The sequence below is a fragment of the Acinonyx jubatus genome, chromosome F2, assembly GCF_027475565.1.
Source record: "Acinonyx jubatus isolate Ajub_Pintada_27869175 chromosome F2, VMU_Ajub_asm_v1.0, whole genome shotgun sequence".
Lineage (NCBI taxonomy): Eukaryota > Metazoa > Chordata > Mammalia > Carnivora > Felidae > Acinonyx > Acinonyx jubatus.
This window is the reverse complement of record NC_069394.1, coordinates 74,443,467-75,020,182: the sequence shown is the minus strand read 5'-3', so window position 1 is coordinate 75,020,182 and position 576,716 is coordinate 74,443,467. Positions and strand designations below refer to the sequence as shown.

At 42.2% G+C, this 576,716-nt stretch overlaps 1 protein-coding gene and 1 long non-coding RNA gene across 2 annotated transcripts; both read left to right on the top strand.

Annotated features, from left to right (window-relative positions):
- The first annotated feature begins 108,312 nt into the window (after nucleotides 1-108,312).
- On the top strand, nucleotides 108,313-522,176 carry XKR4 (XK related 4). The gene is made up of 3 exons (XM_027042875.2): nucleotides 108,313-109,267; nucleotides 368,886-369,085; nucleotides 520,077-522,176. Exons 1-3 carry the CDS (start codon nucleotides 108,447-108,449, stop codon nucleotides 521,021-521,023), a joined length of 1,968 nt encoding a protein of 655 aa, XP_026898676.1. The 5' UTR covers nucleotides 108,313-108,446; the 3' UTR covers nucleotides 521,024-522,176.
- A 23-nt stretch (nucleotides 522,177-522,199) lies between these two features.
- Nucleotides 522,200-537,790, top strand: LOC128312908 (uncharacterized). The gene is made up of 2 exons (XR_008292856.1): nucleotides 522,200-523,618; nucleotides 529,751-537,790. It is a non-coding gene; the product is annotated as an uncharacterized LOC128312908 (long non-coding RNA).
- The last annotated feature ends 38,926 nt before the right edge of the window (nucleotides 537,791-576,716 follow it).

Genomic DNA, 576,716 nt, shown 5'->3' with positions numbered 1-576,716 from the left:
TGCCATCTGTCACCAGGTGACACTATTATCATCCCATTGGTTGTACTCCCCATGCTGTGACTTCCCTCTGGCGCTTATTCATTCCGTAACTGGAAGCCTGTACCTCCCACCCCCCCTTCACCCATTTCCCCATCCCTGCATACTCCTCCTGTCTGGCAGCCACCAGTTTGCTCTTTGCATTTGTGGGTCTGTTTCTGCTTTTGTGTTTGCTCGGTTGTTCTGTTTTGAGATTCTACACCCGAGAGAAATCGTGTGGTATTTGTCTTTCTCCATCTGACTCATTTCACTTAGCATAGTTCCCTCTAGGTCCACTGGAGACCTCTTTTTAAATCCTGATTATAAAGGTAATACTGGACAAATAGAAAAATTGTAAAAGCATAATGAACAAAAAAGTACAATGTCGTTACCCAGAAACAATCACCTAGCTAAGGGATTAGTTTGATCAAATGATGAAAACTCAAAGTAGCTCAAGTAAGAGGACTTCTATCAAAAGAAAACAAGAAGCAATTTCATAAAGAATTTCAAAAAATAGGAACAGGAATAAGAATGTTAGGATCTTCTCTGAGGCTCTATTCCATTGGTACTCTGCTCCCAGCAGAGGAGATTTGTTGCAGAAAGTAATAATTTTCTTCTCCAACTGGACTTGCCTGCACCACCGTCTGGCTTACTATGTGCATCTGTTCATTCAAATCTTCAATAAAATCATTAGAATAGTTCATTCAGCCCATGACTGGCCATGCTTGGGTCAGACACTTGCTACTGTCCGAGTCTTAAAAAAAAATCATGGTTGGATTTTGGTTGCAATTTCATTAAGCTTTTATATTAATTTAGATTACCAGTAATTTTAGAATGCTGACTTATATAGTGGAGAAATGGTATGTTCATCTATTTTGTCAAATATTTCTTCTTTGATATTTTCTGTTTTGAGTTTCCACATCATTTTTTTTAATGTTTATTTATTTATTTTTGAGAGAGAGAGAGAGAAAGAGAGAAAACAGGGGAGGGGCAGAGAATGAGGGAGACAGAATCCCAAGCAGGCTGTGTGCTATCAGAGCATAGCTGGATACGGGGCTCGAGCCCACGAACTGCGAGATCATTACCTAGGCAGAAACCAAGAATCAGACGCTGACCTGACTTAGCCACCCAGGTGTCCCAGCACATCATTTTAATTCTTTAAAAAAAATTTTTTTAATGTTTATTTATTTTTGAGAGAGAGAGTGAGACAGAGCATGAGCAGGGGAGGGCCAGAGAGAGAGGGAGACACAGAATCCGAAGCAGGCTCCTGGCTCTGAGCTGTCAGCACAGAGCCTGACTTGGGGCTTGAACCACAAATGGTGAGATCATGACCTGAGCCGAAGTCAGACGCTTAACCGACTGAGCCACCCGGGTGCCCCGGCACATCATTTTAATTCTTAAACATTCTGTTTGTTGTTGCTTTTACAAACAGAATTATTTCCAGATATATTTTAGAAACCCATTTTTAGGATATATTCAATAATTATAAATTTGCACATATTTATCAAACAAGACTTGTTCTAATAATTAACAATTTGCCTTTTATTCATTTGTTTCCTCTTTGAAGATACTGGGAGGTATAGGAAGTCCTACTCACCTGACACTGACGAACTGATGGAATGCTAGTCAGAGGCTGCTACACCACAGGGCATTAGGACAATGACTGGCTCCCTGCTCTCTCTTACCTAACCTCCTGGTAACCCACTAGGAACTCTGCATTTCTTGCTCAGAGATGTTCTCTGTACTGTGCCCATCATTAGGGATACCATTTGCTTCTTGTGGTAACTTCTTCCTGCTTCTTGATTACTGTGCCTCTAATCTTATGATGCCCTCTATATGGTCAAGATAAGGTCTCACATCTGCCTGAGCCTGCCCTTCATATCATCAAAGCCGGTTGTATCTCCCTGCCTCGCCTGCCCCACACCAGAGACACACATTGTCATTCCCAGTGAATCTCATCTCTAATGTCAAGCCTTCTCATGCCCATGGTTACTGGAGAGTTGATGACGCTTTTGTGGTCTGTATTCAGGCACTTCTTAAAATTTAAAATGAACCAGTTGGTTATACATCACAGTTTGGTCGTCTTCCTGATTCTTTATTGTCCTCAATGATGACAATGACAAAGTACCAGGAGGCCCTGGTAAAATAGGATGCACACATTTTGATTTTTTTACATCTTGATTTACTGATGTCAGTCCTTATCAGTGCTGACATGTTGCATAAAGTAGGCTCCGAAAGAATCAGGAGGAAGCATGAAGGCAAACGGGTTGGACAATCATAAAGCCACTGTCATCTCGAAAGTGAGGAAATGGTTTCTATGTGTCACTGTACCATCTTTCCTTTAAAATATTTGCTAACCAAGAGACTCGTTCCTTTAACACCAGCAATTTCCTAAACGAAAACAACTTTTTATTCACCCACATAAAATACCAGGGTTTTGGAAACAACAGGAGGAAAACCCAAAGCCACAACAGTAGTTTTAAAGGCATCAATTGTAGTGTTCCCTCAAATTACCTTGTCAAGCTCTGAGACTGATCAGCCTTTGAAATAACAGAAGTTAAACACTTAGTATGGTTTGAAATGGAAACAAAACCATAATTCTTTGCGTCTATGTATTTGGTGAACGTGTACAGTATTCTACCGCAAAACACAAGTCAAATGCTTGCAATAAAATATTGTGCTTGTCTCATAGAGAGCAGCGAGCTAATGATTAGCGGTTCCCAAGCTTGGTCTGGCTACCTGAGCTGTCATTTGACCAGCTAAGGACACCCTTTCCCAAAAAGTCCGGAGTCTAAGCGTTCTTGTCTCCTGTGGAGGGGGATGTGCTCGGCAAAGATGTCAGAAGATTTGTTTCCCAGCTTTATCTCTTAGCACACATGTGAGCTCAGGCAAGTCATTTAACCCCATCAAACTTGATATTCGTTACCTGTAACATAGTGGTTAAAAACACCTGTCTTATAGGCTTGTGTATGATTACTGCAAATAAATCAGTATGACTAGATCATGGGGCGGTTTGGGGACACTGGAAAGCAAGGAAGCCAGAACAGAAGGCAGGGTTCAATTGTTGAAAGGCACACAAAACCACAGTAGGGGCCTAGGGTTTTATTCTGCAGGGTTTGTATTAGTCACAAGTTTGTGATTGAACTGCATATATTTGTTTTCATACCTCATTCGTTTTTTTTGTTTTTGTTTTTTCCAAAATTCAAGTTGGTTAACATACAGTGCAGTCTTGGCTTCAGGAATAGAACCCAGTGATTCATGTCTTACATCTGACACCCAGTGTTCATCTCTACAAGTGTCTTCCCTAATGCCCATCACCCACCTAGCCCATCCCCCCCACCTAACACCCCTCCAGTAACCCTCAGTTTGTTCTCTGTATTTAAGAGTCTCTGGGGCGCCTGGGTGGCTCAGTCCGTTAAGCGTCTGACTTCGGCTCAGGTCATGATCTCGCGGTTCATGAGTTTGAGCCCTGCATCCGGCTCTGTGCTGACAGCTTGGAGCCTGGAGCCTGCTTCAGATTCTGTGTCTCCTTCTCTCTCTGCCCCTCCCCAACTTGTGCTCTGTCTCTCTATGTCTCTCAAAAATAAATAAACAGATAAATGTAAAAAAAGAAATAAAAAAAATACTACTCAAACTAATAAATGAATTTGGCAAAGTGGCAGGCTATAAAATCGACACACAAAAATCATTTACATTTCTATATACTGAGCATGAACAATACAAAAAGGAAATTAAGAGAATAATTCCATTTATAAGAGCATGAAAAAGAGTAAAATACTTAAGAATAAACTTAACCTGGGTGCCTGGGTGCCTCAGTCGGTTAAGCCTCCAACTTCTGCTCAGGTCAAGATCTCGCGGTTTGTGAGTTTGAGCCCCACATCAGGCTCTGTGCTGACAGCTCAGAGCCTGGAGCCTGCTTCCGATTCTGTGTCTCCCTCTCTCTCTGCCCCTCTCCCACTCACACCCTGTCTCTCTCTCTCCAAAATAAATAAACATTAAAAAAAGTAAGAGTCTTTCATGGTTTGCTTCCCTCTCCATTTTTACCTTATTTTCCTTCCCTTCCCCTAATTTTGTGTTTCTCAAATTCCACATATGAGTGAAATCATGTGATATTTGTCTTTCTCTAGCTGACTTATTTTGCATAGCATAATACCCTCCAGTTCCATCCACATTGTGGCAAGTGGCAAGATTTCATTCTTTCTCATCGTGAAGTAGTATTCCTTTGTATATACACCACATCTCCTTTATCCATTCGTCAGTCGATGGACATTGGGCTTTTCCCACAAATCTTAATTCATACTTTGATGTGTTTATTACACCCCCAAGCAAACAGCATCTTTAGCTGTCCTGAAGTCACCCCCTTTACGTAAGAGGGCCTGTTTCAATTAGACCCTGTCACTTCTTATAAAGGCACTGCTTGATAACCTTGCAAACAAGGAAATAAAACCGCGAGGAAGCAAAACATTAAACAAATGTAGAAAAAAATAAAAATGTAACACCGCGATGAATAATGTATAAAGTACACGTGATGAGATTCAGCGCATGTATCACATGAGGTCCAAAACGTACGTTTTGCAACCTAGATCTCCACTGCACAATGAAATAATCACATGTGACTATTAACCACTTGAAATGTAGTTGGTGAAGGTCAACCTGTGCTGTAATTGTAAAATACACCGCGACTTTCAAACACTTGGAAAGAAAAAAACGTAAAAGCACTCATTAATGTGCTTATAGTGACTACAAGTTGAATGATTACATTTTAGGGTAATGTTAAATAGGATGTATCGTTACAATTAATTTTCCGTTCTTTTACCTTTGAAATGAAGGGACTAGAAAATGATAAAAGTGTGCATGTGGCACACATTCCATTTCAATCAGGAAGCATTGTACTAGATCATCCTGGAATAGCACTAGAGGCAGAGCATCTCAGCACCATCATTTTCTCTTTGGGTATTTTCCCGGAGAATGATTAAACCCGCTTGAAAACAGATGTTTTATGTATCTTTATACTTCTTGGAGCAAATGCGTATCTATCGATGGCCGTGTGCTTTAAAAAAAAAAAAAATAGAAAGTTGGGAACTCACGTTGAACTTGCCAAAGCTGGAGCCCCGAGGTGACCTTTGTAGTTTGCTGTGATCAGAGTGTTTGTGCACTGGTGTTGGTCCTGAAAGCCCGTCTTCTGAGAGCAGCAGGGATGTGAGACAGCATTGCCAATAAATGGAAATAAAGGGACCTTAAATATGGTGGGTCTACACATCAGGGACGTCCAGAATGGGAAATCCATTGCCATCAAGTAAACAAGTAAATCATTTGCATTCTCTTATTTCTTATGTTTGTGTTTTGCCCCCAATTCCATATTTTTGGAGGACAGGAATTACACAGGAACCCAGCATCATGTTCCACGCGGGCAGGAGTTTGATCCTTTTCAGCATAAAGCACTTAGCATGATTTGACTTGGTGCTCGGTTTTCAAATTATTTTAGCTGCTAAGTCTCAGCATTGAAGGTTTTATATGCGATGAGAAAACATACCACTTGTGTATTCTTATTGGATGATCTGTTCATTGGAACATTATTTCTAGCTGGGAGAGAGCCGGAGTTCGTTTGGTGCGAAAATCAAGCTGAGCACTGCCCCCACTTCAATGCATTTTTTTTTTTTACTTTTTTGTGAGCATGCAAGAGATTATCACCATAATTCCAAACTGGCTGCTATATGTTCCAGACGTATAATCCCAAGGGGGTAATACACCGAGACTCCGGAAATGCCTTTGGGCAAAAATGTCTGCCACGTGGGTTAACATGCTACAAACGAAATGAATGTCTATTTGTGTGAGGATCCCGAAGATAATCCTCTGATCACATCAAAATCGCTGGGCAAGGACTGCGGTCGTAAGCAGATTAGGCTCTGATCCATTTGTCCTGGCAATAAAGAAAAGGAGCAAGGGCTGGGGGGACTCCCCCTGAAGGTTTTGCAGCCTGTATCTAAGAATATCTTGTTGTTTTTCTGTGTAAGCATGGAAAGAAAACCTCTTTATCAGTTGTTAAGTGTTGAAACTGGTAGGGATGATGAAACACACAGCGAACATTAACCTTCAGGCCCACCTGCCAATTTCAGCTTCCTCCTCCTGTGAAAGATGCACCCGTTGGGCCATGTAGCCTACTTAAAAGTGATTTTAAAGACCGCACTCACTGGCTGGTGTATCTCAATAGCGGGCACATACTCAGGGCTGGAACTTTGTAATTAACTGCTGGCACGGGACCCTCCACGAAAGCCGGTGATGATTCAAAGCCATGGAAAAAAAAAAAAAAAAAAAAAACAACGAGAGAGAGAGAGCGTTACCAGAGTCATAATAATAATTCAACCCCGAAGGTTTTCACAGCTGGCGTGTCAATTTGGCATGGCTCTTCCCCTGATCTGTTAAGTATGTCAGATTTTCTCGTGACAAACACAGAGGGGAGGGTCTCACTGCATGGTGTGTTCAGGTCGGAAGAGCTTAATGAGAATGGCTCTGGGTTCTGTGCCTGTCCCCATAGGAGCTATCAGCTAATTGTCCTGAAAGCCCTTTGCAATGAATATACTCAGAGCCAGAATTTCGACACTCAGTCTTCAATCTGATGGAACGTCAAGCATGTTCAATATCAGCCTAATAATACCAGGCATAAAATAAGGCACATTTATGCATTAAGTATTTAGGTACGTGATCATCCTTCACACTCGCTCAAGTTTGTTTGTTTATTCTGGGATTTTTCTCACAAGGGGCCCCTGTCTTCAAGGTGCCATCATTAATATTGTCATTTCCAATAAAAATACAATTTTTAGTTGCCTTTAATATTTGGATATATACTTGCTGACTTGATGTTCCTCTGAAATTAAAAAAAAGCAGTGAAAGGGGCGCCTGGGTGGCTCAGTCAGTTAGGCTTCTGGTTTCGGCTCAGGGCATGAATTCATAGATCGTGAGTTCGAGCCCTGCATTGGGCTCTGTGCTGACAGATTCTGTGTCTCCCTCTCTCTCTGCCCCTCTCCCACTCACACTTTGTCTCTCTCTCAAAAACAAATAACATTAAAAAAAAAAGTAAGATCATCTCGATGGGGTCTGGACCGCGTGGCAGGGAGGCTATGCAGGGGTTCTGCCATGGAATTTCCTGACTCCTCATCTAGTATTTATCTCACCTCTCAAATAGAGCCACAGCAAAGATGAGACAGGAACAGCGTAACCAAGGGTTAATATCAGTGTGGCCACAAACAGGGCACTATGAAGCCACGGATGTCAGGATGCCCATTGTGACCTGGCCCAGTACTGACTGGCAGCCTGTCTGGGGAGCAGATCCTAATGGTTTGTGTTGCCTCGGTGGTGTTCCAGAATGGAGGACGCGTTCAGGGTTGCTTCGGCTTCAGCATTTCATTGCCTCCAAAATAGAATATGCCCATCTGGGAGAACCTGATGTTATGAAGAGCAAAGGAACCAGCACAGAATAATAATAAAGCCACAGGATTCTTGCCAGAGGCAGAACAATGCTTCAAGGCTTCCCATTTACGCTCATAAAGACAATTTATACCTTAGCCATTTAGCAACGACTACATTGTCTTTTCCAGCCGTGTTCTTTTCCAGGACAAAATTTGTGTAATTGAAGCAGAGGGCATTTTGCCACAGCCCTCATATGAGTACTAGATCTTTATCTTACGGCGTGTTCACCCTGTGTCTACATGGGCTTGGGCTCACAGAGTATGGGTAGTGACAGTGGAAGCGTGACCGAGGGCACTGAAAATGAAACTGGGACATCTGGTCAGGAGGTTCAGAATTCCAGTCTGTGTGGCCACTGTGAAGGGAATGCAGACTTTGGGGTTTTAACCATGGATCTGGGATCCATACTCACAAGCTGCGGGCAAGACACTTAGCCAGCCAGGGCATCAGTTTCCACGCGTGTGAATTAGAGTTGTAACAATGCTTATGTCAGAGGATCATGTGAGCCAAGAGACATAAACATGCAGTTTCAACTGGCAAATACTCTTCAAATATTAGCTACCACCAATTTCTATGGTCTCAAACCCAGGAATCGGTGGGAAGGGCTAGAATCTGGTAAAGTCCAAAGCTGGAACCAGAACACATGTGCAGAGATCTCTACCTCTTGATAGAGGCTCACAAAGTTGATTGTGAAGGAAATTTTCAGTTTTATGGTATGGGCTACTAAAGAAAATATTATTTTTCAACAATCTGATTCTCTTCAAGAAAAGCTCTTTCTTGGGGACACTTAAATGTCTTAAAGGGACAAATGACGCAGCCACCTGAATTGACGCAGTTCCCTCTTGCCTGAACTTAACAGGGATTTCAATATTATGGAAGAGGTCTTAGCTGGTTTCCAATTTATCCAAGATTTATCTTCGGTTTCCAAGATGAGAATGTGTAGCTCCGCTGTGATGTCGGTTTTCGTTGTACAAATCATTCAAAACATAAACTGTGTGTTCTTTGAAAATTGTTCCAATCACATACATGACTAATGTCATAGGCTCCTATGACGGCATGTGGATAGTATGTCTGCATTCCGGTGTATACAACTCAGAGTCTGGGACACTGGAGCTTCTTAGAAAAGTTAGTCAACTCACCCACATCACTAACGCGTAATTCACATTCACAACCGCATAACGAGCCTTCCGGTCTGGCTTTTTTTTTTGCCGCAGCACAATGTTTTCGAGCTTCACCTATGTTGAAATTACTTGAACTACAGTTGCAGCACTGGGCGAGGACTTCATTTCCGTGATACAGACATACAGCATCTCACTTATCCACTCATCACTTGGTTGATACTCGCTCTGATTGATTCATATACAAGTTTTTGTGTGGACATATGTTTCCAATTCTCTTGGGGATATAGCTAGGGCTTGGCTTAGGGTAACAAGTTAAAAGGTAACTATATCAAGCCTTCTGACCAATGGCTTTCCACTGGCTGCATCCACCCCGGCTGCATCAATTCACATTTTCTACAAGTGTGCAAGGATTCCAGTTTCTCCACATCTTCACCAATACTTATTATCTTTTTTTTTTTTATTTTACCCACCCTAACGAGTGTGAAGGGTACCTCACTGTAGTTTTGAGTTACACTGGTGGCTAATGGTGTTGGATATCTTTTTATGTGCATATTGGCCATTTGTATATTTTCTTTGGAGAAATGTCTATTCAGTTCCTTTGTCTATTTTTAATTGGACTTTTTTTTAATTGACTTGTAAGATTCCTCTATACATTCTGAAGATAAGTCCCTTCTCAGATAAATGAACTGAAAATATTTCCTCCTATTCTATCGGTCACCATTTCACATCTAAATGGTTTCATTTACAGCATAAAATCTTTTAATTCTGATGATACCAACTGTATTAATTTCTGCTTTTGTATCTTATGCTTTTGGTGTTGTATACAATAAACAATTATCCATTTCAAAAGCATGAGACTTACATCATTGTTTTCTTCTTAGCGCTTTTATGGTTTTAGCTCTCACATTTAGGTCTTTTATCCATTTCAATTAATTTTTATATATGGTGTGAGGTAGAGTTTCAACCTTATTATTTTGCATATCGATATCCCATGGTCCCAGCACCATTTGTTGAAAAGACTTTTCTCATTGAATTGTCTTGCCCTGTCAATTATCAATTGATTGTAAATGTGAAGATTTATTCCCAGACTCATAATTCCATTCCATTGATTTTTATGTCTATTCTTATTCTGGTTTCACACTGTTCTGATTACTGCAACTCTGTAGTAAGGTTTGAATTTAGGAAGTATGAGTCCTCTAACTTTGTTCTTCAGGATTTATTTGGCTATTCTGGGTCCTCTGAATTTGTATAGGAATTTTAAGATCAGCTTGCCACTTTTCACAAGCCAGCTGGGATTTTGATAGAAATTGTGTGAAATTTTTAGATCATTTTGGGGAGTATTGCCATCGTAACAGTATTAAGTTTTCTGATTCATGAATATGGTTGTCCTTCCATTTACCTAGATTTACTTTAATTTTTTCAATAAAATGTTGTAATTTTCAACATATCAGTTTTATACTCCTTTTGTTAGATTTACTCTTAAGTATTTTATAATTTCTATACTGCAGCAAATATAATTGTTTTCTTAATTTGATTTTTGGATTGTTCATTATAGGTGGATATAAATGCAACTGATTTTTTATATCTTGAATCTTGAATGTTGCAACCTTGATGAACTTATTTATTTGTTCTAGTAGTTTTTTATCAAGCTGAAATTCACATAAAAATTTTAAAGTGTACAATTTAATGGCAGTTAGTACATCACAGTGTTGTACTGCCTGTGTGGCCTGTACTAGACACACACTGCCTGTGTCTAGTTCCAAAATATTTTTATTCACTGTGTCTCATAAGGAGTCATATCCAATTCCCATCTACCCACAGCACCTGGCAACCACCAGTCAGCCTTCCATTTCTATGGATGTACATATTCTATATGTTTATATAAATGCAATCGACTGGTTATATATTTATATTTTATATATATATATATTTTTGCATATTATAAATTATACGTAATTTTTGAATATAATATATATTTAATTCTGGACTTTCTTTTTTTAAATTTTTTTTAATGTGTATTTAATATTATTGAGAGACAGAGAGAGACAAAGCATGAGCAGGGGAGGGGCAGAGAGAGGAGGAGACACAGAATTGGAAGCAGGCTCCAGGCTCTGAGCTGTCAGCACAGAGCCTGATGTGGGGCTCGAACTCACAAACCACGAGATCTTGACCTGAGCAGAAGTTGGAGGCTAAACCGACTGAGGCACCCAGGCACCCAGGTTAAGTTTATTCTTAAGTATTTTACTCTTTTTCATGCTCTTATAAATGGAATTATTCTCTTAATTTCCTTTTTGTATTGTTCATGCTCAGTATATAGAAATGTAAATGATTTTTGTGTGTTGATTTTATATCCTGCCACTTTGCCAAATTCATTTATTAGTTTGAGTAGTATTTTTTTTATTTCTTTTTTACATTTATTTATTTATTTATTTATTTATTTATTTTTGAGAGACATAGAGAGACAGAGCATAAGTTGGGGAAGGGCAGAGAGAGAAGGAGACACAGAATCTGAAGCAGGCTCCAGGCTCCAAGCTGTCAGCACAGAGCCCGACATGGGGCTTGAACTCACGAACCGTGAGATCATGACCTGAGCCGAAGTCAGACGCTTAACCTACTGAGCCACCCAGGTACCCCTTGAGTAGTATTTTTGGTTGTTTTTGTTTTGGCATGAATTCACTTGGGATTTTTACATAAAGGTTCATATCATCTGTGAATAAAAATAGTTCAATTTTTTCCTTTCCAACTTGGATGGCTTTTATTTCTTTTTCTTGCTTGATTTTTCTGGCTATGACCTCTAGTACAACGTGAATGGAAGTGATAAATGTAGGTGTCCTTGGGGTGCCTAAGTGGCTCAGTTGGTTAAGCATCCAACCCTTGATTTCAGCTCAGGTCATGATCTCATGGTTCATGGCATGGAGCCCCACGTCGGGCTCTGTGCTGACAGTGCAGAGCCTGCCTGACGTTCTCTCTCTTCCTCTCTCTGACTCTCCCCTGCTCTCTCTCACTCAGTCTCTCTCTCAAAATAAATAAATAAACATTTAAAAAAAATGTAGGTGTCCTTGCCTTATTCCTGATTTTAGTGCGAAAGCTTTCAAAATTTTACCATCAAGCATTATCTTGGCTGTTGGTTATTCATAAATTCCCTTTATTATATTGAGGAAATTTCCTCTATTCCTCGTTTCCTGAGGGCTTTTTTTTTTTATGGAAGAGTACTGGATTTTATCAAATGCTTTTTTCTCCATCAGTTTAAATGATCAATTTTTTCTTCATCTGTTAATTATGTGGTATATTGCATAGATTTTTATGTTGAATCATCTTTGAATTTCTGGGGAAAAATCCCACTTGGTCATGTTGTATAATCATTTTGCTATGATATTGGATTCAGCTTATAGCATTTTTTGAGGATTTTAGAATCTTCGCTGTGCAGAAGCTTCTTATTTTGATGAGGTCCCAGGAGTTCATTTTTGCTTTTGTTTCCCTTGCCTCCAGAGACTTGTTGAGTAAGAAGTTGCTGTGGCCAAGATCAAAGAGGTTTTTGCCTGCTTTCTCCTCAAGGATTTTGATGGCTTCCTGTCTTACATTGAGGTCTTTCATCCATCTTGAGTTTATTTTTGTGTATGGTGTAAGAAAGTGGTCCAGGTTCATTCTTCTGCATGTCGCTGTCCAGTTTTGCCAGCACCGCTTACTGAAGAGACTGTCTCTATTCCATTGGATATTCTTTCCTGCTTTGCCAAAGATTAGTTGGCCATACGTTTGTGGGTCCATTTCTGGGTTTTCTATTCTTTCCATTGATCTGAGTGTCTGTTCTTGTGCCAGTACCATACTGTCTTGATGATTACAACTTTGTAGTATACCTTGAAGTCTGAGGTTGTGATGCCTCCTGCTTTGGTTTTCTTTTTCAAGATTGCTTTGGCTATTCGGGGTCTTTTCTGTTTCCATACACATCAGGATTATTTGTTCTAGCTCTGTGAAGAAGGCTGGTGTTACTTTGATAGGGATTGCATTGAATATGTAGATTGCTTTGGGTAGTATCAACATTGGAACAATATTTGTTCTTCCTATCCAGGAGCATGAAATCTTTTTCCATTTTTTTGTGTCTTCTTCAATTTCTTTCATAAGCTTTCTATAGTTTTCAGTGTATAGATTTTTCACCTCTTTGGTTAGATTTATTCCTAGGTATTTTATGGTTTTTTTGTGCCACTGTAAATGGGATCAATTCCTTGATTTCTCTTTCTGTCGCTTCATTGTTGGTGTATAGGAATGCAACCGATTTCTGTGCATTGACTTTATATCCTGCAACTTTGCGGAATTCATGAATCAGTTCTAGCAGTTTTTTGGTGGAATCTTTTGGGTTTTCCATATAGAGTGTCATGTCATCTGCGAAGAGTGAAAGTTTGACCTCCTCCTGGCCGATTTTGGATGCCTTTTATTTCTTTGTGTTGTCTAATTGCAGAGGCTAAGACTTCCAATACTATGTTGAATAACAGTGGAGAGAGTGGACATCCCAGTTGTGTTCCTGACCTTAGGGGGAAAGCTCTCAGTTTTTCCCCATTGAGGATGATATTAGCGTTGGGTCGTTCACATATGGCTTTTATGATCTCGAGGTATGCTCCTTCTATCTCTACTTTCTTAATGGTTTTTATCAAGAAAGGATGCTGTATTTTGTCAAATGCTTTCTCTGGATCTATTGAGAGGATCCTATGGTTCTTGTCCTTTCTTTTATTGATGTGATAAATCATGTTAATTGTTTTGCGGATATTGAACCAGCCCTGCATCCCAGGTATAAATCCCGCTTGATTGTGATGAATAACTTTTTTAATGTATTGTTGGATCCGGTTGGCTAATATCTTGTTGCAGATTTTTGCATCCATGTTCCTCAGGGAAATTGGTCTATAGTTCTCCTTTTTAGTGGGGTCTCTGTCTGGTTTTGGAATGAAGGTAATGCTGGCTTCCTAGAAAGAGTTTGGAAGTTTTCCTTCCATTTCTATATTTTGGAACACTTTCAAGAGAATAGGTGTTAACTCTTCCTTAAATGTTTGGTAGAATTACCCTGGAAAGCCATCTGGCTCTGGACTCTTCTTGTTTGGCAGATTTTTGATTACTAATTTAATTTCCTTACTGGTTATGGGTCTGTTCAAATTTTCTACTTCTTCCTGTTTCAGTTTTGGTCGTGTATATGTTTCTAGGAATTTGTCCATTTCTTCCAGATTACCCATTTTATTGGCATATAATTGCTCATAATATTCTCTTATTATTGTTTTTATTTCTGGTGTGTTGGTTGTGATCTCTCCTCTTTCATTCTTGATTTTATTTATTTGGGTCCTTTTCTTTTTCTTTTTGATCAAACTGTCTAGTGGTTTATCAATTTTGTTAATTCTTTCAAAGAACCAGCTTCTGGTTTCATTGATCTGTTCTACTGTTTTTTGTTTGTTTGTTTGTTTGTTTTTGTTTCGATAGCATTAATTTCTGCTCTAATCTTTATTATTTCCTGTCTTCTGCTGGTTTGGGTTTTATTTGCTGTTCTTTTTCCAGCTCCTTAAGGCGTAAGGTTAGGTTGTGTATCTGAGATCTTTCTTCCTTCTTTAGGAAGGCCTGGATTGCTATATACTCTCCTCTTATGACTGCCTTTGCTGTGTCCCAGAGGTTTTGGGTTGTGGTGTTATCATTTTCATTGGCTTCCATATACTTTTTAATTTCCTCTTTAACTGCTTGGTTAGCCCATTCATTCTTTAGTAGGATGTTCTTCAGTCTCCAAGTATTTGTTACCTTTCCAAATTTTTTCTTGTGGTTGATTTCGAGTTTCATAGTGTTGTGGTCTGAAAATATGCACAGTATGATCTCGATCTTTTTGTACTTGTTGAGCGCTTCTTTGTGTCCCAGTATATGGTCTATTCTGGAGAACGTTCCATGTGCACTGGAGAAGAATGTATATTCTGCTGCTTTAGGATGAAATGTTCTGAATATATCTGTTAAGTCCATCTGATCCAGTGTGTCATTCAAAGCCATTGTTTCCTTGTTGGATTTTTTGATCAGATGATCTGTCCATTGCTGTGAGTGGGGTGTTGAAGTCTCCTACTATTATGGTATTACTATCGATGAGTTTCTTTATGTTTGTGATTAATTGATTTATATATTTGGGTGCTTCACATTTGGCACATAAATGTTTACAATTGTTAGGTCTTCTTGGCCGATAGACCCCTTGATTATGACATAATGCCCTTCTGCATCTCTTGATACAGTCTTTATTTCAAAGTGTAAATTGTCTGATATAAGTATGGCCACTCCGGCTTTCTTTTGTTGACTGTTAGCATGACAGATGGTTCTCCATCCCTTTATTTTCAATCTGAAGGTGTTTTTAGGTCCAAAGTGGATCTATTGTAAACAGCATATAGATGGATCTTGTTTTCTTATCCATTCTGTTACCCTATGTCTTTTGATTGGAGCATTGAGTCCATTGAGATTTAGAGTGAGTACTGAAAGAGGAATTTATTGCCATTATGATGCTTTGGAGGTGGAGTTTCTGGTGGTGGTCTCTGGTCCTTTCTAATCTTTGTTGCTTTTGGTATTTATTTATTTATATATACTTTTTCATCTTTTCTCCCCTCAGAGAGTCTCCCTTAGAATTTCTTACAGGGCTGGTTTAGTGGTCACAAACTCCTTTAATTTTTGTTTGTCTGGGAAACTTTTTAATCTCTCCTTCTATTTTGAATGACAGCCTTGCCGGATAAAGAATTCTTGGCTGCATATTTTTCTGATTCAGCACACTGAATATATCCTGTCACTCCTTTCTGGCCTGCCAAGTTGCTGTGGATAGGTCTGCTGCAAAGCTGATCTGTCTTCCCTTGTAGGTTAGGGACTTTTTTTTCCCTTGGTGCTTTCATGATTCTTTCCTTGCTTGAGTATTTTGTGAATTTGAGTATATGCCTTGTTGATGGTTGGTTTTTGTTGAATCTAATGGGGGTCCTCCGTGCTTCCTGGATTTTGATGTCTGTGTCTTTCCCAGGTTAGGAAAGTTTTCTGCTATGATTTGCTCACATAACCCTTCTACTCCTATTTCTCTCTCTTCCTCTTATGGGACCCCTGTGATTCTGATGTTGTTCCTTTTTAGTGAGTCACTGATTTCTCTAATTCTTAAATTGTGCTCTTTTGCCTTAATCTCCCTCTTTTTTCCTGCTTCATTCTTCTCTATAATTTGTCCTCTGTATCGCTGATTCTCTGTCCTGCCTCATCCATCCTTGCCACCACTGCATCCATCCGTGATTGCAGCTCAGTTATAGCATTTTTCATTTCATTCTGGCTATTTTTTTTCCTTCTTTTATCTCTGCAGAAAGGGATTCTAATCTATTTTCGACTCCAGCTAGTGTTCTTATTATCGTGATTCTAAATTCTGGTTCAGACATCTTGCTTGTATCTGTGTTGGTCAAATCCCTGGCTGTCGTTTCTTTGTGCTCTTTCTTTTGGGGTGAATTCCTTCATTTCGTCATTTTGAAAGGAGAAAAGGAATCAATGAGGTAGAAAAATTGAAGTAAAAATATTAAAATTAAAAAACATTAATAATTTTAATTAATAATTAAACACACAAACACATACAAATTGAATAGATGATGCTAGGTCCCAATTGTGTTTTGGTCTTGGTGTTGAAAGTGGTTTGATAGATTAGAGAAAAAGAAGGGAAAGAAAAAAGGAAGTCGTTTGAGAATTTGAAAAAATGAATACACTGAAGTAGACTAAAATGAGATGATGGGAGTAAAATAGAATTTGAAAAAATTTACATGAAAGTAAAGAATATAGTAGAAAAAATTAAAGAAAAATGTTTTTAATAAAAACAAAATAAAAATGAATATTTTTCTCTTTCTGTATTCAAGAAAAAGTAGTGTAAAAGAGAAAAAAAAAAGGAAAATTGAATAGATGGACCTGCTGACAGATTGAAGTAGGACTGAAATTACTTCGTTTTCCCCTAGAAGTCAGTCTATGTAGCGCTTCATAGTCCATAAACTAAGCCGTCAGTGAGACTTGTGTTCTTGAGCCAGGTGGGCCCAGTCGGGCGGGGCTCGGTGTAACGGCTCCGTTCTCCACTAGATGGCGCTGCTAACCTCCTGGGGTGGATGGTGGCGGCGCTCGTAAGTATGCGCGTGCGCGGGATCGTGAAAATGGCGTCCTCCGGCTACCCTGTCTGTTCTCCTCGATCAGCGATTGCGCACCTGTCCTCTGTCTTCAGCTTCCATCCACTCCCTGCTCTTTCACTGTCTGTGACCAAGCCCCAGGCAGTACCTCTCTCCCAAGTTTTGTCTCAGATGTGGCTGTTTTCCCCGGACCCTTACTTCTGACGGACTGCGGCCTTGACCCGTTCGGGCCCCTCTGCGGGAGGGGCTCACCAAACAATGGCCGAATGAGCTATGCCCCAATATCGGCTGCACCCAGGAATGCCCACTGGACCCTGCTGCTGCCGGAGTCCCGAGACTGCGGCCAGGTGCCAGCCCGCCCCAGAAAAAGGTCGCGAGATGGTGTAGCAGCAGCGTTTCGGGGATTATGGAAAATCACAACACACGCCTGGCAGCGGGCTTCACCCTCAACGACCTTGTTCCAGCACCAGCGACTGTGGCCTTTTTCCAGGGTCTGCCGGGACCAGGTGGCTTGAGCCATCTCTACCAAATGTCCTTCCAGCAGTGGAACCGCTTCTCCCCGTGTGGCCCGAGCACCTCCCGGACCCCACTCTGCTCCTGGGGATTCGCCCTTCCCACCCGAGCACCGCCAGGTAGGGAGCTGCGGAGTTGCGGTTTCTGCGCCCGCCTTGTTTACAGTCTTAATGGAATTTAAACCCTCTCCTTTCTCCTTTCTCCCTTTTTAGTTCAGTCCCTGCGGCTGTTTCCAATTTTCCACTTTTTCTCCAGCTGCTTTTGGAGAGGGGTGCTTTTCCCGTATCCTCTCCGCCTCCCCAGTCTCCGTCCTCTCTCCACCCACAAAAGTGGTTCCCTATCTTTCGCGGCTTCTCGCTCCCCAAGTTCACCTCTCTGCACCGCCTACCTGCTGAATTCTGTGGTTCAGGTTGTGCAGATTGTTGTGTTAATCCTCAGATCGGTTTTCCAGGCATGTAGGATGGTTTAGTGTTGGTCTGGCTGTATTTCATGGACACGAGACGCAAAAAACTTCCATGCTGTTCTGCCATCTTGGCTCCTCCCCTCTGGTCTGGGACATTTTTTGACTGAAAGATTTTTGATTGCTGATCCGATCTCTTTATTTTGTAATTATTTGCTGAGCAGTTACTTTGGGGATTACAACCAATCTCCTAATTGATAACAATTTGGTTTGAGTTGATCTCAATTTAACTTCAGCAGCATACAAAAACTCTGCTTCTAAATAGTTCTCTCCCCTATGCTGTTATTATGTTGTTATTGTCACAGATTACATTTTTATACATTGGGTATAAGGCAGGGACAGAATGTGACAAAGACAAATAAAAATGACACAAAAACAAAAGTGCCACAAATATAAAAGTGCCACAACGCTTTCTTACTGCTCTAAATTGTCTCTTGATTCATCATTTGCTGGGTTTCTGGGAACCTTTGACAATTTCCCAGAATCATGACAGAGTTGAATCAGACAATTTTTGCTTGATTTTTTGATGTTTTTTTTGAAGAGATGGCCCCTTTGTGCTGTCTAGTTTTCCGTTTCCCTGACTCTTCTCCTCTAATAGTTCTTTAACTTGGATTCTCTGTAATTCCACATATACTTTTGCGTCCTATGCAAACAAAGATTTTTACTTTTCCCTTTCCAATCTGGATGATACTTTTTTTTTCCTTGCCAAATAGCGCGGACTAAACCCCCAACACTAAACCCCGAACGCTAGCACTAGTGAGAACAGACATCCTTATTTTGTTCCTGATCTTAAGGGAAAGCTTTTGGTCTATTACCTATGCTGCTTGCTATGGGGTTTTCATAGATATCTGTTATCGGGTTGAGGAAGTTCCCTTTTATTTATTCTTCATTTATTGAGTTTTTTTTTTTTTAATGAAGAAAGGGTGTTGCATTTTGTCAAATGCCTCTTTTAAATATACTGAGTTGATAATATGGTCCCCCCCCTTTTTTTTCTATTGAAATGGCGTATTTCATTAATTGTCTTTCAAATATTAAACCAAGTTTGCATTCCTGTGATAAATCCCACTTGGTCATGGCATACACTTCTATTTATATATTGCTGGATGTGGTTAGATAGCATTCTGTTGATAATTTTGAATCTATATTAATAAAGAAGACTCTGTAGTTTCATTTTCTTGAGGTATCTTTGTCTGGCTTTATTATCAGGGTAATACTGGCCTTCTAGAATGGGTTGAGAAATAATTCCTTCACTTCTAATTTTTTGGAAAAGTTTGTGAAGTATAGATGTTAATTCTTTAGATATTTGCTATGATTAATTAGTAAGGCCATCTGGACCTGGGATTTTCTTTGTGGGTAGTTTTAAAGAATATATTGATATCTCAATCTTTACATATTAAATAGCTGTTCAGATTTTCTACTTCTTGGGTCTTGATAGTTTGTGTCTTTCTAGGAATTTGTCAATTTCATTAAGGCTCTCCACTTTGTTGGCATATAGCTGTTCATAATAATCTCTTATAATCCTTTTTGTTTCTGTAAAGTCATCTCTTTCTTATTCCTGATTTTTGTAATTTGAGTGTTCTGGTGTTGTTGTTGCTGTTGTTGTTGTTGATTGTTGTTGTTTGGTATATCTCAAACTTTGTTGTTTGGTATATCTCAAGGTACCATAACAAAAACTATAGACTAGATGGCTTACACAGTAGAAATTTATTTTCTAACAGTTCCAGAGGTTAGGAAGCCCAAGACCAAGCTGCTGGCGGATTCAGTTCCTGGTCAGAGCTCTCTTCCTGGCTTGTAGGTGGTCACCTTCTTGCTGTGTGCTCTCATGGGTTTTCCTTACTGTGAGCATGCAAAGAGAGAGAACAAACTCTCTGATGTCTCTTCTTATGAGGACATGAATCCTATTGGAGCAAGACCCCACCATTATGGCCTCATTTAACTTTAATTATTTCCTAAAAGCCCCCTTTCCAGATATAGCCACACTGGTGGTTGGTGCTTCAAAATATGAATTTTAAGGGGACACAAATATTCAGTCCAAAACATTCCACCTCAGTCCTCCAAAATCCATGCCTTTCTCACATGCAAAACACATTCATCCCACTCCAATAGCCCCCAAATCTTAGTCTCATCCTAATCAACTCTAAAGTCTCATCTTAATATCATCTAAATCGGATATGGGTGCAACTCTGGGTGTGCTCCATCTCGAGGCAGAACTCTTCTCCAGCTGTGAAACTGTGAAACCAGACAAGTTATGTACTTCTGGAATATAATGGTGGGTGGGCACACTGTAGACACTCCCTTTCCAAAAGGAGGACAAGGGTAAGTTTTGTCATCCCTTTGATGACAAGCAAGCAAGTCCAAAACCTAACCAGGCAAACTTCATTAGATTTTAAGGCTTAAAAATAATCCTCTTTGGTTCTTTGGTCTGCCCTCCAGGCTCACAGGGGTAGCAGCCTCACCCACAAGATGCAGAGAAGCCCTGACCTTTCAGATCTTCAGGGTGGTCATGTGCCTTTGGGCTCTAGGGGCAGCCCCCCACATGACTTTCTGTGAGGATCCTGCCCTGAGGCCCTCTGCAAGGGTATACTTTCTCCCTCAAACAAGAGAGGTGGCTGTACCCTTCAAAATGGAGGAGGAACCAGTCCTGCCCTCTGGGTTTGTGGTGGAAATGGCAGTTCTGATGACCTCTGAATCATTGTAAGAATGGAACCTGAGCTGATAGGACTTGTGTCCTTAAATAAGAGACACCGGAGAACTTTCTTTCTCTCTCCATGTGCAGGAACCAAGGGAAAGTCATTTAAAGACAAAGCAAGAAGATAAACTGTCCATAGGGCAGAAGGAGAGCTCTCACCAGAAGCCAAATTGGCTGGAAACTTGATCTTGGACTTTTAGCCTTCACAACTATGAGAAATAAATGTCCATTGTTTAAGCCACTCATTTTACCTCTCCAAAATGTTGTCAATCTCGGTTATCTTTTAAAAGAATCTTTTGTTTATGTTACTTTTCTGGATTGCTTTGACTCATTTGCCTTTATATTCATTTATTTCACAAGCGTTTTTCAGGTGCTAGCTGCTATGCTAAGATTCTAGTAATATAGATGAAGAAGTCATTTTTCTTGCCCTCATGGAGTTACAATGTCTTATACATTAGTCTCAAACTTTAGTGTGATTATATATCTTCCTGTAAAGCTATTCAAAAATGAAGATCACTAAATCACATGTGAATAAATTATGTTTTATTAGCTATCGGTTATTACTTAGCTCAGGTATGAACTCAACCTATCGATCAATAGGTGTTTATGATGCACTCGTTTATGAACCATACACTGAGATTTATAACTCTAGTGGGTGAATCAGACATGAGAAGACATACTTAGGATACAGTGAGAAGGGGATCCAAGAGAGGTATGCAGGGGCAGCTGGAATTTACAGAAAATAGGAGAACAATAGGGTTTACAGGTAAAGTCAAGGGTGAACAAGGAAAGTCATCAGAAGGAGATGACAACTGAGGTAAACTTTAAAAGCATAAATAAGGGGCGCCTGGGTGGCTCAGTCTGTTGAGCATCGGACTTCAGCTCAGGTCATGATCTCACGGTCTGTGAGTTCAAGCCCCACGCCGGGCTCTGTGCTCACAGCTCAGAGCCTGAAGCCTGGTTCGAATTCTGTGTCTCCCTCTCTCTCTGCCCCTCCCCCACTCATGCTCTGTCTCTCTCTCTCTCTGCCAAAAATAAACATTAAAAAAAATTTTTTTTTAAAAAGCATAAATAATCTTCACGAGTTAAAGAGATTGGAGAAGGGAAAGCTATCCCAGCTGGGGAGGAAGCCAGAATAAGCAAAGACAAGGAGTGGAAAATCACCTCTTCCCTTCAGGGAAGTAGGCTGTCTGATATTGGGGGAGAGTAAAGCGTCATCTCTGTGTGAAGGTCTTGCTTACTTACGCCTTTTTTTCTTCAGACATCACTTTTAAAAATCCTGATCTGGGTTTAGTTGGGTTACCCTGCTTTGAAAAAAAAACTGTATGGATTTAAGTTCTAAGTTCTTTTTGATTAGATTCCATGGCGTCATCGAGGCATTGCCCTTCTGGTGGAGTGTACTTACCAAGGGACCCAACTGGTTCATTAGATCAGTAGACTCATCACATCAGTGAGTTGGTTTTCAAGGTATATGAGCAGCTAGGTGGTGGTGATTATATTAAACCTGGCATCTATGCCATTCAGTTAATTAATGGCAAAAGCAAACACAGGTGTTTGAGATAAGGGACAATATATTTTCTGTCCTCTTAACCAGAAGAATATTATATGTACGTGTGGATGATAAATGAGACGTAGTAGAATTGACAACCACTGTATAAAACCAAAACTAAAATAAAATAGAGGGTCCATCATTCTTGATATGTGCATTGGGAACTGGAAATAATTTCTGGTATTGTAAAATATTTCTCTATAAATACCTGTATTCTATACATTTATATTTATAGTAGAAACATTTTTAAACCAGATCAACTTGCTTTTCCACTCATCTTCTTGATTGTTCACTTAAAATTATCCTGCTACTCCAGTCATGGGGCTTTCTTCTCTGAAATTTTTGTTAGGCCTATAGAATTAATGTGGAAGAAAGCCAGAATTATTAACTCAGTGAAATTTCCTACCATACCCAGATCTCCAAGGAGATTTAAAATTCTTTTCTTCATTGGATGTGAAGGTTGTTCTTAAGAGGAAAAGATGGGCCAGGGGGAAAGTTATTAGGGAAAAAATGGCATTGCAAAGCCAGGTTAAGCCCAGAGCAAGATGTTCTTATCCCCTTGAGCCATGGCATGACCTGTCCATTAAACAAGATTTTATTCCTGGAATCTCAGTGGTAGATAAAGTCCCTAGATGCCTCATCAACCAGAGAATTTCTTTCTTCATTTGTTTCTGGCTTTAATCTTAAAATAATGTGATGTTTTGAGTAGCATGAAACTATTGGTACTTAGAATAGCATTTAACCAGAGTAACTTCTTATGATAAAATTATTCTCAGGGTGCCTGGGTGGCTCAGTCAGTTAAGCATCTGACTTCGGCCAGGAGCTCACAGTTCATGAATTTGAGCCCCACATCAGCCTCTGTGCTGACAGCTTGGAGCCTGGAGCCTGCTTCAGATTGTGTTTTCCTCTCTCTCTGCCCCTCCCCTGCTTGCCCTCTCTCCCTCTCCCTCTCTCTCTCTCTCTTTCTCTTTCTCTCTCTCTCTCAAAATAAATAAATAAACTTTATTTAAAAAAATTATTCTCTTCCATCTGGTCTGCTCAGGTAGTTTTTGAACACAGAGCAAGTCAAGGAACTTTCCAGAACTTTCCAGAAGTTCTTCTAGAAGTTGTCCAGAAGAACTTCCCAGAAATTCTTCCCAAATGTAGATGGATACTCAGTGGCTGAGGGTGCTGTTTTTATGGGCAGCCACTTCTCATCACATGTGTCACAATTTCGAGGCAAAACACTGAAAGGTCAAGCCCTGCTTTTGGACGATGGTATTTGAAATTACACAAAACAGGCAGCTGTCACTCGATGAGCTCTTATGAGGAGTGTACCTGCTACTACTTTCAGTGCTTTTTCTTAAGCATGAAATGTAAAATCTATACTTGTGAGGCATTCGGCTTTTCTAGATCTCTGTTTCCTTAACCGTAAAATGAGTGAGTTGGACAAATGGTGTCAACTTTTCTTTTCAGTTCGAAAAGTCTATAATTTATCTTAGGACATACAAAAACTGCCCTAGTGAAGATAACAATTATTTATGTCGCATGACTTATGGATCATTTATAGATATAATCTGTGAGTCGTGCTGGCAGACGCTGTATCATTCCCGATGCTGCACAATGCCAACAGCAGAAATGGAGTGCACCACGGAGCAGGTTTTAATTTGCTAAGTACATTTTCATTAAAAAAAGAAAAGTGATCCCTAAGAAATTGCCTTAATTATCTCTCTCTAAAAACCTTGAATAATGCTCTATTAATCTGCTTCTAATTTTAGATTACTTAAAGTGGACCACTTAATAAATACTTATCACCTGAACACAAATGATGTAGACACGTCCAAGTGAATTACAGGAGACCAAACTCAGGACAGGTAATCAGTTGACAGGGTTATGGGAACAGGGGAAATTTTCTAACTTTCACAGATCTCAGATTTCTCATCCTTTTGTAAATGGGCTTCACTATAAAATAGCCTATATGTGCTTCTCAAATTCCCAATGTTGTGAGACCTTAGTTTGAATGGATGTACTCTATTATTTAATGAAATAATTTTGCTGTTTCAAAGTTTCTCAGTGACTGAAAGGAACAGAAAGGTCAGAACAAACAGCTGACAGTGACGACCGAAGGAGGAACAGAACCCACTCAGTGCTTCTACCAGAAGTAGAATTGTTATTTTAGTGAAATAAATATTCACTTTAATAAAATTAAGTTTTATTGAGAACCGAAATGCAGTCGGTAGTGCTGGACTTAACGTTCCCTTTAAAGTATGTGTGGGGAGCCGGAAATCCCAGAGGGTGCGAATAATGACAAGATAAACGTGAACATTTGGACTTCCTATGCACTAGAGCTTTTGTTGGCACTTTGCTGGTCCTCCTCGCCAAGATACCATGAGGTAGACATTGCCTCTCTCTTATCTGTGGGATAACTGAGGCGGAGAGGTGTTCGTTACTTCCGTGGGGTCCGATTGTATTGACCGGACTTGTTCTACTCAAAAGGACCATTATTCCTTTACTTTACCTTCTTTAACGCTATGCGATTCCATCATGCAGCCCATGGAAAATTCCACACGTATCACCTCTGGCAGCTGTCCACACGTGCACATGCACACACACCCCCAACACCCTCACACACAGGGAGGGACCCTCATGGAGGCGTCACGGTCAGATACACAGCTGACAACTTGGACAATGACATCTTCTCCATGTACAGTGTTGTCCTTAATACGAGTGCTTTAAACGTCAGTAAGATTCAACCTCAAAGTTGTAGGCAAAGAATTTTACGTGTCATCAAATCGCATGGTAAAACTTATCATGGTGGGAAGGTCCTGGATTTGCCGTAGCACAGTCTCTCCCTGAGAGTGGAAATAAACTAGGTCAGGAGGTCCCAGGAGACTCGGTGTAGTTCTGTATCAATTAACAGTGTGTTTACTTTATGAGAAGACTGCGTTCTGCTTTGAGAGAGAAGCCATGCTTCCTTCCCTGCTGGACAGCCCCCCGGGGGTCAGGCATTGGAGTCTTCAGCTCTCACTGGGAGAAGGTTGCTCAACAAGAGAAAAAGTGGGCGACGCTTTTGCAGGTTTCCTGACTTTTTCTTACGTTCCCTTTCTTCGAATTGGGAGAGGGATGTTGCATGAACACAAAAACGTATTCTTTTAGGGAACTTATTTCCTCCAGGAATCAGATAATTTTTCTGCTACTGAAAAATCTCCGTTTCCATATTCTGCCTCTTCCAACTCGCTCTCAGCATGCTCCCCACAAACCTCTAGTTTTCTTAGCCAAAGGCATCATTCTTTCTCTCGTTCTACCACTTCTTTGCCCTTTCCAGATGTTTCTTTCATCCTCTTTCCTTTTCCCTCCATGCTCACTTACCCAAGGCCGGTCACTGCAGCTCTGTGGCTTGGCTTGGGGCAGTAGCAGCTGCTAGGAACACAGACTGCACAGAGAGGTGCCCCAGTTCAATCCTGCCTCTGCCACTTTTTTTTTTGTTTGTTTATAAAACAAACATGAAAAACCTCCTACAGCCTTTGTACTAACTCCTAGAGCTTTTTGGAAGACGGGACCTATAAAACACCCAGGACAGCCCCCAGCGTTGCCCAGAATTTAGTTGGGTTGGGTGTCATTGTCACTGCCCTCAGCCACATCCACGCTCAGTGTAAGACACAGACGCAATCCTCAACACTAACGCTGAATAATTTAAGTTTGGTGCCTGCGTGTTCTCATTCAAAAACTAAAGCTGATAATTACCATCTACATCAGGAGCTATTTTCGGTGCTTGAGCTGTACCTGCTTCCTTTCCCCTCACTTCTGAAGGTAGATGAATTCTTCAAAACTGTTGCCATAGTCTTTAGGAAAGAGTCCACTGCGCCATTAATTAAAATAGAACTCCACTGGCCTCAGTGAGACCATACTCCTTCCAAAGGTAAGTGTCTGCCTCCCTGACTCCTGACAGGGTATTTGGAAAATGACGTCGGGCTCTTTAGATGCATCCAAGTCCCAGAAGGACACTTCTTGAGTTAAGTAGTCACCTTTCCCTGAGGGTCACAGATACTTCTAAATTCAAAAAGGAATTTCTCTCTTTTTTAAAAATTTTTTTTCCAACGTTTATTTATTTTTGGGACAGAGAGAGACAGAGCATGAACGGGGGAGGGGCAGAGAGAGAGGGAGACACAGAATCGGAAACAGGCTCCAGGCTCTGAGCCATCAGCCCAGAGCCCGACGCGGGGCTCGAACCCACGGACCGCGAGATCGTGACCTGGCTGAAGTCGGACACTTAACCGACTGCGCCACCCAGGCGCCCCAGGAATTTCTCTCTTGAAGGTACTATGTTGCCTTTGAGAAAGATAGCTTGCACACCTGAGCACAGTTCTTTTCCTGATATGTTATAACTGGTTAGAATTAGGTGACATTAAGGGCGGCTAGGGAACGCAGAGTAAATAAAAGACAGACCAACTCATGCCAACTTAGCAGATGAAACTGTGGGGGACACGAACGTTATTTTCTCCTCCTTTTCCTATCTTGATAGACACCTTTGTCCCCTGAGAAGGAGCTCAGTTTATTCCAGAAGTCCCGACCCCCAGCCTACCATAAACAGATAATAAATGCAAGTCTACCCCAAACCTTAGGAGGTCAATTCTAAGGACAGCTACAGAACCCAGAGGGCACTGTCAGGATAAGGAGTCAGGATAGAAAAATTTTCCTCCCTTCCTTCCTTCCTCCCTCCCTCCCTCCCTCCCTCCTTCCTTCCTTCCTTCCTTCCTTCCTTCCTTCCTTCCTTCCTCTCTCTTCCCCTTCCTTCCTCTCTTCCTCTCTCTCTCTTCCTTCCTTCCTTCCTTCCTTCCTTCCGTCCTTCCTTCCTTCCTTCCTTCTCTCTCCCTTCCTTCTCTCTCTCTTCCTTCCTTCCTCTCTTCCCCTTCCTTCCTTCCTTCCTTCCTTCCTTCCTTCCTTCCTTCCTTCCTTCCTCTCTCTTCCTTCCTTCCTTCCTCTCTCTTCCTTCCTTCTCTCTCTCTTCCTTCCTTCCTCTCTTCCCCTTCCTTCCTTCCTTCCTTCCTTCCTTCCTTCCTTCCTTCCTTCCTTCCTTCCTTCCTCTCTCTTCCCCTTCCTTCCTCTCTTCCTCTCTCTCTCTCTCTTCCTTCCTTCCTTCCTTCCTTCCTTCCTTCCTTCCTTCCTTCCTTCTCTCTCCCTTCCTTCTCTCTCTCTTCCTTCCTTCCTCTCTTCCCCTTCCTTCCTTCCTTCCTTCCTTCCTTCCTTCCTTCCTCTCTCTTCCTTCCTTCCTTCCTCTCTCTTCCTTCCTTCTCTCTCTCTTCCTTCCTTCCTCTCTTCCTCTTCCTTCCTTCCTTCCTTCTTTCTCTCTCCCTTCCCTCCTCTCTTCCTCTCTCTCTCTTCCTTCCTTCCTTCCTCCCTCTCTCTTCCCCTTCCTTCCTCTCTTTCTGTCTCTCTCTCTTCCTTCCTTCCTTCCTCTCTCTCTTCCTCTTTCTTTCTTTCTTTCTTTCTCTCTCTCTCTCTCTCTCTCTTCCTTCCTTCCTTCCTTCCTTCCTTCCTTCCTTCCTTCCTTCCTCTCTTTCGTTCAGTGTTTATGTGTGTGTATACATGATTAGCTCTGAATTTCTTTGGGCTCTTTGGTTGACTTGAAATGAATGCTGGTGTAAGGTGTAAGGTTACTGACTCTTGGCATCTTACCTTTAGAGGCATTAGGATCTCAGTTGGCTGCAGTACCTATGGATGAGTTTCCAAATCCCTGTTCCATCAGACATGGCGGCCTGGTTGGTGGTTGCTGGATGAAAGACATGACTGGAATCTGAAAATGGGTTTTAGTTTAAAGCCTGTTGTCCATCGGAGGGAGGGAGCCCAGAAAAATCTTATCTGCCAAGCCCATAAGCTTTAACATTTTTGTAACGGTTATTTATTTTAGACAGGGGGGAGGGGCAGAGAGGGAGGGGGGACAGACGATGTGAAGTGGGCTCTGTGCTGACAGCAGAGAGCCCAGTGCGGGGCTCGAACTCATGAACGGTGAGCTCATGACCTGAGCCGAAGTCTGACACTTAACCCACTGAGCCACCCAGGCGCCCTACTCCATAAGCTTTAAATGCAGCTGGATGGGTTTACATTGTAGTCTCCTTCTGCCAGTCTGGAATCTCCTGACACTTCAGTGGGCCTTTCCGCCACTGAAACGGGGCGCCTCTGGAAGTAAGAGATGCCTTCCCGAACGGGCAGGGGAGGGGCAGGGATGAACCCCAGCTGCTCTCCCTAAAGCTCAGGACGGGCAGGCTGGGAGCAGGGGATGAGGCCCCACCCAACTGCACACCCTTCTTTCTCAGTCATTACAGACACTTAGCAAGAACCATTTCTCTTAAAGAAATCCTGACTAGTTCCAGCATTGCTGTCAGATTTGTATTTGATACAAATAAACTACTTGTATTGAGCTCTTCCTTTATGCCTGGTGTTCTTCTGAGCACTTTGTATGTCTTAAGCATTTAGTTTGTAACACAAGGACATAACTCAAGCACTCTTAATATTCCCTTTTTATAGCAAGGGAACTCGGGTACCATTAAATAACTTACTCTAAGTGATAAAGAATGGACAGAAGGCAAAAAAGCCAAGGTTTGAACCTTAATCCTAGCCCTAACCCTTAACCCCAACCCCAGGCCACTGTCTCCAGAAACCTCACTTTTAACCACTTTGCTCTAAGGAACAGTTACATGCTCATTAACATTATTTGGGGACTAGTGAAAGCATTCAATACAGAATAAAATGTGTAGGAATTACTAGATACTGAAAGAGAAGATAATTTCATTAAATAAATTAATTCAGTGAATGGCCAATACGGTTTTGAGCTAGTGAGATGAAGACAATATCCAAAAGGTGCAATTGTCGTTGATGCCTAAATCCCACATAGTTTTCAAGGAGGAAAAATGCTCCAATAGGATTAGAAGAAAAAAACATTCATGAGAGTCAGAAAAATGGGATTTTAATTTTTCAAATCTCATCGACCATCTTAAAAAAATATTCTTTTTTCTTGTAAGGCTCTGTCTTGTCTCAAAGATGCTACAAAACAGCAACTATATTTTACCACTGAAATAAAATGCTGTCAAAATATTACGTTAGTTATATAACAATCCAACTACCGAGAACACAAATATTAGGTCTGTTACACCCCAAAGACCAGCACGGTGCAAAGGAAAATGGAAAACATCAACATTCAAAATGATTTTCCATGAACTGAAAGCTCATTTAGAAAATGATCGATTCTTTCCCCTTGTGAGCCGAACACCAGCTGTAGGTCAATGGATATTAAATTTAACATTCAGTTTTATATTCAAACATCGTAACAATGGAAATCACATCCAGCATCCACAAGAGGCCGGATAAATAAGGCAAAGAGATAGTGGAGATGTGTATTTCTGGGATTGTGACCTCCCTGAGATTTTGCCCCAACAACCTGTAGAGCAGGCCCCTAGGTGTCACATCCGTGCTTAAAACCTACTTGTTGACTGGATGAAGAAAGAAGTCATCACAGCCGATCCGTGTGTTTGAGCAGGTTCGGGGACAGACTTCAAGATATTGATGATGTATACCATACAATTTTAGTGAAGCGTCTTCAAAGAGCATATGGAGAGGGTAATGTACTTTTTATGTGTTTGGGTTTTTTTCCTCAACTGAGAGAGACATAAGTTGCTTCAACTCAGTAAAGAATCTAAACATGTTAAAAATCACTCCTTGACAAAAAAACTTCTCTCCAAAATAAGATTTGTTCAGGAATAGTGATTGGACTCTAAATTCGCATCTATGTAAATTGACCACATTACTTAAGTTGACAAAATTTCCGATGGAAAGGGAAAAAAAGGAATGTAACACAGCAAATTGTAGCTTTTTCTAGTGTTTGTTCCTTCGTAATAGTAAAGGGTCACTATGGCACATGTCTAGCTAAAGGTAATTGCAATGCTAACCCCATTCAACCGCGATTACTCTCTGTTCTTTCTTCCACATGGCCGGAATAATAAACTTTGCTGTGTGTCTAAAGTTGGGTTGATTGCTTCATAGAAAGATGTGACGGCAATATAACATCATATCACTCTCTTGCCTAAATCCTTTCTTTGGATTCCTTTGTCCTTAGAATAAAACCTTAGATTAGATTTGTGGTAGTGACTTCTGAGACCCTCCATGCACACCTCCCTGATTAATTGTGCTACATCATCTCCTACCAATTTCCTCCTCGATTACTAAGCTTTGGTCAGTATTGGTTTGCTCATAATATTTGGTTCTTTTTCTTTTCACTTGTTACAATTTATAATCATATATCTATTTGCATGTTCTTTCATTCAGTATCTTTTCTTCCAGTTGGTTGGGGACATGAGATTTTAGAGTGTGCTCTTTATTTTTTTTCTAATTTTTTTAATGTTTATTTATTTTTGAGAGAGATAAACAGAGTGCAAGTGGGGGAGGTGAAGGCAGAGAGGGAGACACAGAATCCGAAGCAGGTTCCAGGCTCTGAGCTGTCAGCACAGATCCCAATGTGGGGCTTGAATTCATGAGCTGTGAGATCATGACCTGAGCTGAAGTTGTATGCTTAACCATACAACTCAGTCAACTGAAGTTGACTGAGCCACCTAGGCTCTCCTAGAGTGTGCTCTTTAAATGAAGGTGGGAATGACCCCTGACTTCAAGGACACTTGCAATGCAGTGGGGCACAAAAGTATACACAAGAGCCAGAGAATTCTATAAAAGGAGGTATATCAATTGTACAACATCCTCTGTCGGCACTGTGAGCATTATGGCAGTTAGAGACAATGAGTGATATGAACTAGGGTTTTTGAAACAAGTTTCTAATGGAATGAAGCCTGAATGGATGTAACCTAACAGGTGGGGAGATGGCTCAAGACAGGGGTGAGAATTACCTGTGAGATTGCATCACAGGTGTCGGGGTGGGGGGCGCGCGGAGAAGAGCTGGCTAAATCAGAGCAATTGTGTTTGACCTGATTGGCCTTTTGACTCCCAGAGCATTTATGGTAGACGTTCCTCCTAAACCCTCACCTTTGCCCAGAATACGGACCATAGCCCAAGTCTGATGGAGTTTAAGTTGGACACAATTCCTGGAACTCCATTACCTCCCCCTCAGAGGATTTGGATAGATTTGGCAGAAGAGTCTGGAAAGGAGTTCAACCATTGCTCATATTCACCTTACCTCTTCCTCTTCTCTCCCCATACCGCCCTCCAAAATCGAACTCCCATTATCTTTTTTTTTTGAACCTCCATTATCTTAAATTCATGAGGCAATCAATGAGGTACTATTGGCTTCATTAATGATGCACTAATTCACACATCACAGAAAAAAATAAGGGGAGTTGAAGATGCTGATTGTTGAGACATCCCCCAACGTCTGTTTTTGTTCTTTCTCAAGTCCATTGGCTTCATGCTTCTTGCCCTGCATGACTTTCCTCTGGCTGAAGTCAATATGACTAATTCCTTCACTCAACATTTGCATACATAGGACAATTTAATGACTATGTGCACATTTTGAGAAACAGGTACGGTGGGAGTGAGCAGTTTACATCTTTGGATTCAACATTATCCTATTTCTTCATGTATCTATTCAAAAAAATACTCCTTCGTGTTCCTTGAGGCTGAACTATACGACTGACATCTTAGTAGAAATAAATTTTTCAGAATTTTTCTATGACAGAAAGAACTTTGGGACAGCTGAGCACTTGGTTCATGTGAGGAAGATGGAGGAGACCCTACTGAGTCTGGAAAGGAGCACAAACTTAGGGCCCTCATGTGAACACAGTGCCCACTTAGCTCACCGCGGAGGCAGCCATCTTGAATGGGCTGCTGTGTGAAAAGAGCACTGGGAAAGCCGTGTTTGGAACAATAGATGTGAGTAAGGCTGGCACCCAATGGCTTAATCTTCCAGACTTTGTATTGCTGCAGACAGGGGTGTTGCTTCAAGACATGGCAGCCCTGACGGCAGGCAGCACCTTCTCAGGATGTTTTCACACATGCCTTGTTGATGAGCATGGCTCCCAGCCCCATTCGCTACCTCAGAAACCAGTCATTTCCAAGGCTTTGGCATTGGGCTCCCCAGGGCACACAGCCTGAGTAAACTAGTCCCTACTGGTTGGTGTGGTGTCCACCAACGTTAGAGCTGGAAAAACACAGATTCAGGCTTGACCAAGCTCCATTTTATTGTCAGGATGCTAGCTTCAGAGGGACAACTGTCCAGATTCTGTCAGCATCCACCAGAGGCACCACACTGGCTTACAGAGGTCGTTCCTGTGTGCCAAGCTCTGGGGGAGCCCAGGGACGAGGGATGAGCAGACAAAGCCCCCTTCCACAACCAGAAGCACTCACGCTTCTGACTCTGAGCCCAGGGCTCCCTTGCAAACCACGTCTAGGGGAAGGAATCTCCATAGAGAAAGAGACAACTTGTTTGACATGTTGTTCAAAGTGGCTGGTTTTAAAATAAATCAGTCTGCTTTACATGAACAGTTTATGACTCCAGAGTCAAATGGGTACTTTTATGATTTCATACACTGTATTTTTTTTTTCCTGAAAGCTTTACATTTTGTGAGTTCTCTCAAAGTTCAAGTTGTTCTCATTATTCTGGAAAAGGGAACAAATTCTTATATTGTATTCAAAGGCCTTTTAGTAAATACAACCATTGCAAGGGATTGTCATCTTGGCTCTTGTAAAGTGAAGGGTCGTATAATGCATAGGAAGTTTATCTGTGGCCATGAAACAATATTGTGTTTCTTTTTTCTTTTGGTTATGCCTTTAGGTAAACAAACGCCCCCTTCCCTCCCCCCCCCCTTAATATGTATTTTCTCCTCTCTGCCTAAAATGTTTTGAGTCATCACAAGGTGTTTCTCCTGAGTAATTTCCACGTATGTCATACCTACTTGAGAATTACTAAAAGAGTCATTCTAGAACACAGTTGTTTATTTATCATCCCCCCCCACTTCCCAAATAGCTTATGATCTTTTAAAAAAGCAAACTTTAGCACAACATCAATGGGTAATGCAACAAACAACCTCAAATATAAATAAAAACCATCAATCACTCTTTCTCACCGTCTTAACCAAAAAGATGAAAATGTATTCTCCCCCCACCCCCCGAAAAAAATAATGGCACAGAAACATTTATTTTTCTTTGCTCTTCAAATTTGTCTTTTAGTAGTTGAGAGCAGATGAAATCTTTTATCACTATATTTAGACGTCAACCAGGCAGGTCGGTGCCATGGCAACCGCTGCACGAAGAAATGTTAGCAAGGGAGGAGCAGGCGTGCTCCGAGGAGGTGCTTACTTAGTGCCACTCGACTGAGACGAAAGGTACTGTCTGGCCAAGGCTACGTGTCCCTCTGCTCTTGGACCCCTGCAACAGGGGAGGGTGCACGGCCGTCATTGTGTATCGTCCAAGTGCAAGAAATGGCTGAAGGATGAATGCAAATGAGCCTCTGTGCCCGAGTCTCCTCTCCTGATTCCGGGCTCCTTTCATCACCAATGACTCTGCCTTGTCCTTAAAATTCCTGCTTACCTTGAGTCCCAAGATTATTCTAGATGCTCACTTGATACCCAGATACCAGCAAGATAAGTTCATACCCATGCATTTGTCTTCCATGGTTTTCCCGCCCACCTATCTGAGGGTAAGAATGCACGCAGGCAACAGGGGCTTATCCAGAGCTTATCCATTGCCAAATACTGTTTTAGGCACTAGACACAAGAAGGGATGGAACAGGCAGGGTCTTGTCTTCTTGGAGCTCACATTCACTGGGAGAGAGATAGATGATGAAATACAACAGTAAGTAAGAATAACACGCGTATAGTAGACACACATTTAAAATGCCATATGTGTCAGTAAGTGATGTAACAACTACCAGGTGAGACAGTTTTTGTACAATGGGGCCGGGCTAGTGGGTGGAGAACCTGGGGAAAACTGCTCTGAAAGACTGACACTTGAATTGAAACTTGAATGACAGGAAGAACAGCCACCCAAGATCCAGAGAACGGGCTTCCAGAGCGGGCAGTGGTGCAAAGGCTCTTGGGAAAAAACAGCCCTGCCATATTCCGGGAATAAACCAAAGTCCAGTGTGGCGGGAGAGCAGCAAGGGCCAGGCAAGTACCGAACTGCACTTGTCCAATCTACCAACCGCATGCCCTTCAGAACCACTCCCGTCTGCGGGCACCCCGCAGACAGGCATGGGAGTCCCCAGGAAAAGTTGTCCCCTGAGATCTAAAACGAAGAGAGTGTGTCCACCTCGGCCATGGTGGCTACGTATGCCAATGCCAGGGTGACGATAGCAGATCCCTTCACTCATGCCTTCCTTGTGTGGCGGTCTTCTTTCACTAGGACTCAGTCAGAGCATTTGGTGACCACACCTGGAGACAGGCTGGAGAAGAGGCAGCAGGCCTGGCTTAGAGGTGTCCTTCCCTCTCAGGGACCCTTAGCTTCCAGCACTTGAATTTCCTCTTCCTTTGAGGCGAACTCTTTGTTTCTTTTCCAAGGAGGTTCTCTAGTTTCTCATGGGATGGTACCCCTATCAGTTTTCTAAGGGTACAGTTAGGCCTAAATTTGAGTAGGTAGGGTTCAGCTTGGGTTCAAGTTGGTTCTTTATTCAAGAGTGCTTATTTACCTGTGACTCTCTCTTGAACACCTCCTTCCTCAGCACTGTTGAGAAATGTACGTCGTATAGGTGAGCTCGTGGACTGGGACACAAGATTCCATGATGCTTCTTGGAAAAGGATGTAGAGTCAGTGGTTTTCCTTTCCTGGGTGGGAGGACTTTCTCCTCTTGTTTCATTGCAGCAGATTTACAGTAATCTGGGCAGCCCGACATTATCATTGTCTCTAGCCGAACAAGCCTAAGAAAAATAAAGGAGTCTTAGAAAGGCAAAGGACTATGGGAGATAGTACTTTAGACTAGCCACGCTGCTCTATTCTCCATGCCCTAGCGAGGGATATGAATTAGAAACCAAAGCATTTATTTTCTTTCAAACGAAGATAAGGCGTGTAGGCAGGGCATGTAAGGAACCATGGTTGTGCAAATATATTTTTCAGGTTAAAATATAATTTGTTCTGTTTCTGAACTTGCTACTCGGAAGAAGGAAATGAATCTTCCTCTTTGAGATACTGACCCTTCAACTAGTGAGAACATTCATTATGTCTCACATTTAATAGGAACTGTGGAGAGAGTCAGGACATTTTGGCAACCTACTCAAGAAATATTATGAGAAACCTACCAAGCCGAAAACACAATACTAAGACTTTATAGTGGCTGAGCCCAAACAAGGGCAAAGTACCATTGGTTGCTTATTCACTTAATGCACATTTATTGATTACTTCTGACGACTGGTACTCGGGTCATAGCTGTGTTAATTACCTTTTCTCCCACGGTTTCTTGTGAGAAATAAATGAGATAAAGTTACTTAACAATACGTGTTAACTGGTAGCGAATTAGTAAATAATTATTTTCCTGCCCCTTTCCCAACCTTTTCAAGATAATGTGCTTGATGTTTATGACTCTTAAAAAACAAAACAAACCAACAAAAAACCCACTTCCATCACCCATCTAGTCTTATTTTCTATGAGTTTTACATCTGGGACTCTTATGTCAGCAGTGGTATGTCGGTCCTCTGGGGCTGCCATAACAAATGACTGCACACTGGATGGCTTAAACTACAGAAATGGATTGTCTCACAGTTGTACAGCTAGATGTCCTAGAGCAAGCTGTCAGCAGGGTTGGTCCGTTCTAAGGGCTATGGGGGAGGCATCTGTTCCAGGCCTCTCTGCTTGGTGTATGCAAAGCAATTTTCACGTTCACGTGGCATCCTCCCTCTCTGTGTCCAAATTGCCCCTTCTTACAAGGACACCAGTTATACTGGACTGGTGCCTACATCACTGATCTCATCCTAACTTGAGTAAATATGACTGCAGCACTGCTATTTCAAAATAAGTTCACATTCAGCTCCTGGGGTTAGGACTTCAACGTAAGAAGTGGGGGGAGCAGGGAAGAGGGACAGTTCAATTCATAACAAGTGGTATTGTTTTACTTTGAGTATCTGAACTCACCCTCTTCTCTCTCTTTTGCTCTTTCTACTCTCCTAAAATCTATTGAAACCTCTTGTATCCTTCACGTCTAATTTAATGCTTCCCTCTTCCATGTAGCTCCGATGTCTCTACCTAGAGTGGAATTAATTTTTCTGAATCCTATATGTAGTTATTTTGCTTTTTGAAAAATAGTTTTGTTTATTCGAGTAATTATTTTCTATATCATTAACATATGGCACTATTCAATCAATAAATACTTTGAATGAATGAAGGTATTTGTGAAGATTTCTTCTTCCCCCAAAGACTATAAACTCTCAAAATAAGGGCTCATGTTTATGCTTATTTCTATGCCAAATGTTTTTTTCTTTTTATTAAGTTTATATATTTAGAGAGAGATTGAGCACAAGCAGGGCAGGGACAGAGAGAGAATCCCAAGCAGGTTCTGTGCTGTCAGTCCAGACCCCGACATGGGACTCATGAACCTTGAGTCATGAACCATGATCATTACCTGAGCTGAAATCAAGAGATCATGACCTGAGCCAAGGTCAGAGGCTAAACCATCTGAGCCACCTAAGTGGCACTATAATAAATGTTTTTTAACACAGATGCTTGTTTGTAGGGTGGTCGAATGGAGAAAATGCACAAGTGAGAAAGAGGCAGATTACTTGGGAAGAGAATCCCAAAGGATGACATTTCCCTGGTAGCCTTTTCACAGTACAGAGGCTACTTGTTCACCTTGTTAGCTTTGAAAACTGATTCCAGGGGCGCCTGGGTGGCACAGTCGGTTAAGCGTCCGACTTCAGCCAGGTCACGATCTCGCGGTCCGGGAGTTCGAGCCCCGCGTCAGGCTCTGGGCTGATGGCTCAGAGCCTGGGGCCTGTTTCCGATTCTGTGTCTCCCTCTCTCTCTGCCCCTCCCCCGTTCATGCTCTGTCTCTCTCTGTCCCAAAAATAAGTAAACGTTGAAAAAAAATTAAAAAACAAAAAAGAAAACTGATTCCAACAGCAAATGGAGAGTGGTTTCGTCTTTAAGATAAACGCATGCATGAGGTCAATGGATAAAATCAGAACATCGATTTATTAATTTGCAGTGAGAAATGAACTGTCATAAACACTGAAGGGCAATGTCTCTTGGTTAGTTCTATGTGGGAAGTCAGATATAATCAGAAGTTTACTGAATGAGCAGGGAGTCAGATCAAGGAAAATCAATAAGTGATTTGAATATATAATGATATCCGACTAAGATAGTCTGTTGCATTTATCTCCACATTTGTGGTTATCTTGCCAGTGGAATAACATCCTTGAGTCCGGCGGCTTAGCATGAAGGTGCTTCCAATGTTTGAGTCTTGGGCTGTTCTTTCTGTTTGTGTAAAGTGACTATCCTGTTTTATAATCCTCATGGATCATGCCTTACTCTTAATATCCAAACAAAATACTTTATGGCTCTCATATGGTGTGACTGTAACATAATTCAGTATTTCTCAAATATTTCTGAGAATTTCTTGTCCTAGTTATCATTTATTATCTGTCATTCCAAAGTCCTGCTCCTAGAATCCCCTCCCCAGCCGCTTCTTGCCAACTTACTGCTATCTCTATGTTGTTTTATCTCTCACTCATATTACTGAGTCCCAACACCTGTATCTAACCTTGTCTTTAGTTCCCAGAAAAAGTGGAACACTTAACTGTCCTGGTTAGCTAGTTTTCTGGAAATACGTGTCATAAGGGAATTTCAAAGCAGGAAAGGGGTAAAAAAAAAGCTAACCAGACTGACCAGCTGTCACTGCTCCCAAAGATTATTGGCCGTGGTCCATCACAGACCATCCCTTCGTGGCAATTTCTGCACTGCCATGTTGTTGCAACAACTATCCTACTCTATTAAGAGATCTCAGGGCACCTGGGTGGCTCAGTTGGTTAAGTGTCTGACTTCTGCTAAGGTCATGATCTCACAGTTTGTGAGTTCAAGCCGTGCATTGGGCTGTCTGCTGTCAGCACGGAGCCTGCTTTGAATTCCAGGTTTTCCTCTCTCTCTCCCCCCCTCCCTCTCATATGTGCATGTTTTCTCTCTCTGTCAAAAATAAATAAACATTAAAAAAAGATATCTCCACCTTCTCTCTTAAACTCCCAAACTACCTTTCCCAGCGTACATGTAAAAATAGCAAAATCCCTTATTTTAAAAAAAATGGGCGTACAATTATGTATCCTAGTTTTGCACTTAGCTCTGTTCTAAAAATTATTCATATTGTTACATAATCCGAACGGTTATTTTATTTTATTTTTTTAATGTTTATTTGCTTTTGACAGAGAGAGAGACATACAGACAGAGCGTGAATGGGGGAGGGGCAGAGAGAGAGAGAGAGAGAGAGAGAGAGAGAGAGGGAGACACAGAATCCAAAGCAGGCCTCAGGCTCTGAGCTGAATGGTTATTTTAATGTTTATTTAGTTGTTCATTGGCTTTTGACCCAAATATACCTATAGATTACTCTGACGACTCTGTATGGATACTCTCTTGCTGTTTAGATACAAGGAAAGCACCACTTACTTTAATAATAAAAGATGGCATATGTAAGTTTTAATAAAATGACTGTCGAAGCATTCTCATTAAAACTAATAACAAACTAAAAAATTCCCCCTTTTATATAATCATACTATCATTTTCAGAAAATGTTTATTAAATGCCTACCATGTGCCGAATACTGTGATAGGTCTTGGGATGCAACAGAGAGCAAAAAAACATACAGCCCATATTCTCAAATATAAATTAAATAAAATAATTACACAAATGAGTATATAATCACAAAGTGAGGTTAGTACTCTGAAGAAAAGAAACTTGGTCTTTGGGAGCATTAAACGATAGCTTCTAGCCTAGGCTGGGCATCAGGAAGGCGAAGTCACATTCACACTGCTCAGGAGACATGGCTGGTAAGACAGCAGAGAAGCAGGAGTGGACAGAAGCACAGCCTTCCAGACAGAGTCGGTGCTCGGTCACTTGGGATAACAGAAGATGTCCACTGCAGTTGGAGAGCAGGGGTGCGGAGAGGAGTTGTATGAAGCCCACGATGAGGCTGGAAAGACAGGCGGAGAGGCTGGACCATGCAGGAACTCAGAGGATTGTCAGAACTCAGATAGAAATTTTGAAAAAAGAGCCACTCTGGTCGTAGTGTGGAGAAAGTACTGGAGGCGTGCCAGAGTCTGCAGAAGAAAACAGTCCAATCCAAAGATGATAAATGTTGGAACTAAAAACTGCCCCCCAACTGAAGAAAGGACAGGAGGAAGGATTGGAGAATCATGAGAGGAAGAACATGAAGAAGAATCAGCGATGGATTGGATATTAGCAATAAAAGAAGGAAAAGCCACAGATGTGACTCATGCACCTGAAAGGATGCACGTTGAAATAAGAAGCTCTAGGGAAAAAGCAGGACTTGGAGGCTAAAATCATGAGTTCAGTGTTGGTCATGTGGAGTCTGGGTGCATTTGAGATACTCAATTAACCTGTTAATAGTGGCTGGTTATGCTGGCTAGAGCTCAGAAGAGAGACCTGAGCTCTCTCAACAGTTGATTTGAAGAGGTAGTTGAGGGTGGGTGAGATTGTCCTTGGAAAAGAGTACAATGTGGGAAAAGCAAAGGGTCAAAACACGAGTTGCAAGAGGCACTAGCATTTCATGGCTGTGGAGAGGAGCGTGTGTCCAGAAAGGGCGACAAGCAGGAGAGGGAGGTGCCCCACAAGGCACTAGGAGGGGAAATGACCCCAAGGGAACAGGAAGGAATGGAACCAATCAGTAGGGACCAGTCACTCAGGAGGTTTTCTATGAAGTAGAAAAGCAAAAGTTTGGGGTGTGAACAGGGAAGTGTGATAGAGAAAGGTTTTTGTTGATCATGTATCTGATTTAGTTGGGGGACTTTAAGCGCCAATGGCAGTAATAGGGTGGGTCTGTGTGGGTGATTACACTAGACAGAGGGGATTATTAGTAATTTCGGCTACCTTAGGATCAAAACACTGGCACAGGGGTTAGCTCTGGATAGGGGAAGGGCACAGCTGAGAAAAACAGGAAGAAAGAAAATGGATGTTTCTAGACACAGCAGGGTGGATTAATTTGGATGTTGAAGGATATTCCAAATGATGGCTTCCACTTGTCTGTTAAGAAGAAGGCTTAATCTTTGCCTGGTGAGGGAATGGTTGGGTGGAATTGTAGATCATTGCAGATGGATATGATGAAAAAAAAAAAAAAGGGAAAAAGCAGTTTAGGGTCGTGACAAAGCTGTCTCTGAAATGGAGGGACATGAAATCGAACTTGAGTAAGAAGGAAGCAAAGAAAGATTTGGGACATGGTGATTGGGACATGACTGGAACGTGGGGGAGGCATCCTTGGAGACCTCTTCCCATTGGGAAGAATGTGGAATACTTGGGGTGGATCAAGGTCAGGTGGTGACAAGTCCTGGGCATGACTTTGAGAGAGCATGGCTGAGGCAGAGGGAAGAAAGTCTTACAGGGCTAGGTCACGGAACTGAGCGACTGAGGTATTGGATGGGCCATCTTAGTGGGGGCTGAAGGGCAACTCAGGTTCTTATTTCAGTCTGTCTCTCAAGACTGAATCATGGAGCAGTAACCTACAGAACCTAAAAGGAGCATGACAACGCTTTCCTAATCAAACGATAAGCCTTTTCCTGAAGACAAATTTTGTTTGCATCCCGAGAGGCTTTTTTCTTGATGCCAAAAACCTGGTGTCTTTTCCAACACCGACCCTCCGATTAGCAGACAACCATTGTTATGGGATGAATCTTTGTGTTTCCCCAAATTCTGTGTTGAAGCCCGACCCCCGGTGGGGGGTTTCTCTCTTTCTCCACACATGCATGGAATAAGGCTGTGTGAAGACATAGGAAGACAAAAGCTGCTACAAGGCAGAGAGAGAGGTCTCACCAGGAATTGACCATGCTGGCACTTTGATCTTGAACTCCCAGCCTCCAGAACTATAAAAAAAAGAAATCTTTAGTATTTAAGCCACCCAGTCTATGTCATTATGGCAGCTCAAACAGACTAATATGCAAACTGTCCAGAGTGAATGCAGACCGCCTAAGTTAACGAGCTCAGTTCCACAAGACTGCCCTTATTTCAGATGTAAGTTGCAGGTTCAAGTCCCTGCAGGGTCCCTACACTTCTGTCTAACCTGGCTATAAATTCAGGGGTTCTCATGACACCTCTACAACTTTGATAATTTGCTAGAATAGCTCACAGAATTCAGAAAAAACACATTTACTGGGTTATTATAAAGGATACAACACAGGAACAGCCAAATAGCAGACATGCAAGGTTAAAGTATGGCGTGAGCAAGCGAGGCACAGAGCTTCTGTGCCTCCCTGGGTATGCCATCCTGTCACCCTGGTGTGTTCAGCAACCCAGAAGCTCTCTGGACCCCATTGTCTAAGGGGTTTCTATGAAGGTTCTGTTATATAGGCATGATGATTAAATCGCTGGCCGTTGGTAATTGAACTCAACCTTTGGCTCCTTTCCCCTCCCCAGCAGTCAGGGGGTAGGAGTGAGAACTGAAAGTTCCAGCCTTTTAACCATACCTTAGTGTTTCTGGCAACCAGCCCATCCAGAAGCCATCTAGGAGCCTGCTAGAATCACTCCATTAGCATAACACAGGTATGGTTGAAAGGATTTTGTTATGAGCGACAATAGAAGCTCCTGCCCACTCAAGAAATTGCTAGGGTTTTAGTTAGCTCTGTGTCAGGAACCAGGGACAAAGAGCAAATATACATTTGCCATTATACCACACATCCTTTGAATGGTGACCTTGGTGGCAGACAGCTTTTGAAATAACGATCACTGGGGACCTGGGTGGCTCAGTCGGTTAAGCATCAGGCTTCTTCTCAGGTCATCATCTCATGGTTCATGAGGTCGAGCCCCGCGTCAGGCTCTGTACTGATGGCTCAGAACCTGGAGCCTGCTTCCGATTTTGGGTCTCCCTCTCTCTCTGCGCCTCCCCTGCTCGCTCTCTCTCTCTCTCTATCTCTCTCTCTCAAAAATAAATAAACATTGAAATAACGATCATTGTTTCTTTTTGGTCCAAGTTTCCTTTTTAGACCAATTCATACATTCAGGCAGGTGTGATCAATCCAGGGTAGTAGAACAGCCATCATCCTTCCCCAAGATGACCTGTGGCTCTCTTATTCAAATCATTATAGTTTGATTTTATACTTTATCTCAAAAGATATCCATAATTGTTTTATTGCCAAGTTCTTCAGGTATACCTTGTAGTAAGTAGCCTTTGTGTCTTTAACAACTGTATTAAGTGAATAATTCCCATAAGAGCACAGAAATAAACAAACAAGCAAACAAATAAGAACAAACGACTACATTTTTTTCTGTTACTTTTCACCTTGTTACCCATTTGGGTGTTTTGAATCAATACGTACAGAGGATGTCTATTAATTTTTATTTTATGTTACTGAAATGATTGAATGTGGTATCTGCATGGCATACACTTGTATACATTCCTTCTTATATTGATTGCTTAGCTTTCTGTGCTCAAGGATAAGCGGGCATTAGGTATGGTTGTCATGAAGAGACCCTTGTTTCACCTGGTAGCAGTGTCTGGGCAACCACAGACAATTCCTTGGCATAACAGAAGCTATTCAAGGCCCCCACTTAAGTTTTAATTTAATTTTGAAATTATTTAAATAAAATGAGAGATCATCACAGCAAAAGTGTTTCAAACTGATAAAGTGCCTTTGGACTTCCTGCCTGATGCCTTTAGAACATAATAAGCCTTAGCCATCATGCCTGTATTTTTTTATTTGGTTTTTATGGGTAATGACACACACACACACACAAATCCTAAAATGATTTTCTCAAGGTGCTGTAATGTTTTGAAGGGAACTTAGCACCCCCCCTTTCTTTGGAAGAGAGTGGTAAATTTATTAAGGAATATTAGGGAGGCTGTACATTATATATTTCAGAGTGAGATGTGTTATAAATGACTACAACAGTATTTGCTTCTTTAGCTATTGTTAACAATCTTTTTAAAAAAGTCAAGAGGCGGGGCACCTGGGTGGCGCAGTCGGTTAAGCGTCCGACTTCAGCCAGGTCACGATCTTGCGGTCCGTGAGTTCGAGCCCCACGTCAGACTCTGGGCTGATGGCTCAGAGCCTGGAGCCTGTTTCCGATTCTGTGTCTCCCTCTCTCTCTGCCCCTCCCCCGTTCATGCTCTGTCTCTCTCTGTCCCAAAAAGAATAAATAAACGTTGAAAAAAAAAATTAAAAAAAAAAAAAGTCAAGAGGCGAGGATGTGGAGAAAGAGGAACCCTCTTGCACTGCTGGTGGGAATGCAAACTGGTGCAGCCACTCTGGAAAACAGTATGGAAGTCCTCAAGAAAAAAAAAAAAAGTGAAAATAGAACTACCCTATGACCCACCCAGCAATTGCACTAGGAGGTATTTATACAGAGGATACAAATGTGCTGTTCCAAAGGGGCACGTGCACCCCAATGTTTATAGCAGCACTTTCAACAATAGCCAAAGTACAGAAAGAGCCCAAATGTCCATCAACTGATGAATGGTTAAAGAAAGTGTGGTATATATGTACAATGGAGTATTACTCGGCAGTCAAAAAGCATGACATCTTGCCATTTGCAGCAATGTGGATGGAACTACAGGGTATTATGCTAAGTGAAATCAGTCAGAGGAAGACAAATATATGACTCCCCTCATATGTGGAATTTAAGATACAAAATAGATGAACATAAGGGAAGGGAAGCAAAAACAATATAACAATAGGGAGAGAAACCATAAGAGACTCTTAAATATATAGAAGAAACTAAGGGTTGCTGGAGGCGGTTTGGGTGGGGGAATGGGCTGAATGGGCAAGGTGCATTAAGGAGGACACTTGTTGGGATGGGCACCGGGTGTTTGTTATACGTAGGTGACAAATTGCTGGATTCTACTCCTGAAATCATTATTGCACTAGATGCTAACTAACTTGGATGCACATTTAAAAAATAATAAATAAATAAATAAATAAATAAATAAATAAATAAATAAATAATAAAGTCAAGAGGGTGTCTTAGTTTTACTATTAAATCTAATCAAATAATTTTGTAGGTGAGCAAATTTGGCCCAAGGAGACTAGCCCAGATTACAGGTCAGGCTGGGCTTCTCCAACCTTGGACTCCATTCTCTCTCCAGAATAGCAAATGGCCTTCAAAGCCACAAATCAACACAGAGAGGCAATATGCTGTCGTACCCTGATTCTCATTTCCTCCACCTGGTATTTCGCTTGCAAACTTCTCATAATTCTTTTTTTTTTTTTGAGAGAGAGAGAGAGAGAGAGAGAGAGACAGCGAGCATGTGTGGGGAAGGGGGCAGAGAGACAGAATTCCAAGCAGGATCCATGCCCAGCACGGAGTGTGATCTCAAGAACCATGAGATCGTGACCTGAGGTGAAATCAAGAGTCAGACGCTCAACCAACTAAACCACTCAGACACCCCAGAATTCTTTTTTTACTTTTTTATGGAGGATGTGTGGCTTGTGAATTAAACTGAGCTGTTTGACAGAGCTCAACGTTTCAACATTTGGTATTTTCATTATGAATACTTCTGCCTGGAGGTGTTGTGACACAGTGGCAAGCCATCTGCCTTGAAGTCACCCGGACAGAAAGCCCTGGACCCGGTGGGATCATCATGAGCTCTGGAGTGAGTTGGAGCAGACCATAAAGTTTTGACTTGGTAGCCATGTGACATTGGGAAAGCCATCAAGCCCTTTTGAGGCTTCAGTTACTTATCTGTCATATGAGAAATAACACCTAAGTTATAGAGTCATGTGTACTAAATGTAGTGCACTATTGGTGAGGATGAAAATTGGTTTTCCACTGTGGAAAACAGTCTGGAGGTACCTCAAAAAATTAAAAACAGAACGACATATGATCTAACAATTCCACTACTGGGTATTTACACAAAGAAAACAAAAACACTAATTCAAAAACATATATGGACCCCGATGTTTATTGCAGCATTATTTACAATAACCCAGAGATGAAGCAACCCAAGTGCCCATAGATAGATGAATGGATAAAGAAGATGTAGTGTGTGTGTGTGTGTGTGTGTGTGTGTGTGTGTATTCATATATATATTGTACGTATACATATACAATGGAATATTACTCAGCCACAAAAAAGAATGACATTTTTCCATTTGTGACAACAGGGATAGACCTAGAGGGTATAAATGCTAAGTAAAGTAAGTCAGAGAAAGACAAATACCATATGATTTCATTCATATGTGGAATTTAAGAAAAAAAATGAACAAGAATAAAAGAGACAAATGAAAAAACAGACTCTCAAACACAGAGGACAAACTGGTGGTTAGAAGAGGGAAGGTGAGTGGGGGGACGGGTAAAATCAACAGAGGAACTAAGAGCACACTTACCTCGATGAGCACTGAGAAATGCACAAATTGTCGAATCACTATTGCACATCCAAAACTAACATATCACTGTATATTAATTATACTTGAATGAAAAAATAAAAGCTGAAATAAATGTAGTGTCTAGCACAGTAGTAGATACTTAATAACTAGACATGCTTAGTGTAGTCTCTCTGTTTTACGTGCCATTTACCAGATTTGTGAATCCGGGCAAACTATCTACCTCTTGGAGTCTCGCGTGCTCACCAGCCAAACAGAGAAAATCAAATCCTCACAAGAATGCTGTGAGGATTCAACGGTAAATATAGGTAGAGTGACATTCAATACATACAAATTTGTTGGCTCTTCTCTCCCTCTTTCTCCTGACAATAATTGGCTCTGATTAATCTGAGCCTGTGAACTGTTTAGAATAAAATACGGATTAGCAGCACTTGATGGCGAGGGTGTTCGTGTCTTCACTGCAGGAGACATGTCGTCTGCCCGGACACTGTAAAAGTAAGAGCAGCTAATGCCTCGAGCCGTGGTTTTCTTGGTTTTGCAAACACCTCTTCCAGGGGATTTCTGCTGAGAGGCTCTTGCGTTTAGAACAAGTTTCTTCCATCATGGAAACTCCAGCTCTGGACAGAGTTGGTCAGGCACACCCCTCTTGGCAAGGCTTACAGATCTAGGAGATTATGAAATGGTTTTAACCCAAACTGTCAGGTTTATCTCACAAAGAAAGGAGGCTGACGCCTATGACTCAGCTTTACCCGGAGTCGGGTGTTTCTCTGAGAACGAAAGGTTTGTCCCATGCTTCTCCTAGGTTGCACGCAGATGAGGATTTGATCCTTGCGAACCAGGATGCCTCAGCCGGCAGGTGGACACGCTCAGGGTGGAGGCAGTTGTCCTTGTGCCTTTGCAAACGTTGCACGGGTAAAGGGGGCAAGGCCTCGGCTGGCATTTGAAAAAGCTAACTGCGAGAGAGGCATCCGTGAACGCAAAAGGCACTGCGGCTTCTGGCTCAGACCTGCTCCGACACAGGACAGAATACTTACTGGTTACACGAAAAATCACAAGTGGTGTATTTTTCCTTTCGGTAAAAAAGTAACTCCCATAATAACTACCAGCTCGTTAATAATTTTCTACAATCGCTGTGGAAGAGAAGTGATCTAGCCAAGCATTTCTGTTGCTGTTAGAGGATATCATAACGGTTTCCATTTTATAGCGAACAGAAGAGCTTGGGCTGGACGCAGCAGAACAGGCAAAGCTGGAGTCAGCAGAACTTGATTTTTATTTCCCACTTTGGAGCTTGCTCACTGAAGGAACTTGGGGAAAAATGTAATACACTCACCCCAACTGCAACAAAACTTGGATTCTCTAAGCTATAGCAACCGAGGGGGACGTGGGGCTTAATTGGATGATCCGTGCATGTAAAACTTATCACAAGGCCCAGCATCAGGCACAGAGCAGACCATTTCTGCACATTGTCTTGCTTAATTAGGAAATGCAATTGGAAATTGAAGCCTGGGAATTCATTAGATCCAGGTAATACTGTTGTCAAAAGAGCCCCAGTGTGATCCAGTTGCAAACGCTAATATGCTTACCTCTTATAGATTTTATGATTTATTTATATTATAAGAAAAAAAAGAAAATATTTTGATACTTACTCTGCATTACATCCATAGGAGTAATGCGGTCTGCTGGTGTTTGTTAGCCTGTGCATTGTTATCTAATTTTTAATTATCTAGCCTTAATCTGATTACTGTTTTTTCAAAGAAGTGAATCATTGTCATCTGCTTATAGCAAATTAAGTTATTAACAATGTGCTGTTAAAAATCTTGAGCGAGTCTTAACAGTTTAACAAGTAATTCTTAAGAACAATGGATATTATAAACTTCGATACCAAGTGTTTTGTGAACTACAGAAATACGGAGGGCTTTTGCTGACTTTGTCACGAAATCAAAAGAGAAAAAGTTGCATTTTATTGTACACAGTTGCATCTCATTATGACTTCGGTAATTGGCTTGGTATTAGAAATATCTGATTAATTCAGACACATCCAAAGCAGTGAGGGCAATAATTAGGTACAGGAAGCATAAATAATGAAAAATGAACAATAGTGAATGTCTAGACCTAAAGCTTTTCAAAATACTGTCTGTGTTCTAGAACCAGCTCGTTATGCAGAGCAGTGTCTAGGAGGGTAAAGTTAGGTAGAAAATCACATTGTAGACTTCTAAGTTTAATCCTAATCTAAATGATACTCAGCTGCCTAACCACAAATGAATACGTATGCTCATTATCATTGAGATACTGTTTTGCCAAAACGTGAATTTGGATTTCGATCTCCTTTTCAGTTAGAAATCTAGGAAAGCAGAAATATAAATGCCTTGTCACTAAGACACCGATACAGGACATCAGGTGAGGCACATGCTACCACCACCAAGACTGGGCCAGGTAGTTTAAATCTAGTCATGTGTTGGCTGTTAATACCTATGTGAGAATTTGCCTTTTCCAAGGAAGCCTTTTTAAGTTCTCCTGTGCTATTTAAAAATGGAGACATGTTTAGAGTCTATCATCCAGTCAAAATACACATTTTAATGTATTTTAACTTCTTTTCGTTCCTTAAGTTGCCGTCTGGTATAAGTTTAGCCCCCAAAGACACATAACAATTTTCAAAAATAGCTCATTTCCCCTAAATTCCTGCCTTTCTGCTCTAAGGTAGAAACAATATAAACACTGGAAAGTATACTTTGTTGGGTGCTAGGCTGCCCGGATAAAGCCTTGATTGAAATAAAATGAAATGCATTTCCTTTTCCTGATTTATTTTGGGCTCTTCACAGGTTTTATGTTGGAAACAATTTTATCTTACATTTATTATATCCTTCCTTACATAATTTGGTCAGAAAGTATATGGGAAATATGCCTAAAGGTTCAGGAAGAACCAGCAAAAAATGTGAAAAGTTTGGACTAAATGTGTCTTATTTGGGGGAATGTCTGCTTTCAGATAGATGAGTAGAAATACTCTTCTATATTCCTCCCACCAAGTACCAAAAACCCCCCCTCTAGACATTATACGTGTGGCAAACATAAGAAGATTCTGAAAGGTGAGAGAAGGTAGACTGACTGGGGACATCGAGACCTGAGGAACAACACGAAGATGAATTCTCTGACTTTTCTTTTGCCTCACGTGTCCCAGACCAGATACTGGAGAAGGCAGCAATCTAGAAATGCCATTGGGCACAGACTAAAAATAAAAATAAATAAAATAAGAATCCCGTTTTCTTTAGTCACATGACCAGGAAAAAGGCAGAGTAGAAAGACAGAAAATCTTCTAGGTAATAACCACTTTACTGTAGCCAATACCACGGGGCTGGGAGGGGAATGTGTTGTTTCCCTACACTTCCTACCAAAGATTGAATAGAAAGCCTAGATATTCACACTCTCCAGGCTATAAAAAGATACCTCAATTGTCTCCACGAGTGTGATGTCAAAGGAGAATGAGTAGGAAGTCAAAATTTTCACCTCTGCTGGGTGGTAACAAGACACCTTCTTCCACGAGGGGTCAGTGGAGGCCATACTGGGGTCTCTAACTTCCATCCCATCTGCTAGCAATGAGGTGCCATCAGAGGGGGATGAGTGGAGAGTCAGAACTTCCACCAGAGATGAAGTACAGGGTAAGTTCTACACCAAAAGTGTAATAAGAGGATATTATGCACAACTCTACACACATAAATTTGACAACTTAGATGCAGTGGACCAATTCTTCAAAAAACATGTCCTACAACTCACCCTGTATGAACTAGATAACTTGAATAGCTTTGCCACGATCCAAGAAATTGCATGTATAATGAAAAGCATTTCAAAAAAGGACATCTCCAGGCCAGATAGTTTCACTGGAGAATGGATTTAAAGAAGAATTATGAAAGGTTTAAAGAATTAGCTCCAGTGCTACACAGTATCTTCCAGAAAATAGAAATCGAATTTGCCAGTTCATTTTATGAAGCTTGTGTTTCATGTTATCCTGATACTAAAACCAACAACAGTACAAAACAAAGAAAAATAAAGACCAATAGCACTCATGAACATAGACACAAACATCCCTAACAAAATATTAGTGAACATAATTTTAGCAATATGTAGAAAGAATTTTATATCTTAATGAATGGCATTTATTTGAAGAATGTAAGGCTGGTTCAAAGGTTAAAGATTAATAATGCAGTGTGCCATTTTAACATAAAAAAAATCACATGACTCTATCAATTGATTCAGGAAAATCATTTGACAAAAGTTAACACCCATTCATGATTAAGATATCAGAAAACCAGGAACAGATGAGAAGTTCTTCGCTGCCAAAAAACATCCAAAAAAAGAAAACCTACAACGAACACAATATTTGATGATGAAAAATTGAATGCTTTCCCCCTAAGTAGGGAGAAACAAGTACCAAGCAAGGTTGACCACCAGTGTCATTGCTATTATTTAAAAAATTTTTTCATGTTTATTTTTAACTTTGAGAGAGAGAGCAAGAGAGACAGAGCATGAGTCGGGGAGGGGCAGAGAGAGGGGGAGACAGAATCTGAAGCAAGCTCGGGGCTCTGAGCTGTCAGCACAGAGCTCGACTCAGGGCTCAAAATGACAGACAGCGAGATCATGACCTGAGTCCACATGAGACGCTTAACCGACTGAGCCACCCAGGTACCCCAGGGTCATCGTTATTATTGAATGTAGTATTAGAAGTGTTGGCCACTTCAATAAGGCAAGAGGAAGAAATAAAGGCATACAACTTAGGAAGAAAGGGAGGGCACCTTCCCTATTCACAGATGGCATGATCATATATGTAAAATTTCCCAAGAAATCTACCAAAGGAAAGAAAAAACTTTTAGGATTAATAATTGAACTGAGCTAGGTCACAAAATTCAAGATCCACACAAAAGTATCGATTGCATGTCTGTCTCTATACTGGCAATGAATACATGGACATTGGAATGTAAAAATACAGTACCACTGGGGCAGCTGGGTGGCTCAGTCAGTTGGGCATCTGACTCTTGATTTCAGCTCAGGTCATGGTCCCAGAGTTGTGGGATCAAGCCCCACATTGGACTTTGTGCTGAGCATGGAGCTTGTTTAAGATTGTCTCTCCCTCTGTCTCTCTCCCTCTGCCCCCCTCTCTCTCTCTCTGTTCCCACTTTCTCTCTCTCTCTCTCTAAAAAAAAAAAAAAATTACAATGCCACTTACAATCCCCTCCAATACAATGGGAAACCCTACTTAATACAGCTATCAATTCTAAGTTGATATACTGGCTTAATGCCATTCCTATTGAATTCATGGCAAATTTTTTTATATAGAAAAGATTATTCCAAAATAATATAATGAAAGACAAAGAAACTAGAATAACTAAAAGCAATTCTGAAAAAGAATAACCTGTGAGCAGTCTACCCAATTTTAAGATTTATTATAGTTTGAGTAATCAAGACTGAGTGGCATTCGTGGAATGATAGATACCTCCATCAATGGAACAGATTGTAGAATCAGAGATAGTCTCCCACACATATGCCCAACTTATTTTTAGCAGGAGTGCAAAAGTGATTCAATGGAGGAAGGAAATCCTTTTCAACAAATGGCATTGGAAGATTTGACATCTATAAGCAAACAAACAAACAAACAAACAAAACCCACAAACTTCAACCTATATCTAATGCCTTATACCCAAAATAACTCAACATGGATCATATATTTAGATGTAAAATATGAAACTACAATATGTTTAGAAGAAAACATAGAAGGAAAACTTCAGGACCTAGGGTTTCACTAAGAATCCTCAGGCATGAAAAACATAATTCATAAAGGAAAAAAGATGATAAACTTTTCTTCATCAATTCAAAACTTCTGTTCTGCAAATGACCCTGTTACGATGATGAAAAGATAACCTACAGATTGTGAAAAAAATATTTGCAAGCCACATATCTGTTACAGGAATCATATCTAGACTATATAAAGAACTCTCAAAATGTAACAGTAAAAAACAAGGAACAAACAAATCTAATTAAAAAATGGGCAAACAGCATGAAGGGACACTTAACTGAACAAGATATATGGAGAGAAAGTGAGGCCATAAAAGATGTTCAACATCACTAGCCATTAAGACTACAACGAGACAGGGTGCCTGGGTGGCTCAGTCAGTTAAGTGTCCAACTTAGGCTCAGGTCATGATCTCGCAGTTTGTGAGTTCGAGCCCCACGTTGGGCTCTGTGCTGACAGCTCAGAGCCTGGAGCCTGCTTCGGATTCTGTGTCTCCCTCTCTCTCCACCTCTCTCCCACCCATGCTCTCTCTGTCTGTCTGTCTCTCTCTGAAAAGTAAATAAACATTTTAAAAAAGACTACAATTAGATATCAATACATACCTGTTAGAGCAACTACGATTGAAAAATACTGACAATACCAAATGTTGATGAGGATGGAGAGAGGCCCTATCTCTCAGACATTGCTGGCAGGGCTGTAAAATGATACAGCCATATTGGAAATCAGTTTGAATGTCTGTTAAAAAACTAAACACACACCTAGCACGTGACCCAGCAATGCCCCTTCTGGGCATTTACCCAAGAAAAAAGTAAAAATTTTCTAAAATAGGCAAATGGCTAAACAAACCCATACCACGGAATACTCCTTTGCAATACAAAGGAGTTCCCCAAAATAAAAAGAAATGAAACGACCTGGATAAGTCTCAAGGATCTCATGCCAAGTGAGAGAAATCCAGTAGAAAAAAGCCACTGTACAATTTCCCATGTGATTCCATTTGTATAATATTGTCACAATTACAAAATATAGAGATGGAGAAAAAATTAATGGCAGGGAGGTGAGTGTGCATGCAAAAGGGAACCGCATGGGAGAATGTAGTGGGGATGAGACATTTGTGTATCTCACTGCAGTGTGGTTACACAAACCTACCCACGCAACCCCACCGCAGACCCAGCCACACACTTTGTTCCTGTGTCAGGTTTCTAGTTTCGATCTTGGGCTTTGTGTAACAGGTAACCCGTGGGGGAGGCTGGGTGCTATCTTTGCAATTTCCCATGAACCTGTATTTACTTCAAAAGCAGAAGTTTAAACAAACAAACAAAAAAATCCTACTTTGTCTCTGGTGATCTGTGGCCCTCGCTGTCCATATGACACCCTGTGTGGCAGAATCAAGGAGCCCTTCAAAGTGGATGAGATTAGCTTATTGAGAGGTTTGGCTATCGGGTGATAATTTGGGTCACTCAGTGCCTTCTAGGTTCTGATCTCTTTAACTTGGGAAATGATCAAAGAAGTCCTACTTGAGCTGAAAAGTTTGGGAAGCAGCATCTGTGTTTCTTCATAATTTTAAAATGCATAATAAAGCAACAATGGATACTTTTAGTTGTTCTATAAATAAAACCCTTCCTCTTTCTTTTAATGGAGACAGATGGATTGAGTCCCTGCTGAGTGGCCACTAAGGGAAACACTCTCTGGTGCGTATATATCTAGTTACATAGAATATGGTAAATGATTCTGAAGCTAATGTCTGTCATCTAATACATTTTTTTCACAGTAGTACATGTTTGGTATGTTTAAAAATTCCTGAAAGCCATTTATTAATCCAAGGTTTAATTCTAATTAAACTGGAATTCATTTAGTTTTTGTTTCAGAATCAGGATATCTAGAGCAAGAGTATTTTTTTACACACTTCGAGTTTTTCATATAATGCATAGCTAAGCATTACTTGGCAAACCACTGTAGTTGCACATCCTTCAACATCCGTTGGTGTTACTTTCCCGTGCCAGGGTGGCCCAAATCATAGAACTAAGAAAGACCTTCCACATCCTCTGGTCCAGAGGGCTCAAATTGGCAGCCAGAAAACGTTCTCTCTGGAGCATGACTATTTTTTAATGGGATTTGAATGTCTTTGGATTGAGCCCAAGATATCCCCAGTTGGCCACAGCCCAACCAGCCTCTCTGGGTCGCCTCCAGGACTTTCCCACAATGCATTCCTTACTTGGAATTTGAGTGTGAAACTCCTCCTCCTGGTTCAGTGTCCTCATGGATGAAAAAAGCAGAGGCCATGGGATATTCAGTTATTTTATCAAGGTCACATGGCTAATTCATTGCAGAGCTGGGTCTATGTCCAGGTCTCAGTCTTCTTGTCTCCATCTTACTCCACTGTCTTATACGCCCAGCAGGCATTAAAAAACAATAAGAAAATAAAATAAAATAAAATAAAATAAAATAAAATAAAATAATAAGATGAAATAAAAGTAGAGTAGAGTAAAATAAAAGGAAAGTAAAATAAAATAAAATACAATAAAATACAATACAACAAAATAAAATAAAATAAAATAAAATAAAATAAAATAAAATAAAATAAAATAAAATAAAAAACAGCTCCTCAGGGGACCAGAAACCCCACATGTTTCTTCTTCTGTGTTTAAAAATGCTCAAAGGAGCAGCTCAGAGGGAGACTCCGGCCGAGCTCAGAGTGATCTCTTACCGCTTCACGTAGACCAGACTCTACTGCAAGGAACAGCCCGCTTCTCTGCCAGCTGCCTCCCACCCCCACCCCCAGTCCAAATTGATTTTGTGCTTCCTGTTTTCCTGTGCTTGACAAAGAAAGCAAAAGTAACATGCTGTCAATGGAGAGTTGCCAAAAAAAGGAGAGTGGCCTTTAAAAAAAATCGCTTGCTTCCAATTTCCAACTGCAGTTCAAAGTCGCCTTCCAAGTAGACACCGCATTATGCTAATAATATGCTAAATCATTAAGGTCTTCCTATTTGTCTATCGATTGTTTAAGTAGAATGTTATGACAGGGAAGTTTTGGTGCTAGAAGTATCGATTGCCTTCAGTGTGTTCTTAAGCAGGAGGCTCCGGTGTATACATTACACTAACTCTGATAAATTGCACATCATAAGCCATTTCATCTTGACCCTCGATGTTGCACTGAGACTGTCTTTTGGGGACTTTAACATTCCAGAAACGTTGAGAAAATATGGAACGTATACAAATAATATTAATAATTACTTATTATTTATTGAGTGGCTTCTCTGAACCAGGAACCATGCTAGGCATTTGACCTATATCATACCATTGCTGCCTATAGGGAGTTCCGTCTTCTTTGCACATTTGGTGGAACTGAGACCCAGAAAGGTGACGTCTGCTAAACTCTCTTGGTTGCTGATGTCTATGATCAGGCTCTGCACCTGGATCCATGCTAATTGAAGTCCGGGCTCTTGTAAAAATGTCTGCACGTTGCTTAAAGAATAATTCAGATTTACTTGGTCTCATTTTGGCTTTGAGCTCTGGAGTTTCGGGCAAATAGTTAGATGTTTTGGGTTTCACACTTTTAGTAATCAGTTCCCCTACTGGTGACCAGGTGAAGGACCTTGGGGCGTAGCGAGCCGGGCACAGCAGTGGCCCTCCGTGAAGTAGTAACATCCGTAATTCAGTCATGCACTTGGTATACCCAGAACCCAGCGCACACTTGCTGGTGCTCGGGGCACACTTACTGCCCATGTGGTGACTGTCACCAGGGAAAGTGGCAGAGGTGAGGTTTGCGGGGGAAGAGGGAAGTAGGGCTTAGAAGGGCTATTTTGACCCCTAGTGGAGTAAATAAAATTTTAAAAAACAAGGACCTTTTTTTTTTTTAAAGGCTAACTAAGTTATGAAATGGTTTTCAAATGGAGATCCATGGAGGTGTCTTAACACCCAGGAGGCTGGAGAAAGGCACAAGTTGAAGAGGAGGGAAAATTGAAATGGAGGCACTCTGGGGTCCTAACGGCTTGGGCTTGGCACTCTTTATACCGTGGAGACAATGTATAAGCTTTGTCCTTTACAGAGAGAACTCCACGGGGGAAGAAAAAACTTCTGAAATCAGAATTAGATTGGCTTGGAATATCTGGAAAAGAATCACAGATTATATAAAAATCAATTCACAGTTGTCCGTTTTAACTTCAGAATTTTGGAAAGGCTTTTTTCCTTGACTCTACAGTTCTCTCCCTCTCTCTTTCTTTCTTTCTCCGCCATGGAAAATAGGACTCTTTGCCCCTACCACTCATCCTGACTATGAACTTCCTTCTAAATTTTACCTTCTCAGCAGAGCCCAGCCTAGTATAACCGTCTGCTAATTCTCCATTCACACATTACATGGATTCGCTTTCTGTAAGAAAAAGGGACAGCCATTGTATTTCACAAGGTAATTAATAACAACATTCTTTCTGTCAACGAGGACTAATAATTTTCTTGCTGCCTTTCTAGAATACTATGCTTTGAGCTTCGAAAATCCTCTCTCATTTTCATGATTTTTTTTTTTTTATCTTTAATACTTTTCCTTACCCAGGTCTTCGTTCATTAATCCTTCTTATGCATGGCTCACCATCTCTGAATATAAGACTGCTTCCTTTCCTGCCTCTACCACAAACTGTTCTTTGGGCTCCATTCAGAGTCCTTCAAAATACTGTTTTTCCTCTTCTTTCCTTTTTTCCCTTGTAACATTATTTACCTGATGCGTTTAGAAATGAAATGACAAGATTTCTTCCCAGAATTGACTCTCATCAGCTATTGTCCCTGGAGAACAATGTGCCGTCAGAAATTAGAAGAATCCAGCAGGGTTTTTATTTCAGTTCAAGAAACATTTGTTGCACGCCTCCTACTTACTAAGTCATGTACATGGTACGTAGACTCTCACGATTCAAATAAACAGTGCCAGAAACCCTCCCGTCCGGCATCTTTGGGGTCACTCTCCATAACCTTCCTCCTGACTCCTTTCCCCTCTCAACATAAAAACTTCCCTCTCTTCTCTTAAAAAAAAAAAAACTCGCAAAGAAATACACCCTGCCACCCCCACCCCCAGATTCAAATGATGCTCTCTGCTTCATAGGCAACCTTAACCTTTACAAAACGACATACCCATTTCTTATCTCCCCTCCTTCTGCTCCTATCCAGTGTTCTAATCCCTTCTGCTCCTACTTTTAAATATATATAAAACCTACCGTTAAAAAGCCACTCTAATATTTCACCCTGTGCTTGCACCTGTCTGCTGATAAGTCTGTCTTCCTTCCCAGGCCGAATCCCATGAGGACAAGGGGCATGTTTTACTTCTTAGGTTAAATCGTGTGAAATTGCTGTTTAAATTGCCACTAACTGTTTTAACTTAAAAAACCGAAATTCCGGTTCAAACTGCTACTCTGTGCTCTGTATCCTTAGCGCCAAATAACGGTGTGAAACACAAAGTTTAGGTCCAATAAATACTCAGTAAGTATGAATTCATACATTACATTTCCACGCTTTATGGACTTATTGAATGGTTGTTACAAATTTGAACCGATATTCATATTTCAGAATTTATCTTCTTTTAAATGATTTTTCCTCTAATGCTTCAAGCGCCAGAATAAATTTTATTGGAAGATAATGTTGTCTATATATTTATGGAATAGAAATCTTACATATTCGTATACAGATACCGAAAGTATATATGAAGCCATATTTAGATCTCTGAAGTAAGCCATATTTATTTGGTTTTTTTTTATTTTTTTGAACGTTGATTTATTTTTGGAGAGAGACAGAGACAGAAAGCTAGTGGGTTAGGGGGCAGAGAGAGAGGGAGACACGGAATCTGAAGCAGGCTCCAGGCTCTAAGCTGTCCTGATGCGGGGCTCGAACTCATGAGCTGTGAGATCATGACCTGAGCTGAAGCCGGACGCTCAACTGACTGAGCCACTCAGGCCCCCCTTATTTGTTTTTTTTTAATTTTTAAAAATATTTATTTAGTTTTGAAGGAGGAAGAGCAGGAGTAGGGGAGGGTCAGAGAGAGAGGGAGACACAGAATCTGAAGCAGGCTCCAGGCTCTGAGCTGCCGGCACAGAGTCCAACATGGGGCTTGAACTCACCAGCTGTGAGATCATGACCTGGGGCGAAGTCCAACGCTTAACCAACAGGCCACCCAGGAGCCTCAAGCCATATTTAATTTGTAACTGCTATTATATTATAATTATAAAAGTAAAAATTTGAAATTCATTTTATTTCTATGAGACAATTGTTTGAATTTCTATCCAAGTATGTTACTTTAAAATGAGAAGATGATGCCTTCTTTATTTTGTTTTTTTTTTTTTTTGATGCCTTCTTTTAAAAGCAAATTTTGAAGTTATATTTAGAATAGTAACCTGGATGGTTTTTCATATCGATGGCAGTGTTTAAGTGCCAGCTGACCCTGAACTCTTGCATTTTCTGATTTGGGGGATTGAATTCACCTTAAAATTTTCATCTTCAGAACCAGTAGAGACACAGAGACTTTCTATCCAATCAGAAGCATGCCCTAAAAAAAAAAAAAATTAAAAAAAAAGGCAGAATGGCATTACATCTTTCATTCTCTCTAGGAGATGCATTTCTTATTTTCTTTGCCTTTGAATTATTAATGTTTTCCCCATTCTCTTTTCAGTGCCTTGATCTTGATCCTGGATGAGTTTGTTGTTGTTCTTTTTTGTTTCGGTTTTGCTTTTTTCTCCCCCAGTAAAAATGGCATCATATTATCTTCGTTATCAGCAATTCAAATGTATCCTTTAAGGAAGCTAAAAGAGTTGAGAGAAAATAGATCCAGCACAGATCTCAGGAGACATGGGCCGCTTTTATGGCAGGAAGGAAACGTATCACCCAGGCATGGAAGCCAAAGTGGTCTCCTGGGATTCCACTCCTGCTCATACCAGAAAGCTTAGAAGTGTGATGGGAGCAGATCTCAGTATGTGCATCCCCACCTTGGGGGAAGGACACACACAGATGGATGTTTGTCCATCTTTTGTGAAAGGCCGTGGGAAGCAGTGTCCCTCAGTCCCAGCAAAAGAATTCAAGTAAGAGAAAAAGAAACTAATTTTTAGTCATCAACGGTGTCGTATGTACCCGTAACTACCCACTTATGTACAATGTAGGGTATGATGAGCTAACTCCGGCAAGGATCCAAGTTCTGCTTTGGCAAGAAAAGTCCAAAGGAGCATGCTAAAATTGAAAAAAAAAAATTGTCGTTGTGCCAATTTCACATGCACAAAAGGCACAGATATTATTTGAGATGTTTCAAAGTGAAGGAAGAACGCAACTTTCTCAAGGGTAAAGTGTGTGTGTAAAATTGTATGCTGGAGGAAATGAAGAGTTTGAAGCCAAATGAGGCATATTCGAGTTGAACACAATGACTCTGGGCAAATGGTTTGAGTCTTGGACTACAGTTTCCTCCAATGGGAGTGGAAGTAAGAATGCTTGCTTCTCAGGGTTACTGTGAGCATTGAAAGCGTTGAACGTTTGAAAATGTTTTGTAAGTGTAAAATGTGAACCGGGTGTTAGCTATCCTAGCTTCCGCTTCCTGGGGAAGGAGTTAGCAATCTATGCAGAGTCGCCTGGCCCTTCGAACTTTATAACTCTGCCTCTTATCTTCTTGCTGGACCTGGAAAGAAGGTGAGGCAAAGCAGATAGACTGGGGCTGGAGAGTCAGAAAGATTTTCATTTGAATCCTGGTTCCATTACAGGTAATCCTCGGAAAGTTACTCAGTGGTAGGATAAGAGGCAGCATGTGTAGTTAAGTGACTTGGTTCTGTAATTGTGAATTTCGTCTCTATCACTTCGTAATCTTGGAAACTGAGGCAAGTTGTTCAAATTCAAGAGCAACGTCTGTCAAATGGAGGCAATAAAACGTGTTTCTCATAGTGTTGAAAGCAGTAGTAATAACGATGGATAATATTTGTTAGTTCGTGTTTTAAGAGTATGAAATACTCAGAGTACGGACGAGCAGACCCTTGAGTCATGCTGAGATGGCCTGAAAATGCCAAGTGTCTGCTACAGCCAGCATTCAGGGAAGGAACTTGGGCAAGCTCTTCAAGTCAATGTTACTTTGCTTCCTTTCCTTTCTTCGGCTATGAACTAGATATTACGGCACTATATCTGAAGGAAACTCAGAAGAGAGCTCACTTATGTTTGTGAAGTGAATAAATAAGCCTGATCTTCCTAACTCACCAGACAATCTGGTGTGTAGGGAGCTGGGGAGAAGGCCTTTTAACAAGTATGCCGACTTCTAATCTCCCCCATATGTGAGAAAAGCAAACTGTCACACGAAGGGGCAAATGTGTCCACAAGGCTCACCAGACTAATTCCCACGCTACATGGGCTGCCTACAAAATGGGCATAAAAAAGAGTAAGGCTTTTAAAGATATTCTCCTCTAGACCCCTAAATATGGATTGTTTTCAACGACCCCTCTGACGACATTCACAGAGCACGTAGTCTGGACACAAGGCATAAGCTCCAGGATTGTACACCCTGCGGATTCTTCTACAGCACCCAAGGAGAGGGTGGGAGGTGCCGTTTTATTCACACGTAATGGGATAGAAAGCCAGTTACCATCATCAAGCTCCCTGTGGCTATTTGGAGCCCACAGAGCCTATTTTACCTTACACAGTCAGGAGGGATGCCCCCAACCCCCAGCCCAGGCAAGAGTCACCTGGTGACAGACAGCAACACCCAACTGTGATTGGGCTGGATAGTGCAGCCTAAGAAAAAAAACCACAAGCCATTTTGTAGAAAAAAAAAAACCCAAAAAACTGGAACTGCAAGCCATCCCCTGCCTAAAGATTTACTTCTGTTTTTCCATTCTCTTTGTGACCAAAACCCAAGAGCAATGTTCGATGCCTCACTACAACTCATTATGACCAGAAGTCTGTGCCACTACAGCAGCTCGCTCGCTCTCTCTCTCTCTCTCTCTCTCTTCCCCTTTAACAAGTCAGCAATCTCCCAATGCATGTGGCCCAACCAATTCCTCTCCTTATAGAAATACTATTGGTTATAATAATAATAAAATAAGCAGTTATTATTCCATAGAGGACTTGATAGGCAGTAGTTCTTCTAGATATTAGCTTGTGTACCTCTCACAACAATCCCGGGGAATAAATGCTATCCATTATAAGGGAGAAACATGTGGCTAACCTCCCCAAATAAGGAATTCGTGGTTAGTTGTCTGTAGTCACCACATATTTTGAAGGTGATGGCTTCATGGAATTCTCCAGGCAAAGAAAAAGTTTAACACCATGTGAAGCTTGGGTTCCAAATTCTCTGTGATCTTTCACTGTGGTCAATAGGGCTGGACCCAGATGAACATTTAATCTTTCTTATTTTAAACTCCTTTCCCCTGATCTTACCCTTCTCGTTTGATCATGGAAAGGTGAAAAGCCACCTGTTCTCAAGGGTGAAGAGACCACAGATAAATCCAGATCACTGGTCACACTGTAAGAGATGAAACTATTTCAAAATGGACATATGGAGTCTAAACAAGATGAACTGAGAAATAGATAATCCAGCGTAAGCAATCCCACACAAAGTCAGGAACTGTGTTCTCTGTCCCAAAGTGCCACCTCTGGTATCTCTAACCAATATTCACTGGCAGCAATCTATCTCATCAATTTTCCACAGAAATGAGATGGAGGGGGTTTTGACCTTCACCCAAGGAAGATCCAAATGATGCTAATGTCCCACCCCCACCCCCCAGAAAAGACGATCATCAAATTCCCAGAGAAATTTTCTCTGCATCCTTCTGAGGCCAGTTTTCTGAACTTGCCTTTGCTTGTTCTTATTCATGCTGTACCATGTGACATTGTCCCAACTCACCTCTTAAAGGTGCGCTTCTGGTTGGGATTTGGAACAAAGATAAGAAGACTTTATTCCCTCAGTAGCAACAAGAAAAACCCAGATAAAATTATGAGCATGATTTTCACGGGGCTAGTAAGGAATTGTGCATAAAAGTGAGCCCTGATATGCTGAATTACAGAAAGAAATATGCTTTTATTTGCTTAGCCCAAAACAATGGCAGCTTCTATAAATGAGGCCAGATACCTAATATTGATGTGGTCAGGCAGATTTGGTTAGCTCTACACAGAGAGATATTTCAGAAATGAGGAAAAATCTGCTGAACCTTAGATTACAGTATAGGCTGGCAACACTTATAGCAGCTATGGTGATGGATGTGAACTGTGATCATTTCACAATATATACAAATATAGACTCATTATGTTGTACACCTGAAACTCATATAATGTTGGGTGCTATTTGTATCTCTATAAAAAGAAAACAACCCAATTAGGTATCAAGTTGAAAACGATTTAAAAAACAGAAAATTTCTAATTTTTGGTAAAAATTATAAACCCACAGAACCAAGAAACTAAAAATGATTACAAGAGAGACAGACAGACAGTCAGACAGAAAGAACCCTACGCAGTTTGCTCAAATACAAAGATAAATTAAAAAAAAAAAACTCTTTAAAGTAGTAAGAGCAAATGACACATTCATAGAGATAATCAACAATAAGAATTATAGCTGATTTCCAATCATAAAAAAGTAAATCAGATGATAATGGAATGGTATCTTTAAAATGTTAAAGGAAAAACTAATTAACAACCAAGAATTCTGTTCTATTATCAGGGAAAAAATCCTTCAAGCATTAAGGTACAATAATGACATTTTCAATAAATGAAAGATGTGAGAATTTGTCATCAGCACACTTTAATATTTCAGATGGAAGAACACCTGGGTGGCTCAGTTGGTTGAGTTCAAAATACACATTCTTTTCAAGTGCACATGGACCAGTCACCAAGATATGCCATATTTTGGGCCATTGAAAACCTCAATAAATCTAGAGGGAATGAAACAATATGTATTACAATCCATTAACAATAAGATGTTTTAAAATTCCCCCATGGAATCAGACATTAAGCAATGCCCTCTGAGGAAAAAATCACAGGGAAATCAGAAAACACTTTGAGTGGTAATATTAAAGAAATTAAAATTTATGTACTATAGCAACATCAGTGTTTAGAAAAAAATATATATTCTTAACATGTTTGTATTAGAAAAGAAGAAATTTTCATGTCAATGACTGACATTTCCATGTTAAGAGACTAGGAAATTCAGAGCAAATGAAACCCAAAGTTAGCAGAAGAAAGGAAATGATAAAAATGAAAGCAATAATCAATGAAATTAAGAAACCACAGAGTAAATCAATAGAGCCATTATGGATTGAAATGAAAACATTATTGAAATTGAAAACATTATTAAAATTGATAGATCTTTAGCAATGCTGTTTAAGAAAAAAAAATAACTACCAATTACCAATATTAGGAATGAAATAGAAGAAATAGCCATTGACCAATCATTAAAAAGGAAAGTAATCATAAATACCTTTATGCCACTAAATTTTGTGGGTTACATAGGATAGACAAATTCCTTGAGAGACAAAATTATCAAAACTGACACACAAAGAAATAGAAAATGTGAGTAGTTCTCTATCTACTAAATACACTTAATTTATAATTAGAAACCTTTCCATAAAGAAAATTCCAAGCCAAAATAGCTACCTTGAATAATAGAAATTTTAGACAAAATCTTCCAGAAAACAGAAGTTATTGTTTCCCAATTCATTGAATGATTTTACCAAAAACCTAAAAGAAAAAGCTGACAAGGAACACTACAAAAATGAAATTAAAGGCAAAAATTCATAATGAGCCTAGGTATATAGAACCTTTAATAAATATTAGCTAATTAAATCAGGCAATATGTGAAAAGGATAATACATCATATTTAAATGGGCTTTACCAAGGAATGCAAGGTAGGCTTAACAGTGACATCCATGTTATTCACCACTTTAACATTTCATAAAGAAAACAAATTAAATAATCATCTAAAGAGAAAAAAAAATTGATAGATTGAAAGTTCCATTCATCATACAAGTTTTCAATAAACTATAAATAAAATACACTTCATCATTTTGATGATGGGCATGATAAAAGCCTAGAGCTAATATTATACCTAATGGTAAAGACTGTATTTTTTCTCCTGTATTAGGGCTCTCTAAAGACACTCTATATCTATATCTATATCTATATCTATATCTATCTATATCTATCTATATCTACATCTATATATCATCTGTGCACACATATATATGTGAGTTTTATATTTTATCATACTTTCATCCCACCTTAATAAAAATATATATGTATATATATGAATTGCTTATGCAATTATAGAGGTAAAGTCCTGATATCTGTAGTATGCAAACTAGAGACCCGGGAGATCTGATGGTGCAATTCCAGTCCAAGTCCAAAAGTGAGAAAAGTCAAAGTCCCAGCTCAAAAAACAGTCAGGCAGGAGTTCCTTCTTATTCACAGAAGGGTCAGCTTTTTTGTTCTGCTCAGGCCTTTGACTGATTGGATGAGATCCATCAACATGGTGGAGAGCAATATGCCTTACTCAGTCTACTGATTCCAATGTTAATCTCAAGAAACACCCTGACAGACATTCCCGAAATAATATTTGACAAAATGTCTGGGAATTCTGTGGCCCAGTCGAGTTAACACGTAAAATTAACCGTCACATCTCCTAATTTCAGGAACAAGACAAAGATATTCCTCTTTCACCACTTGTGTTCAACATGTAATAGAATTCCTAGTCTGTCCAATTAGATAATAAAAAGAAATAAATGGGGGCACCTGGGTGGCTCAGTCGGCTGAGGGTTGGACTTCAGCTCAGGTCGTGATCTCACAGATGGTGAGTTCAAGTTCCATATCGGACTTGCTGTTGTCAGCACAGAGCCTGCTTTGGCTCTTCTGTGCCCCTCTCTCTGCCCCTCCCTGACTTGTGCTCTCTCAAAAAATAAATAAAAACTTAAAAAAAAATAAAAAGAAATAAATGACATAAAGACTGAACTGGAAAGAAAAGGTAAAATTGTCTCCATTGGGGATGTAATTGTGTATATAGAAAACTCAAGGAAATATTGCAAAAAATAAAAACTTATTAAACTTAATAATTGAATTTATTGAGGTCATGAGACATAAAATCAATATGCAAAACTCATTTTATTTCAATACACCAGTGGGAAACAATGGACAAATGAAATTCAAATAAAACCATTTATGACAGCATCAGGGAAGGTAAAATAGAAAAAGATCAGATACCTGCAAACCCCTACCCTGAAAGCCACAAAACACTCTGAGCGAAATTAAAGAAAATACAGATAAATGGAAGGATACAGTATATTCACGGATTAGAAGTTTCAATATTATTGAGGTGTCAATTTTCCCCAAACTGACCTATAGTTTCAATGTAATTTCGATCAAAATAGCAACTGGCACTTCTTCTATAGAAACTGATAAACTGGTCATAAAATGTATATGGAAAGCCAAAAGAACTAGAAAGGCCAAGGTAAGATTGAAAAAGAATAGTTAGAGGACCTATACTACTTGATTTGAAGATTTGCCAGAAAGCTACAATAAACCATAGACTGTGTCGTTGGTGAAACATTCGATGAATAGGTAGGTGGAACAGAACACAGTCCATAAATAGTGTCCCTTATAGTTAATTTATTTATTTCCACAAAAGCATCAAAGCAATGCAACAGGGAAAGGGATATCCTTTCAAAAAATTAGAACAACTGGTTGACTACATGGAAAAAAGTGAACTTTGACACTTTCATCACACCTTATTAAGAAAAAAAATTATTCCATAAGAAGCATAGACCTAAATATAAAATCAAAAAGTATGGAGCTTCTAGAAGTAAATATAAGATGACATATTTGTGACCTTCAGGTAGTTAAGGATTTCTTAAACCACTGAAAACAAGAAAAAAAAAAATCCAAAGAAATGGATAAATTAGACTGCACCAAAATTAAGACTTTTGCTTTACAAAAGACACTATTAAAAAATCAAAAGGCAGATAGCAGACTGGAGAACACATTTGCCATTATTGCATTTGACAAAGGATTGGTATCTACAGTATATTTAAAGAGTAGTAAAAGTAAAATAAAGTAAAAGTGACATAGAAGTAAAAAACTGTAGAGTATTTAAGTTAAAAAGTACAAGAAAAGAAACTCCATAAAAAATGGCAAAGGACTAAAACAGAGTAGAGAAGATCTCTAAATGGCCAATAAGCATATCAAAAGGTACTCAATATCATTAGCCATCAGGGATGGGCAGATTCAAACCACAAGGAGATACCACTCCTTCCCACCAGAATGACTAATTAAAAAGGCTAAAATCACTAAATGTGCTCATTGGAACTCTTATATATTGCTGGTGTGAGTGTCCAATGGTGCGATCATTTTGGAAAGCAAATTGCCAGATTCTTGCAAATTTAAACACAGAACTTTGCTACAACAAAGTGAAACCATGTGCCCATCTTTTCAAGAAGAGACTTGGGTAATGACGTCCATAGTGGCTTTATTCATGATTTCCTGAAACTGAAAATAACCTAAATGTCTATCAATAGGAGAATGGAGAAACATATCACAACATACTCATTCAATGTAAGTCTTCTCAATGATAGAAAGAACCAACGGCAGCTACATGCACGCACCTCAGAAACATTGTGCTGTGCAAATCAAGCATGTGTACAAAGAGGTCGTGCTGCAAGATGGCACCCATGTGAAGGTTAAAGAACATGTAAAACTTATCTGTAGTGTTAGAAGTAACAATAGCGGCTGCCTCTTGTTGGAGAGATGTTTAAGGGAAAGGAGGACAAAGGAACTTTCTACATTGATAGTTAAAATGTAGGGGCGCCTGGGTGGTGCAGTTGGTTAAGCGTCCGACTTCAGCTCAGGTCACCATCTTGCGGTCCGTAGTTCGAGCCCCGCGTCGGGCTCTGGACTGATGGCTCAGAGCCTGGAGCCTGTTTCCGATTCTGTGTCTCCCTCTCTCTCTGCCCCTCCCCCGTTCATGCTCTGTCTCTCTCTGTCTCAAAAATAAATAAACGTTAAAAAAATTTTTTTAAATGTAAACCGTAGTTTTTTCCTTCCTATGCAGGAAAAAACCCAGTCTTCCCTTCTATGTGTTTCTTTCCTATGTGTCTCCTTTACTATTCATAAAACACTTCGGGTCATCAAACACGTGGAGGTCTTTCCCCGCAGGAAGCAATTGTCTGCCACACCAGTTGGGGCTCCTACAATTTAATTCAACTCTGAACCATCTACCTGGAGATGGTATAGATCTCACTGGTTAAGGGCTCAGTCTGACAACACTACACCCCCACCCCCCACCCACACACACACACTTCAGATAATGCCTGTGCTTTTGGCCAACTGGGTACGGACCAGAGGTTCCAATGACTCACTCTTGGAACTGGAAAATTAAGACCTATGCATTTCACTGTGCGGTAAATTATACCGAAATTAAAGAAAAAGAAAAGAAAATCTTTAGATCACATAGTAGGTCAGAAATCCCCCCTCACCTCTATTATCTTGAGTTTTGCTCAACTGCACCGACCGACAGAGTCCGGATGGAATCGAGCACTGTGGGGTGGATTTGGACCCTGTCCCTAAACTAGAAGAACAACAATCTAAGTTGCTTACATTTTTCATCATCTGATACGTTTTTAGGCAGATTGAATCAACTCATCCTTTGACTCCCTCTGATTACTTTGGAGAAATGAAAGTTACAAGACGTGTACAAAGCTTTTCCTCTCTCATATTTTCCTTTTGCTCAGCCCTGGCCGATGGACCCCGTTCTAAGTTCTGCTGCGACCCGGGGTCTCTGGCTCAGTGGCTGAAGTTTGGGTCAGCTTCTGCTCAAATCTACCCGGTTCCTTTCGTGCCTTCAGAGATAGAATAAGCCAATGATAACAGAATTACATGTCCATGGTTCTGGTTTCGGGAGCTCAGTGGACACTGCCGTGGATGGAAGCCACCATCCACTATATCTGTCTACAAGATGTCAGAAGCTCCGAATCCCAGAGCCTGACGGGACCTCCTCTATAGCCGCCGTTCAACGTGCTTGAAAGAACCTTATATAGTAGTGCCTCCCCAGAAAAGGGCTATTCCTGGAAGCCAAACGATGCTGCCTTCTAGAGCTTTGTGGCGTGGTTAGCTGTAGAGGAGAACGGAGGCAGTGTTACTAGGAGGAGGTGCATAGCGAAAAAGCAGAGAGAAAAAGAGAAAAGCTTTTTCCTTTCTGTTTATGTCAGTTATCAAGACTCTCTCACCAGTGAATTTAAAATGCATTTGGGGGAAGTGTCCCATAAATAGGTTAACTGCAAAAATATTCCCACAACTGTGCCGACTGCCTCATCTGAGGAGAGTGTCTTCAGAAACACTGTGTTTCTGACAAACTTTAGAAATTTTCAACGCAGGCAACACTGGCCCTCAGGTCTTCCCCAAGGCCTTCTTATTCTCCTTAGCATCCTTAATAAATATTGAAATAAGACTTTTTTTCACCTCTGTCTTTAGCTTCGGCATTCCTGATACCTTAATCCTGCCTTGGAAAAGACCTCTGGTCTAGGACATTCTTCCTTTCTGTGAGCGTTGGTGACAAAAAGCTCTCCAAAACACACCAGGCATGGCTTTGCATTTCCTGGGAAAGGAGAGAGAAAGGAAAAGCAAATGCTATTTCATTCACCAGTGTCCAAAAGGCCCAGTTGGAGCCTCTCCTCAGGATCTCCTATTCTTTTTTTTTTTTTAATGTTTATTTATTTTTGAGAGAGAAAGAGTGTGAGTGAGCAGGGGAGGGGCAGAGAGAGAGAGAGAGAGAGAGAGAGATTGAATCCCAAGCAGGCTCCCAGCTGTCAGCTCAGAGCCCGATGTGGGGCTCAAACCCAGGAACGGTGAAATCAGGACCTGAGCTGAAATCAAGAGCCCGGCGTTTAATGGGCTGAGCCACCCAGGTGGCCCAGGATCTCCTATTCTGAGGCGAGCCTGCCTGGCCCGGACAGACCCCTCTCTCTCCCGCAACTAGATGGGATGTGCGGATCACGTGGTCCACCAGGCTGCAACTTGCGGTACCTAGAGTGAGGCCGGCTTAGCCGACCTGTGAACAAGCCTCTCCCCCAAGGCTTTCCTCTCCTGAATAAAACTGTGCCAATTAGTCGTGCAGCTGCCTTTGCAGCTTGGGGCTCCCAAGGGACCCGCCCTCCGTTGAACACGCTGAACTTCGATTTGCTGAGCGATGCCAGATTTGTCATTCTAAAGGAAAGGGATTTGGGAATAAGGCGGCATCCCAAATCCTGGCTGGGCCAACGTCGCCCCAGCGCAACGCGTTCGTAGGAAAAATTAACACATTAGGGCGGTGAAGGCAGAAGGGTATGCTCTATTATTAAACTACAGCTTTGGCCTCAAATTTCTACCTGGACGCTTACCCTGGTGAGCCTGGTGGTATCTAACTAGATCAGGGAGGGCAAATTCATGGTCGGTATGCTCTGCTGCCCCACGAGACACCCACTGCCAAGATCAATCCATCATGGCCTCAGAATCCTTCTCTGTGCAACACTGTGCACAGTGGAAAAGGAGAGGAAAGCTGTTCACACTCTTGCACTGGATTAAAAGTACATCTAAGAAGCCTGTTCCCTAGGCTCTTTTTCCCAGTCCCTTCTTGTCCTAAAAATGGGCAAGGAGTGGTAATGAAAGAGATCTCTTCTCTCCAAATGAGAGGCATGCCAAACCCCTTTATAATCCTAGAAGAGAATTATTAATTTTTTTTTTTTAAATTAGAGACACCACAGGCTTGGGACCCACCAAACAGGTTTTCAAGTAGAAACGAGACTTTCTCTTGTTTTATCTCAAACTGTGGCCTCGTAGGTCCTGACCCTTATCAGACCTCTGACAATGGATGGTGGTGGGAGAGGGGCGGGGGTTAGAACTTCCACTCGTGTGAGAATGTGTAACTAATATATTTGCACTGTCATCGCTATGTTAAAAACGGTTGTTGTCATCTTCAATTTACAGATTAGGAAACTGAGTCTGGGGAGACAAACTTACCATCTTGAGGTTAAAGAGCCAATGACAGTTGGAGCTTAATTGGAGAGTGCCCATTACAGCCGTCCCTTGCGTCACCCCATTCCTAGATAATTCCCCTCACAAGAGGCTAGGAGTCAACAATGTCTGTGGATCCCAGTGGGGCTGGGTTTAATAGCAGACCAAGATGGTATGATTTATGGACTAATGGAGAGCCCTACCTCCTTGCCACCCCCTGAACCCTAAGAACCAGGTGCTTGAGGCTCTACGATAAAAGACTCATTGTTTTGGAACAATCATTACTTACAATAGACATTTGTGTTTTAATCAAAACACGCCTAAAAAGAATAAGCATCCTCTATCATTCGTGTCTGAGCACTGTACCTGTCTGACAGGTGGCTCTTCTCTGGCACAAGTGACCCGGCTTTAAGAGAGCACAAGCAGGGCGCCTGGGTGGCTCAGTCGGTTGGGTGTCTGACTTCGGCTCAGGTCATGATCTCATAGTTCATGGGTTCGAGCCCCTCATGGGGCTCTGTGCTGACAGCTGGGAGCCTGGAGCCTGCTTTGGCTTCTGTGTGTCTCTCTCTCTGTGCCCCTCCCCTGCTCCTGCTCATGCTTTGTCTCTGTCTCTCAAAAAAAAATTTAATAAAAAAGAGGGAGAGAGAGAGCACAAGCTACCGAGGGAGCTGGCTTTACAGTTAGGCAGGAAAAGCTTCCCCCTCACAACCATGTACAGAGAGCCTGCCCTCTGCTTAGGTGAACATGAATCAGCATAGGGCAAAGTGACTCACGGGTTCTGCTAAGTCAAGAAGACCAAGTTTAAGCTCTCTTCCCCATGGTAGGGGAGTGGTTAGTCCTAGAAAGACAGGGGGCTTTCAGTAGGCACATTTTCTAGCATATTACCTGAGTTTAACCTGTTTTTCTGATGCTTCCTAGCTGAAGTGCTAACAAATCTTATGTTTACATTGATTTACTTGTCAGAAAGTTCATTATGAACACTGAAATGCCTGAAATTCAAGAAAAAAAAAATCTCAGTTTCCTCTGTTATTGATAAAAATGCGGAGCTGGCTCTGGTACTGAAATCGTCCTTAACTCCCAGGAAGCAAAAGACCTGGATGCAGTGTGACTGAGTATAAAATTAAAGTATATTAGTATATTAGTATATTAGTATACTAATAATTAGTATATTAGTGGTGCTAAAGGTACAGGAAGAGGCGACTATCTGGGAAAGGAACGTATTTGAACCTCCGCGTGTCCCTGGTCTCAGGACCATTCAGACCCCGCGAAAGACCACAGGTGAATGTTGGTTAAGTTCGTCATATTACATAAATTAGCCTTATGCACACAGACACCATCATTCTCTTCGTTTTTGGATTTAAAGGAAATCTTTGTAATGCTTGGTATTTATGTCAGCTACTTTTTTTTTTCCTTTTTTAAGAAACCGGGTATTGACTACTGAAGCAGCTACCTGAGTCTAGGGAAAAGAGCAGGCCGGGTAAAAAGGACAAGGTTTGGACTGGCAAGTTAGGTATTGTGGTGGTGGAGAGAGTTCACACTGGTTCTTTTGAGTTAATCGTTCGGATCTTTTAACATCTGCTCTAGTGACACCAGTCCCGTTCGGTCCTTAATTCCCATGCTATTGCTGTGATAGTCACACAGGTCTGTGAGAAGTTTCTGGGGCTTTCTTCTTGGTTTCTCTCCCAATCATCTTGCTAATCCATTCCCCAAGCCTTCAAGATTTTATTCCCTATCAAGCAATGTTGACCGTGACAACCACATTTGAAGCCTCTATCTTCCAAAATAGATTGTGAAGGAAGGCTAGTGCAGGGCTTTCCACCCCGCTAAAGATATGTTTAAATGTCAAAACTCCAGTGGACAAACCATTGGAAGGCTGGGAAGGAACATAAGGAACATGGCAGGTGGTAGATGGAGGCCAGGGAAGAGCCAGAGAGTTGACCCTTTGCCCGACTGCGTTGTATTAATACAATGCATTGTATTAATTATTATTATTAGGACAGCCTATGGAATCCTGCTTCCTTTTTCTTGTCAGTATGTTTATAGTACTCTAGAAGAAAGATTTTAATTTGAAATTCATTGCCATCCTTTTATTATCCAACTGTGAAAAGCCATCTCACACTTTCAGGCTGAAAAGGGGGAGGAGTTTGAGCAACCTGACAAAATGCAAAGCACTTATTGTATTTTATCTTTTCTGGTCACCTGTCTTTCTGTGTTCCCAGGGCAACACGAATAAAAAGTAAACTATCTGAGTATGTTGGATATTTTCTTAAACTGCGGTTCCAACCGTGTCCCTTTCTGGCTCAAAACCCTTCAAACTCAAATCCAGATCCCTTTATATAGGGTTCTGTCTTCCCTTTTGGCTTTTTCTTTTATATCCAAATTAGACGATTCTATGGCTTCCCAAGTTGATTCCTCCCCCATGCTATCCCTGGCGTTCCTCTGTCAAAATCCTGCTAATTCTTTAAGGTCTGCCTCCAAGACACTTGGTGATTCCTTCTCCTGGGTGTAAACTCTTCCTCTTTCTGTCCCCTTAGAACACGTGCAGGGGTGTGTGTGTGTGTGTGTGTGTGTGTGTGTGTGTGTGTGCGTGTGTGCACGCGCGCCCTTAATCTACTCTGCCTTCCTGCCTTCTATTATACATTATTTGTGTAGCAGTTATGCCCATGTCTGAGTGTAAATACATTCCGATGGGAAAGGTGAGTGTCTTTATTACCCGGTACCCTCTGCAGGCCCTAACACTGCAGGCTGTACAACTTTGGTGGCCCCAAAGCCTGTTTGTTGACCTCATTTGTCAAACCATGACTGGGTGGGGGGACCACATCCCTCTACAGACCCCATTTCGAAGTTAAGATGTGCCAGTTGACAAGTTGGAAAGTGGATTCCTCATGTTTAAAGAAGAGAATATTAATTCTGAAAGAAGACACAAAACATCCTGGCATCCATTTATTTGGTGCAGTCACAAACCTGAACCAGCCGAGACCTCAACTTTAATGCTCTGACTTTTATTTAAAAAAAAAAATCTAAGTTTATTTCTTTATTTTGAGAGATACAGAGACAGCATGAGTGGGGGAAGGGCAGAGAGAGAAGGAGACAGAGAATCCCAAGCAGTGTCAGCACAGAGCCAGATATGGGGCTCGAACTCATGAAACCGTGAGATCGTGACCTGAGCTGAAACCAAGAGTCGGGCGCTTAACCGACTGAGCCACCCAGGGGCCCCTGACTTCTCTGTATTTTAATACCCCCACCTCTTTGTCTTTTGAAGGCTGAGACAGTCCACATTAAAACAAAAACAAAACAAAACAAGAAAACTGGGACAACTCCAGAGTACTGAGTTTGGGCATAACAGAAAAGGACTTGGTAAGTTCTCCTTAAGGAAAATGTAACTGAACTGGAGCTATCCCAGATATCTACCAGTGTCTTTTCTAGTCAAAGATACTGCCGCTGACTATGTTGCTATATATGTGCACGAGGAAGGCTGAAAAGACCAATGTGAGCAGCTGTCCTCTCTACAGTGCATTTGAATTAAGGCTGTTCTTTCCTTAGCAGCTGTAGATGCTGTTTGCTGAGCGTGTTGCTAATTTTGGTCCTGCCTTCCTCAAAAGAGAAGACAAAGAAAAGAAAGAGAGGAAAAGTCACACCATCCCTGGTCGGTCTCATGTTCAGCCGCTCTTCGTCCATCTTTCTGAGGCTCAGGACTATAAAGCAGCATATATTCTTATGGTTTCTGTGCCCCATTTTCAATTCATCTTACTGTGATTCCTATGTACTGAATCCGCAGCCGAACATGAGCCTCACATCTGGAACATCAGAGAACTTGCAAATAATGTTTCAGTAGAGCCAGCTCACTGGTTGCATTCCAGGATTCCAGGTTTTTGTTTGCATCTAGCGATTGATGAATGGGTATTGGCTCCCCAGTAACACCGGTTAAACCACCAAGAGTGAGGCATGTGAGATTTGAGGGGAATCCGAGCCCCCACACCACATGGCTTTAAATCCCCTTGTCCCATCAGCATTTAAACCTCCTGTACTTTGACACTTCACTTTACCCGTCAACCCCTCCACCGGCATGGCCCTCACCTTGATCGGTGCCCTGAGATTTGCTTATTGGACATGTTGCCCCATCTGTCCCCTAGAGCAGAGTGTGCTGACTGCTTCCGGATCTTAATTGGTGAAGAAAAAAAATCTCTCGGTTTATGCGGATGAATATGTAACATCTATTTCCCACGGGCTTTCTCTCCCTCATGACTGACCAACAGAACACAATTTCTTGCATAATCTCTAGGCTCTAGACATGGATGCCTCCAGCTTATTATATTCACTGACATTAAAAACCCCACACTCCTACCACCAGGGTTCTCCTGTGTCACTAGAATACTTTGTTCATTTGAGCCCACAACCCCGTAGCCAGGCAGCTCAAATCTTTCCTGCTGCGACCTCCTCTGAACACAGCTTCAATGTTCTTTCCATCCACCAGGGACGTCCTCGGGGAAAACAAAGATTCTCTGATATTTCCCTCTATCCAGCACTCAGTGGAAACCGTTCTAAAATATTCATATACAACTTACACACTGTGGTCCTCCAAAGTCAATCCTAATTCTCCTCCTCATGGCGAGAGGACTGTGGCCATCGTCACGCTCTGTACCTTGGAGGTTGTGACTTTTGAAAGCTGTTTTCTCCTTCAGTTATCTGTACAATAAGAACAATAATAGGGGCGCCTGGGTGGCGCAGTCGGTTAAGCGTCCGACTTCAGCCAGGTCACGATCTCGCGGTCCGGGAGTTCGAGCCCCGCGTCAGGCTCTGGGCTGATGGCTCAGAGCCTGGAGCCTGTTTCCGATTCTGTGTCTCCCTCTCTCTCTGCCCCTCCCCCGTTCATGCTCTGTCTCTCTCTGTCGCAAAAATAAATAAACGTTGAAAAAAAAATTAAAAAAAAAGAACAATAATAGCATTTACATCATGTGGTTCCTATGAGAAATAACTATATATGCAATTTATACAAATAAATATAAATTAACGAAGTTGTGGAAAATTCTCATTCCCATACACGGTGCTGCGTACAATTTGTAAACCTCTATAGAATCTACAGAAATCCATTGTTTGCAGGGTGGTTTAACTGGTCAGGATTTTGCCAGAACTGAAGTGTTGACAGATGATTTGCTTTATTTAGCTTTTTATTACCCACCCTCCCCTTTCTGGTTGCGATCTCAAAGAAATCCTCATCTTTCTTCAGCAGCTTAAAGGTCACGGGAGAAAAATATGTAGAATATGTAGACATCGTCTTCTCCTCGTGATTTCAAAATATTAGAGCAGACTGTCTTAACTTTGAAAACCAGTATCTGTATATATAATAGTGTTTACTAAAATCTTAGCATGCAGAAAGCCATACATTTCAATCAAATTTCACTGAACGTTTATAAATGCACTTAAATATGCTTGAGTCTACTGTTTTCTTCATGTGTTTTGTCATAAGTCAAATCAATGAATTACATGTCAGCATTTCTCCTTGGAATGGTGGTAGAATATATTTCTTACATTTCATGAACACAAATCAACCAGCCTGTCATGATCACTTAGGCCAAGAAAACAACCACTCATGTTTATGAAATGCCAGAACCATGCTGAAATGTTAATGAAGAATGAGCTGGCCCTGTACAAGTGAGAGGAATAAAAAGTATCGTTCTTTGGGATTACGATTAGGACTTGTATTCCCAGAAAGCGAGTTTAGTAAAACTGTGCAGGTGACCTAACAACAATCATATAATTTTGTCACTGAAATAAGTGAAGACCAACGAGGGGACCAAGTTCATTGACCTGCCTAGACACCTGCCTAAGTCAGCAAAGAAGCCCCTGAGGATAGAAAATACAGTCAGTGCTAAGGATTCAAAATGGAAATCTGGAATTGTCACATGCTTCCCAAAATCTCAAATATGTTTGAGGAGTAAATGCAGCCCAAAGCCCAAAGGTGATGGAGTGAGTGTTCTTCTTTAAGTCTGATCTACTCCAAAATTTCTGGTTTTCTCAGAAAAAGTCAAATCTCTCATGACTTGCTGTCTTACCTGGCCAGAGCATCAAGAGCTGCATCATTAGGCTCTAACAGCATTCTTTAACAGCATTTCACAGTGGGAGAAGAAGACAAAATTAAAACGTACAAATTGGTGTTGTGTTGCCTCGTGTGGCTAATTTGACGTGATTCACTAAGCTGCTGTTTGGACTATACTTTAAATGAGATCAAAACTCACCTTCAGAGTTTTGAGACTTGCCCTCATAACCCCCACCATCACTGCTAAATAACTTTCTAAAATGGTCTGTAAGCTTTATGTTAGGACTTCTGGTATGGGGTGTGGGGATAATGATAACTACCCCTTAAGCAGGATTTCTCTACAAGCCTCAGGCTACTGGTAAGAATATCTTTATCTATATCTGAATGTTCAGCATATTAAAATATTTTATCACTTGAGTATTTTTCCCTTATAGCTTATGGCTGTTTTTTTTTTCTTTGTTTGTTTTTTGTTTTTTAAATAGCAATTGCAGAAGTCCAGGGAGAAAATACAGTCCCTTCTTCACAATAGGTCTGTACACAAATTTGTGTTTTGTCTTGGAGTGGAAATATCTTATAATTGTACATTCTTTTTTATTAAGTTTTTAATTTTAATTCCAGGAGAGTTAGCATCATATTAGTTATATCAGTTTCAGGTGTACAATATAGTGATTCAACAATTCCATACATCACAACAGGTGCACTCCTTAATCCTAATCAACCCCTTCCCTAACGTCCCCGCTGGTAACCCTCAGTTTGTTCTCTGTAGCTAAGAGTCTGGTGTTTTTTTTTTTTTTGGTTTCTCTCTCTCTCTTTCTCTCTCTCTCTCTCTCTCTCTCTCTCTCTCTCTTGCTTCTTTGTTTCTTAAATTCCACATATGAGTAACATCGTATGATATTTGTCTTTCTCTGACTTGTTTTGCTTAGCATTATACTCTCTAGCTCAATCCATGCCCTTGCAAATGGCAATATTCCATTCTTTTTATGGCTGAATAATATTCCATCTTCTTTATCCATTCTTCATGGTCTGCTTTGATAATTTGTATATTCTTAATCTAATGATATATTCCTTATTTTCCTCTAGACCTTCTAACTTTCTTCACTCTGTTAAGTTATCTAGGTCAAGATTCTTCTGATTGCAAGAGATAGACCCTCAACTCAAATTAACACAACCCTAAAAAAAGAAATTTGTTGGTTTGGGTTCCTCAGAAGCCTAGAGGTAGATTTGGCCTCAGGCAAGACTGACTCTAGAAACTCAAATGATACTGTCGGCTTTTCTCTCTTTCTGTCTCTTTCCTCTTTCCCATAATTTCTTCTGATTCTCCCTTACCAAAGACGCGCTTGCTCTATTTTGGCAAGGAGAAAGGCAAGTCAACCTCAGATTTACAACTTTTCAACGTCACTCGGTATCTTTCGTGTAAAGAGACTTCATCTGTCCTCAGCCCAAATGTGGTTCCAGGAAATGGACTCTGATTGGTCAGGTCCCCAGTCATGGATTAGTAACTGCGTCCAAAAGGAGAGGTTCCTGTTACAGAGCCAGCCTGGGTCACGTGGGCACACTGCAGGTGGAAGTTGAGATCAGGACACTGTGTTTGATAGCTCCGTTAGAACCTTGAGAAATGGGAAGGAGCTCTGCAAACAGAAAGAGATGCTTTCAGAAGAAAAGGTATTGGAAAATGTGATAAGGGGACCAAAAAGGCAGCTACCCTAGTTTGGCACACTTGCCTTCAGCTTTCTCAGCAGGGATAGCTTAAAGACAAGACACATGGTTCCAAAAGACATGATGAGCTAGTACCAGTGATTACCCCCATCCCTGTCTGTGCAGACACCCCCACTTCTTCAGAACAGGGGTGTTCTTTAGTCATTGTCCTTTATAGGAGACTCCCACTCTCCTCTCTGCATGAAGAAGGGTGGGTGCAGCTTTCCTGCCAAAGGACAGAAGTAGATCTCAGAAGTGCAGCCGGGAGAAAGGAAACCAGGTTACATACACGGTTATGAGAACATAGGCTTTGGTGTCAGAGAGGATACAGGGCCAAATCTCAGGTTGACAATACACTGGCTTTGTGACCCTAACGTTTCTGAGACTCAGCTTCACCTCATTGGATTCTGGTGAAGATTTACTGAAATAATACACGTAAAATATAGGGCATACATGTGGTGACAAGTAAGCTCTTCAAAAGCAGTATCCACCATCATTATCAAGGATATTATTATTGTTATTATTATCATCATTACTTCCTCTGCTTCTCAAACTGGAAATGAAGAGTAATAATTAGGGATGGGGGGACCCGTTAAGGGCCTGATGTTATAATGAAATACACATTGTTACATAGGTGTGCAAATGCTCTCACACAAGAACTCTGTATTCTCTCCTTTAGTCGTCAAAGCCCCCACTGAGTTAGATGTCATTAGTATCCAGTTTTCAGAGGAGGAAGATGAAACTTAGTGGGATTGTGATTTTATCGGGTCTCATAACTGGTAAAGTCACAGAGACAGGGTTGAAACCTAGGTGTTCTCTTCTCTCTTAATTAGACCACACTGTAGAGACCTACTTTTCTGAGAGCCCAGCATGTGCCAGAGTATGGTCCGGCTAATCAGATGGCACAATGGGTATGGGCAGAGGCCTGAGAACGCCCAGAGAATTCTCGTTAAGTTACCAAGGATCGGACCGTTTTTGCCAGAGACCGTCTCAGAAGGTGATAATAGCTGGCAAGCTGTGACTTGCTTGAGAGAAAGGAGGTAAGACAAGTTCAGAAGAAGGAGGAGAAGCAGAGTGAAAGAAAGAACAGGCTGGAGACTGGGATGAGAAAAATCAAAATCTGCCTGATTAGGACTTGTAGGAAATAAATGTTATTTTTTTTTTTAAACTTTTTGCGCTTTTTGGTGAAAGAAAACAACTTGTCCTTGCCCAAAGGCAACACTTATTAGAGTTTAAGAAAGGGGGAAAAGAAATAATAATATCGATTTTAAGAATAAATTGAATTAACTTTTGTCTTTGATCTTTAAGATTTTTAACCTTTGAGAAGTGATGCCCTAAGGGATTTCTGTAAATGCTGACTCATTTTTGCTCATTTAGTTTATTGTTATTAAGTTTATTCCCCTTCCCTTTCAAAACCCCTACATTTTAACGTACACATCCTATTGCTCAAAATATCACCCTGTAAAACACTTTATCCAACACTGACACAGGGATTTAATTTTTAATTATTATTATAAATCTAATTTTCACCTTCCTCCAGTTTTCTCAGATATTCTCACATTCTTTTAGGGATGAGTTTTGGAAGTCTCTGGAAGAGAGCAGCATATATATATATGCCATATATATATATATATATATATATATATATATATATATATATATAATACAGTATACACTTGAGCTTTGAAAAATATCAAAGAGGGCAGCCATGAGATAAAATCACAGACCTGTCCTCTGGGCTCTTTATTTGTATTTATTTAATTTTTACCTTTTGGGTCTCTGACATTTTCTTTCCTACATACACAGACAAAAGCCAGAATATAAATGTATGACCAAAAGAAATGTTCTTTAGATTTCAGTTATTCATTGCACCCCAAAATATTGTGCTCAGAAGAAGCAAACGAGGTTGAGTATATGGTCTCCAAGGTGAGATAATTTCAGTCTGATATGGACAGGAGAGCTTGCATACATAGTTTTAAAACATATATAAACATAAAAATGAATGTCTGATTTTGTTATCAGGGTAATACTGACCACAAGAATGAGTTAGAGATTGTTCTTTCTATTTTTTGGAAGAGTTTGAGAAATACTAGTATTAATTCTTCTTTAAGTGTTTGATAGAATTCACCTGTAAAGCCATTAGTCTGGGTTTTTTTTTTTTGTATGTTTGTTTGTTTTGTTTTTTAACATTTTTTGATTACTGACTCAATCTGTTGGCTTTTTATGAGTTTATTTTAGATATTCTATTTCTTTTTGAGTCAGTTTTGGTGGCTTGTATCTTTCTAGAAATTTGTCCATTTCATTTCTTTCCCATCCACAGAAGAAAAAGAGCTGAAGAAACTGGAAATCAACTACTTTTCTTAGATCCGCCAGAGAACTGAGGTCACAGGGCAAACCGCTACCCTGTGCCCCTAGAGACAGACTGGAAATACAGAGAATCACAACTTAGTGGACCAGGATCATGGGAGCAGAAACCTCCAGGACCAACCAGTGCCAGGGTAGGAAATCTAAGCTATGAGTGAGAGATTACCAACGGCTCCGAGTGAGAGTTAAGAATTCTGGGAGGACCTAGTCATAAGAGAACCCCCACACACACTTTTTTGAGTTTTATCTCCAGGAGCCCTACCAGCTTGTCACAGTAGAGATTGGAGAAAAATTCCCCCATGCTTCTGGCAAGGAGAGGAATAAAGGAAATGTTTTGAAATACGCCAGAACCTTCTATTTTTGAAAACACCTGCCCTCAGGAGAAACCTTCTCTAGAGCCTAAACAGTTGGGGTTTTATCAGAGCCTAACTCTCCATAGAATGGGAAACACCCAACTCCAGCCCCATCTAGACTTCCTGTTTTATGGCGGGGGGCGGGGGGGGGGGGGAACCAAACAAAGCTGAGAAACACTGGTGAAGATCATACCTGAGGGACACAAGGTCACGAAAAGACTGAGACCAAATCTTAGGACAATAGAAACTGAAAAATGCCTCAAGAGATATCAAGAGATAATCTCTTTTCTTTCGAGGATCCAAACTCCATTCAAGTCTGATCAATTAAAACAAGAAAATCTCCTTTTGAAAGCAGCAGACAGGTCTTACAAGATCCCGGGGTCACAGGGAGAAACCAAAACAGACTCTGAGGGCGCAGGAAGACTCCATCTGACCCCACACGGACCATGATTTCTCTCTCCTCTCTGACTCCAGCCCTCCCTCCGTCTGACCCTCGTCATCCTCCTGGCCGTAATGCCAAAATGCTAGGAGCCCTCTTGCCTCAAAGCATTGAAGTAAGGGAATGTTCCTTCCCAGATATCACAGCTCAGTGCTTCCCCATTTGGGCTTTTGTTCAGTGTCACTTGTCATGTCCGTGTCAGATGCCTTCCTTGAAACCTGCTGGAAAATAACACTTACCCGTTCCTTGTTCCCATCTGCCTCGCCCTGCTTGATCTTTGCTGGTAGCACTTATCAGCACCTCAACTTCTATATGCCTTCATATTTGTTTATTTTCTCTTTCCCTCTAGACTTGCCCATGGTGGGCTCTTAGTAAATATTTGTAGAGTAATTGGATAAATAAACAGATGAGTGAAGAACAGACACCAAGTTGGCTTTAGGGACCAGCCTCTCTGCCTCCCCTATCTCTTGGTTTCTCAGCTTCTCTTTCTGCATTTGCTTCATTCTCCTTGTTTTGCCAATCAGCTTCTGACTCTCTGCTCCCTTATTACCTTGGGGACACATGGCCCCGTCATAGACACCCTGCCCTGTTCGGCTGGTACTTCTACTCAGCTGTTTATCTCCACCCTTTATTTCCTTCCCTTTCTGTCTCTTAGTTCAGGGACAATATTTGTCCAGCAGATCTCCTTGATTTGTCTTGTTTTTCTGGTTTTGTTTTGTTTTGTTTGGGTTTGGTTTGGGTTTTTTGGCAGGTGGTGGTGAGAATGGACTTAAGTATCACAGATGCTGCTATCTACTCTTTGTACATCGGCATTCTTGTAAGGAGGAGTTTAGGAAGTGGGAAGTAAGCACTCAAACTATGTTTTTTTCAAGGCAAGACTTCAGGGGGAAAAAACAAAGAAAAGCATTATATTTATTCTGAGCCCCTGCTAATTGCCAAATGCTGTGCTCAACCCAAGGCATGAGCATCACTCAACCTTTTTCAAGCTACATATGCCTTTTTTCACTGAAAGATTAACCTATCATCATGGAACATTAGACTAGAAAAGGTAGACTGGAGATGCCAACCCCAAATGGTTGACTCCAAAATCAGTGTTCATTCCCTTCTGACATTTTACCTTCGGGTGGGGGCTACTTTCTCATGGAAAAGGATATAAGGAAGGGCTTTATAAAGGAAGGAGCTTTTGCAAGGAGGCAAGTGTGGTGTTGCCAGATATGAGAGAAAGGCACTACTGATGGAGAACAGAAGAAACAAGGGGACACGGGACATGCCACGGGAAAGGGAGGAGGAGGAGCCTGGTTTGCCTGGAACACAGTGGGGAGGGAGGGAGAAATGGGGCTAGAAAGTCATTCGGGATGGGATCAGGTCAGGCTAAAGACTTTGGCTATCATTGACCTTGAACAACTGGTGGTTTTGCATTTCTACGAGACAGAACAGTTCACATTTTATAGCATATATTTTAGAAAGTGAGATTTTCTGTTAGCGTAGCTCTCCAAGTAAGTAGGCCATATTAGTTTTCCTGAGTTGCTATAACAAAATACCACAGACTGATGGCTTAGACGAGAGAAACTTCTTTTTCACAGTGCTGGAGGCTGCGAAGTCCAAGATCAAAGTGCCAGCTGATTCAAGTTTTGGTGAGGGCTCTCTTTGGGCTTGTAGACAGCTGCCTTCTTGTTGTGCCCTTTCATGGCTTTTCCTCAGTGCACATGCACGGAGAAAGAAAGAGAGGGACGGGGATGGGGTGAAGAGAAGGGGCAGTTAGGTGGGGGGCGGAGAGGGAATGAACACTCTCTGGAGTCTCTTCTTATGAGGGCACTAATCCCATCAAATCAGGTCGCTACTCCTGTGACCACCCCTCGCTACCTCCCAAGACTCTATCTCCAAATATCATCACATTGGGGGCTTGGCGTTCAAGAGAATGAATTTTGAAGGGGCACATTTAGTCTGTAGCCTAGGCCAGTCCAAATAATATATGCGATTAATATATAAGATAGTTTTAGACTTCCTGACGAATATCTGTTTCTGCATGAATCAAAGTGCCCTTTGGAGGGACCTGGCACCAGACGAAGCAGACTCAGGAATTCTTACTAAGAATCCAACACTGAAGGGGCCTTCTTTATAGTGATGATCAGTTTTAACTTTTCTAGGAGTGCTCTCTGCCTTACAAAGTATGAATCACTGCTCAAATCTGAAATGTTCCTCTTTAGCCGTCCTCCTTGCCTCGATGTGGCCCTCAAATCCTCGCTGATCGCCTCTTCTGACTGTCATCCACGAGGTTTATGATCCAGGAAGAAAGCCTATAGCTCAAGAACTCTCTCATTTATAGGAGACATAAAGCAGGGATTTTCTCTTGTCTTCAAATATCCAAATAATCCATCCCCCCCAAAAATGAAATAATAAATCTCTCCCCTAGGCTCTTTGCTTTGCTTTATCTTCAGCTTTACTTCTCAATCATCTCATCCCAGCACAAGTGGCTCAAAATCAGAAAATAATCTGTGTTTGAATGAAATACAGGAGGAAAGGGAAGAGCATGAGCATTTTCCAAACAACCCTGCACTAGATATCCCATCAGATGGTTTATATGCATTTCATTTAAAAGCTCGAAAACCCTGCAGACGGTGTACTGACATCCTTACCGTACAGACAGAAAACCTGAGGCTCAGAAAGGTTTCATTGTGGAACTCACTCACTGGCCAGTCCAGGAGCCAGCTGAGAAGCCAGGTTCTCCTGTGCTGGCACTGATGTTACCTGTCCTGTTGCCCATAAGACTGTAACATTGAAATCTGCACCCACTTGAAATAGGGTGAAGTCTCTTAGGAAGCCTTAACAAAGCTTTAAATCCCTCCTGGGTCGGAAGGCCAAAGCCCTGCTTAATAGCTATCCCTCATCTAGAGGAGGAACAGGATTGTTGTGGGGCTTAGCCAGGTCTACTCCTCGTCACTCATTATCACCGACGTGTACCCAACGCTCATGAGCACACGTGAGCCCCTCCAGGGACCCTAAGCTTCTCCCTTTCTCTGGCATAATGCTTCCGTGTGTGCTTTTGGCATCCTGCCGCCATGCAGTTCAAGCCTTTCTCAGTTTCCTGAACCACGTGTTCAAAGGAAGGTATACATTGTCCCTGGAATTTAAACACGATTCCCATAGCCCTCAGTCAGTACCTGCCATTCTCCTTCATAATGAGACCGACTAATACCTTCAAGGAGCCAGGTATCTATTTCCGCTGTAGAATTTTATGCCAGACATATAATATTTGTAAAAAAAAAATAAAATAAAGCTCTTCGCACGTTCAGCTCTTTCTCTTAGACTGTCTCACGGCACCTAATAAAACTGGGAGCAAAAGACAGGTTTTCAGCAGGCATCTATTGCTTGTGTGGTCTGGAGGAAGTCTTAGCAACTGGTTATTTTTTTCCCATGTGACTAAAAGTAGCAATTGAGTTCATCTTCAGGGCACGAGCAGGCTGATTGGGCTTCGGATGAAGTGGGGATTAGTCCTTACAATTAGGGTGCGTGTTTGCTAGCTGCCTCTTGGATTGACGTTGGGCTCTACCTGAGGCAGCCATGTTTTCTCTCTCCCCCAACCGGGTGATGGACGCAGTGTGTGGGTAATGAGCTCCTTGTTAGGAAGCTCTGCCAGTGAGTCCACTGTTGTGTTTCCCCAGCATTTATTCCCCATGTACTTCTCTCTTTTTTTCCAAGTAAATGCTAATTTTATTCCCCGGATTTCTTCACATGGAATTATGAGGGTCCTTTAATTAATTATTTATGAAGCATTAACAAAACCATGCATTGGTTTCAAACATTGTAAGTTGAAACCTCTTTAATGTGTAACCCATCCGCGTGCAATAATACTAAGTACTTTGCTAGGATGATGTGTAAATAAAGACTTGTGCTGTGAGTTTGCGGTGTGTGTGCATTTTTGATACAAGTTAGCTCCTATTCAGTTCTTTGAACTGAGATCCTGTCCTTGCACTCAATAGCTCATGGCCCGTGTGGCTTTGAATCAGATGACGTGAAGGAGTAATGATCGATCATCTGTCTACTTTTTTCTCCAAAAAATCTTTCACTTGATCTGTATGGAGAAACATAGCAATGCATGAAATTAATAGTGTCAATCGCTGACTGGACATTGGTCGGAAGGCCTTTTTTTCTTCTCTTTCTGTAAATTCCTCGCTGTGTCCTTTGGGTGGGATTGCCCTCATGCCCCCGCTGAAGGAGTGAGACTTGCCTTAGCTCGGTGGCTGTGTTCCATCTCCCGGGGATTTGTTATGGATGAACCGCGTGTTACAGTTTGGGTCAAGAAGACTGAGATGCTTCCTGAGGGGCCTCTGGAAGATGCCTCTTTCTTCTTTGGAGGTTACCAGAGGAGAGATAGTTTCCTTCCCTGCATAGCGTGCTCTAGATTTAAGGTCCGAACTGCAGCTACGATACTACCAGGAAGAGAGCTGGTCCAGAGATAGTGAGCTCACACACAGAAAGCCAATGCTGAGGAACTGCAGAGAGAGAAAGCCCGAGATTAATAACCTGGAGACCCCTGGATGAAGAGCTCTCTTGAAGCTGGCTCTGCAACAGTTTAGTTACATTAACCAATATATTACTCAGTTTGCTCACATCAGTTGGCATCATGCTTCCTGTTTCTGGCAACCGAAGCATGGCAATGGATGAAAACTTCTAGTTATCTAAGAAAGATCATACAGCTACTTCACTTTAGTGGTAATTTCGCCAAGTTTCCCTTCTCTTCCTCGTTGATGTTTCTAGACCAGAAAGGCCTTAACTCCTGATTCAAATTTTCAAAAATAATTGAGCCGCGATACTCTGTGGACTTCCTCACTTTTGCCTCCTAAAGGAGTTTGAGGGCCAATCATTCAAGCAGTACCTATGGAACACGTACTATGTGACAACTGTCCTCTCTTCAAAGAGTGCTTCCATTTTGATGGAAGTTTTTCCTCTTTGATGTCCACATAATATTCATTGTGAATAAAGTAGGCATCATATGCAGTCGAGTATATGAACTACTGGTTACTCCTCATCTTAAAGATCACAAAATGGAACCAGAAAGAAGTTAAATGGTTTGTCCAAGATCTCATGGCAAATTTCAGTCTTAGAAGGAAACCTCAGTTTCTTAATCCACGGTCCAGTGGTGTTTCATTACACTTCCCTGCCTCCTCACATTGATTAGCGCTACCTTTGCTAATAATTAGGATGTTATTGTTTTATTCCAGGCCGTAATTACCCAAATCACTTTGGCCTGCACAAATTGAATCAGAGAGCTAACAAGAACTGACTTCCTTATGAAATTTCTAGCACTTCCTATTTTCAGACAGGCTAGAAATACCCTGCGAACAGCCTTTCTTATAAGATTTGGCATCTGCCTCTTGCTATGATCAGAAATAAGAAGTATAGAGGTTGGAGAAAATTAACTAGAAAAATGAACCTGAAAAGTCTCAGTTCTACATACCCACGGGAGCTTTTCAAATGTCAGATCTGGACCCTGATATTGCCGGAGCTCTCTTGTTGTTTCCTTATACAGCAAATGTTTGTCCTGACTTGTCTTGTCTTCGCAGCAGTTATTTGCTTCATACAAAGTCTGTATGCTGTAAGACACTAATTTCAGAAATGAAACAAAAACTTTTTGTTTGTAAAAATCAGATTCAGTACTGATTATTGACTGACCGCATTCCCGAGGCTCTCCCATATTTCCCCACAGAAAACCATACGGTCCTCTCAGCAGTTTATCTTTGTTCCCTGAAAAGTAATAATTCCAGTGATTCCTGAGAGAGTCCAAGTAGCCAAATCACGACATCATATTAGCTCTTCAGAAATATAATTTCCTCGTTTACTGTTACAGTAACACCTGGAGTGGATTTTAACTACAGTCCTGGGAGTGTAGTCTGGTTATTTGGTACCAATATTCATCATCCTAAACCACTTCGTTGTGACTAGCTATGTGCTCTGTTTCATTACCATGCCTTTCCATTAATTGTACAGAACATTAATTCTCTTCAATACCGTATTTGATTTTCATGTGTAAATATGGCCAAGCGAATCTTCTTGTTTTCTACTGGGAGTAAAGAATGCTTTCCTTTTGTGGCTGAATTACTTCTGGAGGCAGAGGAGCCAGCCTTCCCACACCTGTCTGTCTCATCAGGGTGCTCATCCCCTGTGGGTCAACAACATGGGGAGTGTATTATGACCTCTAAACTTCATTCAAGCACCTTGTTTCGATTTTGATCAAGGAGTGACGGAGGCAACTGCCCTCTCTAATTTTAGAGATTGTGCTTGGGAATTACAGTTCTAGGCTTCTCAAGGGGAGAGTAATTCCCGAGTTGCCTGTGTAAGTGGAGCGCTGGGAAGAACAATTGAATGAATAACTAGAAAGGATTTATTTGAAAAGGGAACAGAAGGCACACATTGAAGAATGGGGTATCCAATTTTAACAAAGAAAAAGGACGTTTTTCTTTCTGCTTTCTAAAATGTCTGACACTTCAGGAGCATCCAGGGGGCTCAGTCAGTTAAGCATCCAACTCTTGATTTCGGCTCAGGTCATGATCTCATGGTTCGTGGGTTGGAGTCCCACCCACATTGGGCTCTGGGCTGGGCAGGGAGCCTGCTTGGGATTCTCTCTCTCTCCCTCTCTCTCTCTGCCCCTCCTCTGCTTGTTATTTCTCTCTCTCTCTCTCTCTCTCTCAAAATAAGTAAAATAAACATGAAAAAATGTCTAGCACTTGGGGCACCTGGGTGGCTCCATCATTAAGTGTCTGACTTCGGCTCAGGTCATGATCTCACTGTTGGTGGGTTCGAGCTCCGTGTCAGGCTCTATGCTGATGGCTCAGAGCCTGAAGCCTGCTTCTGATTCTGTGTCTCCCTCTCTCTCTGCCCCTCCCCTGCTCACGCTCTGTCTCTCAAAAATAAATAAATGTAAAAAAAATGTCTAACACTTCATACGGGTATTTAATCCAGGAGATTCTAGATAGGTAGGTAGATGGATACATAGTCACATATGTGTATACATATTTAACTGAGGTATTTTTAGTAAATAAATCACTCCAAAAAATCCATAAACATCAGGAAACAACTAGGATATTTTAAAATTCATTGGGGTAAAAAGATCTACAGAGGAATAAAAAAGTATTTTTATACTGACCAGTATTTATCGAGTGAACTCTGATGACTTTTATCCTGTCTCCTTTGGCCATCGTAACTCTAGAAGAAAGTTGTTACCTCAGTTGCCTGTAACATTCAGATGATGGGTAGGATGCTGCAAGGTATTGAGTTTTGTTCAACTGAGCCTTTTCTAACAATACACACTTGAATACCTCCACTTTGAATATATTACAGCTGTTACTGGCATAATAAAAAATGAACACTACTCAAGGTTTCTTAACGGTGAAATTTTGTCAATAATTTGTTGTATGGTGTGGGCACCTTCAATGATTTTTACAGTGTGTTTTCAGCACAAGCTAAGTAGTGAGTGCACTTGAGTTTGTTGTTCTTAAACATTTCAAAATACAAGTCCATTTCACTCGTGGTTTCATTTGACTTATTTACTTGTTTGGAAAACACAACCACAGCCGAATCCTATTTTAAGAGTTAACACGCCCTTTCGTTGGTGGCCAAGAGCAAGAAATTCTGCCCTGATTCCCCAGAGGACTCTGATCTGTGGCTGGCTTCCTGGTAATCGATACCGTATTCCCGAGTGAAGATTGTTGTCCTCTTTTTCACATTCCTTGTCTCTTACAGGCCTTTATACCTATGTTTCTGACACGCTAGAAATATGACATCCCCAAAGAACACTTTGGCGTGAGCAGGTAGCTCCAGAGCTTAAGCTACTCGATTATTAATGCGGTTGTTTTCAGGGTTCAAGTGCAGCACAAGATTCAGGAGTCTAGAGCTTATCTTCTGTTCCCTCTGTTGATTCTAGAACCACGGCAGTAACAATTCTTGACTTCTCTCACTCCCACCCTGGCCAGGTCCCCTTCCTCCCCATGAAGAATTTCTGGTACCTGTCCCTCTCATCTATGAAAAAAAGCTGTAGGCGACCTATTTTCTTGATTCAGAGTAGTCATTTGACTCCCCCCCCACTCCCAACCCAAGCAGGAAACCTAATCCTATCTTGTGAAAAACAAAGTCCAACTGACCTCTGTGCCCTCAGACTCAATGACATCTGGGTCTCAACCAGAGCCCGAACCCGTGTGAATAAAGCACATGCCAATTTTGTTTAGAACTTGCCTTTTCAAAAACATACTCTGTCAAATTCATGAGGTGACACTCGACCAGTAATTAAGTCCAGGAACTTTTTGAGGTCTTGGGGAGGCTTCAATATTCATTGTGTGTCACTTGCATGGTTAAGTGAAGCAAGTGTCCCATTGGAGTCTGCCTTCTGCGAAAGGAGACTACAATTCTCTTTGTTCTTGTTCCTACGTGAAGCAGACAGTTAGACCTCACCTTTCTAAATTTAGAAAATAAAAACTGCATTGGAATAGAGAACTTACTTTGCTAGGCTTTTTGTGCTTGTTAGTTTAGTTATTCACACCAATCTTCTGTACGTTTTGAACATATTTCTGCAACTCCTAAAGATCTGTCCATTGTCCAAAATAATATCTGTATGTTGTGGATGTTTTACTAACTAAGGTCTGTTTATCATCCCCTTAAAAAAAAATTTGTCATGCTTCAATTTAAGTCAATTCAATTCAAATTCTTCTAAGTTTATGTAAACGACTGTCACATCTTTATTCTTCCTGACAAGTGGTTTATTATGCTTCCAGAATTTATCTATAACATACACTAGAGCATTTTGGAAGCTGCAGAACCATGAAAACATTAAATACCTATTATAATTCTAGAAGAGTGTTGGGTGTTTTTGTTTACTTGGGGGTTTGGGTATTCTTTTTTAATGTAGTATAACTTGAGTATGAGAGAAAAGAGAATTATCCCAGCATTACCCATTTTAATTTTTGTATGTAGTCATACCTTTTTATCAGACTAATTGAGAACATTTTAAGTCTACATACGATTTATCAAGAAGTTATGTTGAAGTGTAAAGCCAGTGGGTTTTCCAATTACTTCCAGTTCTATCAGACAAACAATAGAGAGTTCCCATTTCCACTGCCTTCCACCCCTTCATATTTTCTGAGGCATGCACGAATCACCTCGGTTTGCTATCATACTCTTTTTCAATGAGCTTGGAAACTTAATTAGGAAAAAGGAAATCAGCAGCCGCTGGAACAGGGCCCAGTTACCCTCTCAGACTTCAAAGGGAGCTCCCGTCGCCAGAGTGATTCAGGAGAGGAGACAAGAGGTGAGCATGGGGTCTCTGGGCGCTTCAGGATATCTGCTTTCTATGTTCTCTTTGAATGGCAGAAGCCCAGGGATCCAATCCAGAGGATGATTAAGGGTAGCGGGAGCAAGTGCTATGGAACAGAATTTTTCTTGCATATCAATCCCAGAAACATATGTATTACAATGATTAAGATCTTAGTGGACCCATTTTGCATTGGCCATCTTGACTTTATTCCATTCAGTTGCATGGTTTTGAAAATTCTCTTATATGTCCCTATCTACTTATCTTCCTGTGAAATTTAATTGCACGTAGTTAAGTAAACATGGCATACGACTCATGCCTCTTTACTCTTAGAAATTCTGCTTGCTCTGCGTGGCATGCACTTCCCCGCGCTGCGGGCCTGATGAATTCCTAGTGATTCTTTAGGAACCCTCCTCAAACATCACCTCTGCAAAGCCATCCCTGACTCCAGAGGGCTAATTATATACTGCTATGAATCCTTATTCTATCTTATATGTATCACCTAATAAACTTTTCATCCTATGTTACTGGTATTTATGTGTTTGCCCTGCTGGATTTAAAGCTTTTTGAAGGAATGATTCATATATCCTCCACTTTTTATCCTCATCTACTAAGGTCCAGGTTAATGTGTGTGTGTGTATGTGTGTGTGTGTGTGTGTGTGTGTGTGTGTGTGTGTGTGTGTATCAAGTTAGTGTCCATTACTGGCTCCAATTTTTATAACAATTTCATAGCCATCACACAGTGAAGCTGTAATATTTCCAATTCGTTTTCAGGTGAGGAAACTGAGCCCAGAGAATGTTGCTCACAGAAGCAACATTCCCAAGGGAAAGCACCCAGAATTCCTGCCCAGAATGAAATCGTGGTCAGCTGGACCCTAAACTCTGGGCTCACTTAAGGTACCACTATGCACACTTCCGGCAGACTTCTATACAGTTCACATTTGCAGACAATCAGAAAGTATGCGTTCAGTGTTTGTTGAATTAATGACGTCACTGATCGCTCTTGGTGGTGATTTGTACTACATGCGTGATGATCAGCTCCTGATCAACAGGATAGATGCCTGCTTCTAGAAAGAATAGATCCCACAAGACAGAGATACTGCATCATTTCTGATTCCCCAGAAAACTCCCCTCAAGTAGGTGCTGCATGAATACGAGGCACGGATATGCAAAATACAGCGAGGGCACCTCCTTTGTGGTTACATAAATGGAGAAAAACCGACAAGGTTGGAGGACATGGCTCAAGTTAACCGGATAATAAGTGGCAGAGAAGGGGCTAGTAAGGAAGGAGCTCTGGCCAGCGTTGGTGGTGATCTGGGCTTTATGATGTGGGGCCAGCATGTGCCTGGTTGGTACTTACTCCTCTGTTCTTTAACACCAGGCTTGCTTTAGCATTTAATTTAATTTTAAATTTAATTAATTTAAATTTAATTAAATTAATTTAATTTAATTTTTCTGTAGTTCCTCCTTTATTAAATACCTGTACCTTGCTTTGCTGTACATCATTGTGACTTCACCTTTTTTATGTTCGGGCTTTGTATGACTCCTAGATTCTGAGTACGGGGGAATCCAGGGCTAAGATAACTAGGGTTAACCTCCCTTGGTTCCAAAGCATGAAATAAACCCTGAGCCACTGTAAACATTTCTGTTTACAGTGCTCTGGGCGCTGATGACAAGAACTCATGAGAAGAATATGGGATGAGATATCCAAAGCGGAGTCGGGAGGATAAGCTACACTGCGGTTTCTCGAGTTGCTGGTTATTGGGTGTGGGTTGTCGTGGCAATGAGAGGCCACCGCAGGGAAGGCAAAGAGTCAGTCTAGACTAGGAAAGGATGAGGAAGTATGGTGGGTGAATGTGTCTCTGGCATATAAGCCTTGGCCAAACTATTCACTTGGCTGAGGGCGGAGACCATTAAAATCTCTTCCCCATGATGCTGGCTAGAAAAAGTCACATCACAGAAATCTCCTGTATTTCTGTAATCCAGACCTCTTTCTCCATTAGCCAAGATCCTCTAATGCTACAGAGACACAAAGGGGGATCCTGGTCTATACAGCGTTTAGAACCCATCTTTCCTGGCTCCCAGGGCAGGCACTCTTTGGTCTCATTAGACTATATTTTGATCGTTAGCCCTATTTAAACTTCTGTGTGTTCAGAACCGTGCAGAACAGTGACTCAAAAAGCAGAAAGCATTTTCAGGAGATTGATTTTGTTGAATTTGAATTCAATTGATCTCTATTTTGGCTTAATCATGAATCAAGAGTTAGATTCAGCTTAGTGACTTATTTCAAAGTCAGAATTCTTTTTAAAGGCCATCGATGTTACTTCCTCATTAAAATTCCAGTTTTGTATTTATATTAAAAAGACTCTCTTGGCGAACCAAGAAGCAGACTCTTAGCTTTAGAGAACAAACCGCTGGGTACCAGGGGGGAGGACAGTGGAGGGGATGAGGATTAAGGAGGGCACTCATTGCGATGAGCACCAGGTAATGTACGGAATCGTTGAATCACTAAATTGTACACTTGAAATTACTGTTACACTGTATGTCAACTAACTGGAATCTAAACGAAGACTTTAAAAAATGCTCTCAATACATACAAAGGAAGTCTGTATGTTCAAGGACCACCCTACCCCCTTTTCAGTTGACCAGCAAAGTCTATCTTGCACGTCACTTTTTTATACAAAATGACTGCCAATACAGGTAAGATTTCTCACCATTCTGTAAAACATAGATCGGGATTACTTCACGTAAAACCCTTTTTCCCAACCTTAAAGGACCTGCAAAATAGATCTGAGAAAGCTTGTTACTATAAAACAAGGATACCGTATCTCATAATACGGTTGGCTCTGAAAGCGTATGTTGCGTATAGAAATTTACGCAACCAGGAAGTCGCTTTATTTCCAGTTTGTCTCATGGCTCTGCTTTGAGCACAGGGACGTGCACTGCGTCCACTTACATTCATGAGCCGGCACACAGCCACTTGGCGCACCCCCTTCCTTTAAAATGATAGTTTTCTTTTCATCTTTAATGTGCTCTCTCCTTTCCTTTCCTTTTTTTTTTTTTTTTTTTTTTTCAACTTCCTTTTCTTTTCCTTTGCAAACACGCAAAACCCTATTTGGTCAAATGCGCATCACACTGTGTGGACCAGTAAGTGCAAGAGGCTAAAAGGAAATGAATTCCGGGTTTTGACGCCTGGAATGAGGGAAACAAAAACAAATGCACGATGAATGTGAAAAGGCAGGTGGTAATATAATTCTGTTATTATGACCTCAACCCTGCATCTTTTTGATAGATATGTGTGTTACTTTCATAGCAATAACAATGTATCACAGAGTGGCTGGCTTAAAATAACAGAAATGGATCCTCATGGCTGTGGAGGACAGAAGTCTGAAATCAAAGGGTCAGCAGGGCTATGTCCCCTCAGATGTCTCCACAGGAGGTGAAGCTTCTACCAGCTTCTGGTGGCTCCTGGCGATCTTTGGCTTGTGGCCCCATCACTCCAACATCTGTCTTCCCATGTTGCCTTTTCCTTTGTGTTTCTGTGTGTCCCTTCTGTCTCATGTAAGGAAGGGCACGCTCACTGGGGAAAAAAAATTATATGCATATGTTAACGCTTTAATACAAAGTATGAAAATTGATGTTCATTTAAAATTATGCTTTTCTGGGAGTGTTTGGGTGGCTCTGTGGGTTAAGCCTCTGACTCTTGACTTTGGCTCAGATCAGGATCTCACCGTTCGTGAGATAGAACCCAGTGTTGGGCTCTATGCCGACGGCATGGAGTCTGCTTGGGATTCTCTCTCTCCTTCTCTTTTTGCCCCTCCCCTGTGCTCTCTTTCTCTAAAAATTAAAAAAAAAAATCTTATGTTTTTCTATATCATTTACTTTTGGTTACATTCATGCTATTATTTAAACAAAGCAATAGGACTAGGTAACAGTATTTAAAAAAAAATTTTTTAATGTTTACTTATTTTTGAGAGAGAAAGAGAGAGAGACAGAGTGCAGATGGGGGAGGGGCAGAGAGAAGGGGAGATACAGAACCCGAAGCAGGCTCCAGGCTCTGAGCTGTCAGCATAGAGCCTGACGCAGCCTCCAACTCATGAATCACAAGATCATGACCTGAGCCGAAATTGGATGCTTAATCAACTGAGCCACCCAGGTGCCCCAAGTAGTAGTATTTAACAGTAGGATTAATTAAATGACATATGTGAGGAAATATAACAATATTTTCATATTTCTGTTCTTATTCACAGAAATTTATTTTAGACCTTGGGTATTTAAATTTTCCTACCTCATATCATATGTTCTTAATATAAATAAATGTAAGACTTTTAAGCAAGGAAAAAGTAAAGACAATAAGATGATTAAGCAATTATTGTTTATCACCTATATTTCGTAGAAATAAAAATGAAATGTTTCTTTGGGCTCCATGGTTACACCAGGATAGTTGTACTCTATTTCTTTTGTAATAATACTTTTCTGAACTGCCTGCAGCTTTTAAGACCTCCTTCTTTTCTTTTATGCAATGATAAAACTAAAGGTGGTCAGACGTAATATTCACTTTGATATGTATCTGTGCTCTTATCAAGCCCACATTAGACTGACTCCTGGTGTCAGTCCAGCGTGATGACACCAAGCTAAAAAAGTGTTCGTGTATGGAACACTGTTAAATACTACATACTAGAAACAACGGTTTTTTGACTTGCAGGAATTTGTTCTCAGCTCCCCAAGAATGCCTATTCACTTAGTATTGGAGGCTTGTCTTGGTAGACCAGCTATTTGTCAGTCAATAAGGCCCTCTACATCTATACATGCACCGTATAGGCTCCTCATGACTCACATGACTGCTGATTTTTTAACTTTCCGAAGCACATTAGATACCATCATAAACTAAATCTTTCATTCTCAAGGAGCCAGCGTGGCTCAGTCTGTTAAGCATCTGACTCTTGATTTTGGCTCAGGTCATGATCTCACAGCTCTGTGAGTTCGAGCCCCACATCGGGCTCTATGCTGATAACGCGGAGCTTGCTCAGGATCGGGTCTCCCTGTCTCTCTGCCCCTCTCTGCCCCCCAAATAAATAGACATTAAAAAAAAAGAAATGAAAAAAAACCTTTCTCAGGGAAAAAGACTTCAAAGTGAAGAGGTAAGCTGAACTCATGCAATGGAAGTAGGATTCCAAATATGTTAAAATTTTAGTAAAGAAATGAGAGAGTCCTATTTAATTCAGGTGGTTTTCTGGTGACATTTTTTGTTTGCTTGTTTTGTTTGTTTGTTTGTTTGTTTATTTATTTTGAGTTCTGAGGTAGCCTTGTTTTCAAAATCTGAGGGTCTTTTTTTCCTGTATGAGGTTTTGTCACAGCCCACGAATGATATTGAACGTGGCACAGTTAGTAAATCCTTTGGCCTCTTTATGGCCTCTTCAAAGATCATCAAGAAATTTTATTATTTTATTATTTTTACTCTTTTATTGAGACATAATTGAAATACATCATATGGTTTTAGACGTACAACATAGTTATTTGACATAATCGTCACAATGATTGTAGTTACCATCTGTCACCATACAAAGTTAGTACAGTATTATTGACTACATTCTCCATGCAATACATTACATTCCTATTCCTTATTTATTTTATAAGTGGAAGTTTGTACTTCTTGATTCACTTCACCCATTCCCCACCCTCAAACCCCAACACCTGTGGTAACCACCAATCTAGTCTTTGTATCTATGAGTCTAGGTTTTGTTTTGTTTGTTTTGTTTTTTAGGTTCCACATATAAGTGAGATCTTATAGTATTTGTCGTTGTCTGACTTATTTTACTTACCATAATTCCTTCAAGGTCCATCCATGCTGTTACAAATGTCTAGATTTGTTTCATTATTTTATGGCTGATTTGGGTATGTGTGTGTGTGTGTGTGTGTGTGTGTTTCATCTATTGATGGAAACTTAAGTTGCTTCCATGTCCCCTACTATTATGATCAATTAATATTTGCTTTACATATTTTGGTTATTCTATGTTAGGTGCATGTATATTTATAAATGTTACTTGTTTTTGTAGGACTTGCCCCTTTATCATTATATAGTGCCCCCTCCTTATCTTTTATTACAGTCTTTTAAGTCTATTTTGTCTGGTATGAATATAACTTCTCCAGATCTCTTTTTGTTTCCATTCACGTGAAATATATTTTTGCATCCCTTCACTTCCAATCTGTGTGTGTCCTTACCTCTAAGGGAGTCTCTTGTAGGCAGTATGTGGATGTGCTTTGTTTTTTAAAAAAAATTTTTTTTTCCATTCAGCCAATCTATGTGTTTTGATTGGAGAATTTAGTCCATTTACATTTAAAGTGATGACTGATAGGTATGTACTTATTGCCATTTTATGAATTGTCTTCTTGATGTTTTTGTAGTTCCTCTTTTTTCCTTTATTCTCTTTCTCTCTTTCCTTGTGGTTTGATGACTTTCCCTAGTGTTATGTTTAGATTCCTTTCTCATTTTCATTTGTGTATTTTATAAGTCTCTGTTTTGTGCTTCCCATGAGGTTCACATGTATCATCCTATAGCAGTCTATTTTAAGTTGATAGCAATTTAAATTTTAACACATTCCAAGACTTTACTTTGTTACTCCCTTCACCATGTTTTATTTTTTTGATGTCAGATTTTACATTTTTTTTTAATTTTGGGTAATCCTTAACCATTGCAGTTTTTGTTAATTTTACTACTTTGTGTTTTAACCATATTTATACTTTATGCTTTTTAAGTGATTAATCCATTTCCTTTAGTATATATTTACTTTTACCAGAGAGGTTTTTACTTTCATATGTTTTCTTTTATTAATTAGTGCTGTTTCTATTCAGCTTTAAAAAAATCTCTTTAACATTTCTTGTAAGGCAAATTTAGTAGTAATGAACTCCTTTAGCTTTTGCTTATCTGGAAAACTCTATATCTCTCTTTCAAAGTTGAATGATAATTTTGCCAGATAGCGTGTTCTTGGTTTGAAGGGGTTTTTTTTTTCCCTTCACTTTGCCTATGTAATGCCACTCCCTTCTGGTCTGCAAATTTTCTGGTGAGAAATCTGTTGATGACTTTATGGGGTTTCCCTTATATGTTACAATTTGTTTTTCTCTTACTGACTTTAAAATTCTCTTACTATCTTTGACTTTTGACATTTTAACTATAATGTCTTGTCTTGATGTGGATATCTTGGTGTTCATCTTACTTGGAAATCTCTGGGCCTCCTGCACTTGGATGTCTGTTTCCTTTCTCAGGTTAGGGAAATTTTCAACCATTATTTCTTTAAATAAATTGTCTGCCCCTTTCTTTCTCTCTTCTCCTTGTGGGAGCCCTATAATTCAAATATTATTCCACTTGATGTTATCCTACAGGTCCCTTCAATTATCTTCATTTTTAAAAATTCTTTTTTTCTTTTTGCTGCTCTAGCTGGGTGAGTTCCATTGCTTTGGCTTCCAGTTTGCTGATTCACTATTCTGTTTCATCTAGTTTGCTGTTGAGCCCCTCTAGTGTATTTTCAGTTGGCTATTTATTCTTCAGCTCTGTGATCTCTGTTTGGTTCTTTCTTATGTTTTCTATCTCTTTGTTGAAATTCTTGCTGTGTTTACCCATTCTTCTCCCAAGCCTGGTAAGCATCTTTATGACCATTACTTTGAATCTATACAAGGTAGATTACTTATCTCCACATCATTAAAGCCTTTCTTCGGCTTTGTTCTTATTCTTTCATTTGGAATATTGTTCTCTGTTCCCTCATTTTGCTTGATTCTCTGTGTTTGTTTCTATGTGTGAGGTGAAATGGCTACGTCCCTCAGTCTTGAAGGAGTCACCTTGTGCAGATGATGATCCTTCTCATTCAATCTTGCCCTCACCCTCATTTGTCTCTCAAACCTTTGTGCTTGTCTCAGCCACCTGATTTATTCTTGATATGTCCCTGTTGTTGAAGCTGGGCCAAGACCCGCCAGTGTTCCAAGGGGGGAGGAGGAGGATCTCATTTAGTGCTGAGTTTCAGGCTGATGGCAAGCCAGACCCTCAGGTTGTGGCTTTTAAAGTATGCAAATATATATAGTTTTGTGGAGCTATGATCATCATTTCTGCTGGCCTACAGACCAGGAGGTCAGGAGATGTCCCTTGGGTGACAGTTGTAAAAAATTGGGGGTCTAAGCAAGTGTATAAGTGCCTTTCTTGGAGGTCTCATTGAGCTGTAGCGAGGTCAAAGGGGTGTTCAGGGAGAGGGCCTCCCTGCCTATGCTCCCCGGGGAGAGGCTTTTTAGCCTCTAGATGTGTGGGAAACCTGAAGCCTGTCCCTCAGGCTGAAACTTCAGGCTAATATGCCTTTTTCACAAGAATATTGGGGTTGCGTTTTAGTTTGCTGTCCGCACGGTGCCCTGGGGGTGGCAGCCTCTTAAGAACGGTCTTTCTCATTGTTACATTCCCACGGAACTCAGGGATGCCAGCCCCTTGGCCACCAGGGCCAGGCAATCAAGGGGCGCCCCCTGTGTGGGTTGTGCACACCCACTGGCTTTGGAGCTGGAGAGTATAGGCAGCAGGGCAAGCTCACTGGTTTGAGAAAGGTAGGGTGATTGTGCCGTGACTGTTCATCCTGCCTGTCTCAGTAAGGCACCAGGAGGACAGCTTGCTCACCTGTGCTAGCTGGCCAGGTGAAAAGTGTAAAAGTAGCGTCCACCAGTGCCTCTGTCTCCAATAAGTCAACTATCCCCTGCCCCTCCCACAATGCTTTTAGAGTAGCTAATAAATCTCATAGTCTAGGTCCTTTGCAAACTTCTGGTTTTTGGGGGTCCCCCCCACCCCCCGCCTAGGTCTCAGGGTGAGCGGGACTCGACGTGAATTTTTAAAAGCGGAATCTCACTTTCCTCTATCACTTGGGAGCCCCAATGACTGGGTCCCACTCTGCACTCAAGGTAGTCCCGGTCTGGCTGTCCCACACTATGGTGACTCCACTGTTTGGCCCCGTCTTGTTCAGCCTTGCAATTCCATCTGCTTGTTGTAACATTCTTGTTCTTTTTGTGTCTCTTAGCTCTCTTCCAAATCCCAACCGAGCCCTCACAGAAGTCTTGCCCCTCTCCTTTCTCATGTACTCCCCTGGTCTTACATGAATTTTGTTTCTTATCCTCTACATCCCTAAAGTCCTATATTAAGAAAAACGCTAGTGATGTATCTGCATCACAGAAGCGGCTAGTAGAATAAAGAATCCTTGCTGACATCTTCTAACGCTCTTGAGAGTGGGAGGGTCTGCTTCAACATTTTTATAAAACTCTCTTTTTATACCTTGTATGAGAGACTATGTACTTTTTCGGGTCTAGTGTTAGATTTACAGAAAAGTTACAAAGATGTCATCGAGACTTTCTTTATATACCTCTCACTCGGTTACCCCGTTAACACCTTACATTGGTGCGTTACCTTCGTTCACAACTAAGACACCAACACTGATACATTCCTACTAGCCAAACTTTGAACTTTATTTGAATTGCACTGATTTATCCACTTATGCCTCTTCCAGGATCCTACCCAGGACACCCTTACTCCTCATTTCCTTAGCTTCCTCTCGGCTGTGACAGTTTCTCAAACTTTGCTTATTTTTGATATGTACTTGTTTGGCATGTTGTAGAATGTCCCTCTACTAGGATCTGTCTGATGATTTCCTCATGATTACATTCGAGTTGTAGCTTTGGGGGAGGACCACAGAGGAGAAGTGCCCTCATCCCCTGTTTTAGGGGTACCTGCTATCAACATGACTTATCACTGTGGATTTTGATCTAGATCACCTGGCCAAGAGAACGTCTACCAGATTTCTCCACTGGAAAATGGCTCCCCAACCTTCCCAGGGTAGAAGGTAGGGCAGGAGCGGGGGTGGATTAAGCCCTTTCTTCTCAAGGGGTTCATGTGCTTTTTGATTCTGCTACTTTCCTCTCAAGCACCAGAATCCAATATAAATAAAACTCTTTCTTAGTCAAGACTATAATACTTTTAAAATTTGTCTAAGTGCTAGAGTGGAAACTACATGTTTTCTGCTTTTTTATTGCAAATGTACATTTTAACTATGTCAGAGTTAAACAGAATCTTATTGGCTAGCTTGGGGACTTAATCACCTAAGCACCATTTTTGTTTTTTGTTTTCTTATGGGAAAATGCACTTTAAGACTTAAATGACTCACTAAGATACTTCAGAAACAAAACTCACTTGGCCAGTCAGAGGCTATTATGAAGTATAGAAAGAAAGCCAGGGCTCCCTCTTTCTTTCTGCATCAAATCTAACCCTTTGCCCCCAGCAATTAAGATATTTCATTTTAGGAGTGCCTGGGTGGCTCAGTCGGTTGAGTGTCCAACTCTTGATTTCAGCTCAGGACATGACCCCAGGGTGTAAGGCTGGGCTCCCAGTGCTGAACGCAGAGCCTGTTTAAGATTCTCTCTCTCTCTCTCTCTCTCTCTCTTTCTCTCTCTCTCTGCCTGTCTCAAAATAAATAAACAAACAAAAAAAGGACACTTCATTTTAGACCCTAAATTGCATCCCATTGTATTTGCTTTTCATCAGCTTGTTGTTGCTCTGCCCATTTGGAAATTGGAATATTGGGGCAATTCAACCCTCCAGATTCCTCTAATGGTCATTTTGGTGCTTGTATCCCTTAACACTAACCTGTTCCTTCCCCAGCTTCCTTCTAAACTTTAAATTCCATGGTACTGCTCTAATTTTTATTTTTGGATTTTGAGCATTTTAGATGACTTTATGCTTTTGGAGTTTTAGTTTTTGGAAAGTCATGGGCATAGTTCTCCTGGACTTCAGAAGAGGTGCAGATTATTTGTCTAGGAAACCTTTTCCAGAATATTTACCAAATGCCTGTCAATATGGCAGACACTGTGTTAGGCTCTGGGCACAGAGTCTATACATGGAAGATTAGTGGTATCTCATAAATCATAAAGGGTCTTATATAAGATCTCTCTTTAATTCTCAACTCTGCTACTAGATTGTTCATTCTAAAATGCAAAATTAGCCATGCTACTCTTTTACTTTAAATGGTTCAAGAGTCCCTATAGTTTTGAGGGGCAAATACATCTTATTAACTTATCCCATAAGAACTGTGATATCAAGTAGTCTTTCCAACTCTCAAGGTCTCATTTTTTTCAAATAGTAGTAAAATGCCTGTCTGCATTCTTTTTAAAATGTGTCATGAGGTCTTAATAAGGCAATAGTGTTTGAAAAGCATAGGGTATGAGATAATTTTATTTCCTCTTGGTTGGAAACTTTTTACTTCTTTTCTTTTCTTTTCTTTTCTTTTCTTTTCTTTTCTTTTCTTTTCTTTTCTTTTCTTTTTTACATTAACTAACTATGTGTTATTCTATTCATTTAAATGGAAGCCTGAAGAATGGACAAGAGTTAGGAAAATGGGTCTTGTGGTGGCACAAGGGTGTGGCCCAGATGTCCGGAGAAGAGAGGAGATCTCTCCACATCTGGGATGGTACAGTGAAGGGTGTGCCAGAACATAAGACGGGGGTCTCTGGCTGGCCAACAAGGAAGAGCAAAATAGCTCCATTATGATGGGTTCCTACCAACTCTTAGAATACCCCCAGAGGGTATTTCTTCACTCATTTGAAATGACTGGATGTGAAGCCCTACAGTCTTCTCAGAATTATGGTCGATAGTGTAAGTGAAGAATCTTCAATTTGGTAGTTTCCCGGATGGACTCCAGAGAGGGGTTCTAGGACATATGCCACTGGCTTATTCATCAAGACACCTGTCTCAGTAGCATTCAATTGCTTCGGTAATACAAGATTAGCTTTTTGGTTTTTTTTCCCAAATGAAGCTCTTATTGGTAAACAAAAACACAAGGGAGGAATATGAGTATGGATAGTCACCCTGTCTTAGTTTATGCAGGCTGCGCTAACAAAACACCATAGACTAGTGGTGACATATATTCAGTCCATACCACACCCCAAGTGGAATCCTTAATTTGGTTGGGGTTGAACGACTGACTTTCCTGGCTGACCATAGGGGACGGCTGGGTCTTCTTTAATTCACCTCTATCTTTTCAAGGTCAAACACGTTGAATCAAAATATTTAATACTGACTATGTTTTACTAACTACCTTTCTCCCGAGTCCGAATATTCCCTCTCTGAAGCTGGATTATATATTAAAAAAATAGAAACAGGGGTGCCTGAGTAGCTCAGTTGGTTAAACATCTGACTCGATCTCCACTCAGGTCATGACCTCACAATTTGTGAGACAGATCTCCATGTCAGGCTCTGTGCAGACAGTGCAGACCTTGCGTGGGATTCTCTATCTTTCTCTCTCTCTCTGAAAATAAATAAAGAGACCTTTAAAAAATAGAATCATACTAACAAAGACCCAAACAAAATATGCTTTCCACCCCCACCTAATATGAATCTTTGGGGCAAATGTTAACATTAATGCCTATTCTGATAGAGCTTCTACACTGGAACCTATAGGATAAGCTCAGTACCTACTGGTAAGTGTGTGGGCTCTCTGCAGAATGGGAGGTCATCCCGTGCCCCACGCTACCTCCCATAGAACAAGGTAGAACCTTAAGTAGACAGGCAAAGAGTCAGGCCTCTTTCTCTTGGCCTAGATGAAGGGACTAAGCATGTAAGTACAATGAAGAGAGGACTTGTATAAAAAATGAGGTTGCCCGAACTGGTGGCAAAGGGTCTCATCGATGAGGATTTGAAGTGCAGATTTAAAGAAAATGAAACAAACCTTATGGATACTTGGAGAAAAGCATCCCAGAAAGAACGGACAGCATATGCAAAGAATCTGGGAAGTGGCCTTACAAGTGTATCTGAGGTATCATCATAAGGAGAACTGTGTAGATGGAGTGGAGGGAGGGAATGGATGAGTAGGGTCAGAAGGAAACTGGCCGCCCAGGAGTCAGATTATATAGGGCTTTGCATGCCAATATGAAAATGTTTCTTTTTATATGGTGAAAGACGGGAAGATGTTGGACAAATACGAGTCAGGGCTGACTTCGTGAGTGTGTGACCAGTGCAGGTGCACAGGGCTCCATGCTTAGAAGGGCACTTTAATGCGTTGCATTTGCCACCTTTTGTTCTTTGAATCTGTGTTTTGTAAGTGAATTCTGATCCGATAATGAAGCATGTGCCAAAGACTTGGAACCTCAGCTCACAAGTGGCCTCCCTGCTTCCCTAGGATGGATTCTCTGCCACCCACTCACCACCTCCTGGTGCTCTGGCCCTGCCTGACCTCCCACTCCACACTTTCACCTGTGTCCCAGTACCATTGCTATCCCCCACCTTTAGTGGAGCCCCGGGTATGAAGCGGGAGTGTTGCGGTCAGGTGTATGCTCCATGGCATTTCAGGGTGAGGCAAGGTGGTAGCCCTCCCCTTCTCGGGCTGGCAGCTTTAGGAGCCTTCAGCAGGGGTCTCTTGCCCACCGAGGATCCAGGTATTCAGCATGTCCCAGTGTGAAGGCTGCAATCTCTTAAGGATTGTTTAGCTATTATGGGTTGAAGCAGAGGTTCACGGGGAAGGAGACTGGCTTCCTTGCCCCTGACCAGGGTCCTGCATTATCATTTTGTGCTGGGCCCCACAAGTTATGTAGCCGACACTGATGTGAATCAATGAATAGCATGACCCGGCTTGCTCATCCGAAGGATCCCTCTGACTGCCATGTTGACCGTAGGGGAAGCAAGGGAGGACACAGAAAGACCAGGAGGGAGACGGGAATCCAGGAGGGAGATAACTGTGAATCTAATCAAAGTGGTGTCAGGGAAGATGGTAAGGAATGGTCAAATAAAAATAGATTTTGAATGTGGAGCCAACAGTATTTTCTGGTGGACTAGATATAGGGTCTAAGAGAAGGAAGTGGCCAAGAATGACTCTACAATTCTTTGGTTTGAGAAACAAAAGGAAAGAGTTTCCATTAACTGAAATAAGGAAGGAGGAACAGATTTTGAGGGGTGTGGGAGGACTCAAAGTGCAATTTCAGACTATTTAAATTTGAGATGTCCATTAGGCATCCAAGTACAGACGTTGAGAAAGCTGTTTGATGTATTCTGGGGTCCAGGGCCTGGAGAAATAAATAGGGGAGTCATCACCATATAGATGGTATTTTAAAACATAAGATTTCGTGAAATTATCGAGGGAGCAAGAGTACACAGAGAAAGATTTGAGGACTGAGCCTATTTAAAGATAGAGGAAATGAGAAAGAATTAGCAAAGGACCCAGAATTAGCAGAGAGGCAGGCTTTGAGAAAGAAAAAACCAAGAGTGTGTGGTAGAGTGAAAGCCTAGTGAATAATATATTTCAGTGAGCAGGGAGGGAGTGGTCAACTAGGTCAAGGCTGCCGAAAGGTCCGAGTGAGATAAGAAGTGGGATGTTTAATAAAGTAGAGAGAGATGGGGTGCACTTGGTGAGAGCAGTTTCTCTGGAGCTGTCCTGGGTTCATCTGAGAGTGTGCCAGAGGTTAGGAGAAGAGGAACTGAAGAGTGCCAGGTTAGGTAACTCTAGAGGAACTCTGTGTGAAAGGTTTTGGGGAGATTTAGTGGTACCTAAGAGGGTACTGGAATTAAAAAATTGAGGGTGTATGTTTTGCGTTTTTTGGGGGGGGGTTGCTTTGTTTTCTAACTTGTGGATACATGAGAGCATGCTTGTGTGCCAACTGGAATGACCCAGCAGAGGGAGAACCAATGATTGTTGAAATTATCCTTGAGCTGTGCTCTTGAGCATTGAGAAGAGTGAGAAAGCGGGGTCTCCTGGTGCAGGCAGGAGGCTGAGTATGTTGGTACCAATGCCGGTAGGTAGGCTGGGAGGTACTGAGAGTTTTGTGGGTTCTGTTCTGATTGCTTCGTTTTTCTCAGTTAAATGGGAAGCATCAGCTGAGATTAAGGATGAGGAAGGAGGTAAAGTTGGAGAAGGGAAAATTAAAAAAAAAGAAAGAATGCTTTAGAAGAGTAGAAAAGAAAAGGGACAAGTAAGGCACAGTGTGAGGCTGAGCAGGACTGGGGGGTCCCTGCAGGCTTTTTGTGACCCCAAAGGAGCTCAGTCAGCCTGGCTGCACCCTTCCTCTGACTGCAGCTGGTTGGAGGGACCTAGGCTTCCAGTTGGTGGAGAGCGGGGTTTGGACAGGCTCAGTGTTTTGTGAAGTGGGAGGGACAACAGGGATGAGGACGTGTTTGAGAAAGAGCTGATGATGGCTGACCATGGAAGTTCTGCTACGTAAGGAGAAAAGTGAGGGCAAGATCAGGTTAAAGGGCATGAGAATGAAGCAGAAAGGAATCCAAGGGTACTTGAGGGAATGGGTGAACCATTTGGGAGGGAGTAGCCGCAGTGGGATGCTGCCGTTGAGTAATGTCACGGTTTAGATTACAGTGGAGGTGAACTTCTGAGATACAGTAGAAGATCAGATCATTGAAGGAGAGATTATAGTACAGACAGGCCAGGAACCTGCATCAAAAACCAATGGATTCTGATGCAGTTGGTCCAAGGACAGTATTTTGAGGAAATCTGATTTTAGGGAGAGTTGACAAGCTGAACATTAAATTTTAGAGTTAAGCCAGGAAACACGAAGGAGTGGAAGGGGTGCCTGGGTGGCTCAGTCAGTTGAGTGTCTGACTTATGCTCAGGTCATGATTTCATGGTTTTGTGAGTTCGAGCCCCGCGTCGGGCTCTGTGCTGACAGCTCAGAGCCTGGAGCCTGCTTCAGCTCAGAGCCTGGAGCCTGCTTCGGATTCTGTGTCTCCTTTTCTCTCTGCCCCTTCCCTGCTCATGCTCATGCTCATGCTCTATCTCTCTTTCAAAAATAAATAAACATTAAAAGAAAAAAAAAAAGGAAAACATGAGGGGGTGGAAGAAACATGAAGAATATTAACAGAATGTTGTGTATTTAGTGTTTGAATGTTCTGGACACTGGATGTGGTGTTAGTTTACATGTATCATTTAATTTATTCCTGGCGACAACATTGGATACTAGAGACTATTATCATCCCTATTTTACGAGTGATAAACATGAGAGCCAGAGAGGTTAAATAACATGCCCAAGGGCGCCTCTGTCTGAGGCTAAACCCTGAGCGCTTAACCATTATGTCCGTCAGTCTTGACAAGTGCCATGATTATGATAGAGCAGGTGATATTAAAATCCACATCCTGAGATGTGAATAATAGACTTATGGGATTAGAGACTCTCGGGAACAATATTGTATACAAAGCCCAGTAATATGCATTACCTCATCTAATCCTCCTCTTAATCCTGTGTATTAAGCAATTTGCCCAGATCCTGGGGCCAGTAAGCAGCAGAACCAGGATGGGCCGGAATGCTCATCTTCTGATCACCTACTTGTACACTCCTTCCACCAACTTCCACTAACATTTCCAGAGATGGTCCAGACAGAAACTTTCAAAAGGGTCTAGACAGTTTCGAGCAAATGTATTATTAAGGAAACCATCACTAGTTATTTCTTTCTTAGAACCTAACAGGGTAAGTCTCATAATTCCTATGTTGCCATGGGAACATAGTGAGTACAGAATGTAGTTATGGAATGTTCTTTCTATAAACTCATGCATTCATTCAACTGTAATTTTCTGAGCAAATAGTCTGTGCAGGTGCTGTGCTAGGTGCACAGGATACAACCGAGTAAGAAACATCCCTGCTCTAAAGGAACCTTCAGTCAGCTCCCGGCCTTTAGAAGCTCAGATGCTCTGCAGGCTCTTTTCCCTGGAACAATTTTAAGGCACTGCATTTGACCTAGAATACACTCCATCCCTTAGGACCCGGTCACCTAAGAGATCATACCTCTCCCCAGTGGTTTGGCACACAGTAAGATGAGCTGTAGTGCCCTGGAGATGGAATCTTAGATTTGGACCTTGGGGAAATAGTACCAGAGTGTTATTCTAGAAAGGATTTTCTCACTCCAGGAGGATCCGAGTTGAAAGTTAGATTTAAAAATACGCCCTTTGCCTGGCGTTCTGTCTGGCTCCGTGATACTGCATTGACCTTTATTCACCACTTGGCCATGACTTTTGCTAGACATAATGGATTTGTACATGCCATGTAAGGGGCAGGGGCTCTGTGGCCCTACAGGCTCCTGCCACACAGTCAGGAAAGGCCAAGTAAGGCGGCGCCCAGGGCCGCCACCTGTAAGAATAAAGGAGGCCGCATCCAGGGCTGGGGCGAATTCCACTTTGTCCAGGTTGGTGCTAAAACAGCCGATGAGCCCTAGCACCAGCAGATGTCCGGCGTGGCTGTTTCTACGCGCAGAGAATTTTTTCCCCTGCATTTCTACTTCATGATGCTACTAATTAAGAATGGCGCACACCCTAGTTCAAATGGAGCCTGGTGTCTACAACGGGGAAGGAGAGGAGGGTGCTATGTTTTGCCTCCAGACTTAGAAGACCACAAGTGGCGCTCTTAATGGCAGTGTAACACGTGTTGCCTCACTTCCCTCTGGTCTTAAAACATGTGAGTCACAGTGTAATTAAAGAATTACACTCTCTGTCACTTACACTGCAAGAGTTAAGCGAGACAAATCAGACTAAGTTTTCTGGCTTTAAAAACAAAATGAGGATCCTACGTGCGTTGGGTTTTTAAGGATCTTTTTTTTTTTTCCAAGCCCCCAAATATCCTATATTCTCGTCGTTTCTCATTTGGCGAACCACTCCCATGACAGATTTGATTCACTCGAGTCATTTCTGGAGTTGGCGGACCACACCTCAAGTCCGTAACTCCCACAGCTTCAAGAGAAGGTAATTCTCCTTTTGGAGTAGGGGAGGTGGCGCCCGCTCGCGGCTCCGCCGCTGCCTACCTGCCGGCAGGGCCACAGTTTCCCGGGGTTGCCGGCCCCGCCCCGCTTCCCCGCGGCGCCGGGAGCCGCCGCCAGGGGTGCTGCGCTTCCCTCCCGAGGGAGGAGTGGGTGGAGGGCAGCCGCCAGGCCCGCTGCTCCCCCTGGCTCGGCTGCTGCCCGGCGGCGGAGAGCGCGTGGGGCGTGCTGGCCGGGCGACGTGGGCTTGGGTCGCAGAGGGGGCCTGGGCCACCTCCCCACCTCCCGGCTCCTGGCGCCGGGGTCCACCGGAGAAGCCCGGCCCGCACCCTCCCCCGAGGGCGCCGGCTGGGGCTCCCCGCGGACCCGCCCCCTCGCCGCGGCACTCCAGGCAGGCGGTTCTGCGCTGCACTCCGCGCCTCTGCGGGCCCCGCACGCCCTCTCCCTTCTCAGCTCTCCCGAGGCCGGGCACACCCACCGCCGCTGCCAGCATTCGGGGCCCTCGTGTCCGAGTTAAACCCCGTCTCCCAAACCGTCGCCAGCCCCAGCTGCACACCCAGCCCTGGTCCAGGTACCCGCAGATCAGAGCGGCATACAAAGAGGCCTGCGCCCCCTGAGCCCCCGCCGCCGCCCCGCCCGCCCCTGCCCGCTCTTCCTCGACCTCCGCGAGGGCTGGACGCCGAGACCCCTCCTCTCGGCGCCCTCCTGCCCCTCCCCCTGTGTCGTTCAAATCCACCCAGCGTTCCCCCGAAATCGTGTGAGCTGGGGGCCCTCGACCGTCCCTCGTCGACCTCTCGGCCGCTGCCCCCGGCCCCCGGGACCGGCCGGCCGCCCACCCCCACCGCAGCCGCGAGTCTCGGGCCCGGCCCCTCCTCCGGGGCCCTCCTCCTCCCTCGCCCCTCCCGAGCCGGGGTGGGAGCGGCGGCAGCTGGAAGAGAAGGGATGAGGTCATCCTCTCCCTCGGAGTCAGCTGGTGGAGGAGAGGAAGCGGGAGGAGGGAGCGCGCGCGAGGGGAGGAGAGGAATGTGCAGGTCCGAGGAGCGCCGCGGCGGCCGCTGCTGCTCCTGCTGCTGGCGGCGGCGGCGGCTCGGGCGGCAGCCGCGGGGCCGGGACGGCGAGGAGCGCGGGCGGCTGGCAGGGGCGCGCGCGGGGCGCCGCGAGCAGCTTGGCTCCGCGCAGGCAGCCAGGCGGCGCTCCTGCCGGCCCCAGGCGCGCCGCTAGCCCGGCCCAGCGCCCAGCCCGGCGGGCGGCGGGCGGCGGCGGGCGAGCCGGCGCAGGAGCAGGAGGAGGGGGAGCCGCGCCGCCAGGGAGGGAAGCCGGGGCGAGGCGAGGAGGTGGCGGGAGGAGGAGACAGCGGGGAAAGGTGTCAGATAAAGGAGGGTTCTCCTCCGGTTTGGAGGCATCATGGCCGCTAAGTCAGACGGGAGGCTGAAAATGAAGAAGAGCAGCGACGTGGCGTTCACCCCGCTGCAGAACTCGGACCACTCGGGCTCGGTGCAGGGATTGGCTCCGGGCTTGCCGTCGGGGTCGGGAGCCGAGGACGAGGAGGCGGCCGGGGGCGGCTGCTGCCCGGACGGCGGCGGCTGCTCGCGCTGCTGCTGCTGCTGTGCCGGGAGCGGCGGCTCGGGCGGCGGCTCCGGGGGCTTGGGCGGCCCGGGCGGCGGCGTTGGCGGCCCGGGCGGCAGCGGGGCGGGCTCGGCGGCGCTGTGCCTGCGCCTGGGCAGGGAGCAGCGGCGCTACTCGCTGTGGGACTGCCTCTGGATCCTGGCCGCCGTGGCCGTGTACTTCGCGGACGTGGGCACGGACATCTGGCTCGCCGTGGACTACTACTTGCGCGGCCAGCGCTGGTGGTTCGGGCTCACGCTCTTCTTCGTGGTGCTCGGCTCGCTCTCGGTGCAAGTGTTCAGCTTCCGCTGGTTCGTGCACGATTTCAGCACCGAGGACAGCGCCACGGCCGCAGCCGCCTCCAGCTGCCCGCCGCCTGGAGCCGATTGCAAGACTGTGGCCAGCAGTGGGTCTGCAGCCGCGGAAGGCGAGGCTCGTCCTTCCACGCCGCAAAGGCAAGCGTCCAACGCCAGCAAGAGCAACATCGCCGCCGCCAACAGCGGCAGCAACAGTAGCGGGGCCACCCGGGCCAGCGGCAAACACAGGTCTGCGTCCTGCTCCTTCTGCATCTGGCTCCTGCAGTCACTGATCCACATCCTGCAGCTCGGGCAGATCTGGAGGTACCGTATCAGGGGTGGCGACGGGGGAGGAGTGCTATTGCTAACCACATAACATCCTCGCTGCTTTGCTTTTGCACGAAAATCCTTTAGGGTTGCTGTGGTAGTAACCCTAGTCACACTCTTTCAGTTTGTGGGGTTTTCTTCTTCTTCTTCTTTTTCTTATACCGGGTTTTGCATTTTTAACATTTGTGATCACAACCTAAGGTGGGAGGGAAGTGAGAAGCAGGAGACAGGCAGCAAAGTGGTTTTGATCAACCCATCCCTCCCCTCTGTGTCCCCACGCTGCTTCGCCAGCTTCTCTCTGTTTATGTGCCACCCCCTCCCCATTTTCAGTGATACTGTTCCAGTGGCCGGGAGAGGATTCCCGTCACATCTTCTAAAAATCCTTTTTTATTATGTTGAATTTGCGGGGTATATTGCCATTTGGATGGCTTCTTTTGTTCCCTGTTGCTAATTCTAGTTATATGGGAATTCTTACTGCTCAGAAGTACCCACATTGGAATGCTCACTTGTAGGAGAAGTACTGTGCTCCAAGTAAAAAGCTTAGTGGGCGGACGGCTTGTCCTTTTTTGGAGAATACCGACACCTATATCTATAATCTATATTTATATCTATCTCCAACCATGAGTAGGTTCACTTTTATGATGTCTTTTCTGCTTAGCTTGCAATAACCCCACATTCTGATTTCCCACATAACTAAGAAACCTCAGAAAAGGGGTGGCGCGTCTTGTAAACTTTAATCGGACTCGGCATCTTCATTGGTCGCTCTGCTACTTGTCATCTGATGGACCAAGTCTTTTTACACAGATATCACTTCCACTTAGACACTGGAATACAAAGCTAAACTCTCTGGGCAGAGGGAGCCGTCATTTGAGCGGTCACTGCCTAGATTTAGGAATATCATGAAACAGAGTGCTCAGAAGTACGCAGTGTAAGCAAAATGAGGAAACTTCCTAGGAAGTGCACCAATGTGGGGCTTACGTGCTGGTGTGCCAGTGTCCTTTTCCGTTTCATTTGTAGTTATCTTTGCGATAAAGGCTTTATAAATCATTAAGTGTGCCGAGGACATGTTTCCCATGTGGAAACAACTCAGAGAATTTGTCGAATGGGACGAAAAACTTGTTTTCTTTGCGGCGAACGATAGTGTTTTCGTGGAGAAGAGCAAGGGTGGTTATTTTGCAACCTTTCCTGGGACTGTCGTTGCTTTGTGAAGCAGGATGAACATTGCCATAGACGGCAAACTTTCAAATTGCAAAACTTTTTTTTTTTCCCAAACGGATACTTTCTGGAAAAGTGGTATATGAGAGGCAGTCAGACCCGTCGGTGTTGGAAAGCTCCATAGTTTGGACTCAAAGGACTTTGAAATGTCAGTTAAATGTGATAGCTGTATGTTCCATGAATGACCATTATGAAGCCTTATATGCAGCCATTATTATATGAAGCCATTCAGATTTGATGAAGAACTCAAATGTTCACATTGATCACTGAAATTGTTTAGTGGTGAGGTGCCTATGATTAGTAGTTTCCATCTGATAATGTGGAAAATGAAGCTTACACGCTTACCATTCCATTTGGTGACTTTTGCAAACTTTGTGCCGGATTTGGAAATCACTTACTTTTTGATCACCTTTGAAATGTCTAGATGTATGTAAATAATGCAGCCACTTCTCTTATTAGCTGAAGAACTGCCCATGCTTCCTCCAGATTGATAGTTTATGAAAAATATATTATCAAATTCTGTGACCTGAAAAATAATTTTCATTATCGTTATGTTTACTAGACTGTCGAAACCAAACATTTTCCCGGTTGAAAATTGACATTTAGTTATCTCAGGAGATAAAATGCAGAAAGTGAGAAGTAATTAGGAAAAGAAAAGGGCCCACATACATCTCAGTGAGACCACAGCCACTGGGTCAACTGGCCATACAGAAAAGCTGATCTAGGAGGCGGAGGGAAAGAAGGGTAAGGTCAAATGCACAAGGAAAGTCACAGGCTGTCTGAAAAATGCAGTGACCCACCCAACTCTTAGAGAAACTGGTTACACAAGACTCCTTTTGTTAAGTATTTCTACAGGGTTTTGAGGTTTTTTTCTGCTACTGCATGGTTCCCTGGGAGGAAGTATTGTTGAAAATATTTTCAGATATTTGCCCACATTTTCAGAGTATTGTGTTTAACATGTAAGTCTGAATGATCTAATCCACCTGTTCTTGGATTCTAGTTACGATATTCGGGATGTAGTGGGGTAACTTGATGGAAGTATGGTCTAAGACTCAACCTCGTTTTCTCCTTATAAAGTATGTTTAAACAAACTTTAGCCTAATGTAGGAAACTGGAAAGGGATCGAAAAATTCATGGAGTTTAACACTCAGATGCATTCTAAATTGTTTCAGCTTCTCCGAGTGTAGAGTGTTGGAATGCAACTTTGGGCAGTAGGTCCATCTTTGATAATAAGCTGGTGAAAGGCAGTTCATCACAGATTGTTGTATTAGATCATTATCTTAGACCATTAGGATTCCTTAAATTAGGAACACCCCTCTGCTTCTTCTAGCTTTTCTTTTCAATGCATTATGCACAAATGTTGCAGAAACACCGAGGTACTGAATGGTTCAAAGCTCAGGGGCCATCATTCATGTTTTAACATGCTACTTTCTGAGATCAATAAAATAGATTTTAGCTAGGTTGGTAACTGTCCCTTGTATTTCCATGAAATTTTAGTTATTTTAGGTAAGGGCAAGGTTCTAAAAGCTTTCTGTAGATACAGTCCTTTGAAATAACATCAAAGTGTTTGCTTGTTCAGAAATAGCTATCTGAAACATTTTGGGCAAGATTTGAATGTATTTGTACATTTATTACAAATGCAACTGCTGAAAGCAATGATACATATTCATTTTAATTAAAGTTTACTAATGGGAAATTAATGGCGGCTTTTAAAGTCACAAGAGTTGATTCTGAGAAAGAGCCATTTGAAATAATGAAGTGAGCTTTTGCTACCATGTGAAAAGAGCAATCACGACTTTAAAGGAAATGTGTGTGCAAATGAACAAGTATTTTTTTTCTTGTTCATTTCATATGAGTCCAGAAGTTACTTAGCGTGCAGTCTAGCCAGTGGGAATCACAAATGCCCAGCTGGAACAGTTTTTAAGTCTTCGCACCCATAATCATTTGTATCTGGATGCCTTCTTCCTTCAGAATTTATGACTTCCTCTCAAAATTCTAACTCGGTTTTTCCCGTGTATACGTGTATATACTTTTTTGGTTGTCTTCTAGCAAGCAGGCATATTGCATACAATAAGTGAGTAGATGGTAGAATGGGGAGTGTTTTTAGTCTTTGACTATTTTGTTTGGTTTTTGTTTCCGAATGTCTATCATGAGAGTCATGTGGTGACGACCTGGTGAAAGAACATTTCTACTCTTCTCATGCTTGCTGTTCCACAAGGTATGACATGTGTTCCATATTCAAATAAATTGGAAAAGGGCAATTGGAAAAGGGCAGCTTAAATGGAATTAAACAGATCTCTCTACAGCAGGACTTCTCAGAGCCTTTAATAAGCTGATATGCAAAAAAAAAAAAAAAAAAAAAAAAAAAGCTAATGTGTAGTTACCGATAACTTTGCAAAGGTATACTTATTAAATACTCTTGTGGCACACAGGGAACTTTGAGCAATGCTGTTCTAAGTCGTTCTTAAATCTGGCCAACCATGAATAATAATAATTTCATATAGCACTTGAAAAATTTACAAATGTCTTTATATTCTTTATCTCAACTACGCTTTACAAGAACCTAAGAGAAAAATCATTAGTATCTCTATAATATGAGAAAAGTGGCTCAGAGAATTACCCAGCTATTATGTGACATAGCTAGGAGTCAAAGCCTGACCCACCATACCCAAAGTCTGTGCTCTTTCTGGATCAGTTTGCTGCCTCCAAATGCCAGCTTGGATAATAATGACAACATTGTGTAACAATGACACTTGACCTTCACTAAGGATGGCAAAGTGGGAGAGGGAGCTGCGGTTTAGACGGGGTAAGAGATGTGTCCAATAACACACCAGTAGTCAACCGGCCGAATAGGGCCTGGGGCTCAGCTTGTCTGACTCTAAGTCCAGTGCTCCTCATGCTGAGCTTGCCGCATTAAATCCCAGTTGGGTAACAGGGTCTTGCAGTGGCATTAATGATTAAATGGCACGATGCAGGTGAATGTGTGGAAAGTGCCTTGCAAATGATAAAAGAGGTTCTAGCAATCAAGAATGGGTAGGGAAATAGCATACAGGTTACACCTCCGGCCACTGAAAAAGTACTTTATCGATTTGGAGTTAGTTCTGAATTCTGATATAGGTCAGGCAAGATTGATGCCCTTTCCTCAGTTCATTGAATGGTTACTTTTCTGTATATTTGTGTTTCCCTCTACTGCATATTAATTAACTTATTCATTCTGCATATAGTGAGGACTTACTCTATGCAAGGCACTGTTCTAGTTACTAATTACCCCCAAATGAATAAAATACACATCATCTTTTAAGGATTCCATTGTCTGGCGAGGAAGACAGAAAAACAAACAATTTCAATACAAGGAAATAAGTACTAGGAAAGAAACAGGAACCTCAAACCATCTTAGTGATTCAGATGAGACTCCGAGGAGGGGATGTTTGAGCAAAGGTTTGAATGAGGAGAAAATCTGCTGTCTGAATAAAGCGGGGCAATGGCTGCAGAGCCTTGGCTATGACTTTGTGTAAAGGCATGGGGGTAGGGGTGGGGCGGGGAAGAGAGAACAAGGCAGGTTAAGTGTGTCCTTTGAATAGAGAGTGAATGAGCGATAGTAGCTAGAGAGGAGGAAGGAGAATTCCTTGGGTAGACAATGAAGGGGATTTAGATTTTATTCTGAAAGCATGGAGGAATCCTGGATTATAAGAGCCAGGGAGGGGAGGGATTGTTACAAAAGCGTTAAAACATTGTTTTAGCCAAAGGAATGGTGCGTAGTTCAGTTTCAGAGGATACATCATCAGATCCTTTTGGATTCAGTCATGTCTTTTTCATTTGTTAAAATTCGTTGATTTTAAAAGGATCAAGTTTGGATGTAATTGGAGTGCCTAAATAGGCTCAACAAGTTGGGGAGTGCTTTTTCAGAAAAACAGATCGGTTGAAATTGTTCCTGGATTTATGCCAAAGTAAACTCTTTTTAAAAAAATTTTTTTTAATGTTTATTAAGTTTTGAGAGAGAGACCAAGAGAGAGAGTGGGAGCAGGGGAGAGGCAGAGAGAGAGAGAGAGGGAGACACAGAATCCAAAGCAGGCTCCAGGCTACGAGCTGTCAGCACAGAGCCCGATGCGGGGCTTGAACTCACAAACCCGTGAGATCATGACCAGAGCTGAAGTCCACCACTTAACTGACTGAGCCACCCAGGTACCCCTATGCTAAAGTAAACTCTTGGCAAAAGTTTATTTCTGGCTACCTTTGGAAGAGATTTTCCTTAGGATACGGTGGTCTTTGTGTTATTCAAATTTACGTTTCCTTGTCCTTGGAAACTTGTTCTTTCTGTTTTTGTAACACTTTTTCAATTTTCTGAGGGCTTTGATCCTCAGAGTAATCTCTGAGGTAGCCCTTTCATTTTGCAAATGTGGAAATTGAGACAGAGTATGTTAAGTGTGTTTTCTGTCCAGGTCATATAGTTCTGCACCGATTCTAGGTTAGAATTCGGTACCGATGTGGGAGGGGAAAAAAGGCCACATGAGAAAATTGTTGATGAGATTGAGGGTCCTTAGGTAGAAGAGAAGGCTGAGAAGTTAAGAGCTCCCTGGTAAGTACTGAAGGGTTGTAATGAGGGCCAGGCACTGGACTTGGGTGTGGGCCCTCTGGGGTAAGATGGACAGATTTTGAGTCAATGTAAGGAAGCAGTTTTTAGCTAGTCAAAGGCATCCAGAGATCAAGTATGATTCCTTATCAGCAGCGAGTTCCCCAACATTGGAGTGTATAAGCATCATTTAGAAAACTGGACGCAGAGTTGTAGCAGAAAAAACTTTTAAGTATCATGCAGAGGGTTGAACTAAAAGATCATCCTCCAGCCCTGAGATTTCATGAGAGTTTCCATCATTAATTACATGCTGCTCCAAACATAGTAGACTGATCTTTGCTTTCTCGTGGATGGAAGAAGCAGGAGTTTGCTTGGAACACTGCAGTTATGTTACTTTGAGATCTGTTCATTGGTTTATGGACCCGCTATCTTCCCTAGAGCACCACAAGTCTCTGTAACATCCTTGAGTGCTGGCCTTGCTATTTAAATCTCTGAGTTACCTAACAGATATAAATCCACACACAACCAGACAGTCCTCTGTGCATGTACTGTGGCTTCTCTATGTGTTGGAATAATTTATGCATAAATCTATGTGATAGATATACTTATTTCAGTATCTTTGCAATAACTAGTGCAAAAATTGTATTTTTTTTCCCACTCACTTGAACCATATACTGTTTACTTATAAGGGTGAAAACTGATTTTATGGTTATTACATTCTGATGAAATTTGCCGACTTCCTGCATAGCGTAGTTAAAAGTATCTATACAAATGGATGCTATCATTTTTGAACAGTATCCACAACTCCTTGGCTCAGTAGCTTTGAGGGTCTTTGCTCAGTCACTTGCAAAAAATTCTTTAATGTTTGCGTATCCAAGTACACATCTTGCTGTTAAACGTGTTCTATACTTTACAGCTTGAGTGAAATCGTTTACCTGTGATATTAAATAACACCAACCACTGGGTAACCGGTACAGAATGATTCCCCTTTGTATGAACTCACTGGCTAATCCAATTAGCACATTGCTTGACTTGCTATAGAATTTGAATGACACCCTAACTAGGCCCATGGAAGCAAGATCAGGAATTAGAAGTTTTAGTCTTAGGTGTTATCAGACACAAGGTGCAGTGTGGTACCAGTCATGAGAAAGTGCTTGTCAGGTGTAATCTTATAAAATAGTCGTAATGTGTTGAAGGATGTCAGGGGAGAACAAATTCTGTTGAATGGCGTTGCACAATTCTGACCACCACCGAGTGACTTCCTTCCGGCTATATGCCGGTGTCGTTGGTAATTGGTGGCATGGCCGGTCAGGAAGGAAGACCACGGGCCCGTCCTTGGGAAGTTACTCCAATGGTTGTGGAGGTTCCATGCTCAGTGAATATTTACTGACCTGTGAATGAAGCCCAGGCATTATTCTTTCTTCTCTATGAGAAGGGGGCTGTTTGCCTCTTGAGTTTGTAAGGGTGCAGCGAATCAGAAGGGGTGTTGGTATCTAGAAACGATATCCCTCCTTGCCCCAGCTCTTTTCTTTTTTTCTTTCAAGATCGCCAGCATTAAGGAAGTGGGGATACATTCCATAAAGTACTAGTTCTGCTCAGGGAAAGCTGCATCCAGAAGCCCAGCTTGGCATTTCTGTGCTTGCTGATGGAAAAGGCAGCCCGGGAAAGCTTTGGGAGAAAACTTTCACTTTCTTCTTCCCTACACCTGACTGCCTGGGGGTATATTTATGCGTGGAATGATTTTGCTCTTTCTGGTGCTTCTATTTGTCTGTGCAAAGAAGGTTTGTAGCTTCTGCTCTTACTCATGCCACTCCCGTGTCTGCCATACTTCTTACCGCCGTAAACCAGTAATTTCACGTCTAGTATATCCACAGAACTAATATAGGTTACCGGTTGCCAAGGAAACTAAAGAAGGGTTCAAGTGGAAATAAATCAGTCCAGAGGTGTTCTAGAGGCAGTGATCTGAAGGACAGCATTACTTCCTTTCCAACCCTAAGATGATGGGTCCCAGTAGAATATCGATGACGGATCTTCTTTCCAGAGGCAGCTCCTTTGGGGGCAGTGGACTAGGTGAGGAGTCAGAAGAGATGAGCTGGCTGCTTGATAGCCCAGACCCCAGGCAGGTCGCCTCAGTGCTCTGGGCTACGTGTGTCAGCATGATGGCAGAGTGCATCTCCCTGGGTCCCCGCAAAGTTTAAATCTTCATTTGGTTTCCTCCTCCCGAGCCTTAATTTTCTATCTATATGATGTGATCGGTCAAAAGATAATATTCAAGGTTCCTTTCCAGGTCCAAAATTCTGGTCTTGCTTTTACTATAAATTCTTCCTGTGTACCCAGTCCCCAGAGTAGCAGCACCACAAAGTCTGTATGTGTTCTTCCAAGGACATCATCGTTAATGGCGTTTCTCTGGTTACCTACAAGGGACTTTCCAGAGTTGACAACATTAGCGTCTAACATCTAGGAACTGGTATGATCCATACATGTAGACAGAATCTTAAGTGTGTTCGTGTAATGTTACTTACTTTGTGTCATTTCTGAATTTTACTTACAATCAAATAACACCATATTCATAAAAACCCGTATCTTAAGTATTTGACGCTGATGTGGGAAGCGTTCCCATATCACTAAACCTAAGGTATCTATCATATAGACCTGGGAAGCCAAAATTACCGTTTCCATTTCACGTAGCGAGGTAGGCACAGTTGGGGTGCTATGATTAGCAAATAAAAACAATGCTTCACTGGCTTATAAAGAACTATACGTTATGTCAACGAGAAGGCTGTTGTCAGAGCTAGGTGGGCTTTTAAATTAAAAGCCTGTCCTGGGTTACACTGTCCCTGATTTAATATGGTAGAAATTGAATTTAAACTCTAAACAAAGACACTATATCCAGGCCTGTCCTCATTAAAGAATAGGGGTCTGTCACTCAGAAAGCAATGCATTAACCTTTCTTGGATAGGAATTGCCTGGATCTCTAGGATGTTAGCTCTCTGTCATGAAGCTGAACAATTTTCAACCCCACGACAACATTTCAGATATTTAATTTTTAAAAAAAAATTTTAAGCATCTATTTTAAAATGATCCGAAGTGTGTCAAACTATTTTTTCTTCTTCATGATTCATAAGTAGGCTGTTTGAATCAGTTCTACTTCTTTTGTTTAATTTATGCACATGCCCTGTTTTCCTGCCAGGGGAATCCTTTTATATAAACAGAGCAGTGGGCAGTGTGTGGGGCGGGTGAGGATTAGTCAAACAGAAAATCATGCATATATAGAAAAAATAGGATCTACAGTGAATACGGGTCTAAAAAGACTTGGGATGACTTTGATTTGGCTTCTTACCAAGTACACTCGGACAAAGTCACCTTTCTGAACCACCAGTCTGAGAGATTTCATCCATATAAAGAGCAGTAGGGCTTCGGATGACAGTCGTGAAGAAAGATATGGGGATTCTTTACAGTTCAGGTCTTTTTTCAGTAACAGAGAGCCAATAATCAAAACAAAGGTAGCCCCTGTAGCTGTAACAGTAACAAAGCGATCCTCCATTATTTCTACCGTGGGTTTATGGCCCGGCCACTGGATCGATGAAATGGTAACGCTGAAGAAATAAATGATTCTTTAGCAAAGCGGGGGAAAGGATTTGCAGAGGTTTCTTTATTTTGGTACCTTTTCAGCTCATTAATTAATTTCCTGCTTTACAAAAGTAAAATTAATACCAATTATTTTTGTAAATGTAGGTCAGTTTCAGAAGACTCTCCAAAGAGATTTACAGCACTTGGATCCATTATTCTACTCTAAATTAGGAAGTACGTCCCACAGGGTTTCATATTTCCAGGGGACATATTACTATTAGGAGTAGCAGTCACAGATATATCCTATAGGATTTTTCTTGAGTTGGTGATGGGTGGGTTGGAAAAATTGAGTTCTACGCAGCAGCAGGTAATGTAACACTATTCTAATGAAAGCATAAATATTATCTGTGTTCATATTTCTGAAAAGTAGTCAATAGTTATTAGTTACTTAAGGGCATAATATCTACCTACTTTATTTTTTTAATGTTTATTTATTTATTTTGAGAGAGAGAAAGAGGGGGAGAAGGAGAGAGAGAGAGAGAGAGAATGAGAATCCCAGGCAGGCTCCATGCTGTCAGCACAGAGTCTGATGCGAGGCTCGAACCCATGAACTGCAAGATCATGACCTGTGCCAAAATCAGGAGTGGGACACTTAACTGACTGAGCCACACAGATGCCTCTCTATCTACTTTAAAATAAGGCTGGAATCAAATGAGTAAGAGGGAGGAGACCTGAAGTTTCTGTCAAGGAAGCATGACCAAATACCCTGGACTGTATCATTGAGATCCACTCTCTCATCTGCTCATAGGAGATGAGGGTATTGTAGATCAGGCATGCATTTATGAGCCCTGAGAGAAATTTGGCCACGAGAGAAATGAACACAAATGGAAAATTTTGTTCCAAAATCAGAGGCTGAAATTTCGATCCCTGGTAGTGTGAGTGGGAAAATTGTACTGACAACCATTTTAAAGCTCATCACAGCAAAGCTTAAAGCAACACTTCACTAGGCAGACCAGACAAGATCCATTAGAGGAGTTTGTTCTAGGAACAAATGGGCAAAACTCCAGTTGTGAAAATAGTCAGGTTTAGGTTAACTGGATATTGAGGGCATCAGTGGGGTCTGTAGTCTAAAGGTGTTTGACCCGAGAATCCTGGCTTAAAACACAAATCAGAAGTAGGTATGAAATCAGTGGCCAAGGCACATCACCACTCATGGTAACTTAAGAGAAACCTGGGAATCCAAGTGAGGTGCAGAAACAAACTTGTTAATAGTAAAGGTAGGTGAGAATCTGAAATCAAGGGCATCACAAAGGCAAACTATAACTGCTTCAAAAAACTAAAGGGAAATTTGCTTCATTTATGTTCTCATTATACAATTTCTGCCTGGTCAGATGTTGAGAGTAAGGGTACAGACTGGGCGTCTAATTCTTTTTTTTTTTTAATGTTTATTTATTTGTTTTGAGAGAGGGGTGGGGAGAGGCAGAGAGAGAGGGAGGAGAGAGAGAATCCCAAGCCGGCTCTGTGCTGACATGGGGCTTGACCTCAAGAACTTGGGCTCCCATGAGATCATGACCTGAGCTGAAATCAAGAGTCTGATGCTTAACTGACTGAGCCACCCAGGCATCCCATGGAGGTCTAGTTCTGATGGCAATGAGGGGAGGTGGCAGAGCTGGGATGACAGGCGCTCACTCAACTGCTATTGATATGTGCAAATTCATTAGCAGTCTATCAACTAAATCACGACTTGGTCACTGTAATCAGTTGCTGAGAATAGAACGATAAAAAATAAGTGACCACAGTGATAGCCTTTCGATCGTGGATTCCACAAACATCTGTTTGAAATCATCGTAAGGAAGACATTTTAAAAAAGAATATGCTCTCCTAGGGAAGGAGGCAAGTCATGTTCATAGCACCAAATCTGTCTGTGATGTTGTGCTAAGAGTGGAGCTATCACCTTACAATACAAGGTAGGATCTTCAGCCAGTGCAGCCACATCACTTGGAAGTGTGTCAGCAATGCAGAATCTCAGGCTCACCTAGACCCGCCTAGTGAATCACGACCCATAGTTGAACAGGATCCCCCGGGGATTAGTATGCACATTGAAGTTTGAGAAGCAGACAGGGGGGGAATCCCCTTCAACTGAAGTGGTGAAGGAAGATTAATCTGTGCTGGATATCAACGGAAAATATGGTCGATCCAGATGTGTTAACGGGCTTTCTCGCCAAAGTCAGCTCACCCACTAGGAAAGCAAGGGCTGGTACCTGGAAATGGTAACAGTGGGATCTCCTTATAGGCAATACTATAAACAAAGATGTGAAATCTCCCATTGACAAAGAAAGTGAAAGGTTTTAATAAAATCTTTATGAAAAATCCATTACTTTATAGTTTTGTTGTTCACAACCAAACTCTAGGAAATTAAGTCAGCACATTGGCCACCCATCTCTCACAGTTCTGTAAGTACTCATGCCCTTGGGATGGAATGGACAAGGCGTGGTGAGAGGGGAAATAGGTAGACACTAAGGAAGGCAGTGCCATCAGAGTAAGCAGACAGAGGGGAGAGATACAGGGTGGCTGTTCCTGCCAAGGGGTAATGATTGCTGTCTGTGCTCAGACAGGTGGAGCTGGGCTGTTTGTGCTATTCCTTCCTGTTCCGAAGTTTCTGAAAAAGCAGCAGCCCCGAGGGTGAGCAAAGGACATCACCCTCCCTGGCTGTCCGGACAGTGGGGAGGGAGTTCAGGTTGTGGGCATCTCTCACCCCCAGCTTTTAGTCTGATAGACCAAGGAGCCTCTGCCTCTGCAAAGGGAAGGAAGAACTAAGGGAGGAAGAGAAGAAAATGGAACTAGGCCTCCAGGCCCGCAAGGCTAGGCCCTGGCCAGGAGTTAGCAGGATATTTTTATAAAATAATACGAGAAGATGTCTGATGGCCAATCTGCTTCATGCAGTTCAGTCCCTCCCAGTGACCCCAAGACCGACAAGGCCAGCGAGATCATGGGAGGATTTCATGCTTTGCTGTTTGTCATCCTAAGTGAGAAATAGGACATTCAACTTGAGGACAAAATACGTCCGTGTCTGTAGTGTAGAATGAAAAGAGAACGAGAATTGCGCCTTATCAAATGCATGGTTGTGTAAAGGTATTGCCAGTTGCTTTAGTTCATACCACACAAAATAGAGAAAGGCGGACCTTCCCAGAAATGCTTCTCTTCAGAGTAGTAGTTTTCTAATTTCCCTTTCGTACAACAGCTGGTGTTGCTATGCTGTCGCTTGTGTTGCTAGGGCTCCTTCCCCCATCTATGTGCTAGAATGTGATTGTTTCCATCAGTGTTCTTTAAGGGTTTCCATGGAGAGTGACTAAGTTAATTTTTCTAGGTTTGCGCCATCAGTAGGTGTGGTCACCTGCCAGGCTCGAGACCTGCATAGCTTTTCAATATGGTGGCCCTGAACTGCACGTCGCACGTTGAGCCTGTGAAATGTGTGTTGCAAGGGCCAAATTCCCTGGGGACTTTGAGGACTTGGTGGGGGGGGGGGGGGGGCAAAAAAGGGGATCTCACTAATAATTTTCATATTGATTACGTGTTGAGCCGATAACATTTTGGATATATTGGGTTCAATAAAATATGTTGTTTAAATTAATTTCACCTGTTGCTTTTTATACTTTATAAATGTGACCACCAGAAAACTAAAAGTACGTGTGTGGCTCGCATGATATTTCTGTTGGGCAGGGCTGCTCTAGGTAATGTCAGGACTCAATTGTTGAGAAGTGGGAAGAGGAAAATCCTAAGTGAAATGGCTCAAAATACTAACTAAGAATTTACTAGAAGTTACCATAGAAAGGGCAGTGAGTTGTGTCACCCCAGAAGCAGGCTGACTTAATGGATTTTGCAAATAAGATTACCTGCTGGTAAAAACTTGACTCTTTGGGAGATAAAACCCCTAATGTGAATAAAGCCCATTGTCTTCCCTGCTTCCTGCTTTGCTTAAGGCCTAGTGACATGCTGTGCTTATTTGGTGGTTTAATAAATAGTATTTGATCATGACAATAAGGACTAAATCTTTGTTAAGTGCTGTTCCAGCTTGCAAAGCACATTTACTCATATTAAATCATCCAGTCTTCTCGCCAGCCTCTCAAGGTAGGTGTTACCCTTGTTCTCATTTGAAGATGAACTCACTGAGGTTCAGGGAGGTAGCAGACTTGCCCAAGTGCACGCAGCTGCTAAATAGCAAGTATCAGCAGTCTAGAATCATGACTTTGGCTTCCCTATCTTGTACTTTTGCCGCTACGTCTTACTACTCTTCGTGGGGCATATCAGCTCCTTTCATAGACCTGACTGAATATACACGTGGGAAACAATATTCATGCTTTATTGACCTGGGCTAGGTTTCTGATAAACTACTCCCGAGATTGATATTTCACACCAAACTTCAAACACAGAGACTGTGGATCAATTTTATCCATAATATGTCACTTTGATTTGATAACCTCCTAGTAAAATACATATTCTTTCCGTTGGGAAATGCATGACACTAAAGAATACTAAGTAGGCTCCAGCCCCGTGTGAATAGTATGTAATTAACCTGTATTTATATCCTCATTTTGCACGCAGTCATGCTTTGCATATACTAGAGTTCTCCTCCACATATGTTCACGAATTATGAATTCAGCTACAAGTATGCAAGGCAGAACCTCTCTGTCAGTCACATCACTTTCTCTGAGACCAGCAAGATTTACGCCTATGTGACACAACTTCAAATTCAAGTCCTAAACCTTGTCTCAGAGGACCAACTCTATACAAGTCTAGCATATGCAAGTGCTAGAAAATTCATTCTCAAGTGCACACAATTCAAAATTTTCAGAATCAGACCCAACTAGCTTTTATAAAGGTGTTTCCAAATGTTTATTTCCAAAAAAAAAAAAAAAATTCCCCTCTGCCTATTTAAAAAATGCACCCCCTCTTCCCCCCCTTCCCCACCAAGTAGATACAATTTGCTTTGGAAGGGCTTGCCAACTTCCGTCTGTTTTTTTTTAAATAGTTTTTTTTTGGGGGGGGGGTGGTGGTGAGGGTAGGCATTCAATGAAAAATATGCACTATGGTTTTTCTTTTTAGTTCAGTGGTATCTCTACAAAACGTAGTTTTTCCAGAGAGACCGAGTGATTTCCAAATGTGTTTTTAAGGCTCATGACATTCAATGGGTTCTGATCTGCTGGATTTTTTATCCCAACTATTAAGTTCTAAGAATCATGTATATCTATAGCATGGTTATTTTTCTCATGATTTGCTTCTATGTGTGCCCCTGATCATGTGATTATATAGCTTAGGACATGCTGGAAAGCGCAGAAATAGTTTAATGAAACCAAGATGGTCTGGAGTAAAAATGCTTTCGTTCATTTAATATATGTTTGTGAAATATTCACTGAGTGCAGGCTCTGGGCACACCAAGAGTCGCGAAAGGCACTCCCTGACTTAAGGGAGTTCACTGCCCTGCAAGGGTTATATTTGTTTATACCTCGAAGGGTGATACATCATCAACAATGGCGGGAGGAGAAAGGTTTAGGGATTGAAGACAGAGGATTTCTTTCCCGGAAGCTTTCACGTGGGAGTAACCTTTGAGTAAGACGTCAGAGGATTCCAAGCAGAAAGAAAAGAAGGGACAAAGGTGGTTCGTGATGGGTTCTGTAAAGGACTGACGTGGAAGGTGTCAGGGAAAGAATATCAACAGATGAATTTCGAGTTTAGGACCAAACTGACCAGGACTGTGGTGCTTCCCTGGGGAATCTGGGCTTGATTCCATCAGTAAGTGTCAGCTCAGGGAGCAAGTTCAAGGCTGTATTTCCAAATGGTCGTCTTTTGTAAAATAGTATAAATATGGGGACTATCGGAGAAGGAAGTCTCCACTCTTCAGAGGCAGGGAAAAGATATGAATGAGGGTAGACTTGAAATATATTTGGAACTTGCAAATATTCTATAATGAGGAAATGCACGGAAAGCACTTAAGTAGACTTGGACGGTTCTCACTGAGGATTCTGATAGTACTGGTAAGAACTCTATTTAATTAGCTATTGGAAAAGGCATAAACATAAACAGAGTTGGAAGCGTGTTAAATAAAGATGCTCTGTAAATGCGGACTGGGCAATTAAAAAAGATTTACCAGAGGAAAGCTAAATACAGTATAGGGGATAATTAATGGGCCTTTGACAACTCAGTAATAAGTACCCTGAACTTTTAAAATAGCGCATTAACATGTGTGCTTGTTGGAAGGAGGGTTGGCTTTTACAGTCAACGCCAACTAGCTGGGAAGTACCCCCACAGAAGTTAATTAGGGATTCCCAGTGAAGGAGCCTGCTGGTTAACCTCCTGAGCCAAGGGTGACCCCACTGCTATTCATTCATGGGTTTTTCGCTGAGCCTAAGAGGGCTTTGGTTATAAATTCCCTTCCTTTTCCTCAGTTCCCTAGGCCTAGATGCTATTTTAGCTTTTAGTAGGATTTACCTTTCTTAGTTTAGGAAATGAGCTTCGCTTTGTAGGTGGGAGAACTCTGACCTGGAAAGACCTCTGTAGGTGAGCATTCCCTGAATGGACCTGGCCATTCACCATTAGGACATTGTGAACCTTTGCTACTTGGCTCAGTAAAGATTACTCAGAGGAAGGTGCTTTTGAGATGCAACCAACTTCTTTTATTTCTTTGTATCTTCATTTAACAAATTTAAGCAATTTTTTTTTAATTTTAATTGTTTAGTTAGTAGATTTTTTTCAAGCAGTTTTAGGTTTACAGAAAAATTAGATGGGAAGTACAGAGTTCTCAGATGCTTCTCACCTCCAGTTTTCCTGACATTGACATTGGATATTACTATGGTACATTTTTCTTTTTCTTTTTTTTTTTTAATGTTTCTTTTTGAGAGAGTGAGAGACAGAGCCTGAGTGGGGGGAGGGGCAGAGAGAGAGGGAGACACAGAATTTAAAGCAGGCTCCAGGCTCTGAGCTGTCAGCACAGAGCCCGAGGCAGGGCTGGAACTCACAAACTGCGAGATCATGACCTGAGCCGAAGTCAGACGCTCAACCTACTGAGCCACCCAGGCGCCCCATACTATGGTACATTTGATATAATTTGTGGACCAATGCTAATACATTATCATTAGTGAAAGTCCATACTTTACATTAGAGTTTACTCTTTATCTAGTAAATTCTACGGATTTTGGCAAATGTATAATGATAGCTATCCGCCATTACAGTATGTTACAAAATAGTTTCACTGCCCTGAAAATCCCCTGTGGTCCGCCTCTTCATCCCTGCCTACACCCAACCCCTGGCAACCACTGATCTTTTTTCTTTATCCTTAGTTTTGTCTTTTCCAGAATGTCATGTATTTGAAATCATGCAGTATGTAACCTTTTCAGACTGGCTTCTTTCACTTACAGTATGCATTTAGGGTTCCTCCCTATGTTTCTATGGCTTGATGGCTCATTTCTTTTCAATACTGAGTAATAATTGTGCTACGGATTCACCACAATTATTCATTCACTTACTAAAGGCCATCTCAGTTGCTTCCAAGGTTTGACAGTTATGAATAAAGCTGCTACAAACATTTGTGTGCAGGTTTAGTGTAGATATGTTTGCAACTCATTTGGATAAATACCAAGGAGGACAATTTCTGGGTGTTATGGAAAGAGTATGTTTAATTTTATAAGAAACTGCCAAACTGTTTTCTAAGTGGTTGTATCACTTTACATTCCCACACTTAACAACTTTTGAGTACCTACCAGGTGCCCAAATCCCCTCAGCTGAGAAACAAAGTTAGTGAACCAGGACACAAAATGTTATTCTACTTTTTTTAACGTTTATTTATTTTTGAGACAGAGAGAGACAGAGCATGAATGGGGGAGGGTCAGACAGAGGGAGACACAGAATCCAAAACAGGCTCCAGGCTCTGAGCTGTCAGCACAGAGCCCGACGCGGGGCTCGAACTCACAGACTGCGAGATCATGACCTGAGCCGAAGTCGGACGCTTAACCGACTGAGCCACCCAGGCGCCCCACAAAATGTTATTCTAGATGGAGTGAAGGTTCCATGCACTTGTGCAGGTGACAGATCAACTAAAATTTTGGAGTGGTTTTCTGATTAAGATCTATGCTGTCTAGACCTTTATAGATTAAGATCTATACACACTACATAATAATTCTTAAGTGAGAAATGGATAAAATAATAGAAAATTTGTTACAGTAAAATACTACAATTAATCCAAGGATGCACTTAAGTAGTTTTATAAAATTAGTCTGCTCTATATCTAGATGCTGAGTTTGGTTTCATATGGATGAAAAAAAAAAAACTGCTGGAACAATATTTGTCTTTAAAAATTTTTTTTAATGTTTATTTTTGAGAGAGAGAGAGAGAGCAGGGGAGAGGCAGAGAGAGAGGAAGACACAGAATCCAAAGCAGGCTCCAGGCTCTGAGCTGTCAGCACAGAGCCCGACGCGGGGCTCGAACTCACGGACTGCGAGATCATGACCTGAGCCGAAGTCGGACGCTTAACCTACAGAGTCACCCAGGCACCCCTATACTAGTCTTTTTTTAAATGTACCTTTGGGATTAGTGATTTTCATGAATTTATAAGCTTGCTCAATAATTAATTATTTCTTGAAAACAGAAAAAAAAAATGCACAGCTTGTGTGCATACACACACACACACACACACACACACCCCTTCTGAAATACTTTGGAGTCCTGCCAGAGACTTGAACAATTACCCTGGGGTAGTAGCATCCTGATTTACTTACTCCTGCTCAGTTTGGCTTTTGCCTCCAATGGACTTGAATGAAAATTGTATACAAATAAGTGGTGAAAAATTGATTTCTCTACCTTTTAAAAGGCCTTGTCAAAATATTTATTTGAACTGTGATTCTGTTAACTAAGATTGAGCGGAATTATTTTTGTAATTTTTCTTTATTTTTATTTTTGTACTCTTTTAAAGTTTACTTATTTATTTTGAGAGAGAGGGAGAGTGTGAGCAGGGGAGAGGCAGAGAGGGAGAGAGACGGAATCCCAAGCAGACTCCACACTGTCAGCGCAGAGCTCAATATGGGGCTCGAACCCACAAACCGAGATCATGACCTGAGTCTAAATCAAGAGTCTGGAGGCTTAACTGACTGAGTCACTCACCCCTATTTTTGTAATTCTTAAAAGCAGATAATGAATTGAAATTTTTGTTCTCATCGGTTCATCAGTTCAACTAAAGCAACAAAGAAGTTGAATGTGTTAATTTTAGCCTAAATTATATAATCAGATATTTTTCTTTATTCCTTTGTCTAATATATACTTTATAAAAATACCTGGATGTCAGTATCAAATGTCTTTGCATTATGTATAAATGTTCATTTCAGTTCAGGTTCCCAAATTTGTCTCCATATCTCCACCTTTCTGGGTTTTAAAATTGTATACAAACATTTGAGAAACGGAACATTTTACATGCTATGTAAAGACAGTTCTAGTAAGACTGGCTGAGGACACTAAAACTTCACGAAGTTCATCAAACAGCATCAGTTATTCTATCTGTTGAGACCTCTTAGCTTGGAAAAGCATTGAGATGTTTGCTTCTCTGTCCTGAGCATAAATGCATGTCTGTGTTTAAAATGGGATAATTAGTGAACGGGCAGGGTGTGCCCCCTTCCCCCACCCCCCGCCTGGTTTTTTTGTAATTAACAGAGAAATGCTGAAGAATCACTTTTCCCTGTGCTTGAAAGGAAGAACAAAGTTTTAATCCAATACAGATATGAAGGCTCTGAAATCTACCAAATTAAAAATAAGGATAAGATACAAAAACAACAGAAAAAGGAATGTGGTTCACCTGAACTCGACTCTAAATTCCCTGACTTGCAGGAAAGTGCTGTCTCCCTTTCCTTCTGTGTAAGAAATAATTAAACCTGCAGTCCTCTGAGGCTTTTCCTGTGGTCACCTGAGGGCCTCCTGGAGAAGGGAGAGGAAGAGGAACTGTCAGGATGGCAGAGGACTGGAAAGGCAGGGTGTGGGGCAGGCGTGTGTAAAAACCCCTGGTATTTACATACTGGCTCCATTTAGGGGATCTCCCTGGGTGTTAGTTTGCAAGCTTCTGGAGCTTCCCAGATGAAATTTGCCATTGGCCCCTGGAAAATGGAGGGCAGGGAGGAATGGGAAAGAAAGAGGCAGACCCCACTGGTAGGTGGCCGTTTTCATAAGCAAAGGGAACTGACATATGCAAGGCTTGTCTTGGGCCGTAGCAAAATAAGTGGGTCTCTGCACCCGCCGAGGAAGCTTAAAAGTTTATATAGAGGCCGTCACTGGGTTCAGTTAAGTACACACTGTGAAGGCATTCCAAACACCACACCATTATCTCAAGGCTGTGTCCTTGGAACAGCCTCTGGGAGCCGGAAAGGCAAGCAGAACCCATGTTCCGAGGAGAGGGGTCGGGTGGGGTGAGGGGTCTCCAGAGCCCCGGTTGGGGTCAATGGGTCAATCGGTGGTCACGTCTTTTCCATGACCTTCCCCAACACTTGTGTATTTCAGAAGGTAGTTATTCAGATTGCTTGGTTTTATCAGCCTCAGTTAGCTTCGTTTGTAAGTTCTGCCCTTTCTGGAATGTGCACTTTGCGGGAGCAGAAACTGATGTGTTCTCTGCAGCGTCCCCAGTATATAATATGGGTGTCGGGCACATTGTCATTTAATACATATTTGTTGATTAGATGGATACAATGGAAGTCAGCAAATTATTAGAGGATTTTATTTTCATTCCAATGAAAGGTATAGTCCTTATTTCTCTATGTTCTGTTTTACTTGTGAATGTAATCCATGGATTAAAAATGCATTTGATGCCCAAGTTACCCCTTTTAGCATGCCTGACGCCCTCCCTATTGAATTTGGCAGCTGACATCAGGCTTGTGGACGGACGGACGGACGGGATTTCTGCAGAGTCAGGGCTGACTTTGACCCCAGAGGGTCGGCACCAGAACACGACAGCCTACCAGTCTGCAAAGATACTGCGGAGTTAAGTTTGCCTGTAGGTTCCCTTTGGGAACATCTAGGAATGACTGCCCATGGAGAAAACTGTGCTGTCTCCCACTGCAGACCCAGGATGAGCCTGGCCCTTTAAGAAAGTAGAAGCTTTGGTCCTGCTGGTTACATGGCCGCCCTTTTCCACAAACCCCCTGAGAAACCGGTCTCTGCATAATTGGCTCCTGCAGTGCCCCTCCCACAGGGGAGATCCCCTAGGGCTTCCTAGTGACAGCCCAGGTTTCCTACTGCAGGTGGTCCCCTTCTTATTTTGTCTTGTGGAGCCGGAGTGAGCAAGAGATACAATTGGCACCATTTTCTTAGACCCTAACCTGCATTTTACATTTAACAGCTCTGATTGAACAAAAACAAACGGCAAGAGTAATCATGGCACCGCGTCTTTTGTACCTGCTTGTGTTTATTTATAGCAATCCCTCAAAGCCCCCCCCCTTTTTGCCACTATCAGATGAATTCTCCTGTTTTAATGGGGCCCCATCTTCCCTCCCCCCCCCCCTCCCCAGGGCTACTATCCTCTGTTGTGCATGGTTCCCAAATGCTTCCCCTGACTTACTCCACGTGGCTTGGGAGGCCGGGTCCACTTCCCCACACCGGCCACCACGCTTTCTCTAGATGTGAACCCTTCTCCTGTCTCCTTGGTTACTTGCTTGCTCTCACTGCCTGTCCCACCGCCGTCCCCTCTCCTTATCTCTTAAGACTTGAGCACAGGCCGCACCTTTGTTCTTTCTCCCCAGCCTCTGGTTCCTGCAGAGCAGAAGGCATCCCTCCCAAGGCAGGACCAAGAGGCTCCCTCCTCCAGGTGGCTCTCAGTTGGGTTCTGAACCCCAGGGCTGCTACCTGACTTAAAAACCCACCGCTGTTAATGACATTGGTGACGTGGTGGTATCCGTGATACGAGATACGATGTTGTAGGCTGGTTTAGCTTTTATCCTTTTCGAAGCATTCCCACAAACTTTCAAAGCTAAATGCGTTTTCATGACCATTTCTTCTAGCACATCCTAGTGTTGAAACTCTTGAGAAGAGTTTTCAGCATCTGGAGAACAAGGAAATTTGTGGTTTTACTGTGTTCTTCTCAGAGACAAACACTATCCAACCTATTTTCCTTATCCTTATTTTTAACTGGAAAGCTAAGTGACGTTTCTAAATGTAATGCAAGACCACCATCATTTTCTTCAGTAATAATGAATCTACCCATGCTTGAAATATTACAGTCATTAGAAGTATTTACTAAGGTCCCACCTCATGTTAGCGGCCATTCATGGCCACACTCGCCTTCTCTGCTAATCCCGTGAAGATACTTTTCTCTCACAAATTATACATTTTAGCATGAAGCCATTTCCCTGGAAAGTGGTGTTGCTGGGAGAAATAAGTATACCTGACGTCACCCAATAAAGAAATCCAGTTCAAGTGATTTTCAAAGGGCCACAGATGGTGTGTGGAAACTGAGAAATACTATTTGCTTACCGATATTAGTTTGCTGGTTTTCATTTCTTTACAATGTATTGATATGCCCGATAATATGGTAAAATATCCTTACACACACACACACACACACACATACACACACACCCTAATGTGGTAAAACATCCTTTTACATACACACACACACACACACATCCTAATGTGGTAAAATATTCTTTCACATACAGACACACACAGCCTAATGTGGTAAGATATCCTTACACACACATACACACACACCCTAATGTGGTAAAACATCCTTTCACACACACACACACACACACACACACACACACACACACCTTAATGTGGTAAAATATCCTTTCACACACACATGCACACACACGCCACAAACTGTCAAAAGACATATGACAAACTGTATAAATACCTTTGCAACATACAGTACATATTTTGGACAGAGTTTTGTTTCTCCTAACAAAAATTGTCATCAATCAATAAGAAAAAGTGGCCAGTAACCACTCAAAAATGGACAAAGGACACGTGTAGATGGGTCACAGGAAAGAAATGTTTTTAGCACACAAAAAGATGAACAGCTTCACTTACAATTAAAGACATTCATCTTTATTTTCGGGCTCTGTTTGCATTTGTTCAATATATAAAATCTGCTGTGTGTCTCTTGAATGCAAGTGCAGGGCCTTGTATTTATAGCACAGGTTCCATATCCATGAAGCAGACCCTGAGGTTGAGATTCTTTTTTTTTCTCAAAGTTTATTTATTTATTTTGAGAGAGAGGAAAAGGGATAGCATGAGCTGGAGAGGGGCGGAGGGAGAGAGAATCTCAAGCAGGCTCCGTGCTATCAGCACAGAGCCCAACATGGAGCTTGATCTCAGGAACTGAGAGATTACGACCTGAGCCGAGATCAAGACTCAGAGGCTCAACCCACTGAGCCACCCAGGGGCCCCGGGGTTGAGACTCTTTTTATCCCTTTGTTTACGTAGCAGGTAATTATAGATTGGTTCACCAGACACCCATTCCAGCTCCCTTCCTACGGTGTCGTATGTGATGGAAACTGGAAAGCTTTGAAAAAAAAATTAAAAAGAAGGAAAGAAAGGAGGGAGGGAGGAGGAAAAATGTTCAGCCTTTCCTGCAGCTAAAGAACCCAGGTATTTGTAGTACTTTGGAATGGTGAAGCCCAACCACAGGTCAGGCGCAGGCTGTGTGCGGGGACATGGTTTGTTCTTCTGGGGAGTGACAGAGATCCAGAGGTTCTGTTCCTTTCGTCCTAAATGCTGAGCAGCAGGTGGCCGCCAGGGCAAGGTTGCTGGAAGAAAGGTCTCAGGATGTGGTAAGGTCTCCAGCTGCCCTGCTCCTGGCCCCCAGATCATTGGGGTTCCTTGACGGCCCCCACACCCTTCAGGTGATCTAATACCTTGTAACAGATCTTTCTCCACTTAAACCGTCTGGCATCCTTTCAACAGATGCATTTCAAAAGTCAAATTGTGTTTTGCTAAGGAGAGAGGAGAGGCGGAAGACGGAAGGGAGAACAGGTACATAAATAAACAAGCCAAATATTTTCAAAACCAAGAAAATCCCGTGGTAAGTTTCCATTAGATTTTCACTTCCACCTACTTCACTGCTGAAAAACACTGTAAATTAAAGCTAAACTTGCTTCTGGTTCTCCCCCTTGAAATCTCATAAAATGTTATTCTCTAGACATTTACTCATTCACTTAGTCAGATAACATATATCCATCAATTAGCCACAATTACAGAATTCAGGCATACTTTGATTTATACGATCTATTTTCTCCTTGAAACGTATAAACCCAAGCAGTAACTTGCTGTTTTCAAAAAATCTTGACAGGAATCCTTTAAAAAAAAAAGAGAGAGGATTCAAAGATGAACGGGACTTGGTTTCTCTGCCTCAGGAAAATGTCATCCAGTTGGGTAAACTGGTTAGAAAACCAGTCACAACAGTGCAACACGGGAAGTCCTCAGGTAGTAGGTTGTGTGGAATGCTGTGGGAACACAGGACAATGTCAGAAACCAGTTGAGAAACCCAGGATTTCTCCACTTTTATTTTTTTTTTTAATTTTTAAAAAAACATTGACTTATTTATTTTTGAGGGAATGGGGAGGGGCAGAGAGAGAGAGAGAGAGAGAGAGGGAGAGAGAATCCCAAGCAGCCTCCATACTGCCAGTACAGAGCCTGATGCAGGAGGCAGGTGGGCTCAAACTCACAAACCCTGAGATCATGACCTGAGCTGAAATCAAGAGTTGGACCCTTAACGGACTGAGCCACCCAGGTGCCCCGGGATTTGTCCACTTTTAAACCATTCGAGGGGCGCCTGGGTGGCTCAGTCCGTTAAGCGTCCAACTTCGGCTCAGGTCATGATCTCGCATATGTGGGTTCGAGCCCCGCGTTAGGCTCCGTGCTGACTGCTGGGAGCCTGGGGCCTGCTTCTTGTCACCAAGGAAGAGCAAAAGTGATTGAGCTTGTCTTGGATGACTGTATATACTTTCGGCTCACTTAAGACTTACCAAATTAAAAGTTGATATGGCCCTGGGAGGTTTTCTCTGGCTGACCGTTGAACCAAAGGTAGAGTTCGTGGCATTTCAACTCTTGATGTTTGAACGGCACAACCAGTAGATTCCCGATTTCTCTTTTGGGGGAAATATTATGGAAAAGAATCTGTCCAAAAAATGAGTAGCACAAGTAATCAGAGTGCAAAAGGCATCACGTGTTATTCAGGCAGAAACACCTTTATTTTCAGGATATGGGAACACTGGTGCTTGGTCACCAGGGTGGATTAAGGACTGGAATTAGGGAGATATGTATGCTAAGCTTTTATTTCGGGGATCATCTCAGCAACGGTGATGGGCTCTGAAGCCTTCATCAACCACACTGAATCAACTGAAAGCTTCTACAAACCTTCTTATATTCCAGCTGAACTCAGGAGATTTTTTAATTTGAGTGGGGAAATCTTGACTTTGTGACAAAACAGTTTTTTTTTTTCCCCTGAAAAATCCCAAGAAGGAATGAATATCTGTTGGGTTTTGAAAATGGAGAGAGAAAATCTCAGAAAAAAATGTTTTTCTTTCCAGTTCCAAGGCTGGCTACTCACGTTATATTCTGAGAGCCTCTATTCTAAATCAAGAAGAGAATTTTCCAAGATAAAGGAGGGATGCCCTCGAGGGACCTACCCCCTCTGGGCAAATTCCAATAGAAGAATTTTTGTATCCTCTCAAACACTGTGGTAAGTCTGGTGCCAGGGGGCAGAACCACCGTTTCCCAGAACTGCACCTCCTTTTGAAGTGAGGCGAAGTTAAAGGAAGATTTCAGTTTTCACTAACTACGATAGTTCGACTTCAATTACTTGGATCTTAACTCATTGCTTCCCTGCAGAATGTTCCTTGGATTTAGCAATGGTTCGATTGATCATTGCTGGCTGGGTAAGAGCGGTTTTGCCCCAGCCTGGTGGGCAGAAACGGGTTGTCTGTGGATGCGGGTGTGAATCCGCAGGGTGGAGGTGGGGGAGGTGAGTGTGGGCAACTCTGGACAGAATTGACCCTGAGGCCCGGAAGAGGGGCTGGACGCAGGGCCTAGGACGGGAGAAACTTTAAGGTTTTTTCTCCTGTTCCTGTTCTTTCCTTTTCTTTTTTTTGCCTCTTTGATGTCACATTTTAAATGGGAGAATCTGAAACATATTTGCATATGGTTGAGAAAGATCTGAGAGAGGATGTGGGGGGGGGGGGGCGGCGGTAGTGGAAGGAAGAGGAGAGGAAAAGTGAAATGGTCCCGCACTGCCACACCTCGTGACCTTGAGGGACGTTTTCCTGGATGGTATTTGAGGAAGTCACCTGGAAAACCAGGCAGTGCAGGGATGGACTGTGTTCTTGTGGCATACTGTAGTACTGTGGGCCAGTGCCCAGCGAGGCGGGCAGTCGGTGGTGAAGGAGGCCCGTGAACTCCAGGACGTGAGAGGGACGCCCCCCTCCCCAGGCTGAGCCACCTGGAGTGGCAGGAACGGGACTGGGCAGCCTGGCCCAGGGGTCCCGCACATTCTCTGGAATCGTCTTTCATGAGCCTGTTTGGAACTGAGCCTTGGTTTACGATGTCTATGCACCCTGCTTCCGCCTTTACCCTGGACACTGTTTCTAGACTCTGGTCCCACAGTATGGATCGCCTGATGACCGGACCCCAAATCGGCTGTGAGGGAGTTCACGGAACTCCTCCTGCGTGCTTGGGTGCAAGTGTGAGTACAAGGTCCCCTTGGTAAAGGGAGGTTGGAGTCAGCCCCTGGCGGTGTGCACCTGAGTTGACTTTGCGGTGCCCCTGGTGCACTGCAGGTTCCATACCCAGGTTGTTTTTTTTTTTTTTTTTAACATTTATTTATTTTTGAGAGACAGAGAGAGACAGAGCATGAGCAGGGGAGGGGCAGAGAGAGAGGGAGACACAGAATCCGAAGCAGGCTCCAGGCTCCGAGCTGTCAGCACAGGGCCCGACGCGGGGCTGGAACCCACAGACCTGTGAGATCATGACCTGAGCCGAAGTCGGATGCTTAACCCACTGAGCCACCCAGGCGCCTCTATACCCAGGTTTTGATCCTCACTTGCTTGTCAGAAATGCAGACCTTTGGGCCACACCTGAAATCTAGTGGATTAGAACCGAATTTGTGCATGAACAAGATCTCCGGGTGTTTTGTATGTGTATGAAACTTGAGAAGTCCTGCTTTAGAGAGCCTCGAAAAAAGTAAGCAAACAAAAAAGCTGGAAGGTTTTCATTTTCTCTACTTCAGATCATTTTTCTCATCCTTCTAAGCACAGTCTAGCAGGCCTTCTCTACTGTCTTGGAGCAAAGTAGAAACATTTGTGTCATTACTTTGTTACAAAGCGGAGCCCCCATCATCTAATTACATGTGTAATGGGAAGCCATTCCTTTTTTGCATCTTACCTTTTCTTTTAAGATCCAGATCCTTTTCTCTTTCTAGATAAGAGTTCTCTTCCCTTGAAGCTTGGACCACTTCAGCTACGTCCAATGTCTCACTTACGCTTCCCCTGAATTGAGTTAAGTATGTCACATTGCACGACTAGTATGCTTTTCAAAAGCGTATTTGTAAAGGTTTTCCAACATCTTCCTGATGTTAGTTTCGGGACAAAGGCTACTAATGCTTGGCGTTGTGCGTGGCTTCCTGAAAATCATTCTAGGGATGAAACGATCATGTGTCTGTCTCCGCAGAGCAGTTTCAGTGGGTAGAGAAGCAGGGGGCCTGAAGCGTGTGACACCACCGGGTCATCAGTTGAGCCGGGGCGTGTCCAAGCAGCTGGACATCCTCGCAGGTGGGCAGAGCACTGTGGCAGGGACTAGTAACAGGGACTTCAGGGTGTTGAGTGCCTCCTGTCGCCAGGCCCTCTGCTTTGCCCACATGACCCCCTTTGGGTCTCATAACGTGCCCAATCAAAACTATGATTTGCCTGCTTCACAAAGAGGTTGACAGAGAAGTTCGTGGCTTGTCCAAGATCATATAATTAACAGGCAAAGTCGAACTGCACATCCAGATGTACCTGACTCTAGGAGCATATTGTTAACCTCTGTGCTAGAACCACTTCTCAGAAATGGAGGTGGCAGATTATTAATGTCAAGGAGGTGTGGCTACTGGGAGTGGAGAGAGCCTACCTGCCTCATGAGGGGCCCCGAGTGGGAAAACTCCGGTGGAAGGTGGGAGTGGTACATCCAGGATGTTATCAAAATAGAATCGTAGTCAGAGGAACCCGGGAGAGGTCAAGGTCTAGGAAGAAGGCAGAAGTTCTGTTACTCTAACTGGCTTGCCCAGCAGCACCCAGCATGTCATGAAGTATAACGACTTTATGTGGAGCCACTGATGGTGGTGAGGGTGGCTGGGAGCCTATGCTGATCAGTCGGGCTGGGTCCTGGCTGGGGTGGGTTCAGGTCTGCGGGTGGGAAGTGACTAAGTGACCTGGCTGGTCCTGGAAAGGTGAAAAGGTCCCATTGCACGACCAGTATGCTTTTCAAAAGCGTATTTGTAAAGGTTTTCCAAATACATGGAAAGAGAAAAATGCATGGTTGCCTGAGCGAAAAGGGTTTGTCAGCCCTGCTCCTTCCATTTCTCCAAGTTCATAGTCATAAAAATGGGAACGGTTGTTGGAAAACAGCCACAGATTTATGGGAAAGTTGATGACGGAATAGGGGAGAGAGAAATGTTAGAGATCTACCATGAAGGCTAAGTGCAGGGGTGAAGGTAATTTAAAAATATTTTTTAAGTATTTGTTTATTTTTTTTAATTTTTAAAAATTGTATTTATATCTGAGAGAGAGAGAGAGAGAGAGTGAGAGGGAGAGTGCGTGGGGGGAAGGAGGGGCAGAGAGAGAGAGGGAGACACAGAATCTGAAACAGGGTCCAGACTCTGACTTGTCAGCACAGACTCCAACGTGGGGCTCGAACTCAGGAGCCATGAGATCATGACCTGAGCGGAAGTCAGGCACTCAACCGACTGAGCTACCCAGGCGCCCCTAAAAGTATTTGTTTATTTATTTTGAGGCTGAGAGTGCGAGCGAGCAGGGGAGGGGCAGAGAGAGGGAGAGAGAGAATCTCAAGGAGGCTCCATGCCCGTCAGTGCAGAGCCTGAGGTGGGGCTCGATCTTACGAACTGTGAGATCGTGACCTGAGCCAAAATCAAGACTCGGATGCTTGACCAATAAACTCAAAAGTGGCAGATTCTTGTAACGGCTGCTCCTGAAGATTACTGAATAATAACTTAACATTCCGGGGTGCAGGAAAACTGAGAATGTGTTTACGAGTCAAAATTGTCAAGGTCTTGGATTAGGTATTTTGATACATAGTGGATATAGTTTTGCTCCCCTCGGTAACTGTCATCAATTAAAAAGAAGAGATGGATAGGGAGAATTATGTTGCACTTAATTTTGTCTGAATATTTAATCACAAATAATGGAGATGAAGATTTATAAGAGATATTTTGACATTCTGGGAGATGCAGCAAAGTTAATATTGTGGGAGCCTTTTCAGTTATGGATGGCCTAGAATGTGAGCAAGTCTGCAATAGCTACAGAGATTTGAGACTGGCAAATTCAACCCTTTAGATGCTTTGGAAAAGTTTTTCTCCTAGAGAGAATTTTATTTTTTCATAAGTTTCCTCAATTACTGAATTTGAAAGGAAAGTAAAAGACTACTTATAACAACTGATTAGGGAGAGAGAAAAAAAAAAGAAAAACCCTTTTCCCCCAGTACTCAAATACATTGATATCTGTTATGCATTAAGATTGTCTCCAAATGGGAGCTGCCAGATCAGTTCATATGAATTCTAGAAGAGAACGCAGGTGAACAGTAGATTGCTGGATGGTACTTGGTGCTGGATGTTTTCCAAAACAAGTTGGGTTGGTCTAAAAATATTTCTGCTGTTTGGGGAAACCGTTGTGTACGTTTATGGAGATGGCAAGAGCCAGAATCTTCTCTGTGAAGGTAAAGAAAGCAAAATTTAAAAAGAGGAAAGGTCTACACTGCCGTCATCTTTCACGTAAAGCCTAGGAAAGGGCAAAAGGAAGGCAGAAAAAAAGGGAGCCCACCAGTGTTATCCACATTTGTTGCTTTCTTCCCTCATCCATTCTGTGTTCATCCCTCCCGGATGTTGGCATGGGCCGTTTGCCTGGGCATCTCTTAGCTCGGTGGCCGACAGGCAATGAGGTGGAAGAGAATGTCACAGACCTGGCTTCTGGCTTTCCCACCGCTGTTTCCTAGCTGCGTGATTCGGAGGAAGTTACAGTCTCTCAGCTGTAGTTTCTTCATTTGTAAGGGGGTAATAATATCTGTGACCCTGTCTTGGCAGTCTCTTGCAGCAGATGAAGCAAATCTCGTGAAATTCGTTCCTACTTTTTGTTAAAATAGCATATTCATGTGCAGCACGCTGAGTACGTCAGGTACTTTATCTCATATAATTCTTACACTCAAGCCCTAATTAGGAGACAAAGAATATGAGGTGCAGAGAACTTAGAAGTCACAGGACTGGTAGGTAGAGAAACTGGTATTTAAACCCTAGCGGCAGGGGTCTCGAACACGTTTTCGTTTTTTTCTTAAATGGCCCACACAGTAAGAAATACGTTGTACATTATGAATCAGTACAGATAGACATGATAAATACAGACACACATATATATATAGGGCCATGTGTCCAACAAATATGTATGTATGCATACATAATTTGTTCCATGTTTTATGAATAATGAATAGGAATAATGAAATCTGCAGACCCTCTAAAACTCTTCTCTGAACCAGTAGCTTCAATCTTCAATCTCTTGTAATGTTAGCTCTCTTACATCAGTTGAGAACAAGAAACACAATCTAATGAAACCAGGGCTTTCTGCACCACCATAATGTAAGCAAGCTGGGGAGAGGAAGCCCAGGGCAGGTGTATTAGCCAGACAGCTGAGTTTTCAAAGGACACGAAAGTAAGGTCACAACTAAGGTTTTGCCGTTTGTCCCATCATAGTCAATAATACCAGTTTTCAGTTCTTTGGCGACTCCTTTTGACAACCTCATAGTCAAGAAGAAGAAGTGGGATGGTTGAGCCAGAGAAGGGAGCCTAGCCTCATACTCTTCTTTGAGTACCTCCTTGACCCCAGACCTACCAGGCAGGTCTGCTCATGTCCCTGCTGTTGGCTGCTTCTTCTCACCTGTCTTAGGAGGTGGGAAGGCTCCTCACAAAAGAGATTGGACGTAAATTTTTTATTTTACTATTCTTTCGGATTTTCTTTGAATGTGCTCAATCAAGAGTTGCCATTACTGCAAACAAATCACAATGTAATTATGGACTGTTATTTTATAACTGGGGTATATTATTGGCTATGCCTGAAGTGAGGAAGGCATTGTTTTGGGAGCAGCAGGCATATCTTACTTTCTTCAGAGCGAGCAGTCTAAAATTTGCGAATATTCACTTGCCTATCCCTTATGGGGATTGAAGCTGAATGAATTACCCTTCAAATATCTCCTTAGTTTAACTAATGCTTTGAGGCTTTCTGTAAATATATACATTTAAAATAAAGATTCTATGGGTTGCCTGGGTGGCTCAGTCGGTAAAGCGTCTGACTTCAGCTCAGGTCATGACCTGAGCTGTGGGTTCGAGCCTTACATCGGGCTGTCTGTGCTGACAGCTTGGAGCCTGGAACTTGCTTCAGATTCTGTGTCTCCCTCTCTCTCTGCCCCTCCCACACTCATGTGCACACATGCGAGTGCTCTCTCTCTCTCTCTAACAATAAATGAACATTTAAAAATTTTTTAAAAAATAAAATATTTTATATCTTAATTTTCTTTCCCACACCAGCAAGTATTATGCATATGAGAGTTTCTAGTAAGCGGTAGTATGTGGGGTAATAGTGTATTTAATATAAAAGGCATGCTCCCAAGAACAGTGTAAGAGCTTTTGCTGGTTGTATTATCAGAAATATTGGCCAATAATCAAACAATAATAATTGGAGTAATTCACATCTATAGGTCTGGATAATTTTTATTCATTGATAATAAATGGATTACAAGTTCTCCTTTACTGTGAATACATCTGATGTGTTTTAATGAACTGATAATACTTCTTTAATTACTGGTGGGATTTTAAAATAGTAGTTGTACAAAGAAATAAGAAAACCTATTAAATCACTTTAGCTTAGTTTTGAGCAATTTTGACTCCTAGAATAGTTTTTCAAAAATGCCCTTGTGCTTCTCCCATGTATCATAGCTTTAAATTCATAACAACTGGTATTTCCAAGGAAGAATACAAGAAAGAAAACATTGAAAAGACACCAGTCTTTGAGGAATAGAGAGCTAATTACGATATAGCATGATTAAGTGTCTGTCGTTTCTACTGAGGACAGAACTGGAATCTCAGCCTTAACCACAGAAGAAAATATAATGCTAGACAATTGTGAGAACAGGTTTTTAGGTCCTGCAGCTGAACTTACAGTGTGAGCATTTTATGTCGATAATCTTTAAGGCTAGACTCTCATGTCAACATCTGGGAAGACATCCAGAGAATCTTCTAGGAAAAAGGTTGGAAGGATTTATATAAGGTCCAAAGAAAGTTGGGGGGTTGGCTAGGGGATGGATAGGTTGGAAGAGAAGGGGGGAGGAGAGGGGAGAAGGAAGAGATAAACAAGAGAACTTCTGAAATTTCTTCCAGGCCTTTGAACTTCTGCCTAGAGATCTTAAAATGTACTTTTTAGGTGATTATCCAGTTGTCCATTATTATCCAATCAACTGATATTTTGAGCACCTAGTCTGATCAAGGCATTTAGTTAAATTAAAGAGAAATGTGAAGAAAGAAGGTTTCTCAAGCCCTTTAAGGGATGATTATGTAATTGAAGAGAGAAAATATAAAGTACCTGAAATAATCTGAATAGCTAATAATCCAAAGCTAAGAGTAATAAGAGGCAGAGACACTTCAGAGGAAATTATAGAAGATCAAAGAATATTTGGGGACATTTCCAAATATGTCCCCATATTTGGGGGGTGGGGACACAGATTTCTATATTTGCAAAGATGGGAAGAAGGAGGCTGACTCACTGTTTTTAAAACCCAGCCCTTGCTTGTGCCTTAAAATGGGCACACAGGGGGTGGGCCTGATTCCAAAGCAAGTTTCTGTTTATAGCTTCTCAGTTCAAAAGATGCTTTCTTGTTTGTTTGTATTAGGGTTGTCTCACCAATTATTTCTTTATTTTAAAAAAAAATTTTTTTAACGTTTATTTATTTTTGAGACAGAGAGAGACAGAGCATGAATGGGGGAGGGTCAGAGAGAGAGGGGTACACAGAATCTGAAACAGGCTCCAGGCTCTGAGCTGTCAGCACAGAGCCCGACATGGGGCTCGAACTCACAGACTGCGAGATCATGACCTGAGCCGAAGTCAGACGCTTAACCAGCTGAGCCACCTAGGCACCCCTCACCAATTATTTCTTTGCTGACATCTAGCTCATTGAGGCGAGTTTACTAGCTCTTAGTAAGTTAGTTAAAAAGGTACCATGGGTGAGGAGTTCGAAGCCAATGAATTCTTCAACAGGGCTTTTAGATAACCGTTCTATGCTTATCCCCCCCATAAGGGGTATCCCAGAGTGTGTGCTTGGAGCGAGGGTGAGAAAGAGAAGGAATCTGGGCCACGTGGAGAGAAGAGAAAAGTTTTGAATGTTAAATCACAGGAAAGTATTCAGAGAATATTCTAGAGCAAAGTATAAGAAAGAAAAATGAAGTCTTCTTTTTTAGATGCTCTAACTGGTAGAGTTCCTAGATATTTCTAAAACACGACGTCTAAGAATCGATGCCACGTTCCATAATGCAAGGGCGGTGCATCTAATAAAAGATAACTGTTAATTAGTGTTTTCTCTTATGAAATGAGGCTCGCATTCAGCTCATCCATTTGTTCAACAAGTGGTGTTGAGAGTCTATAATATGCTAGGCACTGTGCTGAGGGAAACGATAGGAAAGTTTTCCGGTGGGGATGTAGGGTTGAGGGAGGTGATTCCTTTGTTTAGCTTTTGTACACGCTTGAATAAGAAAGGAGGAAGCTCTTCTGACTGAAGTCTTCAAATTCTATACTTTAAAAAATATGTTCCTTTATTTATTTTTGAGAGAGAGAGAGAGAGTATGAGTGGGGATGGGAAGAGAGAGAGACAGGGAGGCAGAGAATCCCAAGAGGCTCCATGCTTGTCAGCACAGAACCGGATGTGGGGCTTGAACTCAGGAACCATGATATCCTGACCTGAGCCAAAATCACGAGTTGGAGGCTTAATCTACTGAGCCACCCAGGCACCCCCAAATTCTGTACTTAATCACTGCATTGTAGAGAGTGAAAGTGTAAATGGTGCCCATATGTACATTTTTTTGTATTGAGACAGGATTCTGGAAACCCACATTCTAATCCCCACATGGCCGTCTGGTTTTATACTGCGTTCCATCTTCTGTGAGAAGACAACAGTAATGTTGACCGCATGTCTGTCTCAGGAGGGTCTACTGTGCCAACGAGAAAGAACTTGGAGAAGAAGGAAATGCTATTTAAGTATGTTTGAGCCCTAATTCTTATTCCATGTTACTCGGAGGAAAATATACTCAGTACCAGTGCTGTGTTTACAAAATAAAGATCCTAGAACACATAAATCTCATCTTAAAGAGAAAATAATCTTTTAGTACAATTATCTTCTTTGAGAAAATACCGAACTAAAACATCCAGTTTCTCAAAAGATTTGTTGGAGCATTTTATGAGCTAATAAATTTAAAGTGTGCCTGGTATAGTAAGAGTACTCAGAAATGGTTAGCTATTATTTCTATCATCCTCATCAATAAAAAACAATAATGAAACCTTTTTACTTAATTGAATATGTACACCATTAAGCCATGGCCTTAATTTACCAAATTATGCATAATTAAAGTTAATGTATTTACAAATCATTGATTCCTTTCCATTTCAGTTAGCTAACAGTTGGTTTTTAAGCTAGCAAAAATTGGGAAAGGCTTGACTGAAGAAGTTCACGTTCTATTTTATTTATTAAATTGAAAAATATTACTTTTTTAGACCATTTTACAAGGTGGGGTCTTTCCTGACAGTGAATGTTCTCTCGATTATTCTGGGTCGGTACCCTCTTGACAGAGTATCTTTTCCAATGTAATTGTCTCAAAGTCGAGTTCCATCGGCAGACTCTAATAAAGAAACATCAGTTGCGGATTCTGGAGTCCATTTCAACTCTTAGGAAGAAAAGGGTGAAAATGTAGGGATGTGGCCTTCGTGGAAGTCCGTAAAAATATTTGCATTTGGGGCCATTCACAGACCGTTATGAAAACTTCAGATTATGATGCCTCCTGTCAGAGAGAAATGTGTTCACTTATTAAGGGATGTCCTCGTTGCTGGGGCCCCACGTGCCCGCACCTGAAGATCTCAGTTCAACGAGGGGCTTCATCTCAAGGATGAGGGCAGAGGTTCCCAAACTCCCCTCCCAACGCTCTGTGCTGATGGCTGTCCTCTGCCCGTGCTCATCAGGGCGCTCATCAGGGCGCTGAGGGTTACCCCTATTTTGGCACCATAGGTGCACTAGAAAATACATCCATCTGGGTGTTTTCAACTCTTCAGTTTCCTCTCTTTTTTTCTCTTTTTCTCTCTTCTTTCCATGAAGTGGGCATGAAAGTGTGTAGCAGGGGACAGATCTATTACATATCCATTTGAGTGTTGCTGCAATGGCTCTCTGGTGGCACAGGGTGCTTGTCCTTTGGCCCCAGGTCGAGTGCCATCCTGCGTGACGCTTGAGGTGGGACCTTGGCCACCTTGGCCGACGGACTTCGGCCCGTTCCTGAGAGAATAATCTCCATCAGGTGGAGAAATAAAGTTAAAACCATAAGGCCATCTTGAGAGAACTTTCAGATGAACTACAGATATTCATTTGTGAATTTTCATGTTGTGTTATGTTGAGTATTGCATTTTGACTCAGCAGTACGGACCGCCCTGCCAGGCAGCCCAGCTGTTCCTGGATTTGTCCCTCCCTCCTCCCTTCTGCCTCCACTCCCCTTTCTCTGCCTTCCTGCGGGGTCTCCCCCCACCCCCCCGCCCAGAATCCCTTCCTCCCTGTTGTCAGGAAGGATAATGCTTTGGCCTGAGGTCCCTGCTCAAGAGTGGAGATGTCTGATTTCTCCCTTGCTCCCCTTCTCCTGACCTCCCATCCTCAGTGGGGCCCAAAACGCATGTGCCCGAAGGAATGTTGGGACTCACCAATCTGCACCCTACTGAAACGCACAGAATGGAAGGAGAGGGATGCTGGGGAAGGACTGGGGGACCCCAGGCTTGGGGACCCGGGCTGCTGAGGGCGATGGTTCTGATTATTCTCTGTGTCTGGATAGACTGGGGCTCTCTTTCCGCCCCTCTCACTGCTGCTTTTGCTTCATTCTCTTTTTTCCGCGGGAGGACGGCCACCTTTGGGCCCTTTCCTCCTGATCGATCAGGAACAGTCCCCAAAACAACTTGCCAGAGATTCGAATCCCCGAGTCTCCATTATGGGCTCCCAGAAAGGAAAATAGGTTGGACTCAATTCGGTTGTTGGTCAATCAGCTATGAGGAGAGCATGGGGGGTGGGGGTCTCAAGCCTTTACACACTCAGCAGGGGCTGGCCTCGGAGGAGGGGAGCCAGCAAGGCTAGGAGAACAGGCATGCTGGCCCAGCACCCCTTTCTTAGCTCAACGCTCCTCAAAGATGCTTCCCTGGCTCCACCCTTCCATCAGAAATGGTAGGCGGGAGCCTGAGCCCGGCTGTCTGGAAAGGCGTGTTTCCTTTCTCTTCCTCTGGCATCCCCCTGCTGACTCTTCCTGCCTCCGGGGAGCTGTTTCCCAGTTATCCTCTCCTCCCTGTGGCCATTCTGCCATCACAGGGGACCCAGGGCAGGGACTCACGGTTGCTCACCCGAGCACTTGTTCTCATCCTACTTAGAGAATTTCACGGTATTAAAACTGACTCTCTGCCCTCTCCTTTCTTTCTCCATCTTTCTCAAAAGCAGAAGTTGTCGCCATTCTCCTAGAAATGGAAGGGGTGGAGTGCACAATGCCCTCTTCACACTGGGGACTGATTGCACCTTTCCTACTAAGGGCTTGTTCCCCCTGCTCCCAACCCTCCCTGCCCTGGGCCCCACTTACACTCCTGAGGTTGTCAGACGGCTAGCTGATCCTCCTGGGTCCTCGTAGAAGGCCAAGAGCTTATTCGAAATGGGAAGTTTTCTGTATTTTAAAATATCAATTAAAAAGTTTATGCTCAAGTATATTCTAAAAGTTCTTGTTTCAAGTGCATCACAGGTGGATTTTTTTTTTCACAACTTAGATTTGGAGAGTTGATGGGGCACCTGGGTGGCTCATCCGGTTGAGCGTCTAACTTTGGCTCAGGTCATGATCTCACAGCTTGTGAGTTCGAGCCCTGCGTCAGGCTCTGTGCTGACAGCTCAGAGCCTGGAGCTGCTTTGGATTCTGTGTCTCCCTCTCTCTCTGCCCCTCCCCCCGCTCATGGGCTCGCGCTCTCTCTCTCTCCCCTTCAAAAATAAATAAACATTAAACAAACAAACAAACAAACAAACAAGTTTTGGAGAGTTGACCTCCAGAGATTTAAATAAAGAGAACTTTTTAAAACGTGGTGGGACCTCTAAGTATATTAATTCTTGGTATTCAGTAAACTTCTTTTTTGTCTCATAGTTCCCAATTTGAGTGAGTAAACCTACCAACCCTCTGAACTTGGAAGCTAGAGACTTTGGGTTGACGCCTTGTGTTATTTTTTTAGCAAGCATTCCCTGCGTGGATGTATGAAGTCTAACATGCGTGCACACACATGTGCCGTGACATGCAGCTCAGAGAGTGCTCACCGCACGAGCCCACGCAGGTAACCAGCACCCCAGTGGAGAAGCAGAACATCACAGCCCCGTTCACGCCTCCTCTTGGCCAGCAGCCCTTCAGGGGCGACCGCTAGCATTCCTTCTAACACTCTGCATTAGTTTTGCCTGTTTTGGTTTTGGTTTTCGTTTTCGTTTTGGAGAGCGGGGCAAGCCGAGAGAGAGGGGGACAGAGGATCTCAAGTGGGGTCTTGCGCTGACTGCAGACAGCCCCATGCGGGGCTTGAACTCACGAACCGTGAGATCATGACCTGAGCTGGAGTTGGACACTTAACCGCCAGAGCCCCCCAGGCGCCCCCGTTTCGCCTGTCTTCTAAAGTCACACAGATGCATGCTCCTTTTTGTCTGACTTCTTTCACTCAACATTAAACTCGGAACACTCACCCCTGCCATTGTGTGGTGCCATGGTTCACTTATTCTCATTGCCATGTGCTATTCTGTCCTGCAAATTTACCACATCATCCAATTATTGCTGGATGCTTGAAATTTGTTTCCTATCTGGGCCGTTAGAGAAAGTGCTGGTGGGACCATTCCCATGCATGTCTTTTGGTGAACATGTGTGCATGCTTGGGCAATGACTAGGGTTGGAATTGCCGAGTCATGGAGTCTGTGTATGTCCTGCTTCGGTAGGCACTGCCCAATAGTCTTCCAGGTTGTCTTACCTTTTAACGATGATTTAAAATGTTTAAAAAAAAAATCTGATAAAATTTCGATGTTTTTTCTCAAAAGACCTAGTATATTTTGGATCTTTCTCAAAAGAGTTAATATCTTTATAATGTAGAAACCGCATTTTGTTCACTTTCGGGAAGAGTAGCAATCATTATTCATAGAAGGGCACAGCACAGAAGAGGTTAGAATTTTCCACTAAAACAGACTGTAGGGGTCGTCGGGGGCATTTTGAAATATAAAACACATTCCCTAGAATTTGGTGATACGGGAGTCAAACTGTGAAGGAGTGACAAGGAAGAATGTGCTTGGGGTCCCTTACTTCTAGGACTCATGTGCTTTTCATTGTCATTCATTTCTACAAACAAGTTTGACCTCCTTCTGCAAGCAGGTCAGTACACTAAGCAGTACGGGAATTTCGAGCAAAGGCAGAAAAGAGCATTATAGTGTAGGAGCTTAACCTTCAGTGGAAAAGCAAATCCCTATAGTATTTTTCTACAGCGATTTTGACTCTGTTTTGACTTTGGTCTTCAATAGCCAACCCGTCATTTACACCAAATTGACCCTTTTCCTTTGGCTTTTTATTACTTTCCCCCTAATTCAGACCCTCATCATTCCAGGGCTGAATTATCTCGACGACCTCTTGGCTGGTTTCCGCAACTGCACCTTCTGTCGTCTCTAATATTTCTGATCATGTTACCGATTGGATTAGTCTTTGTAAAACAACACATTCATTTTGCGTCTCTTCCAGTCAGTGTTCTTCAAGACGAGTTACACACCCAAACACCGATGGGGCCAGGTAATGCGTGTGTATAAAGAAGACCAAATAATAGCCTTTGCATATTATGCGTCTAGTAATACTCTTTAAGCCCCCTGGGAATTATGCTTTGTTCCATATCCCTTGGAATCCAGAGACCTCTTGGTCTCTCATTTTCATGATTTGATAGAAAGGCATCAAAAAAAAAAAAATCACTTCCCTGTTAACCCTATGATGAGAAAACGAACAGCACAAGCCCAACTAAAAAGAGTGCTGGGATCCCCGATTATAGATGGCCATCTGCTACTACTCAGATCTAGGCAGTTGTCGCCATGATGGATTTTAGCCTAGTGTTTCTACATCTTCCAGTTTTTCAAAAGAATGGGGAAAGCCAGATATTTCTGTGAAACCTCCTTAAGTTTAGATGTTGACGTCTAATCCAAATGTTTTGGGAAACAATGTGACGTGTGGTTTCCTGGCTGCCCGTTTGAGTCCTGCCATTTATAAGACACATTAACTGCATTTCTGTCATCCAGTTATGGCCCTTGGTGGCTAGGCCACCCTCACTATTGTCATTATTTTCCGTTTTCTCCAACACATGTGCTTAACTTCAGCCCCTCCCCTGCCTTCTTCAGAGAATATACCCACTCATTCCTGTGGCTGTCCCTTTGGCATTTTTGAATTTTAAGTCTACTCATATGCTGCCCACCATCATCCGTTCCATTTCCTTCTTCCTTTAAAGCTCCCTTGAAAGTTAGAGAGGGAGGGAGGAAAACCATAAGAGACTCTTAAAAACTGAGAATAAACTGAGGGTTAATGGGAGGTGGGAGGGAGGGGGGGGTGGGTGATGGGTATTGAGGAGGGCACCTTTTGGGATGAGCACTGGGTGTTGTCTGGAAACCAATTTGACAAAAAATTTCATATTTAAAAAAAATAAATAAACTTGATAGGAAAAAAAAAAGAAGCAACAGCTCCCTTGACATCTGACTTTGTCCAGGAAGCCATTCTTGTAACTTCAGGATACATTGATTGCTCCTTTTTCTGAAAAGATTTTAAATCTGTGCCTTTGAAATCACCGACACCATAATTGCCATTAACAGTTTTTTAAATTTAATTTTCCTAACGAGACTATTTGTTCTCAGGTTTTAGATTCGTGTTATAGTACCCCTCCCCCCCCAGGAATATCTGGTATTATTTGAGGGCACATAGAGAGTATTTAATAGCTGTTTTGTGTGGCTGATTGATTACATAAAATGTAAGCTGCCACCTCCAGCCCTTTAAAATGATCATAATATTTTAGCAACTATTCAGTTGGTGGTGATGCATACACACTTTAACTCAAGATATTTTGTTTGCTATTTAAAAACATGAAATAGGGGTGCCTGGGTGGCTCAGTGGATTAAGCCTCCGACTTTTGGCTCAGGTCATGATCTCATGGTTCGTGGGTTCAAGCCCCGCATCGGGCTCTGTCCTGACAGCTCAGACCCAGGAGCCTGCTTTGGATTCTGTGTCCCCCCTTCTCTCTGCACCTTCCCCACTCACACACTGTCTCTGTCTCTGTCTCTCTTAAAAATAAATAAACATTTAAAAAAATATATAAACAGGGGCACCTGGGTGGCTCAGTTGGTTAAGTGCCTGACTTCGGCTCAAGTCATGATCTCATGGTCTATGAGTTTGAGCCTCACGTCAGGCTCTGTGCTGACAGCTCAGAGCCTGGAGCCTGCTTCCAATTCTGTGTCTCCTTCTTGCTCTGTCCCTTCCCTGCTTGTGCTCTGTCTCTCTCTGTCAAAAATAAATAAACATTAAGATGTGTGTGTGTGTGTGTGTGTGTGTGTGTGTGTGTGAAATAGATTTAAATAGTCTGGATTTTGAAATAAACTCACTTAATTATGTGTATGCTCATGAAGGTGCATTTCCCTTGTGAAGTCCTGAAGAACAAGGCCATCTATTTGTCTTTGCATCACATAAACTTCTTTTTTTTTCTTTTCAGCTATTTTTTTGTTTCAATTTTTTTAATATGAAATTTATTGTCAAATCGGTTTCCATACAACACCCAGTGCTCATCCCAATGGATGCCCTCCTCGATGCCCATCACCCACTTCCCCCTCCCTCCCACCCCCCCATCAACCCTCAGTTTAGTCTCAGATTGTAAGTTTGTGCAGAGTGAATTCATGTTGGCTGGATAGTTCATTCCTGCAGCCTGGTGAAGAGATTTGAAGAGAGTCTCATTATCACAAGCAGATGATTTGTGAAACAAAGACATTATCACTCATTTAGGTTTGGAAAAAAATGTTTTCAGCTTAGTTGGCAATGTAGATATTATCTTGGATTTATTTTTATGAGTTGGCTAAGCTGTGAAGTAATGTCATGCTTTGCAAAGGTGAACAATGAAACGACACTGTAACCCGAGTCACCGCAGGGCATGAAATGCGATGTAAGGCTATGCTGGTTTTTGCTCTGCCTTTTGCCTTCTACAAAGTGACTTGACCACTAGCGTTCTAGGAGGTCTGGAAGATGCATTCCTTAGCTACTCTGAAAACAAGATTGCCATTCCCAAGGAAAAGCCAGGGAGAATAGCTGGGAGCTGGGGATGAGAAGTAGGAGCCTCTGGTTTCCAAGAGGATAATGAAGGAGATTTTCTGAAACAGTGTTAATAACATGCAGTAATTATAATGAGGTGCAAATGAGTTTCCAATATGATAAATACCATTCTGTTACAAAGTATCGTATTTTCCAGAATAGCACTTCCCAATGGCAGATAGAAATGTTTGTCTTTTTTTTTTTTAAAGTATTTATTTATTTTGAGAGAAAGAGAGAGAGCAGGGGAGGGGCAGAGAGAGAGAGGGTGGGAGAGAACCCCAAGCAGGCTCCACACTCAGCGCAGAGTCCGATGCGGGGCTCGAACCCATGAACCTTGAGATCATGACCTGAGCCAAAATCAAGAGTCGGACGCTTAGCCAACTGAGCCCCCCAGGCACCCCTCTATCTGTGCTTTCTAACATGCGGCCGTTGAGCCCTTGAAATGTGGCAAAGGTGGCAATTGTGACTGAGAAATGGAATTTTTAATTTTGACTAAGTATATATAGCTACTCGTGGCTACTGTATTTGACAGAATAGTTCTGGGGAGAAATATGTCTTTTTTATGTCTTTTAGAAAGGGCTTAAAATAATTTTTGGTCTTCTATCCAGGTCAGGAACCCTGAATATCTTCAACGCAGGTCTTTGCTTTTTAATTTCTCAAGGTGAAGTCTTCAGGCAGAGATAGGATGTGGGCAGTGTGAATGGCAGCCACGGCCGACACTTGGCAGGGGACAAAAGCCACCACTTCCACTGTTCCTTTGAAACAGCTGCCCTCTGGGTGAGGGGACATCCACGCCAGTCTCCCTTCTACAGTGGCAGAGGTTGGGGTTGAGCGACAGATAGCCATTCCAGAGAAGGATCGGCTACGCGTGATCCAATACACTGAAATGCGGGTTTTGAAAATAAGTTGGGCATCTTATTAAAGTCGAGGGCAATCTAATTTGATGGGTCTCAGAATTAAGCGTGGTCATGCTTATCGTTAAGGTAGGTTCGAGGAATCTTTCAAGTCACACGTCGACTTTTCAGCATATGTGTCCCGGTGAGTGGGAGAAGCAGGTACGTAAGAAAGCCAGTTCGTATCTGCCTCGTTTCCCGTCTTTACGGCTTCAATTAACATCTGTGCTCGTTTAAAAAGAGACTGAAGCTTCATTTGGCAAAATTACTGATCATAAAATAACCAAACAAAGCAGCTTATCAAATGGTACAATATCATAAGTAAGAGACTGGGAAAGCCCTAGCGTGGTTGGCGACATGAGCTTCAAGAGCAGGCAGGGAACTGAAAGGGAGGAATATCTCTCCTGTTTTTAGCGACCGTTGGAGAGGAGATCTAATAACCTCTTTCGTCTTTTAGTTATGAGGAACATCCTATTTTCTGCTGATCCGCACGATCCAGAGTCTAACGTACGGACTTTGCAGATTCCTCAAACTCTTGAACGACAAACTAAATTGTTTCCAATACATCAGGAGCAGAATATGTGGCTTCTTCAAGCCCCGGACACTGTGATTTAGAATGGAGGGGCTTCGCCTGTTGCCGAGAGACTGCTGTTGAGACGAGGCGGGAGGCGCATTGATCGCCCGCCCTTTTCCCCTTTAACCTGTGCATTTGGTCTTGAAGTGTCGTGTTTCGTAGAGCATTGACATCTAGGCCCTGAAAGAATGTCTGTCAACACGGGATGACGCCGGACAAATTATCAGCCTTTGGTACTTCGGGTGTATTTTGTGTTTTTTATAGTTTCCTGTCGTAAATACGAAACTGTGCCCAAAGGGGGAATATAGCCTATTGAGCGACCTGAATCAAGAAAACTAAAGCCACTACGTTTTTTAAATGTTTATTTCTTTTTGAGAGAGAGAGAGAGAGAGAGAGAGAGAGAGAGAGAGAGAGAGAGAGCGCAAGCAGGGGAGGGGCACAGGCAGGGAGACCCAGAATCTGAAGCAGGCTCCAGGCTCTGAGCTGTCAGAGCAGAGCCCGGCGCGAGGCTCAGACTCATAGACCATGAGATCATGACCTGAGCCGAAGTTGGACGCTTAACCGACTGAGCCACCCAGGTGCCCCATGCCACTACATTTCTGAGTCAAGACTTTTGCCCTTTGTAGAGTCATAGCTCTCTTTGACTCTAGAGGACAGGGCTGTGGATGTTCTGTAGGGAAGGCGCTGGGGCTGGAACTTCTAGTGGCCTTGGGATCTCATTTCTCATTTCTCTAACCTGCTAAAAAAAGGAGGGGGGGTGGAGTAGGCCGCTTTTCAAGCACCCTGGTTCGCGTTATAGCATTAAGACATGAACACTGAATGTTCTGCATAGGAGAGTTCTGATATATGAATTTTAAGAGGTTTGGATTTCAGAAGGAAATCTGTCACAGAGGCATAGCTTCCTTTTCCTAAGAATTATCATAGCTTTGGTTGACCCAGGAACCGATGACTCCTATCTCCTTTATCAGAAGTGTCTCTCATATCCGGACCTAGGATGCAGTGTGGACCTTTCTCTTCTACGTCAGTGTGATTTAAAAAAAAAAAAAAAAGCAAAAAACACCATGTCTATTTATTTTGAGAGAGAGAGTGTGAGTGTGAATGGGGGAGGAGTAAAGAGACAGGGAGAGGGAGAATCCCAAACACACTTTGCACTGTCAGCACAGAGCCCAACGTGGGGCTCGATCTCACAGAAATCAAGAGTCGGACACTTTGCCAACCAAGCCACCCAGGCGCTCCTTTTTATGTCACTGTTAAATAATCAGGTCAGATAATGTAAATTACATAAAATACTTATCTTCTGGCCTCTCCTGCCCCCACCAAACCATGTCAAATTTTATCCAGTGTAATTATGGAGAGGATTATAATTTACGATTTGCCCTTGAAACAATTAAATGTTTTTCTTTTCTTCTTTCTTCCTTTCACAATTAAAACCCAAAGCTAGACCCTTGAAGTGGCCAATTAACTTAAGGGCAAATTAAAATGATGTGCAGCTACATTAAAATTGGTGATTTATGTTGCACAGCTGGGTTCTAGACTTGCTTGACTCACAGAAGGAATTCTTCATAGAGAATGGACTTTCCTTCTTAATGATTTGCTTTCCTCCTATTAACCCGTTAATTCTTGGAAAGGAAGGTAATATCGAAGCCACACGTACAGATAAGACAAAGGCTCGCATGGCTTAATTAGATGGCACTCAAAAAATCCTGCTCTGGAAAATATGAGCTTTTTTTTTTTTTTTTTTTTTTTTTTTTTGACTTCTAAGACATAGTCCTATTTAGATTTTGTCCAGGAGCAGTGGTTAATTTATTTGGCTAACGGGCATGTACTTCACCCTGGGTCTCAGGTTTGCTGGCTATCTATGTCATTCGAATTTCTGAGACTTCTTTATAACACGCTTGACCCATTCAAGAATTCTAATTGCCACCGAACCATCTGATAGTTTCTTTCACGTACTTCAGTCAACGAGTTCTCTTTTCCAATTGAACTTCCTTTGTCCAAGTGCTAGCGAGGGGGAAAGGCTATAATATCGTCAGAGAGAGCTGCCCCAAAGCTATGTGGAGTCAGAGAAAACGCAGGGAGGTGGGAGCTGGGGGCAGGTGCACAGAGATGATGCGTCTGAAAAAGTAGGAGAATGAGAGAAAGGAAGAGAAGACGTAGGCCTGGATGGGGCGGTGGGGAGCCTCTGGGATTGGAAGTTTAAATTTAGGCATTACATCCTGTTCCTCAAGGTTTCTTGGTGACATGGGGGTCGTTTTTTGGTAACTAACAGCATGACGAGAGAACATGGTGGTCCACAGGCAAGAGCATTTCAGCAGAAGCCACAAGGTCTGCCCTTTGGAATATTTACAGCTCGGTTGGGGCCATAGCTCGGCAGCAGCCAGCAGACTGGGATCGGGAAGGATGTGAGCCTGGTTCCGTGTGACCTACTGCAGACACAGCACTGCCTGCAGCACAACCAACGAGCACCTGTCATAGCATGCGGGGCTCGCTCTGGGGACGCTTGCCTATCAAAACTCTTACTGGGAACCTTGGCTATTTATTGGTAACAATCTCATACAAGGGGAAACCGTATTGACCTGTTATTTATCTTGGAAGTGCCTGCCTTCCAGCGGTGCACCGTGGTGGGCAGTAGGAAGAACCCGCATCGTGAACCTGGGGACTCAGGTCCGGTATCCGCCGTTCTGCCGCTGGCCATGTATTCTTGGATGAGTCAGCATATAAAGCCTCAGCTTTTTCATCTGTGAAATGCGGATTGATTGCACTTCACCTCGATGGTGCTTTACAACTCGAAGATGATAGGGGCACCATTTCGTGGGTTGCTTGGTGAAATTGTCATTGGTTTATGTAACCGAGTCGTGAAATTAATCAGAGCAATAGTTGCATCATCAAACACTTTTTGTGACTGTACCCAAACACTCTGGGTAACTGTAGCTGAAACTGCATTTTTCTGCCATTTCTTTCTCTTCTTGTTTTGGTTCAGTTTATATTCAAATCTGTGCTTATAAGTTAAACACAGCAGATTTATTGCAGACTGATGCTGGTATGTTTTCGTATACTGTATGAGTTGCTGAAGAAGGAAGTAGGAGGGAGAAAGTTGCTAATAGAGGGTTAGATTTAGCTATTCCAGACTATGTAGATGAAACATAATTTTAGCATCCAACAATTATGGAATAATCTTAGTAAGGATATCACTCATACTGAGCAAGTCATGTATGATCCTTCATAACTCCCCCACTCCTCAGGCCAACTCATGCTCCCTCTACCCTATCCCACGTCCCACCCTGACAGCCACAGGTCAGCAGTAGGCCACGCGTCTTCACATCACCTAACCCTGCCCTTGACATGCTCTCTGCGCTCTCTTCCCTTTCCTTTGTCCTGCTCAGGAAGCGCCTCCTCAGAAAACATTTCATCCTGGAAATCCCAGTCTAGACGTTACCAGACGATGAAATGTTGTCGGTGGTTGTTTTTTTTTTTTTTCCTTCAGGACTTGCACAGCCCATTGTAACTATCTCTCATATGATATTTATCACGTGTCCCAACTACCTGAGTGTTTTTATACTCCAGTAGACGGTGGGTTCCCCATTGCATTTCAGCTCTTGAAGGAACAGAAGCTTTGCCAACTTATACCTGGTTGAAAATAACAGTGTTTGATTTAGTGATTACTAAACTTGCCTTCGGTATTTAAAGGAAGTTAATAATAGTAACACCTTAGTACTTTTTGTCTGTGCGAGGATGTCTTTGATTGATTTGTTTATTTGTTTTTTGCTTATCACCTCTCAAGCTATAATGTACCCAAACCCAGCTCGGATGGCCTATTGACAGCCCATCTCACAAAGCAGCATATGAATCGTTAACGAACAAAACTAGGCACTGTCTTATTAAATCTCAGATTTATACCTAAATTTCTGGTTTGCAAAATGAAATCCACAAGTCCTTTCAAAAGACAGAGTCCGACCTTAAAAACTTATCTGGCCGGATACCAGATCTGACAGTGAGAGAAGAAGCAGAGAATGAGGGATGAGCCACAGGAATGCAAGGTGAATTTCGATCACCCCCTTCATCTGCAAAAGACATGCTGGCCATTGTGCGGCAAGCTGGTGTCCCTCCCTGTCGTCTAGTTCATGACATGACCGCAAAGCGATCAGTGAATGCTACACTGATAAAAATTCAGGCGTTATCCTCTTTCCTAAGTGTACATATTGCTACATGATAAAAAAATAGGTAATTATCACAGAGAATACACTCAACAAACATTTAGATGTTGCTTTTCATAAGTATAAGAATAATAACGTGCTTCCTGGAAAGACTTAGAAAGGTGTAAAAAAAGAAAATTTAAGTCACTCTCTGCCCTCTACTCACTTTCGATATTTTTGTTGAGCTGCGAAGAGAGAGCGATCGATACATAGATAGAATTGGAACCAAGATGTAAATGGTTTTTTTGTATCCTGTTTTCCCCTAACATTTCATTATGAGCATTTCCTCATATCATTAGATGGCTCTCAAAAACATGATTTTAATGCCTTATTAATATTCAGTGAATGCATTTATCATAATTTATTTAACCATTTCCCTAATGTCTCAACTATTGCTATTGTCAAAATACAATGAAGAGTCTTGTGAGTAATTTTATGGGGACATCTATATTTCTTTAAATTAAATTCCTGGAAGTGTAATTGCTGGGTCAAAATACGAAGGATTTCAAGGCTCCTGCCATGATGGCAAATTGCCCATCTTATCGTATATGTCTTCTAACAACAGCAAAGCCTACTTAAGTGAAAATAATTCCAACCCTTACGATGGGGGGGAAAAAGTAGTTTTGCATTACCCTTAGCTAGAAAACTTCCCAAGAAAAGGGAATATTAATAGAATAAGGTGGTTTTCACATCAACTATCTTTATGAAAGGGGGCCCTAGATCTCAGATTCACCAGAGGCTAATGGGGTAGTAGCTCCAACAGTTTTGTTCTCTTTTACATCTCCGTACTCTGTTCAAAGCTAGGTAATAAATATTATGTACTTTTAGAAGACTCTCCAGAAGGTTTTAGGGCCTGATTTGAAATCCAGTAAGATCTCTCTGTTAGGTACAATTTATCTCTCCTCACAGAAAAATGGCAGGTTTTGTACAGAACCTTCAGTGAGGCACAAATTGAGAAACTTTACACAGGCTTTGAAAATTCTGTTTTGTCTCCAAGCCATGATAAATGAATGGTCAGTCACTTGGATTCCTAAATCCTTAATACTTAGAAAGTGTAGACCCCTGCTTCATGGAATGTCTCCAACTTTCATGTGACTTACATTATATACTAAATCCAGCCCCGGTCCTCCTCGAAGCAAAGAGTGAAAATAGTTGTTAATATTGGTGAGTTGTATAGTTGGACACATCTAGATCATTGATGACAGGGTGAAGGGGGAAGTCAACTGATTTATTTTGCAGGAAGTTCAGTGCATTCAGGGATCGAAATGTGGTACGTGCTCTTTGTAAGTATCAACCCAAGGCTTTGGGATTGACCCGCTGAAGAAATAGAGGCTTCTATTCCAGGGGATGTATTTTGACCGGCATTTTTCTGGTGCACCCTTGGGAGAGTCCAGGGTCACCCGGGGTTGAACTCAGTGTGCTTCCTTGGCTTAGAATGATCAACGCTCAAAGTCCACGCTTGAGTTGACTTTAATGGCAACATAAATTGTAGCATCAGATTGGCCTTTCAAGGGTCTTCTGATTTTAGAATGAGGTGGGTTATCTGTGCTTGCTCAGCTTGCATGTGAATTTTGGTCCAAGTGCGCTACAGAAAAATTTTTTACTGGAACAAACATAGAAAAATGAACATTTTCAGTGCTTTCACCTTCTGGTTGTTGCCCCAAGGGAAGATGTAAGGGAGAAAGACCCAGTTATTTTTGAAAGCATTGGACCCTTAATGGGAGAAAATATTCAAAGACTATTCTATGACCTGTCCACCTTCAGAGAGCGTATGTACCAACACTTCAGCCTTCCAGAGAGAAGACCAAGAGGAAATTATCACTGCTGTTGCTAGGAGAGGAGCTACCTTCACCGCGGAGTATCCACTTTAATGATAAAAATAAAACACCTGAGATGTGGGGCAGGCCGAATCACTGATTTCTTCATACGTCATTGCACATGGTGAATCCCGAGAATGTTCCGCTGAGTTGCGATACAAGGACAACATGCTCAAATTAATAACGGCTTCTCTCTCTTCGAAGGGATTGTTTTAATGCCAAATCCCTACTGTTCGGGGCCCAGTTCTGCTCCCCTTCTGAGCTTGGAAACAGAGATCAAGGCCAGGGTGTAGACAGATCAGCTATGTCCTCTGCCACTAACCGTTAGGTTTGGTGCTATCTGGAGTTTGTGCAAATCCACTTGGGAAAGGGGAAACCAGCCTCGTTACTTCATGAAGATATTAGACATACGGACACTTCAGAGGTTTTGGGGAATTGACAAAGTATGTTGGTTTAGAGTATCTTCCAACACGGTTTCTATTGACATTTCTTACAGTCCTGGGCACAGATGAGAGAGTATATGGCCCATTGATTGCACTTAGGGCTGTTAATGACAGGAAAGAACATTGAATTCCTCTCCCTGTGTACGCAGGGAAGGACAGCAACATTTCCGTTCAGGTCTCCACACACTTTTGAACGTATAAATCTATTTTCACGCCCTGTTACTAATTTAGCAACTATTTCCAGAGATGTTTTTTTTTATTGTAGTTCTTAAAATATTTTAACAATATTCTTCTACATATGACAGTTCAAATCGTGGGTTTTGAGTCTCTCCACCAATGAGATTTTGAGAAAATTGTATGAAAAAGGTTTACATCATTCTTGTGTTGTGACGCTTTCTATGTATGAGATCTATCATACGGATTGCAATCTTAAAACCGGACAAAAGCTGATATTTCTAAGTACTTGGGAACCTTTTCCTATTTAAAAATATTAAAGATTCCTGAGAAAAACATGCTTAACATCAGTGACGTCAGATATCACATTTCACCAAGCCTTGTAAGATGTTGGATAGTAAATGGCTAACCAGTTCCCTTCGCCTTGCCTTAGACCACAGACCTCACGGCATCCTTTTCATATTCGTGGCATGAGGCAAAATGCTCTGAAAATCTTTCCACTGGAGGTACACTGCGGCCAAAGTCTTCTCCATAAGGACATTGCACTTTAATAGAGATAAGAAACTCATTCCACCATTAGGTTATTCACAGCTGCAAATAACCTAAACTCACTTAAAATGTTTTAGTAGAAAGGAGTTATAATTAATTAAAAGCGGCTTATTTACTGAGGAGGAAAATAGGTCAATTAAATGGAGATTTGGGGGTATGTATTGACTGGGAGGGATCACTTGGAAATTTATATTCACACGGTCAGAAAATGTTAGTAGTGTCCCATGTGACGATTAGGCAAAGAAGACTTTTGTTCACACATGGCAGATTAAACACGTGGGTGTCCTGAGCTCCCTTCTCTACCCCACAGAGAGGAGTTTCCTTGCTTACCCTGTCTGCAGACCAGAAATTGATTCTCTAGAGAAATTGATCCAGAGAGTCTTTGACTTGGGTCAACGGGTCCAGGAAGAGTAGAGTTGAGATGTAAGAATGAAAGCAGAGATCAAATGTCGTGCTGCCCACTGATCTGCGAGATCCCCACCCCTCCCAGTGTGCTCCCCAAGAGTCTACAACCAGCTGTGCAGTCCTCAGAATTCTTCTCAGAAGAAAGTGAACAATCCCAGAGAAATCAAAATCACAAATGCTCTTTTTTTTTAATGTTTATTTATTTTTGAGAGAGAGAGCGTGCGCGTGCACACGCACAAGTTGGGGAGGGGCAGAGAGAGAGGGAGACACAGAATCCGAAGCAGGATTCAGGCTCTGAGCTGTCGGCACAGAGTTGGAAGCGGGGCTTGAACCCATGAACCGTGAGATCATGACCTGAGCCGAAGTTGGCCTCTTAACCGACTGAGCCACCCAGGTGCCCCCAAATCACAAATGCTCTTCATGTGAGCAGATTGCAAAACCCAGCAGACATTAGAAGAACATTCCCATTGTGAAAAACTGGAACCAAAACAATTAAAAAGAATTCTTTTTTTTTTCAGTTTTATAGATACGTAATTAACATACACACTGTGTGAGTTTAAGGTGTAGAGCATAATGACTTGACATGCATATACTGTGAAATGATTACCACCATAAGTTAACAGCCATCACCTCATATAGTTATCAAAAAGGGTTGTTGTTTTTTCTCTTGTGGTGAGAACATTTAGGAATTTTTCTCTTAGCAACCTTCAAATGTAGCATATATAGTATTAACTGTAGTCATTATGTTGTACATTACGTCCCCGGTACTTAATTTATTTTATAACTAGAAGCTTGTACCTTTTTATCACCTTCACCAAATTTCTCCACCCCCATCCCACACTTCTGGGAACCACAAATCAGGTCTTACTCTATGAGTTTTGTTTTTCTTTTCATTATTTTTGTTTAGTCTCTTTCTCTCTCTCCCTCCCCCCCTCCCTTCCTTCCTTCCTCCCTTCCTTCCTTCCTTCCCTCCCTCCTCTCTCTCTTCCCTCCTTACTTCTTTCCTCCCTCCCTTCCTTCCTTCCTTCCTTCCTTCCTTCCTTCCTTCCTTCCTTCCTTCCTTCCTTCCTTCCTTCTCTTTTTAAAGTTCTGCTTGTAAATGAGATCATTTTTCTCTTTCTGACTTATTTCATTTAGTCAGATGTCTTCAAGGACCATCCATGTTGTGGCAAATAGCAGGATTTCCTTCTTTTTTTATGGTTGAGTAATATTCAACTGTATGTATGTATGTGTGTGTATACACCGCATTTTCTTTATCCATTCATCCACTGATGGGCTTTTAGGTTGTTTTCATGTCTTGGCTATTTTAAGTAGTGCTGCAATGAACATGGGGGTGCAGGTATCTTTTGAAGTTAGTGTTTTCTTTGTCTTTGGATAAATATCCATAGGTGGAATTGCTGGATCTATTGCTGGTAGTTCTATTTTTAATTTTTTGGGCTACTTCTGCGTTGTTTTCCACAGGAGCTATACCAACGTGCATTCCCACCAACAGTAAATCTCATAGAAAGTAAAGGCCTTAAGAGAAAAAAGATAGAAATCTTAAATGATTGCTCCAAAAAGTTTAACATAACTAACTGCCGTTCCAAAAAAACAAACAGACAAGCAAACGAAAAAGAACAGATTAAAAACTTAAGTGAAAGTATTATTTATTTCTTAAATGATTACAAAGAAAAATTATTTATTCCTTAAATAAAGACAAAATTACAAAAAATAATATAAACTTCTAAATTAAGAGACTATCAAACACCTAGTCTAATTAAAAAGAAACCACGCACACACCCATGCTAACCATTGTAAAATAGTAGAAAAATAGGGACAACGTGTAAATCCTAAAAGTGTTAAAAATGGGACCACCCACAGGAAAGATCAGTTAACCTTCAAGTCAACATTAGCTTTTAGGGAACAGTGGAGATAGATGCTAAAATTCTGAGAGGAATATGATTTACCGTATAAAATTCTACATTCAGCCATTTATTCATTAAGTGTAAGAGTAAGATAAAGACACTTTCAGACATGCACACAAAAGTACCTCTCAAGCAACCGATCTTGAGAAGCTGCTGGAGAATGTGGTTCAGTGAACAAACTTATTCCAGAATGAGTAAGACCCAAGATATGAGAGACTGGGTGTTGGACATAGGCAAGTGGCCTCCAGGAGCAGCCAGTTTTGGCTGGAGCTGAGAAGCATGATTGTGGGAGGGAATCCTTGTTTTCGTATTGTTTTTGTGCATTTGGAAAAATACCTTGCTACACTTTGGCAAATCTGTTGGAATGCTTAGGAAGAAATTAGCAATAGATATATAAGAAGATAAACTTAAACTCAAATTGTTGGATAAATATTTGTAAGGATATGCAGTCAAGTTCACTGAACAGCATGGGGCGCCTGGGTGGCTCAGTGGGATAAGTGTCCAACTTCGGCTCAGGTCATGATCTCGTGGTTCGTGGGTTCGAGCCCCGTGTCAAAAATTAAAAAAAAAAAAAAAGTTCACTGAACAGCAGACGATGCTTACGTCATCACAAAGTGAGATGTTAAGGGGAGACAGACGTAGAGTGGGAGAGAAAGGTTAAATCTTTCCCTTAATGGGTAGTTAAGTCTGTAATCATGTCTAAAATTCACAGGGCAACAAATAGAAACAGAAAGAGATGGGAGACAAGCGTTTGAAGAAATACCTAAAAGGATTGAAACTGTTTGTCTCCGGGATATAGGATTAAGCATCCACACTAAAAAAGAAGACAGCACGTGTTACCTTTTCCCCAACGTAAATCTCTTACTATTTGCTTTTTTTAAAAGGATACAGGTTTACAATTCAATGAAAGTTTAAAAAGCCTTTAAAAAAAATGAAAAGACAGGAAACGGACTGCACACTAGAAGTGTTCAGCGAGTCGAAATCTTGGTAGACTGCGATGCGGCGCATCCATAAGAGGGCCCACATCATGGAGTTCAGGGCTACACCAACGGCATGTCTCTGTAAACTTCCCTGGGAAACTCGCCTCTAACAAGAGTGCTACCAATGGAGCTGAACAGAATATCCGGCATTCTAAATGTAGTATCAGACCATAAAATACCGAGCCGATTTTCACCGGGGAACATCACATCCTCTTCTAAATTGGCGCTCAGCGAATATATATAATCATTTTTCATTGTGTTTGAAGGTGCATGCTGTTCCTGCAGATAATTCATTGTTCTGTCGTCTTAACTCATACCTCCTGCTAGGGGCCCTGGAAAATTAAATCATCCCTCTACCAGTTAGCCAAGTGACCTGTTGTTGGCTTGTTTACTGCTCTCCGACTGGAAGGTTTTAGGTTTTTTGCTGGCTCAACCTGAACTTGCAGCGTGTTAGAATGTGGCGCAAGATCCATTTCCCAGGCTCTTTGCCTACATTTGGTCTTTTGCTCGGTGGTCTTTCTTCGCAAGCCTTCACGCACACGCCACGTAAAGTACACATTCTGCCCAATTTGCAGGGAAACAAAGACAAGTAGAATTAAGGTCACTTACCACCTCATCCGTCAAGGATGACTTGGTTCTTACTCTTGCAACTATCCCATTCCATCTGATGCCATACTGGCTTCTTTCTGTTGATAATATCCAGATTTATGCTGACTCACCAGGATCCCAAATTTCCTTTCCTGTTATATGTACGCTGCGGAATCTTTCCCACTCTGGCTTCTTGTTTCCTGTCTGGTCAGAATTGATGCTGTTACCACCACATTCCTATTGAACATTCCATCACTGATCACCTCTCCCAGCCCTACTCTGGATGTTAATGTCTGTTCTTGTACCTTCTACAGCATGGCCCAGTCATCCTATGGAATTCTAGAGCAAACCACCGTCTACACTTGGTGACTTTGGGCAAGTCATGAGCTTTACTGGCTTTATTTTTAATCCGTCAAGCAAACATTGATTCACATCCTACATAATTTATAGAGATATTTATGAATAGGGTTAAAAATAGAAGTAGTAAGAAGCAAGTCGAACTTATGCAGTCACGGTGAAGTTGGAATAATTCAGAAAACCAGTATGATCCAGACAAAAGGGAAAGGTAATTGGGAAATTCTTAACATTCCTTGCTTTTATTCATCTGAGATTTAGATATATCAGATAGCTCTCGTGCGGGATTTGGGTTTACCAACCCAGGGTTCGTGCCCTTTTCTGTTTTCCTTTTTCCCGTTGGTCACCAAGATGCCCACAGCTTTTGAGTTTGACAGCACACCTGGTGCTATGCCAAGGTCTCGGCTACATGGACCGTGAACATCAGTCTAACAAGGGAGGGGGCTGTGTCAGGATTCCCACAGCAGAGATCGTATATAAGGGACAAAGTTGGAGTTATGTCACCCAGAAATGTCTCCTGGGCATCGCTGTCCTTGTACCCATTGGGTAATAGTGAACCAAATTCAGGGCCAAACTGGGGACTGCTGGGACCAGTGAGCTAAGAGTATTAAAGAGGAAAACATAATCTGTAAGACTGGGCAAGAGTATCTGCTTTGAGGGCTTTAAGTCTATTTAAGAGCCATTCCTTTCTTTCATGGAGGGGCCAAGATCAGACTTGCAACAGATTTTTGTGGGGAGTAGGCAGGGGAGGAAGAAGCTTTCACGTAACAGAGGGTAGAGACAAACTTGGCCTAATCTGACCTGAAGTTTTCTGTAAATATTTCTTAGCTGACAGAGAGCACTCCAGTCCCAGAATGACCCTTCAGGTTATCCTTTTTGTAAGTGCTTATGTAAGGGACTGTCGAAAATGCTTATCTAGTGCATGCATGAGTAGCAGGGAAATTGTTAATTGCTTTTAAATGGCATAGAAGTCAAACCAAACATAGGGAAGTATAAGAAAATGTAAACTGTATCTCTTCTATTTCAATCTCCCATACACTTATTGTAAGCAAATTTAAACATCAAGAAAAGTGAAAATAAAGTTTAAAAATCATCCGTAGCTGTACCACCTAAAGCCAACTTCGCTTTTTTTTTTTGCATTTTATTATATGATTTGGATCCCACTGTGCCTAGAGTTTCGCGTCCTCTTCTTCTTCATTTAGCAAAATAAATGCCATTTTCCCAATTTTGTGAGCTCCTTAGCAAATATTTATGATGCCGGCTCATGGTGCAATTGTATGGCATTATTATAACTTATGTAACCATTCGTGTGAGAGATTGGGATTCCCCTTTGTTTATGGTTAGTAAACAGAACCTATACGAATTAGAACCTATTGCTTTATATGTTCAAATGAACCCTTATAATTTATTTTCTGGAACTGGCTTACGTAGCTGTGACTTCTTGGGAACGTTTGTCTATAAATAGGCCATGGAGTTTACTTAGTTATGGGACGATACACGTACATAACTTGACTCGTGAAGTTTCTTGCACTGAAGGACTCTTTTTCTCTTAGGATTAAAAGAATAATGATGAGGGGCACCTGGGGGGCTCAGCTGAGCACCTGACTCTTGATGTCAGCTCAAGTTGTGGTCCCAGTGTCGTGGGATCGAGCCCCGTGTCGGGCTCTGTGCTGAGTGTGGAGCCTGCTTGGGATTCTCTCTCGCCCTCTTGCGTTCTCTCTCTCTCTCTCTCTCTCTCTCTCTCTCTCTCTCTCAAATAAAATGAAAAAAAATTAATTTAAAAAAGAATAATGATAAAGAAATGCAGTGTCTTCTATAGAGGACGACATGGGATGTGGTCTGTTTTAGTAGCTGAGAACATTATTTTAACTCCTTAATAGCATGCTTATCTTCCTAAAACTAGGAGGAAAACATATGCCTCAGAATTTTTTTGGAAGTACTCTTTCCACCCGTGAATATGTACCAAATGCCTACTATATGCCATGCATTTCAAAGCACTGAGAAGTGTTAGTGAACCAAGCAACGATCCCGGTCCTTGTAGAGCTGAAATCCTAGTGGGCAAGACGAGAGACAATAAACAAAATAAATGATTTATGTATATGTGTATTTACACACGCGCGCACACATTTTATGCTCTGAGGCAATATATGTTAGAAAAACGAATGAAGAGAAGAGTCACGAGGAGGTTTGGGGGGAGCATGCAGTTTTAATACTGTGAGGATGTATCTTTTGAGCAAAGATCGAAGAAGTCATGTCGTCCTTGATACGAGTAGTTTAGCAAGGAGGAAAGCCTGTGACTAAGAGGGGGGGAGAGGAACGAATTAGAAGCATCAAATATACGTGACCCTTCAGAACAATTTTGATGCAAACTTGAGCGTCAAAAGAAGGCAAGATAAGATTCTGTTTGCTTAAGGCATGAGAAATGACAGCTGATGGGGATGATCCAGAAGAGGGGAAACTGATGCCGTTGGAGAGGGGACGAATCTAGGGCACAAGTCGGGAGTTGGCTCGAGCTACGTGAAGGTCACCGTGGTAGCAGACTGGGTAACATTGCCAATGGATTCCGGGGGCGAGGTGATATGTGCGTAGGTACGTTTCTTTCTCCGATTGCTTCTTTAAACGACCTAATTGAGTCAGAGTAAGGATGATAAGGAGGTGCTATGGATCTGAGCGAAAAGGAGAAGTTGTAACAGCCATCTAGGAATGCAGAGGGTAGGTGCACAAGGGAGCTACGGTATTGTCTAGAAGCAGCAGGGGTGTGGTCGTGGCTGTAAAATGAGGCCAGCTCTGTGGTTATCTTTCCACTGCAGCTGCGGGTGCAGACCTGAAGTCGCAGAAAGTTTGATTTCATCAGGATGTGGCGTTTTCTTCAAGTGGGGACAATGCAGCAAACGTGTGCGGCGCAAGGCATGTTTGAGTTGGTTGACGTGCAGGAGAACTGGGAAAGAAGGGGAGAGGGGGGGAGGGACAGTGAGGAAGCGGCAGGTTCCGTGGCTCAAAAGTGCCAGAAGGGTTGGAACTGGCATTCTCCAGGTGTGACCTGGGAGGAAAAGAGAGGATGGCGAGTTAGTGGGGTGCTCGGGGCTGAGATTTCAGGGTGGTTGCTGGCCTCAGCTCTTGGCAATGACAAGGCCTAGGGCCGGTCCCAAGGTGAGAGTGCACAGGGTGTGCTCATCTGGCGACACACAGCTCCTGGCAGAGCCTTCCCTCACCTTCTCATGGAAGTTCTTGCGCCTCACTCTGCGCTTCTCGAATTCCCTGTAAATATGCGTTATGCATTATCATCACCGTCACCAACGGTATATTAGGTTGAGCCGCATGAAATCACCAGTGTTTGACTGCATTTGCCAACAAAAAGGGCAATTTCATGACCCTGAACTTCTTGAGGGAAGGAACCGTGTTCCATTCAGCTCTGTATTTCTAGCGCTTATCACACTATCTCTCTTATAATTGGATCTATTAAATGTTTCTGAATAAATAAATAAAATTCTGAAAATACGACCGCACACAACAGCTTGCAGGTACCATATGCTGTATTCCGTTGGGTGGATTTTTTTCAACAGCCTATGGGTGATTTCACGGAAAGGCAGGGGTGTTTTCTGGGCCCATGTCAGCAACCAGCAAAGCAGTGGGACGGCTCCATGGTTCAAGCAGGACTCGTGTCCCATACTTTTCCTTTAGTGGCGACTCTCTTTCATGGGATCTTGCCAGCACCCGGGGCTGGTTACGGCGGTTGCTTCCATGTTGGTTGGGCCCACACGCTGGACAGAAGATTTGTGAACGCAGAGCAGCGGTGATGCTCTTTCTTATAGTCATAAGTACGTCGCAGACGCCATAAAACCGGACGCACGTGTCTCTGCTTTACAGACACATTTGTTTCATCTGCAGACATGTTTTTTTGTTTTTTGTTTTTTTTTTTTTTTTTGCGACATAAGACACAGGCTTGGACGCCTTCCAATCCACGAAGGACGTTTTTCGATGCAGCGGATTTGGTTGGTTCCCTCCTCACGTCATGGCAGATATTCTGACTCCCAGATTCTCCCTGAGGGCCTGAGGGGACTTGGTGGCCCTGATAACCTGCTGTGGGCTGGGCAGCGATGGGCCTTTCACAGCCACCGTCCTGAGGGGCAGGAAAGGACAGAGACGTGGCGCTCGACCCTCCCATCACCTATCTCCATTGGCTAAAGTTGGATGAAGAACAGTTCCCTTCCCTCAGGATGGAGGGCAGATCAGATGGGCTAACACCTGGGCAGTGCTTGCAAGCACCTGGTTCCTCTCTCCTTGTCACTGAGCAACTACTCTGGGGAGGTGTCACCTGCTGCTTTGTACGTACTCACCCGTGTCATTGCTGCCAAATCCTCTTGTCCGTTTTCCAGGTGACAAAAGGGAGCCTGGCAAAGGTAAATATCCAAGATCTTAAAAGCCAACGTGTTCCTGCCAGCCTCCTTAAAACCCTGCTCACATTTTCAGAGAAATTCTTCAATAATCTGTCCTCTGATCCCCCTCCAGTCTCTCCCTCTGCTCTTCCAGCCACCACACACCTTTGATCTGACCGTGCTTTCAAGACTCTAGAAAGATCTTTTCTCACGATCTCCTTACCAGTTGGCTGTCCTTGTCTAAATCATTTCTACTTGTCTCTTGGAGGTCGTCTTGAGCAACACCCCCTCCAGGAAACCCTCCTTAACCTAATTGGAAGTCTTCCAGCATTCTCCTCGAAGTCCTGGATAACCTTGTTTCTCATCCTCCCATGACATTTATCACAGCCTACTGTGGTCACAGGAGTGCAGGACCAGGTCCCCGTTGAGGCTGGAAGGGCTTTAAGGATACACAGCAAGCCTTATTTGTCTTTGCACTAAGCTGGGCACTGGGTATGGGAGCAAGAAGTACCTTTTGAAGTAAGTGAGTTCACTTACTCACATCTGTCACTTAGTAGCTGAAGGAACTGTGCTTCTTGAGCTCTTAAAATCACAACTTCCTCTGTAAAATGAAGGTAATAATATCTTCTTTCAAAAAATTTTTTTAATGTTTTTATTTATTTTTGAGAGAGAGAGACAGAGCAAGTGGGAGAGGGGCAGAGAGAGAGAGAGAGAGAGGGAGACACAGAATCCGAAGCAGGCTCCAGGCTCTGAGCTGTCAGCAGAGAGCCCGATGTGAGGCTCGAACTCACGAACCGTGAGATCATGACCTGAGCCGAAGTCAGACGTTCAACTGACTGAGCCACCCAGGTGCCCTGGTAATAATATTTTCTTAATACAAATGTTGTAAAGAGTAAATAAGACAATGTATTTAAATGCTTTACTCCAAGTTTGGTGCACAATAAACACTGAATAAATGACATTACTGTTATGATCATCACTTTTTAAATTATTTATTTTATTCTTTTATTTTAGACAGAGAGAGAGCATGAGTGCAGGAGAGGGGCAAAGGGAGAGAGAGAGGATCTTAAGCAGGTTCCACGCTCAGTGCAGAGCCCGCCTCAGGGCTGGACCCCACGACCCTGGAATCATGACCTGAGCCGAAATCAAGAGTCAGATGCTCAACCAACTGAGCCACCCAGGCACCCCATGATCATCATTTTTAAAGTCAGGATTCAAACCCAAGTCTGATTCCAGAAGCATCATTCTTTCCACCTGCAATCCAAAATCCCTACCTTGAAAGCAAGCTAGATGCATAGAAAGCACATTCACCAGTCAGGTCTCAAGAGCACCGTGTGGACATTACCGTGTAAAATTAGACTTCTTGTGCCCTTTTAAAATTCTAATTATTCAGTTAGAAATGTCCCAAATCCACATTAGAAGGTTTTTTTTTCCCCTGATACAACTGTATTATATCTGTCCATAGAAATGGTTATTCTGAACCAAATTCCAGAATATCTGAACTTAATAGCGTGTATTAACACGGGCCCAATTTAAAAAATGTAATCACCCAAAGTGTGAAATACATATTATACAAATATATAATGTTGTGTAATGCTTTATCTTTTCCACTCGTCTCACAGTGTACAAAAGGGTTAGAATTCATATGCATTCCTCGGCCCGGCCTTCCCTGTCACCAGGCAAGAGCATCTATGTGGTCATTTGAGCAATACGGGAATGCTCCTTCCTGAACGTAAATCCACTCTCCCCCCAGTACCTATGTAGCTGGCAGAACTTCTAAAACTTAATTCTTTAAACTTAACTCCTGGAAGAGAAGACTTTGTACCAATTGTTAGCCGTTTGTAACTTAAGTGTGAATGACCTTCAGATTCTTCCATTAAAATAGGTTGTGTTTAGGTAGGGGCCTCAGGAAGAGACAGTCAAGACCCTGTGGCCCCAAGAGAGAAAACAGAGAAACAAAGGAACAAGTAAATGTCCAAAGGGACAGCTCAGGTTTTGTAGATGCCCCACGTGGTTCTAATTAGAACTTCGCTTCGATGTAACCTTCCAACTCCTCCTTGTGTGTCCCCGTGGATTCTGTGTCTCGATTCCGTGGCTCAGGTAACCATGTTAAACAATTAGCATTATTATAAATACAGTGGACCCTTGAACCACGTGGGTTTGAACTATGTGGATCCACTTATACACAGCGTTTTGGGTTTTCTTCGATAAATACAGTACAGTACTGCGAATGTATTTTCTCTTCCTTATGATTTCCTTAAGAACGTTTTCTTTACTCTAGCTTACTTTACTGCTTCGTTATAAGAATACAGTCTATTACATACAATATATGTGTTGATCAACTATTTATGTTACTTGTAAGGCTTCTGGTTAACAGTAGACTATGAGTAGTTAAGTTACGGCGGTGGGGGGAGGGAGCCAAAAGTCAATATGCAGATTTTTGATTGCGTGGGGCGGGGGGGGGGGATGGGGAGGGTCAGTGCCCCAAACCCCTGGGTTGTTCAAGGGTCAACTATAATTACACATACTCTATAAAGGCTCGCTATTTATTTATTTATTTATTTATTTATTTATTTATTTATTTTTAACATTTATTTATTGTTGAGAAACAGAGAGAAACAGAGCACGAGCAGGGGAGGGGCAGAGAGAGAGAGGGAGACCCAGAACCCAAAGCAGGCTCCAGACTCTCGGCCGTCAGCACAGAGCCCGATATGGGGCTCGAACTCACCAACCGTGAGATCATGACCTGAGCTGAAGTCAGACGCTTACCCGACTGAGCCACCCAGGCTCCTCCCCTAAATGCCCTTTAAAATAGAATGAGAAAGCCAGCTAAGAAGTGCCCAGACACTGACACCTGCATGAATATTCAAAGGTGCGTGTGGGCATACGCATGCACACATCTCACACGCTCATAACTGCTTCGGGAGGCTCCTTCGCCCTCTTCTGCGATCTACGCTGAGACCTCTGTCCACTCTTCTATCCAAGCCACAGCTTAGACCAGCCCCACAGGAACCCACCCTGAGGATGGAACACCGATGACCCTCTCTGTCAGGGCACACAAGCATCCTCTCCTGGGGCCCCCACCCCTCAGCACCCTCCTGCCGTCCACAGACATTGGGACCTACCCCGCTTTCTCCAGCTGTCTTCCCCTGACCTTCTTCCACTTTCCTGGTGGGCAGGACACTTTCAGCCCTTGCAGCTTGGTGGAGCAGATGCCCCAGGAATAGAGATAACTTCCTTATGTTCAGAGACCTGGCTCTGACAAGCTACTATGCACGTTTTACTGGTGGACCCCTAAACCAATAAAGCACCTTGAGGGCAGAGGTTGAACCTTCTTCTCTGCGTCTTTTCCACAGCTGCTAGCACAATGCCCTGAACAGAGAAGTTCTCAGAATATGTTCAGGAATTGTTTTTGCCCTGAGGGTAGTGCCAGTGGGCAAAACAGATCCTTCCAGAACCAGCTCCTGTGATGGCTGGACTCTGAGGAAGGGGGAAGGAGACGATGGGTCATTTGCTAACACACATTTTTATTTAAGGATTACAGAGAGAGGGAGAGGAAGGGAATGAGACTGAGTCCAAGCTGATCCATGTATAAGCAGCGTGGCCAGTTTTTTAAGTTACTTTGTGTTTTATCCCAAGTCCTCCTAACACAAGTTAATATATATTCATTCTTCCACACCAAAAAGTGCTATGGTCTGCTTTCCAATTCCCCAGAGGTGACTCCCTGACTCACCCCTGCCTCTCCAGTGTCCTTCAGGCCTGGTGTTCAGGATCTGTCCTTTGAATTCTCATGAAGGCCCGGTGTTCATTTCTTGTCAAAAGACAAAATCTGTGAAATTATGGGCTCGTAGCACAGAGGAAGTAGGATGGCCCTTGGGAGGAAGATGGTCAGCTCCCATAGAAGGTGAGACAATGAGAATTCAACATGCTTGTTTTCCCCAATAGTTCCTTTTTGGATGAAGAGACAAAGTTGCTTAACTGGTCTTTATTTGAAATTAAAGTGCTGATTTGTAAGAACGTCTCAATGTGAGGCTAATGACATGTTAGAGGTGTATTAATGAACCCATGTACAGGAAGACAAAAAAGGAATCAGGGCTAATCAAAATGCCAGCTATTTTAAGATCTTTCCTTGACCGTGTAATGACCTTCATACATATTATGCACCATTAGTATTCATGACAATTATATATTTTTAATTTCCCCAATGTTATAAAACATTAATCATCAGTACCAGCAAATAAGATATTTTTGCCTGAATAGTTCATATAAAATTTTGGCAGTATTAAACTTGCAAATACCGTGAAAAATGTCAAGAAAGAGAGAAGGAAGGGAAAGAAAGAAAAAAAGAAAGAAAGAAAGAGAGAAAGAAAGAAAAAAGGAGAAAGAAAGAAAGGAGAAAGGAAGAAAGAAAGAAAGAAAGAAGAAAGGAAGAAAGAAAGAAAGAAAGAAAAGAAAGAAGAAAGAAAGAAAGAAAGAAAGAAAGAAAGAAAGAAAGAAAGAAAGAAAGAAAATGAAAATAATTTACAAAACACTCACTAAATTCTAAATGTCTACAATTAGTTTTGGCGTCATATTTAATGTCAGGGAAGAGGCGTTTCAAATTCGAAGTGATCTAAATTTTCATCTCTTCGTCTGAAAGCTCATAAAATATGGTAGTTGAGAGTCAAAGAAATCTGTGGAAAAATAGAATGTCAATGCTTATAATGTCCTGAGAGAAAGTAACTACGTAAGTACAAATAAAATGAGTCGGGATACTTTTTACCTTTGCTCTTTTTTAAAAATTTTTTTTTAACGTTTATTTATTTTTGAGACAGAGAGAGACAGACATGAATGGGGGGAGGGTCAGAGAGAGAGGGAGACACAGAATCGGAAACAGGCTCCAGGCTCTGAGCTGTCAGCACAGAGCCTGATGCGGGGCTCGGACTCACGGACCGCGAGATCATGACCTGAGACAAAGTCGGACGCTTAACCGACTGAGCCACCCAGGTGCCCCTGCCTTTGCTCTTTTTATATCTTTCCCACTCAGAGTCAAGTGTGGTGTATTCAGAAATGACCTCAGGCATTACTTTAAACAAAATTAATGGGGTGTAGGGAAAACATTTACCTGCAGCAAAATGTAGATTTGACTACCTCTATCAAGCAAATGAGTTGGGAAAGGTAGGGAGTAATAGTGCTCGTGTGGTCTAAACCGTGGCCCAATATATGCAGTATTGCAACAATTGATGAACCAGTCCAAATGTTTCTGTTGTGTTTGGCCACAGAAGGTATCTTCCTGTCTTTTGCCGTGGTGCACAGTGCTCTGGTAATGCTTAGGGACAGTTGGACCCTGAATCTGTAGAGAAGTTCCAGCTGTGTTTGATAATGTGATGACAGAGCATGAGGAGCCTGGCCAGTTGGTGGAGGAACAGGCATCTAGCCTGAGTCTTTAAAGATATTTCAAGATATTTCAAGATAGATATTTCATTTATTCGCTTAAAACCGTAAGAATGAGCAGAGTGTGCTAATGTCCCCTTAAACTACAGCTTAAGGGGCTCCTGCATGGCTCAGTCGGTTGAGCGTCCGACTTCGGCTCAGGTCACGATTTCGCTGTTCATGAGTTCAAGCCCCGCGTCGGGCCCTTTGCTGACAGCTCGGAGCCTGGAGGCTGTTTCGGACTCTGTGTCTCCCTCTCTCTCTCTGCTCCTGCCTGGCCCACTCTCTGTATATCTCTCCTTCTCAAAAATAAATAAACATTAAAATATATGTGTGTGTGTGTGTGTGTGTGTGTGTGTCTTAAGCACCTATCATGTGCCAAACACTACCCAGTGTTGTGGATACAGCAGCAAAAGCTAACAAACGAAAAATACACAGAAGTCTCTGCCTTAAAGCACATAATATGTACGATGATGGTAAGTGCCGTGCAGGAGAAAATAAAGCAGAGAATAGCACGGGGAGTCCTCAATGACGTGGGGGAATGATGTAAATCTGCCCGAGAAAGTGGTGTTTAGCGAACTATATGACATCTGGGGGATATGCGGTTGGAGGGATCAAAGAGAGGTCTTAGACAGCTTGTCCAAAGGCAGCAAGAAGGTCTGAATCAGCTGGAAATGGGGAGATGATGAACCTCTCGATCGGTTTCCTTCTCGATTACGTGACGGGAGGATGGGTTATGACTTTATAGTGATTTTTAAATGCATCCATTTTTCGACTTCTCTATGCTCCCCTCCTTTTCTGTGCTTTACTTGATAGAGTCAGGAAAGTCACTCTGGCAGTATTGCTCTGAGGTCATTAGAACCACGGGAAGACGCGATGCCCTGTTGTCTCCTCCCCTGTCCCATGTCATCTATTTACTTTAAATCACGTGCGTTCACAAACGTTTTTTGATCGACTTGTTCTTCTTTCAAGGCACGAGTTGCATACTAAACCCTGAAGAGGAAGCAGTCGGGTTTTTAACGTGTGTTTGTTGAAATAATCGACACGATCCACAGTTTTTACACCTGCTGCCATCTGCTAATGTTTTATCTGTAGTTTAAAATCTCAAACTCATCTTCTTTCCCACGACCTTGGTGCCGGGGAAGGCTCCGTGGCTCTTGGTGCCTTTCTGCTGCTGGTGGATCCTAACAAGCTCGCCTTGACTGGCCGCTAGAAGGAGGAAGATGGGAGGGTGGATAAAATGGCAATCAGGCCCATCAGTGGTTTCATCCCCTTGTGAAGATTGAATCTGAACAGTAAATGCCAAAGCGGGTATGAAAGTTATCAGTTCGGGGTTACAGAAGGGCACCAACTCATTAGTTTCTCAAGGTCTTTGGTGTTTCATGTCCCATTTCTCACGTAATACCAGGTGGACACGAGTCCAGCATCAGCACTGGTCCTTTCACAAAACCATAATGACTGAATGGGCGCTCAGGATCGGGAATCCTCCCTCCTCTGTGCCCAGGAGCGCTGGTGTGCAAAAACAATTCATTTCTCTCTGTTCCATCCAACTAAACTTTATTGATTTCAGATCAAGTGATGGCAGGCTGTTTCTCCAATCACATAAAAACTTAAGATTGTAGAACCACAATGGGAATGTCTACTATTCCAGAGTTAAGTTTTGGACCTTGAATAGGGATATTTACACAGCCACAAACTCCTGAATAAAAAGGGGCCATTGGATGGAAGGAGTTCTTACTCTCCTCCTAACTGATATGGATTCTTATAAGAAGTATCAAGAGTGAGCCAACATCCCCTTAAACTTAGTCTAACTTTTATTAGTCTGCCATTTAATGATGTCGCATGTATCTTGAGTTCTGAAGGTAACTTATTGTCTCACACTATCACAAAACACACAGTACTTGCCTTCCTCCCAATACATCTTCATATTTGCATTCTTCATACTCATGTACAGCAGCCGAAGTTTACAGCATATTCCTAATCAAACCGGTTTGGCTTATGCCTGGTGAATAGGACAGTAAAATACCACAGCCGGCCGAATAATGGCCCCCAAAGATGTCCACATCCTAATCCCTGGAACCTGTGAATACGTCAGGCTACAAAGCAAAGAGGATTTACCGATGCGGGTGGAATTAAGGTTGCCAAGCAGCTGACTTTAAAGTAGGCGGGTATCCTAGATTATCCAGAGAGGCACAGTGTCATCACAAGAGTCCAGGCTCCAGGCTCTGAGCTGTCAGCGCAGAGCCCAACGAGGGACTCGAACTCACTGACCGTGAGATCATGACCTGAGTTGAAGTCAGACACTTAACTGACTGAGCCACTCAGGCGCCCCATAGACTACAGTTTTCTTCTGACTTTCTGGACATGGGTGAGTGTGTGGTAGCTGGCAAAGGGCGAGACACACAGCTCGTAGTCTCCCTGTCAGACCGCAGAAGGTCAAAGCCGCTCCACACTTCCTTCTCAAAGCAATGAACTTTGTGTTTCCCGGCAGTGTTGTCGAATAATTTTCTGCCAATTCTTCTGCGATATTTTTGGTATTGGATTATTATATACGTTCTGGAAATTAACATTTCCTGAAAATGGCAAATAGATTTACTTCATAGATTGTATTTCTTCAGTTCTTTAGTATTTCTTCAGAGCAGAAGAACGGATCGAAGTCCTCACACGTATATATGCTATCCAATGAAGAAATTTCTCGGGAAATAGCGAAGAAGGTTTTCAGTGGCCATGACAGAGAAAGTAAATATGTATTTCCGACTAATAAAAGAATATTTTTGAGGTGATGATGCTGAGTTTTATTTGTGAGGCGTTTGATAGAAAATGTATCCTTACAGGCATCTGTTACAGCATCTGATGGAAGGCAGAGCGGGCAGAAGGACGGAAATGGGGCTGGGGACCAGGAAAGCCTGGTTTGAATGGCACACCTAGTACTTAGCCATAGACCCTTCTGAAAGTCTCTCGAGAGCATAGGGTCTCCCTAGGTCCACTTACAAAATGGGATAACATAGGCCTTACTTCCTGGGGTCTCCATGTTCTTATCCTGCCCATCTCTTTAGACTGCCATTTTTTTTTTAATTTATTTTTGAGAGAGAAAGAGAGAGAGCATGAGCAGGGGAGGGGCAGAGCAAGAGAATTCCAAGCAGACGCTGTTCTATCAGCGCAGCGTGGGGGCTTGAACTCACAAACCGTGAGATCATGACCTGAGCCGAAATCAAGAGTCAGACACTTAACTGACTGAGCCACCCGGGCGCCCTTAGGCCGCCCTATTCTCTATTCCCGGACCTGACATGCACCTCTGCACACTTGCCTAATGTGACTGAAATCTTCATCTGAATGTTGCTTTGCTTTCCCTGCCTCTCCTGGGGATCCTACTATCCATTCTGTGTTCAGCCACAGCCCCCAAAATTGCTGTACACTCTCCCTTCCTGCACCTGTCAATCAGACAACCAGTTCCTTTTATGTGGCCTTCTCCTGTCCCTAAGCTACTTTCTCCATTCTCCACCTATACCTCCTGAGTTCAGACCCTCACCGCCTCTGCTCTTTGCTCCCTGGCTGGCCTCCCGGTGTCCATGTCAGCCCCTCTCTCCCGACAGAGATCTTTGTAACAGGCACGTGGCCGTCGTGGAAATGCTTGAAGGGTTCCCTTCACTTGCAGGACAAGGGTCGTGGGTGGTTACTCGTTTGTTTCTCTGCCACAGTTACCTCATCTCTAAAATGGAGATGATGATAATAATAGGCAACCTTATAACAGTATAAAAATTTACTCTAGTTTTTAAATAGGCAATACATTTCCGAGGCTCAGAAGTCAGACCAAGGGCGAAAAGTCTTACTTCTATTCTTGGCCTACCTAAAGGGTTGCTCATGTGCTCCGAATGGGCAATGACATTGTCTAGTATTTTCTTTCATATTTTCTTCATATGAATACAATGCATACATATATGTGTGTGTGTATATATGTGATTTTTAAAAAAATTCCTCTCTTTTTACACTAAAAAAGAGAGTTGGAGCCAAAAGCATATAGAAAAGGAAAGAAACTAACTTGTACAGCATTACAAGTGGGCTAGCCAAATTTAAAACAGCATAGGTAGGGGCGCCTGGGTGACTCAGTCAGTTAAGCATCTGACTGCGGCTCAGGTCACGATCTCACAGTTCGTGAATTCAAGCCCTGTGTCGGGCTCTGTGCTGACAGCTTGGAGCCTGGAGCCTGCTTCGGATTCTGTGTCTCCCTCTCTGCCCCTTCCTTGCTTGTGCTCTGTCTCTCATAAATAAATAAACATTAAAACAATTAAAATAAAATAAAATAGCACAGGTAATTGGGATGCCTGGGTGGCTCACTTGGTTAAGCGTTTGACTCTTGATTTCTGCTCAGGTCATGATCTCACAGTCGTGAGATCGAACCCCACATCAGGCTCCACATTCACAGTGAGAAGCTTGCTTGGGATTCTTTCTCTCTCTCTCCCTCCCGTCCCTCCCCTCCTCATTCTCTTTCTCTCTCTCTCTCTCTCTCTCTCTCTCTCTCAAAATAAATAAACTTTTAAAGAAATAAAATAAATTTTAAAACACACACACAGTTATCAAATTTATCAAGATGGCAGTTTTTCTGTTCATAAAAAAAAATAGTTTCATGCACGATTAGCATATCCACAAAGTCTGGAACACATTTCCAGGCATCAGCAATGGAAAAGCCAGAAATAAAATGGCTTCTGTTAGGGCATTGGCCATTTATGGGAATATTCAAGGTTTCGTTTATTTGGGAAGCAAGTGCTAGACGAGTTGACCCCGTTTTTGTGTGTTTGGTGGGCGATTTGATTTGGTTTCAACGTGCAGTCTGATTGTTTTTCTCTTCCTGTGATGGAGGAAGATGCTTATTCATCATGGCAGCAGGGAAAGATACCCGTGTTGCCTCTGCACAGTTTTGCATCCGGAGCAAATACTTTTGTTGCTTGGGTACTGTGGCTGCTCACTTCATAACTTCTCCTGGACTTCGGGCTTTGGGTTGGTGCAAATTCTGACCCCCGCGGTTGTCCTGCGTTGCTGCCCCTGTGGACTCAGCTGATAGCTTAACCCCCTACCCCGTGTGCCGCAGTGAGGATTACAAGGGTTAATGCATGTGTGCTGAGGGCCATTCCCGGCATGTCCCATGGGCTCGATAAATGAGTGGTGTTGCCGTTGCTGTTTCCTCAATATGGCCTGGCCCTTCCTGACTTCTCCAGCCTTGTTTCCAAGTATTCCCCTTCTCCGTTGTCTCGTACATCATGCCACCCCAATATAAAAATATATACAGCTTTAGAACATGTGCTATCGTGTCGTGCTTTAGGCCTTTAACTGTGCGGTCCTCTCTTCCTGGACTGTCTCCACCGTTCTTCGAATGCTTTTTCTGCTTTCCTCGCAGAGGAGGTGACTTCTATCCCCATAGTTTCCCTCATCCCTGCAACGCACTGCGTAGCACAGTTCCAAGCGCATTGTGAAAACAAAATGTTTGTTGCACGAACACGGTCATGGGGCCCGGCACAATCGCCTTTCCCGAACATGCTTGCCTTGTGAGGGAATACGACCGATTACGAATACGGATGTTGAATCCAATGAGAAGTTTCATTGCTCATGTCAGAAAAATGTCTGAAAAAAATGTCTCCTGGATTTCTTGCGTCAACCCATCGTGCTAAGATGTCAAGCTACCTGGCTTTTATAGGTCACTTGCTATTCACAGTAAAAGCAGCACTGCACGTGGAATTTGTGTCCACCTAAAAAAAAGGGTAAATCCGACTTTTTTTTCGCACCCTGCATTGAACTCTTTCCAAAGAACAAAAGAGTGTTGCTTGCACAAGAGAAGTAGGATGGAGACCATATCTATATGGCTCTGAGGGCCAGTGCCCTCCATGATGCTTGGAATACAACAGTAATGCTTGTTGAATTGAAGAGCTTCCTCAGAAAAAATAATACAACACTCATCCTGTGATTTTAGGTGAATTCCTACTACCCTCCATCTATGACTGACTGGTTCCCTGTCATATTGGGCAGTACATAGGGAAAGACTCAAAGACCTAGGGCTTTGATCCAACTCTGTTTTATCAACTAGTTGGAGTGGAGACTGCGAGTTAGATTTCCTAGTTGACAAGAGAATCGTACGCCAGTTAAAGATAATTCAGGGAGGGGCGCCTGGGTGGCTCAGTTGGTTAAGCGTCTGACTTCGTCTCGGGTCATGATCTCATGGCCCTTGGGTTCAAGCCCCGCTTTGGGCTCTGTGCTGACAGCTCAGAGCCTGGAGCCTGCCTCGAGTTCTGTGTCTCCCTCTCTCTCTATGGCCCTTCCCTGCTCGTGCTCTGTCTCTGTCTCTCTCAAAAATAAATAAATGTTAAAAAAAAAAAAAAAAGGTAATTGAGGGATTGTCTATTATTTAAGAGGTTTGAGATGGGAAGTGATTCAGCAGCGCCAGAAACATCTCCCACCGACTGTCCTGTGACAGGGCCTGCTTGTCTCACGTTGTTCTCCAGGATCTCATTGAGAGTATTAAGTTCCTCTTCAGATGAGAAGACAGTCAGACAGGTGACCAAGAGAACGTTTCTTTCAGCAGAAGCAGGAAAGAAATTAATTTCATTAATTTCATTTCACTTCAGAATTTTATACTGCATACACACTAATGCTAAAGAATATAATTCAAAGTAACGAGTAATAGATTGGTGTTGCGTTGGCTCAGAATATACCCAAAGATAACACAATGTCTTGAACATTATTACCGTCTATATGAGAGTCATCGGGAAACCCAGGAGATGGTAGTCTGTTGCGAGTAATTAGGAGATTTAAAGCCATAATTTCACCTGATGGTTGAAGAGGCTTTTAAGACCTTTTTTATGAGAAGCTTAGGTTTTGTAACTCAAAGCTATAATAAAAATTGGCTTTGCCAGAAAGCAGTTTTGTATTCAATATTTTTGTTGCTATGGAGTCAATTTGGCAGATTATGAATAATACAAGAATAATGTAAGCTTGAGTTTCCAGAGGCTTGGAACCATGGTTAAGAGATGCCGCTCCTTGACCAGCAATGAATGTTGACTCATGTTTTTCAATCTCCAGTTGTGTAATTGCAAATACTTGCTAAAATAATCACGATTTATGTTTGGCCATTTAATGACTCAAGGAGTCTTTTTAAGCACTATACTACATGTTCAGAGTTCTGTCAGGATGCTAGGGCCAGGAAGAGAGCATCCTATTCAGAACTTCTTCATGGCTAGGCCTTTGTCGCGGAAATAGCATCAGCAGTGCCTGAATAGAAATTAAGCATTATGCCTGATTAAGCTTTATTTTAGCATCTGTTTATAAAAAAAAAAATGATCTGCCTTTGAGTCACTTGTACATAGGAAAGAACATAGCAGTGTGTACAAATATTTAAGCCAAATGGTGAGTAAACAGACAATAAAATAAGCAAATATCAATTATGTGAGCCATCCACACGTCTTAGGGGATGCGCACACTTAGATGTTTGGGGGTGTAGGAACCCTTCCTCCTAACCAGGGGAGGTAGGTTAAGTGATGTAATAGCCCCTTTACACTCTGTAGGATGAAATTCTTAATATCTATAAAAATGTGAGATGTTTTTTCTCTGCGCACTCAACAGAGCGGGAGTTGAGACTCCTTTCCGAAACTTGATAAGCACACATCCTCTTTCTAAGTTACCTAATAAAGTAAATCCTAGATGCAGGTGGCCTGTGGCAAAACATAGATCTGTACTGTCAGAACCTAAGAACGGATTGTGCACAGCCACTAATATTTATCTCTCCTAGATAAAGCTTGCACTGCATCATTTTTCAAGGAGCTCAGAAGTGTGTTTTCTATAAATTTAGTAGCCTGAGATGGAGATTAACACTGCAACGTGGACAGATGAGGTCCCTTCACGACTGGCAGGGCCTGCAATGGAAAGGGCTCTGCGAGCTCTGCGTTCTGTGTGCTGACCCTTAACCAGTGCCTCGAGAGACACCTGTTTAAATGCAGAGTCCCGTGCTCCACGGAGTGCCTAGGGACTCCTGCTCGTGGGCTGGGGGGCTGGTACGGGAGATCGGGTATGTGCACATATGTAGGAAAGCCTCCCAGCTAATTCCGATTGTCAGGTTTTAGAAGCACTGTGTGAGGCCATTCTTTCTGAAAGAAATCTATTCGATTTATGGTGGACCCCAGACATTCACAAGGGTTGTCTCTCTAAACCTTTGTCAGTGTCCAGATTCCCAAATATGGGTGGGCTTCTGACGTTGATCCGACTTTCTTGTGATTGGCGATCGTGTGTTTCCTCTTCATAAGGCTCACGGCACACCTGGATATACTTTTCACATTTGTGGAAATTTTCTCCCGCTGGATGGCCGTTTTACTTTTTTGTTTTGTCACAAGGAAATAATGGTGAGCGGTGGTTTCATGAGAATCGGGAGCAAAGGATGATGGTAACGGGTTGAGCCGTGGAAGTGTTGATCAGTTATCTCAGTCTCTACTAATTCACTTTTTTTTTTAAGTTTATTTATTTATTTGAGAGAGGGAGAGAGTGCACACGCATGGGAAGGGCAGAGGGAGAAGGAGAGAGAGAATCACAAGGAGGCTCCGTGCTGTCAGCGTGGAGCCGGATGTGGGGCTTGATCTCACAAACTGTGAGATCGTGACCTGAGCAGAATATGAGAGTTGATGCTTAACCAACTGGGCCACCCAGGCGCTCCTGGCTAACTCACTTCTACACACCAACATCCACCTTGGTGTATCCAAGGCATCATTTGTGCTCAGCCAAATTCTAAAATCACAGATGTAATTGCCTAATAGTTTTTCAAATAACCGCGGTAGAAATGTTCAATTCATAAATGTCAATGGTCTACCCTTCTTAACTAGAAGACACCATACTGCTCCTTGATTGACTCTTCCATTGAGGACATCTAGTACGTATTGGGTTCCCACCCAGGGGCCCTTCTCAAGCACATTCCATCTTGGAGGCAGAACCTGAGCACATGCCCGCTTTGGAATATCCTTCCCACTAGGCATGCTCCTCATACAGCTTACCCATGTCTGGCTCTCCTGTTGGCTTTGAAAGTTATTCTCCCTGACTTGTGTTGGCTCTGTGGATCACAGGGAACTGGCCGTGAGTCCTGGCAAATTCCCTCCTGCTGGGGAGAGATGCGTTCTCTTTGCCATTCCTCGTAGGTACCGTTCACCGACACCAACCGAAGAGATGTCATTGTTCTGAAGTTATAAATGTCACGTTGCTTTTTTTCCCCAGAGGATTTCGCTTTAGAGCATGGCAGTTGTGGACTTTGAGATTGTCCTGATTTGCCTTGCCTATCTCATTATTGTTCTTTATCCCCGGAGAGCCAGTTTTTAAAAAGGATGATTCCACAGCTACCCTGGCCAGAGGTACATAGGCAGCCACGGACCAGTGCCCTGCCAGGACCAGCCTTGGCTCATCTAGGGATACCCACTGCCCCATGAAGGTGCTCTAAAATATGTCCTATCAAAAAAATAAAAATAAAAAATAAAATAAAATAAAATAAAATATGTCCTATCAAGGATTAAAACAAACCCCCTTTAATAGCAGTGATTTCTCAGAAGGAAAAACATGGTTGGCAATTTTTGCGTCGCCCCTTGGTTTTACTGAGGTTGTACACATTCTCATGCCTGTGGGCATACAAATGGAGACGGAGGTAAGAGGCATTAGAGCCTCCCAGGAAAAGTGCTACAAGGTGGAGAATGTTATTCTTTACATCCATTTCTGAAACTCTGTGGCCTTAGAGTTCAATCCCTCATTGTCTTCACTAATATTAATAGCTGAGAGATGTTAAATAACCTAGTTGAGTCCGTTTCATGCCAGCAACTATGTGATCTTGGGATAACAGCTTAAATTCGGTGCCTCAGTTTCCTCATCAGTAACATGGAAATGGTGATATCACCTAATTCACTGAGTTGCTGTGAAGGTTAAAAAAGATATTGAACATCAGGCGGATAGTGCAGTCCCTATCACATGGCAAACGGTGTTTTCTACAAAATAACTATTAGTATTATTACTGAAACAGATCTCCTCACCCCCAGCCAGCAGAGACTTCTTCTCTGACCCTGCCACGTGTTCTCTCGATAAAATATCCTACTGTGGTAGAGGACAGAGCCCTGCTAACCATCAGAAAACCTGTAGTGTAAACGCATCTGGACCGTAGTCACGTGACCTTAGTCAACCCATCCAACTTCTTTGACTCCCATTTCTTGATATATAACATAAGGACTAGGAAATACACAAAAACCTTCATGCGCCCTGTCATCTCTAACAGTCCTGGGTCTACAAATATGAAAATAGCCACCCCAATGTACCCTCTCTTGCTTTAGGCTGCTGGCTATTACCATGTCCCCAACTGCCTCAGTTTCCCCCAATGAGTAATCCAATCTTACTCTTCTGAGCAATAGCTCAGAGTGTTCATTTATTTGCTTCTGTTAGTGGAATGTTGTGCGGTAAAGTGGATTTATCTGAACGCTGGGGAAATATGCGTGATAATGAGAGCCTGTTCTTTATCTTCCCTGAAAGAGTAGACAAGGGAAAGTGAGCTTAAGTGTAGCAGAATGAGCTAGAAATCAAGGAATCAGAGTCTTCTATAATAGAATAGAATATTAGAGTTTGTCAGTAGAAAAAATCCTGACAATAATAGCCTTAAATGCAATTACCAGGCAATATTTGAAATATCTACCTTAGAAACTTGAAAATACGACAGGTTAATTTTTCTGAGATGATTCAAGAACGACGCTGTCGAATGGCAGGAGCATGAGGTCACTCCACCGCCTCATTCACTCATTCAGCGTGCATTGAGTGAGTGCCTGCTGTATGCTGGGGCTGATATGCATGACTTCTCAAAGTCCTTTCAGTTCTAAGATTCTCCAGTGTTAGCGAGAGAGGTATTGTTTTGACCCCGAACAGATCATCTCTCACATTTTCAGACTGATATGCCTCTGTGGATTTCTACCAACTAATTACTGTTTTTGTGCTGTGCTCTGATCATTAGAAAATAATCCAGAGCCTACAACGTACTGAATTTTAAAATCGCTTTATTAATCAACTTTTCGTAAAGATCGAGGGAGTAAGTTTCAGCTTTGCATTCAGATCTGCAAATGTCAAAGGCACAGCTAGCTTGCGGTAGGGTATTCTCCACATTTTTCACTAGAAAATGTGTGAATCTATTTTCGTTGCCTAGGTAATAACACAGCTTTGCTTCAGCTTCCCGGATGCCCAGCAATAGTACAGAATGGATTGTGATAAACAGCGAAGTGTGGCTGGTGTAATGGAATATTGTAGGAAGTCGCCCGGCTCTACCCTTTTTTAAAATTTGTCTCCTGTGCCATTTCCATTAATATCATATTATAATGAAAACTACTAACACCTTACTTAAATATGGTCATGTTTCCTTTTCAGTGAAAATTAGACATTTTTTTCAGAAGCCTTTACGGAAGGGTTTCTTCCTCTTCTAGCACAGAGTAGAACTATACGGTGGTCTCTTAGAAGACCTTGATTATAGTTTTTCTCTTTGTGCAGTGATGTTTAAACACAATATGATTATAATTATATGCAGCATGAGCTATATCTTGATGTCAACACATGGATTATAAACCTGTCTATGTGAATTAAACACTGGTTCTAATGAACCAAATCATCTTAGATTGGGCCGTTGAAAAGGTTCACGAGTCAGAAGGTTCTTTATAAAGACCATTGATGGCATGATGTCTTCAGCGTCTGTTGATCATTAATCCATCAGAGGTTATCTGTGTAGGCAACGGCTGCGTGGAGTGGTGGATGTGTGCATACACCTGTATGTGAATGAGCATGAACTGGATGGATATGCACCTGTTGTATCTAAGTCTTCGGTAGAGAACATGACTATTCAGAGTTCATAGCTCTAATGAGACTACCTGCCTACTCTCTTGAAGAGATCACTCATTCCTTATGCTCAGGAAAGACAATGTGGCCAAAGGAATTTGGGAGTCATTTTTTTTTTTAAAGATGACTGTGGAAAAATATCCTGTTTCAGTAGAATTATTTCTCCCTCTGCAGACTTCCTTGTCTCCAAAAGAGAGATTCACTGTGTTCTTATGTGATGAGAAGCTACCTGCCATAGACCATGATAAACTTACTAAAGGGTGATATGGATGGATGATGTTGATACTTGATGTTATCAGTGCAAATTCATTGAGGAAACCATGGAATAAAAACCTTAATGTAAATTTGGACTTAGAGTCCTATTGGCAAGTCTTCTATGAATAGAGTCAAGCACCTACTGTGTCTAAAAAAAGAGCAAATTTGCAATTCTGAGGAAATGGACCAAGTCTTACTTACCATCCTTACTCTGCCTTCGGATGTTGTTGTTCTTCTAGGGTTCAGGCTTCATTGCCAAGTAAGCATCTGTACTCTTCACATCCTTCTTTGTGAGCGTTAATTAGCTGGGTTTAAAGGGATTGTTTCTTTCTCTCCATCCATCTCGTTCTGGCCCTGACCTCTTCCGCAGCGTCATCTCCTGGCCCCCGACATGTCTCCTGTGCGTGGGTCACTCCGATGACCATTCCACAAGCCTCTTTCCTCCTTCCCCGCGTGTCTGCCTTTTACACTCCTCCCTAGGATCATCTTTTCCGTCGCTCCCTTCCCTTCTTCTCTGCTTGCCTTCATTTTATCCTTCTAGGAACACTTATTGGGAACTTTTATTGAAATGTTTTAAGCGAGCTGAGGGCCCACTACTGACAGGGGGCAGGCATCAGGAAAAGGTGTGCGCAATGAATAAGGAATCTTCATATTAGGAAGGTCACCTGGGTGCCAGCATGAAGGTTGAGAGGCAGGTGAGCCTATCAGGGGCCTGCTGGATTCGTGCCAGTGGGAGATGAGGACTTGACTATGCGGAGGCGGGATCCTCTTGAAACGAGAGGCAGTTGGGTGGTAGAAGGAAGAGGACTTGGAGACTGATTTGTTAAGGGAGGGGAGGTGTACATGAAAGCAAGGAGGGCAGAGAAGCAACGAGAAATCCCATATTCATTGGGTAATTTGAGACCCAGCCAGCTTGAAAGTCCCGTCCTCTCCTCCAGGAGTCTTTTTTGATCTCCCGCAGCTTGGATTCCTTCCTTCCTTCTCTTGATTTCCATCACTCTATAGTGAATTGAAATTTTTTTGGTTTTGTTGATTTTAAATATCTACATTTTATTATTTCCTTGGGACTGAGGCTGTACATGGTTCGTTGTTGTATCTTACACCCAGCATGACCGCTGACAGGTCACAAGTCCTCAGCACATGCCTGGGGACCAAAGCCCTGTGTGATGCTGTGTGCACTGGTTATTCTTCTTAGGTTTTCTTACAACTAACGATACATTCCACTTCTGTGAATTTTTCAGTCTACCGTGCAGTATAGGTCAGAATTCCTTGAGTAACATACAAATATATTTAAAATTTTTTGTTAAAAGAGATTTTCGGGGCTCCTGGGTGGCTCAGTCGATTAAGCATCCGGCTTCTGCTCAGGTCTCGTGGTTCATGAGGTCGAGCCCCATGTCAGGCTCTGTGGTGACAGCTCAGAGCCTGGAGCCTGCTTCGGATTCTGTGTCTCCGTCTCTCTCTGTCCCTCCCCTGTTCACATTCTGTCTCTCTCTCAAAACAAACAAAAAGATTAAAAGGAGATTTTAGACATAACAATTACGAAGACAGTAGAAAGAGTTCTGGTATATTCCACCTACCTAGAGTCTCCTAACATCTCATGTAACCATGATATAATTATCAAAATTTAAAAATTGATATTAATATAGTATAATTATGTAATATAGTATAATAAACAGTATAGTAAGTTGACATTAACATAGTATGGTTAATAGACTATAGTTAATAGTATTAATATGGTATAATTCATATTTATATTAATTTATATATAATCTAGTATAATTAATCTGGCATAATAATATAGTATAGTATATAATACTATATATAATATAGTATAATTATAATGTACTGTAATATAGTATAATAATGTAGCAGACATGATTTAATGCAATATAATCAATAATTAATGTGAATGCTATTGAGTCAGCTACAAATTTAATTCAGATTTTCCATGTTTTTCTGTTAATGTCCTTTTTCTATTTCAGGATCCAATGTAGGTATGACAACTTGTTTTCTTTTTTTCTTAGTCTTCTCTCATTGCTTAAAGTTCTTCCCTTTATCTTTACTTTGTTTTATGATCTTGAGGCTGCTGAAGGGTGTTGGCCACGTATTTTGTAGAATGCACCTCACTTTGGCTTCATCTGATATTTTCTCATGATTGACCTGACGTGATAGATTTGGGGAGACAATGTCCCCTTCTCGCGACATCATCTCGGGAGTACTTGCTATCAATATGTCCTATTACCGGTGATCCCTTGATCCCTTGATCCCTTGATCCCTTGATTAAGATGGCATCTATCAGGTTTCTTTCTCCATCATAAGTTACCGTTTTCCCCTTTGTGTACTATATTCCTTGTAAGCAAGTTGTTACGTCCAGCCCATTCTCAAGAGAAGGGGATTTAGCTTTTGCCTCCTGGAGGAAGGAATGTCAAAGAGTTTGCAGACTTATGTTGAAACCACTGCAGTAACGAATACGTTGGAGGACATATTTTGAGGTTATGAAGATGTCCTGTTTTTCCTTCAGGTCACTGGTTTTAATGTACATCAATGGATTTTTTTTCTTGCAGCAATTATTGCCATCGTGATAGGTGGCAATTTTCTGGCTTTCTGGTTTTTTCTACATGTACTGATGGGAATTCTTCTGAAAGGAGGACATGTCTCTGCTCCCACATTTGCTTCTCTGTTCCATCATTTACTTATATCTGCATGGACTTGTGGATATTTCTTTTATTCTTTGTGTTAGAATCCAGAACTATCATTATTTGCTTTACTGCTAAAACTGTTCCAGCTTTAGCCACTGGGAACATCTTTCGTTTAGCGTCTGGGTTCTTTTCATATGACCCATGGCTTTCTTTTGTTTTTGTTGTTGTTGTTGTTGTTGTTGTTTTGGTGGGGAGCAGTGAGAGTGGCAGGTCTGCCCTCTTTTACTTTTTGGCACAGCAAGCTGCTACAGGCCTATCTAGCATTTCCTCTGCCGCAGTCCTAAAATTAGCATTATCTCTAAGGAGCCCTGATGCCTTTTACTGGAGAATGTTGTTTAGAATCCAGGATTTGGACCAAAAAATGTGCTGGTTGCTACCTGGGAGACTGCTTCTAGTCCCTTTCAGCAGACAGGAAATTCATGGATATGTACTAATGCATGTATATACACTTTATGTTTCTCTATCGATCTATGTATCTAATCTATCTATATCATTTATCATCTATTTACCTGTTCAAATAAACATGAGTTCATAATGATGATTGGACTCCAATGCAGCCCCACCGGTTCATTCTAGCGTTTCCTTATTTGCGGCTTTATTTGCAAAGTTGAGACCCGGACTGACATTACGTACGATATATTTCCTTATGTGTTCAACCCTTGTGTGCACGTGAAGTTGTCTTAGAGTTGGTAGGAAGTAGAATGTGGTGTCTGTGTACCATTCGTTTGTCTCACAATATTCTTCTAGTCCCTCACAATATTGGTCTTAGGTTCTTCTTATTGGTCAATATTGGTCCAAAGTCTGTTTAATTCAGTGTTTGCATATGTGCTATCATTGCATCACACAAGATGCTCTGTATATCCCCAAATTCCTTCATGCTGCCCCTTTGTACTCAACGACTCACTCCACCCCCAATCCGGTGACAAGGGATTGCTTTTCTGTCCCTATAGTCTTGCCTTTTTCAGGAGAATGGAATCATTTGATATATAGCTGCTTGGGTCTAACTTCTTTCACCTAGAAGAATACATTTCAGATTCATTTCTGCTGGGGCAACTGGGTGGCTCAGTCAGTCAAGTGTGGCACTCTTGATTTCAGGTTCATGAGTTTGAGCCCTGCTTCGGGCTCTGCCCTGACAGCGTGGAGGCTGCTTGGGATTCTCTGTCTCCCACTCTGTCTGCCCCTCTACCCCTCGCACGCTCTCTCTTAAAACATAAATAACAACAGCAACAAAAAGATTCATTCCTGTTGGTGCATGGATCAATTGTTCATTCTGTTTTATTGCCAAGTGATATTCCATTGTATGCGTGGGTATACCACAGTTTACCCATTCACTTCCTGAAGGACACGGGAGTTGTTTTCCAGTTTGGGGAGATGGTGAATAAAGCTACAATTATTGATAAAGATGCTAATCAGTTTTTGCACAAACATAAGTTGTCAATTAATTTGGGTAAATACCTAGGTTTTGCTGAGTTGTATGATGAATGAATGGTTGAGTGTTTAACTTTATAAGAGACTCCAGATGAGTTTCCAGTGTGGCTGGCTGCAACATTCTCATACACTCATCTGCATTTGACATTGCCAGTTCTTTTGTTTATCTGTTCTAATGGGTGTATAATGGTGTCTCACTGTGGTTTTAACTTGCGTTGACTAAATGGCTAACGATGTTGATCTTTTTTGCGTATGCTCACCTGCCATCCTTAATTCTTTTTTGATGAAATGTCTACTCAGATCTTTTGCCAACTTTCTGTCAACTTTCTTGTTGTGTTCTTATTGCTTAAGTTTAAGAGTTCTTTATATATTTTGGAAAGGAGGGTTTGTTTGTTTTGTAAATCAGATATGTGACTGGCAAATATTTTCTTCTAGTCTGTGGCTTGTCTTTTCATTCTCTTCAACACAGACACCACGTAAATTGCCAAATTTATGAGGATAGGATTGTTTGTTTGTAGTACCCCATCATTCTCCTTTTAATGTCTTCTGGGGTCAATACCGATATTCCCTCTTACATTCACAATAGTGGTAATTTGCATTTTCTTTCTTTTTTCTTGTTCAATCCAACTAGAGTTTTATCAATTTTATTAATCTTTTCTAGGAACCAGCTTTTGGTTTCATAGATTTTCTTTTTTTTTTTTAATTTATTTTTATTTTTGAAAAAGAGTGAGAGAGAGCATGGGGGAGGCAGGCCAGAGAGAAAGAGAGAGAGAGAATCCCAAGCAGGCTCTGTGCTGCCAGTGGTTTCCATGTCACAAACCATTAGATTGTAAATTGAGCCAAAACCAAGGGTCAGATGCTTAACCCATTGAGACACCCAGGCACCCTGGTTTCATGGATTTTCTTATTATTTTTTTCTATTTTCAGTTTCACTGATTTCCACTGTAATAAAATTTAATAAATAATAAATATTATTGCCTTTCTTTTGCTTGCTTTGGATTTGAACTGATGTTTGTTTGTTTTTTGTTTTTTCTGGTTTCTTTTGGTGGAAGCTTAGGTGAATGATTTGAGAACTTCCTTCTTATTCATATAAGCATTAATGCTACAAACATACCTGTAAGTGTTGCTTTGGCTGTGCCCCACAAATTTTGTAAGATATATTCTCATTTTTTTATCAATTCAAACTATCTAAAATATTTCCTCAACACTTCTTTCATCATGGATTATTTTACAGGTGTGTTGTTTAATTTTTGAATGCTTGGGGATTTTCCATACATCTTTTTGTTATTGATTTAGAGTTTAATCCCCTTATGATATGAGAACATACTTGGTATGATTTCTATTCTTCTAAAATTGTCAGCCCCTTTTATGCCCCAGAATATGCACTTGAAAAGAATGTCCAGCATGCAGTAGTTGGGTGGAATGTTCTATAAATGTCATTTAAGTCAAATTGGAAGATAGTGTTGTTCAGGTCATCTGTATCCCTGCTTATTTTCTGTCCACTTGTTCTGTCAATCATGAGAGAGGAAAGAAGTCTTAACTACAGTTGTGGATTTGTCTATCTCTCTTTTCAGTTCCATTAATAGTTTTTGCCTCACATAATTTGACTCTTTGTTAGGGATACACACACTCGGGACAGTTATTCTTCTCTCCCCCCATCACCTCTCTCAAGGAAACTTTCTTGGGATTCTTACCAAATTTGTCTGACTGTCTGCTGGGTTCATGGAGAGACACCACTTATTCTCATTCCTTATTCTGCATCCCTAGGAACCTGACTCCTCTTGATTGCCCACACTTAGCCTTTAGTGATTTGTTACAAACATTTTCAGCTTAAGCTTCTTACCAGCTTCCATGGTGTCCAGAAGTCTGCCCCAGGTTAAGCAAAGGCTTGGGTTCTGTTGCTCCTTGTAAATACCTTTCTTCCTCCAGATCTCATCATGGTTGGTTGCTCTCCAACCTCAGTTTGCCCATAGGTTTGCTGTTTCTTCAATCTTTTCCTGGTTGCAAAGGTAGGAGCAACAGTCTCCAGGTTTCCAAGCTGAAACCAGACGCCTCACAAATATTTTTGAGAATTGAAAATCTGTTTTTGTTAGTGCTGCCATCTCGCTGATGGAAATTTGTGCTATTTTGCCCTTTGACTTCCTGTGTTGATAGGAATCATGGTCCACTGAAGCTGTCCACTGGCAGAATATTACTTCTCTCTTTCCGGACATTTCCAAGCATTGATGTTCACAATGGAAATTGTGTACAGTTGACCCTTGAACAAACACACAAGTCCACCTATATGTGGGGTTTTTTTTCCCAACAAATACAATGCAGTACTTTAAATGTATTTGCTCTTCCTTATGACTTAATAACATTTTCTCTTTTCTAACTTGTTATGAGAATACAGTGTATAAAACATATAACATATAAAATATGGGTTAATTAACTATGTATGATACTGGGAAAGCATCCAGTCAACAGTAGGCTATTAGTAGTTAAGTTTTGGGGCGTCCAAAGTTGTAAGTGGATTTTCAACTGCGTGGGGTGTCAGCACCCCACACCTCTGCTTTGTTTGAGGGTCCACTGTATTTTTCTGCTGTGTTTTCCTATAGTTAGGTGTATCTGTTCTGTGTATCTATATAATTACATTGGTGCTTTTTTGGAAACAAACTACATATGAATGTCTGTGGCACGTGGGGTGGGCTCACTGCTGAGTACATGTTAAATAAGGGAAAGATCATCTCAGTGATAATTGTAGTAAACGTCACTCACTTTCATGGTCCCCAAAACCATATTTCTCCAGCGTTAGCCTCAGCTCTTCTGTCTTCTAATCAGCATGTGTGTTGTGTTGAGGTCCTAGAAGTCATTTTTCTCAGGAGTATTTTCTGTTTTCCCTTTTTTTAGGGCTAGATGATCATTAGTCACGGCATAGTAATACGCAACTGAAGAATTACTTAACTCCAGAAAGGTATAGATATCAATATCTAAATATTGAATAATGAATGCCAGTCATGAATTCTCATTCATTAACCTGATACCATTTGAGATTCTGTTTAAAATTGTAAAAAAAATAAAATAAAAAATAAGAAACACGGCAGTTTGGGTACATAAGCCGATCTGGGACATCGCGTTGTTAAGCAGTGACACAAAGCAAATTTCTTTTTTAATAGTTTGGCTTGATGAAAAGGGGCTAGAGAAACATGGGGATCCGGTTTTTACTGCTTGAGGCAACCTCATTTGCAAAACCATTTCAAAACCAAAGCCCATCTATCACTACGTATCTGGAATCCGGAATAATTTTTTCTTTTCAGTATTGGTATGTTTGGATTCAGAAACCCACTGTTACCTAGTGGCACTGAGACAATAATTCCTATTGAAAGGTCACCTTCTGGGGCACCTGGGTGGCTCAGTCGGTTGAGTGTCCGACTTTGGCTCAGGTTATGATCTCACGGTTCATGGGTTCAAGGCCCGCGTCGGGCTCTGTGCTGACAGCTCGGAGCCTGGAACCTGCTTCGAATTCTGTGTCTCCTTCTCTCTGCCCCTCCCGCACTCATGCTCTGTCCCTCTCTGTCTCTCAAAAAATATAAATAAATGTAAAAAGAAAGGAAGGAAGGAAGGAAGGAAGGAAGGAAGGAAGGAAGGAAGGAAGGAAGGAAGAAAGAAAGAAAGAAAGAAAGAAAGAAAGAAAGAAAGAAAGAAAGGAAGAAAGAAAGAAAGAAATGTCACCTTCCATCCCTTTATCCGTCCTTACGCATGCATTGTACACACATCTCCCTTCATGTGGCTGTTTTTCATATCCGCTGGATTTTCTGACAGACACATAGAAAGTCACCACAATGGAACGACCTTTTAATAACTATTAAGACAATCGAGAAGCTGATGAAAGGCCTTCTTGCTGCCATAGCCATTGGTCTCATATTTAGAGTAATAAGAATGGAACTAGGTGAACTTCTGATGAAAAACAGTTGTATGTATTTAATCATTATTTGGAATTCAAGAACTCTGGCTCTTAAGGGTTTGCTATCACTGTCTGTAGTTAGGTAAAACCTGCCTGCTTAGAATATGTAGTTCTAGTTGGAGAACTATACGCATGACGGCTGTTGCTGAAATGACAGTCTATTAGTGTATTAGTGGACGGTAGACATTTTCCAGAAGAAAGTATAAGAGTTTGATTCCACCTAGAAGCTAATCAAATGTTGAGTACCCTGGCATCTTTGCCAAGTTATCGTGAAGTTCTGCAAACTCTTTAGGCACAAGAAAGCCCATGGGGGTGATAAAAGAGCCAAAGCATGAAACTGGTCATCCAAAATGGTTGGTGCTTGCTAAACCATTTATATTTCTTTTGGGGAAGCGCTTCATATTTACATCAGGAAGAGTCTTTCTAAGGTTCCAGACGTTCATTGTACCCCCCGAAGACTGTAATAAAAGCAAATTGCAAACCCAGTAATCTAACTTCTTCATTCTCACTGGTGCTGGACTACTTCACCTCTGAAAATAATGTAAAATATCAGTATGAGCACAAGCTCGACCCTCGTAACAAAATTGCTGATTCGTGTTTTTCCTAAAGGGCAGAGAAGTAACGGTTTCGATTTCAAAGCTCCGCTCTTCTGATTTGTGCAGATACGTGGACCCCGCTCATGTTAACACAGTGCTTCATGAAGTCAGAGAGATGACAATGTGAGTAAGAATTTGAAAACAAGATTTGGCTTTAAAAATCCAAATAGGGGTGATCTGTCTGAGATAATCAACGGTAACTCTGTCACACAGTATATATACTGTTTTCACCCTCAAATGTGCTTCATAATATATCCTACTTCTCTTGAAGGAAATTACTTATGCTCCCTAGATTCAGATAATAATAGTAATGAAATAATAGACTGTTATATTTATAATCAGTAATTATGTAGTCACCAAATAAGTGGCCAGTGTCTAGGGAAGAAGCAATTAGATGAGCTATGATTATACTAAAGAAGTAATTATGATGAAAGATAAACCCGTCTTAGTTGTGCTTTTTTTTTTTCCTTCTCTTAAGACCGGCATTTATATAACACAGTCCCTAATCTGTAGAGAGTGTTTGTTTAGGTCTGAGAGAATGTGCATCTGTCCTGCACAATTTAATTCAGGAAGCCTTGGCGTTCATGGATTTGACATTCTCGATTTCAGCCTAGTGACTGACAGTTTGAAGGACAGTGGCTTACTGTTACTAGTCTACAGCAAGGATCTGAATCATTTACTCAAGGTTTCTGTTAAGGATTCTAGAGTGCCTGGCATTGCACTCTGGTGTCATGACTTGGGGGGGGGGGGGTGTCTCTCGTCTAGTGAGAGAAGCTCTCTGTCCAGGACCAAAAAAAATAAAAAGAGCTGCTATTGATAGTGATGGAACTAAAGAAACATGGTTGGTATGGTCTGAATATTTGTGTCCCCCCCCACCCCCCGATTCATATGTTGAAACCCAAACTCCCAAAGGTGGTGGTATTAGTAACTAGGGCCCTTGGGAGATGTTTAAGTCACAAGGGTGGAAGCTTCGTAAGTGGGATTAGTGCCTTATTAAAAGGCTCCACAGAGCTCCTCGGGCCATTTGGCCCTGTGAAGACACAGGGCAAAGTCTGCATGCGACCCAGAAGGGAGCCCTCAGCCGACCATGCTGGCCCCTGATCTCGGACTTCCGGACCCCAGAGCTGGCAGAGACAACCTTCTGCTGTGTATAAGCTATCCGGCCTGTGATATTTTGTTACAGCAGCCAGAAGGGACTAAGACAGTAATAAACACATGGGAAAACTGAACCGTGGGGGAAATTACATACTGAAGGTGTTTGATCAAATTGGGGAATTCTCAAAGTTCTCAGAGCACGGGCCTGTGAGTAGTAAGGGACTTTGGTGACCTTGCTAGAGAGGGTTAGTGCTGTGTTTGTTTGTTTGTTTGTTTTTGAGCTATTAAGATCTTATTTTAACTGGTACAATGGGATGCAAGAATTTTACTTAAGAGATAATGGCATTAAAAAAGTGTATATTTAGCAAAAACACCTGCATTTCCAATGGACCCCAAGGCTGTCATTTTCTCTCTATCTGTGTTTGGGGGACGTTTTATGTTTTCTCAGGTCCTGGATAATTCTGTCTGTTTATCCATTCTGCACATATACAGAGAGAGAGCTACGGTAGGCACAGAGAAATGGAGGTAGGTAAGACCAGATCACTAACTGTTGGAAATGATACGATGGGTCAGAATTTGTAGGGAGGTCCCATGAAACATGGCCAGTAGGTTTGTTTCCTTTTACTGGTAAAAGTTCCCTTTCTCTTTAAATCCAAATTAATTATAAGAACTGTCCCTCTGACAAACTTGTAAAGATTGAATTTTCTCTGTTTACTTGGAAACTTAAGAGCTTTCTTCAGCGTGTGTATGTTTTTTACCTTTTCCAATGAAGACAAAATTCAAAACAACTTCTTCCTGGTGCTGATACAATTTTCTTAAAAGTCTGAAAACAATTTGTGAAAGGAATGCTATTAATTTTGTTTCAGCAATACAGATATTGAAGTAGATACATGAGTGTGGATTCATAGATATGTACAGGACTGTATATTTAAGGTACAACCAGAATTAAATTTGTAGAACATCTCCTGCAACTAACCTTTTGTAATTGTTTAGTGGTGCTTCATGAGACATAGTCACATGATTGTCTTCTGGCCTTAACCATGAAATCAGTCTGATTTAATTTATTCCTAATTTTACTTGGTAACAGTAGGAATTGAATTTATCAAGAAGGTAATTACTCATTCCCCTTAAAAAAAAAAAAAAAAGACAAACAACTTCACCAGTCTTCGAAACCTCTTAATAGTCCACAGTTTGTCCAAAGCAATCCTTAGTGATTAAAAGAAGCCAAATAATAAAAAGAAGAAGAGAGCAGATAGTAAGAATAAGGCCCCATGCTGAGTGCACCAGTAGTCCAACAGATCTGGTCATTAATCCTCTAAGTTTAAAAGGGGGAGCGTTTTTTGAAGTTATTATCATTATTATTTTTAATACTGCCACTGAATTACTCATATTGCCAAGTGAGTTGGTATCTACAAAAGAGTGTTGAGAAATGCTGAAGAATTGTAGGTCTAGGGTCAAGTTGCTAGGGTTTAAAGCCTTATTCCGCCATTTCCCAGATAGGTGACAAGCTGAGTGGCAATACTTAGTGATTGTGGGAGGCGGGCATGTTACCCAACTTTGCAAGGCCTCAGTTTCCCCATCTATGAAATGGTAATAATAATAATAATAGTACCTCCTTTGCAGTAGGGAGGTTGAATGAAATAATGCAAGTTGAAGTCCTTAAAGTAAGTGTTCAATTAATGTCAGTTATTATTTATTCAGCATACGTATATGGAGTACCAGCTCTATGCTAAGCGATAGGATACACAAATCTCTTCTGGTATGTTTATTGGTAGCTGGAAATCTAAACACACAATTATACTTCAAAGTACAAGTTTAGACACGAAGGACTGGAACCTTGAACTACTCCCTCTGCTCTACTAAGCCTTCGACTCCTACACTGATGAGTTAACTTGTGATTTAATGGAATTGTGACTCCGGGTTAACTTAGGTTATTTCAGCTGTTTTCCCCCAGAATGTGCTTATCTAGATATACACCCCAGTAACAGAGGTTAGCATAATCTGAAAAAGATGGAGTTTTGCCCGTCAGCTAATGATCTTCTTTTGAAAACTTTTTTCAAAGATGCAAATGTTCTGAGGCTGCTTAGGAAATTATCTGCCAAGTCACAGCTGACATATGAGTATTCGTATTTGTCAGGATTTGGGTTTCCTGTTCATTATGAAGTCTCTTTTCTGCCCCCACTTGACTGTGGTGTAGTTAGTCTATGCTGAGTTTGTATGAGTTTGAATCTCATATTAGGAAAAGGAGAGCAGCAAATGGGCATCCATACAGTCTGAAAATCTACACGGCAGGCGCTTCTGTCCCATTTCAATTCATTAAAACTAGATTTCTCATTTCTTAAAGACCTTGGGTTCTGTTAGTCAGAAGGATATTCCTGAACCAAGATCAAAATTCCAGCTCTGGAGAGAATCGCGGACTCGCTCGTCTCCCTGGACAAGGGAGGTGTATCGCTAGGCTAATACATTCCCAGTCTACTTAAAACAGATCGGCTTTGCCCTGTATCTATATTGGGAAGCTTTTGAAATCAACTCTTTTCCGGGACCATGTTCATGAATGGAGCCCGGGAAGGTTGGCTGTCTGTGGCTCTCCCGTTCTTGTCACAAGTATTTGTGAAAAGGCTCCGATGAGCTTGTGTGCAAGCAAACCACTGTTGGTGCGGGCATGCCTCGTTCTATCGTGGTTCGGTTTATTGCACGCACAGATACTGCCACTTTTACGGATTGAAGGTTTGTAGCAACCCTGTATGGGCGAGTGGGCTGGTGCCCTCTTTCCGACAGCAGTCGCTCACTCCGTGCTCCTGTGCCACATTTTGGTAATTCTCACGATACTTTAAACTTTCTCATTATTATATTTGTCATTCTGGTCTGTGATCAGTGATTACACCTCGCTGAAACCTCAGATGACGGTTGGCCTTTTTTTTTTTTTACCAATAAAGTCTTCTTCTTTTTTTTTTAATTTTTTTTTAAAGTTTATTTATTTTTGAGACAGAGAGAGACAGAGCATGAACGGGGGAGGGGCAGAGAGAGAGGGAGACACAGAATCGGAAGCAGGCTCCAGGCTCTGAGCCATCAGCACAGAGCCCAATGCGGGGCTCGAACTCACAGACCGTGAGATCGTGACCTGAGCTGAAGTCGGAGGCTTAACCGACTGAGCCACCCAGGCGCCCCCCAATAAAGTCTTTTTAAATTAAGGTAGGTACCTTGGTTTTGGGGGGACCTAATGCTGTTGCACACTTAACAGGCTACAGTAGAGTGTCAACGTCGCTTTTACATGCAACAGGAAACCAAAACATTTATTTCACTCTCTGTATCACGACATGCGCTTCATTGCCACGGTCGGGCTCAAGACTGCAGCGTCCTGGGGACGCCCGGAACTCACTCAGCCCGTCCGTGAACCACACACTGTGACACTTAGGATTTGGCCATGCTTTCATGTCGTTTCTTTTCTTTTCTTTCTTATTTTTTTAAATCCGGTTCTTGCAAGGTCCTTGATTTGAGGTCTTAAGACGAAAAGACTCTGAATATATATATTGGACTGGTTTAGAACTGCAACCCCGCCCCACAAGCCATCACACTTGGTTGCCTGAGGCAGGTACCTTGATTTATTTATGCTCCTTTTGCTCCTTTTTAACTCCAACCCTTCTGTGATTAAGCTTATGGATTTTTTTTTTTTTATTTCCACACTTCTTTTTCTCCTTTCAGTCATCCATCCAGGGTTTCTCTGTTGTTAGCTTCCTCCCATCCCCCTTTCCTCCCCAGGTCTTTCCGTCAACCCCACATTTCCTCCCTTCTTCCTTCTTACAGAGCTCCTAGGTCGCTCGCCACAGGTCCCAGACCCGCTGTGCCCTAACCTCTACCCCATCGGGGACTGGGTTCTCCAACCACAGCTGCTGTCTGGGGTGGCCCAGGTCCCATTGTGGGCCCCTGAGCCACATATTGGGGGGCCATGCTCCTGTACCCCCTTCCTTACTGCACCCCCCCCAGAAGCAAGTTGCAAGAGTTCTCTCCTGTAGTGACTGCCTGTTTGCAGAAAAAAACAGCCCCCAGGCAAGAAAAGACCAGAAGCATTGCATTTTTCTTAGAAGCAGTGTCCTTTTTCTTAGAAACCCTGAGGCAGTCCCCTCAGGCCACTGGAGCAGGTGCAGAGCTGTGTCCCCTGCTGGCATCTGGGGACTCTGGGTATGAGCTAGCTGAAGTACAGACGCTGTGCTTCTGGTCAGGAACGCTGGCCACCCCACCAGGCACTCTCCCAAGTTTTCAGGTGATATTAAGTATTATATTTCCTGACGGATGGCTGTGATTTGGAACATATAACTTGAAAAGAATACAGAGAATTGAGGAGGCCACTACTAGGAAGCTCTTTCCATCCCTACTCATTAATATGAACAAAGCTTTTAGTACTTCGTTCTGAAAAAAGGGGAAAAGAGGAACAGAGTTGATACTGACCCTTGTCCATCCCAGCAATAAATAATTTTCACATACAAGTACATGATCTAATTTAAAAAAGTATTATCTGTCTCATTACTAGATGCATTTACCATCAAGTTTGATTTTTAATTATTCTCTCTCAAAAGTCTCCCCCCTCTATATTTTTGACTAATTATACAGTAATAATAAACAAACAAGTTTGTAATTAAAACAAACAAGTTTTTCTAACACTTTAGGGATCTACAGTTACACCAAATATTTTTCATTCGCACTTAAAATGTGATTTTTGTTTCACAAAAGTCTAACAGCAAGATCCATTAAATTTTCAAAGTGAAAATATATTATGTTAGTCTAAAAGGCAATAACATAAGTGAAATGGAAATAAAAATTCAAGGGGAAAAGGGAATTATCAAAAATGTCCAGTGGTTTAAAAAACAATGTTTGCATTTTTTTATTGAGATACAGTTGACATAAAACGTTATATTAGGTGCAGGTATACAATGATTTGACTTTTGTTAGTATTATGAAATGATCACCACAATAATTCTAGTTAACATCCATCACATACATAGTTATGAATTTCTTTTTCTTGTGAGGACAACTTTTAATATCTCTACATACATAGTTATGAATTTCTTTTTCTTGTGAAGAGAACATTTAAGATCTTTTCTCTTCACAACTTTCAAACATGTACTACGGTATTGCCAACTAAGTCAACATGTTGTGTGTTTTATCTCTATTTATTTTAAAACTGGAAGTTTATACTTTTTGACCCTTTTCCCCCATTTAGCACCACCTCCTGGCCTCTGGCAACCACACATCTCTTCTCTGTATCTGTGAGTTTTCTTTTTTTAAGCCCACGTAGAAGTGACGTCATGTAGGATTTGTCTGTCTCTGTCTGACTTATTTCGCTTAGCATAATGCCTTCAGGATCCCTCTCTGTTGTCACAAGTGGCAAGATTTCTTTCCTTTTTATGGTTGAATAGTATTCCAGTGTGTGTGTGTGTGTGTGTGTGTGTGTGTGTGTGTGTGTCCCATTTTCTTTGTCCATTTATTTATCAGTGGGATTTGGATTGCCTCCATGTCTTGGCTGTTGTAAATAATGCTGCAATGAACCCAGGGGTGTGCATATTTCTTCAAGGTAGTTTTTTTCATTTTCTCCAGATAAATACTCAGAAGTAGAACTACTGGGTCATATAGTGGTTTTATTTTTAATTTTATGAGTTACCTCCATATTGTTTTCTATAGTGGCTGAACCAATTTACGTTCCCACCAGTGGTGCACAGGCTTTCTTGAGAAAAAGAACATCTTCACCAACACTCCTTGTTTCTTGTCTTTGTGATAAAAGCCATTCTGCAAGTATGAGGTGATATCTCAGTGTGGTTTGATTTGCGTTTCTCTGATGATTAGTGGTGTTGAACACCTTTTCATGTACCTATTGGCCATCTGTAAGTCTTCTTTGGAAAAATGTTTATTCAGATCCTGTGCCCATTTATTAATCAGATTGTTAGCTTATTTGGTTTTTGCTATTGATTTGTATGAGTTCTTTATATACTGTGGATACTAACCCCTTATTGGATTTATTATTTGCAAATATTTTCTCCTATTCAGTCGGTCGCCTTTTCCTTTTGTTGGTGGTTCCTTTTGCTGTGCAGAAGCTTTTTAGTTTGATGTAGTCTCTCTTGTTTATTTTTGCTTTTATTGCCTTTGCTTTTGGTGTCAAATCCAGAAAGTCATCACCTAGACTGATGCCAAGGAGCTTGTTTCCTATGCTTTCTTCTAGAAGTTTTATGGTTTCAGGTATTACATTCAAGTCTTTAATCTATTTTGAGTTAACTTTTGTGTATTGTATAAGACAGGTGTCCAATTTCATTCTTTGCAATGTGTCTGTCCAGTTTTCCTAACACCGTTTACTAAAGAAACTGCCCTTTTCCCACGGTATATTTTTGGGTCTTTCGTCATAAGTGAATTTACCATATATGTGTGGCCTTATTTCTGGGTTCTTTATTCAGTTCCATTCATCTGTGTGTCTGTTTTTATGCCAGTACCACAGTGTTTTGATGATCATAGCTTTGTAATATAGTTTGAAATCAAGAAAGGTGTTGCCTCTGGTTATGTTATTTTTCAAGACTGCTTTGATAACTCAGGGCTTTTATGGTTCCACATTTTCCACGTATTTTTCAAGTGGATAATTTTGGCTATCAACTTGATTGGATATTTAGCTTCTATTGCAAATATTTTTATGACATGGGAGGTAAAATTTTAAATGGCGTCAATTTTGCATCCTTTTCCGCTTTTAAAATTATAAGAAAACATTTTAGATTTTCACTAAATGTCAGGGGACGTGTCTGGTTTTTACAGTTCTTTTGAGTATGCCAACAAATCTGTAAAGAATACTTTGGAAGACACTGACCACTGACCACTAAAGGAGGTTACCCATCAAAACCACTTTGAGGCATTTTCACATCTTATCAATACTGAAGCCGCACCCCCAAACCTGCCAAATCTGTGCCAAATCTGTGGCCGTATGACTTAGGAATCTAAGGTTTTATAAATCTCTCCCAGCCAGTCAGCCAAGGGGGTGGCTTGCTCTCCACTGCTTTATGCACCAAATGACACAACCCCTAATTATCCAGACCTTGTTGCAAAGCTTCTCTTCTCCAGCTCTCGGCACTGAGGGTGGTGTCCTCATGCTGCCATTTGAGACATCAGGGAAGCAGCAGGTGAAGCCGAAAGGGCAGTAGCTAGTTCTGGAGAGAACTGTGCTTGCCCTGGGCTCTGCCACTTGCTGAGTGTGTGGCCTGAGGCAAAGCATTCCCCATCTCTGGGTCCCAAAAGCCCTTCTTAGGCTGTTCAGAGGACAGTATGGCACCTGATACATGATGATCTTTTAATAAGAGGCAGTTTCCTCCTACTCCTTAAGAGTAAATATGCTAACCCCCACATGAAAATGCTGTGCTTTCACTAAGGATCTGAATCCATTTTTCAAAGCTCATAATTGAGCATCTTAAAAATGCTGCACTGGGGCACCTGACTGGCTCTGTCGGTAGAGCATGTGACTCTCGACCTTGGGGTTGTGAGTTCAGGCCCCACATTGGACATAGAGCTTACCAAAAATATATATATATATTGCGTTTCTTTTTTTACAGTTAAAAAAAAATCTCAACCAGGTTAAGGGACTATAAGGGCAAATGTCACATGGGGATAAAGACAGTTTACTACTTAAGTAGTTACTTAAGTTACTACTACTCAAATAGTAGTAACTACTCATTAATTGCTTAAATGTAAGTGCTGGGAAAAAATAAGGAACAGTTGGATTTGTTGAAGAAAAGAATGAATAAGAGAAAAACTGTTAATATCTAGATTTCTATGAAAAGAATGAGGATGAATCCGAAAGATGAAAAATGAGTTAGAATGTTTAGGACAGCGTAAAACAGAAGGAGAGAAGGGTGGTCCTCTCTCTTTCTTTGCTGCTTCCCAGACAGGCACATAATGAAGGCGATGGACTGGACACCAGAAGAAGAGTTAGAACGTATCTGAAGGGTAGAGCTAATGGAAGGCTTCTAAGCTGCCTCATCCACCACCATTCCTGGTGTGGTTCATGGAAGCAAGAGAAGTACCTAGAAATGCAATTCCGAAGAGAGAGAAGATGTATGGGGAGGGGAAATAATCTGCATTTCCTTTTTATCATCTGTTTGTTATGAACGTCACTAGGGAGAGCCCTTGACCAGGTAGTTTACACTGCGGTTTCAGGTGTTCTGTGATGCCACCGAGGCCGCCACAACCCTTGATGATACACGCCAATCACTGTCTCAGTCACCTTTATATACTTATAATCTGATTTTCTGTGACTCTTTTAATGGGGTGGGCCCTCCATGTTCCCGTTAGTAAGACATCACTATGGTATTAGTAACATTCAGGACGAAGCATCTTCAGCCACAACCACCACTGACGACCTTCTTGCAAAAATTGGATTTTTGTTACTTTATGGGCCAAAGGCGTTCAGTTTGCGATAATTTTAATGTAACTCAATGGGTAGATACAATAAGCTCCTTATGAGCTTTGTATTTGAAACTTGAAAATGGAATCTGTATAACACGAAAGCACTGGCTTACGCTAAATTTTTAAAAATGAAGTTTTAAGACTAAGATTCCTGATTAAAAGTAGGAAGAAGTAAGAAATGGCACTAAAGCTCCGTCTAATTTTACGGTGGTCCTAAGAATCCCGAGACTGTCAGAACAGATGCCCCACCTAAAAGTATCTACACTGGCCAAATGAAGTGTTTTCCTGAAAACCAAAGGTCTTGCCTCATTGACTGTATCAAGCCCTAGTACTCCTTATATGTTTTCCCTGAAATACTTGAACATCTCAGTCATGGCTGCCCTTGATTCTAATACAGGAGCGAAAAATGAAGAGTGAAAATACTCTGCCTGTACATATCACCTAGGCTGATGACTCGAAATATCCGTGTTCCTTGGACACCAGAAATATCTGTGTTATCCATATAGTGATTTTTATCAGAGTAATGACTGGTCACGACAGTGATGGTAATTCTCATCTGCTTTAGCTGGACAACTTGTAGTTTGGTGTCTAATCCAAAATGCAGCTTCCTGAACACCAATCATGTTTCTATGGAGTGTAGCATAAATGATTACAAATCAATAAAAACACTAAAAAGAACACCTCAGAACTAATAAAGAGGATTAAATTATTAATATATATAAATAATATTATATAATTAATATATATATTAATATATAATATAGTTAATTAGGAATTGAGGACTCCTAAAATATAATATTATATATTTATATATATATATAAATATAATATATATTTATATAAATATATACATAATATATATTTTATATATTATATTATATATTATATATCATATATCATATACCATATATTATATATAAATATAAATATATATATTTATAATATATAATTATATTATATATTATATATATAAATTATAATGTATATTTAATTATATATTATAATATCATAAATAATATAGATAAAGAGGATTAAATTATATATATATATTAAATTATATAGATACCACCCATGTGGGTGCCTTCACATAAATTAAGAAGTGAGTTTCATTTAAAAAAATTTTTTTTTCAATGTTTATTTATTTTGAGAGATAGAGACAGAGCACAAACAGGGGAGGAGCAGGGAGAGAGGGAGACACAGAATCCCAAGCAGGCTCCAGGCTCTGAGCTGTCAGCACAGAGCCAGACCCGGGGGTCAAAACAAGGAAACCGTGAGATCTTGACCTGAGCAGGTGGGACATTGACCCGACTGAGCCACCCAGGTGCCCTGAGTTTCACTTTTGAATACACTTGTCATCAGTTAGAAAATTGAAGTAACATGCTGGTTTTGTATTTTATCGTCCTATTTTCGAAATGTTAGAAATGTTAGAAAAATATACTTATCATAAATTTGTCATAATAAATAAATAATCCTTACAGGGTGAAGGGCACGCCTTATTATATAACACACAAACTCATAAATGTGGGTAGTCTAGTGTCCTTTTATGACATTCGGGTAAATATAACAAAGGGATCTCAACCCTCTCTTTTGCACGGTGGGAGAGATTTCGTACCCTGATGTCAACCAAAAAAAAAAAAAAAATACAATTTGACCTTAAATTTAACAGTTTGATAATCTAGCCTTTGAACCAGCTATACACAGTTGGAAAGAGGATGTAAAGCAATTTTAAAAAGAAAATGAAGAAAGTATTCAGCTCTCATATAAAGAAGCTATTAAAAACTTATCTCAATATAAGAACAAAGATTAAGGCAATAAATGTGTTTGTAGTACTACTCGTTACATATTAATGCCGCATTATAAAATGGTCCATTGTAGAGCTAGAGGTAATCACATAATGACAGAAGGTCAAAGGCATCTCCCAAAATTACAGTGGGTTAGACTTTGAATTTTGACAATAATAACAAGGCAAAAGAAGAGAAGTTAGCAATTCACCTATTAATAGGTTGCAAAACTACAACATTCCCTTTATATAATTTCACATTACACTTAGGCACAGGAGGTAGTGCGTCTGAAGTGCTCAGCACACTGTCTGCCTCATAGTAAACACAAAATAATCGTCGGGTATCATCCTCAATTCATCATGATTTCCATTTACCTGAAACACCCATTAGTAATAACGTAACATCTCTTAGGTGCTGTACAATTTCCAAAATACTTCCACGTATGGTTACTTTCTCTTTATCACATACCTTTCTGTGAGTTATGTTCCCATTGCACAGGGAAGGGAACAAAACTCAGAGATGTCAATGACCTGCGTGTAGTTTCAGAGTCAATAATTACAGAATCCGTGCGCCAAAGTATTTGGACTCTTAATTTGATGGTCTCTACGATATGTCAACTGCCTTGATCATGGCTATGTATCACTAACACTGGAGAAATAGATAAAGGCTCCTCTAATTTGATCGATGGCCAATTTAGTGTTGGATAATATACATAAAATAGTTATGTAATAGTATTAACCGCTAATGTTTATCCGAGGTTCACTATGGGACAAATATGGTACGAAGATCGTTACTTGCATTGTTCTTTAATTCTCCCAGTATCCTTCCGAGGTAGGTGCTATCATTTCTGTCAGCCTTCAGAAGAAGATACTGAAGCTTGAAATGGTTGTTCTCCTGAGGTTGTGTAGCTGGCCAGTTGTAGAACCTCTCAAATATACTGACTGGTTGCAGAGTCCTCAATTCCTAACGACTTCACTTCTGTCCATGCACCTCAGTTAGAGAGTGCATGTGGCTAAGCCTGGACCCTTCTTATACATCCAAGAAGACATAGCGAGGATAAAGGTAGCCAGGAGAATTATTACAAATACAATAGAATACGCAGAACTTTTGGCAAACCTACCATTTATGGTTGATCTATGTGCCGAGGAAGTTAAATGTAAAAATGGCATCGTGAAATGTTTTTTGAAACAGAAGTGATCATAGCTCTTTCAAGCATTTTAGAAATGAGTTAAAAGTCGAAACATCTAATTGTTGCATCGTTGTATCCTACACCTGCAAGTAATACAATTGTATGTTATCTATACTTCAGTTAAAAAAAGGAATTAAAAAATGTCTTTGTAAATTGAATTCAGATTTGCAATGTGTTGACACGGTAGTTGGATTTAGTGTGATTTTTACTATTGAAAAAATGACAGCGTTTTTTTTTTTTAATGAAAGTTATAAGGGAGCATGATTAGCTCTACACCAGGGTCACCTCCTTGACTTCTGGGGCGTATGTCAGCAGAAACAATGATGTGTTTCATGTTTTAATGATGACTAACCAGGTTAAGCATAAGGTAACAAAGTAAGACAAAGTAAGACAAACTAAATGTTTGTAAACAGTTGCTCCAGACTCTTCCAGTATTGAGTCATAGTTGACAGTGTAGACTAGCCGAATCTAACTAAAATATCCTTTTAACTTATGTTAACTGATAATGAGGTGTGACTTATTTAACTAGCATTTCCTTTTAGCAGAAGATCATATGAATCTCTTAGGGGATTTTGTTGCTGCTGTTGGTGTTTGCTTTTTTCCTTTATTTTATTTTAGAGAGAGAGAGAGAGAGAAAGAGAGAGTGCACAAGTGGGGGAGAGGGGCCGGGAGAGATAGGACAAGTATCCACAGCAGGTTTCATGCTCAGCATGGAGTCCAGTGCAGGGCTCAATCCCACGACTTTGGGATCATGACTTGAGCGTAAATCAAGAGTCAGACGCTCAACCGACTGAACCACCCAGGCATTCCCCCTCCCTCTTTTTTTTTTTTTTTTTTTTTATAGAATAGGTACTGGCTCCAGCACAGATAATGAAACGTGAATCTAAAAGTAAATCAAGTGAATAAAGTTGACTGTATATCTCCTAGTTGAAAGTCTTAAGGAAATCAAGATTAATCAGTATTTTGTCTTTGCAGCGTATCTCTGCAGAGCCTAGGGTGGTGCAGGCAAATAAAAGGCACTCAAAAATATTTGTGGCTGCAGTTGAATTGAGGAGACGATGCGTCTGAAAAATTGTCGTGTCACTGGGACATTTCTGTGCCAATAATTGGTGTGGGGACAGAGCCCATGCTGTTATAATGCAAGCTTAGTTTAACCTGAACAGTTAGGAAAATACTATGCTACATTTATATATACCTGTCCTGTCTGAACTCCAGAGTAATTTAAAATATTTCTCATGGCACTCCTGGGAAAATTGAGACCCAGAGAATTTTTGTAATCCCCTCGGGGCACACAGATGCTGTGCAGTGGGTGGCCTCCCCCCTGCCCCCAGCTTCACCTGTTACCCTGTCTGTAGGAGATCTTGCCAGACAGAGAGCTGTTGGGAGCTTTGTGAGCATGAGATTCAAGGAAGGAAGCTTTAGGTCTGATTCTGGAATTTTCCAGTGTTCTGTGAAATGAGGCATTGCAAGCCAATGCTCTGATGGCCCTGGAGACGTACTGAAATTGCCCATTGAGTTTGTACAGCCTCTTGCTGCCTACATAAGTCGAGCTGTTATAGGAAGAGACGGCTTCCAATCAATATCTTGTCCAAATGAGGCCTCTATTTATGTTGTTTGGGAAATGTGTTATTAAATCAGATGACCTCTTAATATTAAAATGGAGCGTCGTTCTTCGGTTGCTAAAATGGAGAGATCTTTTTTTTTTTTTTTTTAGTTACAAAATGGAGGCTTTGATATTAGTTTTGCTCAATATTACCTGCATTAAAGAACGGCCATTGCTCAAGAATTTTTCTCACTTAAGCAGACAGTGTGAAGAGAAAGGGACTAGTGCCAACAGCTCTTCAGATTCTCATAAGGCTGAAATCCTAACAAGGGAATCGGTTCCAAATTTGAAGGGTGCTCAATAGCTTGGACTTGCCTTTTAAAATCTAGTGAATATATAATCAGCCAAGGGCATGTGGGACCCAAAGTTCGATATGTCATTACAGCCGATTGGCTCAAGGCCTTACGAGAAGGGAAATGATTTATGGCACCAGAGTAGGGTGGCCCAAGGGGCCCCTTCCCAGACTTTGAATGAATCTTCCAAACGATTCCAGACCCACAATGAACATTTCAAGATTTACCAGTGATGCAATCTGCATGCTTCTCATGCTTATTCTGTTCACTGCTCAACCTTTGACTTACCAGCAAGGCTCCCTAGGCATCGCTCCGCCGCCCCCCCCCCCCCCCCCGGACATTTTGTTATCACAGCTCATCTGGAAACGACCTCCAGCATTTATGGCTGGAGGCCCTTGGTCTGGGGTCTGCTCGTTCAAGGCCACGCCCAGGGATCTCGGTTTACCCGTACTGGTGTAAGAGTGCCTCCATTTGGGTACGATCTAATTCTGCTTCTAAGCAAAGGACAGACTTAAATGTATCGTCGTGATGAGGATTCCAAGAGGGAAGTGAGACCTTCTCTACATTCAGATGCAAAAACTATTTTTTAAAAAGGTCCAACAGAGCGGCCACCAGAGGTGGCAGTTTCCCGAAGTTGCGGGCATTTGAGATGACAGATGAGCCCACGTCACCAGATGCTTGTTCCTCATGTAGCAAAGCTCAGACAGTTTCAGGCTCTGCAAAATATGGGGCAAGGAGCCTGGCATAGAACAGCTACCAGGGTGTTTGATAGAAGGACAGGCATGCAGCGTGTGTGTGCGTCACAGGTGGCACCAGCGGTGACTCATTGTCTGTACTAATACAGCAGACATGAACACCTGCCAGCCGCTGCCCCTGCTTCCAAGAGCCGTAACTTGGCTTTGGACTAATACCACGCTGTCCTCCTCCCCCGCCTCCCTTGCCGCTCAGATTGTGTCTCAGCACACCTCGTGTCTGCGTTCACCGGGGATAGGGGACTTGAAGATGGGCGACAAATAACATAGCGCTAACAATCATAACTTAACGATGGTGCGCCTCGTTACTTTCAGGGAAGCCATGTTTTATGTCTCCCCAAATGCCCAGATGACAAGCATTTCTCCAGAGGAATGTTCGGGTTACGTACGGGGAGAATCCATCTCAGACCCCACTGAATGAAGTTGATGGGATAGGCGTGGCCATCTGTACCGTTAATAAGTTTCCAGGTTATTCTTCTCAGGGAAGTTTGAGTAAGTGTATATCTGAAGAACTGATTCTCGGTCCTGGCTGGAGGTAGATCACCCGGGGAACTGGAAGAATCCCAACGTCCAGCCCATACCCAGATTCATTAACTCGTCATCTTTGATGAGGGAACCCAGGCACTGGTAACTCTCCAAGTAACCCGAACGTGTAGCCAAGATCAAGAACCACCGAACTGGATGGAATGTCTCATCGAGGAGTTTCTAGCCGTCGGGAAAATCTGTGTCCCAACAAACATTCATTTGACGTGTGCGTACAGAGCACTTCACTATAAGGTATGTGGCCTTATTTTAAGCGACAGAAAGATCCCTGCCTTTCTGGAGCCTTTGATTTGCTGGAAGACATAGGTACACAAAGTGAATTCACAGTTCTTGAGCAACAAATCACAATGGCAATGATAATTTGAACACAAATACTGTCCATCTGAGGGAACACAAAATAGAGAAAGAGCGGGTGGAGAGGGGATGATTTCTGGAACGTACATGTCAAACTAGAATTTCAAGTGTACAACTATTCAACCTGGAGAGCACTTTAAAAAAGGGTAAAAGCATATTCTCTGTGCTTTCTTACTTTCTAATGGTCACAGAGGTGACAAAGTGGAAGGTACGAAGGATCAAGGATACATGTTAATGTTTTCAGAGGTAAATAAAATCTTCCAAGAGAACTTCCCACAGGACCACCTTAGAGATGGGCTGGAAGGCTGGTTGTGTGGACACTGGGGACCTAGCTAAACATTTCCTGGGGTCACGTGCGTTAAGTGTAATTCTCTTTCTAGTCACCCTAACTGGCTATGGAGGTAGTTCTCTGAAAGGCTTTCCAGAAGTGTTCTGATTAATGTTCACATGGCCAGAACACCCACTGGATTCTATCGTTTCTTATATTTGACTAAAGCATAAACAGCAAGACAACGGCAACAATAATCGACTTTCTCATCTTGAATAAAAGGAGATGACTTTTAGCCCAGCCTTTCTTTTTTGTTACATTTTGTTTTTTTAAGGAGCAAAGAGCGCTCCTGCCTGGCTGATCACATTTCAAGTTTCGTGTCATACAACATCCACCTTGCCCTTCAGGTGTCTTATTTGGTTTTATACTTAGATTGTTGGACACACACTTGTTGTCATACAATTAGATTCAAACTCAAAAGCAGGGAATGTTCCTTCTACCCTATTTTCACGCTGAAAGGGTCAATAAAGACTTGTGGAATAAATGAACAAATGTACTTAGGATGTCAGCAAACTGGAAATAGCAAATTCAGGAAAAAGAAACCCAGGGTTATATTGGGCAAAAGATGTGTGCTCCAACTTCTTTTGAAAGATTAACCAGTGACACATTTGACCAAGAGACATCAACACTGTTCAATTTCCTTTCTATTGCAAAATAGTGTATTCAATAATTTTGATCAAGGGGTAAACTCACAATAAAGTTTATACGTTTGATACAACACCAAATGCAAAAGTGCAAGTAAGTGATTTGTCTCTCGACCATCTCATGATGACAACACTATGTGCAATGTCCTCTCACGGCCCATGTAAATCGCATACGAAGGATGTGAAATTTCCTTTGTCCTACAACACACACTTAGAATCCGGGGCCTCGGGCGGGGAGCGCCTGGGTGGCTCAGTCGGGTGAGCAGCTAACTTCGGCTCAGGTCATGATCTCACAGTTTGTGAGTTTGAGCCCCCCGCCAGGCTCTGTGCTGACAGCTCAGAGCCTGGAGGCTGCTTCAGAGTCTGTCTGTCTCTCTCTCTCTCTCTCTCTCTCTGCCCCTCCCCTGCTCACGCTCTGTCTCTCTCTGTCTCTCAAAAAAATGAATAAATATTTAAAATTAAAAAAAAAGAATTTGGGGTTTTGGGGTCATAGGTATTTACTGAGTGTCTGCTATGAGCCAGAAATGACAGTGGGGACAAACCTTACAACAATGAGAAAGAAAATTCCAACCTCTGAAAAAGAGAAACCACCCCACAAACTGTACATCTGTCACAAAAGAATCTGGATTGTCCACTCAAGGAGGCATTTGATTTTTTTATTTTTTGACATATTTACGATTTTGGAAAAAGGTCACTTTCTGGTAAAAAAAAAAAATGCCTTTTTTGGAGACCCTTTTTTCCCCTCATGGTCAGGGGTAGGGATTTAAATTGGAAGTGGTGAAGGCAATTCCATACACTTATCACAGAAAGAAGGTAAATTATACTAAAGATACCAAGGATTAGCATGACAGACCATTTCTGCAAGAGGGGGACTGAGCTATTCAACAGAGTCACTGGCACATGTTGGGTAGAAGGCCGTCCAGCCCCATGGGAGCAAGTCTGCTTAATCAAGTCTGCTTAATGTGAACCTCATGGCATTGAGGCATGATATCTGCATCCTGTGAACCTCATGGCATTGCAACTAGGAATACAGGCTTGGAAGAAAAATTTCACACTCTCCCAATTCCAAAACCATTTGTCATTCTTCTCTGGAAGTGTGCTCAGCAAGGGAGGGGAGGCCAAGCTCTAAATACATTGGTGCTTGGCTATCCCCCATTCTTGACTCTCCCTGACTCCGTAGTAAGGACAGCATCTTCCTGCAGCTTCCAAGTGTGCTCGTTATTATTTAACGGGTAGTCACGCAGAGCTCCTGGGGGCCAGGCAGGGAGGCGGGATAGTGGCTGCCCACTTGACCTCAGCCAGGTAATATGCCCAACACCCCCATTGCTCCCACTGGGCCATTTGTGCACGGACCTCAGGACCAATGGGCACTCCCCTCCCCTACTTGAGTCTGCTCTCCTTCAGGATGCTGGTAAAATCTCACATTCTCTGTCCCCAGACTTTCCCCCAGCCATATTCCCTGCCCTAATTATTCCAAGAACTCTGTTCCCCAGGATGAAATCGTATTGTCTTTGTATGGAGGTTTCTTTTATGTGACGTTCTTGTCAACCCCATTACATTTGGAGTTCTGCCATAGCAGGTATCATTCCTCTCCTCTCGTCATCATTATCCCCATCCCTACTCCTCCCTCTGTGGCTCCCTCTATTCTCCTGCAAAACACAGATTTCACCACCCCCCAACACATACACACACACACACACACACACACACACACACACACACACACACAGAGTGACTCTGCCCCTACAGAATGCTAAGTAAATGGGAACTTAATCCCTGCTTCTCTTCTCATCAAGTGGGTCCAGCCACACAAGTGAAGATACCTAGGTAGAGGAAGAAGAGGAGGGAAAAAAAGAAACGGATTTCATACCGGCAATGTGATTAGATCTGAATAAACCAGTCCTGGTGTCTACACCTCACTCCATCCCCATCCTGCCCAGGCTCTGAGTTTCACACGGAGTTGTAGAGACATGAAGATTCCTCACGTAAATTTTTTTTCGAAAACGCCACTTCACCACTCAAGAAAATACCATGAAGCAAAGGGAGAGAATTTTTAATTATGCTATTTTAGGTGGAAGGATTGAGTGAAGGTGCTCATTGCTATGGTTTGTTTGCTTTTGTAAAAGGAACCTTAAAACCCTCCAGTATGGTGTGTGGACCCCTCCTTCCATTCTCCCACAAGCCTGTGCTGCTATGTGCAAATAGGCTGCTCTGTGCATCAGTCCCCCTGCTGATAAGCAGCATGAACCTTCCAGTGGACGGACGCACATCGCAGATCGGAGAGAGAGGGAGCGAAGACAGTTCTTGCCCATAGCCTGTGACTTGGCACCGTCGTTGGCTTTCTCGTTCTTCCCTTTTCCCTCGCATGTTTTTAAATGAACATCTTCTAAACAGGTCCACTCTCGGCTCACAGGCAACCAGCTTTGTAGTCAGGGCTCTGCAGTAACTGGCTGGGTAACCTCAGGAAGTCAACTCACTCCAATGAGCTCCGGTGCTAAAAGCAAATGTGCCGGATCAGACGGCTGGAGGGCCATCATCCTGATTATAAATAGTACTTATCAGCTAAATTCGCTTTCTCGGAGAGTATTTTTGGTTCGGAAGAGGGGTTCTCAGAACACCTGCTGGAGAGAGAAGCGTGGCAGGGAAAGAGAGCGGTGATTGGGTAGGTTATCTGTCTACCCTTCTCTCCTAGCGCTTTCTAGGGGCAAGGCACTGAGCTCAAGGCTTTGCCTCTGTTCGCACCTTTGAACCTCAGAGCCGCCTGCCAGGCACTGCCCTCCCCGTTCCCATTCTGCAGATGAGTAGGCTGGCCACAGGGAGGTCAGTCAATCTCCTAGTTATGTAGGGTGCTCTGCCAGCCCGTGGCCGCTCTGTGAGCCCACGCAGTCTGCTTTCAGAGCCTCCACTCTTCAAAAATACCCTGTGCAGTTTCTGCCTCGTCCTGGCAGAAACAGCTCGTTTCAGGTAGGTTTGCAAGGAGGGCAGGGTGAGGAGCAGTCATCCTAACTGCAGACTTTGCAAAGTTCTCTCACGTGCCTGCCATGGGGTGCTCAGCAGGTGCGCTCCCGGGGAAAGCCAGCTTCATTGCAGAAGTGCCCAGTGCGGCCTGAAGTCCGACACGTGGGTGACCTGTGCCACCTGGGACCTGTTGCTGGACGTAGCTGCCTCTTCCACTCTGTGGACCAGGGGGCGCCGCTTCACCACGCAACTCGTGGCTCCCCGGGGCCGTGCCCACCAGCCAGAGGGGCCCCTTCCCGGAGAGGGCCTGCGAGTGGCCTGGCTTCTTGCCAACCCTTCCCAGTAAGGCTTAAAGGGCAAGGTCAGTACTAAACCCCGTGTCTTTTTCTGACTTTAAGCCCACGTTTCTTCTTCTAGACACGGGCCCAAATGTTTTGGACCCAAGGGTACCGAATCTTTGGTAGCACTTGTTTTTGCACAGCTAGTTATGGAAAGATCCACTGATTTGCCCAAAGGTTGAACAATGAACTCATCGTATTGGACACCAGGTCAAGAAACACAGATTTCACCTATTCTAGAGTCTCGTGTCTTCACTCCCTCCCTTCCAGGGTTCTGGTCTTGTCGTTGGCAGTGTCTTTGATAAATCTGCCACACGTATGGGTGATCCAGATTAACTAATGTGGTTAATTTAAGTCATTCTCTATGACAATCATCAGAGCTTTGGGATATTTTTCATCTCTCTCCCATGAATAAAATGGCAGTTTGCAAGTAATTATAAGGAAGAAAAACTGGAAATGTTTGAGAATTCAAATTGGGTTCTTAAATTATTAATTCATGAGAGACATCGTTAGAAGGCCCTAAAACATCCAAACATCAGTCACAGTGTGTCTGCATTTATTTACTCTGAAGCTTTAAATATTAACCATTTTGCTATTTATATATCTACTTTGAAGAAGATGAAAATTTGATTGTCCCTCCCCAAACTTGATTTGGGCTTGGAGGTTTGTTAATCAGGTTCTAAGCCAAGTACTTTGTCAAAATGAACGTTTCCCAGATCAAGATCTGGGATACGACCCCTTTGACAGGTACCCGCCAGGAAGGTCCCAAGGTGGAGAGTGCTAACGGTTCTGACTCAAGTTGGCCCTTTACCGTTGTATGTTACTATCTTGATTTCAATTTTTTTTTTATTGTTAATTTATTTTTGAGAGAGAAGGAGACAGAGCACAAGCAGGGAAGGGGCAGAGAGAGAGGGAGACAGAATCCGAAGCCAGCTCCAGGCTCCAAGCTGTCAGCACAGAGCCTGACACGGGGCTCAAAATCACGAGCTGTGAGATCATGACCCGAGCCAAGTCAGATGCTTAACCGACTGAGCCACCCAGGCACCCCTGATTTCAGTTTTTGAAGTAACTCTGTTTCTCTCTTTTAATAATTATCAGTTATACAGTTTTAGGGGATAATTCTGCGTGAAAGAATTTGGACATTAGTTCTCTATCTTTAAATATGTTTGTGCTTATATGTCAATTGTATCTCAATAAAGCTGGAAAAAAATTTGTGCACCCTCTTCCCCTGAGGTCAACTAATGCCATTTATAGTTGTGTCTGGCGCCTATCATGCTCGATCAAATATTAACCTATTGGTTTCCATTACAGACGAAGGAAAACAGTTCCCCACAAGCATTCCTCAATGCCATGTTATTTTGGCCTGAAAAATCCAGAGGCTAATGTAGACACTCCTCATTCAATTCAAACAGAACTAAATCCCATTGAAGCAACATTCCGGAAGGGGCCATGCATTTCTGTTTTTGCTTTGTTTGTTTGTTTTTCCTTCTCAGCAACAGACTTTGGGTCAAATTGTTGGATGGTGCTCACCCAGTTTCTGTATCAGCTTATGGCAATAGCTGAAGCTGGCCGTTTAGTAAAAGATGAGCAAAACACCAAAATGTAATTTGCTGAAAATGACTGCACTCTGTAGGATAAGGATAATCTACTGTTTATTATACATTAAGTAAGTAGAAATGTACACGGAACACCGAGGACCATGCGGTAGAGTCACGATAGGAAATTTCTAGTTCTTTCTCAGTAGAAATTGATGAAAACTTTTTCAGGATCTGCTGATTCCTTTCTGGGCGTCTTACCCAATTCCTGGTCCTAAACCCTGAGGGGTGATTTCTCATTTTCTTCTTCCAGACTCTTTGTTGCTATTAGGAAAGATTCTTTATCTTTGCGTCCCTCTGGTAGTCATTGTCAAGCGATTCCTGGTGAAATTTGCTCTTTTCATCTTACTCTGCATCAGGCTGACTGCCTGCTTCGCCATCACCCTGGAATGTCTTCTGCCTGCTTGGTTGGTCTTGCAGCCTGTCGAGTGTCTGTCAGTCTTGTGCATCCTCTGATGTACTCTCTTCTCTCGTGACATTGTGTGTGCCACGTGGTGTGGCAACGAAGGGGCAGTTTAAACGCACTTTGGCAGAGTCCCGTCCTGATAGAGGTCCAAACTGATTAAAGGTTATCTGTCTCTTTCAAACTTCTACCTTTCACTTAATAGTGAGCTCAAGCCACCGGAAGACTTCCCATGTAATAATGTCAAACATTTCCCCCGGCTGCAGGCTCGTTTTTATGCATGCTGCCATTACATATGTATTCGCTGAGTTGGTAAGCAGAGCTGAATCAATAAAAGCTCATTATCAATACAGGATCAGCTCAGAAAAATAAAGTAGAAAAATCAAGTAATTAAAAATAATTCAGCCAGGTTTTAAAAAGCTTTTGTAGCATATTATGGATAAAAATACTATGAATCTATCGAGGGTAATGTTTTTCCCTAAGGTCAGCCAAGACAATGATGCTGCCTTAACTTCAAAATTTTTACAGTGCTTAACACAGTGCCTTGTACTTAAAGGTACTTAATATATGCTTACTTAATGGAATATTTTATTCATGTTTCCTATGTAGTACTTCGCTCTGTACCTTGACTACAGTAAGTATTTGATACATGCTGATGGAGAGTAAATAAATGAATGAAAAAAATTAATTTGTCACAAATGCCTAGCTGTCATCGATTGGATTCATGCCAGCACCTAGACGTTACTAAAATATATTGAGGCGTGACAGTTTTTCATTTAAAAATTTTTTTTTCAACGTTTATTTATTTTTGGGACAGAGAGAGACAGAGCATGAACGGGGGAGGGGCAGAGAGAGAGGGAGACACAGAATCGGAAACAGGCTCCAGCCTCTGAGCCATCAGCCCAGAGCCCGACGCGGGGCTCGAACTCACGGACCGCGAGATCGTGACCTGGCTGAAGTCGGACGCTTAACCGACTGCGCCACCCAGGCGCCCCGACAGTTTTTCATTTTAAAATGCCGTGGTGTCATTCAGGCAGGTCCCTCCATTTCATTGAACTTGAGGTTTTGCATCCCTGTAATGTCTATGGTAATCTGTTGTAGACGTCTCAGGTTCAGGGAGTTAGGGGACAGGGTTTCACTGACCCTGAAGTTCCCTATTTATCGGTAGGGAGTTGGGGGAGGTCTTAGTAAGGGAAAGAGAAACTACCTTTCCATTTCACTTCATAAAGGAGGTTCATGCATGCATCTGGGACTGGTAGGAAAACAATGCATCATTTATTAAACCAGTTATCTCACTTGATGTCGAAGAGAGTTTTGATTTATCAGATGCGTGTTTTAGAGCTGTACACAGAAGAAGAAAATATACCACAAATTATTTCTCCAGGCTATGTTTCTTTAGCCAAAAAAGGATTGTAAATTGTGATTCTACTGTCAGTTAATGTTTTCTGTATTGTAAATTCTAACATCTGTATCATTGACCTCTTAAACTGGTTCAGGTTCAGAGTATACTATAAAAAGAACTCCGAAGCCCAGGCCAAGTTTATTTGTTTTTCTCTTAACCTGCATTCAACTCCTGAGAAGTATTCCATCTGTATCATTGACCTCTTAAACTGGTTCAGGTTCAGAGTATACTATAAAAAGAACTCCGAAGCCCAGGCCAAGTTTATTTGTTTTTCTCTTAACCTGCATTCAACTCCTAAGAAGTATTCCATCAACAGGGATGTGTCAGAGCTCCTCCTACATATCTTACGACATTGGAGGGAACCCTTTATGGCTTACTATTAAAGTTATAACTTGCCCAAACACTTACAGACTGTATAATTTAACCTGGTCCAATGAAGATCCTTGTATAGCATAATAAGGCTTTTTTGGGATTAAGCAGAAGGTAAGGATTATTTGAATCTTCAATTTTGTTCCCAAAGAATAAAAAAAATGGAACACCCACTAATTTATTATATGATATTAAAACTAGGCAATATCAGTAGAAAAAAGAAAAATTACTGACCAATCTCATTCATGGATACAGACGTAAAATTACTACACAAAATACTAGCAAATTGAACCCAACCATAATCAGATTGGCTTAATTTTAAGAATGCAAGAACAATTTACCCTTAAGAAATCTACAAATGTAATTCACCATCATAAACAAAGAGACTAAAAACTACATAATCTCTTATTAGATGCAGAAAAAGTATGGATAAAATTCAATACCTAAGCATAACTTAAAAAAATGAACTCTTGGAAGCTAGGACAAGAAAATACTTCCTTAAACTGATAAAGACTGTCTACCAACAACCTACAACAAACATTATTCTTTGTGGTGAGACAGAAGTATTTCCTTTAAAATGAAGAGATGAAAATGTCCACTAATGCTCATTTTATTCAAGATTGCTTTTGAGGTATTGATTAATGAAATCAAATAAGAAAAATAATGATTAGGAATGAAAAGGCAGAAACAAAACTGTTTTCTTGTAAATGGCATGATTGTCTGCATTGGAAATTATCTTCCTCCTCCCAAAAATATTTAGAGAAGAATGAATATATATATATATGTATATATACATACATATATATACATATATATATATATACACACACACACACACACACCCCAAAAATAAGCAGGACCTTCGTGGAAAAATTTTATAAGTTGTTGGAATTTTTAAAGGGGGAACTAATTAAGTGAAGATATATACCATGTTCATGACTAGCAAGATTAAAAAATCATGCATCATCAATTCCTCACATATTAATCTCCATAGATTGATCAAAGAAAATCAAGTCAAAATCCATAAAGTACGTTCACAGGAACTTGACGAAGTGATTCTAAAACGTGTATGGAAGGGCACAGGGGCAAGTGTAGCCAAAACTCTCCTGGAGAATTAATTATAATTAAGAAGGCATATGCTCTACCTGATATCAAGACTTACAATAATACTATAGTAATTGAGGAAGTTTATGGTGTTGGTGCAGGGACAGATGAATAAACTATGGAAAACAGAATTGAGAGCCCAGAACCAGACCTACATATTTGTGGTCACTTGATTATGCTACAGGTAGCATTGTAAGTACCTGTGGAGAACTAACTATTCAATAAATGGGGCTAAATCAATTGTTTATTAAGGTAGAAAAGTTGGAATTGGGTCCTACCTAGTACCATACAATAAAAAATAATTCCACAAGGATTAAAGCCTTAAATATTAAAGGTGAAGCTTTTATAAGTCCATCTAAGGGAATAGCTTTAGGAACCCAGGGTAGGGAAGCAATAAAAAGTGTTAGCCGTAAAAGGTTGTTGAGTTTGACAACATGAAAATGACTCATTTCTGTTAATAAAATTACCATAAAGATAAAGGAGAACAAGACTTGATCTGGAATAATGTATTTCCCATACAAAGAAACAGGAAAGCATTAGAATTGCAAATAAATAAGTATCTTTGACCAAAAAATATTCAAAAGAACTACGCACAAAAGACATGGATAGTCTGTGCACAGAAAAGATGAATTAATGGCTAATAAACATATGAAAAAAATAACGTAAATTAAAACTATAAAGTGATGCCATTTTATAACGTCTAGATTGGCAAAAATTAAGAAGTCCGGTGAAGCACTGGGGGAGATTTTAAGTCCAGAGACCTAAAGTTTGATGAGTTTAATGAGAGCTGCTACATACTGCCAGTGGGAGTGTAAATTGGTATCACAGTATTAGAAAAGAATTTGGCATTATCTCATAAGATTGAACTTGACCTAGACATTCCTTTCCTGAGTCTATAATTTAGACAGTTTTTTTAATGTTTGTTTGTTTGTTTGTTTGTTTGTTTGTTTGTTTTTCTTTTTGAGAGAAAGAGAGTCAGAGTACAAGCGGGGGAGGTGCAGAGAGAGAGGGACTCACAGAATCCGAAGCAGGCTGCAGGCTCTGAGTTGTCAGCACAGAGCCCTACGCTGGTCACGAGATCATGACCTGAGCCAAAGTTGGACACTCAACTCACTGAGCCACCCAGGTGCCCCAGAGTCTATAATTTAGAAATATCCAGGTGCCTGGGTGGCTCAGTCGGTTAAGCGTCCGACTTCGGCTCAGGTCACGATCTCACGGTCCGTGAGTTCGAGCCCCGCGTCGGGCTCTGTGCTGACAGCTTGGAGCCTGGAGCCTGTTTCCGATTCTGTGTCTCCCTCTCTCTCTGCCCCTCCCCCGTTCATGCTCGGTCTCTCTCTGTCTCAAAAATAAATAAAACGTTAAAAAAAAATTTTAGAAATATCCCTATATTTTTGTGGCACATTTAAATGATGGAATGTTACTCAGAAATAGAAATAAATCATCCACAGCTGTGAACGAATGAGTTGTAGATACAGGCTAGTTGTAGAAATCTAAAGGAGCATGATAACTTTTTTAAAAATAGAGATCAAAAGAACATAGGGCAAAACAAGGTAATATGGATGGATGGATGGACAGACAAATGAGAGATACATAGAGATAAATATAAGTATTAGAGTCTCAGAAGACTGTTTTGCAACGACAACGAAACACAAATCTTAGGATAGTAGTTACCTTTGGTGGGGGTGGGGGAATTAATGAGAGCAGAGATAAATACACAAGACAGCTCGACTCAAAACTTGAATGATGAAAACAAAGAACATAACAGATGATATTTTCTAACGGCTCCCCATTCATTTTTCACCAGATCTTTTCAAAACATTCTCTCTCAAAAGGTAATAGGAAATGGCGAGGAGGCCCTGTGGGTCAGCCCTCAGCAAACGTTTGCATTTACTCCTCACAAGAACCAATAAGCTACATATTACATTACTTATTCTAGAGATGAGAAAACTAAAACCAAGAAAGTATACAGTTGACCCTTGAATAACATGGGGGTTAAGGGCACCAATTCCCTATACAGTCAAAAACCCCTGTAGAACTTTTGACTCCCCCCAAACATAACCACTAATAGCCTACTGTTGAGCGGGAAGCCTTACCGATAACCATCCCTTCACACACATTTTTGTGTTAAATATACTATATGCTGTATGCTTACAATAAGTAAGCTAGAGAAAAAGAAAATGTTATGAGAAAACCATCAGGAAGAGAAAATATATTTACAGGATTGTAGTGTATTTATATGAAAAAAAAAAAAAAGAACGTATGAGGGGACCGTGTTGGTCGACTGTAATTATCTGCATGACGTCACCTGGCTCTAAACTTCTAGAGCTCACTTTGGAATTCACATCTGCATTTTGAAAGCCCATGTTTGTAGCAAGAGGTCCGATTATATCGTGTGATGTGTGATTATTATCTTTTCAAACCAAAGGACGTTTTCCCTAGGAAGAGGAAGGCTTTCCGTCTGCTTTCATCAAGAAACTAAACTTTTTCATAAAACAGAGCATGAAGTAGAATGACTTAAAGGTGGAGTGTACCTGATATTCTGAAACATATCAGAATAGACTGACATGCCATCTCGTACACACTTGAGCTGCATAGATTCTTGAGTAATGAAAACTAACACAAATCGCCACCAGAATTCACTGTAAAGGGTAAAACCTGGTAACCAAATCATTGCACCCAGTGCCTTTTAAGTTATAAGAGACAGAAAGATTTCACATCGCTTTTGAGAACTGATGTTGAAATGGTCTCAACGTTTGTAGGTTCGCAGATCTCACTTTTCTTCGTGATGCAAACCTTTACGTAGAACGTTTCAGTTTTTCGTGACGAGGGACCTTTACGACAAGTCAGCGTGGTCTTTGAAGTCAGTATAAATCTGAACAGACAACAGAGCATGATTCCGCAGCTTTTGAGATGTTGTCACAGGTCTGCAAAAAAGAAGCACCGCTCTCATTTTGCTTGGAATCATTCCGTGGTTTATTGAAGAGCCCTCGGTGTCCGGCAGGAACTTTCTCACCTCTGAGACCCGAAGGCAGGCATTCCAAACACCTCCAGGTTCAGAGAGATATTCAATAGTGTTAGAGGCAGTTAAGAGCCATCACACCCCAAATTCTAGAAGCGATGCCTTTTTATTTATTTTTTGTTTTGTTTTTAGTTTTAGTTTTTTCTCTAGAGGCCTTTATTCCGGCACGAACCCTGCTGCGAAGGAGCGTCCTGTGTCCCTCTCAGAGCTTGGGCTTCTGGAATCCAGTCCCCAGGCAATCAGGTGCTCAGTTCCCATTATCGTTAAGTAATTACGGGAAAAGGCAGTAATATCTGAGATCCCTGTCAAAAGCATTGCTGTTTACTGGGTAGTATCGCCCACGGAGTACATGGTAGCTGGTTCATTCATGGTCTTGCCGTGGGTCTTTGTTCTTTTCCCATGCAGAATGGGCTCTCCTCACTTCACTCTGGAGGTTTGCAGTTCCTGCTGACAGCAGCAATTTGTCTTGGCCAGGCTCCCCTGTGGGCTTGGATTTCATAGCTCCTGCAGAGCTGTGCCCAGCACAGGAGGGTGGACTGGCGTGGAGGGGTGGAGGCCGGGCCTCAGTGGTCTGTTCAAGCTGCCTCACAACTCATCTGCTTACCCAGAGGCTCTGGAAACTAGAATATTGTGGCTGTTTTGCATGGACTCGGAAAACGGGGCTGGGTGTCTCTGCACAATGAGGGATGGTCTCCTCTTAGTCCATTTCTGGCAAATCCGGAAAATGCCCAGACCCTAGGCCTTGCAAACCAACAGCCTCTCCCCACCCCTTCTCCGAGCCAACCAGCTGAGTATTGATTCCCACTGGAATAAATGCTTCTTAGAAGGCCAAACTTGAGGCCCTTCCAGAACTTTTAGATAACTTTGGAAGCTCTTCCAGAAACTTCTACTTTCTTATAACCTTCACTAATTCTTTTGCTTCGGTGACAAGGGCATAGAAATAGGCTTAAACTTTATGTATGTATTCTGTTCTATGGGAGCTTTAAGGAAAGGGAAGAATTGAAAGTTCCTTTTTTGTTTCTCTTAAGCATTTTTGTTTGCATGTGTTTACCTTGGATCCCTACAACACCATGAACTCCCAAAGTCTGGAAGTATATTTTCTCCTTTCTGTTCTCACATTGCCCCGTGGCTAGCACATGACTGGCACTTAATACATGTGTTACGAGAGGCGCCTGAGTGGCTTAGTAGGTTGAGTGTCTGACTCTTGATTTCGGCTCAGGAAATGATCTCACAGTGGTAAGATGGAACCCCACTTTGGGCTTTGCACCAACAGTGTGGAACCTGCTTGGGATTCTCTCTCTCTCTCTCTCTCTCTCTCTCTCTCTCTCACTCCTCTCTCTCTCTCTCTCTCTCTCTCTCTCTTTCACTCCCTCAAGATAAGTAAATAAACTTAGAAAAAAATACATGTGTTATGAAAGAAAAGCTTAACGATTTGATTTTTTTACCTTATTGCAGAGCAACTCTTTAAAGTAGGTCCCTATAAGTGTCCTGATAATTATAGAAACTAGAATCTTAAAGTTAACTTGCAAGCAACAAAGGGTTTTTGCTGAAATTAAGAAATCTCAGAAAAATGACTGGGAGTGCGTCCTCTTAAAAAATGCGGGAGCACGTGCCTGTAGCAAATCCACTGATTGCTTAAAAAGGAAGTCCTAGAAAATTGTCTGAGTGTATGCATCTAATGTGACATCTATCACTCCCTCCGGATGACTGAGTTCTTAATTTGCTAGGTCAAACATTCATTATAGGCTTGAAAACTACAGATCTCAAATCTTGGCTTGTAGACGCAAATGAATAGAATAAACTAGAGATTAAGCGTAGCAAAGGCAAATACTCTGGAGACGTTCAGCTACATGCCACAGGCGAAAGGAAACAACACACGAGGCTTCCTGGACATTAAACATCCCATACAAATACTACAAGACCAGTGAAAGTGATCACGGATGTTTAATTTTCTTGAGATAGAACACCAAATTTTAAAATATGCTTAAAAGATATAGCAGTGCCCATGTTCTTAGCACCAACTAGCTTCATGTACTGAAACCTATAGCCCCTGAGCCAATGCCCATCAAGATTAGCTCTTGGGGAAGTGGTGAAAGTCCTGGTGTGGCTAGAAAGAGCTCGATGGACCCACGTGGCTTCCCCACTGGAATCGTCTACTGAATTCTACACACTTTTACTCCTAAACCCTAGACACTTTGGCTTGGGCTCTGACTGCCTCCTGGGTTTCCCATCTCTTTCCCCAGGAGCTGAGACCCTTGTCCTCTATTCCCGGTATCTGGTTCTAGCCTTACCACTTACTAACTAGTTGGTCTTGACCTAGTTACTTAATCTCAATGTTCACCTTTTTAAAAAATGTTTGTTTATTTATTTATTATTTTTATTTAATTTATTTTTTAAATTTACATCCAAGTTCATCAGCATTCAGGAGTAGATTCCTTAATGCTCCTACCCATTTAGCCCATCCCCCCCCACAATCCCTCCAGTAACCCTCTGTCTGTTCTCAGTATTTAAGAGTCTCATGTTTTTGTCCCCCTCCCTGTTTGTATATTATTTTTGCTTCCCTTCCCTTATGTTCATCTGTCTTGTCTCTTAAAGTCCTTCTATGAATGAAGTCATATGATATTTGTCTTTCTCTGACTGACTAATTTCACTTAGCATGATACCCTCCAGTTCCATCCACATAGTAGCGTATTTATTTTTGAGAGATAGAGACAGAGCGCAAGAAGGGGAGGGGCAGGAAGAAGAGGGAGACACCGAATCCGAAGCAGGCTCCAGGCTCTGACCTGTCAGCACAGAGCCCGACACAGGGCTCGAACCCATGAACCATGAGATCATGACCTGAGCCAAAGCTGGTTGCTTAACCAACTGAGCCACCCAGACGCCCCTCAATTTTAATCTTTAATCATGACCTTAAAATGAGGATATTAATCTAGAGGATTATGAAGATTAAATGTAAAGTATTTAATACAGTGCCTTGCATATAGTACATCAATCGTAGCTATTATTGCTACTAATAATCCAATATGGACAGATCTCTCTTTATCTGTAGCCTATCTTCAATTATCACCCCTGCCAAGACATACCTGTTGTTCCTTCTGTCCGGCTCATTTGATTATCATTGCCAACCAAGATTAGATTAGATGAGCTGGCCTTTGAGCACCAGGCTTTGCAAAGCTGTCCAACCAACATGAAGCCCAGCCCTGTTGTTTGGAATCTTTTAGGTTTTTTTCTTACTTTCCTTGCCTGTCGAGCCATGGATGAAATAGCACACAATGACAGCAGATAAGCAGACGATGTATTTGATGAACCCGGGTTGCAGGTGAATTTTGTCAACCTAACATCTGTACAAGCGTGGTAAATTACAAAGGCATAAAATGACAATAATGACCGTCTCTGGCTCTGAGAGAGCCAATGAAATAAACTCCTCTATCCTACAAAGGCCCACGGGTTCATTCCTTCCCCTTAGCACCCCCTCCCAGTCTCTTGGCAAATAATGTGTGGTAGTTTCTCTGCCTCACCCCGTGGAGGCCCTGATTTGCTGCCTGAAGGCCAAGGTGGGCATCACTGCAGGTTTATATCTCCTTAGAGAAATTGCTTTTTTGAAATTGGTGGTGCTCACACTGCTTCTCAGTGACCCTCTTTCCGTTGGCATTCACATTCTCTGACTGAGCTCAGGAAGATCCTTCTCCCACCAGCCATGACTTTCCTCACTGCGCCCCCCCCCCCCCCGCCCCGCAATGGCACTGGTAGGCAGTGGGGAAAAGATACTCTCCTTGAGTGTGCTCATGTCCCAGTTCCTTTGTAGACATGGGACAGCCCCTTCTCCTGAGGACCTCCCAGTGACAGGTTATTCTCTGTCTGCTGGGATTTGGGGTAACACCAATGGTCATAAACTGGCCAACTGTGGCCATCACCACCAGCCTTCAGCTTCATGAAGAATATGTCAGACCACCTCTGGCTAGCCAAACACAGATGGCTGGACATAGAGCAGGTTTTTCATTCTGTAATTGTTGACTATGCAATGCGGAGATTCTTCTCACCAACAATTAACTTGTGCCAGAAGGGTGAGTCTGTGGACCCTGCTTTTTTCCTATCCCAGAGAGAATTCCTTGAGTACCCTAGGAACTCTGAGATGCCGGGGGCATCCTCTATCCCAGCTGCCCATCATTGCTTAAGATTTTTGTATTAGTACTTACAGTTGTAGTCTATGTAATCCTTGCTTTCTCAGAACGTTTCTTTCAGTCATATTTTTCAAACTCCTGTGAGCCCATAGAAACAAAATTTTCATTAAACACTCTTCTTTACTATGGGCAATGCTCTTTGATGTTTTCTGTTCCACTCTACCGTATTCTACCTTTAAAAAATAATGGCCATGGGGGAACCTGGGTGGCTCAGTCGGTTAAGTGTCCCAACTCTTGATTTCAGCTCAGGTCATGATCTCACAGTTCGTGAGATCGAGCCCTGCGTCAGGCTCTGCACTGACTGCACAGAGCCTGCTTGGGTTGCTCTGTTTCTCCCCGTCTCTCCAACTCTCCCCTGCTCACGTGTGCTCACTCTCTTGCTCTCTCTCCAAATAAATAAATAAATACATACATACATAGATGCCACAACCCACTACATTGATTTTTTTAACCCATGAATACATCAGAACCCACAGTTTGAAAATACCGTATTAAGAACTTATTCATGCCAAGCTCTTTGCATTTTGCCATGGTCTCTTTAGTGAGGGCACTTTTGTCTCACAGAGGCTTCCCTGATCACTGAATCCAAAGTGGGTCATTGATATTACTTTTTTGACATAGAACTTTGTTGTTTCCCTTCGTAACATTTACAGCAATCTATGTGTATGTTATCCATTTGTTTATGTCCTGATTTTTGTTTCCTTAAAATGAAAATCCATAAAGGCTGAACTTGTCCTTGGCATCACTCAGTTCCCCACACAAAGTCTCTGGCACAGCTTAGCTGAATTAATGAATGGAACCTTCACTATATACGTAGGTATAAGGAAGTCTGGTTCTTGAGGGCATTTTGATTCTCTGTCCATTTCATTTACTTCATTCTGGCTAATTATGTTTTTAAGGAAGGGGCTCCTTTTTATTTGAGGACTATAAGGTCATTTGTGCCATTGAAACAGCAGAAGCCAAAGGGCTTCAGGGATCAAGGTAGTGGATATGGGGGACTGTCATTTTAGGGCAACATTATGAGGTCAGATCATCTTTACTCAATGTTCAGATCCCTGGAAAAGAGCATCTGATTGGCTGAACTTGTATCTCATGTCCCTGTCTTGTGCGGGAGAGGACAGAGCGCCTTCCTGGGGGGACACTGCATACAGTGGGGTGACACTGTATACTTAGTGCTCAAAAAAAAAAACCGATGCTTTTACCACAGATAAGATTCAACGGGCCAAACCAATGAGGTTCACTATGCACATGTCTTTATGAGTGCTATCCTTTTCAGAATTATCAATGGCAGCCTGGGTGTGATGCTGGCGAAGTAACTCAGATAATATTTCTTTCTTAGTCTCCTAAACCCTTTACTTCTTCAAATCTCCATGTAACTACATAGGTCTCCACAGAGGACTCCTGTTGTACTCTGATTTTGTGTTTGTAGTATTATTAATCCACTTCTTGAGAAAGGACTTAAGATGCCATTTTGTGTTCAATAATAAATGAGGCACTCTGGAAATTTACAAGGCAAAATGAGGCCTCGTACTCCCCGCTAGCACCTTATAGTCCAAATGGGAGTCTCTTCTCTGAAGAGCACCCGTGTAAGCGAATTAAAATATAAGCTAAATTCAGCTTCGTTCAAGTATGCCTCCACCTAGAGTCTCGTCTCTGCTTCCCATCTTCCGTCCCACCCACACCCCCAGGAAGAAAGAAAGACAATTCATGCCTAAAGTTGTTTCGATTCTGTAAGTATCTGGAGTTGGTCAATATTGACCCCTGGCAAAGGCAGTATAAATACAGGAAATTAGCTAAACATTGAAACAACAACAACAATCCCTTTTGAAGGGAGGAGATTAGGGGCTGAGTTTTCTAAGTGTGATTTAAACAGGATAAAGATCGGAACAGCAATGGTCTAGGTTCATAAAAGGTTTGCACCTCATGAACAGGAATTCTGGAACCAAATTCTCTATCCTGGAAAACCTCTGACAAAATCCTCACCAGTCTGGATATAGTTTGAGCAAATAAAATTCATCAGTGTTTTTAAAAGGAAATTTGACACTTTAAGTAATATAATATAGGACGGTAAAGCAAATGATGGCATTTATTCCATTATTTCTAGAAAGCAAATGATGGCATTTCTAGAAAGTATCTGAAATTCCTCTCCGTTCTTTGAAGTAGTTGGAATGAAAAACATAGTTGTTTTCCTTCGCTCTAAACCTCCTTGGACAGTTGTGTGAGTTGTTAGTTTCCTTAATATAGTGATAAGGGAGAGAAAGACATTTAGGGTGAAGGCTAGATTCGTGTTGTGGGCACTTGGACAGGGACTGTGACCTTCTATTGGAACGTAATAGATTTTGCAGTGTGAGGAGAGACCAGGGGACGTGGAGTGGGACGTGGTAAGGTTAGCTACTTGACCTCCCATCAACTTGTCTTCACTTCTTGTGCAAGGTTGCATGTGTGCCAGGGGAAAAAGAAAGAAACCAAAGGACCGAGGGATGCCACTAAAAGAAGTGATTGAACCAGCAGAAAGAAATTATTGAAGCTTATTTGTATTTATTTAGCGGAATCGAAAGACTGTCTCCCTTATTGCTATAGTAAGTAAACTAACGACCAAAACAACTTTGTCCAAGGAGGTTTCGGGTCTAATTTAGCAAGCCTTAGAAGAATATGGATAATGTCCAAATAAACAATCATCATACGTGTGTCCTGAAAGCACATTTACCTTTCTATGTGAAAATGTAGAAACATTTCATAAATGTCAGTTCAAGGATTTCCAAACCAATTTATTGGGCTTGAAAATTACAAGGGAAGATATTTGGCCCTTAGGTAGACTATGGAACAGGCTCCATGATTTTGTCCTATGACTTCATTCACGCTCAACTGTGTCCTTGACTTTTAACTATTCTCAATGCGTCACAATTGATTTGGGCTACAAAATCTTTTCAGGACAGCACTTCCCAAAGTGTGCTATATGGAACTGTAGCTTTTGGAAAATGCTAGATTTGATTATTTAAATATCGCTTTGCGGTATTTTCTCATTCTCCAGAAGCATCATTTTCAAGGAATGGCATTTACTGTGTATGATTTCAAAAGCTCTGCAGGGGCTCCACACTCGCTTTTAAAAAATAAGAATTAGGGGCCTTCTGATATCGATGAGCTATCATTTATGCTATTAAGATCAATACCCATCCTGATTATGGTATAAAATATTACCTTAATGAATTAAATGTGATCACTTAAAACCTATTAGTAGATATCAATATATAATATTAGTGTATTATAAATACTTAGACCACACATGGTGTAAAACTTACTACACCCTTCACCCTTGTTCTTGCTCTTTCCCTGTGCTGCCTTAACCTGTACAAGTGAGTGCATCTGTCTCATTTCGGACGTATGCAATAGGTCATGCCGTGTGACTGTGCGTGTTCCAGATTTCACAAGCTTGATTGGCTCGCGTTTCCTCACTTGGCTCTTTTTCATTTTGATATGGTATAGTGTTTCAAAACTTACATTTTTTTAAAAGACAATGATGGAGTCTACAAGTCAAACCGTTTAATTTACAGAGAGGCCTATGAATTGAATGGCATGAGGTCATATTTAGACATTGCACTTTAGATGGTATAGATTCCGTTATGAACTGTATGGTGTTCTTTGCCTCTTAGCCTTGTTTGCATTTATAGCCTAACTAGGATCATTGCTATCATTGACCCCATTATGGTAGATTGCAACAAACGATTGTACCGATACTCTGCCTAGAAAGGTCTATGCGACCATTCTCTTCCTGTGGAGACAGATGTTGGGTTTAGCAGGGACGCACGACGCTAGGTCCTAGATCCATGTTTTCCTTTTGGTCATATTCTGCTAGAGCCAAAGGCTGAACTCTGCATGAAACCATCACCTTCTTAGCAAATTCCCACATGAATATATTCACGTCAAACTTGGTCTGGCACAGTGACTCGTTGTTTTGAATAAATGACATTGCACTGTGTAGTGTTGACAAGTGTTGTTATTCTCTAGAGAGCATTAGAAAAAGGCACAACCAGCAGGTGAAACTAGACACTCCAGGTGGAATATATTGTTATAATGTCTCCAGTGTTTTGGTCTATTTGCTTTTCTTGGTTTTTTGTTTGTTTGTTTTTCTTCTTTTTTTATTTTTTTTAATTTTATTTTTTTTAAATTTTTTTTAACGTTTATTTGTTTTTGAGACAGAGAGAGACAGAGCACGAACAGGGGAGGGTCAGAGAGAGGGAGACACAGAATCTGAAACAGGCTCCAGGCTCTGAGCTGTCAGCACACAGCCCGACGCGGAGCTCGAACTCACGGACTGCGAGATCATGACTTGAGCTGAAGTCGGCTGCTTAACCGACTGAGCCACCCAGGCGCCCCTAATTTTATTTTTTAAAATTTACATCCAAATTAGTTAGCAGATAGTGCCACAATGATTTCAGGAGTAGATTCCTTAATGCCCCTTCCCCATTGAGCCCATCCCCCCTCCCACACCCCCTGCCGTAACCCTCTGTTTGTTCTCCATATTTAAGAGTCTCTTCTGTTTTGTCCCCCCTCCCCGTTGGTATATTACTTTTGCTTCCCTTCCCTCATGTTCACCTGTTTTGTCTCTTAAAGTCCTCATATGAGCGAAGTCATAATGATATTTGTCTCTCTCTGACTAATTTCGCTTAGCGTAGTCTATTTGCTTTTTTAAAGTACGGAAGTTTGTTTTGTTTTGTCAGAAGGGAAGTAAAACAGGAGGCCCGTAGTCACCAGAGTTGGCAAGAGTGGAGAAGGTCAAAGTCCTAGTCCTGTGTCTCCACATAAACCAGGTAACTCTGCCCTCTGCCGTGGTTACCCACTCTGCATCTGCATTGTCAAAACAATAAAAAAAGCAACATTAAAAAAAAGTTCTTCGAAATACCGCCAATAACTTCAACATACCCTGATGAGTAACCCATCAGAGTGGTAACCCATCAGACTAACCCATCAGGGTAAGTTAGCAAAATATAATTTATTCAAGGATTCATGAAGTGAGATAGGAAAGGCAGGAAATATGGCTTAAGGAACTTCAATATTAAGGCAAGAGTGTAAATCTTTCCCCAGACCCTATAGGAATGCTGCCTTAATTCATGGAAGAGAGAAAATGCACACCCAGTAGGGTGACCGGGTGTATAAAGGAGGCTGAAGAAGGAATTTTGTTAAGTGTGAAATTAAAAAACAAAGGGGGGGGGGGCGCCTGGGTGGCTCAGTTGGTTAAGCTTCGGACTTCGGCTTAGGTCATGATCTCACGGTCTGTGAGTTCGAGCCCCGCGTCGGGCTCTGTGCTGACAGTTCAGAGCCTGGAGCCTGCTTCCGATTCTGTGTCCCCCTCATCTCTCTCTGCCCCTCCCCCACTCATGCTCTGTCTCTGTCTCAGAAATAAACATTAAAAAAATAAAAATAAAAAAAAACAAAGGAGGGCTTTTACACAGCCCATGACCTATGAAATGATCGTCCACTCACAGAATGAAACTTTTTTACTCTGAAAGTCAGGAAGAATTGGCAGCTGTGTGGGGGGTAAGGAAGGAGGGATGCCTCCCACTTGGTTGCAAACTATGTCTTCCCAACTCACGTTTGAGAGATTCCTCCTAGATTCCTTCTTCTTCCTTAGGACTCCCGATGTTCAATCAATCATCCAGGGTGACCAGTCCCACTTCCCGAATAGCTCCCAGCTCTACCTTCCTCACTGCCCCATCATTCTTGCCTGGGCAACCAAAGTCACCATTGAACGGACCTCCCCCTCTCGCCTTCTTTTCCGTGCATCTTGCTAGAAGACCCCTACTGCTGACAGTGTGAGCTCTCTAAAACACAAATGTGACTTTCGTCGTGCGACTCGGCATCTTTTATTGGTGGCCCCTCACCTCCAAGATGAAAATGAAGAACGTGAGCAAGACGTGTGAGGATTTTTATCACCTTGCCCCTTCAATCCGGCTGCTTTGGAAAATGCCCCCTATACACCTGCCTCACTCTTACCCCTGCATACTCTTGGGAATCAGCTCATTATTATTATACGTTAATGATGTAATGGTCCCGCTACCCCGTGCACAGAGAGAATTTTTACTTATTCGGCACATGTTGAGATGATGTGATTTACATGTATCGTGAAATGGTTACAACACTGGGTTCAGCTAACGTCCATCTTCTCATATAGATACAAGAAAAGGAAACGCAAGAAGAAAAAATGTTTTTCTTTTTTTTTTTAAATTTTTTTAAATGTTTATTTATTTTTGAGAGACAGAGAGAGAGAGAGAGAGAGAGAGACAGAGTGTGAGTGAGGGAGGGGCAGAGAGAGAGAGGGAGACACCGAATCCGAAGCGGGCTCCAGGCTCTGAGCTGTCGGCACAGAGCCCAACACGGGGCTCGAACTCACAAGCCACGAGATCATGATCTGGGGGGAAGTTGAATGCTTAACCCACTGAACCACCCAGGCGCCCCCCCAAAATGTTTCTTCTTATGATAAACTCTTAGTATTTACTCTGATAACAACTTTTCTATATATCACACGATGCTCTTAACTGTACTCATCATGTTGTATATTATATCTCAGGTATTTATCTTATAACTGAAAGGTTTGTGACTTCTAAGTACCTTCTTCCAATTCCCCTTCCTCCCGCTCCCTTCCCCCTACCTCTGGTAACCACACATCTGAGCTCTTTGTTCATGCATTTAGTTGTTGTTGATGTTTTAAGATTCCATTTAGTTGTTGTTTTAAGTGAGATCACACATATATGTGTCTTTGTCTGACTTATTTCACATAGCGTAATGCCTTCCAGATTCCAACATATTGTCAAACTGTATCACTTAGCATGATGTCTTCAAAGTTGATCCATGTTGTCAAAATGGTAGGATTTCTTCACGTTTTAAGGCTGAATAATATTCCATTGTATATATACAAAATATATCTATACATATATATAATATTATATATATATGTATACACACACACACACACATACACACATATACATATATATACATACATACACACCACGACTTCTTTATCCATTCATCCATTGAAGGACACTTAGGTTGCTTCCAATGTCTTTGCTATTGTAAATAATGCTGTAACGAAGAAGGGGGCATGCATTTTTTTTTTCAGATTGTGTCCTCATTTCCTTTAGATAAATACCCCAAAGTAGAATTACAGGATTATGTGGTTGCTCTATTTCTAATTTTTTGAGGATCCTCCATACTGCTTTTCACAGTGGCTGCACCAATTTGCACAACAGTGCACAAAGGGTTCCCTTCTCGCCACATCCACAGCAACATTTGTTATCTCTTGTCTTTGCGATGATGGCTATTCTAATAGGCATGAGGTGCTATCTCCCTGTAGTTTGACTTGCATTTCCCTAATGACCAGTGATGTTCAGCTCCTTTTCTTATACCTGTTGGCCTTTCATATACCATACCTCAGAGATACTGTGGGTTGGGTTCCAGACCAACGGAATAAATTGAATATTGCAATAAGTGAGTCAAATTAATTTTTTTGTTTTCCCAGTGTACGTAAAACTATATGTTTATGCTATACTGCAGTCTGTTAAATGTTCAAAACATTATGTCTAAAAATGCAATGTACATACCTTACGTAAAAAATACTCTGTTGCTAAAAATGCTAACAGTCATCTGAGCTTTCAGTGAGTGGTGATTTTTTGCTGGTGGAAGATCTTGCATCATTGATGACTGCTGACTTGATCAGGTGATTTCTGAAGGTGGAGGTGGCCGGGACAATTTCTTTAAAGAAGACAACGTTGAAGTTTGCCACGTCAATTGACTCTTCCTTTCACGGACGATTTCTCTGTAGCACGTGACGCTGTTTGACAGCATTTTAGCCTCAGCAGAACTCCTTTCAAAATTGGAGTCAATCCTCTCCAACCCTGCTGATGCTTTGGCAACTAAGTCCATGTAATATTCTAAATCCTTGATTGTCACTTCAACCGTCCTCACAGCATCTTCACCAGGAGTAGGTTCCATCTCAGGAAACCAGTTTCTTTGCCCATCCATAAGAAGCAACTCTTCATCTTTAGAGTTTTACTATGAGATTGCAACAATCCAATCACATCTTGTGGCTCCATTTCTAAGCCTAGTTCTCTTGCTATTTTGAACACATCTGCAGTTGCTTCCTCTACTGGTCTTGAACCCCTCACAGTCGTCAGTGACAGCTGCCATCAACTTCTCCCAAACTCCTATCAATGTTGATAGTTTGATGTCTTCCCCTGAATCAGGAATGTTCTGCATGGCATCTAGTATGGTGAATCCTTCAGAAGATTCTCAATCTATTCGGCCCAGATCCATCAGAGGAATCACTGTTCATGGCAGGTATAGCCTTACAAAATGTATTTCTTAAATCCTAAGACTTGAAAGTCGAAATTACTCCTTGATCCACGGGCTGCAGAATGTACGTGAATCTCATTGCCCATGTCCATCAGAACTCTTGGGGGACCATGTGTATTGTCCACAAGCAGTAATATTTCGAAAGTAATCTTTTGGTTACCATTGCTTGAAATGTCTTTTTCTACCCCTTCTCCTTTAGTCTATGTGTGTATAAGGCTAAAGTGAGTCTCTAGTAGGCAGAATATCATTGGATATTATTGTTGTATCCATTCAGCTTTATAGTCTTTTGATAGGAGAATTTAATGCATTTACGTTTAAAGTAATTGTTGATAGGTAAGGCTTATTGTCATTTATTAATTATATTCTGGTGGTTTTGTAGATCCTTTGCTCCCTTTTTAAAATCCTGCTGTCTTTTTTTTGTGTTATGATGCTTTTTTGTATCAGTATGCTTTGACTTCTTTATCGTGTTCTTTTGTTTAATTGCTACAGGCTTGTCTTTTATGGTTACCACGAGGCTTTCATAAATATCTTAAAATTATAGCACCCTATTTTAAGCTGATAGCAACTTCAATAGAATTTGCAAATTTGTACATTTTTGCTTGTTCTGCCCCTCACAATTTAGGTTATTGCTGTTATAATTTACACAGTTTTATATATTGTGTAGTTAATAAGAGATTAGTGTAGTTGTGGGGTTTTTTTTCCACTATGTTCATTTTTTTTAAGTTTCACGCTAGAGTTGCAAGTGAATTATGTAACACTATCATCAATTACAGAATCTAGCTTTGACTGTATATTCACTATTACTAATAGTTTTATGCTACCTGTTTATGTTTTTATTATGTTAATTAGAATCCTGTTACTTACACTCAAAGAACTCCCTTTAGCATTTCTTGTCAGCTCTGTCTGGTGGTAATGAACACTTTTAGGTTTTCGTTTGTTCATTTGAGAAAGTCTTCATCTATACATTTGAATAATGGGGCTCCTCTTCCAGACTCTACAGGTTTGATTTGGAACAGACAGATCTTCACTAGTCAGCTTAGTTTGTGTTTCCGGGTGAGTCTGCCGGCAATGTCCTTGGGCAGGTGTTACCTGCTACTGTGGTCGATTTTTGGGTGAGGCAATTGTTTGAGCTCTGATGTTGGGGATTTGGTAATGCGCCACTGGCTGAAAACAGTTGGATAGGTTGGACTTCTTGCTTGGTTCCTACCCAAGTGAAACTGTAGGATGAGCTCTGTGGTTGCCTGGATTCTCTGTCCAGGTTTACTAAAGGGTTGGGACTGGGTACGATATTCCGTAGTAGATGGGGCTATGAATTAATTTTCTTTCTTGGAAGAGCAGCAGGATGGGATAGACGGCATGTACAACTTGCATGGGAACCTGGATCAGGCAAGAGTTTGCAGTGAATTCTCTGACCAGGTGAGGCTCCCGGTTTTGCTCCACAGGTCGGGGAAGCTCCAGGCTGTGCTTTTTGTTCAAGTGCCACTGTATGTAAGGGGCTGTTGAAGGGGCTATGATACTTCCTTTGAGCTCTGGTTAGGTTCCCTGGTCAGTCAGGCTGGAGGCGACATTCAGCAACGAGTGGGGCCATGAATTCATTTCCTGGTGCGGACACAGTGGGAGAAGCATCTCTAAAGAAGGTAGAGCTTTTTGTTCTTGTTGTCTTAACTGGGGCCAAGCCACACCCCAGCTTTCAGGTGTTTTCATCGGCCCTTCTGGTCAGATGGGGCCTTGGAGCCACAGCACCTGGGCGTACGTCTTAGCCTCCTTGCCTGGGTGGGGAGGGGAAGGACTGCTTCAGGCCGACTTTCAGTTTCCTAGACAGGCGCTCCAGTTGGGAGGGACAGGGAGCTCAGCCTTGGCTATGAGTTAACCCACCTGCCGGGGCATAGCCCTGGCACATTCCATGCTAGATACTGGCTTTTCCCGGAGGGCAGTCGGCTCTGCTCACACGCCTCTCTGCTTCAGTGCCACTGTACTGCACAGTTTCCAGGTAGCCTTTCTGGTCAGGGGGGGATGGGAGACACTCTCCACGGCTGATGGGGCTGTGACTCAGCACCTTGCCTGAGTTTGGGCAAACGAGGCTCTAGGGCTGGCCAACCTGGCTTGAGGATCCAAGTCAGGTAGAACTGCACCCCACCGAGTTCCCTGGTCAGAGTGCACGACTGAGTTAGCCCTGCAGAGGAGGAGAGCTTCTGGCTGGGATTATTCCTTGGGCACTGCCCAAGGTATGAGCTTGGTCTGCCCAAATTTGTATGCTTGTTGCAAACCCCCTCCCCACCTCTCCGTCACAGACACAGCCCTGGAGCTGGGCTACATAGGTTCCCCCGCGATCCCTGTGGGGCAAGATCCCAGTAGGGGCTCCCACAAAGCAACCCGCAATGCTGGGGGGGATGCTGGTTGTTCCCCCCGGGTTCTCTTTTCCCACTGGAGGAACTAGAGGCTCTGGAGAGTCTCTCTGGCTGGTGCTGCACTGGCCTGGGCGAGGGGCAATGTGGTCAGCATGTAGCCACTTCCCTTACCTTCTGGTGTGTTCTATCTTGGTCTCTGGTACAGGGGCTGCCTCAGTCTCCACCCCTTCCCCTTCCCATGTGTTAAGATCCTCTCAGTGGTTTCTCCTTCACGATTGAATGTTAGTTGTTCCTGTGAAGGGGGGGCAAAGTCGCCATGATGATGCCGCCATCTTGTCGACCTTTCCCCACTTTTGATCGAGAATACTAATGTCTCTTCCTTAAGATGGGGAAACAAAATGAGTTGCCTGAACCAATGGGCCTTGAACGGGCTCTGGCTGAGCTGCCTCACCGTTGCTGTGGGACTTCTGCGCAAACAGAACCCTGGGGAGACAAGCAGTTGGAAGAGAGGGCGGAAGGACCAGGCGAGGGCCGGAGGCACAGCACCTGCCCACAGTCGGTGCTGCCCAGGCACCCTCGTGCTGTGTGGCACAGTCAGAATGTGCACCCCTCTGCTGCATACTGGCGCTCCTATGCACGGCTGTCACTGGCTCCACGTCCACCACGTAATAGCATTACTGGTTTTAGCACGCCTGTCATGCGGGAGCAGAGAGTCACCGATAGAAGGGCAAAGCCATACGTAGCTCTGAATACAGCAAATCTCACAACCTATTCAGTGCAATTTGCTATAAATAGTCGATATCAAAAAGAACCGCTTAAAAAAAAACAACTACTCTTCGTCGTAAGAGGCTGGACCAACGGGAAATGGTAACCTTCAAGGAAAGGCAAATTTTAATAAAGGCAAATTTTAATGTAAAGTTGTGTGAGAGCGTACTTTATTTACTATGCGTTTTTCGTTTGACTTATTACCAGTATTCTCATTTCTCAGAAGCCTTGGGCACATGTGTGAAATATAAATGGAATCATTAGACCCAACAGTTGAAATCTCCACAAAGGAAAAGAAAATCGATGTAGTGTTATTGTTTATAACTTAATTGAAGGAATCACTTAAAACATACAGCCAATTAAAGAATTTAATAAGGCTTTCACACCCGTCTGTGAAATGAGGAGTTTGAATCCACCTTATTGTAAGCCCCCTCCTGTTATATCTTGTATAGTAGCACCATATCTCTATTCCTCATAACTTAGCATAGTTGCACAGTTGTAATGATTTTATTTCTTTTCCTTCTGTGTGTCTCATTAATATTTGTTGAAATGTCTCTATGCATGCTTGTGTACATATATGTACATATAATATGTGTACATGTATATGTATATGTGTGTGTATGTATTTCTATACACACCCACTTTTCTATTTCTGTCTCTAAAATGTGATTCTGGATCCAGAAATTTATTTAAAAGAGAACACCCTGATCTTGGGGCTCCCTTCCATTTGGCTGATGTTTGGTTAAAGAGGCATCACTTCACTTCAGTCAGCAATTTCTACATCTTGCCACTGAAAGCATTTTTCTTCCCGGAGAATTGAATAAAATCTTCACAAAGGCGCAGAGCACCAGCTGCTGTCCCCAACAGGAAGCATGCTATCGGATGTCTGTGGCCAGGTTCCCAAACTGAGCCTCCCCGTCCTGGGTAAGGATCCTAATGGTCCTTGCTTAAATCTGTCCTGCCTGTAATGCAAGCAGCAGTGGAAGCCCGCCGTATACTCTGGACAGGTTGACCCTTGGCGTTCACTGTCCACATTTTGTTGATTTCAGCTCAGCAGTCTGACCGCGGCTTCTGGGCAGCCCAGAGGTTGTAAGCAAAAGAGCAAAGGAAAGAGGGAGCTGGGAGACACGGAGATGATAGAAGTGAGGTGTATGTATCCTTCACTTGTGTCCTCCTCTTCCTTGGGATCTGATGGATTCTGCATACCTACACTGCAGCTGTGGCTTATTTGGAGTGTGGTTTAGGACCAGGAACAGAGTAAGTGCCCAGTAAATGAATGGATGGATGGATGGATGGATGGATGGATGGATGGTTGAAAAGAAGAGAAAGAAGGAGGGAGGAAGGAAGGAACGGAACACTATTTCTTTCATATTGAAACTCACCTTTCTTCCTGGTTTCCTCTCGCTCTGTCTCTGTCATCATTGGCATATCTTGGTCCTCTCTGTGTCTCTATTCTCCGTTCTTGTGACTACTATATTTTTGTGGGTTTCCCATAGGAATCCCTTGACCTCTCTATAGAATCTGGGCCCTGCATTGCCAAATTCCAGTCAAACACTCTCCATATTGCATCTACTGTATCTTCATACCAAATACAGCTGTTGCCAAATTAATCAGTTTGTTTGTGTGTTTGTACCCCTAACTTCTCCAGATTTGGCTAGCCCCTGTGTAAATCATTATCCTTTTAGGTATCTGGGCTTGAAACCTCGTAGTCATCTTTGTTCTCTCTGTTTCGTCCTTTGCTGCACACCGCACCCCCCCCCCCCCCACCTCCAGGCTCCAGCTTGCTTTTTCCTCTTACTCTGTGCTGATTGTGTAGCAATTGTTTCCTAAGCGGGCTTCCTGACTCCATTTTCTTCCCACTAAAGTTGACACTATCCACTGAAGGACAATTAATTTTCCCAAATTACTTCTCCGATCATGTTACTCTCTGATTTAAAAATCTCCAGTGACTCGTTATGGCTTAAGGCAGTGGTTTCCCAGAATTTTAGATATGATAGAGCAGTAAATAAAGTAATTAGAAAAAAAAAATCCAAAGTACCGAAAATTTCAGGGAGGGAAATCTCTTATTTCTCCTGGTAAAGACATTTTAAAAATCACTGCTTTTCTGGTAGACATTGTTACATGTAAGGAAAGATATTTTAATCCTAAAAAGTAGGAGTGACCATCCCGGAATGGAAGACAATCTTTTAAAAAGGAAACAGTGGTTTTTTGGAAAGCTCACGCCATTGGTCACCTTTATCTCCTTGTTCCTTGGGCTGGTGGCAACTATCCCACCCTGTGGGACCTTCTGTGTTCATCCCTCCTCCTCTGGCAGCTGCCCAGTCTGACCACAGCTGAGCCTTAGCAATTTTACCCGAGAGGAACATGGCATGTTGCCTGACCTCTTGACGGCCTCAGTTTCCTCCTCTTTAAAATGAAGAAACGGGAACCCTCTTGCACTGTTGGTGGGAATGCAAACTGGTGGAGCCACTCTGGAAAACAGTGTGGAGGTTCCTCAAAAAATTAAAATAGAGCTACCCTATGACCCAGAAAGAGCACTGCTAGGAATTTACCCAAGGGATCCAGGAGGGCTGATGCATAGGGGCATTTGTACCCCAATGTTCACAGCAGCACTTTCAACAATAGCCAAATTATGGAAAGGGCCTAAATGTCCACCAACTGATGAATGGATAAAGAAAGTATGGTTTATATACATAATGGAATACTACGTGGCAATGAGAAAGAATGAAATCTGGCCCTTTGTAGCAACGTGGATGGAACTGGAGAGTGTTATGCTAAGTGAAATAAGTCATACAGAGAAAGACAGACACCATATGTTTTCACTCTTATGTGGATCCTGAGAAACTTAACAGAAGACCATGGGGGAGGGGAAAGGGGAAAAAAAGTTAGAGAAGGAGGGAGGCAAACCATAAGAGACTCTTAAAAACTGAGACTAAACTGAGGGTTGATGGGGGTTGGGAGGGCGGGGAAAGTGGGTGATGGGCATTGAGGAGGGCATCTGTTGGGATGAGCACTGGCTGTTGTCTGGAAACCAATTTGCCAATAAATTTCATTTAAAAAAAAATGAAGACTTTGAAATGGAAGATAATGAGGTTTCTTCCAGTCCTAAAGTCTATATTGTTGATTGATGGATTTACCTAATCAAAGGTAATAGCTGTCTTCATTAACGCTGGCGTTCTATGTACGTAAACTTAAATTAAGATGTTGAGGATTACAGACAAGGATTTTCTCATCAGAGATGAGGGATAAATCAGACTCTTCCTTATTCACACCTGGTTAGCTTGACATCCGTACATTGGGAAAGCAGGGGGACATGATGAGTAAAATGGGACAGGATGATGAAAATACTCATTTAATACACATGAGTTCAGTGTGTGGGGGGAACAAACAAGATGAAGACGCCGTTAGAGAATTTCTGCTCTCCCATTTCATTTAGCTGTGAAAGAACCATTGATTTAACTTACGCTGTTTTTAATCCCTTTGATTTGGCTTTCTTTACTTTCCCCGTCTGACCAAGGCAGGGTTGAAACGGAGGTAGCCATGACCAGAAAAAGGGGGGAGCGGGTGGTGACCGATCAATCATACCAATTCATATTTTTAGGCAGAGGAAGCATGAAGCTTGTGATTCCTACTCTTGGCAGAAGGGTGCGATCTCATGAGTCTATTTTGTGTGCTTCCAGCACTGCCCAGGAAGACCCGAGTGAAAAACGAGTGCAGAAGAACATGGAGACAGGGCTGCACCTGCAGAACACAAATACTTATAAACCCTGTAAATTCCGACCCAACTTATCCAATTTGGAAGATTCCCTACCACTCTACATATGTAATGAGCGGATTGCTGAGAGAGCTGGAGATACTTAACTGCAGCATATTCATGTGTGGATCCCCAACCTTGAGGGCCAATTATCATTTCAGGTCCATTTAGTGTGACTGAGGGTTTCACAAACGCTTCTTTGATACTGACATCAGAATCAAACTGATGGACGGGTTCATAAAAGAAAGATGTTGTGTCCTTTCCGGTTTGCTGTCTCCCTGACAAAGGCATTGTTGGTTCACAATTGAATCCCATTTCAGACCCGTCTTTCCCAACCACAGATCGTATCTCACCTCTCAAAAGTCATTTCCTATTATGCTGTGCATCCAAGTCCCCTGGCTTTTGTGGCTGAAAGGAGGGCCCCCTGGATGGCTCTCTTCAAATATGGAAGTGGAATTCTCACTTTTGGTGTGGGCAGGCAATGTGCTGGTCATTAGCGATGCTTGACCGAGAGTCAGGAAGAGACCATTAGCTGGGTGCACTGCTGGGAAGAGGCCATTAGCACCCGGCTGCCAGCAATGGTTTGGAATGTGGAGCGTGCTGTATGTTCACAGCCTGGAAACCGTGCATCTCTCAATATCCTGCAGATGGCTTGGAAAGCGGCAAAGATGAGTCATATTCCACAGTCACTTTGATACTTTATCCCTTAAATGTCGAAAAGACAGAAGATACGTGAAAACTGTGGTCAGCCCCCTAATACATTAGATATACACGGAGCTTATTTAGAAACGTCAGATGAGTGACCAAATGTTATCTTTAGGAACATACAGAGGATCCTCTGGAAGCCTGACTTTTCCCCATAAGAGGATTCTGTTAAATGCAAACCTATATTTTAAAACATTAGTCATGAGTTAAGTAAAAAAATAACCATAATAACAACGGACCAAAATCTTCGGGTAGAGTCGCTTTCCAGAGTCTTAAGAGAGCATCTGTTTTGTCCTCTGCACCTCCCATCTCATTTTTAGGCATCTCCAGTGAGGAGCTAAGAGATTGTAGTAGTCAGGGTTCTCTTGAAAAACAGATCCAATAGGAACCTATATATATATATATATATATATATATATATATATATATATATATATGAAGAGATTTAGCATGCAGAGTTGACTCACGTAATTATGGAGGTTGAGAAATCCCACAATCTGCGGTCTGCAAGCTGGACACTCAGGAAAGCCAGGGGTATGGTTCCATCCTGAGTCTGCGGACCTCCGGGGAGTCCAGGGAGCCAAAGGTATAAATCCCCGTCCAAGAGCTGAAGACCAATCTTCCAGCTCACACAGACAAGCAGGAAGTACAAAGGAGCCAATGTTTACTTCCTCCACCTTTGTGTTCCGTTTGGGCTCACAGCGGCTTAGGGGACGCTTACCCAAGTTGGAGAGGGCACACCACTTTATGGGTTTAGTGATTCAAGTGCTAATCTCATGCAAAACACCCTCACAGGCCCCCCCAGAAATTATGTTTAACCTGGGTCTCTGTGGGCCCAGTCAACTTGACACATAAAATCCCTGTCACCGGGATCCTCCAGGGTGTGTCTGTGAGCTCACAGCCACCTGTCGTGGGCCTGGTGGTCTCCACGTTGTGCATTCTGATCTCCCCCCCTTCTCTGCGTTCTGGCTCTGTGTGATCTTCGTCTCCCGCAGCCGTCTCTGTGCCTGCATCTTTTTAAGCCGTGTTTGGCTGCGTCTTTGCTGCCTACAGGGAGTGGAACATGGACAGGAAGGAGGGAAAGTTCATCTGTGGGAGAGGAAGTGGGTATAGGGAGGGCTGGGCAGACTGGTTTGGAGAAAGTTCTGTTCACGGGTTGCTTGTCACTCCATGTTTGGATCCAGGCAATTAATTGTAAATTAAAGTCACTCAATTGGAAAGGGAAATTCATTATAAGGGCTCAGACATACAGAGAAAGCCACGACACTGGCCCCAGAAAGGGCAGGACGTAAAGTGCGTTCACTGACCTCAGCAGCCGTAGCACGTAGAGTTTTCCTCGTGGTCCGCCTCGAGTGAAATTTATCTAGATCCCTTCCCGTCTCCTGGTCTCCGTCTTGCTGCTCACTTAGTCTCTTGGTCCATTCCAGTTTCCCCCAGGACAATCTGATCCATCCCACCATTTGTTTTCATTCGGCCAAGGTTGCTGGCCAGGCTATGGATGGCTCCCTTCTGATCAGGGGACAGTACTTGGTCTAGTCAGCTGGGCTGGGACAGAGGCGTGGCCTCGTGCTTGCACCCCCTGGGCAGGCAGTCGGGGAAGGAAGTAGATTCTTTGAGAAGGGCTGGGCATGCAAAGCACACGTGATTGCATAGCCAAGAGCCACGATACCTGCCACAGTGAGGTGGACCAGATTTCCCAGTCATAGAGCTTATGTGTGTGTGTGGGGGGGGGGGGGTGAGAATTGCCCCCAAAGTGTGCAATTGCCAAAACTGTGACTTTAAGAGAAACCTGCAAAAAGTCTCACACATTTTCATGGGCTTTTTCCCACAGTTGCGTTAGCCCCTTGTTTCCTTAACCCCATTGAAACACCCTCCTTTAATGTTGAACTAAAAAAAATGCAATAAGCTTACACCTGTTGCAAACACGCTGAACAAACCACGGAAAAAGAAATTGAGGTGCCGAAGACAGTCTTTCAGAGGTTGTGATCATCACATTTCTGGACTTAGAGAGGAAAAGACAAACGTGAGATAGGAAAAACGATCCTAACTGGGAAACGCAGCAAACATGTGTCACAGCCAGAAGGAGCTTATGGGTGTGTACCAGAGCCAATGCCATTATCAACCCCCTGGAGTCAGAGTTAATACAGCACAGGATTTGGGAAACTGTGGTCAAGGATGATATTAGCAAAATGTAATGTGCACGGACCAGGAATGGAGAAGTCTTCATTACCCATATAGATGCAGCCTTCAATTTCACACTGGTGTAATTTTAATGGCTCCTGAGAACTGAAAATGCTTTCAGACTTGTGCCCATCCCCTAGGTTTGGATATTGTGCTTATTGAATGTAAAGCAGGGCAAAGTCAGATTTGTGGAACAACACTGTTTTCCATCCTTGTCCATTTACAGCTGTCTTGAAAATACTTTCCTTAAAAACAAATGTGAATTTCGAGCTAAAATGGTTCATGAAGACAGAAGAGGCATAGATTTGTTAGGTTACCTGAAGTTCTGTACCTTCAAGGCTAAGTCTGAAGGCTGCCTCTGAACTTAAATGTTTGCGGTCTGAACCAGACGTTTCTAAATGTCTTCTGCTGGAATCACCCCACATTACACATATCACAAAACCTTATTACTTCCAAATTCAAACTCTTGTTAAAATTTGTATCACTCCAGTAGTTTTATATCAGTAGGAACGCTGGTGATGTTGAGTGATTTTAAGGTAATTGAAGCATATTTATTTTAACAGGCATTGTAATCGGGCAGCCGGTGAAGCAAATACAGAGTATTGTAGCAAATGGGGATATTGAATGGCTTATCACCATGGCGGTAATAATCAAATGCATTAAAGACATACAGTGGAAAGCAGGTATGATGGCTCTGAGGAACCTCTCAGGACGCCCACACACCCCTTTGGCTCTGGAGTCTGGAGTCGGCACAGCAGAGTGATTGGAAACACCCAGACTGCTTGGCTCTGCCCTTACTTACCACCTGAGTGTCCTTGGGCAAGGGCAAGGGCTTTCGTGGCTGCATTGGTGTCCTATGACTTCCCCGACAAACGTTGTAAACTGGGTGGCTTCCAACAACAGAAATTTATTTTCTCACGGTTCAAGGTTGGGTTGGTTCCTTCTGGGGGCTCTGAGGGAGAACCCACTGCTGGCCTCCCTCCCAGCTTCCAGTGGTGGATGGTGTTCCTTGGCCTGTCCTTGTATCTCAACCCATCTCCGCCTCCACCTTGGCACGGTCCCACCCTAATCCAGGGTGCTGTCTTTTCCATCCTTCCTTTAGTTTACGTCTGCAAAGACCCTATTTCCAAACAGGGTGACCTTCTGAGGTTCCTGGCAGACCTCAATTCTGGGGAGAGGGGCATCACGATTCAACTCAGTACAGTTGCCTCTACTGTAAAGTGTGGCTGCTAAGAACATTTGCCTCATAGGTTGTTGTAATCGATCAGGGAATGGAGATAGAGTGCTTAGGACAGTACTTTGTACCTGGCAAACAGTGCATGTGTGTTTAGCTTTTCATCGGAGTGCTTCACTGAATAAATGTACGTTCATTTTTATTTGTCATAGAATCCTTTGCAGGCGCTTTTATAAGAGCGCAGCCCCAAGTATCCCCCTACCTCCTTTTCCCTTTCTTTATAAACTGTCCGTGTTTGAAAAAAAAAAAAAAAACGCCTGGGGCACCTGGGTGGCTCAGTTGGTTAAGCGTCCCGCTCTTGGTTTCAGCTCCGGTCACGATCTCCCTGTTGTGAGTTCAAGCCGTGCGTTGGGCTCTGCACTCGCAGTGTGGAGCCTGCTTGGGATTCTCTCTCTCTCCTCTCTCTGTGCCCCTCCCCCACCACTCGCCCTGTCTCTGTCTCTCTAAAAATAAATAAACTTCAAAAAGAAGAAAAAGAAAAAAAAGAACCCAAAGGCAAACTTTGGCATGAAAACACCGCCACGGCAATAGGAAGGGGAAAGAAAGTCAAACCAATCCACGGCCTGATCCTGGGTGACAGAGGACAAAGAATCCATCGAAAAAGCACACGGCTGCTGGTTGCCAAGTGACAAATTGGCAAGCCTTGCTGGGCCTAGATAACCAACTCACTTTAATTAAATTGCCTCCGATTGAACTTCTGGCTTTGACTTTTCATATGGAGTCTGGCTCAGCGGCGAGCCAGGCTCAGGCCTTTTGGCATAAAATCGTGGTCGTCTAGTTTTCAAACCCCAAAGCTTGTCTCACGGCAGGCCGCTTGGGTGGTGTAGGCATCATACCTGGATCATAAAACACAGGTGCTTTCAGTCTAGAGGCCCAGGGTGGTCTTTGAAGGACAAGATGAGTCGGGGTGTGTACAAGATGTGGAGGGACATAGACGTCAGCTTGTACCTCCCCACGTGCAGGCAGGAGCAGAAGGGGAGCCCAAGCAAGCTACATAGAAAAGACAGGAACGCGGTGCTTTGTTATCCTTCCCTTTCTCCTTCCTTTTGCATGGGGAATATTGTTAAAGCGGGACCCTGCAAGACTGCATGCCTTCCACCACTGGCCCCAATTTCCAGTGGTTTCTGGCCTCGTGTCTCCCGGTCTACTTGATGAGCACTTCATGTTAACCCGCATGATCATTTATGCAGCCTGCCTCCGGTGCGGTCCAGGCGAGGCTGAAGATCCTTGCAAAAGCAGGTGTGAAGGGGATCCCCTGAGCCACTGGGCCAGAGGCAAGGTGACGAAGTGGCTGGCACAGGGAGCCCGCTTTGGGTGGACCCCCCGTGAACACAAGCCGTGTGACTCACCAATCTTGTCCTCACCCTGTGGGTGACCAGCACTGATTGGCTAGCATCCGGGCACTGCCCTGGATGGACTGGTGGTTCACACCTGCCCTCCATCCATCCACCCATCCCTCCGTCCTTCCCGTCTCTGGCTCCTGCTCCTCCCCACCACAGCTGCTCATCAGGTCTTTTCTCCTTCTCGATCTTTGTATCTATCCTTCCCCGCCTCCCATCGGGCCAATTCCTATTTATCTTGAAAGCGCGAGGGCAGGTTTTCATGGAGGAGAGTAAGGGTTGTGGGGAAACCAAGCCCCCCGCTAACCGTCTCTCTGCCCATCTCTCTCTCGTTCCATGCTGTTTTCGGTCACGGTGTTCCCACTGCCCCTCTGGTGATGCTGGCCTCCAGAACCTCATGGCTACCTGTCACCTATGTATTATTGAACACTGTGTCCTCAGGGCGGAGAATGCATCCTCTCCTTCTGTCCCCTCTGTTTACCCTTCGGCTTCGAGGTCTGGTTCATATGTCACTCTGATTTGAAGCGTTCAACTCTCCAAGGCAGAGGTGTTTTTGCTTTCTTCTCTGAGTCCCTGGTGCTTTATAGAAAACTTTGTACCCTTTTCCCTCTCCTTCACTGATCTGAGTTCCTTGGATGAAGGAACAGAGAATGTATCCCAAATGCTTTCATACTTTGCTCATTAGCATAAAGCAGGTGCTCAATGATAAGGCCCAAAGGGAATGAACAGGGTACAACGCATATTATATGTATTAATTCATTTCATCCAGGTTTAGTATGTCAAAATCTGGTCAAAATTAAATGTGAAAGAAATAATCACTTTCTTTTCGATAGCTCCATACGATTTATGTCACTGACCCTGTCAAGCTTCTGGGCTGGTAGAAAATTAACTTGTCGCACTCTGTGTGGCTTTCTCGATCCCCATGGTAGTACCCTGTCCCAGTTCTTAGGCATCACCAAAGTGCTGGAGTAGGGGGATATGGCCTCTGATCCTGGGTAACTGTTTGACATAGAGTCAGCTTAATCTTTCCTCTCCATGGTCTGAAATATCCTTCCAGGTCCACTAGACTGTGCTGCTCATGACCATTCCTCTGGACATCGAATCTTACAGTGGTATGGGTTCTGTCTGTCTCATCTACTATGGGGTCCTATTTTCTCCCTAGAAGGCTATGAAAAACCAGGCTCTAATGTCATGGTCTTGGCTGCCCGAAGTCTCCTTTTCTTCCCCCAATCCCAGGAGAAATATTTTTTAGTCTTGGCTGAGGGTGGGAAGAGGGAGTTGACAACCTTACTTTCTTGCTGCTTTCGCAAGACACCTTTTTTTTTTCCTACCAAAGAATCCTTTTTATGTTATTTTTGCTTCCTCCCCAAATCCTCCAAATTCTAAGGAATTAAGCTTTGGGGGAAAAAGAAAAGACTCGGTCACAAATCTCCTCTGAGGCAATGATACGAACTGGCATGACTTGGGGGAAGAAGGATGAAAATCAGAGTTAATCAGTAGGCAAAGCACCCCCCACCCCCAAATCTAGTAGCTTAAATAAATAGAGCTTTATCTCTCTCTTTCATAAAGCAATTCAAAAATAGGTAGGTTACCCAGCCAGATATACCGCTGTGGACCAAGAGGTTAATGGTACCATCTAAAACATGTGGTTTCTGGGGCACCTGGATGGCTCAGTTGGTTAAGCGTCCAACTTCGGCTCAGGTCACGATCTCACAGTTTGTGGGTTCGAGCCCCGCGTCGGGCTCTGTGCTAACAGCTCAGAGCCTGGAGCCTGCTTTGGATCCCGAGTCTCCCTCTCTCTCTGCCCCTCCCCTGCTCATGCTCTGTCTCTCTCTGTCTTAAAAATAAAGAAAACAGGGGCGCCTGGGTGGCGCAGTCGGTTAAGCATCCGACTTCAGCCAGGTCACGATCTCGCGGTCCGTGAGTTCGAGCCCCGCGTCAGGCTCTGGGCTGATGGCTCAGAGCCTGGAGCCTGTTTCCGATTCTGTGTCTCCCTCTCTCTCTGCCCCTCCCCCATTCATGCTCTGTCTCTCTCTGTCCCAAAAATAAATAAACGTTGAAAAAAAAAATTAAAAAAAAAACATTTTAAAAAATTGTTTTAAATGTATGGTTTCTATCTCTGGGTCCAAGGCTGCTGGTTCAGCTACGCAAAGTTCAGCGTTCAGGCCAGGAACTGCTGTTCCCTAGCAGGAAGCAGAGTTCAGGGTAAGCATGGCTAAGGTAATAACCTGGAGTTGTACACACCACCTCTGCTCATTCCCTTTGCCCCGAACGGGATACGGCCACCTCTAGCTGCAAGCCAGGCATGACAGGGCTGGGAGCCAGCTGCCACGAGCCTAGCTAAAACTCCTGTGGAAGGAGTTGTTCTGTTATTAAAAGGAGAAGTAGAGAATTAATTCCAGAGCCCAGTCAGCAGTCTGCCATGATACAAGAAAAAATAAAAACAACATGAATTAAAACCTCAAATATCGCCCAATTATGTTGGCAACAAAGCTATTCTGATTGCATTTTAAGGGTGAATAAATGAGATTCAGAGAACATGAATAATTTATCTAGGTTCATACGAATAGCAAATAAGTAAATGGTGGAGTTAAGACTCAATCCTAAATCTGTCCGCCTTCAAAATCTGTACATTTCCTTATACTCTACTAGTTATCGACGCATTTGGTGAATAAAATGTAAGCTGATCTTTTCAATTTCCATGGTCAGCTGGCACATTTTATTTTTTAATATCGCGCTATATGAAAAATGTAATAATTTGACCTCTGTTTTGGTGGTCTTGGTTCTTTACAATTATGTAATTTATTGTGACGGCGATGTGTGAAATGTCGACAGACTCTTAGGACGCTGAAGCCTGCAAAGCGCTGTTTGCTCCACTGCTCCGTGTTAGGTAGAGATGTCATGAATTCGTGTCACTTTATACACGAAGTATCTTGTTGTTTGGTCACGGGTGAGAGCTCAAATTGTGTTCGGATAGAAAAGGAAGGCAACAGATCAATATCAATAAACCCCAAGCTCTACCTTGTGATGCTTTTTTATATGCAAAAGACGTACTGGCTGCAGCCCAGAGCAGTTGAGAAATGCCTCTGACTCTTTGAAAACCAAGCTGCCTCTTCATGCTGACTTCCAACCCCCACAAATTGGAGCACGTTGCTTCCTGCACTGTCCTTCCCCTGACCCTCCTCCCTGCCTTCCTGGGCCTCTGTGTGTGGATGCTCTGCTAACCTTCCTCCCTGAAACTCTCCTCTCTCTGGGTGTTCTCCTTTAGAAACTCATCCTTTCCCATTGCTTCCATAATTTGAAAAATTGCCAAACTTATATATCCAGCCGTGACTCCTCCTGGCATATTATAATAATGACACCATATGTCATTGGGGAGATGCAAATGAAAACAATAATGAGGTGCCGCTATACATCGTTCGGAATGGCCGAAATCTAGAACACAAACACCAAATGCTGTGGGGGGAGGGATGAGTGGGAGGACTTTCAGGGCAGTGAAACTACTCTGCGTGATACAACGGTGGACACATGTCATTATACTAGAATGTCGAACACCAAGAGTGAACCCTAAGTAACCATGGACATTTGGTAATTATAAGGTGTCAGAGTAGAGTCATTGGCTGTCACAAATGTTGATAATAGGAGAGGCTATACATACGGGGGCCCACGCGGCATATGGGAAATCTCCATACCTTCCCCTCAGCATTGCTGTGAACCCAGAACGGCTGTAGACAAATAGAGTCTTAAAACGAAAAGTGGAAGGGAAGATATTGGATTGGACATCAACGCTAACATTCAAATGCTAAGTAATCTTTATGTTCCCCGATGCACAAACAATGTACTTAAAGACTTGGATGGGGCGCCTGGGTGGCTCAGTCGGTTAAGCAGCCGACTTCGGCTCAGGTCATGATCTCGCAATCCGTGAGTTCGAGCCCCGCATCGGGCTCTGTGCTGACAGCTCGGAGCCTGGAGCCTGTTTCAGATTCTGTGTCTCCCTCTCCCTGACCCTCCCCTGTTCATGTTCTGTCTCTCCCTGTCTCAAAAATAAAAAAAATAAAAAAAAATAAGAAAAAAAAACCGTTAAGGACTTGGAGCGGAAGGGCTTTTTCACTTATACTGATGAATCTTGGGCCAGTTAGTAGCATCCCAAGGGAGACGCGTACCTGGCACAGCAGAGAGATAAGGAGGACCCACCCTTGGGAGGCTGTTTGCTCTGGGGGGTTTGGAGGCTGGAAAGGGTAAGCCTGGGGCGAGGGAAAATCAAAACCAGGCGTTAAACAGCAAGAGTAAACATGATCAGGTGGAACTGGTAAAGTAAACTAAAACTTTAGGTGGCTGGGACGGATGGAGTCTCATCACACTACATTTACTACTATTGATAACAAGAAAATAAGCCCTTATTTTCCCCGTGGGGACATTGAACCCAGGAGGCAGGGTTGGAGAGTTCAGGGCACACAGGCAAGGGACTAGCTTTGAGACTCTGGAAGCTGATGGCAAAAAAAAAAAAAAAAAAAAAAAAGAAAGAAAAAGAAAGAAAGAAATCTTTTTATTAAATAGTCATTTCACAAGACAACACACTGACTTTCGTTTCTGACCACGACGTTTCCCAAGACTCAGACAGCTTAAAAAAGGAAGCAATAACTGAGAAAAGGAATTTACTCCAAAGTGGTGCTTTGGTTTAACCTCAGACGATGAGTGTCCAGAAGATTGGAGTTTCCAATGGATTCGGGCTCGTCATGTTTTTGCTCCTAGAACCCCCAACCTGTCCACTTATTTACGCATTCTTTCTTTCAGCAAGGATTTACTGAGTACCTTGTCATGCCCATTTAGATTTCCTCATATATTCCCCTATCTGTCCTGCATGTGTGCCCTGTGCGTCCCTGCCCACATGGTGCTTACACACCTTTCCTGGGTGTCTTTGACCCGAGCGCTGAGATTCCCACCTAGGGGCTGGTTTTCCTGCCCTGTGTCTGCCTCGTGTCCTTGCTACTTGCCGTCCTTGCTGGGGACTGCTACTGCTCTCCCTTCTCTTCGAGCAGCACGAGCGCTTTAACCAGAAGTGAATAGAGTTCTTTCTCTTAAGCCGTCAAACGCTAGCCTTTATCTTCACTGCAGTCCCTTCCGCCCAGGAACCCAGTTCCTTCGGGGACTGGCCCGGAGACTCCCAGGACAGCTGGTGTCCCTGAGTGTGGATTCTGTGTCATGCCTAAAGGGAATTTCTGGCCTTTTTGGAGGTTCCGTTGACTTTATACTCTCTTCTTTTCAAAATCTTAATAACAGAATTTGGGAGTTGTGATCATTCAGCCAAGGGCTCCCTTATTTCTCATAGTTCGCTTAAGGAACTTGATGCAAATATGTGTCCATGCTGCCTACTCTGGTATTTCAGAGTTCCAGAGCTAGATTTTAATCATATGAGATGGTGTTTATAAAGTCGTTACCGTCTGACACGTAGGAGATGCTCAATAAATTATAGCCATTATAGCCGTGTATAATTATGACAACTAGGATGTGGATTAAGCCCTAAAGTTGATCTCAACTTCCTAGCTTTGTATGATAACAAGAGTAATGCTGGCATTAATAATAAATTATGGCTGTCATGCATTTGCAAATCCGTTACGTCGTAAACTTTTAGCCCTTTTCATAAAACATTACTAATTAAATAAATCACCTCTTTTATATTCCCGACTCGTTAGTGCCAGCTTTAAGTGCCAAAAGATGAAGGCAACTTACGCGCGTTCAGTTATTCACTTATTAAACACTTGCTTTGTTCTTAGTTTCTTTCAACTTAATCCCATTTGAATCTCTTCTAAGTCCCCCACAGGCTTCTGGAGCTTTGTTCCTGTCCGGGTTGGTATGCATCCCTTCAGAGCCTCCACCTGGGAGTAGAAGTCCATATCGGCACCTCCTGGTGTCCTTCTTCTACTGTGTATGAGGTTATCAATACAAAGGGTCTGGTGGGGACCAACCTGCAGGAGCTTTGCCTCGGTTCCATCCCAACTGTGTCTGCACTGATTGTCTTCTGAGTCTTAGAGGGAGACAGGCTGACCTCAGGACTTGGTGGATCCCCCGTGAGAGAGGAAATGAGACGAGACATTTAACAAGACGGTGGAAGAAGTGAGAAGTGTGGTCTAGACTCTTAGTCACTTGGACGGTGATTCCAAAACGGAAGGGGGTTTTTGAGTAGATGAAAATGTTTTAACTGTTGATCCAAGAAATACAAATAGAATATTTGGCGAGATGCCACTCTCACTTTCAAAATGGTAATAATTAAAAAAATAATAACTCAAAACGTTGGCAAGCATGCAGGAGAAGGAACATGTGCCTGCACGGCGTGAAGATTCTGAAACGGTCCCAGGGTTCTAGAGGATGGTTGGCAGAGAGCAGCACGGGAAGCCTGCATTCGGGTTTTAGTTCTAGGAACTTATTCTGTGGACAGTATTGGAAGTGTTATCAAAACATTTCTATATAAAGGTCTCCATTACTTGAGGAAAACTGGAATGAATGCCATAGGCCTCTCAGCCGCCATGACATGATACCACAGACTGGGCGGTTTGAACAACAAACATTTTCTTTCTCATAGTTCTAGAGGCTGGAAAGTCCAAGATCAGCGTTCCAGCAAGGTAGGCTTCATTCTGAGGCCTCTTCTCTTGGCACATTCGTGGCAGCCATCTTGCTGTGTGATCACATGATCTCTTCTTTGTATGCTCACAGAGAGAGAGAGAGAGAGCAAGCTCTCTGGCATCTCTTCCCATGAGGACACTAATCCCATCACAGAGCCTCCACCCTCATGACCTCATCTAACCTTGATGACCCCCCAAAGGCCCCATCTCCAAATGCCACCACATATATGTTAAAAATAAACATAAAAGCACAGTTCAAACAGCCCAGAAGCTGAATGAAAGATATTGGACACTGCACGAGTCCACCCGTGGCCGCCTTAACAAAACACCACAGACTACACACGGCTCAAACAGCAGAAATTTCTGTCTCACAGTTATGGGAGCTGAGAAATCCAAGATCAAGGTGCAGATGAGTTGATCCTTGGTGAGGACTTTTTTCCTGGCTCTCAGATCGCCACCTGCTCTCACCTTACACGGTCTTTCCTCCACACATGTGTGCATGTGTGTGCGTGCGTGCATACACGCACGTGCGCACGTGCACATGCACACACACACACACACACACACACACACACACACACACGTCTCTGTTGTCTCTTTTAAGGACATGAGTCCTATCAGACCCTATCAGAGGCCCCACTCTAATGACCTCATTTAACCATAATTACTTCCTAGAGACCCCATCTCTCAAAACAGCCACATTGGGAATTAGCACTTCAACACACAAATTTTGAGGGAACACAAACATTCAGTCCAAAACACTCCACCCCTGACCCTCCACAATCCACATCTTTCTTACATGCGCAATGCATTCATCCCGTCACGACAGCTCCGCCACCAAGTCTTCACATATTTCAACGTAAAGGCTAAAGTCCATCTAAATATCATCTAAATCAGATATGGGTGAGGCTTGAGGTATGATTCATTCTGAGGGTAAATTCTTCTCCAGCTGTGAACCTGTAAAAACAGATAGCTGTGTGCTTCCAAAATACGATGGATCAAGCATAGGATGGACATTCCTATTCCAGAAGGGAGAAGTAGGAAAGAAGGAAGGGGGTTAAACCATAGTCCAGGGGCGCCTGGGTGGCTCAGTCAGTTAAGCATCTGACTTCGGCTCAGGTCATGATCTCGCGGTTCATGGGTTCAAGCCCCACATCGTGCTCTGTGCTGACAGCTCAGAGCCGGGAGCCTGCTTCGGATTCTGTATCTCCTTCTCTCTCTGCCCCTTTCCTGCTCGTGCTCTGTTTCTCTCTCTCTCCCTCCCTCTCAAAAATACACACTAAAAAAAAAAATAATAATAACAATAAAAATAAAGAGCAAAAACGTAGTCCAAAACTGAGCAAGGCGAATTCCATGGATCTTGGAACTGGAAAATAATCCTCTTTGGTTCCATCCTCTCTGCCCTCCAGGCCCCCAGAGAGCTGTCTGTGAAGGCCCTGCCCATGCAGCCCTCTCACTTTTATCATCTCCGAACCCACACTGACACATCATTATCGCCCAAATCCCAGCACTTATATTAAGATTCACACTTAGCGTTCTACATTCTATAGGTTTAACAAACGTTACAGTATCATCCACAATAATTAGTATCATACAAAACCATTATAGTATCATCCAAAATAATTTTGCTGCCCTAAATATTCCCTACCTTCCACCTGTTCACCCCTCCCTCTCCACAAACCGCTGGCAACCACTGTTCTCTGTACGGTCGCTAGTTTTGCCTCTCAGAACATATATTGTTGGAATCATACAATATGTAGCTTTTACAGATTGGCTCTTTTCACCTAGTAATACACATTTACACGTCTTCCTTGTCTTTTCGTTGGTCGCTTCCAAGTTTGGGCTATTATGAATAAAGCTCCTATAAACATCCACGTGCATGGACAAACGTTTTAAATTCATGTGGGTAAATGTCGAGGAAGCCGATTGCGGGATTGTATGGTAAGAGTATGTTTCGCTTTGTAAGAAACCACTCAACTGTCTTCCAGCGTGGGTGCGCCATTTTGCATTCCCACCAGCAGTGCATGGGGCCTCCTGCTGCTTAATATGCGCCTTCTAATGGCAATTCTGTGTAGGTTGAGAATGTAGTACGCAAAAGCCAGGCTCTGGAATCCAAAACCCCGAGTCCCAGGCACACGCACCTCTGTCACAAGAACAACTCTAGGAGGGGGGTGCTTACAGGATCTGTCGGCCACGCAGCGGTGAGGAGTAAGGGAGACAGTGCACACCAATGCACGCCCGGTGCCTGCCTGCCTGCACACGTGAGAGTCACTCAAGAAACATTCTAACAATAATTATTACATGCGCATGTGCATGCATGAACATTTAGGACAAAATAGGCGGTGGCTGGAAACTGAATATTAAATATTCTGATTCTTCTCTTACCTTTTTGGGTATGTTATAATTTTAAAAACCCTCATATTCTCTTTGGAGTAAGGAAAAAAACTCTTCTCTATTAAAAAAAAATCCTACAGTGTGTACAGCAACTTAAAATAAACGGTCCACATGTCTCCCAGCTAATTAATCCCGGCTCTTCCTTGTTCTTGAGCTCACTAATTGCACCTCTCAGCTCTTTTCGCTGGCCCCGTTTCTCCTGCTCTTGATACCTAAATGGCATCTCGACTTGGGTATTGAGCAGGCACATCAAACTTACCAAGTCCCAAAGAGAACTCTTGAATTTTCATGGAGACCTGTTGCCCCAGGAGTGCCCCCCTTTCGAGGTGGGACTGAAGATCCCTGTTGGATCAGGCCCAGAGTTACCATGCCCTCCTTAGCTCCTCCCTTCCTCTCACACTATACACCCAACCTGTCATCAGCTCTGGTTAGCTCGATCTTAACAATGCCTCATCCAGCCTCTTCTCATGGTCTTGACCTCAAACACCCAAATCCAAGCCACCCTCCTTTGTCCCCTGGACCACTGGTACCATGACTTGTCTCCCTGTCCAGCTATCTCTTCTCCACCCAGTAGCCACAGTATTCAAGCCAGATCATTTTAATTTGTGCTTAAAACCAATGACTTGCGGGGCAGGGGGGGGGGGTACTTAAAACCACCTCCCAGTGGCTTTCCATTTGAAATTTGAATTTCCCAAATGGCATTCAAAATCCTCAAAGCCTTATACAAACTTCTCAGCCTTCCATGCAACCAGCCTCTGACAGTTCTCTTCTCTCTGCCCTCCCTCATGGTTCTCCAGCCTCGGTGTCCACCACCTGTTCTCTGTACCAGTGTGCTTAGAATGCACGAGTTTTCCTAGAATGTTCTTACTCCAGTTATCCACGTGGCTTACTCCCTTACTTTCTGTGGCGTCCACTCAGCTCTCATCTTTGCTGACCACATAGAGTGAGCTTGCATGTGTGCATACGTGCGTGGGCGCACGCGCGCATACACACACACACACACACACACACAGATCAGACCTTTCCACACACACACACACACACACACACAGATCAGACCCTCACACACATGCACACACACACACAGATCAGACCTTTACACACACACACACACGCACACACACACACACAGATCAGACCCTCACACACACACACACACACACAGATCAGACCCTCACACACACACACACGTGCACACACACACAGATCAGACCCTCACACACATGCGCACACACACACAGATCAGACCTTTCCACACACACACATACACACGCACACACAGACACAGATCAGACCCTCACACACACACACACACAGATCAGACCTTTCCACACACACACACACACACACGCACACACACACACAGATCAGACCCTCACACACACACACACAGATCAGACCTTTCCACACACACACGCACACACAGATCAGACCCTCACACACACGCACACATACACACACACACACAGATCAGACCCTCACACACACACACACACACACACACACACACAGATCAGACCTTTCCACACACACACACGCACACACACACACAGATCAGACCCTCACACACACACACACACACACACACACACAGATCAGACCTTTCCACACACACACACAATCAGACCCTCACACACACACACACACACACACACATGCACACACACACACAGATCAGACCCTCACACACACACACACAGATCAGACCTTTCCACACACACACACACACACACGCACACACACACACAGATCAGACCCTCACACACACACACACACAGATCAGACCTTTCCACACACACACACACACACACAGATCAGACCCTCACACACACACACACACACACACACACACAATCAGACCCTCACACACACGCACACATACACACACACACACAGATCAGACCCTCACACACACACACACACACACACACACACAGATCAGACCTTTCCACACACACACACGCACACACACACACAGATCAGACCCTCACACACACACACACACACACACACAGATCAGACCTTTCCACACACACACACAATCAGACCCTCACACACACACACACACACACACATGCACACACACACACAGATCAGACCCTCACACACACACACACAGATCATACCTTTCCACACACACACACACACACACGCACACACACACACAGATCAGACCCTCACACACACACACACACAGATCAGACCTTTCCACACACACACGCACACACACACACAATCAGACCCTCACACACACGCACACATACACACACACACACACAGATCAGACCCTTCCATCCCTATCCTTTTTCCGCCTTTGACGGTCTCTACCTTTTATAGTTTCATTTGGGGATTGTATATACTTTGTTCATTGTGGTGTCCTGGGCACCTGATAGCATCTGGCATATACCGTTGAAGTGAAGACACAGAGTTGGGCCTGTGGGAGGACTCAGAGCCAGGTTGGTGTGGATGAGAATCTTCTGTTGCCTGGTGCTCGGTAGCAGGGGACAAAATCTGAGGCAGGTCATTAGGGAAGCACAGAGAGCAAGGGTGAGTGCGAGAAAGAAACATGGTGGGGTTTCCCCAGTATGTCATGGCAAGAACGTAATTTTGAAAAGGGATGAAAGAATGTGCTGGTCCCATCTATTTGTGGCCAGTTGTACCTGCAGACAGTCCAAATGGACTGATGAGCTCTCGACACTGTGACTTCTAGAACAGAAGGTTTCCTTATCCTCATTCCTTGAAAGGGTTTCTCCTACCCGCCAATACTGGACATGTAAATTTTCCTCTATTCCTCAAACCAGGGTGTACAAAGCAAATTCCTCTGAAAACCATTGAGACTAATCAAGGTTCTGGGGGGAATCTGGACCTCAAGAAGACATCGTTGAATTTTGAGTCCAGATTGAGGAGATTTGGATTCCATTTTCAGCTTCAACAATGACTCAGAGGGTGGTTCTTTGAATCGGCCACTTAATCTTTTAGCTCCAACCTTCTTCATTTGCAACATAAGAATAATGAGAGCTGCCATACCCAGTGCCCAGAGCACCATTGAGGTCCTGCTTTATTCGCTGTGTTCCAGATTTCTGGGAAGAGATTCCCTAGGGTGAGGTGAGTAGAGACCTGTAGAGGGAGAGATAAGACATCTTTGTGTCTGGAGAGGATTGCCTAAAATCCAAGCCAGGAGGGTAAGGGAAAGGCAAGGGCGTGCTGTAGAGACCAGGCCAAGAAAATTGCCCCAAGTATTGCTATTGTCTTTTTCCTCCTTCCCTGTACCCCCTCACCAATATTTTTAAGCCAAAAGGAGAAATTGGGTTAACTAGAATAACAAGGGGAGTTCTGAAAATGAAAATGTGCCTCCAAGTGGCAAATGAAGCCTGAGGTTTATTGAGTGGTCAGTGTAGGTGGCAAGATGGAGGGGCTGTGAGATAGAAACTTCTGGAATCATCTGGGAGTGTGACCCCTTTTTCTGCCACTTAAACTACTTCCCAAATTGCTTCACCCCAAACTTGCCTTGGGACTCCTCAAGGGATTTTTTACTTAATGATGGGTTTTCTGACACCCATTTTGAAAGTACTCCATTTTGAAAGTACTTTTACAAGCATTGTTAGCTCTTTAGAGTTTCAGAATTCCTAACTTAGGGCGAAAGCCATTATTATTATCAGTTTTCTGATGAAGAAACCAAGCCGAGAAATTAAATGTCTTTCTTGGGCTCATACAGCCCACAAGTGATACAGTTGAGGGGAAGCCTGGGCCCTCCAACTCCAAGTCCCATATTCTCTTAACACAAAATGTTACTAACCACTCAAGGTTATGGTGCTGGAACCTCTCAATCGCCTTTATGCCTCCATTCACCTTGCCTTTTCTGCCAGATGAAAGATCTGGTCTCCTCCGTAGTTCACAGCTACAAGCACAGTGTTTTATCCTTTCTCTTAAGGGCCACAGAGCTCTACTGGGCTACCTTGAGTAATCAGAATGGGACTACCTAACATTGGGTTTTTTTTTTTCCTTCTTATTTACCCCTACCAAAGATCCAATGGAGAGATCCTGGAAGTCTCTTCCTGGGACACTTATCATCCTTCATATGAGGGCCAGTTTCCAATAATGTTTGTAATCTTTCCTTTTCCTTGGCATGCAATACAAAATATGCTTTCTAAAAAGCTGATTCATCCCCACCAAAAAGCATCCGTCCTCTGTTCTGTAACTTAATTTCTGTTGTTTGACATCCACACATATGTGTGATTTCCACTGCTAGCATCGTAGCTCAGAATAAGCAGACCTGTCAGTCAGGTTTGAAAATCAAATTGCATTGCACACAGCTTTCCCCTCCATGCCTCGCATTCAGTGATGAATATTTTATTGTGTATCAAAATAATACATAACAATAAAAGTGCCTTGTGTTTATACAGAGCCTTTTTACTTCTCAAAGTACTCATATATTTACTCTGCTTCATTTATCTTCAGGGTTTGTTTTTTTATATATATGTTTCACAGGGGCACCTGCATGTAAATAATTCGGATGTTCTCATACAGGTGGATATATGTATCAGCATGTTTTTGAACTTCATATTCCTTCACATAAGTTACACTTGTATTTCTTTTTTTCTCTAATTTTTCCAGACTCACTTCTGTCCATGTTAATTTGAAATATATATAAAGGGCTACAATGACCAAGGCAGGCAGGCTGTAATTTCACAGTAGGTGGCCGTGAGCAAAATTATTCTATACTGACGTGTGAGCCATTCCTTCCCAGACGCCACTTTACTCTCATGTCTCAGTGGAGACATAGAGGCAGACCATCTGGGACCCTAGAATGGCAAAGGAAGGTAAGATTTTTAAGGTGTGGTTAAGGAATGGAGGCATGAGAGCAAAGTGATCCCCTCTGTTAATTATGTCTGAAATCACTTAGCATCATTGCTGGATCATAGGTACACACTAAACGTTGGAAACACAAATCTGAAAAACACTTTGCTGGTGCCTCCACCTGCCTAAAAGCTTCTCTTGTCATGTAAGTCCTACTCAATGTTGAAGGCCTTTCTCCAATTCTATCTTCACTATCTTATCCTTCACAGAATCCTTTGGCACAATTTATGTTTCTCTCCTTGTAGTCATTTCATTCAACATCTTTGTTGGTTGCTAAGTGTGGTTCTTAAGTCATGGCCAAAACAGGCAATGCCCCCACTTTTGGGAAGCCCGTATTCTGGTCAGGAATTGTTTGGCTGTAATAAAATGATACCAACTCAAGCTAATGAAAAGGGCAAGTTATACAATTCAAGGATGTGAATATAGTCAATACCATGAAAGAGCTAAATCTGAAATTGGGAAGTCATGGGAGATAAAGCAACAATCCTTTCCCCCTTTACAGGGGGCTTGTGCCAGAATCTCGTGGGCTTGTGTGTCTTTGGTTGTGGTTGTTCATGGCAACATCATTGTTCTTTCTGTGAACTAGCTTGGTCCACTCCAGTTACACATAGTCAAAATGGCTGCCTAAGCCTGACTTCATGTGACCTCAACTTCAGTTGAGTCTCTCAATTCCTGGTTCTTATGATTGGCTGTCCACCCAGTGGACCATCCATTTGTGGACCAAGTGCATGATGCTACTCATGTGGCTTATAAATTGACAACTTCAAATTGCCATTTTGAGTTTTAAGCTTTGGGACTTCTCTCATGATAAGTCGTGTTCTTCCCAACCGCCTGGCATCTCTAGAAATACTCAGCATCAGTTGAAGATGCACCAGAAAATGTCCACGGAGACTTATTCAAAGTGAAATAGACTTAGTTTACAGCTAGCCAATGATGTAGCCCCATCAAATTTAGTGTTCTATTTAGATTTGGGATTCTATAGAATTGACGTGTCAACTCTTATGATACTTGCTTTATATCCATATTGGCTGCTTTCATTTGTCCATGGAATTGCACATCGTTAAATAGCACCATTTGACTTGAGGTATTCTAATGCATAAGAATGTGAGTGGGAAACTACACACTCAGTAGCTAAGGAACAATTAATTACTTATTAATTTTTTCTTTACATCTTCTGGATCAGGGAAACTATCTGAAAAGTTAACTCTGTCTTTTCTCTAGCATAGGCAAGTTGCATGATGCGTTTCGTATCCACTAAAACCTGAATCACATTGAAGTTCATATGAATTTTCAAGGTCATTTTAAAATTCCACAATTCTTTCAGAGAAAGTGTCTTAGGTTTCTGATGGTTTGACTAGAAAGTTCTGGATATTTTAAAAGTGTGAACTTTGGAGACAGCTTAAGGATAATTGCATGTGAATCAAAGAACCTCCTTTTTTTTTCTCCCCCAGAAAGAATGCAGCACGTTGGTTTCCACACGTAAAACCAAAATTATCTCTCTTCCAACAATAACATGACAGAATGACTCACATTTATTGTAGAGAAATCCATAGATCCTGAGGAATGTCTCCTTTTTTTATTTGCTTTTTCACACTCTGGCTCTGGATGCCCTGATTCTGTATCTTTGGATGTCTAATTTAGAACCTCATAAGAGATTTTTCTCTAAGAGCATTGGATGAGCGCCCTAACTCCTGTAAAGATACCTAGACCTGTATCTTTGCATGGACCTGACCCAGAATCATCATCTCAACTCATCTAGTACATTCTACTTGACCCAGCTGTCTATGGATTCTCCTAAATTAAAAAGATGTTTCATAGGTGTAATGGCACTGTTTTTACTTTCTAATTATAAATACATCCTTTGGTTTCTGATCGTGTTGTTTGAAATGGAAAAAAATGTAATACAACTATGAATGTCAATTTTAGAATGCTCAATTAAAATAGAAATGAAGGCAGGACTTCGTACATACTAGGTGATCCATTATGATAAAGGATCCTTTCCCTTAAAACAATGCAAACCATGTTTTGGGCACGGTGACAGCAAATTGGTATTATGCCACTTTCCGTGGTCATCATAATTCATTCTTAATTCCGGGAGAACTGTATATTCATAGATTCCGCAATATTTATGGAGCAGACTGTGGCTGTGTTAAGGATCCTACAGATAACCAGATATATCCTCAAGAAGCTATAGGAATAAGAATAAGAATAGGTACAGGTATTAATGTAGGTATAGGTATAGGTGTGGGAATAGATATGGTCTTTTTCTGTTACTGGCTCCCACCAATGTTATCATTTTCTGGTGTCATCCAGACCTCTGGAAACGATCCACATTCATTTAAGGTCAAGATTAAGTGGAGTCAGAGACAGCTTTCAGCTGCTGAATATTAAAGAGGATTTTGAATTTCAAATTGTGTTTAAGTAGCAACGGGCTCTTCTGCAAGGTTTTCTATGGACTGTTGTCTTCATTCCCACTGTCAACCTATTACCTCTCTTTAGACGTTAAATACCATTGAATGACATCAGTAATTATGGAACTAGGAAAGAAAGGGTCCTATAGACCCTTACAGCTTTGGGAGAAAGTAAGTGGCTGTTTCTTATTAATGATTTGGAAGCTTGATGAGTTAAAAAAAATCCATAAAATGAGTTAAAAAAAATCAAGACCTAAATCTCTAAACCATGAAGGAAGTCCATTATCCTTGATTTGATTTTAATACAGTAGACTACGAGGACCAGAATGAGCATGAATTCATTATTCTAACACTTTTGTCCCATATACTTCTTCTCAAATAAAGAGGGCAACATTTCTTTTTTTCCTTTAGAGACTTCATAGATGTTTGGCTTGGGCCACCAGTTAGAAAATATGCCATCATAGGGGGCGCCTGGGTGACTCAGTCGGTTAAGTGTCCGACTTTGGCTTGGGTCGTGATCTCATGGTTTGTGGGTTCGAGCCCTGCATTGGGCTCTGTGCTGACAGCTCGGAGCCTGGAGCCTGCTTCGGATTCTGTGTCTCCCTCTCTCTCTGCCCCTCCCCCACTCACACTCTGTCTCTCTCTCTCTCAAAAATAAATAAACATTAAAAAAAGTTTTTTTTTAAAAAGTGCAGATATAAAACTGTATAAACTATTTGCCTTTCATGTTCCTGGTTTCCCCAAACTGAAGGATCTCAGCCATGCATCCTGGATAGCAGGGACTATTATTGTTTTATCATTGTATTTTGACTGCCTAAGCTTGGAACAAGGTAGACATTTAAGCACCTGCTGAATACATGAGTAGTGGGCCTGGGAGAAGGGCTATAGCATGAGAGACTGTACAAGGTGGACCAGTTTGCCACGGATGGAAAATCAGGAGTTGCTGCAAATAATCTGAAATATGTCAGATTTTTCAGTCCCCAGTCCCCAGTCTTTTGCATAAACTGCTCACCAAACTGGGCCATTCCCAGAGGGAGCTGCCTTGAGGGCCATATGTAAGTAAAGGCACGTGTTGTTTATGCCAGAAGGCGTGTTGGTTACTGATCACCGATCATTTGGTCTATGGGAAAGCCTTCTCAGAAGGAAGAGACCCCTCTCAAAGTCTCTGAGGTGATATGAAAGCTGAGGACCCGAGACTTAGTTTGCTTATGCGTCCAGCTGCTGGATCTGAGGCAGAAGATACAGTAGAGAATGAATGTGAGTCAGAATCTGAGAGAGCAGACACCCAATGAGGTAATGTGCAAGGTATTTCTGGAGCTCATGCCTCCAGCTCGCCTTGTCTTGTACTATATTCGGGCAGGGGATTTTCAAAGACCAGTGCGAGTAGAGTCTGGTACAGAAAAGCATAGAGAGTGGCAAAAACACAAGTCAAGTGAATCCACCCGATGTTAGTGACTTTCTTAAGGTTTTCGGTACAAAAATGATTGGCAAAAAATGGAGTGTTGGGGTGATCTGAAAGTTTTAGCTGTTCTGCATTTTTCCCTTCCTTTACAAATATTCTATTCCTTTCTCAGCTCAGTGGTAGTGAAACGTTACCATTCAACTTGTCTCCACCATGAAAACCAAATGCAACACAATGGCAACATACCGCCTTGTTATTTTCCTGGGATGCTTCTTCGCAAAGACGATGGATTTATTCCATTTAATCCTATAGACGGTAGAAACACACACCTTTTTGGTAGCTGCCATGTTAGTTTTTACTGCGTTTATTTTCTATAACAGCAATTAAAGTACCAATAAAATTCTATTCAACACCTTATATTTTTTCAGACTGACCACTAAGGGAAAAAAAGGCCGGCGTGGCTCTGTCTTGTTTGTTCGCAGGCACTGCCTAGATTGCGTCATGTTCTGAGTGTCTTCTCTCAAAGATCTGTGATGAACTTTAATGCAGGCAAAAGTCACTTTTTATTCGGAGAAGATGAAAGCCAGGAGCGGAGGGGCTACTGTCTCAGTGACACAACATCGTATTTGGCTGGGATCTCTCCAAGGTCATCTTACGTTCTTGTACAGACCTTGTCTTTCCTCTACTGCTTTCACTTGGTCTTATCTTTCTCTTCAACAAGTCAAAGTGTTTCCTGCAGTGAAGTTGTTAAGTCGACATAGATGAAAATTTTCAGTTGAGTCTTCCTTCTGTGTTGAAAGGCGGGGTGGAGTGGGGGGGGGGAGGGAGATAAGGTGTGATCTCTCTGCTCTCACAGCCTCTCTTCCTTTCCAAATGCAAAAAAATTATTTTTCTCTTGCACGGCGCCCATAAGAATGGATCTGAACGAATTTTAAACACACTGGAACGGCTCGTTCCAACCAAATAATCAGTGTGTGTAATCCCGTCACCTTTGGTAGACTGCTCTCCGTTACACACAGTTGTCACGGATTGGTTGTACGTGAGTACAGGACAAAGTACAAACTTGAAGTGCTTCTTTTCTTTTCCCAGGCAAGATCTCTAAATGGCCCCTTTTCAGGGCCTTGCAAATAATCTCATGGAACAAGTGATTCTTTCTGGAGTAGAAAAGAATGCTCACGCTTTGATAAAGACATCGGTAGCAGAAATGCTCCCGGACAGCCTTTCTCTGCTTCTGGGGCTCAGATTTTACTGGAAGCTGAGGAAGAGGTGTGCGAAACTTGTCCCCATGAGTCTGAGAACCCCATGCTACCTGAAATCAGGTGCTCCTTCCTCCTCCCAGCCCCCTGCCCTCCATCGGTCCCCATGCTGTTGTCCCTGCCCCAGGAAGTGGAGTCCAGGCTCCAAGTGACTTCCCACCACTTCCAATTGCCTTATTCAATGGTTATAAGCTTTCTGATTACCAAGGGCTCCTCCCATGTACTGCATGTTCCCATGGGTCCTCAATATTGAAAGATTTTCTCTACCAGCAAATTGTATTTCTGAAGCACTGATACACATTCTCTAGTAGCCAGTGTCATACGCGACAGCCAAGTTGAGCTTCTGGATGCCATGAAAGAACCAGCATTGCCGTGCAGTTTGCAGAGTTTAAGCTAAAACCAAGCACATCTACTAGGTTTTTAATTATTCTGCACAACTTGCTTGAGCATAAATGTGACATTTCCATCAGGTGCCTGCACATCTCCACTGTTGCATTCACGAGCTCTTTAGAGAAAACTTTGACCCGTGCAGGTGTTTTGTAGTGTATTGTTTTGGTTTTTTTTGTTTCTCTTCTGTTTCTGGTTTTGAAATCTGATAAGACCTGGTTTTAAACTTTGCTAACTTAGGCAAGTTATTTTTCTTCTCAGAGCCTATAGTAAGAACTGAAGAGAAAATACATCAAGTACCTAAAACAGAGCCGGCTGCATAATGAGCATTGAATGGATGTAGCCTTTTTCAGATGATTTGCCTATCATTCATTAGCTACCACTATCATTTCCTCCACATTTCCTAGCATATGCCCCAATGATTTTTATTTTTACCAAGTTACCAAATTAATAATTAAATACTTTATTGTCACGAGGGCAGACACTGAGTCTTTCGCTTTTGGATTCTCAGCAGTCACAGTGTTGTTTAAGCATAAAGAAAGCAATCAGTACATGCTTAGCGATAAACGAATGGCCAAATTTTAAGAGTGGTGAATAATAATAAACAATAATAATCACGTTAATGATAATAGTAATATTCTTACTATAGAGTAAGATTCACAATTAAACAGTACAGTAAACCACTAAACGAAGTCTATGTGAATAGGAGATTTTAACCTTAAGACATGAAGGAGTGGCTCTGATTTTGTGAAGCTGTGATAGTCTTATTACCTGTAGTGGGAGCCAGAGAGATAAAAATGAGTTTTATTACATGCCAGATAAAACCTAGGTGCTAGAGATAGAACATGCAAGATGGATGTTTTCTGCCTTTCATGAGCGTACTGGTGAATGGTAAGAGAGATATATAGGCAGATAATTATAATAGAGAGAGAAATGCAATGATGGAGATGTGCCCAGGATGCCAGGGGTGCATGGAACAGTGGGTGGGGAAGGGGCATGGTTTCCTGGAGGTGTTGTGCCCAGGCAGAGTGTGAAAAGGTCAGTAGGTCAGGGAAGTTGGAGGGTGAAGTGGGGTTTGGGGGTAGGGAGGTGGGGGGGGGGGGTGTTGGGTAGGACAAGGGCAGGGTAAAGACATTTCAGGAAAAAGACATCAAAATTAGATGGAGACTTCACAGAGTCTTACATTGCTAAAGGCATGGCCCCTCTGGAACTTATTAATGAGCTACTTAACTTTATTCCATAGATAGTTGGTGCACTGAAAAATTTTAAGCCAAGGAGTGTCATGGCCGGACTGCATGTTGAATGAATCCCCCTGGTGGCTGTGTAGGGAATGGATTTGAGGAAGACTGGACTGGGCCTGAGCAACCACTGGGGGACTGTTGACAATTACAGTTGCCCCTTGAATAATGTGGGGGTTAGGGACATGGACTCTCCATGGAGCTGAAAATCCACATATAATTTTGACTCCCCCAAAACTTAACTATTAATCGCCTACTGTTGACTAGAAGCTTTACTGATAATATAAATAGTTGATGAACACATATTTTATTCATATGTATTATATACTGCATTCTTGCAATAAAATAAGCTAGAGAAAAGAAATTATTATGAGAAAATCTTAAAGGAGAGAAAATACATTTACAGTATGTATTGTGTTTACCGACAAAAATTCACACGTAAGGGGACCAGTGCAGTTCAAACCCACGTTGTTCAATGGTCAACTGTGGTCTGAAAAACCAGAAACAAGTGCCATGGAGGTTGGGATGGACAGGAAGTAGTAATTCAGGAAATACTTAGGAAATAGTATCAGCAGAAATTGGTGATTCATGGGATGTTGGACTTTAGTTGAAGGAGGAGTTTAAGACAATTTGAGATTTTGGGCCACCTGGGTGGCTCAGTCGGTTGGGCATCCAACTTTGGCTCAGGTCATGATCTTGTAGTTCATGGGTTCAAGCCCTGCATCAGGTTCTGTGCTGACAGCTCAGAGCCTGGAGCCTGCTTCAGATTCTGTGTCTCCCTCTTTCTCTCTGCCCCTCCCCTGCTCATGCTCTGTCTCTCTATCTCTGTCTCTCAAAAGTAAATAAACATTTAAAAAATTTTAAAGAAAAAGAAAATTTGAGATTTTTAGTTTGCATGGCTAGTTGCGAGATGATTTTAACCACTGGAAGAAACAATGCCAAAGGAAGAATGGTTTTTAGTGGTAGAGGTGATGAAATGAGTCTGAGATGCCCACCAGATGCTGGCAGTGTTTGAGCCTAAGTCTCAGAGAAGACATTGGGCCAGAGAGATGGGGTCACCTGAACCAAGGAGGACAGGGATTTCACTTCGGAGATAGCCCTGTGGCATAAACAATGACCGGTTGACATGGTTACATAACATAAGTAGGACACTGACCCAATGTGGGTAGAATCAGGGCCTATATATAACTGCTTTGAGTTTCCTGGGGCTTCTTTAGAGGAGGCAGTAAACTCACAAATTTTAAAATAAAGAATGGCATCAAAAGAGTTCATTCAATAAATGTATATCCACCGTTTAATGTATAAAAAAGCAGATATTTCTAAAGAGAGAGAAGAATAGGGATTTATAAAAGGAAAGAAAGAGGGAAGTAGAAGGAAAAGAAGGGGGTAGAGAGAAAGAGGTCAGAAATCTCATGGGAGAAGAAAGAATTTCTGTTCATGGGAATCTGAAGATGATCCCAGCCACTTGTCTGCAGAATGGACACTCCCTTACTTTTCTTCATTGAGTGGGAAAACTTAAGCTTTTATGCAAATACATACAAAATCAATATTATATGTGTATACCAAATATGCATGGGTTTCCATTTGGAACTTTTAAGGGTGTGTTCAGGTATTTATTAATATTGAATTTATACAGGGACAAGTCACTTTCAAATGGAGGGCTTAGAAAGAAGGAACTACTGACTTTTGTATTCTGGTGTGGGGTTTTTTTTTTTTTTGAGCCCTTTTGACTTCTAAAAATATTTCTTAGGTCAAAAAATAAAATAAAATAAAATTAAATTAAATTAAATTAAATTAAAAAAATAAAATAAAATAAATAAAATAAATAAAATAAAATACAAATGCAAATATTTCTTAGGTCATACTTGTCCTACGATTTCTGTTCTCTCCTCTGAGGTGCCCCTTCCGTTGGCCACCAGCCTTCCCCGCCACCAGTGGGGAGGGGAGCCCTACAAGATGAAGAGTGGCCAGTACAACGAATGGTTCAGGCCACAGCCTCTGAACAGGAGTAGACCAGTCTGGTTCAAATTCCAACCCCGAGTCCTGAGCTGATGACCCTGGGCAAGGCACCTGTGCCTTGTTTGTGTCAAATCCAAAGCCAGGATATGTCATGCATTTACCTCTCTGAGCTGGGGTTGGTAAAATGAGACAGACGTGGGCAAAACACTTAGCCCAATGTCTAGCCATGAGTAAACACTCCATAGTGGGCAATTATTACTATTATTTAATTAATGATCATTTGTGTTTCACCGTTGTTTGAATGATCAAACCCACCATCCTATGGGGAATGGTCCTCCAGTGTGCATGCCACTCCCTTGCTGTCTGCTAAGAACCCCAAACTCCAAGGCTCAGGGACTGGGCAGGCTGGTGAATAAATGTGCAGCCACCGGGGAGTGGGGCAAGCCATGGTGGAATGTGTTGGTTTAGAATTGCCCGGATGGAAGACCACCACCTTCTCTTGGGCCAGACAGCAAATGAAACGCCTTCATCACCACGAGACTGAAATCTCAGGATACAGAAGAACGACGCAGTCACAACGCACCAGGTGTTACCTGCCCTGCTTGACGCTCTTGCTAGAGACCTTGAGCCCCCCAGGCCGTCCCGGTGCTGGTACAGCCCCTGGGGAGCCGACCACAGGAGGGCCGCCTCACCGCAGTGTCCCCGGACAGCAGGCTCCACTGGAGCAGGACAGTTCTGCTCCCATCCCTGTTATTATTACTTGTTCTGGGGCAAGATTCAATTGTGATTTTTGCCCCTGAAGAAATCTCCTTGCAACATTCTTTGGCCTTATCTGGGAGAGAGAGAGAGAGAAGTTTCTCCCTATTCTACTTAAGGAGACATACATGCCTAACGTTTTTAAAAGGACCGTCACCCAGGGTGGGTACAGTGCACATCAGTCAGTCCCCTCCATGTAGCTGTGCCCACATCTTATGGGAAAGGCATTTGGACTGTGGTTGACAGACCCTTGCCTCAAAGCACTGATATCCTTTACATGGATTCCTGGGCACAGAAAGTGATATGCCCGAGGGACCCATGGTTTCAGACTCTGACCGAAGACTTTCCTTGGACTGCCCCATAACTGGAGCTACGCCCTGGGCAGAAGAAGGGCGGGCTGCTTATGTGAATTAAATACCCCAGTCCTTTCCTCCTGCAGCGTCTCTCTCCATCAACCTCTCTGTCCACCTCCTTTTTCCGTCCCCCTTCTCCACCTTATTTGATGGGAGCACATTCCCCTCATCAGACTGCCCACTTTTAGCTGAAGTTTAGAGTGATTTCAGGAAACTCAACACCTCCCCTGACCCTTTGCACAAAGGATTTAGCAGGAAGTTTTGGGTCACTCCAGACCTTTCCAGTCTTTACCTACATTATTTTTCTAGATTGTGGAGCAAAGTGTCATGCACATTGAACAAATAGAGCATTGAGTAGCTCACTGAAACCCAATTTTTTTTTTAATTGGCACCTATGCCAATGAAGAGGGCTCCTCTCAGCTCCCTGGCTTGGCTATTCTGTTCCTTTTGAGTGGCAAATACTCGCCCGCCTCTGGGAATGTAAGTTCAGCAAGTGCATTATGTCTGTTCACAGGGACACTGTCACACTTGGAAATGGCTTCAGTCACCACATCCTACAGCACAGTGAATGTGGTGGGAGAAGATGATGTTAACATTGACCAAGCGCCTTCTGAGCTCCACACCCTTTGATGGCACCCACGAGACGACACCTGGGCAGGGGATGGCCTGGTGGTGACCCTCGGCTTCAGTTCCGGGATTCTGGGTTCGGGCCACCCTTCAGAAAAATTGTTAGCTTTTCTAACCCTTGGCTTCTGCATTTGTGAAATGGTGACAATGACACGATGTAATCACGAGCGTTGAAGTAGATCACGTGTCTAAACGGCTTAGCATTGTGTCAGGCATTTAATAAACACTACATGCATGGTAGCTACTAATATTATGCTAATTGATTTAATCCCTACTCCTCTGCTGTGGGTGGGGACGCTGGGCTTCAGTGAATTAGTGGAGTCCATCCAAGGTAATGGAGGTATTAGAGAAGTGGCGAGGTGGGGACGTTTTCAGGGTGACTCTGACACCATCCTCCTTGCTGGCCCAGAGCTCCGTAGCCACACCTGGGCACTTGAGTCGGTGAGGGCCCCCTGATGTGCGTGAGGGCGAAACACATCCAGAGTTGAAGGTGGCGATTTCTTTCTTCAAGGCTCTTGGACTGTAATGGTGTAAATCATGAGCCCTGTCGATCCACCTCTGTGGTCATTCGTATGGTACATTTTAGGGTAGAATTTGGAGGCTTATACTAATTAATAGTTCTCAATTCTGACACACTATATTATTTAGAAAAGAGAAATTCTTATTAAACTTAATTGAACCTTATCCTTTTCAGATCTTTTTCAAACAGCATCCCAGGGAGGCCTGCCCGAACCATCCTATGAACAATTTCACACGACATCCACACACACGTCCTCAACAGATGTATGAAACATCCTGAAGCATGAGTCCTTAGCACTTACCAGTGTCTGGGATTCTCTCTATTTCCTTCTTTATCTTGTTTGCTGTCTATCTCTCCTGCCAGAGTATAAGCCTCAAAAGTTGGTGCTCAGGGAATGCTTGCTGAAAAGTGGGGAAAAGCATTCATATAATTTCCCTCATGCCTGTTTACTCTTGAGCCTGACAATTCCACAGAACCAAAATTCTCCACCTCATCGGGCATCTCCCTGCTTTTACAGTTTTCTCCCAAAATTCTTCATGAAGTTTCATTTTCTTAAAAAGCTTATTTATTTGAGAGAGAGAGAGCATGAGTAGGAAAGCAGCAGGGAGAGAGGGAGAGAGAGAAGCCCAAGCAGCGTCCACACTGTCAGCACAGAGCCCGACTCGGGGCTCGATCTCATGAAGCGCGAAATCATGACCTGAGCCGAAATCAAGAGCTACTTAACCAACTGAGCCACCCAGGTGCCCCTGGAGTTTCATTTCTATTCCGCCACCTGTTATGACCTCAATTAAAATAGTCAATAAATAATACAGGTCTGTTTTGCTGTGGAAGTGTTGAATTTATTTCTCCAAAAGGTATAGAAATATGAAAGTATTTCTCACATTATACTTAGGGAGTTGAGGCTTTAGGAAAACCAGATTATTTTTAAGGGGAAAAAGGAGAGAGAAGGGAAGAGACAGGGGACAGGGTAGTGGACCAGGCATCAGAGTACTTAGGTTCTCATACTGACCGTTACTGGATATGTGACTTGGGGAAAGCTTGTTTGAAATTAGGTTTCCTTCCCTTGGAAATTCTCTGCGTCTCACAGTTCTCTAAAGGTCTAACTTTCTAGGTTTTACCACATGTAGATCTAACCAGGTCTGACATTCTGTGACTCAAGATAACTCAAAATGTGTTTTCTAATGTCAGGGACACTTCTCAGGTCTTACTTCTTTCTGTTATGGTAAAAGAATGGTCTTCCTGTACAGGTGTAATCGTTGATCCAACAAGGTTTAGCCTAAAGATCTTCTATTTTTGAATTCCTTTGCACCTAGGCCAACCTTTTGTTTTCCAAAGAGTAATATAAACAAAACTGTCAGGATTTTCAAAATGGATGGAAGCTGGCCCTTGGCACCCTTTCAAATTTGCTCCCGAGGCTCACGCAAAACATGCAAAATAAAGACTCCAGCTTTCTTTGAAAATAAAATTGGTTGGAAACTAGGGGATTTGGAAACAGTCGGCCGAGCAGATTTCCTTCTGTAAATACTACATTGACTCTCCATGGGGGGACAGGAAATGCAAGGAATTTAAATATAGGTTTTGGTTATTAATAAGCTAAAGGGTCACTCCCGTGGAATATGAGATATTACTGGTAATATTAAGTTCTCTCTACTGCAAAAGGGAAGACTTGGTTTAGAAGTAAAATGATATATTCATACAGAGTATCTCCTTTTAGATCGTAATCAGTCTTTATCCATGTCCTGGAAGAGAGAGAGTTATTAGTTTTATTAAAATGAGAGATCACGAGAGCACTAGTTTGGGCAACTTTGATAAACAAGGTCAAAACCAACATTTCCCAGATATCTTCTGAAAACTGCCTCAGATAAGTTTTAAAATTAGTATGATTTTGCGTAGTATTAATGGAGAACACACATGTAAATATTTTGTGAGCATTAATAAATAGGCAGGCTGTTGATAGGTAAATTAATTCATTAAGGAAGCAAACATGTTTAACAAAAGAGAATGCCACTGACATCGACTAAGCCTCTTGTCTGGGTAAGTCCTTCATACAAGTTTCCAGAATTAATCCACTCAACAAGTGCATGAAGGAGATATTATTTTCCCATTAAACTAATGGCAGAAGTTTGGTAAGTTGCCTGCTACCAAGTAGTTAATGATGGTTGTTACAGACTGAAGGTTTGTGGATTTCCCCCGACTCCCACCAAATTCTTATGTGGAAGCCCTAACCCCCAGGGTGATGGTATTGGCAGGTGGGGCCTTTGGGAGGTGACTAGGTTCAGATGAGGTCACAAAGGTACACCCCCTACAATGGGATTAGTGTCCTTATAAGAAGAGGAAGACAGGGGCCCTGGGTGCCTCAGTCGGTTAAACGTCGGACTCTTGAGTTCTGCTCTGGTCATGATCTCATGATTTCATGAGATCGAGCTCCTCCTTGGGCTCTATGTTGACCGTGTGGAGCCTGCTTGGGATTCTCTCTCTCCCCCTCTCTCTGCCCCTCCCCTGTTTGCACATTCTCTCTCCCTCTCAAAATAACCAAACTTTTTTATTAAAAAAAAAAAAAAAGAGGAGGAAGAGAGATCAGAGCTTTGTCTCTCCATGAGCACGCACAGCAAGAAGTCCGCTGTCTGTGAGCCTGGAAGAGAATCCGACCAAGAACCAAATCTGCCAACACCTTGGTCTTGGATTCCGCAGCCTCTAGAACTGTGAGAAAGAAATGCCTACTGTTGAAGTCCCCCAGACTGTGGTCTGTGGCGTGGCAGCTTGAGCTAAGACAGCGGTAGAGCTGGCATTGTAACCCAACTCTGTTAGATTTCAAAGTCCACGCAGGCAAGGACATGGGGTCAGGAAGCTGTCATGGGCAAGGGGGCACTGATGGGATAGATGGGATGCACCGAAGGACCAACCTTAGATGACTGTGGTCCAAGCAGCTGGCATCTAATGGACCCTAACTCCTTTCTTCCCAAAGTAGGAACCGTGAACGTGGGAGACACCTTCCAGTTTCCCCTTTCCCCCGTGTGCCTGCACAGATTCAGGCTCTGTGCCCTGCAGCATCCACATTTTATCTTACCTCGAATCTGTCCCTTCTGCTGACCCTGACCTTCCTGCCTTAGTCCAGCAACTCCTCTCCCCACTGGTCTCCCTGCCTTTGGTCCATCTTCACCCTGGAGTGCTCTCTTTAAAACTCAACATTATTTGTGTTACGCTCCCACTTTAAATGCTTTAGTGGTGCAACGTCCACTGGGGGAGTGTCAGCGTCCCACTGTAGGTGGACGACAGTGGCGATGTGGGAAATACAGCCCATCACAAGGCGACACCGTGGGCTGCTCCCTGTGCCCCATGCCCCGTGTGTTGTGTCTCCCTTGCTTGATTGATGCCGTTCTTCTCCCTCGCCCTTGTCCTTAGGATCAGCCAGATCCGGCAGGCGGGGACGCTTTTCTAGCTTAAAAAAGCAGAAATAAATACAAAAATAGATCCTTAAGGTTTTGAAACTGTAATTGTATGCAAATGTAAACAATCCATATGTAAAGTAATCACTGTAATGCTATTTATATAACACCCTTTCACCCAAAGATGGGAAAGCCGTTTACAGATGGATATTGTCTTCCTAATCTTTACCATCTTCCATTGAATCGTGTGACACATGCTGGTTCGAATCATGAATTTCGTTTCCCCTTTTACCTTCCAGACCATCACTGGGTACTTTGTTGAGTGACTTAACACAGGCAGTTCGTTGCTTGACGTAAGTTACATAGCGGAGGAGCCACACTCAAGAATCGATGTCTTTTCTTTTTTTTTTTAATTTTTTTTTAACGTTTATTTATTTTTGAGACAGAGAGAGACAGAGCATGAACAGGGGAGGGTCAGAGAGAGGGAGACACAGAATCTGAAATAGGCTCCAGGCTCTGAGCTGTCAGCACAGAGCCCGACGCGGGGCTCGAACTCATGGACCGCGAGATCACGACCTGAACCAAAGTCGGACGCTTAACCGACTGAACCACCCAGGGGCCCCAAGAATCGATGTCTTTTCTATTACAGACTGAAATGCAGTGTTCGGCTGTAACAAACACCTGAGCAAGTGACGTCATTAAGCCACACTCAGGTGTGCAGAAATGTACCAAAGGCCCATTAGGGCCGCTGGACATTTTCTCGATTGACATTGGAAGGGTAATAATTATCAGTGTGCTGAAGACCAGAGAATCCTCCATACATGAGCTGTTTTGTAAAAGCGTGCTACTTTTATTTTTTTTTTTTTGCCGTCCAGAACACGCACTATGGCTGAGGCATGGGACTTCTAGATTTCACATAATCGGTCTTCTGACCTTGCTTGCTATCTTTTATCTCTCTCTCTCCCTTTTTTATCTCAGTCCTATTCCTCTGGCCTCCTTCTATTTCAAGAACATACAAGGCATGATCTGACCTCAGGACCTTTGCACTCATTATTCTGCCGGTTGGAGGCTCTTCCCCCCTATGTCATCCCAGCTCACTCCCTCACTTTATTTGGGTCTAACTCAGCGTCCCTATACCATTGATTCGCCTTACCCTATTTTATATTTCTTCTTTGCCTTTATCAGTACCTGGCAGGCTTTATGTTTAGTGGTTTATTATTCTTTTTTTTTCCTTTCCATGATACAATCTCTATGAGAGCAGGGACTTTGTCTACTTTTTACCGTTGCGTCCCCTAGTACCTAGAACTGGCCCAAAATGTAGAGGCCCTCAATAAATATTTGATGAATGAATAAATATGCGGATAAACAAATGGCCCTAACCTCTGTGGCATAATTAGAACAATCAGTACATTTATGTACAGGGGTGCTTCTCTGTCTGTACTTAAGGTAAATTGTTAAAGTCAAGGTTTCACCTCCATTAGTACCTTAGTATAGGAAACTATGTTAGAATGCCCATGCGATTTGTAATTTTAACTAGAAACTGCATAAAGGAAAGATATTCTCATGGTCTACAAGTTGTTATCTGGGCAGAAACTTTTATACAAGCAATTAACTGGCGTGCAAATTGCAACGCACAAAAGTGATCCTTAGTTATCCCTCCTGTGTATGACGGCTTCTGTCTCTACCGAATATAGTCAGAATATAGGTATATATACACACAACATATAACATGCATGGTTTGCATTTGTTTCTGAAGGTATAATTTTGAGACCTGGTGATATACAGCCTTTCCCCCCTCCTCCCCAAAAAGTCACTTCTGGTAGCTGCCAGATGGTTCCGGCTGTTTCCCAGAATTCCATAGACCATCTGTATTGTCTTAAATTATGTCTTTTGGCCACTATGTGCTCACCACAGGACATTTGCTCATATAGTGCACTGTCAGCCAGTTTCTACCCTTGGTCCATCAGGCAGTGGGTATTATACCAAGCAGGGCTTCAGTACTGACAGATGGATGATATTCCAGGACCTTAATCCTCATGGTCCTCTCCGTTCCATGAAAAAAAAAAAAAATTATAGAAAAAACATTCTGAATGTAGAGATCTGTCATCATAGGGACCACTGGCACATTGTCATCTCTGCTGTTTTCCAACATGTCGGGGAATAAGGATTAGCAAATATGTGTCACAGAAGTTCTACATTTGCTTCTACATCTAAACATGCATTAGATGTGTGCCGATTTCAGGGCCAAAGGCAGTTTTGTCCCTATGCTATTTGGAGGCAGCGACAAGTTATTCCAGAGGTATAGTTCCCCACATGGCCCCAAGGCTGACCTCAAAGTGTGCCCATCCCAGCAGGACCTGCCAAAGGCCAGAGCTGGGTTTGAAGGATGGAGGGAGTTATGCAGGCAAGGAAAGAGCGAATATAATTAGAGAGGGCATAAAAAGCCTGTTCAAGCTAAGAGTAAGACATGGAAAATTACAAGTGGGATGGTCTAGTCTGATGAGGCAACTCTGGGAGCAGTTATGAGGCCAAGGTGTCAGGAGAGAAGGCAGAGGAGAGGGACGGAGCAAGCCCAGCGTTTCCAGGAGCCTGCGTTCATGAGCTGCCTCTCTACTCAGGTAGCATCACCTACTGTACTCACCACTGCATCACGCAGCACCAGACGGGCCTGCCTTACAGGTCCACAGCGAGGGTGGTCACAGATTTCGCTCACAAATAGGATAATGGAGCAGAAAGGATGCCCGTGACATTTACTAATGACAAGACATCGAGAAAGGGGGAGTGTTCAGCTCTTTCAAAAGAAGATAGAAATTCAATACACCCTTGAAAAAGTTGAAGACCAGGGTCAGTTCCAACCAGTGTCAAATACAGGGTATCCCTGGGCGGGGGGGAAATTTGCTCAAATACAAGTTCTGAAATGAAAGGTTTTGTGACTTTTCTGGATGGTGTGGCCATATATTGCTATTAAAGGATCGGGAAACTTGAGAGTTTCTATCACCAGAACCACCCTCTACCCTGACCCCCTCTCCACTTCACCTCATCCCTCCCCGCCCCGGGCCATTGGATCCTCTTAAAGAGACATGCCTTTTTCTCTGAGTTTCTCTTATTCAATCCAGGTCGGAAGCACAGAGTAAGAAGTTAATACCGTGTCTAAATATCATCAACATCCCATGCCTGTGAGATAAGTTGCATGTTCTGTGTGTGGTAGTGTCCCAGCGAGAGGAGTGAAGGGACTTACATGCGCAAACAATGATTTTCCAAATGACTTTGCTACATCTTCTCCCACCGTGCGGAGAACATATCAAAGAGGAGGTGATATGCCGGTCAGAGTGGCTAAAATGAACAAATCAGGAGACTATAGATGCTGGCGAGGATGTGGAGACACGGGAACCCTCTTGCACTGTTGGTGGGAAAGCAAACTGGTGCAGCCATTCTGGAAAGCAGCGTGGAAGTTCCTCAAAAAATTAAAAATAGAACTACCCTTCGACCCAGCAGTAGCACTACTAGGAATTTGCCCAAGGGATACAGGAGTGCTGATGCATAAGGGCACTTGTAACCCAATGTTTATAGCAGCACTTTCAACAATAGCCAAATTAGGGAAAGAGCCTAAATAAATGCCCATCAACTGACGAATGGTTTATATATACAATGGAATACTACTTGGCAATGAGAAAGAATGAAATCTGGCCATTTGTAGCAACGTGGATGGAACTGGAGAGTGTTACGCTAAGTGAAACAAGTCATACAGAGAAAGACAGATACCATATGTTTTCACTCATATGTGGGTCCTGAGAAACTTAGCAGAAGACCAGGGCAGGAGGGGAAGGGAGAAAAAAAAAGTTACAGAGAGGGAGGTAGGCAAACCATAAGAGACTCTTTAAAAAATCTGAGAATAAACTGAGGGTTGATGGGGGGTGAGGGAGAGGGGAAAGTGGGTGATGGGCATCGAGGAGGGCACCTGTTGGGATGAGCACTGGGTGTTGTATGGAAACCAATTTGGCAATAAATTACATTAAAAAAAAGGAGGTGATATATTTTTTTTGAGGAGGTGATATTTTAATAACAGCTGGAACAGAGAAGATGAAGAACTTTGAAGGGGATGGGGAGGGAGGCCTTGTGCAGGTTTTAGCACAACCAGAGCACAAGGATGTGAGGATATGAAGTGGGCACAGGAGGGCAAGGAAGAGAAGCTGAGAACCACTGGGGCCAAATGAGGGGCTGTGACAAAAATAAATAGAATTGGGATTATTCAAACCAGAGTGTAAAAATGTGTGGGTTACTGGATAGCAGGAATCCAGTGTCGATCAGGTATTACAAATAAATACACTTTGAGCACACAGGGAGAATAATGCTAGTAACTAATATTTACATGAAACGTACAGGTTACAAAGCACGTCTCTGTGGAATGGCTACTTTCTTTTCCCAACAGCCCCGGTAGAAATATCCTCACTTTCCGGTTGAAATAGTGGCACCCAGAAAAACTTAAGTGACTGTCTCTAGGACACAGAACCTGTATTAGTTAGGGTCACGCACACTAGCTGTTGAAACAAACAAGTCCCAAGGTGAAGTGGCTTAATAAACAGAAACATATTCCTTGCAATAGATGATGATGATGAATGATTGATAGCTAGCTAGCTAGATAGATGATACATAGATAGATAGATAGATAGATAGATAGATAGATAGATAATAGATAGATGATAGATAGATAGATAGATAGATAGATGATAGAGAGATAGAATTAGCTGCAGTATTAACTAAGAGATTTCAGGCATTAAATTATAATTAACCCATTAACGATGTTTTTGATAGTATGATGAACTCATGAATTTTATTCTTTTTATTCACTTTTTCCTGTCTTTGTGAAATAGTTTCATCATTTTTATAATGACTATAATTTATAATTGACAAAAGGCGATCCTTTTATTGCTTTCTGAACTTGGCATGAGAGACTCATCTAAGAGTCATTTGCTTAAGACACGTTTGCATTGTCTCTTCTACCAGAACATACCTGTTGTACGGGAAGAAGAGTGGTCTCGTAAAACATGTGTTGACCCACTGAATAGTTTGTAGTTACGTATGAACTGAGACACCCTTATTTCTCTTGTATGTTTTTAATGTTTATTTAATTGAGAGAGAGAGAGAAAGAGCACGAGTGGGGGAGGGGCAAAGAGAGAGGGAGGGAGAGTCCCAAGCAAGCTCTGCACTGTCAGCACAGAGCCTGATGTGGAGCTCGAACCCACAAACCATGACACTGTGACCAGAGCTGAAATCAAGAGTCGACCGCTCAACCGACTGAGCCACCCAGGTGCCCCTCTTTTAAATGATGTTAATTTAGGAAAAAAATCCTCCCTGAGAAATAGAAGCGGAGGCAAGGCAATGAATGGAAATGAGACGGAGAGATTAATTGGAGAAAGAAAACATCGCGTTGGCTCTGCCCTATATTGGACGTTCGCTACTTCAGCGAATGGATGATATATAATTATGAAAAGACATTGCCAAAACAGTACACGAGTCTATTGATTTTGCCATCATGGGTACATTATTCTCTTACCTTCGTGAGATTAAAATGAGTGAAGAGAGTACAAAGATGCTCCGTAAATTAGAGTCATTCGTTTTCATTTTGAGAAAAAGAAAGTATGTCATATTTTCTGCATTTTAATTGAGATCTGGCAGATAAGAACTTTGTAAAGTAATACTTTTAAAGGGAATGTACCTCTGTCATAACAGTAAATAAGCATGATGATAACTGTGGTAGCCTCAAGGTAAAGTATTGAAGAGATTTCGCACCGTAAAGGACAGGCAGTTTGCAAGTGATGTTGATACTTTTAATTGTGCTGTCACAGATACTGTAATGCGTGGTATGTAACTTCACTGTATTATATAATTAAGGTTTTAATTCAGCAGGTATTTACTGCATACCTATAAAAAGTACGTTCCCATGGGGCGCCTGGGTGGCTCAGTCAGTTAAGCGGCCCACTTCGGCTCAGGTCATGATCTCGTGGTCCGTGAGTTCGAGCCCCGTGTCGGGCTCTGTGCTGACAGCTCAGAGCCTGGAGCCCATTTCAGATTCTGTGTCTCCCTCTCTCTGACCCTCCCCTGTTCATGCTCTGTCTCTCTCTGTCTCAAAAATAAATAAACATTAAAAAAAAAGTTTAAAAAGTACATTCCTGTCCTAAGCGGTACAGAAAATAAAAAGAATGTTAGTATATGATTCTTGCCTTCAAAAAAGGAGATGACCTAATTAGGAAGGCAGTACTCACACACGCAACAATCAACAACAACAACAACAACACCAACGGCAACAGTAGTAACGGCAGCATCAACATTTGTTGAGCTCTTATTATGCGCCTAACGCTGCATGACTCGTTCTTACTGGCAGAAAATCGTGAATCACAAGTCCCTGCCACAACCCTGTAAGTGGGCCATTATTCTATTCCCATTTTATAGATGAAGACACGGAAGGTCAGGGAGTTTATCCAGCCCTGTCAGAGAATAAGCTGGTCTACATAAATTTCCAGATACATGAAGAAACATTCGAGGTCCCTTGCTTCATCATTTGGGATGCACTTGTGCTAACGCATGTGGTCCAACTTGTACAAGAGCAGAGGGATCTGGAACTCTTTCCTTGATGACTCAGGGTTCTCATGATGCACTTCGGCTATTTCATCTTGTTTGAATTTGGTGATTCAGGGCTACAGCCCCTGTTCTGACTGGTGTCGGACGGCCAGGAGCCACAATTGTTGCAGTTATGTGTGAAATAAGGGTCAGTTCCTCTGAGTGAAGCCCGGGGTGAACTTGCTCGAAACGAAGTCATACATGTTTGAAATAAATTTCCTATGTTCCGGTGGCTCCAGGACTTTTTTAGTCATGTGTATGCGTGGTGGTCTTTCTTCTGGTTCCAGGCTGTGAACCGAATGATGGGGCTGTGTAATCAACGAGATACGATTACAGGTGTCGCAAGAAGAAAAACATTAGCAATACTTCCCTTTCTGCAATTTGAAATCACTGCAGTAAACAGTAAAGAGAGAGGTGGAGAAGGAAAAGATCGTAGAGATAAATGAAGACCAACGAATGAGCGAAGCACAGACTGGTTTTTGAGCTTTGCTGCGGGGAGGGGATCAGCCGTGTCACCTGCGTTTTGGCAAAGACTCAAAGGCAGACGGGGGAGTGGGAGCTGTGTTGTGCAAACTGGAGTCTGCTGGTGTGGGAAAGCTACATCCGGGCTAGCTAGAAGTGGGGTATTCGTTCAGTGGTTGGCAGAGGAGCGTATGTGGCTTTCTCTGGTCGGTCTTAAATTCGATGCAGGGACAAAAATTAGGGAAGCCGTCAGTTTTTGATCAGGTCCTAGCCATTTCCGGCTGACTGTTACAGACATTACTGCTTTGCTTCCTGGATTGTCACTAGAGATAGCAATCTGGCTTCCTGGGAGTCTGATAGCATACTGGTATCCTGGGTGGTTTGTCGCCAGGAAAAGGTTGGTTTCCCGGGGGGGGCAGTTTGCTGTGTGAGTCAAAATTCTGTTTTCGTATATGGTGTCAGGACATTGTCCAGGCGTACGTCTAGTTTCTCAAAACAGAGATGTGAACTCAGTGTGTGGTCTCGTGTGAAAGCATGGACGTGGCAGGGAATGGGCAAGAGAGTTGGTTACAGAGGTGTTTCCGTAGGGACAGACCCTAAGAGAAGCAAATAACAGAGCGAGGAATAAGAAATGATGCCATTCTCTATCATCCAAGCGGCCACTAAAGTGGCAGGGCCATCTTCTTACAAGAAGACGTCAAGGGCTTCCACTATTAAAGCAAGTCGACAATTGATGCCTTTTGCTGTTAAAAAAAAATATTCGGAGTGAGTTAGTAACCCAAGATTATCAAGCAACTGGATAGTGAATAAAGTTTAGAACGGTGTAAGTGGTACCTTCCAGAGGCTGCTGGGTAAAGCCGCTGAGTCATGGGACAGCCCAATCAGCCCAGCGGTGGCAAAGAAGCAGACCGTCGGCAGAATTTATGGGGCCCTCCATTTGCCACAGAGCTCATGACAACGCTCAGTCGTAGATCAAAGCCTGCTTCCTAGATTACAGCTTTGGAACATGTTTGACAGGGTCTTAGCACTTCATTCCAGATTTCTGTTAATTGTCCATCTGTCAGCCTCCTCGCTGCCTCCAGGATCTCTCACCAAATCTGTCTTCCGTGCCTGCGTGTCAAGCTGCCTCTTCCTTAGCTTCTGTCTCTACTACCCCCCGAGCCGCGCTAGATCAGCAAACCCAACAAGTACTATGTTACGCTTAAATGTCCTCCTTCTCTTCAAGTTTCCAACCGCTGACATCCCTATGCTTAGGCACCGTGATGGTGACCACTTACTCTATCCTGTCCTTTACAAAAGAATTCCAAGAATTCTGTTTCCGGGTAAATTGTACTTAGGCGTAGAATGACTTCCTTTTTCTCCATTAATGAATCATGTCTGGAGATAGCCGAACTATGGGACATAAGCTTCTCTGATGAATAATACCGCTGCCCACGTCGGGCCAGTTAAGCGAATTGCAGCAAGGATGCCTTCGAATGCCTGACCCTGTCTCTAAGGAGGGTGCCGAGGTGATAGAATCACATTCAATGGAGGGAAGATTACATATCAGTTAGCTTAATTTTTCCCCCAAGTGTAATCGGAATAGAATAGAATGAAAGCAATAGAGGAACAGAAAAAGAGGGTTGTGTGTGTGTGTGGTCACGCCTGCACTGACTAATCATGGCTTTGTTAGCAAATTTGTTGTGAGTCAGTGTCATCTAGCGAAACTCAAAGGAGAGGGTATATGCAACACTCTCTAATTCTGAATTCTTGCCCCTGAGGATAAGCCATACAGGAACAAAGTGGATTCGCCCAGAGTCGTTTCTTTCGCTATGTTCACGCATACGAATTTCAGACTGACACGGGGCCATTGACAAGTGCAGGTTCCTAGAAACCAGATGAAGACAAAGATGATGGTCACGGGCCTCATGAATCCAGAAACATGAAAAACAAGATGTCAGTGCCGCAGTCACTAATAATATGGCCAGCGCTGTGTTCATTTCCTACCGCTGCTGTAACAAAATACAGCAGACGGGTGGCTTAAACAGAAATGTGTGTTCTCAAGAGTTCTGGAGGATAAGGATCAAGACATGGGGAGGGTTGGTTTCTCCCGAGGCTTCTCCTTGGCTTGCAGATGGCTGGCTTTGCCCTGTGTCCTCACATGGTCTTCCCTCTGTGAATGTTTGTGTCCTCATTTCCTCGTCTGATAAGGACACCAGTCATGTTGGCATCAGCCCATCCTAATGACCTCCTTTTACCTTAATCACCTCTTTAAGGTGCTGTGTCCAAGTATGGTCACATTCTGCGATGCTGGGGGTTTCAAACTTCAACCTAAGACTCTGGGGGAGATGCAAATTTGCCTATAACAAGTGCCTATTTGCAGTAAAAGTAGGCTCCTCCAGGGGGGCCTGGGTGGCTCTGTCGGTTGAGCGTCTGACTTCGGCTCAGGTCATGATCTTGTGGTGTGTGAGTTCGAGCCCAGCATCGGGCTCTGTGCTGACAGCTCGGAGCCTGGAGCCTGCTTTGGATTCTGTGTCTCCTCCTCTCTGCCCCTCCCCTGCTCATGCTCTGCCTCTCTGTCTCTCTTTCAAAAATAAATAAACATTAAAAAATTTTTTAAAAAGTAGGCTCCTCCATTGTGTGCTAGGGGTAAAAATAGGGCTCCCGTATTGAAACTGATCCAGAGTTACATCTTGTTTCCCGGGGAAATATTAGAATATTGCAATTCTAAAATCTTACTTTAACTTTTATAAGTTCACATATTTTGCAGAAAATCTTATAAAGTGAAATATCTTTACAACATATTTGGAAGACTCCCATGATGTTTCAGGTTTAAAGAAAATCATTTTAATTTTGAATGTAAAAGTACTCATCATTTCATATTGCTATTTTTATAGATACTTAGAATAAAATACCTAAAAAATAGTTTTTTCAAGCATGCAATTTGAAAATAGAGCATCACATGGCTGTCTTATATGCCACTATTTCAGAGGACAAAGTGAATAGATTTTATAGTAATCAATCTGAAAAAAAAACTGTAAATGAGTAAAAACTGAATAGAGAGGAATTCAGTTTAAAGATGGGAAGATAAGAATATGATAATGAGATTCGATTTTTAATTATACAGGGAAAGAAAATTGAAATCACCCGGGTATCTTTGACTCCTCCAAAATATTATATAATAAATATATTCATTTATATGAGCAGCATAAATAGCATTTTGGCGTGGGTGTAACCAAGCTAGAGAATGTCAGGGAAGGCTCCTTAGCAATGTTAGACCCAACGATCCTCCTGCAGAACCAGGTCAGCTTAAGGAGGAATGCATCCCCCTCGACACAGAGTGAGAGCTGCAGCATTGATATTCTGTCGTGTCTTTTGGTATTTCAACAGGGTACTGCTCCAACTCCTCAGATTTGCTCAGCCCAGAAAATTCCACGTGTCCATCAGTTCACTGGGTTCATCCCAAGGTGATCTAGTTTAAACTGATTCATCTAAATCACACCTGAGTGTCTGTGTCCTCGTGTCCTCTTCCGATAAGGACGCCAGTCACAGTGGGCCAGGCTGTACAGAGGGTGTAGGGTGTTCAGGGTAATCCTCAGTAAAATTGTGAAGTGCTTTCCCTTTGACAAACTCCCCTCAAAGTACGCCCTCCTCACTGGAGAGCCACTGGCTCTAACGTCCCACCCAGGCCGGCATTTCTGAGATGTCCTCCTCCTCCAGCCTCTAGGTCATCCCGTTAGAATGTCAAGGGTTGTTCGTGCTAACGTTTCGATGGCTCATTTACATATTAATTCTCCCAAGCATCCTTTAACAGTGTGGTTACTAGTAAGATTTTTTAAAATATTTTTTAATGTTTATTTCTGAGACAGGGAGAGACAGCACATCAGTGGGGAAGGGGCAGAGAGAGAGGGAGACACAGAATCTGAAGCAGGCTCCAGGCTCTGAGCTGTCAGCCCAGAGCCCGACGTGGGGCTCGAACTCACAAGCAGTGAGATCAGGACTTGAGCCGAAGTCGGTCGCTCAACCGACTGAGCCACCCAGGCTGTTACCCTGTTAATAGTAAGATTTTTAAGGCCTCTGGCAAATTGGCAAAAGCAGTTTCCTGTAGGGGTGCCCGAGGCTCAGTTGGTTAAGTGTCTGACTGTTGGTTTTGGCACAGGTCATGATCTCACAGTTCATGAGTTTGAGCCCCGTGAGAGGCTCTGTGCTGACAGTGCAGCCTGCTTGGGAGTCTGTCTCCTGCTTTGTCTTCCCCTCCCACACTCATTCTCTCTAAAAAATAAACATTAAAAGAAACAAACAAACAAACAAACAAACCAATTTCCTGCACTAGAAAGTTCAAAGTCACTCCACACTGTGCACCCCTAGTAACTGAATCATACTTCACACGGTGTTTAAAATACTTTCCTGGATCTCCTAGATTGTATTTAACAGAACACCTTCAGTGCTTAGCTTCTTTGAAGACATCGGTTTGGTGATGAATATCAGAAAGCTGAAGGTACTTTTTACCTGGAGAAATCAAGCTTCTCAGCAATAAACTTGAGTCCTTCTAACAGAGCAGATTCGGGACAAAATTATTCCAGCGGTCTGACAAATGCACAAGAAAGTTGCTTGTCTTTCTAAGTCCTTTGCTCAAGTCGTCATAGCATAGACAGCAAGTGTAAGACTAGTAATAACCAAAACAATAGTAATAACCAGTGACTAGCTTCACATAGAAATCGAGAATCACTCCTCATTTTCTACCTTTTTCCACTGCCTTTCTGAATGCCAGGAAACCATAGTGCAACTCTTCACATCGATTTATAAATGGAGATGTAAAGATACAGTCTCACGCAATTGCTATTTCCTCTTCATTCCTGAGGACGCCACAATTTCTGTGAGTCCCACTGTGAAATACTCAACCCTTTTTCTGAGCTGTTTTCTAAATAAGCGATTATAGACAAATTCAGTTTATACTCCTTCGGTAAATACGGGACGCATTAATTGCTGTTTTTGAAATGTCCAGGCAGAAACAAATCATTGACTCTTCTTCCATTTTGCAATAACTTTTTTTAAAAAGGCAATTTTATTTTTCTCGCAAATCCCAGAGAGGCATCCACAGCTAGTGTCTGCATCGGGAAAGGAAAGAACAAAAGAAATCCAGTCAGACAATAGACAAAATAAATTCTATTTTAGGCAAAGCTCTGTAAACTGCAGTATGACCGTGGAACATTTGTTTTTTGTAACTATTTATGGAGGATTTAAACCCAAGGACTAGGTTTCATCTGCTGCCTCTGTGCATAGCTGAGCCTGGCAACTCTTGGAGAAGCCAATAAAAGCCAGGTTGGATTATTGAGCTATGCTCCATAGAATGACTGCGTCCCAGGATTTATGTCCAGATCCTACCCTTGGGAACACTCACTCCGCTCCCATGGAGGTCAATATCAGCTGTGGACAGATCATGTTCCACATGATGGTTGTTCAGTTATATACATTTCTCAGATACCATCACTTGTTTACGTCATTTACAAAGCCACGATCCTAAGGTTCGACTAATGAAATGAGGCAGTATACTCATGATGCGCCATTTGATAACTGTTTTGTCAGTATATATACATACTTACACACACATATCTCCTGAAACATTTCCAGGGGCTAGGGAGCAAGAATACTCATGTCTAAATATTGTAAAGTCATTAATTAATCTTACAGACTATTAAATGAAATACGTTCTGATGTGTTCATCCTCCTACCTTGGTAAATATACCCTCAGATAGTGAAACAAAAAAATTGTAAATACTGTTTCTACTGCTTATCTATGACTGAAAGTCATCAAAATAATCAATGGTGACTCAGTTTATTTATTAATGCACACGTCTGAGTATTAGGCTATGGATCAGAAGCATTTGAATAATCACATAAAGCATATGTAACTCACAGATCATTGTATATTGTTCTAAAAATACTATTTTTCTTGACTTTTTTCAAAAAAACCACCAAATTTGTTGTTACAAGTAATATCTTGGCACAGTTTTTGTTCTAAAGGCAAGACTGTCAGATTAACAACTTTTCTTAGGTTATTGTGGTTTTTAGATTTTGTTTCACTCATTTCAGTTTGTAGAAACTTTATTCTAGTAAAGAAGTACCAACCAGGAGTGTCAATGAAATTTTTAAAGCAATGCTTAGATTGAGAAGTCACTCTCATACCAAAATATTATAATGGGTCACCTATGATACCATTATCTTATAGAATATTGCAAAATATTTTATTAATTGTTTTAATGTTTATTTATTTTGAAAGAAGGAAAGCACAAGTGGGGGAGGGGCAGAGAGAGGGAGAGAGAATCCCAAGCAGGCTTCCCACTGTCTTCACAGACCCCCATGTGGGGCTCGACCCCATGAACCGTGAGATCATGACCTGAGCCAAAATCAAGAGTCAGGTGCTTCACCAACTGGGCCACCCAAACATCCCTACAAAATATTTTAATTTCGCTATATAAATTACTATCAGAAAGTATGATTTTCATCACCTCTGTAACAATAGCTGGATCTTCTCTCTATAGCTACACCTACATACATACAAATTTAATTATATAATGACCTGTTTAATATTTCCGAATGTTCTTCAGCCTTTACGGACAATTCTTGAGATATTAGGCTACTCCATGAGTACATCAGGAACCACAAATTAGAACATGAAGAGAAGAAGGAAGGAAGGGAGGAAGGAGGAAAGAAAGAAAGAAAGAAAGAAAGAAAGAAAGAAAGAAAGAAAGAAAAAGAAGGGAGAGAAAGAAGGGAGGAAGGAGGAAGGAAGGAAGGAAGGAAGGAAGGAAGGAAGGAAGGAAGGAAGGAAGGGAGGGAGGGAGGGAGGGAGGGAGGGAGGGAGGGAGGGAGGGAGGAAGGGAGGGAGGAAGGGAGGAAGGAAAGGGGAACAAAAGAAATGGACTTTCAGTGGTTAGTGGGAAATAATTCTCTATTATTCAAGAGCCTACTTTGTCCACGCCTTCTAAGATAAAGGACTCAATGATTATTTCATTTTTCTTTTCTCTTACCTTAGCCATTCCACTGTATCAATCCTTTCCATACACCAAAGAACATCAACTCTGGCAGCAAAATAACACAAAACGTCAAGGCATTCAGCCGTGGTCTCCTTTTGCCTAGAGAACACAGTCAAGCCATGTAGAGGAGTACCTCCCAGAAGTTTGAAAAACGTTCACCACAAATGTGTGTGTGAAATGCAGGGCCTGAACACAGTTCTCTTCCCCACTTCTAGAACATTCTCAGGTACTGACCCTCCGCCATTCATCTCCACCATTGCGTGTGTGTCAATTTGCAAACGATGCCGAGGTGACGACACTTTCAGTGGCTCTGCTCCCCAGTTGGCAGAAATCACTTCAGTTGTTTCAATTGCGATGTGCCCTTTTGCTCGCTGTTTAAGTGGGCCTGCTGTGTTGAGGTCAATTTGTTATCCTCTCTCCTGTGTTTTGATGTATCATAAGGGCAACAAATTCTATAGGTTGGTTGGCCAGGTTATCATTTCAACCCAAGTGTCATGTTTCACAGGTTCAAAAGCTGCCACCATCTGAGAGCCTTTATTTTCTGATCAGGCCATCTCTTGAAATGCTAGCAGAGGAAGCCGGGGTGCTGTGCGGGGGACCACTCTTCCTCTCGACGTCATTGCCCAGTAGCAGCCAGCCTTCGTCATGACGTCACATTCGTTTCGTCCAGAGTGGTGTCACTTTTTGAGATAGTTTCCCCTGAGATACTTATCATTGGGAAGGGTACAGAGAAATGGGTTGATGTGGATGCAAATAGATGTAAGTATTTGTAAATTTTTGCAGAATAAAGCCATGCATTTGGTCTTCTCTCAAATGTGAGCCAATAGTAGGGGCCCCTGGGCGGCTCATTTAGTTAAGTATCCAACTTCGGCTCAGGTCATGATCTCATGGCTTGTGAGTTCGAGCCCCGCATCAGGCTCTGTGCTGACAGCTCAGAGCCTGGATCCTGCTTCGGATTCTGTGTCTCCCTCTCTGTCTGCCGCTTCCCTGCTCTCGCTCTCTCTCTCTCTCTCTCTCAAAAAAATAAACACTAAAAAAGTTTTTTTTTAATGTGAGCCGATAGTAATGAAAGCATAAGTTGACAAAGCTCTCTTAACTAGTTTTGGAGAGATGCATCACATTTCTAAAAGTAACAGTATCATTAACGATGGTCCAATCATTTCCCTTTAGCTTTGTAATGTATTTTTGTGTTTCATTCAAATACAAACTACCTGATTAGAAGACTGACTACTTTTGAAATTAAAAAAAAAAAGGTGATTTTATTAAGGTCTGTGTCAGGAGAGTGTAGAAAAGTTTTCCAATATCCCTGACCCCCTGATGTATTTTGAACCTAAGAATTACCTTAAGTGTTTTTATGTTTGTTGCAGTCATTGTTTCTGTTTCCACCTGGCACAAAATAGCGTTTGCTGTGTATGGACTGAGTCACCACCCACGGAACTGGGAGTATGGTTGGCTTTTAGTAATTGTGCACATTGGCAAATCTAGTAGGTAAGCTTCTGTTAAGTCAGGGTGTCCTGTTACTTAAACACAAACAGTTGGTTGTGAGTTCCTGGCCATTAATCAGCTTGTAAATAACCACATTATTACAACAGGAGAAAATTTTCTTCCTGTAGGTCTCCTGTCGTATGTACTACGTATCCCTATTTCTCCATGACGTTGAAAATGACACCATGTTGAGGCGCCTGGGTCGCTCCCTCGATTGAGTGTCCGACTTCAGCTCAGGTCATGATCTCGCGGTCTGTGAGATCAAGCCCGGCGTCAGGCTCTGTGCTGACAGCTCAGAACCTGGAGCCTGCTTCGGATTCTGTGTCTCCCTCTCCCTCTGTCCTTCCCCTGCTCATGCTCTGTCTCTCTCTCTCTCTCTGTCAAAAATAAATAAACCTTTAAAAAATTTTTTTAAAAAAGAAAATAACACTCTCCTTTAGAGAGGCACAGCTTAAGCTTATACATCATTCGATTATTCTTTTTTTTAATGAGCATATGTATAAGTATCAATTCTTTACTTTAGCACGACCATTCATAATCATTTTTAAGGGCACTTGACTTAGTGAGACATTTGGGATTTTTAGGAAATATTTTATTTTAGATATGAAAATAAAAATTATTCAGAGACCATTTCACGATAATATTTCGCATCAATGGCTTTAATACGATTAATAGAAGTTTGGAAAACAGGACTCAAAAAGGACCATTGTATATATTAAAATATTATAATTACATATAGGTTTGAAGGCGAAAAATTCACCTGCTCTCTGTTGAACATCAAAGTAAAATCTATCTCCTAAGTTCTAGATTGGTCTAAGAAGATTTTATTCCGAGTTTTGACTAATTGTTTTGTTAAAATGTGCTATATGAAGAATTGCATTACCTGCTGCTCTGGATCTGGGAGAAAAGACCAGTGTTTCATGGTGTTTCATGTTTCCACTGATAATAGATCCCAGTAGAAAAATAAAATCCTGATACTTCTCTAGGATAATTATAGAAATTGGGGGGGGGGCTTGTTTTTCTCTCTTTATGAGTTGGGCAATGACTTTTCTAAGAGCATTTCATTATTAGCTCTTCTTAATTTGGGGGAAAAGTTATTGGGTTCATTATAAATAATCATCCTCCGATCTCAGCTGAGTTGGGTGATCAAAATGAAGTAGTACATCCAATAGGTGTGCAATACCCATTTGGTGAAGTTGATTTTTTTGTTCTAGAAAAGTATTAGCTGCTCAGAGATGTGATGTCTTGTATCTTCACACAAAGGAAGGTACTGAGTAGAAGAGGGCTGAGGAGGGACTCTTGAAGTCCAGGATGGGAAGTGGGAAATCTCTAAAGTGAAAACTTGAATGAGAAAAATATTTATTTTGGATAAAAATTTAGAAACTGTACATGGCACTCCCATCAAATAGTGAGCCTCACAGCCGATGTCAAGTTTTGCTAACTAGACATAAGGTGGGAAACCCATTATGACCCATTCTGGATTTGAGGGGAGTGAGGGATTGACGAAGAGGGAGTTTTAAAAAATCACTTCCCTTGTTTATATCCTTGGCATGCTCCATCAAAAAAATCCTCAAATGAGCTTCCTAGTATGATTTTCTTCAAGAAAAGACTTTCAAAACTTTACATCCCGAACATCAAACACAGCTATCAGACTGCATGGTGGCAAGCAGATGTGAATCTGCTTGTTCCTGGATAACCCTGCATGATTCCCCAGAAGTAACTGTGGAACTCACCAGATACCTTCTGTGGCCAAGTACTTCTCCCCAGGGCTTGGGCAATAGATGCTACATCCCAATGTCAACTCTGTGAAGTGAGCAGGCACCCAAGGGGTTCTTCTGCGAGGAAGGAGTCAGGGAGATCTATATCCCAAACTAATTCCAGTGAAAGAGTTCTAGCCACAGTTCTTTCTTAGAGCAGTGTATCATTTTGGTTCCTTGAACGATAGTCATCATTTGCTGTGCCATTGCTATATCCCTAAAATGGGGCTAAGTGCCTTGTTTTTAATGACAACTGGGTGACTTGGAGAAGTAGCTATGGAGAAGTGGGCCTGAAGTTAGATGACCCACTTCTGACTACCAGCTCTGCCACCAACCACTCCGTGGACCGAAGTGATTCCAAACTTCCCTGAGAATCAGGATCCCATCTGTCAACTTTGTACATCCACACTTCACGAGCTGTGATGTAGATGACAAATCTCTTTTTACCTCTGAAAGTGCTTTATAAACTGTAAAGTGCTATCCAAATGTCAGCTGTGACTTAGATTAAAATTATCCAGCGAACGAATGCTGGAATGGAAGCTTCCATTCCTGGCTGTATCCACGGAAGAGAGTGCTGGTGAACTTTTCCTCAAGTTGAAAAACGCATTCCAAAACCTTCTCTTTATAAATAACCTCCCCCCAAATGATAATGAACAAAGTCCTTCTTCTTCCACACCCAAAAGCACATGTTGTTCTCTAATAACAATGAAGGGAACTGTAGTTTCATCTCGTGCTTTCCCTGAAGTCCTGTGTGGAACTCCCATCCATTCTCCTCAGGTCTGATGTGAGGCCAGCCTGTTTCACAGCTGATGTGGTTGGAAAATCATCAGGAAAGAGAAAGAGGACATAGGGAATTTGCCGTTTGGTAATATTTTAAACAAGATACCCACATGGTAATTCTACAGAGCCCTCCCTCGATCCTACCCACTCTGCCACGATTTCTCAGTGAACGCTACGTCACAGTAGACGTTGAATATGATAAACTCGTGGATATAAAAGTATATGCCTTCTCTTCTCCTTTTTCTTACTGATGACTGGAGACCTATTGAGCATTAAAAAAATAATAATACAGATATGGAGGCTTGAGTTATGCTGAGGCGATGGCCAAGGTGGCAGATTTCTTTATAGTTTCTTTTCTCATTTATTACGTGAGAAAATTCAGGAATTACATCAATAAGCTTACTAAGTTATGTAACTTGAAGCCTTATTGATATTTGTGACTGTGATTTTATTAAATTATAATGATTCATTGGTTTGTTTTTTAAACAACAAATGGTTATTTTTCCCATAATTCCACGGGTCAGAAATTCAGGAGCCATGTCGTTCTGGCTCTGAATCTCTCATGAGGTTGCTGATATCGGGTGAGCATGCTACATCATCTGAAGGCTTGACTGGGGCTGGAAGACACACATCCAAGGTGACTGAACTCATATGGCCGTTGGCAAGAAGCCTCAGTTCCTAACACATGGGTCTCTCCATAAGGCCGCTTGAGTGTCCTCATGATATAATAACTGGATTCCCCCAGGATGAGTGCCTGAGGGAGAGAGCAAAGAAGGAAACAACAGGACATTTTATGTCCTAGCCTTGTGAATCACACGTCAGCACTTCCATCAGTTTCCATCCATTTGAAGCACGTCACTAAGTCCAGCGGGCCCTAAAGGGGAAGATATTCATCTACACCTTCTCGGGGGAGGATTGTTAAGGATTTGTGGCAATACTTTTAAACTATTGCATCAGCCTTAACTTTTTTTTTTTTTTTCACTTACAGTCCACACCCAGTCCATCAGGGAGTCTTACGGGCTGTATCTTTGTTAAAAAAAAAAAATTCCAGAATTCAACCCTCTGCTACTAACTCAAATGCTATTCCTATCTAACTGGCTGTAGTTTCTTGTTTTGCACCCCCTGTCCCCCCAGCCTTCATCCTATTTTCAAGGTAGCAGTCAGATGGATCCTTTTAAAACACAAGTCAGATCACAACCCATCTCCCACAGAGTGGAAGGCCAGTCCCTCACAATGGTTGGTAAGGCTGTGGTCCTCCTGCATCTTTGAACATAGCTCCCACTTTCTCTTCCTGATCCTGGCTGAGTTGGGTGGCCAAAATTAATCAGTACATCAAATAGGCACACATGCCCATGTGTCATAGACTCTGGGTCTAAAGTTCTCTCTTGTCTAGCAAAAGAGCAGGATGCAGGATGAAAAACGAGAGATAGCTAAGGTCCAAGAAAAGACAAGAGCCCCGAATAAGGGTCCTTGCCCTGTATATTCAGATCAGAAGGCTTACAAACATCATGGTGTGTACAAAGAGAGAAAGAAACTGGGAACATTAACTTGGGGATGTGAGGGAAGAGGGGGTTTTGAAGATATACAGTGTTTGGGGTTTTGGTCAGTATAAAACAAAATCTGGGCGCCAGGCAGTCGGGAAGAAGGTTGTTTACAGCAGACGTGAGGCAGCACCTCTGTTTATCTTTGCCAGCCTTGGGGATGAGACAGATAGGGGGAATAACCTCAGGGTTAATAAGGCACCTTTTCTTTTGTTAACCATCTTCGCTCTGGGCTGCTTTGCCTGCAGCACAGGGGTCAATAGTCCAATTCACCAATTTACCTAACCTGGACCTATTCTCCTGTGAAAGCAGCTTTCTGCTATAGTACTAAATTGGGGGTGCTTTCACCCTGAACATCTAATCTTGTTTATTTCATATACCTGTGTATTGGGCACCTTTGCACCGTTTCTATTTTAGGCCTTTGCCTCTCCCTCTCTATTCCAGGGGCTCTGCACCCCCTTTCTATTTTGGGGTGCCTTTGCACCTCCCTATTCATGGCGCCTTCGCACCTCCCTATTCTTAGGGTGCCTTTGCCACCCCCTATTTTTGGGGTGCAAATCTGGTTTACCCAAACTCAGTGTGAGCATTTTATGGCTCTGTATTTCTTTATGCCTTGTTAACCGATTGGTGTAAGCCCGGGGGATTCCTAAGCTTATCCCCCACACTCATGAAGTAAAGTTGAGTATCTTATTCTACAAAATTATTGGCTGCTCAGTAACATGGACATCATTCATCTTTCCAGTGAGGAAGGAGAAGGGAGAGGCTCCTGAGGTCTAAATTGGGAAGTGGAAAATCCCTAAAGTTAAAACTTATGGAGAGAAAAATTGATTTCATAAAAAAAAAAGTAGTAACATACAGTTTTGAGTGAATGAATAAAGAATTGAATCAGTCCAGTAGAGAGAGGAAGAAAAGAAGGAACAGAGAGATAAATGGTATATTTAGAGCAAGACTTGCAGACTCCTTTTAGACAGGAAGGGAACCCACTCAAAGAGTTTTTCTGTCCTTTTATTCTTCATTTCTGTAGTACAGTCACTGCTTCTATCTCTCCATCAGACGTGGTTCAGATCTACGCACTGACATAGTTCACTTGGCATTGGGGAGTGTGCAGATGGCTTTGCGTAGCTCTGCCAAACCATAGCCAGGATTTATGAGCACATGGGGGCAATTGCTCTGAATCTTTTTCTCCCTTCCTCCCACTCCAACAGCTGTCCTTGATGTCGGGCTATCACCTCTCTTACCCTGTTCAAGACAGTTGACATCACCTCAGTCAGGACACTGAGAAGCAAGCATGTATTTATTTTCTAATAGAAACAAGAGGGGGCTCACAGAAATTCTACAAACATTGTTGATACTTCACCCGTTGTGTGTATGAATCTATCTTCTGGGGGGGCTGCATGGAGCCCTGCCATACCTGGCTTGGGACTAATAGTCACATTTATGTCCCATAAGAAGAAAGAATTGTCATAGGTATTGTCCAAGTGCCCCAAAGCAAATGAAAAATGATTTTTCACGGGACCTCCTGTCTCTGGATGACAATTTCAAAATGAATGATTCTAGTTCTGAGAATAGAAGCGACAGAGAAAGAGAAAGGAGGCACACTACACCACAGTGGAAGTGCCTGGAAAAGTCAGATGTTGGGGAGGCTGGAGGTGGGCTGCAAAGGGAGACATGGGAGTTATGAAACCAGGAAGAGAGAGAAGACTGCCAGGGGAAGTATTCAGTCTTCCTGGTCACCAGGGCCACTGGTGGACAGTAGGTGGCATTTATTCCTTCACATTCCTACTGTGAATGCATAGGATAGATGTCTTTCAAAGGCACCGTGCCAAGTGGCAGGCTCTTTGTTTTCGTAGTCCTGGGTAGGAGGCCCTGTGTTCTGACTTCACAGGGATATGGGATTGTGAGGATGTGCTTTGAGTGGTGAACCATGGGGAGGCAGGCGTGAGTGCCCTTGAAGAGGGAAGTCCTCCAACCACAGGGCGACACAGGTCCCTGGGCATGAGGCCAGCTGCCAGTGCCATCTAGGAAACAGATTGCTAGCCTCTCTGGCAACGTGCCTTCAGTCGAAAGCTGATGACATCTGGGACGTTGTTCTCTTTTCCTCTTTTCACGGGATCACGGAGCTTTTGAGTTTATTCCTTCAGTGGATGTACATGATAGAGAACTTCCTCAGATGTGGTTAGTATCCACCTCCCTTCAAACAGGAGAGCCTTTCTTGAAAGCACCAAGGTTTAAAAAGAATTAGATTCCAATTAGGTATTTTTTAGAATATTTATGTTTAGAATATCTAAATAGAAAAATATTTAGATTCTGTGTTCTAAGGAAAGCTACGTGAAATGACCTGACAGGTCATTTTTGCTTGGGACCAAATTAATGCCCTCCAGAAAAATTGTCCTTTAAACTATAGTTTAGCCAACAAAGTTGTTTAGTCTAGGGGGTTTGATTCACTTGCAAAAATACAGCATAGTTTTGTGATACTTCTTGACTTGCATTGTTTTTCACTTTTAGCATCCTTGTTTCTCCCCCCATGCTTTACATATTCTTTGTAAAGTAAGTTAGTTCTAGTTCATCCCCTTTCCATTCAATGTGAAACTAGTAGACAAAATCTGGTTGGTTATTTTTGCTTTTCTGTAGATCATTGAAGTACAGAAGAGAAAGTTATACTGGGAAACTTAAGTTTCAAAACAAGGTATTTCAAAATGTTTATTGAACAAATCTCCAATAACCCAGGAAAGATTTTAAATTAAAAAATGTATATATATATTTTTTAAAATATATATATATATATATATACACACACACATATATGTGTATGTATACACACACACACACACACACACACATATATATATATATATATATATATATATATATATATATATATACAGATCACCAAACATTTGCAGCCAATTTATATTTCCAAAAAATCAAAATATAGATAGGCACATTAAAAGTGCCAAAAGTTTGGATACCCTCTGTATACCTAGTGATCAGATACTGGTCACTGGAGATTTCAAAAGGACAATCTTGTGTTGGGCTATTAAGTTCAAGGCCATATTTAGAAAATCAGTTTAGATCCAAGCATATTTACATTTTAGAGATTTTAGGTAAATCTGTGAGGTCTGTAGGGCTCATGGGAATAGGCACCAGGAATCCCCAAATACTAGTTCTCAGCATCCAAGATGCTTCAACTTGTAAGGATTCCGGTCAGGGAACCCAGAGCTAAAGAAAATATTTTACGTAATGGGTTGGAGAAAGGATCTTGGAAATGGATGCTAAAGGTGCTGTTGGCTCACCAGACCCTGCTATACTGACACAGCCAGATACAGTGTGCTCACCAGAAGGCTTTTCTTTGCACACTAAAAGTTGTCGACTTGCTCCAGGAGGGGAACAGACACCCCCCCCCTCCTCTCCCACCCCTGCTCTCCCTCAGGGCCTTACACAGAATGCCATTCGTGGGGACTTTGTGGGAATTACAAGCCCTGTAGAAGCATGGTTGCTAAAAGCCTGCCAAGCTAAAATGTTCAAAGAGCCTTTCCGTGAGCGCTGCTAATCCAAATCAGTAGGAAAAAGAGTACCTGACTTACTGTTGTTAGAACCTGACCAAGTTTCCATTGCACAAGACATATTCTCCCTTCCTGTCTTCCGCTCAAGGCTCTAAGGTTTGAGGGATTCTGTCAGTATCAGGGGCAATGTGTCCCCACCCGGGGGACATGCAGGATTCAGTCACACACAAAGACTGCAACTGAGGTTTTAAGGACTCGGAGAAAGAGCCCTGTTGTTTGTGAAGGCTACTACGCATAGTGACTTAATTTCAGGCTTTGCCATTTTCCAATAGTTAAAAAAATAATAGCTAAGGTTGTTGCCAAGAAAATTAAAGGATGCAAAACTCATTTAATTCACTGAAGAATCTTGGGCTTAAAATAAAAAGCAAACTTAAAAATAGAGGCTTCCACAATAGATCCTGAAGGTACATTCTGGCATGAAACTAGACATTATAATTCACTTGTAAAAGAACTTTCAGCCTCTTGTTCCTAGTGAACCAAATAATAATGAATTTTATACTCAGAGAATATTGAAACTCAGGACAGAGCAAAATTTTTTTCAAAGCAAATGCTCACTGGTTCCTCCAACTGCTGTTTTTCCTATTGTATTTTTAATTCAGTGTTTGTGGGGTTTTTTTTTTTTTTTTTGAGAAAAATCACCTACTGACATGTGGTTGTAATAAATAATACGGAAGGATAGATCCTTGTACTCTTTACCCAGTTTCCCCTAATGGGGCATCTTGCAAAACTTGAGTCCAATATCACAAGCAGGATATTAACATGGATACAATCAAGAACGTTTCCACTGCCCAGGATTCTCATATTACCCTTTATAAACTTGCTCACTTCTTTCCACTCTCACCCCCTAAGTGAAACCTGACAGCCTCGAATCTGTTCTCTTTTCAAGAAAGTATTATAAATGGAGTAAGCTTTTTGCAATGAAGTAGAGATGCAGCCAAGTTGCTCCGTGTGTCGATGGTTTGTCCTTTTTCATTGCTGAGTAGTATTTCATGGTGTGGATGTACCTACCTCACAGCTTGTTTACACTTGTTTCATTCCTAGTCATGGAAATTTGGTTTTTTTCAATATATGAAATTTATTGTCAAATTAGTTTCCATACAACACCCAGTGCTCATCCCAAAAGGTGCCCTCCTCCATACCCATCACCCACCCTCCCCTCCCTCCCACCCCTCATCAACCCTCAGTTTGTTCTCAGTTTTTAAGAGTCTCTTATGCTTTGGCTCTCTCCCACTCTAACCTCTTTTTTTTTCCTTCCCCTCCCCCATGGGTTTCTGTTAAGTTTCTCAGGATCCACATAAGAGTGAAACCATATGGTATCTGTCTTTCTCTGTATGGCTTATTTCACTTGGCATCACACTCTCCAGTTCCATCCACGTTGCTCCAAAGGGCCATATTTCATTCTTTCTCATTGCCACGTAGTACTCCATTGTGTATATAAACCATAATTTCTTTATCCATTCATCAGTTGATGGACATTTGGGCTCTTTCCATAATTTGGCTATTGTTGAGAGTGCTGTTATAAACATTGGGGTACAAGTGCCCCTATGCATCAGCACTCCTGGATCCCTTGGTTAAATTCCTAGCAGCGCTATTGCTGGGTCATAGGGTAGATCTATTTTTAATTTTTTGAGGAACCTCCACACTGTTTTCCAGAGTGGCTGCACCAATTTGCCTTCCCACCAACAGTGCAAGAGGGTTCCCGTTTCTCCACATCCTCGCCAGCATCTATAGTCTCCTGATTTGTTCATTTTGGCCACTCTGACTGGTGTGAGGTGATATCTGAGTGTGGTTTTGATTTGTATTTCCCTGATGAGGAGCGACGTTGAGCATCTTTTCATGTGCCTCTTGGCCACCCGGATGTCTTCTTTAGAGAAGTGTCTATTCATGTTTTCTGCCCATTTCTTCACTGGGTTATTTGTTTTCTGGGTGTGGCATTTGGTGAGCTCTTTATAGATTTTGGATACTAGCCCTTTGTCCGATATGTCATTTGCAAATATCTTTTCCCATTCCGTTGGTTGCCTTTTAGTTTTGTTGGTTGTTTCCTTTGCTGTGCAGAAGCTTTTTATCTTCATAAGGTCCCAGTAGTTCATTTTTGCTTTTGATTCCCTTGCCCTTGGGGATGTGTCAAGTAAGAAATTGCTATGACTGAGGTCAGAGAGGTCTTTTCCTGCTTTCTCCTCTAGGGTTTTGATTGTTTCCTGTCTCACATTCAGGTCCTTTATCCATTTTGAGTTTATTTTTGTGAATGGTGTGAAAAAGTGGTCTAGTTTCAATCTTCTACATGTTGCTGTCCACTTCTCCCAGCACCTTGTTAAAGAGACTGTCTTTTTTCCATTGGATGTTCTGTCCTGCTTTGTCAAAGATGAGTTGGCCATACGTTTGTGGGCCTAGTTCTGGGGTTTTATTCTATTCCATTGGTCTATGTGTCTGTTTTTGTGCCAATACCATGCTGTCTTGATGATTACAGCTTTGTAGTAGAGGCTAAAATCTGGGATTGTGATGCCTCCCACTTTGGTCTTCTTCTTGAAAATTACTTTGGCTATTCAGGGCCTTTTGTGGTTCCATATGAATTTGAGGATTGCTTGTTCTAGTTTCGAGAAGAATGCTGGTGCAATTTTGATTGGGATTGCATTGAATGTCTAGATAGCTTTGGGTAGTATTGACTTTTTGACAATATTTATTCTTCCAATCCATGAGCATGGAATGTTTTTCCATTTCTTTATATCTTCTTCAATTTCCTTCATAAGCTTTCTGTAGTTTTCAGCATACAGATCTTTTACATCTTTGGTTAGATTTATCCCTAGGTATTTTATGCTTCTTGGTGCAACTGTGAATGGGATCAGTTTCTTTATTTGTCTTTCTGTTGCTTCATTGTTAGTGTATAAGAATGCAACCGATTTCTGTACATTGATTTTGTATCCTGCAACTTTGCTGAATTCATGTATCAGTTCTAGCAGACTTTTGGTGGAGTCTATCAGATTTTCCATGTATAATGTCATGTCATCTGCAAAAAGTGAAAGCTTGACTTCATCTTTGCCAATTTTGATGGCTTTGATTTCCTTTTGTTGTCTGATTGCTGATGCTAGAACTTCCAACACTATGTTAAACAACAGCGGTGAGAGTGGACATCCCTGTCGTGTTCCTGATCTCAGGGAAAGAGCTCTCATTTTTTTTTCTGTCTGGACAGCAGCTGGTCAGTGCTACAAATCTTTAAAAAAAAACAACAACAACACCTTTGTTTCATTGATTTTCTTTGTTGTTTCTCTGTTTTCAATTTCATTGATTTCTTCTCTAATCTTTTTTTTTTTTCCTTCCTTCTGCTTGCTTTGGGCTCATTTTGCTCTTCTTTTTCTATGTTCTTGAGATGGGACATAAATTATTGCTTCAAGACTTTTTCTTGCCTCATATGAGGATTTTAGTGCTATAAATTTCCCTCTTGGTGCTGCTTTAACTAAGCCCCACAATATTGAATTTTCATTTTTTCATTTTTTTAACATTTATTCATTTATGAGAGACAGAGAGCATGAGCAGGGTAGGGGCAGAAAGAGAGGAACACACAGAATTGAAGCAGGCTCCAGGCTCTAAGCTGTCAGCATAGAACCCATCACAAGGCTCCAACTCATGAGCTGTGAGATCATGACCTGAACCAAAGTTGGATGCTCAACCAACTGAGCCACCCAGGTGCCCCATCAGTTTTAATCATATATATGCATATATATATAATCATATTTATATGTATAATATATATTATCACATACATGTAATCATATTCATATACATATTATATATATATAATCAAAAAGTATTTTTTTTTCAGCATAGTTGACATACAATGTTATATTAGTTTCAGGGGTACCACATAGTGATTGGACAAATCTATGTGCTCATGACCATCTGGCACTATACAGGGCTATAACAGTACCACTGAGTATGTTCCCTGTGCTGTGCCTTTCATCCCCATGACTTATGCATTCTATAATGAGAAGTCTATATCTTCCACTTCCCTTCGCCCATTTTGCCCATCCTCCCACCGTCTCCCCTCTGGCAATGATCAGTTTGTTCTCTGTATTTATAGATCTGATTTATGCTTTTTAAAAAAAAATTCATTTGTTTTGTTTTTTAGATTTCACTTATGAGTTACCATCTGAGTTCTACAATTTTTTTTAAATTTTCCTTGAAACTTCCTTTGACCCATGGATTATTCAATAGTGTGTTTGTTTTTAGTATCTATGTATTTAGAGATTTTCCTGTCTTTCTGTTGTGGGCTTCTAGTCAATTCCACTGTGATCAGAAAGTATGCTCATTAGTGTCACCAAATGCCATTTTTTTTCTGTCATATTTTAAAATCCAAATGATTTAATATATATTCTTTTAGAAGAAGAAAGAACAAATGTGAAATTATAAATGTTCAGTTGTAATAGTTTTTTCAATAGTTCTTGTAAGATAAAATTACTACAAGTTCTCTTTTTTTGGACACGATGAACTGGCTACATTCTGGGAAAGAAAATGTAAAATAAATCGTTAAGTTTTATCCTTACACCTGCCTAAAATATGAGAGATGGTTTATTGGCTATTAAAACACTTTTTCTTTTTTGTTTATTAAAAATTATAGTATTTTAGTAATGCTACAGATTTTTATTTTTATCTTAGAAAGAAATTGGAAAAAATTTATCCATTTTTTTAAGGGAATACCATATTTTAAGCTTTTTGTAAAGATTCTTTACATACTAAATGTGAGCTATTTTTATTTGTTTCTTTGTATAAATGGGCACTTTGCAGTGTTGCATAAGAAATCTGAGCTCAGGATATTCATTGATTCTATCATAATCAACCTGATATGGCAAATCTGGACTACTATTTGGGAAATAAAATATTCAGGGAAAAATATCAATCCGTTCTGAATTTAAGCTCTCCATTACAGTTATCATTGGGTTAACATCTTGAATGTCCCATCAACCTCTAAGCTTGATTTCTTGAAACTGTAACTCATTAAAATCTCCCAAACTCAGAACACTGGGACACAAGAATGTGAACATTTGGACCCATACAGAATCTTCAAAGCCTTCTATCAACTTACTTCACTGCACCTTCGATTTTATTTCTTCCCATTCATCATCATGACTATTTCACACCACCAATCAGGAGTCTCCCACCTCATGATTTGCTCATTCCTGCTAGTTTACTTCCCACTTTAGGATTCCTTTCCAGGCCTTCTTTACCATCTTCATAAAGATTTAATTTAAAATTCATCTTCTCTAAGAAACTCTTGATCAGAAAAATGCATTCCCTTCTTGGCAGTAAATTTCAAACTAACTATTTTTGTGTTGGCCAAGTGCATGTTTTTGCTTTGTGCCATCGTCACTCCAAGACAACCGTGCTCTCCATCCCCCCTAACACACACTAATCTCTCCATCTTGGCTCATGAGTGGTGGTCTTCCTTGGACTAGCTGGATGATGTGGGGTGGGGGGCCCTGGGAAGAGCTTTGGGCACAAATGAGCATCTCTTCAGCTAGAACATTGATGGGCAACATCTCGATAATTGGTAATCCTCAAAGATGGCATCGAGAAGGGCAATTTGCTGCTGACACTTGACCTCCATGACTTCCTGGTATGGTTTATGTTTGTTCCCTCGCTTCCTATTTGTTTCCAGGCCTGTTCAATCTGTTTAGCTGTAACTCAGGGATGGACAAATGTATTTTTCTAGCATTCCTTAACATTCTTCTGTCACTTGGACTACCTGCTTTGGTGACTTAATAGCTGCGTTTTTACAGCCTTTGTTTCTGGTTCTGTCATAATGCTATAAGGGAAAGATGAAGCCCTCAGGATACCAGTGAGGATATTGATATAAAACCACTTGAAAATGTTACCCAACCACATTTCCATAATTAACGTCATTTAATCTGTTATCCCTTTGCTGCTTAAGAAGTCAACAGATTATTAATAGATCTCTCTCATCTTCTTTTGGTTCATTGCTCTCTCTCCATGCCTAGTCAACAAAACCACTTGAGATAATTCACAATAAAAATATATCTACAAAATTGGGACACCTGGGTGGCTCAGTCGGTTGAGCATCTGACTTCGGCTCAGGTCATGATCTCATGGCTGGTGGGTTTGAGCCTGGGATCGGGCTTTGTGCTGACAGCTCAGAGCCTGGAGCCTGCTTTGGATTCTGTGTCTCCCTCTCTCTCTCTATCCCTTTCCCTATCCACACTCTGTCTCTCCATCTCTCAAAAATAAATAAACATAAAAAAATACATACATCTACAAAATATATACATTTCATATTAGGTATTAATATGTGTATCACTACTCCCAATGCTAAATATAAGACACCATGGTAGCCATACAAAAAATGGAGAAGGACTGGCATGAGTTCTGTCCTTTCTCTGCTTTCAAGCTCTACACAGGAGGGGAGAGGAGATAAATATGAATTTCTGTGATAGAAAGTAGTGATACAAGACTTTCGAGAGACACAGAAAAGGTATTATGAAAATTCAGAGAAAGAGATCTTTTCCAGCTGAAGGCATTGGGGAAAATTTCTTGGAGGGGATGAGTTTTGAGGCTCCCAGTTAGGTTTGATGAGACGGAGATTTGGAAACGGGGCGAGTACTCCACGGTGGAAAACATGTTTATCCATTCTTTCTGTACACCGAAATTGAGCACCTACTATGTGCTAGTAGCTACTATGTGCTAGTTGACAAAGAAGTACCAGAGCGTAATGACACAGTGATTCTTACATCGAATTGTAAGTAATTCAGTTTCGCTGGAGCAGTGACTTGCCTGAAGGCGTGGTGCGAAATAAGACGCAATAGTTGTGCATGTGTAATACAAGATCGTTCAGGTAAGAAGAGGCACTTACTGATTTAAAGCATATATTTGTTTGACCCTCACCGGGTTTCAGGCTTCTTCTTGTTAGAATTGTGTCTTCTAAGCTTATTGCCAGAAAAAAGATAATTAAAATGCTCAACAGAGTATAAATACTAATTATCTGCCTCTTCCGGAGAGCTTTTAAATGGGTAGATTTATTGGTCATATGTACTCACTTTATGTTCAAGTGGTTTTGGTTAATGTTTTATTCCATTTTTATTATTTCATACTCCACAAATCTATTAAGACTTTGATAGAATAGCTTAAATGAAAATTATATATTTCATAGGCCATCAGTTTGCCTGAGGTAATAGAGAAATTCAAAATAATGGTGACATAGGTAAGACAGAAGTTTATTTCTATCTCATGCAAGAGGAAGATAAATGGTCCAAGGCTGGAACCATCATCAGGGATCCCGGCTCCTTACATCTTCTTGCTCTGCCATTCCTGAACCTCAAGTTCAAGAGGCCAGCTCTGTCTACCACTGATGTGCCAGGATTCCAGCGAGCACACAGGGGAAGAGAGAAAGGTGGTGTAGATCCTTTCCCTTTAAGGGCCTGAACCAGATAGTGCACATATCACTTCCATTTTCATTCCACTCTTTAGAAGTTAGTCATATAGGCCACCCTCAGCTGCTGTTGCTAGGGAAACTGCAAAATGGAGTCATTGGCTGAGTGTCCACATGACCAGCTAAAACGTGGCATCCTATTATTAAAAGTTGGGCCGCAGTTAAAGATCTGTGTGATAATTATTTATTAAAGTTATAAGCAAGCTGTTCCATTGATGGAGGTCTTTTACTTCTTTATCCGTCCGCCTAATTGGCCACTACTTTTTTTTTTCTCCTCCTTATGGAGAAAACAGATGCAGATACCACACAGAAACTCATCGCTGGAATCCCATTCCAGAGAACATTTAGAGAGTTCATGAACAGTAATGAACCACTTATGCATACGTAAAAGGTCATAGTTGAGCACCTAGTGAGATCAAAAGACGAAAGTAACAGTTTTAGACATAAAGAAATGGCCTACGACCAGGCAGGATCAGAGGGGACCTTAGGATGGGGGCAGTCAAACAAGAAGGCTGACATAAAATTAGCAATTTCACACTCACTACAGCTTTTCTTTTGGAGAAAAACATTTACGTGTTTATGAATATATGCAGAAGTTCAAAAGCAAAAACAGAGCTATGTTGCAAAAGAAAGAGCAAAGGCTAGTCGTGAAGAAGTCCAGGTCCTTATTGTTTACAGATATTTAGCTGTGTGGTCCTGAACAAGATGCTTAAACCCCCAAGGTCTGTATTTCTTCAGCTTAAAATAAAGATGTCAAATTAGATTTATCAACAACACAAAATACTCTTTGAAAACCTATTCTGTGCCGCACAACATTCAAGACATGTGAGTAAAGCGCTTCAAGGAGCTTATGTTCTCCTGGGTTGGGCCTGGGGGCTGGTACAGACTAGTAAACAGGCCACTGCAGTGCAGTCCTTCTAAATGCAGTGACAGAAAGAGGTACCAGGTGCTTGGGGGCCACACTCACAAGGGCCTCTGAATTCAGACTGGAACCATCAGATCTGATGAATGAGTAACACTGAATTATAATTTTATTAACTAAAACCAAGTTGCGGTACTAAATTAAAATTGACAATCAGATGAGAAGAAGCAGAAAATGTGCAATTAAAGCAAGCTGGTGTGATGTCTGCATAAAATATTTGTTAAAAATTAATATGTGCTGGGTTGTCAACAGAGGTTAAAACAAGTAGGATCCCTGTCCTTACAAAGCCTACAATATATGACCTCCAATGGTAAGATCTAGAATTTAGGAGTTTAGAGATTTGGCATGAAGTGTCTGTGTATAATCTGGTCATGATCTATTGTGATACAGGAGTGTGTCTGAAGGGCAAGGTTGCCATTTTGTCAGGAGAGGGACGGAAACAAGGAAAAGAGACTTGAAAATTGGTCACACATTTTAAGCCTATAAAATTTTGGTGAATAACTTTTTCTCTAAGAATGACATACTTAGACTCCTTGGGTATATACATAATTAAGTAACCCGAGATGCTCTTAAAGACAGCTCTGTCTAAATGTGCTTTGCTCCCAGATCCTATCAGCCAAGGCCATGAGGAGAAGGCACTTATTCTCTTTCTTTTCTATTTTTCTGTTAAAGCACCTTAGATGTATGTTCAATTTTATTAACCGATTTACACATACTTACTGCATTCAAATTTTACAAAAAAACAAACAATAAGAAAGAAGAAAAGAAAATCACATACAATTCCACCATTTCCATCACCCGCTGATCACATCGTTTTGTATATTCTCACAATTTTTCCAAACGTTGCATATGATTAATTATACTTACAGTATAGTCTTCTGGCTTGTACCCAGCATTTTTTTAAATGAAATATTTTATGCTGTAAGAATTTCCATAACATCTTTTAATTTTAGCTCTCATAGACCCAAAATAATGAGGAGATCGGAAGCTCTCACATTTGCTTGACAACAATTCAAAACTGGAAATCAAAAGTCCTGGAACTTCCTTTTTCACTTTCCTTTTCTTTTTTTTTTTGGTAAAATAATTTCAAGCCTACAGAAAAGTTACCAGAACGATACATGGATCTCCTAGACCCTTTGCCTAAAGTCACCACGTTTAATATATTGCCACATTTGTTTCATCACTTTCTCTTCCCTCCGTGTATGCCTCTGTGTATCTATCTATCTGTCTGTCTGTCTGTCTATGTATCTATCACCATGCATACACCATCATATACATATATATACACATGAATATGCGAGTGTGAAATTTATTTTTCCTGAGTGATTTGAAAATAAGTTGGGTTGGGACGTCTGGGTGGCCCAATGGATTAAGCATCCAACTCTGGCTCAGGTCATGACTTCAGTTCGTGAGTTCAAGCCCCTCACTGGGCTCTCTTGCTGTCTCCCTCGCTCTCTGACCCTCCCCTGCTTGCTGCATGCACGCACGCCTGCTCTCTCTCCGTCTCTCTCGAAAATACATGAACGTCGAAAAACAAACAAACAAAAGAAGTTGAGTATATCATGCTCTTTTGCCCTTTAATAGCAGTAACAATGTCACAGAGTCACATAACAATAGACGTTATAGCCAGTGTCCAGTTTGGGATTCAGAAAGTGAACACTGATAGAAAACTTGAATCTAATCTACAGTCTGTGTTCCACTGTTTCCAGTTGCCCAGCCCTTATGTATGCCTTTTCCCCTCTAATTCGGGATCCAGCCCAGGACCACACGTGGCCTCCAGTTGTCTCTTTAGTTTTCTTCAGCCTCAAATAGCTTTATTTGATCTCTCACTACATTGACATCTTGGAGAACAAACAGTCGGTTATTTTCTGGGATGGCTCTCAAAATGAGTTCATCTGGCCCTGCTAACTTTAATAAGTAGGTGCTAATAAGTACCCACTAGGATAAAATGGTGAGTAAAGATATTCCTGGCAGCATGAGGCGCCGAATGCAAAGAGAGCAAGAGGGAGCCTGCATCACAGATGAGGAAATTAAAAGAGGCCCGGCGTGACCGGCTTATCATCTGTGGAATTAAAGTATAAATGGGAGAAGCAGACAGTGAGACTAGAGAGATAACCCAGAGTCAGGTGCTCGAGAAGGGCTTCAAATGTGAACTTGATTCTGAAGGCAGTGGAGATGGTCAGACAATTTCAGTCAAGGACATAATAATTTTTATTTCTTAGAAGGAGGGTGTTTTCGAGATAATTCAGTGACTCGGTCTGATTGAGAGCCCAGAAGAGGGGCTGAGATTTTTGTTGAAATGACCACAGTCTGGACTGCAGCAAAAGTGGGGAAGAAAACACGCATTGGGAGCAACGGAGTAGAAAATCCCGAGAATGTGGTGATTTGAAGGCAAAGAGTGAAGACCGGGAAGGTCAACGTGACAACTCAAATTCTGTTGTGTGTGCCAAATGGTGGGTGGTATAATCTGTTAAGATGGGGAACGTAGGGGGAAACAGCTCGGTGGATGGAGGGGAGTCTGGATCCTGTTTTGGACACAGTCCGTTTGACGTGTCGGGGGGCCGTTCAAGGGGACCTGTCCTCCAGGACCCTGGGAGACAGATCGGTGCCAGAGACCCAGACTTAGGTACCATCCACTCGAAGGCACTGACACCATGGGGAGATCTCCCTGGAGAGTGAGGCCTGCCTGGAGAAGGGGGCGGAGAGGGGCTAGGGAGGACCCAGGGGAGTCTGGCAGTACAGATGACCCCACCGAGGTGGGAGAAACGGCATGTTGAATTCGCAGACAGCAATATGCTAGCAGGCTGCCTCTTCCAGCAACGCATTAGAGCTCACGTGTATGAAAGGTGAGGCAAACAATTCAAACGAGCCAGGTGCGTGTGCGGCACAGAGCACTGAAGGAAGGGAGTGGGGATTATTGGCAAATGAGCAGTTGAAAAGGTAGACGACAGACCCCAAGCTGCACAGCGAGAGAAGTAAGGCTAGCTGGAGGCTGAAAGATGAGTATCGGGCTTAGAAGGCGCTACAGGCCAGACGGTGGAGACCGTAGCTTTATCTGAGTGGAAACAAGAGAGCTCTATGCATAGGAGGCAGAAATCCAGCTTACTGTTTTTAACGTGTATTTATTTATTTTGAGAGAAAGAATGAGAGCGAGGCAGGAAGGGGCCAAGGGAGAGAGAGAGGGAGAGAGAGTTGCCCAAGCAGGCTCCAAGCCGTCAGCTCAGAGCCGGACACAGGGCTCAATCTCATGATCCGGGAGATCGTGACCTGAGTCAACGCCTGGCCAGCTGAGCCACCCACCCAGGCGCCCCTTAGGTATCCTATTGAATGATGAGCAGGTCAGGGATAGTTGGCAGACAGTAGCTAAGGTGAAGTGACCGTGGAAACCCTTGAGGTTAAGGGGATGGATCAGGTAAGGCAATGGAATCTCGTGTGTTGTCCTCACAGGCGATTAAAACATCTGAACGGTGATGGATCTTGTGACAACAAGAAAGTCTGTGGACAAAGCCTTCAGTCAATAATGGGCATGGTAGAGGAGGTAAGGAGTGGCATTGTAAAGATGGTCAACACCATTGGAGAAGGGTTTCCCGGGGAATAGAGATCAAGAAGGCGACACTTTGGTGTGGGAAGGAGGGGGTGACAGAAGACTGAGCATCACGAGGCTAAGAGTAAAGAGCGATTCTATTTTAAGAATGTTAAATTTTAAGAATAATAGGGATCAAGTGAGGTCCAGAAGGATGTTTTTCACTTTTCTTATAAGACACTTTATAACAAGAGGCAGAAATAAGTTTCATAATGTCAGGAAAGATAATAAAAATGGGATTATTCAACACTTCCATAAGATAATAAATATTTAAAATACTTACTTGTGTTTTTGGAAGGCTAGGGAATAGGTCAAGGTCAGAGATGGTGGGAAAAGAGGCACCCAAATTGCGCTCAGCCAATGAAGGTGGGAAGAGAGAGGGAAGCTTAGGACAGCCTAGGCAACAGCCACTAGCCATATATAGCTATTCAGGTTTCAATTCAAATTAATTAACATTAAAATTCTAGTTCCTCCTAGCATTAATCATGTTTCAATCATTCAAAAGCCACATGTGGTTTGTGGCTGCCGTGTTGGGCAGAACAGATACAGGACACTTTCTGCCATTGCAGAAAGTGGTGTTGAACAGTGTTGTTCTAGAAGGAGCATCCTGTCTTGAGGTGAGGATTCCTGGTCACTTCGTTGTTCTAAGGAATCCAGAGGAGGGGAGAAAGGAAGGCTATGGCATTTCTCATCTCTTACTTTTAAAGTAAGAGATGCTTGTTAGAGGAAAGTGAATACTGGACTTGAAGTCATAGGACTTCAATCAAGTTTATATGGACTGTGAGTATGTCCCTTACAGACTTTACCGGTCTAAATTGGGTATAATGATACCTTGCAATGACCATGGGGACTAAATTTTACATACTGTATACAATTACTTAATAACAAACACAGCACTATGTAAACATTAGGAATAATACTAGAAATGTCAGAAATAAACCTGGTGAGACTCCAGGTATGACTGCCTTTCCAATCCACCAAATTGAGTACCCCTCTCAAATCACTGAAGGGAAAAAAAAATCTGATTTGCTTGTTGATTCATGAAATGTCTTTAAACCTCTCCTCCCAATAAAAATAACACTACGTGAATTAGATAGCAAAAACTTAGAAGTATAGAAGAACAGCAGATATAAACATTTAAGCAAAAATGCATCTCAATGTATTCAATCAAAAAAATGCAGATAAGTAGTTTAGTTCTTTTCCGACTGCGGGAGGGGCTGATTTGGGTGAAGAGAGGACGAGAAAGACGAGATGTGGATGATGTTTGGAGAAGACAAACTTCTGATGCCACAGTTTTGTTTCAAGTAGGGCATATTTACCTACTCCTAAACAGAGACAAATAAAAGCTGTGTGCATTTTTGTCAGAAAGCTGTGCGTGTGGGCAGATAAACTTCCCATGGTTTATAAACATTGAAAAAAAATGGGAGGCTGATTTCGTCTAAAGAAATGCTTATTGAGGTAATATTGTACTCTGCTACTCAGCATCTCCTGTAGGTAGCCGTTCAACTTGCAAACAGAAAGACACAGTGAAGAAGATCAAATATAATGGGCACTAAGAAAATCAGCTCCTTAAACAGGGCAGAAAGGACATATAAGGAAACATGACATGGTATGAAGGGCAGGATTGACTCAAATGTGCTCAACTGCTTTTCAACAAAGGGTACAAAGGCAATTCAGTGGAGGAATGATAACCTTGGAGAAGAGATAGCTGGTGCTGGTGTAAGTGGGCTTCCATATGCAAGAAAGAAAAAAAGAGAAAGAAAGAGAGAAAGAAGGGCAGGAAGGCAGGAAAGAAGGAAGGAAGGAAGGAAGGAAGGAAGGAAGGAAGGAAGGAAGGAAGGAAGCAGAAGGGAGGAAGGTAAAAGAAAAGGAAAAGAAACCATGAACTTCAACCTAAACCTCATACTATATACACAGATTAACTCAACATGGATCATAAACTTAAACGTAAAAACCTAAAGCTATAAAGTTTTTAGGGAAAAAAAAAGACAAAGTCTTTGGGATCTAAAACTAGACGATGAGTTCAATGAGTTTTTAGATTTGATACCAAAAATATCCAAAAAACAAAAATTGATAAACTGGGCAACATCAAATGTAAAGCTTTTGCTCTACAGGAGACCCTATTAAGGGGATGAAAAGAAAAGCTACAGACTGGGAGAAGATATTTGCAAACCACATACCCAACCAAGGACTAGAACCTAGAAGAGACAACTCTCAAAACTCAAAGGTTGAAAAATCCAATTAGATATTAGACAAAAGGTATCAATCTTGAGCGATTATACTAAAGAAATGAAAACTTATAATAGCAGAAAATCCTCTGTGTGAATGTTCATGAGAGCTTTATTTGAAATAACGAAAAACTGGAATCAGCCCAAATATCCCTCAACAATTGAACAGATGACCAAACTGTGTCCACACTGCAGTCCCCAGAACCTGTGAATATATTGTTATGTGGCAAAGGTGAATGAAGGGTGCCGATGGAATTAAGATTGCTAATCAACCAACCTCAAGATGGGGAGATTATCGTGGATCTTCTGGGTGGGTCCTTTTTTTTTTTTTAATGTTTATTTCTGAGAGGGAGAGAGAGAGAAAGACAGAGTGTGAGCAGGGGAGGGGCAGAGAGAGAGGGAGACACAGAATCCGAAGCAGGCTGCAGGTTCTGAGCTATCCGCACAGAGCCCAACATTGGGCCCAAACCCAGGAACTGCAAGATCATGACCAAGCCGAAGTCGGCGCTTAACCAACTGAGCCACCCAGGAACCCCTGGGTGGGTCTAATTTAATCTGAAGTGTCCTTAGCACTGGAAGAGGGAGACAAAGAGGAGGTCTGAGGCATACAATGTGAGAAGGAGTTGACAAACTCTTGCTGGCCTTGCAACTGGATGTAGGGGATCATGAACCAAGGAGAGTCGGCACACTTGAGAAGCTGGAAAAGACAACAAAATGGATTCTTCCTTAGAACGACCAGAAACAGAAAGAAGGAAAGAAAGAAAGAAAGAAAGAAAGAAAGAAAGAAAGAAAGAAAGAAAGAAAGAAAGAGAAAGAAACTAAGGAAGGAAGGAAGGAAGGAAGGAAAGAGAAAAGACAAAAAGAAAAGGAAAAGAGAAGAGAAGAGAAGAGAAAAGAAAAGAAAAGAAAAAAGAAAAAGAAAAGGAGTTCCAGAAACTAGCACAGTGCTGCCAACACCTTAACTTTCATCCAGTGGGACTCTGACCTACAGGGCCATAAGATAACATATTTGTTTCAGGTTAAGCCATGAAGTTTGTGCTAATGTGTCACAGCACCGATAGGATACTGACACGCAGACTATGAATGCTATTCAGCAATGGAAGAATGAGCTATGGATACACCAACAACCTGGATGCGTCTCCAGAGGATGAAACCGAGTGAAGAGAGCCGGCCACAAAATGTTCCGTACCGTTTGATTCCATTTAGATGACATTTTTGATGTGACAGCATTTTAGAAGAGGAGGACGGATTTAGTGGTTGCCGGGAGTTCAGAACGGAAACGGGAGGGGCACGTGGGACAAAAGTGGAAGCTGTTACAAAAGAGCGGCATCATGAGTATCTGTAGTGACGGACTCAAGAACCATCTTGACTGTCGTTGAGGTATACACGAAACTACACGGATGATAAAATTAGATCGCACTCGGTACACGCACACAAGTACGTCCAAGTGAAACCAGGGAAGTATGAATTAGATTGGGGGATTGGTCGATGTCAGTATCCTGGTTGAGATCCTATGCTTTTGCGAAAGGTTACCATTGGGGAAAAGTGGGGGAGGCCTACGAAGAATTCTCGGTGTTATTTCTGACAACTTACAATCTACAGTTGTCTCGATAAACGTGCAATGAAAAAACTGTCAGAAATTGTTACCTTTGCTGCTTAGGGTGGCCCTGACTATGAACTGTCCCGTTAAAACCTAGAAGGTAGGAGCCAGGCTCTCCAATGACGTTTGTATGCTAGGTCCTTCAGCAGCATATGCCATTAACCATTTAGATGCTTTTTATTACTGATGCTATGTTCTGAATGTACCTTATAGCAGGGATTGTTAACTTATTTCTGTGAATTCGGGGGGGGTTCTAATTCACCTGAAAACCGTATTTAATACTCTATGTGTATGTGTGACATCTTTCAAAACGGTCTGAGTTTCAGAGGGTTCCGTTACCCCCTTAAAAAAAAAAGATCAAGAATCATTGCCTCCAAACTTTGCAATCCTATAATTTCAAAATAAAGCCCTTAGAAACACAACAAGTGTGAACTTTAAAGTTATATTTCTTTGGAGCTAAAGTGATGCTATGAACAATGGCATCTTTTTTTTTCTTTTTTCTTTTCTTTTTTTTTTTTTTTTGATGTTAGAAAGCATGCACGATTTTTGGTAGAATGGGCTCTTGGGTCAGACTTCCACGTTTCAAGCCCCAGATGTGCCATTAGCAGGTGTATGAACTTAGGCAAGGTCATTATTCTTTCTAAGCCTGTAAGCTTTCTCATCTGTAAGATGGGGAAAATAATAACTCCTATTTCAAATGAAATAATGTGCATGAGTCACTTAGTGTACTTTCTAACATATGATAAGAACTCCAAAAATATTAAGGGTGCCCAGGTGGCTCAGTTGCTTAAGTGGTCTGACTCTTGATTTCAGCTCAGGTCATGGTCTCACAGTTGGGAGTTCGAGCCCCGCCTCCCTGATGGGAATTCTGTTGCCCTCTCTCTCTGCCCCTCCCCCCCACACATAGTTCCTCAAAAAATAAATAGACACTAAAAAAAAGAACTCAGTAAATATAAGCTCTTCTTAGTGTTGTTATTATTATGGTTAACATTGAAAGAACTAAAAGTGACTAGTCTTTTCAAAGGACCTTTTCCAAAGAACAGAATAAAGGGTGCATCATTTAGTGGGGAGAACGCCCGTGTTGGTAGACCTGCTCTGCATCGGCTGACTGAGAAGGTTTGGACAAGTCACACTCTCTGAGCCTCAATCCATAAGATAAGAGGGTCAAAATTGTGACTTGGAGTGATTCTGGGTGGGCACCGGTTATTAAGATGCATTTATTCACTCAACAAGCATTTATGGGGAGCCCCTAGGCTCTTAGGTTGAGTTCCCCAGAAGCAGACCTTGGACTCATGGGAAGGGGTTTATTCTGGAGTGCCCAGGAAAAAAATGGAGCGGGACGGCGGCGGAGGGGGGGAGGGAAGGATGGGGTAATGTGACAGAGAAGAGAAAAAGGTCAAGCAAAGACCTACAGAGGGTAGCTTAGGGGCAATCCTGCAGAAAGTGCTAGAGGCAATGTAAATCGCCCCAGCAGCTCTCCGCCAGGGGCCAGGGAAGTGGGGTATTTATACCCAACACAGTCGCTTATTATTTAAGGCAGTTCATATTTCTACAACTTCCCAGGTACTACTTGCTCTGTGTGAAAGTCAGCAAAGCAAGTTCTGACTGCTTCAGGGCAGCCCTTTGGCAAATATATATATATATATATATATATATAGAGAGAGAGAGAGAGAGAGAGAGAGAGAGAGAGAGGCAAATAAATAAATAAATGTGTGTGTGTGTGTGTGTGTATATATGTAATTGGCTTTGAAAACCCACAGGTGGCTGATGTGTCTGAAATTGTGAAAGGGATGCAGGGGACCCTGGGCCCTGTATTGACAGCATCTGCAAGGTAGAGCTTTTTCCCCCTCTGCCTGGCACTTACGACGTAGTGGGGGAAAGTGACAAGTGACCACACAATCAGAAGGGGGTAGACACACCCAGGGTGTTGAAGAACACAAAGTGGATGGTCTTAATTGAGCCTCAGGTGGTGGGGAGGAGCTTGGGGAGGACTTTTAGGAGCAAGGGAAGAAGAAATTAACCAAGCAAAATAGGGGGGCAGTGAGAGGTGAGCGTGGGTCAACCAGCTCAAGAGAATGTGACATTCCCGGAATTAAAATCAGCCCCGTATAACCAGATGGAAGGGGACAGGAAGGGCTGAAGGCGAGGTTGGACGGGGAGGAGAAGCTGGAGCTTGGGGTGAATCACGTGAGTTCATTCGTAGGGTCTTAAACGGTGATACACAGTTTGAGTAGAGACAAGTAGCAGCTGAAAAGAAGATTTAAATTCCTCCATTTACCATGAGACGATAACCTGAAGTCTGGATCCTATTTCAGGATTAATATCCACAGGTTGTAGAGAAAAGGATCCCTGGGGACATATAATTGTTCTTAAAGAATTGAAGCGAGGTAGGTTTAAAATTCTTCTGATATCTTTTGCATGCTGAAAGGTAACAGAAAATTTATGTAGAGGGTAAAACAACTAAAAACGTCTCTGTAATTTGGCTTAAAAAAAAAAAATAACCAAACACAGGGAAAGCTTCCATGGTTGATTATGTTAATAATGCCCTGGATTTTCCTCATTTTGTGGTCCAGAGTGGTCTACCATCTACTGAATTAAATCTGTAGATTCTCGTTTAGATTTTCTCTGAAACAGCCTGTTCTAGCACAATTTAATTTCATGGTCAAATGAGGATAATTATTCCAAAAGGCTTTTAGCCGTGAGCCTCCTGTGATTTTTGGTTGCAAATGTAGCCACTTCTCAACCTCTTCTTTGGTTTTTAGATGTGGATACGATAAAGTTTTTGCCCGGGTCCACTCTATGTTTTGTTGTTGTTGTTGAGAGGAAAAATTATAGAGAGATTTTCTAGTGACAATAGGAGACCACCTTTGGATATTTCTGTTGTTACAGATTACTGAACTACTTCCTCAAGTTAGTTAAAGATAACAGCAAATCACTCATACCTGGCCAATCTACAATAAAACCTTTGTCTTTTTCAAGCTTCATTACATGAGACTTTTAAGTCACAAATTTACATTTGTTTCATTTATTTATACGATCAATTACAACAGCGTTACAATTGCTCTGCGTATATAACAAGCTGATACACACCACCAAACTGTGATTAAACCTGCTACCTCAGAGATCTCCATCCTAAAATCACAGTTTAGCACTTTGGGTGGGATTTGAAGAGTAAGTCTTTAAATTGTCTAAACTGCAGGCACTTTACAGGATGATGATTGGAATGTAAAGTGGATACTAAGATTACTGCTATTATATCACCAATGTAATTAATGCCCATCAGCATCTTCCTTGGAAGTATTCTCTTTTCACGAATAGCTTGAATATCTTTTTTTTTATACATATAATGAAGGCAAAAATTTTTTTTTTTGCTTTACTCTTCTGGAATTAATTTAAATCTTTCTGATAAAGTTTAGATCACTAGGATCGAAACCCAGCTGCAGCCCGAGATCCCTCCTATCATCTTCGGTTCATAGATGGGGTCAAGACAAAAAGAAAGACACAAGACCTGGTTTGTCGTGGCTGTTAGATGGCAGTCTCTCAGTCTTGTCCCTTAGGATAGTTTTGCATTTAGATTCTTTAAACAAGACAGAGCGTTTGATTAGTTTTTCTTAAAGAACTTCACATGACACAGTTGTTTGGTTACATTATTCTCCTTCCTTTCTCTGGGTTTATAGCATTTTAATTGCTGTTTTAATCTTGTGCTTTATATAAAGCATACATAATTCCCTTGGTGGATAGAACCCATGGAAGTAAAAAGTGTTATTATTATGCATTTCCCAGTCTGTTAGTGCTTTGATAGATTTCCTAATTCACTCTTCGAAATAAAATTGCTATATACATTGTGTTCTTTTTACAACATTACTATCATGAGTAGGAGGAATATTTTAGGGTAGGATAAACAGTAATTGGCAAGGAGCTGTAACATTGATTTGTACAACCTTAGTGTCCAACCCGTCCTGAGGATGCTATTAGAGTAATGGGTGAAATGAAGGGAGGGCTAATTTGCTAAAATTTACTTCGGAAAAAGATCAAAGTGGCATCAGGGCTTTGGAGGCGGTACCTTGGCCGTTTCCTGAACACTCCGTGGCTCCAGTAGAAATAACTGCACAAGCTACAGAGCAGCAGCGTAATGTTTGGGCAGAAAATTGGCCCAAGAGGCTGAGAGAAAACATCGTGCTATGGAAGCCACTAGATGGGGGTGTCTACTTAGTCGATCTGGTCAAACGCCCCATAAGCCGGCCTTCGTCAAAGAAAGAAAGGTTAATAGGAGGTTAAATTCCACACTTCTCAACGCCACTGCTCTACAGAAAAGCAAATGTGCTGCGTACCCCCTGCCTCCAATGATTCCAGGAAGAATCCCCGGTTGGAGCTTCTGATCCTTGGGGCACCCGACTGAGGATGCCATTCCTCTCAGGAACCAGTCAATGCGGAATGACTAATTGGAATAGAAGGCCAGCATTTTGCTCAGTTTTTCTGCACAGTTCTGAGTCATTCTGGCCTGGTCATGTCAACCCTGGATCCCCAGGGCTTTCTATCTTTCTGGCGAACAGACTAATCCTTGTCAGCGATGGTCACCAATCATGACGTTAACTTATGATTTGTAGGTGAGCTCCAAAGGTGGGCAGTCCTCAGATAAATGAATTGGAAAAGTAGGAGCAAGAACAGTAGTGCAGTAATTTCGGGATTCAGCCAGCACCAGATGGAAGTCCCATCCTTTGGTTAAAATCTTCCAAGGCCTTGGCCGACTGGTGAACTTGGCAGACCCAATTATTACAGCAATTAAGATTTAAAATGTGAGTCAAATTAGGAGCCAACCTTATGCCAGCAGCTTGCGGATTGAGACCCTGAATTTAGGTCAGGGATGTTATTCCCTGAACCAGAGGTCATTCAATGACATCCCAACCCCAGGCCTGCGGGTGCTGACCCCGGGAGACCTGGTGATCAGAATAGGTCCTCTTTGGGTGGAAAATACTCCGGGATGCCCTTTTGGCCTCAAGCCCACATCTCTGGGGCGCTGACCTTGAAGAAGGCCAGGTGGGCACCATTTGTTCGACATTCAGCCCCTTGGAAACCTGCCACGCTGACACAAGCACCTTCCGTGGCCAGATCTGCCTTTGCTGTGTTCATTACAAAAAGGTTAGTGGAGCATTGGTTAGTATTTCCGACAAGATCTTGAAGTGAAACTGTTTGTCTTTAAGGAGGTGCATTTGTAACCATTCTCTCTACCTGTTAGCGTTGAGTATTCTGCCTTTAAAGTGCTACTATTACTACTAATTATTATTGTTGTTTAGATCCGGGGAGCATGGTAAAAATCCACATAGGGTCAAATCTCGCCACATCAATACATTAAAGGAAGGCATTTTTATATGTCAGTAAGCATGAAGCCAGGATGGTATTTAGAAACAAGCCTCCATTTTCTCAGCCAACTTTCCCGTTTGGCTCACGACTATAGAGGAAAATACGCACTTTTGCAAAGTTGGCCTTTTCTATTAATCTGTGTGTTCCTACTCGTTCCCTAAAAAAAGAGTAACAATAAAAAGGGGCTTGGGAGGGCAAACACAATGGGTAACAACCTGCGAAGGTCTGGGGGCTAATCCCCTCTCCCCCTGGCTAACTGCTGGAAGAGTCCTCTAGTATTCTGGATGTCTGTTCTCCCATCCATAGAAGGGAGGGGATAAACTACATGAAGAGGAGAAGGCAGGTTCATCTGTGGTGCCGGCTCAGAGTGGAGAAGGCTCGGAGGTCCAAGAGGCCCACGTGGAAGAAACGTTCTGGGGGACCAGCAGTAGGGATGGGAAAGACAGGAGACGAGAGAAAGAGAACAAAATGCCAGCATTAGCCATTCCTGAACCGAGTGATTTTATGGCACGGTCTTCATTACATAATCTTTAAGACTAAAAATGCACTTCTCAAGTGTTCTCGCGACAGCCATTCCAGGTTAGAGCGATGTGCCAACATTATACCTGAGTGGAAGGGACAGGGAGACCTATTTTAAGTGACAGGTACTAATCTCATTAGCAATTAGCTTTAGCACTCATTCACGGACCAGCGGTTACGTACCTAGCTCTACGCTGGGCTCCAAGGGCGCCGAGATGAGTAAGCCAGGTGCTAAATGTCAGGAGTTTACAGTCCAATGGCTCCAGTGGAATTTTTGGAGATGCCATAAATGGTTGGGTTTCCTGTCCAGCGTTGGTCAGTGTCAGCAAGGAGCATTTTCTGGGCAATGTTGCAGAATAGACCAACGGAGCTTTGCAAGGACAAGAGACCTGCTCTCTGAGGGACATTTGCTGCTGGGGACCCCACTCTTGGGCCGTGCCGTTCCGAGGAAGAGCCTAGAACCCCTTCAAAGGGGAAGAACCACTTATTCTACAAAACCACCTCATTACGCCCTCGCAGCCCAGAAAAGCCCCAGATGAACCTGTGTACATGAACACCCTCCCAAGGAACACTGAGATCTCATGCTAATACTTCACAGTTTCTAAAGCATGTTCACGGGCATTTCTTCTTATTTTTGGAAATCTGTGGAGGGAGCTTCCCCACCCAAGCACTGAATCTTTCCTGCCCTTGCTCCTACGGCCAGCAGCCCTGAATCTCATGCTGTGAAGGAGCCGACAGTCAACGGACAAGCCCCAGCCTCACCCAGTCCGCGCCACACTCGTAGGCCCACGATTTCTGACACGTGGTAGGACCTAGGACACAACACCCACCTTTGAGTCAGGATTTAAGTCGTGGCTTGTCTAGATAAACTCCCTTTTGCAAAGTTGGTTGCAGCAGAAATCTATTTAAAACTGAAACTGTCCCTAGGAGATTGACCATGTATAGACGGCCTTAAAAGAAAATCACACTGGGGGAGCCTTAGTGGCTCAATTTGTTAAGCATCCAGCTCCTGATCCCAGCTCAGGTTGGGATCTCATGGTCATGAGATCGAGCCCCACATTGGGCCCTGTGCCTAGCATGGAGCCTGCTTAACATTCTCTCTCCCCCTTTCTCTGCCTTTTCCCTGCTCGTGCACTCTCTCTCTCTCTCTCTCTCTCAAAATAAATAAATAAACATTTTTTTTCAAAAACTCACACTAATTTTGATTTAGAAGGATGGTTTCCAAAACTCAGCTGCCCTGTGTTGCAGCCACCCCTTTCTCTCTCTTGTGTTTTGCCCCTTCCTCTGGTCCCACTCTCCCTTCTGTCTGAACAGCAGCTAGGGTTAGCTGAAGTCCCGGGTCCTCTGTCTTTGCTTTGTTCTCCCCTCCAGTCCTGCCTCACCACGCCCATTCTCTCTCTCTCTCTCTCTCTCTCTCTCAACCCCCAAGTGTATCTGACGTGACTTGGAGGCACAGTAGCTTGGACTGAATTAAAAGAATGGATGCGTAAAAGGAATTCTCATACTCTTTGTATCTAATGAATTTCTCTGGTGCAAATTCAATATTAAGTGCAGACTGCAGCTAAAATCGTTCTTAAGGGAATAGCAGAAGGATGTAGGATCTTAAGGGGACTGGTAATTGAAAGGCGTCGCTGGCTGGAAGGCTTTTAATAAACATTTACTTTCTCTGGCTTAAAAAAATACGGCTTCTGGAAGGAGGCAGGGGAGTGGAGATGACTGTAGTCTTTGTTGAAAATACCCCGATATTGATTAGATTCGCTTGTAATAGTTAAGGCCTTAACTTTCTTCCCTGCCATGTGAGAGGTACTTGGTCAATCGAATGTGGAACCCGCACCTCCCATGAAACGATGGTTTCAGGAAGACGAGCATCAATGGTGGCTGATGCTCTGTGCACGCAGCGCATCGGAGTTCTCTGGAATCGTGCTTGTTCAAAGCATCTGCTTATTGCATCTAAAATTTGTCCGCGTTAAGCATCGCTCACCTTCTGTCCTTCGTCGCACCACTTTACATTTCTCTTCTGCTTGAACGTCCTTTCTTTTGGGGGCCGTGTTCCATAAGACAAACTGTCCTTGAAACTTCATTCACTGAGCCAGTCCTGCATAGAATGTAGGACCGGAAACATTTGATCTCCCGGAAGTACGGTGTTTTGCCAACAAACCTTGACACAATTCCCCAAAGGCACGGGGATCCAGATGCACATCTGGGTCACTAATAACATGGCACGCAGAGAGTCCTCATAAAGCTCCGGAGACCTGAATTCCAGTTCTGGGGTGCCTTGCTCTCACTTAGCTTCTTGGTCCCCAGTTTCCCGTGAGCAGACTTGAGGAGATTGCCTGTACAGACTTCCTAAGGTTGCCCTTGGAAAAGTATCTGTGGCCTTGTTCTGTCAGACTCTTCCACCCTAAGGTAGTTATTGTTCCCATAATATGCAGGACAGAATGGTGCAGTACCCGAAGAGAATAAACACAGTTTATTGTGCTTAAAACATTACATTAGAGTTTATTTTCTCTCCCTCTCTTCCCCTCTTCCCATCCACGTGGTCTTTTGCTCCTGGCACTTTCGTGACCCCCTGAGATGACAAAAATCTCTTATGCCAGAGCATATGATGATATCTGATCTGGGAAGTTACAAACCAAGAAACAAAAGTGAGGTTGTCTTTATCTGGCTCGCTGCTGCAAGATTTCATAGTCACTCATTTCAAATATTTATCTGAACTACTTGGCATACTATGGTAGCAACGAGTGGCCAAAACACTTACTTACATCTCAGGTAGCCTGGAATGTGTCCGATTGTGTCTAGATGCCTTTCAAAGATTGGGTTCACAGATAAATAAAAAAAACCCAAAAACAAAAAACCCGTCCCTGCAATTGCTCGTCATTTTTCTAACCTCGAATTGTGTCTTTTTTGAGTCTGGGAATTTAAGTCTAAGTTCTCTGAGCAAGGCTTTGATCCATTAAAATACCCCCATCATTGCATTTCTCTTAGGAGAACTATGTCATACCACATCTGCGGAAGCAGGCTTCATGTTACACGCAGCATTTCCATGTTGCTTGGCGGTCCCATCTTTACGGATAAGGAATAGGATGAGGTAGAACTCAGCTCAGAGTTAGTTGGGAGTCAGCCCTAGCCTTCCAGCCAGTGATCATGACAAACCTTGATCCCGTCCAAGCTGGGCCCATGCAATGATGAAGGGTTCAGGGTCTGGAGGTCACTCCACGACTGTGGGTGACAGAAACTGCCGGGGACAACCTGAGCAGCAGATGGTGAGGAAAAGCATGACGTCAGGAAAGCATGGAAGTCACCTGGCACGACAGACCCGACGGGTGGCAAAGAGGGTCATAAGAAGTAGCAGGATCCTGGCCCCAGAGACCCACAAGGCCCTGAGCTGGAAGACAATGGCTACAATCTAGAGACAGCTGAAGAATCTGGAAAAGTATCAAAACGAAACAAAACAGGAAACCGTTTCCTGAAAACGTAGTACCAGAATGGAATTTATTCACAAGGACCTAGTAATAATCCCATTTACTACAACTAATATTAGGGTCAGACAAAAACCTGTACCAAGTTGACTTGATACGAAGTTGTTTTGATTGTTGGCTGGGGTTTATGTCTCTGCTGACAGGAGGGTTGACATTTAGGTTTGGAGTTAAAAGACAGGCAGGATGATCTTCTGTTTTGTAAACACCTTCTTAAAGAATTCACCTAACTAGCCTGAATCATTGGCCCATCTCCTCCCACCTTACCTGAATCATGACAAATAGGTCCGCAAAGAATAGATAATCCTGAGGCTGGTAAAGCCAAACGCACTATTATAAATATCTGATCGTCACTAAATAGTTGTTCTCACATAAACTAAAAATCCAAAGCTGTTCTTCTATTCATGCCAACAAGTGTTTACTGAGCACCTACTATCACCTGGGAAAAGTACAGAAGGCTATGACGGCATAAACAAAACAACTTTGACTTCAGTGCCTCTCCTCTGTTCTCTTTAGCAGTTTGTTGCAAACTCAGACAGAAACTCTCCGTTGCCTGGCCCGAAACCAGAGAGGAGGCAAAGTGCAATTTTGCCTCCTTGTGAACTGAGAAATGGCAGAATTGGGAAATGGGATTTATGCTTACCCTCTGGAAAAGGTGTTGAGAAGCTACTATGTGCCGAGCATTGTGCGGGCCTCTCGGGATGAAAAGATGAACGTACAATGGTTACTGGCTTGACATAGCTTGTAGTCCAAAAAGGAGACCACACACGGTGCGCGTTTCCCTGGGAATGAACAGCTCAGCTCCCGTGTCAGACGCCTAACCTCACCACCAGCGTTGCATACGAGATCGTGCTTCCCACTTTGCAGGAAAAGAGTTGTGAGAAGTTTCTCTGACATCAGATGTGACAAATTAACAAGTAGGGCGGTATAGATGAAAGAGCATTTGGGGAAAAGAAAATTTTGTTTCACTATGAAAGTTGTAGGATAAGGATGTTCTAGCACAGTACGTATTATCAAAACAGGAGTGTCTACCAAGAAATTGTAAATTGCCTGACTTTTGTTCATTTTCTCCTTTCGTGGCAGCTTGTTCTCTCTGCATCTGATTTTTTTTCCACGGAAAACTCTTAAGGTCATTGTGACATCCCATGTTACAGAGGGACAGCGAAAAGACAGAAATACACTGGGAAAAAATATCATAATCAAGTCAGATCAAAGGAACTCGCCTAGTTTTTCTGGGATTTTTTTTTTTCTAGGAAAAATTCAAAAGAAAAGTAAAACCTACATGCATAAAGTTTTACTCGATGCTCTGAAGTAAAGGACATTTTGCGATTTGTGATTCTTTGTTGCCTTGTAGTTTTACTACAGAAAAGCAAAAGCATTATTCCTTAGCCACTGATGTAACTTATCATGAGATAGAAGTATCTAAGTTCATTTTGCATATCAAATAAACCACTCTTTTGGTGCACAGCTGGACACCAAAAGCTTAGTACCCTCGGGTCATGTACCCTGCTCGGAAAGCCTATTCTGTTGTAAGGACAAAAATGTGAAAATAATCATTCTCCAATCCACATTAATTTGTGGGCAAGAAACTGCCATGTGTACAACTGGTCTACAAAGATGAATAAGTCATGATCTTTCTCTTCAGGAGCCTACGGTCTACCGGAAGAGATAACATAAGCACAGCTAACTGTGAAATTCAAGGCGTATCATGGTAAATGCTATGAAACGCACATAATGCAATGTAACAAAGTATTAAGGACCTACATTGGCTAAAGTTCTTTTCATCTCTTAATCTTTTACAGTCCTAGGAAGCATGTTATTTTTATTTTAGAGATGAAGAAGAGTCCCTTGAAAAGATGGGATAATTTCCTCTAGCTTGTCCCAGTTAGGCAGTGGCAGAAATGAAATTCATGTCTATATGATGGTGGGACCCATAACCAATACCTCTCAGCAAAGCATTGTGATTAAAAGGAGGCAGCATTAATTGAGGAAGCAAACTAAAGGGAGGCTTAACACCAGATTTTGTGATTTCTTTTTTTTTCCTCCAATTTCTTGCTGGGAAAGCGAAACTGACTTCTCCCTCTGCCCTGTCTCGTTTCTGCACTTAATTTCCGTGTGCCATTTCTCACAGAACACACGGCCTTAAGAACCCAGGGGCCCCTGCACTGCCATGGGCTCTATCGAGCTAGGCAAGCTGGAAAATGTTATCTATTGACCCAAAAAACAGCCATCGAAAAGCAGTGAAAAGCAATAGAACTAACAGTAGGTTCAAACAATGAATATCTTGAGTGAGAAAGAAAAGCCAAACCACTTGCTTGATGTCTATCTAACCTCAGTGTCTCACCCTTTGGGCTCAGAGGTTGCCCCGATAATAGGCAGGAGTTAATGTCCTTACCTAGCCCTAAACGAACTATCCAGAATGGTTGAGGAAATATGAGGTCAGTTTAAATCAAGTCACTTACCTAATATCAAAAAATAGCTAACTGCTAAATGTGCAAATGCAGGGTCAGCAGCTCTGCATAGTAGATGTTGGTTGTTTGGGGAAAGGACAGGAGAAGGAGGAGCATTCTGGGTTTTGTACAAGTGCTATGAAAACTTGCACTAGCTGCGGAGCGCCTGGGTCAGACTCCGGCTCAGGTCCTGATCTCACGGTTCATGGGTTCGAGCCCCGCATCGGGCTCTGTGCGGACAGCTATGAGCCTGGAGCCTGCTTCGGATTCTGTGTCTCCCTCTCTTTCTGTCCCTCTTCTGCTCACACTCTCTGTCTCTCTCTCTCTCAAAATCAATAAATTAAAAAAAAAAAAAACAACCTTGCACTGGTTGGGCTTCATTTCACAAAAGTAGTAATGGTTTATTTGGATTTTGTTTTATTTTTAATTTTTTTATGTATTATACACTGTATTAAAATTTTTTTTTCTTTAAGTAGAGTTAACACAATGTTACATTAGTTTCGGACGGACAACATAGCGATTTGAGAAACGTATATGTTGTGCTATGCTCACAAGTTGAGCTACCACCTGTTGCCGGATGATGCTATTACAATCGTTGTGCATTGCCTATATCATTGACCGTATTCCCCGTGCTGTGTCTTTTATGCCCATGACGTATTCATTCCATAACTGGAAGACTGTATCTTCCACTCCCCTTCACTCATTTTATCCACCTCCTACTTGCCTCTCCTGTGGCAGCCATCAATTTATTCTCCATATTTATAGGTCTGATTCTGCTTTTTGTTTGTGTTTTTTACTCATTTGTTTTGTTTCTTTCAAGCCCACGTATGAATGAAATCATATAGTGTTTGTCTTTCTCTGTCTGAATTATTTAATTTAGCATAATACCCTCCATCCAGGTCCATCCATGTTCCCAAATGGCACTGTCATCCTTTATATGGCTGCATAATATTCCAGTGTGTGTATGTATATATGTACACACACACACACACACACACACACACACACACACACATACATACCACATCTTCCTTATCCATTCATTTATTGATGGACACCTAGGTTGCTTCCATATCTTGGCTATTGTAAATAATGCTGCAATAAACATAGGGGTGCACATATTTTCAAATTAGTGGTTTTATTTTCTTTGGCTAAATACCCAGTAGTGGAATTATTAGATCATATGGTATTTCTCTTTTTAATTTTTTGAGGAACTTTCCTACTGTTTTCCACAGTGTACTCAACGGAAACTTTTTTGTCCTCATTTTCTTGGCTTTTCAGCTGCGTTTGAGACTGTTGACAGTGACCTTGGCTTCCACGACCTCACCCTCTGTTTTTTTCTCCTTTAGCTATTCTCTGAGTTCCTCGTAAACTTGTCCTTCCTTACCTAGATTTTTTACCTTGCTTGTTATTACGTGTTGAGAGGGTCACAAGAATATTTATACAATAGATGAATGGTATAAAACATGATTCGGCTTACATGTGTGAGCCCACCACCTACTAAAAATATGTCTGTTGTCCATAATCTGAAATCCTCTCTTGACTTTCCCCATTCTCATTCTTTCTGCTCCGTTCTACTCAGTAATAATCACTATTCTAAATGTTCCGTGTTTTATTCTTTCATTCCCTATAGTTTTGCTACCTACTTTTCTCTCTGAGCAATTGATTGCCTCGTTCAGTATGTTTTTGAATTTTGTAGACATGGAACCCTATTGTAAATATTCTTTCTTAAATTGCTTTTTTCACATAATAGGATGTTTCTAAGTCTCTTCTCTGTTCTTGCATATTGCTGTGCCGCTACATCTCCACCTCTACGTAGGGGTACAATGTACATATATGCATGGAGATCATCATCATCCTTTATTTATATTCTGCTGTTGCTGAAAATTTTGTCGTTTCAAGTTATTTGCAACTCAAAACAACGTGACCGATCGTTCACATGTATGTCATCTTTTACAGATTTGCAAAGGTTCTCTAGGACATACTTTTGCTTGAAATCGCCAGACCATAAGACATGAACATTTCCAAATTTGCCTGATATCATCAGTGTATTTTCCTAAGGTTTTTCTTAAATCAATTTATACTCTTGCCATTAGAGAATAAGAGCTCCTTTTACTCCATAATCTTGCCAAATATGATATAGTCAGACTTTTAAAGTTTTGCCGATCAGATAAATGTAGCATAGTATCTCATTTACGTCTTAATTTGCACTTCCTTGCTACAGGACATATTATTATTATTATTATTATTATTATTATTATTATTTTTAATGTTTATTTATTTTGAGGGAGAGACAGAGTGCGAGCAGGGGTGGGGCAGAGAGAGAGGGAGACAGAATCCAAAGCAGGCTCCAGGCTCTGAGCTGTCAGCACAGAACCCAACACGGGGCTCAAACCCAGGAACTGTGAGATCATGACCTGAGCTGAAGTTGGACGCTTAACCGCCTGAGCCACCCAGGCGCTCCTGGACATGTTATCTTTTAAAATTATGTTTACAACTGACTTTTGCACACTGATTTTATACAATGCGTGCTTACTAATACTCGAATCATTTATCTTTGATTTTTTCCTGGTAGGACGCAGGAACAATCATACCGTTTATCAAAACAGCAGCTTTGTTCTTCGTTGCCGGTCTTCCTATCTGATATTTTGTCTCTTCCCTCTTTCTTGTTACAACCTCCAGAGTAATATTGAAAATGAAACCATGAAAACAGTTCTCTCATACTTTTCTTTCTCTTAATGTTTCAGTGTCTCACCATTCCGGATGTTTTCTGTAAGGGTTTTGTGCATACCATAGGAGATTAAGAACTCTCTTCCTTTTTTCTTGGAAATAATATTTTTAAAATGTTGTTTATTTTTTTAAAATTCCGGTATAATTCACATGCAAAGTTTTACTATATATATATATATATATATATATATATATATACCACATCTTTATTCATTCATCTATCAGTGGACAGTTGGGTTGCTTTCCATATCTTGGCTATTATAAATAATGCTGCAATAAACATAGGGCTGCATATATCTTTTTGAATTAGTATTTTTTTTTCCTTTGGGTGACTACCTAGTAGTGGAATTGTTGGATCATATGAGAATTCCATTTCTAGTCTTTTGAGGAAACTATATAGTGGTTTTCACAGTGGCTGCACCAGTTTGCCTTCCAACCAACAGTGTACAACGGTTCCTTTTTCTCCACATCCTTACCAACACTTGTTTCTTGTGTTTTTGATGTTAGCCATTTGGACACGTATGAGGGGGTATCTCGTTGTGGTTTTTATCTGCATTTTTCTGATGATGAGTGAAGCTAAGCATCTTTTCATGTGTCTGTTGGCCACAGGTATGTCTTTTTGAGGAAAATGCCTATTCATGTCTTCTACCCATTTTTAATTGGATTATTTATTTTTTCATGGACTTGTATAAGTTCTTTGTATATTTTGGATACTAAACCCTTTATGTATTTTGGATATGTCATTTGCAAATATCTTCTCCCATTCAATGAGTTGTTTTTAAGTTTTGTTGATGATTTCCTTCACTGTGCAGAAGCTTTATATTTTGCTATAGTTCCAATAGTTTAATTTGCCTTTTTTCCCTTTGACAATGGAGACATATCTAGAAAAATGTTTCTATGGCCAGTGTCAGAGAGATTATTGCCTATGTTTTCTTCTAGGGATTTCATGGTATCAGGTCTTACATTTCATCTTTTATCCATTTTGAGTTTATTTTTGTGTACGCTGTAAGAAAGTGGTCCCATTTCATTCTTTTGTATGTAGCTGTCAAGTTTTCCCAACACAATTTGTTGAAGAGATTGTCTTTCCCATTGCACATTCTTGCCTCTTTGATGTAGATTAACTATGGAGTTCTGGACTCTCTAGTCTGTTCCACTAGTCTACATGTCCTTTTTCTGTGCCACTACCATACTGTTTTGATTACTACAGCTTTGTAGTATATCTTAAAATCTGAGATTGTGATACCTCCAAAATAGGTTTAGGGGGAATATAACTCAACATAATGAAGGCTATATATGAAAAATTCATAGCTAACATCATGCCCAATGGTGAAAAACAGAGATTTTCTTCCAAAATCAGGAACAAGACAAGGATGTCCATTGTCACCACTTTTGTTCAACATAGTGCTGGAATCCTAGCCACAGCAATCGGACAAGAAAAGAAAAAAAAGTCATCCCAATTAGTAAGGAAAAAGTAAAGCTCACTATTTACAGATGGCATGATACTATATAGAGAAAACCCTAAAGACTTTACCAAAAAGCTACTAGAACTGATAAATGAATTCAGTAAACGTGCAGGACACAATATCAATATACAAAAATCTGTTATACTTCAATACACTAATAATAAACTAGCAGAAACAGAAATTTAGAAAATAATATCACTTATAATTACACCTAAAATAATAAAATGCCAAGGAATAAACCTAACCAAGGAAATGAAAGACCTGTACTCTGAAAACTGTATGAAACATTGATGAAAGAAATTGAAGAAAACACCAACAAATAGATACTCTATGCTCATGAATTGGGAGACTAAATGTTAAAATGTCCATACTGCCCACCAAAGTCTATAGATTTAATGCAATCCCTATCAAAATACCAACAGCATTTTTTCACAGTTAACCAGAACAAATAACCCTAAAATTTGCACAGAACCACAAAAGACCCCAAAGCAATCTTGAAAAAGAACCAAATTGAAAGAACTTTCTCTTATCATCCTAGTTTGTTAAAGTATTGTACATTAAATCATAAATGGATGTTGTGTTTTAAGAACTTATTTTTTTTATTTATTGAGATTGTCTTGCTTCTTTAATGTATTAATGTGGTGAATGCTTATTATATTATTATTCTTTTATTGCATATGGTAAAATTCATTTCTTTTGCATCCAGTTCTATGAGTTTTGACAAATGCATACAGTCCTATACCCACCATTGCAATCAAGATATAGACCAGTTTCATCATCCCAATATTCACGAATTCGACTTCTCTGTAGTCAATGCCAATCCCAACTCCATTTGCCTATGCTTTCACCAGTTGAAGAACATTTGGGTTGTTTCCAGGTTTTGGCAATTTTGAGCCAAACCACTCTAAATGTTTACACACAGGTATTTTTCTAGGCCTAAATTTTTATTTCTCCTAATAGGATTGCCAGGTCACAGTGTTAGGCTGCTAGACATAATTTCACCCATTTCTGATACTTTGCTCGTTTTTTTTTTTTTAATTTTCTTTTAACTTTGTTCTTCAAATTAAATAATCTCTGTCAATCTGGCTTCAAGTTCACTGACTCATTCCTCTGTCACCACTGTTCCACTATTATATCTAGGAAATTATTTTTTTTATTTCAGAAATTATATTTTTCATTTCTAATATTTCCATTTAATTCATTTTTATAACTTTTATTTCACTGCTAAAAAACCTACCTTTCCATTTATTTAAGCATACTTACATTATCTTATAGAGCATGGTTAAAACAGCTGCTTTCATGTTTTTGTTTTAGAGTTAAAACAAAACAGTTGTCTTTGGCCTTAAGAATTGTCTTTTTTTTTTTTTTTTTGGTTCTCAGGCGTCACGTAATTTGGGTGGGTCCTTGATCCTGTCATTATCCCCTGTAATACGTCAATGTTTGCTTCATTGTTCTTCTGAGACAGATCCAGTTGGATTCAGACCACAATTGATATATCTCAGCTTCTTAGGTTGGCAGTTCAGCTTTCAAAACCTTTGGTTTTCATCTGTCCTGCGCAGGCACCACTCAGAGATTAGTCTGATTTTGGAAGGTGGTTTAAATATTGGTTCAGTCCTCAAAACCTTCACCGTAGGCGTGGCATTTGTTCCTTTGCCTACACAGCTCAGGAGGCAACCTGGCACTTTGAGTTCATACGTAGAATTAGGGGATTTCTTCTTCCGTTTTTCTATCTTTCAAAGAACCACCAACCTTAACATTGTTGACATTTGAAGCCAATTCTTTAGTTGGCAGTGGGGTGGGGGGGCTGGGGGCTGTTTTGTGCATTGTAAGATGTGTAGCAACCTTCCCTGCCGCCGTCCTAGTAGACATTGGTAGCACTCGTTTCCCAATTATGAAAATAAAAATGCCTCCAGACACGGACACTTCCTCCCCCTGAGGAAGGAGGGCAGCAAAATTACCCCCAGGTTAAGAACCCCTGCTCTAAGTTCAAGTCCAAGTACTAAACTGCCTACCTGACTTCTCCATTCGGATGGCTCAAACACTTCTCAGTCTCCGCGTGTAAAACTCAACCCTTGGCCTGCCGTGCCACACGAGCTAACTTATTTCTTGTCTAGAATTCTCTCTGTCACTGAAAGACAACACCCCTCCAGTTGTGTAGACACCTGGGAGTCGTTCTGGATACCTCCCCCCTCTCTCTCTCTCATCTTCCTTTATAACCAAACTATCATTTAAACGTGACGGTATTTAGGGGCGCCTGGGTGGCTCAGTCGGTTGAGCGTCCGACTTCGACTCAGGTCACGATCTCACGTCTGTGGGTTCGAGCCCCGTGTCGGGCTCTGTGCTGACAGCTCAGAGCCTGGAGCCTGCTTCCGATCCTGTGTCTCCCTCTCTCTCTGCCCCTCCCCCACTCTCACTTTGTCTCACTCTCTCAAAAATAAAAACATGTAAAAAAAATTAAAATAAATAAACAAATATGACAGTATTTAAATATCTCTTGAATCTGTCTTCTTCTCTCATCAGCTTATCAGTCTATTCCATCTCCTCCTAAGGCTACAGAAGTATTTTCTTATCTTCTCTTTCATATTCACCCATGAATTTGCTCGGACAAATCTGTTTTCCATTTTTGCCGCAACTCCACTCTTCCTCCACACAAAATATAGAAGAATCTGGGAAGAACAAGCTAATCTCAAACTGAGACCAAAAACAGGAGTCAGTCCTATGAACTTTCAATTATATCTTAATGTAGGAATGTTACGGACCCTACCCAATAACCTGATACCTCCTCTGCTATTTACAAATCCAAATCCCCCAAGGTTTCCACACCACTGCTCCTGTCCACCCGTCGTTCTTGCCCAGGGCTCTGTAGCTCAAGTAAATATGTACTCATTGTTATAAAACCACGCCATTTTCCTCTGACCTTGAAGTTTTTTGCTCAGTGATTTACTAAACTTTAATACTTTCGCCTTCATCGCTTCATAGTCCCATTACACCGTGGCTTAACTCAATGTAGAAGGAACCTGTCATTTTTTGAATTCCTGGTATGTGTTAGATCTTGTATTAGAAGGCAATGCCCCCGAGTGGATACTTTTATGCCTGATTTGCAGGAAGAGGCGGGGAGTAGGGGACAGGAGATAACTTTTCTAAGATCACATAATTGGGAACAGTCAGCACCAGGATTCAAAGTCAACAAGGCTTCACACGAAAACCTGTTCCTTTACCTTTCACAACCTCAAGAAGGCTTCTCGTGCGATATCAAACTTTATACGCCTTGAATTTGGTCTCCTGTATCAATATTTTACCACCTGTCTCAGGACATGATGCTGTGGGGTCAGTGACCAATGTACATCTTATTTCTGCAATAAGAATGATTCTTGGCAGTTAAAACAGAGTCTTCTATTCTTTTTATGTATCTCTCAGAATATATACCACATCTCTCATGTACCACAAGATTTATATACCACAAAATAAATGCTAAGTAAGTGCAGATTAGAGATTTGAGGGAAGATAACAACTGAATATTACCCTAGTTATAAAGAAAACATGGGGCATAATTTCAGCCATAGTTTGGTTAGCAGCCACAAAGACTAATCCATTTGCAAGATGTTAGTACTGCTGTGCTATAATCAGAGAACAACAACAAAGGAAAACATGTTTAAAGAACATGTTTCCTATACATCTTCTTACATATCTATTTAGAGTTTGATGCTTGGGTTTGATTACATAGACTCCACTAACATTTGAATCTGGTTCTAGGGAATTCCTGACCTAAGAACTTCCTTCCATCAATCTCTGTGTTGAGTATCCAGGCAGGGAGGTAGATAAATCTGATTCCAATCCCACATCTCCCACTGATTTACTGTGTAGGCGTGAGTAAAAGATTTACTCTGCGGGGCCTTATGTTTGTTTTAAGACGAAAAATTTTCTCCTTGAATGTGAATATGAATAAAATGTGTTCAAACAAAGAATTTTGAAGGTTTTATAAGAAAAGCTTTCTATAAACCCTCTTTTATTTCAATCTTAAGTCTTATTTTTTCTTTCCTAATTAATTTCAGAAGGACTCAAGAAGAGGTGACAGGGTACAAAAGCAGCGGTTGCTAAAATATTGTTCGCTTTCCTCATCGTGGTTACACATAATTGCCTGTCTTCCTGGCCTGGAACCTGCTTTGGGTTCTGTGTGTCCCTCTCTCTCTCTCTCTGCCCCTCCCCCGCTTGCACTCTGTCTCTCCCTGTCTCTCGACAATCTTATCACTGTCAGGAACAATTTCGAGAAACTTTCCATGTAAGAGACACCCTACAAATAGCTTCTATGGGGAAATTTTTACAAAAGAGTAAGACATGGTAATTCCTCTCTAAGAAATTCACGTATAGCTGAGGAGCTAAGGCTTTTTCACAAGGAAAAAAAAAATATTAGGGAAGGTAGAACATGATACATTTCAAATCGGTGGCGTAAACGTGCCAAGGTTTAGAGAAGAGAAAAGGATGAAGTGTGGATGGAGTCCAATTGTGTAGCGTACGATTTTGAACACCAGACCAACCATCTGGGGCTTCATCCTGCAGTCAACAGAAACCACTGTCTGAGTTCCAGAATGACCTGATGTGAGTGATGTTTAGGAAGCTGAATACGGAAGTCAGAAAACTGGAGGCAGGCATCCCTGTCAGGGGTAGACTACAATTGTCCAGGCAGGAAACTGATAGGCACCGGGAAGGGGATATTGGTGGTGATAGTGAGGACCACTGTTTAATAGTTACTATTCCAGGCCCTGTGATGGAAGCTTAACATACATTACTTCCAATCTCACACGAACCAAGCAAGGTCGGCCTTGTTGTCTTCTTCCGGCAGATGAAAAGAGTTTCCCAGTGATGTGATTCGTTTAAGGAGAGTCTAAGCCAAGTCCCTCTGGATCCTGAGATATCCGACGCGATGCTACCCTCAGCGGGTGTGGAAGTCGTGGAAATTAGGTAGATTGGGGTTACGGATGTAAGCTGCAAAATTCTGAGTTTCTGAGCTCAATCGGTTTGAATTTTCAAGGACAAGGAGGCCTATAGAGGCCAGAAAATGAATGTGAACAACAGCCAAATGCAGGACTATTTTTTTTTTTTAATGAAATTGATTGTCAAATTGGTTTCCAGACAACAGCCAGTGCTCATCCCAACAGGTGCCCTCCTCAGTGCCCATCACCCACTTTCCCCTCCCTCCCACCCCCCATCAACCCTCAGTTTAGTCTCAGTTTTTAAGAGTCTCTTATGGTTTGGCTCCCTCCTTCTCTAACTTTTTTTTTTCCTTCCCCTCCCCTATGGTCTTCTGTTAAGTTTCTCAGGATCCACATAGGAGTGAAAAACATATGGTATCTGTCTTTCTCTGTATGGCTTATTTCACTTAGCATCACACTCTCCCGTTCCATCCACGTTGCTACAAAGGGCCATATTTCATCCTTTCTCATTGCCACGTAGTATTCCATTGTGTATATAAACCACAATTTCTTTATCCACGTGCTTTCAGAGCAAGGAGGAAGCTCATGTCACTTGCTTCTGCACACTTGAGGCCACTGTGCAAAAGGCAAGACCTACCATGGCAGCCGCCCCAGGAGAAGAAACTCACTCAGCTGAGTTCACTCCAAAGCATATAGGAGACATGTCAGATCGTTTCGGGCAAGAGGGTTTTGACTGGCTTGTCCACAGGCCTAGGCCTGAGGTCAGTAGGCCCCAAGCCGAGCAATGATAGGAACCCTGACTGACTTTGCAGTTTGGCTAAAAGTGGCCTTTATATCACGGCCGTTTTACTGATTTTGCTACATTCCCTCCCCACCCCCCCATTTAGAAAAATAAAATGTTTGCACAATATATGCTCAAAATCCACTCCTGGCTTTGAAGGCCTCTTTGTGCTAGAGGAAAGGGAAATCAGTACCTATAAAATACACAAACTGCCCAAGCCCTACTTGGGAAGCAGTTTCCCCTTTAATTTCTAACAATATATGATGAATGCCCTGCTAGAGACGGGCACAGAGGTCAGCCGGAGTTAAAATAGGCCTCCCCACTGCATGGTAATTAAGATCATTATAGGTTTCAATTGCTTCAAGGCTGCACGCTGCCGAAGCCATTTTTGAATGAGACCTTACAATCAAATAGTATTTACATCCTTTAACAAACCAATTTGACAATAAATTTCATATCAAAATATATATATATAAATGAAGGGTAGTATCTTTCCCATGGTTGCCACAGACTTCACTAACATTCTGTAGTCATAAAGAACCATATTTGACAGGGGTGCCTGGGTGGCTCAGTCGGTCGAGCGTCCGACTTCGGCTCAGGTCATGATCTTGGTTTGTGAGTTCGAGCCCCGCGTCGGGCTGGAAACTGTTTTGGATTCTGTGTCTCCCTCCCTCTCTCTGCCCCTCCCCCACTTGGACTCTCTCTCTCTCTCTCTCTCTCTCTGTGTCTCTCGACAACAAACAAACATAAAAAAAAATTAAAAAAAAGAACCATATTTGATAGAGAGCTCAGCAAAATAACGGAGTGAATACAAAAGTTCCCTGTAATAACTTTGACTTTTGTGACATTTGAAATGGAGAAAAGTAAGTGCACCTCCCCTTAACAGCCCTAATGAATAAGATGCCAGTCGCCAAATTCACATGCTTAACTCAAGCGAGAGAAAATAAGAGAGTTTTGCAACCAAAATGTCGGCACAGTGTGGTGATGGTGTCCACCAAATCTTAGAAAGGTTCACATTCCAATTTTTATGGATTGAATTTTTCACACGCAGACTTCAAGAGAGAGGTGCACGGCGTTACTGGACCAGTCCACAGTAAATAAGGAAGGGACAGCCCTGGCTTTGGGCGGCCTATTTTTTCCAGAATGTGACATCAGTGTCCCAGAGAGTGCTAGCAGCAATGATGTAACATTTGAATAGCATCTCAAATTTTCTCAATAGCCTTACTTCTCACGTCCAGCCCTAGGGAAAGTCCCACCAGCATGGCTTCCAGAATACGTGTCAACCCACTTAACTGCCTTCTGAGCTCACCTTCTGAGCTCTGTTCCCCGATAAGCACAGCAGTCTCCACCTGATCCAGTTTCACATGGTAGCACGGAAGTGGGTTCACGCCACCTGCTGGGACGCCTGGGTGGCCCAGTCAGTCAAGCGTCCGACTTTGGCTCAGGTCATGATCTCACGGTCCATGAGTTCGAGCCCCGCGTCGGGCTCTGTGCTGACAGCTCGGAGCCTGGAGCCTGCTTCAGATTCTGTGTCTCCCTCTCTCTCTCTCTCTGCTCCTCCCCTGCTCACATGCTATCTCTCTCTCAAAAATAAAGAAAGATTAAAAAATTAAAAAAAAAAAAAAAAGAACCAGCCACCTGCTAAGCCTGCTCAGTCTTGCCCGGCCTGACCCTCTCTAACACCATCACCTTTCACTCATGGCAGTCCCGCTGCGTGGCCTTCTTTCTACTCTTTGAACATGCCAAGCCCATGCTTACCTTGGGTCTCTGCACTCACCGCCCTCCTGCCTAGAGCCCCCTCCCCAGATCTTCTGGGAGCCAACATGGCCATCTCATTCAGATTTTAGCTGCAGTGACTCCCCCGAAGAGAACCCTTCGTTAACTGCTCAATCGGTTTCAGCCACCACACGTATACTCTCTTTGTTTTCTTTTCCTAGTAGAAACTGTTACCCCTGGAATTACCTCGTTCACGTATTAGTTCAAGGCCTCTCCTCTACAACAACCTTGTAGAAAAGGGTCCCAGACCCTCTCATTCACAGCTCTGTCTCCAGTGGCCAGATCAGTGCCTATAACAAAATCGACCCTCAATGAACATGCGCGGAATCTTTATAATAGTCCTGATTTAATAGTATGCTATTTTCTCTTCCACCAGGAAGGTTGGGTTCCTAAACCCTTCTCATAGCCCTGCTCCTGACGCAGGATGGTAGCATTCGTAGTCGATATATTTGAAAATCCACAGATTCTAAAGCTTTAATTTCCGTTGATTAGCCCGTGCTTCCTAGACTTTCTACCGGATCTCCTTCCCTTGCTCTTTCTCTAAGATGCAATAAGGTTTCCCGACGTTCCGTACAAAAGGTGACTATAAGATGATAAGACTTTTGTCAATCCCCTCACAAAGACAAATCTCCTTATTTTGTTACCAGGAACATTGCTTTGAATTTCCACGTCTGGGCCCATTTACAACTAAAAGTGCACTCACCCCAACACACGAGGCAACATGATCTCATGGAATACACTAGAAGCACAGGACAGAGGTTTGATTTAAATATGAGCTCAACCAGTTTCTGGTTTTCATTTAACCTTACCTAGCCTCAGGCTTCATCTGGAAAATGGGAAAAATCATTCAATCACAGAGCCAGGTCCAGGGACAAGTGGCAGAACGTATGTAAAAGGTTTTATATGAATTGAGTGTGGTTATAAGTGAAGGTTATACTACCATCATCATCATCATCATTTTTTTGAGCCAGATCGGACATTACTGGTGATTTTTTAATTGTCATATAATATTTTTCTTCCTGAGGAGCCTGTTACAAAGTACATGAGGCAACACAGCTGAGCGGTGGAGAGTACAGACACTGTGGTCAAACAGACTTGACTGTTATCCAATCTCACTAAGATCCGGTTTCCTGACCTGAAAAATGAGGGAAATAATTGTCTTTACCACAGAGGCAGGAGACAAGAATTAAATGAGAAAATAAGGGCTTGATAGGCATCAGTTACATGATAAGCAGTCAACTATCATTTGTGTTGGTACTGAATTCTGTCAGAGTAAACGGTTGGGAAAGACATGCTGTTCTGTGAGTATATATACCATGGTCCACAGTAAATTAAGTGCCATTTAAATCCTCTTAATGTAATGCCCTTGAAAGGTGGCTTTTCTTCTACCCAAAGTGACTGAGTTCAGCAGTCATAATGTTATGCTTGTTCTAAGCTTTCTACTGAGATCCTAAACTTCATGAAACTTTGCCTCCATATCCCTCCTCATCCATATCCAGGCATATTCCATTAGTCTCCATGGTCGGGTTCATCATCTTCCTCCCCGGGGGGGGCGGGGGGGGGGGGTCATGAGCAACCTCATCATGAAGTGCTTCTTCCTTCAAGCACTCGCCACTCTTGCCAACTGGAACAAGATGGCAGGGTGGGGGAAGGACGACAGTGCTAGCTCAGACACGAATGCTCAGGGACATAGGCATATTGAATAGATTTGGAGTCCATGGGAACAACTTGCACGTTTTATGATGTTTGTTATTTCGGTAAAACATACACATCTAAAATGTACTATGTTAGCCGTTTTTAAGTCTGCAGTTCTGTGGCATCGAGTATATTCATATTGTTGTGCAACCATCACCATCATCTATCTCCAGAACAGTTTCAGCACCGCAAACCGAAACCCCATATCCATTAAATACTAACTCCCCATTCTCCCCCTCTCCCCGGTCCCTGAATGCTGAGAGAGAAGTGGCCACCGTCCCACTTCTGTCTCTGTGAATTTAACTACTCCAGGTACCTTGTACAAGTAGAAAAATGCAGGGGCGCCTGGGTGGCTCAGTCGGTTGGGCGTCTGACTTTGGCTCAGGTCATGATCTCACGGTTTGTGGGTTCCAGCCCCGCGTCGGGCTCTGTGCTGACAGGTCGGAGCCTGGAGCCTGTCTCTGATTCTGTGTCTCCCCCTCTCGCTGCCCCTCCCCAACTCATGCTGTGTCTCTGTCTCTCAAAAGTGAATAAATGTAAAAAAGAAAAATACAGTATTTGTCCTTTTGTGACTGGTTTATTTCACTTAGTGTAATTCGCCCATGTTGTAACACATGTCAATATTTCCCTACTTTTTTTAGTGTTTATTTATTTTGAGGGGGTAGGGGGGGCAGAGAGAGAGGGGGACAGGGATCTGACTGAAGCTGACAGCACAGAGCCTGAGGTGGGGCTCAAACTCACAAACCGCGAGATCATGACCTGAGCCAAAGTCAGATGCTTAACCCGCCTAACCACCCAGGCGCCCTAATATTTCCCTACTTTTTAATGGCTGAATACTATTCCATTGTATGCATATACTACATTTTGTTTATCTGTTTCTTCATTGATGGACACTTGGGTTACTTATAAGTTTTACTATTGTAAATAATGTTGCTATGAACGTGCGTGAAAAAATATCTGTTTGAGTCTCTGCTTTCAATCATTTTGGAGATACACCCAGAAATAGAACAAGTGGGTCATATGGTAATTATATTTTTAATTTCTTGAGAAACTGACATACTATTTCCCACACAGCACCATTTTAAATCCCCAATGGAAATGCACAAAGATTCCAATTTTTCTATATCCTTACCAACAGTTATTTTTCAGTTTTTTTTTCCCAATACTAGCCATACCAATGAGTATAGAGTGGTATCGCATTGTGACTCTGACTGCATTTCCCTTATGATTAGTGATGTTGAGCATCTTTTTGTGTGTTTATCGGTCATTTGTATACTTTCTTTGGAGAAATATCTGAGTCATTTGTGCATTAAGTGAAATTTGTTTCTTTGTTTGTTTTTGCTGCTGAGTTTAAAAGTTCTCTATAGACTGTGGATGTTAATCTCTTATCAGATATATGATTTGCAAACATTCATTCTCATTCTGTAGGTGGCCTTTTCACTCTCTTAATAGTATCTTCTGATGTACAAAAGTTTTTAAATTGGATGAAGTCCAATTTATCTTTTTGTTGTTACCTGTGTTTTTTATAACATATCTGAGAAATCATTGCTAAATTCGATGTCCTGCAACCTTGCCTCATTGTTTTCTTCTAAGGGTATTTTAGTTTTAGTTTCTTACATGTAGGTCTTTGGTCCATTTTTACTTAATTTTGCATACGGTGTAAGGTAGGAGTCTAAATTCATTCTTTTTCGTACGTGGATATTCCATTTTCCCAACACCATTTGTTGAAAATACTCTCCTCTCACCATCAAATGGCCCTGCCACTCTTGTTGAAAATCATTTGACCATAAATGCAAGGGCTCATTCTGGGCTCTCTGTTCTGTGACATTGGTCTATATATCTGTCATATACTACGAATACATACTACACTGTTTTCATTACTGTAGCTTTGTAGCAAGCTTTAAAATTAAGACGTGCAAGACCTCTAACTTTGTTTTTCATTTGCAAGATTGTTTTGCCTATTTAGGCTCCCTTGGGATTCCATATAAATTTTAGGATGGATTTTCCTATTTCTGCAAAAAAAAAATCATTGGGATTTTGATAGAGATAAAATTAAATCTTTAAATTGCTCTGAGTGGTTCTGACATTTTAACAATGCTGAATCTAATAATCCATAAACACGAGATGGCTTGGCACTTGTGACTTCTTTATTTCGCAATATTTTAGAGTTTACAGTGCACAAGTCCTTCATCTTTTTGGATAGATTCGTCGCTAAGCGTTTTGTGGTTTGTGATTCTGTTATAAATGGAATTGTTTCTTAATTTCTGTATCAGGCTGTTCATTTTCAGTATATAAAAAGTCAACGAATTGTTGCATGCTGATTTTGTATCCTGTACATATGCTGAATTTGTTTATTAGTTCTAATTTTTTTTTTTGTAGAATCCTTAGGGGTTCCATCTAAAGATTTCATGCCACCTGCGAACAGAGATAATTTTATACTTTCTTCCTGATTTAAATGCTTGTATTTCTTTTTCTTGACTCATTGCTCTGATGAGGACCTCCAGTACTATTTTGAATAGATATGGCACAGGCAAGCTTCCTTGTTTTGCTTCTGGTCTTAGAAGGAAACTTTCAGTCTTTCACCATTGACTATGATGTTAGCTGTGGCCTTTGTATTATGTGATTTTTATTATGTTGGGGTACTTTCCTTCTATTGCTATTTTGTTGAATGTTTGTTTATCATAAAAGGGTGTTGCATTTTTTCAAATGATATTTATGCATCAGTTGAGATGTTCATATGGTTTCTATCCTTTATTTTATTAATGCGGCATATTTCATTGACTAATTTTCGTATACTGAATGATTCATGCACGAGAGGATTAAATTCCACTTGGTCATGCCATATAATCTTTTTCATATACTGTTGAATTCAGTTTGCTGTTATTTGGGCTAGGGTTTTTTACATCAATATTCATCGGAGAAATTGATATGGTTTCCTTTTCTTATAGTGTCTCTGGCTGATTTTGATAGGAGGGTAAGGATGTCCTCGTACAATGAATTTGAAAGTATTCCCTTCTCTTCACGTTTTTGAAAGAGATTGAGAAAGAGTGGTATAAATTCTTGAAACACTTGGTAGGATTCGCCAGTGAAGCCATCTGGTCTTGGATGTTTCCTTGTTTGTGAGGTTTTTCTTTACTGACTCAATATCATTACTATTCACTGGCATGTGCAGATTTTCTGTTTTCTCATGATTTGGTCTTAGTAGGTTCTGTGACTGTAATAATTTATCCATTTCATTTATATTTCCCAACTGTTGGTGTGCAGTGGTTCATAGAATGGCCTTGCAATCCTTTTTATTTTTGTGAAATCAAATGTTCCTTCTTTTATTTATGATCTTAGTAATTTGAGTCTTCTCTCTTTCCTTAACTCAGTCTATCTCTGGGTTTGTCAATTTTGTCAATCTTTCCAAAACCAACTCTTGGTTTCATTGATTTTCTCTATTAGTGTTCTATTTTTTTTAACTTATCTCTGCTCTAATCTTTATTGTGCCTCTGCTTTTGCCAACTTTGGCTTTAGTTTGTCCTTCTTTTCCTAGTTCCTTATGATGTAAATTTGGATCGTTGATTTGAGATCTTCTTTTCTTAATGTAAGCATGTATAACTACAGATTGCCTTCTTAGGACCACTTTTGCTGGTTCCAATAAGCTTTGGTATGTTGTGTTTTCATTTTATTTGTCTGAAGAGATTTTCTAATTTCCCACATATCTGTGGATTTCCAAGTTTTCCTTCTGGTGATTTCTCACTTTATTCCATGATGATCAGAAAATATGCTTTATATGACTTTAATCTTTTTATCTTTATTGAGACTTGTTTTGTGGCCTAACATATGGTCTATTCTGGAGAATATGCACTTAGGAAGAATGTGTATTCTGGCTCTTTGGCGGAGTTCTCTATCTGTTAATGTAATTGAGTTATAATGTTGTTCAAGTTCTCTATTTCCTTATTAATCTTTTCTCTTATACTCTATTGTTTAAGATGGAATATTGAAGTCTCCAACTATTGTGGGAATGTCTCTTTTTCTCTTCTGTTCTGTCAATGTTTGCTGCATATATTTAGGAACTCTCATGTTTGGTGCGTATATATTTATAATTACTATATATATTCTTGGTGAGTTCACCCTCTTATCACTGTATAATGTGCTTCTTTGACTCTTGTAATAGTTTTTTACTTAAAGTTTGAATGTCATTAGTTTAGTTACCCCTGCTTTCTTTGGGTTGCTCTTTTCAAGGGATATCTTTTCCTGTTCTTTCACTTTTAGTCTGTGTGTGTCTTTAGCTGTAAAATGAGTCTCTTATAGACAGCATGTAGTTGGATCCAGGTGTTTTTTTTTAATTAATTAATTTTTATTTATTCACTCTGCCACTCTATGCCTTTGGCTCAGAGGATTTTAATCCACCTGCACTGAAAATAATTACTGATACGGAAGGATTGCTTTCTGCTCTTTTTGTTTTCTCTATGTCTAACCACTTTTTGTCCTTCATTAACCTCATTTCTGTCTTCTTTTTTATTTAGTTAACTTTTTGTAGTGACATGTTTTGATTCCTTTCCTATTTCCTTTTGTATATATTCTATAGACATTTTCTTTGTGTTTACCATGAGGATTACACGTAATACTGCAAAGTTATAATAATCTATTTTAAACTGATACCAACTTAACTTTGCATACAAAAACTACTCAACCGAACCTCCCACTTTATGTTATTGGTATCATAAATTACATTATATATTGTGTACCCATTAACAAAGGTGATATTTATTTTTATGCTTTGGTTTTTAAATCCTGTAGAAGAATAAAAAGTAGAGTTAAAAACTAAATTACTATAATACTGGCCTTTACGTATGTCCATGTATTTTCTTTTACCAGAGAATTTTGTCTTTCTATATGGCTTCAAGTTACTGCCTAATGTTTTTTCATTTGGGTCTAGAGGCAATGAACTCCCTTATCTTTTGTTTACCTGGGGATATTGTAATTTCTCCTTGATTTTTGAAGGACAGTGTGGCTGGATATAGCTTTCCCAGATGATAGGCTATTTTCTTTCAGTACTTTAAATGCACCATTCCACTGCCTGTGGCCTGCAAGGGATCTCCTGAAAACTATGCTGAAAATCTCACAAGTCAGTTTTTTGTTTGTTTGTTTCTGCTTGAGTATTCTCTTTGTCTTTGAATTTGACAGTTTTAGTATATGTCAGTGTAGGTTTCTTTGTGTTTATTTAGTCGGAGGTACTTGAACCTGTCTGTGTATATACATATCTTTCCCAAAATTTTGATAGTCCCTGGCCATTATTTCTTCAAGTGTTCTCTCTGTTCCTTTCTCCTCCTGTTTCTTCGTCAATTCTCACAATGCATATGTGGGTCCACTTAGTGCCTTATAAGTGCCTCAGGCTCTGGTACTTTTCTTCAGTCTTTTTTGGTTTTGCCCTTAGACTTAATAGTTTCAAATGACCTGATTTCAAGTTTGCTCATCCTTTCTTCTACCAATATGAGTCTGTTGTCTGAATCTCTCAGTGATTTTTTTCGGTTCAGTTCTTCTACTTTTCAGCTCCAGAATTTCGGTTTCATTTTTTGGTAGTTTCTGTTTCCTTGTTGACACTTTCATTTTGTTCATGTATCGTGTTTATGATTTTCTTTCCTTCATCATTTGAGCATATAGAAGACAGTTGTTTTAAAGTCTTTATCTAGCAAGCCCAATGCCTGTATGTCATCACAGATGGTCTCTGGAAATTTATTTTGTTCTCTTGAATGGGCTGTGTTTTTCTGTTTCTTTGTATGCCTTGTGTTTTTGTTGGAAACTTGGCATTTGAAAAAAAGCAAACCACTTCTCCCAGTCGTTGATGACAGGCTCCATGCAGGAGCCACTAATCAGAGGCCTTCACTAACCAGCCAATGTGAAGACTTAAGGTCTCAAATCTTTTCTAAGGCTGTATTTTCCTCAGACCGGAGAAAGAGACGGGGGGGCGGGCGGGGGAGAACTTTTATCTGATTCTGTACACATGACTGCTTTTACATGTCCTAATTTCCCTAGGACCCCTGCTTCTGCTCAGAGTCTTAACTCTTCTACTGTATTCCTTAATCAGTAATCTCTTGCTGCAGCATCTGTGGGTCTGTAGTCTCCTTGCAGTTTTCTTGAGCCATAACCACTGCCTCCTGTGGCTTCCACTGGCATGAAATTTGAGCTCCCCACTTCTAGCCATCTGTGCTCCAGGTTAGGCAACACAGACACCAAGCCTTCAGGCTTCCTGGACAGGTGAAAACATTGCAGATCTTGTCTGCTTCTGCTCTTCCTGATTCCTGGGGAAGGGACCTGGGAAGATCGGGCCACTGCTTCCCTCAAAACTTATTGTGTGGTGCTAGGCAGGGGGGTGGGGCAACGGTAAGTAAAGACGCCATGAAATTTCCTGCCATTTTTAGTATGACTTTTTCTTGACTGAGAGTTCACTTGGTTGCTGTAGATTTCCATAGCTCCTATAAAGTTGTTTTAGCCAGTCTTTATTGTTTATTTAATGTTTCCCTCGGGGAGCCAGGGCCTGGAGCTTCCTACTTGGCTGTCTTGATTACACCACTCACTGTAATATTTTAATAAAGAAAAAAAGAAAGAGACAAAAAAGAATAATATCTCCTCCTTAACCCTAAGGTGTGAGCACAGTCAGCACTACCTGAGCAGAGATGACTGGCTGAAAGGGAAGGGCCTGGAATGTTGAAACTCAAGTGTTCGATCATCACTATGAAGTGGCCATGTAAGGGAAAAGCGGTGGCCGCACCAGAGGCTAACTATGGGGTAAATTACCTCACAGATACTTTTATGGACTCTTGGTGAGTCAGAGGATACAAATTAAATGACAAAGATGGGCACAAGCATACGTATAATCAGACATAACCGCAGATCAACCCTGGATCTTTATCCCATTCCATCTACAACAGAGATTCCCAACGTGTGGTCCCCAGACCAGCAGCATCAGCAGATTCTAGTTTCCAATCTCTGATCTACTGTGTATCAGAAACCCTGGGGTAAGTTCTCAGCACGTGCTGATTCTGATGCACATTCAAGTTTGAGCTGATCATACTTGTAGCAACCTCCCAGGCCCTTTCTCCAATCCCAACTCCCCATAAGCACCAAAAACACTAGCTCCCTATACCTGTGTCTTCCAGAATTTTTAAGTTTTTTTTTAATAAAGCGAGTAATGGCCTGATTACTTGAGAATGCATATGTATATATGCATATATATACATATACATATATATATATATATATATATATATATATATATATATATGGGTGTGGATAACCCGTAGGTCCTTCCTAGAATTACCCCTTTTATAAGAAAGCTACACCAAAAAATGAACTTTTGTGTGTGTGTGCAGGACTAAGGATGTGTGACCTCTGGCCTGTGTGAAAATCATGTACTTGTGTTCCATAGTTAATTTGGGGGGGCCCTTTGTTAATGATGATACCAATCCTGGATTACTTCCTATCATTTTCATGGTCCTTCAGCCATAGGCTTGGGATGAATAGATCCTGAGATCAGCTGTTTTGATCTTGATAGTAGCCTACAGAAGGAACATGGGTCTATGATGCTACTCCCTGCGGGGGTGGTTAGCTCTGTTGCTATGAACTCTGGAAAGTTCTTAGATGACATAGAGACTCTACTGTATGCATAAACGGGACCCAACCTTAGACAGCTGCTATTAATACCTGATAATGTTTTCATCAATATGCAAAACCATGAAGCAAGCCCAGAGGCAATAAAGAGACACAATAAGAAAACCCAATAAGTAGAAACTTAAATTCACTGAACAAATTATTTATGGGGCATATTTGTTTCCAAAGAACCATTCGCTTTACAAAATGACGAATTATAGTATTCTTTGAGGTAGGGCTCTTCCTCGCAATACCAGGCAATAATCAAAGGAAATAATCTTTATGTGAATTAGATAATCACATAGCAATACCTATGGATTTTAAAAACATGGTACCGGGTGAAAAAGAGAAGTAAACTATCTTTAGCACAATGGCACTTAATACACAGAGGCAAGCCAACAGAACAACTGCAAGAATAGAGGCCAATGTCTTAGAATGTTACACATAGATTTACCATATGACTCAGCAATCCCACTTCTAGTCATTCAAGAAGGAAACTCACATTCACAATAAACCCTGTATTTGAACATTTACAGCAGGTATATTCATAATCACCAAAACCTAAAGATGATCCAAAAGTCCTTCAAAGGTTAAGTGCCCAAACAGACCATGGTACATTTATAAAATGGAGTACTACTCATCAATAAAAAGAAATGAATCACTGACACACATAACAATTTAGATGGACGAGAAAGAATCGAAAAATGATTTCGTTTCTGTAAAGTATAGTTATGGAGGACAGATCAGTGGTTGCCAGAGTTAGGTTTGGTGTTGAGTGTAACTGTAAATGGCTAACACAAGGGAGTTTATTTAGGACGATGGTGATGGTAGTTAGATGAATCTACACATACCATAAAATTTTATAAAATTATACACCAAAAAAGGAAAAACAGGATGCTTGCAAAAGCTGGTAAAACCCAAAACAAGGTCTGTGGCTTAGCTAAGAGTATTACACCAATGTCAATATCAACATCCTAGTTTGGTAACTATACTAACGTTATGTAAGATGTTGCCTTTTGGGGGAAACGAGGGGAAGGTCACATGGGAATTCTTTGTGCTATCTTTTCAACTTCTATGTGAGTCTAAAATTATTTCTGCATGAAAAGTTTTTTAAGAACAAATACCAGTTAAGAGAATGAACATGAACTCGTTTTAATGATTGACTACAGGAAGAAAGGAATGGAGACCAGAGAAGGAGAGAGAGAGAGATTCCAGAGTATATGTAAATACTTGATTTATAATTTTCAGGAGTACATTTCAGTGCTCTATTACTAAATTATAAACAGCATGAGGTCAAGAACCATTTACTAGTCATTTTCAGATCTCTCCGTGACTAGCATAGTGGTGTGTATACATCAGATTCACAATGAATATTCATTCTGTCATTAAACAAATGAACTAGTGAACATATCGATTTCACAGCTAAGCTCTATAAAGCAGACAATCCTATATTTGCAAGTGACCACTGATGGAAATGTTGACACTTTTTTGCATACATACCAAGTATCATGCTTTATATTTAGGTCTCGAACATTCCTGTGTGATGCAGTTGCCTCACGCCCAGCTCTTATCCAAAAGCGAATGGGACCACAATCAATAAATTTGGGATTTCAGTGGGAAATAGCAGATGCAGAGTCAATGTGATCTCATCACTGAGAAGGGTCTTAGTGTCTCCTACCACCAAGGTTTGCCTTTCAACAGAAAAGAAATTATAGTTCCTAGAAATGTCAACATGGAAGTTTCTGGAACCCGAGTTGGACTCTTGAATTAGAATACCCCACTGATCAAATCATGCTTTTTGTTTCACTAGTTTTCTCATTTTCCTCATGCTCCTCTTTCACCTTAAGAGGCCTGTATATAATTTGATATTTCTTTATGATATTTTATGAACCGAGGCCATGTCTCTCAATCAGTAATTGAGGTCTTTAAATGTATAATGAAGGCTGCTTAGGAATATACCATGCTGTGTTTCCTTATTCTTCTTTTTCAGTTTATTCCGGAAAAGAGTGAAAACATCTAGGAAGGGCATAACCTATTTTCAATACTGACGTGAAGAAAAGACCAAAGGTAGTAAAAGGAAGAGAGGAAAGAAGGGAGGGGATAGGAAAGGGAATTTGTATGTGGTAGAAGGGATAATAGTAAAATAAGTGGGTATTTCTGTAAATCAGCAGGTACAAAGGGAGTGACTGTGAAAGGGTCACATGACCTGAGACATCAATGCAATGCGTTGGATGAAGGTTTTCTAAAGGAAAACCTTTGCTAGCTTTTCTCATCTCTGAATCCAGTGATCCTTCTGAGAATCGGATAAGTTTTTCTTATTCTTGATAGAAAAATCAGGGCATTTTTGTCCCTGTGTTCTAAGAAAATCAAATAAGTGACATTCGATTACCGCCATATGCTGCCATATTCAATATGAAGTATCTTCCTTTCATAATGAACAGTATGTCTCCAGTATTGTCTCTTGCTTGAGCTGCCTAGAAAAAAAAAAAACTTGATTACAGAAATAGGCTGGTTTGGCGTGGCCTTTACAATAAACTTAATGGAACAATAAGTGAAAATGCGCGACTCTCGTCAGGTGTTGTAAAAATGGAAAGTCGCATGGATTTAGAAGAGATCTGCTCTTAAAAATGAAAAAAAAAAGATGGTTTTAAAAATGCTAATTTCTTTCCCAAATTCTGTTACAAAGTTTGCATCTTTAGTCTGGGCAACTGTCACTTACCTAGTCCCCAACTCCCACACAGTCCCTGATGAGAAAAATAAAGCTGCAGATTCACTTATAGTAAATATCTTCGCCTGGACCCCCAGAGAGCAGAGTCTGAGACAAGAACGAGTATGCATGGGGTTTATTCGGGGAGGTGGTCCCAGAGAGCCCGAGTGGGAGACAAAAAAGCAGGGACTGCCAGCCCAGGGCACTTTGTCAAGTTGACCACCATTGTGGGCAAGTGCACCTGGGCGCATCCAGGTGAGGGAAAAGGAGAGCTTTTATCCAGCGACTCCCCCGGTCCTCCCTCATCGAGGGTGACCCCAAGGGTGACCAAAGACTGTGGCCCCGACAAGGTGCTATTCAGTTATCCTGTGTGACACCAAGAACTCAGCCGTGGCTACAGTGCACGCAGTGCATGGCCTGGAGCCATGGAAGCATGCAGAGGGTAGTGAGTGGAGGCAAATGGAATCCTCAACACTTGAAGTCTGGGAGCACCTCAGCCAGGCCAAGCCCTATGGTTGGATTTTTGGATAGTTTGGATTTATACAGGCGGTTTTGAAAACAGGCTCAAGAAAACCATGCTTGTTTGTGACAAAGTCAATCGATCAATCAATCAATCAATCAATTGAACCATCTCATGTAGCTGTTGACAAGCAGATTGCTTAGTGTCAGGACCCATGGGAGGAATCCCAGCACTGCCTTCTGGAAACTCACAGGCTGCTTTGAACCACACGGTATATCAGGTTCAACTCTATATTTAAAACACTAGTGAGTTTTGACCCCAATACATTTTAATATAAGAAAACCAAGTCGCAATTTAGGCACGGGTAGCTGACACATTTTTCTGGACTGGAAGCCTGAGGTTGTCTGGTGATTGTAGGATTCTATGGAAGTTGGTCTCGTTATGGCTCCATAGCATTGGGTCTTGGAGAAATAGCGTCTACGGTACACTCAACTGCCCACCGGCTTTATGACGTTCCTAAATGACCCAAGCATCTTATGGCAAGGATCCTTTCTAGATCAAAGGGAGTAAACAACACCGCTTCATAAAGCATCTGAGAAGACTAAGAAAACATATAAAGCATCTAACCTAATGCCTGTGTATTTTAGGCAGAAAGTTAATTCCCTTTGCTTGAGCATGTGCATTCTTTCCAGAAAACTGAGTAACAGAAGGGAACCTCGAAACTGCTCACATACACCATCGTACCTCTCTCGGACGGGTTCCATGTCCTGCCCCTCAGCTGCCAGTCAAAACCCAAGTTGCAAATTCAAGTCTGGGTGGCATGGCACCTTCCTTTTTTTTTTCTTTTTCTTTCTTTTTTCTTTTTTTTTTTTTTTTTTTTTGGTCAGCAAATTTAATTTTAATGCTGGGCTACGGTAAAACAACAGAAGGATGTAGGCAGTCTTTTGTTATTTATGCAGCATGCCAAAAATTATGTGATAGACAGTAAATTAAGTAAAGCTGTCCTATAAATTTCAGTTAAGCCTTACATGTGCTTTAATAGTTAATACATCATCATGAATCACGTTTCCATAAAGCACAATAGAGGTCCAGGCAAGGCCTCTAAGAATGTGTTGGATTTTTGCTAACATTATTTTTTCCTTGGCTCAAGCCATCCTCTAAATAAAGTGTGACATCAGTGGGATTTTTCCCTACGATATAAAACACAAAATTAAGTCTCACTGACCACTGATCCTGCCGAATTGAGTCCAAAGCACAATGTACAACTTCAGTTCATAAATTACCAGAACAGCTCAAATTATATTCTGAAAGAATGAGCATACATGCCCATTCCCTCTGGATTTATTCTGTGATTCTAAGGAAAATTGGCTAGGAAGCATTAGTTAATAACCAAATGTGATATGGCACAGGAGGTAGGTCTGTATCTCAGAATGCTCAAAGATGAGAAAACTGGTTTTATTTTATTATTTAAAAAATTTTTTTACGTTTATTTCTTTTGAGAGAGAGAGAGACACAGAGCACACGAGCTGGGGAGGGGCAGAGAGTGAGGGAGACAGAGAGAATTCTAAGGAGGCTCTGTGCTATCAGCACAGAGCTCGATGTGGGGCTCGAACTCTCAGACTGTGAGACCATGACCTGAGCCGAAGTCAAGGGCATGCATATGTATGCATGTATGTATATGTATACGAATTTGAACCCCATAATTCATGTCGATTAATGAATCTACATTTAGACTGATAAGTTGGATAGGCTCAAAGGAGGAAGAATATAAATATCACAGAATAACCAGCTGGAGGGGCTTATAATTTAATGAGTCAAAACTAAACACCACAAGAAGGAATTTGAGCAAATATCGGTTGCATTAGCTATTGCTTATCACATGGCAGATTCCACTAATTAATGCCAAGGACCTCAAAGACCAGCTCAGAATCCTTCTCAACACAGTGACCTCCAGTGGATCAGAGTTAGCACGCAAAACAAAACTTAGGCTTTCAGGCATGGATTAGGGATCATTGGGGATCGAGACTTTTGGTGCTGAGAGAATTCAGTAGAATTTCAAATCACTGTGCTAGGAACAGCAGTTGGAGAGAGCTTGGGCTAAGCCTGAGAGAGTCGCCCTCAGATTTGATTGGGCACTTCGTTCAGGGAGAACTAACGTGGGTAGACACCAAGGGAGGAAGGAAGGAGGCATGCAGGGCTGTGAAGGAAGTCCACGTGGGTCGCATGGACACTGCCATACAATGAGATGAGCTGCGAAGTTGGACCTGATCAGAGACCACGTGGAATGTTTGGCAGAATAATCGAGACACAACAGGAAACTTGGGAGCCACTGTGGGGTTAGTGGGCATGTCACTGATATGATGCCACTAGTATATTTGGAGGACTGATGTCCAGAGGAGGTGCCTCATTGGGGGTGCCACTCTGAAGAGGTGTTGTAATTAAGAGGGGGGCTTAAGTGTGAATGGTTTATTTGAAGGCAACTCCGGGAAGTACCAATAGGAGTGGGGAAGCAGACAGGAAGGGAAGGGAAAGCAGTCATCAGAGTGTACGTGAATGAGTAGGTAACCACCGTGGGCAGCTGGGACATGACCCACGAAGGTCTCTTTGAGGCAGTAGAGAACACACCCTTCAGAATTACATTACGTGAAGCAGCTGGGATATTTATCCAACCAACCACTCTGCCTTGTCATTGGCAGAGAGCCGATCGTGGGCACTAACTCCTCAGCCCCTCCATGCTGCCTTGCATATGGGTTGAGAGAAAACCCTCAGCATGTACCAGGGCAGGGGTGACAAGGGACCGTGGGCAGGACATCAACATGCCAGCGCACACTTGCCATGATGGTGCCTTGGATTCTCTGTGTTTTCTCTCTTCCCTTTCCAGTTAAGGGGAAGCCCAGCCATTTCTGGCTACTCCGTAAGGAAGAACTTTCTGAATATAACTGTGTCATTTTCACCAGCATATCAATTGAAAAAAGATGACCAAAATTGCATCTAGGTTTAGACATCATGGACAATTTATCATCACATTAATTTCAAAGCCACACTATCCAGCTTTCTTCTAGGAGTTTGAAATAACACTGTGGTCTGTTGGGTAGACAACCCTTGTGTCCCCCAACCCCTGGCTTAGGTAGACTTCTTTCCCACTCCAGGACTTGAGAAAGGAGTGACTTCCTGGGCATTCACACTTCCCTGAGAGAATCCCCTGCCCCTAGGATCACCTGAGGTATTTAGGCATGGTGCCTTTTGAAGTAAAACTCGCTCATGAGGGGCATGAAACCCATGCCTAGTGAGGAGGCACGCAGATGAGTAAGGTTGGCACAACTTTACTCCAAGGGAGGATGACCTCATCTTGTAGCTTTAAATACTGTAACGCCTCCCAAATCATCCTCAGACTGGGCTTGAATTCCCGACACACCCAGTGGCCTACTCAAGATCTCTGCTTGAATGTTTAAGAAGCATTTCAGAATTAACATGTCTGAAGCTCATCATCATCTAGCAAGTCACTTACCTCAGTTTCCTCAGCTCGGTAAATGTCAACTCCATTTGGCAGGAGCTCAGGGCAAACATCTTGGAACCAACATTGTTTCCTCTTTCTTTCACACCCACGTTTGATCAGAGCAACTCCCACTGGCCCCAACTTCTAAATGAACACCGGAGGCCACATCGTTCTCCACGGCTATTATCTAGGTCCACACAACTATCATCACCTGCCAAGGTTATTACAGTAACCTCCCTGATTCTACCTACTTCCCTTCATCCTGGTCTCAGCACAGCTGTCAGAAAATCCTTGTGAAATGTTGGCCAGACCACGTCTGTCACCTGTTCAGACCCTCAGATTGTTTCTCCTCTCACTTAGACGGTCCGTACAGACCCCAGCAGGCCCTTTGTGATCAGGCTGTTTCATTTCCTCTCTGATCCCATCTCCTACTACGCCCCCCTTGCTCGTTTTTATCTACCTGGTGCTCCTGAAATGGACTAGGTATATGCGCACCTTAGCTCCTTGTACCTCCTGTCCTTTCTGCCTGGAATCTTCTTCTTCAGGTTTTAAGTGAAGAGGGCTTACCTCTCTTCCATCCTTTGAATTTTGACTCAGATTCATCTCTCTAGTAAATTTCCCTGGCTGTATTGACATTGACAAGCACCCCAACATTCCTTACCCTCCTTCCTGGCTTATTTTTTCCTTAGCACTTGGCGTGAATTGTATATTTTATCTTCTACTTGTTTATTTTGCTTATTGTCTGTCTTCCCCCACTAGAATACAAGTACATATTTCATTCCCTGCTATATTCCCAGAGCTAAAACAAGTGCCTATCTCTGAACTAGTGCTCAATAAATACTTGCTGAATGAATGAATGAATGAATGGGCCACTGAATTCATTACTATAAGCAAAGGGGACTTTGCTTTTGGAAACACCGAACTTTTTGTTTGTAGGCACAATCCCCAAGGAACAATTTCCATAGTTACTGGCTTGTAGGTGGTCCTGGAAGCTTTGACTGCAGTATTCCTGAACGGGACTCTACGTGCCGTTAGATTATTTGGATAAAGGATCACCCCCCGCCACGTTTACCATATTGTTTCCTCACATCTTACTTGCCAAATTCTTACTGCCAATTGTCCTATGACAATTATCCCTGGGGTATTAAAAACAGTTGAGCACACAGATTGCCGAACAAATGGGATAAGGAAAGAATTATGTCTGTCATTTTAGAGAAAGGTGTTCCCCCTTTCCTGACTCATCCCCACGAGCCACTCTGTACTGTCACCACCTCTGTGATGTCAGCACCTCCATTAAGGGAACTCTCCAGTCTTAGGAAGGTCCTCTGCTTTCTTCCTGCTGAATTGACATCACAGTCTCCAAAAGTCTGGCCTCTGGAGCCTTTTAGCAATCCCGTCTCGGGAATTAGGTGCTTGGGGTGAGGCTGTGATGAACTCTAGACTAAACCAGCCACTGTAGGCGTGGAGTCAGCAAACATCTTATGTTCTCATCTCAGCATCTTGCCACACAGGGCACAACCAATGGCCTCAGTGGAAAGTGAAACCTGACGGCTCACGACACAAAGATCTCCTATGCACAAACACTGAAATATTTCAGACCCACTCCATCCAGACCCACAGTTCTTTTGTTCCCCTCTCTTTCCACAGCACTATATTTTATGTTATCGAGTTCTGCCAAGATTCTGCATAAATGAATAAGTAAATAATAAAGTTATAATAACAACAATGTAAACAGTAATGAAGTATGTTAACGAGATTGCGACATAGTTGCATTTGGACCCAAACAGCTATAAGAATTCAATGGTGATGGTAAAATCGATCCCTATAATGTATGTCTGCTTGAGGACACTCCAGACAGGACCCCAGAGCCAACCAGGATCACAGCACACCCTGAACTATAACAAGGTGTCTGCGGTTGGCCCCCTCATTCTCTTTTCTTCCCACTTGGCCACTCAATGGATGTGATTCATCAGATGCCCCAGGCCTATGGATTTTTCAGTTAACTTCTAAAACCATACATGTCCATAAGTCTGCTAAAGTCAAGGATATAAAAACTGCAAAGCATTATAATTTAAAAAGAATAAAACACACACACACACACACACTTGGAACTTTCTTTGCTTGTCATCAAATCAATCCAGCAGAGCTTAACATGAAGATTCTGATTCCATCACAATCGCTATTTCCTGAGGAGTGAGAACCAATGTTCCCAATGTTCTGTTACCCTATGTCTTCTAAATATCATTAATAATTTCTGCCAGTAGTCTCTTAATCATGGGAAGGCTTGAATTGAAGCTATACCACATAGGGTGTTGTATGGAAACCAATTTGACAATGAATTTCATACTTTTAAAAAAAATTATACCATGTCAATAGCATGCTATATTTTCTCCAAGCCACTCTTCTCCATTTTAACACATATTTTACTATGAAAATATTAGTATATTAGAACTCTAAGAATCATTTGGGGAGAAACGCATCGTTCTGAGGGCCTAACACCTGGTAGGAGGTGTTAAGAATGAGTAAAGGAACTTCCTTTCAAGTTCAACAGCTTTCTTTCCTGTTTCAGCTGAATGTACCATGTGTCCCAAGAGGTCCTGGCTGGGATGCCCGTTCTAGGGGAAACTGTTTTGTAGAGAAAACAACTCTGTTCTCTCCTACTCTAGATTTGAGGAAATACGTGAAGAGTGCCTATTTATACATTAACTACCCGAGAGGTACGTGTGAAAATTAAACAACACAGGGGTGCCCGGGTGGCTCAGTCTGTTGAGCCTCCAACTTGGGCTCAGGTCATGATCTGGCGGTCCGTGAGTTTGAGCCCCGCGTCGGGCTCTGTGCCGACAGCTCAGAGTCTGGAACCTGCTTCGATTCTGTGTCTCCTTTTCTCTCTCTGCCCGTAACCCACTCACATTCTGTCTCTGTCTCTCTCAAAAATCAATGAACACTAAAAAACAATTGTTTTTAAACAACACAAAAATAACCCTGTCTCACACGTAAGGTTTGCTTTCACAGAACAATACAAATAATTAAGAAGTTTTTTGAGATGCCAAGTAAGTGCGATTTTACTGGGTATAAGATGACGCCCTGCGAGGATGTTCTGTACCAAAACACACAGTAGTACCTGCGTGCTGTTCTGTGAGGACCCACGCTAATTCTCCTTTTCTGAGCAGGAGATAGAGGTGACAGGAACACAGCTCGGGGGCCAAATATATGCAGAGAAATGCAAACCCTCTTTAGTTGGAGAGGCAAGTGTTGCCCTTGGGGGAAAAAAGTAAGTGTAGGAAATGAAGAAAAGGTTCTGGAATTCTTGTCCCTGTCAAGGGTTTCCTGGGAGATCCTGAGCGCACTCCCGTCTTTCTTACCGCGGATATTCTTCTCAGGCATCTGAGAGGCTGGCTGCAAACACGCCCCTTGGTTTGGGAGAGATGACGCACCCAGGGCTGGGTGACAACACAGAGCAGGGTGGGTGTTGAGGAGGTGTCTCTGCAGTGTGAGGTGACACCTCACCCTGGTCCCCTGAGGGGGGGGGGGGTAGGAGGAGCAGCCCAGACTGTCCTCTGATAGCTGTGACCCCTAGTGTTTGTCAAGTGCAAGGTCATCCAATTCATTCTTTCACCTGTCACACACACCGCCCCCCCTATGCCCCCGCCCCTTTGGGTGATGGATGGGAAATAGAACCTGATTTTAAAACAATCGCCACTAGGAAAATCTTCTACCATGGGCATATAGGCCAGGACTTTTAGTCATCTTGACTGTTCAGCATAAATTGAGATCTGGTATTCTGGTGTTTTAAAAAAAAAAAAGTGCTGTGGTGTGCCCTTATTGCTTAACATATCCACCAAAGAGCTTCTTCTTTTAAAAAAATGTTTATTTATTTTTGAGAGAGAGAGACAGAGTGCAAGAGGGGGAGGGGCAGAGAGAGAGGGAGACCCAGAATCCGAAGCAGGCTCCAGGCTCCGAGCTGGCAGCACAGAGCCCGACGCGGGACTCAAACTCTCAGACCATGAGATCATGACCTGAGCCGAAGTCGGATACTTAACCGACTGAGCCACCCAGGCACCCCTCCACGAAAGAGCTTCTTAAGACAAGAAGCCATACTATTTTGTTACTTCTCAGCGTCTAGTGTTGAGATGTGCGTACATGTGTGTATACATACACCTGTATGTGTGTGTGTGTCTGCGTGTGCCGTAAATGTATATACATTCCTAGTGTAAAGCTTTGTAGCCAAGCCACAGGAAACTACCACTTGCTGGAATTACTGTTTATTCATGTTGTTTCTTTAAAACTCTTCTGCACAGATTTTGCTCTGCATTTTTCAGGTGGTAGAAATAACAGCGCTTAGCAGCGAAACCGTTTAATGTGCTGGAAGATACAAAAATAATTCCATATTAGAATATGTAGGCACAGTACCCTCATAGCTAGTCATGACTTCTGATTCCGCTCGCGACATACCGGTAGTGAGCACTTGATCAAACATTATTTAAGGACTGAAGTATTCATTCGGATATGAACTGTCTGAAACAACAGTTACACACAGCTCCTTTCCGCACAGATGACTGAAAGATCTCAGTCACGCTACGTGTCAGATTGAACGCATTTATAATGCTTGACATGATGAATGTGTGGACTTTCCCCTCTCCCCACCCCCACGTCGATTGCTTTTTGCCACGTTATGTTTAGGTCTGAGTTGGCCATGTGGGAGGCTGAGACGCTAGCCCAGGTTTCTCTTGGCACTTGGAAACTGACGAGAAGGAGCTGAGCATTTCAGCTCAGTGGGAATCCCCCGAAAACCACCGGAGGTGAATTGGTGTCCATGTGTGTTGTAGAGGGGCTGGGTTATACGTGGGTGCCTGGGGGTGCAGCATGGTGGGAGTCAGCTAGATGCGTTGCTGTGCACAGCCTCAAGAAAGCTGAGGAAATTACAAAACCCAGCTATTGGTAGACCGACATTATGTTGATAAAGCTGGTGCAGAATTCCTGGTGACCTTTTGTGATGTTAAGGAAAACTGTGTCTTCTCTTAGCACACTTCCCCAGGCAACAAATAAGAAGAATGAGCCTCCCAGAAGATGAATCAGTCCTACAGTAAGAGCGGCAAATGTCATCCAAGCGTATTTACCTTGAGGAGCAGGCAGAACACGTTGATATTTCAGAGTGGGCTTTTATTGGGAACATCTCCCATCAGCACTAATGAGAGCTGTGGAGTTAAAGCCACTGCTCTCTCATGCGTAGGGCGTGTTTCATCCTCAAGGCTAAAGCTTTGAAACTTTTTTTTACCTCTTACATGAAACGCTTTGGTAATTAGGCTAAATTTTTAACTATAAACATGGCTTTCTATGAATCCTCCCTGCCGTGTGTATGAATATCTAAAAAGTATTGAGGCTTTCATTACTATGCACTTCCCTGGTCACCACTGCCCCTTTCAGAGATACCTTTCTTTTATCAACACAGCAAAGCCAAATCCTAAGAAGAAAAAGCTTAGTGAGTCCCTCCACTCCCCTTGTGGACCCCCACCGGGATTCCTTCGATACTCAGAAGGTCTAGGAATTGTCTCGTTTTGCAGTAGAGTGGCACTCTTTTTCATCTGCCCCTCTGGAAAACCAGACAAAGGCCAAATCCAATGTGGTGGAAATACTCCCAAGAACAAAATGCCTAAGGAAAACGAGAAGAGCTGAAGACAAAAAACTACCTTCAGTTACTAGGGTTAAAAAGATGAGCATTCTGGAAGAATCCAGAGCATCAATAACCTTGGAGAGCAGCAACCTTCCTATCGTGAACCAGGCACGTGTGTAAGACACATCCTCCATTCAACCCTCACAGCAGCCTGTCAGGAGGTTCAAGCCCCACGTCGGGCTCTGCGCTGACAGATCAGAGTCTGGAGCCCGCTTCGGATTTTGCATTTCCGTCTCTCTTTGCCCCTCCCACATTCATGCTCTCTCTCTCTCTCTCTCTCTCTCTCTCTCTCTCTCTCTCTCTCTTTTTCTCTCAAAAATAAACACTAAAAAAAATTTTAAAGCAAACAAAAAACCACCATGGAAGAGCAAACTTGACAATTTTGCTTCTTTTTCAAGGAATACAACTGCTTTTCCTTGGAACACAAGCCCTTAGTCACATTGTCCTAAACTTCTGTAGAAAAGGGACTCCTGGGTCTACTTCTCTGTGTGTACTTCTCAGTCTCCTATGTAGTTTACTAGATAAAAAACATAATGAAGGTTAGCCTGGCTTCTTTAAACAACTCAACATCTTTATCCATTTGTTAGAATTGAATGATAAATGTCACCAGACTTCCTTTGCTTTCTGCACTGATGGTTTGTCTCTAGAACAGGTGACATTAGCAGTTAGTAGAGGGCTATCTGGGGCTTTTTGTCAACACGGATGGAATTTCCTGTCCTGAGAAGTAAATTATCATAGAAGCAGATCTCCCTGAAGTCAAAGCTCCTGCCATATGTGCTGCGGGTGTACAATGTGGAATTCCATGATGGTGGTCAAATGTTGAGCAAAAGCTGAAAAGCTGAAGACTTCTCTTGGGGGCTTATTTTACAGCTGGAAGGCAGGAGTCAACAGAGCCCATATCGGAGGTAGCAATGGCAGAGGGGAAAGAATATGACATTGAAACACAAATTTATGTTTTCATCCCCCACTCACCTGGGGCAAATTTTTCTTACCGTGTTGTGAGGAATAAATGGGAAGATGTGTGACTCATAGTACATATTTCTCTTTTATTTCAACCTCTCCTTCTGGTAGCAGATGAAAAATAAGTCACAAAAAATCATATGACCAAAGTATGTTATACAATTAACACATTGGCAAGATGGAAGAAATCCGATTGCGGTTGCAAAGCCTCTTTATTCTCGCCATTTTTCAGAGCACAGACTTGAGAAAAACCCAAGCTGACATTTCCTCATGACCAAGTTATGGGCATGACACTCCTGATGGCTATCACAGCTGATTTAGAGAAAGTAGAACACTATCCCGATACTACATAATATTCATAAGAGGGGGACTTTACCAATCTCATCGAAGTAACTAATTATAAAGAAATACAATTTGAGGTTTTCTCCCCCCCCCCAATTCAATTGTGAATGCTTGCATGAACAAAAATAGTGCTGAATGGCATAGCTTCAATGACAGATGGGCACAGTCCAATCTGCAAGTGTCTGAAGTGGAATCCAACATAGAAGCAAATAATCTTAATACAGTGAGATACCCGCAGTATTAAAGGTAGGCACGAAGTCAGGTGCAGGGAAGGATTCTTTGTTGCGGGTAACCGAGGAAGGTATTCTGAGGGGAGATGTATTACCAGAGTTTTAAACCACAAACATTAAGTTTCCTTAGTGGAGAAAAGAGGGAAGGCCATTCCAAGAAACGTAACATGAATGTGCAAAATACTTCCAGGTGAAGGGAACTACATATGCAAAGGCATTTCTTATCGCGACATAGGGCTTTCCCCACCCCCATCTTTCTGCCTTTACATATACAGCTCATTTGGCCTTAAAATTGTTTTGTTTTGTTTTTACTATTCTGGGTTTGTAGGTATTTCAACTCTGTATGTGCATTATCGGAAGATTAGATTTTTGTGTCCTATTATATGAAACTCCCGAAGGCCAGATTACCTGTTCGTTGTGTTCCTTAGGAACAAACCTACCACCGCCATCAGGTTAACTGAGAGCTCCCGGTGCTACCAAACAAAACAAAGCAAAACAAAACAAATGTTTCATTGCGCCAGAAGAGTTCAGTCCCCATGGGCCACGGACCAGGGAGATCCATTTGTGGCTTTTTAGCCTGTGGCTGGAGAGCTTAGAGGATGCATAATCTCCTCCGCAGGTGAAAACTGGCATTGAAAGAACTTGGGGAGGCATTTGTGGGAGCTTTACTGCCTTTGTCAATGCCATGGGGGTCCTGGATTTTAACCTCCTGTGATAATCGCAAGAAGGTTGAGCATTGAAATCATTCATTTGTTCACTCAACATGCAGAGGGTGTCGGTGCCCTCTTCACCGTTATCCAGTTCTGACGCCTTTTTACCACCAATGCCATTGGCAGTCTAGTGAAAATCCGAGTCTTCTCTCACCCGGATGATCGCAATAGTCTTCCAGCTGATGTCCCTCTCTATCCCCTTGCCCCCCCTGCCCTCTCCTTTTCACACAATAAGCAATTTTGTTAAAATCTAAGTCAGATTTCTCACTCTTTTGCTCAAAACTGGACAGTGGCTGCCACCCACCCCTTACAGAAAAATACAAAATTGCAAACATTCCACGTGTTTAATACATATTCACTGAAGGAATAAAATGCTGTGAAGTAAGTTGAGTGCCTGTTAATCATGAGAAACTGAGCTAGACGTAGGGACACAAAAACAGTGACATTCTTTTCTCTCCAGGGGTTTATATTTGGGATGTGAGGTGAACTCACAAATGAACAAATACAAAATAATGGTATTTACTCTGGTCAAAAGTCTGCATAAATATAGTTGGGGTACAAACAGTGGAACGGCTTCCTGGGTGGTCACAGAGGGTGAGGGAATGATGATATTCGACTCATAAAATGATAGAAATTCCAGGGTGTTAAAGGGTGTGGAGAGACTTTCCAGGCAAGAGAACCATAGGAACAAAGGTATTGAGGTGTGAATTTATAGCCAAGGAGCAGCAAGTGATTGAATATGGCAGGACACAGGATATAGGAAGGGGGGGGGTGAAGGGTACAGAAGCCAAAAGTTAGGTTAGAAGGGATAAACTAAAAGCCTTAACTGTCTTTCACTGCTTGAGTTCACTGTATATCTTCTAGGCAATGGGGAATCACTGAGGTTTTTAAAATGCCAAAAATTTGGGGGTGCCTGGGTGGCTCAGTTGGTCAAGCTTCCGACTCTTGATTTCGCCTCAGGTCATGATCTCACCATTCGTGTGATTGAGCCCCGTGTCGGGCTCTGTGCTGACAACACGCAGCCTGCTTTGGATTCTCTCTTCCTCTCTCTCTGCCCCTCCCCGACTCACAAGCGCACTCTCTCTCAAAATAAATAAATAAACATGAAACAAGATTTTTAAAAAGATGGCAGAATTAGATTCAGTTTATACATCTAGAAGCACAGTGACAGGTCCATTATAGAATCCAAAGTTGATTAAAAGTAAGAACTAACATTTACTGAATGCCTACTATTTACCAGGCTCTGTGCTAAGACCTTCGTGTTTACTTCATTTACTTCTCAGATCAGCCTATGCAATTGGTGCTGTTCTCTTCCGCCTTTAGAGATGGAAGGGCTGAGGCAGAAAGATGTCAAATCTAAGGTCATACTGTGGTAGGTTACAGAACCAAAACAGAAACCCAGAGACTCAGACTTTAGGAGACAGAGGGGAACATACATTAAGGAGATAGCATTCCAGAATATAGTCTATTATCATATATAAGGGGTAAGGGAGGGGTAGTAGGCTCATATGACCCCTAGGCTTGTAGCTTGGATGACTGAATATATGGCAGTGTAGATTATTATGTATGAGATGGCACAAATTTAGAAGAAAAGCTAATCAAGCATTTTGAATATATTTGTTTTTATATGCCTATTGGAAACCTGGAAAGCAGATGGACATACAGGTTGGATTTCAGGGGAGGGCTGGAGTGGGAGATGCAGATTTGGAACAGAGGAGGAGAGGTCATAGGGTAAACAAGATCAAATTCAAGAGAAGAGTGCTATTGGTTGAATTGTGTCCCCCTAGAAGATGTTGAAGTCCTGACATCCTCTACGTGAGCATGTGATCTTATTTGAAAACACTACGAGGTTTTGCAGATGATCAAGTTAAGATGAGGTCATTAGGGTGGGTCCTAATCCAATACGACTGCACGTTTATAAAAAGGAGAAATTCCGACTGAGACATGGAGGAGACCATGTGAGGAGACCATCACCATGTGACGAAAGCAGAGAGTGGGGTGATGCATCCACAATCCAAGGAACACCACAGAGTTCCAGCAGACCACCAGAAACTAAGGGAGAGGCAGGCAACAGAGTCTTCTTCACAGTCTCAGAAGGAACCAACCCTACCAACAGCTTGATCTTGGCTTTCTAGCCTCCAGAACTGGGAGACAATACATTTCTGTGGTTTAAGCTACCAGTTTGTGGGACTTTGTTAAAGCCCTAAGGAAGTAATACACGCAGGGAGAGCACGGGAGAGTGAGTGATTATTGGTGATCGCCGGACAGATCTGGTCAGTTCAAAAATGAGTTTGCCAGTCCATGAAGCAAGAAAGGCACTCCAAGAAAAGGATGAGCTTGTGAAAAGCACATGGAAATCTGAGAAAGGGGGTGCCAGCGCATTGCACCAGGCTAATCACAAGCAGCAGCTGTGGAGTGATAAGAACACAGGGATCTGTTCATGAAAGTCCCTGTAAGCAGTGCTCTACAGACTTCATCATATACTTGATAGAGAGCAATCCGAGGCCCCAGGGAATGATTAAATCTGCTTTTGTGTTTTAAAATGCTCTTGCTCTGTAAATGCAGTGGCAGTGGCAGCATAGTTTTTGAATCTACCAAAACGATCCCATTAAAATAAGCAGAGCAAAACTGAAGTTTTATTGCAATACCCGCAATAAAGCTCAGTGCTGAGATACCCCCGTCATTACCAAGGGACAAATTCGGGACAGTTCGTAAGAGCCATGTGGTATCGGCAACTATGTAGGAAGAGGCAGAGGGAAGACCTTAAGAACGGGAGAACCTCCAAATCCCCAACGGCCACTCACTGGAATATCCAATCTTACAGGAGAGGAAGAAAGGCCTAGAAGTGTGTTCTCAATGATCCAGTGCAAGGATGAGCCCAAGGGGACCATAATGCAATTAAATGTGATGCTACTGGAGCAGTCTCATTACCCACAGACTGCAGACCCTTCCAAGACAAGGCTCCACACTAAGGAGAATCTGCTGGGAATAGATTCCAACTGAGCAGGACAAGGACAGCCACCAGAAATGAACGAGAAGGCCCAGATGGAAAGGAAGGGTCACAGAAACAAAGGCAGCTGATGTCAGAAAGTTGACAAGTTCTTCCTTCGTGAGAACAGCAGAGGAATGAGCTCTGGAGCTATGAAACCAGCCAAACTATCCTGGCCCATTGACCCCTCCTAAAACTACATAAAAGCTTAAGTAACTCATTAAACTTAGCAATGAGAAAAAGATCAAAACTATTATAAGGAAATGAAAATAGGAAATATGATGATGTTCCTGCAGATAATGAAAGCATACCAGGAAAAAAACACATGTGGAAAACAGATAAAAACCCTAAGCAAATATTTCAAAATGAGTTGAAATAAATTAACAGAATTATAAAAACTATGAAAGATGTAAATCCGAATTAGAAAAGCATCAGAAATAAATAGAAAGAAGATTTGACAAGAAAGATGATATAACCCAATATAGAATTCTCATTTTTTTTTTAAAAGCAGCTGAAAAATGAAAACTCAACCACAAGGAGTAAAACACTATCAAAACACCATAGTTAGCAGATAAATCGAAGGTCAAAATGAGGAAAAAATGAAATCATTAAGTAATTTGAGATTAAAAGAGTTCAGGGAAGTTGGTTGATACAGAAGATAAAGAAGATACGATATAACTAAATAGGAGTCCTCAAAGAAGGAAACCAAAGTAATGGAGAATAAATAAATAAATCTCAATACTATAAATCAAGAAGACTTGAAACTACATAATGAAGAGTGTATGTACCACATTCCAGAGAAACTTGTGCAGAATATTCAGTATCAAGATACATTTTAATAAAACTATAGTTTTTCAAAGGGAAACAAAATATTGTTTGGACATCCAAACAACAAGCTCAGGTAGTTTATAAGAGAAAGAGTATCAGATTTTTATCAGACTTCCATTATGACACTTTATGCTAGTAAACAGGAAATTAACAGATTTGATGGATTTAAATAAATAAATTGCAGATCTTGGGTCTTGTATGGAATAGGCATAGGTTTTACAGCCAAGCAAACTGACCCTCCAGTGAAAAGGTTGTCCCAGCTGTTCTGCTTTTGTACTTCGCTGCTGTATCCCTCCCATCCTCCCCTCTTGGTATCGGAGAATCTTTGCATTGGGTAGGCTCTTTCACCGACTCTAAAAATGGGCACCAATTTTCATTTCAAATTGTGAGATTTTAGGAAACTTATTCCCACACAAGGCAAGATTCATAGGCACATGCTGTTGTAAATATGCAAGAACTCAAACACTATTGTCCCTATGCACCCTTCTTGAGTGATCTACTAGAGAATAAGCTTCAGTCAACCAAACATACTGCAAAGACATTGATCTAACAGCTGGAGAAGTATTCTAGCCAACAACAACAACAACAAACAACAACAAAATTACAGTGATATGAAGAGCCAAGGCAACCTTGAAAATGAAAAGCAAAACTGAAGGCATCATGATTCTGGACTTCAAGTTATATTACAAAGGTGTAGTCAAGACAGTACGGTACTGGCACAAAAATAGACACATAGATCTATGGAACAAAATAGAAAACCCAGAAATAAACCCACAGCTATATGGTCAATTAATCTTCCACAAATCAGGAAAGAATGTGCAATGGGATAAAAAAACAGTCTCTTCAACAATTGGTGTTGGGACAATTGGACAGAAACATCCAAAAGAATGACACTGGACCACTTTCTTACACCATACACAAAGACAGATTCGAAATGGATTAAAGACCTAAATGTGAGGCATGAAACAATAAAAATCCTACAGGAGAAGACAGGCAGTAATTAATGTCTTTGCCATTGGCCGTATCAACTTCTTTCTACCTATGTCTCTTGAGGCAAAGGAAACAAAAGCAAAAATAAACTATTGTGGCTTCATCAAAATAAAAAGCTTCTGTACGGCGAGGAAAACCATCAGCAAAACTAAAGGCAATCTACAGAATGGGAGAAGATATTTGCAAATGACGTATCTGATAAAGGGTTAGTATCCAAAATATATAAAGAACTTATAAAAGTCAATACCCAAAAAACACATAATCCAATTAAAAAAGTGGGCAGAAGACACGAATAGCCACTTTTCCAAAGAAGACATGGAGATGGCCAATAGACACATGAAAAGATGCTCAACACCACTCATCATCAGCGAAATAAAAATCAAAATCACAATAAGATATCACCTCACACCTCTCAGAATAGCTAAAGTCAGCAACACAAGAAACAACAGGTGTTGGCAAGGATGCAGAGAAAGAGGACTTCTCTTGCACTGTCGGTGGGACTGCAAACTGGTACAGCTACTCTGGAAAATAATATGGAGGTTCCCCAAAAAGCTAAAAACAGAACTACCTTGTGATGCAGCAATTGCATTACTAGGTATTTACCCAAAGAATACGAAACTACTGATTCAAAGGGATACTTACACCCCAATGTTCATAGCAGCATTATCTACAATGGCCAAGTTATGGAAACAGCCCAAGTGTCCATTGACTGATGAATGAATAAGGAAACGGTGGTATGTTTATACAATGGAATATTACTCAGCCATTAAAAAGCATGAGATCTTCCCATGCGCAACCATGTGGCTGGAACCAGAGAATATTATGCTAAGTGAAATAAGTCAGTCAGAGAAAGACAAACTGTAAGATTTCACTCGTATGTGAAACTTAAGAAACAACCCCCAAAAAAAGAGCAAAGGGGAAACAAAAGAGAGAAAGAGGCAAACCAAGAAACAGACTCTTACCTATAGAGAGCAGACTAATGGTTACTAGAGGGGATGGGTTAATTAGGTGATGGGGAGTAAGAAGGGCACTGGCTGTGATGAGCCCCAGCTATGTATGGAAGTGTTGAATTACTATATTGTAAACCTGAAACTAAGATTACACTGCATGTTCATTAACTGGAATTTCAATAAAAACTTAAAAAATTTTTAAGGGTGATAGACTCAGATATCACCGTTTCGCAACCCTAATGAATGAAGAGTTCTTGGAAACGATCAACAGTGGATGATGGTGTCATAAAGGAGAACAGTAGGCTCTCCTCAAGAAAGTACTCAACCTCACCTGCTAAAAACGATCAAACTTGAATCTAATCAACACTAACTACCTCACTGAAGAAAACAAAAAGGACAGCTATGTTAACCACACCTCATGAATGCAATCATCAAGATCAAGACAGTGAAAAATGTGCAGGAAATGAAAAAACAGTGGAAGAGGAATCCGTGGCATAAAAGAGACTTACGATACATGTCAAATAATCATCACACAGGGGTCTCATTTGGATTGTATTTCAAACAAACTGTAAAGAAATTATGATAATCAGCAAAACGTGAAAACCAAGTATTTAACAATACTAAATTATCCTTATTTGTAATGTAATAGCGGTATTGCATTTCTGCATGTAAATTATCTTTAATAAAATATTTACAGATGAAATAACATGATTCCTGGGATTTGCCTCCAGATAATCTGGTGGCAGGGAGTCAGTGGAGGTATAAATGACAAATGACATGTGTGTCGTGCATACACGTATCAACAATGGCTTGATCCGGGTGGCTCAATACACGATTTTTTTTTCTCCTTTTGTTCATGTTTGAAATTTTCAATAATAAAACTTTCTTTAAATTTTTTTAGACATTTATTTATTTTTGAAAGACAGAGAGAGACAGAGCACGAGCAGAGGAGGGGCAGAGAGAGAGGGAGACACCAGATCCGAACAGAATCCGAAGCAGGCTCCAGGCTCTGAGCTGTCAGCCCAGAGCCCGACATGGGGCTCAAACTCACGAACCGTGAGATCGTGACCTGACCTTTGCGAAGTCGGACGCTTAACCGACCAAGCCACCCAGGCGTCCCAATAAAACGTTTTTTAAAAAGACATCAGGAGGGTTTACAAGCACATACACTTTAATACTTCAGGCTTGCATGGAGCCCTAGGAAAAATCCGTCTCCTTAATACCATTGAGCCCATAGGGAAACTGACCGGAAAGAATGTGTGTAGATTGTCAAAGTAGCAAAGCTCTTCTCCACCCACGTTTCCAACACATTTCACCCCCTCTTCATTTTGCAAGTCAGTGGAATACCTTGCACGAGCACAAAGATTGCAGTGACTTCTCAAAATGAACTTTGAAGAATAAGGGTACTTGTTCAATGGTCAACTTTGGACGTTAAATTAACAAGCCACCAAAGTCATTGTTTCACGTGTCCTTGCACATTGTGATTTGCAGAAAAGAAAAACAGCCCGGGTGTTTGAATTATAAATTGCCACTCATTTCTTTCTTATTCTCCATGTTTTCTTTCTAGATATTTCCACACCATATACTTAGGTATTCGAAGCCGGCAGAGTGGGGAGAATGACAGATGGAGGTTTTACTGGAAAATGGTGTATGAGTATGCAGATGTGAGTATGCTGCATTTGCTAGCCACCTTTCTGGAAAGTGCTCCACAGCTGGTCCTGCAGCTCTGCATTATCGTACAGACTCATAGCTTACAGGCCCTCCAAGGTAAGGGCTTGCAATTTGGTTTCTGAATTTGGGGAAAGATTGGCTACTTTTGTCACAATCCGAGGAACTGTTCTTATATGCTGTGTTGACAGAGGCCACGGTCCTCCCTGTTAGAAGTCTGCTACTTGACACGAGAATTTGTGAATGATGCACATTTTCTGCTTCACAATTACTTGTTACGGCTAATTTACAGAAAGACAGTTCTGGTTTGCCTTCCAGCTACCCTCTGAGTAGGGAAAGAGCTTGTATGATTTGACATGTGGTCAGCATGAAAATAGTTAGCGGAGTTTTTCTGTCTTGTATGGTAGAATGATTTCCAAAAATTTGGGGGGAGAACGGCCTAGCTCTCTCTCTCTCTTTCTGATGATATTTATAACATATTTGAATATTAGGGTAATCTCCATAATTTCCTTTTGACATTAAGAAACAGAGAGACAGAAAAAAAAAAAAAAGAAAAGAAACAGAGAGACAGAGAGATTAGAAGGAAATGGTAAAGGTGGCCATAATATTGTTTGCAAATCATTGGGAAAAACCTGTTGTCAATATTTAACAATACATTATTTATACACTAAGTTTTATGAAACGAATATCAGACTAATATTTTTGTCTTGCTGTCTTGTTTGATAATCTCATCAGTAAGACTAACACTTATAACAGATCTGCCCTGACGTTTCCTTAGGATCTGATACTCAAATCTTTTCCAGCAGCAAGAAGATTCAGACAGACCAGTGAGCACATAAGCGACTAAATGGCTGGATGGAGGTTGGCTAGGTAGCCCCTTTCTAAACGAGGGGTGTCCTGGTAATTTGTCAATTCTGTAACTAAACAGATGCTGTGGAACAGTGAACGTGTTATAATGTGCTTGTTTTGTTCCAATCTCATTAGCGCCTTTGCTGTGACTTCCTCCACGTCTATACATGTTGCCGTCCTGTTCTGGGCCACGCTCTAACTTCAGATTTGATCTGGCTGGTGTGGGGCATCTCTGTAATGTCCTGATAACTTCTGATAGCAATGCGCACGTTAGTTTGGACTGAGCGCTTTAAGTGGCAAGGTGTGGGGGGGGGGGGCATATTAGAGGAAAAGAAAAATGGAGAGGGTACTGGTAGATGGGGGCCCATTTCTTTGTGAATGTCTGGGCCACTCTGGCTCCGCATTAGAAGAGCTTCGGTCCAAGAAGCTTGAGAAAAAGGTCAAAGAGATCCATAGGGTGTGATTCTCAAATGCTAGAAAGCACATTGGAGGAAAGAGAACGTGGTGTGTTAGTGTGCAAACAGATGAGAAAGCAAGACGCGTAAGTTAGCTGCAGATGACTCTCTTTAGTGGGGCCACAAGCTACAGAAAGACAATCTGGCTTTGGTTAACTCACTTTTTTGGGAGACCGCGTGCAAGTCACTTAATGTCTCGGGGCCCCCGCTTCTCAAATGTAAAGGTCCCAAATGAAACTAGATGATCTCCAAACTCCTCGGAGCTCTATTCCGTCTCCGCATCAGTGAATGTCCAGGAACCTCACAGGGCCAGGTTTATATGCATTAGGAAATGGTGTGTAAATGAGGACATCAGTATAAAGGGCAACATCAAACTAAATCTCTATCCAGGAATCTGGTACTTATCTCCAGAACAACTCAACAATCTCTTAGTGTCGTTACACAAGAGGGAAACCCAGGCACGAAGGTGGAGGGTTGCAAGCTGCCTTGCGCTGGCCCGGGATTACTGGATGTCCCTACAAGTTTTCTAAAAGATTTAGAAAATCATAGAGGAGCTTTGATCCTAAAGATGATGAACTAGGGCAAGAAGGAGGTGAGAGAGGACCTAAGAAAATGAGATCACTTCAGCTCGAGAGTTTTACAGGGAAAAAAAAAAAAAGTAGAGAAAAGGCAATCCTTAGCTTTTCTCCCATTATTCATTCTCAACATAGCAATCAAAATTTCTGTTTCTCAGAGTTGTGGCTCTTCACTGACACCTGGTGTCCCCAGCTCATCTGCTAAGCTCACATTTGCATGAGGTTTGCTTTGAGAGCCAGACCTCATTCTTGGCCAAGGCGAGCCATGCTGTGAAACTTGGAAAGCTCTAGGGGAAATATGTTCTGTAGCGCTCCCAAGGTGGTCAAAAGACTTGGCTGAGTCAAAGATCACCAGGATCAACGCAAGTCATGGAGCATGAGATAAGGCATTAGCCTTGGAGGTGGATCCTAGTGTTGCATTTTTTTTAAACAAGGGAGGTGGGCAGAAAGTTATGTTAAAAGACCAAACAGTGGAAATACCTGACACCCAACAACAAGCACAAAACCTCCAGCAAATGAAGTTGAGCGCAGGCCCCACTATCTAAATCATTTTGCATTTTAGAGAGAAATCTGTCGTCAGAGAGAGCTCCCAAATTCACCCCTCTGCTGATAGATGATCCCGCTTGAAATGAACCAGCTTGTAAATTAAATGATGCGAATACATTACAGGAACAGAGCTTTTTTCCCCTCTAGGAAAAGAAACACAAATGTGATAGAAGCTAGTCTGACATATATTTCCATATGTATTTATGGTGGAAGATTCTTGGGATTTTATAGGTAAAAACAATATTCTGTAGCGAATGCAAATAATCAGTGGCACGAGCCCTCTGAAGTATTTGCAAAGAGCTCAGAATTAAAATCTTTAAAATATTCTTATTTAGTGGGTAGAGAGCGGTCCTACGTCTGCAAGTCCTTCTTGTACGTGACTGTCTAGAATTATTATTTTTTTAGGATAGAAATCTCAATTTCAACCATCTACTACTCTCCGAAGGTCTCTCTTTTAAAAACCAATAAGAAAGGCAAGCAAAAAATACGACATGTTAAAACTGATGCTTAAAGGTTGTATTCTCCTTATGTAAGTTGGCATAGCCCTGAAACACTGTGAGCTGTCGAAATTCCTTTCTCAGCATTCCTTACTTATTGAATAATTAAGTCAGAGATACCTCATCATACTGGAGGCTGACAGGCTCAGTGGTGAGCCATGCAAGTACAGTATAATTATTTCTCCGTTTGCACTGTCCCGGGAAGGACACTTTGGCTCCTGTCCTGAGACCAGGGATCAGAGTAGAGCAGAAGTTTGAACATGAACATCCGGTCTTTTCACTCTGCACTGTCACCTTAAACGGAACTGCTGCTCTTCATAGAAACTGGAATTTCCCTTGGAATATCTATCTCTGAAGTATAAGAAATACTCAAGAAGGTCCACTTGTACATGCATAGCTTAGATGGCATATAGTGCCTGGGGCCACTTAGGACAGCATCCTGTGCTTGGAGTTTCCAGCATGCATCTTGTTATGATTTTCCAGTCCAATTCCATATCACCTGCCTTGAGAGGAAGAGACAGAGAGATTAGAGAGATTAGAGGGAGGGAGAGAGGGAGGGAGGAAGGAAGGGAGCGAGGGAGGGAGGAAGGAAGGAAGGGAGGGAGGGAGGGAGGGAGGGAGGGAGGAAGGAAGGAAGGAAGGAAGGAAGGGAGGGAGGGAGGAAGGGAGGGAGGGAGGAAGGAGGGAGGGAGGGAGGGAGGAGGAGGGAGGGAGGAAGGAAGGAAGGAAGGAAGGAAGGTGGGAAGGAGGGAATGAAGGAGGGAGGGAAAGGAGGAAGCACAGGGATGGAGAAAGAGAGAGAGAGGTAGAAAGACTGCCTGGAAAGCCGAGATGGGCAATGGTGTACCGATTAGTCCCCATTTGAGGACACTGCTCTTGGTGTTAAAGATGTATGATGTGGCCCAACGCCTACCTGTCCTCTTTTTAAGCAACGTCTCAAACCCATCCGGGGCCGTTGATTGGGTCTAGGTGGTACAAACAGGGGTAGAAGGTTGACTGTCTACCTTCTATAGAAAGAAGCTGCCCTACCTGACCTTTTGGCAAGCTAGGCTAGAGGGTCTCTAAGTCACTTTTAGTGTTGTGAGCGCAATTCTCCGAACGCTCGGTTTTGGTTGTGTGTGGACCCAGCCTCCCATAGTTGGCAGAGAAGCTATTGATTCAAGTACAAACAAGCGTCCCCAGGTCTTTGCTAGCTCGATGCCATGCTCCGTGGGGTCCAAGGGTGTGCTCCGTGGAGCAGCCCGGGGAATGCTGTGCAGGGTCATGGCACACGATGTTTTCTTGCCAGGGAGTGTGTGTGTGTAAGCCACAGCTCAGGCTGATGCGGCCCGGTCACCTGGCCCTGGCGGCCAGGTGCGCATGGCCACCAGTGAAGGCATCGTGCAAAAAAGTGATTCCTTGAAAGGAACCATCTAGGCAAACCAAGAGAAGTCAGGCCTTCACTAGATGCAAGTGGGTGCCAATCCGCGAACCCAAACGTTTCCCCTTTTTCCAGCTGGCTGAGGCTCTTCGTTTCCAGTTTCCACCTTTACTTGCATTATGAGAAGGTCCCATTTTACACTCTACGTGCACTTGGCTGTGATGTGCGGAGTGAGTGACAAATAAATGCCCTCCCACAGGCCATGTGTCCAGGACAGCTTTGTCGAGCAAGAAGGACACCGACGCCTACTTCGATCCCGGTTTCTTCATATCCAAAACCCCACGTGTTGCCCCCTTTTTCCAACAGTTTATCCCGAAGGCTTCGTGAAAAGGAGGGTGGAAAGGGGGGCTGGAAGAAGTGCTTACTGATTCATTTCCTCTCTTGCCTCCCGGGAGATCACGGGGGAAGTCACAAGTTAAGGGGCTGTCCTCAAACATCCAGCACTGCCCCCAGAAAACTGAGGCAACTGAGACATCCCTGAAGTGTGAAAAACACCTCATTTGCCACGTCCTGATGAGGACCTTCAAGGCCGAAATCGTGGGATGCCCAGGCGTTCAAGTTCGCGGTAAAGGTAGAGCCACACCCGGCTCCCTTCGCATGGTGCAGGTCAGAGGAGAAACCCAGCTGCCTCAACCCTCCTCCTCTGCCAGGTGACTGTCTCCACATGTGCCTGGCTCTACCTCTGCCTTCGGGGGAGGGGAAGCACAGGCAAGAGTGCCAGCCTGTGAGTGGGACTGTGTCCCACATCCCTTTAGATCTGTCTGCTCTGCAGCTGCTATTTTCATTAGTTAATTAACACATTTATCGAATGTCTCTTACGTGCATGATGGTGTGTGAAGCCCCACAAAACTCGTCCTAAAAAAAGTTCATGTTTTACTAAAAGTGTATACTGCGACATTATACACAGCGTGACAAAATATATTTAGAAGCACCTAATTTATCTGGGTGTGTGCTAGAACGTTCTATCCTGTCAACGGGATACTTTAAATGAGGGGAGCGCTTGACCGTGTCTAGCTCACCCGCCCCCACCGAGGGCCCACTGAGCCTCTGCTTGAGCCGTTGTTCATCATAGGACTGTTCTGATGGCATCACAGAAACTGTCGGAAAAGGGCCTTCTCGGGTCTCTAGCCCATCGCTCTACCTGACACATGAATATCTGATCAATTCCACCTTCGCTCCCTACGTTCAATCTCAGGGTCCACCCTCTCACCAGGAGGGCTACTCGTTATAAGTCTGAGAAGCAGAAGCTCTCCTCTCCACCTCTGAACAAGCAGTACCCCATCCCCTCTGTGGATTGTTCTTCCCAGTGCCCTTAGTGCATCGGATGTTCACGCCAAGCAGGTTACTTTCAGTCCATGGGCACAGTTGTCTCCTGGAGTTGAGCTGAACACATCACAGGAGTCATTGTGGGTTTCTGAAGCTGTTCCTTGAACTTCTTCCCCGTTCTTGTGACCCCTTAGCCTAATTAGATAGCATAGAAACTAGATGAAATGTGCATGTGCAAAAGAGAGGTGTTTCTGTGCAAGCTATGCTGACAGTTTCAGGAAAAGCAGCGCAGCCCAGAACAGGGGAGTGCTTTCCCAACCATGGAGTCTCAAAGCATTGGGACGCCGCTCCTGTCACCTGTTGTCTGGCCCCCCCAGAGGTGGTGGGTGCCGCGCTGAGTGTGGCGGGTCCCGAGGGCCACACCCTGGCCACTGCCCCCACCCCTGCAGTGTGGTGTGCGTGCCCATAGCCGTCCGCCCTCCTTTGCACAATGCTTGCCAAGAGCTGCGTGCACATGCTTCAAACGTCCCCCCAGACACTCTGTGCGTTTTAGTATTGTATCTCTGAACGTTGGCTGCCGGTTTTTTGGGGTGGTTTTGGTTTTTTGGGTTTTGGGGTTTTTGGGTTTTTTTTTTCTCTTTTTTGTATTTTGAGATGATCTGTCAGTTACAGTAATCAGGAATGCAGACCACGTTAGATATCCCGGAAGAAGAGATTGAAATCAGGCTGTCTACTCCATGGAGGCTGAGAAGCTGAGAGGACAAAAAGGCAGATGTCATAAAAGTAAGAGATTCCTAACGAAGGGGTGAAGCTCCCAACCCTAGAGCCAGAGGAATGAAGGAAAAGGCATTCAGATCTCTGGGGAGGGCACAACCTGATGGGTGTGGCTGACAAAGGGGCGGGGCACGGCCGCTGCCTTCATTGACATTGACCAGCCTGGAAGGCGGCAGGGCAGGGATGCAGCAAGCCCCCCCACCCCCCACCCCCGACCTGGTGAGGCTGTGCAGGGCGACAGCAAACAAAGCTGAGGACAGGAGGTAGGGGCTTTAGAAGCCAGTAAGGATAGGATGCCGATCTGAGCTGGAATCCAGAAAAAAGTCTCCTCTCTTCCTACCTTCCAACCTCCTGCCAGTGCTACCTCTCAGCAGAGCTTCATGGGAAACCAGCTGGTCAGGGGGTCCTGGAAATCTCTGCAGGCCCAGCCCCCGCCCTTAGGTGAGGAGTAATATATTCCCCATTCTGTGGTGTTACTTTTGCCGGCTTCCATCTGAGAAAGGGTAACCAAACTTGTTAAAGCCCGAACGGGGACCGTATGAGACCGATGCATGGGTTTTAGATCATGGAGATTGCTCATGTAAAAGATCTGGCAACTGACACGTCCTCCTTCAGTGTATGGCCACAGACCTCAAGTGGCCCCCCAGCAGTGTCCAGCAATCCTCCCTTATCTCTCCCAGAAATTCCCTGTCCTGCCCCCACACTCGCCGTTTCCTACCTTCTCCTGTGTCCTCGTACTCCCAATACTCCGCATCTGTTACTCTGAACTGCTAGCCTCACTTCTCATTTCAGTGAGAGAACAGAAGCAGTCAACCAGGAGCTGTTTCCTTTTCCATTCTAACTGTACCGTTCTACCAGCTTCTACGCCCGTCTACCCCGGGCCCCTCCATTTACAAGGATAAACTGAGCAGGCACCTATCCATGCCCCCCTCCCTTCGGTGCTGGATTCCGTCCCCGCTCACCCACTCAAGCATCTTCTTCATGAAATTAGCCCCTCTCTCTCTCTCCTGCATATCACTTTAACTTGCACTGGATTTTTGCCAGCATCCTGCAATAACCCTCATCTTTATTAGAGGAAAACCTTGGCCCTTATCTACCATAGTACCTTCTCGCTCTTCACAGACTCCTTGAAAGATATGTCTACCCTCTCTCCTCTTCTTCGCTTCCTATGCTGTACATCTGGTTTTGTTTTATAATTTTTAAACATTATTTTTGAAGTATAACACATGCACAGGAAAGGACACAACCATCATAAGAAACTGCTACCAAGAGAGGAACATTAGCAGCATCACAGAAGCTCTGTTCTTTCTTTCTTTCTTTTTTAATGTTTATTTATTTTTGAGAGCGAGAGACAGAGCACGAGTCCGGGAGGGGCAGAGAGAGAGACACACAGAATCTGAAGCGGGCTCCAGGCTCTGAGCCATGAGCCCAGAGCCTGACACAGGGCTCGAACTCACCAACTGTGAGATCATGACCTGAGCCGAAGTCAGACGCTCAACCGACTGAGCCACCCAGGCGCCCCTTATTTTAAAATGTTTTTTTAATGTTTATTTATTTTTGAGAGAGAGAGAGAGAGAGCACGAACAGAAACTCACTCTCGTGCTCTAAAATAATCCATTGTAAGAATGAACCTCAGTTTATTTATCCATTCTACTGTTGTTGATGGACGCATGGTTTGTTCTCAGTTTGAGAGCGTTATAAATAATGTTACCGTGGATGGTTTTTGTATGCCTTTACACACGTACGCATATTTCTCTTGGGCTAATACCCAAGAGTGAATTTGCCGAGTCCTGGAGTACGGGCACAGCAAGCTTTTGTAGATGATGCCGAAGTATTTTCCAAAGTGGTCGCAGCAAATTACAGTCGTTGCTACCGCAGTGCGCTTGTGTTGAGATTCCTCCGAACCCTCTCCAAAATTTGGCAGGGTTGGTCTCAATTCTAGCTCTGAGTAGGATCTCAGTGTGATTTGTATTTGCATTTCCTGATAACGATCAAGCTAAAAAGTGTCCTTGATCCTTCTCTGTTTCCTCCCCCCTTTATCCAACCGGTCAGCAAATTCTATCTGATCCACCTTCAAAATACGCCCTCAAGCTGATCCCATACACCACCTCTATCTCTACCACACCCCCCTCCAAGCCACAGTCTAGCGAGACTTCTCCCAGGAGCTGCTCTCCCTGCCTCCTCCCTACCTCCACGTGGTCTATGTGCCATATAGCAGCCATCGTGATCTTTGTATCTCTTTGTCATTTTACTTCGCTCTTTAAAACTCTGGTAATTCTTCGTTGCAGTTAAAACAAGCTCAACCTTTTTTTTTTTTTTTTTTTTTTAACGTGTGGGTGACAAGGTGCCCTGGTTTGGCACCTCCACTCCTTCTAGTGTTCACTACTCACCCAAGCCCGGTGACACTAGCCTGCTCTTTCTTAGACACACCACGTTGCCATTTGCGGGGCCTTCGCCTTGCCATTCCTTCTCATCCTCACGTGACTCATCCTCTGAACGCAGGACCACATTCAAACATCGCTGCTAAAACTCACATCGCATCACACTCTCCAGTTCCGTCCACGTTGCTACAAAGGGCCATATTTCATCCTTTCTCATTGCCACGTAGTACTCCATTGTGTATATAGACCACGATTTCTTTGACAATAAATTTCATATAGTAAAAATAAATAAATAAATAAAACTCACATCGCCTTCCCCACCAATAGCCTCTCCCTCTCTCCTCACTCCGTGTTATTTTCGCCACAGCCAGTTGAAATTGTTTTTCGTTCACGTGGATTATTGTTATTCCGTCACCCCTGGTGGAGGGCAAGCTGTGTGACAGCAACGAACGGAGAGATGACGGCGAAAAATAGAAAAGCACTCAAAAAGTATTTGACTAAAGAATTTAGCGTGTAACTACCGTGCTCAGGAGCTACCTTATTTTTTTACTGGTTTCTCAACTGGACTAGGCAATACAGACTGCGGTTTAAGTTTCCATGGAAAATCATAGTGTTATTTTACATAGATGAAAGACATAATATAAGCTCCCCCATATATTGTATTAAAAAAATTTTTTTATCTATTTGTGAGAGAGAAAGAGAGCACTAGCGGGGAAGGGGCAGAGAGAAGGGGCAGAGGATTCGAAGCGGGCTCTGTGCTGACCGCGGAGAGCCTGATGTGGGGCTCAAACCCACGAGCCATGAGATCATGACTTGAGCCATAGTCACTCAACCAACTGAGCCACCCAGGCACCACCCCCCCATACTGTATTTTTACATATTTGGAAATTTTAAAATGTTAACTTTGATTCTCTATTATACCTGCCATTCAAGATAAAATAGAAAACACAAATACACACAAAGGAGAAAATAAAAGCTGTCTTCCGGACAGAAGTAATAAAAATCCTGCAACTGAGAAATAACTCGTGATTATAGTTTATTGCTTTTCCTTATAGACTTCTTTCACATTTTAGTATATGTTACATTACAATAGAATTAAAATATGGATACTGTTTTATAACCTCTTTTTTTGACAACACATCATGAACATATGTCCATAACTATGTGTATATTGTTCCTACACCATTTCTTTTTTTAAAAATTTTTCTAACATTTATTTGTTATTGAGAGACAGAGGGAAACAGAGCATGAGCAGGGGAGGGACAGAGAGAGAGGGAGACACAGAATCCGAAGGAGGATCCAGGCTCCGAGCTGTCAGCACAGAGCCCGACGCGGGGCTTGAACCCACAGACCCCGAGATTGTGACCTGAGCCAATGTCGGTCGCCTAACTGACTGAGCCACTCAGGCGCCCGTTCCTACACCATTTCTAACAACTACATAATTTACCAACATGGGTTATCTTCTTTTCCACGAATTCCCTGTTTTTAAAATCATAAGTTATCAAATTATAGTAAATCATAAGTTATCAAATATAGTAAATCTTTGCAGATAGCCTCAATTACTTCTCAAAGATAAATGCCTAAAAGTGGAAATTCTGGAGTTAAGGGCAGGCAGGGTTTGAAGGCTTTTGACACATACTGTCACATTGGCAATTTTAAGGTACGCTCCTTCGGAAGAATTCCGCAGTGTCTCAAGTTTCTGGTCCATAAGCACAGGAAGTCAGTGAGCGCAACAGTTAACAGGGACCGAAATATGGGCAAATCTCTTGATATCTAGGGAAGAGCACTTAACCGTGCCCATTGGAATAGGAAGGTCTTAATTCCAAGAAGTGTCCTCATTTCTTTCCTTGTTACTTCATTGCATCCGCCTTCATAAAGTTTATAAAAGTTCTATGAAGCAGCAGCAGGTCATTGTTGATGAAACAAAAATTTAAGAACAGCACCATCCGAAACTTTTGATTGGAATCAAAATTGTAAGGAAAAGTGGGCATTAAGTTCCTCAAAACACATGACAAAAATCTGACCAAGGAACACTTGTAAAGGGTTAAATGATACAAAAATTACAACACAGCAGCCTCTACACTGGACAGTTGTGATCTCTTCTGGCTTTATAAATATACTCAATGTACCCAATAGCATTTAGTGCAAAACTCTGCTGGGTATTGAAAAAATAAATAAAAGACGGCAGGCCCTGCCTTCCAGGTGCTGACAAACTCAGTCGAGGCTGCCAAAAAACAAGGGCAACCTTAGCAATGATGCCTGCACTCAAAGGCTATTACACATTCCTTCCTGGCCCGTGCTTGGCTCATACAAAGCAATCGATGGATATTTGTTGAATAAAATGAAAAATGAATACCTGCTATGTGGCAGAGCCCTCTGCTAGATGTGATTGATACAAAAACAAATGGCACAGCCCCTGGTCTCAAAGACTTCAACGTACTGGAAAAGGAAGACCAAGAAGCCATTTTAACTCCATTACACTCCGTGTTCTATTTGCGGCCACGTTCAGACCCTTGGGTGACCCAGAATGATCCCTTACGGACAATGATGCAGGGGAAGCAGAAATGCCACGCCTGCTGACTGTGTTCAAAAAAAGATGTCAAGGCACGTAGGAAGAATCATGGAAGGTGTCATGAAAAGAATGGCCTCCAAGCTGGGTCACAAACGATGCCTAACATTTTTTCACATTCTTTTTTAGGAAAAAAAAAAAAAAAAGAAAGAAAGAAAGAAATGTGAACAAAACCAGAAGGGGGAGGCTGGTGATTTTGTCTATGCCTGTCTGTTCAGCAACGCTGGTGATAATGGTCTCCTCAAAGCCATGGGATCGTTGATACCATTTATAGCACACGATTAAGAGTTATTTCTCACACTTGAAAGAATGTTCTAGTGGCAGGGTAAATCCTTGCATATATGCTTTTAAAGAAATACAACCTATTTTCCTCTATCTCTGACTTTTCAGCCTGTGTTTTTGCATTGTTCGGTACTTGGGATTCTCCACAGATAAATCAATAAAATAATAAACTGCCAGTCTGCTTAATCAATACATATACAGAGTTGAATTTGAAACGCTATCAACAACTTTGTGGGGAGAGACTTACAAGGCTGACATGACGTGTTGGCCATCCTGCTCCACTCTCTTGAAGCGTATTGGCGGGATAAATGGTGGGTGTCGTGGGGGTAATGATATTATTGATCTCTTTGTTTTGCACTCAATAGCCTCTGAGTCATGGTACCTCCCCAAGTTATACTTAGAAGGAAAGAGAGAAGCTTCATTTGCTTATCATTGATTCGAGCGCTTGAAATCAACTCTGTATGGTAGATCAGCGCCGGGCACAGCTGCGAATGGTTTTGAATTTGAATCATTTTGAACATAATATGAAATAAGGGCCTGACTATTTTTAGGTTCTACTTAATTATCTCCAATAAGCAAGCACCAATCTTGGTGTTTTTCCACTCAGTCTTCCTCCTCTCGCCCTGTCTCCTTCCCTGTGAGATGGGAGTCGGTTTTGCATGTTCAGGCACAGGGTCACAGTCCCCTGCGAGATGGGAGTCGGTTTTGCATGTTCAGGCACAGGGTCACAGACTGGGGTCCGAGTGGGGGTCAACGGATAATAACAATTGCACATACGTGCCTATGGAGAGAAGAGACCCAGAGAAGAGGTGCAGAGGCCAAACCCTGGAGGATCAGAGAGGCACACATAAACACAGGGCTGTCTGCAGCGAATAGGGTCCCCAAACACCAGCTCTTCCTTTGCCTTTCTCATGGCTTTGGTTGCCAACCTCCAACGTCCCCAAATACCAGGAGCATTTCAACACCTCACACCTTCAGGAACACAGAAGCCCACGGTTATTTTCCATTTGCCTGACCCTTGGCCTGAACTCAGACCAGGTGTTTACTTTGACTGAATATCGACATACCGTAATTATTATTTCTAAACACTACAAAACTCACTACTGTGGAGAGTCAAAGTACTCACTGAGCAGGGACAAAGCGAGGTCAACTTAGTACAGAATTCACGAGTGGCCTACTAGGGCATTTCCCCAGATCGCTTTATTTTCTAGGAAGCCACAGACAATCTGAGGATCAGGATTTTCTGGCGCGATTCTGATTCGGCAGGTGGATGGGGGAAGCCCCCACAACCACTTAGATAGTTTTAATTCTGAAGCCCGTTCTTTGCCGACAAACTTTTGCCATCCAAAAGCGTACATTCCAGCCCAGAAACATATTTTGCATTTATTTGGTGGATTGGAATTAGACCGAGTCTTACAGCGTTCCTTAGACGTGTAAGTGAAGATTGTCCTGATGAGTCAGCGGGGTAAAGAACTATGCTCATTTCCTGTCGGATGATTCAAGAAAGACTTTTTAAAAAAAAAACTGTCCCACTCGTGCAGAGGACTGTCTATGTGTGAGAGATCCAGAGCCCCGCATGCTGTCAGAGCCAGATGCAAAAGCAGGAGGAGAAAGAAGCAACTGATTCAATTGGTATGTAAACGTTCCTCCTCCATATAAAACCACAAAACCGTGTGGAAACTCACTCCTCAGCTCACAATGAGCCGCTGATTGCAGAAGGACAGGGCCTGCTGAGCGCTGCCTGCCTAAGGTTTGGTCAGCACTTTCATTGTGAGCCTAAATTTCCACAGCTTTCCATCAGCTGTAGAAAAAGTCTCAGAGTCTCCGAGACGAACAAGGCTCCAGAACTCCAAAACTTTTTAACCGTCCATGATATTACCAGTTCAACCCCTTGGACGATTCTACTGGGGCTCCAGTTCTCTGGCGGGGGGTCGAACTGTAGGACTTTCCAGTGGGTAGGCTTCAACAGAGGCGACCACTTCCCGAGTTTTGTTAGCAGGAACACTAAGGTCAAATGCAAATGGAAAAAAAAAATCTAAAACGTAGCTCCCGTGATGGAAGCGGATATTTTGGATCTGGACTTTAGGAATAAATGACTGAGTCAATAAATGCACAGATTGTAAAGTTTGCAGACGTTAAAAAAAAAAAAAAGAAAAGAAAAAAAATCAACCCGGAAAAGTAAAAAGTAAAGCAGCTACAAAAACCATTTGAAGTAAAATGCTTTTTTGACATGTTTTGTGAACACAGAAGGAGACATTTGTTTCAAAATCAGGGATGCCACTTCATGAAAGAGGGAGTGTTAGATCTTAAAGAATGAGCGGAGTGTCAGTCTTTCAGGAGGCAGGTCTGCTGGGCCCTGAAGCAGAAGTCAGAGCACAAGGCACGTGCATCGTCACACGGCCAACTCCAGGAAACAGTAGGGGAACAACATGAACTTGATCCTGAAGCTCAAGGGTCCTGAAAACCACACTGTGCTCTTGAGGTCCAGCAACACATCTCTCAACCATAGATAGGTTGCAGTGTCTTGAATGGGACCTAAGGGAAACTTCATTAATTATTACATTCATTTACTCAGCAAATATTTGTTGAGCACCTCTCCATGACGGGCACTGATCTGAATCCTAGGAAACGAAGATAACTTAAAACCATTTACCCGTGAAGAGCTTCCAAGCTAGTAATGGTAAGCAACATACGAACCACTAAGTGCAAATGTTGACATGGGTACCATGATAGAAGTAGACCCAGAAGACGGGAGACACCCAAAGAAGGGAGTGGCCTGCTCCACCTGGACATGATGGGAAAGGTTTTATAAACACATCAGCCTGAGCTAAGTTGATAGTTGAGGCAGTAAAAACAGAAGAGATCACCTAGGGAGAGATCAGTGGAGAAGGAAAAGGCCGAGAACAGAACCCTAGGGGTACCACCTTTTAAGAGTCTAGAATGGAAGAAAAGACAGTGAAGCAGGAGGACATAAGAGAGATGGAAAGTTAGATGAGCCCAGGGACATGGTGGCCAAGGCAGGTGTCTCCGAAGAAATGCCCGTGAGGGACCAGTCAAGGTGAGAACTGAACAGAGCATCAGATTTGACAATTGTGACATCACTGTGACACAGCCCAAAACATAACAGTGAAAAGCTTAAGAAAGAAAAATGTGAATTAGAAGAGAAGAAAGAGGAGTAGTAGCAAGGAGGGAATCTCTAGACTCCAGGGAAGACTAAAATGAGTAAAGTGGCTAAGAGCATGAGTTTCAGGGTAGAGGAATAAACATAAGACTGTGTTGAAGGAGCTGTTAGAAAATAGACTTGAGAAGCAGAACCAAAGCAAGATTGTTCTCGGATCCTGTTCCTGCCTCCCTGTCCTGGTACTTAACACAGGTACCAAGGGTGATACTCAAAAGGTAGAGCTAAACCCGAGCCCAGGGTTCCGGGCTCTTCCCCATCGATGAAGGACCTCAACATGGAGAAATTCCATCATGAATGATCTTTTGTGGGTTCACCCACCTTGTAGCCCTGCGTGGGTTACTTAACCACAACGAGCATTAGCTTCTCTGACTGGAAAAGAATTTAACGATCTCAATTGCAGCGTTGTGTTAGAATCAAACACACAACCTGAAGAACCACCATCTCCTGTCTGGCACAAGGAGGGTGTGGCACAAGCTGTCCACCTGGACCGTCTTCTCGCTTCCTTCTTTCCTGCCTCAAAAGGAGAAGGGGAAGAACACCCTTAGCAATTTTCTAAATTTGCTATGAAATGAGGTTTCGTAACTCACATTTTCTTTCTCGTTTAAATAGATGTAGACCAGTGTGAACTCATTTCACCTAACCTTGAAGTTAAATATTGGCTTGCTCTCCCCCTGAGAGTTCTCCGGCCGGCCTTGGGTTACACATGCCCTCCAGAGCCAATGCTGACTACTTTTGTTGTGCTCTGGTCTCTTGAACTCAGAGTTGTCCCAGAGGGGTTGAGACCTCAGAAATCTTCCAGCAAATGCCACTTAGACTCTGATCTGTCCGCTGACCTATATTTTTAGCACAAAGTGCTTTTAGCCTTGATTTCTTGAAAGAATAGATATTTATGGGGGGGGGGGGACATGTTGTGCCATGTCTTTACATTTTCTAAGCACATCATCTTCACTCCATTAGACATCGAAACTAATCTTTTTCCCACAAGCTCATTAGCATTCAAATGCTAAGTGTCGATTTGAATATTTTCAGATATTTTCTCCAGTCCTAGGAAAGCATAGGCTTTCTAAAATTGGTGGCCATGTTTTCTTCCTTTTTAAATAGATTTTATTTTTTAGAACAGTTTGAGGTTCACAGCAAAAATAGGGAGAAGGCATGGATTTTCCCACGTGTCCTCAGACCCCAAAGTATAGGCTCCTCCGTTATCAACATCCCCCACCAGGATGATACATCTATTAAAAAGGACAAACCTACATTGACACATCCTTATGACCCAAAGTGCCGGGCGTGCACTAGGGTTCACTGTTGCTGCTGCACATTCTCTGGGTTTGGACAAATGAACACTGACATGTATCTGTCATCACAAAATTATACCGAGTATTTCCATTGCCTCAAAAACCTGTGCTCCCTGTGTTCATCTTCCCACCCCCCCCCACCCCCCAGCCCCTGGCAACCACTGATCTTTATACTGTCCCCATGGTTTTGTCTTTTCCAGAATGTTATGGATTTGGAATCATACAGTGTATATCCTTTCAGACTGGTTTATTCCACTTAGTAATGTGAACTTAAGGTTTCTATCTTTTCATGGCTTGATGGCTCATTTCTTTTTGCACTGAATAATATACCACTGTCCAAGTATGCTCTAGTTTTTGTTTGTTTGTTTGCTTGCTTGTTTTATCCCATCACCTACTGAAGGACATCTTAGTTGCTTTCAAGTTTAGGAGATTATGAATAAAGCTGCTATACACATCTGTGTGCAGGTTTTTATGTGGACGTATGTTTTCAACACCAAGGCATGCAGTTGCTAGATTATATGATGAGAGTATGTTTAGTTTTGTAAGAAACCACCAGCCTGTTCTTCCAAGGTCATTTTACCATTCTGCATTCCCAGCAGCAATGAATGAGAATTCTTGTTGTTCTGCATCCTCCCCAGCATTTGATGTTGTCAGTGTTCTGGATTTTGGCCATACTAATAGTCTGTGCTGGAATCTCATTGCTGTTTTGATTTGCATTTTCCTGATGACATATAGTGTGTAGCATCTTTTCATATGCTTATTGCTATCTGTATTTCTTCTTCGGTGAGGTTTTTTTTTTTTTTTTTACTTGGGTTGCCGTATTATTGTTGAGTTTTAAGAATTCTTTGTATATTTTCCTTTATCCGATCTATCATTTGCAAATATTTTATTTCAGTTTGTGGTTTGTCATTTTGTTCAGTTGATGGGGGTTTTTTTGCAGAAGTTTTCATTTTAATGAAGTCCCACTTACCCTTCCTTTCGTGAACCACGCCTTTGGTGTTGCCTCTTAAGAGTCATCACCATACCCAAGGTCACCTAGATTTTCTCCGATGTTATCTTCCAGGAGTTTTTACACTTTTTCATTTTAATTTAGGTCTGTGATGGATTTCGAGTTAATTTTTCTGAAGGTTATAAAGGGTGTGTCTACATTCATTACTTTGCATGTGGATGTCTGGTTTTTCCAGGACCTTCTGTTGGAAAGGCTATATTTTCCCTATTGCTTTTGCTTTCTTGTCAAAGATCAGTCGACTATATTTATATGGGTATATTTCTGGACTCTTTATTCTGTTCTCTTAATCTGTTTGTCCATCTTTTACCAATATTGCACTGTTCTGATTACTGCAGCTTTATAGTAAGTCTTGAAGTTGGGGGGTGTCAGTCCTCCAACTTTGTTCTTCTTCTTCAGCATCGTGTTGGCTATTGTGGGTCTTTTGCCTGACACATTAGCTTTAGAATTCGTTTATGAATAGTCACAAAATTACTTACTAGAACTTTGACTGGGATTGCATTGAATTTACAGATCAAGTTGTGAAGAACTGACATCTTGACAATATTGAGGCTTCCCATCCATGAATATGGACCATCTCTCTCCATTTTTATAAAGTTCTTTGATTTCTTTCATCAGAGTTTTATAGTTTTGCTCATATAGATCTTGTACATATCTTATCAGACTTATACCTAAGTATTTCATTTTGGAGAATGCTAATGTAAATGGTATTGTGTTTTTAATTTCAAATTTCACTTACTCATTAATAAATAGGAAAACACAGGGGCGCCTGGGTGGCTCAGTCGGTTAAGCATCCAACTTCGGCTCAGGTCATGATCTCACAGTTCGTGGGTTCGAGCCCCGTGTCGGGGTCTGTGCTGACAGCTCAGAGCCTGGAGCCTGCTTCAGATTCTGTGTCTCCCTCTCTCTCTGACCCTCCCTGGCTCACACTCTGTCTCTCTCTCTCTCTCTCTCTCTCTCTCTCTCTCTCGCATAAATAAACATAAATAAATAAATAAATAAATAAATAAATAAATAAATAAATAGGAAAACACAATAGAAAAACAATCTATTGTTAAGCTGGTATTTTGCATCCTTTCTCTAATCTCATATTAGTTCTAGGAGTAAGTATTTCTCATTGATTCTTTCCGATTTTCTATAATCATGTCATATGTGAACAAAGATAGTTTTATTTCTTCTTTTCCAATTTGTACACTTTTTACTTCCTTTCCTGCCATGTTAGAGGCATCCATGTTCAATGAATAGCATTAGTCCAATAAGTGAATCATCATATGTGATCATATTTCTTTTGATTTCCTCATTTCTCACCCTTCTCTCTCTCTCCCTCCCCTCCTCACATACATGCTCATGCCTATGCACACGCACACACATGCCTGGTGAGAGAAAAAACAAATGTACTTGGGATTACAGGCACAGACTGCTTGTCACACTATAACACAATATTTGAAAGTCACGATGCCTAATGACAATGACACTTGTCCCTCTACCACCACCCAGGGAATGAGAGAGAAATGCATACTGCCTGTTCAAGCAGCATAATGGAGAGGAACTTCAGATTCAAAGGACTGTTGTGCATCTTGAATCATGACCTAATAACTTTGAGCTGTGGCTCATTTCTTTCCCTCTCTGCATCTGTGTCTTCGTCAGAGGAGTGGGGAAAGTACGCCCTACCTCACAGGGCAGGCGTCAGTGAGACTCTGCTAAGACAACGTGAAGGGCAAACGCCCTGCATCATACCTGGTGTATGGCAGGCACTCAACAAGTGAGGAATTCCATGGGGAATATTTAACTCCAATGTGCCAGTACAGACAGCAAAGAGCAGACCACATTCAACCAAAGTATCAACATAACCAGCAAGGCTGCACTACCAAATAACTCAGGGGATTAGTTAGGAATGCATCACTGTTTTGGAAGGAGAGAGAGGAAGGAAGGAAGGAAGGAAGGAAGGAAGGAAGGAAGGAAGGAAGGAAAGAAAGAGAAGGAAAGAAAACTCAACGTGAAATATCAGAAGTCCAAAGAAAACCACCGGAATTTCCTGAGTCTATTGTGCCTGCATGCCCTGGAATTGCCTTGATTCTCTACTTCCCTGATGCTTGCCAGGACATCTACATGCTGCACCTGCACTTCATGGACACAGGGGGGAAATGGGAAACAGTAATCTGACATTATCAGACCCCAGAAAGGCACTTCTGGAAACACTAATTAGATTTTCTTCGGCCTTTTTTAATTTAGTGAGTTCCAGGAGAAGATCACACCTCTCTTAACACTTATAAAGAGAATTTGTGAGCGAGACTGTATGCGAGTAATACCTATTTGACACTCGAGGCAACATGTTGCCATGGTACCAATCAGATTTTTGTCTTCATCTGGGAATAGGAATTAAAACTGCCAACGTTTGAGTATAACTGTTTTTGTTTGTCCCGATAAGCAGTGTTAGTGCTTGGGTAGAAAAGGGGGCCTAGTTTTGTTGTTGCTGTTGTTGTTTTCTGGTTTTGAAACAATAGTGCATTAAAACGAATAGGATATGAAATAGTGCAATGAGTTTAGGGAAACAAAGAATCCCCCAAAGGAGCTCATTATCCTCATACATTTACATTATCAAAGGATGTGGAAATGCCAAAAAGCGAGTTCTTAATGGTCAGAAGCAGCGATATCATCTCCAAGCCAAAGAGAGTGAATCGGTGACTAATGGGGTACAAGTGCGAGATTGATCTGGAAGCCTAATTGGCTATTTTTATGGCTTTAAAATTCTGATCTTATATTAGAGCTATAAAACATCCATTGTGCTTCAGGGAACATCTGTGCATTTGGCTCTCATAATAAAAGAAATATTGCGAATCAAGAGAAGTAGCCTGCTATGGAGAAAAACAAGAGAATGATGAACTTGGAATTCGGGAAAGTGGTTGCCCGTGGGAATGAGGTGGAGGGGGGAAGGGGCCCCGTAGACATCGATAATGTTCGATTTGTTAAGTTGAAGGGTATTTTACTATTTCTCTTAGAACTCCACGTAGACATTGCATGTACTCACAACAAAAATTTGCTTATAGAGGTAGAGAGAATAGAATACGGCAAGTCAACGGACTGGGGTCAGTGGATTCAAGTCTCAACTCCACTGCTAAGTAGTTAAGTGATTGGCATGTCACCATGGCTGAGACTCAGTTTTCACATCTGTAAAATAAGGCATGGTTATTGGTCACTACCCTCCTTTCCAGCTTGAAAACTGTCCAACTCAATGTTTATCACATGGAATGCAATATTGCTGCATTAATCTTGGTGGGGAATACTCTTTCTGTCACATAAAACCAACAAAATCTGACAGTTACCATTCAATCACCCACCTCAGCTTGATTAGCAAAGCAAGTTATTCTCTTAACCCCGGTGAGCCCCTGTAGTTAATCACGCTAATTGTTGAGCAGAATTTTGGAGATTCTTTACAAGGCATAAAATTATGAAGTCAGTGAAGGAGCGTACAGCGTGGGAGTCAGGGGTCCTATCTGACACTGACACTCCATGCTTCTCGGTCAATTCAATTTGTCAGCTTCTCTGCACGTAAGATAGCAATATACTGAACTCAAGTGGTATCTAATTATTTTAATTATCAAATGCTGTCAGGTACTTCATATCTTCCCCCAAATTACCAAATATATATATATATATATATATATATATATATATATATATATACACACACACACACACACACGCGCGCGTGCGCGTGTGTGTGCGTGTGTGTATAATATGCTTTTCAGGACAGGGCTAATCACCATCCCAGGAGGGTTTCAAGGAAACGCTCCCTTTTGGTTTGCAGAATCAGGAACGCAAACATCTGCCTTCCTCATTCTTTCCACAAGTATTTATTTATGGATTGCCTACTGTGGGCCAAGTCCTGTGCTGGCTGCTGATTCCTGCTTAATTTCAAAGCCCGGAGAGGAGACGTGATTATTCCAAATGTTCCCCCAGGCATCGTAGCAAATTTCCCAGGCGCTGGTACTCACTCACCCTCATGTGGGTGTGTGTGTCAAATGAGAATACACTTGGGCTGCCGCCTTCCACTTCCGGTTTTGTTTCTGGCCCCAGGGTCAACCGAGGCAGAATACACTCTTGTGGGCCCTGCCCAGCCCCTTAGCCTCCATCCTGAGAAAGTGCAACGCAGACATCCTGTGGGGGTTCCCCAGCAGAGCCCCATGGGAGGCCATAGGAGAACCCACCCCCTGGGTTCCGAGCTTGAATGCCAACTTCTGAAAACGGGGGCCAATGTCTTAACCTCCCAGAGACTCAATTTACTCACTCTGAAATGGAGACGTCGCTCAAGTATTAACAGTGAGCATTGTGAGCACGTACCATGGCGTAACACATGTAAAAGCACCGGGCTTGAGGCCTGGCACTTAATATCGGCTCAAAAAAATTTCGTATGCCTCTTCTTACTGTTCTAACATAACTAAATACGCAATCATGCTTCAAAGGGAAAGCGTCTGTCCTCAGGAGAACCACCTGTTGCCTTCTTGCTCGGTTGGTGATGATGAGAGTCTCGCCGAGGGAATCTGCCAGCATCCTGTTCCTTGAGGAATGATCAGATTTAGGCACACACTTAAATTAAGGGGACAGTGCTTGGCACTGTGTTGTGGCATCTTGGGAAGCAACATCAGAATCCAAAGGCCGGTGTTATCAAGGGATTACTGGAAGGGGATTTGGCTACTTTCCTAACCCCAGCCCCCTTCGATGCGAGTTTAGCATGAGATTAATTAAGAAAAGTTTGCACAGTGTCTGTGATGGCACGTGAAAGGGTACAAACCATCCCTCTGATAGTCAAAATTATTGAGAAAAGACAAGTTCCTTCTAAATGTTGGAAGAAAAAGAAAACCGTCAGGATATTAAATCTGAGTTCTGGGGCCTTCTCCCTCTTGCGCCAACATCCAGACAGGAGCAAAAACATACAGTATATGTGAACTTTCAGGGGCTGTATTTTTCTCATTTCATTTGCTCCCAGTTACTTTTAATGTTTCCAATTCATTCAGGCAACTACTAAGTCATTTCTTGTGGGTTATTAGGTGGGGGGTAAACCCATATATCCACAGGGGCGCCTGGGTGGCTCAGTCGGTTAAGCGGCCGACTTCGGCTCAGGTCATGATCTCCCGGTTCGTGAGTTCAAGCCCCGCATTGGGGTTCTCAGCTGTCCGCAGCCCAACATGGACCCTGCTTTGGGTCTTCTGTCTCCCTCCCTCTCTGCCCCTCCCCACAGGCTTGTGCTCTCTCTCAAAAATAAATAAGCATGTAAAAAATAATAAACCCATAAACACACAGAGAAACTGAGCGTGGTCCCCTGAATCACCAGAAGGAAGAGCCCAGGTCTCTCACCACCACCCGTGAGCTTTGAAGACTTCCTGCTATTGATTTTCCAGATGTATCTCTGGTATCACTAGCCGTGGTCTGTGCTAAGTACCAGCTAGTTATTCGCAGAGTACATACTCCACAAACTACTACAGATGAAGGTGATTCACGAAAGACTCAAACGAGGCCACCTCTAAGTCCGAGATTCGGAATAAGTACAAATCGCGTTAATTTCCATCAGAAACCATTTTATGACTACTCTGTTCATCTTTTTTGGTATATCTAATATTAAGGTAGCAGTTATCCTTTGAGAGCGTTTCATATCTAAAAACAAATGCGTACGGATCGAGCATCGGATACATAGAGCACATACAGGTAACCATAAAGCCAGATATGAGAAAATCCAAATTTATTAGATGCGTTGATAAGAAGGTGATTAGTTTCTTCTCAAGAAGAAAACAAAATTAAAATTACTCTGAATATGACGTATTTGGGATCTCAGCTCTCATATTTTATGGTTTATGACTGATTCCAAACTGTTTTCCTTTGCATTTTCCCCTTAAATGAGATAGACTTTATTTTTACTGCCAAGGCAAAAGAAAATAATCTAGAATCAATAATACGGTGTCTTAATTTCTTAAGTTTCTTTTTAACGTTTATTTAGTTTTGAGACAGAGAGAGACAGAGCAGGAGTGGGGGAGGGGCAGAGAGAGAGGGAAACATAGAATCCGAAGCAGGCTTCAGGCTCTGAGCTGTCAGGACAGAGCCCGACGCGGGGCTCCAACTCACGGAGCGCAAGATCATGACCTGAGCTGAAGTCGGATGCTTAACGGATTGAGCCACCCAGGCACCCCTGACGGTGTCTTAATTTCTAAATATGATTTCCTCCCGGATGTTTAATAGAGATCCACATTAAGTAGACGTTCAGTGATAAACACTTACATGACACCTTTTCATCAAAGCATTTCTACCTCTATCATGCCTCTTCGCTCTTTACACAGCTAACGTCTATATTTTTATTCCCATCGTCCAAGTGGGAAGCTGAGATCCAGAAGGTGAAGCACCAGGAAAAATCCAACCAGGGTCCGAAAGAGACCTGTATCTTGTCTTCCAATTGTGCCACGATTCTATGATAAAGCTCCTCAAACAATAACTTAAATATTAGGCAAATTCTAAAGACTACTATTAAAGAAAAGAGTCATTCTTTGCACTTTGATAACGTTTTCCTTGGAGATGACTTTGCCCACTCGCTCATCCCGACTGGCCAAGAAAGGCAATAATTACTTGCCTGATGCTGAGGTGTGACATTTTAGCAGAAGAACTCAAAGAATGGCGTGTATTTCACTCTACAACAAGAGTACGCCGTGATGGAGGCGATCATTGACCTGGAACAGGATCACTTTGAACATGACACTATTACACAAAGTGGCAGCGTTTATTTTCAGATAGCCACTTTTTAAAAGCAATTGTGAATATATTCCAAAGAATAAAAATGCCAGCTACTAGATTTTGAGAAGTGGAACAAAATATGATACTGAGTTATGGAGGGGTGATATATTTGGGCTGATATGGCTGAGGTGGTTTGTTTTAGAATTTTTAGCAATAAAGGTAATCAGGTGATTCTTAATGTTGCCAAGAGTACTGCTGAGGGGCCATTAAAGGAAGAAGAGAGGGAGGGCATTTGGAAGGTCAGAACTTTGATTCTGGAAGATTTCAATTAGGTATCGATTCCATTGACACAGCATCCTAAAGGTGGAACATTCATTTGGAGAAAATTGTTTTGTTACAGAAGGTTGGCTGAGTGCCCAACTCGTACCAAGCTTTACGAGCTTGTATTCTGGAGGGAAGTTTCATTGGTGAAACAGGTGCGATTTTTTTTGGTTAGCGTCTCTTTCTTTATCACTCAGGATTTTAGGCGCACGGTCTCATTAATTCACAAACTGTTCCAGTGGGGAGTCCGAAAGGTGGGGAGAGAGACGGGTAGATGTACCCAGCACCGAGCATGGCTCAAGGTGGAGTAAACAAATGTGCCGATACTCGCCCTACCTCCCCAGACTCTCACCCACAGAGCTTCTGTCCATACTCCAAGTCTCGGGCACCTGTTTTGATCCTCGGGGCACACAGCAAAGAGCCACAGGACCTGCCTAAGTACCTGAAGAGGGACAGGGAGAAGGAGAGTAAGTCACTTAATCCAAGTAAAGGGAGCCACTGAGACGCTCAGCTTAGGCTTTGAAAGAGCAGACGTGTTTGGTTTCGGTATTTTATATTTTTGGTACAAGTAACTTATTATATTTTGGGTGAATTGGTAACTTGACACCTGCTAAGATGATAAGTATGAAATAGTTAACATTTCTGAAATGCTTCCTGTCTTCCTAATAATTAGAACATTGTTCTCACTGTTAACGTATTAATTTCATTTAATCCTCCCAGTGGCCTTTCAAATTCTCACATTATCCCAATTTTACACCTGAGTGTGATGAGACAATCGAGAAGGTAACTTTATTATCCCAATGTCCCTTGAAAGGCAACAGAGGTGTGGAAAAATAACCCACCTAAGGGCACAGGTAGAGAAAAGGACAGAACCAGGATTCACATTAAGGCCATCTGGCTGCAGAGACAGCCCGTGGATGCACTCCCAGCCATACTGACCCATAAACTCCCTCACGTTGTCTTGCATTTTAATAAATAACTAGTGAGGGGAGGAGTCAAGTGAGAATTCCCAGCCCTGACTCACAAGTCCCCCTTGCAAATCGTCTTTGGTATTACCACATCATTTTTGGATGCACAGACTATGCCTGCAGCCAGTGTAATCCTGGAGGGGAGCACTTTTCAAAAGAAGGAAACGGCATGTGTCAGAGACAGGGCCCAAAGACCCGTTTCAGGAATAGCAAATTGTTTTATGTGCCTGGCGGGGTGACAAGTGGGTTGACCATCTGGGGTTGTGGGCGAAGGTTGGAAGAGCAGGTTGGGGTCAAGTCTTCCCTATAGGCAGAAAAAGGTATGAGCAAACCCATTCTGGGAAAACACTTCACTTTTCTGGAGGAAAAAGAAGGGTGCACTGGGAAAAATTTGTGAGATATCAAGTGCGTTAGGCCTTTCATACAATTTTGTTGGCCGCGTTTAACTTGTCAGCTCATGGTTAGAGTAAGAAGGGCTGCGGGGACAGAACAAAAAAGTTCTAGAAATAGTAGCCGTGTAACTTATCATTGAAACTGCTGACATATTTTTATCAAGGGAGAAAATAACAGCCCAAAGACAGGATGAGAAGTGGCAATTCCAGGTGAGGATTCTGTGGTTTTTGTTTTGTTTGTGTAACCGAACCACTGGTTAGAACGAGCAAAGGAGTTGGGTTTATTCTGCCTGAAGGAGAAAGATCCCTGAAAACAGTGAGATGCCACGACACCTTGGAGACATTTACCTTCAAATTAGTAGACAGGGAGTTAGGCATAACAACAATAAATACAGGCTGTCCAGAACACCCGCCGAAGCCAACAGTAAGAGAGTGAGCAAGGTGCCTCTGAAAGCACCTATCAGCCCACCTAGAGCATGTTTATAAGGTAAGAAGTCTGATTCTCTAACAAATACACCAACATATAAATTTCAAATGATTTTTCTCACCTCCAGAACAGATTCCATGGGTAAGCTTAGTGAGCTATTGTCATAGCTAAAAGGACACCAGGGACTCCTGTTTGAGAATTGCCATCATGACTGGTGACAATTCTCTTGAGCGTCATTAATACAACAAACAATATATATGGTTTGGTTTTTTTGTTTTTTTTTTTTGTTTTTTTTGAGAGTAGGTAGGATTTGGGGAATATGTAAAAAAAGTCACATAATTAAGTCTGGTCAATCAGGAGGCTTCAAATTTGCAATAGAGTCAACAAAAATTGTGGTTACAAAGAAAGAGATGGGTGGGGTGCCTGTGTGGCTCAGTCAGTTAAGTGTCCAACTCTTGATCTTGGCTCAGGTCATGAGCTCATGATTCATGAGTTTGAGCCCCGTGTCAGGCTTGGGATTCTCTGTCCCTCTCTCTCTGCCCCTTTGCTACTCATTCTCTCTCTCTCTCTCTCTCTCTCTCTCTCTCTCTCTCTCTCTCGATCTCTCTCGATCTCTCTCAATAAATAAATAAACTTAAAAAATTATTTAATTGAAAAAAACAAACTAAGATATGGGTTTTATTGACGGAAGGCTATTCTGTTGGAAACTCTTCCTGCTGGCCGGCCAAGTCTTTCTACATTTCCAGTTATACTAAGGATATTCACTTCCCATTCATGAGGCCTCGACCCTGACCCTTTTCCCTTTTAGTCTGCCAAAATCCTTTCCTTTAAGAGTTTGTTCAGATATTATGTCCTTCGTGTGTAGCTGTGTCTGACCTTCTGTAGAACACACCTCCAGTGGCACACGTACCTTACTTTTTCCTTTTTTTACTAAACTATATGCTTCTTGAAGGCAAGAATCATGCTTCATCTGTCTCTCTATCTGTGGCTTCTACAGAGTACCTAGCACATGACAAATATTCCATGAATATTTGCTCGAGAAGTCAATGAAATAAGCCAATTACAGAGAATGTTAAGCAACGTGGCACCACAGAAGAGAGGAGATAGAACAGTGGTCTAAGAAAATTGCTTCAAAAAATCCATAATTCTAGCTTTCATGTGTATATTTTGCTATATATTTGTTTAAAAATTGGGTCATCTTTACTCTCAACTTTTGGAAAGTACATAACGTCATTCATGTGCATACAGCGTTTAACCCAAGAGCCAAGAGGAGAAACATTCTGTAGTTCCCACAAAAAGAATCTGAAAAGAATTGGTAGTGAATGTGATAGAAACAAAAAATGTATTTTATGCCTTCACATTCATTCATTTTATGCCCTGATTCTTTCTATTAATTGCTTGGATATTTCATATGTACAGTATTTAAAAATTCTTTTTAAGCCGTTTTGTTCAAAGAGTAGTTAAAGAGACTCTCAATGCAGAGCAGCCACTGTCTGAAATAGAAAACACCTATGCTTAATGACATGTCAGACATCGAAATGCTCAGCCTTTTTTAGGACCAGAGAAGAACCAATAATCACCCACATGAGCTGAAACATTCATGATGACAAATTTAGTAACTTCTCGAATCCTTAGGGACCCCCAACAGCGATCAGGGAACGTATTGCATCACCACTCCTTGAGAGTCTGCTGGGGCTCCCGGGAGTCTGCCCCCAGAGATCCCCACGCCAGGCATGACCTTCACACATGATGCAGGAAGCCTGACAGTCCCAGCAAAGGGAGTTCTGGCCTTGATCTTTCATCGTGGCCGCTTGTCTGCAGAAGCCAATTAGCACACCTCACAAAGCACTGATTAAAGTCTTTTTATAAAAATCCCATCTAATGGTCTGGATAGTTCTGAACCGAAAAGGCACTCATTCAAATAACGGCCAGGCAGATTGACATCCTTGCAATGTGTGTTCCCTCTGTTCTAATTGCTGATTCAATAAGAAGCTTCCGTGCTGTCGAAGTCCTAGCCATTACTGATGAAGTGAAAGTGAAGGTGACTCCACTCCTGCCGCCTCTATAGCAATTTGGTTTTAATATATCGTGGAATGTAGTAGCAAGGAAGAGCTGGGTCTGCAATTGGATAAATGGGGAAAGCTCTGGACCCCCGTGTTTCACGATAGGAGGTGCAAGTGCGAGCCATGGGAATTACTGCACTTCATTTTTAATCAATAGGGTTCTTTCTTCTAACACATTTTTTTTTCATTTTGCTTTTAGATAAATTTTCAATTCTTCTGTAGGAAGACGCTTTAGCATAATCACCTGTATTACATGAACTGCCACATGTTCTGTTCCTGGTAAAGACAGTCCCGTTCAGGCACCACGCTGGCGTTTTCTGCTCTTCAGGCCTGCCCTTCCCCCAGAGCAGAGCCACTGCGCCCAAGCAGGGCTGAGGTCAGCGACCCACTACTCTCAGGACACCCTGGCAGTATTATTGGGGCTCTGGGTAGGGATGGTACCTTGTCTGCTCAGCTCGTCCCTCACCACATGGGTCTTCTGGCCTTTGAGAGAACCTGGGCAGGGGAGCCCAGCATTCTCAGCCAGTTCTGTCCGGACTAGAGCTTTGACCCTACAGTTGTGGGATCAGAGGGGGGAGGGAGCCCTGTCATCTTGGCTGTACCCACGTGGACTAGAGCTTCTCCAGTCCAAAGCTGGAGGCAGAGGTGAAGAATGATGTCAGCAACTTGCCCCTTCTGTGGTGAAACTGTAGATGCAGACTGCGAGGCACAAGGAGAGGGACCCCCCTCTTCTGAGCCATACCCAGAATAGAGTCCTGCCACACTGAGCTGAGGGAAGGCAGGAGCCAATGTGAGCATCTCCTGGTTCAAATGACACAGCGTCTTGCCGTTCTGACAGACATTTCGTAGATTTTCTTCACTAGATGCTTCTCCATTTGATATAGTCCCTTCCAACAATTTTGAGAGACTTGAAGAGGTTTTTGTTTGTTTGTTTTGTCTTGTTTCATCATTTTCAGCAGTTAAAGGGCTGTTTCACAGGGGAAAGGGTCTGTCCAGCTCCTCAGCCTGTCATTTAGGAAGCCATTATCTCCTTACTTTTAAATCCTTACAATCGTGGCAATCTAAACATTTATCCTCTTCATTGTTGGGTCAGAAGAGTGTCATTTGCAATCAAATGCCCTCCCACTGAGCTACACCCCCCCCCCACGAGTGTCATTTAACGTTAACCAACCTGCTGCTTTACATTCTAATCATGCGTTCAGGCATCCCAATGAGATCATTTTCTTTAGGCCAAGATACAGCTTTTATTCTTATTGGCACACTCTCGAAAGCCTACTTCTGGAATAAAAAAAACGAAACAAAACAAAACAATTTGTAACTCTTAACTTTTCCATATTGATGGGCTTCGTCAGCCATGGCCACCTCATAAGACAATGACAGAGGATAATGTGGTCTGTTAATTCCAGGTTAAGATCTATCAACTATACTAAATGCATGAGACTATACTAAATCAACTATATTAAATGCATGAGACTATACTCATGCATTTAATAGCAATTAACACATTCCCATGAATGATCTCACCACTAAGATCTCTGCTATGAGTTGAGTTGTGACACCCAAAAATACATAGGTTGAGGTTCTAACCACCCCCTTTACCTCAGAGGGTGAACTTGTTTAAAAATAGGATTGCTGCAGATGTTAGTTCAGATAAGATAGTTCAGTAGGGTGGGCCCTATACTGATATGACTGGTCCACCTTTTTTTTTCTTTTCAGATTCAAGTCAGTTAACATGTAGTATTGGTTTATATTGGTTTCAGGAGTGGAATTTAGTGGCTCATCACTTACATCCAACACCCAGTACTCATCCCAACAAGTGTCCTCCTTAATTCCCATCACCCATTTAGCTCATCCCCCCAGTGAACACCTGCCAGCAGCCTTCAGTTTGTTGTCTGTATTTAAGAGCCTTTTACAGTTTGCCTCCCTCTCTGTTTTTATCTTATTTTATTTTTCCTTCCCTTCCCCTATGTTCATCTGTTTTGTTTCTTAAATTTCACATATGAGTGAAACCATATGATATTTGTGTTTCTCTGATTGACTTCACTCAGCAGAATACATTCTAGTTCCGGTCACATTGTTGCAAATGGCAAGATTTCATTCTTTTTGATTGCCGAGTAATACTCCATTGTATATATACACCATATCTTCTTTATCCATTCATCAGTCGATGGACATTGGGCTCTTTCCTTAATTTGGCTATTGTCGATACTGCTGCTATAAACATTGGGGTGCCTGTGCCCCTTCGAATCAGCATTTTTGTACCCTTTGGATAAATACCTAGTAGTGCAAAAAAGGGAAAACTCGGACCAGATGCACACAAGGAGAACACCATATGGAGGTTGAAATTACCGTGCCATAAGCCTAGGAACTACCAGAAGCTAGGAGAGAGGGCTGGAACCTTCCCCTGGTACCTTCAGAGAAAGCATGGCCCCGACAACACCTGGATTTCCAATTTGTAAACTCCAAAACTGTGAAGCAATAATTTCTGTTGTTTCAACTACGCAGTTCACGGTACTTAGTTATGGCAGCCCCAACAAACTAACCCTACATCTTCATACCGATGGAAAATGATTTCTTTCAATGGCGTGTCATTCCAAGTGACCTATAAGCTACTCAGAATGTATATGTATATTATATATATATATATATATATATATATATATATATAATAACATTGACTTTTTAAAATAAAGAGAAATGTAAGATAAAGACTACATAGTGACTAATGGATACTGTTTTTCTCATGGAGTCCATCAGAAAATGTACTGAAAGAGGGGCGCCTGGGTGGCGCAGTCGGATAAGCGTCCGACTTCAGCCAGGTCACGATCTCGCGGTCCGTGAGTTCGAGCCCCGCGTCGGGCTCTGGGCTGATGGCTCGGAGCCTGGAGCCTGTTTCCGATTCTGCGTCTCCCTCTCTCTCTGCCCCTCCCCCGTTCACGCTCTGTCTCTCTCTGTCCCAAAAATAAATTTAAAAAAACGTTGGAAAAAAAAATTTAAAAAACAGCAAATGTACGGAAGAAGGGTGTTTTAGTACGAAACTTCAAGGGAAAAATGAAATAAACCAAATGGCAAGTAAGAAATAAGGAACACGAATATGCCATACATGTGAGAAAAACAAAGTCAGTGCTCGATTTCATCTGTAGATTCTACTCCAGGGTTTCACAACCGTTTACTCATTTAGCAATTATTTACTGAATGCCTTTATTTTGCCAGTCTCTTCTAGTCCCAGTGCTTATTAAATATCTGTTGAAACCAGGGGAGGTTGTAAGCCTATTTTTAAGTCCCTGGCAACTCACTCTCATCTCTGCTTGGTTCTTGCTATTTCCAGTCACTTGGAAACATGTCCTCGGGTTTCTAGTGCCTGCTAGAACCCATACATCTAATACGTCCCTTTTCCTCTGTCTGACAAGGCTCACAGTCAAAGTCCCCGCCAGGGGCTGGTTTCTGTGTTCTAATTGTTATGTGCACGTTGTACAAGGCCTCTGAAGTGACCCTTGATCCCAGGGAAAAAACGCTAAGGGAAAGAACCAAATTTTGACAAATGGACAGTGCCCTGTGGTTATCTCAATTTCCAGTAAGGTTGCCTGCAGGTCAAGAGATAAATTTAACACCTCATTTGTGAGCATGTGGAGGCTTCTGGTTGAGGTATATTTAAAAACAAAAAAAGAAAATCTCTTTCTTCCTCTGGTTAACTTCTTGGCCTTAGGGTTCCACTGATGGATTTTTGTTTTGTTTTGTTTTTTGGGGTTTTTTTTTGTTTTGGAATCACGACTGAATACGTTTAGGTTAATGATCTCATTTGTCAATTTCAATCTGAAGTTTATGATTAGCAGTCAAAAGCCTTCATAGTAAATATAATTTTAGTATCAGAAAAGAAATTAGTCTTTGCCCTGACTCATTTGCCTTCCTGGTAGAGGATCCCAACGAAGACTCTTCACAAAGGAGTCACCGCATTTTTGTCTCATCAACATACACGCTAGTTCACACCAAATGAATTTTTTTCTCCTAATGCAGAGATCCTGATGTTGCAAATACCTGTAAAACGGAGTCTTTGGAACCTTCTCCTTCCATTAGAACCCATATGTGAATAAGTTTAGACTGTGGGGGTGGGGACTAGAATCCTCAGAGCTCTGCACCTGGGCTTAGGGTTTGAATCACCTTCTCATATGTTGATTTGCAAAATGCTGTGTGGTTTTCTCCCTCCAGCTTCTGGCCCTAAGCCACCTGGAGCCATTGGTTGCTTCCCCAGGACATGGTGGTGACCACTGCACTCTCTTCCTTGAGCATTGCCAGGTACACTGAGAGATTTAATTATCTCAGACCACCCCCCCACCAATATAATTATAGAAAAAAAAGGACCTTGGAATTCATTCTCATCTTTTTCTTTTCCTGCTACTAAGTTCTTAGAGCTAAAAATAGATTGGAGTTTTCACATTGGCAGGTTACATGGTAAGTTTGATTAGGTACTTTAGTCTAAAACACTCAAAAGGTGACCGACCACATTCTTTGTTGGCATAGGTACCTGAAAAAATGGTTTGCCTCTCTTACAGCCAGAGAAACCACGCTGAGGTAGCATTTCTTGCCTGTAACACTGACAAAAACCCAAATGTTTGATGGCCTTCTCTGTTGGGGAGACCGTAGAGAAACAGGAGCCCTCAGGCATTGACGGTGAGTGAACTAGGATACAACTCTCTAGGGTGGGACTTAACAACATCCAACAAATTTGTCCTTGCACTCATCCTTGACCCAGAATCTTTCCTAGAATCTACCCTGAAGAGACACCTCCAAACTATGATACAACTTTAGGAAATTTATTCATTATAGTATTTACTTATAGTAGTAACAAAAATTAGAATCAGCCCAAATGTCCATCAGTAAATGACTGGTTGAATATATTAGGATATAGCTACACAATGGAGCATAATCAGCTTTAAAAATAGAAGAGGAAAAATAAAACTGTGTTCCAATTGGAGCAATTTCCCGGATATATTGTTAGAAACTATAAAATTTTAAGTGTATGGCTTATACATGTACCTTGTTATACAGATTTGACTTTGAAAATAACATCGCATAAAATAACACGAAAGTACCTAAAAAAATAAAAATAAGTATATGAATGAATCTATCTGGAGGCCAAGTTAATAACATAACTACAAGGAAAAGATTTATTTCAAATGTCTTTAAAACAGTATTTTTGACTACACTTACTGGAACATGGTCTCAAGAAAAATAGAGCTACAAAGAAATCTGAAACATCAGTAGTCAAATTTGTAGTTGTCGTATTAGTACCAGTCTTTTTGAAACTAACCTATAGATGGTGCAGAATGATGAAAAAAGAATTACATTAATGCTATTAGGAAGCAAGACTATCAAGCGTAAAAGGAAAGAGTTTCATTGGTTTCTAGACAACGAAAGAAGATACGTAAAAGTCATGTTACTTGACACATCAAGATGAGCTCATGATTTTTTTCAAAAGTATATGTTTTGTGTGTATGTCCTCTAAAAAGGAATAAGAGAAATGACAACCCAAGTGAAGCCCTGACTGTGGCGTCTAAACATCATTTCCTACTGAAGGGAATTCCCTGGAAGGATGGCCAATCCCCAGTCGAGGGAGGAAATATATAAGATGAGCCTGGAGTATTCTGTTGTCCCAGAAGTCAAAGAAGCTACCTAGGAATCTCAGGTCTTTTTAAATGGGAACCAAGGCCAATCTGGAGGGACTTCCATTGACAAAAGATAAAATAATTTTAATTTAAATAATAATGAATGCAATTGACTGAATTGCATTAATATATATTTTTAAATGTTTGAATTGATAATCACAGATAAAAGAGAAGAAGCCCAAAAGAGAGAAAAATATTTTGGGAATAACTAAGATAACTTCTTGCTCTAAATGTTGGCAATTAAAAATAAGGGGGTGGTGGGAGCCTGGGTGGCTCAGTTGGTTAAAGCTTCCGGCTTCGGCTCAGGTCATGATCTCACCGTCCATGAGTTCAAACCCCACATTGGGCTCTGTGCTGACAGCTCAGAGCCTGGAGTCTGCTTTGGATTCTGTGTCTCCCTCTCTCACTGTGGTTACCCCACGCATGCTCTTCCTCTCTCTCACAAAAATAAATAAACATTAAAAAATGTTTTTAATAAAAAAAATAAGGAAATGAGTGTTTATCTTGCCTTTCTTATAAGAACTGCATTTCAGGGTAATCAAGTGGCCCCGTATGATGAAGAGGAGTTTTGTTCAAAAAGAATCTCAGTTAATAAACCTGAAAAGAATGATAGCATTAGAAATATCATTTTGAAACCCAAAAGGAAATAGGTTCCATAAGGATCATTATGGATGAAGCCATTTGATGAAAGATTGATGGGAAACTTCATAATGTAGAGATCAGACTGTCTTCGCATCATGGAAAGCAGGACACGACATTGTGTGTCTCCTAAAATGATGTAATACAAAGGACACATCACCACTTCCTCTCCAGAAAAGAGCAAAACTGTAATCAAGCTAAATAATATGACAAGGAATCAAGCAGAAGATTCTAAAGCATGCGATTTCTAAAGAATGACTGATCTTGGTTTTTCAGATGTAAGGATGGAGGGGCACCTGGGTGGCTCAGTCAGTGAGGTGTCTGACTCTTCCTTTTGGCTCAGGTCGTGATCTCACGATTTGTGGATTCGAGCCCCATATTGGGCTCTGCACTGACAGTGTGGGGCCTATCTGGGATTCCCTCTCTCCCTCTCTCTGCCCCTCCCCTGCTTGTGAGCCCTCTCTAAATAAATAAATAAATAAATAAATAAATAAATACCGAAAAAAAAAAAAGGAAGTAAGGATGGAACGATAAATGAACGGAATATCCTTATTAAGGAAGAAAGGGTAACAGAGGAAGCAAACACAGCAAAATATTCAGAATAGTTGAAGCTACGTGATGAATGTGTGGATGCTTACGCTAGTCTTTCCACTTCGGTTTTGTTTGAATTTTTCCCTAGTAAAATATTAAGAAAACATCTGGGTTTATGACACATGGAGTAGTTTGGCGTGCTCTGCCACGCGCAGTAATCACCCCAGTGACATTGGACACGGCACTTGGCAATGGAGTCACAGTCGGAAGTCGGCAAGCTGGCTACTTGTTGCAAGTGAAAATCCGAAACATCGATGTTGGGTTGATAATGATAAACAAGCATTCTTTAAAGAGATTGAACCGTCCTAAAACACCAGCCATAACATGTTGCTCTCTCCTTTTTCCTGGCAGATAAATAAGAACTAGAATTTTCTCTCCTTTCTCAACTCTTGAGATTGTAGCCATGAGCTTACCTGGGTAAGCCTTTTCTTGGTTTTGTAGTCAAGGTTATGAGACTAAGCTGCTTTGCTGAAGCCCAAGAGAATCCCATTCTTAACACCCTTTCAAGCAGAGGAAAACCAACCCGAGTTGTACATTCACTATTCATTTAAACTAGTGTCCCCTTCATTCGGTCTCCCTTGAGTACTGACTGTGCACTATAAATATAAGAATGAAGACAGGGTTCTTGCCAGCAAGATGTTACTGCTCAGTAAGGTATTTGGACATCTGCATAAGTAGCTATAGGAGGTACTCACTCTCTGAAGACATTTGAGACCAGAAAAGGACAGAGTCAAACGGGTCTCATAAATGAGGGCCAAACTTCATGAAAAAGAGGAAGATCTAAAATATCGACTAGGTCTTCATCTTCCAAAATAAAACTAAACATGATGAAAATAAATCTGTTTCATTGTATTTAATAAGACGGAGTTTACATTTAACACCATGCACTACTTTGTAGAACAAAGTTACACATGGTCATGGAAGGTGGGAGCATAATCTTCCCAAACAAATCACATAACAGCAGGATATAACACATTTCACTTCCTCTTTGACTTTTTCATAGAAGGATTGTAGAGTCACAAAAACACACATTTCACCAGCTCTCCCTTAAGCATCTCTTAATCAGTTCTCTTCAAGTCGTTCTCTCTCGAAGCACCTATCATGTCATTAATGATCATTTTTGACTTTCTGTGCCTCAGTGACCTAGTCTCCAATTGCTGACACACATTTATCTTGCCTGTGACTCAGAATTCCCCAGCATCCGCTTCATCACCTTCATGAAATTCCCTCTCACCTTCATTTTATAATCACTTTGCCATTCAAAAATCAAGACTGACTAAGAGATCCCACCAAAGTAGACGCTGCTATTAATCAGGGAGGCATGTGTAAGGGGAGCTAATTGTTTAATTGGTCAATTTATGAGTAATATTTTACTTTCCTATGAAGTGGTATAGTTATGATGTCTTAGATGACAAGTGCTAGGTTGATGAGCCCTCCCGGGGAAATCAAAGCAGAAATGTGCAGTCTCTCCACCTTGGAGAGGTAACACATCACCCGAGGAGCTTTATGAAGTGATCTGAGGGTGAGGGAAGGGCAGTTAGGAATCACTGAGAAAGATTCTCAATTACAACAAGCATCTCCTTCCATGGAGTATGACCAAGGAAGAGTGTGATAGATGTTATGGGAGCTCATGTTGGGCGCATAAGCGCTCCTGATCTATTTCCGTGGAGAAGAGAGCAGTTGAGCTAAATCTGCATAAAGGAATATGGTAGATTGCAAACAGAATGGAGGGAGAGATGGTCCAGGCTGAGGAAGGGCATGACCACAAAGTAGAAAAGTTCAGGTGTTTGAGAAATCAATGGTGAGATGCCATGAGGGCACAGGATTTGTGCTGGGATGCCAACAAGGGGCCAGGAAAGCAGGGCAGGCTCAGTCTTCTAGAACGAGGACATCTAGTATGACAGAACAGGAGTTTGGAATTCATTTGGTTGATAATGAGGAACCAGGAAAGGTTTTTGAGGGGAGAGTGACCTGGCCCTCAGTGCTCAAAGGTGGTCACTTCTTGCTGAAGAAGAAGGACCTCCTGCACATGGGTCCTGCACAGACCCATGCAGGAGGGTTTTTCAACACTGCAGTCGGGTCCGTCCTGCCTACTTGAGGTTTAGAAAGAAAGCATGCAGCACCGTAAGAGTGTGATTTAAGGACAGTGGAGAAAACTGCCCTTCACAAATTATTTTCCCACTGACCCTGATATAGTGCTGACGATTTTCGATATTACTCAATTCTTACAAAATTCAAGGCCTCTTTTGAAATGCACATGCTGTTTGGCTGGAGAAAATCCACAGCAGCAAATCTATACCTTGTTTGCACTGGTTTATCACTTTGACTAGGCATATACCCTGCAAAAATGTTGTTGGGATAAAGGGGAAGGTCTATTGCAAGGGATGAAGTCAGTGTTGTGGAAAATTCAGGGCAGTTGGGGATCAGTCCGAGAGCATCCGCAGGCTGAAGGAAAGAGAGTCATGTCACCAGAGCCCTGGGTGGGGGGTGGGGGGGAGAGAACAAGAACTGCACAGAAGATGGGCCCGGAGAAGGGTCTCACCTGGCTTACAGTCATGCGTGAGGCTAGAAGATGCCCCTTCTTTCCTCACTCTTGGATATTGACTTTAAGATGGCAGGCGAAAGCGGGACGGCAACAGTTTTGTTAGTTTCTTTAATGAAGAACATATCCTGAAAGCACATATGTGTGTTCACAGCCCCATTCCAGCCATGGCTTTTTTGAATAAATCATTGACATTTAACTGTTCTTCCAGAACTAAAATTACGCTTTAAAAAATGTGTGTGGATGTACTTTGCATCTTCCAGCTGTTACAGTGGGCTGAGTTGCGTTTGTGTCATTTGTCAGTAAAACATAAAACTACTCAGAACTCTCTTTGAATATATTTTCCACCCTCTGACAATTACTATTGGTACCTTTATTTACAGTAGGGAGTGGTTTGCATCTTACCAGCCATAGAATGGTATCAGATAGAGGAAAGGTAGGGTAATTTTCAAAATCTGTCTTTTTGTTCAGGAACTGGTATTTCCCCATCATTTCTCCACGATTGGTTCACCTCATCCTGTGTCTGCACATACAAAGTGAGAAGCAAAGACAGATTCTAGCTGACTCAGAACAAAAATTAACTTTGTGCCTCAATCATTCTCTTTGTTCCAACTGAAACATTTTTAAGAGGCGAATTGTGTGGACATCCACTTAAATTCTTTGCCAGACACTGCAGGTGTATAAATAATGCTGGTCCTATTTAAACTTTCTCTGGCCACAGTGATTCTTGCCTCGCCTGTGTAATTTCCATGCAAAAGTTTGTAGGAAACAGTTCAAAGGAAGCCAGAGCCCTTCACGTAGTTGTGTTCAAAAGGCTGTCGGCTCCCATCTCTGAGCGTCACACTGGCACTAAAATGAGCATATCTGTCTGTCGAGGGGTGAGCTTGGGTTTGGAAACCTGTGACCTGAAAGTAAGAGGTGGCCAATGGGATGGGCAGGGACAGCGTGATCAATACTGTAGTTAGTGGGCTTTGACTTTGCCATTATCAGAGCTGTGCCATTAATGAAACACAACTTTCGTTTTCATCTCTAGGGACTCCTTCCTGCTGTTCTTGCCTACCACACATGTGCATGCACACACACGGACACACATGCATATAAACGGAGACGTGTGTACACATAGACACATGCACATATATATAGACACACATGCAAACAGAGGTCCAAGCATATGCTCATAGAAACACGTGTGCACGCATACATGTATGCATATATAGATACACAAGCACATGTGGATGCATGCACACACACAGACCCATGCGCATTTAAATATGAACACACATAGACACACACATACACAGACACACATGCACACACACACACGCACACCTCTCTCAAGCCGAGGTGTGCATCTTAAGTTCCATGATGATAGTCAGCTAGTTTTCAGATAAGCCCCTGACTCATCAGTGGTCTCCAGGACTCACTGTGCACCTTGCAAAACCCTACCACCTTGGTCCCAGTTCTAGATGTTGCGATGTAGACACCAACGGCATGAACTCTCCAAGAGTGTGAACTCCCCTAAGAGCGAGAACCACCCTGAGGGGCTCCCGTCTAACCATTTAGGGGGTGATTTTCTCCTTGGGGATCCCCCATGTGTGTGCTGCAGCATTATTTGAAATCAAGCCAACCCAAACTATCCTCAAATTTCAGTGAAAACCTATGTAGTCTTTTTCAAGTAACATAACGGAGAATGTAGAGAGCAAGAAGATAGGTACATAGATGATAGATAGATAGATAGATAGATAGATAGATAGATATAGATGATTGATAGATAGATAGATAGATAGATGATAGATAGATAGATGATAGATAGATAGAGAAATAATAGATAATAGATAGATATGGAGATAATAGATAGATATATAGATAGAATGATAAGATAGATAGATAGTAATAGATAGATAGATAGAGATAACTAGATAGATATAGATAATAGATAATAGATAGATAGATAAAGATAGACAGACATGATAGATAATAGATAGATAAATAGATAGATATAGTATTGATAGATAGATAGATAGATGATAGATAGAGATAATAGATAGATATATAGATAGATGATAGGTAGATAGATAGATAGATAGATAGACATAGATATAGATAGATAGGTAGATAGATAGATAGATAGAGATAGACATAGATAGATATAGATAGATAGATAGATAGATAGATAGATAGATAGACAGACATGATAGATAAATAGATAGATAAATAGATAGATATAGATGATTGATAGATAGATAGATAGATGATAGATAGATAGAGATAATAGATATATAGATAGATGATAGGTAGATAGATAGATAGATAGATAGACATGATAGATAAATAGATAGATATAGATGATAGATAGATAGAAAAATAGATAGATATAGATGATAGATAGATGATAGATAGATAGATAGATAGATAGATAGATAGATATAGATGATAGATAGATAGATAGATAGATAGATAGAGATAATAGATAGATAGATATATAGATAGATGATAGGTAGATAGATAGATAGATAGATAGATAGATAGACATAGATATAGATAGATAGATAGGTAGATAGATAGATAGATAGAGATAGACATAGATAGATATAGATAGATAGATAGATAGATAGATGATAGAGATAATAGATAGATATATAGATAGATGATAGGTAGATAGATAGATAGATAGATAGATAGACATGATAGATAAATAGATAGATATAGATGATAGATAGAAAAATAGATAGATATAGATGATAGATAGATGATAGATAGATAGATAGATAGATAGATAGAAAAAAAAAAAAACTCCTCATATCCCGCCAGTTGTTTGTGCCTTTTGAAAGGATGGAAGGAATAGAACTTTGCTTCCCTCCTGAAAACCTTTCACTCTCACTTCAAAATGGGCTGCCTCAAGCCTAAAGGTTTCCCCAGGAGTGATGCTGACCTCCTCCTGCCCACAGACTGGGCCAGCCACCCCACACCAAAGCAGCTGCAGAAAGGAAGGTGACAATGACTTCCACGGGCCACCACAGCCCTCTCCCTGTCCCTACCTCACCAGATTAGGGAGCAAATGAAATCTGACCAGTCGCTGAACATCCTTTTTTAGATATTGCTTAGGTTTGGTCCAGCACTGTCTTTCTGCAGATACCATTCTAGGTCTTTGCAAATTTCCCTATCAGTCCAAAATGGCGTGCTGTGGAAAAATACTCCAGAAGACATTTGGTTTTTGTTGTTTGGGTTAAACAAGTTAAGGAGTGTCAGCATTGCAATGAAAGAACACGCAGAGGAAGGGGTGGGGGGCAGGCTGTAGTCTTTGCTTGGACACGAGTAGCCTCTATGGCCATAGGCAAATCACTTCACCTCTCTGGGCTTCATCTTTCAAATGAAGATGCTGGGAAAAAAATCCAGCGTCAGATTCACAACCATCATGAGGAGACAAAGAATTAGAAATGATTGACAAGACAAGGTGGTAAGGAAATAGGGCTTGCTGGCAATCCGAAGACATTCATATCTGAAATTTGAAAGCCAAGTAAAATGCGTTGGCAAATTCATTGCAAGGGCTGTCAGGGTGACCCTTTCACAAGAGGGTCTTTAAGTGTCTTCTTGCCCTCATATATTATTATCTGAAAAAAACTAGTGTTTTGGTGTATTTGAGGCCTTATAGAAACAGTAACAGTTTTCTATGAAAGTTCACGCACCTGTTGAAATTCATAATAAATTCAAAATTGTATTATGCTTCATGGCAGTATTTTAGTCCACCAAAGTGCTACATTTCCCCTTCCTTTGTCCACCACCAACAAAGGCTTCCTAGAATTGGTAAGTTACTGGGTCGTCGTCTTGGGTTACCTCAAGGAAACAGATTTATTCAGAGTGAGATTGGAGTCAGCCTTCTGCCCCTGACTTCATAGCAGGGAACTCGGATTTCCCATAGCGGATGTCCTGATAGGACCCTCTGGCAGAGACACATCAAACTCGACCCTGAGATCTTAGAATAAGGGCCCAGACAGGAATCCAAATATGTAATCCCAGTTGTCTTAGAGAAGGAAACTGTTTGCACGGCTGTCTAACACGAGTGCCCTTGCCGGCCAATCCACCAGGGAGGAGAGAGCTTGGCTAGTTGACCGCCGTGGGTCAGACAGAAGGATGGTGACTTCCTCCTGGGCAGAGGGCTGGGGAGGCAGAGGGAAGACGAGAACAGAAGAGAGAGGGAGAAACCTAGAGAGGTTGTAAGGATACAGAGCACAAAACGGCCAAGACAGGAGCAGCCCAGCACACCCAGGGCTCTGGGAGGGGGCATCGAAGAGGTTTGGGTCTCTGGTTTGTTCCCATCCTGTTGGCTTTTCCCACTGTCCTCAACGTGCCATGCATATGCTAGTCTCTCATAAAAGCTCACACTCAGGGACGGATAAGACTTCATCTGTAGCTTTGTCCTTGGCACAGTTCAGACAGGCTGGAAGTCTCAAACACCTATAAACACTGAAGGAAAATCAAGAGGAAATAAATTTAGAGAATACAGCCAACACATAGGTCAGCTTTCCAAATTACAGGTTTCAGAGCCTGAGGAAACTAATGGGAGTAGCCAAGAACTTTCCTTGACCTTAAATTCTCTAGCCCTTGACGGGCTGCCTCAAATTTGCTTCCTCCTCCTTAGATTCACCTGCCGCCATCTTTCTTCCCATCCCAAAGATGGACCTGCCTGGTATCATGTCTCTCTAAGAAATGGTAGAAAAGAAAATAAAATCTAGTTCAGACCTAGATTCCCCATGCTTCCCCAATTCCAGTTTCTGATGTCCTAGTCATAACTGAGTTGTAACTCAGTGCAGCCCTGAACCATTACTTTCTTCCTAATCCCAATTATCAGCTACACACTCCTCTGGAATCTTCTATGAAAACGCTCAAATAAGACCCCTTCTATAGGCTCAGGCAAGTGTGCTCTTAACACTTCCTCTAACTCAAGGTCACAATATGACAATACATAATATAATTGCACAATGATTCTTAAATTTGGGTAATCTAAGAACCACCTTGGGGCCTTGTAAATCCAGCTCCCCTTTCTGTCTCCCCACCATGATCGTTCTGATACAGCCTGTCTGAGATGGGTCCTAAGAGGGCTGGTGATCGTTAAAGCGCACTTGGAGAGATGTCACCTTAATGACTCAGGGACCACAAAGCACACACAGTCCCTATGGGGTCATTTTCTCTTTGAGGTCATGGGACAAGGCCAGAGGAAGGAGCCCTGCTGGTTGGTCCTGGGGATCAGAGTTGGGATGAAGCAGAGGGCGGCGGGAAGATGGATGGAAATCCACAGCCACGTCAGATTCCCCCCATGCCTCCAAATCCACGGTCTGTCCAAATCCTGAGAGGTTTCTGTTTTCCACCAATGAAGCAAAAGATCCAGAGCTCTGCAGGTTGGGCAGGTGAGCAATGGTTTCCTGAATGACATAGAACTCGGACATGTTTGCGCATTGCCTTCCAAACCTGGAGTAATGGGGCCTTGCGTTGCCTATCCAACATTGCGTTCCCCAGCTTGCCTGCCTACGCACTGAGCTGTTTTGTGAGGGTCTTGGGAGACCCTGTCTCCGGGATGACTGGTGGCAGCCTGAGTACCACGTGGGAATGCACTCAGAAAGACCTTGAAGACACAGTCTTAAAGACAGACAGTGGGGGAAACCAGGGATGATGCGGCAACCCAGCCTCACACACCGAGCTCCCGACCCGCAGTTTCACGGCTGCTGTGCCTTTCCATGCAGGCAGGCACTTGATTAGGTCAGCGCCTGGTACCTGCCCCGGGAAAGCACGGGATCTGATGAGCAACCGAGGGCCAGCAGCCGAGCGGAGAGACGCAGGGGACATCACGCACACACTGACTCCCCACCTATTGCAGGTGTCGGTCAGATGCTTTGTTCCACCTGCAGATAAGAGGACGCACCAGCCGAGCTGGCATTTATTGTGGCCATCCCGAGGGCGGATCCCTTTGTGAGTGAAATGGCCCATGTCCTACCATCTGGTATCCCAGAGCACGGAGTGAGCAGGAGGCGTGTTTTAATTATCACGCATCTTCAGGAGAGGACAAGACCGAGAAGACAGGGGAAGGAGCCACGTGCGTGGATCAGGTCCTGGGGGTGCACCACAAGCAGCTTCCTCCTTGCTCGAGGCGGAAGGCCAAGTGGCAAACGCCTTCGGTTACCTCTCCAGCCAGTGGCTCAGGGACCTGAGGGGTGGCTGTGGGCACAGCTGTGGCTGCAACCTCATCCACGGCTCCCCCTCCCAGAGGGCCTGCCAGCCACCACTGCTGCCATGCTGCTCGCCAGCTAATCTGCAGGGTCTCCTTCATTCAGGGAGAAGAGGACGCACAAAGAGAGTAGGAAACCGGCCACCAAGTTCTAGACCCTTAGGGACGAGTTTCAATTTACAGCTGGGTCTGCTTGGCTCGAAAGCCCATGTATTTCCCAACAGAGCAAGCGTTCGTCTCTGTTATCGGGGCCCCTTGACGCTCTCCAAGATTATTGAGGATCCCCAAAGGCCTTTGTGGTGGTTACATATATCAATCTTTACCATTTTAGAAAGTAAACGTGGGAAAAATGTTACTTATACATTTATTAATCATAATGAACAATAAAAAAATTAACATGACGTGTTGACGAGAATAGTCTCCCTGATGAAAAATGACATCAGCATTCAAAACAAAAGACTAATGGAAATGATGTTTTTTCCATTTTCTTGCAAATCTCCTAGATGTCTGGCTAACAGAGTGTTACATCCTCTGTATTCAATCTGTTGCCATATCATCACATAGGCTCTAGAAAACTCTATTGGATAACTCCTGAGGGAAGTGGGAAATGTCTTAATATTATTTTGGAAATAGCTGTTACCTCAAAGCCCTCCTGGAAGGGTGTCGGGGATCCCGGGGGTCTCCGGACCATACTTTAAGAATCCGTGCTCTCCGGCACACCCTTCTGCATGGGGAGTGGAGGTTGGGTCCGCCCTGTGAACACGCCCTGGAGGTATCTTCCAGAACCCCCTTCACCAAAGCAAACCCCTCGACCATGAACCATTGTGCCCATAAGTGTTAGAAACCTTGCTTCAAGGATCTCAGGCTTGAGGCTTCCTCTAAGGATAAGATGATTTCTCATTTGCCAGTGTGGACCCACCAGAATAACACAGTACCGGCAAAGTTGTGCTTCTTAGAAAGTAGGATAGCCACGCCCTGAGGGACCATGCACGGTCCACCCATACCTTGATCGACCCAGTCATGAGCCCCAGCTCCCGAATATCTGTTTCTGCAGCTCACATCCAAAATGATTAGAGGCATTTACTCCAAAGTGGCTGCTTTTAATTTTCATGGTAAAAAATATGAACCTTCATATGTCATGAGGCAAGACACGGGGCACGGCCTGCCTTTTTCCTTCGGTGGGGTTAAGCAGAGTCAGGTAGCATTCAGGATAATGATCATCAAATTGAAGCTTCAAGCAAAGGAAGCAGACGGGGCCGGGGAGTCAGGTTAACAAGCTGGAGCCAGATAAATGGTGGGGAAATGCAGCTGAGGGGAAGCGAGGCGAGCCCCACCGATCAGGGTCAGGCTGCAGAGTCAAGGTCAGGAAAACAGACCCCCCACCTGCTCAGCTCAAGGTTGGGAGCATCACAAATCAGAATCAGAAAGGGCAAGGGCAGGCCACAGCTTGGCTTCCATGCTAAAACACCATGTTGGCAGCAAGAGGCTTCTGGGATATCAAGGTGCTGATTTGCTCTCTGGGGCACCTCGGGCCATATGGTGCCCCTACAGAATATATAGAACATCGTTTTTATAATAGGATTTTTTTTCTTTGTATTCAACTTTTTCAGTAGTTAAATTTTATTCGTGTTTTAAAATGACATTTCAGGGGCACCTGGGTGGCTCGGTTGGGTTAAGCATCGGACTCACTCTTGGCTTCGGCTCAGGTCATGATCTCACGGTTTGTGGGATCGAGCCCCGTGTCTGGCTCTGTGCTGACAGTGCAGAGCCTGCTTGGGATCCTCTCTCTCCCTCTCTCTCTCTCTGCCCTTCCCCCCAACTCACTCGAGCTCTCTCTTTCAAAATAAGTGAATAAACATAAAAAAAGAAATCAAATACAGTAACATTTCATATCAGCTTGGAGCCTCTCAAGATTTCTGTGTACATCTTTTTTGAACTACAGTTTCCATTAACTTTGCCATTAAGATCCAAAATTTTCTCTTACCTGTTACTTGGGCTTTTAATAGTTGTGCTAACTTTTTTAACTTTACATTTTCTCATTTTATAGCTAGGCTTGGAGGTGATTTGTCCAAACTGTGCACAACTGCCAGTGAGGGACAAATAAAAACTAAATAGACTTACCTTTGGAAAAATGTCATCCTACTGCAGACAAGCATCAGCCTTTTGGCAGTGAGCCGCCACTTTATGGCCAGCAATTAAGTAATTAAAAGGTTGAGCTCCATTTGTCTCACCACCATGTCTGAATCTGGCAAGTCCATATTGAGTGTCCATTATAACAAAACCATGGAGAGTGAGTTGCTTTTTGAGACAGTTAACATCACCCATCTTCTGAGGGCTCAGAAGCAGACTCTATCGGGGTTTTCACCTTGCCTTTCCCCCACCAGCCTTCTTCTCTCTCTTTCTTCTCCTGCAGCTCTCCGTTGCTCATCCAAAAAAACCTACGGTGAGCACCTTTATGTTGTTAGGAACTCTGGCTTTTTCCCCCAGTGAAAAGCTGTCCGGTGTTCACTGCAGAGACCTGGCAAGAATCACATGTCCGAAGTTATAGACCACCCAGAGCACACCTGGCTGGATGCTTCCACTTGGGTGTCAACACCACCCTTTACTACTCACTCTTCTCGGGCCCCTTTGTGCCCTGGATTGCCTGCTGTAGGCTTGGAGAAAGAGAAGAGCGGAGAATAGTCCTTGGAGTAGTATCTGAAAGAGGGTATACATGAAAGTGTGTGTGTGTATACTTGATTACCTTAAACTCTATTTATAGTATCCTTGTATTGTTTGTAATTTATATTATATGTATTATAATCCTTATATTATTTATTAATTTATATTAGCACTGTTGCCATTGGTATTTATTAACTGTAGGAAGGTTAAATGATGTATGTGTAGAAATAGATATAGCTGATACATAGATAAGAGAGAGAGAGAGAGAGGGAAACAGACAGACAGGTACATATTTAGAGCACAATCCCTTTGTTCCATGATTAGGGACCAGATAAATTAACCTGAAGTCCTATGTAGCAACGATGATGAACAGCAAATCCCATTGTCTTGTGTCTTGTGTAAAATAATTCCCCAGGAGCTTCCTGTCTGAGGAAAGATCAAGTAAACAAACATTCACTTCCATGCTAACTACAGAAATGCCTCCGCGTCCACTTATCTTTCTAACCCCGTTGTTGTGATTTTCATGTTTGCGATCAATACATAACAAGCTGCACATTTCATTGGCCTGAACTGCTCAGTCCAAGCACAACTGATTTCTCAGCAGTATGGTTTTGACCAAAGCCCTTAATATATACAGCTCTTGATCACTGCCTGTGTTGCTGGCTGCCTCGTAGATGAGGAGGGGTGGGGAGTAGACACCTAGGGCAGAAAGAATGGCAGGAACTCTTGCAAGGCGTTCACCTGCTCATCCTGGCGAAGAATAAACTGTGTTTGGATCCGCTTCACTCAAGGGCTATATTAATGCCTACTTGCCTTCCTGCCTCACAAGGCGACAAGCACAGATTACGGCTCTGATACCGTGTTGGGCTGCGGCTTTATGTGATTTGACATCCGTGCAACATCTCTGTCTCTTCACAACGAAAAAAATGTCTGTTACAATTTGTGAAAGAATGTGATGCCTTAATACGGTGGGTGATTTAGACGTTCCTTTTAAAGGGTTTCTGCTCGGGGAGAATGAAGAGCTGTTTGCCTGAAATACCAGTGATGTTCTGGTTTTCCTAACACTCTCCGGACCGCTGGAGAAACCCCCTCATCCTCTTTTGAAGTCAAGCTGTCACTGTGGTGCGACGGTCGGATCCTATGTGTATAGCTGTGAATTGGTCCTGACAGCCTGGCTGAGCCAGCCAAGAGAGGGGCAAGAGGAAGGACGGGAAAACCTAACAGCAGTAACGCCACTGCCGGCACTGGGAATTGCTCCCTGAAAAAGCTTCAATTACCATTATGATGGCAACTGTCATCCGGAAGGCGTGGCTAGCTGGCTCCATGGTTTGCTTGCTGAAGCTTCAAAAATCCCGCCACCCTTTCTCTGGTAAGCAGAGCTGAGAGATGCCAGCACATGTTCGCCTCCATGCGTCCAAGGTTCTATTCGTGATGCAGCAACAAGTTACGAGGGAGGAGCTTTATGACGCGTGACGTGTATGGCCCTTGGCTCCAAGAAGGACTCAGCAGGTCTCATCAGTTCACGAGGAATCCATAGAATGTGTTGCCGGAACACACACTCTTCTTGCTCGTGTGTTCCCAAATCCTTTCGTTGCGGAGGATGGTTATTCCAGGGTTTCTGGACAAGGAGGTGGGTTCAGGGGCACAATCTTGGGGCAAGAACGGTACGGTTTACTCAAAATGGAGTCATTTTGCAGCAACAATGTCGCTGCGTCCACTTTGCTGTGTCCTGGGGGCCTCTGCTACGGGAGAACATGTGCAGTGGAAATAGCCCTCTGCCACCTCATGGCAGGTGTCTTTCTTTCTGAGTGAGCCCTTCCATTCGTATGCGGGACTGACCAGCATAGGGCGCGGCCGTGAATACCATCACGGCCCTGTGGTTCTGAACCGTCATTAAAACACACGTGGATTTAACACTTTTAACCACTTTGCAGTTGATCAGCCGGGCCCCAACTCAGCAGTGAGATGTTGTTGCATCTTTTCACTCAGCCTCCGGGTATAGGTCATGGGTTGGAGTCATGGCCTTTGGACAGGATTGATTTGATGGTAATAGGATTGATTTGACTTGTGAGATTTACTTAGGTAGGACTGCAATAAAGACAATCAAATGCTTGCCTGATTGAGTCTTTTCTTCCAGCCTCTGGATTCGGTATCTGAAATAATGACAAAAACCCACTTGTGAGCATTGCCTGTATAGACACGGTACTTGGGGCTGCATGTACATCCCTCAGTCCTCTCAGAGCCTCTCTGAGGCCGGTGCTGTTACCATCTCATTGTGCAGATGAGACTGAGACTCAGAAAGTTCAAGTGCCATGCCCATGGTGGCACAGCGGATATATATGTATGTATCCAAGTCAGAGAGGAGCCCCAGAACTAGGTCTTACCTCGTTTCTGCTCTCCTGCTAAGGAACGTCTGTCAACATGTCTGCTAATAAGCATTTAATCCCAGCTCTATCTTTCATGAGCATTCTGATTTTATGGTATCTGATTCCTATGCATCACTCAGTGTCTCTCGAGGGAATAAATGGGAAAATGAATGAATGAATGAATGAGCCTCTGTTTATTAATTCCTGTTCCTCTTTCAGAGAGTCAGTAAATATAGAGGGTAGGGAAGACGACAAGGAATCATTATTGACCAAAATATTCAATAAGTACCTTGTTGGAAATATACAAATAGCTTATAGTAGATCTTGGTGGGGGAAAAAAAGGACTCACATCTTTTTTGTACTTGTATGTCTCCAAAATCCTGGAGCCAGAAAACCAGAAAGATAACAAAGGACAGTTATCCTTCTCTTGGCTTCTCTGGCCTGGAAACACGCTTGTTACCACTGACCGAGGATTCCCATGAGGTCCGGCTGTGTCTGCAGAACCCCACCTAGAAAGACTTCAGATCGACTGCAGGGAGCCTGAGGGGCATGGGCACTTTGTGGTCTGAAAGGACCACAGGGGGTCAGTATCACATGGACAGGACTTGGACTTTTAAAAAGTGTTCAGGTCCTGGTCAGGGGCAGAAGGAGCCCCCAGGGAAAATGGGAAGTTGTCAGGATGCCAGCTGAGTTTTTGATATTCATCCCCTTAAACCATCACCCTGTAAGAGGAAAAGGAACCCCGGGCATCTGATTATGGGGTTACGGTGGTCATTAAAATGATTTTCAGTGTCCTGCTTGAGCGTTACTGACCTAGAAGGGCTTCAGTGTCACCAGTAGTCGCATCATCGGCAGCTGTTGGCCTTCACGTCACGGACCCTGTCTCGTGTTCATGGATCTGCTGACCTGAAGGGGCAGCGCCGGAGCAGGGCGCAGAGTGGGCCTTCGGGGCAAATGCGCCTGGGCTCGAAGTCCAACTCCACCTCCTGCCTACTTCCTGTGTCACCAGGGAAAGTTCTGAGTCTCCTTGAGACTTAGCTTCCCCTTTTTGCAAAATGAGCTTTAAAATGTTCTCTCTCCTGTGGGGACTAAGTAAGATGACATACACAGCGTTGCCAGCCACCAGCAGGTGCCTGAGAAGCTCCTAAGAAATTCCCAAGGAGAGGAAGTGCTGCACAGGCTTCTTCTTCTTGTTAAATATTCCCATCAAAAGGTCTCATTTGATTTTGTTCCATATGGGACTTGTTGCTTTTATTGGTGCCTTTACACTTTCACAAAAGAGTATCATTTTGCCCATTCTTTCGTGAAAGACAAAACACAGGCCGAGAAACGCTTTGGGACTTTGGGACTTTGGAAATAGAGCCAACGGATTCCATTTCACGATGTAGCTTTTCAACGTCCATGTATAGCTAACCTGAAGACAGGATACCAACATTCAAGAGCCTCCCCACTACTTACCTAGATGAGTGCCTTGGTAGGTGAAGGCATGAATGAGTACTTCCTTTGGTAACAAGCCAAGATGGAGCTCAATCAATATGGCCGCTCCAGCGCATAATCCACAAATGTAGTACTTAGCCCTGTTGTAAACTCCCTATTACATCATGTAGCACAGGGAGAAAGCAGGTAAGTGGTAGTAAAAAAAAAGATGAGTGGTAAAAAACAACAGCCTTCAGTTCAGATGAAACATTTTTTGAGGGCCAGCCACCTACCACAAGCTCTTTTACCCTCCTAGCGACCCTTGGAAATTAATATGATCGTCCTGATTTTTCATCCAATGAAAATGATACCCAGAGAGGTGGAACGGTTTGCCCAAATTTATACTGCTAGTAAATGGCAGGTAACCAGATCACGCAGGAAATGAAAGAGAAAGATGACTTAATGAAAAAACAAAAATGCCGGCTCAGAAGTTAGTGGCCCTAGCTTTGCGATGCACTAATTCTATGTAACGTCTCAGAACATGGCCCAGGGAACTGCAGCAGGATGGGGAAAACCAGGTGTGGGGGGCAGGACCCCAAGGACAGCCCCTCCCAGTGGGGGAAGCAAACAGCCACGAGAGGGACCAGAAGTCCAGGGCATCCAACAGCAGTGTTTCTGGAGGATGTGGACACAAGGGTCCTGAGAGAGCCCTGAGTACCCCCTGACAGGTGGGCCAAGTTTGGTTGCTAGGAGACAAGCAGTCTAAGCACCTAACCTGTGGGCAGCTGACAGGACCCCAGGCACTGGCTAGAACCAAAGATAGAATTGGGGCAGCCGGAGATGGGGGTAAAGCAGGTTCTGGTGTCCAGGAGGGACTAAGATACTGGACGTAGGACCAAGATGGAAACTGAGGCACCGAAATCAGGGACCTACTCGCAGGAAGAGGCCCAAGCTATGTGTCATCCCAGACCTGACAGCCAGTGTGTTTGTCAAGGCTTCCCTGCCCAAGTCAAGTTTCCCCATAGGGAGTAAGACCGAGCCTGTGGGCGAAGCGAGAAGAAATTTCGACTCTTGGGAGCTGAGAGCTTTTATAGGTGATGCCCAGAAATTCTCCAACCACAGGACTTGGGGTAAGCCCATCAGCCAGAATGAGCTTCGATCAGTAAAAAGAAAGGGTGGAACGTGATTCCCACAGTTCTTTCCAGTTTTCAATCTCTAGGTTTATAATGTCATGACTCAAGAAGAATAGATATTGAAACGTGACTTGTCTGAAGCGGTCAGTGGAACACGAAATCACTTGTTCTGGGACTGTGGAGCCTATGGTGTTTAATTTCAGGAAACCCTTTACCGTTGACTTGCTTGACTCTAACCTGGGGACAGCAGGATGTGTTCTCTGGTCATGCTAAAGTAATTTAAACTGAGTAAAGCATCCACACGCTTAGAAGGTATGCAAAATATAAATACTGAAAATAATGGGAATCTATGATCCTAAGATCTCTTAAAAAAAAACTCCTCCAGGAGCAAAAGAAAGAGCTTCCTTCAATCCCAGCAGCCCAAGAGAGCAGAGGGTAAGGAAATTCTAAGATTCCTTAGAATCTAAGGAATTGCTAAGATTCCTAAGATTGCTAAGAAGTGGCGAAAACACAGCTGCAGAAGAAACTGAAACTTAAATACTTTTGCTGCAGTAGCTTTCCTGCCTCTAATCTCTTTAATTGACTGCTCCCAGCGACACTGACATGCGTCTTCATCTGTTTGAAATAAATGGTGTCGAACAGTCTGACTGGAGTTGGGAGATGATGGAGAATTGCTTTATTTCTGTTTTCCATGCTGGTTGACTCCTCTCTGACACTTGCCTCAAAAAATAATAATAATAAGTCTTTTTGCAATGGAAATAGTCAGAGTTCTCTTTCTTGGAGGTGTCTCCTCCTATGTCTTGACTCAGCCTTCTTCTCGGAGCATCTCTCGGACACTGGCACCCCGATGCCAAGGCCTCCTCGGGCGCCCGCTGGGGGAAGGTGCTCACCGCTCCTGCTCCACAACCTTCCTTGACCCTCTACCCACTGTGGGGATTTTGCCAAGCATCTCTACGCTCATGACTGTAGACCCAATCTCTTCCTGGGCTCCGGGATCCCACATGGGGCTCTCCTGGGTATTTCCATATAAGTGATCTGCAAGATTCACACGTGCCCAAGAACCGAGGTTGTCCCTGTCACGGTCCCCAGCCCCGAAGCACCTCATACAACCTCTCCTCCCTGGGTCACCCTGTCTGGGCCTCTGGCAAGCTGGGTACCAGCCCCCCCCCACCCCGCCTTGCATGTAAGCAGTCACCAAGCCTTCCAGGGCGCCATGACTCTGCCTCTCTTCGCACTCATTTCTACTCAGCTCTGCTCTACTTTGGCCTCTCCCACCCTCACGTGGACCCTGACAGTCCTCCCTGTCTGAGTTCCATCTACTAATACCTGAAACACAGGGTGGCTCATAGCATTCCTCCCTAAAATTTAAAGCTGGTTCCTATTGTGTGCCAGATAAAATCCACCTGGTTGCTTTGGATTCAAACCGACTCATGACCCTGTTCCAAATTACATTGCAGGCTGTCCTCCCACCCTAGGGCTCCATGGGGCACACACCCTCCCAGGGTGCTGAGCACTCCCATTTCTGAGACACAACACACCCCTCTGGGTCTTCGGGTCTTTGGCCACCCTCCGTTCATGCCTCAGCTAACGACACCCTAAGTTAGGAGCAAATTTTTCTCCCCTGTGTTCTGGCGTTGCATTGCCTTTACCACTACGTAGCAATTATTTAACTTTATCTCATACTCATGTTAGCTATTTGCATCCCTGACGAGACTAGAAGTTTCTTGAGTGCCATTCTCCAGGAGGCTGCAAGTTTCTTGAGTCCTCGGTGGTGGTTAAGAAGCCAGGCCTTGGAGAAGGACCACTGGGACCTGATACCTGAGTCTGCCACTAATGAGATCTGGATTATTGGACAAGTGTCCTAAGCACTTTCACATGACTTTCTGGATGTGAGAGGAGGGTCACACCTGATCCCACCTCATCAGATTCCTGTGAGGACTGAATGTCATAATATATGTAAAGTGTTCAGCACAGAGCCTGGTATAATACCTGTTGCAGAAGTGTGTGCTTTGATTTTTGTATTGTTATGATTCCTCAGTTTTGTACCCGGAACAGCAGAAAAGCATTCAGGAGGTTTTCAAAATTGAATTCTTCCAGGGAAAAAAAAATTGTTAAATCGGGAGACTCAGACCATCTAAGAGTGATGGGGGGGTTAGAAAGCCTCTGCTAGCCCTTGGTCAGTGGACCTCTTGCCCATCTAGCATCCAAGATGGATGAGCAAGCTAGAAACGGAAGACCCAAAAGACCCAAGCCCCTTGGCTCTGGGAATGAGGTCAACCTCGTGAAATAGGTCAGCATTCTCTTCTGTCTCCCTGACAGCCGGGGTCTGTCTTCAAGCCAAGTGAAATGAAATGTGATAAAGGCTACTGCCACCCATCTCCAGTGTCATGAAACGGCCCAGGTGCAGTAATGATCAATCACAGTGGGTGCCCAAGTCCCCCAGTCCCAAAACTGCCTGATGGCTCTCAGGCTGCACTCATCCATGAAGGACAGTGACAAGACAGGCGGTCAGCTCACGGACATGGAAGGGGCTTCCCTGAAAAGCTTGCCTCTCTGGAAGATGCTCATCTTAGGAGATTCACATGTAGTCTCCCAAAAACCAGGAAGAGAGACTTCTCAGGTAAACTCTCAAAGCCACTGGAAAATCTCACAGGGCTTTAGGCTGTAGGAAACTCTCAAGTCTGTGGCTGGCAGTCAGACAGGGGCAACAGGGCAGCGCATGGGAGTTATGCATAAATCCCTGGACCAGCCACTGAGAAGTAGAAAAGAAGCAGAAGCAGGGGGTCGGTGGGCTGAGTTCTGAACCAGCTCCGTAAAAAGTTCTGGCATTCATCAATCAACCACGAAAAAGAGAAGTCACATTCATCAATCAACCACGAAGAAGAGAAGTCACGTCTCAATACATTTGAGATGGGAGGAGCAGCACATGATTTCCATAGTCCTTTTTGTCACCAAAAGTGTCTTTCTATACCCTGCGATCCCAGTCCCTAGTTCCCAACCAGGGAAAGATGCAAAAGCCACGAAGTTCTAATGGCAGAAGCGAGACTAATACGCAAGGCCCTGAGCTGGTCCCGTATCCATTGGTTGACAACATTTGTACCAGATGCCCTTTGGTCACTCAACACACCCTGTCCCCTTCCTTCAGTCACAAGATGAAATTGAAACATTTGAAGATCTCAAAAAATTCACTTGGAGAAAGACATTTGAAACCGTTGAAACAAAGGGCTTTTCCTCTTCCCTAGCCAGCCTGATCTGAATGGGAGCATCTTGGCTCAGGAGGAACCAACCATGTGGAGTTAAGGATGTGAGAAGATTCGGGAGAGCCCTTGCACCTCTGCTCCCCACACCCCATTCCCCCACCCACCCACCCACCCTCCAGCTCCTGAGGAACCTGACTGAAGCTGGCCGAACCAGTCACTTCCTGCCATTTCTGAAGCAAAACCAGAGGATGAGAATCGTTTGACTTTTAAGGTGGCCTGGGGGGGCAAGGAAGGAATTTCTGAAACTGTCCAACGTGGCTTTGGTGAGAAAATAATTAAAGCCACCAGCAGAACTCTCCTCATGTTTGAGTCAGATAACAAAATCATTGACAGTGATGGTCTAAGTGGAAAGGCAAGAATCAGGAAACAAATGAGAGCATATTCATCCTGGATAGTTTTATTGGCATTTCCAGCTCCTTTAGTTAGTAATATTTAGTCCAAAATAATATATAGAGCATATATATTGTATATAGAATATGTATAGATGTATATATAATGTAGGTAATATATATAAATAATCATATATATATATATATATATATATACACATATATATGACATTTTTTACTGATTGCTAGGACAATGATGGTCTTCACTTTCCTCTGACAATCCTCACTTAATTAAAGTGTCTTTCTCTATTTCTTCCTTTTATGATGGAAGAAAAAGAACACCCCTTACATGTCCTTTAACATAAACAGCCTTTAAAAAAAAGCCCTCTGCTTCTGTCCAAGTCCTTCAAAACCCAACCTGATCTCTATCAATTTGCATCATAACCAGCGTGGCACATTCTGTGACACAAGGGACAGCAGTGTGTCTCAGGCTCACACTTTGCCCTTCTCCAAGTCAGTCTCAGGGACCCTCCTCTCCTCCGTGTATCAGTCATGTTTTGTATTTAAAAATAATAGCAAACAACTATATAACAAGAATACACGAGTGCATTTTCAAGTGAAAATACTGCTTTGTTGCTTGTAGGAACAGTTCTGCACGTCGCTGATGAAGACAGGCTTCTTTTCTATGTACTCTCAAATGACTACTCACTTTTACACAAACTATCTTTCTGAAGGTAGAAATAGAAATGATGCTTTGATTTATAGTTGCGTGTTACAAATTCCCAACATCATAAAGAAGTAATGAAGCCACAGCATTTACTCAAGCTTTAATTGTGTCTTCTTCAGTAGAAGGAGGAATCTCAGCAGAGGTTATGCTAGAAAATCGGTTATTAATATATTAAGATGCATGGAGAATCAAGGAAGTGATTAGCAGGTCAAATTGCTTTGTCTAACCTCAAGTTACCCAGCTGTATCTCGGCCATGAAAGGCAAGATTTATTCATGTATCTGTTAATCAGGTGTTTATTCAGCATTTGCTATGTGTGAGGTTCATTTCTGGGACCTGGACGAATTCAAAAGTCAGGAGCAGTGAGAGTCTGTTCCCCAGAAGTTCGTAGCCAAGCTGAAGAAATGACACATATCTATGATACAGGTTAGACCGTGGTGAATGCCACAAAAGAATGCGTTAGTATTTTCTCACAAAGGACAAGGGACAGAAAATGCAAGTGGAGTTTGGCGCTTTTGCATCTTGATATATAAATTTTCTATTGCTGTTCAATAAATTATCCCAAAACTTAGAGGCTTAACATGACGGATATTTACCATCTCATAGTTACCGTTGTGTGGCAATCTGGGTATGGCTGAGTTAAGTTCCCCTGTCTCAGGGTCTCTCATGAGGTGACAGTCAAACTGTCAACTGTGACTTACAGGCTCATCTCAAGTTTCCCATCTCACTCATGTAGTTGTCCAGCCTCGGTCCCTTGTCCTGTGGGCTTCTCTGTCAAGCTGCCACGCCACGTAACAGCTGGCTTTCTCCATGGCCAGTGGTCTAAGAAGGAGCACCGAGAAAGGAAGCCACGGTTGTTTGTGACCTAATCGCAGACGTGCTGCGTGCCGTTCATCAAGTCCAGCCCACGTCCAAGATGAGAGCATTACACGAGAACACAAAGACCAGGAGGTGGGAGTCACGGGGCCATCTTAGAGGCTGCCTGCCACGAACACATGATCTCTCCCATTTAAATGCTAGCACAGGACAAGATATACTGTTGTGTCTGGAGTCGTCCAACCAATTTTCCAGACGCACCTTAAATCAAAAGTCTAATAAGAATACTTGGGAGGAGACGAACATGCTGTGTGTTTTTTTGCCTCTGCCTTCTATATAATATGAAGGAATCATAATAGTTATCTTTTTTCCAGCCATCTCAAGCCTCTTGTGTGCCAGAGGGTAATGTGGTGTTTAAGCGCCTCCAGGACAAGAGACCAAGGTGTGCAGGATAGCTTTACATGTCTCTTCCCCTTGTTTCTTGTTCAGAATGTTTAGATCTGTCAAAACAGGCAGAGCACATCTCGCATCGCTAACAAGAGTCTGTGATCAGGTGGAAGAAAGAACCAAAATCTTAAAGACAGCTTCACAAAGAAATGCCAGATAACAATATGTACCGCCTTGTATCGAAGTCATGATTTTATCCCAGATTATTCAGATCAGGAATCAGGGAAAACTTTACCCTTCAGAATTTCCAATTGCCCTGTTAAGTTTTTGGAGGCAAAGAGAACCAGGGAACCATATTGGGACAGGGGAGGGCCAGGCCTAGACATGGGGGTGGGGGGCGCTAGAAAAAAGAATTTATTAACTGGTCAGAAAAACCACACTTGTAAAAAGCCATGAGTACATTAGAGGCTAATGCATAAGAGCCGAGTTACCTTCACCTAATATAGGAAAAGAAATCAACCCCTTAGGCCTTACCTCGCATTCAGCAAGCATTTATGAAGTTCCTATTATGGGTCAGGTGCTGAATCCATGGATGAAGAAGACAAAAAAATGAATATAAGTCAACAAGTTATTGCTACAGGAGACCAATATCCTCTTTTGTATTTGGGCAGTGTTAGACTCCTTCAAATGAAGGCTGCTATCACCAAAGAATTCCTGGGCCACGATATGTGTATTTCCTAAGTTTCAAACAATTAAAACCTCGTTAGAAAATTGTTATAAGGACAGAATGAGTACACAGTGAAAGCTCATAGATTATTGAGTCAGATCTAGCTTGATCGTGGCCTTGCAAGTTCAAAGTTGAGGCCTTGGACGCAAGGCTTAAATTCATTGTTATGGCAACTACATAATATAACTCGTGAAAATCCTCTAGAACAGTACTGGGCACAGAGCAACTGGATAGTAATTATTATTAATAACAATCACACGGATAAAAATCATGATAACCTTGTAGCCTAGAGTAACCAGAACTGCAGCTCACGCAATAGAAACAGAGGGGTACTGTCTTTAGGAGCCAGCATAGCACTGATGCTATGAGGTTATTATGGTTCCACTCCTGCCAGAATGTGTACGCTTGTAATTAAAGACCCGGTCTGGAACCCTGCAAGTTAAGTGAACGTGTGAAAGTGGGGGAGCTCTCTGGAGGAGTGCGCCGAAAGTGATTAAGGGCTGGAAAATGGGGCCTGTAAGAAAACCTACAGCCCGTGGCAAAGAAAAGCCACGGAGGGGTCTAACTTAGAGCACTTTGATATTCATTTCATTGAAATTACATTCTCGAAGAAACTTCTGGATTAACACAGGAAGTCTCAGAACCTTCGGCAAAGAAATTTTGGTTGTGCGTTTGAATTACATGCTCGCCTCCTTTCTTTGCTAATTTCTTTTTTATTTTTTATTTTGAATGAGAGAGAGAGAGGGGAGCATGAGCAGGAGGGGGGCAGAGTGAGAGGGAAAGAGAGAACCCCAAGCAGGCTCCACGTTCAGCGTGGAGCCTATCACGGGGATTGATCCCACGACTGTGAGACCATGACTTGAGCAGAGATCGAGGGTTGGGCGCCTAACCAATTAGCCCCCCGGGTGCCCCTACTTTGCTAATTTCTTAACGTGGATGAACCATAGCTTCATAGAATCATTTGTGGGTTATAGTGACAGCAGAATGCTCGGGGATCTGACCGGAAGTTATTTGGCTGAGATCAATTTTGTTGATAGAAAGTTGGTCAGCATTAACATGCCAACAGTGATCTGGGACAGAGTGTCCTGGCAGCAGGAAGAGCTTGGTTGATCGCAGAAAACCAGCACAGCTCGGGGATCATGAGCAAGGGGGTGACAGGAACGGGACACTGTGCGGGGACAGGGGCCTGACCGCAGGCGACTTGCTTCCACAATTGTTTTCAGCCAGATGTTTTCCATTCCATTCTTTTTAACCCAAAATGTGCTTTACCTGATAGAGCAGGGATTCTCAACCGGGTCTGCATGCTAGAATCATGGTGACCTGGGACACCAAGAAGGAAGACATAAGTTCTATTTGGGGGACCCGCATAAGATGTCTTAAGGTAGGCTCCCTGAAAACAGACTGAGGTTTGGGTGCAGACAGCTTCTTGGAACATGCTGTCAGGGACAACACAGAGGGTCTAGGGGCTGCTGGATTGGGCTGAGGGGGCAGCTGAAGGGTGAATAGAGTTGCCACAGAGGCATGAGCCAATCGGAGGAGGCTTTGTGTGGACCTTCACTAAGGCAAGGGGGCGAGGCCTCCTACCCCCTCCCTGAGCAGCCGTTGGACAGGATCCAGGCTGCCCTCGTAGAGGAGGCGTGACGTTAGCAAGGCAGCGCCCTTCAGGAGGCAGTGCCCAGTGGCAGCAGCCACCTGACAGGAGTTCCTGAGAGTTGTCCTGCCACCTGTTAATTTCCACACTTCCACAACTCCGTCGACGGGTCCTGTTGAATGGATACGCAGGTCACACCGTTCCTCTGGTCAAAACCCTCTATCGTCTGCCATGTCTTCTCAGGCCCTCCCAGATGCACACAAGCGCTCCAACTTTAGTGAAGGGTATTCTCGGCACTAGCCACCCCTGGCCTCCGTCGCTCCCAGCCTCCTGGGGTGGCTGTTCCTTCTCCCTGACACCCTGTGGCCAGCTCCTCCACTTTCTCAAGCCTTTACTCCAAAGTCACCTTCTTAAAAAGGCCTCCCTGCCATACTTCCCTGTGATACCTCATCCCTCCAGCCCTTATCTTCTTTTTTTCTCATCACCATTTTTGCTATCAAACCTCACGTGGTTTTCCTTTTGAGATGTGTTCATAGACTGTTTTTCCCAATAGCATATAAGCTCATTAGGACAGGCAGGGGTTTTGTCTCTTATGTTCCCTGGGCGTCTCCAAGCATCTGGAGCAGTGCCTGGCCCAAGGGTCCATCCAACCTCCATTAACCAGAAACCAATAAGGAGTCACTGAATCGCAAAAGTCGGAGGGCACCTCCTTGGTGTTCTGATCTATTGGACTCAGTTTCTAAAACTGACCATTCTAGACTCCATGATTCGAGATGTACCTACCACCAGGTGTAACAATTTTCAGTACAGTGCTCTGTTATCACCACTGCTGTGTATTCAAATAGTTTTGATGCAGGACGTAACTGAGAAACTCCCTGAGGCTTCTGGTGGGAATGGTAGATTCTTCAGTAGATAATGAATCAATCCAACGATCTCTTGAGACCTAGTTAGGGTCCTCCTACTTAACAAATTAATAATGCATCCATTTCTTCTTCAGGAACGTCCAGCTTCTCATTCTCTTCAAGAGCTCGCCATTCTTTTCATCACACAAAGCCCCAAGGAAGTTTTTTGGTTTGCTTTGCTTTGATTGTTGTCTTCTACTCAGGATACTTAAGAGGACTGGATGGTAAAATGGAGACGTTGGAACTTTTCTTCTCTACTTTTTATCAGCTTCTTCCAATTTCTTTCTCCTAAATCCAGCTCTTACAATAACATAGCACAAAATCCTTTAAAAGCTACATGAAATTCTTGTGATTTGATTTCTAAAACAGGAATCATTCCAATAATTTTTATACAAAGCCTTGGTATTTTGGGGGGCACCTGGATTGAGCATCCGACTTCAGCTCAGGTCATGATCAAGTGGTTCATGAGTTTGAGCCTCTCATCAGGCTCACTGCTGTCAGGGTGGAGCCCACAGACCCTCTATCCCCTCTCTCTCTCTGCCCCTCCCTGCTCATGTTCCATCTCTCTCTCTCTCTCTCTCTCTCTCTCTCTCTCTCTCTCTCTCTCTCAAAAATAAATAAACTTAAAAAAAAAAAAACTACCATAAATATAGAAAGCCCTTTTTGGCTTTGCCGTTGCTTCTCAGACTAAATCTTTCTAGGAATGCAAAAACAACAGTAAATGGAAACAACCTCTCTCAATTTTAAAAGACTACATAAAAGGAAGCCATGCTACCTTTCTAGTCAAGAGCCAGAAAAGTCCAGAAGAGTGTTTCTCAATTCCTTTTGCTGTTATTGTTCAGATAGTTTATTAAACTACACTTTTCTTCTATATGTGATTACCTTTTTAGATTGTGGAGTTTACTACTCATCCCTTGTGGTTTAGTTGTTTTTTTAAGTTTGTTTATTTTGAGAAAGGGAGAGGGAAGGAGAGGGGCAAAGAGAAGGGAGGAGAGAGAATCCCAAGGAGGTTCCACGCTGTCAGTGCAGAGCCTGATATGGGGCTCGATCCAAACCATGAGATCAGGACCTGAGCTGAAACCAAGATTGGACACTTAACCAACTGAGCCACTCAGGCGTTATGAAATCTGATTAGAGAGGTGAAAAATATAAATTATTTGTAAGTAATATTTCAGAGTAATTTAGCAAGCTTTCTGCTATCTTGGCTTTATAAAACATTTCCCCCACCCCCTTCAAAAAAACTAGCAGTTAAGTTGGTTAGGGTTTTAGTTCAAACTTTCTAACAAAATTTAATGCAAACTGTTGCTTTATTTCCCTCTTCCAGTAATAATAATAATAACACTTCACTTTAATGAGGTACTTTGAAGTTTGTAAGATGATTTTCCATAAGGTATTTTATCTGATTCCCAGTATAACTTTGTTTTGAGATTAGGTATGCCAATAGCTTAAGCAATTTGCTCGAGGTCACAAAGAAATTAAGGTAGAGCTACATAAAATATAAAAACTTATTTTTGAAATTTAAATCCAGGGATTTTCCTACCTTACTTTGTAGGCTACTTATTGGATACAGGAAAGGAAGGAAGGAAGGAAGGAAGGAAGGAAGGAAAGAAGGAAGGAAGGAAGGAAGAGAGGGGGAGGGAAGAAAGAAAGGAAGAAACTAGATCCAACCAGTGGGTATCAGTAAAGGCCTGCAAATATTTAGTGATTCTGATCACCTCTCACTGAAGCCTAATGCAGTAACAGCAAAGAACAGCACCACCAAGAAGGAAAATCCAGACCACCTGCACCCACACGCCTCTCTCTGCCTCTCTCCTCAGGGTCAACAGGCAACATGGTCTGTTTGCAACAACGCTCGCTGAAAATTAGGAAATGGTAGTTATTTAACAAACTTCGGCTGCGAGAATAGACACTGAATAATCCAAGCTAATCCTCTGGGTTTCAGGCTGGCACTTGACTCCATGGCCTAATTGCAATTCCTCAAGTTGCTGCAGGAGCCATGTTCAATCCTAACCGACATCAGTGTCGAGTGAGAAAATACTGATGTCAGTTACAGCATGTACATTTAACTGGGGCTTCAGAAGGGAGAAAGAGACACTAGGAAAGCAGTCGCAGGTGCTAAATGGCAGGGCCCAGAACAAAAAGAACTTGGTTCCAGCCCCACCTCCATTCTTTGCTAGCTCCGTGAGCTCCAGAGAGCCCTTTCACCTTTCTGTGCTTGCGCCAAGAAAGATACCATATCGATACATGTATTAATGTCTCATGAGCCTTAGGGCATAAAATAGAATAATAAACACGGAATCATTTATGAACTCTAAGTGCTATACATATACAAGATAAAAAATTAATGTCTCCACGAATTGAGACCACGCCAAGTACAAGTACATAAAATCAATCTTTTTCAACTCAAATAAAATTAGCATAGCTGGTAGGATTGGTATACTTGAATAGATATTAATTATCTACAGTGTGAAAACCCTATGCTAAAAGATCTAAAAGACGCCAAGTTTCGGAACACAGAGCCCTTACCCCTACTATATACGCGTATCACACTTGAGAAGGCATAATTTTCCAAATGTAATTCAAGAGACAGACACATGGCACTGTGCATGTGGGTAAGGTACTGGGGATTTAAAGGAAGGAGGAAACACAGTGAGGTGGTCCGGGGGAGAACTTCACAATCAAGGGAGCATTTGAGCGGGTCCACGAAGTGGTTATTTGAGCACGTACACGCTGGGGAAGGACATGTGAAACTAAAGGATGTTGTGAGCCAAAGCTAAGCAAGCAGGAAAGCGGTACAACAACCTGCCTGAGGCGACTCCCAAGGAGCAGGCTAGTGGGGAGGCAGCCTGGAGTCCCAGGGAAGGCAGTGAGTACCGAACTGAGTGGTTGGTCAACAACATCTCAGGCTGCGGGGAGCCCGTGAGAAACTACAAGCATGGGAGTGATGGAATCAGAGCTGTATCCCAGGAAATGGAATTTTGCAGCAAAGTGTGAAGGGAGTTGAAGTGAGGAGAGAAAACTTGAGGTAAGGAAATCCGTGAAGACGATATTGCATTAGTTCAGTAACAGGTAACAAGATCTAAGTGTGAGAGGGGGCAATGGGAGGGAGAGGATGATGGGAGATGATCATCTAGCTCTGTAACATTGATGCACGTACAAACGTGTCTAAGATCTATGAAGCTGACAGGTCATGTGCTCATTTTAAAATGGCAGTAAGTCCGAGAGGATGCTCCAGATAGTTTAATATTACATTTAATAATGGAATCTGTTAAATCGACAACACGCGCCTTAAAAATTATCCTAAAACCAAATCTTGACACGTAATTAAGAGATGGTGACCAGCCGGGTCGAAAGCCACTTTATTGGTCTTTGTAACGTAATAAATACTTGCTTCTGCCCATCTTGGAACTTTCATCATCTTTCCTTATCTGGCTTACTTAATTTTAAATGTCAGTTTTCACATCACTTCCCTTGGGAAGCCATTGCTTATCCTCAGACTAAGTGAAGTGGTCCTTCTACGAGCTGTGCCAGGAACCTGAATTTATGCTATGTCTTGCTTAATAGCCCGACTTCTTCATTGGACAATCACCGCCATGAAGGCTGGGATTTGTCCATTTTGTTCTACCCTGCACCTGGCTCAGCACCTGGCACCTCGCAAATGCTTAATTAATATTCCCGGAAGTAATAAATGCTTTATATTGCATGACAGACTCTTCGATATGCACAATCCTTGTCCGACCCAGTCGAACTCACAGGTTCTGTCTCGTGAAGTCAGCTATCCCCCCTGGCCACAGAGGGTCAGGGCAGATTCTCTGTGACTTGGTTCACTTGAAAGACGAGAGGTGTCAGTTTGCGGTAATGGGAGCAAACCTTTCCCTCAGCAACTCCATTGTCAAGAGCAACCCCCAATCCCTACAGGATCCAAATATACATCTGTGTCCTCCCAGGAGCTCACCAGGGGATCTTATTTGTATTAGCGTATGAAACTGACTGGCAATTAATTTGATTTTGCACCTGCTTGGGATCACTTCAGGGCATTGCCCTGAACTCCAGGAATCAATTTCTTTAAAATACAGCTTTCAGAAAAGTAGGGTTGCCTCTCAAATGGCTACTCACACTTTCGTGAACAACGTTCACATTTACATCCTTTATGGGATATAACGCTTACTTACGTGTTCTAAAATTCCTTATTTTAGACACACGGGTAGAGTGCTGGGTCAAACATCATAAGCATTATTAAGGCTAACCTTTGTCGTAGACACTTCAGACATATGACTCGAGTCTCTCATTGGCTCTCTGAGTTGGTCCTATCATTATACACATTTCACAGGCAAGAAAACAGAAGCACAGAGAGTTCTGAAACTTTTCCAGGGTCTGTCTCTTATAGTTGTAGAGCCAAATAAGTGGCAGAACTAAATATGAACCCATCAGACACCGGAAAATTCTTCCACCAAACCCACCCAGATTTGTTTCACCCACATGTCAGTATCCCAAAGAGAATAACCACAGAGGGTGGAAGTCGTATGTGTAGTTCATGTTTCAGGATTTTTGACTCTTACTCACCACTGACTCCCTGAACCTCGGCACGTATGGGGCACAAAACAAGTACTTATTGATGGAATGCGGTCCCTGTGATGTTAGGACGTCAGGACATCACAACTTCCTGACCCTCAACATGACTCCCAGTCATTCCAACCCAAGTTACCTATTGCAGAGAGCACAAAGCTGTAGCCCACAGGCATTATTGTTTCCCCCTTGGCTGCTGCATGGTTTTAAGTTTTAATTAGCTGTCAAGAGTGAAAAAGTGGAGTATTTTATATAAAAATCTGGATTTCTTAATTCTCATGAAAAACTGGAAGATCTGGCAACCTCCACCTGTATTCTGTAATGAAGACAACCAAAGCGACCTGTGGTCGCCCTCTTTCTATGGGCACACATGTCATTCTGCCCTATTCCTCACCATGTCTTTAAATCAGTGCACTGGCCCTCCATAGCTGACCATTGATGACCTTGCAACTAAGCAGTTTCACTGATTGATGTTACTTGCCTGACCCTTGGAGGCACACAGTCAGCTTAGATCTACAGTAACTACGATCCCAGCCTACAGTCAGGTCATTCATAATTTCAAGGAGTCCCAGGAAAACCATCAGTGTCGATTCTGGAATTTGCGTGCTCACCTCGAGGTTGATCCCTCAGCCTTCAGGAAATCAATCTGTCTTGTCCTCTGTGCCTGCCCAGTTGCTTCCTTCATCCTGTTCACTCCCTCCCAGGCTTTCTTGCTGTCTTGATTGTAACAACTACCCTGAGGTTGGTGATCATCAGAGGGAGACCTCCAGGGCTGACCCATCTCCTAAGTTCGGGTGATTGTAAGCTGTTTCCTGTAACGTCTCCCCCTGCGTGTATCAGAGACCCCTCCACCTCAGCATGTCCAAGCCTGAAAATGCATCTTTCTCTGTAGGGTCCTCCCCTGTGGGAGCTGGGTGTTGGTGGCATCCTCTTAGCTGCTCACAGAGGAAATCTGGGTGTCTCATGCTGTTCCGCCTCTCATCGTTATCACATGCAAATGCTGAAACCTGAGACCACATCACTTAAATGTTTCTCAGGCCCATTGTCTCTTGTTGGAGCCTCTTAGCTCCCAGCTGATCCTCTGTAAGAGCTGTTCTCACGTCCAAGGCTTCTCCAAGGCTATCCTAGACAGAAACATCAGAACGACCAAGCTAAAAATTGAATGTAACTGGGTAATCCTGACTGCTTAAAATCCATCAGTCCGATGACTTTCCTTTTCCCTTGATCTAGCGTAGAGGACCTCAATGTTCAGCACCCTCCGCTACCACCCCATCTCCAGACTGAATTCCCACCACATTTTTACTTCCCTTTGGTTCCTCAGCAACACCAAACTGCTTTGGGTTCCCTGGGTAAACAATAAATGGATGACTGGAATGATCTCTGGGGTGATATAAACATAAATGGACACTTTTGTAAGACATTCGTTCATGGACATTCGTTCCAGCAATGGAAGTCTGTTATTTAGTCAAAAAGAACTTGACCTTTCAAAGTTAGACATGGACAATTGCAGATTTTTTTTTCCTTCAGTAACGCTCATTCAGTTCCTTTTCTTCCCTCCATCTTTGCCTGGCTAATTCCTATTCAGTATTTAACACTCTGCACAGTTAAGTTCTTCTGGAAGCCTTTGCTGAAACTTGTAGTGTTTCCCACCCCCGTCACTCACACACATGTGCACACCCACACACCTTCCCATACACACACACACACACACACACACAGGCTGGGGGGGTTTGGTCCCCTTAATATATGTTCCTCCTAGGGTCTGTCCAAACACTCACCGTGGAATTTAATACATCATATCTTAGTTATCTTTTTATTTTCCTATGTCCATTCCTAAAGACTATGGGGGCGCCTGGGTGGCTCAGTCAGTTAACTGACATTAAGCAACCGACTTATTTTTGGCTCAGGTTATGATCTCAGGGTCATGAGATCGAGCCCCATGTAGGGTTCTGAGCTGAGTGTGGATCCTGCTTGGGATTCTTTCCCTCTCTCTCTCTCTCTGCTCCTCCCCTGCTTGTGCTCTCTCTCTCTCTCAAAATAAATCAATAAAACTCAGGGCATCTGGCTGGCTCAGTCCAGTAAGCGTCCGACTTCAGCTCAGGTCATGGTCTTGCAGTTGGTGAGTTCGGGACGGGTGTTGGGCTCTGTGCTGACAGCTCAGAGCCTGGAGCTGCTTCGGGTTCTGTGTGTGTCTCTCTCTCCGTGCCCCTCCCCTGCTCATGCTCTGTCTCTCTCTTTTAAATAAATTAACATTTAAAATTTTTTAACAAATAAATAAAACTTAAAAAAAAAGACTATGTATTATGTTTCTTTGATTCCCCAGAACCAAGCAGAGCAGTTCAAAACTATTAAATGAACTAATGGATGAGCAAACGAATGATGACAAGTAAAACATAGATCAGATGCAAAAAAACAGGTTGATATTCAGGATAAATTGAGGTGGAAGCCATTCTAGTCACCAGTTTAAGATCAGGTGATGTTTTTACCACCCTAATTGCAAAACCAATGCAAAATGTGCTAAAAAGTTAAGTAGTTGTGTGCCTTTTCTTTTTGTGCAAATGTGGTAGTGTTTGTAGACAAAGAAATAGCATCCCTCTCTCAGAGAGATAAATTGATCTTTTAATATTGACCGACTTTCTGTAAATTCGTAGATGATGTAATCACAATTATGGAGTAATGATTTCCTACCACTGCCTCCAGCTGCCATTCACAGCAAATTATTTATCAGAATTTCCAGGTAGTAAAAGCAAATTAGGTCAGCGCTACATATAACATATGGTAATTGTTAGGCACAATCTCCTAGATTATTACTGTAATACCACATTTTGCATCCATATAAACATAATCTCGATGATAGCAGCATTACGGAATTTGATGTTCAGCAGTGATCGCAAAACAGAAATAAACAATGCTCCCCTGTTTATAGAACAGACATAACCGGAAGAGATGTGTTCAAAGGAAAAAATACATTAGAGGAGTATTACCAAAATGGTTAAAAAATAAAAACGTGTTTTAACTCTAAATTCTCTATGGTTGGATATGAGCAAGTATATCAAAGTTGATACATTTTTATGGTATTAAATGTAATATTAGAATCAATTCTTTATTTTTTTTTGAGGGAGAGAGAGCGAGAGAGCACAAGTGAGTGGGGGGCAGAGAGAGAGGGACAGAGAGAGAGATTCCCGAAGTAGGGCTCAAGTTCACGAAGCATGAGACCATGACCTCTCATGACCTCAGATATTTAACCGACTGAGCCACCCAGGCAGCCTAGAGTCAATTCCTAACTGTAAGTTAAAAATTTGGTTACCTGCAAGTATGTAACACAAGGAGGAAAAATTGTCTCCATTCCTCTATAAAAGTAGCATGATAGAAAGGTCTTCTTATCATACACACTCTGTGTAATGAGCTTTGTGGATGTGTCCCTATGTAATTTTAGAAGAACTGCTTATCCCCAACCAAATAATAGGCTCTCTTAAACAAATGTTGTTGAGCAAATGTCTTACTTCCAAAAGTTGCTACCTACTTAATGGTTATACATCCCAGAGATATCACTGGTTTATTCTTCCAGCAAATGCTTATTGAGCCCTTAGAATCTGTTCCAAGTCGGCAGTGGTGAAAACGAGGCATGGTCCCTTCTCTTGAAGCTTAGAGTCATTATCCCGATTCTGTAGATGAGCTCATTGAGAGACAAGTACTCAGATTCTCATGGTGGGGCTGCTATAGGCATTCTCTATGTAGAATATCATTTGTGTGAACTGAATACTAACTAGTGAGACAAATAGAATGTTGTGTAATTTTTTTAGTCTGTGGAAGCTGGAGATGGTTTATATAATCTATTCTTACTAAATACAACTAAACACTGGAAATTATATGTAAAACAAGTAAGAAAACTCTAAAAGGTGTAGAGAAATAGCCAGACTAGATAGAGACTTTGCTATCCAATCAACGGCACAGCAGTGAATTCCGCGAGCTTTCTTTTTGCCTCATATATCCCAGGTTTGAAATATAATCCTGGCAACCTAGAAGTGCCAATGGGCACAGACAAAAAAAAAAGCCCCAAGAAAAAAGATGAGCTGAGTGGTATCCTAGCAAGACAGAAAGCCTTTAGATAACAACTGGCCTCGTCCAGCCAAATACCGTGAAAAAATACTGCCATCGCACTCCTACTCACCAAGCAAGACTGAGTGGGGACCCTAGGTGTCCCTGCTAGTCAGGCTGTAATAAGTTGCCCCAAAGCCTGTAGGATTGGTTACCTGGCAAGTAGGGATGCTGGACTTTCATCCCGACCCGGCACTAATCACTTCCCTCCTCTCAACCCTTCCTCATGTCAGTAGAGCGCCGGACTTCCACCCTCACCCAGCAGTAGTGAAGTAGCCCTCTTCCTTCAGGGTAAACCTGACGAAACAGGTACAGAACTTCTCTGCTGAACATTACAAACACTGAGGTAAAGGAAGTAAAGAAGATCTAAACAAATGGAGCGATTTACTATGTTCATCAGTGTTAACACCCAACATTGCAAAAATGTCGGTTCTTTCCAAATCGATATATGGGCCTTATGCAATTCTTACCAAAGTCTTAACAGGATGGTTTCTAGATATAGATGGGATTGTTCTAAAATGTATATGGAGGGGCACCTGGGTGGCTCAGTCGGTTAAGCGTCCGACTTCAGCTCAGGTCACGATCTCGTGGTCCATGAGTTCAAGCCCCGAGTCGGGCTCTGGGCTGACGGCTCAGAGCCTGGAGCCTGCTTCCGATTCTGTGTCTCCCTCTCTCTCTGACCCTCCCCCGTTCATGCTCTGTCTCTCTCTGTCTCAAAAATAAATTAAAAAACGTTAAAAAATTAAAAAAAAATAAAATGTATATGGAAAGGCAAAGAGACTAGAATAGCTCAAACGATTTTTGAAAATTAAGAACAAAGTGGGAGGAATTAGTCTATGAAATTTTACGATGTATAATATACCTACAATAATTTTTAAAAATGTTTTAATGTTTATTCAGTTTTGAGAGACAGATAGAGACAGAACACAAACAGGGGAGGGGCAGAAAGAAGAGAGAGACCCAGAATCCGAAGCAGGCTCCAGGCTGTGAGCTGTCAGCACAGAGCCCGATGCGGGGCTCCAACTCACCAACCATGAGACAGTGACCTGAGCAGATGTCTGCTGCTTAACTGACAGAGCCACCCAGGCGCCCCTCCACAATAATTTTTAAATGTTTATTATTTATTTCGAGAGAAACAGAGAGTGGGAGGGGCAGAGAGAGAAGAAGAGAGAGAATCCCAAACAGGTTCCATGCTCAGCATGGAACCCGACATGGGGCTCGAACTCATGACTGTGAGATCATGACCTGAGTGAAAATCAAGTCATATGCTTCACTGACTGAGCCACCCAGGTGCCCCAAGACTGTGTAATATTGATGGAAGGATAGGTCCCTAGGTCAATAGAATGCAGAAAAGGCCCGCAAATATGACCAACTAATTTTCAACAAGAAGTAAAAGAACCTCAAAAGACTAAACATAGCCTTTTCAACAAATGGTGCTAGAGCAACTGAATATCCATAGGGGAATAAAATTCAACCTAAATTTCAAATTTTATACAAAAATTAAGTCAAAATGGATCACAGGCTTACATGTATAATGCAAAACTACAAATCCTTCTGAAAATGACACAGAGGAAAGAAAATCTTGAGAGCTAGACCCGGGCAGAGAATTCTTCACCTTAACACCAAAGGCGAATTCATAAAAGGAAAAATTGATAAATTGGACTCCATAAAAATTAAAACCTTTTGCTCTGCAGAACACCCTGTTAAGGAAAGGAAAAGACAAGCTACGGGCTGGGAGAAGATGTTTGCAAAGCACATGTCCGACAAGGACTAGTATTTAGAAAACAAAGGTCTCCAAACTCAACAGTAAAAAACAATCCAACTAAGACGTGGGTGAAGGACGTGAAGAGCGTTTTACCAAAGACCTATTCAGATGGCAAAGCAGCACATGAAGAGATGTCCAGCATCATTAGCCTTTAGGACACTAGAAATTAAAGCCACGATGAGATATTAACTGCACGCCTATCAGAATGGCTGCAATAAAAATAGTGACCTCTCTCTCTCTCTCCCTCCCTCTCTGCCCCTTCTGTGCACTCTCACACTATCTCTCTCTCTCTCAAAATAAACAAACCTTAATAATAATTATTATAATTATAAATATAAGTATATTATATATAATTATTAATTATTTAATATACAATAATATAATAGAAGTAATAATTATTAGAATTATATTTATATTATAAATATAAACATATTATAATTATTATTATGCAAATGTCAAATGACTCAGCAATTGCAGTCCTGGGCATATCCTAGGGAAAGTAGTTCACATAAAGAGTTATATACAGGGGTGCCTGGGTGGCTCAGTCGGTTAACCATCCAACTTCAGCTCAGTTCATGATCTCACAGCTTGTGAGTTCGAGCCCCGGGTAGGGCTCTGTGCTGACAGCCCGGAGCCTGAAGCCTGCTTTGGATTCTGTGTCTCCCTCTCTCTCTGCCCCTCCCTCACTCCTGCTCTCTCGATCTCAAAAATAAAAATAAACATAAAAAAATGAGCTATATACAAAGGTTCATAACAGCTTTATTCATAATACTCAAAAACTAGAAACAACCCAGATTTTGTTCAGTAGGTAAATGGCTAAACAAACATATGATTCAATTTATGTAACAGTCTTGAAGGGACAAGATCCTACAAATGAAGAACAGATCCGTAGCGGCCCAGGGTTAAGGAGTGGGTAGAGACAGAGAAGAGGGTGTAGCTGCAAAAGGTCAATGTGAGAGAACCTAATGTTAATGGAACTGTTCTGCATCTTGATTGCATCAGTGTCAATATCTTGGTTGTGATTTCGTACCATAGTTTTGCAAGATGCCATCATTGGGGAAAACCAAGTAAAGGGTATATGGGATCTCTGTATTATTTCTTTTTAAAAAATTTTGACTGAGGGGTTCCTGGACGGCTCAGTCAGTTAAGCCTCCGACTTCGGCTCAGGTCATGATCTCACAGTTCATGGGTCCGAGCCCCATGTCGGACTCTGTGATGACAGATTGGAGCCTGGAGCCTGCTTCAGATTCTGTGTGTGTGTGTGTGTGTGTGTGTGTGTGTGTGTGTGTCTGCCTCTACCCCGCTCGCACTCTGTCTCTCTCTCTTCTCTCTCAAAAATAAATAAACATTAAAATAAAAAATAATTTTAACTGAGATGTAGTTGACACATAATATTATATTAATTTCAGGTGCACAACATAGTGTTATGTAGTGGTCACCACAGTAAGTTTAGTAAGTGACCCTCTGTCACCATACAAACATTATAATATTATTCACTATATTTCCTATACCATACTTATTTATTTTGCGACTGAAAATCTGTACCTCTTAATCCCCTTCACCTATTTCTCCCATCCCCTCACCCCCTCCTCTCTGGCAACCACCACTTTTTTTCTCCGTATTTATGAGTCTAACTCTGTTTGCCTGTTGGTTTGTTTTGTTTTTTAGATTTCGCGTAGAAGCGAAATCATATGGTATTTGTCTTTCTTTGTCTGACTAGTTTCACTTTGCATTATACCCTCTGGGTATATGCCATGTTGTCATAAATGGCAAGAGCTCATTCATTTTTATGACTGAGTGATATTCCATTGTATGTACGTGTGTGTGTATCACATCTTCTTTATCCATTCACCTATCAATGGATGCTTGGGTTACTTCCATATCTCGCCTATTGTGAATAAAGCCATAACAAACATAGGGGTGAATGCATCTTTTTAAATTAGTGTCTTTGTTTTCTAACTGCATGTGAATCTACAATCATCCCAAAATTAAAAGTTTAATTTGAAAAGTATTCATAAAGCTGTTGGATTACATAATAAGTCAACTATGGTAGGAGTGATTGGACCTTGATTCAGTGGAGAAATAATGAGGGTTGCCCCCGATGAAGTTTAGTCTTCTCCCTGGGAGAAAGCAAAATGGTGTTAGAAGAAAGAACATCTAAATGCCTCTCTTTGCTTCATACAGAGAGAAAAGCTTTTAAGTGATTTTAATTGACAGAATTTCTTTCATATCCGAAACATCATTAGACTATGTAACTCCACGTATAGATTGAATGCAAATCATGTCAAGTCAAAGGAATTCAGGATCAGAGTTCAAAATGCTTTTAAATGATAGTATTAAATCATATCAATAACTACAACTAAAGATCAATTGCTTTGGCCTGCTGAGATTTTAGGAATGTAGGTGATTTTAAGCCTGAGCACCCCTTCCATTGTTCCTATTATTTTGAGCATGAAGGGTACATGCCTGTCTATGTTGTCCAAGTGAATGCTTGGTTAGCGTTTTTCACTAACATCTGAAAAATAGATTGAGTATGCAACTTCTTAACCCTCTGAATGCTTTATCACCACACAGGTTCATCTGAAATTGTACATTGCAGGTGCTGGCATGACATTTTTTGTATTCATTTTTCCTCATCTTTATATACTTCCTTCTATAGTTTTTCTTCAGTGAATTTTTGGAGAAACTAACAAAATACTCAAGAAAAACTCACTATTTTCTCATAAGGTGCATTTCTTGGGTTGCACCAATGAACTATTCCAGCATCTGACTGAACGGAATGAATTTTCTTCATGAACTGGATAAACAAACTCATTAATGGTTCATCCAGTCATGCCCAGGTGATATTATGGGTTATAGCATTTAGCTCTTCCTATAATTCAAAATGCTATCTGTCTGTAGTTGCAAAGATTAAATTTTACCCAGGAGGAAGGTCACCACAATCCAATCGTGGTGCTGACAGCTCGGAGCCTGGAGCCTGCTTCTGATTCTGTGTCTCCTTCTCTCTCTTCCTCCCCTGCTCGTGCTCTGTCTCTCTTTCTCTCCAAAATAAATAAAGATTAAAAAAAATTTTTTAAGAACATGAGCTCTGGAACCCAACTGCATGATTTGGAATCTTAGCTCTACCATTATTTGCTGTGTGACTTAAGGCCAACTATTTTAACTCCTCTGTACCCTATCTATAAAGTGAGATCACTTATAGTACCAACCTCCTAGGGATTTTGTGAAGATTAAATATTTGTAAAGCTCTTAAAACAGTATCTAGCGCAAAATAAGCACCGTGTAAGTGCATATTTTTTCACCCCGGAGCTGTTGCAAACCATTTACTCCTTGTATGACCCTAGTAACCAGTCTGGCTTTGTCTCCAATTGGAAAAAGGCAATAGTGGTTGGGGGTCAGGGGCGAACAGGGAGAGGCATCATGGGGAAGGTTCATTGGTATTGGCAGTAACCTTTATTGTATGCTAAGTGATGGGTGGTTCAACATATATACATGCTATCTATTGTCATGTGAATATGGAAACATTGGGAGGGATATGAAGTTCTCAGAAAATTCCATTTATCAGAGAAATTACACTATTTACATCTTTTTTTATTCCCCTTTCTTCCCAAAAGCCTCCTTCTCTAACGGCCTCCCTTGACCTTATTTTCATCAGCTTTCCCAAACAAAGGACAGCTCCCTTTCTCCTTGACTTTATCTCCCTCTTAATATCACAGACGGGCAAAGAAAAGGGAGATCATGACACGTTTCCACATGGGTCTTTCTGTGGTTCACCCAAGGCCCTCTCAGCAAGGTAGCAAATGGATTCTTCATCCACTTCCCTCCTTCCTGATCGACCTTAAATCACTCTTCATTGCCTGCCCTCCACATCCAACCTTCATGGAGACAAACCACCTCTTAAGGAAGCACTGCTTTTCAGTTTATTTAAAATAGTTGAAAATGTCCATTTAAACTACAAATTTATTTTTGTAAGTATGCATGGCACTTTCCTTGCAACAGCAAAGTTTTGTTTCCAACCCAAGAATTATTTCTGCCCATTCAAAATATGGAGGCAAAACTGTAACACAGAGGAACAGAGCTAAATGTTTATAAGTGTCATTCATTGCCTTACAATTTCTTAAACGTTAGTTAACCAACAAGATTTGCCTTGGAATGCTAACACATAATAGAGGCAATTTTTGTTTTCATTAATGGCATACAGTAATAGTGAATCTGTACAGCATTCACTAGTGATTTCACAGTTATCTGCCTATGGAATCCAGGAGTTCCCTCTATTATAAGTGTTACTGAACAACGGTTGCTGTAGGAACGGACAATAATAACAAATCATGAACTCAAGCTTTATTTACTTTTTTATACTCTTATTTTTAAGACCACCAATTTAAGTGAAATGTATGGTCTTATAGGTCTGCTGATAATCATTTACAGATGAAGAGAAATTTGAATGTCTATACATCTGCGTCTAACCCCCCTGAGTGCCACCCCCCCCCAAACACACACACACCCCCCCCCCCACGCCAGCCAAGAGAAAAAGACATGGTCATCTTTCCAAAGGGAGAAACATTCCTTGAATGAATGAAATCCTTTGGGCAGCCCCTGGGTGGCTCAGCCAGATAAGTGTCCAACTCTTGATTTCGGCTTAGGTCATGATCCCAGGGTCATGGGACCAAGCTCCGCACTGGGCTCCGCACTGAGCCTCCTTCTCTCTCTCTCTCTCTCTCTTTCTGTCTCTCCGTACCCCTCCCCCTGGCTCACTCTCTAGGAAGGAAGTTAGGAAGGAAGGAAGGAAGGAAGGAAGGAAGGAAGGAAGGAAGGAAGGGAGGGAGGGAGGAAGGAATTTTGGAAGGAAAGAAGGAAGGAGGGAGGGAGAAATCCTTTAGAAAAACAAGCATAATTAAAAGGACTGAGGAGAAGAAAAGGAGCTAATTGTGGGGTAGACACTCAATAAATGCTTGTTAAGTGAAGAATGGGAAGAAGGGATACAACAGATCAAGAGTCCAGTTGGTTAAATAACTATCACCAGAGAAAAATCTGATTCAAGATGTACTTCCTTCTTTATTTAAAATAGTTTACTGACTTTAAAATGTGTGTGTGTATCTCATAGAATATGATCAATCGTGACCTAAGCCAAAGTCGGAGGCTTAACTGAGCCACCCAGGCTCAACTTATAGATCAACTTACAGATCCACTAGAGTATGATCAACTTATAGATCCACTAGATAAATTTAAAAGTGAACCACAATATGAAACTATAGTATATTTTCTCTCTATTCTCTAAAACTTGTAACATAACAAATTTGCCAAGGGCGTGTTGCTAGCTTAACTTTTGGTAAATTTGAATCAATGGAAAATCAACCAGTGGAAAATGATTAAATGCAGCTTTGCAAGCATCTCACGAAACAACTTAATGTGAATTTGAAAACCTTCACTTTGGCTGCTTCCGCTTGATACTAAACATATATATATATATATATATATATATATATATATATATATAAGCAAATGGCATTCAAACTGTTCAAATATTAGTTAATTGGATGAAATCCAATCACAGTATACAAGCCAGATTGAAAATGAGATTTCATCCTGGGACTGGTGATATGAAGACAAAAGCTACACCTCAATTAACATGCACAGAATAAACAGTCCTAAGATTTTAGTTTTATCATTATTATTCATCATACGGTGTTTGCAAACAGTCTCCTGTGGATGTGTTGGACTTACGTGTATAAATCTGTTCATGGTAATGGGATTTCTGCCCACTCAGTGTGGTGACGATTAACCCCCCTGTGTTTCTGCTTAACTGCTTCTTTATTTGTTCAGTGGAAGGGCAGTTTAATTCAAAAATTACTTGCGCAGTTTTACCGCGCCTGCTTATTTAAGCCCCAGGGCTATCCTTGCCTAGCTTCCGAGACTCTGTGGGGGGCCCTCATGGCCAGCTGTCCTCTTCCCTGCACTTAAAGGGGGGCTCGCCCTGCAGCCCATTGTTTGGCTACTCATCTTACAAAAATCAATGAGAGTTCACTACACATACACCATAAGCATGCTTATGAGCACTTCTAAGTCTAAGATACGTTTGTACTTTTGAAACCAGGGCCATTCACACACAGCCAATGGTGCCGGAAAACTTAGTGGGTCAAAACACACCCCCATCAGCCCACCAGAGTATGCACCAATCCCAGCCCGAGTGTCACCTGCTCCGGGCTTTCCCAAGATGCATGCATTTTACCTCGGTTAAAACATTCCATCAGCTTGTAGGGTTAATATATTGGTTTGATGACACATTAACTAGGATTAGTTTGAATTTTTGACTTGTTAATTAATCCCCTTTGGGCCCTAGACAGAGAAGGGGTCTCTTTCCTTAGAATGGAGTACGATAGAAGAAAGCATCACTGAGGAGAAGAAAGGAGGTCGATGTGAAGCTTGGGGCATTTCTTGGACCCTGTGAGTCCCCTAAGGGTGGTGTGCAAAGCAGCATAACAAACCAGCGTATGGGGGCGACCGGGTGGCTCAGTTAAGCCTCCGACTTCGGCTCGGGTCACGATCTTACGGTCAGTTCATGGGTTTGAGCCCCACATCGGGCTCTCTGCTGTCAGCGCAGAGCCTGCTTTGGATCCTCTGTCTCTCTCTCTCTCTCTCTCTCTCTCTCTCTCTCTCTGTGCCCCTCCCCCACTACTGCACACTTGTTCTCTCTCTCAAAAGTAAATAAATAAACATTAAAAAAAAAAAAAGCCAGCATGACTGCAGCCGAAGGAAAGGAAGTTCCAGACAAATTTTGCTCATTTCATAGTCTGCTCATTCTGCCTACAATCAGACCTAACAGACATCCTAACTTTTTAATCCACTCAAAATATATACTTAGAGATGAGTTAGCTATGCCTGAAACCTTTGGCGGGTCCCCAAAGGGCTGCTAGCATTCTGTGGAAAACTGGAACGCTGCAAAATTTTCTGCACCTTGAGCCGCTCAAAACAAGTTGCCTTGTTACAAATCATGCTTCAACAGAGTATTTTTCTCAAATGCTGCATACGTATCAAATGCATATGTATCATATTCCTTACACACTCAAATCTACTATCTCCGTGTTAATCTTTAACGCACAAGCCGTTTTGTGGCTTGGGTTTTGAAACGAACCATGTAATGCATTCAATCACCAACATTTTTCTTCTTAAGACAAATTAGCGGGGTCTTCCTGGAGTTCCCCAGAATGCCTAGGTGCTTTACTTTGGGGCGCTGTTTTTAATAACAATACTTAGCCAACCCAAATTTAACCCTTGAGAGTCCTTCAATGCTACAGTCAATTAAGAAACGTGTGTGTGTCACTGATATTACAGTTCTGCTAAGAATAGTCCGCAGATGTGCTTTTAAGTGAAGAGGGATTTAAAAATAAATGTATTTGACAAGTTGCTGATCAGAAGCCTATATTTACCACAACCGAATTAGAACAGTATTGCACAGAAGTTGAAGTTTATCCTGGAACATTCATGAGGTGTGTTCGGATTTGACCTCGGAAGTCTTTTTCCATTACTTTAGAAAGACATTTTGGCTTCTTTGGGCCACATTTTTCTCTTATAACTCAAAAAAGGACTTTTTTTCCACACGGTCTTTTGACCTGTGACCCTCCACATTGACTATTTATTGCCCAGCACCTGTCATCAGAAATGCCTGGTCCGTAACATTGTTCATATTCCTACCAATGCAGATGACATAAAGGAAACATTTTTTTTTCCTAAAAGCCAAATAGGTAACTTTACATAACCCTAAAATAAATACTTAATTTTTTTTCAAATAAGATTAAACAATAAACTGTGGCGCTTTTAAAGTTGCACACATGAGAAGGGGTCAAATACTACCGCTTTAGATCACAGCGACTCCAGATCTCTGCAGCGGGGACAGTTAGTAAAACTCCGGCATTAAGCAGGAGGCCTCCCTAAGCTGGAGGAAATCTGTGTTTCTGGTCTCCCCTGCGGCCCCTCCCGAGCCTTCAGGACCACAGACAGTGGGGTGTATATATACACCTTGCAGGGCATTCTTCACTGTCACATGATCAGACAACCAAACTGAGTCTCCATTTTTTGAGCTAAATCCTGCCTTTCTTATAGAAGATTGCGGGAGAAATAGAAAAAAATGAGTAGCAGACTGTATGGGGAAAGTAGTAATAATACAGTTTGTTATGCTATCACGTTCAGTTGTGGAGCTATTTATAAAAGCAACTAGGTCAAGCAAATGTTCTTTGTTCTAAACACACACACACACACACACACACACACACACACACAAGAAAGGGCTGGATCCCTTGGGGCGCCTGGGTGGCTCAGTAGGTTGAGCGGCCGACTTCGGCTCAGGTCATGATCTCGCGGTCCGTGAGTTCGAGCCCCACGTCAGGCTCTGTGCTGACAGCTCAGAGCCTGGAGCCTGTTTCAGATTCTGTGTCTTCCTTTCTCTGACCCTCCCCCGTTCATGCTCTGTCTCTCTCTGTCTCAAAAATAAATAAACGTTAAAAAAAAATTTTTTTTAAAGAAATGGCTGGATCCCATGTTTCTGTGCACAGTGTTCAGAGGTGACCAGCCTGTAAATTGCTTCTCTTCTCTGAGCCCTCATTTCCTCATCTGCAAAATAAAGGTGTTGAACTTGATTACCATCATGGACTGTCCAAGGTTTAAGAGCTGAGCCATCTAGAGACCACTGATGGTCTGGCTGCTAGTACATCTGAGCCCAGGGTCTGTGCACTCTGAGAGGGTTGTCGAACGTGTATGTCTGTGCTCAGCATTTTTCATTAATTGCATGGTTATTTCTGCCATATCTAGTTTTCTAAACAAGGAAGACGAATCTAGAGTACACAAGTTATGGAATTTGTCATTGCTGCTTAGCATTTGACACAGAGATTAAAGATCAAATATGGGTGCTTCATAGTAAAAAAAAAAAAGTTTGTAAAGGAAATTAGTTATGCATAAAGATATTGATAGCAAGATTCTGATATCCAACCTCAATCAAGAGTTGATTTTAGAAAGAAGCTTACCCAATTTGCTATATTAAGGAAGGAGGTCTCTAGCCCAAGTCAGATTTAGAAATTTACATGTGATTTTTTAATCAGGGTTCAGAAACAATCCAGTCAGTCGTCTAGAGAGTCTGTTCTAATCTCAAGGGTTTATAACATGAGTCCAAAGCTTCCTTTATTGTAATTAGGTTCCCAGTCACCTACATGGTCAATGTTAGAGCCTTGTTGTAAAGAAATCCCACTAGTCCCCCCATATTATATGGATCTGAGAATGTGAATGAGATGAGGAGAGGAACAAACACTTGTTGAGTGCCTGCTGTGTCACATGAACAATGCTAGTTACTATACATACATTTTTTTTTTAATGTATTGGAAGGCAGTATTTCATACTGGTAAAGATATGGGCTCTGAAATCAACTGTCTGGGTCAAAGCCATCCATACTATTTAATAGCAATAAAATGTAGGCATGTTAGTTAATCTGTAGATGCTTCAACTTCCTCGACCATAAAATGGGAATTTTCAATGATATCTTAAGGTAATTGGGAGGACTAAATAAGATAACGCTATATACTTGGATATAGCAAGACATAGAAAACATAGAAACATAGAACATAGAAAATACCCAAGCAAAGTTCACAAATAATAGGTCTGCGTGTATTAAATATTCATGGCTAAGAATCGTTTTGCATGTGGCTTACAGATATAGGCCTGATCGGCAATTTTTATGTGCGAGCAACAAGAATAAGAAATTTTTAAAGGAAAAGTCAATAAGAATGAGATTGTTTTTAAAGAAATGTTAAATGAGTGACAAAGAACAAAGATGCAGACATGTAAAGAACCATGAGACACCCCCCCCCCTTTTCCAGAAGCTAGGAAGGGGCAGAAACAAGATGAATGGAGTAAAACTGAAAAGGTTCTGATTGTTATCGTAAGAGAAGATGTGATAGCTGAGCAGCTGAAGAGAGGTTGGACCCAGAATGACTCAGTGCTGGGACACTGGGGGCATATTACCAGATGAAAAAGTTAATTTAGGTCTGAACTCAATTCAACGGGGAACACCTAAAGCGATGCACCAAAATAGCTTTGCATGTTCAGTGAGCAGTGACTCAGAACAGCCTTCTTCCTGGCCTGAAGGTGAATAAAATATGGAAATTGGAAGCAAAACACAAAGAGAGGATAAAAAAAGACAGAGGCTTATAAAAGAAGATGCCAAGGAATGAGCCCACCCAAATCAACTTAAAGAAGGACCAGTGGTCTTCAATGCGAGGCAACATGGCCTATAATACAGCTAAAGAAAATGTTGGATAAAGTATATTTTAAAATATCAGGGCATAGCTGAGTTGACAGGAATGTAAGAACAAGAGGGGCTACAAACAACAAGAAAGACTGATCCAGAGCAGTGACTATGAAACTGGTTTTCACGCTGAGAGCATCTGTTTATCCCTAGGGGCAAAGAACCTGAATTTTAATGAGTCCATGTAGTGAAAAGGGCCAATCAGAGATTCCCGCATAGAGCCAGAACCCCAAAACGTGGAAAAACCAGAGCAGAAAGGGAGTAGGAAATATAGGAAACAATCTGCAGAGAGGAATTTGAATGGCTCAGTCTAGACTCTGAGAAGAAAAGCAAGTAAGGCTGACATGTTTCCTATGAAAACTTCCAACCACCAGCTCAATCAGACATGGACATGTGTCTTAAATTTACATTAACTGTGGGACATGAAAATCCTCAAGCTAAAAATTTAGTTGAAAGTGCCATGGATTGATTTATTTTCCCCCAAACCCTTGTAAGAAGGAAAACACAAATGTGCTCTGTATCCATGCCTCGAGTAATGCCCACATATAAATTCCCAAGGAACATGAGGTCCCTCCTAGCCAAAATTCCCTGAACACACAAGAAAATAAGCCACCATGAGTGAGAGTCAGAGACTTCAGAACAGATCTGCTAAATCAGCAGATACTGGAATTATTAGGGCCAAAATATAAAATAAGGATTTTTAACATTTTCAAAAAATGAAATGGTGCAGAAATAAGAGACAATCAGGCAAAGTGGGACCAAATAGAATGCCTGAAATACTGAAAAATTAAAATTAAAAATTCAGTAGGTGGATTGAACAACAGATTACGTACACCCAATTGGTAAAGTAGAAGAGAAATCTGAAAAATGCAGCACAAGGAGACAAAGACATAGAAAATATTTTTTAAATGTTAAAATGTATAACAGATGGAGTAAAAATGGGTTACCATATGCCTAATTGTAATTTCAAAAGAATACACCAAAGAAAATTAGGGATAGGCAATACTTGAAGAGAGAATGGCTGAGAATTTTCCAGAGTTGATCAAATATGTCTATCTTCATATTCAAGAAGCCTAACAATAAGTCTTAAGCAGAATGAACATAGAAACAATTAGAAACAGCGTAGTGAAGCTCCAGGACACCAAAGAAATAAAGATAAATAGTGGAATATAAGGAGCCAGGAGGTGGGAGGAAGGAGAACAAAGACAGATTATTTACAAAGAAATCAGTTTTAAGACAACTGGGCTCTCAAGAACAGAAATGGACGCCAGATGATGTTAGAATACTATCTCCAAAGAGTGGAGAGCAAAAAAGCTGTCAGCCTAGAAATGTTTACCTAGTGAAAATATGTTTTAAAACAAGGGCTAAATAAAGACATTTTTACAACAAAAGAGAAATTTTAATATCAACACAACCAAAGGAAGTTATACAATAGGTAGAACAAGAATGATTCCATGAAGAAAATGTAAGGTGCACAAAGGAAGGGTGAGAGGGGGTGAAAAAAGAGATGACTAAACAAATAGTGTTGGTATTAAATAGTAAAAAAATAATGCCTAATTTAAGGGATTTCAAATTTTGAGATAGAGATAAAATCCTGAAAAAAATAACAGTATATAAATCTGGACAAGGTGATCAGACTTAAAAGATGTTATGGTTGGGGCGCCTGGGTGGCTCAGTCAGTTGAGCGTCCAACTTCGGCTCAGGTCATGATCTCACGGTCTGTGGATTTGAGCCCCGCCACGGGCTCTGTGTTAACAGCTCAGAGCCTGGAGCCTGCTTCCGATCCTGTGTCTCCCTCTCTCTCTCTGCCCCTCCCCCACTCTCACTCTATCTCTCTGTCTCTCAAAAATAAATAAATGTAAAAAAAAAAAAAAGATGTTATAGTCTGGGAATTATCTGAAAGGTAGGCAAACATTTTGATTTAAACTTCAAGTTAAATATGCACGTTAAGATTTCTCAGGCAACCTCTAAAAAGAATATAGAGTATATAACATCCAAAATAGTAGTAAGAAAAATAGAGTGATGGGGAGATATTAATGAAGCAGAATGATATAAGAAAGGCAGAAAATGAAAGAGACAAAGAGTAGAGCAAAAATAAAGCATTAATTATATGGTAGAGAAAAATACAAATATATTGAAAATAAAAATGGTTGTAAATGGACAATTTAATCACCAGTCAAAACACAAGAATTTTCAGACTTTTTTACAAAAACAATACACCTAAAATTCAAGGACTCAAAAAGATTAAAGGGTAAAAATATAAAAATATATATACAGAAAGTGGGTGCAATTATTCAATTATCAGGAAAAATAGAAAGTTTAAGTAAAACATATAACAATAGAATGTAATTACACTTAAAAAATAAATAAATCACCAGGAAAACTGAATAGTTATAAACTTATAGGCATCTAATAATATACCAATAAAATATAAAAGGCAAAGTTTTCAGAAATATAAAAAAAAATGACAAATCCATCACCAAATCAGACTTTAACACAGCTCTCAGTAAATAATAAATGAAGTAGACAAAAATGAGGAAATGCATAGAATATTTGAAAAATATTTTAAGCTTGAGCTAATAATGGACATATTTGAAACATTGCACTCAACTAAAAAATACACATCCTTTTAGAGTACACATGAATCATTTATGAAAATTGACCAATTTCTAGACCATAAATCAGATCTCAATATATTTCAGACTTGGTTTTACACAGATAACATTTCTCTAACTACAAAATGATATAAATCAGTAGAAAATATCAGTAGTAATAAGTATCAGTTTAAAGGTATACATCTGAAAAATCAAAATCAAGACCAAAAACAACCATGGGTCAAAGTGTAAGCTATAATGGAAACTAGAAAATAATTGGAGTGCAACAATAATAAAACATTGTATATTACTGTGAGATATAGCTAAAGCAATGTGTAGAAAGAAATAATAAATTTTAGAAGAGTATATTAGAAAAAAAAGGCTCAAAATTAATGAATTAAGCCTCCAAATTAGGAAGTTAAAAGAAAACAGATAAGCCCAAGGACAATAGAAAAAGATGAGATTATAAATATAAGAACAGAAATAAATAAAATGGAAAGATACATGACAGAATATTAACAAAGAAAATGTTCTTTCTTTGAAAATAATAATTAATTGACAGATACCTAAATACTCATCACAAATGAAAGAGGAACACACGAAGTTTTAAAAGGAATGAAAAAGATTATCAATATACATGTTGAAGAGAAGGATATTATCAATAACTTTATGCTTAAAAATTTGATAACTTGGTTAAAATGGACAAAGTTCTAAAAATATCAATTACTGATTCAAATATGAGTAGATACCACTTTGCCCACACTAGGATGGCTAAAAACAAGAAAACAAACAAACAAAAAAAATACCCACAAAAACAAAAACAGAGAATACCAAGTATTCACAAGGATGTAGGTAAATTGAAACCCTTGCATATTAATGATGGGAATGTAAAAGGATGTAGTCACTTTGGAAAGCAGTTTCACAATTCCTCGAAAAGTTAAACAAAGAGGCATTCCATGACACAACAATTCCTAGGTATATATCCAAGAGAATTGAAAATATATGTCTACCTAAAAACATGTACATTAATATTCATAGCAACATCTTTCATAATAGACAAAAGAGGGAGGGAACATAAGTGTCCATGGATTAATGAGTAGAAAAACCAAATGTGGTATATTTTTACAATGGAATATTATTCAGCCTTAGAAAGGAATGAAGTGCTGATACATTCTACAACATGGATGAACTTTGAAAACACCTGCTAAGTGAAAGCAACCAAAAAGATTACACAATATACGATTCCATTCATATGAAATGCCCAAAAGAGGTAGAAAGTGGTTGTCATGGGCTGGAGAGAGGGGAGGATACAGAGTAAATGCTAATAGGAACAGTGTTTCTTTGATGGGCAATGAAAATCTTCTGGAATTAGATGGCAGGGATGGTTGTACAAGATTGAACTATACACTTTAAGAGGTGAATTTTATGACATGTGAACTATATCTCCATGAATAAGAGGGCTTGAAAGTCTGAATGTTCCCATAACCACTAAATGGATTAATTTGTAGAGTCAAATTTTTCTACAAAGTCAACAAACATCAAGCTCATTTGGTTTTATAGCCGAATTCTACATCTTTAACAAACTCTTTAAAGGTGAGGAAGTGAATGCCACACAACTTATTTTATTGTACTGGTATATCATAACTAGTATATGTATACTAGTATATACTAGTATATCATAACTAGCATAACATTATCCTACTAGTATAACATACTATAAAACAGCAAAGAAGTTGTGAGAAAGAAAATTATAGGACTTTCTTTTTCTTGAACATAGACACAGAAATCGTAAACAAATATTAGCAAGCTGAATCCAACAACGTATAATAAGACAACTCTCTAGGGCCAAAGACTAGTATCAAGTTAACACATTAGAAAATATGTTATTATAATATATCACATTAACAGATTAGCAAAAGACAAATATCCCAACAGATGCAGAAAACCTGCTGATAAAGTTCACAATTAGTAGTGATGAGAAGGACAAATTTCCACAGCAAAGATCACGCTCAATGATTGAATGTTATTTTTAATTCCCTAAGAACAATAGACAGAGGATTGAGAAATAAAAACAAACACAGTGTATAGATTTATGATTTGTACATTTAATAAAAGCACAAAAAAATATATGGGCAAATTATTAGTTATTCATAGTCCAATAAAATTGATGAATATGAAAGCAACATGCAAAATTCAATTATATTTCCCTCCAGCAACAATAGTTAGAAAATGAAGTTTTCAAAAAGAAATGATGTATTTAAATATATATATATGTATATATAAATCACAACTAACAATAGAGTTATAATATGTGTAAGAATTAAGAATCTGACTTCAGAAACATTGAAAGACTTAGAAATCCATGTGGAAAGATTTGATAACGTAAAGATGTTATCCCCATACAATATATAGATATAATGTAATTCCAATAACACTTCCTGCTTGGTTTTGTCTATATACAAGGTAACTCTAGAATTTATACAGAAAAACAAAGACTAGACAATAGTCAAAATATGACCAGACATGACAGCTGAAAGAAAACTCTAAGAACTAAAATTGCAAAGCAATACTGCAGGTATCAGTAAAAAGATTAATGAAACAAACAAAATAGCCCAGAAATCGACATATGCATATATGCATACCTGATATATGTCAGACTGGTCTTCATAACACTGATAAAGGAAGGACCCTTTCTGATTTAGGGATTAAATATACATATAAAAAAATTAAAATGAACTTGTGCCTCATAACATAAAATAAAAGCAATTCAGGATGAATAAAAATATGAAAGGCAAAATTTCAAAACTTTAGAAGAAAATATAGGAAGAAAACGTTTATGGGCTAAAGGCATGGATGAATTTCTCATAAGGATACAGAAAATGAAAACTATAAAGAAAACAAGGCATAAATTCAACTACATTAAAATGAATGACTTCTGTTCCATGAAAAGACCTCACAAAAAAGAATAAGACAAGTAGAGAAGTGGTAAATGTTTGCAAGATATATAATTGACAAGGGATTAGTAACCCAAATATATAAAGCATTTCTATAAATCAATAAAATAGATGAAATGTTTGATCATTTCACGGACAAAAAAATACAAATTACTAATAAACTTTGCCAAAGATGCTCAAATATTTTAGGAATCATTAAAATACACATTAAAACCATATTCATCAAATTGACAAAAATTTACAATTTACACAGTATCAAAGAGTCGGTGAATATGTAGAGTTATGGGAATTTTCATACACTGCAAATGGGAATGTACATCATACTTTGGAAAACAAAAGTTTGGCATTACTTAATTAAAGTTTAACAGGGGCACCTGTGTGGCTCAGTGGGCTCTTGATTTTGGCTCAGGTCATGATCTCACAGTTCATGGGATCAAGCCCCCATTGGAGCCTGCTTGGGATTCTCTCTCTCCCTCTCTCTCTTTCTCTTTCTGTCCCTCCCCTGCTCGCACGTGTGCACCCTCTCACTCTGTCTCTCTCTCTCTCAAAATAAACATTTAAAAAAATAAAGTTTAATATACACCTAGTCCAAAGACTCGGCAATTCCACTACTATACATTTACATTAGAGAAATCCTTGAACACGTGGCAGGAGATAAGTACAAGATTATTCATAGCAGCGGCGTCTATAATTATGACAGAGCAACCTAAATGCCCCTTAATTGTAAAGTGGAAAACTAAAAGTTGCAATATATAATTATATCATTTTCATTATCTAATTGCCATGAAAACAAATTAATGAACCACAGCTATATTCATATAGTTTTTAAAAACATAGCATCAAGTGGAATGGGAGAAGCAAGTCACAGAAGGGCACTATACCCTGATTATTTTACATGCATTTAATTTTATATAAAGTGACTATATATAAAAGTACCCCCATTAATATGAGACTCCTACTGAACTAAAGAAGGCTTGCTAAATATTTCTTCCCTCAAAGGAAAAGTCCTAGAAATCATGGATTCAACTTTCTGGCCCAAAATGACATCTTCTAGAGTATATTTTTGGACCATGAACAGAAAGGGCAGGTGCCAGCTGAGGAGGAAGACTTGAATGGGATGCCTTCTCAGCCTGATGATGAAGCACGATTACCCCCAGTCAAATCAGGAAAAAAACGGTCTGTCCCGCTCCCAACGCACCAAAAGTCTTTGACGGATGGCAAAAACAACTTAAAAAGTAATTGTTAATCCCAGTGAGAGTAGCAAAAACATTATGGTATTTTTATTCACGTAGGCTGCTCTTCTGTATCTGCTATGCCAACCACATAAGCCCAAGTGCCCGAACAGAAAAGGCCCCAACTGCATGCCTGCGAAAATCTTTCAAAGAGAAGTCTCCTTGTGCTGTCTGGGGCTCTGAACCATTTCTGTGTGAAGAGCTGAGGGATCCCAGTGAGCCAGGGGCAGATTATTGTCCTCAACTTGCAGCCTTTCTGTTTCTGTACTTTGCTCTACTGTCTGTCTTCACACCCCCATGCCTGGTTCAGCCTTCACCCTTAGGAATGTACAGGATAGGTGGCCTGAAGGTCCAACTCACCATGACCTGGAGATGCCTGGCTGAGGACAGACTAATCTTGGGGCTCATGTCTACATGCTACAGGGGTTTGTGGGGCCCAACATTGGCAGGCTCGGCAGTTCCTCCAGAATTTTGGCACTGGGAGAATCATCCAAGAGCTAGACTGAAATGAATCTGCTTTACCTCACCAATTCCAGCAGGAGATCAGCAGTAATTCCACTGTGATAAGCTTTCCCAGTAAAGTTGTGGGATAGTGGCTTCATATATTCGCCATCAAATAACCTATTTGGTGACAACCGAGCCCTTTGCCAGTCAGTTCCTTCTGGGAGAGGATTCCTCTCCCTTCTGGATTCCTTCAACTATCTAAGGAAATGGCCGCCTGCTTGGACCAATCAACACCTACAAAGTGAGTGACAGAGAGCCTCTAGAAAGCAGCCCCTTATAGAAAAGTATACTTTGTTCCCCATTTCTGTTTTTGTTGTCAAAAACCTCAATCCCTCTTTTGTGAAAAATGGGATAGGAAAAAAATCCAATTTCCATTAACCTCAGAGAAGACACTTAGTCTTTCTGTCACCCAATTTTTTGAGATGATGGTATCCTATCTGGTTGGGGTGGGGGGGGGGGGAAGAAAGTAATGCTTAAAGTGGGGAATAAAGCCCCTAATGAGAAAAGTGCACAGATGGAGACCTATGGGGACCATCTATCTGGACAAGAGTTGCACGATCGGCCAGTTATGGGATGGTCAAAGCTAAATCTAAGAATGTGCTAATAGTTGAGGCCAGAGAGCAAAGAAAAATATTAGAAACCACTTTATGTGGCAAGAATGGAAAGAGGATATGACTTAAATCACATAGTCAAATCTGTGCATCATTCCAAGATTGAAATCATAGCCTACAGATTGTGCACTCTTACCCCCAGTGCTCTTGTTATGGGCTGAGAGGGGAGGAAGTGAAAACAGAAAATGAAGTCTAATTTTCTAAGAAGGTTGGCCAAGAAAGAAAGGAAAGAGCAAGACTCCCCTTGACAAGTGTTTTGACAGTACATGGGATCCCTATCTACCATTATTATCATTCTTTCCTTGAGAGTTCGTTGGGTGCCATGAAATGGCCCCTGTCCTCTGCGATCCAAAAGATAACCTCACAGGTCTCCCTTCACAGAAAAGAGACTGCTGGTCATCGGCATTTTTCAGCTCGCAATAAAATTCAGGCAAGGTACATTTTTTGTTTCTTGAGATTTCTGTAGACTTTTGAGGGACAGCCTTGTCCCATCCCAAGTCTATTCTACTTGTAAGGGACTCCTTACATTTCCATGTGTGTTTTCTCTTTAGCAAAACAATTGGGAGTTGGAGACTGGGGAATTTAAGACTTCCTTAATTCCATTCTGATGCTGGGTTTATTAAACTATCCATTTTGAAGGAGAGTCACATTAACCCCTCAGAGTGAATGGCGCCTGTCTGTCAGACACTCTTGGTAGGATATCAGTCAGCAAGTGGATTACACTAAGCTGCCGCTCTCACTCTTGAGATTGAGTCAGCCCTGGGTACCAAGCTCCCTGGCAGGATGCCTGTCAAAAAGAACAGTAAAAGTAGGAACAGCCAAGCTTGTACAATTTTGCAGTTCCTTTCTTCTTTCAGTGTATTTTTAGGCTGGCAGACATCAGTTTTCTTTTCTATGCTTTATACATTTCTATTCATAAGCCTGGCATTACCAGACAATTTATTAAACTTCATTTTATTCATATAAATAGTCACTGCTCTGGAAACGAGTAACTCAATAAAGTACTCATCTTCCCATACACCTGGACTTCTTGCCAGAGAACAAGACGCACTGTGTACAATGAAATGAAAACCATTTTGTGCAAAATAAAACTTAGTCTTGAAAATGGAAACATTTCTTTTACAAGTCATTGATTAAGGGGATCGTGGCAATCGAAATGAATCCAGGCAAACCCATGCTACTGAAATGTGGTTCATTAAATCAAAATCTGCTCATCTGTGTAATGTCTAGCTCAGAAGTTAGATGCTTTTGATCAATAGAAAGATTGTGGTTTGGAGAGTAGATTCCAGGTGGGGTTTGGTAGCTAGGACATTTTATTTATTTCTCTTTTATTGGGACTCTGCTCTTTAATAAAATGATTGTAATTCCTGGTTTTCTGGTTTCTTACCCAGCATTTATTTTCATCACCATAAAGAAGATCTTCCATATGGCCTACCCAACAGTAATCAACTGAAATGCAATGTTGGCCAACCGAGTTTGCTGGAGTTTTGCTTCGTGTACTAGGGATGATGCTTGAGACCAAATATGCATGCTATGTCTTGCTCATAACGTTATAAAGAACCATGGTGAGCCAGCCATGTATACAGATCAGGAATCCAAGAGGGACAGTGTAAGGATATGGAGCCACCTCTGGTCTGTGATCAAGAGCTTTACAGACCTGAAACAGTGCTCTACACTGGGCTCTTCTAGTGATTCTAAAATCCAACTTAATGATTTGTTTAACGTATGAGTCATAAATAACTTGAACTTCCAGCCATGGTAGTGCTAAGAGCTCAGCAAATCCTCTCAGGGGAAAAGCATGTATAAAACTAGAAAAATTATGAAAACAGTATTTTAGGACTCTGCAAATTAACAAATGGCAGACAACGAGCTGATATTTATTTATTCTTGAAAATTTTGTAGCGTTCCAGGTAAGGGCAGCGGGAGTCTGCGACCTTCTTCACAGAGACCATTCTCATCTCTCATTCCAAATCAAACAGGGAGCTCAGCAGTTTTACCAGCCTGAAGTTGACCATGGAAACCATCATTTTTGGTGCCAGATTTGGGTGGGGGTAGGTGGGTCAAAATCCCTTAGTTTGGTCCACTAAAAGTGGCAAACCCCGCAGGGAACCAAAGAGGAAACCTGTTTAGCTTTTGCAGGCAGAGGATGCAATCCTAGTTGGGGCAAGCGACAAACCAATGAGAAATTAAACAGGGAAAACTTGGATGTGAGAGATCCATGGAAGGATTAGATCCACACGTTCCTGGCCTACTGGGAACCAATACACATGTGCAGTGGAGACTTGAAGGACCCTGGTGGGAAGTTATAGTTAAGGCAGAGCTAGGAATAGTAGAATTCTGAATGTGCTTCCTGACCCACACAAAGATTGGTTAGCCGAGCGTAAAGCCTGATGAGCTCAAAGTGTTTTTTCCAGTTTTACTAAAAAATGATTGACACGTAGTGCTGTATGAGTTTAGGGGGTGCAGCATGATAGTTTGATTTACATATATTGTGAAGTGATTATCACAATAGGTTCAGCTAACATCCATCATCTCATAAAGATACAACATAAAGAAAAGAATAAAAGAAAAAAAATATTCTACTTGTGATGAGAACATTTAGGATTTACTCTCTAACAAGTTTCTTATATATCACACCGTAGTGTTAGCTGTAGTCATCATGTTGTACATTACACCCCTAGGACTCATTATCTTATAACAGGAAATTGATTTAAATTTATTTATGTATTTTGAAAGAGAGAGAGAGGGAGCAGGGGAGGGGCAGAGAGAGAGGGAGAGAGAGAATCCCAAGCAGGCTCTGCACTGTCAGCACAGAGCCTCACGCAGGGCTCAATCTCACAACCCTGAGATCATGACATTGGCTGAAATCAAGAGTCGGAGGCTTAACCAACTGAATCACCCAGGTACCCCTCAGAAATTTTTACCTTTTGACCACCTTCCTCTAAGTAGCCTTGCTCTCAGCCCCAACCTGTGGTAGCCACATGTCTGATCTCCTTTCCTATGAGTTAGAGGGAGAGTTGTTTGTTTGTTTGTTTGTTAGATTCCACATATAAGTGAAATCATACAGCATTTGTCTTTCTCTATATGACTTGTTTCACTCAGCATAATGCCCTCCAGTTCCATTCATGGTGTCTCAAAATGGTAGAATTTACTCATTTTGATGGCTGAATAATATTCCAGTGTGTGTTGTATCTCAACTTCTTTTTTTTAATTTTTTTAATGTTTATTTATTTTTGAGAGAGAGACAGACAGAGTGCAAGCAGGAGAGAGTCAGAGAGAAAGGGAGACACAGAATCTGAAGCAGGTTCCAGGTTCTGAGCTATCGGCACAGAGCCCAAGGTGGGGCTTGAACTCACGAACCGCAAGATCGTGAACTGAACCGAAGTCGGAGGCTCAACCGACTGAGCCACCAGGTGCCCCTATCTCAACTCCTTTATCTATTCATCCATTGATGGACACCAAAGTTATTTCCATGTCTTGGCTATGGTAAATAATGCTGCAATGAACATGAGGGTGTAGCTATCTGAGTTTGTGTTTTTGTTTTCTTTGGACATATTCCCAGAAGCAGAATTGCTAGATCATATGTATAATAGTTCTCATTTTAATGTTTTCAGGATCCTGAATACTATTGCCCATAGAAATTTACAATCTCATCAATAGTGCACAAAGGTTTCCTTTTCGCCACATCTTCACCAGCATTGCTCTCTCTTGTCTTTTAGGTGGTGGCCATTCTAACAGACATGAAGTGATATCTTATATGGTTTTAATCTGCATTTCCCTAATGACTAGTGATGTTGAGCATCTTTTAATATACCTATTGGCTTTTTGCATTTTTTTTTCTTGGAAAAACGTCTTTTCAGGTCCTTTGCCTATTTTCTAATTGGTTATTTGATTTTTCTTTTCTTTTTTTTTTTCTTTTTGCTATTGACTTGGACAAATTCTTTATCTATTTTGAATGTTAACCCCTTATCAGATATACAGTTTGCAAACACCTTTTCTCACTCTGTAGGTTGCCTTTTCACTTTGGCAGTGATTTCCTTTGCTGTGCAGAAGCTCTTTAGTTTGATGTCATCCCACTGGTTTATTTTTATTTGGTTGCTTGTGTCTTAGGGGTCAGATCCAAAAAAATCACTCTCAAGACCCATGTCAAGTGGCCTTATTCCTGTTTTCTTCTCACAGTTCCCTGGCTTCACATTTTACATTCCAGTCTTTAATCCATCTGAAGTTTATTTTTGTGAACGGTAATGAGATAGGGGTCCTGTTTCATTCTTTCACATGTGCATATTTAATTACCCAACATCATTTACTAAAAGAGTATTATTCTTCCATGGAGAATTCTTGGCCCTTTTGTCAAATATTAGATGACTTTATGTGCTCGGGTTTATTCCTCTTTGCCTAAATCTTGACCGACCACTATGTTATGCAGACACAGAATCAACCTCAGTAGCTATATGTCATGGGGAATAAATAATATAAGTTCAAGTCTATGGATGTTACTTAAACAACAACAACAAATACTCAGAAAAATAAATCAGGATTAAGAGTTGCTACAATATATTATCTAAAATTTTAATATTTAAGCAATCAGTAAAGTGTGACTAGTACTGGGGGAAAAAGCACTGGCACTGGGTGGCTCAGTCAGTTGAGCGTCTGACTTCGGCTCAGGTCATGATGTCACAGTTAGTGAGTTTGAACCTCACGTCAGGCTCTCTGCTGTCAGCACAAAGCCCACTTCAGACCTTCTGTTCCCCTCTCCCTCTCTCCCCTCCCCCATGTACACGTGATCTGTCTCTCAAAAATAAATAAGCATTAAAAAAAAAAAGTACTCAATAGAAACTGACTCTGAGTAGCCCCAAATGATGTATTTAGCAAACTTAGACTGTAAGGCAGCTACGATAAATATCTCCAAAGAATTTGTCTTAAAAACTATATTCAAAGAATTAAAGAAAAATATATATAATAACAACTCAACAAACAGGGACACTCTCAGTAGAGAAACAGAAACTATGAAAAAGAACCAAATGGAAATTCTAGAATCAAAAAGTATAATAATCGATATGAAAAATTTATATTATGGTCAATAGCAGATTTGAGAGGAAAGAAGAAAGTATCAATGAATTGAAAGAAAGATCAATAGAAATTATCTCAGTCTAATTAAAATAAAATAAGATTTTTATAAAATTAACAGGGCCCCAGAGATATGTGGGACAATGTTAAGCATCCCAACATATATGAAATGAGAGTGCCAGAAGGAAATGAGGGAAAAGAAAAGGAAAAACACATATGTGGGGAAACAGTCACTAAAATCTTCCCAAATTTGATAAAAAATAATCTACAAATGTTAGAAGTTCCATGTATCCCACATAGCAGAAACAACAGAATTCACACCTAAACATATCATAGTCAAGCCTCTGAAACACACACAGAGAAAAAAATCTTAAAAGCAGCAAGAGACAAATCACTTACTATTTACAGTGAAACAATATGATTGATGACTGACTTAGCACTAGAAACAATGGAGGCCAGAAGGCAGTAGAATGACATAGTCAAGTGTTAATTTCAAAAACAAAAATAAAAGCCCATCAACCAAGAATTCTGTAACCAGAAAAACAATTTCCCAAAAAATGAAGGCAAAATAACATATTCCAAAGCAACAGAAACTGAAAGAATCCATTACTACCAGGCCTAACCTACAAGTAGTATTTTTTATTTATTTTATTTATTTTTTAATTTTTTTAATGTTTATTCATTTTTTGAGAGGGAGAAAGAGAAATAACATGAGCTGGGGAGGGGCAGAGAGAGAGGAAGACACAGAATCCGAAGCAGGGTCCAGTCTCCGCCCGACACGGGGCTCAAACCCATGAACCGTGTGATCATGACCTGAGCCTAAGTCAGACCCTTAACCGACTGAGCCAGCCAGGCACCCAACCTACAGGTAGTGTTAAAGGAGCCCCTCAGGCCTAATAAAATGTTCCCAGACAGAAACTTAAATCAATAGGGAGAAATGAAAAGCACCAGAAATGGCAGATATATAAGTGCATTAGTGCATTTCTCTTAGTTTCCTTTCAAAATAAACTTTAATAATATTGTAAAACTTTTTGTTGACTATGTAATGTATAAATGAAATATAAATGTGTGAATATACATATATAAATGAAATATGTGTGTGTAGGTAATAGCACAAAGGAAGAAGAGAGAAATGGAGCGATATATTGTTAGCAGAGTTACTGTATCTTACTAGAATTAAATCAGCATTAACCTGAAGTAAACCATAATTAGTTAAATATACATATTCCCTTAGTGTAACTAATAAGAAAATAACAAAAAATATTCAACAAGTTAACAAAGGAATAAATATGATACACTAAAAAGTATTTAACACACAAAAAAAGGGTAGTGTAGAAGGGACAGAAAAACAAAAAGTACACGAGACAGAAAACAGATACCACAATGGCAGGTATAAAGCCAATCTCATCAATAAACACATAAAATATTAAGGAACTGGATGCTTTATTCATAGGCAAGAGATTGTTAGACTGGATAGAACAGCAAGATCCAACCACAATCAGGCTACAGGAGACACTCTTCAGATTCAAAACCACAACTAAGTTGGAAATTAAAAGATGAAAAAAATAGACCACACAAACAGTAACCATTAGAAAGCTAGAGTGGCTATGTCAACATCAGACAAAATAGTCTTTAAGGCAAAGAGACTTTACCAAATGCCAAGAGGGATATTTCATAATGAAAAAAGAATCAATTAATCAAGAAGATACAACAATTATAAATGTATTTGTACCTAACAGCAGAACCAGAAAAACATAAGCAAAATCAACATAATTGAAAAAAGAAATAAAAGTCAATAATTATGATTGTAGATTGCAATATTCTTGTCTCAGTAACTGAAAGAGAAACTAGATAGCAAATTTGTAATGATATAAAGACTTGAACTGATTTAATCTAGCTTAATATATAAAATACTGCACCCAACAACAGTATAATACACATTCTTTTCAAGTACATGTGGAATATTCTCTAGGATAGACCATATTCTGGATCATAAAACAAGTCTCAATAAATTTAAAAGGTTGACATCAAAGTATGTCCAACCACATTTTAATTAAATTAGAAATTAACAGAAAGCAATGTGGGTAATCCCAAAGTATTTGGAAATTCAGTAACACACTACCACGTAACCTCATAGGTCAAAGAAAAAAAATGCATGGGAGTTTGGAAAAACACCTTGAATGAAAGTCAAACACAACATATCAAAATTTATGTGGTGCATCTAAAGCATTGGCTAGAGGGACATTTCCAGCTTTAAATATTTTGTATTAGAAAAAAATATCTAAATTCAGTAATTTAAGCCTCTACTTTAAGAAGATAACAAAAATGAAATGGAATCAAAACCAAATTAAGCAAAAAGGAAATAATAAAGAGCAGAGAATGGGCACCTAGGTGTCTCAGTCAGTCAAGCATCCAACTCTTGATTTTGGCTCAGATCATGATCTCACGGTTAGCGAGTTGGAGCTCCATGCCGGGCTCTGTGCTGTCAGCACAGAGCCTGCTTAGATTCTCTCTCTGCCCCTACCCAGCTTGTGCGCTCTCTCTCTCTCTCTCTCTCTCTGAAAATAAACAGTAAAAAAAAATAAATAAATAAAGAGCAGAGAAGAAAGCAATGAAATATAAAGCAGTAATACAACAGAAAAAAAAATCAACTATTCTAAATATTGGTTCTTCGAAATTTCAACAAAATTGATAAGCCAAGACTGACAAAGAAAAATGAAGACAGAAATTACCAAAATCAGGAGGCATAAAGGTACAGATCATACCACAGATTATAAGGAAATATTATGAACAACTTTATGATAAAAAATTAGACAACTTAGATGAAATGGCAAAATTTCTTAAAAGGCACAATTTAACCAATCTCTGTCATGAAGAAATAGAAAATCTGAATAGATCAAGTATATTAGTTTTCTATTGCTGTGTAAAAAATTACTACAAAATTGGCATCTTAAAGTGGTATCCATTTGTTATCTCAGTTCTGTGGGTCGAGAGTCTGGGTACAGTTAGCTGCGTTCCCTGCTCTGTCTCACAAGGCTACAGTCAACATGGCAAAGGGCTGGTTTTCATCTGGAGGCTTGACTGGGGAAAGATGGCATCTAAGCTCATTAAAGTTGTTGGCAGAATTCATTTCCTTGCTGTAGTATGACTGATGGCTCATTTCTTGCTGGCAGTCAGCTGGAAGTTGCCCTTAAGTCTGGAGACCGTGTGAAGTCTCCTGCCATGTGGTCCTCTCCCACTATCTCTCACAACATGCCAGCTTCATTCTTTTTTTAATGTTTATTTTTGAGAGGGGCGATGGGCAGAGAGAGAGGGGGACGAAGGATCTGAAGCAGGCTCCGTGCTGACAGCAGGGAGCCTGATGTGCGCGGCTCAAACTCACTAACAGCAAGATCATGACCTGAGCATAAGTTGGGAACTTAACTGACTGAGCCACCCAGGCACCCCACCAGCTTACTTCTTTAAGGCCAGCAACAGAATCTCTCCTCAGTAAGGACCCGCTTCCTCTTTTAAGGGTTTTTACCTGATTATTTCATGTTTAAAACCGTAAATCAACTGATTTGAGACCTTAATTATGTCTCCAAAACCCCTTCTCCCTTGCTTTTGTTATAACATAACCAAGCCACAGGAATACATCCTGTCAGATTCACAAACTCCCCCTCACCCAAGGGCATGTATATCATGAAGTAGAAATCTTTGAAACATTTTCTAATTCTTTCTACTGCTTCAAATAAAGACACCGAGTTAGTATTTTAAAGTCTTCCCACATGTAAAGGGACAGGTCCTGACAGATTCTCTGGTGATGTTTGAGAAAGAAATAATACCAATGCTATACAAAATCATTCACAAAACTCCAGGCAGAGGTAATACTCAGAACCCATTTTTATCAAGTCAGTATTATTCTAATATTAAAACCAGACAAAAATATCACAAGAAAACTACAGAATATGTCACATGAACATATACACAAACTCCTTAACAAAATATTAACAAAATTAGGGACAGTGATTAAGTAAGGATTGTTTCAGGAAAGGAAGGCTGGTCACATGATCATTTCAATTTATGCAGAAAAAGTCTTGTTAATGTCCAATACTCAATCCAAATAAAGTTTCTGTGCCTAGGTTAGTAGTATTGTACCTGCACTGATTTTCTATTTTTGACAATGCACTATGGGTGTGTAAAATACTATAACTGAATGAAATTTGATGTAGGGTGAACAAGAACTCTCTGGACTGTTTTCGGAACTTACTATGAGTCTTAACCTTTCCCAAAATAAGAAGTTATTTTTAAAAATCCAGCACCATTCACAATAAAAACTGTTAAGGAACTAGGAATAGTTCTCAATCTGATAAGTGCATGTATAAAAAAAAACCATAGCTGACATCATACTTAATGGTGAAATTTTGAATACTTTTCATCTAACATCAGGAACAAGGCAAAGATCTCTACTCTGGGATGTCCACTTCTGTTCAACATTGTAGTAGCCAGGACAATCAGGCAAGAAAAATAAATTAAGGGTATACAGATTGGAAAGAAAAATTAAAACTATTCATTCACAGATTACAAGATCTCTATGGAGAAAATCCTTTAAAATCTACCAAAAATATCTATTTAAACTTGTAAATGAATTTAGCAATGTCACAGGATACAAGATCCATATATAAAAGTAAGTTGTATGGGAAATCTCTGTACCTTCCACTCAGATCTTTCCATGAGCCTAAAACCACTCTAAAAAATAAAAAAGTTGCTTAAAAAAAATCAATTGTATTTCTAGTTACTAGTGGCCAACAATTTCAAAATGATATTAAGAAAACAATTCTATCTATAATTAGATTGAAAAATAAAATATCTAGGATTAAATTTAATAAAAGAGAGGCAAGCTACATACACTGAAAACTACAAGACATTGCTGAGAGAAATTTAAAGAAGGTCTAAATGAAAAAAGACATACTACATTATTGGATTAGAAGACATTACTGCTAATATAACCGTTCTCCCCCAGATTCTATATATACAGCTTCAACTCAATTCCTATCAAAATCCCAGCAGGCATCCTTCAGAGATATTGACAACAGAATCCTAAAATCTATGTGGAAATATAAGACTTAGAATAGCCAAAGCAATTTTTAATAAAGAAATACAAATTTGTTGAATGTGCATTAAGTTATTTTAAAAGTAATCAGAAAGGTATACTAATCTAGAGAGTGTAATAATACTGAAGTGAGGACAGACATATCGATCAACGTAACATTGGAACAAATATAGAGTCCAGAAATAAACTCTCATCCTTATGGTCAACTGAGTCTTGACAAAGAGGCCAAGACAATCTAATGGAGAAAGGAGAGTTATTTCTGCAAACAATGCTAAAACCATTGGGTATTCATTAGGGAAAAAAACAAACAAACATAGATCCTTGGCTGACATTAGACACAAAACTAACTCAAAGTAGAACATAGACTTAATTATAAGCGCTAAAACTATAAAACTTCTAGAAGAAAATCTTCCCGACCTTGGTTTAGGCAAGCATTTATTCAGTGTGGGAGACATCAGAAGCCTGACCCATAAGAGAAAAAAATTGGAAAGTGCGTTTCATAAAAAAAATTAAAAATGTTTGCTCTTCAGAAATAACCTTAGGAAAATGAAAAGAGAAGTATAGGCTGGAATAAAGCACTTGTAAATGATGTATCTGATAAAGAACTTGTATCTGGAATACACAAATAACTTACAACTTAGTAAGATAAACAACCCAATTTTTTTTAATGCGCAAATGATTTGGACAGACATTTCATCCAAGAAAGGTGTATGAATGGCTAATGGACACCTGAAAATATCCTCAACAACCTTAATAGTTAGGGAAACGCAAATTAAAACCACACACCAGTAGAACGGCAATAAAAAAGACCAGCAATTCCAGGTGTTGGCATGAATGTGAAGAAACGTTGCTAATGGTGATGTAAAATGGCAGTCGCTTTGGAAAACAGTTTGGTGGTTTCTTGAAAAGTTGACTATATACCTAACATATGACCCAACAATTCCATTCCCAGCTATCTTCTCAAGAGAAATGAAAATATACGTCCACACAAAGACTTGTCCACGAATGCATTATTTATAATAGCTGAACACCAGGAAAACACAAATGTCTATCAATCAATGAATGCATAAACAAGGTGTAGCATATTAGTGAATACTAGTTAGCAATACAAAAGGAATAACTCCTGAGAGATACCAATGAACAATATGGATGAACCTCAAAAATATTGCAAATAAAAGAAGCCGCACACAAAAACTAAATCCTACACCTGAAACCAATATTACACTGTATGTTAACAAACTGGAATTCAAATAAAAACTTGGAACAGAAAAGAATGAGAAAGTTGTCCCTAGAGGAAAACAAATAAATGGATAATGTTTTACAAAGGAGAAGTAAAAATTGCCAAAGACCGTAATAATCTTAACATTAATGAAAAAAGGCAAGACCTACTCTCTTTTTGCCAAACCTCTGTCCAATGGCCCCAGGCCATCATTACTTGTCTGTCTTTGGCAAAGACCAGAAGTAATGATAAAATGTAGTTCCAATGATATGAAAATTCTGGAGAACACAAAACCATAGAAACAGAGAGCAGATCAGTGGTTGCCTGAGGCTGAGAGCAGAAGCAAGGACCAGCCGCAAATAAGCACAAGGAAATATTTTGGGGTAATAGAGAGTTCTTAAACTGGATTATGGTAACAACTTCACAAGTGTATCAACTCACTCAAAGTCATTGAACTGGACATTTAAAGTGAATGGAGATGAATGATATTAAATTAAACAGCCTAATAAACATCCATTAGGCTGTTTTAAAAACCAACAGATATTTGTCAAAGAACAGGAAAACGGAAAATGAATTTCTTGACCCACCATCTTACCACTCATATAATCAGTTACCACTGTGGTTTATATTCTTGCATATAATTATGATACAGCAGAACGTGTTTCATCAATCCGCTACCGTTGGGACTTTTAGCTTATTTCTAGTCTTCCACCAATAAATAATGCTAAAATAAACATCCTTATATATTTTTTGTTTGTTTGAGCATCGGATGATTACCTCCAGATAATTTCCCAAGGTTAGACTTAGTTACTCAAAGTATGTGGTTACTTTTCTACTGCCTTGGAACAAATTACCACGAACTTCCCAGCTTCAAACAACACACATTTATTACCTCACAGATTCTAAGGGTCAGGAATCTGGCGGGGCTTAGCTGGATTTTCTTCTCAGCAACTCACCAGGCTGCATTCAAGGTGTCAGCCAAGACTGCAATCTCATCTGGGGCTCAAGGTTCTTTCCAAGCTCAATGCTGTTGGCAGAATTCAGCTTCTGGTGGTTGAAGGTCTGTTCCTCAGCTCCGAGAGACCACCGCCGTTCTCTGCCACGTGGCCAGCTTCACAACATGATAGTTTGCTTCCACAAGTCCATCCAACAGAATAGCATCTGCTGACGCTTCCTGTCATGCACCTCTAGACTCTTCCTTAAAAGGCTTACCTGATTAGGCCAGGCCCACTGAGGATAATCTGTCATTTGGTTAACTCAGAGTCAAGTGATTGGCAACCTTCATTGTATCTACAAAATCTCTTTGCTTTTGTCATATACTGTAACCCAATTACAGGAGGGCTATCCCATTATGTTCACAGTCCCACCCTCACTCCAGGGGAGGGAATTGTACAAATACATAGAACAGGAAGCAGGAAAAGTAGAGTCTCTTAGAAGTCTGCCCTGCACAAAGAGTTTGAACATTCATTAAGATTATGGTTCAAATTACCAAATCTTTTGAAGAACATTTATTCCCCTACTAACTGAATGCTGGTTTCCCTAGCACTGGATATTATCATCACTTTTGATCTTTGCCAAAGACAGACAAGTAACGATGGTCTCGGGCCACTGGACAGAGCTTTGGCAAAAAGAGAATAAGTCTTGCCTTTTTTCATTAATATTAAGATTATTACGGTCTTTGGTGATTTTTACTTCTCTTTTGTAAAACATTATCCATTTATTTGTTTTCCTCTAGGGGCAACTTTCTTATTCTTTTCTGTTCCAAGTTTTTATTTAAATTCCGGTTTGTTAACATACAGTGTAATATTGGTTTCAGGTGTAGGATTTAGTGATTCAGCACTTATATATAAGACTCAGTGCTCATCACAACAAGTGCCCTCCTTAATACCCATCACCCATTTAACCCACCCTCACCCCCCTCCCCCCCAGCAACCCTTAGTGTGTCCTGTATAGTTAGAGTCTGCTTAATGGTTTGCCTGTCTCACTCTCTTTGTTTTTATCCCTAGGTTCATCTGTTTTGTTTCTTAAATCCCCCATATGAATGAAATCATATGGTATTTGTCTTTCTCTGACTGACTTATCTCACTTACTATGCATACTCTCTAGCTCCATCCACATCTTTGCAAATGGCAAGATTTCATTATTTTTTATGGCTGCGTAATATTCCATATGATATGTGGGGGAGGGGTAACTTTCTGATACTTGCTGCTTTGAAAACTCATTTTGAATATTAAGAATATTAACTATTAGTGGTCCATGTAGCAAGTATTTTCTCTTGATATATTTTCTTTTCAACTGGATTATAGTGCCCTGCACCACTGAAAAAAAAATAACCCCCATAATCAGACCTAACCTTTATAGTTTATTTTCTTTGTTTTTTTATGCTATGACGTGTTTTCCTGAGTGTTTGATTTCTAAAAAGAAAGGAGTCAGATGGGATTTTCAGTTTCCATCTCAGATGACAGCTAGGGACTGTGGACAAGGGAAGTATATACAAAGAGAAATTTCTAGTAATGCAGCACCCATTGGTCCTCTAATTGTTACGAAAAGCAATTCTTAACCTCAGGTGTCTAGCCAGACTGATGAATGCATCATTCCCTCCATAGGCTTGGCCTGGGAAATCTACATATTGGTCTGTTGTCACTTTAGGACACCAGGGGTCGGCTCCATTGGGTTGTTTTTTTTTCCATTTCTTGTCTTTGGGCTATCAAATTATAGCCTCGAGTATTTGAAAACAAACAGGGATGAGCTCAGCTTTTTTTAAAAGCATTTAACTTGGGTCTTGAGTTTTATCTCTATCCCTAAGCATTCATTCTGTATTATATTTAATATCTCCATTGTAATCTGGGATCTAAAACTAATCTCCTTTTTTAAAAACATGAAACATTTTGGATAACTAAGAGAGCATGCCTTTCAGGCAAGATCATTTCTCCCTACTGAATTAAAAGAATAATGATGAAATGTTTGCTTGGCAGAAACAGTCACTTTATGATTTTCCTGTTAAAAACTAGCCTCAAATCCCTCCTTCATTTATAGATGAGTAAATCATAATGGAAGGATATAAGTAAGTTCCTTAAGCCTTCTTTGAAGTCTCAGGCATTAAATTTCCTTCTCTGTTAAATAAGAAAGTTAAACTAGCTGATCTCTGAGGTCCTGCTCAAATCGAACATTCGGATTTTACGTGACATTTGACTCATGGTTTTCTGCTTACATTCTTTCTGTGGCCCTTTCAAACTCCCAGCCCTAAGTCCTGCCTTCAGGTTCTTCCACTTTTAATTTTTCAGATTCCTACTAAACATTCTTGTAAAGTACCCCATTATCATCTCTAAGTCAATGTTATCTAAAACCAAACTCTTGCCATCCCTCTCAAACTTCTTGGCTTCCCTCTTCCTGGGATTTGTTCCCCTCTCCTTGCAGACATGAAATAAGGGGTCACGTTTCATTTTCTTTCTCTCTCTCTCTGCATTTAATCCGTACCCAAGGCCAGAATATTTGTCCACTGCAATGTTTGTCTTCTTAACTTTTCAATTTTTACCAACATATTAGCTCAGGCTCCTAGAATGTCATTCTATAATTCAAGGTTGAAAATCCTTTATCTTCTTTATCTCTTTGGATGTCATTAATCCAAAACACTGGAGCCATATTGACATTCCCATTGCTCCTTTTTTTTTTTTAAGAACAAACTATAGAGCCTGATACCAAAACCCCTCTGCGATATATGCAGTCTTGCTTTCCAAACACTTTGTCTTCCCACTGGCATATGCCCAGTGTCCTAGCCACTCAGAGGACTTGCTATTTCCTGAATACACCCTATATTTTGCCATTTTCTTGCCTTTTTTTTTCTTTTTTTTTTTTTTTTTTGGAGAGAGAGAAAGGGAGAGGGCACAAGTGAGCAAGGGGCAGAGAGAGAGAAAGAGAGAATCCCAGAAAGGGCAGAGAGAGAGAAAGAGAGAAACGGGGCTCACCTGAAACAGGGCTTGAGTTTACCCCAAGCTGGGCTTGTGCTCACCCAAAGCAAGGCTCGAGCTCACCCCATGTGGGACTCCAACTCACGAACCGTGAGATCATGACCTGAGCCGAAGTCAGATGCTTGAAGGCTGAGCCACCCAGGCACCCTTCCTTGCCTTTTTAGTTTGATTTTGAATTCTACTTTCGGTGTTTAAAGTTTCAGCCACTGTTTGGGATACCTACTTTAGGATATCTACTTTAGAAAAAATAATAAGTACCAACTTCAAATCTTTATTTCCATTCAAAACCTCAACATTTTTTTTCCCTTGGGGCCAAAAAATATGTTACATGTCAGTAAAATACAACAGAACCAAATAGGGGTAGGGGGCCTGAGCTGTTTGGTTGATTAAGCATCCCGCTCTTGATTTCAGCTCAGGTCATGATCTCATGGTGGTGAGAAACAGCCCCACAGAGTGGGCCTGCTTGGAATTTTCTCTCTCTCTCTCTCTCTCTCTCTCTGCCCCTCCTCTACTTGTTCTAAATAAATAAATAAATAAATAAATAAATAAATAAATAACTTCAAAAAATAAATAAAAGCAGACACTGAGGGTTGAATGTGTCAGAGTTATATGAACCCTCAAGAAACTCTACTCTCCAGCCCCTCCACTGGGAAAGATCAGAAGAAAGGGGCAGATTACCGAGGCCACATAACAACTACTTGGGAATCAATCGTGTACCAAAACTTAAATGGTTTTCTATAGCTATAGCTCAAGGAACCGTCAAAAACTTACTTTTCCATAGGACCTGGCCCATGATTCTCTCAACAAGTTGGTCTGTAGTGCCTGCAGTGTGTGATGTATGGTCCTAGGAACACATAAGCGAAAAATGGTCCTGCTTTCCAGGAACACAGTCTAGGAGGAGCAGATCCATGTGGACAGATAAATGTAATAAAAGGTGATAGGTGCTGTGATAGAAATTGTGTATTGTTCCAACAGAAAAGGACGAGGTAGTCAGCCCTACTTGCTATGACAGGGGAAAGCAGAAAGATTTCATAGGTAAGGTGTCCACTTGGGCTCAAAATAAAAAGATGTGTTTACCAGGGTAGGCCAGCAAGGAACCAATACAACTGAAGACACAAAAAAACATGAGTTAGGTGAGAGTATTTGGGGAAAACACAAGTTAAGGCCCAAGACACGGTATATCAAAATTGAAATGGGAAAGCAAGGGGCAAGCTCCAAATTGTAAAGGGAATTGTGTGCCTTACAACAGAGTTTGGAATGATAATTACTATTGTTACTACATTATTATTCATGGCTATCAGTTTCTTATTAAAATTAATGGGTTCTAGTCACTGATCACGTGCTATGATTAATATAATGTGTTATTACATTAACAGACAAAGACACTGAGAATCAAAGATGAGCCCGCTTGCCCAAAGCAATATAGCTATGAAGTATGGGGGCCAATATTTGAACAAGTCCACCTGATTTCAAAATTGAAAAGGAATTACATTATAATGCATCTTTAGTCTATGGCCCATATAGAGCCATTAGAATATTTTAAATGAAGAAGAAATATGAATAGATTCTTGTCTTGGAACAGAGTTGCACCATTCAATACAGTAGACACTCGCCACATTGAAAATTAAATAATAACTTAATAATTAAAACCTCAGTTCCTCAGTTGTAGTAGCTGCATTTCAGATGTTCAGTAGCCTCATGTGACTAAAGGTGACTGTGCTGGACAGCACATCACAGAAAGTTCTCTCGGAGTCTTGTGAGATGGGGAAAGGAGGGATTACCTAAGGTAAGTGAGAAAGTGTTAGAGAAAAACATAAGTCTAAATGCCCCTTCCTACCCCCTCAACCAGCAGCATCAGATTACCCACAATCACTGAAGTGTGAAGACCATTGATTTGGAGGAAGGGATAGATTTGTAAAATGTGCTACAGAAATACAAGCAACTTCAGCCAAATGTGGAGTAGATAGGGGTGAAATAAATCTAGGAAAACTCCAGATGGGCTGGCGAGTCTAGAAGGAGAAACGTGTCCAAGGGAAAGATAACAAGGTTGAGTTTGAGTTCGGGAGAACGACTCAAGTATCGTGACCTTGTTAGAAGCATCAGTCTAGAAATCAAGAGAAAATTCTGGAATAGAGATCCAGATTTAGGGTCATCGGAATTCAGAGAGTGGATTAGCTGGGAATGGATTGAATGGGTAGCTCTCAATTCTCTTCTCTACACAAATGATATTTCTACAGGTGTCTGTAAATGTTGAGAGGTGTGCCTAGACCTAGAAGCAATCCTCCACACATAGGCTCCTTTTTTCCCCTATTCAGGGAGGCATCTCCAATGCAAATTTGGTCACATAGATGTGGCCATATTCTATCCTTAGAAATAGCGAATTAACCTACCTTGTTGTTCTGTTATGACAACAGTTGTTATTATACAACTCGTCAGACAGGTTACCTGTGGTCCTGAAGTGTGTATCGTGAAAATAAGACAGTTGGAGGGGCTGACTTCCAACCCTCCAATCCTAGAGAGTGAGCTGCAGCAGAGGAAGCGGTCGGAGGGGAGGAGCAGTGGTCAAAGAGGTAACAGGATTGTGTCCCACTGTCCAGACAAGAGCATCGCCAAGAGAAAGTGATGAACTCTGTCACAGTCCAGAGAGACCGGTAAGATGAGACCTTGGACTTAGCTCCTAGGCAATCATCGTTGAACGTTTTCGTGGTCATTTCAGTAGAGCAGCTGGTGACTATTGGGCCAATCAACTAGGAAGATCAAAGTGACTCATGACAAAATAGCAAGTGAGGAAGTGGAGGTTACAAGGGTAGATTTCTGCTTTGCACTGATCCTTCCTTACAAAAGAGTCACTTTATTTTCCTAGCAGAGATTTTAGTGGAACAACGCTTCTAATTTTTATCCTTTCTCTCCCAGGGCCCTGGCATAAATATGGCATGAAGGGGCAAGCATACTATAAATGAAAGCATTCCACCTGTTGACATCGAGCCGCTCATCCTAGACAATGATTGAGTTCATCTTAATCCTCCCTTCCCCTAGGATGAGTTCTAGGATGCGTCTTATCCTTCCCAGTCTTGCTTGGTCTGCCCCACATATTCTAAAAACACCGAATCCTGAGTCCTTAAAGTAAATATAGCTTAAACTTCAAAGCTGGGAACTTCTGTACAAAAATCCCATTTGTCTCTTCCTTACAACGGACCTGGCCTAAATGAATCCTCACGGCCATCTTGTGAAGGAGGTGGGAAAGTATTACTATGTTCGTTTTTGCAGATGAACACTGAGGTTCTGTTACTTACCTAACAAATCTCATAAATCCCCCCTAATAACTCACAAAGCAACAATCCTATTTCATTTTATGAATGTGTTCATTCCACGTTTTTCCATGAAGGATTCCAGGTAGGGGTGCCTGAAATACAATAAAAGGAGAACGCCAAGGCAAGATGATAAAAGAACATAGATACTCAGTTGTTAAATCTCTGCAAAACTGGCAGAGCTGAGCTTTAAATTTAGCTCTGAGATTTTTGGCAACCGAACAAAAGCCAGACACTGTCAATTATGCAGCTCCTATTTTCATAAAGGAGGAAGTGTGCCCGTTTCCCGGAGGAACCAAAATGCCTCCCTGCCTAAGTTCTAGAAGAAACTTCAGGTCCACATCCTCACAGAGAGGGCATTTCTGTAAACACAGGTAGTGAAATATTCATATGGAGACTTCTAATGATTTCCTTCAGTACAACTTCATTTAAACCATTGAGTTAAAAACGGGCTTTTCAACACAAGCACACATACTAATTTCCTGACCGCCGAGGGAGAGTTACCACAAGGATACAAAACCTTACATCGTGGGCTGGATTTCAATTTTCATAGTTGTGGCTAAATGCTGTGCACTAACTAGCATGTATTCGTGGAACGTGTTCTCTCCTCATTAGAGCTAAAACTCAGGTAGCCTCCCTCAGTGTCCACACGCTTATATACACACTGAACGCATACTCACGCGCTCTGCCATTTAATAAGAAAAGTGCTTTTTAGAAGAAGAAATGGGAGCATGCTCAGGTTTTTAGGAAATGCTAATTGGCTTCAGTGACACGTCATCTATTATTCTAAGATGTTCCTGGAATGACTATACATTGAAGGGACTAGAATACAGGCAAAAATTTTTTTTTTTTTTTTTGGCATTTAAGTTCTAATTAGAGCGGATGCTGAGTAACCGTGTCCCCTGACTCTCAGGCACTAATGATCACTAACATTTTTAATTAATCACAAATCCCTCCCGGATGCTAATAAGGCTATCCCAAAATGGCCCCTTCCCTCTCATGAGGTGCCTGATGAGCCGGGTATCTAAGCTGTATTCGCATATCTCATTAGGTAATCTATGCATGGATATCCAGTCACTGCATTACCATGGAGCTCCCAGGCCATACTTGTTCTTCTCAAGCTGAAGATGTGTATGCAAAACACCAGTCTGTTAAAATGCATTTCATGAACACCTGCTGGCCTCAGAGTTCTGAGCAGGGCACTGGTCCAGAATACGAAAGAAAGGAGCCTTTCTCTCTGTCTTCAAGCAGTTTAAAACCTGGTTGGGGAAGCTAAACATACACCCCAGTGTGGGGAGACTAAACATAACACAAGTTATGCAACTAAAAATAATAACCTGAGAACCTAGAAACACATATGTAAAATAATATAGTACCTAATCAATGATACTAAGCAGCACACAGAGAATCAAAACAGCAGGAAAGGAAGGCAAACACTGATAGATGAAGACTACACTAGTGACCTTCGTCCCCACGGGTTGGTACAAAAGTAATGTAAAACGGCACCCAGAAGCGGAGAGCAATTTTAAATAGGATACTAGCCATGCCCTAGGGATGTGGGCAGGTGAGCCCAATTATGGTATGTGCGGAGAAATTCCAAGCCCGAAAATACAGATCGTCTTGTATCACATCAGTGATGCATACATTTTAATGAGCCCTGACTTGACTTAGAGTGATTTTTTTTTGAAAAGAAAAAAAAAAGGCAGATTCCAGGATCAGTTTTGGATATTCCGATTCTGTGGTTGTGGGGCCTGGGAAACTGTATTTTCACAAGTCGCTCCAGGACAGAGTGGTTCAGACTGCAGTGGAAGGCCCACTGCCAAAGATGTTTACCCAAAACCAGCCCATGTGTAGACATAGGGGGTGTCAGTAACAGGGCTCCCAGTGTTCCTGACCACCACTAATGAGCCTTACAAAGGAATGCTAGAATGATCCCGCCAAATGTCAAAGTGCCACTCAGAGCAGGAAACTGATAGCATTTTAACTGATGAAATTTCACGCTAGAAATTGTAAACACATGGGCAAACAGACATAGCAAAGTATTGTTCTATGATTCATTTACTAACCAGTAGACTTGGTTGGATGATTATATGTTGGGTTTTGTAAAAAATCATTTAATTAAATTCTTTGAACTTAGAAAGGAGTATAATATAAATTCAAAGGGTTACAATGAAGTGGAATTGTTTGAGTTACGTTTGCTACCTGGCAATTTTCATTGAATGCATTTTGGGTTTCCAAAAAAATAATTTTGTGTTCTCCGTTATTTAACAAGCCTCAATTAGATGTATTTGTTCTCTCAAATTAAATACTGTAATAATATTCTGTGAAACCTCACAGATGTTGTTATTAGTTATATATTTAAAAAAAAAAAAAACCTTTGCACATATGAGATCTTCTTACCCAAGGCATTTTGCAAATGAATCATTATTAGCCCCGTTCAAAAGAAACTTGAAAAACATGAGGAATTTACTCAAATTCTCAGAGCAAATGAATAAGAGTGGGAATTGACTACGCAGTCATCCATTTAGATGGCGGTAGACATTCATCACACATTTTCAAGGCATGGCATTCTGTATTGTTTGGGAACAAATCAGGTATATGGTTAGAAACCCAAACTCTGGACAGTAATCTGATGACTCTTTTTAAGGTACCTCTTTTGCCCCAGAATGATTACAGTTTATTATATCTCCATAATTTCAACCTACAATTGTTTCCTAAGCTAAGAAATAGAATAACCTTTGGGCACCTGGGTGGCTCAGGTGGTTAAGTGGCCGACTCTTGGTTTCAGCTCAGGTCATGATCTCACAGTTTTTGTAGGTTCAAGCCCCACATCAGGCTCTGAGCTAATGACGCAGAGCCTACTTGGGATTCTCTGTCCCCCTCTCACTCTCTGCCCCTCCCCCACTCGCATTGTCTCTGTCTCTCAAAATAAATCAATAAACTTAAAAAAAAAAGTAGGAGCACCTTGGTGGCTCAGTCAGTTAAGCGTCAGACTTTGGCTCAGGGCATGATCTCATGGTTCGTGGGTTCGAGCCCTGCTTCGGGCTCTGTACTGATGGCTCGGAGCCTGGAGCCTGCTTTGGATTCTGTGTCTCCCTCTCTCGCTACCCCTCCCCTGCTTGTGCTCTGTCTCTTTCTCTCTCCCTCAAAAGTAAATAAACATTAAACAAAAATTTTTTAAGATAGAATAGCCTCCAAATGACTTTGCAACCAGTGTCTGGGAAGCTAAAAAACAAAACAAAAACAAAACACAACAAAACAAAATGAAGCAAAACACCTGAGAATTCTAAATATAAACAGAAGTACAAATCCAGGAAGATCCAAGGTAATGTTGAGAGAGTGGATGGTATGGTACATTGAGTTGGGCTGGAAGTAGGATTTCTGCTACAAGCAGCAAGGGGAAGTGCGACTGAAACATTGATTGAGAGCACAGAGGAGGATTTAAAATCTAAGCTGACCCCCTCACTCTGGCATGGTCAGTGGAGGCCAAATGGAAACACCTGGAAGCAAAACAGCACACTTCAAAAATGGGTCAAAGACGAAGTCTCGCGGGAGATTTTAAAGAATGCATTAACTGAATTTCTGAGCAAGGGGCAGCCTTTCAGAGCACGTTAGAAATCCCTAAGAGGAGGAGAGCCCCAGCATGAAGCAGGGGTGTGGCGAGGCTCTCAGACAGAGAAGCAGCCTGGGTGCATTTGGAGTGCATCCCCTGAGCAATGGGGAAATGAAACAACCAGTTGGCATCCAAGAAGCGGAAAATCTAGAAAATATAAAAAAGTGTGATGGGGCTTCTGAGTGATTGTGGGTCCTGGAGCTGATGGCCAAGAAAGAATTCTTGAAGACTTGAAGATGTCTTTGGTGCAAAAAGGTGATTTTATTAAAACCTGGGGATAGGACTCCCGGGCAGGAAGAGCTGCTCCAGAAGAGTGATTGCTTATATACTATGGAGTTGGGGGAGTAAAGCAAAAGGGAGGCCTCTAGAAGGACTTTGATATGCTAAAGAGGACTCAGAAGATACCTGAGGCCTTGCTATTGTGGAGTTAAGGTTGTTTTCCCTCTAGTAAGGCATTAACATTAGGACAGTAGGGTTCCTGGAGGAATGTTCTACTCTGTATGTGCCTCACAGATTTGTCAATGGGCTGCAGGTTATAAAGGAACTTAATTTTACTTGCCATTTCCTTCCTGCCTTTGTTCCCCACATCACGATGGAGGACAAGGTGATGTTGGGTCTCCAGGAAACTGAGTCTCTAGGTTGCTGAAGATCAGGCTATCAATAAGATTGCTTTTTCTTGTAATTTACCAAGACATATGTAAACTGATGGAGACTCAGGTCCTTCAGGGCTGTGGTCTCTATCATTTAACCATTGTTTTTCCCTTTCCTTTGTCCTTGGGCAGCTGGGAGTGCCTGAGGAATGTCACACACATCCCAACGGGGGGTTGGGAGGGTATCATTAGCTTTTGCCCTCAGCTTGTCTTATGCTCCCTCATCAAATGTACTTAGGGGAACACACAAGGTGGAAAACACTCTAGGAAGGAGTGTGACTGTTGATCACTGCAGGGTGGGGTGGGAGGTAAAATATTGAGAGAAATTAGACATAGTGGAATTGAATATGCAATTCTAGAAATGTGGCCGCAAAGAGAATGGAAGCACATTGATTGACAAGGCAGAAAAGTCCAGTGAAGAGGGCTTCTTTTGTTGTTTTTTTTGTTTTTTGTTTTGAAATTAAAAGTGTTTTTTAAAGCACACAAACCGGAGAGACTGGGCAAGTTTGTTGGCAGAAGGAAAAACATCTGGAAAGAAAGAAATCCTGAGAGACGGGATGCAATTAAAACCATGAGAAAAAAAAAAAAAAAAAAAACAGCATCTGTGTAAAGGAATCCATGAACCTTAAAAGCAAGGATACATCTTCCAAGGGGGTGGAAGGAAGAGGACATGGGGGCAGGGGGGTGAGATCACTTCCAGGAACAAGGATGGAAAACGAAGGAAGATCTCGAAGGAAGGTCTCGAAAGTCTCCGTGGACCTGTGTCCTCACTGCCTGGGGACTGGGGCTCAAGGAGAGGAAAGTTTAGAACAACTGGTCTTCAAAGTGGGATCCCAGGAGCCCCAGGGGAGCACGGGGCACCGAGTGGGTACATCTTGCTGTTTCCTCTTCACCCACCACCACCCCTCCCCCAGCCCTTCCTTCCTCCACTTTCTCAAAAACAAGCGAATTTCTCATCCATCCCATGCACTGCCTGGGTGTAAAACTCTCAGGTGCACAACACAAAGAAAAAACTCAATAGCTCCTTTCATTAAGTAACCAGATACTCTTTCCTATCTGCCTAATTAGCGTGCCTTTCCAATAAAACGTGTGCTTTAATACCTGTTTTTCAAACTGCCATATATGTGTGATGTTTGGAGCAACTCTGTACTTGTAATGATTTTCATGATAGCCCAATCAAAAAGAAATGTTTTAACACATAAATCTTGTAGTCACAGTAAATAAAAATAAATTAAATACTGCCTGAGTTTCATTGTAGAGAAATCTGACAGAGTGATGACATTAAGCATAAAAATACACTGAGATAAAATGTGGGGGAAGCAGAACAGAATATGAGCTCAAGAAATAAAAGGAATAATGAAAAATTTGTTAAAAAAAAAAACCTTTGTGTATTTTTTAAATGGATAAAGCCAGGTGTCAAATTACCATGGTATTTCTATTACACTGGATTCATTTAAAGGGACAATGCAACACTTTTATTTTAAAGTGTCAATCTTAAAATAAACCAGGAAGTACATGCTTGTGAACTATTTAAATCTTTGCTGAAAACGTTGGTATGTCCATTTTTAAATGTCTGAGGAGGTAGGTAGATTTTCAAAATCCTTTTAGGATGTACTCCAGTTTAGAAGATCATCGCGGTTTTCTAGGGGAAAGAAAAGACATGAAATGATGAGCCTGATAAGCAGAAATGTATCCCAGCTGAAGTTAACACGAATACATTGTCGATCGGGTTGGCAGAGTTCCAGCATATTCTTTGGCAGTGATCCGTGGCCCAGAAGCAGAAATGAGAAATGAAAACAGCAATGACAGAAAATTGGATATGGCAGGATGCTTAATAAGGCCTCGAGGATTAACAAAGAGAGTTAAAATAGCGGACCACAGTATCGAAATTGGACACAGAAGTAAATGAGACCGGAAGCAGGTTACTGAATAGTGTAGGTGATTGTGTGCCATTAGCTAAAGGCTGCATCGGGGTGGTAGAAAGGGAACGAGTGAGGGATACACCAATTCCAAGTTTTTGCAAGCAGAGGAGTAGAGTGTAACAATCAGCCATTGCTTAGTGGTTGCAAGACAAGGAGGTGAAGGAACCATAAGGCCAAAGGCAGTAACAGAAGGTCACCTTGGATGACCTTTACTGGGGTATGTTGAAATATATTAAAATAACTCGGACACTGAACCGTACTAAAATAGCTAGAGATGCTGTCAGGATACAAGGTAAAGAGAAGGGACATAAACAGATGTTAACAGGTGGGCTGGTATGGAACGGGATGCCATAGCAGCAGAGTCAGGGAAAGGATGCTGTAATTGGACGGCACGGACTCTCAGATCCAAAGAAAGAGTTTCATGTTCCAGAAGTGACACGGGGGCTTGCTTAGAAGATGCAAAATCTCACACTCTACGTCAGTTGTGCAGAAATGGAACTTTATTTTCTACATCTTAACTTGCTCAAGAGCATGGATTTCCATTGAGGGAACCAGAAAAAAAGAAACATCAAATCTTCACCCCACTCCTGCATGGCAACTCAGGTCCTCCTGTTTTACCACTTGGCCTACTTGGGATAAATATTAGGTCAAATTCAAGATTCTTCCAGGAGTTGATGGAAGTTCCCAGCATTAATGCCTAGTACCGTCCAGGTGTCGAAAAAGAGGCATCCGTTTGGGTGGTTCATTACAGCATCTCCTTCTGTTTCATCGTGATGAATTTGCTGTTAATTGATCCACAACAGAAGCCTGAGTGATTCTCCCTGCCTGCAGCTTTGGAGGCTCAGGTATACCCCCATCCAGAGGCCAAAGAACTGATGACACAAATAGGTCTAGCCACCACACGTGTGGTCCACTGTGGCTGACTTGGGACATGACCCTTCCCTTAGTTTTAGGCAGAAGGCAAAACACTAAACCCCTTTGGATGTCCTGGGGTCTTTCTTCATATATGCTGCCTTATCACATGCTGTATTTCCCTCCTTGTGGTCTAAAATCTATGATCAGTCCAACAGGTTTTGGCTTAGGATCGTCTGAGGCACGGCTCCTTGGGAATCCAAATTAAACCACTTCTCTCTCACATACCATCTCGCAACTGAAAATCAGATTTCCCGAACCCTGTCTGGGAATCCCAAGCCAAGAATCTCTTAGTGTAAAGCCCAACTTTTCCCCTGAGAACAGTGCATGCACGTAGAAAGCTTTTGCTTCCCCAATGGCAGAGAGTAGAAAAATTGTCCCAGAATGCCGAAGAAACAGGAGCTGTTTCCTGTCTCTCAATTCTGTCTTGCTACTTTTGAGGAGGGGGCCTCCAAGGGAGACGGTGACAAGGATCCCAGTGTCTTGAGTGCGGACTAAGCTGCCATCCAGGCAATGAGTGCTGGGGAAGGAGACAAGGAGACAAGGGGATCCCAATGAACAGACCAAATCTGTTCTTCTAGGCTGAGGGTCCTGTAACCAAATGGACATCCAAAGGGGACTCAAATCCAACAGGTAAGAATGGATCTCAATTCACTTCCAAAACTGTGTCTTCAACACCAAAGGCATGACCTGCGAAAGAAAGAATTGATGAGGTGAACCTCATTAAAATTAAAAACTTCTGTTCTGTGAAAGGCAGTGTCAAAAAATGAGAAAACAAGCCACAGACTGGGAGAAAATGTTTCCAAAAGACGCACCTAATCGTGGACTGTTACTTAAAACGTACAACGAACTCTCAAAACTCAATAATAAGAAAACAAACAGCCTGATTTAAAAATGGGCAAAAGACGTTAACAGACACCTCGCCAAGGAAGAGGGCCCGGATCTAGATCCCTGACAGCACCAAATGCTGGCGCGATAGGAATTGTCATTCGTGGCTGATGGGAGTGCAAAAGGGGGCAGCCGTTTCTAAAGACGCTTTGGCAATTTCCTACGCGGCTAAGCCCCTTGCCATACCAGCCAAGCAATCACACTCCTTGATATTAACCCAAATGAGTTGAAACCTTATGTTCGCACAGAAACCTGTACGCGAATGTTTACAGCAGCTTTATTCAAAATCGTCAAGGAATTGGGAGCAACTGAGATGTCTTTTAGTAGGTGAGGTGGTGGAATATTATTCAGTTCTAAAGAGAAATTAGCTATCAACCCATGAAAAGATATGGAAGAACTTTAAATGTGTATGACTAAGTGGAAAAAGCCAAAAAGCCAGGCTGAGAAGGCCGCAGACTGTATGATTCCAACTATATGACATTCCGGAAAAGGCAAAACTATGGGGACAGTGAAAAGATCAGTGGTTGGGGGCGAGGGGGGTGTAGAGAAGTGAATGGGAGGGGCACAGAGGAGTTTCACAGACGCAATGAAACTGCTGTGTCTGATACTACAATGAGAGCTACAAGTCTTCATACATTTGTCCAAACTCAGAATATGCAACACCAAGAGTGAACCCTAATGTAACCTACAGGCTTCCGGTGATGAATGGTCAGTGCGGGCTCACTGATCGTCACAAGTGTACCACTGTGGTGTAGGCCATCGATGGGGGGGGGGGGGGGAGGTCGTGCATTGGTGGGGACAAGGGGTGTAATGGGAAATCTCTGAAACTTTTCATTTTCCTGTGACACTAAAACCGCTCTGAAAAAATACAGTCTTAATTAAAAAAAAAAAAAAAGATCTGCCTACTTCCTACTTCCGTTATTACCTACCTGGGTGAATGCACCATTTGTCTAATCAGTTTCCCAAGCCTAACATATAGGCAATATACTCAATTCCTCTCTCCTGACAGCAAATTAATCACCAAGGGCACCAGCTCATTCTCAGTCTCTGGTATCTTCACCTTCTCTCCATCCTTCCGCCTTTATTCTCGTTGGTACTTGTTCACTTCCGTGAATTACTGAACCAGTTTCTTGAGTGTTGTGGTTCCACGTTCACCCACTCTCCATAGTCTTTCCAGAACACGAACCCAGTCATGTCACAGCCCTTTAATGCTTCCCTGTTATTCTCTAGGTAGAGCCCAAGCAGCGTGGTTTACACCCTCCATCGTCGTCCCCACACGCTGGGGCCTCAGGACTGTCTCCCGCAATCTCTGCTCTGGCCACACTGAATGAATCTCTTTCAGGTCCTTAACACCCTCTTTTCCAGGTTTTCCCACAAGCATTCCCTGTGTCCGGTACATTCTCCCAGGACTCCCCTTGTCACCTGTCTACCCTTTTTAATCTTTGGGGTATCAGTCCATCACGTTTCTCTCCAAGAAGCCTTCCCTGGATCATCCAGTTCCTGTTAGGAAATGGAGACACTACTCTTCATACAGAAGCTTAAAGTAATGTTGTGGGCCTTACTTCTGCCTGCAGGGGTAATGAACGCTTGCCCTTATCATCACCTGCCCCCTGTGTCTTCCCCACGAGCTCCCAAGCCCTGTGGGGGGGGGGGGGGGGGGGCAAGAATTGACATCAAGACTTAACACATTGCCTTGCAGCTGTCAGCACAGAGCCCGACGCAGGGCTCGAACTCACAAGCCGCAAGATGATGACCTGAGCCAAAGTCGGACACTCCACCAGCTGAGCCACCCAGGCGCCCTTCTCCTGGTTTAATTTTTAAACATAACACTCCATGGTTTTTTACTTTGCAAAAATATCTCCATGTCTCTACTATAAGCCTAATAAGTTTACATTAACGTTACATTAATCAAGTTACATTAAAACAGATAATAAGTACTTAACACCTTCTTTGTGGGAAAGCCAATCAATACTTTTTTAGAGGGTGGCACTGTTACTGTTAACGTATATCTTTTTAAAAAATGAATAGATTTGATGGTTTTTTTGTGCAGTTTTAAGTTGATAGAAAAATGAAGCAGAAAATACAGGGAGTTTCCACAAACACCCCCCACCCCAAGTTTCCCTTGCTGTTAACATCTTGTCCTGCTATGGACATTTGTTACAACTCCCATTGCTCCAAAAATCCTGTGCCCCACCTATTCACCCCTGCGCCCTGCCCCTGGGCAACCACTGATCTTTTCACTGTGGCCACAGTCTTGCCTTTTCCATATGTCAGATGGTTGGAATGATAGGGCATGTAGCATTTTCAGATTGGCGTCTTTCACTTAAGAGCGTATTTAAGGTTCCTCCGCATTTTGTTTTCAATGCTTCCTGGCTCATTTCTTTTTAGCCCTAAATAATAGTCCATTGTCTAGACGCACCACAGTCGACCCATTCACCTACTGAAGGACATCTTGATTGCTTCTGAGTTTGGGCAATTATGAACAAACCTCCGATAAACACTGGTGTGCAGGCTTTCGTGTGGACATAGGTTTTCAGTCTGTTTGGATAAACACCTAGGAGCGTGATCGCTGGATCATTTGGTAAGACTATGTTTGGCTTTTCAGTAAGCTGCCAAACCACGGTCCACACCAGCCGCACTATTTTGCATTCCCTCAGCAACGAGTGAGAGTTCCCGCTGTTCCACATCTTTGCCAGCCTTGGGTGTTGTCAGCCTTCTGGATTTTAGCCACTCTCAGAGGTGTGTCACAGCAGCTCGTGGTTTCACATGACCTTTTAAATGTTGTTTATGTACGTGTCACGAACCATGGGATGGGATCCTATTTCTGAGCCGTGAACTCAGGTTTGTAACTTCGGCTCTAGCTCCCAGAGGAGAACGGAAGACGAAAGGAAAGGGCCAAGGATTCTGAGCTGGCAGGGCTGGGATTAGGCAGAGCTGCAGGGTCACTTGTCTTGGAGAAGTAAGGTGGGACAGGGCAGTCTGATGGTCACCTGAAATGCCTCTTCTCTGCGTTCAGGCCAGCTTGGCACAGATCTGCCCAGCCAGCTGGGTTTGCGTGCAGTTGCCCAACAGGCCGTTTCCCTCTCTCCTCTGTGCAGCTTCTCACAAGCTCTGACCTGTTTTCTCAGCTTGACTGCTCTAAGGTGAGAGGGCATCCAACCCAGCCCAGGACAGCGCTTTGTTTTTCGTCCCCGGGTGCCTCCTTCCACCCAGCGTTTGGGGCCACAGCAGCTGCCCCCCCCACCCCCGCCCTGTGCCATCGGACCGGAGAGAAAGCACAGGGAACACAGCAGTCAGTTCTGTAACCAACGAGAGAAGAAATATGTTTTGCAGCTTTAACGAATAAATGATAAACATCCTGGCTGTCGGTTTCACCACATAGAAAGGCAATCGTCCATAGGTTCTATGGGTGCAGATATACTCTTGAGTTCTCTTATTCTGTGAAAGTGTCTCCGCTTGGCCCAGATCGTCTCGTTGGCAATGAGTGTCCTTGTGCCCGCATACCTGGAAAGATGCGACAAGGGCTTCACAGAGTGGAGAAGAGCCTTCAGGCTGATGGGGGGGTTGGGGGTGGAGGGTGTCAAGTCCTCCCCTTGGCTCAAAGGACTCCAGAGATTTTCCCCTCCTCTCCTCCTGACCACCCTTTCAGCTCCATCTGGCGATCCCTCTGAACCCATTTTCTTAATGCTAAATAAATCACTTATTTGCTTATGCCAATCCTTGTGTGGGCATGCCAAGACTTCTTTCCTCAGCATCCAGTTCTGTAGAAAATCTTCTCTTCGCCTCCCATCCTCTCTCCTCCCAGGGTGGGGGGCAGGGGGTCTCTTTGTTCATCACCTTCTTTCCACACGTCCCTCCATTGGTTGATTGATTCTCTTATTTAATAAGTTACCTGAAATGCATAGTACATTTCTCAGCATCCCTTGATGATCATAGATGTGGTTATCTTTTCTTTTTTAATGTTTATTTATTTTGGGGAGACAGAGAGACAGAGTGCAAGCAGGGGAGGGGCAGAGACAGAGGGGGAGACACAGAATCTGAAGCAGGCCACGGGCTCCGAGCCATCAGTACAGAGCCGGACGCGGGGCTCAAAACGCGGGGCTCAAAGACGGAGAGAGAGACAGAGCATGAGCAAGCAAGGGGCAGAGACAGAATCTGAAGCAGGGTCCAGGCTCTGAGCCATCAGCACAGAGCCTGACATGGGGCTCGAACTCACAAACCATGAGATCATGACCTGAGCCAAAGTTGGACGCTTAGCTGACCGAGACACCCAGGCTCTGACTGTTTTTAAGACTTTTTCCTATATCACAGCTTTTTAGTAATTTGACTATGAAGTGCTTTGGGGAACATTTATGGTGTGTGTGTGTGTGTGTGTGTGTGTGTGTGTGCACACATGTGCATGTGTTCTGTCTGTGGTATGTTGAGATTTGTAACTTACTGTTTCATCAAATTTGGAATTTTTCAGCCATTATGCTCGCTGACATTTCCCCCCCCACTCCCACTTTTCTGACCCTCCAGTTACACATACAGTAGGTAGCTTTCTATTGTTTCATAGGTCATGGGGGTTCAGGTTTTTCCCTAGACTTCTTCCTCTCTGTGCTTCAGTTTAGATGGTTTCTCCTGCTATGTATTCACGGTCACTAATTTTTATCTTCTTGAGGCCTAATATTGTGTTAATCTTATCGCTGTTCTTTTTTATTTCTGCTGTTGTGTTTTTCATCTCTAAAGTTGCATTTGGGTCTTTTTTAGGTCTTCCATTTTTCCTCCATTATGCTCATATTGTCTTCTACATTCCTAAGCAAATTTATAATGGCATTTAAAAAAAAATTTTAATGCTTATTTATTTTTGAGAGAAAGAGAGAGAGAGCAGGGGACGGTCAGAGAGAGAGAGAAGAAGACACAGAATGCGAAGCAGGCTCCAGGCTCTGAGCTGTCAGCACAGACCCCAAAGTGGGGTTCGAACTCAGGAGCCGCAACATCATGACTGAGCAGAAGTCCAACGTTTAACTGACTGAGCCACCAGGGGCCCCTATAATGGCATTTTTTAAATTTTTGCCTGTTAGTGCAAATATCTTTGTCATTTTGGGTTCTGCTTTTATTGATTGGGTTTTATCCTTGTTATGGATCACGTTCTTTTGCATCTTTACATGGCCAGTGATTTTTGATTGGATGCTAGATACTGTGAATCTGAACTTTGTTGTCTCCTTTTGAAGAACATTGAATTTTGACCTGACAGGCAACTAAGTTACTTATGGATGAGACTGATACTTTCAGGGATCGTTTTTAAGCATTATTAAAGAAAGGTTGGAAGATCCATTATCCTAGGACTAGTTGAGCACTGTTTTTTTAAGGAGTCATTCGAGGGTCTTTTCTGTATGCTCGAGGCACTTATTCAGGTCTTTTATTTCTGGCTGGCCAGAATTTACTGTCTCCTAGCCCCATATAACCTCTGGGAATAATTCCGCTTACAACTTCTCTGTGGTTTATTTTTGCCTGGCGCATACACATGTGGCTTAGTATTCAGCAAAAAACTCACGGGGATGCCTACACAGATTTCTAGAGCTCTTTCTCTGCGTCGTTCCCTTTTCCCCAGTATTCTTCTCCACAGATTCCAGCCATGTCAGCTTTCCTGAACACTCATATGTCTTTCAGAGCGGCCCTGAACTTGAGTTCCCCTTCCCGTGCCATAGTTCTAGAAAAAGCCTCCAAGCAAAAAGCCAGGACAGTTGTTGGTCTCACCTTATTTCTTTCCTTTCTACCTAGAAGGTACACCTGTGTTACCTACTGTCTAATATGTTTTGCTTTGATTTTTAGTCATTTGCAGCAAGAAGGAAAACCCAATTGTGGGTAGTCTGTCAAAGCTTTATAAACTTACTTAAGTTGTAAGACTGCCATATTTCTTAAAATTGTGAGCACATTAAACATTAAGCATGATCATCAAGATCAGTGAAACAAAGTGCGGATTCTTTGAGGAGAAAAACAAAATTGACAAACTTTCAGCTAGACTCACCAAGAACAAAAGAGGGCTCAAAGAAATAAATCAGAAATGAGAGAGAAGTTACAACAGAAACCACAGAAATACAAAGGATCACGGGAGACTACTATGAACAATTATACATCAACAAATTGGACAGCCTAGAAGAAATGAACAAATTCCTATAAACACACACTCTTTCAAGACTGAATCGTGAAGAAATAGAAAATGTGAATAGACTGATTGCTAGTAAAGAGATTGAATCAGTAATCAAAAATCTCCCAACAAACAAAAATTCAGGACCAGATGGCTTCACTGTTGAAATCTACCAAACATTGAAAGAAGATTTAATACCTATCTTTCCCAAACTTTCCCAAAAACACTGAAGAAGAGAAAACTCTCCCAAACTCATTTCATGAGGCCACCATTACCCTGATAGCAAAACCAGACAAGAACACCACACACACACACACACACACACACACACACACACACACCTGCCAGTATCCTTGATGCACATAGAGGCAAAAATTCTCAGCAAAATATTAGCAAAATGATTTCAACTATACATTAAAAAGAACATACACCGTGATCAAGTGGGATTTATTCCATGGGTGCAAGGATCATTCAATATCAATAAATCAATCAACACGATACACAATATTAACAAAATGAAGGATAAAAACCATAGGATCATCTCAACAAATGCAGAAAAAGCATCTGAGTAAATTTAACATCAACCTGATATCCATTTTATTTTATTAAAACTCACAACAAAGTGGGTATAACGGGAATGTACTTCAACATGATAGATGCCAAGCCACACCTAACATCGTAATCCATAGTAAACGCTGAAAGCTTTTCCTCTAAGATCAGAAACGATACAAGAATGTCATTTTTATTCAACATGGTACTGAAGTCCCAGCCAGAACAGTTAGGCAAGAAGAAGAAAAAAAAGGCATCCAAATTACAAAGGAAGAAATAAAACTGTCACCATTTGTAGATGATATGATTTTACATATAGAAAAACCCTAAAGACACCACCCTGTTAAAACTAATAAATTCAGTACGTAGTATAGTATAAGTTCAGTGTAGTCAACATACAAAGGGTTTTTTTTGCATTTATATACACTAACAACAAACTCCCAAAAAGAGGAATTAAGAAAGCCATCCTAGTATGTTACTTGTCAATTATACCTCAATGAAAAAAATTCAATCCTTACCACTGATTTGAAACCAATTAACAATATTTGCTTATGTTTATTTTTGTGTGTGAGAGAGAGAGAGCACGAGCAGGGGAGGAACACAGAGAGAGAGAGAGGGAGACCCAGAATCTGAAGCAGGCTCCAGGCTCTGAGCTGTCGGCACAGAGCCTGACGCGGGGCTCGAACTCACGGACCGCGAGATCATGACCTGAGCCGAAGTCAGACATTTAACCGACTGAGCCGCCCAGGCTCCCCTGAAACCAATTAACAAAATTAGTGATAGTTGTAGCAATAATAACAGAGTAATAACAGCTAATATTTACCAAGTTAAAAACAAAAAAAGAAAGTAAGAGTGCCTGAAATAGTAATACCACTGTTTTACTTCTCTTAGCCATTGTTATGCTTAACCCTGTTTGAAAGGTTCTCACCCTTTAAGGAAGACAGTTGCCGTTCCATGGAATGGAACAGACCTTAAACACAACACTAGGTTCTCACCTGCAGTGCTGAGGAGACTCACTGCGTCCCGTTTATAATTTCTATGTTGATGAAGCCATAACTTAAAAGAAGGGTCACTTGGCCCACGTCCCTAGATTCGAAATAGATGCATTACTTAACTCTTCAGTCTACTTACAGAAGTCCACAGCTCTCGCTCAGGTGGATCAGTTAATCATATTCTGCATTTTTTGTTCCTAAGTTATACATATATATATATATATATATATATATATATATATATGTATATGTATATATATATATTTTTTTAAGTTCTCAGCCTCAAGACTTACGAAGGATATATTGATATTCAGTTGGATTTTAGGTATTTCACATGGCTTTGTCAAAATGGCAGCCATAACATCTGAAGTCGTTCTGCTGACATAGGGGCTCATGAATTTTGTGAGCACTTTGCCTGCACGGACTTCAAGAGTTGTGTTACAGACCGAGCAGATGGGATCCTCAGTAGCAGGGCAAAATGGTGAATATGCTGACCACAGCTTTTCAGGACTGGGCAAGGCACACTTAGATTATGAGGAGGCACAGGAAGATAATACAGGCCAAATGGAGATGCTCTTGGTTCATGCAAGGAAATACAAACCACTGCAGGTATCTCAAACGGAAAGTTATTTAAATTGGGAAACTAAGAGACAAAATCTGGGGGCCGAAGGAGCAAAGAATGGGAAAGCTGGTGGTTTCCAGAAACCAGAAACTCTGCAAAGCCATCGCATCCTGGAAGGAGGTCATACTCCCCTGAGCCCACACTCCTCTGCCCAGACACAGCATGTAGGCTCCAGAAGGTCTGAGTTTGTGCTGTTGTCTCTGCGGGAGTTCATGCTTATTGTCCGGGGGTATAGAATCGCTGGCAACTACTACCTTAGTGTGCGGTCACCTGCCACGGCCAGAAATAGGGTAGTTTCTGTTTTCTTTCCACTTTTAATTAGTGATGATTACCTCCTACCGCCTCCCGTGGACACCAGCTAAGCAGGGAGTCCGGAAAATGAAGTTTTCAGGTTTCCATCCATAGTGGTTTCGGGGAGATTATAAAAGGCAAGTAGGGAGGCACCTGGTTGGCGCAGTCAGTTAAGCTCCTGACTCTTGATCTCCGCATTGGTCGTGATCTCATGGTTTGTGAGTTCGAGCCCCACGTTGGGCTCCGGACTGACCACACGGAGCCTGCTTGGGATTCTGTCTCTCCCTCTGTCCCTTCTGCCCCTTCCCTGCTCGCTCGCTCTCTGTCTCTCTCTCAAAATCAAAAAACTTAAAAAAAATAAATAAACAAAAGGCAAGTATGGGGTTGTGTCTGCAGGCAATACTTGCCACAGTTTATTGGGCCACCTACGCCCAATCCGTAAAATAACAGTGATGATAGTACCATCTCATCGTGTTATTGCAAGAATTAAAGAATCTATAGTTCATAAAATTCATAGAGCTCTTAATAGCAAACCCACCAAAAAATCACTGTCAATAAACAATAGAATGAAAGGCCAACCTGTGTCTGGGCTGATCGTGCAAACACAGACGGTGAAGGTAAAGTGCCCTTTACCCAACAGAGCTACCCATGCACACAGTTCTCATTTTCCCGTTCAGGGAGGGAGAAAACAAAGACGGTATTGATTTCCTGCTCACCATGATATTAATTACTTAACGGCCCCCAAATGCTGTGTAAGTTAATGAGCTTGGTATCCGGCCATTCGCTGCAAAACAAGTTCTTTATCAAATGCATGTGTTCCCACACCTCAAAATCGCCATATGAGAAATATTTAAGAAAAATTGCCTCAGGCGGAACATCGAGGTCAAATTAACCTGAGACTATGAACTCAAAAATCTTCGCTTATAAATTAGTTCAGTCACTCGATCGGCACTGCCCTGCTGGCCGTCTGGAAGCTTGGCCAGCAGTGGGAAGCTTGGGTAATGCGTTCTGTAAGGAACCCAGGACAGGGGTATGCATTTGATACGCATTAAGGAATAGTAACGAGGGTATTGGATGGAGTTGTTCCAGTTAAGGAGAACCCTTCTAAGCTCTAATGCTTAATGGGTAAAGATGAAGACTCTAGAAACCTTTCCACATCCACCAGAATCACTCTCTCTTATTTAGCATCTCAGCCAGTTCCTGGACCAGGGACCGATAACATGAGTATCTCTTTAAACTAAACAAGCAGCCAGCAAGAGAGGGAGAGAATGGGAAGGGGGAGAGGGTGCGGAGGGTGGTGGGGAGGGAGGGAGGGAAGGAAGGGGGGAAGGAAAGGAAAGGAAAGGAAAGGAAAGGAAAGGAAAGGAAAGGAAAGGAAAGGAAAGGAAAGGAAAGGAAAAGGAAAGGAAGGTTATATGGAAAAAGAAAACTTCATATTGTAGTTTTTTTTTTTTTTAAATATATCAGCCTTTGGAACACCCGGGTGGCTCAGTCAGTTAATTGTCCGACGCCAGCTCAGGTCATGATCTTTTATGGTTGATGGGTTCTGGGCCCACATCAGGCTCTCTGGTGTCAGTACAGAGCCTGCTTCAGATCCTCTGTCTCCCTCTCTCTCTCTGTCCCTCTCCCGTTCACTGTCTCTGTCTTTGTCTCTCTCTCAAACAAATAAATAAAAACTTAAAAAAAAAAGTATCAGCCTTTGAGCCAGCCAGAGACCTGGGTTCAAATTCTGACTGCCCCTTTCAAAGCGTGGGATCTTACGACAGTCAGCCTCTGGAGCCACAGATTATTCATCTAAAAATTAGGGGCATTGATAATAACGTTTCAAGGTTGCAGAGTGCTTCTCACATAAGTAATGCATTTTTTATTCTAAAACCAACCTGCAATGACAAGCAAGTCTGTATCGTGTATCCTCTTTAAAAACCGAAACCAGGAAGCTAGACTCAAGTAAAAAGCGATCTATAGGACTTTTGAATGTGATTTTGTATTCAAATATCTATGTGTCATGCATACTTCGAACAAAATTATAATCCCATGATGATAAAGTAGCAGTTGACATAACAGGATTTATTCAGTAGATCTGAGTAGCTCTAGGGGGAAAAAATTGAGGCAACTCTTCGGGCCGGTCTACCCAACTCTGTTCTTCCTTCAGGGGTGATCTCTGTCTGAAACCGAAACCTGCAAGGGCTTGTCCAGAAACTTCCCCAAACCCTTACCTAAAAGTTAAGTAGCTGCTCTCATTCTATACGCATCAGAAGAAGGAGACTGATTTCTGAATCCATTTCCTCCTTGAAACTGTCTTCTTTGTCTTCAATGATCAGTGAAAAATATGTTGAAGCTCTAAAATCAAGATTCTGACTAGTAGTTCCCAGATGCCCATTTATCAAATCGCTATTTCCCCTATTATTTTTAGTACTTAACACGAAAGTTAAATGAGAAATTGACTATAAAGTTGTATGTGCTAATCAAAACATAATTATGAAAAAGCTCTCATAAGAACTCTACAAAACTGCTGAAGGGGAATTTTTTTTCTGTTATTTTAATATGTTTTTAAGTGGACCACAGTAATAACAGATATGCCGCTTATTTTTTATTTTTATTTTTTAATTAATGTGCTATAGCTTTGGGAGAAAATGGTGTTTATTGAACGTTTATTATATGTCACTTCTAAACTTTTGCTGTATTGAATCTTTTACCCGCCAAACAATCCAACGAAGCAGGTCCCATTATTATCTTCATTTTCATCCCTATAGGGATCCAGATCCCATCTTGGAATATGCGCACTCCATTCTTCCAGCTGTTCAGGCCAAAAACCTTGGCATCATGTGTGATTCTTCTCTTCACTCCCACGCCTTGTCCAATCCACCAGAAAACTGCGAGTTTCAAAGCGTTACACTTCGTTGTTTTCTATTCCACACCATCTGGATTACTCTAGCGGCTCCCTCTTCCCTGGCCTCCCTGCTTCCTTCCTCGTCCCCCCACGTCTAGTGACCACAACAGCAAGGGGATCCCGAAGTCCCACGCTGTCCCTTGTCAGACCCGGAGCCCGCTGCACCTCCCACCTGAGCTCTGGCTGTGTGTTAGCCACGCTAAGGCCTGTACAGCTGGCGGGGCTCTTGGCCTCCGCTCGGCCCCTGGCCCCTGGTGGGGGGGGAGGGCAGCGGCACCCTCCACACCCCGGGTCACCAAGCGCTCCCAGCATCACTCAGGCTCTGACACCAGCCCGCCTTCAGAGTCTCTCCCGTCTGCTGTGCTGGGTGTTGGAGGCCGGTGGGAAGGCAAGACTGATGCTCTGCCCGGGCCAGGACCCCACCTTCCCCACGCTGGCCCCATCTCGGACTTTGCAGTGACCACTTGCACTCCCCAGACCTGCAGGGCTTCACCTCCACTTCCCTAAGGGCTCTGTCAAACGCCATCCTGTGGGGGCTTCCCGGCAGCCCCTCAGTCTGTGTCCCCCTTGCCCTGGTTAATTACCTTCAGAACAGGGGCACCATTCTGGGTCTTTGGTTATCGCTTCCTCCCTCCAAAAAACCGCGAAGTTCTAGGACAGCAAGGACGTTTGGGGTTTTGTGCACTGTTGCATCCCTAGCTTTGAATGCTTGCAAGTGGGAGTTCATGAAAATTTGCTGAATAAATGAATCCCCTTTTTGTAGATGGGGACACTGAGAATCAGAGATGGGAAGTGACAGGCTTACTGTCACAGCACAAGGGCTCACATCCAGACAGTGTGACCGGGAGGCCCTGCTTTGGACAAACACCGGATTAATCAAGCACCCTCCTAGGTGGCAAAGCTTGGAATAAACACCGGTGGTAAATCAAGCCTCCACAAATTTACCTGTTGGTATTTGAGTCACACTTAAGATAAAATGCTATCTGTTTTTTTTTATTTTTTTTGATGTTTATTATTTTTGAGAGACAGAGAGACAGAGAGCAAGCAGGGAAGGGGCAGAGAGAGAGGGAGGCACAGAATCGGAAGCAGGCTCCAGGCTCCGAGCTGTCGGCACGGAGTCCAATGGGGGACTCGAACTCGCGGACCGTGAGATCATGACCTGAGCTGTAGTCAGCCGCCCAACCGACTGAGCCACCCAGGTGCCCCAAAATGCCATCTTTTTTAGATGAGGAAATGTAACAAATATCTTCAAAATCCAGGAGGGTTGACTGGCTTCTAGACCATAGTCTTATGGTAACTATAGGCACCAACGTTCAATGTGAAATGTGAAAAATATCAAACCACAGCCTGTATGGAGAAAATGTATGAAAAAAAAAACCACTTTGAAAATACTGTTACATTACTTGACATCAAGGAGTCATTGTCATTACTTTTAATGCCTAGCGTATAGAGGCCCATTAAACAAATGGGATATTGACATGTTCCTTAAAGTAAAGCAACTTTCTTCCAAGCTCATTCTTCCTGCCATTTGCAAAGTATTTCCTGCCTACGATGTGACACGCATTGGTTACTTCTGGGGACCTTGGGAACAGAGGTTTTTCAGCTCCAGAGGGCTCCATCTTTGGAAAAATAATGACTACTAAAATATCTTTTCTCCTATTATTCTTTTTTTTGCAAATTTACAAGTTACGACCGTGAGAAGTATGCCAGCAGCGCAGTCGGTTAGCAAGCACAGAAAATTTGCAGCTTGCTCCCCACATAGGCAGTGACCTATTGTGAACCGGCCCCTGGGACCCAGCTGGACCTTTCAAAGATGGCGGGGAGCATTCAAAGCAACTGATGGCATCCGTGTGACAGGGAAAGCCACCATGCACTACTACTAATATTAATTTGGTCTCTATTTATCAATTTACACAGCGGGTGGCTAAATACCCAGCTGTTGCTCGGACTTCAGCTCACAGTTCTCCTTCTGATTTCGTTTTGTTTTGTTTGGGCTGCAGCTGGAGTGCAGGTTGGAGCCCAGAGATTTTCCTGCAGTTTATGAATTTGTCAATCCCTAGGTGTGCCTACCTTGTTTCTATATGAAATGGAACACGCATGTCTCTTGAAAATAAGAGGGAAGTGACCTGATACTCAGTGCAAAAAGTTTGATAATATTCCTTTTCTTCTTTCATGTCTTCTATCCTTCTTCTCTACAGTTTGAGAGGAGAGGCAACAGAAAACACCATTCCCGCCCCAAATACATCCCCTGGATGCTCTGTGCTGCTGGGAGAAAGGGCAGGTGCAGTCAGCAAGTTGGTCAGAAGTTTTGGGGAAAGCAAATTGGGCCAAAAAACAAAGAAATGAGAACGTTGCAGCGAGAAGGAAAAAAAGAAATAATAAGCCAGTAACCGATGAGTTCCCTTGCTTTTCCCAGCTTTCATTTTCCTCTAGATTTCTGCAAGCCTAAGGTATTATCTTGGCCAGTACTGAAAGCCATGTTGTATCCCCAAAGGTCTAGAGACCTATTTTTGTTTGTTTGTTTCTGAGATCGTCATCAAAGCTAGGTGAATGCCATTTTGATGCTTATGTTCCCAAGTTGACAAAATTTAATCGTTATCCTCTACATTTATTAAGCAGCATTTATTGGTCTTCTAGGCGAAAGACAAAGATGGCCACTCCTTGTCTCTAGGATCTTACAGTCTGGCTCACTACAGGAGACCCTTCTGCAAACTACCGAAACCACTCTCCGAAACCACAGTGAATCTCTGAAAATTACATGGCACTATCACCATTTCAGGCACATGCTATGTGCTTTCGTACTTACAATCTCATCTATCCCTCCCAAAACCCTACAAAATTAATGTTGTTAATGCTATTTTACGAATAAGAAAACTGAAGCTCCGTGTGCCATAGAACTGACGAGGGCAGGGCCAGGCTTCAATTCTAAATCTACACTGAAGTCCAAAAATCCGACCTCTTGCCATTCTACCTCACATTCCTACAACTAAGAACAGCTACTCACCTAACAGATGTGTGCAGGCAAGCTGATAGAAATAGAAGAGAGGCAAGGTGAAGTCACATGGGTTTCCAACCCGTGGGGGAAACTGGGACGAAACTCGCTAAGTGAAACCGACGAGGCGTAACACTGTAGGGAATCTGGGGACTTATGGCTGGTTGGAAGGACTTGTCAGTCTAAAGCAACAAACTCAAATGTACTTTTTAACAAATGTGTGGAAACCTAAATATGTTTGGAGCCAAAGTTGATGCCCAGGGTTAATGTGCCGACTTCCACTTTAGCTATTCAGTTTAACTAGGAGCAGCAACTGATTGCTTTTATTGTGGTAATATACACAAATCATAAAATGTACTATCTTAACCATTGTTCAATGTGCAGTCCAACGACACTGAGCGCATTCTCGTTCTGTGCAACCAGCGCGCCATCCGTCCCCAAAATGTTTTCATCATCCCAAACCACAACTCTGTATCCGTTAAGTAACAACTCCCCATCCCCCCCCTCCAGCCCCTGGAAACACCCCCACTTCTGCTTTCTGTTTCTATGCATTTAACTAATCTAGGTACCTAATAACAATGGGACCACACAGTATTTATCCTTTTGTGACTCGACATCCTCAAGGTTCATCCACATTGTGGCATGTGTCAGAATTTCCTTTCTTTTTAAGGGTGAATAATATCCCGCTGTGTGCCCCCGACACATTTTATTTATCCATTCATCCATCGACGCACCTTTGCTTTGTTCCCACCTTGTGACTGTTGCAAATAATATTGCGATGAGCATGGGTATCCAAACGTCTGTCCAAGAGCCTGCTTTCAGTGCTGTTAAGTATAAGCCCAGAAGCTGAATTGTTGGGTCATATGGTAGTTCAGTGTATTCCACTGGCCAGAAGTAGTGTGTCACTGGTTTTGATTTGTATTTCTCTAATCCTTAGTGATATCGAGTAACTTTTCATGTACTCGTTGGCCATCGGCACATCTTCAGAAAATAAGAGAAATGTTCATTCGAGTCCTTTGCACGTGTTTTCAATGGATTTTTGAGGATTTTGTTGTTGAGTTGTAGGGATTCTTCATTTATTCTGAATAGTGATCCTCTATCAGATAGACGATCAAATGTTGTCCCTTTCTGTGGATTGCCCTTTCACTCTGTAGATGTTATCCTCTGAGGTACAAGAGTTTCAAATTTTGACCAAGCCCAATTTTTATCTCATGTTTTCTTTTTTTTGCCTGCATTTTTAGTGCTCATATCAAAGAAACCATCACCAAATCCAACATCATAAAGATTTCTCCTATGTTTTCTCCTAAGAGTTCTATATTTTTAATCATTTCTATGTGGGTTTTATTAGCTCTTCCATTTAGGTCTAATAATAATTTTTGTACATGGTGTAAGATAAGGTCTAATATCATTATTTTGCTTGTAGATATCGAATTTCCCCAGCACCATTCGTTGGAAAGACTTATCTTTTCCTCATGGAACGGTCATGGCATCCTTGTCAAAAATCATCTGATCACACATTTGAGAGTTTAATTCTGGGCTTTTTTTCTATTCCATTGGTCTGCCTGTCTGTCTTTATGCCAATACCCAACTTTTGATTACTATAACTTTGTAGTAACTTTTGAGAGTGGAAAGGGTGAGTCCTATAACTTTATAGGTTTTGAAGATTGTTTTTGGTTTTTCAGGGTCCTTTATGATTCCATATGAATTTTAGGATGAGGATTTTTTTCCATTTCTATAAAAACATCACTGGGACTGTGATAAGATTACAATGAATCCATAGATAGTTGGGGGAATATTGCCACTTTAATGATATTAAGTCCTCAATCCACAAACCCAAGATGTGTTTCCATTTATTTCTTTCAGCAACATTGTTTAGTTTTCAGTGTACAAGTCTTTCACCTTCTTGGTTAGTTTATTCCTAACTCATTTACTTTTTTTCCCCCAAACTATTATACGTGGAACTATTACCTTAATGTCATTTTCAGATTGTTCATTATTAGTGTATAGAAAGGCCTCTGATTTTTGCATGTTGATTTTGTGTCTTGCAACATTGCTGAATTCGTTTTCTAGTTGCAACAGTTTGTGTGTGTGTGTGTGTGTGATCTTTAGTGTTTTATACATGTGTCATCTGTGAACTGTAATAATTTTACTTCTTCCTTTCCAATTTGGTTGTCTTTTGTTTCTTTCTTTCTTTTCTTTCCTTTTTTTTTTCTTTTTTCTTTTTTCTTTTTTTTAGTTTAATCATTCTGTTTGGAACTTCAGTCCTATGTCGAGCAGAAGTGGTGAAATTAGGCACTCTTGTCTTGTTCTGAACTTAGAAGCAAAGTTTTCAGTCTTAAGAAAAGTTTTCAGAAGTATGATGTTAGCTGTGGGCTTTTCATCACGTAGCCTTTATTATATTGAGATAGTTTCCCTCTATTCCCAGTTGGTTGAGTGTTTTTATCATGAAAGGATGTTAAATTTCATCAAATGCTTTTCCTGAATCAATTGAGATGATTGTGCTGTTTGTTTTCCATCGTTCTGTTAATGTGATGTATTACATTGATTGATTTTCATATATTAAATCTTTCGTGCATTCCAGCAATAAATACCACTTGATCATGGTATATAATCCTTTTAATATGCTGCTGAGTTCAGTTTGCTAGTATTTTGTTGAGGATTTTTGCATCAATATTCATCTAGCGTATTGGCCTGTAGTTTTCTCATCGAGTGTTTGTCTGTCTTTGGTAGCAGAGTAAGGCTGCCCTCATAGAATGAATCAGAAAGCGATCTCTTCGATTCTTTGGAAGCTTCCAAGAAGGACTGGTGTTAATTTTTCTTTCAGTGTTTGGTAGAATTAACCAATGAAACCATCCAGTGCAGAACTTCTTTGTTGGCAGGTTTTTGATCACGGATCCTATCTTCTTGCTAGTTGTAAATGTCTGCTCAGATTCTTTATTCCTTCAGGATTCAGTGCTGGCAGGTTGCGTGTTTCTAGAGTTCTGTCTGTTTTATCTACGTTGCCCACTCTGTTGGCATACGATTGTCCCTAGTAGTTGCTTACGATCCTTTTTATTTCCATAAATCAGGAATAGCGTCCCCACTTTCATTTCTCATTTTAATTATTTGCATTTTCTTTTTTTTCCTTAGTCATTCTAGTTAAAGGTGTGTCAGTTTTGTTGATCTCCTCGAAAAACCAACTTTTGGTTTCATTGATTTTATTTATGGTTTTTCCACTTTCTACCTTATTTATCTCTATTCTTAATTCTTTATTTCTTGTTGCTCGATTTGGGTTTGGTTTGTTCTTAGTTTTCTCGTCTCTTAAGGGTAAAGTCAGATCTTTTTCATTTGATATTTTTCTCTTTTTTAATGTAAGCGTTTAAAGCTATAAATTTCCCTCTTTGCATTTCTTCGCTGCCTTCCATCATTTTTGGTATGTCATGTTTTTGTTTTCATTTGTCTCAAGATGTTTTCTAATTTCCCCGTGATGGCTTTTAAGAGCGTACTATTTAATTTCCACCTATTTGTGAATTTGCCAGTTTCCCTTCCACTATCGATTTCTATTTTTCTTCCACTGTGAGCAAGAAAGATACTTTGTATAATTTTAATCACTTTAAGTTTATTAATACTTGTTCCGTGGCCTAACATGTGGTCTACACCCAGGAAATGCCCCATGTGCCCTTGACAAAAATGGATATTCTGGTATTACTGGGCAGAATCCTCTGTATATATCCTTTAGGTCAAAGTGGCACATATTGTTGCCCCAAGTCATCTGTCTCCTTACTGGTCTTCTTTCTGATTGCTCAGTATGTGATTAAAAAAAAATGTTAGGAAGCTGAAGAAAACACCAAAATACTTTAAGCAATGTGCACACCAGTCCATCATCTCTCTCTGATTGATACCCCTTTCCCTACCAATAGCTGGTAAAAGTTGGGTTCATGCACCGTTTGATTCAGATTTTAGGTCCCTCCTGCCTTCATCGTGTCTCATTCCTGAGAGGAAAAGCACATACACAACAGACCTTCTGTGTATCAGAGCTGGCTAAGATTTTTAGCAAATTTACCATGGAAACAGGAGTCTGTGAGCCCAGTCAGCACTCATCCCATGAAAACGAGGGGGCTCTGTTGGTTCATTCCTTTTACAATATCCTACCAGGACAAGTCTGACTTGTTTTCATCCTACAGTGAAAATGATTTAACCCATTAGTTTTTCTTCTTTTTTAATTCGCATCTTGGAAGCTCAGTCATACATTTCCATGCTCCAGCAGAACAGTAACATTTGCCTAGGGTTGTGCTGTCGCTCTGTTTTATTATTATTCTCTGCTAATCAGTGGCTTAGATATGTTGACTTTACAACTACCTGCCTCAAGTCCTCTTTGTCTATCAGTAGCCCCAAATTGCACAGTTCCTTGTATAATCCCAGAGTTTTTGTTGAGCCCCCAGACTTACATTTCTCTTAACACAATCAAAATCGCCCCCATCTGTATTTTTAGAAAGCCTAAAATAATTTATTCTGGTCAGTTTTAGAAGATGTGAAGAGAGGGCTTTTTGAATCTGGAGTTGGTCATTTCCATTTAAAAGCGGCTGTCTTGGGAAATCACTGCCTTTTCACTGCTCGCTAGCATACAAAATCCTAATTGAAAACCCTTTACACCTGGAGGTGGCATGCTTTAATTTACTTCTGTCCTGTTAGGAACAGGTCTTGGTCAAGGAGGGAATGCACGTGGGAATCTTGATGATTTGTGTTTTATAGAGTCTGTCCCCGAGGCCCGAGGCCCCAGGACACTGATAAATAGTCCCAGATCCCGGTCATTTATATCTCTTTTATTATAGCCAAGAACGGCATCCAAGCAATACCTCGATTTAGAACATCTCCAAATTCAGTTCGGTTCAATTCAGTGCAATTTATCAAGTAATTATCAAGTGCACTAGGCATCTTCTGAGTCTCTGGGAGACTGAATGAATAGAACTCAGTCCCTACCCTCATGGACTCCACAAAAAGAGAAAGGCTAACAAATAGCCCGCGGATTAAAATCGAGGTGGACATAAGGTGGTAAGGGATCAAGAAGAGGGGCTTCCAGCCGCCAGTGGAGAGGGGGCAGGTTCACCTTCTAAAGAGAATGGCTCGGACATCGCAGGGCTATCAGGGAAACACGATGCAGAACCGGGCCCAGATACCGGTCAAAAAACCCAAAAGGTTCAATAGAAATGATTAGGGTCACCCTTCGTGTTCCCAACACTAATCAGTGGCAGACCCCCACGTAGGCGAGGAAGATGCGTGGTAAATGTTTGTGGAACTGAACGAGGGAACACGAAGGAATTTGAAAAGAAGCACGTGGCACGTATGGTCAGACGCGGATCGTTATTTATTTATCTGAGTCCCTAAAGGGTTGCCGCGTTCAAGCTGCAGACTGGTTTGAACTGGGGCTGAGTGCATTGACCTGATTTTGAAGTGATTCTTAATGGAAGCAACCCTCCTTTTTGTTTTCAACGAAAGGAGGCGACAAAATAGCTTTAAAGTCGACTTCCATGTAGACGCTTTGGGGGATAGACACCAAATAGCTGAATGTCTTTCACACCACTTAATTTAGTCACGCATGCCTATCGAACAACATAGAGAGTGAGAAATGTTACCTTGTCCTTTGTCACCATTTCTTCACCATCTGGGACAGCTTTGGGAGGACTGCCTCTCCCCTCTTCCCGTGTTGCTGAAGACACTGCAGGTTTCAGACAGGTCTAGGGGGCGGTCAGTAGGCCCCGTGTCACATGATATGTGTCCTCCTCTGTTCCCGAAGATCTTCATGACCACTTACCATGTTGCTTTGAAAAACCGTCGGAGAGGAAAATATCTCTTCTTCCCGCCCTCCCAAACTCTTGGCTAGAGCCCCTGTAACAACAGATGAACAAGGGGAAAACATGTGAATTTATTTAATACAAGTTTTACGTGGGACACGAATCTTCCTGAGGAAATGAAGACCCCAAGAAACAGTAAACCTGAACATGTTTTTTAATTGTAATTTTTAAAATTTACCCCCAAATGGGTCAGCCTATATGGCGCCACAAGGATTTCAGGAGCAGATTCCTTCGTGCCCCTTCCCCAGTGCGCCCCTCCCCCCTCCCACAACCCCTCCCATAACCCTCAGTTTGGTCTCCGTATTTATGAGTCTTTTCTGTTTTGTCCCCCTCCCTGTTTTTAGATTGTTTTTGTTTCCCTTCCCTTATGGTCATGTGTTTTGTCTCTTAAAGTCCTCCTATGAGTGAAGTCATATGATTGTTGTCTTTCTCTGACTAATTTCACTTAGCATAACACCCTCCAGTTCCATCCACGTCGTTGCAAATGGCCAGATTTCATTCTTTTTGATTGCCAAGTAATACTCCATTGTATATATACACCACATCTTCTTTATCCATTCATCCATCGATGGGTATCTGGGCTCTTTCCATACTTTGGCTATTGTTGATCGTGCTGCTATAAACATGGGGGTGCCTGTGTCCCTTCGAAACAGCACACCTGTATCCCTTAGATGAATACCTAGTGGTGCAATTGCTGGGTCATATTTTTAGTTTTTTGAGGAACCTCCATACTGTTTTCCAGAGTGGCTGCACCAGCTTGCATTCCCATAAACCTGAGCATTTTTATATGATGTTTAATGAAGATGAGGAAGCCATGGGGAAAACGTGACAGGGACCCAGGAGGCACGAGCGAGGGATCTGTCGTAAACTGAGGGAAGCTTAGGAGGCCTGTGTGTTCAAGATTTCTCTGGGGTCCTTACCATCTTCAGTGGTAAGGAGGCTCCTTTTTTCCGGGTACAGGGAGGACACCTCTCACATGAAAGTCTTATGACCAGCTTCAGGGCAAAGCCAGAAAAATCCTTTCCATATCTGCTACTTCTCAGAGTCCTTCAGGTTGAAATACTACGTCAAGGTGCCGTATTTTGGGGTCGCGTGTCCTAAACCTGTCAGAGCGAAACTTACATGTGAGCTCATACTTCCAGGAATAACCCTTAAATTGAGTTAAATGTCTTCACCTCTTTTTTTTCTCTTTTTTCTTTTCTTTTTTTTTTTTTTGTTTCTTTTTACTGATTCCGTTAGTCTCTACGATGCGGCAGTGACCTAGGTAATTTCAAGCAAACGTGTCTTCCCAAACGGAATTTTGTGCTTCAAACACACAGTAACTGGGAGATCACCTCAGACTCTGACAGTTCAGCTAAGAGGCGACTCCCTCTATTCTTAGGAGCGGGTGTTGTGAGGAACCTTGCCATCATCAATCACACAGGCTACATATAAAACTAGCGTGTCTGAGCTGTTGAGGGGCTTATGTATTTCTAAAATAAGGTGATACTAGAAAAGATGGTTCAGCTGGTCTCAGTACCCCTGCACAGGGGACCTGGAAGCTGGTCGTCACTCACAAGTTTCTGTGGACTCACAAAGCACCAGACATTTTGTCATCTAGGACGCTTAGATCACAAGGATCTAGCCTGTCAGGTCTGGTAGTCTATCCAGAGATGTATTAAAGTGTTCACAATGTTCCTCAGTAATCTTTACAGATTACGAAGCACTTTTTTTTTAAATTTTTTTTTAAATGTTCATTACTTTTGAAAGACAGAGACAGACAGACAGAGCATGAGTCGGGCAGGGGCAGAGAGAGAGGGAGAAGGAGACGTAGAATCTGAAGCAGGCTCCAGGCTCTGAGCTGTCAGCCCAGAGCCCAACACGGGGCTCGAACCCATGAACCATGAGATCATGACCTGAGCGGAAGTCGGATGCTTAACCGACTGAGCCACCCAGGCGCCCCTACAAAGCACTTTTAAAGCCACTGGCCCCTACTGCTAGCCACAGTCCTGGGAGTTAAGAGTTGAGTCTATTTGCAAGTCATTAAAAAGCATGCATATGCTGTGGGCAGAATGGCACCGCTTTGTGTGTCTTACATGTGAGGGGTGTGGATGAGGGCCTTGGGATATTGGCAGGTCCCCTGGCGGTGACGGATGCAGGGGGAAGGCAGTGATCAGGCGAAGGGAGCAACCAGGCAGGCTTTCCTTCCAGGAACCCTTGAGCTGGGGTCTGGGATGCGGGAGTTCTCCAGGGGGCGCTGGGGGAGGGGACTGAGAGGCCCAGGCAAGAGAGAGGAAGGGTCTGGGCCAGTGAGGCAGGAAGTGAGGGAGGACCAACCAGAGAGGGTTGGAAATTTTGCTTGGAAGGATGTTCGGCGGGGAAGAGACTTGATCAGAGGTGGCTGTGGCCAGTTCACTTGACTCACAAGGTGAAAAAGCCCCGAGAGCGGGGAGCTGTAGACCAGGCCGGCTGGGAGGCCAGGCGGGCAGGGGCCTAAACTCGGGGAGTGGCAGGTAAGAGTTTAGGAGTCCAGGAGCCCACAGCCCCTCAGGCCCCCCTGGCCTCCTGGGCATGTCCCCTGGCACCTGCTAGAAATCCTCTCCAGGGCAATCTTCATCGTCCTATTACAAGCTCTCCAGCCTTTCTTCTCATCTTTCCTCTCCCAAAAGTGTCTCAACGAGGCGTTTATACCAAATGACACCCCCGCCCCTCCAGAGGAGAGGAGAAAGGAGGGGCTCGGGGAGGGTGGCTGGGAAGGCTGAACCCCCGGCTCCCTGGCATGAGCCATTTGTGAACCCTTGGGGATCCTGGCGGGGAGAGCTTTCTCTGAGCCAGCCCAACCGTAAGAACAGATAGCACTACAAATCCGTGTCCTCGGGGTATTGAGTCATTTTTTGTAAATCACCTAGAAAAGCATTTCGGGGCTCGAAAGCACAGTTTATTGCTGCATTATTAAATGGTCCCAGCCGCAAGCCACGTCCTTTTTACTGACGGAGTAAAACTGAGGCGACCCAAAGGGCAAGTCACTGAAAAGCAGGGCAGAAGCTGGGCCGTTCCCGCCCCCCGCCCCTCCACGCCCCCCCCAAAATGGCCTCTGCTGCTGTGAACCCTGCAGGCCAGGGAAGCAATTAGACACTGGAAAGCCTTAGAGAGAGCTACATCCTGTTAAAAAAAAAAAAATTAAATAAGAAAAAAAGCAAGGTATTTTTAAAAGTACATCCGTTTCTGCCGAAATGGAGTCGTGAAAACAAGAAAAATGAATGATCAAAAGCAGATAAACGAAGTCTGTGTTGCCCTCCCCCAAGGACCTCAACATGGTTTGGGGGCAACCATCTCCTGTCCGTCCCTTTCTTTCTCCAACTGATGGCCCCCTTTCCCCGCTCCCTCCCTTGTCTCCACCATCTCCCCTCCAGCCTAGGAGAAACCCACCCGGTGCCCAGAGGTCCTGGGGTTCCCGGAGGCCTGTGCCCTGGGCCAAGCCATCCCATCCATCCGGGAACCATCCTTTCTTGCATACAATTCAAGCAAATCCTTCGGGCCAGCACCGTCCGGTGACCTAGGCTTTCCCAAGACTAAGCCAATAACACTTGTCCCTGCCTCAGACTTTCCTACAAACCCTGAAACCATTTGTTCTGCGTCCCCTCCTTCCTTCCGAGAAGGTGCCCTTTACTTCGGCAGCCTTGAATCCAAATAAAATGAACCCCATATTTCACCTAGGTAAATAATACCAATTATTTTTTTCTTCCGGTTTCAAAGTGATTTTTAGTCAGTCGTAGCCTCCCGCCAAAAAATTATTTAATATGTGCAAAGAGAAAAAACCTTTTTTCTTAGGCTGTAGATTGTACCTCTTATCCTGTTCTTTCTCTGTCCTGTGATTCTGGTAAAGCCAACCTCCTCCAGTAAAACTTCCTCTACATCCAGACGTAGAAGGGCTCCCGGGCACAGGGAGGGGGGATGGGAAGAAGGGAGTAAAATTTAGGAGAAAAGCTAGAATCTGGAATGGCTAATCATATCTGTATAGTAAGTTTTCTGCTCGCAAAATGCTCTAGCAGCCGTGATTTCGTTGATCCTTGCTCAACCATGGGAAGAATACATAAAACCAAGGGACTCGCCCAAAGTCACAAGGCTACCAGATATCATTTCCCCCATCCTCACCGCTGTCTTCCTCAGTGCCTGGCACTTTGTGTCACCAGTTCCCATCTTCTGGGCCCCTTCCAAGTCCTCTGAGCACGAATAACTATAAATGTGGGGGACCAGCCCGTAGTTCTCGTTAGAGTTAACACGTGATTATAAACCCCCGGGGGGACCCGGACTGTCACTCTCCCATGGACAGTAAGGAAAAGGGAAAAGGATTTAAAGTCAGATAAATGTGGGTGTAAATCTTAATTCCGCTACTTGTTAAAAATGTGCCCATGGGTTAGCGGGGCCACCAGGAAACTAAGGCCAGCGGGCCAAATTCAGTCTACGGCCCAGTTTCCCATGTGTTGAAGTATTGTCTGTGGCGGCTGTCTCGCCACAACGGCAAAGCTGAATGCTAGTGACGGGGACCCTTGTGGCCCGCAAGGCCCAAAATACAGACGATCTGGCCTTCCACCGGAAAAGTTTGCCACTCCCCCAGGGAAGATTATTTCACCCCCGAGCCTCCGTTTCCCCCTCTGTAAAATGGGCAGAATCGCTTACATCAAAGAAGTGATGCTGTGACAAATAAATAAGATAATAAATGTGAAAGGGCCACACAGCAGTGATTGATACGTGTTGGGATTTTTTAAATCATTATTTTAGTCGTGCTGTTGACAGCCATGTCCCTCTGTGGTGGGTGAGGGGAGGACGCATCCTCTGTCTGTCTCCATCCCTGTTTCCCTCTTTGTTTCTCTTCATTTTGCCCCACTTCACCCCCTGGCCTCCAGAGGAGAAAAACTTTAAGAAAAAATAGCGTGAGGGTTAAGAACATTTTCAAGGTGGGGGCGCCTGGGTGGCTCAGTCGGTTGAGTGTCCGACTTCGGCTCAGGTCATGATCTCACATTTCGTGACTTCGAGCCCCACGTCGGGCTCCGTGCTGACAGCCCGAAGCCCAAAGCCTGGAGGCTGCTTCAGATTCTGTGTCTCCCTCTCTCTCTGCCCCTTCTCCGCTCATGCTCTTTCTCTCTCTGTCTCTCAAAAATGAATAAATGTTAAAAAAATTTTTTAAAAAAAGAACATTTTAAACGGATAGAAAGTAAACTAACTCTAAAGAAAAGTTCAAAGGCCCCTGGGTGGCTCAGTCGGTTGAGCGTCCAACTTAGGCTCAGGTCATGATCTCGCGGTTCGTGGGCTGGAGCCCCACGTCGGGCTTTTCAGTGGCAGCTCAGAGCCCTCTTTGGATTCTCATCTCCCCTGCCCCTCCCCCACTCACACACATGCTCTCTCTCTCAAAAATAACCATTAAATATTTAAAAAAAAAAAAAAAAAGAAAAATTCAATCTTCTTGAACAGCTCAGGTTACTTGTTTTATGTCTTTTGAGTAGTAATTTCTATCATCATTTTTTCAATATAAATTTAATCACGCAATTTGTAACATTGTACTGAGAACGGTGACTTCTTGCCTTCTATTTACAGGGTTTTTTCCCTACATATAAGCATGATATGTTTTCACATTCCCCCATTCAAAATGTTTGCCTCCTTGGGAAATTCTAATAAAAATCTAAAGATAATAAACTTCAAAATTATAAGATAGATGGATCTATGTGAGATCATCTACAATCTTCTCCAATCAGAAGGAAATAACTTTCCACGTTTGTGAAGACACTTTGTTTCTCTCAACAACCTTCTTCAACTCCTTTCATATTAAAACGCTTTCTAAAAATTTCAGTTCAGCGTTTCCCTTATCAACGCCTTCACAGCCTTACAATTTGCCTTGCAAAGAAGTTGAAATCCTCAGAATGGATTACGAGAAGTGTGTGTATCCCTACCAAAACTAAACATATTAAGCACTTAAATATTTTTAATCAGAGCTATTACAAGGTTTAAGACAGAGATAAATCGTTTCAGTGCAGGAAGATTTAGAACGTCCGAGACCCATTGGAGCTAGTGTTACTTTCTTTACCTTCACTGCTCTCACCAAAGATCACAGCACAGAGGGCCTTACATTTTTTCAATTATTACATTCTTTCAACCAGGTCAATCCAATATGCATCCAGCCAAGATCTACTCCTTTTACATCTGGAACTAAGAGACCAGTTCTAATCATGCGGAAGAAATGGAAAACCATTCTGGCTCTGGATAGTCATCTTGTGACCTCCTCCTCTTCGATCATATACTCCACTGAAATTGTTCAACATTTTTCCTTAGGGGAAAATCCAGGAAAACCAGGAGGGCTGTGTTTGGTTCAGTAAATGTGAAGGAGAGAAAAGCATGGTTTTCCTCCTAGGGGCTCATGCTTCAGGTCTGTTTTGTGAAAAGAATCCAAAATGGGAGCCTTTGGCCTGACAACAGATACGGTCGCTGTGAGAGGGAAGGTGTGGGTGCGATGGGAAGACTTTGGGAGCCAGATGCCTGAAGAGGCGGCATGTTCCAGAGTCATCTACATTTCTCCGTGTTATTGTCCCATGAGCTTGGACTGTGAGGGACCTGAGATCTCCCTGCACGTGCCCATGCCTCATGACCCTGTTGCCGACAGCCATACCAGTCTATGGTCATGGTGGACGGATTTTGGAATCTGTGAATTCTGACACCTGCCCTCCTCGCTAATTACATGAGCTCGGGCACATTACTTAACCTTTCTTTGTGTCTCTGTTAAACAGTGCTTGCCTCAGAGTGTCATCACGAACTTCAGATTGGACAAAGGACATGGGTACCCAGCACATCACGGTGCATATAGCACGGACCCATATACCTCCTCTTTTATTTGTCTGTGATTATGAGCTTCAAATGCACTAAAGAAACCTTAAGTTTCTTATATTGTCAACATTATATTGTCATCTAAAATTCAATGTCTTGTCTGTTGAGGGACTATACTTTTAGGAGAAAAAGCTATCTTGTCTGTGATGATAAGACAGAAAACAGTATGAAGGGTTGAAGGATAATCTCACCTTCACAGCTGGGAAAGGCTGTGATGTAAATCATCTGTTCCCAAACTATCGGTCAGGGAATACTTTAAATTTCCAACAAAAATGTTTAAATTGACAGGATGAAGGAATGGGGTGTAAGGAAGGGAAGTCAAGATGTGTGCAATCGAGGGGTGCCTGGGTGGCTCGGTCGGTTAAGCGTCTGACTCTTGAATTCGGCTCAGGTCATGATCTTATGGTCCGAGAGATCGAGTTCTGCACTGATGCCTCAGAGCCTGCTTGGGATTCTCTCTCTCTCTCCTTCTCTCTCTCTGCTCCTCCCCTGCTCGTGCTCCCTCTAAATAAATAAATAAACAAACAAACACTTTTTTTAAAAAGATGTGTGCGATCAAGATAGTGGGCAGAGAGAGAGAGACAATATGAGAGCAGCAACTGGGTGACAAATGTACTACTTTCAAAAATCAATACACAGGAGAGTGACCGATGTCAGGGACCCAGCAGTCAGCCACAGGATACAGATCGGCCCTTTGGGGAGACATGTACATCATCACCCACACGGATGTGTAACAACAGCAAGGGTGCCAAGGTGTGGCGTTAAGAACCAACGCAAGGTGCCGTGGGCACTTACAACAAGGGACGGGATTTGGGACAGAGGCTAGGAAAGACTTCCCTAAGGAAAGATGCTTACAAAGAGGAGTAGGGATGCACTGGAAAGAAGTGGCTTTTCAAGGGTGAGCCCAGCATTTCCCGTCTGCAGGAAGAAAATGCAGTCTTAGCAGCTGAGGAAGGCAGACGGGGCAGGCAGTGCATCCGAAGTGCAGAGAGGCAGGAGCAAGATGAGGTCAAGGGGCTGTGAGAGCTCCCGGGTCAGGCTTTCTCAAAATGTGTTGGTAAAACCTCAGTGATCAGTGAGTTCGCTGCCGGCACAGCCCTGCTGTCTCGGTCAGGAGAGGGAAATGCGAATTCAGGAAAGGGCAAATGCAGGAAGATTCCGATTCGGCAAGGAGTGGACCCAAGGAGACATCCAGAGGCGGGCGTCTTTGCTGGCCCAAGTCGTCTTCCCTCGTGATGGATTCCAGAATCACTAAGCACCCGTTCACTGACGCTGCAGGAAGGGGACACCCGTTGTATTATTTCTTCTGTTTTTGCATATGCTTGAAGTTTCACATAATAATGAATGTGTTAAGTTAAAAATGCAGTTTGGATGTAAACACGGGCCACTGGCCACGTGTTTCCCTGAGACAGTAAGCTTCGGCTGGCCTGTTGCAGGGGAAGGGCTGTGGTTACCCTCCCTCAGAAGGAGGAAAGAGACAGGCTCATGATGACTGTCGAAGAAGCAAAGAATTAGAGCCCTTGGTTCAATTCCCTGAACCTCCTACATCTGGGGAATTAGGCTATAAATCCTACGAAGCGTTCTCTGGGGATTTCCAAGAATTGTTCACACCCAGGCCACAAACGACACGACAGGAGCACAGACTTTGTTTCACACTGTTTTGGCATTTGCAGCTCGAACTGAAATTGCAAAGCAGCAGAATAGGAGAGCAGTGAAGAATTGTGCACATGTTTGGAATATTTCAGTCTCTCTGTGGTTCCAACCTTATATTTGAAATACTCCTTCTTCCTCTCTATTTCTTCCTCTCTCTTGCTCTCTCCTTCCTTTCTACGTTTTCTTCTGCCTTTCTTTCCCTCTAACTGCCAATTCTTTTTTTAATTTTATTTGTGTGTGTTTTTTTTCCAATTGGGAGAGAGCACAAGCAGGGGAGACGGGTAGGGGGAGAGTGACAGAATCTCTTCCGGAGCCCAACGTGGGGCTCGATCCCATGACCCTGGGATCATGACCTGAGTCGAAATCAAGAGTCAGAGGCTCAACTGACTGAGCCACCCAGGCGCCTTTCCAAGTGCCAATTCTCAACATATGCCACAACCCATCCAAGGCCCATAGAGGACAGGAAGGTAAAGAAGACAGATACTTATCCTTACCTAAAAGTTCACTCTAGCGTTAATAATAACACTAAACAATTGGGGGCCTGGGGGGCTCCGTCGGTTGGGCGTCCGACTTCAGCTCAGGTCACGATCTCACAGTCTGTGAGTTCGAGCCCCGCGTCGGGCTCTGGGCTGACAGCTCGGGGCCTGGAGCCTGCTTCAGATTCTGTGTCTCCCTCTCTCTCTCTCTGCCCCTCCCCTGCTCATGCTCGGTCTCTGTCTGTCTCAAAAATAAATAAAAACATTAAAAAAATAATTTTTAAAAAAATAACCCTAAATATTTACATTAAATCAAAATTAAACAATTGACATTAAAATTAAATAAATTAAAACACAAAATCAAACATAATTTTAGACCAGGATACATGCTCTGAAGGAAGAGGACGGGACACTTGATAGGAAAACATGTTTGTAGAGAGAACGAATTTACAGCTGGGGGCCAAAAGTAGCCCCTTCCTAGTCTAGAGGTCCCCAGATCAAAATGGCTTTTTGCATTATAATATTCCCAAGGGTCTTATATGCCATGCCAGCCCCATTCTTTCCATTCTTTCTGAAAGGAAATGTTTAAATTGAGATGATGGAGCTTTTGCCCACAACCGCCCCCCCTCCCCACCCCCCACCAACCAAACTCCAACCTGTTATTTTATCCTAAATAAAATATACAGATTTTCTACTTCTGTCATTAAGATTGCATTTAGGTCCTACTTAGAGGAAGGTTATAGGAAAGCAAGTTACTTGTAATAAAAACAAACAGACAAACAAAAAACAAAAACAGAGGTTAGCAGTGACGAATCCTTTCAGTGGGAACTCCTTGAAAGCAAATCTGGAATGCCAAGCCACAGGATTCAGAGCGGTCCTTTCTTATTCTGAATTTATTTTGAGTTTTCAGAACAGTTGGGAGGCTACATTTGGGCAACCCCAAACATTATTTCGTGAATACAATTACATTTTAAAGAATAATTCAACTCCATATCATGTTGGACGGGAGCAGGAAATGGGCAAAAAGACGGAAGAAGGACAGAACAGACGCAAAGCGGGGGTGAAGGACAGACTGACAGAAGGAGAAGAAAAAGAAGGAAGACAAAGACACAAAAGAGACACGGAAACACCATCAGGGGAAAGGACATCCGTAAAAAGCAAAGAGAAAAGAAAGAAGAAAGTCAAAACTGTTGTTCACTTGGACAGCCCAGTATCGATTCCTATCCATTCCCTTTGAAAGGCTAATTAGCCGCCGAGACAGTATCAGACTCAAAACCCTTATTCTGAGAAAAATCTTTATTCAAAATGGGGAAGCATCTAAGACTTCCTCTGAAACACTAGTCTGAGTGGCTAAGCAATGTATGTGACAATTCAAGTGCACGGATCTCAGAAGCTAGAATGTTAACTAACTTGGATTTAAAGAAAAGAAAGAAAGAAAGAAAGAAAGAAAGAAAGAAAGAAAGAAAGAAGAAAGAAAGAAAGAAAGAGAAAGGAAGAAAAAGAAAGAAGAAGCTAGAACCCCCACCCCATTTAGAGGTTTTAAAATAAAAATTCTCGGGTTACAGTTCTAAAGGTGTTACGTCCCCCTCACCACATCTTATCCAAATATACACATTCAGCTCAAAATGATGGAATAAACTGTCACACTGACTTTATGATCATTAAACCCTTTTAGTCAAAGTCAGATCAGTTGTTTGGGCTGCAGTGAGAAAACAAAAACACGTGGGGTCAACCAGAATCAATCCGGCAGGCAGAGGTTTTCTGGAAGGCAAACTGCTCCTCTACCCTCTTAGGTCTTTGTTTGAGGGCCTGCAAATTACATTGGCAGATTAGCAAGACCACACGCAGATTTAATTACATATGTAATCACGTGTGTAAAGATGTAAGACATGTATGTCATCTTGTGTGTGCACACAGGTTTTCACAAGGAAACGTGACTTGAGGAGGTCATTAGAATTTGGAGTTTATGTATCTTTGTTTTTAAGTTTATTTTTGAGAGAGAGAGAGAGAGAGAGAGAGAGAGAGAACAAGCAGGGGAAGGGACAGAGAGAGAGGGAGAGAGAGGATCCCAAGCGGGCTCCGCAGTCAGTGCAGAGCCCCATGTGACGCTCAAACTCCTGAACCATGACATCACGAACTGAGCAAAAATCAAGAGCTGGACACTTAACCGACTGGGCCACCCAGGCACCCTGGAGTTTATATACCTTAGTAGGGAATGGGGAGGGGCAGAGGGATACTTCGGGGAGAACAAATGCCTTCTCAAAAGTGCGGGAGATTCCAGGAACTCAAATGCCTTCAGCTTAAATAATTGTTATTCCACGGTGGTCTATTCTGGATCCCTTCAAATGCAACACACCCAAAGGGCACAGGTTGTGAACTCTTGGATTCCGATGGCTTGGCAATATGGTATTTCTCAGGCAAGCTGCGTACAAAATCACCTTCTTAGAACTGTGGCTGCGTCTCCGGAAATTTACATCCTCTCGCATTCTGAGAAGGGCGCTATACCAACCACAGGGAGCATACACGAAGAAGAATTGTCTTCTTTCCACGAGAAAGCAAACACTGTCATCGACAGCCAGAATCCTTCCAGGTGTCCGATCCTGTGGACCTGGAACACGGAGACTGCAGGCCTGGGGGTGCTCGGGTAGATAATGAGACACACGGCTCTGGGGCTGGAGACGTCTGGTTCAGGGATGGGTTTGCTGAGAACTGGGAAACTCAGGAGGCGTGGAGTCTCTCAGGGAGGCGCTGAGAAGGAGGAGGCCCAGGGCCAGCATCCCAGCCCGTGCCAGTAATCTCAAGGAGGAGCCGATAAAAATGGAGAAACAAGAAACGAGAAATAGAAGGGAAAATGGGAAAGGGTGTGGAATAAAAAAAAAAGAAGAGATTCAATCAAGTGAAGAGCGATTCTTGAGGTTAAAGGGGGCCTGTCATTTGTTTGTGATCCCTGGGGATCGTGCACTCCTGCAGACGCAGGGCTGGAATACAGAGACAGGGCATAACTGAGAGGGTCCTTTCTCCAGGACGCAGGGGGTTCGCTTTGGGACAGAAGGAGAATTTTCATCAGAAACCAGCGTGGGGAAGGAACGAGGGAAGACAAATCGCGTAACCTCACCGAGGGAAACGGTTTCGCTTCTATAAGATAGATCATTGCAGTAGACAAGCTCTGAGGTCTCATCACCTATTTTAACATTTTAATAAATAATATAATCCCACTGAGTCCTCTGTTTTTGAGAGTTTGATTTCAGAGTGAGGTTTTATAACTGATACGCTATTCATTACTTTCAAAGAAAATGCTGACGGACACATTACATGCTTCTTGGGACTACTGAAGGAATCCTTATATTTTAATATCTTAATGGTGTCGGGGGAGAATTATTGTTCAGTGTCACTTATGTAATATTCTGGCTCGGGAGGCCTAACCTGGAAGTAACTGTGAGGAAACAGACAAACCCAAAACAAGGCACACTCTTTTCTTTTAGGTACTGTGCCTCCAAAACTATGCCAATGTCAAAAAGGCAAAGAAAGTCGGTGGAAATATGCCTGATTAAAGAAAACTAAGTTGATGACACAACTAAACGCAATCTCCGATTCCAGGCTCCATTCTGTACCGCAGGGAAAAATCCTACGATGGGCGTTGTTCAAGTCAACTGATGAAATTAGAATACTGATGGTGGATTAGAAAAAAAAGTATGGTATCAATGTTAAATTCACTAACGTTGACAAATGTACTTGGTTCTCTAAAAGAAGACCCCTATTCACAGGAAATAGGGTAAAGGACCATTGTCTGAGTCCTTTGGGGCCGCTGTAACAAAATACTACAGGCTGGGTAGTTTATAAACAGCAGAAATGTATTGCCCACAGTTCCGGAAGCTAGAAGTCCAAGATCATGGCCAGCGTGGTCTGGTAAGAGCTGTCTTCTGAGTTGAAGACTTCTCATTGTATTCTTAGGTGGCAGAAGGGATTTAGGGAGCATTCTGGGGCCTCTTTTATAAGGCACAAATCCCATCCATGACAGCCCCACCCTCATAATTTATGCACCTCCCAAAGGCCCCTCCTACTAATACCATCATCTTTAAGGGTTAGGGGTTCAACGCATGAATGGGGAGGGGGACGTGGGAGCACACAAACATTCAGACCACAGCAGCCTAGATGCACGCAATTTACTCTCAAATGGTTCAGAGAGAAAAAGAGGGGTGGGGGTGGGCAGTGATAAAGCAAAGGAAGCCATATGACAATCCTGGCAAAGAGTATATAGGTGTTCAACGTACTATTTTTATTTTTGCAATTCTTCCGTTAAGCACTTCATGGGGGTGTGAATTTGTAATAAGGAATAGCTCTGAGGTTGCCCCATATCTTCCGTTCAGGCCTATTATTTGTCTTATAGAAATTCACTGCTAAGCAGAAGGGGAAAAAAAAACCTCAAATGAACCAGGGAAATTCTAATTGTTGCTAAAGCAGAGAATTCATGAACGGAGCGGTCATAAATGGACACGAAATTGGCCTCCGCTATAGGCAAAAAGTTTACGTCTTAAATCGTAAGATACGCTGAGAGCAAAGCTGAGAGGAACTTACTTTTCTACTGCCAGAATATTGCTTTAACAAGTTCCTGGAGTGTCTTGAAGCAGGCTGGATTGCTTTCTTGGGACATGGAATAAAAGGGGTGAAGATTCCCGGGGAATTTGGACTGAGTCCGTTTTCCAATTGGTTTACATCTGCCAACGGATGATTTTACGATGCGGCGTACGTAAGGTGTGGTTTTTGGTTTTTTTACTGTTTATCACTTCTTTGTAAAACAGCCTTTAAGAACGCCTGTGAAAAGTGGTACCCAGATGGTTCTGACTCCCCGAGTCGCCTCGCGCTTTATCCACCTGCCCGACAATGTGGCCGTCTTCCTGAAGGTGGCGCTGTGCGCGAGCGCGGGGTGTGAAAAAGAAAGGACCTTTCCGGTGTTGCACCTGCCCTGGCGCGCGGCGTACACGCACAAGGAATACTCTCCAGAACAATCTGTACCATGGCAAATGGTGCAGATAAGGAGCGAGGTCGTGAGCCGCTTCTATGCCCCTCAAAGGGGTTGGCATTAAAATGGCACAACCTTTTTGGTCTTCAGTCCTCAACTGAAAGTAAGGGTGTCCTTCCCAGAGTCGTCATTCCACGACCTTTTACTTCCCGTTGTCGCACCTTCTTCTTTCTCTAACTTTTCTTCCTACCCTCTCTTTTCACTTCCAAATTTGCTTTACAATTGGTGTAGGTGTTTTCTACCTCATAGAAATTATATTATCATTTAAAAAACCGAACAACCAACCAAAAAAAGAAAACAGCAAAAAAAAAATTTTTTTAACACAAGAAAAAGAAAAGAAATTGTATTATTAAAACCTCCTTTGCGTACTGGCCTTGAACTGACCTAGAGTGTTGCCATACCTGCCCAAGAGTTATGGTAATGGAAGGTGTTTTGTGCTGGCCAGAACCGGAAAACCAAAACTCAGGATTGGGAGGCACATCTGGGCATTCTGCTACCTTGATTGGGGCTGGACATGAGAAGTGGCCGCTGGAAGTCTTGTGACAGTTTGTTGAGTAGTCTGCAGACTGACTAACATTTCAGTGGCCAAGTGAATTCCCCCAAAGGGCTCTCTCCTGAAGGAGGCCAGTGCCTTTCCCGGTGAGCTCTGTCCATGTCTGGACCATTCGGGTGACGCTTCACACACAGGAGAAGCAGCAAAAGTGGAGGGAAATAATGCAAGTCATTTTAGAAACTTGCAGACACACTTTTGGAGAGCGTACTAACCAAAGGGGGTCCATAAAATGATAGGAGAAGGAGTTGAGGTGATTTCTGTCCCATCTTTATGAAAGAATAAGCCATCTTTCTTCTAAGGGAAACGTCTTCTTCTAAGGGAAGGGCAGTAAGGAACAGACAGAAGCTACGGGGAGAATTACATTTGGGTTCTGTTAGGACAAACTGCATACCAGGGGCCACAGGAAACATTGCCAAGAAGGTTTTATGGACTCCTACTTGTAAGAAAGAGTGGACTTTCTTTTGTGAGCGAAGTGCCTTCATTCTTGTTCAGAAGCAGGCAGGGAAACCGGCTGTCTCCCCCCCTCCCCGCCCCCCAGTTTCTGGTGATTATTTATCCCTTTCATCCACAGAATCTCCAAGCCGCCTGGAGCCTTGGAGATCACCCACTTTGCAGATGAGGACGCCAGTTGAAGTGACTGTCCAGAGTCATACAGAGTTGAAACAGCAGCCCAGTTCTGTCAGCCTCCCCAGTCCGTGTTTATTTTCCCACCGCACAAAACTACCTCCTTGGTTTATTTCCAGCACACGGAAAGTCACCCCCACCCCGCCACCCCATTTCCAGATCCCACACCCCTCTCTGGTTTTGAGTAGCATTCCCTTTGTACTGCATGACTTCTCCGTACGACTGGGGCCCACCGAAGACACACAGTAGGACCCCCATGAGCGTTTAGCCCAACCGAACCTCGGAGAAACGGACAGCTTTGCTGATGTCACGGTTAGCCTGTCCCGAGCTCCCAGCTCCACGTGACATCTTCAGGGGACAGCACTGCATCTCACTTTTGACAGAGTGTCTTCCCTTTTGCCTTCGTAGGTTTCACTGCGGCGGCCTCCCTCGTGTCTTTGGCTTGGGCCCTGGCCTCTTACCAGAAGGCCCTCCGGGACTCTCGAGACGACAAGAAGCCCATCAGCTACATGGCCGTCGTCATCCAGTTCTGCTGGCACTTCTTCACCATTGCCGCCAGAGTCATCACTTTCGCCCTCTTCGCCTCGGTTTTCCAGCTCTACTTCGGGATCTTCATCGTCCTCCACTGGTGCATCATGACCTTCTGGATCGTACACTGTGAGACAGAATTCTGTATCACCAAATGGGAAGAGATTGTGTTCGACATGGTGGTGGGGATCATCTACATTTTCAGCTGGTTCAACGTCAAGGAAGGCAGGACTCGCTGTAGGCTCTTCATTTACTACTTTGTGATTCTTTTGGAAAATACGGCCTTGAGTGCCCTCTGGTACCTCTACAAGGCTCCCCAGATCGCAGACGCGTTTGCCATCCCGGCGCTGTGTGTGGTGTTCAGCAGCTTTTTAACTGGCGTCGTTTTTATGCTGATGTATTATGCCTTCTTTCACCCCAACGGACCCAGGTTCGGGCAGTCACCAAGCTGTGCTTGTGAGGACCCAGGCGCCGCCTTCACTCTGCCTCCAGAGGTGGCCACGAGCACGCTCCGGTCCATCTCCAACAACCGCAGTGTCGCCAGCGACCGCGACCAGAAATTTGCAGAGCGGGACGGGTGCGTCCCTGTCTTTCAGGTGAGGCCCACGGCCCCGTCCACCCCATCGTCTCGCCCACCACGGATTGAAGAATCTGTCATTAAAATCGACCTGTTCAGGAACAGGTACCCAGCGTGGGAGAGACACGTTTTGGACCGAAGCCTCCGGAAGGCCATCTTAGCCTTTGAATGTTCCCCGTCTCCTCCAAGGCTGCAGTACAAAGATGATGCCCTTATTCAGGAGCGGCTGGAGTATGAAACCACTTTATAAAATAGAAGGCTTTGGAGGGGCCACAACCTCCAGGTGAAGGGGTGACAGCGGGGCCGTGGCAATAATGAAACTCCGTCCTAGACCAGGGCAGAGAGCTGTAATGCACTTAGTGTGACCGCGCATCAGCTGGCTGCCCTGCTGTGGTCTCCTTTCCAAACAGCAGCTGAAGGGAACATGGCGGCTTAGGAGGACTTCTCGTTGCTACCAGCCCTCCTGTCCACTCTCAGCGTGTCCACCAGAGGGTACAATTATCACGGAAAATGTTGCCTCCAATCAATAGGGTGTTTTGATGGAGTCAACTGATCTTTGCAGAAAAACCTACTCAGTCACACACACACACACACACACACACGCACACACGCACACACCTGCTAATACACACACGGCACCAGTCCTCTGTCAAAACAGCTTAGGTGATTTTTCTTGATGCAAAGCTCTGATTCTGAATATAAAAACAAAGAGAGAGAGAGAGAGAGAGAGAGAGAGAACATATCCCTCAAGACTCCAGGAAAAAAACACAAATAGTACCACTTAGAAAAGAATTCATAGACCATTCTCATTCGGAAACTGACACCATGTGTGAAAATCCTACCCAGTGGACAGCAAACTCAACTGTTGTTTACATGTGTATTAGAATCAATGGAATGGTTCGTTTTCCACACATTTCAGGATTTGTCTTTTCGTTTCAAGTTTCCGTTGAGAACATCCTTCCTGCCAGAAATCCTATGCAGCGCATCTGTGGCTTTTTGACAAGGCCAAGGAGCTCGAGAAGTTCGGGAGGTACACGAAATGGTGATCGCGAGTCAGTATTCAGTTGCAGACGTGTAATAAATCCCTGAAGAGGAAGCACGGGAAAAACAAGGCAAAAACGAGCGTCAGATTTCCCGGCCTGTGCGGCTCACACTGGCATGTAAGTGCAGGGGCAGAAGAGAGACAGGCTGACCCGGATGTTACAAGACGCGGAAAAGCGTGGATCCGTGTGAGCACGTGCCGGGCCACACCCACCTAGTGCCAAACGCCGTCCAACCACAGGACTGACGTGCAAGTCCCAAACACCCGAGAACGAGTGGCCTGAGCCTCCCCCCCACCGAAACGCGGACGTGAGAGTGCACCATCAAGTTCCCCACTGTGTACTGACTTCCCCCCCCACCCCCCACCCCCCACCCCCTACCCTCCACCCCCAATCCAAGGTCAAAGTGATGTGTCCTTTAGAGGCTTTGGGACCCTTTTTAGTAAGTATGAGCAGACAATGAATGCAGTGACCGTGCTACGAGAAAACCCTTCCCAACTGATTGAGGGCTTATCACTCGATCCAGCTAAGATTTGTATTTGAATCGTTTGTAAGGTCGCACTCTTACAACAAACTTCTGGGTTTTAAATACCTCCGTACAGCAAGTAAACGTTCCCTGCTTTCTGTTCCCAGTGTCCTCGGTCATGGTGCTTTTTGTTGCATTAAAAGTGCCGGTCAAACTTTGATAGTATTTTTTTATAGTTGGTGCAGAGTGGAATAACTCATGGATTATTTCAATATTTTTGTAATAAAAAAATATAGGGTATACATGTAGGCATCATCACTTTTTTTATAGACCTGGAATCGTTTAAAATACTTTAAGCGTCATCATTCCTTGGGATGTCCGAAACTGGTCCACAAATTCCATCAGCCTGCCTCAGCGGATTGAGAACACCTGTCTCTTGGAAGATCACCCTACTTTGCAATGTTGGTGCCCCCAGGAACCTGGCCAGGGGTGCTATCAGAATATCAGGTGACAAGAGAATCAGCTTACCTAGAAAGGGCTTGTCAAGACTGGCCAATGTTTCCCAGGATGTGAAAGCTGTAAATGATTACTTTCATCCATCCATTATCACGAACCTGACCACAGTGGAAGATGTCTTAAACTTCCTTCCCTGGTTTTATATTAACCCAAGTGATATATTAAATATTAATCCAAGTCACTAAAAAGAGAGAGAGAGAGACAGAGAGAGAGAGAGACAGAGAGAGAGGGGAAAAGTCCGTTTAACTTCATTGCTCGGTTATCCGGACTGTCCAATCCACTTAAAATAGTCAAGTTCTAGAGCCACCACCTGTAATGGGTGGGTCCTACAGAGACTGCTGTCCCCGTGACATCCACAGGAAATGGCAGAGCGCTCAACCTAGGACTTCTTTTGGTACAAAGCCCCAGAGCAATGTTTTCAAAATAGATGACTTTTTATCGCTTGACGTGCTTCCCTAGTACGCCATGATTTCATCCTCCAAGCAAGATTGCCACTAAAAAACAATGATCTTTTGTCCGGATGTGAAAAGTTTACCCGGTCGCCAGCAAAGGCCCAGGAAGACGCTCTTCTTGTCAGTGACTGGTGAAAACATTGCGCCCCCCATCGTGGAAGGAAAACGTGATTGCATCGGCAAAAACTCTTCATCTTTGCGCAGGACCACGAGTTATTAGCTTCGTTATTTCCAAGAAGACTTGTAAGTGATGATCTTTGGAAACTGAATGGCTCAGCTGAACTGTACCTTTGATTTCACGAGTAAATAACAGATCACAATTATAGCGTCAATCGACACAAACTCAGCAGGCCCCACCACTCCTCAGTCATGTAAGTCCTGAGTTATTTCTCAATTTGATCCCTCCTTCACCACGTTAAGAGTCAAAATGAGTGCTTTGTGAATCAACAGTGATGTACTGTGCTTCGTCCTGGAGGTCAGAATGCAGTTTTAGGAGGGCATAAGAAATCTTCATCTTTCCGTGATTTCCCAAATACTGGAAATACTCTGTTGTCCAACATACTTGAAGAGTGTGATGTTTTAGTTAGTCAAAAATTCTTGCTAAGTAAATGACATCTCCACCACAAATTCCAAACTTTCTTCAGATTACAAGAACCAACACCCTCAACCTCCCAGGAAAATCATGACTTAATCTTGTTTCCATGATCGAGAAGAGCACGGCAGGGCCCTCAGACTGTGCAGTGACAGGAACTGTTATTAGATGCTAGATACACAGATGACAGAGAGTTTAAAGTATTAGGATTTAAAGAGACATTGTCAATGTACAAAGGAACAAAGTTGGATTTTTGTGCTTGTGTTTTAGTTCTTCCTAAGATTTCATTTTCAATCTGCCGTGAAACCCTCCACGGACAGTAACTGGAGAATCCAAAAAGGAACAATACTCCGGTTAGCGTACAGATTGGAAGCGCTGGGTTCTTTCTCTGTGGGATCAGACTTCTTGTGCCTGAGTCTACTCGGATTCTTGGCCGGGGAAGGGGTCCTGCGCTTAGCATTCCCTTTTTGCACTGGACCATAAAATTTTCTAAAAGAAAATGTTATACCTTTCTTTCACTTTCAACTTAGCATTTCCACATGAAACCTCATGTAAGATTAAAGAACATACGTAGCTTCACATACTGAGACTTTTAAGTATTCGCGTGGAAGAAAACAAATTTTTTCCATGTAAGTCACAGTTTGGTCCCCCATAATGACTCTTGTCTCTTCCATTCCCTTAGCCGTTGATGCTGTCCTACATAACTATGTACTGGCTAGTTCAGTGACACTGACTTTGCAGACGCTCAGTTACTACTCACAACGAACGAAAGAAATTCTCTTACTGACTTGGCAAGCACATGCAATTCGAGTATTAGCACAATATAAAATACAAAGATAACCTGAAGAGTAAAGTATAATGAAGTATATATGCTTAATTCCCAAATGCCCGATTTATTTTTGCTCTATGAATAAGTGACGTGATAGCACTGACCAAATATTTTCCTTCTCCTTTTTGGCCCGAGCTGACAGTCCCTGTCTATAAGACGTCAACATCCTTGTGATGTTGTGGGAAATACCCAGGTGCAATTTAACGCTTTCAGCTTGAATAAGCTGTCTCACTCCGGAAAGATTTCATCTTTTAAGCAGCTGAATAGAATAGTTTTGAATCATCTCAAAGTTCCTTTCTCCAAACCGATTGAATTGAGCGAAGAAAAACTCTTGTGTCCTCACCAGGAATTGTACAAGATTGCACGCTTGCCTTTAAACGCGCCAAATGCCATTGAGTGGAGCGAGTTCTCCCCCAATGTGTAGACGAGGATCCATTTTTTTTTTCCTAATGAACCATTTTCTAGACTACATATGTGCTTCTCTGCAGTCCCCTACATCTTTGCCATTAGCCATTACTGTTTCTATATAAAGCTTGGATGATATGCCTGCATTTTTATGTTTCTAAGGAGAATTCCTTAAAGCCTGTTTACAAACAGCTCAGACTGTCTTTCAGAAGTATAGCTTGAAGGATGGTTGAAATGCACAGCAGAACTGAGGTGGTTGTTTCTATACATCCAGCGATGGAAGCACATCAGCTCACATCCCTTTAGCTTCAGCAGTCCGGTGTCACTCCTGAAAACAAGCAAAACGATTGCTTCTGCCAGCTTGTGACTCAAAACCCCCCTCTTCCCCATCTGAAGCTGGGGCATTCCAACATGGCTAAGGATGGGCCATTCCCTTCTAGCGCCCACCCCCCCACCAGCACCTTACCTCCATTTCCGAGTCTCCGGCCCTGACCTGTATCAGGCTATGAAGTGAGCTCAGCCGTTGGGTTGTGTCTCCTCTGCTCACTCAGAGGGGCTGCACTGTCCACGGTAGAGCTTTCTCTGGGCACGCATGTCCTGTCCAGTCGCCCTCCTAGAAATGGGCACACAGGAAGACTAGCGTGTGCCTGTGATCCACAGTCTCAACAGGATTACTCATTCGACAGTGAAACTCCACAGAATGTGGGCGGAATTGTATAAAAACACAATGAGCCATTTAATTTTGTTAATTGTAGCAATTAGGCTAGCTCGAACACAGACTGCGCTCACAGCGGAAAGCCAAAATGGAAGAAATGGCAAACAGCCATTTGCCCACAGAAATGAGGGGTTCAGAAGCTCTCCCTTGAGTGTTTAAGGCATCACGTTGTTTGATCATCCATCTGTAGCTCTTTCTCTAGACTCCATAAGAAAAGAAATCAGACTTCTGTTATATCGCATGCCATGGTCGAATCCAGAAATGGAAAACTTTAGTCAACCTGTTGTGGCCTATGTTCTGCTCCGTGAGGGATGGTTGGATGTCCCTGAAATGTCCAATTGTTTTTGCTAAAATATTTTACTCACACAAATAGTATCCTGACCATAATACGTCAGAAACACTTGGCAAACTCCAATCTTTGCTTCGGTGATTTTTGTTACCCTTAGATTTTCTTGCAGCTCAGTTCCCCATATTGACGGTAACTTACCACGACGGGGAGCTTACCGTGTACCCAGTGCTGTGCTAAAGAGCTTTACCTGTGCGATTTCACTTAATCCACCCAACTATCTATGAATTAAGTACCATTTACAGATGACAAAACTTAAGCTGGGCGATACTAAAATTGCCAAAGGTCCGACAGCTAGGAAGCCGTGGAGCTGAGAATTGAACGCGACTCGTAACACTTTTTAACTACTGCAGATTTTTTGAGAGGACCAAGGAACATTTTCCCACCCAAATCTACTTCTGATTTGATAAGCCTTCAGGTGAAATAAAATCATGGTCTGATGATGAAATTTCCCAGAGCAAGTTTCATTTGGAAGTCAAAGAGGTCTTCCAAAATGAAAAGTTAAAAATAAAAATGGTAGATAAGTGCTATTCTTCCATTCTAGACAACTGTCCTTTTCCATGGCCCTACTGTACACTTAAGGAGGAGATAAATAGACGCTGGCCTGATAGTTCTTCTCTTGTATTCTATACATGTCATTCTATGCTGTCATCTGAGAAATAACTAAACCCCAGTACTTACTCTGACACTCAGAGAGAGAAAGAAAGAGAGCAAGAAGGAAGGGAGGGAAAGAGGAAGAGAGGGAAGAAGGAAGGAAAGACAGGTCAACAGACCTTGGAAGTGACATGATTCTATCCCATTGCCATAATTTTCTGCTACATTGTATGCCTTGCAGTTCCCAAAATTTGACACTATTATGCCATTGGCTTGACCCATCATATAAATTGAGGAATCTTTCCTTGGAGTGAAAGGTTAGATGTAAAGAATAAAGCAAATGTCCACCCACTATTTGTTGAACTTATTATAAAATACTTGATGTGCCCTTTCCTTCCTCACTTTTGATGTAACCTGTCTGAGTTCTACAGGAGGACAGTCAAAAGCCATTCAATGACATTGTATTTTAAGTCGTAAGCGATGTTGTTGGAAATCGATGCTAAAAAAGTGGCCAGTAATAAACCCCAAGTTTTCTCAATCTTGGTGTTTATTTTAGAAAACGTTGCAGTGATCAATCTGACTTTAATGTATGAAAAATACAATCTTCTCTCTTCCTACTTTGGTTAAGATTTAAGCAGATCTTTCTGACGATATGTTAAATTAGAAGTCACTAATTTTTGTAGAAAATAGTGTCTAAAAGAGATCTAAGAGTTGTGTCAATACATTTCTTTTATAGATGAGACAATCAAGGTCCAAAGAGATCAGGTGATTTTTGTAATCAGGATTCCTTCAATTATCTGTCCCATAAGCATGCTCCACAGGACGAGCATCGCTAGGCCAAGTACAGAAGGAGTCTCACATTCCAGCAGCTTACGCTCTGGTTGTTAGTAGCAGAATAGGAGTCTTCGGACTTTAACTCTTTTTTTGCTCTACTGCACAGATTCTTTGGGTAATATCTACATTTCATTCTACACCAGAGCAATAAAGACACATAGATTCCTCCATATTATATGATGTTAAGCCTCACAACAAACAACTGCCACATACAGTGACAAACAGAAGGTAACGATATCAACATAAAGATAAATCAACAATGGTTGACTATCTATAAAGAGAAAAGTAATTTTATAATTGGTTTTTGTGCCTCTCCAACACTGGATGTCTTTAAATCAAGGTCACAGCGCAGCAAAGAGAAGTTGAAACACTTTTTTGGCACATGGCACTTGACTCAAAACAATCATATCCGAATTCCTTTAAAGGAGAGGCATGACAGGGGCACCGACCTGGCTCAGTCTGTGGAGCATCTGACTCTTGATCTCAGGGTCATGAGTTCGAGCCTCATGTTGGGTGTAGAGAACACTCAAATCAATAAAATTTAAAGAAAAGATGCACGACATTCGGATGCCTCTAACATGTCTGAAGACTTTTCTAATAATCTTCAGGAAACATCCTTAGTGCATACGACATGTTTCCAGCAAAGTAGTTTTTTAAGAATAACAAATTTCCAGGCCTAAAACTCGGCTATTGCAACCTGAGAGGTTGGTCGAAAGCCATACTTCCTGCGCCCAGAAGAGCAACTTTACATTCACGGGTCAGGACGGCCAGACTCACCTCATTTGGATACTCAGTGCTGGCATAGCACCCAAACTGAGTCTCTCCCCGCAATATGGCCAAGTGGTTGGCTTTCCACAGATGTACGGGGTGTATCGTTTAAAGATAACTATTAATTTGCATAACTAATTTTCTGTAAGTGAAATAATTCCAGTCAGGGAATGCCTAAACCCATTTGTTCTTTAAGGAAAGGGAAAACACATATTAATTTGTATGAGCACAGAATAATTCGAAGAATTCTTTGGTGAGTCCCATCAAGCATCAATAAAACAGTTGACCTTATAATGGTGGGAGGTCTAAGGTAGGATTTCTAGGTTCATGCCACCAAGAGTAGTCCATTACCGCGATTGCTATTTCAGCCGTTGCACCAGCCAAGAAGAGTATAGTTACTGATACGATGTTTGCAGAGCAAAGATCCTGATAATAAAACAGATCAACATCAAAACTAATTAATCAACTTGACGTGCAAATATTACCAGTCCAGTACCAACACACAATGTTCTCTTGTGTTGTGTTTAAAGCCTGTCACCTAACGCTGTTATTAGAATTTCAGAAAATGTAAGGTTTCGTGTTTTTATTATACTCCCATCTAGCAAATTAAGCTGGTGACCCTCTCCTCTCTCTATGGCTTGATTTGCATTAAAATGGAACTAATCAAATTCTTATTTCAGTTAAGTGCTACAAATATTAACAAATGGAGATGCTGGGCGTTTGAGCTAATTTAATTTAACTGTTCTGGTGGCATTCTGGTATGGAGTTGTATCAGATCAACACTCTTCATTATTTCAAATTAATTCATTTATCAGTGAGTTCTACAACACCCTTAAGTGAGTTGGAAATATAGCTCAGGTTTCTCTCATTGTGAGAAATTCCTATTTTGGTTCCAAACCAGTAGAACACGTCTCACTCAACGTCAGCATTTCAATCCATCGCGATTCTGGAAAAGGAGCACTGGTGTTTGGGTGTGTGGGGTACTGCTGTTAACTTAGCAATTAACTTTTGACCCGGGCTTTCTATCCCCCTCCCCCCCTACACCACTGTAGGTTCTTATTCTATTCAAATTAGGAGCAGTAGCACTTGTCAGGTAACCAAAGGAGATCTGTCAGCTGGTCAAAGAATTGTCGTTTCATATCCTGCTTTCAAAGAAGTAAAATATTCAACTTTCCTTATTAAGCTCTCTAATGTGTTGTACATAGAAAAGGAAGTGGATCGCTGGAATACGTTTTGAAGTCTGGGGTGAAACATTTCCCTTGGTGTGAATCAGAGGCTCTCGGTGCCCCGTGAAGACGACTAAATCTCTCGCGCTACGAGAAAAGGGAAGGGGGACGAGCCAGTCACTCAGAAATGTGAGCCTCGACTGTCACAAAGGTGTATATTGCTGATGGTATCGATTCCCTTCTTTTTTTTACAGAAACATCTTGGAACTTGTCAAGCTTTACCGAAGGTGATTTGCGTTAAGTAATGCAACAGACCCTTTAATCTTGCAAACTCTTGACTTGTAATGTTGTAGCCAAGCAAGGGGAAATTAATCAGTTAGTCGGAAAGAGCACTTCCTGCGGTGCTGTGCCCAGGCCTGAAGAGAAAGACCTCTGTGAAAGTAGGAGCACTAAGGAATTCGTGCTACCTGCTTCCTCATCATTCATGCTATGAATATTCATCCGCTTCATTTGTTTTTTCCGGGAAGCGCTGCTTTGAAACAAAGAAAGAAATTAAGAAAGATGGTAAAGGAAAAAAGTCAACGGATTCCTGGGGCTTGTGTAGCTCGGAGAATAGGTACTGGGTCACAGAGACTCGTGTTCAATGGATACAAATCTACATGTGTTTGGAAATGAAAAAAAAAATGTCATTGTCACCTCTTTAATGATTGACCTGAGTACAGTGGCCGCCCTTCATTTGTTGAGGCTACTGTTGTCAGCAGTGTGAAAACCAATTTCTAAAAATTGAACCTGTAATTCAGTTTCGGAGGTAAAAATCTGCACGGATGGAACTATTCAGTAATTTGGTTCCTGCCTTCCCTGGGTGGTGACCTGGCAAGTTTCAGACCGAGGCGACCGTGTGGAATTGGCTCTCCTGCTCCTTCTGAGACCCTGCAACGTCTCGGTTACAAGCTAGAAGATCGTCAATTTGAGATTCTTGATTGCCTAAGTGTTTGCTTCAAAGTAAACAGGTAATCTCGCAATTAAAAAATCACGGTTCTTTCCCACTTGCTTCTCTGTTTTCCAAGAATGGTTTGAGCTGTAACGGAAGAATGAATGTACCTCAGATGGTAGTTCCATAGTCTGCAAGAGTCGGGCATCCGTCTGTTCTTATAAAGTTTCTGTCTGACCTTTTGGTAGAGCAATTTTAGGAATGAACCCCAGATGAATGAGTGAAAGCCATCAGATTTATCTGATAAGCACCCTAACGGAAACATTTTTAAAAAAAGAAGCAAGGATCCTTTTTCTTGTGTTTCAAGGATGTTTCTCCTTCCTGAGCGATCATCTTGGTGACTATCTCCAAGATGTACCAAGAGCTACTGAACGATAGTTTCAGTTATGGGCTCCAGTATCGTGCTGAACACGATGACAAAAGTCATTTTTCAGAACTAGCTCTTGGCTCAAGCACTGACATTTAATGGCAAAAACTGGCCTACCACCGTGTGACTTATTTTCAATTGCAAGGCAGTGGAAACTAGTACGTGAAAGAAAATGTTAATTTCCTGAACTCCAAAGCCAAAATGGGCAACAAAGCAACTCTGAAACCTACAATGAGTTGGTTGACCGTGGGGAACCCGGGAGCAATAAACATTCCTCTTAAGCAAGGCTCATGAGTGAGACTGACTATAAGCTGTGTTGGGACAGAAGGTGATTGAAGAGGACACCCACCAGTGGCTCATGAGGAATATTTGCCTTTTTAGAGAGCAGAGGTTCAAGGTAGCCCCCTGCTATTCCATAACTATGACGATAGATACATCCATATATGAAGGGCCAAGGCAGAAGACAGAGAAGATGCCAGGGGCTTCATGTCTGAGACTAACTCTGTCTCTAAGGGAACAGCTCTCCTTGGTCATTGGCCCCTATGCTGCTAACTAGCTCTGCATGCCAAGAGCTTCTGATGGATTACAAGATGAGATATTCAAAGGTATTGTAAGTACTCTTGCTCCTAGAACACGAACCATTGAATTATCCCTCATTTCAACAGCAACGAGATTCAGGGTTACTATGGCCTTACTCATCATCCCATTGTAAATACGTCATGACGTCACGAGAGCCTCCATGTTCAAATTCACTAAAACAGGTTTCCACGTTCCAAGTCTGTGTCTCTATCCGCAAATTGGAAACATAACTTTGGGAGAATGATTTTCAGAATAACGGAAGTGAAAAGAGAGTGGACAGTGAAGCAATTTCTCACCATACACGAAACCACTTAGAGTACTGATAGCCCTAAAGCTCTGATTTTTTTTTTTCTCATGACTAAGTTTCCTTTAACTTAGGGGCTTTTGACATCTGAATTTTCCGGATGATTACTGACACATCTTCACCAAACTGAAGCAGACACAACGGCATTGTTAAAAAATAAAGACTGCCCACATGAATGCCAATATCCCAATGAAAAGTGAAGAAGGAGGTCACTCAAGGAGTAAATTTGGTCTTGGTGAGGTCAAACATTTGGCTGCTTGGGAAAATCCAGATGTTTGAATGATACGGTTTTTCATCTGGTAGTCTGGTGTTGTCTGGATAGACAGAAAATGCTCAGGTGTTGTAGGTAATGAAATTTAACTTTCTTGTTGCAGTAATCTGTTGCTGGTGATATTCTGCTGCTAACAATCTCTTTGTTGTGCAAAGAGGAATAAATAATGCAGAGCAAATGCTATTTGATTTTTTTTATTTACTTTTGGCACACCCAAGAGTGGAAGAGGTTTGGGAGGCTGTCCTGGGGGGGGGGGGGGGTGGTATTCCGATGTGATTGAGGCACAGACCTCCCTCACCGAGCCGGTGCTGGAGGCCTGCCACTCGGCTCCTTCCTGCCGAGGAAACTTTTTATCCAGCTCTTTTCCATCCTTTTATACTTGCCCCTCTGCTCTTCATGTAGGTCTTACTCGCTCACAAAGTCTACTTGACAGAAGAGTTCAAGGGAAATGCAGAGTCGTTAACTTTTTACTCTTCAAGTAGGAAGTTTCCATTGCAAGGACTTCTTAGATCTTTGAAGCAGCAAAATCATTTAAACTACTCAATGCAGTTATTTCGTGGTGCATGTTGTGGTGTGGACAGAAGTAAAAGCTATTTTTCCCAAATTACACAAAATGCATACTTGGTTTGGTTTATTGATGTCGTTCTGATTGCCAAGGACCGACTGGTTATACACAGTGGCAGAGTAGTGTTGTCTTTGTAGTCCCAGAAAACAGAAAAAAAGAGAAAATGTCAAAGGAAAGTTCACTCTCCAGAAAGAAAGTTTGAGATAGTCGTATGACTCTTGTGTTTGTGACTAATTAGGGACGTTTCCTTCCTTGTTTCCTCTGACTTGGCTCTGGACTAGTGAGTGTGTGTATTTCATCAAATTGGGTGCTTACCTCATTTTCTATTCTGAGGCTGGACAGGAAAACAGGCAAGTTATTCCGACCGATTTTCTCTTCTGTGAGTTTAAGTTGCGGAACTCGTTCCGAGGCACTGGCCGTAAGCAGGCACACAGAGCGCGATCGAAAGGTCACGAGAGCATTTCCAGAGAAAAATCTAAATGTTTTGTACATTCTTAGCGTTTTGATTGCGTCAAATGCTACATTTCAGCGCCAACTTAGAACGACTTCGTGGGGTAGGCATTGCCCATGTCCTTGTTGGGTCCCTCCTCCCACCACATGCAGACGTTTCCGAAATCAATTGGATGCTCCACCTTGTGTAGCAAGGGCCTCCGGCCACTGGGTGTCGCTGCTCTGTGCTGACTGTGTTTTGAAAACGCTCCTTCGGATGGCTGACCCCGTTTGCTAGCCCCCCACCTGTGAAAGCCCTCGGGACCACCGCGCCGCCACTTCCTGTCGCAGGTGTACAAACCAACCCGGTTTGGCTTTGCTTTTCTTTTTCCTTGAGATTTTTGACTTCACCAGATCTTTTCCCGAATTTTTTTACTTTCATGTTATCGACAGGATATTTAGTTCAGTGTTTCAGTCAACTGGCAACCAAGAGGCGACAATCCGTTGGCAACTACAGAAATTTTAGGTGTTTTGGTTTGTTTTGTTTTCAGTTATCTTTTATTATGTAATAATTGAATGATACTTGTGGTTTGGTAGAAAACTAAAAGTCCCTGAGTTGAATATAACGGCTGTTGTAATTATACTTAAATATATTCTACGAAACAGTATCCTTTCACACTATGAAGTATACTCCTTTCTGGAGACAAGAAGATGGAAGGGCCATGGTCCAGCGGTGGAAACACACACACACACAGGGGCCTAGCATCTGTGCCCCTTGAGTCCTCATTCCTGGTCGGTCCCTTCAGCCTCAGAAACTCGCCCTCAGCCTCCTTTTTCCCATATGTAAACGAGAGATAATCTTTATCTACCTACCTCATAGTAATTTTGTGAAGATGCGTTAAGTTGGTAAAGTGCATCGGCACTTGAGTAGCGGTGTCAGCACAAAGGAGGCCTGTGCGCAGCCCTGAAATAGGCTACAGGAGGGGGAAGTGGAGGCAGCTTAGTAACACGACAGCAATAAATCACCAAGCAGAGAGTACGAGTATTTGTGATCACTTAGCAGAAGCGAAACTTTTTCTTCAAAGGTCTATGTAGAACTTTTTTTTTGTTTTAATTATCAGCTTTTAATGACAAAAAATTCCTTTCATACAAACATTGAGAAGCTTCGTACGGAAGGACGATTTCCCTCGTAGCCAAGCTGAATTTTATGAAATAGTTATTAAATATATCTGAAAGACTGGGCTCCTTCTGATGCCCAAAGAGTTTGCATGCCTGATCCCCAAACTACATTTTCCAGAATGCCTGCCTGATACCTGAGTTCAGGACTCACGATTGCCAAGTGGTGTTCTGGAACCCACTACCTGGAGGGAAAATTTTTAATCGATATTATTGAGATTAGATTTTGTGTTGTCTCCGGTGAAGTTCTTTTTTGACTCTTAGATGACACATCCCTCCCTTTACTACCCGATAAAAGAATGTAAAGCCTTATTTATGCCTGGAACTTCTGAATTGGTTTCTTTTCAGATTATAAATAAATTTTAAGATTTTCAGAGAAGTGTTTACACAAGGGCTTCAGCTATATATTGATATACATGTATCCTCATACATGCATAGATCTGAGTATTCAACTATAGGACACAGGAGATGGTGGGGAAACAACCATAGAGAACATCCTGTACAACTTCCCCCAAAAGTCACATGCTTTTTCTTACTTAAATATTTAGTCTGGATAAGAACTAGTGCTAAATCACATAATTTGGGGTTATAAATATTTATCATTTTTCAGTCGGGGCGGTAATATTGTAATGTAGGAATATACCCATTAAACTATACTAACAATTCAGATAATGTCTTAATGCTGTGACTTCACAAGGAAAAGTTATGTACATAAATACTGTCATTGTGCCCTTAGTTAATAATTATATTCCTTTGCAAAAAAAAAAATGCATGCTCTTAAAAACACGAAATAAGGTTTCAGAAAGTTTATCTTGATAAATGGGTTTAAAATCATGTTGTGCCTAGAACTACATAAAGGACACATTCAACATAATCTCTTCTGGATTCTACAATCTAGTTGCCAGTGGTATAGCTTAAAATTTCACATTGGTTATACATTTCTAATGCATGGTATTAAGCTTTCTGGAGCATGAATTTAACCTAGGCAATTGCCTGATCCATTAAAAAAAAATGTTTATGTTGCCATGCCACACTTAAGACAAATACCTTTTTTTTTAGACTCAAAATATGAGTATAGCAAGCGAGTCAAAATGATTTGGATTTCTCTGACTTTTTTCCCCCAAGTTCCACGCATCAATATTTTTCAAACCCAAAGTGCATCAGAATATCCTTGCTTCTGAAGGGAAATATCCATATCGTTTGTTTTTGTGCAAGAAAACTGAAGTTAACAGGACTGGATTCAGGGACATGCAAATAAGATACGGTGTGGCACGTTCTAGGGGGGCTGGCCAGGATGAGGGGGGCGCTGCGAGAGAAGGCATCACTGGCAGGCTTACCACCAAGGTGCAAAACAGAATCTAAACGTAGTAGCTGGACAACTCTTTGAAGTGATGGAAATGAAATTCCTCACCAAAGAGATGAACACACAGGTGGAGACAACATGTTATTAGACAGAAGCTATGCATCTAATTCCGGGGAAAACGAAGTTTGAACCTCCCCTACTTCACTCTTAAGGCTTTCCAGCCCACATGGAAGGCTCTAGAGTCTTCCCCAAAATAGAAGACTTTTTTAGAGAACTACTTTTTAGCAAAGATGCATGTGATTGTACTGCCGTGGACCAGCCATTATGTAATTATCACATGTGTGATGCTTTATAAATGTAGTTGTCAACTCTTACGGTCACTTCCAGTAAATTCTGTCCCATAAACATGTGGCAGAAAATCCTCTTGCTCCAAAGGAATGCCTGCCAACTTGCTTACATCCAGTCTTACCCCTCGCATCTTACTATCGCAAAACTTTCATATCCAGATGGTATGGGACGGTTGAAAAATGAAGCTTTCGGTAAGTTGCTTATTGAAGGTCTCACCTGTAGCTTCTCTTCAGTGAAGGGGGCAGGAGGAGCGGGGAACCTGGGTGAGAATCTTGTCTCTATTAAATTGTCTCTGCTTTTCTTCTCAGTTACCAGACAGCTTGGTAGCCTGGAGCGCAAGATGATAGGGAAACATGCACATTAGGTTTTTCCCATTCTCAGAGCAAGGAGGGCAGCCAGGAAGCCAGAGGTTCCCACGCCTTTGAAACCAAATAGTACATTGAATTTAAGGCTAAGACAAAAAAGAAAAAAAAATGTTGTAGAGTATGAGCGACATCATCCTTCCTACCGGCTCTTTTCTCAGTTTCTACTGAATTCTTTTTTACGGTTTAGACCAGAGGTTTCTAATAATGATCACTGATGCCATTTTATGTTATAGCTTCCATGCAGAAATGGTGAAAGCATGAGTTACCCCCAAAATTACCGGGAATACTGACTTTGTCTGAAACTGACACCCTCCCTAGCAAACTAGAAACAAATACAACTTAGTATTCTGGTGTCACTACGAACATCTAGTAAAAAAATAAGAAGTAAACAAAAGGAGCGTTTTGCTCAGCATTAAACCATCGCACAACATAAACCCGCTTCCAAATGGCAAGGATTTTTACTACTGACATTCGTCCTTCATTCTGCGTTATTTTCAGTAACTAATTTTCACATCTAACTACCTCAGCTACCGTCCTTTCATTTAGAAACATGAAACCATGCACTTTGTAACCAACAGGTTTTTCATTTCAAATTTCAAAAGAATACTTGGTGCAAAGCAATTTTCCAAAATTTATATATGACGGAAGAAACCCACCCTCAGCAGCTTGTCCTTAACTCTGTTTGTTTGTTTCTGAGTTGGATTGGGGTTAAAAAAAAAAAGAAAGAAAGAAAGAAAGAAAGAAAAAAAAATTCGTTTCCACTTAATACCAAGAAAAGCTGCTCTATATTTGCTTGATTTGCCTTAAATACTTTGTGCTCCTTTCCCTGTTCAATTTTTTTTGTTTGTTTGTGTTAAAGCGATCTCTGAAAAGAAAATGTAACAGGTGGCAGATGAGCATCAACTAAGAGAAGGGACCAATCATTTCTCAGTTCCCTGTCGTCAACTCTGCATGACATTCTGATTGTGTGAAATTGCCATTCCTGTGTTTCTCTCTCCCATGACCACTAGAGAAATAAGGTCCGAGAGACCCCACGTGTGTGGTTAAGGAACGGTGTAGACATTTCCCCCAGGACGAGCACAGTGCCTGGACCCGAATGATAACCTTGGCGGTTCTTGGGCTTTTACTTTGTAAACATTGTACAAATGTATTTGGAATCTTATTTGAAATGAAGAATTAAACTAGTTACGAAATTCTTTTCCTTCCTGTAAATATATATATTCAAACTCCATGTATCCAAACATTCCTTTAGCGTTCGGATTGTAAGAGTGTCTTTATTGGCTGGAGGCCGCCGTCTCGGGCCGCGGTCCCACGTGCTCTAGTGGAAAGCACAGTGTGTGGTGTATTTGATGTACTATAATACCATAGTTATTTTGGTCTGTTAAGTAAGTTGCAATTTGTGATGAAATGAAGTGGAAAGTAGTGCTTCATAACGAGCAAATTTCCTTGGTTACATGATTTTTTCTTGTAAAACTTAAAAAAAAAAGAAAACTTGAAATTTTATATATTTGGATTTTGTAGATTTTTTTTTTATTTTATTGCAACACAAGGTACCAAAATCATTAAATAAAGTACACTGTGGTCATTTTAACAGAAGTCTGAGTTCCTGATTCTTTCTAAGTGCAAGAAGAGAGCAGTCATTGTGGGTCTGAGAAGGGAAGGTGGCAGAAGGCCATATTCTCAGGCATAGTCTCGAGACAAAGTGATTGAAACCTGAAAGTAAACGAAGCTGAGTTCTGTCAAATCTGAAATAAGTTTAAAATGAAATTATATCAATTTCTAAGTGTATTTCATTTGTTTATTTCTGAAACATGCTACAGAATGTTTCTCCAGAACCACTATAAAAGCAGAGATGTTTCAGATCACAAAGAGGGTAAACATCTAAATAATAAACATTAATAAAAGGAAAAACTGTCAGCGAACAAAAGTGCTTTAAAAAAGATGAAGTGGGGGCATCTGGGTGGCTCAGTCGGTTAAGCGTCCGACTTCAGTTCAGGCCATGATGTCACAGTTCGTGGGTTCGAGTCCCGCATGGGGCTCTGTGCTGACAGCTCGGAGCCTGGAGCCTGCTTCACATTCTGTATCTGCCTCTCTCTCTACCCCTCCCTCACTCACAGTCTGTCTCTCTCTCTCTCTCTCTCTCTCTCTCAAAAATAAACAAACATTAAAAAAAATTGTTTTAAAGATGAAGTGTCTAAATGCCTGATTCTTCTACAAAATTAGGGTTTATGCTTTATATGATTGTTTTTCTTACAATATTCTTTTGTCTGTTTGTTTTAAGGAAATTTTCTTTTTCTGTACAGTTTGGCCAGAGGTCTAGCGGTTTATAAAAGCCTTCCTTTATCAAAGGGAACTACAGCATACGCTGTGACGATATGTGTAGAAACTATCACCGATATCAAATAGAAACAGATACTACTATTAGAAAGACCAATGATATAAATTTCAAGAATTCATTTCTTTTCAGAGTAGTTTATTAGAGTGCTCCTTATGACTATAATAGTAATATGTGCTGAATGTAAAAATACATGGTTGGTATTGGGGCTGGGAAGGAAGTCACAGCAGGGAAGGAGGTGGGGTCCCTGGATGAGCAAAGTCCTTACCTCACTTTGCCTGACTCAAAACGGAAGCAAGCAAAATATAAACTCCTACTGGGTTGAGCTACTGACAATTGGGGTTGTCTGTGACAGCAGTTAGCTTTCTCTGACTTCTAAAGGAGCATTCCATGGACCAGTGATCTACAATTAGCTCAGCCATGAGGATGATTAGCTCAACTTCCTACCTGAGTTTCAAAAACAAGGAGGAAAAGGGTGATTCGTGTCTTTTCTATATTCTCTACAATGAGTGGGTATTGTTATAATCTGAAAACAAGTAACATGTATATTTAAGGGGAATTTTTTTTAAAAGAAAACATACCAGCAGCATCTGGGTGGTTCAGTCGGTCAAGTGTCCAACTTCAGCTCAGGTCATGATCTTGTGGTTTGTGGGTTCGAGCCCCATGCCGGGCTCTGTGCTGACAGCTCGGAGCCTGGAGCCTCTTTCAGATTCTGTGTCTCCCTCTCTCACTGCCCCTCCCCTGCTCACGCTCTGTCTCTGTCTCAAAAATAAATAACACACAAAAAAAATAAATAAATAAAAGAAAGAAAGAAAAATATACCATATTCCTGAATTAGAAAACTTAATTTGGTGAATAATGCAATTTGCCTCTGATTAATCTAGAAACAAAATACAACTCAAAATAGAGTCGCAAACATATTTTATAAAGCTTGACAAAATGATTATAAAGTTGATCTGGAAGAATAAAAGCATTATAGTAATCAAGTATTTGGTTTTTAAATAAGAGTATTGATGGAACTTGCCCTCCCAACCTGTTATAAGTAACAATAACAGTGTTACCAGCACAAGGATATATTTAAAAGTTCAGAAACAGAATCTTATATTTTATATAAATGAACTTAATATATGATAATTTTAAATCAGTAGAAAAAGGATGCCCTCTTCAATAGATGGTCTTAGAATAACCAGCTCACCAACAGGGTCACCTTTTACCTCCAAATTGATCATACAGATTAAAGATATAGCCCTGAGAAAAGTTCAACTACAAAAATAGTATGCTCTTGTCACCTGAGATGGGAAATATTTTCTTTTTTTTTTTTCTTTTTTTACATTTATTTATTTTTGAGAGACAGGGAGAGACAGAGCACAAGCAGGGGATGGGCAGAGAGAGGAGGAGACACAGGATCCAAAGCAGGCTCCAGGCTCTGAGCTGTCAGCACAGAGCGCAACGTGGGGCTCGAACTCACAACCTCGAGATCACGACCTGAGTTGGAGTCAGACGCTTAACCAACTGAGCCACCCAGGTGCCCCGATGGGAAATACTTTCTAAGTTTCATTAAAGAGAGAGAGAAAAAGAGAGATAATTGATAAGGAAGTGAACCAAGGAAAGATACATATATCTATATCTATATCTATCTCCATATCTATATTTATATCTATACACACACATACATAGATACACATATATCCATTACTTCTCTTAAAGGAGAAATACAATTGCCCAAAAATCAACTAAAAAAAATTACTGAACGTACTAAACTGGACGAATATCCTCAAATGTATATACAAAGATATTTAGAACGGGAAAAATTGGAAAAAGCTACAGTATATCCTTACAATGAAATATCCTATAACAACGAAAAAGAATAACTTTTGAAAAGTCTTTTTTTGCACTAAATGACAATATTAATTATGAAAACTTCATTTTGAAAGCAAAGAACAAAGAAACAAGCGTCTCGGTAAGCCATAAACAAAAATGCACCAGTACATTAGAATATCCAGCAAATAGCGGCAAAATGGGCAAAGAATATTGGAAGGAGAAATGACTAGTTAAATACTCAGCTGCCTGAGAATAGTCCTGTCCGACATGCCGGTTGATCAGTGAGTATGAGATTGGCAACTACTCCAGGTGCGCATTGAATTTCTTTGACAGATTTTCAAAAGAAAGACGTACCCTCGTAGGGCAGCACCTGAAAGCTTCTCAGAAGGATCTGTGCCTAGATCAGGTCTACAAACAGTAACCGGGTCTTGAAAGACTTTAGGACAAGTCTGCATTTTTCGGACAATCGGAGTAAGCATGAAAAAGACAAGAGACAAGCAATGGTCACCTTGAGAACGAACATGCACGCAGGAAACCAGGGCTGCTGGAGAAGTCTTGCAAAGGAACTACTGTGGTTATTCAGTAGAGCCAAAACATGGTGGCACCTACTACATGTTGAGTACGAGGATCAAAACACAGGGCGCCTGGGTGGCTCAGTCGGTTAAGCGCCTGACTTCAGCTCGGGTCGTGATCTCACAGTCTGTGAGTTCAAGCCCTGTGTCAGGCTCTGTGCTGCCATCTCAGAGCCTGGAGCCTGCTTCAGATTCTGTCTCCTTCTCTCTCTGCCCCTCCCCTGCTCATGCTCTGTCTCTTTCTCTCTTGCTCTCAAAAATAAATAAATATTAAAAAATTTTTAAAAAGGAGGATCAAAAGCCAAGAACCACCCAAACAATTAAGTTGAATTATTCCTGTCTTTAAAATCTTCATTTCTAGTTCCAATTCTCTATATGTGACCAGCCCTGCCGAAAACTGGTTGGCATTGACCCTTTACATAATGAAAATCCTCACTGCCTTTCCATCTCACAGACAAACAAGACACATAAACTCTGACCCTTCTCCTGAAAATCAGGATCTATCTGTATTTGCAACCATCCTTCCCACTGTCCCCAAAAGACATCCCTACATCCTTTCCCAGGGCTTAAATGTCCACTGTGCTTTATAAATCCATTCCTTTTTTTTTTTTTAACATTTATTTATTATTGAAAGACAGAGTCAGAGTGTGAGCAGGGGAGGGGCAGAGGGAGAGGGAGACACAGAATCCAAAGCATGCTCCAGGCTCCGAGCTGCCAGCACAGAGCCCGACGCGGGGCTCGAACCCACAGACCGTGAGATCACGACCTGAGCTGAAGTCAGATGCTTAACCGACTGAGCCACCCAGGCGCCCCAAAATCCATTACTTTTTACTTCATTTATGGGACATCACTCCATCTCCTCTCCCTGTCTTTCATATCTTTTCTGAGACCATTTTCGTTCTGTCTGCCATCACGCCAAAATTGTGCGAGACAAAAATCAAAACTTCGATTTTTCCCCCTTTCCCTCTCTCTCTCTTCCTCTTTTTTTTTAAGTTTATTTTGAGAGAAAGAAAGAGAGAGAGAATGAGAGCGTGAACAGGGGAAGAACACCCAGAGAGAGAAAGGGAGAGAGAGAATCCCAAGCAGGCTGTCAGCACAGAGCCCCATGTGGGGCTCAAGCTCACAAACCATGAGCTCATGACCTGTGCCGAGATCAAGAGTCGAATGCTTAACCAACAGAGCCACCCACGTTGCCCCTCTTCCTCGTCTTCTCGTCTTTCCCTTTTCCTTATTCATTCAAAAGCAGAAAAATTGAAGTGTCAGTTCCTTCAGAGTAGAGATCACATCATGGTTTTGTTTTGCTTTTTACTGAATGAATAAATGAATATTATCATAGACAGATTCATTACGTTCTTTGCAACCTAACTTTCCTCATCTAAAGGCTGGTGGTTGTGGTGAGGGCTGTACAGAAATCACCTGCTCAGTGGCGGCACCTTAGTAACAAATAAGATAACCACTACTGCTGAATTAACTCCTGACAATGTAAAGAAGTTGCTCCTTCCCAAGTTCAATGGCCTCTGCACTATTCTCCCACTTGATTTTTCTGGCTGCAAGTAGGGGTGTGATGTCTCTTTCTGCCTTTCTGTATTCTCCCTTTTCTCTCTCTGGGTGGGACCTCTTCCTCTTCTCATGCTGAAATGTTGGTGATTCTCGATGTTCCTTCCTCAGCCCTCTTCTCATCTTCCTTAAGGTCTAGCAAAGCCACTCCTGAGGCTTTAACTACTCTTATGCACAGAAGATTGCTAAAAATATCCCATCTGGGGAGGCTCAGACATATAAAGCCCCTATTTAAAGAAAAATAAAAGAGCGTCCATTCCCCCAAATTTTTCGAACTATTTGTCATCAGATATGCCATTGGAAAGATGTTCCCATTTTCTGTTTTGATGACTCAAGAACGGACTTCCCAGAATAAATTGCCACACAGAGCAGAACTTTTTGGTATAGTTATTTCACTACTGATTTTGGTCCACCCTTTATTGCCTTCGGGAGAAGCGTGTCAGGAATTGCTTAAGATCGTTAGTATTATTGACCTTGGCTTACCTTTTGGCTTCGTAACCCTGTGTAAACTCAATACGTCCATCTCTGTTGAGACGTATGCAAAACTACTGTGAACATCAAGACCATCAAGTATTGTTTGGTGAATCTTTCCAGTGGGTGAAATAGGGACGTGTTTTGCCCCACTTGTCATTAACTTGCACCTTAACGACTTGGTATTTATTTTTGGTGAACTGAATACCTCCCGTTTCTTCTTACTCAACTCATACATTGGAAAGAAACATTCTATGTGCTGATAAAATTATCTTACTGGCATGAACTAGGTCAAGCCTTTATAGAAAACCTACCCTCTGGCTAATTAGTCTTTGACTGAGTAGATTGAGATTTCTACATCCAGATCATTAATGTTGTAAACATTCCTCTAAATTTAACCAATGTTTAAATATATGTAGCAAGCAATGTATTCAATTATCTAGGATACAATTTGGTTAATTGGAGGGTTCATTAAGAAGTTCCATTAAACAAAATTATGATTCTTTGGGTACAGCACCAACTTTAACGCATTTACATTTTTAATGTATTTAAGCTACATGATCAGACCTAGACATTTGAGACTCCCATCAATAATTCTTCCTATGTCAGTGCGTATCCAAAACAATTTTCCAAGGAAAACCTTTACCTTGCATGCCAGGCTTCCTTCCTCCAGCCTCTGGGGAAGACAAAGTGACAATATATTCCGACACAATTTTTTTAATTCATGACAAGATATCAGTATTAACTCAAATGCAATTAACTGTTGACCTATGGTTCTCCTTTAAAAATGTTGATACAGGGGAACCTGGGTGGCTCAGTCAGTTCAGTGTCCGACTTCGGCTCAGGTCATGATCTCACGGTCTGTGAGTTCGAGCCCCACATTGCCTCTGTGCTGACAGCTCAGAGCCTGGAGCCTGCTTCGGATTCTGTGTCTCCCTCTCTCTCTGCCCCTCCCCCACTTGCACTCTGTCTCTCTCAAAAATAAATACATATATTTTCAGAAAAAGAATATTGTTCTCTATAATCACATGGCGCCCTCTTTATGAGAACCCACAGAAGAATTGTCTTTCAGATCTCAGTACCAAGGATAGTTATAACCCCAAATAGCACTTCTGTCCTAGGAATACTGTGAATCAAATGTTTCCCACTTTGCGGTGGGTCATAGAAAACTCGGAGACGCCTACCTCTAGCAATAGGTAAAGGCACCTGTGTGTGTGTGTGTGTGTGTCTACACCTCAGACCTTAAGTTTTTCAAATCTTCTATTTCTGTTCTCCACTGACTGTTCTCCACTTCTGTTCACCACTCTGAAAATTCCCCACTTAAAAAATTTTTTTTTAACTTTATGGTGTGCCGTATCTTTGAAAACTGCCTCAGACTGGTTAGTTTTCATATCTGAGAGCATAAAAATAAGCAAAAAAAAAAAAAAAAACTAAATAGATTATGAGTGTCAATCCTTAGCCTTGAACTGTCTCCCTGCCTCCACACTTTGTTTACCAGACTTCCCTCCTCAATCTTTCCAGAAGCACCTCAAATTCAACATGGAAAGAATTAGGCTCGCGGTCGTTTAGTTTCTCTTCATTCATTCAGCACCATCGCAAATGGCACATCGTCAGTGGCTAAAGACCTCAGTGTTGTCTTCGACCATCCGCACCCTCCTCCCCACAAGTCTGCCACTCATCCTGCTGATTATAGCTTCGAAATGTCTCCAATCTGTCCCAGCTGTCCTGCTTCACATCTGTGTCATTTCTCACCTTAAACTATTAAATTGGCTCTTATTTCTTACTCCAGCTACTAAATTGACTTTTATTTGAGTTTCCCCAGGCTAACTATCCCTCTTCCAAGCCCTCGTCTCTAAGTAGTTTTAAAATATCTTGCGGAGAACTTTCAAACACACATCTAACTGATATGTCGGCCTCACCAATCTACAATTATGAAATGAATAAATAATAGGTAAATAAAAAACTAAGGGGTGGTTTGGACCACTTTCGGTTTTTTTCCCCCCAAACTTAAATGACCATAAACTTTATTTTCTTGGGTTTTTTAAAAATCTGTCAAGGTTTTATTTAACGTCTAGTTAGCCGGTTTAGACTACTTTCCATCTTCTTATATGATCAGACTTGAATCATGCCAGTCATAAAACTCTCCAGAAAGTCCACAGGCTACACAGCAGTATACAGACTGGCCATGGAGAACCAAGGCATGGGCAAAGGCAGGGGGTATTCATGACAACCTCAGGGGAACGGAATCAAAACTGAGTCAGAGGGACTCGTGCAACACTCGATTGAGAGCAAAGGCCAAGACCACAGTGAACACGGTGGACTGGGGTCACACCGAATTAGTGAGTAGGGGACTTGAATGGAGGGGCCTCCTGACAGGCGGGAGAAGAAGCCCATGTGCCATAAAGGAACCTCATCAGGACTGGTGAGTTAGAGGAAGGGGTGGGATTGACCAATCCCAATCTCTGGACTCAGTAGGCAGAGAAAGTGGGCGGGGCAAAAAAGGAGCCATGTTGGAGGCTATAACCTGACTCCTTCCCAAGAAAGTTACCCAGGATTTCTTCCCTTGGGAGCTTCCCACTGAGATACCAATTCCAGTCTTTTTTTTTTTTTTTAAGTTTATTTATTTTGAGGGAGGGAGGGGCAGAGAGAGAGAGAGAAAGAGAATCCCAAGCAGGCTCCAGGCTATCAGTGGAGAGCCCAACGCGGAGCTCAATCCCACCAACTGTGAGATCATGACCTGAGCTGAAATCAAGTCAGACGCTTAACCGACTGAACGCCCAGGCACCCCAATGAGACACCAATTCAAATTTGAAAAGAACTGAAACAATAAGATGCAGAAATGGCTCTTCATCAATTAAGGGCTTTTTCAAATTTCTCTGAGCAGATAGTGTTATTTCTTTGGGAATCCAGAGGAAAGCATGCTGCTTCCCAATCCTCCCTAGTATCAGGCCAAGAATTAGTTGACCAGATGTTCAACCAGGACATATATTTATTTCCAATTCAACTCAAGGCAAAAAGCAGTGATTTGGGGCCTCTGGTATGTAGGCAGTTGTTAAATTGGGCCACCCCAATCCAACACAGTGGTGTTGGAATGCCAGGAGTAAAGAGTTGTCAAAGATCCTCTCTGTCCCAAACTCACCAGAACCTAGAAGAATATTATGAGAAATATCATCAATCCACAGAATCCCCATTTTGGATGGCCTGCAGCATGGAAGCTGATATTTTGGTATTGCCCCACAATACCAAAATATTAGTATTGTGATATCAATAATATCAATATTACAATATTTTGGTATTGCCCCACATCATCCTCCCCCAGCCATACACTATGTGGCAAATGGGCAGTGGTGGGCTTCAGGGAATAGTACCGTAACGAACAATGGCCCTCCCAACCTAACCCTGTTTCGTCATCTCCCACTAACTCCTCAGGTCACTTCAGTCTGGCTCTCACAAGGTCCCCACAGACCTTCTAAAAAGGTCCAGTGAGTAACGTTTTTCCTTTATTTGATCCAAATGTAATTGTCAGAAATCCAGATGTCTCCCTTGACTTCTCACTCTTCCTCACCTCGTCCAGCATCTGCTCAATTACCAAAGTGAGTCTACCCTCTAAGTATCTCTATATTCTGCCCAGTTCTATCATCTGCCCTAGACCATTATTCCAGGGACCGGGTATCATTGGTTGTCTTCTTGTTCCAATCCAATCCATTTCACAGAGAAACCAGAGCCATCTTTCTAAAATGCAAATATGATCAAATCTTTGTCACAAAACTTCAGTGGTTCATCAGTGCCCTTAAAATAACTTCAAACCACCGTGGCTTAGAAGGCCCTGCAGAGTCTAGATGAGGGTAACTCTTTCAGGTTCATCTCTCATGTTCTAGCCACAAATAAATTATTTCAGTTTCTCGAACAGTTCTTTGCCTGGAACTCTTCCTGTCCTGTAACCTTTCATGCTCCTGACCACCTTTAATGTCACCTTCTCTGTACAGTCCTAGGAGCTCCTGGACCACCCACTGCATCCAGTTCCTCTGCCTTCAGAACACTTGTTCTCATATTGTCTATTTTCTTGTTATCTCCCCCAAAAGCCTGTAAGTGCAACATCAGGGACCATATGGGTCTTGCCGACCATCGCGTGTCTAGTGCCTCACAGAGGGCTAGACACATAGAACACAAAGGAATTCCAACGCCAAGTTGGGATTCACGTTTTTACTTTGGTCTTGTTTGGGGGATGCTGATGGGCTCATGACAGCACAAGCAGACTGGTCGGCATGTAGGTCTGAGCTAATAAGGAACAAAGTGTTTACGTGGACTGAAAGCTTTCCCTACCCCGAAGTTCAGAAAGCTTGGCATTTCAGAGTGCTGTCCGATATGATCATTGTATCCTCATTAGCTCAGGCTGCTAGACCAAAGTAGACTAGGGGGACTTGAACAATAGACACTTATTTCTTACAGTTCTGGGAGCTGGAAAGTCCAAGATCAAGGGGTTGGCAGATTCTGTTCCTGGTAAGAAGCCACTTCCTGGCGCATAGACTGCTGCCTTCTCACTGTGTGTTCACCATGGCTCTTTCTGAGTCCTAGAGAGTGAGAAAGAGAAAGCAAGCTCAGGTCTCTTCTTTAAGGGCACTAATCCCATCTTGAGGACCCCACCCTCATGACCTATCTAAACCTACTTACCCCCCGCAAAGCCCCACTTCCAAAGACCATCACATCAGGGATTAGGGCTTCAACATATGAATTTTGGGGGTGACACAATTCCGTTCTAGCAATTTACAACAGCCCTCCATTCTCAAGTCTGAAATTTCACTTTCTTTTCACTGAACCTAATTAGATACATAACATTTTTACAGATTTCTTTGGATTCATACTCCCTTGGGAGCACTGCAATGATGGGCAGTTGCTAAAAAACGAAAGTCTAGTTAATTTCTAAGCTAACGAATTCAATTGTTAAACATGTCTTCAATAAGAAAAGAAATGTAGGGCAATTAGAAAGCAAGGAAGTCTGTGCCAAAAGCAGCAATTGATTAAAAAAAAAAAAGCAGCAGATAAAATAATGTCCTGGAAATGTCGTCACAGGTAAAGAAAGGTATTATATTTCGGAGCTGCTGATCCCAAAATGTTTCGAACAAGATTCACCACCGCATATGTACTTCAGTATCAAGTCAATTTAATGCAGTCACATTTGGCAAACAGCAGCGCCTTTATTTACAGATCGACTCTCATGATAATTTTAAACAGAACCAGATATTCAGGGGCGCCTGGGTGGCTCAGTCAGTTGAGCGTCTGACTCTTGATCTCAGCTCAGGTCATCTCACAGTTGGTGCCAGTGAGCCCCCAAACTGGGCTCTGCACTGACAGCACGAAGCCTGCTTGGGGTTCTCTCTCTCCCTCCCTCTCTCTCTCTCTCTCTCTCTCTGTAAAAAAATGAAAACTTTAAAAGAAAAAAAGAAATGACATTCAATGATATTTTGGAAAATATATTCAAGTGGGCTTACAGAGAATAAATGCAGATTCTTGCCATTTTACATGCAACACCACTCTGGAAGAAGGACCAGTGAGGTGGGAGCACAGGTGCAGGGACTAGCTGCCCAATGGGATCCTCTGGTTTGCTGTGGCCTTCATGTGTATGGCTGATTCCTAATGAGAAAATAGGTAGGGAGGACTTTGGGAAAGAAACCTGCACGTGACCTCTATCAAAATAAAGCACCTGCCAGCTTCTTCCCCGCTAACAAATTTCCTCATTTTGAGCATGGCCACACCTGGCTTACTGATGCCTAAACTCAACCTAGAATTCTGGGCTTCCTAGCACCTTTCACACCTGAGTTTCTCCAGGGAGTACACCACTTGGTAAGATGAAGGGTAGTCTAGGCAAGTTGAAGGTACGGATGGGGCAGGGCGAGGACCGTGCATGGAAGGCACAAAATAATCAATGTCTGGTTCGACCTTCTCTCTTCTTTCCTCCCTCATCCTCAAGCCCCCATCACCAACTCTGTTTCATTGATATGTATTATAGGCTGCGTTGGGTCTCTCCAAGGTTCATCTATTGAAGCCCTAATCCCTAATCCCTCGAGTTTTGACTATGTTGGAAGATAATCATCTTTCAAGAAGTGATTAAGTTAAAATGAGGTCTTTAGGGTGGACCTTAATCCAATGTAAGAAGAAGAAATTTGGACACAGCAAGGATGCATGCACACATAGGAAAGACTGTGTGAGGACACAGAGAGAAGACAGCCATCTCAAGCCAAGAGAGACCTCAGAAGAAACCAACCCTGCTGACATCTGGATCTTGGATTTACAGCTTCCAAAACTACGAGAAAATGAATTTCTGTTGCTTGAGCCACCCAACTGTGTTTTGTTATGGAAGTCCTAGCAAACTAACACAGTATGTTTGATCCAATCTTAGCATGAAACTTAATGTTTTATTCTATTTGTTTTTTAATATTAAACAGCTTTCAAGCAGTTTGTTTCCAACCAGTTCTCACGGATGCACTCCATCACAGAGATGACAACACGTGCGAGGTCCCTGAGGCAGCAGAGGCGGCAGATTTAGGAAACTGCATGTAGCTCAGTCAGAGGCAGCCCTGTGATAAGGTGAACCAGGGCGACTCCACAACCCTGAAGTGTGCAAGAGTCTCTAAAGACCCCAGAGAATCAGCAGCATTCAATTATCGGCTATCAGGTTCCCACTGCATTCACATAACGGCAGTTTGTGTCAATTACATACGTACATATGTTGGCAGTTATTGTTTTAAAAGAGATTATGATCTGAGGCATTTCACCAGCACAGTTCACTGAATTGAATATCCTTATATCTTTACTTAGAACGAATGCACATCAAAACTGCATGTGACTTCAGTAGAAGAGCAGATACCAAAACAGAGGTGCCTGGGTGGCTCAGTTGGTAAAGCGTCCAACTTCAGCTCAGGTCATGATCTCGCAGTTCGTGAGTTCGAGCCCCGTGTCAGGCTCTGTGCCGACAGCTCAGGGCCTGGAGCCTGCTTCGGATTCTGTGTTTCCCCCTCCCATGTTCATGCTCTGTCTCTTTCTGTCTCTCAATAATATAAAAGTTAAAAAAAAAATTTTTTTAAGAGCAGTTACCAAAACATGCACTCTTATGAATGCACATCTCTGATTTATAATCAGACTGACTGACTCAAAAACAAATTTCAATAATCAGAAGGCTGGGATGCCCTAATCGCGAATGAGACACAAAGAGAGAGTGGAATATCTAAATTAAAAAAGAGTCAATAGGTCTTTTGAATACAGGCAATCAGTAAAATAAAAGCTAAAGCTTGCTGAGGGTCTCATCTTCATCAGATGATTGAACCAAATGGGAAGGGGGGTCAAATATAATGATTAATCCTTTACATTCATAGACAAACATATTATACTTAAATATCTTCATGGAGAGCTTAGGTGGCTCAGTCAGTTAAGTGTCTGACTCTTGATTTCAGCTCAGGTCATGATCTCGTGGTTTGTCAAATTGAGTCCCACGTCAGACTCTGAGCTGACAGCAAAGAGGTTCTACCTCTCTCTCTGCACCTCCCGAGCTCACACATGCATGCACACTCTCTCTCAAAATAAACAAACATGTTTTAAAAAATAAATAAAATAAATATCTTCTTAAAATTTAATGGGTAGCCACTTAGGAGAAAACAATGGACCACAAAGTTCAAAGTGAAACAGAATCAGCGGAACATATAACAAACGAAGAACACAAAACAAAAGGCAAGAGTAGGACCAACTACACAATTTATCCACAAAATAATCATTAAATTTAACTTGATCACTAAAACAAAATGAGAACGACAACAACAACACCACCACCGACAAAACAAGTGAAACAGAATTTGCAGGACACAGAACAGTTAAAAGCATTGACAGATCAATACGGCACCAATGATAAGAAAGTAGAAGTGAAAGACTTCTATTAGTATCAGATAAAATAAACATATGGGACAAGGAGAGATATTTTACATCGATAAAAAATGTTCAATTTAACAATAACTTATGTACATGACAACAAAATTTCAAAATAGTTAGAAACACTACAAGAAAATGTAAAATTCACAGATCGACTTCCCTCACAAATCAACTAATTTACGTAAATTAAAATAAGGAAGGACGTGAGGTGTTTGAATAACCTTGCAACACAACAAAATTTGACCTTGCAAATTGAAGTATACCAGAATACACCATCCCCAAATACACCTCTTTGGCATATGGATTATTTTGAGCCCAAGACCACTGAGAATCAGCAAAGGGAAAGTTCCCTACCGTGTTTCACCCATCTATAGGTCTGTCTTCATGCCAGTGCCATACTCTTCATGACTCTAGCTTTGTAGTTAAGCTTTGAAAGCAGAAAATGTGAGTCTTCTAACTTTGCTCTTTTTCAAGATTGTTTTGGCTCTTCGGAGTCTCTTGAGAGTCCATATAAATTTTAGAGCGGATTTATCTATTTCTGCAAAAAATACCATTGAAATTTTGATTGGGATTTCATCAAATCTGTAAATCTCTTTGGATTGTATTGACATCTTAATAATATTAAATCTTCCGATCCTTGAATACGGGACATCTTTCCATTTATTCATCTTTAATTCCTTTCAACAACGTTTTGTAGTTTTCAGTGTACAAGCACCTCCTTGGTTAAGTGTATTCCTAAGCATTTCGTTCTCTTTGATACTCTTGTAAGTAGAACTGCTCTCTTAATATTTTTTTTTATATTGTTCTTGGTGCCCAGAAAAAGGACTAGTTTTTGTGTGTTGATTCTGTTTCCTACAACTTCACTGAATTCATTTATTAGTTCTTTCTTTTTTGTGGTCTCGTTAGGATTTTCTACATATATAAGATCGTGTCATCTGCTAATAGAGATAAGTTTACCTCTCTCTTTCCAATCTGGCTGTCTATCTTTTTATTGCTCTGGCTAGGACTTCCAGTACTATGTTGAAATGGGGTCCATCAAATTTTATATTCTACTCCATAATATAGCTGCTGTGGTCTGAATGTTTGTGTCCCCCCAAAGTTCATGTTAAAATCCTACCCTTCAAGATGGTAGTACCAGGAGTTGGGGCCTTTGGGGGATGAGTAGGTCACAAAGATGGATTAGTACCATTCTAAAAGAGCCCTGAGAAAGACCTCTTGCCCCCTTCACCATATGAGGCCACAACAAAAAATGGCTTCCCCAAGAACAAAGAAGAGAGTTCTCACCAGACTCCAAATGTGCTAGTAGTGGGATCTTGGGCTTCCTATTCTAAATTGTGAGAACTAAATGTTTATTGTTTATAAGCCACTCACTTTATGGTACTTGTGTTATAGCAGCCCAAGAGGACTAAGACTATACCCGTGTTTGTTTTACATGAAAATAACACGTTCTCTGCCAAATCTTCCAATAAAATCGACACACTAAAATGAAGTACTATGTTTATGCTGTGCCTTAATATATCCCTCCGGCGATATGCTGGAGGTAGCAACTTCTGTCGACTAAAGAATTTTGATTAATAAATCTCTAGCATGCTATACACATTGTATATGAAACACGTATGCAAAACACCGGTATCCTGAAATTGACCCTGGGGGGGGGGGGGTGGGGGGAGCATTACCGCCACAGAAACCAACATCACACTGCAGTGAAGGCACTTTTTCCCAGACGGCCCATTGGAAGACATTTATAAGCACAGGCCTGCCCGGGCACCCCTCATCTGCCCCGACAGCTGTCAGAAACCCCAGTAGCAGATGAATAATCATGTGTCAAATTTCTCGCTGCTTTTCTACACTCCAACAAAAAAATCTCTGCATTTATTCACCCACCCATTCTTGGGATTCTACCCTAACTTTAATCTTTGCCTCTTTCTTGCCTTTCTCCCCTATATATATAAATATATATATACATATATATATTTAAATAAATAAATATATATTTAACTATATATAATATATACTATATATATACTATATATATACTATATATACTATATATATACTATATATATACGATATATACTATATATATACTATATATATACGATATATACTATATATATACTATATATATACTATATATATACTATATATACTATATATATACTATATATATACTATATATATACTATATATACTATATATATACTATATATATACTATATATATACTATATATATACTATATATAGTATATATACTATATATAGTTAAATATATATATTTAAAAATACTTTAAAAATTTTTAAATATTTTAAAACTATTTTTAAAAAATATATATTTAAGTATATATAGTTAAATCTCCCTCATTTAAAAAAAAGAGAAAAAATCTTTCAATATTTCAACCCCCTCAAGAAAAAAAATGAGAAAATAGATGAAACATATGCCTGCAGAGCCTAAAAACAAAACAAACAAAACCAATGGATATTCTGAGGCTGCAATAATGTTTTAATATATATTACTGAGGCACCAAAAAAATCCTTTCTAAGCACTGATGAGGGAATATAAGATTTCAAAATAAACAAAGAGAATTTTTTGTTACTTTTAAATGGCCAGGGGCAAATCAGTAGAGAAAGAATATTTTGTGAGTAATTTATAAGGCTTCAAATGTTTTGTAGATGCTTACAGTGTTTAAATCACAAGATTTTTCTTCCCCCAGTTCTAAATATTTTACATGGTTTCCATTAACATACAAAAAACATAACATGAATAGAAATAGTCTTCTTTCTTTTCCAGTGATCTACTCATTCTCAGAGGTAACTAATGGTAACAATCTCTCATGAATTCTACTAAATGTTGTCTGTGCTTATATTAGCATATTTACAAATATCCCATACTATATATTCCGTTCTGAAACTTGCATTTTAACACAATAATGTATTTTACTGACACCTTCCCAATGTCAATACATAGTTGAGATCTAGTATTCTTTTGAACAGCTGAATAGTATATTACACTATGTGAATACATCATCATTTATTTGATCCATTGTTATTATGGATAAATGGATTGTTTCTGAATGTTTGCTGCCATAAACAATATTGCAATACTTGTTCTTAAATATTTGTGCTTATGTGAGCATTTCCTAGACATTTAATGGTGAAATCTTAAATGTGGGTAGACAGTCCGGAGCAGAATTCTTCTGAAAATGTACCAGTTTGTAATCTTACAATAAGGGTAATAGAGTACTTTTAGCCAGACATTCTCACCAATTCTGGGTATTATTGCTTCATCCTTGTCAATATGGAAAACATAGTAAGTTTTTTTTTTTTAATCAAGCTAAATGATGACCTCTGAAATGGTACTTTAAAAAAATTTTTTAATGTTTATTTATTTTTGAGAGTGAGAGAGACAGAGCATGAGCAGGGGAGGGGCAGAGAGAGAGGGAGACACAGAATTCGAAGCAGCTCCAGGCTCTGAGCTGTCAGCACAGAGCCCGACAAGGGGCTCGAACTCATGGACCGTGAGATCATGACCTGAGCCGAAGTCGGACGCTTAACCAACTGAGTCACCCAGGTGCCCCTGGAATAGTACTTTAAATACTCCCTGTGTGTCACAAACAAGACAAAGATGTCTCCTTCCACCACGCCTTTCGACATCACATTGGAAGTCCTAACTAATGCAATAAGACAAGAAAAGGAAATAAAATGTATTCTGACTGGGAAGTGTCTTAGTTTGGGCTGCTATAACAGACTGGGTATTCTGGCTTACAAGCAATAAAAATTTATTTCTTGCAGTTCTGAAGACCAGAAGTCTAAGATCAGGGTCCCCAAGAATCGGGTTCTGGTGAGGACCGTCTTCCCAGTTGCAGACTGCTATCTCTGTATTCTCATATGGCTGCCAAAGAGCTAGAGTGCTCTTTGGGGTCCCTTAAGGACCCTGATCCCATTCAAGAGGACTCTACCTGCATGAGTTAATTACCTCCCCAAAGTTTCACATCCTAATACCACTATCTGGTGGGGGTGGGGGGTTGTTATGATTTCAACATATGCATCTGGAGGGACACAAACATTCAGTCCATGACAGGAAGGGAGAATGTAAAACTCTTTGGTCACAGGTGACATAATCGTCAATGTAGAAAATCTGAAAGAATTGATCAAAAAAGCCTCCTAGAACTGATGAGTAATTATATCAAGGAGGCAGGATACAAGGTTCATAAAGAAAATCGTTTTCCTACATAACCGGCAATGAACAAGGGAAATTTGAGGCGGAAAACACAATATCATTTATAATTAGACACTCAAAAAAATACTGTTTGTCGCACCATGCCCTGAGATGAACTTTGCCACTAATGTTTTATTCTTTATAAGTTGATTTAGTTACTGTTACTGGGAAGTTTCAAGTTAAATTGAGGTCAAAGTACTTTTTTTTTTCCTTTACAATCAAAAATCATTAAGAGACTGGCCTTAGTATCTGTCAACCAAAATCCATTCAACACCTCTCTCACCTGAAAGTAATTTTTTTTTTTTGCAAAGGACTGGCAAAAATAACGAGCCATTATATGTGTACAAGAGAAAGCAAGAAACATGTGCCCTTAGACACAGAAAAAGAAAAGTATTTCTGACTCCCTCTGCAGTTGGGACACGCCTTTAAGATAATTTCCTAGGAAACTGGCTTATGTTCTTCAGGCTATGCCTACATTTGGAGCCAACTCAGAACAATCTTCCCGGCCACAAGCCACCACAACGACTGCACAAGGACACTACTCAGCCCCTCAAAGCTCCTCCTCTTTTTCCCCCAGACACTTCCTAGAAAATGCCAATAATTTAATAACAGCCCCAGACTGAGCTCTCACTCCACAATCCAAAACCTAGTCTAGTTCTTTCCATCTTAACCTGAAAGAAAGAAGAAAAGAAGAAAGAAAGAAAGAAAGAAAGAAAGAAAGAAAGAAGAAAGAAAAAAGAAGAAAGAAAAAAGAAGAAAGAAAGAAAGAAGAAGAAGAAAGAAAGAAAGAAAGAAAGAAAGAAAGAAAGAAAGAAAGAAAAAGGAAGGAAGGAAGGAAGGAAGGAAGGCAGGCACTCCACGTGTCTTTGGTGCCTCTGCTGTGGATATACTAGACAGCTTAAATACTTTTAAAACAAGTTACTAGTTTACAGAATTTTTCTCCTCCCGGAAACTTTCAGTCCCCAAGACTTGTTCTTAGCCTAAACTACATATTCGTTGAATCAACAAATGAAAGAATAGATGGAAGGATGAATGAATAGCCGTCTGGACATCTGCCAGGTCCCCCAAACATAATCTGAGAGGAACTCTAAACGTAAGAATAGTTACAGTTTTTAAGAGAGAGTTTGAAGTGCCCTCCTAGCTGGGCTGCAGAGGACATTTGCACATTGTTAGGTCATCGCACATGTTAGGTACATGCTGTAAACTCTGTACTTTCGAACAATGAATTGCATGAATTAGTTCAGAGGTAAAAGAGCTCTAGGAAAGGCATTCATATTAAGTGTAGGGAAATGACCTTAGAGCAAAACATGAAATCATCTCACAGTGACGTCTTCCCACGATAACTGGGTTGGTTCTACCCCTTTCTCCAGCGCTCTCCTGCCAACAGGGAGGGCTGTGCCACTGCCACTTCACTCGCCAAGAACGGTCCTAGGGGACACAGGGGACCCAAGCAGGAGCAATCGGACTGCGTCCCAACGTTATTCAAACCGGAACTATCTCCTTCAGTCCTGGCTGTTAAGCGGGGAGTCAAGAGAGGTCCCGGCAGCTGTTGCCCTAAGAAGGAACTGGAAGTTCCTGAAGAAGCAGAAAAGTGAGCTGGAGGGAACTCGGCCAGTGTCCTCTTCACCTGCAGCAAGCTGCAAAACTACCACGGCTCTTCCCTGTGAGATGAGCCCCGGACCCGCTATGATGCAAAATAAAATTACCGGGCCTCTCGTTCAAAGGCAGGGAAAGGGTGTCGTGGAAGGTACTAAACTATAACGCATTTGCCTTTTCTTCCGCGGTCTTTTTCAGGCTCTGTCGCGATGTTTTTTATTTGGCGACTATCGCACTCCCTGGGGCGCGGGGATCCGGGTGAGGCAGCCCCGACCGTCCGGGCTCTCGAGCCGGAGCTCGGGTGCTGGGTCCCACCCCCAGGTGGCCCTAAACCAGCTCCGATCTCCCCAGGCCCAGCGCTGGCTTCCGCGCCAAGATGCGCCGCGTGGCGGAAAGGAGGCGGGCGACAGGTTCACCTCCGCCTAGAGCGCGCAGCGCCGCCAGCCGGGGGAGGACGGACAGCGACCGCCCGGCGCCACGGCCACGTGCGCCCAACCCCGCGGCTCCCGCTCCCGCTTCCGCACCCGGGGACCCGCCTGTGGCCGAGGCCCCGGAGGTGACTCCGCTCGGAGGGAGATAGGAGATCAAGTACTGTATACCCAGTGAAATTTGGATGTCAGATCGTTGTGCGGTCTATCTCGTGCAAAATCTGAGACAGAGGGACACTTAAAAATGATTCATTGGTATCTGAAATTCAGACGTAACTGGGCATCCTGTTTCGGTTTGGTTTTGCTTCATTTTTGCTAAATGTGGCGATCCCAGACCTGGGCACCAGGGACTGGGGAAGTGGGCGGTGGAGAGTGCATCCTGGGGAAGGGGGGAGGGGGGAAGGGGGGAAGGGGAGGGGGGGAGAGGGGAAGGGGAGGGGGAGAGGGGGGAAAGGGAGGGGGGAGGGGGAGAGGGGGGAGGGGGGGCGCTATGAGCCAAAGCTCCAAGCCTCTGGGCCAGTCTCCATTGTCCTATCAGATTTCACTTACGAAGACAAATTCAAAGGTAAAATTATTAAGAATATCAATGGCAACCACAGAGCGTTACACCCCCAAGGGCAGCGCCCTCCTGAGTGTGGGACCCTGCACCGTGCCTGGGTCACAAAGTGCGTGATGCTCCCGGAATGAGCCCGTCTGAACTCTTTCCACCTAAGCTAGTCTGGGTTGAGTTCTGCCACTTGCTCACAAGAGGATTCTGATGAATATACCAAGAATCATATTGGAAACCCAAAGGCCGAAATTATGCATTTACAGCGGCAATGGCACTGGTAAGATATATAGTTTCGTGATAAATTTTGATTCTCTGCTCTAGGGAAAATATTTCTTCCTAAGTCTTCCTGGAGCTGTACTGTACTCAAGAAATATTGAAGAATTCTTCCTGGTCCTTATTTCTTTTCCAATCTCCATGCAGAGTATCACCCTCCTGTCTCAACAATAATAAATGTCATCATTAATTAGACCAAGTTTATTAAATTATATTCATATTACCTCCTGGAGAATTTTTTCATGTGATTTAAAAGGCTTTCTTCCTCGTCTCATCAGCAACAAATTATCTCTGAAGGTGATTTTCCTATTTTCATTTCTCCAGCAAATCCTGAGGGTACACCCTCCTTGTGGCTTACATCACTCTTGCACAAACTATAGATTCTGCTAAAACTTCATCTGTAAGGAATTTTGAACCGGAAAGCCTGCCTCTCCTGTGGTTCCCCCCCTTCAGGGAAAACTGTGTGAATCAAAAAGGAAAATATTGAGCCGAAGTCGTTTGTCAACACAAACGTGTAATGTTAAGGGGCACATTCTACGAGAAGCCAAGGGGATTTTAACCGGCGCACAATCCAAGGGAATGGCGTTATTGACTATTTAATAATTGTCCTTTCATTGCTTATCTCCATTCTTAAGATGGATTTCCAGACGGTTGAAATCAATATGTCTCCTTCAGATTTATAAGAGAGTTCAGTACTGCTGACCCTGGGCCTTACTGGTCACATAGCAATAATGATGGAAGAGCGAGACTGGCAAGTCAAGAGGAGGGAAGAGCCTTCCAGTCTTTTGATTTAATTCTCTGGGGCCTCCCGATGGATATCAGAGTAATAAGAAAATAATGCCACGAGTTCATAAAATTAATAAACCGTCTCCAACAAATTTGATAGCCCTGTTTTTAAGATTAACAGAATTTGTGAATAACAGGGAAACAACAGATGTTCTCGTTTGGAAGTTCATGAGCGTATCAAATATAACCAATTTTTAAGAATTTCCTTGCAAAATGATGAGGAAGCCATCAATCATAGAAGGATACTAAAACGGCCATGGCTGTGACGCCAAACAACTAGACGACTCATTAATTTGGAGGGAGAAAAATATTGTGTTTTTTGATAGGCTCTTTCTGGAACAGTCTTCGGGTCTTTATCAGAGAATGTTCACGTCACCCACATCATCGCCTTTTGCCAATGTTCATTGGTGTGTATTAACCTTCTGTTCCCCTTCCCACCTGGCTGCGCAGTTTCATCAACTAACGTTTTCCTTTGTTTTTCAGCTGCATTCCACTTAGGAATGGTTAACAAGGAGCTGAGCAAATCCCGCGTTCCTTTAAAAGGAGAGAAAAATCCATGTTTTCATCAACTCTGGCTGCTGTAACAAAATACCATAGGCTGTGTGTTGTAAACAACAGACATTTATTTCTCAGTTTCAGAGGCTGGAAACTCCAAAATGGAGGTGCCAACTTGTTGGTTTCCTAGTGAGAGCCCGCTTCTGGTTTGCAACGGTGGCCTTCTCGTAGCTTCACAGGAGAGAGAGAGAAAGCTAGCCGTCGTCCTCTTCCCATAAGGATACCAATTCCATCGCGAAGCTCCACCCTCATGACCTCATCTAATGCTAATTACTCTCCAAAGACCCCCACCTCTTAAACCATCGCATTGGGAGTTAAGGTTTTCACATATGAATTTTGAGAAGCTCGGGACATTCAGTCCACCACGACCAGTAACAACCTGCTGGAACAGGACAGCAAATAAAATGTTCAGGCATACCTCACAATGTAGGGGAAATAAATAATCTTTAAAGAAAAAATTTAAAAATTGATCAATCTATATTTAGGTCATTAAGATAAATACATTACATTAGAAAATACTAAGAATTGGGGTGCCTGGGTGGCTCAGTCGGTTAAGCGTCAGGCTTCTGCTCAGGTCACAATCTCACGGTTCGTGAGTTCGAACCCAGCGTGGGGCTCTGTGCTGACGGCTCAGAACCTGGAGCCTGCTTCGGATTCTGTGTGTTCCCCCCCCCCGCCCCTCCCCCACTCACGCTCTGTCTCTGTCTCAAAAATAAATCTCCACTGAAAAAAAAAAAGAAGAAAAGAAAAAGAAAACACTAAGAATTATCCAGAATTGGGAAGGTTGTCTAATAGGAAACCAACAATATGCGTAAGAAACAAAGAGGGTCCAGGCACATTATAAATCCTTTCTTCCAAAAACATTTCTAGAATATTTCTTATGTTTATTTTTATTTCTTTTGAGAGAGTGTGTGTATGCAAGCAGGGGAGGGGCAGAGAACGAAGGAGACAGAGAATCGCAAGCAGGCTCCACGCCCAACAAGGCCAGGCTCGATCTCAACAACCTCGAGATCATCCCCTGAGTGAAATGCTCGACCCCCTGAGCCACCCAGGCGCCCCTGAAACATCTTTGATTAGATCTTCTACTTCCATTTTGAGTGTCAGTGATTTGACAAAATAATGCTATATTGTTTAGTGATGGTTTACTTAGGAACCACTCCAGTTTGAAGAAAATAATACCAAAAGGAATCCATGGCAATGCAAGTCTAAACGTGAGCAAGAAACTGTTGAAATAATAGAGTTCTTAACGCTATATGAGCAGTGATTTGGGGGGGAATAAGTGCAAGATACAGGGTTTCCCTGATGATACAGATTTTGAGGCATCCGGACAAAGCACCGGTAAAAATAACTTCCCCAAAATTATTCAGTGAATTTCAGCCATCATTCTAATGCATGTCTACTCTGCCATTTGGATCTTGAACATCCTATGCATTATCCAAGCCATCAGCTTCAAAAGATGATTAAGCATAAAATCTTCCCATTTTGTTCTTCAATAAAAAAGGAAATGAGATCTAAAAGTTGTCATTGTGTTGTTTTCTATACCAAAATAACAGTCTTTTCCTTCATATGAGTGGTACTTGGGTCTCTTTCCAATTTTGTCTATTTTCCAAGCATTTACAAGAAAGGCACAGAGTACTTATGTAGACAAGTCCTTAATCATCCCAGGTCACTATATACAAGCTTTTAAGATACATTAACCTCATTTCGTGTTTAATCTTTTTGCACTTAATAAGTAGGGAACCCTGTTCTTGGCATGGGAACTTCACTAAGATTCTAAAAAATAAGCTATTTTTAAATTTGTTTCTTCCCAAGATTAAAACCGTTTTAATCTAGTGTTTCATGCTCAGTCCCCATAGTTTAATACCACAATATGTCTTCTCAAGGCCTGTATTGTCGTTCTAAGAACCCTTAATACGAGTGTATGACAAACTGAGAGAGAAGGGAAGGCAGGGGAGTGTGGGGGAAAAAGTAGCTCTATTTATGTCATTTAACTTCATCTTCATTAAAACCCTAAAGGGAAGATATTATTGTAAACACTTGCAAATGGTGAAACACAGACCCATAGAGGGTTAGCAACTTGGCCAAGACTTGACAGGTAAGAAGAAGCAGAACCCAAGTTCACATCCAGGGTTGTCTTATTATAAACCTATCTTCAGTCTACTCTACCTTGCTTCTTCCAAAGCACAAATCATTGGTCAAAAATTTGGAGAGTTGCTTGCATCAACTAATCCATATGACACTGATTTGTGTGGGAGTGGGGGAGGAGGGACATAACTTTGATGAAGAGGGAAATCTCTCTTTTTAGTTGGGAGCCCACTGGGGGAACCAAATGAGCATCCAAGAACTGCTTGATAAATAGGATGGCTCTTGATGGGGGCAATGGGAAAGGTGCTAGGGGACTTGGTCTACCCTAGAACTTGGTGCTCCTGTAACCTGATCGGAGCTCCCTCAATTAATGCTGCAAGCTTATCGCCCCAAACTTCTTTCTAAGCTGTCTGTACCAAGAGTGACCAACTCAGAGACCGCTGGGTCTAAGGGCAGCCTAGTGGGACATGCTTGTGTCACATAATAGTCCACGTAGTCACATTCTACTGGGGCCAGAGGACCTTCTCCTGTAATGTTCCATGCACTGCCTTTTGGTGGTGACGTGGCACTGAACCAGACCCATGTGGTTTCTACCTGAGGCACTCACAGTGTAATAGCACGTAGAACAATAAGCACCAAATGCTAAAAAATGCATGACAAAGAAATTTAACTTGCAGTGACCCAGGGTAAGTAGATGAGATAGGTCAGTCTGGGCTGAATGTTTACAGTGTGACCCCCACCCCCACCCCAAGGAACCCCACCTCTCAGTGTTTATGGAGTTGTGTAATCCCCCCTATTCACTTTACTCTGGGCTCAGCCATGACTACTCTGGCCAATAGGACGCCAGTGTGACACAGGCAGAGACAGTTGTGCACATTGGAGCTTGTGTTCTTGGGACTCTTTCCCAGATTCTTAGATCACAGGGGAAGAGACAAGAGCTCAACCATGACTAGTTGTAAATTTCCTACCAACCCTGGCAAGTGGGAGCCAAGCCAGATTTATGTGACTTAGAAAAATTAAAAAATAGTAATTTCCTTCATCCCAGCACGGTGAAACAAATTTGACACACTTACACACTTAACACAGACTTAACAATCAACTTCCACTTACAAAAAAAATGTCTCCTTCCACCAACTATGTTGATTGAGTCTGTAATCTGTGTTCTTTGCAACCAAAAGAGTTTAAATAAAACACTCCTTTGTGAAAATGTCAAAATGCCCCCAGTCTACCAAGAGTTTTATATGATTTCAGGAGTAAAGTTTCTAATTACCACCAATTTTTCATCAGCAGTTGGAACATTCCCATCAAAGATGCAGGAAGCCTGGGGCACCTGGGTAGCTCAGTCCATTGAGCGTCTGACTCTTGATTTCAGCTCAGGTCATGATTCCAGGGTCAGGTGATCAAGCCCTGCATCAGACTCCATACTCAGCTTAAGATCGTCTCTTTCTCTCCCTCTGCCCCTCTCCCCACTCATGTGCATGCTCTTTCTCTCTCTCTCTCTAAAATAAAAAAAAAAAAAAAAGCAAATAAAAAGATATATAGGAAGCCTAATGGATGGAAGGGGTATAGACAAGAATATATACAAAGGTTTTTTTCTATTCTTACCAGCCTGTCTCATTCCCAGTGTTTTTCTGGTCCTTAAAGAAGAGCTAAACTTAACCGTATTCATATGTTTCCATCTTTCTAGGCTTTCGCCTATGAGCTTACTTGAAGGAAAAGTGACAGAGAATGTCACTATATACATATGTATGTATATCATATATATATGGTACAACAGCATAACAGGCTTTCAAATGAATTATGGATAGATATATTTCCTATAGCTACCATATCGAGTTACCTCAAGCTTGGTAGCTTCAAACAATACAGACTTAATCTCTTACAGTTCTGGAGGTCAGAAGCCTAAAATGAGTCTCACAGACTCAAGGTATGGGCAGTGCTGGTTCATTCGGGAGGCTCCCACACGGAATCTATGCCTTGTCTCTTTTGGCTTCTGGAGGCTGCCCGCCTCTCTTAGCTCCTGGCCTCATTGCCTCAGCCCAGCCTCTGGTCCCATCATCCTATCTCCTCCTACCTGCTCTGGGGTCCTGCCTTCCTCTTAAAAGGACCCTGGTGATTACATTGGGTCCATCTGGATAATCCCGAATGACCTCTCTGTCCCCAAATCCTAACCTTAATCACATCTGCAAAGTCCCCGTTGCCATATTAGGTAACATATTCAGAGATTCCAGGCATTCGAATGTGGCCATCCTTGAGTGGTGATTATCCTGTACACTAGCGTTTCCAAGAGTCTTTACCTATCCAATCTAGTAGACCCAGCTCCATGAGCATCGAAAATGAAGCCAGCCTGAGGATTTCGCATCATTGATAACCTGTCTGACATGTATCTACGTAATGAAGATTTTATGCAAATACATTACCCTTTATCCCCAAACTCAGCTATTCAAACAATTTCTAAGACTTTTTTCTTAAATCAAAGTGAGGGTGCCTGGCTGGCTCAGGGGCAGAGCGTGCAACTCTTGATCTCAGGGTTGTGAGTTCGAGCCTCATGTTGGGTGTAGAGATTACTTAAAAATAAATTCTTAAAAAAAAAAAAAAGAAAGAAAGAAAGAAAGATGTGGGAAGTAGAGAATGGAGATACCCATAGAACCTATAATTAGAAGGGACCTCAAAGAACATCTGAGTTATACAGACAGGAAAATCAGCACCTGATCAATAAGGACTCAAGATGATGAAGATATTTCAAAGCCCTTGAGTCCCTTGAATAAGTCAGTTGTACCCGAGGAATCCTGGTAGTTGTCATCCTGGACACTTCTGCAGTTTCTAGAAACAGAATCGTCACGAGAGGTTAGGCCTAAATAGGATTTTGTCCTATTCATTTACCACTGTGATTTTTGTCATCCATGACTTCTCCAAATGGGTGAAAACATTAAATAGTTTTCATTATTATGGGAAGCTATTTCATTTTCATCATGATGAATATTTGCTCAGTTCCCTTATCTTGTTGGAAAAGAAAAACTATGAGTGCTGAGAATTCAGGAAAACAAACATTTATTTCGGGTTTCTCCTCTACAAGTCTCCACGCCTAGGCAGGTGCAATGGGGAATATGAACATGGATGAGAACCCTCCAGAGGCTCAGAGTCTTGCAGAAAAGACAAGCTCACACACAAGCAAATCTAAGGCAAGGTGTGCTGTGATCTGTAGTATAATATAGATGCTCACAAAAGCAACAGAAAGACAGGAAGGAAAGAAGGAAGGAAGGAAGGAAGGAAGGAAGGAAGGAAGGAAGGAAGGAATTATGATGGGGGGTGGGGGCTGGATCTGAGATGAGCCATCGGAAGTGATGTGTTTGGGCCAGGCTTTAGGGGTGAGAAATACCTTTAAAAGACAAGTACAATGTTAGCAGCTGGAAAAGATACAGCTTTGGGGAGGTTCGCTAAGGTTTTAAACTGCAAAAAGCAGTTCACTGTTAATGGCATTGACATTCTTAACTTATCATCCAGTATGGTTCTTATTTAAAGACCAAGATAATAGCTTCCCTTAAAAAAATTCTGCTTGCCTAATTGCTAATAATATACTCGGTAATAGGCTTTGGCTGATTTAAAATAGTGGTTTTCTTTTTTTTTCCTTAGTACCTTTGTTTAAATAAAATTCTATTCAGATGTCAAAACCCTCCATATGAAACAGCAGCGCCCCCTTTTCCTGTTCCTTCCTCACCCCCTCCCCACCTTGGCTTCCAAAGCAGCTCCTCCCAATAGTTCGGAAACCATGATTATAAATAAAAACTTACTGCACAGCTAGGTGCTCAGTCACAAACATTAACATCGCCTTAGATGTAGATAGAAATATCCCCCAGAGCTCACACCCTAATGTGTTTCTAAAAACAGCATGTGTCACAGAAGGTGGCACGCGGATGGTGTCACTTGTCTCAGCAAAGAGGAGCTCTTCCTTCAATGTGCATCTTGCAGCATGAGGAGTTCTTCCTTTGCTCCTGGAACTGGATTTTGAGACAGTTGGGGTCACAGCGGCCTCTCCCCCCACCCACATTGATCTGTTAGTGGCCTGCATTCACCGAGAGAGACAGCATTTCCTTTTTGTCCTATCAGAACGAAGGACCTGATTAGTTCTGACGGTGTAATGATTGAAAGTGCCAGTGAATATGGAAGCGAAATGCAGCCAATGGCCGCCATTTTTTTTTATTTTATTTTTTTAAACGCTTATTTATTTTTGAGACAGAGAGAGACAGAGCATGAACAGGGGAGGGGCAGAGAGAGAGGGAGACACAGAATCTGAAACAGGCTCCAGGCTCTGAGCTGTCAGCACAGAGACCGACGCGGGGCTCGAACTCACAGACCGTGAGATCATGACCTGAGCAGAAGTCGGATGCTTAACCGACCAAGCCACCAAGGCGCCCCCAATGGCCGCCATTGTAAGGGAGTGGGTGTTAAGTATCTCTCGGACAGCCCACTAATAGAATTTCGAGAAGCTTGAGTACGGTTCTTGCCTAAAAAAATACTCACCTTGGAAGAACAAATAGCAGGGCTGCATCCTCAGGCATTTAGGCCAGTGAGGAGAGGCCTGAGGAAAGGCCAATGGTCCCTTTCAGCTGCCCAGAGCTCCATAAGAGCCCTCTGGACCATTGTCGAAAACAGTGGAACTCCAAGTAACAGCTCATGCCTCCTCTTTCTCCTCTAAAAATATTTTATTTCCCATTCGCTGGGAATTGACAGTGCATGTATGTCCCTTTAGTTAATACTTCTGTCATATTTATTTCTACCAGGTCCCTCCCCCAATTTGATGAGCACAAGCGACCCACTCACCGCTCCTTGTTCCATCTTTCCCCTCTGATTCCTGCCTCCAAATAAGAAGCGGCTCTCTTTTGTTCTTCCTTTTCCCTCCTTTCAACCTCCTTTTCCTCTCCTTCCTTTTTCATCACCTTTCCTTTTGCCACTTCCAGAACTTTCCCCATCGAGGTACTCTGTTTTGCACCTCTGATCTCTCCTCTACCTATCCAAGACTTTTTTAGTCTATCTTCTTTAAAAAATTCCTCTCTAATTTCACTCCCTCCACTCTGGCCGTCCTGCCCAGTGGGTAGCACCCTTGCCCTCACCAATTCTCCGTTCTCCGACATAAAGAAAGAAAGTTGTTTTGTTTTGTTACTTTTTGCTCCAATGTATTTCTTTTTTTTTAATATTTTTTAAGTTGATTTATTTATTTTGAGGGAGAGGGAGACTCCAAAGCAGGCTCTGTGCTGTCAGCACAGAGCCCGATGAACCATGAGATCATGACCTGAGCCGAAATCAAGAGTCGGTCACTCAACTGACTGAGCCACCCAGGTGCCCTCCTCCAATGTATTTATGAACCTTTGCAGTCAGAATGCCACCCATGTGACTCCCCTCCGAAGGCACTCCCAAATGTCACCAATGACCCCCCAGCCTTCAGAGACACTTGTCTTAGGGTCCTTGAGATCTGCATGAGTTGGCATTGCTGATGTCTCCCCTTTCTCCCTCGGATCTGGAAAACTCCAGACTCCTGTCTTTTATCAGGTCCTCATGTATAGCTTTCCAATCTCTTCCTAGACCCTGAATATCAGTATTTCCCAGATCTCTTGTTCTTGGTCATTCATCTTAAGGGCTAGCCCACCCAAATCATGACTTGACTATCTCCATTACAAAGATGGCCCCTATATCAAGATTTTTCCATTACAAGAGAAATAGAACTGATTTGAAATTGACTTAACAAACAAGGAGATTTCACAGCTCATGGCTCCAGGCTAATCCAAGGAATAGTATCCCAACTCTTCCAAATACCTTAATTTCTCCTTGGTTCTGATTAGATCATGTGCTATGAACCAGCCCTACTGGAGCTTGGGAGGGAGAAGAAGAATTGGAAGGTTGTCTTCCCTGTTGAACGGTCCACTTACCCTCAGATTTGGCCTAGTAGTTCCTCACTACTTTGTTGCTTTTTAAGGTTTTTAGGGCATTTTTGAAATATTGTATCCAGCATAATTTATTATTTACATAAGAAGGACCAATCTGAATACCTAGCCTTCCATTATTGGAAATGAAATTTCACTTAGAGCTCTTATCAATTTAAAACAATTTTTTTAATGTTTTTATTTATTTTTGAGACAGAGAGAGATAGAGCATGAGCAGGGGAGGGGCAGAGAGAGAGAGGGAGACACAGAATCTGTGGAAGACTCCAGGCTCTGAGCTGTCAGCACAGAGCCTGACGCGGGGCTTGAACTCACAGATCGTGAGATCATGACCTGAGCTGAATTTGGACGCTCAAACGACTGAGCCGCCCAGGTGCCCTGAGCCCTTATCAATTTAAAATTCGTTTTATAATTATTGATTCTTAGTCCATGTTTTCCATTATAGACTAATTTGAAGGCAAGGATCTTATTTAACTTTTCATTTTTCATGCACTTGCAATAAAATGTTGTACATATTATGTAATAAAGAGTTAACCGGTTGGACTTTCACTCCAATTAGTTCAGACCTACTGCTCCAGTTTAGACAACTTGAGGAAATTTTCATATTCTCAACAGCAACAGAAAAGTAAACAACAGCCAAAAATACATCATACTTCAGATTGATTGAAATCAGCCCACCTCTCCATAAGATAGAGAACTACAGAGTTTGAGTAAAATGTAACTGGCAGAAATTCCACAAAGAAAAGGCAGGGGTCCTGTTGTTGACTATGGAGGAAAAAGACGCAACTTTGGAAGGTGACTACCCCTTTCCACCAACCTGCTTTCAAGGCAACCCCGTGTCATGGGGGGGTGCTCCTCCCAGCCAGGTCTCCTGCTCACTCACTGGGACCTCCATTAGTCTGGTAGGACCACCATAATAAAGAGCCACAAGCCAAGTGGTTTAAACAGCAGAATTGTGTTGCCTCACAGTCTGGAGGTTAGAAGTCCAAAGTCAATGCGTCAGCAGAGCACATCCTTCCAAGGGCTGTGAGGGAGAGATTCCGCTCCCCGTGTCTTCCCAGCCCGTCTTTGCTGGCAATCTCTGGCATTCCACAGTGTGCAAAGGATCACTCTCACCTCCGTCTTCATCTTCGCATGGCTTTCTCCCCGCGTGCGCATGTCTGTCTCCAAATTTCCCCTTCTTATCAGGACACCAGTCATATTGGATTAGAGCCCATCTCATCTTAACCAGTGACATCTGCAACCACCCTATTTCCAGGAAGGATCACATTCTGAGGTACTGAAGTCATATCAGTCCAGGTGCTTCAAAATCAATAAGATAGATAGAGGTACATATATAGGAGGAAATGGGTATATAGAGATATTTATGAGATTTATTATAGGGATTGGTGCATGTGGTTATGGAGCCCAAGGAGTCTTCACGTCTGCCATCTGCAAGCTGGAAAACCAGGAAGCTGGTGGCATAATTCAGTCCAGGTCAGAAGGCCTGAGAGACATAGGGGCCAACTGTGTAACTCCTGGCCCAAAGCTGAGGGTCTGAGAACCAGCAGCTCTGATGTCTGAGGGCAGGAAAAGATGGATGTCCCAGTTTAAGAAAAGAGAGGGAATTCTACCACTTTTTGTGGTGATCCAAATGGATCCAATGATGCCCACCCATACTGGTGAGTGTAGATCTCTTTACTCAGTCTACTGAATCAAATAGTAATCCCTTTTAGAAACACCCTCACAGGGCATCCCTTGGCCCCACCAAGTTGACACATAAAACGAACCACCACGGGGGATTAGAACTTCAACACCTGCTTGTGGGGAGGGGGCGTGTGTAATAATTCAATCTATAACAATGCCCTAGAAGTCTAGAAAGGATTTTTGAGTCTATCTCAAGCATGGAACTTGAAACCTCTTTTCTCACTACAGGACATTTAAACCCAGTAGTGTCTGGGGCTCAGAGATGGCTTTAATATGTTTTGCCTGGAGGTCAAAGCCCAGCGAACACATATGTAAGGATGATGCACACAGTTCCCAGACCTACAGGCCCCTTACGCCCACGGCGCACTGCAGGAACCTTCAGGGGAACACTCCCACTCCTCCACGAGACTGAGAACTGCATCTTTGCTTTTTGCAGCAGAAAAAAACTAGGCTTCAGTCTGGTTGCATCCTATCAAAATTCAATACACCGCTGTAGAGACCACCCAACTCTTCTAGTGAGCCAGGCTGTTCAGCGTGGGCCACAAAGGGTCTGTCACAGGGTTCTCTGCAATGACCCAGGGCAGGGCTCCTGGCCCAAATGCAGGAGGAACCCAAAGTCTAGAAGACAACGATTTCACCTCCTGAACTCACATCTAACTGGAAAGGAGAGTCTTCTGCAGAAGACTGACCACTGTGTCCCATCACACGGGAAATCAATAGGTAACTCATTTTCTGCTTTGGGTGTAGCTTTAGGTTCGAAATGTGTGCTTCAAGGGCAAGATGAAGGCCTCCAGACCCACACGACCGAAACAAAGGGCAGATGCTTAACCAGAAGGCCATGATGCCACAGAATCAGGCAGGGGCCGCCATGTTGGCCCAATTTCCAATCCCTCCCCACTGGGTGCACCATGAAAATTTCAGAGCTCTAACCATCCCCAAGCAGGCCCTGCACTGTGACGCATCCATGCCTTTGCTCAGGCGGTTCACGCCCTGGAAGCCCATCCCCCGCTCTTCTCCGGAGGTCTCCACTCCACCTGACTCAACTCTCCAGACATATCTTGAAGGACGATCTTTCAAACTCCACCCAGGTAGATGCTTCCCCAGGCCTCCCATGCAGAATCTGTTCTTCCTGCAAATTCTAAATAACATAAGTGCACCTGCATGGCCCCATCTCAACAGGTGGCCTGTGAACACGTCTCACTCTGCACCGGCTTCGGGGGTCGGGGGAGGGGAGGGGATTCCATGCACTAGTTCTGGTCTCTGCAACCCTAAGTGGCTTTGCAGCCCAATCGCAGGGCCATACATCAAGTCAGGTTACTAGTATGCTTCCGTGTTTTATGCCAGGAGCGTGGCCACTCTTGTAGACCTATCTTGTCTTCTGCAGGGATCCCATCAACCTATGATTATTTTATCACTGAAGGCGCCATTTTAATAATGTGATAAATGTCTCTTATTTTCTGTAGAAGTTTCTGCACAGGCAGGTATTCGTTTGCTCTTCAAATCCTTTTTAGAAAGAAGTGGGCTGGCATTTGTCACTAATCAGCTGCAATTGTTTTTTAAGTATTCACCCACTATCTTTACAAGTTTGCAGCTGCGGTAAAACCTGCATGCTTTGGGATTTTTCGGATTGCTTCCCATACTTAATTACGGTGCAAGACATAAAAGTTGCACCTGGTTTCGGAATTGTAAATATCTTAGTGAATGTGATGTTAGGAACAAGGGAAGAATATATTTGGGCTCAATGGAAGGACCTAGATGATATCATTACCTTAGATAAAACTGTCCTTACGAGAAGGAGCATAATTTCTCTGAGGTTAAAAGACTATAAAGTTCTCTGTGCTGGGGAACGTGTTTCTGTACCACTCGCCATTACCATCTTCCTGTAAAGACGGGTGTGGACAGAAGGCTGATGAGGGAGGTCAGATTCCCAGACTTGAGTTCTTCCGCCAGCATATGGCAGGAGCTGCATGGCTTAGACACTCATCTGGGTCAGAAGGTTTTTCTAAACAAATCAGAAATGATCCAAATGGATCCGATGATGCCCACCCATAATGGTGAGTGCGGATCTCTTTACTCAGTCTACTGAATCAAATAGTAATCCCTTTTAGAAATGCCCTCACAGGGCATCCCTTGGCCCCACCAAGTGGACACATAAGATGAACCATCACGGGGGATTAGAACTTCAACACATGCTTTGTGGTTCGGTATAGGGTCTGTTAGGAGGCATGAGATTTTGTTCAGAGAACTGGAAGTCAACCACTGAAAGCGATGAGAGAGAGACAACTAATGTTTCTAGACTTAAATCATTAAGATGGAGACATTGTTACAGGTACCTATATTCTGCTTTATCTTACAAATTTTGTTATCAGTGAGGAAATTAAGCATCCGTTCCTGTCATTGACAGCTCTCCCGTTTACGGCTTACGTTTTCTTTTGTAATATTGCAGTTGGCCTTTAAAGTTGAGAAGTGGAAGGCTTAAAAGTGTACTACATTTACAAAGGCACTGGCTTATTTATTTCCTGAAAGATTTTGAAACTTAGGGCTGAAAAAGACCTTACTTTTATTTTTTTTAATGTTTGTTTATTTTTGAGAGTGAGACAGCGTGAGTGGTGGAGGGGCAGAGAGAGAGGGGGTGGGGGAGACACAGAATCCGAAGCAGACTCCAGGCTCTGAGCTGTCAGCACAGAGCCCGACGCGGGGCTCGAACTCACAAACCGCGAGATCATGAGCTGAGCTGAAGTCCGACGCCCAACCGACTGAGCCGCCCAGGCGCCCCAGTTTTATTTTAATATTACAAAATTTTCTGTTGCAGCATACATTTGTGTGCATTTTTTCATCCTGTTTCAATTACAAGTGTTACGTGCGGCTAAAATTCTGGACCTCCCTTTAGCTGGAGCAAAGGCCCTGACTCCGTCAGCACTTTCACTGACATTCTCTTGTAGGGCCTCATCCAACCGACAGCCACCATGAAAATTTTACAATAGCAGAGCCCGGACAGGTCATTTTTCCTGTGGAAGATCTAAAGAAGCGAGGACAACTATTTTTGTCACTGACGTGTCAAAGTTACAGTTAAGTAGGGTTTTGACAGGATGACCAGGAATGAGAACGAATCCCCCACGTTCCCATACAGAAAATCATCCCTTAATAGACTGTCAACTGTCCTTTGGTTGTGTTGTTGAATTTCCTTGGGAGATTTTCTCCAGATTATAGGACTATTATAGGACCATCTCAATTTCTTATGATAATAGACTATAGGAAACTTCCACAGAATGAAGGTATAGTCAGGTATCCTTAGTGATAATTTTGGAATTAAAATGACTTATTCATACACCCTTGCTCTCAAATGTAATTAGTTATGGATGATCCCAGATTCGGTATTTGGAGAAAATTTCTTATCTGCCTTGAAGATTTCCTGTACATTTCCATCCCTCCTCAAAAATTCATACATTGAAGTCCTCATCCCCAATACCTGAGAATGTGACTGTATTTAGAGGTAGAGCCTTTTAAAAAGTGGCCAATTTAAAATGAGGTCATTAGGGTGGGCCCTAATCCAATCTAACTGGTCTTCTGATATAAGAAGAGGAAATTTAGACACACAGAGGGACACGGACACGAACGCACAGAGGAAAAGCTGTGTGAGGACACGGCAAGATGGCTGAAGTCTATAAGTCAAGGAGGGACTCCTCGGGAAAAACCCAACCTGCCAGCATCTTGACCTTGAACCTACTCTCTAGGACTATGAGAAAAGAGATCTGTTAAGTCCCCTGATCCACAGTGTTTTAGGACAGCCCTAGCAAACAAGTATACAAAGTTATGATGAGAGTGAATAAAGGTTCACGAGTTGTGCTATTATTATTTGGTTTGTAGGATTTGGTATCTTACTTTCCACTTCTAGGTTCTAAATCTGCCATGAACATGGAATAAAAATCTACTGATTAGCTTATTTACTCTATCAGTACTCAGGGATCCTTCTGCAAGCATTTACTATCGCCTGAGTCTCAGTTTCCACATCCGTAAAATGGGGGACTGCATTTTGTGATCTCTAAGAGAATCGTGTCCATCTGAAACCAGTTATTTCAAAACAGATTCAGGTTTGATGAAAGAAGCTCCTCGAAGGAGTCCTTGTTTAACAAGCATTTAGGCCTGGGCTGGGAAGAGAAGCAGAAAGAACGATTGTCCTCATGGCTCGCCAGCTCAGGCAGAGGCCTGCAGCACCCCTCTGGAGCCCCCAGCTCACCCCTCGTCTGAGGTAAGCGAAGGAAAGAGGTTGTACGATGTTCCACTGAGCTGAGGGAAGGATGAAAACAAAATATAAAGCTAAAGGTTGGGCCGAGTGGGTGACATTTCATTTACAAATCCCCGAATGGGGGCGCCTGGGTGGCTCAGTCGATTGAGCGTCCAACTTCGGCTCAGGTCCTGATCTCGCGGTTTGTGAGTTCGAGCCCCGCGCCGGGCTCTGTGCTGACCGCTCGGAGCCTGGAGCCTGCTTCGGATTCTGTGTCTCCCTCTGTCTCTGCCCCTCCCCTGCTCATGCTGTCTCTCTCTCTGTGTCAAAAATAAATAAACATTAAAAAAGAATTTTTTAAATAAAAATCCCTGAAAGATATCAAAGATCAAAAGAAGCCAAAAAAAAAAGAAAAAAAGGGCTTGAAAATTAATTTAGGAGCCCTTAGCTAACATTTTAGGAAAAGAAGGGCATTGAATAAGACAAGAGAATGTGGAAACAGATGGCAAAAAATAGAACATTTTATAAATAGCCACATGCACCCCACACAGTTAATATCCAATATACTTAACTCTGGCCACATCTCTCAACTTCTTCCCAAAATAAGATGTATTATTGGAAAATGGGGCATAAAAAAAAAATCGGCTCAAATGAAGAAAAGCTGTTTGCCTTTGGTTTACATTTTAGCACAGTTTAAACCTCCTTCCACATAAATAGAAAATAATGAACACAGAGACATATCACCCAAGCAATAAGCATGAAATGCAGAGATTAAATTTTTTTTGCCTTCAAATTTAACCCTGGAAGATAAACACAAGTTCTGAGCTGTGCACTCAGCTATTCTTTGTTAATTTTAATTTAGAGTGTCTGTCTGCTCTTAGCCGTTTGAAAATATCGTTCCATTTTTTTTTTTCTGTAAAGTGAGTATGCATCTGGGAGATCTTGTTTCCCCCCGCCAGCTCTCAGAGGGGTCCACTTGGAAACTTCTGCTGCATCACTGTAGGCGAAAATATGAAGTTATCTCTAGACTTAGCCGTCATTGGCTAGGGAAACGATTACTCCGGAGACATTTCATTCTCTTCCCTCCACAGCCCAAAGCGTCATTTCTGCTCAACAGAAGTGAAGCCAAGCTCCAGCTCTCTCCAGATGGTTTAGGCTCTTTCATCAATGGGAAAAAATAAAAAGCAGAGGTAGAGATGGGTGTAGTTCGTATAAAGTCCATGAGTTACTAATTTGGGGAAAGGCAAAAAAGAAAATTCCAGAATCCCGTTTTCATGCTCAGCTATTGCTAACTCACAAAGTAGGCTTTCAATGAAGAAGAAATCGAACGGTGTTCCGGCCCCGTACATTTTCTTTAACACGTATCTTTCGCTGAAAATTCAAAAGGGAGGGACTAGACAGAACCGAAGTCTCGCACGCTTTTATTTTAAAAACAAAAAGCCCCAGCTAAGCAAAAATGGTGAGGAAAATTCTTCTAGAGACAAGAATAGGGCAAGCTAGCCCTCCAAAGAGTTACACATGTTACAGAGCTACCGTACCTAGCAGAAGAGCCCTGGCGCATGGATAGATAGGAAGACTGGAATGGAAGAGAGAGTCCAGAAATAAATCCATTTAAAGATGAGCGTTTAGTTAGCAACGAGGGTGGCTTTGCATATCAGTGGGGACAAGAACTGATTGGGTGGGGACTTACTGACATCAATTTCAATAAGTAGCTATGGGGGGAAAATAAGTTAGATCTCCAACTCCCTCTTTGTACCAAAAAAAAAATCCAGGTGTCTGAAGGATTTCAACATTAAAAAAAAAAAAAAATGAAACGCTTCTAAGAGAATTTCATTATTCTGACAGACTATTATCCCCAAATGGGAAAGGCCTCTGTAATAAAGACTAAAAATCCAGGATCCCTTTAAAAGGGGGAGAAGAGGGGGCGCCTGGGTGGCTCAGTCGGTTAAGCATCCAACTCTTGCCTTCTGCTCAGGTCATGATCTCATGGTTCCTGAGTTCGAGCCCCGCATTGGGCTCCGTGTGGACAGTGCAGAACCTGTTTGGGATTCTGTCTGTCTCCACTCCTCCTCTCTAAATAGATAAACAAACAAACAAACTTGAAAAATAAAAATAAATAACTAATTTTTAAAAGGGAAGGGCAAGGGATTCGACTACGTTAAATTATTTTCAACTATGTTGAAAAAAAAGCACATAACAGTAAAAAAAATAAAATAAAAAAAAATCTATGTCTACTACCCCCAAATAAGAGAAAATCAACCTTGTCTTAAATACTCCAAATCTCACTTCCACTCATATCATTTTATATCAGGAGTTCGGTGCCCGCAGATGGTCTTTGCTGCACCTGCCCATATCGAAACGCAGCATGAGGAGAGGTGTTCTGCGTTTTGAGAAGACAACGAAATCACACTCGGCTGGGAAATGAAGAAAGGCTCCACGGCGTTGACAATTAGAGAAGAAAACCACCGGGCACAGGCAGGAGCAGGTGGACCAGAGAGCACGTCGCGTCTCCAAACAGGTGCCACGGGGCACAGTGTGAGCCCCAGCGGGTTAGCTGTCGAGACAGTCCCCCTCCCATTGGGCGCCATTGGCATGCCTCCCAAGTGTAAGTGGGGGCTTTTGCCCTGCTGGTCTACATTTGCTTTTCAAACCGTGCAGATCTGTAGGCTCATCGCAGCAAGATCGGTGCTAACCAGATGCCAGCTGTGCAGGTGGTCAGGTTTCTCTGATCCCAGGCTACTAGAGCTGGGGCAATAAAGAATGATCGCTTCGATGGAGTTAGCACTACTCTCCGCCAGGCACTGTACCTGGCGATTCGTATCTATATATATTCAGCCAAATATTTATGAAGTACCATTCTGGCCTCCTGGTGCGACAGGTGCCGGGGATGACTGTCCCTGACACCACCCCTGACTTTGTAATGCTCACAGCTCAGGAGGGCACATGAACCCGTAACCAGGCGGCTCTGATACGGGTGACGTGTGTCGCAAAGGACACTCTACCCATCACTGGGGCTCAGCGAACGCTTCCAAGGGGAGGTGCTCCAGGCACGGGGAGGTGCCCAAGGGGGAAGAGGACAAGAAGGGAAAGAAGGTGACCTCCACAGGGGAGACTGGGGCTGAAAGGGAGCGCAGGAGGTCCGAGAAGCCAAAGGTCCCCAGAGCATTCCAGTGGGGTTGGGAGAGATGGGGCTGTAGAGGGCACGAGGGCCCGTGAGGTCGCGGGCTCCACCCCGAGAGAAGTGGGAAGCCACTGGAACGTCGTAAAAAGGCTTACTCAAAATTGTGTTCCTGAAAGATCACTCTGGCTGCCGAGGAGACGATGGACGGGGGCAGGGGCAGGAGTGTAGTCCTGGGGTTGGAGAGAAGCCAGGGTCACGGAGGCAGGGAAGGGACGGGATTAGGGACGGGGTTTGTGCGGAAGAGGAAAGAGTTAAGGGTAAGGCCCCAGCCTCTGGTCTGAGCAAGTGAGTGCCTGTCGGGGTAGAAAACATGAGACAGTCCGTCTTCACT

Coding starts and splice junctions, on each gene's coding strand:
- XKR4 (XM_027042875.2), top strand. CDS start 108,447: ATGGCCGCTAAGTCAGACGGGAGGCTGAAAATGAAGAAGAGCAGCGAC. Junction 109,268..368,885: donor CAGCTCGGGCAGATCTGGAG/GTACCGTATCAG, acceptor TTTTCTTTCTAG/ATATTTCCACACCATATACT. Junction 369,086..520,076: donor TAGCTTACAGGCCCTCCAAG/GTAAGGGCTTGC, acceptor TTGCCTTCGTAG/GTTTCACTGCGGCGGCCTCC.